This window comes from Pseudorasbora parva, chromosome 22 (genome assembly GCF_024679245.1).
Source record: "Pseudorasbora parva isolate DD20220531a chromosome 22, ASM2467924v1, whole genome shotgun sequence".
Classification (NCBI taxonomy): Eukaryota; Metazoa; Chordata; class Actinopteri; order Cypriniformes; family Gobionidae; genus Pseudorasbora; species Pseudorasbora parva.
In genome coordinates, this window is record NC_090193.1 from 5,242,613 (window position 1) to 5,703,091 (window position 460,479).

General features: G+C 40.1%; 3 protein-coding genes across 8 annotated transcripts; all 3 read right to left on the minus strand.

Annotated features, from left to right (window-relative positions):
- Window positions 1-844: 844 nt before the first annotated feature.
- timeless (timeless circadian clock) lies at window positions 845-40,703 on the minus strand. The gene is made up of 31 exons (XM_067431497.1): window positions 40,506-40,703; window positions 39,771-39,827; window positions 38,667-38,800; window positions 38,413-38,566; window positions 38,214-38,328; window positions 35,753-35,815; window positions 35,548-35,649; window positions 34,922-35,077; window positions 33,550-33,683; window positions 33,289-33,376; window positions 33,020-33,196; window positions 32,716-32,933; window positions 26,576-26,679; window positions 26,278-26,447; window positions 23,093-23,212; window positions 20,555-20,706; window positions 18,363-18,460; window positions 17,591-17,717; window positions 15,950-16,151; window positions 13,133-13,272; window positions 12,936-13,021; window positions 12,730-12,850; window positions 12,484-12,566; window positions 9,037-9,185; window positions 7,768-7,978; window positions 7,608-7,676; window positions 6,543-6,661; window positions 6,172-6,409; window positions 3,573-3,615; window positions 3,395-3,471; window positions 845-1,354 (listed from the first exon to the last, which is right to left on the minus strand). The coding sequence occupies exons 3-31, from the start codon at window positions 38,761-38,763 to the stop codon at window positions 1,233-1,235; spliced, it is 3,735 nt and encodes a 1,244-aa protein (XP_067287598.1). The 5' UTR covers window positions 38,764-38,800; window positions 39,771-39,827; window positions 40,506-40,703; the 3' UTR covers window positions 845-1,232.
- A 7,944-nt stretch (window positions 40,704-48,647) lies between these two features.
- On the minus strand, window positions 48,648-293,452 carry cpne5b (copine Vb). 2 transcript variants are annotated; one of them, XM_067432337.1, is made up of 21 exons: window positions 292,759-293,452; window positions 243,094-243,134; window positions 241,568-241,614; window positions 224,838-224,941; window positions 221,145-221,184; window positions 218,948-218,965; window positions 218,758-218,834; window positions 168,252-168,315; window positions 133,782-133,885; window positions 132,964-133,068; window positions 116,653-116,694; window positions 116,472-116,547; window positions 110,316-110,369; window positions 101,457-101,518; window positions 81,196-81,242; window positions 77,796-77,977; window positions 77,339-77,466; window positions 75,727-75,829; window positions 61,616-61,673; window positions 60,078-60,151; window positions 48,648-57,985 (listed from the first exon to the last, which is right to left on the minus strand). In XM_067432337.1, the coding sequence occupies exons 1-21, from the start codon at window positions 292,866-292,868 to the stop codon at window positions 57,797-57,799; spliced, it is 1,725 nt and encodes a 574-aa protein (XP_067288438.1). In that variant the 5' UTR covers window positions 292,869-293,452; the 3' UTR covers window positions 48,648-57,796. The 2 variants fall into 2 exon arrangements, with proteins under 2 accessions (XP_067288438.1, XP_067288439.1); XM_067432338.1 differs by lacking the exon at window positions 218,948-218,965.
- Window positions 293,453-308,641: 15,189 nt separating this feature from the next.
- On the minus strand, window positions 308,642-441,461 carry kif21b (kinesin family member 21B). Of its 5 annotated transcripts, none has more exons than XM_067432078.1 (35): window positions 441,085-441,461; window positions 390,921-391,143; window positions 389,419-389,601; window positions 385,397-385,546; window positions 383,734-383,868; window positions 383,251-383,418; window positions 382,242-382,357; window positions 379,889-380,084; window positions 376,797-376,986; window positions 375,176-375,239; window positions 374,866-375,090; window positions 370,281-370,422; window positions 369,124-369,265; window positions 368,838-369,026; window positions 367,784-367,983; window positions 366,641-366,748; window positions 366,251-366,552; window positions 364,369-364,519; window positions 364,021-364,224; window positions 363,807-363,908; window positions 362,862-363,027; window positions 362,620-362,680; window positions 362,487-362,535; window positions 362,128-362,327; window positions 361,941-362,015; window positions 359,437-359,550; window positions 350,307-350,345; window positions 342,797-342,933; window positions 340,794-340,974; window positions 340,524-340,688; window positions 340,208-340,325; window positions 338,269-338,433; window positions 331,712-331,911; window positions 327,143-327,277; window positions 308,642-313,737 (listed from the first exon to the last, which is right to left on the minus strand). In XM_067432078.1, the coding sequence occupies exons 1-34, from the start codon at window positions 441,123-441,125 to the stop codon at window positions 327,178-327,180; spliced, it is 5,001 nt and encodes a 1,666-aa protein (XP_067288179.1). In that variant the 5' UTR covers window positions 441,126-441,461; the 3' UTR covers window positions 308,642-313,737; window positions 327,143-327,177. The 5 variants fall into 5 exon arrangements, with proteins under 5 accessions (XP_067288179.1, XP_067288178.1, XP_067288181.1 ...); XM_067432077.1 differs by having other exon boundaries at window positions 364,369-364,522; XM_067432080.1 differs by lacking the exon at window positions 350,307-350,345.
- Between the last annotated feature and the right edge of the window lie 19,018 nt (window positions 441,462-460,479).

Below are 460,479 nucleotides of genomic sequence, written 5' to 3' on the forward strand. Positions count from 1 at the left end.
TATTAGATCAAAAATGTGCTTCTACTAAATACTGAGCAAAGGGTCTGAATACTTAGGACCATGTGATATTTCAGTTTTTCTTTTTTAATAAATCTGCAAAAAAAAATCGTTTTTCTGTAAATATGGGGTGCTGTGTGTACATTAATGGGGGAAAAAAATGAACTTAAATGATTTTAGCAAATGGCTGCAATATAACAAGAGTGAAACATTTAAGGGGGTCTGAATACTTTCCTTACCCACTGTAGCTCCGAGAGAAACACTGCTATAAAATTACTGACATTGGTGCCATTTTGCTGACGATTACAACCTAATTTGAGCTCCTTACGGCAAAGTGCCAACTTAATGGCACTTAATAGCAACTCAATTCGTGCTGAGTCTGTAGCCATTTTTAAAATAACATCATAAGACACATCTTTTCCAATTGCACCTGACCAATAAAGACTAGCAATTAACTATCGAATTAAATTTTCTGTTTGTTTGTCAAAAAAAAGCTTGTGTGCTGTGCTCGATTAACTGAGACTTCTTCCAGCTCTTGCAGGTTGTTGGCCTTGTTGGTTTCGTTGCTTCTATTGCTCTCCCTTTTGCATAAAGCAAAACGTTTGCAGCAATTAAGTCGCTTGAAAAGTGAGCAAATGCCAAGCTCACTGAAAAAGACGAGTTGAAATGAAATGACCGTATTTCTTTAATGTGGAGTGTTTGTCAAATCTATTTATAGACAACATATCTAAGGTGTCATTTAACTGTCCAAACAAACAGATATACACAGTCTTAAATATAACAAAGCTAATATAGCACATTTTATTAACACACAAAGAGTTACCTTATAATAGCAAAATTTTATTTGTATAAGGATGTCATGTGACAATTATGAACACTGTGCCAAAGCATGTGATGCTGCATTTAATGGTGTTACATTTTCAATAACATCAATAACAAGTGACAATGAAATGACAAAAAATATTTTTGCTGACAAATTCAAAATGGAGGAAATATTAGAAATTAAACCAAAAAGTGAAAAATGCTGGTCTATCAAATTCCTAAACCAAAAAATACACAAAACATGTCTCTGGAAAAGATTTCTCAAAATGGTAAAACTTTTTTTTTTTTCTAGATAGCTACACAAGTTCAGAAAAAACGAGGGTAGACAGAGGACTCGGTAATTTACATTTAAAATGAGAGACAGAGAGAGAGGAAAAAGCCATTTAAGATCGTATTGAGCAGTAATAATATGTCTAGCTATCTTCGTCCTCTTCATCACTTAACACTCTCTTATATCTGCGCTTAGCCGGGGCAGCAGGACTCTCACGGTCTGAATCCATGTTACTCCTGGATGACGGTTCCACATCTGAAATATCTGTGGGAGAGACAAAAGAAAGTGCCATGCATGGGAGGAATTGACTGCGTTTCATCGATTGATTCTGCTCAAATTCAATACAAATTCTTATTGCATTTGTAAAAAGTATTTGTCTTTTAGACAGGCGTAGGTGTTCATTAATAATTTATTTTCTAAGATGATTTATGTGCTTGTTCAGGATTGTATGGATAAATCAGAATTTGTGAGTAGCAGCATTTTGTTCATTTATATTCTCTGCAAACAACATGGATGACGTTTGATCACTGCGTGCATTTATATTCATGTTCTTAACCCGATTATGCTCAACTCCTTCCCTTTTTTCGTTAAGTTGCCAGCTAGTGCCAAGTGTAGGTATCTGCAGGTCGGAGGGCGTGCTGAAAGATCTTTACAACTGCTTGTGAAAGCTGCCTGTTAGGATGTGGGGTAGGTAGTGCTGTAGTCAAGAACAAGACCAGCACTCCTTAAATTCATACAGATCCATATCACCGCCGGAGAAATATAATTAGAAAATAATGACTTATAATTTGAATAAGACACTATATAGAGCTGATAGGTTTTATAAACTACGTTTGAGGAGCATGTTCAATCTAATCAGCACGAGAGGAGGTATATTGTATATACACAGCCAGGAGCTGACTAACGTTAGTCTCCTCCACAGTTTTCTGCATCCCTCCGCCGCCCCGTTCCTCTCTCTCGGTCTGCGATTCGGGGCAGAACTCTGGGTTTGGGCTAAATACTGAGCTCTGAGGGCTTGGTCGCTTCGGACAGCACGTCAAACACGCTTATAATGTTTTACTTTATTCAATCTTTTGTAAGTGTGAACTCAAAGACAATTACCACAGTTTTTTTTTTAAATTGAAGATACATTATCACTATTGCTCAGTGCTGTATAGTGACTTTAAGCGGATTGCTGCAACAGTCATTAGGATTGTTTGTGATTTGGTCTTAGTGACTCAGGACTCCTCTTGACTACTCCTATAATGCTTCATGGATTTAGAAGCTAGTTTTAGTGCTAAAATGCTTTGTGAAATACTCAAGAGCAAAAATGTAGGAGTCCTAAAATCAGGACTGACACGGCCATTATTTTTAAGAGTTTCCCCTGAATCAGCAAGTTAGGAGCTACTTTTAGCCTTAAGATGTTTTGTGAATACGGCCCTGGTAAAAGCACTTTTTTGTAACAATATTTTGAATTTTGTGGGCATTCATTTTGGTGACATTTTTGACACAATCGCTCAATTTCTGAACCAGCACAAATAAATCAAATCAGAAATAAGTTATTGATTGCAGTAAGCTTTTCATTTAATCATGTTAATGATGTTAATTAATAAATCAGACTGCACCGTAGGGTTGGGCGATGTGCCCTAAATTGGCAGCTGATGATATTTACAGTAAAACATCACAATGGACGATGATATTGTCGGTGGGGGTGGGGTGTTTTACTTTATCTCTTTACATAAAATGATAGTTTTTAAGTAGAAAATAATACTTGTTATTTTACTAACCAAACTAATGACTACGCTTAGTTTCTATATTGGTTGCACGTGAGGGGAAAAAGTAGCTTCCTTCCACTTAAGAAGAGTTTTCCACTTTTAAGCACTTTTTATTTTACTATATCTCTTTACATAAATATGATTTTCTAGTTCTACTTAAAAAAACAAAAACTATAATTTCGTTATTTAACTAACCTAACTAAATACTCCTCTGCACTTTCCAATAGGTTGCGCGGTCATTTGGCAATCCATCACGGAGCTATTCAATTTTGATTTTGCATATTGTTTATTAAACATTCCTTTGTGTAGTTCACATTACCACTTACAATATTTCAATAACAATTTATTTTGTAGCATATGCTGTTTTCTTGTACAATATTAAATATTTTAAAGTTCAATGTACAATGTAAGACATGTAAAAAAGACAAGAGGCTAACAATGTCAAGATCAATATTTGTGCAGCCTGCCTGACACGCTATTTCACAGACTAACACGTCACGTCTTTGTTTGATAGAAATTATAGATAAGCTTTTGAAATGCTGTTCATTACCTCTCTGATCATCTTCATCATCATCATCATCCAACACTCTGCTTCTCTTCTTTGAGATTCTCTTCTCTGAACGATCACTGGAAGAAAAATCAACAAAATCACACCTAGCTTAAGAAACTTATGTTTGGTGTAAACCTTCACAAACTTAAGTCACTAAAGAGTTACTATCAATACTAACCTTGGTTCCACAGTATCAGAACTGCCCTCACGTGATGGAGAGTCTTATAAAAGACAGAGGTTTAAATTAATTAATTGACATGGTCAATACATTACATTTATGCATTTAGCAGACGCTTTTATTCAAAGCTATCAATACATTTTCAACAATATAGTTGCAAGCACCAATTATGAGGCCAAGAACACCGGTGGCATAACAGTTAAAGGTCAAACACAGAATTAGAAAGGACTACAAGATAATACAATTTATTTTAATGTTTTGACCAATAGGCAACACTGTGACTAGGGACGGGTATTGTTTGAATTTTAGCAATTTCGATTCCATTTCTTAAACCGTGTCTACACCGGCAACCATTGCCGTTTTAAGACCATGGAATCCATTCTAATATGATTAGGAAGACTGTTCCAAAGAGTGGAGCAAGCCACTTCAAAGGCTTCAAACACATGTATGGTCAAAAAAGAGAGAGGTAATCCAAGCCCCACAGCAAATATCCAGAAACGTACAGTACCGCCAACCCCTGCCCTCCCCTATAGTCACAGAGTAAAATGAAATTCTGGAAATGTGTTGCAGTGGCAGATACCATAGACCAGTGGTCTTCGCTATTTTTTTCAGGAGAGCCACACTGGTAGGACAAAATCAACAGGAGAACCACTTTTAGCAAAGTGTAAAAAGTTACATCCATTGGCATATCTGCTTATCAATCTGTCATCCCTGAACATACCATATGCAATGCAATAAATACAAAAAGGCAGATATATAGTGGGCATACATGCTTAATATATTTTTAATGAAAACTTTCTTTTAGTGCTGTCAATCGATAAAAAAAAGAAAAAAAAAGATTACACATTTTTCTGAAAACAGATTTTTTTTGTTTTGCTCTCAAAGTTGTTACCCATTCACACCATTATATGACTTCTTCATCTAATCATCTAATTCTTCATCATTCTTCATCTTAAAAATCTTCATTTGTGTTCTACTGAAGAAACAAACACACCTACATGTTGGATGCCCTGGGGGTAAGCAAAAAAACATCTAATGTTCATTTTTGGGTGAACTAACCCTTTAAATCTATATGGGAATAATTTACGATCTGAGTTATGGATTATGGTGTCCTTGGTCTCTTTTTATTTGTGAGAGTCTGCTGAAAAGAAGGATTTGCCCTTTTAACAATCACAACATGTTTCATGGAGCTACAAGCCTAAACGGCAAGTGTATGCAACTGTTTTTTTTTGTTCTCCGCTCGTGTGCGTCTGGACTGTTTTCTGTTCACAATTCAATTCAACGAGGAATATCATTAGATCTAAAAGACGGATTATGGTGACTTTGGGCTCTTTGTAATCCTGAGAACCTGCTCTGCTGTAAATAATGATGTGATTTTTCACACGTTTCATGAAGAAAATAATTGAAAAATGCCACGTGAATGCCGCACATATGGGTCTTGCAGGACTTAACTTTTAAAAAACTTGCTCAGGTTTAGTCAATGATGCTTGTTGTGTTCTACTCCGCGAGACCTTTCAAATGACAGATGACAATCTGAGCTGTATGATGTGATTGACACATTGTAGTGTGGAAAAATCTAAAGTAGTACTTTAAAATCTAGGATCAATTTGAAAGTACTGCTACTTGTTTATAAATCTCTCAATGAGCGAGGACCTCAACACACTGCAGATATGCTGATTAAATACAAACCCAACAGATCACTCAGATCAGCAGGATCAAGTCAGTTAGAAATACCAAGAGTTCACTCAAAGCAAGGAGAGTCTGCCTTTAGCTATTATGCCAGCCGCAGTTGGAACCAGCTTCCTGAACAGATCAGATGTGCTCCAACAGTAGCCACATTCAAATCCAGACTCAAAACACATCTGTTCAGCTGTGCGTTTACTGAATGAGCCCTGAGCACTGTATGTCCGACTGATTGCACCCTATCTTATCTGTATATTATTTTTATAATTGTTTGTTAACCTTTGTTCTTATGTTTGGTTATTATTTTAAATGTTTATTTGAGTTAAATATGATGAGTGAAAACTGGGTTGGATGGAAAGTTTGACAATAAGGTTAGAGTATGTGGAAATCTGTGGAAAGGTATGATGAGTGAAAATGGGTTTAACAAGAAGTTCCTGAGTAAAAATCAGAGAATAGTGATTGAAATGGATGTTATGAACGTGTTTGAGAAAGAAATGAAGGAGAGGTGTTCTAATAAAGATGGCACATGTATGTACGCTGTAAACTGAAGGATGTTTTATTTTTATTTCAGACCACTATTGTGGATCTGACCATTTTATTTTATTTTATTTTATTATTATTATTAATTATCTTTACAGCCGTTTTAACTATGCTTGTTTTAAATGTTGTATTCGTACACATGGTATTCTTAATTCTAATGCATATGTTACTACTATTTTAATTCATTTCTATGTAAAGCACTTTGAATTGCCATTGGGTATGAAATGTGCTATACAAATATACTTGCCTTGCCTTGCCTAGTACATAATAATCCTTGAAAGAAGACAAACTTACAGGTAACTGCAGTCACAACTTCAGTGCTTGGCCACTAAGAAAATGATCAAAATTGGCATCACTGAAAATGTGACATGCTCACCTTTTGCTTTAGCAGAGGAGCGTTTCCTCTGGCGAGACAATAGCAAAGCTCTCAGTGCTTGAGATCTCTGCTCTTGGTTATCATCATCGTCGTCTTCCTCCATCTCAACACCAGGACTGTTGTCCTTGTTTCCTTCAGAATCCCCTTCAGCTGCTGTCTCATCAACCGGGTCAAGAGACGCTGCTAATTTCCTCAGCTGATCCACGCTCAGACTGGGAGAAATCCTCCAGAAAGACTCCTGATGAATGCAGAACGGATGAGATGAAAGCAGCTTTACAGCACTACAGATACAGGCTTTTCAGATAATCACTATTATACCAATACAGAAGCACAGAAGTCAGAGGATGAGAGACAAATAAACCCAAACCAACCTGTCCGTCTGAGGGTGCACGGATGCCAACTGAGCGTAGAAGTTTTTGGAAAGCCCTGTTTTCCATGGCATCCTCGTTCTCCTCTGTCAGAGGAACCAGTGGCACAGGATGAGAAACACCTGGAGAAAGAAATGCCATATTTCTTACACAATTGCATCGCTTGGCTCAGAAGGCCTTTTTTTAACCCCCTTTAAAATTAAAGCACTTTTATGATGGATGGATGCACTTTTGTAGACTTCAAAACAGAAATAGACTGTCATTAGAAGAGCCGTTTGAAAGAAGAATGTCATTTACACCTAGGATGACTTGAGGGCAAGTAAATCATGGGTTAATTTTAATTTTTGGGTGAACTAACCCTTTAAGTATTAAAATAATATAAATGTGCAATTAGTTGACCAATGGCTTCAATGAGTGACTACTTGTCGACTAGAGAAATCTTTAGTCGGGGGCAACCCTAGCATTTGCCAAATCTGTTTTGTCAATCCGACATTATTATTACAGTATTAACGGAGAATGCTCTTGCTCTGTTTATTTACTACTATTAGTATGCCATTGATGGTTTATCTCCCTCAAGAGTGTGACCACTGAGCCTCCCAGGCACCATCTTAACATCGAGAGCAGTCCACTCAGATCCGTCTCTTTCCAGCTCAACCAATAGCGAGAGCTTGGAGTGTGGCTACTGTACCAGACGGAGCCAGAGGGCGTTTAGTCGGTGTGAGGCCATGACTGATATGATAGATAGGAAATGAAAATCAGCTTCTGTTACAGAAGTGCAAGAATTGTTTTTGATTTAACGGGTCACAAACAGGTCAAAGTGAACAGGGCATTGCGATGTAATGTGCTACAATGGACAATGCTTGTGGCATAGGCAAGATATACGGTTGCCCAGGGCACAAAATGATAGGAGGCACCACATGAGAGGCATGCCCGGGTCTGCGGTAGTGCTAGAGGGTGCTAAGCAGGCATGTGATTGGCTAATAACAAAAAAGGAAAACCTTTTACAATCTCTAGCGCTTATTATAAGCAGGAGTAACAGAGGATTCAATCAATGTTTTATGTTCTCACCATCCTCCTCACGGTCATCAGCTGTTCTGTTCAGGCAATTCTGTAGCCACAGGACAGGCCCTGACAGACCTGTTACCACAAACACACGTCAGTAACAATCTCAGCCTTCGTTCAGAAAGACCCTCATAATAAAGCATTATTATTACTTAAGTTTAAGTACCTTGCTGCTGTAAGGTCTGGACCATGTTTTTCAGACTGTGAATTTTCTCTGAAGCAATGTTTCTACTCATGCTCTTTTGCTTTCTTTTGGCTGAGCTGTCAGTTTGATCCTCATAGTTTTGTTCATCTTCATCTTGCTCAGATGTATCCTCTTCTACATCCATGTCCTTCTCCTGGGACTCCCCAGTCATATCAAAGAACTCTTCCTCTGTCTGATACACACACACACACACACACACACACACACACACACACACACACACACACACACACACACACACACACACACACACACACACACACACACACACACACACACACACGATCTAATGAGGAGCCTGCATGCTTGAAACGTCACCTATTATTAGATTCTTATATATTTGGAGTGTTGGTGTGCCAACTCTATACATATATCTATTTCAACGGACTAACTAGAGCATAAGTACTATTAATCTTACTTTGTGTCTCTGGAAAACAGTGATCTATATTGCATTGTTTTAGTGTCTATTTGATGAAGAATTTGTGGACACATTCATGTTTTTAAATTAGTATTATTTTGTGTTTTACTTTTTATTTTGAAATGAAAAAATAAAATTAGGGCTTTAGGGTAAGAATACTTTTTAAATAGAATAGTTGATTAAGTATTTTACATTAGCTGCAAAAGTTCAGGTAGTGGAGTAAAATGGCCCATTTTATACTATCACATGTCAGCAAATGTTTCTAATAATTACCCTTCATAACACATTGGTTAATGATGCACAATCATTCTGCACATGCTAAGCTTTTATCTGAATGTTACAATAAAAAAAAGAGAAGACGTTAAAGCAAAAAGCTACGTCATATTTCTAGAGATTATTACTTGTGGCATTAGAACAAAACATATGAATATGAGAACATGCGTATGAAACTACATTTAAAAAATCTCTTAAAATGTTCTCGTTTTATTAAATATTTTCCATTTATTTCATAAAAAAATGTACCTTTATTTTCATTCAAAAGGCTTCTATTCTCTTTTTGTAGGCTCATTTGTAAATGTAAGGCATTAACTTAGACGAGCAGTAACTGGATGCTGGCACAGACGGACCTGCTCACTCAGAATCGCCTCAAAGTTGAGCATCTTGGGAAGCGGAGCCACACGCAAAGTAAAAAAACAACAACAACTAAAAAATGTGAAATAGGGTCAACACGCATGATGTAATTTTTGCCACGCAAACCTTCACACACGTGGGGACACGGTGAGTATAATAAACTAGGCTTTACGCTGACGCACCATTCCAGTACTCTTGCCAGCAGCGCTGCGTTGTCTCTTCTTGTACAGGTCTCTGCGGTCGGACGCTAGACCCATGCTGAGGATCTTGTCAACGATTCGGGCCCTTGAGCGCTTGGCTGTGATCTGCTTCAGAATATTTCCAAGCACATCTATGAACACAGCAGAGAAAGCATAAGTAGAGGAATTTTGCAGGCATTACATTCAAGAGACAGATATATGCAGATGTGAGGATTAGTAGTTTTACACAACCATAAAGCAATTACACTGATTTCAGGAATTACATTCCGAAGGTTTCATGAACCTTAAGAGCACAGAACATTCTTGCTTTCAAAATGGACATCACTGAAAGTAATGATAACTTCAGATGATTCAGTAATAAATCAGATGTTAATTCATAAACACCTGAGGCTGTGTTCACACTCGTCATGTTTGGTTGAATTAAACCAGTCGATTGAACCACGTCTCCTCACAGCAGATCTTTGTGTGTGTGATGATGGAGGGATCCCTGCCGCTGTTTGGACTTTATGAGCTCTTCACGATTTCTGAGCTGGTCAAAACACCATCATATACAGGCCATGCACATGAGCGCATTTTTCCCACATCACAATATTGTTTTGGATGCTTGGTACATTCCGTTGCAAAATATGCTTAATTAAAGCCGACCAATCAAGTTGTGAAGCCCTGTGCCTTCAGCTTGGTTATCTTCAGGTTTGATGTAAAAATGCCAAGGTGAATGCCAAGTAGACCAAGACAAAATGTTTTTTTGTTTCTGGCCCAGACCAAACTGCAAGTGTAGACCTGGGGCCAATACTAAGCCGCCGGATTAGCTGGCTAGCCAGATATGTTTAAGCTTATCCTGGGTTTTAGGTACCATTAAAGTGGTTTGGCTTTTAGCTGTGTTCATCTCCATAGTAACTTACACTCCACGGCAGGTTATGTTCAGGAAGAGATATCAAACTTAATTTGAACCAATCAGCTGTGAGCAAAGTGACATCTCTGATGCAATCAAGTTACTCCCCCTGTTTCTCTTGCTCCAAATTAAAGGTCACTACATGATACAAAATATAAATTGTCTAATGATGATTACTTAAATATATAGTGATAAATTACATTTAAAAATATGTTCAAATAGAAACCACAATATTACCATTTTTTTGTTGTTGTCTTTTTTTTAAACAAATGAAGTCTTGGTGAACAGAAGAGACTTCTTTAAAAACATTTAAAAAACGTACTCTTCTAAAACTTTTGACCGGTCAATATATATATATAATTTAATATATAGTATGTATAATATAATAAAAAAATAAAAAAATAACAACTTTCACTTGCACTAGTAGCAAGATATTTTCTTTATTTATCCTCTATCATGGAAAAGCTTTTTCTTCTTTGTGAATGCATTTAAATTCGATATATATTCAATCTTTTAATATTCAGCAAAAGAGTTTTGAATCACGTTGGCTCTCTCATGAGAAATGAGTCACACTTTCTGTGCTAAAAGGCATGTGATTGGCTGCTCACTGCTGATGTCACACTTTCACGTGCACACACTGATGATCAGCATCATGGGACCAACAAAGCCTGAATTGATTGGTTTGGTTTTGTCAGCTCGAAACTAATCCTGTAACCCTTAACTTGTTAAACTACCATCATGGTACAGGCCCCTTACTCCTGGTTCATTAAGCATTCACACTGTGATTTTTAACACCGAACCTAAAGACACAAAACTAAAAAAAAAATGTTGTGACGTACATTTTGCGACAGAACTTGTTTAAAGGAACTGTATGTAAGAAATGTATTTCAATGAATCATAAAATGGCTTTGATATGTCACTATAGACATTATGAAATGTTAATTTCAGATACTTATATCACTGACAACAGTAGTCCGGCCAGGATATTGTCATTTAAAAGTTGTTGTTGCAGCCCTCAACTGATGTTGATGTTGACATGTTGTGTTTTGGCCTGAAGCTCCGCCCTCCACCTATCGACCAATCATGAAGTCAGTAGTGTTTCGGTATCCGGGTTGCCAGATCTGCTCTAGTTACCACAGCTGCAGATCTACAAACGTTCCTGCAGATCCTGCAGCCAATCTGGAAACCTCGAGTCAAGGGGAGGGGGATAAACCGCTCTACAGTCGTTTGAAAGTGATAGCCGTACTAATTTTGGCCATAGTCTTCCATACACTTCCTTTAACATTTGAAAACAATGTTGTGTGCTGAGATAAATGCGCTCGTTGTACGTGACTGCATATGATGCCTACATATGATGGTATTTTGACCAACTCGTGAAGAGCTTATAAAATGTGTAAAGGAGTCAAAACAGCGACAGGAATCAGCACAAACAATCTAAGATCTGTTGCATTTGAAGCAAAGTTTTGACAACTGTAAACTGTAAAGGGCAACATTGCGGCTATGGCAAATAAAATCAGGTATTCTTGAGGGTTGGATCTCGTAACATCCTGTCCTGTTTTTTTTTAGTTTAGATGTCTTTGGTTTGTTTTGCATTCATATTTCAGGAAAATTGCAACAGAGTTCGGGTTTTGGTTTAGTGCGGACCAGGAATTGGTCGGCAGCGCTCACTTTGATTTATCTGACCTGCACTAACATTCCAGTTCATTTGAAGAGAACCAAACCTGCCAAGTGTAAAAACTTTGAGTGATCCAGGCAGTTCAGCTGATTCAAATTTAAGATTTATTTTAAACAACTCATTAAAAAGAAGTGACTCTTCACAGTTATTTCTATTTTTATTAATTTATTTTAGTGTGAATGATGTCCTGGACTAGCCTGATGTGGTCATACTCAATTCTAGTCAGAATATGAGTCTGAAACTGCTCCATTGGGCTGTGATTATGAGGCGTGTTCCAACCGAACCAGGAAAGACCTCAATTGGACAGACCTACAACCAATCAGAGCAACGAAACGACTTCAACAGAGCTCAACTGCACTGTGTTGCCAAGTCCGCGGTTTTTTCCCGCCGATTGTTTTGTATGTCCGCGGGTTGAAGCGACTATTATGTAATATATAGACCCATGTAATATATATATATATAATGCATATACAAACAAGCTCTCCGTTTAGGATTTGAACGAATATAATCCAAGCCCCTTTGATGACGTGATGATTACGTTACTGTTGATCATCTGTCCGTCATCGTCTAAAGCCCGCCCTGATGATTTCATTGGTCAGAACAGTTTCTGTTCGGGGATAATTACTCCTCTATGGAGCGAGCCCAGACCGAACTGCCCAACCTAAAAATGTTGTGGGCGAGGCTAAGTTCGGCTGGCATCCATGTCTTCTTGAGATTCACCTTATTTCAGTTTTGTTATTAATAATAAAAACTCTTAATAGCGTTTTTACTTGATTATAAAATCATTATATATATATATATATATATATATATATATATATATATATATACACTTAATAACAAATACTTAATTTGCACTAACCATCAGAGTCTCTAAACTCCTCAAAGAGCACCTGGAGCTCCTGTTCCTGTTCTTCAGTCCAGAGCACGATGCGAGTACCTTTCCTGATCAAATTAGAGAAAATATATATATTTTTAGAAAGGTTTTAAACCTAGTAAGGTACAGGTTTTAAAGATGGCAAGTGCCTTAGTAGGACTGAAAATGGAGCAAAATGTCTCTACTACGAGTCATTATTTTCAAATTACAGATATTAAAATACAACTGTACTTCTCTTTCTTCAAATCCTTCACACTGTCCACCAAACCCATGGATACCATGTGGGACACCACCTCCCGTCTGGTGCGGCTGCTGCTCAGCAACGGTAGCAGCGTCTCAACAACATCAGGCACTGAAGAACAAAAAACAACAAAAATGATTTAGAAAAATTACCAATGTACTTAAAATCAAGAGACTGTGAACAAGTGCATGTCCACCTCCAGAGTCCTTGTATTCTTCATACAATCGCTGAAGCTGTTCCTCTTCTTCAGGAGTCCAATTGGCTTTCTTCTTTACGCCTTCCCTAATATATATGGACATGTGAATAAAACACATCACAAACTGTAAAGCAGCTCTAAGTTTTGAGCTTTAATCCACTTTAGTATCAATAAAGTCTAAAGACATGCGCAATTACCCCACTTTATTGTATCCCTCTGTCATTTCTCTTATGGCCCCCACATTCTTCCAGAACAGCAGCTCCACAAAAGCTTTGTCGTTTGTAGCAGCAAATACAAAGAACCGGTTCAGAACATATTTTCCAAATTTAACAAGCTCCTGTAAGGATAAAAAAGGAATTAATAAATTTCATGTACATTAAAAACTGAATTCAATGACATTAATATATATATATTTTTTTATTTTACAGATTTTAAAGGGATTATGCACTTTTTCTAAATCTTGATGTTGTCTGTGGGCTCTGCTAGAACAGGTTTTCCTGCTTGAATGTTAGATATTTTCCCCATATTCTCCATTGTTGCAGCTCCTCTCTCTCTTTACCAGTCTGTCAGTAACGCTCTGTTTAGTTCCTGTCTCTATGAAGCTCTGCCTTTGGAAAAGCTTAATGTGCTCTGATTGGCTGGTTGGATCAGTGTGCTGTGATTGGTCAACCACTTTGAGTGAGTTTGGGGTTAATGTCATGCCAATTACCATAACCGCTAGCTTCAACCAAGCGGCAACCTCCCGCAATCTCTCTTGAGGCCAATACGGAGGTAATGTAAACTGCAATTCCTCAACTGGCCACTAGGGACAGGCTCCTGAAGGAGCAGAATCTCATTGAGCCCCATGTTAAAATTCCTCACCTTACAGCAGAAAAAAACATGTTTACAGTCTGGTACAAACTGTGGTTTTGGTCTATATGGCTCATTTCGACCTTCATGACAACTGTGAGGGGGTGAATTTTTTTATAACTCATTCATTAAACATTATATAAAGCCTTAAAGGGTTAGTTCACCAAAAAATGAAATTGATGTCATTAATGACTCACCCTAATGTCGTTCCACACCCGTAAGACCTGAGGATTTGCAGTCTATGCACACTTTACTGTCCATGTCCAAAAAAGTAATAAAAAAATCATCAAAGTATTCCATGGGCCCTATCTTGCACCCAGCGCAATTGATTTTGTACACCGACGCATGTGTCATTCCTATTTTGCACCCGCGCAAAGCGCGCTTTTCCCTCCACAGAAGCACGTCGCTAAACTAGTGAATGAACTTGCGCTCCCTGGGCAGTTCAGCGCAAAAAAGGAGGCGTGTTCCGGCGCAAACAATCCCTGGTGCTATTTTGCTGTTCCATTAAACAATTGCGCCTCTGACCAGAAAAAACCTAGTCTAAAGTCAGTGGCGCGTTGTTCATTATGCTATTTTAAGGGCGCATGCTTGACCATAATGTATAGCGTGCACAACGCGCATACACTTCGCTCATGTAATCTACACAGATGCAACAGTTATTTTTGCAAATCATAAATTGTTACACTAAAAAAAATATTAACACATGAGATGACGGAAATCATTGTGGTGTGCCATGCCCAAAAAATAGGCATAAATCTAGCTTACAAATTATTCAGGCTAATTGTAGTAATTAAGGATCAGACCTGTTTGCCCAATAGTGGCAAGACATATATGTATATAAGGACATCTGACAAATTGGTTTGTCCGTCAAGAACCAGGAAAAAAATAAAATAAAAAAATAATAATAATAATTCGACTGAAAAACTGTATAACCGACGCTATTTTGGGTGGGTTTCTCCCATCCCCATACAACACAACTTCTCTGTCTTTCAATGCTCTTACAAGAACATCAGTTTCCTCGGCTGTGAACCGCTCCTGGCGTGCGCCTGGTAAATACGCCATAATAATAGCGATCCATAATAGAACTTGCGCACCTGCTTTTAAAGGGAATGTTGGATGACGCTCTGATTGGTTTATTCACGTTACGCCCAAACCACACCTATGAATAATGAAGCTACTTCAGACCAACCCATTTTAGATTTGCGCCGGGCACAAGAGCCATTTATCCCGCCGGGAAAATAACAACAGCGCCGAGACCCGCCCACAAAGTTACTTGCGCTTCGGGCTTTGACACTTGCGTTTCAGATCGATAAAATAGAGCCCCATATGTGACATCAGTTAGTTAATTAGAATCTCTTGAAGGATCGAAAAAAACTACAACTTTATTCAGCATTGTCTTCTCTTCCATGTTCCTCAAATAAAGATCCAAACGGCCATGAATCAGTGAATCGGTCAATGATTCGGATCGCCAATGTCACGTGATTTCAGCAGTTTGACACAGGATCCAACATTTTCAAAATGTTGATCCAAAATTGGACCAAAATGTATTTTCGATGCTTCAAGAGATTCTAATCAACCAACTGATGTCTCATATGGACTACTTTGATGATGTTTTTATTCTCTTTCTGGACATGGACAGTAAAGTGTGCATAGACTGCATATCCTCTGGGACTAAAATATAAAATATCTTAAACAGTGTCTGAAGATGAACTTCTTTTTTAATAGGTCTTACGGGTGTGGAACGACATTAGGGTGAGTCATTAATGACATCAATTTCATTTTTGGGTGAACTAACCCTTTAAAGTTCTGCATAACTAAGGGCGTGGTTACTTTGAGCGACAGATGGATAGCCATTTACCCGCCATCTATAGTCATTGCGTCACCTAAGCTCCGCACACGTCCCTCCTTTTTGCCCATTTTCTGTTATCCGGGAGTGACACGCGAAGAGGTGCTCGCAAGATGGTGACGCCCAACTCGTCTCTACTTTACACTTCAGAACGGCTTATCGGAATCCATACATATTTTTGTACAGTCTATGGTTTTAACACACTACTAACTAACTCACTTTGACATTTTGCCCTACCAGTTGAGCTACAGAAACCTCAGGTTACAAAAGATACAGAAAGAACTATAGTGTATTAATGGAGAGCATTGATGTGCGTTACCTGATAGGTGGACGCTGCTGGGTCTCCCAGGATCTTATTGAACAGGGAAAAGACGGACAGCTGATATAGTAACGCCTCCATCTTCAGATCCACAGCCAGTCTGTGCAGCATGCGTGCGATACAGTGGTTGGTGTGAGAAGAGTTCTGGGAGTATGAGCGCAGGAGGATTATATATGGACGCACAACAGCTGGATTGGCAAACCTGTCAATCAAAAAATTGTAATTATAGAATATATTTAGAGTTATAACTTTATATCCAGGATACTATATAGTATATGACACTATATATTCAGAGTTTTTACTACACATATTAAGATTTACATTGAATTATTTCCTGCTTGGCCCCCCATTATATTATATAGGACACTCATCGGCGTATTTTGAAATTTGGGGGTATATAACTAGATACATCACGCAGTGAAAGCATGAGCGACAAACTCTGTCAGCTGTCAACAATTACAATACCATCATAGATGACCATTTTCGTCTATCTTCCTTTTGTGTGCATGAGACAGTAGGCTATGTAAAACTGTTGTAAATGCCACAAATTTTCACATGAACAAGCACATCCCCAATGATAGAATAAAAATCATATAAAGGGAATTAGATCATTTTAATCTGGTTAAGTATTTAGCTACATCTAAGTCAAAGTGTCATAAAAGCGGGCACCACGGGTTGGAAAAAAAGCCGACCGGCGCACCGCTAAAAGTTCCCCTGAACACTGCAGGAGTCCGCATGCGGGTGTTCTGCTGGCGGCGCGTATGAAATGTTCATCCAGGTACAGTGGCATATGCTTCAGCATGTCAGATGAATATAATTTCATGGGTTTTATTTTTTTCAAAAGGCAAATGATCACAATGCACACGTTTAAAAGCCAGCGTCATTATAGTAGCCTGTAGTCTATTGGCTACCGTTTGACAGAATCTATGATACTTCAATTCAACGTTTGAGTGGTAGGTTATAACTATAGCAAGCATGAGAGCCGAGTCAGCATCGGTCGGGCAATCCTTCAGCTCACGCCAAAGAGCAAAAGCTGGCCCAATGTTGATCCTCGTCCTGCCTCCGATCACTTTTTCGTTTCCTCTTATTGCTTTCCTCCAACAAAACCTTAGCTTTCTTATTTTTCTGTGCTGCTTCGGACATGATTATAACATCCAACAAACAAACGATAGTTGGGCTCCACGTCTGAATGTAAGGAAGTGTTGGTGGAAGTGACGTATATGCCGTAAAGCAGTGAATTTTGTAGTTCTTTTTGTTCTCGGGTTACTACCCGAAACCCGAAGTTTAAAAGTACGATTAAAAATGATACAGACCCCGTCAAGCTATGGCAGACGTGTCATTCAACCTATTGTAAATCGATGTATCATCACAAGAGTCTTGAAAATATATTTTGAAGGTTGAAAAGTTGCCTAGTGCTGCTTTAAAACAGTTTTTATCAATGTTATGAAGCGACGAGAATACAAAAAAACTAAAAACAGAGGGTGAGTAATTAATGAGGTTTATTTTTTGGGTGAACTAACCCTTTTAAGAATCCATATTGGTATACTGGTATTATCAACACAGAAAAAAAACAAGACTGGAAGTTCAGTCTTTAGCTGGGGAAATGAACTCTGCTCTCAGTGTAAATAACTCTCTACACACCTCTTGATGAAATCTAAGAAGTTGAACTCTGTCTCAGACACGGCAACAGACTCCAGCTCTTCCTCTTCCTCCAACTCAACTCCATCCTCTTCCTCCAGAGCAGAATCTAAAGGAACAGGAACTGACCCTACACAACACAAAGACCATCTTTCATTATGCTTGAGCATTGTTTGTAATGGTATCAGATTGAAAAACAGAAAACCAATATTTTAGGAGTATGTCCAAAAAACAATAAAATTGATTGATTATATAGATATATGTATTGATTATTGGTTATTAAAACAAATTTGTATTAAAACAAAACAAAAAGATACTGGAAAACACTTCATTTGATAATAAAAAGATGAGATAGTTAAAGAAAAATGAAAACAAATGAGTGCAAGAGAGAAACATTTACTACTAACATGATTGCAGGTAGTTCTTGATATAAAAAGTCTAAAAAAAAAATTGTTACCATTGACGTAAAATTACAGAGCAGAATGATGGTCAATCAAAATGCTCAGGGGAAGAAAAGGTGAAGAGAATGTAGCCTTGAACAGAATCATAAATTATATTTGATCAGTTTACTTATTCCCTGGGAATCCCTGCTAGGTCCACGCTCTACATGTAGAGCTAAAACAATACTATCAGGTTTAGTAGGACAGTATAGTCTTGTTTATGACGGCAGTAAACTGTAGTCCTGTGAGTAAAGGTACTGGAGGTAAGTTGTATAATGTAATGTTGTTGGCTATGTTCTCAGGTAGAGTAATTTAGTGTAGTATTGTGATCTTACTAGGGAGCTTGGTGAAAAGTATCTGCTTCAGAAGTTCTAGTTCCTCCTCAGGCTCCACCTCAACAGATCCAAACGTGTCTCCTTCAGGCCACACTGCCCTAATTCAACACACACATCTGAGGGAATGAGTACATTCTTTCTTTCTACAATTCAGAAGAAGTCATATGTCATTAAAACTTTTCCTAAGAATCTCCCTCTTTCACAAAAAAAGGAGTAGGTTATATACCGCTGGGATGATAAACTGGAAGAATTGTAACATTTACTGGTATTCTGGTAATATTGGATTATTGGCTGCATCCAAAAATCACATACTTTTCTACTATATAGTAGTTGACAAACAGTGTGAAATTGTAATGTGTTCTGAAGATAAATGAAGATCTTACGGGTTTCGAATGACATGAGGGTGAGGAAGTAATTATTAGGGCTGGAAATTGACACAAATTTCACAATTCGATTTGAATTCGATTCGATATTGAATTTTCTCAGGAAAACAAATCTCTTAACTTATGCTATAAACTATGGGAGTCAGTTGTAGCCTACTTTAATATTGAAGATAAAAAGTAACTGATTTGTATACAAACACTTAAATTACACTCAAATAAAGTTATATGATATATATATATATATATATATATATATATATATATATATATATATATATATAAACATTGAAATTAAAATTAAATGATATCTGTCATAAAAACTTGCCAGATTTATTCATACTAGGGGTGTAACGGTACACGTTCGGTACAGGGCTTTCGGTTTGGTGCACGTGTGTGTACCAAACGGTTCCGAATGCGATCTTTAACAGTTAACAGGTGGCTTGTTTTAAGCGTGGAACACACCTCAATCCGAGTTCCCACGCGAACATATTAAGTATTCAGTCCATGATACATTACTGAGACGTATTATATGTTTTGTAATCGCTCAGTGTTTCAACTGAGGAAAGACAATAAAACAGCTTGTAAACATTTACCTCAGTAGTCATTCAGTGTCCACAGCTGTTACTTCACTAGAGAAACAAACTCTTTGACTAAATATATGCACTATATTAGCCTATATTCATTATATTCTACTGAACCTGTTAGTGATGTCTACATGATTATTTAATGTATGTTTAAATAAATGTCACGAAAATGACAGCCACTGTGTATAAATGATTATAATATATATATATGAAATAAAAAATATCAATTAGATTTAGAAGTTAATGCAAAAACTGCCTTATGTGAAGCTTTAGTTTTTAGCTAAAAATAAATAGCAACTGAATTTAGGCTAATAGTTAGGGCTGTTGTTAACCTTTTAATATTATAGTAATGTGCAAGTAAGGGCTCCCTATGTAGTTTAATGTGACGGTCCAGATTTCGGTAAGTTGTACTCTATCTTGTTTTAACACACTTTCAGATGCTTATTCGTGTTTATTTTGTGCTGTAACTGGTATTTAGGCAAAATAAAAAATCTGTTCAAGGGGGGCTTTTCTTGAGTGATCTCAGAGCTGTTCATAAAAATGAGAATCAATTTGTTTTTTTTAAATTAAATGATAGAATTTTCTGTGTGATCAAAATTATGAGATTACTCATTATTACATTTCACGAGTTTGTGTGCCCATATAATCTTAGTGAAAGTGGTGAACAGATTTGACTTGCTGTCTGCTATAGAGGGGCTCGGAGAGGATATTCTACCCGAGCTCCGATCGCCCCCCTATAACAGGCAAAATTGAATGAATAAAAGAATGAATGAATGAGTCATTTATATAGCGCTTTCATATGTACTACTGTACACCCAAAGCGCTTTACACTCGTGTCAGGGATCTCTCCTCAACCACCAGCAGTGTGGTGTACAACATTGTACAAAAGGAGGAGCAGAGGAGGAGGAGGGATGCTGCAGGAACTAAAAAGGGGGAAGAGGTTAGCTGCTGGTTTTATACCTTGGTATTAATTGAAAGATTAGATGAGCGTACTCCTCCCGAAATTACGTTTATTAACTTCACTAAATTGACAGATTTTCTACAAACCATTTAATGCATCAGAAACAAATTACATCCTTTAAAGATCAAGTAAATCAATCAGTGTCTCACATTTTTTCTTGCGTGGAGAAATGGCAAGCTGTGATGAAGCTCAGACAAAGTTACGCAGAAATGGCGAGAACCATCTTCTTACTCTATAGGTGTTTTAGTGTGGTTGAGGTCTTACCGTGCAGCACGGAGTAAACTCAAGGCTTCAGGTCCTGAGCGAGACATAATGCAGTCTTGAATCTTGACCAACGTTTCAGTCCTCTGCTCATTCACTGGAGTCTCAGATGCGGCATCGAAGGGCACAGCACCCTCTATCAGACTCTCCGACAGCTGCAAGCCAACACGACAAACATCACACTTTCAGTGTTCATATGCACAACATGTTGAGAATATTTAAAAAAAAATCAGACCATTGCCCATCACTTGCAGTGGAGGCTGACTAACAGCAGATGGAGACAATGTAGTGGTAGTGTACCGCAGATCCCAGATATGCAATATTGAATATTATACTTCATTTTAATCATTGTGCAAGCTAATTTCAAAAGCAAAATAAAGTGGACCACAGCTGTTGAATAGGTGGTATTTTTTTAAATGGATTGAATATTTTGGAAATCCACTTTTACAGTTCACAGTTGAATATGGATGATTTTTTTACACGCAAAAAAAAAGGAAATTGGGTAAAATGTTTCCAATTAAAATATATTCACAGCTTAAATATACAACCATCTTGAATTTCATCTCTCATAAATGCAAGCCCTGAAAACACAATGCATTAAAGGGGTCATGACAGGGATTTATTCATTATTTTAATATGATCCTTGAGGTTGACATTATTTTTTTTTGTGTAGGTGCAAAAATGTTATAAGCACTATGTGCTAAAGACGTCGTTAAAAGTCCATCTCACTACAGTGGTTCTACAATAATTTTAGCAAGCAGCGAGAACAGATTGTGCGCAAAAAACAAACAAAAAACAACTAAATAACGACTTCTATAGTGATGGGCCGATTTCTTTCTGAAGCCTCTGATGAATCAGCTTAATGAATCAGTGTATCCATTCAGGATTTGGATCGCCAAAGTCACGTGACTTTAGCAGTTTCAGACGGTTTGACACGCGATACAAAGCATGAATCAATACGCTGATTCATTAAGCTCAGAGGCTTCAGGAAGCAGTGTTTTGAAATCGGCCATCACTATAGAAGTCGTTATTTATTTACTTTTTGCGCACAAAAACTATTCTTGTCTCTTCAAAAAATGATTGTAGAACCGCTGTAGTGAGATGGGCTTTGTAACGACGTCTTTAGTGCCTTTATGGGTCTTGAGAGAGGAAATGACATTGGTGTCAATGAAGGCCTTTCTGAGCCATCGGATTTCAACACTAATATCTTCATCTGTGTTCTGAAGATGAACGGAGGTCTTATGGGTGTCGAACGACATGAGGGTGAGGAAATAATGACACAATTTTCTTTTTATGTTGAACTAACCCTTGAAGGCATGTCAGTAAATGGCCACTGTTATCATTGGCTACCGTTTATCCAATTATAAGTTGCATAAAATGTTCTTTATGGTGCTGGGCTGCTGGCCTATATTTTTAAGTGCATTTTTAATAAAGTATAATATGCATGTACTCTTGATTAGTTGGCCCTGACATTGTATAGGACCCTATGATTTCCGTGGATGGCATCGCCGAATCCAGTCAGAAATGTTTTACTGTATAACACAGAATTTCACGGAAGTTTTGATAAATAAATAAGAATTAGGTCAGTGCACTAATCAAATCGCGATATATACTAGTGTCTGTGAATATTAAACTGTAAAAAAACTATTTAAATACAAATCCTGCTAACTCTACGTCACACACACACACACTTAAGCATGCATGATGCTTGCTCACTGTAGATTTACTATATAATGACATGAATGAACAAACACACAAAAAAATGGTCATATCAATCAGACTCAAAGAGACTCAAAGGTGATGGTCTTCACGGCAACCCATCAAAATATTTTTTTTTAAACTTGTGACAGAAATATACTAGGCTACTGTTGTACAATACAATTTAAAAACATCTTAATATAGCAAATCAATTATCAAAACTTTACTTTTTAAGCAATAAATCAACATTTTTCCTCCATGTCTTAATTTTAACAGTAAAGCTTATAGTACAGCAAGTTTGTTAAGGCTCAAAAGTTTGTTTAATTTCATTTAAATTTAATTTATTAAAAAAGATTTTTATATGTATATAGAAATTATAGTTTTTAGGAGTATTATTAATTAGACATGATTTGATTATTAAAATTGTATTAAACATTAAAATCGAAACTTAAAACAGAAAATAATTCATAGGGCCCTAAATATGTTATTTTTGCTAAATATTTCATAAATTGATGGTAAATTGTGCAAGTTTTATTATTTCAATTAATTAGACATGTTTTTTTGATTACTTAAAATTGAATTGGGAAAAAATGAAAAGGATTTCATAGGGCCCTGATTGTATCTCTGCATTGTTAACTTTTTGAACATATTCTTTTCATGTTTATCATTTTATAGGATGTTTTAGAATAACTGTTGGTTGTACTGGAAAGGCAAATCTGCTGTTCACATCCACTGACGGGTGTCACTTTAAAGGCGCTCTTCTACTGCCTGACGAAGATCAAAATGGTCTAAACATTGTTCCATTTGTTAGTAAAAATGCTCTGTGTTGTCCATTTTTCTCACCTGAAAGCCAGACGACCTGAGCTCTTCAGACACTATCTGCCATGTCTGTTCCAGTTCCTCAGCCGTGGTCTCCGTCTGAAGGCTCTTCTTGCTACGTTTCCTTCGTTTCACTCTTTTTTTCTAAAAGTCAAAAAAGAGTATTGTCAAAACCTTGCGAGTAAAACTCTCTCAAGTCTCATCACCACACAGGTTTTGTTTTCCTGCACTGAAAAATGTTTTTCCCTCCAAAGCCTTGTTTTATCAGTTGTTGTGTTGTCTGCTGAGCTTGTGAAAGGGCACATGTTAACACCGAGAGAACCCAGCGCACCCTCTCTGTCTTTAAACTAAGCACTGTCTAGCTCTTTCTCTCTCACTCACACGATTCAAAATCATCTGAAGTGACACAAAGGTCGGAAAACCGAATCCATGTTCAACATGGCGCATTTGGAGCATTTTTTTGAGTGAATTGTGCTCAGCGTTTCCTCTTCTCTTACAAGCCTTCCGCACATGCAGCTGACAAAAGCCACACTTTCAAGAATGAAAAAAACATTTTCGCAAATGTTCAGTGTTCACACAAATCCTTCATAATGTCCTAACAGCCGTTGATTGATGGCCTAATGACTCATTTGAACGGATTCATTTTAATAACTGTTTAAGACAACTGATTTGTCTAACGCCGGTTTCACACTGAAAGCTCAAGCAGTGCGGAGGCAGCCCAGAACCTGTGTGTATGGAGAGCAGGAGCGGCATAAGCCTGAGCTGCAGTTTATTTAGTGCAAATACAGACAAATATCATCCATTCTGTCACCTTTTTGGGTGTTCTCCTCCGACCCCTATCTGCCATCCTTTTTGCTTTAAAGGAACACGCCAACTTTTTGGGACTTTGGCTTATTAAGTGTATCCCCCAGAGTTAGATAAGTCCATATATATCACTCAGTCTGACACGCACTCCCGCTAGCCTAGCTTAGCACAAAGACTGGAGGTATATGGCTTCAGCTAGCCTATACTGCTCAAAAAGTGACAAAATAACGCCAACATTTTCCTATTTACATGTTGCAATGTGTATAGTCACAGCGCGTACAAATAACAAGGTTACATGAGACACAGCTATCTTATAAACATATACACACTGTGGACTATATTCTCAGAAGGCACAGCACTGCTCCACTTCTGCGGAGTGCGGAGTGATTTGCTCGCAGCACATGAGAAGCCCCGCGGTGTTCCTTCCGTAAACAAAAGCGTGACTGTAGCTGGTGACGAACGTGACTGTTGATCATGGCTGATTTTGAGGAATTGTCAGAGGATTTTTACTTGGCATTAAACCAAAACCTGGAACCATATCTTTTTTGAGCCAGAATACACAGACGAGGAGTTACAAACTTTGGAAGCAAATAGACAGAGCGCCGATCAGACTGAGGTTGAGGGGAGAATCAGAACGAACACAATTAGGGAAATTTCCCTAATACACCCGGCAGTTGTTGATTTCTTTTCTCCCGTTGTGACAAAATCAACTGGAAGAAACGCCCCATACCAAGTGAACCTAATGGACAGCTGTCCACCAAGTAAGTGATTTTTATATATATATATATATATATATATATATATATATATATATATATATATATATATATATATAAATGTAAAAAAAATTTTTTGTTTTTTTTGGACAATGAACCCAGACAAAAATTGAACTGACTTAATTAAAACTGCAAATCCCCCCTCCAATTCATTGGCAAGGTAAATGCTACAGTCCAGAGAAATACCTCTAGCACCGCTCATTTGTTACTGTGACAGAGCGCGTTCATGACAACACAATACTAACATTACAGAGGATACATGGAGCACAGGAAAAAGTCCAATACAGTAGTGACCACCCTTTTCATGTAACAGTGTCATAAACGTTATTAGATCTAGCTAACGACTCTGTTACAGTAGGCTAACTTACGCATCTAAAAAACATAACGGAACACTTACCGCAGCCGCGGGTGATCTGCTTTGTCCTGTCTATATTATCCATGGGATGGCCGTATCCTTCAGCACACGTTTCATGTTTTTTTTCTTCGAAATAGTCATCCTCTGTGAAATGTTCAGAGCAAACCCGATAGCACTTGATGATGGCTACAGGTGTGTTTGGGTCTATATCCAGAGCAAGTAGCCATCGATTCATCAGGTCAGCGTTTTGGGTTGGAATTCTATGGAATATTGTATTACCTAGTCTCCCCTGTTTATTGTCGCGGGCCTTCACAATACAGCGAACACCCATGATTGTAAACTATCTAGCAATTATTCCAACTCTGAGCGAACTCTCGCGAAAAAATCACTCCCCGCAGAAGTGGAGCAGTGCTGTGCCTTCTGAGAATATAGTCCACAGTGTGTATATGTTTATAAGATAGCTGTGTCTCATGTAACCTTGTTATTTGTACACGCTGCGACTATACACATTGCAACATGTAAATTGGAAAATGTTGGCGTTATTTTGTCACTTTTTGAGCAGTATAGGCTAGCTGAAGCCATATCCAGTCTTTGTGCTAAGCTAGGCTAGCGGGAGTGCGTGTCAGACTGAGTTATGGGATGCACGGAGATGAGAATGATATATATGGACTTATCTAACTCTGGGGGATACACTTAAGCCAAAGTCCCAAAAAGTTGGCGTGTTCCTTTAAGATGGGCAGCATATATCCGCTGCAAACGCGACTGTGTTCCCCTCTGTCCCAAACACAAATGCATGAGTGAGACACGTGGGAGGAGCGAGTCCTCTCATGAGGGAGCTTGGAGGCATGGAGGATGAGCGACACCAGTGAAGGATGAGAGAGGACCAGGCCTGGAGTTTATGTTGTGTTTTCTTTATGTTTTATTAAGTGTGTGCGTGACAGTTGTCCGTGAGGGGCTGCTCGTGTTCCTTACGTTTTATTTGTTATTGTTCACCGGTTCCCGCCTCCTTCCTTATTCTGCGAACTACCTTACAGTAGTTTACATGACAAAAGTAAACTTAAAGTTAAGATATGCCTATATGTTTAATTATTTAAATGGGCCTTTAAAGTTGGGGCAAAAACTTCTGGCAGTGATGTGTTTTTGTGTATTTTATTATTTTTTTGTGAATAAAAGCATATCCCAAATGCATACATGTAAATGGAAGCGACACACCACATGTAATTTTAACTTAAAATGGTTCAGCTTATCCAGTTATCTTAATTAATCAATCTCACCTGCACTACCAGACTGTTTCGACCCTTGCAGAATCTCTCCAGCATCCTCAGAAACAGATGTGTGGACTCCACCAGATCTCTGAGAAATGAGCGTGGCTGCATTCGCTCATCAAATTTGCGCAAGAGAGTCAGAAAAATCTCCCTGAACTCCATCAGATAAAATATATTACCTGCAAACACACCCGAAGAAAGTGAAAAATGGGTGTCACAGAGGAAAAAAAAACATTTAAAACCATGGTAATTATCTAATGTTCTTTTTAAATATATATATTTAAAAAGGAAGAGAAAAAAAACCTACTCTTGATAACGTTGGAACTGTGTCGGATGTTTTCATCTTTTGAGCGATCCATTTCATTTACTGTCAGCAGCAGTTCTTGATATGCCTTCAGAGCCAAGTGCATCCTGGTTAAAAGAGAAAATAACCGATTCATATTGAGAGGACTTCACTTGATTAAGTAATATTAACTTTTTTTTGTTCAAATATGCCGATGTTAGTTCTTAAGGTTCAACACAAGCTTGGTTTGCTTTCACAAAGCAACATTTTAAACATTAATACAAGTCACATACGATAAACTGTTTATGTTCCGGGATTCTGTCAGGATTAAAGCCCATCTCTCTTTGAGATGCTCACTAAACACCTTGTAAAAACTAAGTTTTTTGTGTGTTTTGGACAGCTGACTGACCAAATTTCAGCATTTCATTTCACCTTTGCTCTGGGTTAACCCACGATCTGCTTTTGACCCATTGTAATACAACCCGGTTCGTTGGTCCATTGGGTCGGATTGCTTTCTCACCACGAGCGAACTGCTCTAGAGTTTGTTTTCAAGCGAGCCATGGCCACCTCGTTCAGGCGATCTCAGACTGAATTTTTTGGTGCTGGTGCGAGCGGGATTATTGTGTTCATTAATAATAGATTGCTTTTCACTTAGCTAGAAAATCGATAGTTTCTGAAACACATGCTCCAAACGAGACAGGTATAAAAACAGCCTTCATTTCTTTGTGGAAGTTATAGTATATCAACAAAAAAAGGAAAAACAAAATCAAAAGGAGACAATTTATAACAACAACAATAACAGTAATTATAATAATGCTATATTAGCTAGTGGCATCATGAGAGTGTTTAAGAGGGAAGGTGTGTCCCATCTCGGTGGTTGCAGCATGGGACTACAAACCAAGATGGCCACCCGGTCGTGGACTACAGTTACCAGGTTACTCAGCGGTGGAAGCACAGCTGTTGCGTGAAGGAGAAAAACTGTTAATGAGCTGAGAACAGAGAGAAGAGAAAAGCTGCAAGAGTGTTTTTTCTGTTGTAAAGTTTAAGTTGATTTAATTTGTGAAGCAATCCACACTTTGGTGATATACTACCTCTCATGATGCCACACTATAATAATGCTCTTTAATAAAAAAATAGCAGTTTCCCATTATTCAGTTCACTACAGCCCTCATTTTTAAGTCGCTTTGGATAAAGCATCAGCTAAATGAGGAAATGTAAATTTAAATGGTACATTTATCAGACAAAAGCTTTACCAAGAACGATTAAAATGTCACATTCATCAGTTGCCGTTCAATGGCTGTTTTTGCTTATTCTGCACTTACACTCGCAGCATGAGTTTATTATTTGCATGCTTTTAAAAACAGCTGTTTATTTTTTTCAAAGCCTTGTCAGCATTTATCAATTTTCACACTTGACAAATAGACCTACTGTACCTGAAAAAATAAAGCTGTTTATTTCCTTTGTATCTTTCTTATATTGTATATTTCCTATTGTTTGTAATTTGCGTATTTGTTCTTATTTCATTAACAAAGATGAAATAATGAAATGGAAAAAATAAAGTGAAATAAGAAATATGCTTTCGCCACCCTTCTTTGTCCAGTCATTCTTTTTCTCTTTTACAGTATGATTTCAGGGCTATTTAAAGGACACTGAATAGCTTGCTTGAGGTAAATGTAAGGTTAAGTGACACTGTATAGCCTACAAGCTGTTTCACTGACGTCTTTCACCGGTTCAAACACTGATCGACCGATTACATGACAGGGTATCTGCAGGTTTTACCAAGTCAAATTTAAGACTTTTTAAGACCTTTTTAAGACCATTATGAATAAAATTTAAGACCTATATTGCGCAATAAAAAAACATGCATAAGAATCACTCAATCACTTAAACTTATATTATTTAATTTATTTTAAATTGAACAAAGTATTAGTGAACTTATTATTCATAGCTCAATCCCACCAGGATTAGCATATATATATATATATTAGGGCTGGGCAAAAAAAAAAAATCGATTTTTCGATTAATCGGTTTTTAAAATCTGGTCGATTCAGAATCAATTCTCAAATGCCATGAATCGATTTTTTAAAATATTTATTTCCGCTAACATTGAAATCTAATTACTAGTCTTCTCCACTAGATGTCACCCATTTGCCTTGTGTGATCTTACAAAGGAGCAACAGGCGCACATCATTTATCCATTCAGTGTTTAAATGGCAGCTTCCGGTGCGTTGTCGACTTTTATAAAGCTGAGGTAAAATGCTGTAGTAATACTAAAAATCTGCGGAACCATTTTATGTGACAACACTCACACAGCCGAGCACACACACACACACACACACACACACAGCCAATCACACAACTGCTAAAAATAATTACATACACGCGAATGCTTGCCTTGCATTAGGATCAAACTTGAGCAGTCACTTAAGCACGTACCTTAGCCATTATAGACATATTCAAATTATAGTCCATATACAGCGCAGGATCAATAATTCAAACCCTATTAGCTTATATTATAAACAGATTTCCTCTAATAATAGTTAGTCCACAGGTATTGTTGTCCGTTACCACGACAACTACTCACCCATAGACTAAAAAAATAATGAACGCATTTCTCATGTATGAAAAGTAAATTTGCACACATGAGCAGCAAAATTGCAAGAAAAGCTTGTCGTGTACTGAAAATTTCTATAAAAAAAAACATCCAATATCCTAGCTTTTTATGTTTTAGAATAAATATATCAAAACATCCATAAAATACTTCTCAGATAAATTTTTTAAATAAAGTTGCATCAAAATTGTATTTAACAATTGTATGGATTTTAAATATAGAGTTGCGTTCTGTTTTAATGTACTCAGGTGTACCTAAAATAAAAAGTTTAACATACATGATTGTGGCTCTTCATTTCTTTTTAATTACACATTTATGTTCACTGTTCTTTTTTATAAATACCTATAGTATTTATTAAATCTATATTCGAGTTGAATCGAAAATCGAATTGAGAATCGAAATTGAATCGATTTGAGGACTTGTGAATCAAAATCGAATCGAATCTGAACATCTGAATCGATACCCAGCCCTAATATATATATATATATATATATATATATATATATATATATATATATATATATATATATATATATATATATATATATATATATATATATAATTTTTTTGTGGTGGTCACTTTCATACATTTTTATTTTTTCATAATTAGGATGCAACATTAACCATATTATTATGTTAGATGCACAATGATCACACATGGCAATAAAACTAACAAAATGCATGAATCTTGTTTGGTAGGCATATTACAAAAACAAAAAAGGCTGTTCCAGTAGTGCACTATCTATCTTTAATAACACGATCGCTTGGGGTGGGAAATATGACCAACATCTTAAAAGTAAACCAGAGCAATAAGCAATTGCTTAATATAAGTAAAACGTTGTAATTACGTAATCAAGTAATCGGTCAGTAATAAAATATATACTTATAAACAAATGACAATAGGACAAATAAATACAACATAAAGATGCATACAAAGAGGAACACTCCACTGTTTTTAGAAATAGGGCTTATTCAACTTCTTTTGGATAAACCCCATTTAGATATTTTGGCAAATGCATTTGTCTCAGCGCATGCATTGTTTTAGTTTGGCAGGGTCACCGCTAGCTTAGCTTAAAATGCATTTCCCCACATATCTAAATGTAGCAAAGTAGAATAAGCCCGATTTCTAAAAAAGTTTGAGTGTTCCTTTAAGTGTAAGTGCTGTTTCCCCGTTTGTGTTGTTGTTAAGGTATATTAGTTTGCTTTCACTTTGTGAGCTTAATGCCCAGATCCAGTACTTACTGGCAGTTCCCAAACGTTTTAACTCAAATCAGGATATAGACATATGCATAATGTGTATATTTGATCGTTCAAGAGTAACGTTAGGCTAATGAGCCTAAAAATAACACATTCAATACACTCGCGCGAGCGCTGACAGGCAGCAAACACACACAGCCTGACATCGGAGTTCGGCGTTTACATCACTGTTATTAACTCTATTTAGTGCAATCGAGTATATTATACTTTTATGTTGTAATTATGCAAAATGGTGAGAAAGATTCGCCTTCGCGTTCACGATCGCGGAAGTGCAAGAACCGTCAGATTCAGCTGAAGAATAAAATCTGTTTTATGCGTCTGTGGGGTACGATCAGAAAGAGGCTCGTGCCAATAACACGAAAGCTGATTGGCTGCAATACACGTGGCATGCTTGCCTAATTTGTAGTTGTATAGAGCGAACAATAGTTGGTCTAGCGAAAGAAAGAACTACAAACACCACGGAACACACACACACACACACACGTGCGCGCGAGCTGCGGGAGGTGAGAGCGTTTCAATGAGGTTGCGTTACATGGACGTAGGAAAATTAAGACTATTTAAGACCTAGAACGCAATGCTTCCGCGAATTTAAGACTTTTTAAGGCCTTATATTTTGATTCTGAAATTTAATACTTTTTAAGACTTTTTAAGACTCCGCGGGGACCCTGCATGAGATGGGATTCATTTCATAAGTTGTAATGCAACTGTGCTCTTCTTATTTAGTATTTTTTTCTTGTTTTCAGTCCAAATATCTAAATATTTTTTAAACAAGATGCATTTACTAGATAAACAAAATGACTTAAGATATTTTTTCTTGTTTATAGAAAATGATTATATTGTCTGGGACGGAAATGAGAAAGATTATTTTTCTCACCCCATTGGCAGATAATTTTGCCTGTTTTAAAGGTGGGGTAAGTGTTATTTGAAAACCGTTTTAGAAAAAGGGCACGGGCCGAGTGGAATAACAAACTTGTAGCCAATCAGCAGGTAAGGGGCGTGTCTACTAATGATGGTGAGAAGAGCGCTCGCTCTCGCTCGGTGCACGTCATTATTCAAAACACACGAGTCACACATGACAGACATTAGCTGAGAACTAGCCTAATATATGCTGCTTTTGCTTGACTATGCTCGTGTGTCATGTTCACTTGTTAGTCCTTTTGCGATCGTATTGTGTCTCACTTCAGCGATGATAAAGACCCGTTCATTTCCACACCGTATGGAGCATCTAAATCTCCTCCCTGTGTGCTTCAAGCATCAGCTCACACAATGTGTCCAACAAGTAGAATACTTTACTCTATATGTTTGTTTCCTCTTTTCATGATCTATATAACCCTTATCCGGTCATAATTGTAATATGTCGTTAGCTGGACTGTCGGCTCGTGTTCTAGCGAGTTGTTCATGAGAACGGTTTGATCGCTATCTTTAATCCTGTCATAATTGTAATATGTCGTTAGCTGGACTGTCGGCTCGTGCTATAGAGTTGTTCATGAGAACAGTTTGTGATTTTGTGATCGCTATGACTCTAATCTTGTCATAATTGTAATATGTCGTTAGCTGGACTGTGTGCTTGTGTACTATCGAGTTGTTCATGAGAACGGTTTGTGTGCGTTTTTGTGATTGCTGTAACTCTAATCATGTCATAATTGTAATTTGTTCGTTAGTTGGACTGTGTGCTCGTGTACTATAGAGTTGTTCACAAAAACGGTTTGTGTTTTTGTGATAGAAGGGATGACTTGTTCATTGAATATTCGACCTGGATTAGATACACAGAGATTCTGCCATAGCCGTTGATGCCTCTGGGTTTACGTATGTGTGGGGCGGCGCTATCAAAATAGGGGCGAGACCCTTTTGGGGGTAGGGGCGTGTTTGTTTGGTGATTTGAAATACCAACAACGGTTACCAGATAGCACTTACCCCACCTTTAAGCAAAAACTCACTTCATTTTGATTTTATTTTCAACAAAATATCTTAGTTCGCTTAACTTATAGACTAAATGCATCTTGATTTAAGAATAGTTAGATATTTAGACAAACAAGACAAAATTACAAGACAAAATTACTAAGTAAGAAGAGCATTTTTTGCAGTGTATTTACAGACTTCATAATATTTCCACACAAATTGCATTTTGGGAAATTAGTGGTAATGCAGTTAGTGCACAAGTCTGGAAGAGAAATCGGCCAAAATTAAACTAAAAAGTCAAAATACGATCGTGCGTTTGGAGCCAACCGGTTCCAATTTATGGCCAGTCGACCTGTGCATCTCTACCCCTAACCAAGAGTACAATTACAAGACCAACCTGCGCGACCAGGATGTGGCATCACTCTTGTCAGTGAGTATCATCTCATAGTAGTTGGTGATGTTCTTCTCAATGAAATGAAAGGTGCGGATGGACATGGTCTCAGACACCACATCCGGTCTAAAGTTCTGACCACGGTTAAAGGCCATGAAGAAGGTAAGAGCCCACAGATAGTACGTCTCATCGTGCTGCTGGGCCCGTTCCCGGATCAACCCCTCCTGCTCAAAAAAACAAGACGCATGATAGGGAAAACTCATACAGAAAGAGAGCTTGAGTTTCAGTGACGTGGACGTTGTCTTCTTACCTTCACAAGATACATAAGCCGATTATAGCAGTTCTCCAAGAAGTCGATGCAGAACTCGCGTAGGAAGAGACGTACATTTAATGCAGAGCGTCTTTGGCTCTCTGAGTCTTGAGCCATCTGTTTGCGTTTGGGTACACGTCTCACAGGCTTACCCGCGTCATGAGAATAGTTCTTGTACTTAAGATTTAAGACATAAAAACACCATACATGTTAATAAAACAGAGGCTTTTTAAAAAAAATGAATGTAACTGTTTTAAAGTGACATTTACATTGTGAATTCCTTGGTGAAAAATCACATCATTCTCTCCAACAGACTTCAGTCCTTGAATGACATACGAGCCACGGAAACGAGAGTGTCTTAATAAGAGAAGAAATGATTATTATATTTGCTCAGTAGGTTTATGTGAATGATCTAGTGCAAAGACTAGCTGGTTAATGACACGGGGGTAAACTATTCATTTAATATAGCTTAAAACAATACCATCAAATAATAGTCTTGACCCACACGTAATATGATTGCATTCTCTCACCTGGTGCCTCTCATTAGCGTGCGGCTGCGTTTTTCAGCTAGTTCTTTCTGTCTCAATAACTCCAGCTCCTGCATGTCTTTTTGTTTCTCCTGGGCTGAACGCATCTGTCCTGCATTCACCAAAAGCTCAGGAGTCTGCAGGAGTCATGTCAAAAACAACATACAGGCCATTATCAAATACGTGAGATGAAAAGATCCGTGTTCCCTGTGCATTTTCTTCTGATACTCCAAACTGTTCTATTCAACCTGCGATCACAAAGGTATAGTTCATCAAAAATGTAAGTTCTCTCATGGCAACACATTTGGCTAACTGACTTCCACAAGCAAAATATTTCATCTCTGTATGTACAATAAATGCAAGTGAATGGTTACCAAACCTTTATTAAAATAAATATAAAACTGGGTTTCTGTAGGTTATGAATTAAATCTTTTAAAGACCAATTAAAGAAATGTAAGTCTAAGCACACAATGAATTATATCAGATACTTCAAAGCTAAAAATTTTTTAAAAGATCTCCATACTTTTTAAAAAATATTAGTATCTCAACAGGTATGACAGTAACTATTTGTTCTTGTTTTAAGCAAAAACTCAATTTTGTTTAATGTTTTATAAAACAAGGATTAATTTCTTAATTTTAAGGATGATTTGAATTTGTACTAGAAAACAAAAACTGAGCACATGCCTAAATTTAGGGCCCTATGAAATTTTTTGTTTGTCTTGTTTTATAGTTTAACCTGTTTACATTTTTCTGGACTCTGCTTTAATGGTTGGATTAAATTTTACTGCCTTTCATTCATCTTCAGAAAACAAACTACTTTTGATTTATTCATCCAAAACTTGACAACTTCGGTGACATTCGGTGCATTATACAGTAAATTCCATTTTTATGAATGGATTTTGCAACTCCGTCCACTTTTTCATAGAGCCATAATTGAATTCCACAATATTGAATTTAAGACTTTGTTATCCAACTTAAGACATTAAGACCTGTTGAAACCCTGTAAAAGCAATCTAATTTGGTTTTGAGTGATAAGAGACAATCTATTAATCTCCTTAGCGATCATGATTTCAAGCTCTTGCAGTTTTAAACCATTGTGCCTAGAGACTGAAATGGAGCTACGATCAGATCTCGTCATTAATCACTAAAGCCATATGGATTACTTCTCCCTTTTTGTGCTTTTTAGAGCTTCAAAGATTAGATAACCATTCTCTTAAATTGCATGGACCAACAAGTACCGAGATTGTGTTCTGCAAAGTGCATTAGCACAATCAGTAGCATGAGTGCTGATGATAGAATTTTAATTGTTGAGTGAACCATTCCTTTAAAGATCCTTTATTGGCAGAATAATCACCCTGTTGTGTCATTACATCACCTGATCTCTGAACATGAGGGAGATGATTTCCAGGATGTGGAAACTCCATTGCTGTTCACTCTGAGCACACGCCAGAAACTTCAGCAGATCATCTAGTCCACTCATGTGAACCGCCCAGAGCAGTTTATCGTGAATACTGGCATCATCATCCACATTCTGCACATAAACGCACGCAAATCACCCAACACAGACACAAAAAACATTCGCAAAGGCAAACTGTCTGAAGGATCTAAGTTATTCATAACTGAATGCGGTTTTAATAGCATCTCTGAGTTTTAGTAGCGAAAATGGGGTTAGCACACCTGCCAAACTTGTGAAAAGGTTGAGAAAGATGGGGGATTAGGGGCATGGCCAATGACAAGAGTCACAGTGTGCTTGGCCCCTAATAATACTAATACTAACACTAATAATAATATATAAAGAATAATTAATACTTTAAACCAAGTGGTTAGTTATCTTGAGTTTTGAAACTTGCATTATGTTTGTATTGTAGAGTAACCTCTTATACTTGTTAAATCTATATACATATAAATTAAGTTTGGATTTTTATTTGGACTACAAGTTTAATGAACATCAAGGATATAGTGTTTATTTCTGTGAGCATATTTAAGTCGACAAACTCTCACCTTTTCCTCGTATGGGTCTGCAGGGACGTGCAACACATTTCTGACCAGCAGCAAAATTCTCTCAATCAGTAAATTATCTTCTTCAGCTCTTTGCTCCCAGTCCTCAAAGAAAAATATGAGGAATTATAAATAATATAAAATGTATATATATATATATATATATATTTTTTTTTTTTTCTCACAAATGACCAGACTTGAACCTCACCAGTTGCAGAAGGTTGTAGAGCGTTTCACTCAGCACAGTAAAGATCTTCTCATCTGCAAATGCCTTTAAACAGAGAAGATTATTTTAATAATGTTTATCAATATTCAGGGTTCACCCGTGGACAAGGTGAACGATGTTTGAGACCACTTCTTGAAATGCCACAGTGCTGCTTTGTCATGTGAGTTTGTCAATGATCTTGCAACTTCAAATGTTTAATTGCGATAAGGAGCGAAAGACAAGCTGTAACTAGAGTGTGCACAGATCTGCACTTCTAATTCCCACAGGAAATAGTGAATTATCCGGGTATCTTTAGGATAGGGCTGAAATTCTGCAAACTCAACTTCTCTGGGATAGGCTTCTAAAGCATTTGTAAACACACAGTTAATAATGATGTTGGTGATTTTACCGCATCAGTTCAAGCCCGATTTGGGTTCTGAAAACGTGGATGATCGAACAGATCAACAAGAACCAATTTTGCACGCAAGCAGCGGTTTGCTATCGCATCCAAACACACAGCATCTCTGTGATGCGATGACAACACTTCAACAAAAGGTGTTGCCATTAAAAGGCATTAAATAAACAACAAAAAAGGCCTACGGGAAAAGCCTCCTGATTTCTAAGTGGGTTTTCTGAACTTTTTCCTTAGGCTGGAACTTCATTTTCAATATAATACTGCATTGTTATTGAAAATTGAGATGGTTACATGCTTTTAGGTTTCTCTTATCTTACTGCACGTAGTGATTACTGCAGCTTTAATTAAATAAACTGGTAACGAGTACAGCAATAAAACCGTAATGAGGCAGCTTCTAATTACAGCCGTGTTTCCATCGCAGGACCTTTCTCCAGAAACTAGGGGCTTTGGAGTGGTACTCGTTGTGTTTCAACCGCACGGACCAGGGTCTAAATGAATATCGGGTAAAAATGTCCCTTTTCAGAAATCCCTGCTTGCAATGTAGTACTTTTTCAAAGTTCGGGAACTTTTGTTGGTGGGACTTAGGCACTGAACATGCTGATTGGTTGAGTTCTCACAGCATTTTATTTTACCCACCAAGTCTATTGTGGTGTGTGCTGTAAAAGTTGTTTGCTATCCGAATCAACAACAGTTTAAAAAACACGACTGATGCACCAGGGACGAGGTTCAGGCTTCATTAAGCTTATATACAGAGACGGAACTGGAAAGTCGTTTGAAGTCCTACGTCACTTTCCTATCTTCACGGTACATCAGACAGCGATGGAAATGCAGACAGCAACAGGTCTGGAGCAAAAAAGTTCCGGGGGCAAATTGTTCAAGGTCATTTTGATGGAAACGCAGCTTATGTTTCAACCGTATAGAAAGCAGAAGTTTACATATGGCAAAAATTAAGAAAACAATCTAATTTCCTCTTATGTGGCGGGGAAAATGATGGTCAATGCTGATATTGTGATGGGCCACCACAAATAAACCAATGGGCCTCATTCATGAAACTTTCGTAAATATATGAGCAAATTCGGAGTAATTTGTGTGTAAAATGGATCTTTACGAAAACTCTTCTCCAGATTCACAAACGCTTCGTATATCACGAATTCGTTAGTTAAACGTGTGTATATTAATGAATTCCAAACATGCGTAAATAAGAAGCGCATGCACACTCATTCTTAATTACCATAAAACCCGCCCATGAGTTACAACGGCAAATGACATGGCCAGGAACGCTGTGGACTCTTCTGGACTTCTTTCTCAGGTTTGGATCCAGTATTTTGCATACACGCTAAAGAGAGTAATTGGCCATATGACTAGCAATAAATATTAAATGATCATGTGTCCACCAAAGCATGTTTTAGCCAGCTAAACACAAGGTGCTCTTCTGAAAACGGCCAGCTGGTGGTGTTTGAAAGCGCTTTGCAAGGGCAGCATTTTTCCAGCTGAGATAGTTTGGTAGCAATGATACAGAATATCCATGGCAGTAAAGTGTTACTGCTAGTATCTCATTTTGAAGAATATTATTGAATTTAGAAATGCAGTAAAAAGCAGTATTAACTTGTCTATTATTGTCGTTCGGTTGTTGTACAAGTGGGATGATTGGTCGGTGTAGTTTTTGCCCCACCCCTCCTCTATTGTGATTGGATTGCCTGGTAAAAAGATGACAGTGACAAGCGCTGCCTATTATCCAATGTTAAACAGTACAAACAAAACAAAACAAAAAAAGACGAGGCAAATCAATTCTTAAAATATAATTATGGTAGGCCTGGCAGAACGTTCAAATGTTTTACGCACCATTTACTCGTGGTAGGGAGCAGGTGTACATTTCTTTTGTACCAACTAACATTTTCAAAATACAAACATTTTTGTGAATCCGAAAATTTATGTCAGAGTGGCTTTACGAACAATTTAGACACAAATTCGTTCTGCTCGTGTTTCATTAATGAGGCCCAATATGTGGGGAACACTGGTCAAGCCTTCAGGCTTTGTTGTGCGTTATACCTCTTTATAGGCCTGAAGGTATGACGTCACTTGCAGGAAGTGATGTCGGAAGGCCGGATCATCAGGAACTTTTCCAAAGCAGAGCAGCGCTGGCTGGGTCAGGTTCACCATTAGCCTGAGAATGATATGAATCAGTCAGGGCTCTCATTTTTTGCCATTCAAGCAATTTTATCGATTTCATCAAAATGAGCTCAATCACCTAATACAGGCATCAAAGAGTGGTTTGTCCTGCGTGTGCTGGGTGATGATGGGTAAGAGGTCATTCTGAAGGATCTGTCCCGCACCCAGCTGCTGTCTGATGTCCCTCGTGTCATCCTCATGTCTCAGGTACCGAATCAGATCCTTCACGCTCTCTATAATAAACAAATAAAAACACAATCATGAGTGTCACAAGATTAGTTTTAATTATCACACTGAAAATGCATGCAATGGAGCTAAAGGTCTGAGCTTTACCAAGGCAGTCTGGTTCTTTGTGATAAACGTCTCCTTCCAGAAAACCCAGAGCACTGCACGTGGCCAATAACTCACAGTTCATCATGAACAAGTCCATACAGCAGTACAATCGGAGAAAACAACTGGGTCCAAATCTGCAGAGAAGAGAATATATATATACACACATCTTATTCAAATAAATCTATTGTAGTTTGTTTACCTATGTGCTTTCCTATGTTCCCAACTAGAATTAGACCTAGAATTTCTGTTCACTGTTCTGTTTGACCTGGTTATGGCCTTGCTTTGAATTAGTCTATTATTTTAAATAAAAATAAAAACATTTATTATTTCAATATTACATAATGATTTAATTTCTATTGGCCATAGTACACAATTACCATCACACACCTGTTGGTGATAGAAAGGTGCGAAGGACGAAGGATAACCAGATTCAAAGATCTCAAAATATATTGGCAATATAAAAAAAATTAATTTAAAAAAAACAAGTAGGCAAGAGAAGCCTATATGAACCATTCATGTTCAGAAAAAACATTGATGTTGAAGAACTGTTAATAATAAAGATTGAGGATATTGGATCAGTTGTGCTGTTTTTGTTTTTGTAAAACAATGCGGCCGAGCCTGACCCAGAGTCTACCTCCAGCGGCCCCCAGGTAATTTGAGTGTGAGACCCCTGGTATACAGTGTCTGAAGATGAGGCGCAGTCCTGCAGTGTAACCACCATTTCCATCCCGCATGTAATGCTGTTCATCGTCACCAAACGGGTCAAGGCTTGACAAAAAAATCTGGACGAGTCTTCTTGCGTGCGTCCATTTTTTGTCGAACAGTCAGACATTTAAAACAACTACGATCCCCAGTGTGACATTTCTTACAGCTGGGATCATATTTGTACAGTCTGACAAGCAATCATAAATCATACAGTTGGTAGTACAGTAGTATTTATACGTGGAGGTAAAGTCAAATGTGAACATGTTCTCTACGCCTGACCGTAGTAGTGTCTGCACATGCATAACATATCTGCCAAATACTAAGCTCAAGAAACAAAATTAACATTTTGCATGATTTTTGAATGTGATTTGCATTTTTGACCTTTTGAATGACTCTCACCTGATTTTCAACAGCAGAGCTGGGTCTACTGACACCAGTTCATCAGCTGCTTAAAACCTGCAAAATACAAGTCAATATCAAATTAAAGATTGCAGACAACGGTCAATCACTTGAACATATGCTGATTATTATATCATGGGGGCTGCTGAATGCCTCTTTCTGATTGGTTGACGAACATTCTAAGGTGTGCATTTATTTACTATAAATCATAAAGCTTGCGTTAGCCAGGACTTTTTTAATATCTCCAATTGTGTTCGTCTGAATTAATAATGTCATATACACCTAGGATGGCTTGAGGCTGAATAAATCATGAGGTCATTTTCATTTTTGGGTGAACTATCCCTTTAAGCCAGGTCTGTAAACCTGGGGGTGTTTAGCATGTTTGTTAGGTCGACTGTTGGTGACATCTGAAATAACGTTACACTCATAAAACATGTTTACACTGTAATGCCATGTGTACAAATAGAGTGCGCAAACACTGTAAACACATACAGTAAGTTAAGTTACAGTAAAGTTAAAGAGTTACCTGGCAGATCATCTCGTATCAACCTTGGGCAAAAAAACTTGTTACATTTGTATACGTGTCTGTATGTGTGCAATATATGCACAATACGCAGTCGTTAACTATATATAAAAGTACGCTATAACATATCATATTACTGTATTGTGTTAATATTATAATATTTTTAAGGTCTATGATTATAACGATTAACGTTTCAAGACAATAATACTTACCAGACCATGTCAGACATCTCTGCGATCGCTAATGTATAAATCTCTCACATTAAAGATCTATCCGCTCGCAGAAAATCATTTAATGATAGTCATAATTAATCAGAAATCAAATCTGAATTCACTCAAACTTCCTTTTGATTCAAAGCAACAAAACAGCTAGCTCGCGCGCATAGTCCAAGGCGCGCTCAACAGAAGGGAAGTGACGTCAGACCTGCGTACTTAAAGGAGCCACGGCTAATATAACCGTCCATCAAGGATAGAAAAGCTCGGTGTCACTTTTAAAATTAAATAATACGAATGCGATAATGCTAGTTTGGAGCTATCCAGCTCAAGATAGTGCTCACATTTCTCTTCAAGCTGCATTTTTCTTCACTCTATGCCCCAAAAGTAAGATAGAAACAGGTAAGTTAGTCTTAAACAGAGTTCTCTGTCTTTTGTTACAGATCATGAAACAATCAATCAACTCATTATTATATGTGTGTATGATCCTAATATTGTGTTGGTCCCCCTTTTGCTGCCCAAAAGGACAGGCTTCCACTAGACCCATGTGTGCTGTGGTATGATGGCTCCAAGCAGCAGATCCTTCAAAGGATTAGTTCACTTTAAAATGAACATTTCCTGATATTTTACCCACCCCCATCTTGTCCAGGATGTTCATGTCTTTCTTTCTTCAGTTGAAAAGAAATATAAAAAAAATTAGGAAAAACATTCCAGGAACTTTCTCCATATAATGGACTTCAATGGCAACCATAATGTTGAATGTCCAAATCAATGCAGTTTCAGAGAAAGGCCATCAGTCATAAAATAAATAAATGTATATATGTATAGCTTTCCAACATGATTACGTCATCCATGGCACATCACAGAGCAGTGCAAGATGAGACATGTAGGTTAAAAGTGTATACATGTTTTTGTTTTTTCTTGAAAATGACAGATGGTTTGTCTAGATAAGACCCTATTCCTCATCTGGGATCGTGCAGAGCCTCTGAAGCGCTTCCTCTGAAACTGCATTGATTTGGACCTTCAACATTTTGGATGCCATTGAAGTTCATTATGTGGAGAAAAATCCTGGAATGTTTTCCTCAAAAAATGTAATTTATTTTCCACTGAGGAAAAAAAAACATCTTGGATGAGATGGGGGTGAGTAAATTATCAAGAAACTTTCATTTTGAAGTGAATTAATCCGTTAAGTCCTGTAAGTTGCGAGGTAGGGCCTCCATGGATCGTTTGTTGCACTTGTCTTGTTTGGTACGTGTTAAACACAGATGGCAGGACCCCAGGTTTCCCAGCAGAACATTGCCCAAAGCATCACACTGCCTCACCAGCTTGCCTTCTTCCCATAGTGCATCCTGATGCCATGTGTTCCCCAGGTAAGAGACACACACACACCTGGCCATCCACGTGATGTAAAAGAAAACGTGATTCATCAGACCAGGCCATCTTCTTCCATTGCTCTGTGTGTCCAGTTCTGACGTGCCCACTGTTGGCGCTTTCGGCAGTGTACAGGAGTCCGCATGGGCACCCTGACTGGTCTGCGTCTGCAGCCCCATATGTTACAAACTGAGATGCACTGTGTATTCTGACACCTTTCTCAGCATTAACTTCTTGAGCAATCTGAGCTACAGTATCTCGTCTGTTTGATCACACCACACGGGCCAGCCTTCGCTCCCCACGTGCATCAATGAGCCTCGGCCGCCCATGACCCTGTGGCCGGTTCTCCACTGTTCCTTCCTTGGAGCACTTTTGATAGAGACTGACCACTGCAGACCGGGAACAGCCCACAAGAGCTGCAGTTTTGGAGATGCTCTGAGCAAGTCATCTAGCCATCATAATTTAGCCCTTGTCAAACTCGCTCAAATCCTTCCGCTTGCCCATTTTTCCTGCTTCTAACATCAACTTTGAGAACAAAATGTTCACTTGCTGCCTAATATACCCCACTCACTAACCGGTGCCGAGATGATAATCAGTGTCAATCACTGCATCCTGTCATAATGTTATGCCTGATTGGCGTATTATTACAGTTTTTCTCAATCTTTTACGATGTGGCAGTATAAATCGATGTAGAAATCGATGTGGCAGTAGAAATCGAGCTCACGATGAAGGAGTTCTGGAATGTCCATTCATGATACTTGTTGTTTTTATCCTGAGGATAAAATGAGCAATTATAGCTAGTCAAATTATAATTGAAAGCCATCATACAAACTGCAAATTATTAGATTTTTGTATTTGTCCATCATGTACAGGTTACCAACATTAACAGAACATGACCAACAACCTTTAAATACACGCGTAGCAATTTATTAAACAAACATTTTATCATAAATGTCACATTTAACTCTTTATCTGCACTAAATGAAGAGAGGAAACATTTTCTTTGTTTTGAATAAACTAATAGTTCTTTAGAGAACATATAGATTTTTTATATATATTATTTACAGGTAATATTCTTCAGGTCTTGATAAAAATAGGCAAGGCAAGGCAAGGCAAGTTTATTTATATAGCACATTTCATACACAATGGCAATTCAAAGTGCTTTACATAATAAATAATAAAAAATAATAATTTGGATAGATTTTCTAATTGAAACAACACACTGGTACTTCTTCCTCCAAACACCACAGTGTGTTAACATCAAGTGTCCACCAAGGGGCGCTGCTCATCTCCAAACCGATGTGCATCAGTGTGATGCCGTTTCTCCATGTTATTTGTTGCTTGCTTCTTGTATTTATGCAAATCTATGAAGTTAGGAAAATATTGTCGTGGCACACTTTGCGTCTCTTAGGACCAATTGAGCATCATTTAAACACCACAGTCTACCTGAGAATTGTTTCTGACCATCTCCATCATTTTATGACCACCGTGTATCATCTTCTGAGGTTTTTATTATGGTTTTCAGGATAACATGCCATCACAAAGCACACATCATCTGAAATCATGATTCAACACAGAACCTGTAATTTTTCCATATCAAACGATTGTATAAAACAAAATTCAGAGTCAAAGTGCCGTATAGAGCAGCATTTAAACGTAACGTTACGTTCGTCAGCGGCTGCGTTGTGTGGATATTCACCTTTGCAGTTCCATGCGCTCAAATACTAATAAATAAATAAAATAAAATAAAAAAGGGCCTAATATGGAGGGGAGGTCTCTCTCGCTTCGGCTTGTCAATTCAGAAGACAAACCAAGGGACTGCTATCGCTGCATGTTGTCAGTGGTAGGCTACAAAAAAAAAAAAAAAGGCACTACCACCGGCCCCAAAGTGTGTCGGCCCACTGGGCAAATGCCCGGAATGCCAGATTACCAGTCCAGCCCTGGTCGGATCCAATATAGAAGCACAACATTGTGTCTGCAAATCCAGCACTGGAGACTTGTTTACAAACTATTCCGCAGTGAAATGAAGCGAACACACAAACGTGTACACATTCACATTCCTAATATTAGGATCCCAAGGAAGCTTATTCAGCGACTGTGTTCTTCCACAATATCTTGCTATCTTCTTCGACGTGTTTATTGCTTAGTTTATGAACTAAGAATAAATCTCACGATCATTTTCTGGGCCTGGTGTCTATAAAAGCTTTTCTTTGACTAACAGGGAAGTTTTCAGCTCTGAATCTTATATTACCATGACCTTTTATATATCAAAATCTCAAGGGAAAGTTGATTTCTCAATTCATCACCCCTTTAAATTATAAACTCACCATCATGTCATATTTTCATTATTGTAATAGCTTTTAAATAATAATAAAAATGTATTCCCTTACAGTAAATGTTTAAAAACATAAAAGTAAGTCTTAAACTACCCGTGAAATGCAACAGATTTATTATTAAAAATGATTCCTTTATAGTACATTTAAAAATCTAAATTAAAAAGTCTTAACTTGCCTACAAAATCCACCAGATTCCTGATACTGCTACAACTACTACTAGTAGTAGCAGGAGTAATAATAGTAGCAGTATCAATAATCTAGTGGATTTTATAAGTTCTGACAGGACAATTCGTCATTCAAATCAAGACGTAATGAAAAGTTACAAAGGTTCAAAGACAATGCCTTTCAAACTTCCAACAGCCGGACACACCAGAGTGTGAGTTTTTATGTATGTATAAATAATTATAATAATAAATAATAAGCAGTAAACTAACAAACTTATAGGAATAAAGTAAAACAAAATTAAAATGGCCGCCATCAGATATTGAGTCTAATGAGAGCACACTGGCCTGGAGTCAACTGTCAGCCACGGCACAGTTCACTCAGAGTCCTCATGAGAACGTGTTGGTAATTGTGTGGGTGCAGGTGCCTGGTCTCAGATCAGATCTGAGGCTCTGACAGCTGCTCGAGTCCCCCAGATGGCACGGAGGCCAAGGCTCTCATTAAGGAAAGGGACTGCAGTGCCTGTGCATAAGAGAGACAGAAAGACGTGACAAAGACGTCTCATTGATTCAGGTGTCAATTCATCCGTATATGCATGCAGAACTGACCTTTAACTTTCATCACTGTCAGTTACGGCGAAGGCGTGGATCCTCACACAGCTTTTAATCTAAGTTCTGACAGGACAATTCCTCATTCAAATCAAGATGTAATGAAAAGTTACACGAGATTCAAAGGCAATGCCTTTCAAACTTCAACAGCCGGACACACCAGCGTGTGACTTTCAAATCGGATCATCAGGCTTTTGAGGAAGGTTTATTTGTTCATCTCTCAATCATCATTGTATTTCATTGCGTGTATTAAAACATCTACAGAGCCTTGAACATCAAAGTAAGCATTTAAAGATCATCTTACTAGGCAGATATGAGCTGCGATTGATATTTATATGCATTAAAGTAGTCTGCTGTACTGTTAGAAAGATCTCATTGATTTTTATTACAAGCATCAGATTTTGGATAACATACTTTTGGAAATACTGCACCAAATTACATATTTTTGCTTAGTTTTGGACTTGAGGTGTTTTTCCTCTTTGGAGTAGACTGATGTAAAAAGTGATCAGTTGACTATAAAAAAAAAAGTGAGGAAACCCTTTGCCTTAAATTTTAATTTTGCCATAAGTAAATACAAAGTTATGTGAACTGAAAGAATGTTGGGATCGCTTTTTATTTTAAGTCAGACTAAATTAATCTTAATAAATTGCAATTAATTAAAAATGTAAATCTACTTAACTTAAAACTAACAAGTTTTTCGGAGTTGCATATGTGTATACTAATAATCCACTTTTGACTGATTTGATGTAATCTGGTGGTTGATTCATTTCTTTAAAAGTCTTCACAAAATGTAGGCTACTAATACAAGTCTTAAAATATACAAAGAAATGAGCAAAAAATGCCTGATGTGTTGATATGATAGGCCTACTCATTAAAAATCTCTAAAGATTCGATAAACTGTTCTATGATTATAATTTCAGGCTTTGCAGGGCTATAGATGTTAATGTTTAAGATGTAATATAAATCTCAGTTGTCCCCAGAATGTGTCTGTGAAGTGTCAGCATAATTCATTTATTATAGCTTGTCAAATTTTCCCCTATTTGGGTGTAAGCAAAAACGCAGTTTATATTATGTGTGTCCCTTTAAATGCAAATGAGCTGTTGCTCCCCGCCCCCTTCCAGGCTGCTTTCCATGAGCTTCTGATACAACTTCAAAAACAACAAGAATCTCACTCAGCCAAAATGTCAGAAATAACCAGTTGTGAAATGCAGCCTTACATGTTTGAACCAAAGTCAGACACAGATGGAGAGACTCGAGCAGAGGTTGACACTTTTAGAAGGACCTGGATGTTTCTGAGTGGTTAGTGGATACATTTATGTAATGTTAGTTGTTGTGGATTTACGTTGATTCAACTCATCGACTAGCATGTACCGTCATGTTAATCTATAAATTGTTGTATAAATAGGTGCTCATGTGGGAGCGTAAAAAAGTATACAATGCATAATAAATGTGCATTTATGAATTACACAGGCAGTGAGCATTTTCAGGGATAAAACTAATGACGACACAGCTCTAGTCTCTGTGAATACAGTCAGATATGGTAACCATATTAGCCATACAGCATTCAAGAAAACCTCATTCAGAAAGGAAATTTGCAAACATTAACAAGATATGAAGTAGGCTACCTATACTTACTTGATCTGGATATCATGAAGTAAGAACACAGAGTGTTGGTATTGATCCTTTTCCCAAATCCAGCTAACCCTCGTAGGTGAAGCAGTCATGCGTAAAATGATTTGTGCAAATTTACCGACATTCTTCAGCACATTTTCTTAAACAATTAAAAATGAAACCACAGTATCCTCAGTGGCTCTGATGCCGGGAGTCTATGGAGACGTGTATGTTTGTTGGTACATCAAACTACAGAACATTTGTAATGTTTTTGGTGCAGACATTGTAATACTCTAGCGCTGATACAGCCAATCAACAGAAATGGCGTCTCTGTGCTTCTCATTAAAACATTATCAACAGTCATGGGCAGGTTTCTCTACTCTTATGCAGGAGTAGGGGGAAATATGAAACAGCTTGTTATGAGAGATTGATAACGATTGTTGAGGATTATTAAAAAAAGAACTGGGTTGAACCCAATTACCAATTATAGGCTGGTTGTTTACACACACTGGACACACATCTGTGTTAAAACACCTTATAAGTGACTTTTGCAGCTCCCATTTTATGCACTTGCAAAATGAGGGACCTGAAACGAAACCAGTTGAAATCACTCGAGGAACACAGCATGCTTTTGTTGATTATTTCAGTAATGATCTATTTCATCATTCCCTCCATATTTTCTCTCTTTTACCCTCCCCATTTTCTGTTTAGTTGATAACATTCTTTAATGAAACTCACCAAACTGAAAGTGCCTTGAAAATGTTACTCACTCTCATTGGCCCTAAATAGTCTGATCCTTAGCAGCCTTCCTGAATGCGACTCTTGTGGTCTCCTGAAGCTCTAATTGATCTGGTATATCTGCTGTACATTACCTGTGAAGAGCTGCTGGACGCGGCGTCACAGCTTTCCTATACAGGGCACCACAGTCTCCAGTCAAACCTTTCCACTTATGGTTCACCAGCAGCCATATGCATTCTCCAGAGAACAAGAGTTTGGAAAAAACTTCATTTTTATTAATATTTAGTTAAGGCATTTCAATACAAAGCATTTCACAACCCACCGTATGACAAAGATCATGTACAATAGAATTTGTTGGGAGCAAACATGCAAAAGAAATGACAACAATAAAATGGCCTATTGTGTGTTGCATTAATAAAAAGAAAGATTTTTTGTGTGTAATTTATATGTATATTACAAGTCCTATTTTTAATTAATAAATAATAATAACAATGGTCATGATATGCTGGTTGGCTGCCAATGCCTCAGATGAAAATAACGATTATTAAAATATATTATATATATATATATATATATGTATATAAAACATCCCAACGTAACTACAAATAGCAAGAGAAAAACAATCCCAATCAGTCACTAAACTTCAGGCCATACATGCACAAGTATTCCAATGAAACAGTCTCTACAGTATTTTACATGTGGACAGCGTTCTGTGTATGTGTTACAGGTCGTGCGTCACCAGAGGCCGCGTTAACACAATATTTTCAGATGGATTTTGTTGTTGCTGTTGTTGACAGATTACACTGAGGGTGATCTACTGTAACTTGTAACTGTAATTCCTGTCCAGTTGGTGGCGAGAGCGCTCCAGTGTGGCAGTGAAGCCTCCAGAACAAAAAGACATGAGAAGTCATCTGTCTGAGGCAAATTTGAATGACAATTGCCTCTGCATCCGTCTCCCTTGATGCGTTTGATTACGCAGAGGCGATCACCCATAAAGGGACTCATCCAAAAATGAAAATGTTTCTGTCATTTACTCACCCTCAAGTAGTTCCAAACCTACAGTGTTGGAGAAAGTTATTTTGAAAAGCAATGCATTACAATATTGTATTGCTATCTTAAAAAGTACTAATTGTGTTACTTAGTTACTTATTAAGAGTTACTTATTATTTTTTTGGGCAAATGTAAAGGAAGGAAATTCTGTCATTAATTCCTCACCCTCATGTCGTTCCAAACCCGTAAGACCTTCGTTCATCTTCAGAACACAGATGAAGATATTTTTGATGAAATCCGAGAGCTTTCTGACCCCATAGAAAGCAATTTAATGAACACTTTTGCTCATGGTTTAACTGAATCAGCGACGGTCAGCACAAAAACGTTAGTCAATAAAGTGAGATTAAATACAAGTATTTGTTATATTTAAAGGCCCACTGAAGTGCCTTGAAATGCTCCGCAATATTCAACGTGATTTCCCCTGAAACGGCTCCAGCTGTTAGCAGCTCCTCCCCTTTTTTGAAACAGCCAATAGCGTTTCTTTAATATACAGTTGACTAGAGTGCAAGAGCGGACCTTTCTCTGTTTGGTAAAGCCAGTTTCCTTTAACACTGTTTACCATCAAAATCTCCTCCATACCGCTTTGAAATGCAGCATTCTGTGCAGAATTCAAATGCGTCGATATGTTTGTTGTCTGCGGCGACTCGCGCATATGATCCGCGCTCCGCTCTCGTGTCTGTAGTCTAAATTTAGACCATTTAAACCATATTTACACTGAATCGTTTCCTATCACATATAAAGTGTGCTATTTGCCTTTCACCATGTAGAAATTAGTAAATGTGTGTTAACAACTGACCGATTTCAGCTTCGGCAGTGTAGGGGGCGGGCTTTAGATTCAAGAGCACATTCTGATTAGACAGAAAATTTGACGAGAAAGTGAAGTCTGATCATCGCTGATGTCACCAAAAGTTTTAGTGGAAGGGAGAGACTGTAAATTTTGAATGCTTATATCTCCTAAATGCAAATTTTGTCATAGATTTGGAACATACCAGCTTATTCATAACTTTAAGGCTAACACAGTCATACTAAAAGCTAAAAAACTTAAATTTTGATTTCAGTGGAGCTTTAACATTTAAAGGTTTGCATTATCTGATTTTGCATTTCACTGATGTTATTTATTTTGAGAAATAATGAATCTTTTTTCAATGCAAGTGAGATAACTGAATGCATTTAGAACTGTTTACTCGTGTTCACACACGCAGCACAAACAACGCCTCGGCACTTACTCCTGATTTCTCTCCACATGGGGACAGGAGAACAGTCAGGCAATAAATGGGATTTACAAAGTTACTTATTTGAAAAAGTAATTTAAAAGTTACTTTACTAGTGGCTGGAAAAAAGTAATCTGATTACGTAAATCGAGTTACTTGTAATGTGTTACCCCCATAGGCTGTAATAAAAGATGGACAACACACCTTAACTCTCTTCCATTGAAAGTGAAGCTGCCAGTGTCCAAATATAGCGTGGACATCTTGGGTCTCGAGTCTGCGCAGTAATGAGCGCAAAGTGGAGCCGCGATATCAAGGTCCCGCCTAATCGATCACATGCCCCTGAACTTTTTGTGGAAAAAAATTGTTCTAAAAACGTAGAAGTTAAAGTTAAAGCTCCAATCTCCTCCCGAAGTTCTCGAAAATGTCTGTTGGTGCCTCAGTGACTACTAAGCTGTCAATCATAGTCACACCTCAGTTTGAATAGCATCAAATCACTAACTAAAACCAAACTTATTTAATGAAAAAACACTTGAACTTACATCAGCCTGATCAAAACTACATAAAATGACAGAAATCTGCCAAACCAAGTGTAATATGATTGTTTAGTTTGTCCCTTTACATTTCATGAAGAGGGCAGGGTTAATGAGCCATACTGCATCCAGACACTTGAGGGCGATCGAAACTTCACTTTCACGACTCGCTTGGTGACCCTCAACACTGCAAACCTGTTTGAGATTCTTCTGTTGACCTACATAGTATTTTTTTACTATTATTGATGTAAGTCATTGACTACTGTCAACTGTTTGGTTACCAACATTCCTTAAAATACCGTCTTTTGTGAGAAAGAAACTCATACTGGTTTGGAACAACTTGAGGCTGATAATATGATGACAGAATTTTCATTTTTGGGTGAACTTTCCCTATAAGTTGATGTGTACCAGGAGATTGGGCATTGAGTTTAGTTCACTTGATTTTTGTTTTGTTCATATTTTAATCAGATCCCCCCCCCCCCCGCAATTTATTCTGTTGTTCATATTTGCATGTTCAAACACAAAAGGTTGTGTTTAAGTGGCCAACGCTGTCACTGCACAGTAAAAACGCTCGTCCTGTAAGTTCATGATTAAAAATGAAAATGTGAATGAAAACAAAAGTACTGAAAATTAAAATGATGCGTAATAATAGATCATGGCAGAATTTTTATGACCCTGTCCAAGTGATGGACAATGAGCAAGTATAACGCAGCCTCTGTCCGTCACACACCTCCTGTAATACATTCTCTGCGCCGTCTTATGAAGTGATTCAGTCCTCATGCACGCTGGTCATTTTATTTGTGGAGGACTGTATTAAATGGCTTATCGTACATTCCAGGCATGAACACAAATAAATTGATTTCCTTATATCACCACTTGAGGAAAGGGAAACAAACAGATGCTTATAATCTAAAGCAGGCCTATGACTTGCAGTGAAGTGCTCCCTTGATGTTTCAGAGAAATGACCATGAAAACTAGTACACTTTTGAAGGTCCATGCAGAAAAACAAAACATCATACCAATATATTTTCAATTCCCAATTCACTCATTCCCATTCACCACCGCAGTGTTGAGTGAATTCTTGCATTGAAAATGGTTTAAAAAACGCTGCTTTGTAATTATTAATTGTTTTTATCAATGTAAACATGCGCTGGATAGACGGATATATTTGTATCTACCTTTTCAAAATGGCTTCATGCCTCAAGACCTTGTGTCATTTAGCATTTTAGTGCAAACAGTCAACACTTAAATCAATATCCAGAAGTTTGGGAGCTTTGCAGATTTAATGATGATACAAGCTGTGTGTTTTTGCCCCACCTGTTTTCGAGTTCTTTTGAGCCACATTAAGTGCAGTGAAAATTTAGTTATCTTGCGTAAAGCGAATTAATAATATATTGGATTTATATGTGTTTTGTGGATGAACATTTATGTGGCCAAGTTGAAATGAAATCTGAAATATCCAACCGAATGCTATCATCAAAATACATCAATCGTTTCATGCATTTGGACAGCAGTGATGATGCTCACGTCGCTGTCAGACCTCTGACTGTGGAATATGCAAAAAGATTGAACCTCTTTTGTGTGCTTTTCTAGATGAACACACAGGGCAAATCTCCTCTGTGCTAATTCAGTAGATCCAAGCCTTTTATCAGATATTACAAGCACAATGGCGTCCCTGCCAGTAAAAAGGAATTGATGTCACTGACATTAATGACAAAGAACTGATGAACAGTTTGAATAGTGTGGGGTTGCTACCGAAAAAGGTTATTAATTTGAAGGCATTGAAATGGACGAAGACAATTACTGTCGCACCCGGTGCTTGGCTTAGAGAAACATCAATGGGTCCCAAGATGATCTATGAACCCGCTTTGGAGAAACAGCAGCAGTGTAAACATTGACGCTTTTTACTTATTCTGGTTGTAGTGTTTTGCCATTTTCCAAACCAAAATGAGGCAGTTAGACTCTATGTTAAGTGTGAAAGTTTTTGTAATTACAAAGTGTGAGTGTTGTATTGAAATATGCTAAAACGCTAGATTTAGAAAATGTTCCTCATATTGTATTGATTTCTGTGTAATGAAGGTTTATCATTAAAAGATGTGCATAGTTAAACTGGTTTCAATGATCTTACTGGCATTTACATGGAATCCTTTGGGATACAGGTTTAGCAGCTTTCTGTAAAAGTAATATTTCCAATGATTATCTTGAGAGCAGGATACTTATTCATGTGGTATATGGTATTTAAAAGTCTCAATTTATTTAAACTGAAAAAAGTAATAATTTACTCAAACAGTGAAAATGAAGAGTTAAACAATGCAATAATATGATGTGCAATAATAAAGACAAATCGATTAAGCTAAAGAAAATCAAGTGATGAAGGTGGATGAACGCACAAATAGACAGAATAAAATGCATTAATGACATCTTGGGGATGAAAAAGGACTGTAATATTTATTAACAGGGCTTGACTTTAACTTGTTAACACTGTGGCTAGTGGTTTTTACAAATGTAGACATTTATACCATAGGGAAAAAATGCCATATATATATTTTTTTAATGTTATCTCTAATATTATCAAATTATATAATATTATATAATTTGGCAGCAGGTATATAAGGCTGTGGAGGTATAATTTTGTTCCTTGGGGAACAAAACTTAAAACTCAACCTTTAAAGGTACACAACTGGTCCTTAGTGTACAATTATACCATTGTTTTCCTCTACAGGGGTAGGCAAGTTCGGTCCTAGAGAGCCACTGTCCTGCAGAATTTGGCTCCAAGAATTAACAGAGGTTTAGACTGTTTTAAAACCTTTGGTCACCATTATGGTGATCAGTGTTTCCCTTAGTTGGGTAGTTTGATTCTTGGCTTTTTATATGCGTTTGTGGTTTTTGTAACAGTTTTTAACAATGCACATAATTTGTTGCAAAGGAAGTCACAGTTTCATTGTCATAAAGATAAATTTTTGACTAAACTCATGACTGACTAACTGGTTATTTGTTGTTATTAGATGTGGCTTTCCTGTAGCTCAACCAGTAGAGCGTGGCGCTAGTAATGCCAATGTCATGGGTTCGATTCCCAGGTAAAGCAAGAACGTACAAACATGTAAAAATGTGTACCTTGAATGCAACGTAAGTCGCTTTGGATAAAAGCGTCTGCCAAATGTGTAAATGTAGATAATATTCACCAACAATACTTTCTTGCCACAGATCAGACATTCTCAATTTTGATTTTTAAATGCATTTTGGGTTAAAAAAAATTTAACACACACAGACATCAAGAATCGGCAAATTAATCTTAACAATGGTGACATACGGGAGTCATGAGTTTTATGGTGGCTTACCGAACTTGCTTTCCCCTGACTTAGGGGTACAAAAATGTACCCTTAAAGTCTACCACTCCAGTGACAGCCACTTTACCTTAAAAGGTAGTTTTGTACTCGTTTGAGACTGTGACACACAAATCCATTATACTGTTGCACATGTTTTCTTTCTCAACTGTTTAAGTTAATTTAAAGGTTCAGTGTGTAAATTTTAGCGACATCTTGCTGTGAGGTTTTGAATTGCAACCGCTCACCCCTCCGTTTCGAAGCACATAGAGAAGCTACGGTGGCCGACACAGGACAAAGATGCCATTGCCTGAGACAGCAGAGAGCTCATTCTAAGGTAATAAAAACATAACGGTTCATTATGTAAGGTCTTTATACACCACTGAAAACATAGTTATGTATATTATATTGCATTAATGTTAACAGTTTCTCTTAAATATTACACAGTACATTGTTTATTTAAAACATTACTGACTATGTTTGCGTGAATGCTTACCAAGACCGGTATTTTGAAATCATTTTGTGTGTATTTTGTATTTGTATGTATTGGACCCTTCATTTAGTTCTGAGAGGTGACTTTATGTGCGCGTTCTTTGGGTGTGTGCAAAAAAATCTGTGGAAATGAGTGAAATCATGCACAATACATCGAAAGTCAAGCCATATTACAGCAACAAATATTCATCAGGAGCTAATGAAAGGAGTGTGTGGAGGCGGGTTTGTGTGTCACTCGCTGTCAGAGAGATGAGAGAACCAGCAGCTTGTATCATGGCTCTATTCTGCAGGAAATTAGAAGAATTTCAGATATATCAGTATGTATCTGAAAATCTATATTTTTGACTACACTACATTGCACTTAGTTTATTATTTCAGTAGGAGTGACTGTGTTACACGCCACTGCTCAAATACACCCGCATTTGGCGTGTTGGGGGTGTTAATGTCAAGCCCTGTTTATTAATGGGGTATATAGTGTGTAAAAATCTGATAATTAAAACTTAAAAATGTACAATAAAAAAAGCAATAATATAGTGTGCAAAAAACACAAACCAATTCAAATGACAACTAAAACAACTAAAAAAAGAACACTATTTTGAATTATAAAACGAGGTGGATAAACAAACACAAATAGACAGAATAAATCGCATTAATGCCATCTGGGGGATGGAACAGGGCCGTGGTGTTTTGATGCTCTATGGGTTGGCAGAAAGACATCTGGAGATGATGAACGACCCCTGCACAGTCACTGGCTAAATGCTCATGGTTATTATACCCAGACAGGTCTGTAATGTGCTCCATTACATGAGCTCCTCATTTCAGCCCTGTACTGGCTGAGTACAGATATATCAGGCACTCTTATTTGATTAAAAGCCTCTTGACAAAATTGAGTTGGTGAATGAACTCCGGTTGAGTGGGTGACACCATTCTGAGCGCACTCCAGGCCTCATTTCTGCCCGAGAGGGAGAGAGGACACATATCGGCACTAATAGGGTCGACCACAATGCCATTCCTACAAAAGCATGTGAGTGAGAGCAGTGCTGAATATTGATGCAAGTTATGCTTCTACGGGCAGGTGATCTGTGAGGAATTGTGGGAAAAGAGCCGAGGCTTATTGGAAAAAGGTGCCAGTGGTGACATTTCTAAAAAATTATATTACGTTGTGTCTTGCATGTTTTTAAGCTGAAATTAACGGGGAGTGACACTAAAAGTTTGTTCAGTTTTATCCGAAAGATGATGAACACGAATCTGGCAATGATTTATTACATTGGTTGTTGTGATGACCGGTGTGTGGCGATAAAAGGTTAATGCTCTCGTCTTTGCAAAAAACATATCACTTCCACTAGTGTTTGCCAACCGCTGTGGCACTGTGGAAAATAATCTAATTCAAAATATAAGTACAAATAAATGCCCCCCCCCACGCTCTTTTGTTGTGACTCGTGTTTCACAGAGCGCTCCGCATCACAAGTGCAACACTGTCCCAGGTGAGAAAAGCCACACATATGGAGCTGGTTATGTGCTGCAAAAGTTCAAATGTATTAGTTCACAAATCATGTGCAATGGTAAAAGTGCTTTTAGGTCATAACCAGTGTTGGGGAAAGTTACTTTGAAAAGTAATGCATTACAATACTGCGCTACTCCCTTAAAAAGTAACTAATTGAGTTACTTTTTAAGAAAAGTAATATGTTACAGTACGTTTGCGTTACTTATTCTCACCTTTGTTTTTTATAACAAAAAAGTTATATTTTTGTGCAAATGTAAAGACCTCTTCACACCAAAATGTAAATAATAAGCCTCAGGCCGAGGTAAACATGCAAAATCACGCATGTACTGTAGAGGGCGCAGCTCAAAAAAACCTTTCAGCTTCTGCCGTTCTGGATAACTGAAGAATAGAGGACGCAGGAGAAAAAAGTTTTACACTCTTAAAAACCACAAAAAAACTAAATCTAAAGTCATTTTTGCTTTTGGTTTAACTGAATCATCAAAAGTTAGCAGCAAAACATTGGTCAATAAAGTGGGATTAAATGCATAAAAATATATGTTTTATTTAAAGGTGCACTATGTAGTATTTTTGCAGTAAAATATCCAAAAATTACTAGGCCAGTGTTATATATTTTGTTCAGTTGAGTACCTACAATATCCCAAATGTTTCCAACTATTTGTAAATTGCGAGAAAATTGCTATTTTAACTAAGGACCGGGACGTGTCAGCATAGCGTTTGAGGGAGTCGCCTGTCAATCGCGTCATATCTGCGTTACCCTCGGTTTTATTCTGCAGAATCGCTTTACTCTTAGCAGTGTGAACATGTCACAGCAGCGCCGAGCGAACGCACAGAATAACGTCATAACATCATTTTAAACACACTTAAATGTATCTAATATGATAAACAGAGCTGCTTTACCTGACCGGAAAAAGCAGAAGTGCAGGCGCCCGGCGACTGTGTCCTATCCCGTCATAATAAAAGCCCCGCTGCTCGCGAGCTGTGTGTTTGTGTAACAATCGCTCCAGTGGCCGTGCTCAGCTCCACAACACTCGGTCCTGCTCTACTTCACACTACAGTAACGTTAATAACTGCATCCATGAACGTGATTTCTGCCCGAGTCCGATTTCCCACCGGCCGTGAGGTGAAGACCACATGTCCCAAGATACTGCGCTCACACTTGGCGTCATCAAACTACGCCTTTGTTTAGAATAGGCGCCCTCCAGTGGACAAAAGTTGCATAGTGCACCTCTAATATTAATTCATTGGAGGTTTGCAGAGTATTCTGATTTTGCATTTGACTGATTTTATTCATTTGGAGGAGTACTGAATGTTTATTGTGCAAGTGAGATAAATAAATGCTCACAATTAGTCTAGAACTACAATAACCTGTTCACAAACAACACGGGGAGAAGAGAGCTGTCAGTGAAATGTGAAAAAGTAACTTGCGTTACATTTTTTAATCAGTAACTCAGATATTTTGTTGTAAATTTTAAAAGTAATGCATTACTTTACTAGTTACTTGGAAAAGTAATCTGATTACGTAACTTAAGTTACTTGTAATGCGTTACCCCCAACACTGGCCGTAGTATTGTGGGAGGATCTGCACAAAAAGAAGTCTTTAATAATTGACAATCTGCCTATGTAATCATCATTTTTTTATGTGAGAAGGAATAAAAGTTGAACATCCTCTGATCATTTCAGCTGGAAACCGCAGTGATTTGTATGTTTTGGTCCGTTTTGTTTTGTTGAGTTTTGCTAAAATGTAGGCAAAGGACTCTTTTCCCAAAGAGCCCGTGTTGCAACTTGTGTGCTTTTCCTCACACATGAATGCTTTCCCAAACCATAATGGATCCTGACAAAGAATCAAATAACATTTTTACACGAGGGATGCTTAACATAATAAACCCGAACCGACACAGGCCTGACCGGATACGAAATGAAAGCGATACAAATCTAGAAACGTCACCGTAACGTGCACACTCTAGTATACCGACGTGGAGTAAGGTCCAGTGTCAGATTAGGGCACACTTGTCCTGGTACACTGAGACAGTTACAGACAGGCACAAGTTGAAACCACAAACATCACCCTCCTCCTCCTCTTCCAGCTCTTCATCCTCTTATCAACTGATCCACAAAATAAGAAACAGTCACAGGCCAAGATATAGATATTTTTAAACAAAACAAACAAAAAAGGTGCCCTTGGGTCACACTGTCCTTCCCAGAAAAAAAACGGGCAGAAAATATAAATGGCACAAACAGAAACGCCACTGTACCTCGGAGTGTCTCGGAGAGTTCAAACACATGGTGACACTGGGAGCTAAACCTAAAGCTCCGGTCCGGCTGCCCCATGATTCCAGGGAGAGCAGGCTCAGGAGCTCAGATCTGTGTGTGGTGTGTGTGTCCCGGCGGCGTGTACGGAGGCGGCGCTGGATTGGGTTTGATTCCCCGGCTCTTCATGTAAGAAATGAACTGGTCAGGAATCTCAGCCAGAACGTCTTTGGCCAGTCGTGCCATACTCAACACGTGGTTTCCCGTCCGGTCCATGTAATCCCGGAACGGCACAAACTGAGGGGCAGGAAGAAACGTGCACATTAACTCATCCAGACACTAACACTGAGCCTCTTAACCTTTTTGACTCCGAGGCTCCACATGCATTTTACATAGTAGAAATATTTCAAAATATTACTGTTTTTACTGTATTTTTTATTTTATTATTCCAACTGTTTCAATTTACATCTTAATTATACGTTTAGCTACACTTTATTTTAATGTGACATGGTTACATTATACTTACTCAAATAAGTACTGAATAATATTAATGAACTACATGTACTTACAATAGAGTTATGGTTATCCATCCATCCAATCCAATCCATCCATCCATCCATCCATCCAATCCAATCCATCCATCCATCCATCCATCCATCCATCCATCCATCCATCCATCCATCCATCCATCCATCCATCCATCCAATCCATCCATCCATCCATCCATCCATCCATCCAATCCAATCCATCCATCCATCCATCCAATCCAATCCATCCATCCATCCATCCAATCCATCCATCCATCCATCCATCCGATCCAATCCAATCCAATCCAATCCAATCCAATCCATCCATTCAATCCAATCCATCCATCCATCCATCCATCCATCCATCCATCCATTCAATCAGTCCAATCCATCCATTCAATCCAATCCAATCCATCCATCCATCCATTCATCCATCCATCCATCCATCCATCCATCCATCCATCCATCCTTCCATCCAATCAATCCAATCCAATCCAATCCATCCATTCAATCCAATCCAATCCAATCCATCCATCCATCCATCCATCCATCCATCCATCCATCCATCCATCCATCCATTCAATCCAATCCATCCATCCATCCATCCATCCATCCATCCATCCATCCATCCATTCAATCCAATCCAATCCATCCATCCATCCATCCATACATCCATCCATTCAATCCAATCCAATCCATCCATCCATCCATCCATCCATCCATCCATCCATCCATCCATCCATCCAATCCGATCCAATCCAATCCATCCATTCAATCCGATCCATCCATCTATCCATCCATTCAATCCAATCCATCCATCCATCCATCCATCCATACATCCATCCATTCAATCCATCCATCCATCCATCCATCCAATCCGATCCAATCCACCCATTCAATCCATTCAATCCAATCCATCCATCCATTCAATCCAATCCATCCATCCATCCATTTAATCCGATCCAATCCCATCCAATCCATCTATCCATCCATCCATCAATCCATCCATGCAATCCAATCCAATTCAATCATCCATCCATCCATCCATTCAATCCAATCCATCTATCATTCATTCAATCAATCCCATTCAATCCATCCATCCATCCATCCATCCATTCAATCCAATCCATCCATCCATTTAATCCAATCTATCCATCCATCCATTCAATCCAATCCAATCCCATCCATCCATCCATTCATGCAATCCAATCCAATCCATCCATTTAATCCAATCCATCCATCCATTCAATCCAATCCAATCCATTCATCCATCCATTTAATCCAATCCATCCATCCATTCAATCCAATCCCATCCATCCATCCATCCATCCATGCAATCCAATCCAATCCATCTATCATCCATTCAATCCAATCCATCTATCATCCATTCAATCCAATCCATCTATCCATCCATCCATCCATGCAATCCAATCCATCTATCATCCATTCAATCAATCCGATTCAATTCATCCATCCATCCATCCATCCATCCATCCATCCATCCATCCTTCCTGCATAAAACAAATTAAAGAGTCCCTCGAGAGTGAATTCTTTTCACTTTTCTAGCTGTCAGTGTCTCAGTAGCCTGAGATATTCGTATTACTTCTAATGACAGGTTGCACTCACAGGGGACCTGCATAATGATCTGCTTTATAATAATCTGGGTTATGGTGTGGAGCTGTTACACGAGGGCTCGATTCCACAGTGACTGAATTAGTAATTCAAATTCTCATGCTTAATGGATTTGATTTCTGAAAGAAACTGACATGGGGTGACAAGTCACAGCTAGTTAAAACCCCAAAGTTAACATAACGTGCTTGCAGTCCAAACACGCTTTAAAAGTAGACTGCAAGTGCTGTCACCTGGACAATATCTCGCTCTGCTAATTTTCCTCTTGAGGAGATCCTGATGTCATCACCATCCAACTCAACCATAGCTGTGGGAAAAGACAGGAAGTTAAATCAATCACTGGACTTGTGGTTGTGTGTTTCATTTATTTGAATAATTCAATGTTACACTTTATTTTCATGAGGATAAAAGGTCATGGTTTCGGAATGAAATAAAGGTGTGTAAATACATAATGACAAAATCCTCAGTAATAGTTTTGGGTGAACTATTCCTGTTCTTGTGTGCATAGTGATGAATTCAGTTGTAAAAGTCATTTCAGGTGTCTCAAAACTACTAGGGCCATCATTTCCTTCATCACCTCGCACTCCTTTGACACCAGCTGAACATAATTGGTCTGTGTAACTAGAATGCACCGAGAGATTTCCATTACGCACTCCTCAAACAACAGGCCGTCTCCACATGACCTGCTCACCTCATCTGATCGGAGCTCATCTTCCACCTCTGAGAGCCTGAGCTACAGGATGCTGTTATTCCTGGAGGTTCAATATTGATCAAAGTCTCTCTCGACCTCTCTCGGCTTCCCAAGTGGTCCAACGGATCATTACATGCCCTGACATGATGGTATGTACTTATTTCCCATGCAATATAGCAGATAATTACTCTGTGATTAGCCCAAACCAGGCCTCTTTAAATTATATATTACATATACTGCGCACACAGCTCTGAACGACAAAAACAACCGTGTTATTGCTATTAGAGCTTTTGTTAATAATAAATGTATTCATAAATTAAAAGAAACTAGAGCTGTCTAATGATTGAAAAATAATTAAAGAATTACATGATAAAGAGATAAATTATTCAGATGAATTAAAATACAAAGAATTTAAAGACATCGTATTATTAGTGTATCCCTGCATAAAAAGCTTTTTCTTACTTAGTCTTGTTTCTAGTCCAAACATCTCAAAGTTCTTAAAACAAGAAGTGTTTACTACACTCTAAAAAATGCTTGGGTTGTTTTAACCCAATGTTGGGTCAAATATGGACTAACCCAGCAATTGAGTTGTTTTAACCAGCGATTGGGTAGTTTTAATCCTGCGGTTGGGTTAAATATTTGCTTAAAACAACCCAGTTGCTGGGTTAGTCCATATTTGACCCAACATTGGGTAGTTTTTTTACCCAGAATATTTTAGAGTGTAGACAAGCAAAAGTAATTGTCTTGTTTTGGGAAAAAATAACTCAAATAAAATAAGAAAAAATAATCTGCCAATGGGATAAAAAATAATCTTAATTCAAACAAAAAACAAGATTATTTTACTCGCCCCATTGGCAGATTATTTATCTTATTTTAAGCAAAATTTCTCTTAATTTTGAGTTATTTTGTAAATGTTTCTTAATGTAAGAATTTTTAGATCTTTTGACTAGAAACAAGACACAAAACTACTAAGTAAGAAAAGCAGTGTATTTTGCAGTGTAGGAGACCAGTTTATAGCTACAATAATTTTTTAATAATGAATTGTAGTTAACTAATACAACTACTTGAAGAAACACTTACCATCAAATTCAGCCTGTCCAACTCCAACAATAATGATGGACATGGGAAGCTTGGCAGCCTGATGGCAAAACAACACACATTCACATGCTTTTAAAATATATATACAACAGGCCTTGCTTATGAAACAAGATCAATTAATAAATGTTCAAAAGGAAGGATAGATAGATAGATAGATAGATAGATAGATAGATAGATAGATAGATAGATAGATAGATAGATAGATAGATAGATAGATAGATGATTTAAATCAAACAAGCATAACAGCTGCTGCAATACAATTTATATACATTTTACATAATTTGTTAATTACAAATAAATTATTCGAAAATCTATCAAAACGATATTTATCAAATGAAATGATTTGAATTTAGTTTTAAATCATTTGAAATATCGTCGCTGTCGGCAGAAACCTTGTCATACACCTGGTGCACGCCAGGCGCTACGTATGTTTTTTTGCTAGTTTCAGCCTGACGCAGTTATCATTTTCACGTCCAGCTCCACATTATTTAAATAGCAAACGCACCCGCGCCATCGGTTCACACATGGGCGTGGTGGTCTGAAAACCAGGTGTGTTCAGGCGCATTGTTGGCGTTGGTATTTTGAGGACCTGAAGAGAACTGGGCCATTACAGTGGTAGAACAGAATGCTGTAGAAAGATCTAGAGGGTGAGCAGAGGGAGAGGGAGGCGGGGCCAGTACGATCCCCATATCACCCGCTTCTCTAGCAGCCCTCCCGCCGACTCCCACTCCAGACACTTCACTATGGATATTTGAGAATATTACAGGCAAACATTCATCATTTCATACACAGCACACTCATCGACGTTTTGCATCATTTATGTGCCCTATTTGATTATGGGGTAGTATTTCACGGTGACTATTTGCACAGAGGTCTAAATATCACAGGCCAAACATTGCAGTTATTGACACTACAACAGCCAGACAAAATGACACAATCACTTCTGAGCCCACTTCAACCTTCAGTGCAGATGAAAATAAACCACTACCAATGGCTGCCGGAAAACTGGCAATAAAACAAAAAACATGAGATTTGAGTACTCTTCTCCTTTAAGAGATGTTCATTAGAGTATTAAAAGTAAGTTTGCTAACATGACCAAACATATTTATTAGCTTGTTAGGATACCTTGGCCAGAATGAAGGTGCATCTCAATTAGCGTACTTATGGTGAGGCAAGGTAAAAACATCAATGAAAAGCGTTGTGTTATATAATATTAGCATGGATGAAAGCATCAGTTTGCTATGGTTTCATTTCACTATGTATTCCGTTTAATTGAACTTGTTGTAGAAAAAGCATTCATTCTTTAACAGGCATAACATTTCAAACGAAAGGAGACAAAATGCCCGTGTGAGACAAGTTAAGCTTTTGCTGACGAAAAACATCAGAAAATGGACCAATGCATGATTAAATGCTGCATTTCCTATTTTCACCAGTTCAACTTTCTTATTGAGAGTATTTAAAGTAACCTTAACAAAATTGTAAAGTAAAGCCCAATGTGAACGATTGTAATTGTATCTTTTTAAATAACTGATGAACAGCAAAATATGTAAAATTTCTAGTTTACTTAGTTTTTTGTTTACTTGTGTTCTATAATCTACATGTGAATGAGAACTTGTACGAGAGCAATTACATTTTAGGCTGTGATATGAATCACAGTAGTGTAGGCTATAGCTAAGAATGCATGTTTTTTGTTATATATTTTTATAAATAAGTTCTTTTTGCTGATGTGGAGAAAAGTTGGAAACTAGAAGACTCTGAAACTGATTGTTTTAGGTAGTATATAATGTTATTAAATCTATTTTAAATCATTTAATAAGCTGTTGTATTTTACAATTACATTTTATATTGAAATACTGTTGTATAGTAAGTTACATTTTTGCATATCTTTATTCATTTCAGGTGAACCAAGCAGATATTCGAGGGTCAGGTGGTTGTGACTTCATACTTTGTGGCTTGATTTCAACTCTGGTTTTCAGTCTGGTGTCCCGGGAGCAGGCATCTTTTGCACACTTGAATATTTTTCAAAGGTAACATGCTTTACTTGACTAAATTCATTTCTGAAAAGGTTACTTGGTTTAATTAGGCTACTGGTACATTTAAATTTATGGACGGAGTTCACCCAGAACTTTAAATTCTGGCATTAATTGTTCACTTTCATGTCGTTCCAACCCCAAAAGACTTTTGTTCATCTTCAGAACGCAAATTAAGATAGTTTTGACAAAATCTGAGAGCTTTCTGTGAAATCAGAGTGCTTTCTGAGTAGCACTTGCAGTGTTCGGCTCTTGTGTAAGAATAAACAAACGAAAACCCAGCAAAAGCTGCACTTCCTGTGATGGCAGCACAAAATAATAACACCCTTTCCCATTGAGATGTTCTCTAATAAAATCTTTCCTGTTGCTCTTCTAATGGGTTCAGAGACCAAACCTTCATTTTTCAGTCCAAGACCATAACAACAAATGGATGTTTCTAACAGGGAGAGCAAAGCATTTCCATCTTCTGCAATTTTAAATGATCAGTGCTGAGCTTATGACAGTCCTGCCTTGCCTACATGTCATAAAAGACAGGCAGGGCACCATGAATAATTGAAGTTGGTTGCTCCGTTTGTGTCATCGGCTTCTGTCATGATTGACAGGACAGATTTGAAGTAATGAGAAAACAAAACAGTCAGTTAGTTTCCTTGACAACAGCTCTTCGACGTCACACGCAGCCCAAACTCCCACGCCGACATATATGAACACAGAAGCTCGATTCAGAGAACACACAAATCACCTGCTCCGTGTTTCGTTACAACAAAAGCCGCGCGCTCACATGCTGACAGCATTATTATTTGGTCTGGTGAGAACACTAATGTAATGTCATCAGTGCCCAGCTGCTGTAGGAAATTATCGTTGTGCTGGTAAAGGAAAGACAGGGTTTGGAGAATTAAATTGGCTTTTGGACATTAAAGGAACAGTTTGCCTAAAAACGACAATTCTGTCATTATATACACTCACCCTCGCGTCGTTCCAAAACCATATGCTGTTCTTTTGTTTCTCTGGGACACAAAAGGAGAATTTTTGAAGAATCTTCTGAAGATTTCGGATGAACATGGCCTCAGTTTGGCAGACACAGCAGCCAAAATAAAAGGGCTTGTTGAGGAGGAACGCAACTGAAAATCGATTGCCCACAATGCTAGTTTATGTTAAACGAGTGGATACAGTCCACAAAACTGCCATCTCTTTCGACAATTTGTTCATAATTTGATCAATCTCATTAACAATTTGTTCAAAGTAGGTCATTAGGAGCACTTACAGTGTTTTTTTTTACATGTTTGAATAATTTGACTGGATGAATAATGACAGAATTTTAAATTCTGGCCAAACTATTCTGCTAAACCAAGCATTCAGGTCTTCTTTACTGTAAGCGAGCACCGTATGACAGACAGTTTGAGGCTAAACTAATGATGCCCATGCTGTAACGAACGGTAGAAATAGCAGGATGGAGTCAGAAACGGCGTGAAATATTGTCAGGGTGTGACTGAGGACAGGAACTTCTATTAAGACTATCATCAGTCACACAGCGAGCGGGCGGTTCAATCTGACAAAGAGCTGTCTAATTGATTAATCCCGCCGCCCTTCATGTTGCCCATCATATCTGATTGGCGGATGATGGACCTCTGCTAGCAATCGAGCATCCTGACTGGCTTATTGTTCCAGGCCTGCCCACGTCCAACATGACAAATGAATTCGCTTCTAATGTTGTTGTTTCTCATTATCATCCTCCGATTAGCCCTTACCCGTGCATATTGTTGTTTGTAATTACCATGTCCAATAAAAAAGGCTGCATGTCTTCCGCTGACGGATGGGAGGATTCCAGCTTTCAATGCTAATTACCTAAGACAGAAAATGAATATGCGCAGCTCATTAGGGTCTGCCAGAGCCCAACACTGAACCTCAGTATTTTAACAGACTTAAAGTAATCGCTCACTCAAAATGAACCCACTTTCTTATCATATGACTATAAAAGACTTGAAATATAGCAAACAAGTCAAATGGACTACTTTAAAGGGTTTTGTTTTCGGGATTCGGGTCATTTTTGCCACCAGTTTTGAAAGGATGTTAACACTCTTTCAGTCAATGACACTTGAAATGAATGCTTATACAATGTTCAGGATCATTAATTATGTGCTGTAATGTTTCATGCAAAGAAGGGGGATTCATTCAAACTATAGTCAGATACAGTCTCAGATACTTTGACTAATTTAACTATAAAACTATAATAACAGTAATAACGGCGCTGACGCCTCAAAAAGATCATAAGAGATCGTAAAATTAATCTATACGAATTGAGCGTATTAGATCATATTTTCTGAAGAGACTCTTTATAATGATGAACAGACTTAATTTAGGCTTTTATTCACATACAGGCTAACAATTCAGTTTAACTCTTCCTTTGAAGAGACTTCCTGTGGCAGATCACCGCGCTGCTACATTTCTCTCAGATACGGTAAAACCCAATCAATGGGCGCACACTTTGTTAAACCTTTAGTTTTAAAATAGTAAAGTTCAAAGCATTATTTCACAAGATTTTAAATTCTGTGCAAATGCATTTATGCCAGTCAAGAGAAGCATTAACAGTCTGTGTGAATGCACATTTTTGTGATATTATGCTGCTTCAGATTTGGTTTCTGTGACTCTTTTTGTTTGCGCCCTTTATTGACGCTCTGACTCTGTCTAAGTAATATGTAGAGTCAACTAATGTCCATTATGTTTTTGGTGTGTTACCTACAAATTTGGAATAAACTGCATGAATGTTTTTTTTTATTCTCCTTTTCTGTAATATGGAAAATATACCAGCAAATAAATAGAGTAAATAATGTAGTAATTGGTTTGCACATTTTTGGTGAACTATTCCCTTAAAAGCCTGCATATTTTAATGTTCTGAGCACATGGTCTGAAGCTCATGGCGCAGGTGCCATTAGGGCGTGTTCGAATCCACTTTTGCTAGTTTAACGACTAAAAAAAAGGTTGGCGTGCCAGGCTCATGGTCCAAAAGGGTTGTAGGCCACCCATTCTCAAAGTCATGGTCATGGGTGTGTTTTGTGCGTAATGGGAAATAAACCAATCAGTGTCTCATCTTCCATTCCCTTTAGGATAGGATAGAAAAACAGAAGTTTATTACAAATGTACAAGTACACTGCAACGAAATGTTGTTTGTGTGCTCCTGCGTTTCGTTGCAGTGTGTGCAATAAGCAGTGAGTGAGTGTACGCGCGTCGTGTACCCGCCTATAGGCACATATTACTAACGCGTTCTTTAAAGAACACAAAAAATACAGCGCTATTTAGAGCAGGTTTTTATTGTTCAATGGTATAGTCATTTTCAGTTCCTGAAAATAGCAACACATCAACAATGCGCCTGACACTGCTAGTTTTCAGACCAGCACAGATGGGCACGAGTACATTTGCTATTTAATCATCGTGAAAATAAATGTAGCTAGTTTCAGGCCAAAGCAGTTATCATTTTCATGTCCAGTGCTGGGTGTATGATCGGAAGGATGAAGGAAAAATGAAGGATTTTTGCCATCCATAAGAACCTTTAACATCCATGGAAACTTTCCATTCCACAAAAGGTTCTTTAGATTTTTAAAATGCTCTGGAGATTATCACGAGAAGTGAAAAAAACGCCCAATCAGAAAGCAAGCTGATGGAAGTCTCACCTCCAGCTCGTGCTGTAAAGCTGGGGCCACACTAATGGCACTTATAATGTATGGACTGCTTTTAAAAAGCAACATAAAAAGTAGCCTATTTACGATTCACTAAACGCCATTTCTTCATTCCGGTTGTCCACCGTTTTGGTTCCTTTAAAGTCATGTTTTATTCGAGAGAATTCGCAAATTTTCCTGTGCTCACAGACAGGACTGTTGTTTGTGAATGAAATCTGCTATTGCGTGCTGTGCTTTCCTCGTCACATCGCAGCACTCCACACACTAGAGGAACAAAATGGTTAAATCTATGCTTTCTTATCATCATGTTTGTTGTCTCACATTTTGAAAATCTTATAAGATGTTTAAAATGTTTTAGTTTGACCCCATCCCAATAATCGTTATTGTTCACTTAAAATGGTTCTTCTATGGCATCACTGCAAACAACCCCCCCCCCCTTATTTTTAAAATTGTATGGTAAATTGTATAAGCTCCACACTGCCACATGCATTTTTAGGAAGCTTATAGACATCTGCAGAGGAAGCCATATCGCAAAACCCTAAATATAGTTGACATGTGACATGTAACTGGCAAATAAAAACTGAAAACAATGTACTTTTTGCCCCAAACCCTTCTTTGTTAATATATTGCTTTATACGCGTATGCCACACCACATGTCTACATTCGCATTTCTGCTGAAACTGTAACGAGACAGCTAAGCGGCAGGAAGCTGTCAGCTGTTGTGGGAAGCAAAGGGATGTTGTCGAAACACCCTTAGATCAAAAAGGCCTTCCGTGGGCGAATGTCCATTCCTCTACGACCTGTTTTTAAATGAACGAGGAGGTTGAGATGCAAACAGCTGCTTAGAGTAACAGCTTTTCTCATGAATGATACATGCGCCTGTCCCAGTGAATCAGAGTAGATGAGAAAAGTAGGTCAGTGTTCCTCTGTGTTTTCTGTGAACATTTCACACGCCGTTACGCAACTCTGAACATAACGCATGCCACTCAGGAGGACCACCCAAAATGGGGGATCTATAAAAATGTGTAGGACACTGGTCCACCTGGACGCGTTAGCAGACCTCCTACACTGGATTAACAAGCAATATTACAAAGAGTTTTAGAGTTGATTTAGCACTTATGAACATTGTTCACCATCATAGATAAGAGGAAAGCTCAGATGGTGTGAGGAATTTATATACAGCCTTCATATTAGAAATGAATAAAGTGCTACCACAATCTGAGCTTTCCTCTTATTTATTTTTTTACAGTGCCATTTCCCCTAACATGCTGCTGGAAAAGAGATTGCTTCAATACATCCCATTAGACATGTGAATAACAATTTCTTTCAAATTCTGCTTAAACGGATTGTTCACCCAAAAATGTCACCATTTACACATTCGCACCGTGTTCCAAATGTGTATTGTCTTTCTTTTGTGGAAGACTAGGTAGAATGTCCATGGTCGCTCTTTTTTATAAGGGGGCTCTAAAAAAATGACAAAAAATATCCTAAATATACTACATACCCCAGTGGGCTGAAAGTACAAGACAACACTGGGTAAAAAAGAAGCAATATTCATTTGTTATTCTCATTTGCTGTCCAGACCAAAATTGTAATTATTGGCAAGGCTACACACATTGAATGTTTTAATGTGAAGTGCAGCGCTGTATTTTTTATATAATAATAATAAATAATAATATGTTTATTTTTTATAGCGCCTTTCAGGAACCCATGGTCGCTTTACAATGTAGTACAAAAACAATTGGCCTGTTCATGATAACACATAAACAAGCAGGTGTACAACAATCAACTTCAGATAGACAACAACAACAAAAAAGTTGCACAATCAAAGTGAACAATTAACAGCAACTAGTCATGTAACATGAAAAGGTGTAAGATCACTTTAAAGGCCGAGGCGGTGCGAGAGATAATTATTTACTGCCCAGAGAAAAAAGGTGAGTTTTAAGTTGGGATTTACACAACTGTAGAGTCGGTGCGTTACGGATAGTTGAGGGCAGCTTGTTCCATAATGTAGGGCCAGGATCTGAGGGTCTGGGCAGGAACATATTTGTGAATTAACTCAGCAAGGTATAGAGGTGCAGGGCCATGAATGGCTTTGTAGACTAAAACTAACAGTTTAAATGTATATGTAAGAAGCTTCAGTTTTTTCAGTGTCTCAGGGCAGGTCTCACTTATAATGTGGGTTTATGAATGCAACATGCACAGATAGGGTTGCCACCTGTCTCTGACAAAAAACCTGGACATATGGAATGACCTGACCGACCGCTTTGGTCACAAGTGAAAATGTCCATTAGACATTAGACCCATAAGACAAAATTGGTCTTTGTGCAGTTAGATAGAGCATAGTCATGAATATTTTAAACATCTCAAGTATTCTCACTTATCTTACTTAACTTATAGCTTACCTGATTGCTAGATACTGGTGCTTGTGCTTGCTTTTGCTTCTTCTTTGCTAAAGAAATAAGTAGAGGGATGACACTAACAAAACGATGTTCACGACGTACAATCTTCTTCACTGCTTCAATTTGCCGCCTGTAGTAACTGGCTAGCTGCCAAGACAGATGCGCTAGATGACGTAGCCTACGTCACGTCATACGACACACTCGACCCGTTCCCGAGCCAATTATAGCCCATTCTACACACAAGAGACACCCTATGAGAGACACCGATTACTCTTACTTAGGCTATTTCAAGTGAGAAAATAGTAAATTGAACATACATAATCACGTAGCCTTTTGAAAACCGGGACATTCAGTGTCCCGGGAGAGTGGATCATTTTCCCGGGACAGGTTATTAAATAGAAGGACAATCCCGGTAAAACCGGGACAGGTGGCAACCCTATGCACAGACCATCTTCTCAAACATATAAACCGGCTGCTGTTAGCAAAAGTTAACCTTTAAGTGTTCCTACTGGTGCTTGACCAAATAAACGCTTGATGGTTTAAATTAAGACAGCCATGCATGTTAATTATGGAATTTTTAAGTTGTATTATAATAGTAATATTTCTCTTCTTCTTCTTTACACGTTAAACCATTTTCCGTAACTGGTTTATTTATTTTCTGCCCTCATATGTGAAAATGGTATGAAAATTAGTTTTTGTTTGTTTGAAAATTTGGATGACAACTTCGGATGAAAATTTGGGTTGCATTCCCCCCTAGATGTAGTAATATCCAATAACAGCTGAAAGCGCTGTGTCAAGGCAAAAGAAGCTGACTTACAATTGAGCCATTTATTCCCCAGAGCTCTGGTCTTAGAGCCTCATAAAGCCTTGTCTATACTTTCTCCTGGCTCCGCAGCACGAGCCTCCGCTGAGTGCACACCTCTCAAAAACGGACAAGGCATCTATACTTGATGTGCTAGGCATTGTACTATTCTTTGAAACGACAGAGAGCGCCTCAAAGTAATTGTTTTCAAAAAACACCAGGAAACAGTGGTGAGAAGTAAGGTAGCCTACACACGTGACAATGTTTACTATAGTAAACTTGACTAAAACTTGTCTAGCTATCACCAGGCCAAGCTCAATTTAAAATTGAACATTGATCTTGATCTGAGTCTGCTCTGTGTTTTCCTCTGCACAAGAGGCCTGATCAATGGGCATTAGTTGAATGACTCTGTACGCAATTGGACCAATTCTTCAACCAATCAGACCACATGAGGCATGATCAACGGGCAACGACCCATCCGTCACCGTGTTAAACCCGCCAATAGCTTGCCAGGTGGATAAGCCAGTCTGTGATTGGATCCCGCAAAAGTGTAACAGAAGCAGAATACATTAAAATTTTAAATTTACATTTTTTCATTTAGCATATGCTATTTTCCAAAGCAACTTACAACTCAGGAGTACAGGAAGCGATCCGTCAAGAAGAGGCAAAGAAACGCAAAAAGTGCCCTAAATACCAAGATTTGTATACTACTCAGAGTAGCAAAAAACTGAAAAAGGGAAGAAGAAAAGAGAAATAGAGGAGGAAGAGGTTTATTTATTTATTTTATTTTTTTTGTTGATAAGAATAAGTGCTTATTGAAGAGATGAGTTTTTTGAATGAAGCGAGTGATTCTGTCGTGTGTATGGAGGACGGAAGATCGTTCCACCAACCGGGAACAATGAAAGAAAAAGTTCTGGAGAGGGATTTCATGCCTCTCTCTGATGGTACCACAAGCCTTCGCTCATTAGCTGAGCGAAGGCTTCTGGTGGGGGTGTAGACTCGTAGGAATGAGTCGAAATATGCAGGTGCTGAGCTTGTGGAAGATCCATAAGCAAGAGTCAGAGCGTCAGAGAGTCACAAGACGTGCCGCAGCGTTCTGGATCATTTGCAGCGGTTTGATTGCACAAGATGGAAGTCCAGCCCGAAGCACATTGCTATAGTCAAGTCTAGAAATTACCAGGACTTGGACAAGAAGGTCATTATACATTAATGTACAGGTTTCCAGAATGAGTTGCCGGGCGAAATCAAATCGCCTGCAGATCAGGCTGGGTTTACCCAGTCTAGACCAAAACCACACTACAACAGAATAGTGTAAAACCCTGAGATTAATAAGGGGAGTTTGTCTTTGTTTTGTTTTTTTTGTTTTGTTTTTTTATTACGTTGGTATCCCCAATCCTGTACACCTGATTGCCTCATTGGATTAATTGATTGTATTAGTCCTTGTTAGGCTTATTGGATGTTTGTTAGGTTATGGGTGGGGTGTAACATATAAATTGTTTACATTCTCATTCATTGTGTTGCTCTGCCCTGATGAAGACCAATTTGGGTCGAAACATGTTGGCTCTTGTATTTTAAAATGATTTAAGCCATACCAAATAAAGGCTTTTTAATTATTTCCTCATCCTTCACTTAACTGAGTGCCTTGGACCTGCCTTTTTTGCCCTGAGATTAATACTTGTGACATTAGAACATGTATACAACTAAATTAACTTTTTCATTAAACATTTTATTTTAGTTTCATGAATTTTTATTTTATTTAAAATGGATCTTCATTTTCATTAAAAGTGATTATCTCTGCTTTTGTAGGCTCATTTAGTAAATATAAGTAACTAATTTAGACACGCAAACTGGGTGCCAGTGTGACATCACACTGTAAAAAATTATTTAGAAAAAAAGTTACCTGGTTGCCTTAAAATTTTGAGTCCATTGAAATTAAAATTGAGTTAATACAATGAACATTTTTTGAGATTCGACAACCTTATTAAAATATTATTAGAAAGATTTTGTAAGCACATTGGGTAATTGTGTGTGTTTTATTTCTGATGATGCAGTGAAACATGCCAAATAGTGCTATTTTCATGATTTATCATTTTTTTAATGTGGTTCAGATACAATAATATTTTGAGTTTCTATTTATTAAACAAATTTCCTTCATTGTATCAACTCAAAATTTTAATTTCAATAAACTCAAAATTTTAAGGCAACCAGGTTGCTTACTTTTTTAAGTTAAACCAACAAAAAAAAAAAAATATTTTTTTACAGTGCATGCTCGGCTAGATTCGGCTCAAACATCATTTTTGCGCAACCTTACGCTCGTACGGACAGGTCGGGTATAAACCAAGCATAAGGCTGATACCTGCACGCAAGGGAGGGAGGAAGGTTGTAAAGGCTGGGCTCCTCGTAATAAGAGCACAGAAGCTTGAGTATCTTCCATTATTGAAAGAAAGTGACTTAAATGATTAGTTCACTTTAAAATAAAAATGATTCCATGTTTTACTCACTCACCCTCAAGCCATCCTACATGTAGGATTCAACTAACGAAAAAAAAGCATAACTGACGCGACGTCAGACATCTGTACATTAACATTATTTCAGTAAACTGATTGTCCGTGTATAAGTGTGTATTAGTGTGTATGTAAACAAGCTCACTGATGTCAAACCATGTGCAATGTGTCTTCATGCTCCATATTTTAATTGAATAAGAATTGAGAGCTACGGCAGAGGTGTCTCACACAAATTTATCATACGGTGTGGAACTACTTTTTTGATGTTTTGGATAAAATATGTTTTTGAGTTACTATGAATAATAATCTCTCTTTTTGGTTCCCAGTTATAGAGGTTTAAATGTTGCAATATAGGATGACATTTTTTCTATTTGGGTGAACTTTCCCTGTAAAGATTAAAATAGATAAATAGTTAACAATTTTCAAATTTCAATGTAATTATTGGATTGATGCACACATGGATAATCACATATCAAGACCACATGACCTTTTCATTTGATTAAGAGATGCAGCCTCCTTCTTGATTAGATTAGTCTATTTCTACGCTGATACCTCCTGTTTCTGATTCACCACCTCCTGAAATCATTAATCAGATCCGCTCTGCAACATTTGTCATATTTCATTATTTCATTATGTTTCAATTAAAATGTCTTGTTTCAAATTAGAATACAAAAATTTTGATTAAAAAATTAAAAACTAAAACATACAAAAACAGCTTCACTATAGGCCTCCATGTTTACCTTGCGTTCAGTTCTTAAATGTCACACCCGGGCAGAATCGTGAGTCTTCTTGGCAGATGCAGGCCGTTGGGGAAAGAGCAGCAGGCAAGATCTTAAAAGGAAGGTGTGGCTGTTCTACAAATCTGACTAACAGTCGCAAATTCCCTTTAAATCCAGTCTGCTGGGAAATCGGGCCCGTTCATTGGCTAGATAAACAACATGACATGCACCACTGGAGACGAGATTGACCTTTTAAGCGTAAATGATGACCTCAATAATACATGAGTCACCCATTTTGCATGTGACACATGCAGCCCAAATAGATTATAAAAATATATCATCCGTAATAAGATCATAAAAACCCATATCAACCACAGCAGATGCTTTATCACAGCACGCTGGAGAAGAAGACCAGGATGTTCATACAAAACATGCTCTGTCGAGAAACCTAACAAGGTGCCTTTGCAGACACATAATAGGTGTGCTACCTCCCAAGATACCTCCCAAGAGACTGTACTTTGTTTAGGCCAAATTTTAAGGAAATATTGCCTGTCTAAATCCCAGAATGCATTGCAACAAGTTTGAGTAAAACACTCAGGTTTCCGGAAATTAAAACTCCAACTCCATTTATTTTCTCCATAGGGAAATTACTTTTTAATGATACATTATAACCAATAAACCCAGACCTATTGTGAACTCAGAGGTTGATAATTGCTTCTGTTAAAGCTGCCAGCTGGCATTATTTCAATGTAATCATTTTAGGGATGTAAATATGATCGATCGTCGTTTAAATGAACAATCAATTAATTGATTAATGCATGAGCATGACAAAAATTCCATGTTCCTCACCAAATTAATGAGAAGGATATATATATAATTTATATAGGATATATATATAACTTGAATTAAGTTGCGTGATGTTCATATTCAGAATGGGTGGCTCATGTTGTGCACGCGCTCTTCCTGGAGTAATGCGATGAAGCACAACTAAGCCCAAATAATTTAAGTTATTACAAATTACAATAGTGTTCTCATTATAATGTTATTTAATATGACAGTCCCAATCGTAGTTATAATTAGTTGTGCATAGCTGAAAATGATCACCTGCACGCTTTGCTACCGCGTTAATTCTTAACCAAAACTTCAATATCTGAGAGAAATCAGATATAGATTGGCCCCCACAAAATAAACACAACATTACAACATACATTTGCACAAAACAAAAGGCTGCGAATGAACACGCACACTTCACACGTCATAATGAAGGTGTAACCCCAGCTGTAGAATGATCCCACACAGAACGCTTCATTTTTCCTCGTGTCTGCTTTACGTGTTTGGCGGTTGAGCGGTTCCGCACGCATGTGCATGACCTTGCTTAGTCGATGATCGATACGTTTTGTTGATTAAAATTAAATGTATTATCGACAATTAACCGATCATCGATTAATCGTCTACATCCCTGGTAATCAACTAAATGCATGGTGATAGACTACATTACCCATGATGCTGTACAGAAAGTTCCACCAATCAGAGAGTCATGACAAGCAAATTACACCAAGTCTTTGTGTTACCAAAATAAGTTTGGTTTTAGTTAGTTATCTGATGCGGGGGTATAACTCATGATTGACAGCTATGCTTGGGTGTGCAGACACTGCGCAGACTTTCTCTAGGATATTGGCTTTTACAGTGGAAGGAAGTGAGTCATGTTGTTCATTTTTACAGTCTATGGTGGGCACTAATGGCCTCTGTTAATGCGGGACAAAATACATTTTGAAATATCTAATTGAATATTTTCCTCTGCTCGTGTTTATTATGCTTTATGAAGCACTGTGCTTAGCAACAAGCTAATGCAAAACTCCACGGGAACCAATTGTTGCAGTCACTTCACTTTCATTTCAGTTAGGATGCAGCCTAAAAAGGAAGGTCCTGTTGGGACACTTGTCCTCTTTTAGTGGTCATACTCACATTCACGATGGCCTCTTTGGTCTGTGACATATCTGATATGACCCCATCCGTGATTATGAGGAGCACGAAATATTGCGAGCCGTCCTGGACAGCAGCCGCGTAGCTTCAGAGACAAGAAAAGACAACAATACATATTTCAAGACTGCTCGGTTTTCTTTAAATGACACATTTTGCCCTTTTGTTCTCCTTTTCCTGGATTTCAAATGTGTTAAAGTCATTTCACCATGTGAACACAAGCCATGTTCTGCTATGTTTGTTGAAATAAATCTTTGCCTCTGCCAGTTCTGAGCTAGAGCCTGAGGAGGTGTATCATGCTTCAATTTAGAAAGTCTAATTCAAATCTGCGGAAGATGGCATTTTTAATTACCACAGTGGATGCAGTGTAATCAGATGGAAAATGATTTGGTTGTGTGATGCTGTGACATGAGGGAGGGGGTGGAGATCTCTTCAGACAATTACTTTGTTTCCTTTTCTGGAAACACACCCTATCCTTTCAAAGGACGATTAAAAAATAGCTGCAGTCAGTACTGAGTCATTCTGTTATGACACCTATGCTGTGAGCTTTACAATGGGATAACAAGCTTGCTCCATGTCAGCGACTTTCTTTAGTCAGTTTTTGGGCTAACACAAGCAGGGTTCAAACACAAACGTTTGGCTTTCGTAGGCAGACAACTATCTTTGATGGAACATCAGAGAGTCGTACAAGCTGAAGCCAAGTGAAATCATCTCAAGTTTCTTCAAGGATTTGGGTTTTGTGGTGGTCCGTGGAGAAAGTGCACAGCCTTATTCTCATTCATGATGTGTCTGTTGTTCATATACTGTATGCTATGCTCGAAAAACCTAAACAAAGATCAATTTCGCTATTCAGGCAGAAAATAACATTTGCATTGCATTCCGCTAAATCTGGCAATCTATCATTTATATGCAAAGTGCAAACAGGCTGACATTTTACATGGCAACAAAAACAACCAGAATCGCTTTTGAATGTTTAAATGATGGTCAAAGCCAGGGTTAGAGAAGTGGTGCTAAATAAATATCAATTTATGCCGTGTTTAGATGCTTTTACTCAAGACTGTAACCATATATTCAGACTGGCAGGTGCAAAATGATATAGTTTATCAATCTGTCATTAAAAACACCATACTCTCAGATATTGCACAGCTGAAGTTGTCCAATATTTCCTCTCCAATTACTCCTTGTCTAAACTTCAGTGTTGCTATTGTTAACTAAAACTAATTGAAAAAAAAAAATATATATATATATATATATATATATATATATATTAGATTAAAAAAAAAGATACGAAAAGTAGAAATGTTGCCCTGGAAATAGGCGAGGTAAATAAGTTGAAATATTAAAATGACAAACTAAAACAAAAACAAATACTGTAAGCTATATAGAAATATTTAAAAGGGTATTTATTTAGATTTTAAAAATTATAAAGCACATTACAAAATTACAAAAATGTATGCTAAACTGAAAAACACGAAGATAAAAGCTAATAATAATTAAACACTTCTGGTGTTTCGAACATGGCGTGAGCACACTGACAATTTAAGTTGATTTTAAAACTGATTGCGTATTTTCAAGGATTTTTTTGGGATAAACTTACCTGGCCACGTGATTTACAACAGGGGCAAAATTAGTAGGCCCGTACAGCTGGACGGTCTTTAGACTCTGATGGTACGCCTCTAATATCCCCTCGATACCATTACAGTAGGGATTTTCGATATTTCCATTCTGAAAGACAGAAATCGATGGTTCACATGTGTGCCTTCATTTAAGCCAACAGCAGTTGAACAGAAAACAATGCTGAGGAGAGAAAACATGGATTGTGTCAATCAATATGACAGCAGACGATGCCAATTATAGACATTTCCCATACAGTCTTGTCTCAGCATGATTGAACCGCTTTCACAGCACCAATGACTAGCACACCAGCATCTCACGCTCTCAAGTTTACAAACGAGAAAGTGAGAAAAACAGAAAGACATTGAGAGTCTTGCATCATTTTGGAATAATCACAGGCCGTTTCAGGACAGCAGGAAGTTGAACATCAGTTCACTCACTAGGGGGAACTCATGAGACACCCGTCCATCGGGGGGCAGTTTGGCTCCAAATCCCAGCGCAGGAAACATCTTGTCACTGTCATAGTCCTGGATGATTTCCCCCACTGCCTTCAGTGCCAGGGCGTAGGCGTTCATCTGGTAGGGGTTCATGTAATGGAGAGACGTGGACTGGGATGGGTTACCTGGAAATTAAACAGCAAACAAAAAGTTTAGTTACAAACATATTAGGGGGGAAAAAATGAGAGCAGTGTGTGAAAATATTCTTCAAATACTATTCACATTGCCAACACATTTGTTACAAAATTTGGATAGCTCGTTTTCCGGGGACAGTCCCGGTTATTGGTTTTCCTGTTCCTGACTGGAGCTGTCCCTGTTTTTCAGCTTGTTTAAAACAGCCCGCAAAAACATTGCAAAAAAGCTCAAGCAACACACAGCAGCTGGCTAGTTATATAGGAGGGATCGTGTAGTGATTATTTTCACCAACAGATGACGCCGCGCGCTACACTGACTTCACTTGATCGCGTGCCGCTACTTCATGAAGAACATAACCTGGGCGAAATCAGAGCGCCATTATCGTCAATTATTACACGGCTCTGTGAAATACTTGATTCTGATTGGTTAATCGCGCATTCCAGCGGTACGTTATTTCCAGATAACACCCGCTCATACGGGTAATACGAGTTATCTTGACCGGTACTACTTCTATGCTTAACGCTGGCGCCATCTTGTGGCTTAAAGAGCCGTGGGTTACAATGGAAGACTTCAAGGCAGGTTTCCTTTATAACGTTTTTAATATAGACATTTTTCTTACACAAACGCATCGATTCGAATCAGAAGGCTCTATTAACCCATTAGAGCCGTGTGGAGCACGTTATTTGATGGACAGCTGCATTTTTTATGGACTTCAAACACAACTACAACTACTGCTGGGATTAATGTTAGCCTGGACTTTTTAAATATAACTCCGATTGTATTTGTCTGAAAGAAGAATGTCATATACACCTATGATAACTTGAGGGTGAGTAAATCATAGGCTTGGTTACATTTTTGGGTGAACTAACCCTTTCAGCATTCATTTTTAACATTTAGCATATGGCAAATCTTCAGCAATAGATAAAGGTTTAAAGCAGGTTGGAACAGTTTTTCTTCGCAGAAGCTTTGCATAAGAGCTAATAAAATATTTAATCTCAAGACAATATTTTGTGTCTAATAGTTATTTATTTGAGACTAGTAGCCGTGTAATAAGCGGGATAATGTCCACCCAGCCGGTCGGGTGTACAAACCCCTTCAGAGTGATGCTCCGCTTCGCGTCGGGGTCCTGAACACTCTGTCGGGGTTTATTCTGCGATAACAACCGGCTGGGTGTACATTATCCCTTACATTTCACACATAGTTATCGCTTTCAAGGTAGTAATACTATCTATTCGTGTTCAATAAAAGCAATACTGTTTGTATGTGCTGTATAATTGGGCCTCAACATTGTGCGGGATTGTTTTGTACAATTTTAAATGTCTCCAAAAGTTCTGCAGTCAAAACACAGTAATTTCCACACAAAAACAATTATACTAGCAACAAATACATTTGCAGAATACTTTTGACTTAAAAAATACGCTTAAAATGCAAAATAACAAGCCCAATTAAATATAGTAAGTCATTTAAGCACAATAAAACATTTGAAGTGAAAAAAGTTGTATACAGTATAAACAGCTTGTGACAATGTAAATATTATATACAACTATAAATTGTTATTTGTTAAATAGTTTTATTTATCATATCACTCTTATATCGTTCCAAACCCATAAGACCGTAAGTCTGTTCATCTTCAGAACACAAATGAAGTTATTTTTGATGAAATCTAAGAGCTTTCCGACCCCTCCATAGACAGCGATTTAATGAACACTTTCAAGGTCCAGAAAGGTAGTAAAGACATCATTAAATCAGTCCATGTGACTCCGGCGGCTCAACCTTAAAGGTGCACTATGTAGTATTTTTGCAGTAAAATATCCAAAAACCACTAGGCCGGTGTTATATATTTTGTTCAGTAGAGTACCTACAATATCCCAAATGTTTCCAACTATTTGTAAATTGTGAGAAAAATGCTATTTTAACCAAGGACCCGAGACGTTTCAGCATAGGGTTTGAGGAAGTCGCCTGTCAATGGTGTCATATCTGCGCTAGCCTCGGTTTCGGGTTTTATTTGGCAGGAGCGCTTTACTCTTAGCAGTGTGAACAAGTGAACGCACAGAGTAACGTCATTTAAATGTATCTAATATGATAAACAGAGCTGCATTACCTCATAATCATAACCGGAAGAGCGGATCAGTGCAGGCGCCCGGCGACCCCTCCCGTCATAATAAAAGTCCCGGTGTTCGATAAGAATACTTTTTGTGCACAAACAAAACAAAAAAACACTTCAACAATTCAATTTAACAATTTCTTCTAGCCTTTGTCAAACTCTTACACTGTTGATGCAGTGCAAACAGTACATCGCTTCCAGAACACCGGCTTCCCCTTGGCCGATGCTGTTCACGTGAGCAACACAAAGTATACGCACGAGTCCTTCTGCCGTAGAACTAGGAAACACTGTGCTGTTTAAACTGCATCAACCGCATAAGAGTCAGGCACAGACTAGAAGAAAATGTCGAATAAAGTCGTTATTTTGTTTGTTTTTTGCGCACAAAGTATTCTCGAGGCTTCATAGCTTTGAGGTTGAAACACTGGAGTCAAATGGACTATTTTAATCTATGTTTTTACTACCTTTCTGGACCTTTAAATTGTTAATTAAATTGTGTTTTGAAGAAGAACGATGTTCTTATGGGTTTGGCACGACATGAAGGTGAGGAATTAATGACAGAAATTGTACTTTTGGGTGAACTAACCCTTTAAAGCATGTTAACATATTCTATTACACCCAATACACAAAATAATAATCTTTAAAAATAGCATCATATAAGCCCTTTAAAACTAATACAAAGACGAGTCCTCCAATTCTGTTGTCAAGCTAGTTCAGGGCTTGGAACAGTTGGGATCCAAACAGTTGTTGAGCGATGGCCGCTCGCTACACTGTTCTGAACAAATCTTTTTAATTTGCGGAATAATTCAAAGATGTTTGGAATCAGGTACTTGTGAAAGAACAGTAATTATTTGAACAAGTGCATTCTTGAAAACACATTCACTACTGGCTGTTGTAGCTGGGCCATTTTAGACTGTTTTATCCAACCGTTCACCTCTCAGCGTGACTTGAACCCTTAGATGGCTCTCCGCTCAGCCTCGCAGCACAGGGGCCGACCACTGACGACTAATATGAGCGTATTGAGCGACACAAGCAGGCCAACAATTGAGTTTGGATCGCTCAACCTTTTAAGAGGTCACATACCGTTCTCTCCACTTAATTGCTTACCGTTAGAGGCGGTGAAATCAATGGCCACAGTGAAATTGATCTGGGTCCTGGGAAAAGAGGCAGAAATGAGAAAACAAGAGTAAGCAAAAATGCTCTCTGCAGTAATTTAGTAGCTTCTGTAGGGACAGATACATTTGTCTGTGTGTGGGTATGTGTTAACACACGCAGGCACGAGTGCGGCTAAATGATGGCTGATGTGTGCAGTCAACCCCAGCTGCACGGTCTAATTGGGATAAACAGGAAGAGCCATTACTTTGAGCCCAAATTACAAGTTTTACTGTGCTCAACAGCAGGGTAATGCAGTTTCCACAGATCCATCTGCATCCCTGCCTATAGTGCATCTCTCCTTCACACAGTGATTCCTTCTGCCCTGACTTCCACCGGCCACAAAAGCACCATGTGTGCCATGTTAGCCATGCCTGCTAAATGAGTCCCACAGGCACCTTGAAGGAGGACATGACATCATATTATTTATATGAATTAATATGAATTGAGCAGTTTAGTCTACATTTAAGATACACGATCGCTTTATATGATAAACAGATTGAATGTAGGCTTTTATTCACATACAGTATGAATATTGATCTCAAATGTGCCACAGATGTGTCACTTGTAACTCAAGAATGAACCTCATTGGTTCTTGCTGAAGCTCAAACGTGCTGTGTAACTCAAGAATGAACCTCATTGGTTCTTGAAGAAACTATACAGTATATATATCCTCAAGAACCAATGAGGTTCATTCGATTTATTTCACTTATTCCAAAAAGTGGAACTTGTATATTATATTCATTCATTACACACAGACTGATATACTTCAAATGTTTATTTCTTTTAATTTTGATGATTATGAAAATCCCAAATTCAGTATCTCAGAAAATTTGAAAATTTCTTCAGCTCTTCTGCATTGTTGGGTCTGGCATATCACATCTTCCTCTTCACAATACTCCATAGATTTTCTATGGGGTTACGTTCAGGCGAGTTTGCCAGTTATGAACAGGGCTACCATGGTCCTTAAACCAGGTACTGGTTGCTTTGGCACTGGGTGCAGGTGCCAAGTCCTGTTGGAAAATGAAATCTAAATCTCCATAAAGTTGGTCAGCAGCAGGAAGCATGAAGTGCTCTAAAACTGCCTGGTATACGGCTGTGTTAACCTTGGACCTCAGAAAACACAGTGGACCAACGCCAGCAGATGACATGACACCCCAAACTATCACTGACTGTGGAAACATTACACTGGACCTCAAGCAACGTGGATTGTGTGCCTCTCCTCTCTTCCTCCAGACTCTGGGACCCTGATTTCCAAAGGAAATGCAACATTTACTTTCATTAGAGAACATAACTTCGGAGCACTCAGCAGTCCTTTTTGTCTTTAGACCAGGAGAGACGCTTCTGATGCTGTCTGTTGCTCAAGATTGGTTTGAACCATGTCATGGATACGCCTGTGTGTAGTGGTTCTTGAAGCACTGACTCCAGCTGCAGTCCACTCTTTGTGAATCTCCCCCACATTTTTGAATGGGTTTTGTTTCATAATCCTCTCCAAGGTGCGGTTATCCCTATTGCTTGTACACTTTTTTTCTACCAAATCTTTTTTTCTTCCCGTCGCCTCTCTATTAATGTGGTTGGACACAGAGCTCTGTGAACAGCCAGCCTCTTTTGCAATGCCCTTTTGTGTCTTGTCCTCCTTCTGCAAGGTGTCAATAGTCGTCTTTTAGACAACTGTAAAGTCATCAGTGTTCCCCGTGATTGTGTTGCCTACAGAACTAGACAGAGACCATTTAAAGGCCTTTGCAGGCGTTTTGAGTTCATTAGCTGATTAGAGTGTGGCACCAGGTGTCTTCAATATTGAACCTTTTCACAATATTCTAATTTTCTGAGCTACTAAATTTGGGATTTTCATTAGTTGTCAGTTATAATCATCAACATTAATGAGAAAAAAACGTTTGAAGTATATCAGTCCGTGTGTTATATAATATACAAGTTTCACTTTTTGAATGGAATTAGTGAAATAAATACACCTTTTGATGAAATTATAATTATATGACCAGCACCTGTATATTATTATTATTATGATTATGATTATGATTATGATTATTATTATTATTAAATATTATTATTCGATCAAAATGACTGATTTTGTGGTGGTAAATTTTCCCGCTTAGATGGGGGGACCAAAGTCTTACATGTAAACCACAACAATAAGCAATTGGTTAATATAAGTTCACAAGTAATTAATTAATAAAGTAAACAGTCAGTAATAAAATAAGAACTTATAAACAAATGACAATACTGCCCTACAAAGCCAAAAGGCCTGGAGTTACAGTATTCTGCCTTTGTTTTGCTCTATTAAAGTTTGCTGTTTGTAGCTTGTCATCTGCCATTGAAGCACTTCTGACACACACAATACCTGAATAAAAGTCTAGGTAAAACAAATAGCTGAGTGGTTGTTTTTATTAATAAGGATAGTTGAGGTGGCTTTGAAATGCAGACATCAAGTTCAAGGTAAAAAATTGTGTAACACAAAATATGCATTTTAGACTAACAAATTAGATAGATCACAATCTACTTCGGTTAGCTAGCTACTAGCCAGGATAATTAGTCTAGTCAGCCATCCAATGAATAGGCTACCAAACTGCTCCATATAAAAAAGCAATTGTAAATAATCCAAAATAAATGCCATGGTCACTAGATTTTATACAGGTGTTACTATAATGATTTTACAAACGGTGATCAGCAACCAGATATTGATAATGTCGACATTACTGCCATTTGCCTTGGTGTGACATTTTGCCAGACAATACAAAGGCAGAGTACAGTCACCAGACGGCAGGTGAAAGATGTTATGATTCGCCTTCGCTCCCACAATCACGGAACTGGAGAACTGTTAGTTAAAGAATGAGATCAGTTTTATGTGTCTGCGCTAGGCTACAATCAGAAAGTGATTGGCTGTGATATACGATGCATGTTGGTCTCATTTGTTGTTGTAATACAGTAAATTATATTTGGACTTGCAAAAGAAAGAACTACAACACCACGGAATAAAAAAGAAACGTGCACACACACATTGTAAAGCACTGTGGGAGCATTTCAATGAGCATTTGAGGTAGCATTACATGGACATAGGAAAATAGGGATGGGCATTTTTCAAAAATGTTGTATTCGAATATTTGGGCTAATAAGAATAAAATAAAATAAAATAAAAATTCAAATATTTGTTTATTTAAATTGTTATTTTACGAAAATGACGTTTTTTCATCACAATTTCTGAACAAGCTTATGTTAGGCTATATCTTAAGGTTTTCTTTCAGTTAAAAACATTAAACAATATGTATAAATAAAAGAATATATCCCTAAAGAACAAAAACATAAACTCAAGCAGTGCCAGTAGAACAAACGCTAATAAAGCAGAATGCGCAAGTTATCGTGCTGAACGTACATACACTCGAGTCGGTATGGTATCGTGTTTATATAATTCCAAACATCACGAGGCAGGTTACAACTTTATGTGCTCAAATACAATCAACTTAACACGCTCCACAGTAAAAATTGCTGCATTTAGTTTTAACTGCAATTTTTAGTGGGATTTACCATGGATCTAACATTAATCTAACAATCAATTTTTCAAGATTACAAACACGTGCCACCAACAGCATAATATCAGACAGCATTCAATTCCCTATGCCCATTAGAGATTAAGTGGGTGATAAAAAAATGATACAATATAATGAAAAGCAGAAAAAATTACATTAACCTTCGGAATCCCCGACTAATACATGACTAATGCCCGTGTGTAGCCTGGAGAGTAATTATCCTCTTTATCAATTCATTAAAAGACGTTTACTCTTGGGTGCCAGTGTATGCATCAAAAAACTGTTTGGGAATCTAGGTGACTGAAGCAATGATTAAAAAATAAGATCTTATAAACTAAAGCAATCCCTGAGGATCACGTTATCACATTTATCTTTGATTAAGACTGCCTAATTATACATTTATGAGGAGGAGAATGAAACCGAGGAATGTTCATTTAGATTGTCTCTTGTCCTTTTTTGAATGTGCCATTACAAATTAGGAGCAAATCCTGAACTACATTCAGCAGTGCTGTTGTTCTGCCAGCCGTTTCAGCCCGTGGCACTGGGGCATTTCCACAGCCTAGAAACTTAATACACTGTAAACCCTAATAAGTTGAGAATACTCAAATGATTTGAGGAAAGTGATTCCCTCAATTCAATTGAGTAATGGAGTCTCCTAAAACTTGTATATTTAAGTTCACTTAACTTGGTGCTCACATTCACTGTACTTAAATTGTTAAGTTCACCAAACTGGCTACACCAGTTCAGTACAGCATGCTGGGTACAACCAATCAAAACTCCCCTATTGGTCCCAACATGCATTGCGGCATGAATAAATTATGCGTCTGAATTGTGACACATTTTCTTTGAATTCTTACTATTTGCTGTTACTTTTGCTGTTTTGTTCTGATGTTTTTTTTAGCTTGTTTTATGTTCAGAGTTGATCTGTTTATCAGATTTTTTTCACCATTTTAAAAAGTTTTTTGTCACCATTGTAGAGATTCATACGCAGATTAGTGATGTGTGTGTATGTCTAATTAATGCCATAGATTTAAACATTTTGTGCACATAAAAAAAAAATTATATTAGCACAATAGTGAAGATTCTAGTATTATTAATATTTCAAAACTATTAATAACTGCTTTGACATCCAAAGCATTGGACTCTGCACAAGATCAGGGATTCTGCCTATATATGATGATGTTATTATCATCATCAATGAATAAACAACACCACTTGATGATATTTCTCTTGGCTTTTTGTTGCTTAACATAGGTGTCTCACAAACACAAAGCAGCCAGAGAAACACTAATATTACATTATCATTTGTCAAGAGCCCAACTAAAGCAAACACTTATCTCCATCATGGTGACTTCCAACAAAACTATTATTTTCATTAAAACAGAAATAAAGTCAATTTGATTATAAGTTAGTTCACGTATTATTGTTATGTTTAGTAACTTACAAATTTTTACTTACCGAATTTAAGATTACACACAATGAAAAAGTCTCCATCTTAATTTGAATCAGCAACAAGCAACAGATGAGGCGAAAAGGACCGCCTTTTGGAAATGTCCTCCAATCAGTGAATTAATTCTCTTGTTGCTAGACAGAACTCCTGGCATGGCCAATCACATCAAAGCAAGACCAGAGTGAGCTATTTTAATTACTTATGATTTTGAGTTCATACAACTTGAAATCTTAAGTTTATGTATTTTGTTGGTTAATAAGTTATACTAACTTATATGTCTGAGTTTTTAGACTAAACTTGTATAATTTAGTCAAGTTTACTTGATTTGTTTAAGTAAAGACAACATTAGGGTTTACAGTGTAGGCTGTGAAGAAAAAGAAAAAGAAAAAGGATTCCCTGCATTAGGGGTTAGTGTAATGCAGTACACCAGAGGTCTCTTGGGATGGGGTAAACAGAAGGACAAGAAGAATCGATCTTCTGAGATGCGTATGTCTCCCTCTCATTTGTCAGGTGCAGTGCTCTCTGCAGTGCTGTGGGAGGCTGGGAAGACCTGCATATAGTAATGGAAATCCCACCCGCATCTAATGGAATAGGCTGGACAGCACATCACAGATAATGTAGACCTCTAATAGATCTCTATGTAGTATTATGCATTAACACCCCGATATGCATCAAGCTAAATCAAAAAACAAACTAGTGTGGTGTTATTTTGAACAAAATCAGGCAAATACAAAGTTTGTTGGGTGTCTGTTTCGGAAGTTCAAAACAACTTGCCAAATGAACTTTCTGGAAAAGTTCCGGATGATGGCGATAACCAGGGCTTGACTTTTTTGCTCACCGGTCACTGTGGCTAGTGGTCTGCTATAGTTACTAGCCACTCAGTATTTTCACTGGCCACAATTTTGACATCCATATCATGGGGAAAAAATATAGATATTTTTAATATTATCTCATAATTATGCTGTCAATTTAAGATCTGATGCACTGATCCATTATACTTTAAAGGTGCCATGTGTAAAAATTGAGGTAAAAATATCCCAAAAATGACCTACACGCATCAAAAGAATGAGAAGAAATAAGGGCGATGATGTCATTAAAAAAATGTCAAGTTATAGTGCTGCAGAGATATCAACCTTAATTAGCAGTAGCATTACTAGCCCCAGCCCGACAGGTGTCGTAATACCAGTCTCGGCCATGGGAGGCGGTATGCGGGCAACATAACCACCAGCCAACCTGCCGTACTTGAACCAGATGTCAATCGTGTGGAAAGTACAGCCCACTACTTCATTTCAGTTCAGGGAAGAGAGCAGACGGATGGCCGAAGCCCTTGTCCCCTTGAATGTATCTGATATGATAAAAATAGCTGTTTTTACCTGACCGGAAAAAGCGGAAGTGCGCGCGCCCGGCGACTGTGTCCCGTCCCGTCATAATAAAAGTCCCGGTACTCGCGAGCTGTTTAGAATAGGAGCCCTCCAGTGGACGAAAAGTTGCATAGTGCACCTTTAACACATGCAATTTCTTTCTCAAATGTTTACATTCACTTAAAACATACAGAACTTACTGTTTACGTCAATACTGACGTTACGGCATTTTGACATTACTTTGAGTGGTTGGTGTTGTGAAGCCCTGGCGATAACATACAACGTAGGTGTTGCTCTAGGGCCTTCTTTGACATTAAAATCTTCTCCGGTTCATTACTTACGCATAGTCCCTGAAAGTCGGACGTCCGCAAGTAAAATTAAAACTTTAAATACACCGGAGAAGCACTTTTTAGTTGCAATTCTAATTGAAAGAGACACAGAGACTATTTCTTCATGTTAAATACTGTAAAGATGCTTGCTTTTAAACAATCTTTTAAATATAATGATCGTGACATGACTTGAATGGTGTGCTAAATTGCAAAGCTTGTGCAAATGTATCTACATTGCTATGATCAGATGCTTTCTTAACCACTGTTTTCTCACCGCCAAATTGGCAAGCCAATTTTGTAAAAGGAGACTGAGGTAAGTAGTTTTAAAGTTCCCCTGTGGTGAAAATCAAGTTTTAAATGTTGTTTATGTGGTGTTTTTTATATGCTTCAAGATAAACCATGTGCAAATTCATGTCAACACCATTGCAGTATTTTCTCCTTAAAAGTCCAGTGAACCAAAAAAAAAGTCTCAAAAACGCAGTTTGAAATAGCTGTTGTTTCTGACGTCACAAACTACCTTGTAACCAATCACTTCAATGTGTGATCATCAATGAGTTGATCTCTGAGCTGGTGCGAGTGAGTGGATGTGGGGATAATTTGCATATTTATAGGACAGCGTAAACTGAATGAGGCACGGGTGTAGAGTTACATTCAAGTTATTTTAAGGCATAAACCAATTTTTTGATGATCAAAGATGATTTTAAAGGGATAAAATGATTGACTACATGGGGACTTTAAGTTTTAATGCTATGTTGCTTTGACAAATACGCCATTTCATATCAAATTTTTATCGGCGAGTCAGTAGAGGTTGGTCATAGCAGCAAACACCCTGTGAGATCATCATGCTAAATTTCTGTCAGAAAATGATTGTAGGCTATCTTTGGTTGCAAGACCGTGATGATGCCGGCTTGAACCTCTCTCACTGTATGACGTAGGGACCACCATTTAGGAGCCACTACCACAGAAATCGACAAGATTGGTAATCTTGGGAGAGCCTAAAATTATTTGTATGGGCATAACTTTTAGACATACACTCACAAACTTCCCTAAGCACTCCCCCTTGGGGGAATCCCCTATCGTCATTTTGAAGTGTGGTCAAGTGGATGAGGGAAGTTTATTTGGCCGGACCCTCAACCTTGTTTTTGGACCAATAGAGCGGGTCTACTTATATGTACACTTCAGACAGATCCATAGACCACAATGCAACAAGATTGTGGCGTTACTCGCACTCGTGTAATTAATACAAGAGGAAAAATACAAGACGTTTTGGGAAGTGAGCAAGGGAAGGGTTTAAAAAAATAGACGTAAACGCAGCCACTGTTTATGTTTAGAGATAACATCACTGCCATCTAGAGGTCTCGGTTTAAACCCAACAAGTCACTTCCACATATTTTGGTTGTAAAAAAAAATTAAAGATCGATTTATCGATCCCTCCTCCCCCTTTTTTTTTTATCCGAAAAATAATCCGATCCGTGACTCATGATCCGTGATGTGATCCGAACCGTGAGTTTTGTGATCCGTTACACCACTAATCGATAGCATCGCCAAACATTACTCACACAATATTTTCTTACACCCCTGTAAGGACAACTGTACCTGTATGATCTGTTATATATTTAAATCATTAAAATGGTTCCACATAGAGTCACATATGTGCAACAATGGCAATCACACTTTCAATAAATTCACCTCTTTCCTGCACAGATAGAATAGACTTTCACCCTGGGCAGCACAATCTCATACGCCTTAATAGAAATGTCAAAGCTGGCCCTGCGTGGGATGCGCAGGCCGGCTGGAGACTCAGAACACATTATAACAGGTTATCTGCCACTCAGCCATACAGTAAGTACTTCCATGCAGGTAAAGGTCAGCGCTTAATCAGTACACACACTCACGGCAATGAAGGCGGGGCTCAGCATAGCGCATACGTTCTTCATTAGCAAGGGCCAAAAGATCACCAACTGTCGCATTATTAATAGGTTACTGGGTTTTTAAAATATATTTGTATCTTTTTATACTTGGCTGCACACAAAGGGCATTTTTGAATCAGTATATACCCTCAAAAATGTCATCGTAAATAAAAATATCATGACATTTTAAACAAATGCTAGTTTATCAAAATCTTGTTGTAATCTTTAATTTGACTAAATTATGGTTTTTGGAAAGGAAAAAACTCTTTTACTCAGTACTGTACTGACTTAAATTGATAGAAAATGACAGTACAGATGTTCATAGCGGTAAAAAAGTTTTCTACTTCAAATAAATGTGATCAAAGAATCACGAAAAAGAAAATCTCATCAGGGTTTCCACAAAAAATATGAAGCAGCACAACTGTTTTCAACATTAATAATAAAAGTGTTTCTTGAGCAGCAGATCATCATGAGAATGATTTCTGAAGGATCATGTGAGACTGAAGACTGGAGTAATGATGCTGAAAATTCAGCTTTGATCACAGGAATAAATTATAAAGTTTAAATATAATGCAATATTTCACAATGCTTTTTCTGCTTCACAATGCTGCTTGGACTTCTTTAAAAAAAAAAAAAAAACTTTGAATGGTAACATGTGTGTACATAATTTTACTTTATTAGACTTTTATTTTAAGATTATTTCAATGTATTCCAGTTAAAAAAAAAAAAAAAAAAAAAAAAAAAAAAAAAATATATATATATATATATATATATATATATATATATATATATATATATATATATTATTATTATTTTTTTTTGTTGTTGCAATGTCCACAACATTTTCTGGGCTATAATTGATTTTTCTCAGTAGACAGAGTGCTGTCTGGTCATTTCATCAAGCTTTAGCGAGGTCTTAGATTTGATTGGCTCTCTTCATGCCTTATACCAAACCGCAGCAGCTCGGGTCTGATGTGCTCCAATTCTCTCCGTCTTCCACCCATCGTCTCTATTGCTGTTCTCGACTCAGTCACTTAGGGAGTAATATTAGTCAATAATGCAGAGGGCTCTTCTTCTAAGTGGCAATTTCCTGTTTTCATTTAGGTGAGGGCTTAATCAATTTATAGTCTGTCAGACCACTAAACAATCCCACATGCTGTGTGCACTCTGAAACACAATGTTGCAGCTCCATGAATACACATGCGCACACCAATGCGCCCACGCACGCTGTTGTTTTCTCCAGATTTCATTGTATTGTCTCCATGTGAGCATGAACCTGCGGGCGGTCTCCCGATGTTTACATAACCCAGCGGCAGTAAACCCTCTCACCCGATCAGTGCTGCCCGTGTTGGGGCAGTCAGTCGAAACTGACAAGGATTCACCTAAATGTCACTTTGCATTAGGCTCAAAACTTCCACCCCACTCTCTTCCTCAGCTCACGGTCATATTTCATTATTTGTCTTTGACCGCAGTGGCTTGTATTAAACCCCAGTATAGATCTATTGCTCCCTTAATTCAATCAACATGAAACAAAACATTTCTTGACCATCAGCTCTGAATGTCATGCCACACCACATTTCTGCACACTTTTAAAAGCCGGATACTATCTTTATGTATGTACTTCCAACTAGAAATGTCAATTTCCACTGTTCTCTGGGGTGAATAAATGGAAAATCAATGCATAGACCGTTTTGGCAAATGCACAGAGGTGTGAAATGAGAACATTATCAAGTACAATGTGCACTAGTGTCAGTCAAAATTGCAGCTGAAATGAACACAAGTAAAACTTTCATTCCTTTTCAAACGAATTATGATTACACTGGAAGATCTATGAATAAAGACTAATTTTTGCACATTTACTTCCACATTTAGTCCCACTTTATAATAGGTATCTTTAACTACTGTGCAAAAATGTTTCTGATGTAGAAAGTTTGATGTAGAAAGATGCAAAAGTTTTGTTGATGTAGTATTACAAAACAATAGTCCTGCTATTGAGTTTGGATATGGGCAAGGTTAGGACAGGTTTGGTGGTATGAGTAGTAGGGGTGGGTATCAATTTCGATACTTTTTAGGTGCCAACTGAATTGCCTCGATACTATCGAGTACTGAAACATTGCTTGTCATTCGCTACCAAATGTTGATTCCATATGGGGTTAACCTTGTCAACATCAGTAAGCAAATAAGCATTCAGCACAATTGGCAGTGGCATCAAGGAAAAACACTACACTGTCAGAAAAAAAAAGGTACATTTCTGTCACTGGGGCAGTACCCTAAGGTACAAAACCAAAAAGTACTAATATGTACGTTTAAGGTTCTACTATGTACCTTTAAGGTACTAATTTGCACTCTTAAAGTACTGATATGTACCTTTTAAGGTACTAACAGATCAGATGTGCTCCAACAGTCGCCACATTCAAATCCAGACTGAAAACACATCTGTTTAGCTGAGCATTTACTGAATGAGCTCTGAGCCACTGTACGTCCGACTGATTGCACCTTATCTATGCATCATTTTTTAAATTCGTTTTATAACTGTTTTAGTTTACCTGTTCTTTTCTTTGGTTATCATCATTTTATTATTTTTAATTCTCTTTACATTGTATTCTTTTTCTTATGCATTTTTTTTATCCCTATTTTAATTCCTTTCTATGTAAAGCACTTTGAATTGCCATTGTGTATGAAATGTGCTATATAAATAAACTTACCTTGCCTTGCCTTGCCTAATATGTACCATTTAGGGTACATATGCATCATTCACTTTTGTACCTTAGGGACCGCCCCAGTGCCAGCACTGTACCTTTTTTTTCTGAGAGTGTAGTTTATGCGGTTGCCCACAGAGACTTGGCTCACATTCAAGGCTGTAATGTATAAGTGCCCGAACCCTCATAGATGTAAAAGATATGGAAAAGATCAAAAGTGTGCTTACATTTCACCAGGCTCAATGCCAACAGCCAGTGATGCAATATTTGCAACAAGATAATAATTTGTTACATTTATATAGTGCTTTTCTAGGTGCTCAAAGTGCTTTACATGGAAGGGGGAATCTCCTCAACCATTACCAATGTGCAGCATCCACTCCTGCGACGGCAGCCATTTTGTGCCAGAACGCCCACCACACACCAGCTGATTGGTGGAGAGGAGACGGAGTGATGAAGCCAATCAGTTTATGAGGATAATTAGGAGGCCATGATGGACAGGGGCCAGTGGGCAAGTTTGGCCAGGATGCCTGAGTTACACCCCTACTCTTTATCGAAGGACATTTTTAAACTGAGAGTCAGGAACTTGGTTTAACGTCCCATCCGAAGGACGGTGCTCTCTGACAGTATTGTAACAGTGTCATTAACTGTACAAGGTTCTAGTGGTTTTAGTTAAAAGTTTTCGTCCTCACCACCAGGGGATCCTAGAGTGCTCCCTTGGTGTGGTTAAAAGATGAGGAAGTAGTAGAGTAAGATAGAGGGCAGCGTTGTCTGTTTGGAGAACCATACAAGAAGAAACACCAGCTGAAGGCGGTTGTTTTGGCGAGGCTTGCGTGGATTTGGCACAGCTGTACTGTGACTGGACCGGAGATGGAGGAAGGAGATGGAAGAGAAAGAGATAAGGGGAAAGGTGGAAAGGAATAGCAGGTAGGAAGTAAAAATTATAATCTGAAGAAAAAAAGGAAGGCTAGTACTCTAGGGACAAGTAGTAACTCGGATGTGAGTGATGACGAGAGTGATATGAGTACATTAGATGAACGAAATGAAGAACATAAAGTAGTTATCATGTTTCGGGAGGAAGGTGGAGTGGAAGGTGTGAATCCAGTTAGACTGACATTAGCAATAAAAAAGGCGATTGGTGATATAGTTGCAGCAAGGGTACTAAGAAATGGAAGTTTACTGATTACATGTAAAGACGTGGGTCAGAAGGATCGGGCACTCTGACTGGAAAGACTGGGGCAATTTCAGGTGGAGAGTGTTGTAAATGAGCAGGGAAGAAGAAAATGGAGTAAAGGGGTGATTACAGGCATTCCAGTATGTGTAGGAATGGAAGAGGTGAGGACTAATTTAAGAGGAGGGAATATGATGAGTGCATTCAGCATTTAGACTTCAAACAACAAGAGAGGGAGTTAAGGAGGATAGTCAGTCAGTTTTGTTACAGTTTGAGGGAGATGTTTGAGGGAGAAAAAAGTAACAATTGGATATATGAGTTACTTTGTTAACCTTATGTGCCAAAACCACTTAGATGCTATAACGGTTTGGACATGTAGCAGTGATGTGCAAGGAGGAAAGAAGATGTGCCAGATGTGGAGGGAATCATAGTTATGGTCAGTGCGGGGAAGATGTACTACCTAAATGTTTTAATTGTGGAGGTGCTCATAATGTGGCTTATGGAGGATGTGCAGTGATGAAGAAGGAAGCAGTACAAGTACAGCATGTAAGAGTGGGACAGAAGGTATCATATGCAGAAGCAGTTAAAAAAGTCAGAAATCAGACAACAGAAAGTCAAAGGGGTGGTAGTGTGGACAATGAAGCAAGACAAATAAAGCAGAGTGAGGGAAATAAGATGCAAGTGAATGTAAGGAAGCTAGCGACATTTATTGCGGGTGTGATTAATTGCACAACAGATGTTAAATCAAAGATAGAAAGAATACAGTTGATTGTCATGGCTGCAGTACGACATTTGGATATAGTGGGACTGACATGGGAAACAGTGAGAGATGATCTCAATCATCAGTCTAGTCAGGAAACATGGGTTGGTTAATATTAATTATGGTATTATTAATACAGTTGGAATGCCCGAAGCTTGGTAGCAAATGGGCAAGAGTTTAAACATTGTATTGATGAAATGGTGGAAAAGCCATATGTTATGTGTATTCAGCAGACCTGGCTAAGACCAAATCTGGATTTTGTGATACAGGGGTATGTGGTTGTTCGTCGAGATAGAAATTAAGGGAATGGGGGAGGATGTGCTACATTTATTAAAAAGGGGATTCCATATAGGATCCTGGGATTGGGAAAGGAGTTGGAATATGTAGTGGTTGAGGTATCGGTAGGATAGGATAGTGTATCTATAATTAACTTTTATAATCCATGTAGGAGATTGGAGTTAGATAAAATGGAAGAGATCGAGGGACAGGACAGAAGAAAGGTTGTGTGGTGTGGGGATTTTAACGCTCATAGTTCTCTTTGGGGTGGAAAGAAGATGGATGAAAATGGTCGGATAATAGAGGCGTTGTTGGATTTGAAAGGGCTGGTGTGTATTAATGATGGTAGAGGTACAAGGATTGATATGGCTTCAGGAAATGAGTCAGCAATAGACCTTATCTTTACATCTAATGATATTGTAAGAATATGTGAATGGAAGGTATGGGATGAGTCAACAATGGTAGTGATCCTTTTCCTGTATTATGCTCAATTAGAAGGAAGGTGAAAGAACAGGCTGAAGAGGGATGTGGGAAATGGATGTTTGGAAAGGCTAATTGGACAAAATTCAAGGAGTTATATGAGGAAAGGTTGGGTGGAGAGGTTAGAGATATTGATATTGAAAAAGATTATGGTAATTTCCAGGAAATCATTAAAGGGATGGTAGATGAAACTATTCCTAAGAGTTCTGGGAAAATGAGAAGGAAAGCAGTTCCATGGTGGACAGAGGAATGCAGAGAAGTAGTACGAGGTAGGAATAGGGCTTTCAGGCAATTAAGACGGACTCATAATTATGAGCATTTTGTACAATATAAAAAGACGCAAGCATTAGTAAGAAAGACCATACGGCAGTATAAGATAAATTATTGGTGTCAGTTCTGCAGCTCAATAGGACGAATGACACCTGTGGGAGAAGTATGGGGAATGATAAGGAAGATGGGTGGAGTAAGGAGGGAATGGGGCTTTCCTGTAATGGTTAGTGGGGAGAAGGCAGTGACTGATAAGGAAAAGGCAGAAATGATGGCAAATGCTTTTGTAGCTATACATAGTTCTGATAATCTAGAAGAGGATTGGAAGAAAGGAAGAGAAAAGACATTGAAGGTATATCCGGGAGTCTTGGGAAAAAGAGAGGAAGTGGATGATGCATTGAGTGCACGATTTTCTAGGGAAGAGATGGAGAGGGCAATTGCTAGAGCAGGGATGACCTCACCAGGAGGAGATGAGAAAGATGGAAAGAAGCATTTGTAGTCCCAATTAAGAAACCAGGAAAGGATCCTACTAAACCTACTAGTTATAGACCAATTGCTTTAACATCTCATGTGGGTAAAGTTATGGAACGTATGATAACAGACAGATTGGTCTATTTTTTTGGAGAAGAGGGGATTAATTACGTCATTTCAAAGTGGATTCAGGAAGGGCAGAGGTACAATGGATCCAGTGCTATGTCTAGAAGATGAAATAAGGAAATCCCAGGTTAACAGGGAAACAGGGGTCACAGTCTTCCTAGATGTTGAAAAAGCGTGATATGATGTGGAAAGAGGGATTGTTGATTCAATTAGATATTTTGGGAATAGGAGGTAGGGCCTTTAACTGGGTGTAGGATTTTTTTGTATGGACGTTCTATTCGGGTGAAAATTGGAAAAGAAATATCAGGTAGATATATTGTAGAAAATGGGACCCCTCAGAGCAGTGTTATTATTCCTTTGCTTTTCACCATCATGATAAATTATGTATTTTCTGCGGTAGGGCCTGGGATAGGAAGATCGTTGTTTGCAGATGATGGGGCTTTGTGGAAAAGAGGAGAGAATATTAAGTATACAGTAAGTAAGGTCCAGGAAGCAAAAGGATTGGTAGAACGTTGGTCGATGAGATGGGGTTTTAGATTTTCAAAAGAAAAAACTCAAGTGGTTTTCTTTTCAAGGAAAAATTAGGCAGAAAAGGTTAATCTTAAATTATATGGGCATGTACTGGAGTCATTTAAGTTTTTGGGAATGGTTTTTGATGCTAGGTTAACATGGGCAGGTAGCATAGAGAAAATTATAGTAAAGTGTAAAAAAGGCATTAGATGTAATGAGATGACTGACAGGTGAGGATTGGGGGGGCAGCAGGCAATCACTGAAGGAGATATATGTTGCACTGATTAAATCTGTTATTGATTATGGGTGTATAGCATATAGAGATGCAGCAAGAACTACACTGGCCAAGTTAGACGTTTTACAAACACAAGCACTTAGAGTATGTAGTGGGGCTTTTCGGACGACATCTGTAGTAGCGTTACAGGTAGAGATGGGGGAGATGCCTCTACAATTAAGGAGGGAACAGCTGGCAGCTAACTATTGGGCAAACTTACAAGGCCATGGTAGGTCTCACCCCTCAAGTAGATCTCATTCCTTCAAAATTTGTGTAGCTGTTTTCTTTGTTAGAGAGACAGAGGATCAGTTATAGTATAGTGTCCACTATTCTAGGGTGTTAGGACCCACACAGACCACAGGGTGAGCGCCCCCCTGCTGGCCTCACTAACACCTCTACCAGCAGAAACCTAGTTTTCTCAGGAGGTCTTCCATCCAGGTACTGATCAGGCTCAACCCTGCTTAGCTTCAGTGGGAAACCAGTCTTAGGCTACAGGGTGATATGGCGGCTGGACAAGATGATTGCTGCCAAGACCGGCAACATGACAAATCTGACAAAGCACTTGACAGTGCACAGAATAAACTTGAGAGCATAAAGTTGATCCGTCCGCCATGGACTCCTGAGGCTCCTGATCCGCCATGGATTTCTGAGGCTCCTGATCCGCCATGGACTCCTGAGGCTCCTGATCCGCCATGGATTCCTGAGGCTCCTGATCCGCCATGGACTCCTGAGGCTCCTGATCCACCATGTACTCCCGAGGCTCCTGATCCGCCATGGATTCCCGAGGCTCCTGATCCGCCATGGACTTCCACGGCTCCTGATCCGCAATGGATTCCTGAGGCTCCTGATCCGCCATGGATTCCTGAGGCTCCTGATCTGCCATGGATTCCTGAGGCGCCTGATCCGCCATGGATTCCTGAGGCGCCTGATCCGCCATGGATTCCTGAAGCGCCTCATCCGCCATGGACTCCTGAGGCTCCTGATCCGCCATGGACTCCCACGGCTCCTGATCTGCCATGGATTCCTGAAGCGCCTGATCCGCCATGGATTCCTGAGGCTCCTGATCCGCCATGGACTCCCACGGCTCCTGATCCACCATGGACTCCCACGGCTCCTGATCCACCATGGATTCCTGAGGCTCCTGATCCGCCATGGACTCTTGAGGCTCCTGATCCGCCATGGACTCCTGAGGCTCCTGATCCGCCATGGACTCCTGAGGCTCCTGATCCGCCATTGACTCTCACGACTCCTGATCGGCAATGGACTCCCACGGCTCCTGATCCGCCATGGACTCCCATGGCTCCTGATCCGCCATGGACTCCCGTAACATCAGCATTGTCAGCATAATCTTTGCAGCAAAAACCAACTCAGAAAACACTAGTTTATTGATAAACAATTACATTCATAATCATTCAGGAACCGGTATCAAAGTCAAGGTATTGGTATCGATATCTCAAAAATGTTAACGATACCCAGCCCTTATTGGTGGTAAACACGATACATACAGTACAACAAACACTAAAAATAAAACATTGTCAGACCCATGTCAATTGTTTTGAATAAAACTGAACACACTTTTAGTGCCCCTCACTGGTAGCCTAGAAATCTAGACGCACCCTAGCGGCAGCAAATTTAATCTGTGTGGTCTAGGAACTCTCAATACCCTTCTGAGCTGCATTCCTCTCAATCTGGACGGGCCAATCACGTCGTGTATAGAGTCGGCGGGTGGGGCCATCATGACGACGGCCAAGTTGCGTTTGCGTGCTTCTAGTAAACACAGAAACTGGCGAACGGCGGCGGTCTTTCGAATCAGCTTTGACTGCGATTCTGGAAGACTTGGAGTTAAGCTTTTCTCTGAGAAAAGAACGAAGAATGACACTGAAGTCATTCTTAAAAAGGGAAGATGTGTTTAGCCGACCGGATACGGTGAATGTTTAATCTATCAACAAGCACTGTTTCACCTTCGTTGCTCTGATTGGTGTAGAGCTATCCAATCGCGTGCAGAGGGAGTTTGAAAGACAACCGTTTATCCCGCCCCTCAGATTGAGCTGTCAATGGTGAGTTTCCAGACCAAACATCTTGATGTGGGTCTGGCTTGTCAGGCTACCTCACTGGACATTTCAATTTGAAAGTGTCATGCAGAAATTATGCCACAGACACATGCGGTTGAAATTATCACAAAAAAATACAGGAGTAGTTAATAGGTACATTTATAAACAATGTGAGGACTAAGTTTGTTCTAATAACAACAAAATATTGATATAGGAACACATGCCTGCACAAAACAGCACAAAACCATGGTTAATGTGTATATTAGCCGTTACACATTTGCTGTATGTAACAAGCAGCAGTAATGCTAACACTGGTCTTTTGCTAAAACACTTTGCTCAAGGTTGAGAAAGTGTAAGTTTTCGGGTGTAAACATAAGCTAGTGCTTAGAATAACCCATCACAATTTCAAATATATTTACCACACAATCTCCAAGGTCGAGAGGCATATCTCAGATATAAATCTGATTTTGATGGAATGTGTGGCGTTCAGGCAAACGGCCTTGAAGGGCTTCAAGCAGATTGATGCAAAGAGATGACCCTGTCCTTTTTGTAAAACACAAGATAGTTGAAGAGAACAGCCAATCACTAGCTACTCCAGTGTAGTGATCACTGCCGTGCCCAGATCAAGCTCTTACATTCAAACGAACCTTAAGATGCACAGCAAAAACACTTTAACCTTGTTTAAGAGGGTCCTGTTAAGCCCCTGTGATCTTTGGATCTTGATAAATTTTCATGCTGAATTTAAAGCATTAAATTATCATGAATGTAAATTGGTGGTTGACACATATGATCCTAGAATTTTTTTTGTTTTTTTTTGTTGTTTTTTTTTAAACATCAAAAACTTACACAGCATGAATGTAGGGTTTATTTTATTTTTAAATTGTGTGTATAATTAAAAATAATCAAATAATATAAAAATATTTATATAATAGGTCGACTCAAATTGTGTATTTATTGTGGTCATCAAATATATATTTTTAAAATAATGATTGTGGCTTAATTGTGTGTGTGTGTGTGTGTGTGTGTGTGTGTGTGTGTGTCTGTGTGTTGTCAATCGATTAAAAAAAACAAATTACATTTCTTCTGTAATTAATTGTGATTATTCGCAATTAAAAACATCTAAGTTTTTAATATTTTTATATTGTAATATCGCAGTTACTCTCCAAATTAATGTAGAAACAACTTAAAAACAATATTTTTTAATATTTTAACTTTTTATGAATGAAGGCCAGTATCACTTATACTAATGCTACAACTGATGTCTCTGACATAGATTTTTTTTTTACATTAATGATAGATATTAAACATTGCAGTATAATTGAAATTTATATGAATTTTAACATTTATTAGGTGTGAAATAAAAATCAACTTTTAATTTAAGTTAACTCACATAAACCTATTATAATAAATGTCATAACAGGTAGGAAATATACAGAAATTGGATTAAGTCTGCACTCTATAAATAAATCCGTATTAAAGCTATAATTTTCTTTGTTACATCTGATTATCATGACAGACAACATTAGTGGCTGGTATGACAGCCGAACGTGACGCAGATCTGACGCTTTGTCATGCGCATTTCATTTCCCCACAGCTCCTTAAGTTAATTTTAGACATTATTTAACTCATTTAAGACTGCTTTTATGAGAATACTCGACAAAATGGGCATTTTGACATAATTCTCTGTATTTTTGTTTGCTCAAATGCAAAAGAAAACTTTTCGCGCTTGAATAGTTTAAAAGCATTTGCATGAATGAGAGTGTAATAATGTAATGCTAGCCCAAGGATGACAGAAAAAAATGAATGCTGTGTTTAATTAATTAAATTAAAATATTTGTATCGCGTTAAACAAAAAAAAAGTATAGTAGCTCGTCTGTTTGATCGGACCACACGGGCCAGCCTTCGCTCTCCTCGTGCATCAATGAGCCTCGGCCGCCCATGACCCTGTGGCCGGTTCTCCACTGTTCCTTCCTTGGAGCACTTTTGATAGATCCTGACCACTGCAGACCGGGAACAGCCCACAAGAGCTGCAGTTTTGGAGATGCTCTGACCCAGTCGTCTAGCCATCACAATTTGACCCATGTCAAACTCGCTCAAATCACTACGCTTGCCCTTATTACCTGGTTCTAGCATCAACTTTGAGGACAAAATGTTCACAAACGCTGCCTAATATATCCCACTCACTAACAGGTGCTGTGATGAAAAGATAATCAGTGTTATTCACTTCACCAGTCAGTGGTCATAATGTTATGCCTGATTTGTATCTAGATACACAAATGAATACATGTTGTTAATTAAAACCATTTAATTAGTTTTTGGTTATTTAAAATTCAATATAATTTTTTTATAAAATCCTCAAAATATTAATAAACACTATAATGGAATATAAATAATACTAAAATAAAAGGTCATTGTAACTGCAAGAAATCTATTAATGTGTGATTGGAAATACAGAAGTCATGTGACCCACCCTGTGATTGTCAGAACATCATATTCAGTAATACGTGTGATTCACAGCAAGAACGCTCGTCTCTCTACTCACCCTCCTTTGATGTAATCAAGGAAAGTCGACTCTGACTCCACGGAGAACGACAGCAGTGTCACCTGCATCAAAAACAGATCAAAACAGACAAATGAATCTACAACAAAACACAAACATGCAGATGCCACATCAAGACATTCTGTCATGTCAGAAGAAACTGTCCTAATACACCATGTTTCCGATGGTGTGAACGAGGCATTGAATGAATCCGGGCGAAGTGTCTGACCCTCGGGGAGACGCCGTTCTCAGGCTGATCTCATAATATAGAGCAATAAGGCGGCTCTGCCACAGCCATCAATCAAAGCATGATGCTCATATCATATTATCTCTGCTGTGCTACAAATTCCTGCTTTCATATTCACTTCCATTATCTCTATCCACCCACACTTCCTCTCTCTTACACACACACACACACACACACACACACACACACACACACACACACACACACACACACACACACACACACATGTCACCTAGTGACCAACGTTAAATAAAATAAATCAGGTCCCAGCCAGAGAAACAAAACAGACAGTCAATGTGTGGGTACAACAAATAGTCTTTATTGGGACAGCAAGCACTACTAGAAACCGTGTTACTTAAAGGAAAAAAAGTCAACTACAATGATGTCTCTGAAGCTGTTTGGGAAGAGGTTAAAGTTCGGTGACTTTGCAGCAGGTCGCTCCAACGATCCTCCCTCCAACAGAAGTCAAGCAGACACGTCCAGAAGATCACGGCAGTCGTCCGACCCACAGGAGAAAGTTATGGCACTCAGCAACAAACCGCAAATGCTGTGGGAGATCCCGGTGTCACCGAGACAGTCTTCACAGCAACACTGGGCCCAGGAGCCCAAGATGGATAATCCAGAGGCTAGAAGAGAGCACCAAGAATGACCACTAACGTCACAGATAGCAGGTCACACTTACACTGTAGTACGATAAAATATAATTACGGCCCTTCAGGCAGCATTAGAGAGCGTTGAGGAAGGTTCGAGGGTTAGAGAGCGTTGAGGGAGGATCGAGGATAGCCACAGTCTTCGGGACAATGCCAGCCACTGGAACCATCAGATAGGTATTGCTGAGGCTAAAAACAAGTGATCATCATGAACACCAACACCACAGAAAATGGACCCCCATTCACAATATGTGGTAATAAAATATAATTACGGCCCTTTAGGCAACATTAGAGAGCGTTGAGAAAGGTTTGAGGCTTTAGAGAGCGTTGTGGGAATCCAGCTGCAGTATACCGGTGGTCAACCAAAGATGCCTGGGAACTTGGGCTTCATGTGCAGAGCAAGAAAGTGCACTCAACACAAAATGGCAGCAGATCAGCAGTCACCAGTCCCCCTCTGTTCTAGAGAACCAGTTTTTATCTCGTTCAAACTAAGCATGGCCGGCTGTTAGACAATTAGTCGCTAATTGCAATTATCAGCAGCCAATGCGGATGCAACAATAAAGTTACTCAGTCACAGGAAGTGTCATCCAAATATGGGCAGGAAGGTGGAGCATGGTGGCAAGTACTTATGAATTAATTACGTTGCATTAGCAGGGGAGGAAGCACAGTCCAAATATGGGCATAGTAATAAAACAGGAAATAGGTTGCCAGGTTTGTCCATGAATAAATGTCTAAAAAGGGCCAAGCAGGGCAAATTAAGACATAAAACCCACTACAAATTTGATGCACAGTACATAACCACTACAATTCAGAGTGCCAATATATTAATGCACACAGTAAACACCATCACACAACACTGCACACAATAAGGCCCAAATGTCTCTGATTAAAAACAAACAAAAATACTGAGTCAACCTATGACATTTCCCCCCCACTTTTCTAATGGTCGTCCCGACATTATCTATATGTGCCCATACCTGGTTGGGGGCTGCCCCCTGGTGGATCTTTGTGACCGCCTTACTGCCCCACTTGTTGGACTCACAGGGAGGCTTGGCAGACAGGGCACGGTTTCAGGTGATATTATTCGCTCCGATTCACCCATCAGTTCTTCGTTCAGCAGGCTTGGGTTCTGTCGTGTTGGGTCTACTCCACTAGCTGCAGTCAGCAGATCTCTCTCTGTATTTGGTATAACTGAAGTGGTGGTGGTGGGCATACGGCCAGTAAGCTGTTGCTGATGGATGAGTGGAGTGACCATGATCGGATACCAGGACATGCCCTGTGGTCGGCTTGTAGATGGTTCCTCTTCTGAGGGCTCCTCTCTTGGCATGTTAACGGGGCAACAGCGCAGGTTATTGCGGTGAATGGTCTTAGGGGGGCCTTCATGACCTTCTGGGTGAATTACATAGACCGGTCGATCGGCTCGAGGTCGGGCTACCACCACCCAAACATCCGGACCCCAACGCGGTGCCAGCTTGCCCTTTGCACGCCTGCGGAAATTCCTTAGGAGGACTCGTTCCCCTGGCAGAAGTGTATCCACTTTAGCCCGGCGGTTATACCTTTGCTGGTCCTTTTGTTGCTGCCTCTCGGCATTTGCCTTCACCACGTTGTAGGCTTGTGTCAGAGTTCTGTAGTGGTGCTTCACCCAATCCGACAAAGAATATCTTGGTATGGCAGGGGATGAGGATACGACCCAGTCTACTGGGAGGCGTGCATGTCGACCGAAAACAACAAAATGAGGGGTCATACCAGTGGAGCCATGGGTGGAATTATTATAAGCCTGCAGTAATGCAGGGAGACTCTGTGGCCAGTGGTTCTGATCGGCTTCCGAAAGAGAACTAAGGAGAGACAGCAAAGTTTGATTAAATCTCTCGCATGCACCATTACCTTGAGGATGGTAAGGGGTGGTTCGGGACTGTTTACATCCATACAACTGGCACAATTGTTCCATTACAGCTGACTGAAAGGCCCCCCCACGGTCAGAGAGGATCCTTTCTGGGCACCCCACCACCTGGATCACGGCACTGTACAGGGCTTTGGCAGTAGTGGTTGCAGACTGGTCCTTGGTGGGTACTGCGAAGGCATACTTAGAGAAGAGGTCAGTCATGACTAAGATATACGGGAAAGGGTCCCCGGGTCTTCCCAGAGACAGATAGTCTATTCCCAATACCTCAAAGGGGTAGGATGTAGAAATAGGCGCCAGGGGAGCTCTTACCTCAGGTCCAGGCTTCTGCCGGAGACAACGAGGACAGGCCGCCGTCCAAGTCTCCACGCTCTTCAGCATGCTGGGCCAATAGAACCGTCTCCTCAGAACTGACCAGACCTTCTCTGCTCCCTGATGGCCCAAGTTCTCATGATATTGTTGCCATAGCCCTCGTGCTTCCTGCTCCGGGATCAACACTTGCCAGTATACCTCACCAGTCCTTGGGTCTGTGCATCGGCGTTGCATTTGATTGCCACGGATTACAATACGTTCCCACTCACGCAGGAGTCGCCTTACATATTGGGGAGCCCCTCTTTGTTCATGAGGTGGTGGAAGTTTGTTTACAGATTTCCAGGTCCAGAGGAGCTGTAGCCCTGGGTCCTGAAATTGGCAATTATACCACCGGTCCAGAGTCTGGTGAATGTCCTCCACAGGATGGACCACATCAGCTGGTTCAGTCACCACCCTTACCGCAGCTTCGACGCACTCGCCTGGCAACCTGGAGAGGGCATCAGCATTTTTATTAGTACTACCAGGGCGAAACTTGATGGTATACTGATAGTTGGCCAGCTGGTTCACCCAACGTTGTTCCACGGCTCCCAGGTTGGCAGTGGCTAAGTTTACCAGTGGACTATTGTCTGTAAAAACATCAATGGTGGCCCCCCACAGATAATCCTTAAATTTCTCGGTAATGGCCCATTTCAGAGCCAAAAGTTCAAGTTTAAATGAGCTGTAATTTTGGTCATTTCTTTCTGAGAGGTGCAGACTCCGACTGGCAAAAGCTATGACTCTTTCTTGTCCATCCTGCTCTTGGGCAAGTACTGCTCCCAAGCCCTCCAGGCTGGCATCAGTAAACAGTCTAAAAGGCAGAGAGAAGTCAGCGTATGCAAGGACTGGGGCACATACCAAGGCTTTTTTGAGTCTGTCAAATGAATCCTGGCAAGTTTCGGTCCAATTCACCTGAATTTTTCCTTGTTGAGCAGTGGCCGTTCCCTTCAGCAAGGCATGAAGAGGGGCAGCAAGTCGGGAAAAGCCATGAATAAATCTTCTATAATATCCTGCAAAGCCCAGAAAGGAACGCACCTGTTTGATAGTTTGTGGGACAGGCCATTTCTCCACCACAACGGTCTTCTGAGGATCAGTCGACACTCCTTGGTTACTGATGACGTGGCCCAGGTAGGTTACCTGTTGCTGAAACAACTTGCACTTCTTTGGTTGTAACTTCAGACCATGATCATACAGCTTCTGAAACACCTGTTCCAAATGGTGAAGGTGGCTGTCAAAATCAGGGGAAAACACGACCACATCATCCAAATAAATTAACAAAAAGTCATGCACCATGGACCCCAAGCACCGCTGCATGAGCCTCTGGAAGGTTGCTGGTGCGTTGCACAAGCCAAAAGGCATACGGTCAAACTCATAGAGACCCGTTGGAGTAGTGAATGCGGTCTTCTGGCGGTCTCGGGGGTCTATTTCAACTTGCCAGTATCCACTAGCAAGGTCAAGTGTGGAATACCATTGGGCCCTCTTCAGTCCTGTAAGGGACTCTTCGATGCGAGGTAGTGGATATGCATCCTTGTGAGTAACTGCATTAAGCTTACGATAGTCCACACAGAACCTCCAACTGCCGTCTTTCTTTTTAACCAGGACTACCGGTGCTGCCCATGGACTGGAGCTTTCACGAACCACCCCACTATCTAGCATGCCTTGTAGAAGGGTCCTAAGTTCTGGATAAAGGGTCGGGGGGACAGGACGGTATCGCTCTCGACAAGGCGGAGCAGCACCCGTGGGTATCTGATGCTGTACTGCACTGGTTCTGCCAAAATCATCATCATGCAAGGCGAACACGCTGTTCCACTTCTTTAAGAGCTGCAGAATGCGTTGGTGTTGATCTGGGTTCAGGCCATCTCCCTCAATAGCAAAGATAGGGTCTGTAAGAGTAGAGAGTTCAGAAATGTTAGTCACAGCTCGAATTGCCACTTCCACAACTCCAGAGGAGTCGGGCTGGACCACTAACTCCCGTCCCATTTGGACATCACACTCGTCCGTCTGCGTCACCTTAGCCAATGGTCGGCGCAGTGGGACCTCGACTGGATAAGGATTTGGGTTACACATCCTCATTGGCAGCTTACCTCCGCTTACCACCACTAACGACCGTGCTACATACCACTCCCCATCTTGGTCCTCTAGGGGTTCTATTAATGCATTGTGAACTGCCTTGGGGGCTCCATCCTGAAGTTGAGCCCATACCACCATCTCAGACTCAGGGGGGATAACCACTGGTGGCTGCCGAGGCAGTAGAGCAACCCCGTGAAAGGGAATGGCGTGCCCTTCAGCCGTCACCCTCTGGCAGACAGAGAAAGCTTGTTCCCAAACTTGACCTGCTACAGGTGACACAAGAGACTTGAAAGCTGACAACCCAGGGTGTTTACCCTTGGCCAATTCATCCCAACAGTGTGCAATTACATTCATTCCCAGAATGGCATGGTCTGCTCCCATGCACCCATCTTCAACCACCACCATTCCCTTCTGTGGAACCTGGACACCCCCGACAGCAAAATCAACAACTGCATAGCCAACATACGGAATCTGTAATCCATTAACTGCTCGTAAGGTTAACCAGGGAGAGTCGTGGGCACAATTCATGTCAATATCTCCAAAATGTCTTGCAAAAAAGGCTTTACTCACCAGAGTGACTTGGGAGCCGGTATCAAGGACACAAGGAATAATTTTTCCATTAGCCTCCACCTCAACACGTGGACATTCTCCAACAAGCTGGGACTTGGTGGTCACTCCAGCAGAATGAGCGACTGTCCCTGCCACACGCCCCTTGGTGGCAGGGGGCGCTAAAAACCCGAAGTTGACCTGCGACGAGCTGGACAATACCTCTGGATGTGCCCCACTCCTCCACAGTCCCTGCATATAGGCCTCCCCTCAGCATCCCATTGGAAGGACCCCCTGCCTGGTGGTGTCTGTTGAGGTCTTGGTCGTAACGTTGTACCACTATACAATCGGGGGGTGACGGCAGGCAAAGGTGGGACAGTGGACTGACCGGCCATTAGGGGGGTAGGTGATATCTGTTTGCGAAGTTCCTCAACAATGGAGGCACTCAAACCCTTTAATTGCTCTGCCACTTCTTTGCGAAATTCTGCCTGGAGTTCGCTTTTCAGTTGACTCAGGTCAGGTGTATCGCATTTTGGGGTGTTGACTGGTGAAGCCACTGCTGTAGGTGTTGCGGCCCATCTGACCCAGGCATGGTCTTCTCCATGTTGCTGCTCATGCTGGAGAGCCACAGCCTCAGTGCAGACGGCAGCAAATGTCAACTGGGGATTGCGGCGCACTTGTCGATGAATCTCTTGCTGGATTGGGCCTGGTCTTAAATTCAAGGTGAACTGATCTAACAGGTACTCACCCTCTTCTTCTTGGGTTGGCCCACGTCCCTGCCAGTCGAAGTAGAGTTCCCGTAATTTCAATATAAAGGATTCTACTCCCTCATCCTGACCTTGCCGGCAGCTGAAGAACCTGGACCGTCGCTGGGCTCGACTTCCTCCATCACCATACTTCTTCTGTAGGGTGTCCAGTAGTGCTTTAGTGTCGGCCGTCTCCTCTGCCTTAAATAACCGTGCCTGGCGCCTTGCCTCCCCATCTAGTGCTGCCAATAGAAAATCCACCCCTTGTTGTGTTGTTAACCCCTGGGCCCTCAGCATAGCTTCTACCTGAGATCTCCATGAGTTAAATGTTCCCCTCTCCCCACTAAAACGGGGTATCCATGGCCCCCCCATAAACCATGGTACCAATAAATGGGCTGTTCCCTGACTACTTCCACTAGCCACATTCTCTTCTGCCTCTCGGTTAGCTACGCTACCAGGAGGGTCAGACATGGCTGTTGTGTTTCGCTGCTGGGACCCTGCCGAACTACGCCAGAATAAGACTGTCACCTAGTGACCAACGTTAAATAAAATAAATCAGGTCCCAGCCAGAGAAACAAAACAGACAGTCAATGTGTGGGTACAACAAATAGTCTTTATTGGGACAGCAAGCACTACTAGAAACCGTGTTACTTAAAGGAAAAAAAGTCAACTACAATGATGTCTCTGAAGCTGTTTGGGAAGAGGTTAAAGTTCGGTGACTTTGCAGCAGGTCGCTCCAACGATCCTCCCTCCAACAGAAGTCAAGCAGACACGTCCAGAAGATCACGGCAGTCGTCCGACCCACAGGAGAAAGTTATGGCACTCAGCAACAAACCGCAAATGCTGTGGGAGATCCCGGTGTCACCGAGACAGTCTTCACAGCAACACTGGGCCCAGGAGCCCAAGATGGATAATCCAGAGGCTAGAAGAGAGCACCAAGAATGACCACTAACGTCACAGATAGCAGGTCACACTTACACTGTAGTACGATAAAATATAATTACGGCCCTTCAGGCAGCATTAGAGAGCGTTGAGGAAGGTTCGAGGGTTAGAGAGCGTTGAGGGAGGATCGAGGATAGCCACAGTCTTCGGGACAATGCCAGCCACTGGAACCATCAGATAGGTATTGCTGAGGCTAAAAACAAGTGATCATCATGAACACCAACACCACAGAAAATGGACCCCCATTCACAATATGTGGTAATAAAATATAATTACGGCCCTTTAGGCAACATTAGAGAGCGTTGAGAAAGGTTTGAGGCTTTAGAGAGCGTTGTGGGAATCCAGCTGCAGTATACCGGTGGTCAACCAAAGATGCCTGGGAACTTGGGCTTCATGTGCAGAGCAAGAAAGTGCACTCAACACAAAATGGCAGCAGATCAGCAGTCACCAGTCCCCCTCTGTTCTAGAGAACCAGTTTTTATCTCGTTCAAACTAAGCATGGCCGGCTGTTAGACAATTAGTCGCTAATTGCAATTATCAGCAGCCAATGCGGATGCAACAATAAAGTTACTCAGTCACAGGAAGTGTCATCCAAATATGGGCAGGAAGGTGGAGCATGGTGGCAAGTACTTATGAATTAATTACGTTGCATTAGCAGGGGAGGAAGCACAGTCCAAATATGGGCATAGTAATAAAACAGGAAATAGGTTGCCAGGTTTGTCCATGAATAAATGTCTAAAAAGGGCCAAGCAGGGCAAATTAAGACATAAAACCCACTACAAATTTGATGCACAGTACATAACCACTACAATTCAGAGTGCCAATATATTAATGCACACAGTAAACACCATCACACAACACTGCACACAATAAGGCCCAAATGTCTCTGATTAAAAACAAACAAAAATACTGAGTCAACCTATGACACACACACACACACACACACACACACACACACACACACACACACACACACACACACACACACACACACACACACACACACACACACACACACACACACACACACACACACACACACACACACACACACATATTTACAGTGGCATGACATTTGGTTTAATGCGTACGTCTTGGCTGGGCTATTTTCCCCATTTAAACATCAACCTCCACTATATGTTGATGACAATGAGCCACACGCACAAGAGCTTAAACACCAAAGACCCGTCAAAAGGAAAACAAAGCAAAGCTCTCTCGTTTTTTGCTCGTCTTAATTAGCACGGGTTTAAAAAGGGAAGACATTTGAAAGCTACTGTGCATGTCTTAGCTTTCCCCATCACACAACCGTTGTAATTAAAGGCTCTTTATTTACGTGCATACATGCATGTGCAAGGACACGCTCACATTGGAGAAACTTGTTTAGAAAGCTAATCTCTGAAAGCCACCACTCACCGTGCCCGAATTGACATATTTCTTCTTCTTCATCTTCTTCTTTGGATTCACCACCTAAGAGCCATTAGAAAAGAAATCAGAAATCAAAATAGGCTCATACAGATGAGATTCAGAAGATGTGGAAAACACAGTTAAACTACAATAAATTGACAAAAATGTGTGGAATCTTACGTAACTTTTAAAAAAAAGTTGAAAATGGCTTATTTTGATAAGTTAAAGCTTATGTTTTCATAACTAATTGATCTTATATATATATATATATATATATATATATATATATATATATATATATTTTTTTTACAGTTGTTTTGGATTCCACTGACAAAAATAAAGATTTAAGAAGATTTTTTTTTTTTTCACAGACTAAAGAACGTCATACAGGTTTGGAATTACATGAGGGTGAATAAATGACAGAATTTTTTTTTTTGGGTGAGCTACTGTAACTTTTTAAGAAGAAATGGAGCAATCAAAGTAAAAACATTCAAGGGTTAGTTCACCACAAAAATGTAAATTCTGTCATTAATTCCTCACCCTCACGACGTCTCAACCTTTAAGACCTTCATTCATTTTCAGAACACAGATGAAGATATTTTTGAAATCTGAGAGTTTTCTGAACCATCATCATCTGACAGCAACGTCATTGCAACTTGTTAAAATAGTCCATGTGACTCCAGTGGCTCGACCTTAATGTTATGACACAACGAGAACGAGAAACCCCCCCCAGAACACTGACTTTAAAAAAGAAAAAAAACTTCTGTGTCAGGCTCTTACGCTATTCACGTAGTAAACACACTGCAGTGCTTCTGGTTTCTACGTCAGAACGGCGGCTCATTCTTGGCCGATGCTGTTCATGTGAGCACCATGACGCATGTGTGTGATGTTGAGCCGGCCAATAATGAGCCGCCAGAGTTTTGAAAAATGCTATAAAAGTGGGCACAGTGGCGCCGTGGAGGGGGCGAGGGCAGACTGACAGCACATCAACGGCTTCTGATTCAGATTATTTTATTTTGCTTATTAAAAGCATCAAAGCTTCCCACAAATACATGCTGCAATTTACCATGAATTTACACACAACACGATATACACATGGATTTATGTTACACAAATACATATATCCAGGGTTCTACATTAACACTTAATTTTGGCGGGTGTTAATAAAAACTTAATAGCCAGTTTGGCCGGTGATGCATGAAGCATTACATGCGTGATACATAAAGGCTCTTATCGCGGTCATTTATCCCCCTGGCAGCACTTTCTACGTTTCCCATGAACACGGTGCCGTCATGCTACGCGATGGCGTTTCATACGCCCATTGGCTGCGGGCAGTTTGCAGTGAAACCAGCGTGAGAACGAATGCTCCCTCCACCATAAAACACAAGGAAAAGAAGAACGAACGGAGCCAGACCAGGGAGCATAGACTGAAAGAGGAGGGAGTTAGCTAGTAAAGTAAAAAGTTAAGATTAAACTAAAGGTGGCTGGTTTTCTACTGAAAACCAGTAAAAAAGTATATACTTTTTTTTAATCAATTTATTACCTACTGTCAGCCTCTGTGGGCTTTGTGTTTTTCATGCCAGAAATATTAATAAAATGATCAAATGCATTCACTGACACTCGTAATTTCTCTCATTTTCACCGGAAAAAATTTGTCTAGTGGAAATTCGGATTGCCACATTGGCTGGTGGTCAAGAAAGTGAATTTAGACCCTGTTTATATCCTGGACAGCTTTAATTCATTGCACAATTAAATGCACAGCATTTGCAATTTGTTCTCTGCATCTAAAATATAAACACACTGTTGCATAACTTTGATAACTTTTGAGGCTTATTTATATGCTGTCAGTTAAATGGCCGTAAAGAGCGGTTACACTAACAGTGTGGATGAATCGCATTTGTGTGAAGAGAACGTAGGCAACACAGAAACTCATACAAAGTGGAAAAAAACACTTGTTTTTGATCCATTAATGTGTCTCTCACTTACTGTATGCAATCTCACTGTTTGAAGCGCCAGTCAGAGGAAAATGCTAATCAACGTGTGCTGTCATGAATTAAGTAACGCATCTTCTCATTGGATAAAGACATGCAGTCTCATGAATAATTATGAGACACCGATGAGTCATTGCCGTACTAGTACAAGAAAACGTCACAACTAGGGATGCACCGAAATAACAATTCTTGGCAGAAACCGATAATCGAAAAAGAGGAAACCAAGGCCGATGCCAATTTTTAATACCATTGCATTTATGGCTATGACTGTAAACTAAAAATCAAGGCATTGCAATTGCATAAATTAATATTAAAGTTTCAAATAATACATCAATTACAAATTTTGGAACAATGCACAGTATAAAATAAAATTCAAACTTAAATGTTTAACTTGACCTCACTCATGTGTACATTAAATAATAATGTACAGGACTAGCCTGAAGAAAGGTACAGAAACTGAATAAAGTAATCAAATGTAAAATAACTGCATATTTAACTGTTTAAATGAAAGATTAATGCTTATTAAACTTACAAAAGCTTTTCAATCAAGAGCAGTGGGGATATGTCCTATCTTTTGTTTGACATTAAACAGACAGCAGTAAAGGCTACTGCCCCTTTAAGAGCTAATGCAGGGATATGCGTCGTCTTTCTCGACTGTATAAAGTTCACTTATGGCATATACAGACTATATGTCTGCTTTGTCCATATAAGCGCAAGACTTGAAAGAGAACTCAATATTTGCGTGCGCTTTGGGACGAGACAAATTTTCTCACAGCACGCGCAAGTTCTCATTTGCGTCTCTTGGCTCTACACGCGGGTGCTGATGGAGAAAACGACTGGTCATATTCGGACATACGGCAGCACTCGCATGCACTGAACAGTTTAAAAAGAGAGATCGTTTTGCCCGTTTGTCTTTTATTATCACTGTTGTTGTAGTGTATCACCGAGGAGCCAGCACGTGTATCCATCGACAGAAACATACATAAAGCATTATTTTCAAGTTACAACCCATATTATAGATCGCGTCATCAGATGTGAGATGAACCGCATACGTTCACACCGCAGACATGTTGCTTTAGACAATTTAATCCAGGAAGTCGAAAATAGAGCAAAAAGTTAAATTAACTTGTTTTCTCTCACATTCAAACTGAACAGATGGTAACATTATCTTCCATGATGTGCAAAAATATCAAAACACAAAACTCTTAGAGTTTCATGACCCTTTAAGGTTGACCCACTGGAGTCACATGGACTATTTTAACGATGTCTTTACTACCTTTCTGGGCCTTGAAAGTTGTAATGACGTTCTTGCCTATGGAGGGGTCAGAAAGCTCTTGGATTCCATCAAAAATATCTTCATTGTTCTTCTAAGATGAACAAAGGTCTTCTGGGTTTGGAACTACATGAGGGTGAGGAATTAATGACAGATTTTTTCATTTTTAGGTGAACTATCCCTTTCAGGGTAATATATAATACAGATTGAGAGTTATAACTTACTGTATGTCCATAGCACAAACGGTTCAAGAAAAGTTTTGCAGTGAAGTGTATAATAAAGTGTTGCCCTAACTTTCAGAAAAGTGTTGAAGTGTTACTTAACTTCTTAACTTTATTTGATACTATCATTTAATCACAATGATTCTGTCCTGTATATTCCATCCCATATATATTCGGATTGTTAGGAATGCTTGAAAGGCTACCCATTTTATTGACAAAAAGAAGCTGGGAAGATATATTTGGCCAAGATTATTGTCTCTAGAAGAGAAAACGAAAGAGGCAGAGCGAGGAAGAATAAGACAGATAATGATGCTGGAAGGCACACAAATGAAAGTGGAACCATCCAGGCGACCTCTTAGTCGTAAGGGGTGAAATACTGAAGAAAGGACCAGCAACCCCTGGTCGTCCCCCATTCATGTCACAACACAAAGTAATCAATAGCTCAAATAGACTCTTTGTGTTGAGATGAATGCAGGCATCTGAAGATGAAAAGAGTTTTGAACATGTTCGCTGTAGACGCATGACTGATCACCCCTTCAGCTTCACAAAAGGTGAGATTATGGAGTAGAAATGTGTAAGATGTAAATCTAAAGACTCCAGTGTATAAAAAGGTCATGTACTGTAATAAATGCTTTATTGCACTGTAATTACACTGTTTTTCTACAAAACAACCTCTTGAGGAACCTCTTCTTACCCTATATAATACACCAGAACTCATTCCAAAGTCAATAAACAGACGATGCGTTTGGTTAAGCCTCAACCATACACCGCTTTCTCTCTAAAGCCCCTTTCACACTGCGATTCCGGCAAATAAACGGATAATGCGACCCGGCATTTGTTCCCGGGACGCTAGATTTGGTCCATTCTCACTGCCAGTGAAATACCGTAATATGTGCGCTTTCACACACAACGCTTAACGGTCCCGGGTTGAGTTGACACGTGACATCCGGATGTGGCGTATAACGGTGAGCGATCTCAGCTTCAGCGCGGATAGTAAGGAGCTCCGTGGTCTCGACTTGTGTCCAGTTTGCACACATTTCTGCTTGTTTAATTTTAGTTTCTTTTGTATACGAACACTCTCTGCGTTTAAAACACCGACGAGCTCTTCTAGCACTGCAGGGTTGTATTATTGAAAAAACAAGCTCTAGGAGTCGCAAGATAACTACGTACACGTTGCGGCATTAGTTTCGGCTTTTGTTCACACAGCGCTCGTCCCGGGTCGAATACCGCAATATTACTAGGTCCCCGACCCGGGTCGAATTCGGTAATCAATCCCAGGACGTGGTTGCTTTCACACAGAAGGCGACCCGGCAATGTTCCGGGAATATTGCGGGTCCGACGTGCAGTGTGAAAGGGGCTTAAGAGACACTATGAATGATCAAACCTGATTGCAGAGTTCCCAACATTTTCACAGGCCACCTGATTCACTGCTTCATCTGCCATGAGATATTTTATAATGTGTTGATGATGTGTTGGCATCAGCGCATTGGAAGGTAGGAGTACTGGGAATGCTCGCAATATCAGAACCCGTTGGGGAGGGGGTGGTAAATCACTGTAATAATTCATAATCTCGGGAACACTGTCATAGTAATTCCCATTTGCATGCTCACCAAGGGCTTTAAAAACAAAAAAGAGACTTTTAGATCCCTGCAACATTTCATGAGAATGAGGGTGGTTTTTCATGAGAAACACGGGACTCTTGCATTGAACATTTGTACCGTCTTTCAGATTGAGGAATCGATTTTAAACTAAGAATGAAAATATTTGAGGGGATTTAGAGGGAGATTTATGTTTTAGCTGAAAAATGAATGGTTTAGTTCACCCCAAAAGGAAAATTCTGTCATTATTTCCTCACCCTCATGTTGTCCAAACCTGTAGGACCACTGTTCATCTTCAGAACACAAATGAAGATATTTCTGATGAAACCCAAGAGCTTTCTGAACCATCCATTGACAGTAATGAACACTTTCAAGGCCCAGAAAGGCATATCATTAAAATAGTCCATGTGACTCCAGCGGTTCAACCTTTATTTTACGAAGCGGCGAGAATACTTTTTGTGCGCAAACACAAACAAAAATAACGACTTTATTCAACAATTTCTTCTAGCTTGTGCCAGTCTCCTACACAAGAGTGAATGAAATCATGAGCAGTTGTGTTGTCAGTTAGCTATGATATAACCAAGAGTACTAATAAACAATAACCAATGTGTTAGCTGGGAAAGATTTGCATGCATTCTATTCATCAGGACCAGTTTCCATGTTTCATTAATAGTTAATGTTAGTATTGTGTATTTACCATAGTGATGGTAGTTTCCAAAATGCCACTTTATTTTCACATTTTTTCTATATTTTTAAATGACTGTGGTGGCTCATACAACCACTCTAACTTTATTGTATTAACAAAAAATAGGTTGGGACTGCTATATAAGGGCCTTATCTTATCCTGTTTATTCCATTTATGTGTATGTTAAGTACTTGTGTGTGTCAGCCTTTTTTTTTTTTTTTTTTGCTTGTTTTTTTGCCAAAACCATTTGAAAACCACTTGTTTAGAGAAACCAAATCCTTTATCTAACCATTTCTGACACTGTGAGAAAAGAGCTGATGCTGTAGCGTATATTATGAGGGGAAACAAAACATTCAACAAAAAATTATTGAACAGAATTACGAGATCAACATCTCACCTCATATATATTGAACTGGCTCTGACCTCGGGCTAACTCTCTGTAGCTGGTGGTGAATTCACCAATGAAATCATGGCTAAAAAGATGAGAAGATTCACACATTCACTAAAGTGAAATATCACTGCACACTCTTTCTTTACTATTCACAATAAAAACCAGTCATCAAAAGTCATCAGCTTACCTGCCATCACGATCCCAGTCATACACTTCCACTTTGATTGTTCTGGAAAACAGAAAAAAGCCCAGGTGTGTATGACAAATCAAAACATTAGGATTGTGCATCCACTGTCTGTGTTCTTTTACTTCCTGGTTTACTAAAGGAATTATGCACATCAAGTAATGCTGCTAACAGCCAAACACTTAAGGCTGAATGCCATTTAAACAGCATAATTCCTGTACACTATCTCTGTGATGTTCAGCATCAGCAGACACTTAAATTGACTCTTTAAAGTGCCATAAACTTCACGGTGTGCCTGGAGATCTGCCCAGTTATAATGCTATTCTCCCACTTTTTTTAAACTTTCTTTTCTTTTTATGATCAATAGAAAATGTAAGAACATACGCAAGAACATGTATTTTTATAAATTCAGTTTACCACCCGCTTTCCACAAGCAAGAATAACGCATCATTAATTGCATGAGGAAAACAGTGGTGGGCTTCGTATCTACTGTATAATGAGCTTCATTTGCATACAATTAGCATATTTACAGATGAGTTTGGCATGGATGATGCATCATCCAATACACTATTTCAGGGGAATAAATGGATGCACCTTTGCTAAATTTGCCCAAATTGCTGTTGTTGGTGTTGGTTTTTATGTGTTTTATTTTAGCCAGAATTAATCAAATGTATTAATGTACATTTTGGAAAGCCGCCAGGGTACACATTTCCCTATGAGGTGTTTTTTTGTTTTGTTTTTTGCAGAACAACTAACATAGTATATCTGACAGATTTTGCTATTTTGATTTAGTTGTCAGAATCATATGACACAAATTTTATTAATTTAATTAAAACAAAATTCTACTATCCAGCATAAAATTAATTCATCAATCAAAATTATCTAATTAATTTAAACTCAAAGTGGAATAAATCTCACAATTGTTGATCTAACTAAATGCCATCTGAACATATTAATTGAATGTCCATCAAAAGAAATTAGCAAGCGATTAATTTAGAGAGAGTCCATCTCTCCCCTTTAACACCTTTAAGTGCAATAGTGAGAAAATCAGCCTTTTCCAGGAAAATAATGAACATTATGTTGTGTTAATTCAGTGGGATTTCATGGCTTAATAATTCAGAAACTTGTACAAGAGTTGCCTCTTGATGCTAAGTCTTAAATTGAGTCATCAGTCACAATTAAACAAAAGCAGCACAGGTCGGCGAATGCATCCTGTGGCAGGTGTTCGCTCAGCGGCTTACATCGACACGATTTTCTGAAGAAATTAAGCTAGCTACTGCCCATATTAATGAGGATGAAACACAGTCTCCTAAAGCTTGCTCATTAGTACGACTGAGAGGCATTTCAGAAAACTCTATAGACCGGCAAAAAAAATCTGTTCCTGTTTACTTCCTATCTGCAAACAGTCCAGAACTCCCACGCAAGTCATTACAGCCATTTATGGAGAACGTAAATTATTCTTATGATTACATTGACAAAGTCAATGCCCAGAGGGCACAGAGTTTCTGGAATAAAAGCACAAATGAATGTCCTGGGGTGGCTGGCTCAGTTCTGCTGAGCTGTCTTGATGTTTTTTTGGGGGAGGTAAGCAAATGAGTGGGCTAATATATGTCCCTCGATATCCATAATTCCCTGAGCAGTTTATGTCATTCTAAACCTGAAGTCTTTTGTTCCTTCTGGGGAACACAAGAGGAGATATTTTGGGTTTGTTTTGCGAAACATTTAGGGCCCTATCATTCATCCGGCGCAATGAGGCTTGACACAAGTGTTTTTTGCTAGTTTCAGCCCGCTGCAGTTATCATTTTCACGTCCTGCAGAACTATTAAATAGGAAATGCACTTGCGCCCATCTGTTCATCCATGGGCGTCTGGTCTGTAAACCAGATGTGTTCAGGAGCATTGTTGGTGTGTTGCTATTTTGAGGAACTGAAAACGACTGTGCCATTGACCAACACACACCTGCTCTAAAGTCAATAGCACAGTATTTTTTGTGTTATTTAAAGGGTGTGTTAGTAATATGTGCCTATAGGCGGGTGCATAACGCATAACGCACACCCATGACTCATTAACCCCTTGCCTGTCATCCCCGATTTGGCAAATGGAGCCTTTAGACATGCTCATAGTAAAAAGACAGCTGCTCATAAGTTATTCTGAATATACACATAACCAATATATATTTAGAAAGCCAACACTTGAGAGTTTACAGCTGAATACTCAGAATTACTCAGACAGTTATTAATATAGAGATATATAGGCTAAAACATAAAAATTTTAATATTTTAAATATTTTTCTTCATTCATAAAAATATTATATGAATGTAGTATAACGACTTATAACGACAACTAAATTGAAGGTACAAGTGTGGTCATGCTTTATTTAAAATCTGAGGCTGTTATGTCCAAAACTGAATTTCATGAAACATTTTCTAAGACCATGTCTGGATTTTTTTTAGATGCTTTTATCAAATACATTTGTTGGCCTGAAGACACGTTTGCAGTCTTTTGTCTAATGTCTGGCGGGGAGAACAGCTCAATTAATGCTACATTATGCTCACTAAGCGATCGTTTCACACTTTTGAATGTCTGAGACGTAATCCTCATTATTCTTTTGTTATGAATCTTTTGTTTTTTTAACAGCCATTATTCAAAACCATTATAACATGTATGCCTGCCTAAATGACAGTGCAGTATTTTATTTAGTAGTCCACATTATCTAGTCTTTCTAAAAAAAGAAAAGAAAACGAAACTAAAAGCACATGTGAATTATTGTAACATAAACTGACAAAGCTCTTGGTCCAACAGGTGTATCAAAGCTTCAGTTAGCATCAAGCTACACAACACAATTTAAAACATTAAAATTACACCTTCATTCTTTGTCACTTTAGACCACTATCGAGTGTTTTTATTAGTTTCCTGTCGCGATTTCATTCATATCAAAACATGTTATATTTATCATTTTATATGGAGCTAATCGCTACACCTGTTAGCAGTCGTAATGTAAACATCCATTATTGAAATAAAATAGCCGAAATCACATGAAAAATGACACAAAAACCTTATTCCATAGTTATCGTGTGTTTATTAGCTTCTTAGTTCACACATAGAAATATAGAATAGGTTCGTTCTTCACAGAGTCATTCAGAGGGCGGTGTTGAGCACGTCATATTATTGGCAGCTCAGTGAGCAAATGAACGCCAATCAATCAGCTCCCTAGTTCAGGGCACTGATCAGGGAGTCAGCCCATTGACTTATGTCCTGATCAGTGCCCTGACTACTGAACTAGGGAGCTGATTGAGACGCAGGCCCAGAGAGAGATAAGTGCATGTTTTAACTCTTTTAGATCATATAATTCTGTGAGAAATGAATAGAAATGAAACTTTTGAACTAAGAGCTAAACTGAAAGCTGTTCTTTGCGATCTGTGTGAACACAGCTGAGCTGCTGCAAACGAGAGAGAAGTGTGATATTCCATTCAAAATATCGTTCATAACGGATCGATAATAATGCACTCCTGACATAAATTAAGAAATGAATGTCATAAACAGTGTTCAAATATCGAGGCTGGAGTCTTTAATCTGTCTGATGATACTGAGTTTGACCAGATGAAGTAAGAGTGTGATGTTTCAACGAGCAGTGAATGTTGAACAATAGTAATCTGAGGCCGTCTGCGATCTTCGGAAGGCATTGGGTTTAGAGTAAAACCGTTTAAGACCATGCGCCTGGCGTGCCGACTGTTTTTCCATTGTTAAACTAGCAAAAGTGGATTGGGACACGCCCTGAGTGCACCTGCGCTGTGTGCTTAGATCGGTAAAATATAGGGCCCTTAAAGTCAACAAGGTCTAATGTTGTTTTAGACCCTACTGACTTTCCTTGTATATACGAAAACATTAGCTATGTTTCCATCCACTGCTTTTTGGGATATTGCATTAAGCACTGAATGAAAATGCCAAAACGAGCATAAATTCTAAAAATAAGTCAGATAAATTTTTATCTGGGAAAAAAAAACATAACGATGCACATAAACTATGTAGACACTTTTGCCAAATAAATTCCTCGACGCATCAAAAAAGTCAGACGACTTTGCGATGGGACGTCATACCTGGACCAACCAGTAGACCAATCTCGTTACACAAAACACTTTGGTCATTCTGAAAGGCCTGTCGTCAAAGTTTTCAGTTTAAAATTACATTCGCAACTTTGGATGGAAACATCGCTATTGTTTCCCAGAAAAAGACAAATCGTTTTGGAATGACATGAGGGGGGACATTCTAAAACGCTTAACGTGAAAAACGCTTAACGTGGCTTAATGCACTAAGACAGTGTTAAAAACACACCAAACTCAGGAAATATCATATTAATGAAGTATTTCCTGAGTTTGGTGTGTTTTTAACACTGTCTTAGTGCATTAAGCCTAAGCGTTTTCTTATAATGGTTTTCTATGGGAGAAAAACGCTTAACGTGTAACAAACCGTGTTGCATTCATATTCTGGGCTCATCTGATTTTTTGTGCATAGTATACTTCATTAATGATATTTCCTGAGTTTGGTGTGTTTTTAACACTGTCTTAGTGCTGAAGGGGGGGATTCTGAAATCCACTGCCGCTTCAATATACCTGTATATATTCATATCCTAATTAACTTCATAATCAAAACCTTAATTAATATTTATCTTCCTATATTACCTATATTATTATAATGATTCTTTCCAGTTATGATTTTGCTTTGTTTCTTGTTTTCTAAAGTGTGCATTTGGTCTCTGAGGAGTGACTGAGGGTCTGGCCTAGAGATGTGTGATATGTCACTAAACACTGGCAACAAGGTCATGTGTTTGGATTTTGGAGGTATCACACACCCCTAACATGTCAGGAGTGCAGTAACAGGGTTTGCTCACTTAGCCCGGCTTCCAGATATGAAATATGGATTTGTCTTTCATTTAATTATGTTTTATTTCTTTTATATTTCCTTTTACTGAAACACTAAAGACTCAAGATGAATATTGCCTGTACTATTGTGTGTCCCTCTCACTAAATGAAAGCACATGTTATCAGTATGTTTTGGTAAGAACTAGTTAGAACAGCAGCTTAATCAGCTCCAACCTTGGAGAGACTGTGTATCTGTGTATGTGCGCAATATTCTGTGTTACAGATCAGAATGGTGTCAATGGGCACCCTAAGAGATGGGTGGACTTGTTGTTCTGGGCAAGCTGGCGCCTGCTCCAGATCTGGAAGGTCACTACGGGCCTGATTCTGGGGTGAAAGCATCAACAAGTGACACGTCAGTGGAAACGTGCATCAGATTAACTGACTCGAGTGGAAATTTACCATGACTGTGCATTGTCTCTGAGCCAATCAGAACCATCCACATCGCAGTAATGACGTGGATAAGACCTTGAAAACGGTATAACTGTTGGGACAATTGTATGTACGATAGGGCGAGGCAACGAGACGGTGAGAGAGGGAGCGCGGCCTACGAACTCCTTGTGAGACTTGAAGCTGGCTTCTGCTTTTGAAACTGCAAACTATTCTTAAGTAAATTTTTCTTTTATTTAATTGCAATCCTGACTCTGTCTTCATTTCTTCACTACTGGTCCTGGGTCATAAGCTGTTAACCCCTAACAGTTTTGGTGGAGGATGCACGGGCAATCATTCCTTGGTGACACCCCTGGCAAAACAACAAATAAGGTAGTAGAAAGCTTTAATTACTTGGATAGGGTTATCTGATTGGAAGAGATGGTAAAGGGGAACGAGAGAGCTTCACTTCGATAGGAGTGAGGAGTTGATTATACTTGTGTGATAGTATAAAGTAAAGTCGCTGATGGCATCGTTACGGTTAACGGTAGAAGGCAGCGCATTGAAGCGTACTCAAGAAAGGGGGCCCCGGTGGGCATTTAGTGCGGTCACTACCCCTACAGGAGTACGTCCCTGGAACGGTGTGTGAGTCCAGTAGGCATCGCAAACCTGCGCTATTTCTTCCATCTCAGATAAGGGGATCCCCGAACTTAGAGTTTAGAAATTAGTGAATCGGGCAGTCAGGGAATAAAATATTAGTTATTAGTTAAACAAAATAAAAATAGATTCAGGAGTTGTTTGCCAGGGATGCATCTGGAACGATCCCGAGTAAAATATAAATTGTGACCAAGTGTTCTTTGCAGTTTCATCACGCAGAAGCCACAGCTGTGTTGGGTAAAGATCGCCGCCTCCATCTCTTGCTGTTTCGGTGAGTATGAACTTTGACTAACATATGGCTGATAATTGTGAGATGATCAGTAACTTGATCAGTCTTGATAATATGTTGAAATGAAAGAGAGCAGATGCTGTAACTAGCGTTGCTCTGAAGCCCTCACTTAAAAGAAATTTGCAGAACATTTTAATAAAAAATTTTTTTTTTTTAAACATGGCAGCAAGGTTTTAATTCTGATTGAAAAGTTAAATAGCAACCTGACTTGCTACAAACAAAGAGTGCTTATTAATGAATTTGTAAAATGAGTGGGGTTTAACCCCTGTAAGAAAAATCCCAGAAGATTACTGAGGGATGGTATAGTCTAACTGCCAAACGTAATAACGTCTGAAATTACTGGAATTGAGGTGTAGTCTGAAAAAAAGGGCTTGAGATTGTTTTTGAAAAAGCGAAAACGCCAAGATGTGTGAGCAGCCAGTCTTATCTGCCCCCTCCCTTCTCGCGCGCTCTTCTCTTCTCTGACTGTCCGAGCGAGTGCCGCTTTAGGCACCGCCTTACAGACTGGGAACTAGACTGAAACATGCCAGTTGCTAAATGACAGAGAGTTTTAATTGTGGTCAGCAGGGCCATTTTGTATGTAACTGTAACTTCCCACCCATAAGGTGTAGAAATGGTGGCAAATCAGCCCATCAGATTCAATTTTGTAGATGAAACAAAGTAAGAAAGTAACAAAGTGAAATATGAATATAAGGTCTTAAGTAATTATTTTTGAAGGAAAGATCTATGAAAATTAATTACAATTTTGAGGTAAAATTAAAGACATTGACTGAAAAACGTGAGGCAAGAAAATTTATAAATAGTAACAGAAGTTTAAAAGACAAATTTATGAAAAAGGTGGTTCCTGTTACTCTAACTCTTGAAAAATTCTGATAATGTTAATTTGCCTCAATGTTGGTAAAAACAGTTTTTATAAGATAAATTGGTGTTAATATGTTAAAAACCCTAGATGCTGAGGTTTTGGTTTCAAAAGATAAGCTGGTGCAGAGCTGTAATAAAACAATTCGCTTATCTGAATCTGGCCCCCACCATTTCTGGTGCTATGGCCAAACTTGAAAGAGTAACAGAGACTTAATCTGAGAAACGTAAAGTTTCTAAATTAATTGTATGGGAAAAAGACAAATATAAAATTAATTAATTGAAAATGTGATCTCTGTCTAAGGATAGAGTTTTAAAAGGAAATGTTTGATGTCTTATTTGAAAACAATTTTAATTTCTAGCCAGATCTTATGCTGAGCTAGTGTGAGTAGTATAAAGTTTATGAAAACACAGTGAACCATCCTGAATAACTCAGAGTCTCTCTCTCATTCAAAACCAGCTCAATGCTGTTATCTGAGCCTGTGTCATAGGTGATAAGAGATTTATAGTAAAAGCACAGTGCACCAGTTGAAAATCATAGAGACAGTGATTTGTTAAAAAGAGTGAAAGAGTGCCATTAGGAGGGCAATAATAAAGGTATAAGATGTTTTCAAATACAGAATTTTAATGAACTGAAATGTTTAAATAAATTATTCCATGACCAGTGACATCTTTGTCTAATCTTAGCCGCCACCATGCACAGGACCAATGGATCAGGTCAAAGTCAACATGCAGGACATTAAATTGAATGGACAGTTGTTATGGCTAAATTCACTGAGTATAATCTACGCACTAATATGTTGCGGTTTGAAGGATGTAAAATGGTATCAGTGATTAAATAGTGTTATGATTAACCTGTCTCCATGTTTTACCTATAGTAAGCAGACTAAATGGCTCTGGTGACTCTTGAATGCACTTTCCCCAAGGCTCCAGAAAAACATTTGATCCATTTTAAGGATCAAAGATCTCAAGCGATGACCAATGTGAATGAGGGTGATTCGCCGAAGACGGGTAAGATCCTCTTTTGGTCAGCGGGGGACGACCTAAGACATGGGGGTCACCGCCATTGGGCACTTCCAAGAAGGGAGGTGTTTTATGTGAGGTGTGTATGAGAGTTGAACCGATGTCTGTGAGGCCAGCAGCATCAGTAAGGGGGGACGCTGTGGTTGTAGGGGCCGAGAGTCCAGACAAGACACAGCATGGCCTGCCCTAATAATGGCTCCTCCATACCGCTCACTCAAATACCGCATTGTTTGTGAATGCCAGGGAAGACCCTGAGTGAAAGTTATGATGGTAAAGGTCATTCAAGAGCCAGCTGAGACCATGAGGTGATTGTCAATAACTTTTGTGGAGACCAGAAAAAAAAAGAAAAGAAAAAAAAAGTATTAATTGAATCATTAAAACTGTGATATTGAACTAATATTTCCATATCATGAGTTTAATCCTGCAGGTCATTAGATATGGCAGAGGAGAATTTGAAGGCATGGTGGTGTCTAAAAATAAGGACAGCTGTTGAAGTTTAAACAGGAGGTCTGGATAACAAAAGGTATTTAACTAAAGTAACTTGAAGAAAAAAAAATTCATAGCATAACTTATTTTGAGATGATTTTATAGCTCTAATTTGAAAGTTAAACATTTACATTTCTAAACTTTGTAAAGGTTAAAGGTTAATGAATTTAATATAAGAGACTATCCGTGTAAGAGAGAAAGAGAGACTGCTTGAGAAGGAGGAATGGTGCTCTGTCTGTTATCGTCGTGCTAAAGCTGAAACAAAACAAAAGCAATGATATCAGAGCCAAAACAACCCAGCTGACTTCTCTAAAAATGAAGGAATAATGAACAGACATGATTTGAAATTGGTTAAGAAACCACGTAAGAACTGAGTTTAAATATTTTTTAGTTAAACACTAAAAGCAAATTTTGAGAATGAGCAATTCAAAATTAAATGTTTAATGTTTGTGTTTGTTGATGACTGCACTTTATGTTTTGTATGTGTTGGTTTGTGAAACTGTTCTGTCCTGATAGTGTGTGTGAGGTCATTAACCTCTGGAATGAGTGTTTATCATTACAGAAGGGTTAAGGCAAACGACAACCTTTAAAGGAACTGCTAATTCTGAAGGAATCTGGAAAAGTTGATCCAGAACATGGGACGAGCTTTAAGTGGACTGGTATCCAGCTCTGTCCGTTACTGGTAATTATGACTAATTTTGTCATTTATGATGCTGATTTGAATTAATCTCTGGATTAGTTGAAGTGGAATTATAAAGTTAAAGATTGCCGTTTCTTAATGGGTTAAACACCCATCTCTAAATTTATCTGAGGGTTTAAATTGAAATAATGTCAATTGATTAGAAATGGTAAACATAAATGTTAGAAACTTGACGGCAGAGACAAAGTGACAAATTGGCTGAAGTCACTATATAAATCATCCAGAGAATCCCTCATATTTCTGAAGGCAGAAGGGCGACCAAAAAGATCACTTCTAAAAGAAAAAAAAGTTTGATTTTTATTTTTCATCCCTTAAATGGATGCAGGACATTATATGTCTAGTAATAATGTTAAAGGAGCATGTGACTAAGTTTTTCTGTGTGACTGGGATTGAGAGATAATGTAAAATTATATTTTGGTTTCTGTAGAGCAGTAGAGATAAGACTGAAACAATAATGATCACATGGTGCATCAGCAGACTGACTATTTTTGATAAAGAATAATGTGACAAGTTAAATCAAGAGAGAAATAGCCCTAAAAATTAATGTTGTGAAAATAAAACTTCTGACAGAATTTATTTTACCTGAAGTCAAATTAAATACATTGAATGATTTTCAAAATACAGATTGTTTTAGAACAGTTTTAAATAAATTGATGATGACAGTACAAATTTGAATACTTTATAAAGTAATATGGGAGATTATGAAAATTTGTAAGTTCTTGGTAAAATTATAACAATTTTGGTGTAAGTGGCAAAGGAAGGCTAGTGAGGATTTGATGAGAAGTATCACTGCCAGATGACATAAATCAACAGGGTTAAGATTTTGGTCATTTGGAGCTTACGCCTAAAGAGTTTTAATGGACAAGACATTGAAAGAAAAATGTTACTTTAAAGGAAACCCTAATGAATGGATTTTGAATGGTTTACTAAATAACATGGGTTTAAAAAGTTATTTTGAAAAATAATTGGTATTGAGGACAATGTCACAAGATAAAGATGTGAACAAGCTGGTTGAATGTAATACAAATGGATAATTACGTCATTTTGATGAAGTTTTCAACATTAACAATTTTATGGTTATGTTCATTTAAGTTAAAAATGATGTGGGCTATCATGAGTGAAAACTGGATTTGATGGAAAAAGCAAGTGTAACAAAAAGATTTGAGTATGTGGAAATCTATGTGGAAAAGAAAATGGAGTTATGAAAATAACAAGAAAATAATTGATAACAAGAAAATAATTGATAACAAGAAGGTTCTTGAGTAAAATCAGCGAAAAGCGAATGAAATGGATGTTATGAACATGTTTGAGAAAGAAATGAATAGGATGTGTAATTAAGATGGTACATGTATGTAGACTGTAAACTGAAGGATGTTTTATGCAGAGACTGAATGTAATTGGATGGATTATTATGCCTATTTATTTTGTTTATTTTTATTTCAGACCACTATTGTTTTGAAGATGAAGAAGGTCTGTGTTTAAAAGAAGTGTATTTAAAATCCCTCTTTTTAGATAAGATATCTTGGTATTTATAATGGGGTGGTATTTAACATGGGGTGCTAATGTAGTATGTCCTCTTGAGGATGAATATGTGCTTATTGTAATCAATCAAGCCAATGATAAAACCAAATTAGATGAGATTAATATTGGTTGAAGTTAAATCCCTGAGGGGAAAAGAGATTTTCTTTTTTTCAAAGATTATAAACTAAAAAGGGGAGGGCATGGAACATTATGAAGCGGTCTAAATTGGTAGACCAACTTTAGGGGGTCATTGGGACCCCAAAATTGGCCTTTAGGAGGGAGTGAAGGGGGGGATTCTGAAATCCACTGCCGCTTCAATATACCTGTATATATTCATATCCTAATTAACTTCATAATCAAAACCTTAATTAATATTTATCTTCCTATATTACCTATATTATTATAATGATTCTTTCCAGTTATGATTTTGCTTTGTTTCTTGTTTTCTAAAGTGTGCATTTGGTCTCTGAGGAGTGACTGAGGGTCTGGCCTAGAGATGTGTGATATGTCACTAAACACTGGCAACAAGGTCATGTGTTTGGATTTTGGAGGTATCATACACCCCTAACATGTCAGGAGTGCAGTAACAGGGTTTGCTCACTTAGCCCGGCTTCCAGATATGAAATGTGGATTTGTCTTTCATTTAATTATGTTTTATTTCTTTTATATTTCCTTTTACTGAAACACTAAAGACTCAAGATGAATATTGCCTGTACTATTGTGTGTCCCTCTCACTAAATGAAAGCACATGTTATCAGTATGTTTTGGTAAGAACTAGTTAGAACAGCAGCTTAATCAGCTCCAACCTTGGAGAGACTGTGTATCTGTGTATGTGCGCAATATTCTGTGTTACAGATCAGAATGGTGTCAATGGGCACCCTAAGAGATGGGTGGACTTGTTGTTCTGGGCAAGCTGGCGCCTGCTCCAGATCTGGAAGGTCACTACGGGCCTGATTCTGGGTGAAAGCATCAACAAGTGACACGTCAGTGGAAACGTGCATCAGATTAACTGACTCGAGTGGAAATTTACCATGACTGTGCATTGTCTCTGAGCCAATCAGAACCATCCACATCGCAGTAATGACGTGGATAAGACCTTGAAAACGGTATAACTGTTGGGACAATTGTATGTACGATAGGGCGAGGCAACGAGGCGGTGAGAGAGGGAGCGCGGCCTACGAACTCCTTGTGAGACTTGAAGCTGGCTTCTGCTTTTGAAACTGCAAACTATTCTTAAGTAAATTTTTCTTTTATTTAATTGCAATCCTGACTCTGTCTTCATTTCTTCACTACTGGTCCTGGGTCATAAGCTGTTAACCCCTAACAGTGCATTAAGCCACGTTAAGCGTTTTTCACGTTAAGCGTTTTAGAATGTCCCCATGAGGGGGATTAAATGAGCTGATTTAAGTGGGTAACTGAAGTTAACAAAGTAAAACTCTATATAAAAAACTTTTTGCACCTCAACACTGTCGTTTGACTTGTAGGCAAAAGTTTTGCACACCTTACCAGCAAGGCAAAGCTAACGCAAAATATCAGAAATATCTGCTGTAGTCGAAGAAGTAAAGCATAAAAAGCGCTCCCTCCACGGAATTGTGGGCGGTAGCATCTTTTGACTTTCGTTATCTTCAAAGTAGTGAGTCAGCACCTCTCTGAGCATCTGTCACCTGGGCGTCATGTTCCCTGACAGTAAGAGAGTGCAGCCGCCAAGACGGCTCCCTCGGCTGCTGTCTATCAAACCTCACAACACAGGAGAAGAAAATAGATTGCGCTCTGAGCCCAAACAGCAAGGACGGGAGGCGGGGAAGGAGCGGTGCAGAAGATATTTAAGGCTGAAGGTACAATCCAGAGCTGTTTTTAATTCCCATACACTGACCTCAAACCAAACCGTTGATCTGAGCTTCTCTACGCTTCAGGCGCTGCATGAAAAACGTGCTGTGTGGGACTGGGAAGCCACAACGAATGTCAACACCCACGTTTATTGCAAAACTGTGGCAGTCTCTTGGTAAATCATTCATATATTTCGGGTTGCATTTTCAAACTCAGTTTGACAGTCGTCGTTTGAAAGAGGAACATCAGTGAAATGTTATTCCAGAAAAACTTTAGCCTAAGGTTTTCATAGATAAAACGAGGCATATATCCTTTCCGAGGTTTATTCTTAGTCTGAAGTAGAACATCTGTGATTCATTTAATTACCGTCTCAAATTAATTGAGATCAGAATAAAACCATGGAGACGTGTGGGGGATGTTTCATATCTACTTTCTTCTGAAGCTATTTTAATGGGCTCTGGAAGTAAAAATGCATGGGTGATATATTGACACTGCCCTCTTTGGGAACTTCATTCACACAGATCAGCACAGTCTCTCAGGCCAAAAGAGACAACCGCCTGTGGTGGCATTGCAACATCATGTAATTTATGTTCCATATATATTCACTGTCCTGGTTTATTTCCCTTCTGTTAGCGCTCTTTCATGATGTGTATGGCCTGTCAAAGATATGGCCATGCCTGATGGGTGGAGTGCCAGGGCTCTGCAGTATGATGAGCCAGGGCAAACAGCGGGATACAGAAAGAGATGCGCTGAAAGCATTTTTATAGTTCAAATGAAACAGGATTTGCAGGATCTGCATCACATAGGGAAAGGGTTAGTTCACCCCAAAAAATTCAAATTCTGTTGCATTTACTTACTCTCAGTGACAGTGGTACAACACTGGACCCCATTGACTTTCATTGTATGGACAAAAAAACAGTTGAAATATTTTTCAAAATGTCTTCTTTTGTGAGTAAATAGAGCGCTGCAGTGATAATGTATTGCCCTGACTTTCTTGACAAATTTTCTTTGGATTATTTGTGAAAATAAGCAAAATTTTATGATTCTTACAAAACTGTTATGAAATTTGAAGCCTAAATGCATTCGGCAGAAGTAAAAAGCCAAACGTAGATTATAAGCGAACTACACCACAGTCACATGACTTCAACGTCACCATCACTAAACTTCTGACAACTCTCAGTCTTTATTTTAAAACCATTTTCCCTGAACGTTTGAGTTATTATAGTTTGCGAGAGGGCCATTAAACACAAGGCTGTGGAAGTTAAGACAACAGCGTTTTTACATTGCTTTAACTAATCAAAATAAGCTAAACAATGTGCTACTTTTTTAAGTTTGTTACACAAGATTCAACTAAACTCAAAATCAGTTTAATGTAATTTAAGTTGTTAATGACTTAAACATCCAAGGTGATTGTACAGCAATTTTTAATTTTTTTTATGTATTTTTTCCAGTGAATAGATGAGTTGCTCTGCTGATGATGTGTATTGTCCCAGACAACCTCTGTAGTCACATTTAGACTGTTAGCAATTGCATTTTACAAGACAAGAAAAGCTTTAAAAAAATCACAAGCGGGTATTACTGATGTCCTTTATGTCGTGGAATAAAACGTGAAAATATCTTGTTCACCACAGACCTTGTTTTAGGCATTTAACCAAAAACCTATCGACTTTGGGAACATTTAACTGGAACCACTAAAATGTAATGCGTTTGCTGGTTTTGGCCATCAAAAATATGCCATCCCAGCAGTGCTCTATAATGATCATTTTTATTTTGGAGTGAACAATAAGTCACAGCTCATAATTTCTTCGCATTCATAGCTGAAGTGTTTTTGCACCCCTAGTGGTGGAAAAGGGAGGACCAACTTTATATTAGATGGCCTTAACTACTATGTACTCACATAAAAAAATAAGTACAATGTACTTAGTGTGTTTAAATTGTATTGCAAAGCACTTTAGCTGATATTGAGGGGGGATATGGGTAGAGTTAGGGACAGGTGTTAAGTTTAAGGGTAGGGTTAAGTGTAAGGGAAGTGCCAACTGTGTAATTACAAATATAAATACAGAAATTAATTACAGACTTAATTACATTCAGGTAAAATGTTTTAAAATGTAAGTACAATGTAAAACATGTATGTACACAATAAATGCATTGTATGAAAATATTAATTAAAATGTTAGTACATAGTAGTTAAGGCCACCTAATATACAGTGGGTCCAAAATGGAAATGGGGAAATATTGACTGTAACAAGTACGTTTCTATTACTATTGGTTGAACAAACATTTATAAACCTGCCGTAAACTCCTGCCACTGGCCTTCTTTTTTGAATGCGGGCACTATGAAATGCATCACTTCCTGATTTGGCGTGGCATGCGGCACATCTCAGCGCTGTATTGCAGCGTGGTGCCTGTCATGAACGATTAACCCTAGAAAGCAGCTAGAGCACACACAGCCAAGAACGTAATTTTGTGACATGCGGTTTTGGTTCCCCAAGCTGATTGGTCGTGACAGGGTGGTGACCCTCGCTTAGGGTTGCCAAACGTTCCATATAATATGGAATCGTCCCATATTTAAAGCATAATTAAGTAGCGTTCTGTATTAAACCCATATGAAAATGACGTTTTTCCTGAATTTTATGTAAGCCTAAGCCTACCTGAATATGAGAGACCATGGTATATTAATGGTATACCATGTATATTTTGGGGAGGCGTATCCACGGCCAAGACCAAGTCGAATCCCCAGCTGGTCGTTCAAGCTTATAGTGAGCAGGATGTGTGCTAGCGGCAATTCCCTTTCACCGTCCGCATTATGATTTCAGCAAATCAGTTTGGGCAAATGCAGACAACTTGATTATTATTAATGTGTACTAACATCTACCCGAGGGAAGACGTGATCAGTCATCTATTACTGGTGTAAATTAGGCTAAACAGAAAAAAACATTATACATTTTACTTTTAGAGTAGTGTACATGTAGTAGTGTCTACGTCACCTTAAAATATAGTGTTACTACATGTACCCATCACTGCCTTTAGTATCCCACAATCCTGTGCTTTTCTACTCCTGTGCTTTTTTTTATTTTTTTGTCATTTGAGCTAAAAAAATAAATATGGCGTCTGAAAGTTGCGGTCAGTGGTCAGTTTGTGTGTGAATGTATGCTTTTGACACACGTTTGACACACAATGTAATTTCTAGTGATATGACTATGGTAGTCATTAAATAAGTGCAACACTTTGCCAGGTGAGCTAAAGAGCAAGTTTACTACCTCAGAAAAGCCACACATATGGATCTGGTTATGTGATGCAAATATTAAAATGTATTATTTTACAAATCATGCATTGTGGTAAAAGTGTTTGGTGATCATAGCATAGTATTGTACAAAGTACCACACAAAAATAAGTGTTTATTATCGATAATCTACTCTAGTAATAATCATTTGTGTGAACAGAAAAGTTACTGTGTGTTAATTTACAGCTGGAAACTTGAATTGTACAGTAAACTGTAGGTTTTGCACTAATGCAGGTAGAGGCACGTTTTCACACACATCTCAAGCTCTTCACTAACCGTTGTCACCTTGGTAACTCACTATGCTTACCTTTAAAAAACTTTATAGTTTTTTAAAGTGTGCATTCATATTATTTTCATTCAATAAAGACATAAAAATAACTACTTACCGGTCAAAGTCGCCATTGCAGAGAGCTCTGACCGGAATGGTGAAGGGCTGCCACACAGGGTTGAGGGTGTTCTTCACCACTTCTGTCTTATGGCAGATCGTAAACCTTCATGTTGAGAGAACGAACAAAAACACAAAGACATAGAGGCACTGCAAAACTCCTGAGGAAACTCGAACATGACTGACATCCGCCACCTGCTCCGCTTATCTCAAAGCTGATGAACCATACTGTTAAAGTCTTAGCAAGTCAACAGACATTCACATTGGGTTAACTTTGCAAATCACAGATTTTCTTTATGTTTCATGTATTTAAATAATAACAATGCTCCCCAATGATCTTTGTAAACTTAAATTGCACTTTAGCATAATTATCAAGCTGCAAAAAGAAAATCCTTCCGTTTTATAAACAGACATTACTTAACATTTGATAATTAGCCCCTTCATCAGCGCCCAAGAGCATCATTAAAACACCCTAAACCTTCTGACTCATCCGAGCCTCTGCAGAGCTTTTTAGTTGCTCCGTTGAGTATTTTTGATCTCATAGACAAAACGGCAAACTACACGATCACGGCTCTTGAAAACACGTTGGTCACTTAAGTAAAGAGGCTTTGATGGGAACTCTGGGTAACACCAGGATAGAAAGGCCTGTTCCTGTTCCTGTGCGCACACAGAGAGTCATTTCTAGCCCACAAATGTCCCACAGAGCAGCAAAATGTTTCGTCAGTCTCACAGTATGGGATGAGTTTGAGTGCTGAGAATCATGGGAAATATTCCTTTCACAGTGCGTATGGCAATTATAAATCGATGTAGGACACTTACGTGCCATCTTCGTTGCTTCTGTAGAACACCATGAAGGGATCGGATTTCCCGAAGAAGTCCTTCTTGTCCAATTTGTTGGCACAAAACTGCATGGTTGCACTGTCCTATAAAGAAAAAAAATATTTCTGTCATATGACATAGCCTATTTCAAAATGGCCTAAAAACACTATATATATATATATATATATATATATATATATATATATATATATATATATATATATATATATATATATCTAGTGACCCAAATGCTCCAAATAGCAATTAAACATCTAAAAGTATCTTTATTTGTACGTTTTCTGTACTCCTATACTTTGTCCATGAAAACGTACTCGGTTACTTTCGTAACCTCGGTTCCCTGAGAGAGAGGAACGAGTATTACGTATGGGAAAAACTCCTTTTCTCGAGAATGTGAAGCAAAACTTTTAATAAAGGTATCTATGTAAAGCGCAGTGAGCTGCACGGCCATAGCCCAGCGCGAGGAGCGCTCTGATTGGCCGGGCTGCGGCAACTGCAGGAACCTATGGTGAGGCGGCTGAGAGGAACGAACCAATGGGGGGCGTTCCAGAAGCCCGCCGAAAAAGGTGCTTATATTTGCATACAGGAGGCTATATAAGACCCTAATTCGCCATAGGTGTCAGGTTTTAAGATCGACTGAAGCGATACCTGAGAAGCATAAACACGGCACGGAACGTAATACTCGTTCCTCTCTCTCAGGGAACCGAGGTTACGAAAGTAACCGAGTACGTTCCCTTTCGAGAGAGGTTCCTCGTATTACGTATGGGAACACAATGTAAAGCGCCGTGTGTGCTGACTGACCCAGTATACCCAAAGCACATGTTATAAACCCCCGAGACACCGACAGAGGCGGCTTATAAGGGGAATGAAGAACCGGAAGAGTCGGTTCGTTTGAACAGCTGATCGGACATAGTCGGATCTTATGATGAATGAATAGTGCTTAAGGACTAATGTGTACAGGCCAAAATGTAAGGCAATCTGTTTGCCAGGGTCAAGATAGAGCCTAGATGGAGAGAAGCCCTGCTTGTAGAGCTGGAACCTCCAACTTGTAGAATCTGATAAAAGTGGACGGAGAGGCCCAGCCTGCCGCCGCACAGATATCTTCCAAAGAAATGTCACACGACCAAGCCCAAGATGAGGCCATGCCTCTAGAGGAGTGGGCTTAAATGCCTGTAGGACAGGTTAGGTCCTGGACCTATATGCTAGTGGGACTGCATCCACTATCCAGTGTGAGAGACTGTTTCATGACAGCACAAACTTTAGTGCGGCCACCGAAGCAATGAAGAGCTGATCCGACTGCCTGAAGGGGGCGGAGCGCTCTAGATACAATCTCAATGCTCTGACTGGGCAGAATATGTTTGCGTCTTATTCTCTCTGAGACGCGGGTTAAGCAGTGCAAAGAGCTGCATACTGAAGGGGTTGATAGCACTTTCAGCATAAAACCATGCCTCGGTTTGAGCACAACCTTGAAGTTGCTGGACCCAAACTCAAGACAGGAAGGGCTCACGGAGAGTGCAGGTAAGCCACCCACTCGGTTAACCGAGGCCACAGCCAGCAGAAAAACGGTTTTGAGTGATATGTGCTTCAAGCTCGTGTTCTGAAGTGGTTAGGAGGGGGAACCCTTCACGGCCTCCAGAACCATGGCGAGGTTCCAAATAGGGACCGAGGTAGGGGCAAGGCGGGCTGAATCTCCTGGCCCCTTTAAGAAAACACACAATAAGATCACTTTTCCCTAGTGAATGTGCCGCGATAGGAGCGTGGCTAGCTGCTATGGCGGAGACACACACCCCGAGTATGGAGGGGGGACGACCCGCATCCATTAGCTCTTGGAGAAAGCGAGCGGTTCCGCCAGTTCGCATGAGTGTGCGTCGATGTTTCGCGTAGCACATTGGTTAGAAAACCACTGACCACTTCAAGCAGAGCTGCCAGATAGCAGGGGCTCTAGCTTCCGAAATAGTGTTCATAACTTGTCAGAGAGGTTCCCGGATACCGTTGATGGGCCATACGTGGAGGGCCCACAGCTCGGGATGCCAGACCTTCCCTTTCATTGGCAGAATAGGCATGGGGCTGTGTCTGACAGCTGAAACAGTATGGAGAACCATGTGCGGTTCTTCTAAAGTGGGGCTATTAAAAAGCACAGGCTGCAGCTGGATCGCGATCGGAGGGAACATATAGAGGGAGTCTGGGCCAACATGGGCCAGGGCATCCCTGCGTTTGCAGAAAAAATATTGGGCAGCGTGTGCTGTGCAAGCTGAATTGTTTGCGGGTAAAGGGACCATCCCCCTGGGGACATGGGTCCTCTGGATAACATGTCCGGACCCTGATTCAGAATACCTGGCACGTAAGCCGCCCTTAGGGAGCTCAGATTGTGCTCTGCCCATAAAAGGAGATGCTTAGCCATGCAGTGAACGGAGTCTGATCTCGGCTGCCCTAGCGATTTTATGTACATTATCAAGACGTGGTGGTTCTTATGCCGTAAGTCTTGAGTCTATGACAATGACTGTACTGATAAGCCTGCCCCTCGAAGGCGAATCTCAAGAATGGCCTGTAGTGGGGGTGGGGGGTTATCGTAACGTGAAGTATGCGTTTTTCAGATCTATTGAGAAAACCCAATCCCCGGGGCGAATGTGCGCGAGGATTTGTTTCACCGTCAGCACCTTGAAACGAGCGTGTCATAAGTGCTTTGTTCAGATGCCTGGAAAATGGGCCTGAGACCGCCACCCATTTTCGGCATGAGGAATTAGCGACAGTAAAAACCTGACTCGCTAGCGTCGGGTGTACTGTTTTCGCCGCTCTCTCCTTTAACAGTCTCAATGCCTCAGCGAGAAGCACGTGACTGACACTGCTTCTTACAGAGGGCTCGACCACGGCTTGAATCGCGGGGTCTGCGAGCAAAACTGTAGCGAGAACCTCGTTTTATATGTTCAACACCCAATATTATATACCAGGAATGGCCTGCCAGGCCTGGGCTCGTAAAGCCAGGGGTTGAATTAGATTCGGGGGCTGGCCGCTTAGTAATAGGGGCCTGTTAGCCGGGTTGCTTGTGCTGTAACACTGCTTTTAACACTGTGGGGATAGTGTTAGTTTTGGCGGTGCAGGCTTTGCAGTGGGCGCACGCCTCACATTTATATTGTGTGTGCGAGAGTGAACTTTGTGAAAAGTGCTTGGGTGCAGGAGTGCAGACTGTAAAGTGGGCACATTTCCTACATAGAAAGCTCTTTTGTGTGTAGTGTAAACAATGTGCAGTGGCGCACAACCTACGTAGAATACCCACGGTGCAAACCAGTGAGCAAATCCACAGGGGTAAACGCACACAGCATTAGTGTGCAGACGAGCGTGTTTAACACAGGCTAGTTGACTGCAATATTTCATCTCCAGTCACTTAACTTAAGGGAACTGGGAGAATGTAAGGAAGTGCGGGTGGTATGTGAGCCATTCCACAATGCCGTTATGCTCTAGTCTAGACTGAAAGCGCGCATGCAGACAAGCGTGTTTGACCACAGGCTAGTTGACTGCAATAAGGCTAGTTGACTTTATATGGTGTAATCCGGCCGCGGCGGGATTTATTTGTGATTTTGTGAGACTGAATTAACAGTGCTTATGTAGGGGTGCACACTGTGTAGTGGACACTTTGTCTACAGTGTAAAAACCTTTCCAGCCGCCTGAATAAAGGGGACTGGAAGTGATAGAGTGAAAAAAGGGCTTAGCTTGGCAGCCATTTTCCGACGCCCTTATGCTCTGACAGTGAGCGCGTGCTATGAAGTAAGCCGCGCTCTAGTCAGCAACGCGCTGTGGAAGGGGCGCGCGCTATCATGACAAGGCAGCCATTACAACTTCCTTGGCAGTAAGCGCGCGCTGCAGCGACATTGTTCTTGACATACCCAACAGCCCGAGCTCGCTCGTCTAACTTACTCTAGTATTCTCTGTCCGCAGCGCTTCAGCACGGCGGCGGTAGAATGAGCACGGCGAGAGCTTCGGCTCGAGTTAGTTTATTCACTCTAGTATTCTCTGTCCGCGGCGATAGAGCGACAGGACGAGAGAATTGGAAGCGTGAGGTAAAACTCTGTCCGCGGCGCTTCTAGCACGGCGAGAGCTTCGGCTCGAGTTTGTTTATTCACTCTAGTATTCTCTGTCCGCGGCGATAGAGCGACAGGACGAGAGAATTGGAAGCGTGAGGTAAAACTCTGTCCGCGGCGCTTCTAGCACGGCGAGAGCTTCGGCTCGAGTTTGTTTATTCACTCTAGTATTCTCTGTCCGCGGCGATAGAGCGACAGGACGAGAGAATTGGAAGCGTGAGGTAAAACTCTGTCCGCGGCGCTTCTAGCACGGCGAGAGCTTCGGCTCGAGTTTGTTTATTCACTCTATTATTCTCTGTCCGCGGCGATAGAGCGACAGGACGAGAGAATTGGAAGCGTGAGGTAAAACTCTGTCCGCGGCGCTTCTAGCACGGCGAGAGCTTCGGCTCGAGTTTGTTTATTCACTCTAGTATTCTCTGTCCGCGGCGATAGAGCGACAGGACGAGAGAATTGGAAGCGTGAGGTAAAACTCTGTCCGCGGCGCTTCTAGCACGGCGAGAGCTTCGGCTCGAGTTTGTTTATTCACTGTAGTATTCTCTGTCCGCGGCGATAGAGCGACAGGACGAGAGAATTGGAAGCGTGAGGTAAAACTCTGTCCGCGGCGCTTCTAGCACGGCGAGAGCTTCGGCTCGAGTTTGTTTATTCACTCTATTATTCTCTGTCCGCGGCGATAGAGCGACAGGACGAGAGAATTGGAAGCGTGAGGTAAAACTCTGTCCGCGGCGCTTCTAGCACGGCGAGAGCTTCGGCTCGAGTTTGTTTATTCACTCTATTATTCTCTGTCCGCGGCGATAGAGCGACAGGACGAGAGAATTGGAAGCGTGAGGTAAAACTCTGTCCGCGGCGCTTCTAGCACGGCGAGAGCTTCGGCTCGAGTTTGTTTATTCACTCTAGTAACTTATTCTCTGTCCGCGGCGATAGAGCGACAGGACGAGAGAATTGGAAGCGTGAGGTAAAACTCTGTCCGCGGCGCTTCTAGCACGGCGAGAGCTTCGGCTCGAGTTTGTTTATTCACTCTAGTATTCTCTGTCCGCGGCGATAGAGCGACAGGACGAGAGAATTGGAAGCGTGAGGTAAAACTCTGTCCGAGGAAAAACTCCGTCTGTCCGCGGCGCCTCCTCAGCGCGACGGTATAGTGACGAGAGCTTCGGCTCGAGTTCGCCTATTCACTCTAGTATTCTCTGTCCGCGGCTGTAGCGCGACGGAATGAGAGAAGAGTGGGAACAACTCTGTGGCAGCGGCGGAAGAAGAGCCGCGGCGGCGGCAGAGTGAAGAGAGCTTCGGCTTGAGTGTGCTCATGTCCTCTAACATTCTCTCTTTCCGCGGCGCTATTCAGCGCGACGGGACGAGAGCAGAGGGAGAGTGAGAAGAGCTCCGTCTTTCCGCGGCGCTTAACGACGCGGCGGAACGAGAGAGTCCTCGAGTAGAACAAGCCTGTAAGCTCTAGAAGTGGCGTTGCAGCGGCAACACACACACAAACACATATAACACTCAACATAGACACAGTTTAAAGGATATATAACGCCGGATGGCGTAGCTGGAACGGCAGAGAAGGCGGAGAGGGAGTCCGTCGTCCTCAGCTGCAGGTTCCGCTGGTGCCTTTTCAACGGCGGTGCTTCTTCCGGAGACCAGCGAAGGTATCGCTGAAGGAGATAAAATCTGACACCTATGGCGAATTAGGGTCTTATATAGCCTCCTGTATGCAAATATAAGCACCTTTTTCGGCGGGCTTCTGGAACGCCCCCCATTGGTTCGTTCCTCTCAGCCGCCTCACCATAGGTTCCTGCAGTTGCCGCAGCCCGGCCAATCAGAGCGCTCCTCGCGCTGGGCTATGGCCGTGCAGCTCACTGCGCTTTACATAGATACCTTTATTAAAAGTTTTGCTTCACATTCTCGAGAAAAGGAGTTTTTCCCATACGTAATACGAGGAACCTCTCTCGAAAGGGAACTCAGTTTTTCTCTGTTCTCTTCTCAACAACAGGCGCGTCCTTTCACCAGCTTGGTCTCGTTTTAAAACGCAGCATTCCAGCTTGGTGAATATTTATAGCGGTGATATGGTGATATGTCTGAGACGTCTTTGTGCTCACTATTTGGATCTGTCAGTCAGTGCGAGTGAGATTGTTTTGTTTACATCAGCATGAGTTTGAAAATCACCTTTCATTGGTTCAGACTCATGCCATCGCTATAAATATTCACCAAGTTAAAATGCTGCGTTTTAAAACGAAACCAGGCTGGTGAAAGGACGTGCCTTTGGTGAACTCTTGGGGGAAAATATCTGATATGTAACATTATATTAGACCCATGCGGTAAAGTAGGTCTTAATATAGGCTGTCTGTTTCTCATTAAAGGGTTACTGCAGCGATTAGCATATGGCTTTGTATCGGTAGAAACCCTGGAGTATATTCAAATGATTGTGCTTTCCCCCCTCATATCCCCTTGAGACAAGAGATTTATGCATTTTATTTCTGGAAAAATTCCTCCTATGATGCAAATTGACGATATTTGCATCATAGGAGGAATGTTTGCTCAAAGGCTAAAGCCAGCAGAGGGAGCCATTTCCGCATGTTTTGAACCCGCACATGAGGGATGGAGATCACGCTCATAGCTCAGCTCGCAGCTGCAGGCACTCATTTAAACGGAGCTATGGTGAGCAATGTAAGTCTTTTAACTTCTCAAATTAATTTCTATGAAAGTTAAGCTTGCAAAGTCATGAACTGAAACGCGCCAAACTGAACTCGCGTTGTGAATGTATTCCGCGAGTGTAGTCGCGATTACCTCAGCTCTCATCACGAGAGCTCATCAGCTCATTTATCTGACTCCTGCAGTCAGTGCTCAGTGCTGTGATACTCGCGCGGTGACTCACTCATTACATTGAACAGACATGGTCAGTTTTTATTTGTAGTGTCTTCTCCAACTCAGTCACAGTAATCCAGTAGCGGTGGCTTTGGGAATGGCCTCACAGGGCAGCAAAGCATTCTGGGAATTGTAGTCTTTCATCCCCATGGGACAAAAACACATTTTCTGTCTTTTCTCAGTCTAGAAGGCACCAAATTCAAAAATAATTTCACATTTCTACTGCATTGATGACCCAGTTTAAATAAAGATTCATCTTCCCAGCGCTGAAGTACCCCTTTAATGTTAATGAAACAATTGTGGGGAAAAAGTTTAATATATATTTTTCCTATAGATATTTGGTTTTGACTTTTTTTTAGTGATTTTGCTGGGTGATTATGTTTTGGAGCCTTCAGAAAATGTTCTCAAAATTGACTTTGGCTCTATCGACTTAAACAGGTGCAGCTCACTCATCTTTTGCCCGATTTCAACAAATCATACATCATTAAATTGAATATAACAATACATTTTTGGAAATGTGCTCATTGTGACTCATTTTGCCAGCATGGGATACAAAAATCCTGTATGAGCTGTGCTGACATGACAGCAACAACACAAAATCCGCACTGAATCGTGCATTCTAATGATTACAATGCAGAGAGAATAGAACCAAAGCGCTTTCATCTAATTCGTCTGGGAGAAAGGGAGGCTCATTACAGCAGGATCAGTGATCATATAGACGCGAACACACAGAAATGGATGAAGCTTTGGGATTTGAGCTTTATTCAGAGACGAAGCGTGCTGGTCTGTGATCAGCTTCTGCTTCACTTCTCATTATGAATATGGCCATGCCTGCCATGTAGAAACAACTCTGGATCAGCAGTTTCATGCTGCAATACATTTGGATGAGCATCAACTCATGCTTGTAATTTTTGGATTGGACCTTGAGTTCAACGGTATAGCACATTCAGTTTGGAAGATGTGTCTATGTCAACTAATGAGGCAGTTTGAAATATAGTTTATCATGTTATTAAATTAAACCACAAGTTCTAAAGGTTTTTAAGTTTTGTACGGACATTACATAATGACAATTAGTTGTACAAACACTGACTGAATTTCTAACGGATGTTGTTTGCACTTTGCAAGAGTGTTTTACCTGAGGAGGATAAAGAGGCAATGCTTCCTTTGGATGGAAAAATAATCAGCTCAAAACATAAGAAAATTACATAATTTGTGGCGGTGTCTTTTTTAATAATGCTTGCTTGTAATCTTTGCAAAATGTCCACAAATCGTCCTGAATGGGTACAAAGGCTGCATGTATTTAATCAAAAAAACAGTAAAACAGTAATATTACTAAATATGATGAGTTTAAAATAGCTTTTGTTTTCTATTTGAATATATTTTCAAATGTAATTTATTCCTGTAATCAAAGCTGAATTTTCAGCATCATTACTCCAGTCTTCAGGGTCACATGATCCTTCAGAAATCATTCTGATATAATGATCTGCTGCTCAAGAAACAGTCATTATTATTATTATTAATATTATTATTATTATTATTATTATTATTATTATTATCAATGTTGAAAGTGTTGTGCTGCTAAGTATTTTTGTAGAAACTGCTTTTTTTTAGGATTCTTTTACAAATAAGTTCAAAGAAATATTTATTTAAATTACAAACCCCATTCCAAAAAAAGTTGGGACACAAATTGCGAATAAAAACAGAATGCAATGATGTGGAAGTTTCAAATTTCAATATTTTATTCAGAATACAACATAGATGACATTTCAAATGTTTAAACTGAGAAAATGTATAATTTTAATGGAAAATAAGTTTTAATTTTAAATTTGATGGCATCAACACCTCTATAAAGTTGGGACAAGGCCATGTTTACCCCTGTCTGTGTGCAAACGTCTGGGGACTGAAGAGACGAGCTGCTCAAGTTTAGGAATAGGAATGATGTCCCATTCTTGTCTAATACAGGCTTCTAGTTGCTCGACTGTCTTCGGTCTTCATCTTTATGATGCGCCAAATGTTTTCTATGGGTGAAAGATCTGCAACCCCACACCATCAGAGATCCAGGCTTCTGAACTGAGTGCTGATAACAACTTGGGTTGTCCTTGTCCTCTTTAGTCTGGATGACATTGCGTCCCAGTTTTCCAAAAAGAACTTCAAATTTTGATTCGTCTGACCACAGAACAGTTTTCCACTTTGCCACAGTCTATTTTAAATGAGCCTTGGCCCAGAGAAAACGCCTGCGCTTCTGGATCATGTTTAGATATGGCTTCTTTTTTGACCTTGTACAAACACTGACTGAATTTCTAACGGCTGTTGTTTGCACTTTGCAAGAGTGTTTTACCTGAGGAGGATAAAGAGGCAATGCTTCCTTTGGATGGAAAAATAATCAGCTCAAAACATAAGAAAATTACATAATTTGTAATTTTATAATTTTAATTTAATAACAGTTCACATTAAATTAAAGGGGTGATGAATTGAGGAATCAACTTTCCCTTGAGCTTTTGATATATAAAACGTCATGGTATTATAAGAATATCCTGTAAGTTTCAGAGCTGAAAACTTCCTTGTTAGTCAAAGAAAAGCTTTTATAGACACCAGGCTCAGCAAACGGTCCTGTGCTTTATACTGACGTCACTGCGTGGCGAAACACCGCCTCTACAGAATAATGAGCACATGTAGTTCAGTAGCCCCGCCCACAGACTCATGGAGGGCTTGTGCTAGCATCTGGTCAACAGCAATACATCGAGGAAGATTAAGATATTGCGCTATTCCTGGTTGTGAACAGGAACATAGTCGCTACATAAGCTTCCGTCTGATCCTTATATTAGGAATGTGTGGTTGAACTTTATTTTTAATGGGCAATTTGGCTATTTTTAACTATTGGAGGGGACTTGTCCCCCTTAGTGTCTGTGGTGGTTACAGCCCTGTATGATACATCTATGAATACACACACACACACACGTCTGGTTCACTATCTTTGTGGGGACTCTCCATAGACGTAATGGTTTTTATACCGTACAAACCGTATTTTCTATCCCCCTACACTGGCCCTTTCCCTAAACCTACACACACACACACACACACACACACACACACACACACACACACACACACACACACACACACACACACACACACACACACACACACACACACACACACACACACACACACACACACACACACACACACACACACACACACACACACACACACACACACACACACACACACACTGCCCCTACAGCTAACCATCACAGGAAACATTCTGCATTTTTACTTTCTCAAAAAAAAAAAACTCATCCTGTATGATTTATAAGCCTTTTGAAAAGTGGGGACCGCTGGCTGATCACAGGTTTTACTTTCCTTATGGGGACATTTGGTCCCCACAACTTAATACAAACAATGACACTCACTCACACACACACAAAACCAGAGAGAGGAAATTGCCTTTGAAAAGCCCAAAGCATGCCACTGGTTGTTTGTCTCGGCAGTAAGGCGCTTGCAAAACATTTTAGTTTAAACGCCCCGCTTTGTATAACACCTTTCCAATATAATTGCAGCCCCTTCTCAACACAACACTACTGCTTACTTTGACCTAGAGGTGCAGCACTGCTGTTAGACACACTACTGCGTGCCATGTGACTTTGTGCACAAAGTCAAACCAATATACAATATCTCCAAGAGAGCTTTTGAAAGTGATGACCACTATAAAACACATGACAGTAAACAAATACAGCAAAAAAAAAAAATTATTCTGAAAACTGTTCTGTTTCACACCTAGATTTCTGCTTTGTTCTGAAATGTGCATCAAAGTTGTTACAATGTTAACAACGGACCATTATAGAATTTGTTGATATAAGTTATGTCATCTTCATGTTCATGTCATTTAAGCGGTCATCCGTCAGGTTGGTCAGACAACAGATCCGTTGGCTTATTGTGGCTTTCTCTGCAGCTGTCATTATATATCTTTATCATTTTTGAGCACGAATCAAGGCTTTGTCTGTATTTGATGTGTTTGTCCAACCAAATTTCAATTAGGCTTTTCACTTCGTCTTTGATCCATGTAACCCCATGATTCATTTTGGGAGGCGTTAGCAACGTACGTAATGACCCATCATACACTGATATAGCCTGCTCTGTTGGGTCGAATTGCTTTTTCACCACATGTGAAAGGCACCAACGGACATTTTTCGGGAACTTCCGGAGGAGATTGGAGCTTTAACTTCAATTTCTACATTTTCTTCTTCTTCTTTTTTTTTTTTTTAATTTCTACATTTTCATAACTGTTTATTTCACAAAAAGTTCTGGGGCATGTGATTGATTAGGCAGGAGTGGGGGCAGGACCAGACTCGTGACCTTAGATGTCCGAGCTACATTTGGACACTGGTGGCTTCACTTTCAATGGAAGAGAGTGAAGGTATCGTCCATCTTTTTTTTACAGTTTGAGGTCAGATGTGAAAACGACCTCAGAGTAGATCCCAGCTCCTGTAGGCACACCAGTATACACCATTATGCATTTTGGACGTCTCCCTTATCGGACTCAGGTCTAGACTCTTGTCTAACAAGCTGATAAGTTGAATCTGGTGTGCTTGATTAGGAGATTAGGAAAATGTGAAGTGTTGGTGTTCCTCCAGGATCAGGGTTGGGAAACACTGGTTTGGGTGCTGTAATGTATTCATTTTCATCATTCATGAACTCATCAGACAAAAGACTCAACACATCTGAAAACTCACAATAGCTTCTCTTCTACCTCACAATAGCTTCTCTTATTTTTTTCCTTTTGTTACAGAAAAAAATGGCTTGTTGGCAAACAAATTGTGTTCATTTGAATACTTTAGTTTTAAAAGGGTTAAGTTCAGTTCTGTTCTCTTCATGCGAAAAACGCAACGGTACAACTCATATGCTTGGCTTGGTTTTGTTCTGTTCCTGTCTGGCTGTGTTCTCAGTGATTGTTTGTTTCTATGGTCACCAATGAGTTTATTGATTAGTCCCACCTGTCTCTTGTTCCTGGTTATTCAGTTCTTTGTCTTGCATTGTACCTCTGTTACGTGTTCTCCAGAGTGTGTGGATGATCTTCATTCTTTAGTGGTTATTAGAAGTACTGCAATAGTTCTCTCTCCTCTTCATTTGTTTACCCAACCGTGACAAGTTTCCCCTCCATTTAAAATAACTCGCTAAAGCCCTCAGTTTGACAGCAGCGGTCAGAGTGCTGTTTTAATGATTGACACTGTTCAGATGAAAATGTCTGAATTCTCTCATTCTCAGCTTTTGCACTCATAGAGCTCCCTGAAAATCAATGTTCACTTCCCCTGCTAGTCTCCCTTTGTGAATTTTTTTGTATTTTCCCTGAGTTTTAAGAAAACGTCATAATATTGATTTAAAATGATATTGTCATCGTTCCTTGCATATGAACACTGCTCCAGGCGCTTCCAGAACTGAGCAAAAGATTTAGACCATATTATCTTTTTTTTTTCACCCCTTCAGGGGCCTTCGGGACAAATGTGGGCATTTTTCAGGAATACAAGACTTAGCCATGTTATGTTTCCTTATAAGTTTGATGTTTTTTTTTAAATAAAAGAAAGGTTAAATATAACATTAAAAAAGCATATTTGACATAAAAATATGGTATTTTTAGAGGTAAATAGATTTAACCCCGTTAAAAAAATAATAAAAATAAAATGAATACATAAATTGATAGTTCTTATTTTATCGTAGATAGTGATAAATATTTTTTGGATCACACTGAAACCTTTGTGCCCATACTTGTCCCGAAGGACCAGAGAGCTGCTATACGAACACCGCTTGCATAACATAGCTTTGAGAACCCCTTTAACTTTCATAACATGAAATAATTGAATCAGAATATGCAGCAGGAAATGTAGGGCAGGATATTAAAGTAGTTTAAAACCAGGTCCTATACTCATTTTCTATGGCCTTTGGAAGTGTGGAGAACTTTGTCTTCAGTAAACTCTGTCAACTATTTAAACTTCAACTTTGACTCCAGCCCTTCATTGAGGGTATTGGCCTCTTTATGGGTTTTAATTCCCTTACAATAATTATGTGTATACCGTATACGCATTAAAGTGCCCTAATTATGCTATTTTAAAGGTTGCTAATTTTGTTTTGGAGTCTCTTACAACATGTTTACATGCACACAAGAAAAAATGTCTAAAAACTTTTCATTGCACTTCACCACATTTTTTAATGATTCTCAAGCTTGGGACATACTCTGCAAGAACAAAGACATTTGTTTGTTTTCTCAAGGTGGCAAGAACAAGAACAAAGTTCGTTCTGGCCAGTACATTCATACTTCCCAAGAAAAGCAGGACCCAAATATCTGCATTTCTCCACATTAACCACGCCCACTTTAAATGTCTGACCAATCACACAATAGTTCTCGGACACCCGCAAGAAAAAAGTTCTGCTCAGATGATGTGTCGAGAACAAGCTGCGAGAACTCCCAAACCAGGGCTGCGGGAACAAACTGACGTCATTTTATTCTCGCAGCCCTGGGAGCGAGAACTTTTTTCGCTGTTCTTGCAGAGTATGTCGTAGTCTTCAATCGAAACCTCCAATGCAGAGGTCTTCAACCCTGCTCCTGGGGACCCACTGTCCTGCAAAAGTTTGCTTCAGCACACCTGCCTGTGTATTTTCATCAGGTGACCCTAAAGAGCTTGACTAGCTTCAGCTGTCTTTGATTGGGGTTGTAGCTAAACTCGGCAGGACACTGGGTCTCCAGGAGCAGGGTTGAAGACATCTTGAAGACATGAAGACATTTTTAGAGTGTAAGATGAGTGTTAGCAAGATGAAATAAGTATCTTCTGATCACCAAGGCTGCATTTATTTAATCAAATCTGCACATATGTTTCTCATTTATTGCCATGCACATGCAGTAACTGTACCAATAACAGCACATACATTAGCCAAGAAAAGTTATACTGTGTGGCGAGGTGAACGAGCGAGGGACATGGCAGGAGCGAGTGACACCGGGGACGTGATTGCGAAGGAGCATCACGTGCGAGCCAAACCGGTCTCGAGTCCTCTCATGAGGGAGCTCGGAGGCATTTAAGGACGAGCGACACCAGTCAAGAACGAGAGAGGACAAGGCCTGGACTTTATGTTGAGGTTTGTTTATGGTTTGTTATGTGTGTGGGCAGTCGTCCGTGAGGGGCTGCCAGCGGTTTACTTTCATTTTGTTTATTTAATAAAAGTTGTTGAATGTTCGCCGGTTCCCGCCTTCCTTCCCATCTAAGAGTCGTATATTACATACTGCTATACTATACATTTTAACCAGTGACTCTTCACATCCCCATCCTTTGAAAGGGTTTACAGCGTTTTCTCAATTGCAAAAAAGGTAATATTTGAAAAGGCATAAGTGGGGCACTTTAAATTTAATTATTATTAATTTCTCACAGTCTATAATTTGGTCTAAGTTTGAGGTCAGCATGAATAACAACTTTATTCAACACAGATTTACTGATATCTCAACTGTCACTTTTGATCAAGTTAAGATTTATTATTATTTTGAATAAATGCTTTTATTTTGAACTTTTAGTTGATTCAGAGTCCTGAATAAAATATTTCCACAAAAATATAAAGCGATATGAACTCTTTTCAACATTTATATCAATGAGAAATGTTTCTTGAGCAGAAAATCATCGTATTAGAATGATTTCTGAAGGATCATGTGACACTGAAGACTGGAGTAATGATTTTTTGTTCATTCTACTTTCATATTTGAAAAAAACAATTATAGCCTGACGTGGTCATACTCAATTCTAGTCAGAATATGAGTCTGATGCTCCACTGGGCTGTGATTATGAGGCGTGTTTCAACCGAACCAGGAAATTAGATAGACCTCAATTAGATAGACCTACAACCAATCAGAGCAACGAAGCGACGCATTGTCAAAAGTCAACATAGTTCAACTGTACTGTGTTGCCAAGTCCACGTTTTTTCCCCCACGGATTGTTTTCTATGTCCGCGGGTTGAATCGACTATTATGTGATATACAGACCCATGAGTGTGAATTTTAGCAGGCAACCTTGCCAAAATAACACACATTTTACCCCCCAAACGCCATTTTTCCCCCAGAGAACCCCCCGAGAAGCTATTGTTTAGGGCTAGTAGTTGGCGGGTTTTGTTGTAAAAACTTGGCAACCCTGTCTGCACGCACGCTGAAATCAGGCTGGAATACACGATCTTTGCCGGTGTTGTAAAAAAAAAAAAAATTTAATGATACACAGAGTACTTACCCAACATGATCATCATCTTTTAGAGAAATTGTGAAGGTGAATGCATATACAAACAAGCTCTCCGTTTAGGATTCGAAATAATATAATCCAAGCCCCTTTGGTGACGTGATGATTACGTTACTGTTGATCATCTGTCCGTCACCGTCTAAAGCCCGCCCCGATGATTTCATTGGTCCGAACAGTTTCTGTTCGGGGATAATTACTCCTCTATGGAGCAAGGCCAGACCGAGCTGCCCGACTTAAAAATGTTGTGGGCGAGGCTAAGTTCGGCTGGCATCCAGGCTAAAACAATTACACAGCACAGGTCTGATTCAGACCATCTTAGGCAACATGTTTTACAAGTGGATTACAAAAAACGAGTTCTCAAGAGTACAGTGTGTTTTGCAGATTACACGAGTGAGCGATTGCAGGGCCGGACTCGTGGCTCATCTAGAAACGGCCCTGTTATCTGCACAGCTCTTGTGTCAGAGCTCCAGATCGCTCTTAGGAAACAAACTTTGTTGTTGCAAGCTCTGCGACCTGCAGAATACTGATGACATGCTAATAGACGTTTACTGCTGATGAGTGCAGATTCACATGTATCGCACACGAAGACGCTCTGCTTGGAGAGCAATTAAACATGCGCTTGCTCTACAGGAGAATTCCTGGACTGCTATATCAACATATTCTGAAAGCCTCTCTGAGCGCTCGTTGTTGTCCTCCAAAGTCACTTGCCCTTGTTCCAACAGCCCAACCCTCGTGCTTCCATCTGTCCAGATAGCGTGGCATTACAGATGAGAGCCATCACGTCCCCTCTATCACCCTCCCATTAAAAGCCCAGTGGCAAATGATGCCTTGGTGCCTTTTCACATGATAACCATCAGGAATCTGCCAGCTGTAGAGCGACATAACACTTTAAGAGCAGCTTTAGGGTTCTCACTAGAAATCATCAGTGACGCCCGCTGAAATGAGGCGGTTTGAATATCTGCCTGGAGCGCAGACACCCTAAATAGGGCACTTTATGAGAGGGAGGTAAGAGTGGAAAGTTCAGAATGCACATGAATTGACATGCAATCTCCACCCACACACCCCTTCGCAGCTAAAAATAATGCCACTAGATGCCCTAAAGCCTCATAAATACATTCTGCGTTCCTGGATATGAGGGCTATAAAGGGGAAAGAAGCCTGTCATTCTCCCTCTGCCACAACATTATTATTATTTTTTTGGTTTTGTCTATCGCTGGCATGCTTAGGTTTGTTCTCTGAGTTTCGAGTGTTTGTATTATGTTCTTAATTTTCTGAGTTTTTTTGGTTTTGTTTGTATTATATTTTGTTTTCCAATAAATCATCATCTGTCCTCGGAATCAGCTCACTCTCGTCACAGTTATTTAGCCACTGTTAGCTCATTTCAATTTTTACATTTAGTAATGTTGCAAATTAGTTTCAACAATTGAATCATGTCAGGTGCAAATAAACATGATTAACTGCAATTTATCGTGTGTGTGTGTGTGTGTGTGTGTGTGAGCCTGTTTATGTGGTTTATGAGGACACACATTTGTATAACTACATGGGTATTACACTGGCCATAAATGTGGTTTAAGAGGACATATAAAATGTCCTCATAATTCAAATAGCCTTAAAAACATACTAAATTATGTTTTTTTGAGAAAGTAAAAATGCAGAATGTTTCCTGTGATGGGTAGGTTTAGGGGCAGGAGTGTAAGGGTAAACCACATAGACCAACGTGTGTGTGTGTGTGTGTGTGTGTGTGTGTGTGTGTGTGTGTGTGTGTGTGTGTGTGTGTGTGTGTGTGTGTGCGTGCGTCAGGGATGGAAATTAGCACCCGCCACCAGCCAAATGCGGGTGATTTTGAGTTGTGGCGGGTAAACTCGCTTTACCTACCAGCCACCGTGGCGGGTAAATAAAAATAACATACTGTTTCACCCCTTTGTAAACGTCCCCGGTTACGTATGTAACCTTAGTTCCCTGAGAACAGGGAACGAGACGCTGCGTCAGCTGACGCTACGGGGAACGCCTTCAGCGTGACAGGTGTCTGAAATCGCTATCAAATCACAATCCTACTGACCGTCGGCAGCTGGTGATGTCATCACCGTGCGACCAGGAAGTATAAAAAGGCACCGTGCCAACATGACAACATCCGCTTCGTCTGAAGGGACTGTGGGCAGGCACACCTTGAAGCATGGCCATGTGACGCAGCGTCTCGTTCCCTGTTCTCAGGGAACTAAGGTTACATACGTAACCGGGGACGTTCCCTTTCGAAAGGGAACTCGCGCTGCGTCAGCTGACGCTACGGGGAACGATATACCCACGCCGCCATGCTGAGGGGAGTGCACGCCCCTTACTGGCAGTGAGAACTGCCTGGACGAGTGTTCGCGGAAAGTCTGAACCACTCCCCCTCTAGCCACACAGGCTGCCAGTGACATCATTCCCTACGGTCATAGCCCAAGCTATATGCCTAAGAGAGAACCTAAACAAGTTTTAACTGAGGTTTCCTACTCTCGGCTTGCTCGAGGGCCTGGGACCTACTACTTTCGAAGGAAGGAGTCCCTTAAGGGAATGTGGCTAGGGGACCCGAGGGCGCCGCCAGCCGTCACTAATTCGGGAAAGCCCTTCACCGAATGCCACCAGGGAGGCCTCACCTGGCATCACTTCTGTGGGACACCCCAGCTTGGCCAATCCTGTCTGTCAAAACAGAGCCTCCGGACATCGCTCTACTTATGAGCATCCAGACTGAGGGACTGCAAAGTGGCAGTGTCCTCCTCAGACCGGAACTCGGAGACGGGAATCCTGGAGAGCAGTACTCAGCTTAGTGCTTCTTACCCTTGCCATCGAGGGGAGTCTCTTCTGCTCGATCCTAGGATCTACTGAGCACATTTATTACAGGGGTGCTCAGGAGGCCTAAAAAAGGCCTATGGACTGATCTACCCGGGAGGCCCCGAGGGGGGCCTGCCCGTCTGATCAGACTCAAGCGGCCGTAAGCTCGCAGACGACCCTCAATGAGGGGAGCTCTTAAGCCAGCTTGGTAGGTAACCCATGCTGTAGGCTAGCCAGTCCCTGTCCTGAAGGGACTGCGCAGCAGAAACGGAGTCTCGTTGTGCTAGGGCATAAGCCCGCCCTTGAGTTCTACCGGCGCAGGCCGGGACCCACCGGCGGGCAGCCGCTAGCTGTCAGCCCAAAGCCAGTTATACGTTCCTGTCCCAAGGAACCGTTTCCCCTCCAGGGAGGCCATGAGGCGCCTCCACCCAGCACCGTTAGTGTTAGCTGTTTGCTGTCAAAAGCCGCAGGAAGGTGGCTTTACTGGTTCCTCAGGGGGCTCATGAGGCTATAACGCCAGAAGCCACCCACGCTAATGGCTAGCGTGTCACCGAGACCTTGGTCCGGGAATCCTCTCCCAAAAAGGCCCAAAGAGGCCTGACAGCATTATACACTGGCCTAACGAGCGTCCCAGCTCGGGGCTCACCCTCAGGCGGCCTGCAGGCAGGTGGCTTTACTGGTTCCTCACTGGCTCATGAGGCTATAGCGCCAGAAGCCACCCATGCTAATAGCTAGCTTGTCACCGAGACCTGGTCCGGGAATCCCTCCCAAAAAGGCCAAAAGAGGCCTGACAGCATAATACACTGGCCTACCGAGCGTCCCAGCTCGGGGGCTCACCCTCAGGCGGCCTAGAGCGGCCTACTTCCTGTCAGCCAACGTGCAAACTGTTGGGAGCTGTTGTGTTCCCGGGGCTCGCCTCCAGGGAGGCCTGTTTGATGCCTACGTACAGTCCGGTCTTTTAGGGCGGCCCGGAGAGGCCTATTGCCGAATGGCAGTTCCCTATTAGATTGGTGACATATGGTGCTTATCCGATGGCAAATCCCACCGGAAACCCCGCAGGGCCGGGAAACGATCATAGGACGGCCTGAAGCGGCCCGTCCCTGATAGCAGACTATGCTAGCCGCCTGGCTAGCACCCGCGCACACTGTTGCAAGACCTGGGAACCGGGGCTCACCCTACAGGCGGCCTCAAGCGGCCTAGATCCTGTCAACCAATGGTCGGAACCCTAGGTCACCCCCTCAGGGGACGCCATGTGAGGCGTGCTGAAACTCAGCGAGCCCTTAAAGTCGGGCTGACAGTGGCTGTCTGCTGGCTGATGAGGACTGGGTATCCAGTCACTACCTGGGGACTCATCCCCAGGGAGGCCGTTAGGGGCCTACTTATGACGAGGTTTCTACTGCAACCGACATCGTTGGGGAGAACCCTCCCCGCTCACATGGGCCACGACGTCGGAACTCACCCGCAGGGAGGCCTACTGAGGCCTACCACCTGACCCAGAGTTAACTGCCCGGACTGCCTCGGCTGGCGTCTCCCGCCAGCCAGCCTTCTATAGTCGGTCCGCCCCAGCGGCCCATAGCAGCCTTCTGCGACGGCACAGTCTCTCAGGCAGCGCCTACCAGCGTGGACCTAAAACACAATGCCCACAGCAGTGCACTCAGCATAAAGCGCCTTGAACCCTCTAAAGCGAGGGGAGTACAACTTACGCCACCTGCCTCCAGGGCGGCCGTCTGGTCGTCCAGCGGTCCGCCGTCCGCGCAAGGGCATCAGCCGTGACAGTGTTTCGACTCCAGGGGAGCATCCTACCAACCGATGCTTTCAGATGGTTGCGAAGTACAGCTCGACCCGAGCCTAAAAGGTGAAGCAGAAGACACAGAGCAAAAAGTGAAAGATATTGAACACACACACATAACCGGCCATTCCTGAACCAAGCCGGGGGGCCGCCCAGAAGTGGCGGCCGCACTAGCTCTGGGGGGCGGGGCTAGCAAAACCAGTCTAACTGCGCACCGCGAAGAGACGCCTACCCCGTCCCCACGACCACTGGCTGAGTCGCGATTCATTCTGCTACACACCTTTATGCACTAATAATAACCCCCAAATGCAGAAGGGGGGTGGGCATTGGCCGGACGACCCTACTGCGGGGAGGCCGGGTAGGGATATAAAGCTCCTGCGGGACTACCGACAGGAGCCCGGGGCAACTGCCAGGGCGATATGCCACCGCGAGACGCCACCGTCATCCCATTAACAGCCTAGGCCAACTTGATGCACTAGCATCGGTCTGATAATCCCACACACAACGGCCCTAAACAGGGCTGGGACAGACCTTACTGTAGTTCATGCGCTAGCCTAACCTCACAAATTCATCTAGATATTTCACTAGCAGAGGTGCCAACGCTACCCAGAGGTGGCTACAGCTAAAAACGTTCGCCAGGAGAACATACGTCAGTTTATATCGCCGCTACATGCCCGCGGCATGTGCGGTGGCCTCAACTGCTCATATTACACATATCCAGAAGAGAAACAGCCTTATAAACTACTGTTGCTACACTAGCAAACATACAGCCTACATAAACACACTGTGTTTATACAAAACATCGTTCTAGCCACCTTTACCGGGGAACTACAGGCCCACTGTTACACTTTTCTTCATCTTTTGTAGACAAAATATCCCTCAGGGAAGCATAGAGTCCAAACATACGGCATTAAAAAGAAGAATGTTTGCCCTAAAAGGGGACTCACCCGCTGTCTTCAGTGCCTCATCGCTTCATGTAACATGCATGCTTCGGCGCACTAACCTGAGGGTGGGGCGCTTCATTCTCAAACAAGGCCGCTTTTGGAGGCGGCCGCGAAATCCCGCTATTCCCAGAGACGATGCACTGTGTGCGGGCAGAGCACACACCGGCCTGGCAGGCCGTCAGAGTCTCACATCCGCTCATCATCGGCCCGCGCGGCCTGGTGTGAAGCGCGCCCGGGGAGAGAAAAGAACATAACAGAAAAACAAAGGAGGGGACACATTTACATCACTTCCGCGCCCTCGGGGGCGGAGACTCACCACCCCGCTTCCGGCGCTGGAAGCGGCTCTTCTCCCCGATGTCCCTCCTCCTGTTGCGGGTGTCCCGCCTCTTCTGCGTCCTACTCCTCCACGGAGGGGGCGCCCGAGAGGCTACGCTGCTGCGTTGGCCCAATCGATGATCCTCGGACCTCGAAGGGCCAGGGACACCCTCCTGCCTGGGCGCCGCCCCGGACCTCAGCGGAATACACGTTCTATATGCCGCTGAGCGCGCCCTCGCCTCTCTGAACTTTCCCACCACCGCCTCGACGGAGGTGCCGAAAAGCTCAGAGGGCGAGACCGGGGCATCAAGGAGAAAAGCCTTTTCTTTCCCCCCGATGTCCGCCAGGTTCAGCCACAGATGCCTCTCCGTGGCGACCATAGCCGCCATCGACCGTCCGATGGCGACTGCTGTGTGTTTGGCCGCCCGGAGAGAGAGATCCGTGGTGCGGCGCAACTCAGCCATCGCATCAGGGGGTAGGCCCTCCCCCTGATCGAGGTCCCTCAGCAGATCGGCCTGATAGGCCTGCAACACTGCCATTGTGTGCAAGGCCGCCGCCGCCTGACCCGCCGACGTGTATGCCCTGCCGTTAAGACGCGAGGTCGTCTTTAATGGTTTAGACGGCAGGGCTGGAGCTCTTAGTGTCGATGGCCGCCCGGACGCGAGATAGTTCGCGAACGTCTCATCGATGGGCGGCATCGACACATACCCTGCCTCGGCCAATCCCTCGACATCAGCGAAGTTAAACCGCTGATGCCGATGGATTCGCGCCGAGTAGGGTTTCTTCCATGCCCCCACGACCTGCTCGTGAAGGTCGGGGAGGAATGGAAGGCTCCCGGGAGCTGGGCGGCTATGGTCGGGGAGAAACCGATCGCCCAATCTGTCAGGGCGGGCGGCCTCTCCCCTGGCTCTCTGCCACGGCAGCTGAAGTCTCAGCGCCGCGCGCCCCATCACATCGTACAGCTCCCCATACACGGGGCAGGATGGCTGGGAGGATTCAGCCTCAGCTTCATTTTCCCCCTCATCCACAGCCATCCTCTGATCGACCGGAAGAGCATGGGCTGACGACGAGGAGGAGTCTCCATCCGACTCCTCCTCCGTCAGCCTGCTCTCGCGACCTGGCTGATCATCCGCGAGAACTGTACTCTCCAGACGATGAGCCAGGTCCATCTGGGAGCCCCAGGACAGACGGTGCCGCTCAGCCTCAGCTTGAGCGGGACCTCTCCCAGATGCTGGCTCTTCTTCCCTCGAGAAGAAGGCCAGGCGAGAGCGGAGCGTCCTCAACGGAAAACGCTCGCAGTTCGCGCAGGAGGCCCCCTCGAGAACCTCCCGCGCGTGCTCTTCCCCCAGGCAGAGCACACAAAGGGTGTGTGTGTCCTCAGGCGTAAGAAACCTGGGACACGGATCAGCGCACTTCCTGTACGCTCCCTTCACTTTGCGTGTGCACTTCATTCTGACTTTCCAGCGAACCAGACAAAACAGTCCCTGAAGACGAAAGGATGTTGTCATGTTGGCACGGTGCCTTTTTATACTTCCTGGTCGCACGGTGATGACATCACCAGCTGCCGACGGTCAGTAGGATTGTGATTTGATAGCGATTTCAGACACCTGTCACGCTGAAGGCGTTCCCCGTAGCGTCAGCTGACGCAGCGCGAGTTCCCTTTCGAAAGGGAACTTTGTTTAATGCATGCGAGTGTGACCGTATGTCCGAATATGACCAGTCGTTTTCGCCGTCATTACCCGGATGTAGTGCCAGAAGACGCGAATAAGAACTTGCACGCGCTGAGAGAAGATCCGTCACTGTGCATCATCCGAAAGCGCGCACACATCTCACAGCACGCAAATATTGAGTTCTCTTTCAAGTCTTGCGCTTAAACGGACAAACTCACACAAGAAGTAAGCCAACATGTCCATCTTGATGAGTATCCTAGCAGACAGTCTGAATATGCCTCAAGTGAACTGTATACAGTCGAGAAAGACGAGCATATCCCTGCACTAGCTTTTAAAGGGGCAGTAGCCTTTACTGCTGTCTGTTTAATGTCAAACTAAATTACATCACTCACTGCTCTTGATTGAATATCTTTTGTAAGTTTAATAAGGATTAATCTTTAATTTAAACAGTTAAATATGCAGTTATTTTACATTTGATTACTTTATTCAATTTCTGTACCTTTCTGCAGGCCCTGTACATTATTATTTAATGTACACATGAGTGAGGTCAAGTTAAACATTTTAGTTTGAATTTTATTTTATACTGTGGATTTTTGCCATGTGCTAAATAAATATTTGCATAATTTGTAATTGACTTATTATTTGAAACTTTAATATGAATTAATGCAATTCCAATGCCTTAATTTTTAGTAAAGTTACACAGTCACAGCATTAGCCATAAATGCAATGGTACTAATAATTGGCATCATTTCTTTTTAGTGTTTTGGTTTCGGCCAAGAATTTTTATTTCGGTGCATCCCTACTGACAATGTTCTGCTCGGTATGTCGTCAACACGCTTCAGAAGATGCCAAAACGAATAGTTTCATTGTTGGGACTAAAAACCTAAAACTGGAAGCCATAAAAGACCACAAATCATCCAAATGCCACATCCAGGTAAAAAAAAAAAAGAGAGAGAGCACAGAGCACAGAGCCCTACTCATTTAATGAAATGTATATCAGTTCATGGTTTGTGTGTGTATAAGAAAGAATAAGAGAAAATGTCAGTATTTCATTGAGACTTGAGATTAAATAAAGTGCTTAAGTATTGTAGAGCTTGTAGTATTAATTTTTCACATGCAGTTACACATTGTCGGTTAAAAACAAGAAAGTGGCTGGTAAAAACATTGAGTGGCTGGTAGATTTTGAAATCCACCAGCCACAGTGGCCGGTGGACAAAAAAGTTAATTTCCATCCCTGTCGTGCGTGCGTGCGTGTGTGTGTTTGTATACAAATGTTACAATGTTAGGTGTGATTTGATCTGACAGCATTTATTTAAAGTAGAACATTTAAATACCCAAGGTACAGTAACATAATATTAATTTAATGCCATCCTTTTTTGGATTAATAAATAATAAAATCAATAGTTAAAAACACTAGGACAAAAAACACTAAGTCTGATTTAGTGTGGGGCAGATGTCCTCGTGTTTGTAGATGAGCTTTCACTGTACAAACCAAGTGTCTACTTTTTTGATGACCAGATAAAAGAACTGGGAAGTGTGCCTGAAGGAGAATTTTTTCTGGCTCAAAAAGACTCTGAGGTACATTCTTGTCACATGCCTGTCCTGTCTTGTGTGCACATGTGGGTTTGTCATGTCTACTGTCAACCCCGCCCTTCTTGTTATCTGATTATTGGTTCATTTGCCCCACCTGTTCTCCCTCATTATCTGCCTTGTTTGTTCCCTTTATAATCTCCTTGTGTTTGTCAGTCTGTGTTGGATCCTTGTGTAATGTCTGCGTCTTCCGTCCTCCCCGTGATTCTGTTGGTTTGTTTAAGTTTGTATTTATATTATTCTATTATGTGTTTTTCCCCTCGTGGGTTTTGTTTTGAGTTTATGTTTTATTTTATAATAAATTATCATTTTCTGCACTTGAGTCCTCGCACCCTTTTCCCTTGTCTGTGACGTGACAGAAGGATCCAACCTCTTGAGGACTCAGCAGGACTTGTATTTTTTTTGTTGTTTTCATTTTTGTTTTTCTCCCTGTATCCTCCTATGGAGTGGGAGAAGAACCTGCGGGTGATGCGTTACCTGAACTCCCGGTACATCCGTCAACAGGGGACGGATGTACAAGAGTTTGCAGGACTGTTCCTCAAGGAGGTCGAACATTTTGGGCTCAACGAGGCAGAGTGGAAGGAGACTTTTAACCTCTGCCTCGACATGCCCCTCTCTCCAGGGGTGATGGACAGGATGGGGAGTCTGGGGTTCTGGGAATTTGTCTACTGCCTGGGCCCCAGTCCTTCCATGGTGCGTGTTCCGGCGGATCGTGCTCCGGTGGTCCCTGTGCTGGTGGATCGTGTTCCGGTGGTCCCTGCTCCGGTGGTCCCGAAACGGAGGAGGAGGAGAAAGGCTCCCTCCGTACCTGCTCCGGTGGTCCCGATTCCAGGGGTCCCAGTACCGGTGGATCGGATTCCGGTGGTCTCTTTGCCGGCGGATCGTATTCCGGTGGTCCCTATGCTGGCGGATCGTATTCCGGTGGTCCCAGTACCGGCGGATCGTGCGCCGGTGGTCCCTGTGCCGGTGGATCATGTTCCGGTGGTCCCTGTGCCGGTGGATCGTGCTCCGGTGGTCCCTGTGCCGGTGGATCGTGTTCCGGTGGTCCCTGTGCCGGTGGATCGTGTTCCGGTGGTCCCTGTGCCGGTGGATCGTGTTCCGGTGGTCCCGAGTCCGGAAACGGCCTGGAGGGCTGTGATGGGATGCTTTGTGGTGGCAGTCCTGCATGCGTGGAAGGAGCACAGGGCTTTATCCGAAGCCCCGGAGGCAGTTCCGGTGGTCCCAGTTCCGGTGGATCGTGTGCCGGTGGTCTCAGTTCCGGTGGATCGTGTTCCGGTGGTCCCTGTGCCGGTGGATCGTGTTCCGGTGGTCCCAGTTCCGGCAGATCATGTTCCGGTGGTCCCAATGCCAGCAGATTGTATTCCGGTGGTCCCAGTGCCGGTGGATACTGCTGGACTGGAGAAGTTTCCCCAACGCCCTGCCTGCGCCGCTGAGGCGCCCTGCTCTCCCTGCGCCGCTGAGGCGCCCTGCTCTCCCTGCGCCGCTGAGGCGCCCTGCTCTCCCTGCGCCGCTGAGGCGCCCTGCTCTCCCTGCGCCGCTGAGGCGCCCTGCTCTCCCTGCGCCGCTGAGGCGCCCTGCTCTCCCTGCGCCGCTGAGGCGCCCTGCTCTCCCTGCGCCGCTGAGGCGCCCTGCTCTCCCTGCGCCGCTGAGGCGCCCTGCTCTCCCTGCGCCGCTGAGGCGCCCTGCTCTCCCTGCGCCGCTGAGGCGCCCTGCTCTCCGTGCGCCGCTGAGGCGCCCTGCTCTCCGTGCGCCGCTGAGGCGCCCTGCTCTCCGTGCGCCGCTGAGGCGTCCTGCTCTCCGTGCGCCGCTGAGGCGTCCTGCTCTCCGTGCGCCGCTGAGGCGTCCTGCTCTCCGTGCGCCGCTGAGGCGTCCTGCTCTCCGTGCGCCGCTGAGGCGTCCTGCTCTCCGTGCGCCGCTGAGGCGTCCTGCTCTCCGTGCGCCGCTGAGGCGTCCTGCTCTCCGTGCGCCGCTGAGGCGTCCTGCTCTCCGTGCGCCGCTGAGACGTCCTGCTCTCCGTGCGCCGCTGAGACGTCCTGCTCTCCGTGCGCCGCTGAGGCGTCCTGCTCTCCGTGCGCCGCTGAGGCGTCCTGCTCTCCGTGCGCCGCTGAGGCGTCCTGCTCTCCGTGCGCCGCTGAGGCGTCCTGCTCTCCGTGCGCCGCTGAGGCGTCCTGCTCTCACCGCTCCTCCCTGGCACCCCCTGCACTCACCGCGCCACCCAGGAGTCCTGCTCTCACCGCGCCGCCCTGGCCGCCTGAACTCTGCGGGCCGCCTGAACTCGGCGGGCCGTCCTGGCCATTCGAACTTTGTGTGCCACCGTGGCCTCTTGAACTTTTTGTTTTCCTTGTCCCTCCCTTGTTTACCCCTCCCTTGTCTGTTTCTTCCTGGTCTGTCCCTCCCATGCCCCCCTGGTCAGTCCCTCCCGTGCCCCCCTGGTCAGTCCCTCCCGTGCCCCCCTGGTCAGTCCCTCCCGTGCCCCCCTGGTCTGTCCCTCCCGTGCCCCCCTGGTCTGTCCCTCCCGTGCCCCCCTGGTCTGTCCCTCCCGTGCCCCCCTGGTCTGTCCCTCCCGTGCCCCCCTGGTCTGTCCCTCCCGTCCCGCCCTGGTCTGTCCCTCCCGTCCCGCCCTGGTCTGTCCCTCCCGTCCCGCCCTGGTCTATCCCTCCCGTCCCGCCCTGGTCTGTCCCGCCCGTCCCTAGTGGAGCGTCTGGTAGCCGCTCCTTAAGGAGGGGGTAATGTCACATGCCTGTCCTGTCTTGTGTGCACATGTGGGTTTGTCATGTCTACTGTCAACCCCGCCCTTCTTGTTATCTGATTATTGGTTCATTTGCCCCACCTGTTCTCCCTCATTATCTGCCTTGTTTGTTCCCTTTATAATCTCCTTGTGTTTGTCAGTCTGTGTTGGATCCTTGTGTAATGTCTGCGTCTTCCGTCCTCCCCGTGATTCTGTTGGTTTGTTTAAGTTTGTATTTATATTATTCTATTATGTGTTTTTCCCCTCGTGGGTTTTGTTTTGAGTTTATGTTTTATTTTATAATAAATTATCATTTTCTGCACTTGAGTCCTCGCACCCTTTTCCCTTGTCTGTGACGTGACAATTCTCCTCTTGAGAATAAGCAAAATTTAGAGCTGAAACAAGGAGTCAAGTTGGCGTGTAAGTGAGAATACTTCATAAGCAAATGATGTTATTGTGAAGTCAGCTATCCACTCTCAGCAGACGTCTTTCAGGATCAGTATGAAAGAGAGGTTATCTGCTAATATAGTCAATCATCTTTGGGCTTTGGTGCTTTTATATGCTGAATTCTAGAGACAGACTAAGACAATAGAAATATGCCTAAGGGTGTTGAAATAAGATCAATATTATCAATATTACCTGTGTCCAATTTCTTTTCTTTGAAAGCCAAGATGATGTTCAGCCTGGTATCCTGGTGCATTGTTAAATCTAAAGGACGTGATGCTACTTACTTAAAGGAACACATTTTTCCCTAGAGTTAAACAGCTGAGTTTTACAGTTTTCGAATCCATTCAGCCGGTCTCCTGGTCTGGCGGTAGCAATTTTAGCATAGCTTAGCATAATTCAATGTATCTGATTAGACCGTTAGCATCTCGCTCAAACATGACCAAAGAGTCTCTATATTTTTCCTATTTAAAACTTGACTCTTCTGTAGAACATTGTGTACGGCCAATGGGCCACGAGTTTGAGGCCCATGGCTAAAAAGGATAATTCACCTAAAAATGATATTTCGTTTATCATTTACTCACCATCATGCTTTCGCAAACCTATATGACTTTTAGTTCGTCTGTGGAACAAAAAATAAGATGAAAATAAGACGTTTTGAGAAATGTCTCAGAATATTTTTTGTCCATATAATGGAAGTCAATGGGCTCCAATGTCGCTTGGTCCCCAACATTCAAACATTCAAAATAGCTTCTTCTGTGTTCTGCAGAAGAGAGTCCTACAGGTTGGGAACGACATGAGAGTGAGTTTTCATTTGTGTGTATCCATTCACAGTAAAACCCAATGAGTTAAAAAAACGTTTGATGAAACCCACTGCCTTAAACCATTTAAGTTTAAAAACCTGAGGACTTTGACATTCACTCAAGAGAATATTGCTTAATTTGTGTCGCTGAAACAACTGAATTGCATGATAAAATCAGAATCTGTAAATTATGGTAAGCTAGCAATAGCACAAGCACACCTGCATGTACTAAAGCAATTAGCGAAGGGACTCACCGTGTCTCATTTTATAAAATTATTCCTTATGAGGCGTAAATTACTGTTATTTCTTTCTTTGCAATATAATGGGTACTTTCCTGAAATGAGGCAGTCTAAGTTTATTTAAAATAATTACCTCCCTAATTAGCTTCATGTGTGGCGTAGTTACAGTAACTACACTATAAAGCAACCTGACAGTATTTGAAGTCCTTTATATTGATTGTATCTTGGCCAGCTACAGTTTCAAAGTAGCTTCCCAGCACAGTTAAACTCATGGCGCTGGACCGAATTCAAGTTTTTGTGGGTTTGCTCTGTTTAATGATTCTTGTCAGCCTACAGCAGGAATTCATTAGTAAATAATTCAGGATTGATTTTCCTATACGCTGATGCTCATTGCAAAAAAAACAACAACAAGGTTTTCCCACTTCTCATGCTCGGTACATTATGCAAACACAGGCCTGAGTGTGTCGTTAGATGTTTAGAGAGCAAGGGCTCAAGGACATGAAGGATACAGTATATATGTGTATATAATTGTAGGGCTGCCCCCTAACAGTCGACTAAACGTAAATCGATGAGAAGAGAATTGGTTGGATACATTTTAATCAGTCTGTTAGTCGCACAAAAAAACTTGGCTGGTCCATGCGGTAAGTCTCTGTCAAGTCTGGGAACATTTTGAGAAGATTTGCAAACTATTATGTTCCAATTATGCCCTTTTGCAAAGTCTTGATTTTGTTTTGGAGGTGTACTAGAATATGCTTTCATGCTCGGTTGTTTTTATATTTTATATTATTACAGCACCTCTCTCCACAGTCTGGATTTCCTGTTTCGATAAAGCCCCTTCTTCAAAAGACGAAATGTGCTGTGATTGGTTAGCTGGCCCAGTGTGTTGTGATTGGTACCGTGTGTTTGGGAAATGTCCCACCATATATTAAGGATGGTATCAATTTCAAACCAATTCAAGCCTGATTCAGACTTAAATGTTAACAAGCGAGAGGATCGTCCGGGACGGATTTCATGCACACACTTGCCATGCAAGCACGGATTTCACAGGACGTTTCAGAGTGGTTTGTTTTTTGTACTTTTCTTATACATTTTGGATACGAAGTTATACACCATTTAACCATGATATTGTACACTATGGTAATGCAAACAATTATCGATCACAAATCCATAGTTAATTTTTCTAAGGGGTAGTGAAACGTCTTACAAAAGCGTGAGCTTACAGAAGCTTCAGTAAACACAATATCAACACTAATGTTAGCTAGCAGACGAGCAGAGGCAAAGCTTTGCCCTTTGTTTACATCATAGCAACAACACTTATAACTGGAACTGGTAACAGAAAATGCAACTAGAAATAAAAAGACATATTTACAAGTTTTAATCCACAAGCAGGAAAACAGTATGTGCTTGCTGGAGTGCATATTTTACCTTTTAAATACTCATTATTATGGTTTAGTATTTTGACTAATACAAATAAACTAATCGACTAATGGCTTAAATGAACAGCCGAATGGGAAAATCCTAGTAGAATATTGATTAAAAAATAACTTATTAATCATGTTAGGTGCAATTGAGAGAGCATTTTTTGCATTTTTACATAACTTTCCTGGCCCCCAAAATTATGTTGTATGAATATCTAAACATACAATAGATCACAAAATAGTTTTTTGTTTAAATCTTGAATGTGGGTAAGTTTCATAAAAAAAATCAACATTGTGAAAAAAAGAAAGAAGAGAAAATCTTATTTTTGCCAAAGACAATGTCTGACCAGATTCAGAACATTGATCAGAACATAGATGGAATATACTGAATCCATCAACAAGCTTCACAGTCGTTCCCTCTGCATGGGTTCAACATTTCATTAGGTAACATTTGGCAGTTTTGATTTATATGACGTTTAATGTTTGAGGATCACATTATTGACATGTGTGTCAGCAATGCTTCTATCACTAATTTCTGCTTCTTCTTCGACTGTGTTTTTGATCCAGAGTTTCTGTCCTCTTTCAGAAGATGTGTAAACAGTATCCCTATGATATAATAGTGAAAGCATGGACTGCCAACATTTTTTGTCAATGGCTGGGAAAGAGTTCATCGTTATTAATCATATTTGCACATGAAGGGCCCTATCATACACTCGGTGCAATGCAACAGCAGGCACGACAAGTGTTTTTTTTTGCTAGTTTCAGCCTGACGCAGTTATCATTTTCATGTCCAGCTTTCCAGTGTATTGTTTAAACAGCTAATGCACTTGCGCCCATCCGTTCACACATGGGTGTGCTGGTCTGAAAACCAGGTGTGTTCAGGCGCATTGTTGGCGTGTTACTATTTTTACTACAAATGCGCCATTGGAAAAAACCTGCAACAAAAACCTGCTCTAAAGTCAATAGCGTTAATATGCGTTAAGGGTATAGGGTGCGATAGTAATATCAATCAACTTTATTTATATAGCGCTTTTACAATGATGATTGTTTCAAAGCAGCTTCACAGTGTTAAACAAGACAATATTGCAACAAAATTTGATTGATTTATTTTAAAAAAATAATTATTTGGATTTAAAATATGCGCCTATAAGAGGTGCACAACACGCGTACACTCTGCTTATTACACGCGCAGCAGCACACAAACATACCAAAAAAAAACAAGTATTCAGTCTTTCCACTCGCAAATTCTGCCAGGTAAATAGCGAATCCACTAGCCTAGAAATCTAGACGCATCCTAGCAAATTTAATCTGCCGCGAGTGGCAACTCTCAATACACATCTGAGCTGTAAAAACCAAACTCTGGTTGGGCCAATCACATCGTGTATAGAGTCAGTAGGCGGGGCTTAACATAATGATGGCAGAGTTGCGCTTGCGTGCTTATAGTAAACACAGAAACTGGCGAACTCTTTCAAATCAGCTCTGATCGCGACTCTGGAAGACTTGGAGTTAAGCTTTTCTCTGAGAAAAGAACAAAAACGGCACTGAAGTCCTTCTTAAAAAGGGAAGATGTGTTCGGGGTTTTGCTGACCGGATACGGCGAATGTTTAATCTGTCAACAAGCTCTGCTTCACCTTCGTTGCTCTGGTTGGTGTAGCGCTATCCTATCGCGTGCAGAGGGAGTTTGAAAGACAAACGTTTATCCGCCCCTCAGATTGAGCTGACAATGGAGAGTTTCCAGACCAAACATCTTGATGTGGGTCTGGCTTGTCAGGCTACAAATCCACCATGGTGCGAGTGCAACTGGCTTTTAAAGGGAATGGGAGATCAGACTCTGATTGGGTGTAACGCCCAAAATACACCCATGACTCATTAAGAGAACAGGTACAACCCTTTTAGACCAAGTGCCTGGTGCACTGACCATTTTTCCCATAGTTAAACTAGCAAAAGTAGATTCAGACACGCCGTGCGTGCACCTGCGCCATGCGCTTCAGACCGTGTGCTCAGATTGTTAAAATAGGGCCCGGAATCTTCTAATTAATGTGTAATATTTACAAAATATTTCCACTTTTTTCTTTTTAAATCAACCAATGAATAGCTTACTTAGAGATGCTTCTGCAGATTAAATTAGGACTGAAAAAATGTTTTAACATTGAATCAAGACACAGAAATCTAAATCGATGGGGCAAAGATGAGTTTTTATGAGCCGTTTTGTTTGGTTTTTCCTCTAATCAATGTTTATGTTCTCAGATGGATTGTACAAATTAAAAGCTCCATTATTATACTTCTTCACACCGTAATGAGGATGGGAAAAGCATTTATTGAGCTGGATACTGAAAGCAGGCATGTGACTTAAAGCCCAGAGGAGGGATCTGGGACGGGTGCATAACAACAAGTCCATCCCATCGCATTTACGATACCTTGAGCTCAAATTAAAGCTTTTGGTGTGTAAAATATGGGCGGCTGAGCAAAAAGAACTACAAATGAACTCTGCCATTGATCCAAAGAGCAGGGAAAGAGTAGAAAATCCTTTTGAAATTGTAATGAAGGCGCTTCACAGGAGCATTGTCCAGTCCCAGTCCTAACAAGAGCGCATGATGCAGAACACTGGAGAATCACAGACGCTTCACAATGAACCCGCAACCGTACCGCCAGACACTTCAGCCTCAAATGCTTCTGTTAATGGAGGTGAAATACACTCTCTGTTATTGACACTATGCCTTGGTAAATCACAAGATATGGTGAATTTATTGCTGTAAAACAGAGTCACAAACTTTGAAGATTTCAGTTACATTTGCATGTTCATCAGTTAAGGGGTTAGTTCACCCAAAAATGACTACCCACTGTCAATTCATTCCAAACCCGTAAGACCTTCGTTCATCTTCGGAACACAAATTAAGATTAAGCTCTTGTCATTGCTTTCAACTTTCAAGGAAGGAAGTTAAAGACATTGTTAAAATAGTCAATGTGACTCCAGTGGTTCAACCTTAATGTTGTGAAGCGATGAGAATAATTTTTATGCAGAAAAATAAATTAATAAATAACACAGTGCAGCGCTTCCGGATTCTACGTCAGAACGGCGGCTCATTATTGGCGACACATGCGTCGTGGTGCTCACATGAACAGCATCGGCCAATGGTAAGCCAGCATTCTGATGTAGAACCTGGACGCACTGCTGTGTGTTTACTACATGAATAGAGTAAGAGTCTGACACAGAAGAGAAGAAATTGTTGAATAAAGTTGTTATTTTTGTCTGTTTTTTTGTTCATAAAAAGCATTCTCGTCGCTTTATAACATTAAGGATGGTTCAGAAAGCTCTCGGATTTCATCAAAATTATCTTTATTTGTTTGAAGATGAACGATGGTCTTATGGGTTTTGAACGACATGAGGAATTAACGACAGAAATTTCATTTTTGGGTGAACTTACCCTTTAATAGTCACATAACATTCAGTTACAAATAAACAAATTAAATATATGATCTTTATCTGTAAGCATTTGATTTTGATTGTTTTTATTTTCAAGTTAGGGCTGCATGATTTACTTAAATTATATTGGGATTATTTTGAAATATACAGAAGCATCTAGGCAAAGAACAAAGAGACCACATGCAAGAATGAATAGATTTTATTAATTATATTGTACATAGCATTTATTTTAAATAAAAATGACGAAAAGTGGAAATGTGCCTAATGGCTATTTAATAGTGGGAAAATAGTGTTTAACAGGAATGTTACGAGTAATGTCCCAATAACGTATCATCAATTTATGATTTTAATGAATATAATCATGGAATATGTTGTTATTATTGCATACTGTTTTATGTCAGGTCTCGTTGGTGCGTTCAAGTCTATTTCCCTGGTTTAATGGTTCTCGTGTTTTATTTGTTTTGTTATTATATGAATGAATTATTTGCATTCGGATGCTGCTCTCCCCTGTCTCTCACCCAGCATTACGCTTCCATGAGGTTCACTCTGCTTTTAATTGTGTAAGAATGATTAACAACTTAATGTACACTGTAATGCCACTGAGAATGTAGTCTTGTACGGCATTCTTGCTGACAAAATGCTCTTATAACTATGACTGAATTGACCTTTTCAAATGATGTTGTAAATTGGCAGCCTCTGCCTTAAAAAGGTTTCTTCAGGTTTATTAAATGTTGGGAAATGATGATGTGAACTTCAATTGACACAACCGTTCCCCCTCTCTGACCAGATGCAAAAAGACATCAATTGGTTTCAATCCTTGACTGTTTCAATAAAATCGTATTTTCCTATTTTAAAGACTCTTACAGTCAAAACAAGATCCGCTGTGTTTTTGTCTCGCATGGATGAATTAATAAACTAGGAACTAACTTTCTATCTGCACCGCAGCACTTTGAGCTGTAATGAGACCAAGTGCTTTTAATTGAAGGTCAGAGTAAATTGCAGGCATCTGCTTAAAAGGCATTTCTGCCTCTCCTTGAAGAGAGGAGAGAGAAAACAATGAATGCAACACTGCACGCAGGTCTTAAGACTCACCCTGCAGTTCCCCAGTTCTTCAGCAGATAAGATGATAATACCGCAGTTCTTTCCCGGTATGCCCCTGAAATAGACAAAAGCGATGACATCAAACCATTAGATGTTGAACCCAAAGTGATTACACAACAGCAGTAATAAAATAAAATCCAAGTACAAACACAATAAGGAAGTCAAGGTCAATGGGTTCTATTAGACAGGAGTCGTTTTCTATGCTAGTTTCAGGCGTAGGAACTCCAAGAGTAAGTCAATGAACTTTAAGATGGTTTTATGCTACACTCTAAAAAATGCTGGGTTAAAAACAACCCAAGTTGGGTTGAAAATGCACCAACCCAACAATTGAGTTGTTTTAACCCAATGGTTGAGTTGTTTTAACCCAGTGGTTGAGTTGTTTTAACCCAGTGGTTGAGTTGTTTTAACCCAGTGGTTGAGTTGTTTTAACCCAATGGTTGAGTTGTTTTAACCCAGTGGTTGAGTTGTTTTAACCCAATGGTTGAGTTGTTTTAACCCAGTGGTTGAGTTGTTTTAACCCAGTGGTTGAGTTGTTTTAACCCAGTGGTTGAGTTGTTTTTACCCAGTGGTTGGGTTAAATATTGCTTAAGACAACCCAATTGCTGGGTAAGAAAAACTCAACCATTGGGTAAAAACAACCCAATTGTTTGGTTGGTGCATTTTCAACCCAACTTGGGTTGTTTTTAACCCAGCATTTTTTAGAGTGTATTAAACTTGATCCTCAATTCAAAAATGTTCACCATGAGCAACAAATATTTTATCTCTAGATCACATGCCGTAAAAATACCAAATCTGAAATACATTTATTTTATGCTAAGTATATTAAATACATTAACATATGTAATATATTAATACCCTGCAATTGTGCTGTTGGTATACTAAATGTTCTGACAAAAGTCACAATTGAAAACTAAGGCTGTCAATCGATTAAAATATTTAATCGTGATTAATCACATAATTGTCATGAGTTAACTCGCGATTAATCGCAACTTAATTACACATTTTTAGCAATTTTAAATGTATCTTAAATTACGTTTTTTATACTCTAATCAACATGGTATGGACAAATATGCATGCTTCATGCAAATGTACCTTTATTATTAGTTAAACCATACTTACTTATTCAATAATAATCAAGAATACAGCATTAAGACTAGATCTATCAAAGGTCATAGATGTTTATCAAAGAAATGTTTCATGTCTCTTAAGCTTAAACCTAAAAATTAAGAATAAGCAGTGATTTCTCTCATTTTAAGAATAGGCCTATAAATGGAGTTTTTACACTGGCAGTTTAATTCAGAGCAGGGCACAGTTCGTATTAAAAATGGGTGATGTGAAAGCTGTCATGCGGACCTGAGCCACCAGTACCACACCATACCCGAGAGGTCCATATTCCACGAGTAGGAATATAGTGCGGCCCCTTTAAGAGCTGCGTGTTTCCCTTTAGAACTGCCAGTATCTTGTGTGTGTGACTCGGGGAGCGCTCTTGGTCAGAAAAGTAACCTGTGCATTCGTTTTAGCTGATTGTAACGTATTTAGTTCAATAAAACTGAACTGAACCTACTGTAAGCGGTGATGGTGTTAATGATTTACCTCAGATATGAGTGTGAGTGAGCTTCAGTGCATCGCGCTCGGACGGCAGGGAATGTGCTCAGTGAAAAAACACACTTTTCTTTCTTATAGACCTGGAGTCTAATAAAAGTTCAACAGAAAATATGGTAGCTTATGTAGGCAATAACTGCACTTTTGGTTTAGAATATTAATGTTAATGTCAACCCTTTTCGCGCTAAGGAGCGAGGAAGGGAAGCTAGGAAAGGAAACGAGGATGCACAAATAAGAATAGGGAAGCACCCAATGATACGACCCAAGCTGATCTCACAGAATTCCGTGAAATGAACACGGACCCTTAACTCAAAAATCCGTGGTAGTTTCACAGAATTGCCGAAAACTCCGTGATGGGTTTACGGAAGTGATTCCTATGTAAGTCAATGACAGGCAGCATCCGTGGTCCACACACGGATTCCCTGTTCTAACACCTTATATTCGTCAGTTTGATTCAGTCAGCATAATTTATTTACATTTATTTTCTTTTTATTCAGACACGTTTTGAACAAGTAACTCAATACCTTCCCTAAACCTACCCATTTGTGTATTATTAAAAAAACAGGATATAACAGGCAGATACACAGATACGACAGGCATAATTTATTCAGAAACTACAAATATTCCAAGGCCAAACGATTGATTTCTGTAAAGAAAATCCCCAAAAGCGTTCAGTAACAATGAGTCTATCCGCCAAATATTAATACATTTAAAATATTGCCGCCTGAAGAAACCTCACGTCAGCTTTGACAGCAATGGCTGTCGTGTGTCGCGTGACCAATTGCGTCATTACGTCAGCTTTGATTGTAAAATGCCATTGGCTCTCGTGTGTCTCCTGACCGATCGCGTCATCATGCTGTCGTCTGTATCATTTGAATCAGAAATATGAACGAGTGCGTGTGTGGAGCGCGATCATCATTTCAACGATTAATACATTAAGATCAACTACATGAAGATATCGTATGACTTCAGAAGACCTGGAATACAACATGAGTTAATACTTCTATACTGTTTCTGGTCAGTTTTTGCAATAAATAACTGTGACTGTACATTTATTTGCCTGTTATGTGTTTTATATCATTGAGTAGGTAGGTTTAAGGTAGGAGTGGAGTTAGTTGCTCCGAAAAATAAAAGTAGGCTATAAATATTCATAAAATCATGTCTACTTTTACAAATGCAAATAATTTAATGTGTGTTGGGAATCCGTGTGGACCACGGATGCTGCCTGTCATTGACTTACATAGGCATCACTTCCGTAAACCCATCACGGAATTTTCGGCGATTCCGTGAAACTACCACGGATTTTTGAGTTAAGGGTCCGTGTTCATTTCACGGAATTCTGTGAGATCAGGTTGTACGACCAATCTCAGCAAATAAACAACAAATACATTTGCATAAGCAAAAGTGGGGGGAAATCGGCAACCAGTCTCAAATTGGTCAATTGCTCAATTTGCTTCAGGAATTGGACTATTTGATGGGAATCGCCCATTGAATTTTTCTTTATCACTGCTTTGACCTTTAACGCCTGGATTGCCCTTAAGAGCATTTTTGCTACCATTTTGTATGGGCAGATCTGAGATCATTTCTAGTCATGTAATATTTATAGGCACACATGTAAAATGTATAGCCTGTCAATAAATCTCACTCCAAGCAGCTGATCGCAGTTGGCATGCAGGATTCGAGAGGGGCTTTAAGAGATCCATCATTTTCACATCCCTACATTTAGATTCTGGACACATTTCCCAGACTCTCATTAATACAGAAATCACAAACACAGTCCCTGAAATACATAACAGCTTCATTAGCACTGATGTTGTCCATATGGCTAAGTTCTCCTTCAGGATTCTTCATTTGCAATAGAGACAGATGCAGGCATTCTGTGTTAGTGCTTTAGCCATGTGTTCACAACTGAAAACCATTTTGCTAGACATGTTTTTCTATAGCTGAAAACCATAATGGCTCCACATGACTGCTGTCAGCAAACATCCTGCTCTCTAGGATAACATCGCCATAAACCAAAGTTACATTGTCACCAGATGGACAGCCTGCGTTTTGTCTCGAAGCCTGTGGCTTGTGCCAGAGAAAGACAACAACAAAAATTCACCAAACCAATGGATTATTCGATACATATTTGACCAATTTCTTCTACAACAACATCACACCTAAATGAGGTTGGGCCAGTCTAATGTATTTCTACTTTTACACATCGTCACCATAGAAAGGTAGTAAGTGAAATTTCCCTGAAAGAACCCGCCCAAAATCTTAACTACTGACTAAACCATTTTACCAAAACAATTTCTTAAAGCTACGCCTTCAACTTCAATGTCTCGGAAACAACAAAGATATCAGTTAATATGGCAGCATCGAACTTGGTATAATTCACAAAAGATATGCTAAACAGGATTCCAGATTTTAAAAATGGCAAGGAGCAATGGCTCCTAAAAATTAAGCATTTAGGAACTACTTATTTAATTAATTACTAATTTAATTGCGAAGTGTGCATTTACACGACAACGTCCTAAAAAGAGTTTTTTTTTCAGACAACATTATCAAAATCAGTGTGTTTACATGCACCCTCATAATGCATAATTTGATCAAACTAATGCGATTAAGCTCATAATCACAGTAACCATATTTGCATTAAACTATGTGACATACAGCGATTTTAATCAGGCATGCACACATCTTAATTGCATTATTACCGGTCTGAGAAAAGTGCTCGTGCTCGGACATACACGGGTGTATCTTCATGAACCTACACCTTCCCTCACCCGAATTCTGAAGTTTTCTCTTCTTCAAAACGCCAAACTCTGACAAAACACAGCTCGCTGCGGAGTCTCTGCTCCTTATCTTCATCCAGACGGCGTGAGAAACACAACAAGAGGAAAACCCGGCAGTGCGATGTTCATCACAGCCCCAAATAATATCCAGTACGTCCATAAAAATTTATTTTAAATTTGAGTATTTAAACAATAGCCAGTAACATGCATACTGTATGCCTTTCTGAGTGTAGTATAACCATGCTTATTAGAGAATAATCAGAATTGAATGTAAAGAAAAATGTAAACTGGAGTGAAGAGTTCTGCTCATGTCATGTAAACATCTTACTGCGATTAAGATCTTACTCTGAATATTAGAAATAAAAAGTAAATGTTCCTTGTTCACACAGATTTGCAAAAAATATTAAAGGTGCCCTAAAATAAAAAATAAAAAATTAACCTTGCCATAGCAAAATTAGTTCAGTACATGAACATCACATACTGTGAGTCTCAAACACCATTGCCTCCTCCTTCATATGCAAATCTTGTGCATCAAAAACACCACAGAAAAATAGGCAAATCTCAACATGACACCAACTGTGACGCCATCGCTGGGATCATTAATATGTACGCCTCCATCATTTGCATATGTCAGCACATGTTTAATGTCAGGCGGACTGACGGAGCTAAATCATCAGGTAAACAAGCGTCATAAGAGGATAGCAAACGGCAGATCATGGACACAAAGGTCATGTTTAGGCTGTGCAGGGGACGTGAGGACTTTTCATACCCTTCCCACTGATACAAAATGTCAACAGTCATGGTTGATGTTTATTATAATCGGACACCACAAAAATGTATTTCCAAATCGTTAATTTGCTTGGCCCATTTCACCATGGACAGTTTTTCTAACTTGGGACCATATCAAGCAAGTTTCGCTCAGTGTCTAATACTAAAGAAAGGGGCAATTCCAACTATATTCCTGCAAGCAGTAAGTAGTGATTTATCCACTTATTGACTGTCTAAACAATTTCTGATTAAATTGAAAGAGAAAGCATTAACTGTCTAGATAACACAAGATGTTAGTACAGTAACAATAGGAAACTCCAAGTACCATACAAAACTATAGTGTGTCTAATGACAAAGGGTAATATTATTTTGTATTACAAAATACAACCGTAGATACTTTGCTTAACGTACAGATTGTTCACTCGATCCTTCTAGCAAACGTCACCTTCTCTACCATATAAGTTAAAATGATAGTCATTTGACAAGGCTATTCATTTTGTAAAAATATAAGATTTATATATATATTTTTGAGAGCTGAAGTAGGCTTATGATGTTTTCTCATGCTTGTATTAAGAGTACATCACAGTCACTGCGTAGCCAACCTTACATTGTGACTAAGGTTATATCAACATGCTATATTGTTGACGAAAAAAGACAAGTCTAAAATGTAGTTTAAAAAAATAAAAACTTAAACAAAAAGCACTGGTTTTGGTTTTGTCGGGGGGAAAAGAAGAGCATTCAAGTGTTCATACTTGCAGGTGCCAGATTTTCAGTTAAAATCTCCCTAACAGAGCTTTTCTGTGAAAAGAACACGTTTACTATCCAGTGTTTTACCTAAACACGTCCAATCTGGCAACCATATGCACGCTCTCTCTCTCTCTCTCTCGCACGCGAATGATCTGAAAACACCAATAAACAAGTAAGCTGCATTTTATCAATCTCCATTTGAGATGTTCTGCTTAAAGTGTCATTCAGTCGGTCTGTGTTCTGTCAGTACTCACGAGCCACTTCGCTGAAAAACTGAACAACTGCATTTGTTCAACTTCTGTGAGCTGCTGAAATAAGCCAATCAGAGCAGAGCTCAACATTAATATTCATGACCCTTCCAAATAAGGCAAAAACAGAGCATTACATCCGTGGGACAATTTCTAGGGTTGTAAATGGACCTGTAAAACTGGATCTGAACAATTTTTGCCCTTAAATAAGCGGTAACACTTTATAATAATGGTCCGTTATTAATAGATAACTATGCAGGATTCTTTACTCATATTCTTTACTCTGAATAAAGTCATAAAATGCATCACTAATTACTTAAGTGTTACCTAGTCATTATGCAGGAGCTACTAGTGATCTGGACCATTATTTTTAAGTAAAAAAAATGTATTTTCACTTTAAAATAATGGTCCAAACCACGAGTAGTCCTTGAAGAGTGATTGGGTACTTGGGTAATTAGTGAAGCATTTTATTACTTTATTCAGAGTAACAAAGGACAATTTTTAAGAACTGCTAGTAATCTAACAATGTTTTCCACTTTAAAATAATGGTCCAGATCTAGAAGTTCCTGCATAATGACTAGGTAACACTTGAGTAAGTGATGCATTTTATGACCACATTGAGAGTAAAGAAAGACACTTTCTCACATCTCAGACATGTTAATGTTGTGATTAGTAATTAATTAGTAATTCTTTATAATATTTCTCATTTGTCTCATTCAGTAACTATTAATTACCTAATAAGGAACTATCTTAGTCTCTAATTCAATATTACTTACTGATTAGTTCAGCTTGTTCCTATATTAGTTAATAGTAGTAGCTGAAGTGTTAATGTAGTGTTACTCATTAGTCCTGCATTACTTCCTGCATAGTTATCTATTAATAACGGACCATTATTCTAAAATATTACCAAATAAGCCACATACCCTCTATGTAGATATCAGAGAACAATCTAGCATATTGTTTCAACTCATTCTAGGGCACCTTGAAAAACTGATTCTGCTGCCAGGCCAGTAGTTGGCGATGTCACTTAGAAAAAGAAACACTACTCATCTATAGACTGAACACTAATATGCATGCACATTTTCATTTTCACAAATTCACATTTTTGTAATTTACACGATGATAACAGTACCATTTTCAAAAACATCCACTTTGAAACACGTTTTCAAAAGTTTGCGTTTTCAGGCTCTCAAAACATTGTTGCCATGTAAATGGCCCCTCAGAATTGTTTTTTCCAGTTGATTAAGGATGCAAAGATCGACAGTCAAAATTCACCTTACGAAAAAAAAATCCCTGAAATTATATATATATATATATATATATATATATATATATATATATATATATATATATATGTGCACATATACCTTTACATGCACATGAACATGACATCCCATTCTTAATCCGTAGGGTTTAATATGGAGATGGCCCACACTTTGCAGCTCCAACAGCTCTTCTGGGAAGGCTTTCCACAAGGTTTAGGAGTGTGTTTGTGAAGTCAGGCACTTATGTTAGAGAGAAGACCTGGCTCTCAGTCTCCACTCTAATTCATCCCACAGGTGTTCTATCGGGTTGAGGTCAGGAACCCAGGAACCTGAGGTCAGGAACCTGGGGCCAGTCAAGTTCCTCCACACTAAACTCTCTCATCCATGTCATTAAATTGTCCAAAATGTCTTGGTATGCTGAAGCATTAAGAGTTCCTTTTACTGGAACTAAGGAACCAAACCCAACCCCTGAAAAACAACCCTACACCATAATCCCCCACTAACAAACTTTACACGTGGCACAATACAGTCAATCAGTTACCGTTCTCCTGGCAACAGCCAAACCCAGACTCATTCATCAGATTGCTAGAGACAGAAGTGTGATTGGTCACTCCAGAGAACACGTCTCCTCTGCTCTAGAGTCCAGTGGCGGCTGCTTTACTCCACTGCATCCCACGCTTTGCTTTGCACTTGGTGATTTAAGACTTGGATGCAGCTTCTCGCCCATGGAAACTCTTTCCATGAAGCTCTCTACACTGTTCTTAAGCTATTCTGAAGGCCACACCAAATTTGGAGGACTTGTTGACTCAGAAGTTAGCATGCACTGATCCAATTTTGTTTGTAAAAGTGTCTGCATGCCTAGTGCTTGATTTATACACCTGTGGCCATGGAAGTGATTGGAACACTGGAATTCAATGATTTAGAGGGCTGTCCTAGTACTTTTGTTTATATATATATATATATATATATATATATATATATATATATATATATACGGTATATATATGTACAGTATTATATATATATATATATATATATATATATATATATATATATATATATATATATATATATATATTAGAGGTGGGCATAGATAAAAAAAATAATCTAGATTAATTTGAAAATGAATCTAGATTAAAATGGCTCATCTGAATTCTGCTGAAGGCTTTTAGAATGTGTGTGCTACCCTCTCACATACGTTACACAAGTGGTGTAACGATACAGATTGATCACGGTTCGGTTTGCATCACTGTTTTTGGTTCACGGTTTCGGTACGGTTCTGTATTTACTATGTTCAGGGAAAAAAGGACTACTGTCAAATAAAAATAAAGCAAATATGAACAAATAACTTAAATACAAGCAGCACACAAATAAATACTACTGAGCAAAGATACTGATAAAATAAACAATGCTTTTCAGCTTTTTCATGTGGGTCTAACATTAGTTTTTAGGTAGAGAAATTGAATAAAGAAAATAAATGTAAAATAATTGCATATTGCACTGTTTAATTTAAAGATTAATCCTTATTAAACTTACACAAGCTGTTCAATCAAGAGCAGTGGGGATATGTCCTATCTTTTGTTTGACATTAAACAGACAGCAGTAAAGGCTACTGCCCCTTTAAGACCTAATAGAAGGATATGCGTCGTCTTTCTCGACTGTATAAAGTTCACTTATGGCATATACAGACTATATGTCTGCTTGGATACTTATCAAGATGGACATGTTGACATACTTCTTGTGTGAGTTTGTCCATTCAAGCGCAAGACTTGAAACTCAATGAAGATAACTGAAGATCACTCAATATTTGCACGCTGTGAGACGGGTGCAAGTTCTCATTCGCGTCTTCTGGCTCTACACGTGGCTGATGACGGTGAAACGACTGGTCATATTCGGACATACGGCAGCACTCGCATGCACTGAACAGTTTACAAAGAGAGATCGTTTTGCCTGTTTGTCTTTTATTATCACTGTTGTTGTAGTGTATCACTGAGAAGCCAGCACGTGTATCCATCGACAGAAACATGCATAAAGCATTATTTTCAAGTTATAACCCATTTTAAAGATGTCATCTTTTTTTTCATCGCCCGATAAGTGTCTCACAGGCAAAGCATCACACTGCCTCCACCCGCTTGCCTTCTTCCCATAGTGCATCCTGGTGCCATGTGTTCTACAGGTAAGTGACGCACACACACACCGGCCATTCACGTGATGTAAAAGACAACGTGATTCTTCAGACCAGGCCAAGGGGGTAATCTCGCACTCGGAAAGCGTACCACCCATAGGGGCGGCCGTTGCTAACCAAGCCATCACCTGCTGTTAGCATCCCATTGACTCCCATTCATTTTTGAGTCACTTTGACAGTGAATAACTTCACATCTGAGGCGTTTAAAGACTCCATTTGTCCATTGTTTATTTATAAAGAAACACGACAATGCATAAAAGGCTCCGTTACCTTGTATCTTACACTATCGCCCCATAGAAGCTGTTTTTGTAAAAATAGGCTAACGATTGAGTCATAACCAACGTGACTCTTTCGCACAGTTGAGAAATTACCGTATATACATGAGGAGATGCTCAGAAGCAATCTTTAGATTAACAATAATAAACGTTTCAAAAAATCTGAAGAATACCCCACGCAGTCTCCAACGCCTCTGTGACTAAATGTGAATTTTTGAGATACTAAGACTTTTCATTACTATTTCAATATCCTGCGATCAAGACGTGTTGTGCCTAGTGTGCAAACCTTATTGTATTTTATTATCCTTTTAAACTCTAGGCTGTGTGAGTAAAAGAATGTCATTTCATCTTGTCTGTTTGGACTGTGGTCCCACAGGTTTTTGCTCACACTCCAGTGTTTGCTAATTGGTTCATTACTCAGTCTTTACGTCCCCCTGGAACAACGGGAGTCCTGGTTTATGTTGTTGTATCATTACAAAAGGGCCTTGTACAAAACAGCTACAGAGGCTTGTCTGGAGAAAGAAACAGGGCAGTATTTCTTGCTGACACCCTCCAGCGAGCTAAAGGTTGTATTTTTAATTTGAAAATGTTTCTGCTGCTGCAAACGGAGCACTCAAAGTCATAAACAGCTGAAAGTGTCATGATGGCTACTTAACTGCACTAACCATATGACTGAGACAGTATTAATGACAACATATCCCTCAAGTGTCAATGTAGTCTCATAGAGGGCTATTGACAACAAATTATATATAAAATATAGGTAAAAAGTATATAATTGCATTTAACTACATTTATTGAATGTATTGTTTTTAAAAAATATTTTACATTTAAAATAAATTATTTTTTATATTAAAATAAAATATACACTATTTTGCCAAAAGTATTATTTTAATTGAATCCATATTAAACCTTACGGATTAACAATGGGATGGCATTAAAGCTCATGTGCATGTAAAGGCAGGCGTCCCAAAACTTTTGGCAATAGTGTGTATGCAAATGATTATGCAAATTGTATAAAGTTATAATTATAAATTATAAGCAAATTAAATAAAAAATGAGTTATTTATTAATATGTTCTATTGCTTATTACACACACACACACACACACACACACACACACACACACACACACACACACACACACGTCTGGTTCACTATCTTTGTGGGCACTCGATAGGCGTAATGGATTTCATACTGTAAAAAACGTATTTTCTATCCCCCTACACTGCCCCTAAACCTGCCCATCACAGGAAACATTCTGCATTTTTACTTTCTCAAAAAAACTCCTTCTGTGTGATTTATAAGATCTTTTCCTCATGGGGACCAAAAAATGTCCCCACACGGACAAGGATTTCGGATATTGCCATCTTTGTGGGAACATTTTTCCCCCATAACGTAGTGATTACCAGCCCCCCCCCCCCCCCCCCACACACACACACACACACACACACACAGAGAGAGAGAGACACGCATACACACACATACACTTTATGTTTGATGTGCATGCTTGTTTCAAAATGCTTGTTATTATTAAGGAATTGAAATGATCCAGGTGGAAATAATTTGGGTTCCAGATCTGGACCATGATCCATTATTTGTGACATTTTAAATAGGCCGGTGTTTACTGAAAACAATAAATTAATAAATGAAACTTAAAAACACCTTATCAGAGGTAAAGTGGTTAAATTAACATCTATTTGAAATGCTGAAAACACCTTTCAACAAGACAAATGTATGAGCAGAGAAGTCAATGTGTGCAGCAGTGAGGTTCTGCACTTCATTATTATGCTATATATATATATATATATATATATATATATATATATATATATATATATATATATATATATATATATAGCACTTTATTTATCTGTGGTGTTTAATTCGGATGACTGATACAGTTTACAAAAAATGTAGAAAAATTCATGATTCATGGCAAGAACCTGTGAGCCCCCCTTCATGTCAACAAGTCATGCTGTAAAATGCCAGGAGTGTCTACAATCGCGTCGGTTAACCCAAAGGGCATTACTCATTTGCTTTGTCTTTAGTTCTCCAGTGTCTTTGTGCATTTACACCTACACCCTGATCATCTCCACTAGCTCTTGGATTTTTTTGAGAGCTTCTGGTGTATTTCTGCTCAAGAGTTCAAATCTACCATTGCTTCAGGGTGCATTACCATTAGTAACCTGCCAGTTATTGCATTAATAAGATATATCATTACCTGCAAAGTCACCATGCGGCTTAAGCTTCGCACATAAAGCGCCCGGGTCCCAGAAAGGCTCAGATGCTTTGTGTGCCCTATCCATATTAAAATCTGAGCTTGACTTATATATTCACTAAGCTCCACTGTGGGACTTGGACTGAGTTCTAATCAAATGGATGTGGACTTCTGTACTTCCTTGAAAACCCCAGAGCGTTCACTCACTGACTGGATCATGACTCCCTGCTTTACTGCTTTTGTTCTCTGTAGCAACTTGAGCTCGTAATTACAAACCCAACAGAGAGAAAACTAACAAAAGGAGAAATGTAATAATGGAGGCGGCACTTTACATATTCATCTCATATCTGCTTTGGGAGCTGGAGAGATTTGTGCGGGGGGTGCAAGCATTGTGGAGAAACTTTCTTCAGGCAGTGCACAAAGAGATCATTTGAGATTCCCATTGTTATCTTGAGCTTTTCATCAGCTTTTTACTGGATATACATATGGCGTAATGTGGAATATTGCAGTCGACGGTGTCGTGAAGACGGTTCGCTGGGTTGTCTCGACTCATAATAATTACCAGCAGGCAAACGTACGGAAGCGGCAGTGCTATACTGCATGAAATACCGAAAAAGAACTGGGTCAATGATAAATAAAAGTACCCAAAAAGGAAGAAATGGGAAAATCTAATTTTAAAAAAGCATGAGCCAAGCTATTAGAAATGTAATCACTATATTCACGTTGGTTTGGGAAAATTTTCATACAATTTTCAACAAAAGTTAATTTTACTGATTTTAAAAACTGTAATGTGGTACACTCTTCAAATAAAAAATGTTTCCTCAAACCTTGCAATAATATGTATATTTATTTATTTATTTTACACGACTCCCCGAATGGTCCCTGTTTACAACTGGTATTCAGATGCATTTTGGTCGATGAGAGCACAACTGTACAACACTAAATACAGATGTAAACAGGGTCTAAAACGCTTTGAGCTTGTACACTTTCGACCACTTCCAGGGGTAGTCGAAAACACATTTGACTGGATTGCTTTCTAAAGCCCTATTAGCACAGGATTAGTATTACCTGGTGAGCAGTAATCATTTGTAATGTTTGCGGAGGTTGTCTGTGATCTTAATCCTGTGCGAATTGGCCATGTCTGTAAAATGACCAGCCATATTTTACCGAACTCTGAGGTCCTGTGATATTAGTCACATGCGAATTGGCATCTTTGTGTTTTGGTCGTATATCATTTTTTTCAAGGTTTTTGTTTCCTGTGCACCTTTTTATCCATCTTTCGGGAAGGATGGAGGCTGCGTTGGAGTGTTTTAAGGCGCTGGGTCATATTGCTATACATCATACATCTGTACAATTTGCAGAAAGAGAAAGCTGAAAACCATTAGAAGCAAAAAGAACAATTAGATGGAGACGGGTGACATGTATAGCAGCATGTGGTAAGGAACATTCTTCGGTTTTATGATATATCAAACAGCTAGACCTACAAAGACAAGACATTTCCAAGCAATAGCCTTTCCAAAATAGTGCACAATGAAGTGAGGGGGTTCACATCATTTGTCACATCACATTATTTGAGGTTAATGTGTGGCAATATCCAACAATAATGGGTCAAAATTATCAATTTTTCTTTTATGCCAAAATTCATTAGTATGATCATGTTCCATGAAGATATGTTGTACATTTCCTACAGTAAATATATAAAAATGCATTATTAGTTGTAATTTGTGTTTCTAAGAATTTTCTAAGGACAACTTTTAAAGGCTTACTTCTCTTTTTTTTTGCACCCTCAGATTCCAGATTTTCAAATAGTTGTATCTCAGCCAAATATTGTCCTATCCTAACAAAAGAACACTTTCTCTCCGCCTATATCTAACTCAAAAAAAAAAAATTATGGGAAGTGCTCTAGCCAGATTTGTTTTGAGACCCAAGTTTGGAAAAACGTACCAAGCACACGTTCTCTCACTACTCCTGATTTCTAACACACACTCACAGCGTTCGGCTGTTCTTGTGGCTGTCAGAGCAGAAACTAAAGCTGCTGATCTCCGTATACTCTCCAGGCACGTTCATATGTAAATCGCGCGAGCTTATTTTGTCCATTAGATCGAAAGATCTGAAAAAAACATACATTTACCCGCTTAAAGAAATCAAGACAGAAGTGGATAAAACTGGACAAAAGAGACAGATTTAAAGACCAGCAGCCAGATTTACTAACAGCTCTCTTTTGGTGTTTGGATTTACCAAAGACGCACAGTGATAAATTAGCATTAAAAAGGTGTAGACGGTTATTTTTGTGGCTGACCTTATCGCATATGCATTTATAGGAGTTTCCCTTTCAGGTGCAAAATGTAAGGGAGAAGAGTGTTTAAATGAATCATGTAAGGTGATTTACTAAAGGCGGGCGTACACTGTGCGAATTCGGACACTCGGCAGGTCGTGAGATATTACAGACGCTACGAGCCATTTAATTTGATCATCGCATCAAATCAGCTGGTACACGGCACGACTGTTTGCACCGCTAGCCGGCCGTGATCACACGAGCTTTCTCGTTAAACACAGAGACCGGAGCTTTCAATGTTTGCTGATAGCTTCAGATACCAAAAATAAAGAAAAAAAGTGTGCGCAAATGATTTGTTGAAAAGCTGAAAAGATCCTTTCAACCGAAACAACCAGAGGGAGAGAGACGGTGCTTGAGAGAGAAAGAGAGAGAGAGAGAGAGAGTGTGTGTGTGTGTGTGTGTGTGTGTGTGTGTGTGTGTGTGTGTGTGTGTGTGTGTGTGTGTGTGTGTGTGTGTGTGTGTGTGTGTGTGTGTGTGTGTGTGTGTGTGTGTGTCAAAACTGCAGTTTCCCTCTCATTTACTGAAGCTTTCGCGCCTCGATCGCCCCCCGGTGACCGGTCCCAGTATAGCCGCCCCTCTGTGTTTTTTTCTAATGGACGCGAGGCAAACTAAACAATAAAATTACACTTCAAATATTTTTCCCCAAAGTTAGTTTATGTCATTGAAGGCAGTTATCATCACGATGATTTCATTTCAAGTGTTCGTTTTTAAAATAAGTTTAGTTTTAGTTAGTTATCTGACGCTTTAAAAACGGGGGGGTGTGACGTCATGATTGACAGCTGAGACTGACGGCTTCTCTGAGTGAAGTTGTCACTGAGGCACTAACTGACTTTTTTCGGAATTTTTGGGAGCAGATTGGTGCTTTAGCTTTAATTTCTACATTTCCATAACTGTTTATTTCACACCAACATAATTAATTGTTCTGCATCTGCGAGAGTGTGGGCGGGCTTTTGATATCGCAGCTGTCCTTCCTGCGCTCTACTGCGCAACTCTGGTCCCAAAATCGCTACTGCGCAGACTCGGTCCCAAGATGTCAGCGCCGTGCACCCCCGCCTGAAAGCTTCAAATATGGCAAACGGAAACGGATGATGTCGAGTCGTCCATATTTTTTTACGGTCTATGGTGTGTGTGTGTGTGTACCATAGACCGTAAATGGTGTATTGGTTGCAGCCATTGAGCTATATAGCCTAATAATACTCATAGATCAAGCCTATGTGACGTGCTTGTGCATGATTTGGCAATAGGGGATAGCCACACGCTGGTGAAAATCGGGCCAACTCCCCGAATTTTTTGAACGTGCTTAACGTGCTCGGCTCGTCTCGTAATTCCTCTCACACGCTGTGAGTCACGACCATATGAGCATCCACGATGTCCACGCGATTTCACCTGAGAGAAAAAAATCGTCTGCAAGTTCGTACGGCAGCAAAAATCGCACCGTGTACGCCCGCCTTAAGGTTTGTGCTCGTAAATTTGCTGGTGCTTGCGCCATTATTTACAGGCCCCTTATACCAGACACTAATGGGTAGATTGTGGATCATTATGGGTCTGTTTTCTTTTTGTGCATCGTCGGTAGATCACATGCAGAACTTTTCATGGAATTGCACTCTCACACTAAATTACGTTTTTATTAACAAGGTTCGGGAGGAGCATAATTGTTCAGATAATTGACACAGGTGGAGAGGACTCCGCTAATCAACAATAAGAGGTGTGTATATACACAGCAGCAGTCTTATCTGCGTTCACTTTTTTTGACAGTTTATCAGCATCCCTCCACCACCCCTTCTCCACTTCTCTTTTAGTTCTTACACATTACATACACAGGAGGGAATTTTGAGCCTGAAACCCTTCCCTCCGGACAGCACGCCAAATATGCATTTAAATTTACTCTCCATATGTAAGTGTGAACTTGTGAATTTACCCTATTTAGTAAATCAAAGTTTTCCTCTTCTACATATGATCTGATTGTGTAAGCAGGGTTATGTTTTTGGGGAGTCATGCCACATGAAATTTTGTAAGCTGAACTAACCTGCCTTGTCATAAAAAGGTCAAATTATCTGCTATTTTAAGATACATAGACACGTACTCATGAGCATCTGCAGGAAAAAATTAAATATTACACTAAACTACTTACTTCTCAATTTCATTCTTTTTTTTCATAGTTTTTTCACCCGTTGTTATAATATCAAGACAGCTGTACCACCTTGACATTTTTGACTTTATGCCTGAAAAATATTAAAGTTTCCAAGCATGTTCATCCCAGAACAGGTGTCTTCCAGTCATTTGAATTGCATTTCTAATACATCCAGACAAAAGAACAAAACAGGCATGTTTGTCAACGACCCAACTGGCTGTTGTATAAAAGCTCTTCAGGCATTGTATCTTCACTTTCTCACTGGAGAAAGTGTTGTACGAGCAGCTGTCTTCTGTTTTCCGGTTAGTACTTCACAGCAGCGACTACAGCCTCTCAAGGCATTAAAACGTACAATAAGTCACAGTAATGGCTTTCTAATGTTGTGCCGCGCCTGCTCTGTTGTCTAGCTTGCCATAATGCCGAAGGCTACTTCTGTTGGCAGTTACGCAGTGAAGTTATCAGCTGTAATCTGAGCTTTAAGGAAGGTTTCTGCAGACTTCAAGCTTGACATCTTACAAGTCGGCACCCTGGTGGTTGTACATCTACACAGCAGGCCTGCATCCATCTCGAGAGCAGCTTTTTTAAACTCGGTGATGCATCATTCGTAGAAACGGCAAAAAGAAACAGCAGAGGTCTGGAAATGGCGGTTATAAATGTATGGATTTAAAGATGGATGGATCCCTGAACAGCAGGTACTTCAGCCCCTTTGAGTTCTGAAAAATGATAAAAGAGAGAGCTGGAACATTTACCCGCAGCGATATCCGAAAAGGATTCGATGATGCGTTTTGGGAATGTCGCTTTTGCGCACCTGTGCAAAACAAACACCTCAGTGTGTGTACCATCCCAATGGACAACAGCAAAGTGGTTCGCTGAGTGGTCCTTCCCACACAAATAGTGCCATGCAGATTATCGACCCATGATTCCAACTACAAATGCAGCCCCGAAGCAATTAAGCCAGCATGACTTGTTGCCGCCACACAGAGAGTGTGACCTTTGCATTATTCTGAATACAATAGTCGCATGAAAAGGGGCGTGAAAAAAGGAGTGAGACGTCCAATCAGGAGGGCAATTGGGAAAGGTGATTATTATTATACAATGAGGCCCAAGAGGAAACCTGTTTGTGAGCACCTAATTTCACGGGCATCTGCGGAATAATTTGCATCGATGCGTTGACATGATTGGATTAGCCAGTGCATTTAATGAGATGTCCTGGCAGTGGTCGGAGAGTCACCAGTCATTTCTAGTGACGGCCGATGAATAGTGAATAACGGTCTCTCTTTTCAGAACACATTAATACGATAACCCACAGTATTCACAGCAGATTGTGAGGTTAAAGACATTGTTTTTACACCTATTGAGTGAATTTATGTACTGACAGAGGTCCTGTCCACACGGGTATTTTCAAATCCGCAGCTTTTTCTACGGGGTTCGCCGTTCGTCCACGCGCAAGTCTCATACGTCAATAGACTCATTAGCCCAGAGGTCTTCAACCCTGCTCCTGGAGACCCATGCTGCGTCCCAATTCGCCTACTTATACTACGTCCTAAAAGTATGTACTCTTTTTGTGTAGACAAAGTATATACTTTTGAGTGTGTAGCAGAAAAGTATGCAAGCTTCGGGACATACTACTTCGCCATCTTTAACGGACTCTGTCGCTTAGTTACGTGCACCCCGTCACCGTTTATCTGCCCTGTCAATCATCGTCAGATCCGTCACTGTTCAAATCCTCCACATTCAGATTAATCTCTACCGTATCGGAGAGAAATGTAGCCGCTCGTTGATCTGCCATGTGTGTGTCTTTAATGCAGAGACTCTCCTCATGTGTTTGCAGTTTAAATATAATGATGCATTTAAAAGTTAATGGCCAAACGTGTCATTCAAAAAGGTCACAATGCTGCTGCAGGTGAAATATAATATGGACAACACTGAATAAATATATTTTTATCAGGTAAAATATTGATAATTGGCCACTCAAACCCCTTTATCTAAACTTCTCTACTTAACCGTCGGACTCGCACATCTTTCATGTTTGTAGTTTTTTAACGCTTTTTATCCGCGTTTGTAGTTCTAATCGAATCCTCGTCCAACTCGCAATGGGTTGTGGTGGGCAATATCAGCCGTTAGAGTGCCCATCGATCCATACTTTGAATTCGGACCGGAAATAGTAAACCATCTGGGAATCTTTGGAATACTCTTTTCATACTACGATTTGGGACATACTAATTCCATTTTCGAATACTATTTAGGATGGATAGTATGTGAATTGGGACGCAGGGCCAGTGTCCTGCTGAGTTTAGCTCCAACCCTAATCAAAGACAGCTGAAGCTAGTCAAGCTCTTCAGGGTCACCTGATGAAAATACACAGGCAGGTGTGCTGAAGCAAACTTTTGCAGGACAGTGGGTCCCCAGGAGCAGGGTTGAAGACCTCTGCATTAGTCTATAAAGTTTTAAATATGGATATTTTCAAAACTTCTCTTCAGAAGGTCTTTATTAACCCCCCGGAGCCGTGAGAAGCAGTTCTATGATGGATAGATGCACTTTTATGGACTTCACACATGACCCAAAAAGTCACTGTCATTATAAAGCTTGGAAGAGCTAGGACATTTTTTAATATAACTCTGATTGTGTTCGTCTGAAAGAAGAATGTCATATACACCTAAGATGGCTTGAGGGCGAGTAAATCATGGGCTCATTTTCGTTTTCGGGTGAATATCACTTTAAGCTATGAAACTTGCAGGATGTTTTAATAATATAAAAACCTCTTATGCCGAGTTCACACTCCCCGATTTTAGCCCTGATTTTGACTCGCCGACAGGTTTGCGAAATCGCAGAAAAATGCACGAAATCAGATAAATCGGTGCTTGTAAATATATAATGTCTCCACCTCAGTAAAAAATTAAAAATTAATTTCAGAACAGATCTCAGGCAGATTTTTGTGTTCACACAACAAATACCGATCTGTGTAAGATGACTGAAAATCTGTGTAAAAATTTGGATTGTTTTCGTGCCTTTTTAACATGTTTTGTGCCCTTGTAACATATTCTTACATATCAAAAGATCACAGCAAAAAGGATTTCTCATGTCATGACAACTTTAAAGCTACTGTGCTTCAAAACTTAACAAGCTATACAAGAAACACAACAACATTTATTGTTGCTATACAAGAAATACAAAGCAAAAAATCTAAATCCCACTGGAAGCTATTCAAGTACCATCACTTGAGAATCACTGGTATCACTTATTTGATTAATCTCCTAATGAAGCTAAAAGAAAAAAGTGAACTTTTCCAATTAGCAGGGTGTGAGTGAGGAGCAGGTTTTGTGAAGTCATCTATAATGGAGACAGCAGGTCTCAGAGATGCAGTGGCATCGTTCAGACACTGGGATTAATGAGTTGCTGCTGAATTAGGCTGCCGAGAAAGAAAAACTCTAAAAACCTGCTCTCAGAAGAGCAAAGTGGCAAAGAAATGCCTTTACAACTCACCAGGACATCCAACACCCACACTCTATTTACACACACATACACACACACAAGGGCACAACTGCTCAGTCATTATGGGCAATGTATCACCATTGCTGGCACCCACCAACAAGTTACTCGTATATAGTAAATCTGTCAATGTTACTGGGACAAAAAGCTGGAGCCGTGACAAAAAGTTAATGATATCTAAATAAGGGTCAGAAATTGAGAAAAACAACTTTTGAAATCATTTTTGGGCTTTCTGTATTCAAATGTACACAGACGACTAATGCTGTCTTCACATACTATCGGAAATGTCGTACTTCCCACTACTAAAGCTTTTTTTGCCAGAAAGAACAGAACTCATGGACAACTTGCAAATTAGCGTAGGGTCGCAAACAAGGAGAACTGATGACAATCAGGTGTGGCTAATCTACTAACAACACAAGCACAAAGTGGCTTAAAGCCCTATTCGGACTGGATTAGATTAACATGGGGACGTGGGGGTAAAGTAATTATTACCAGAGGTTCTCTGTGATTTTAGTCCCGTCCGAATGTGCCATCTCGGTAGTCATTACGGACAATGTCAGTAAAGATTACCAAGACTTTTACCTTCTGTAAAAAGGTCCGGAAAAATTACCTGGGGTAATACTAATCCCGTTCGAATAGACCCGCTGTAAAAATGTGAGGTAAAATTCCATCATTTCCTTTTTAAACGTTTTTTAAAAAAATGCATTTTGCAAGCTTTGAGGCGCTTGAAGCATTCGGTTGCGTTGTAAGTGGAGGGACAACTCTGTGGCAAACCTCCAGTATTTTCCGCATATCATTTAAAACAAAAAGAAGATCAAAAGCACTTATTAGAGGCACAACACTTTTTATAGCTCTAGGAAAGTGTGTATTACCAACACAATCCAATCAGAATCGTTAGACTGGACCTAACTGTTTATTAAAACACACATTATATTGTAGACAGAGTTCAGACTGGCGCTCATGTGTGTTTGCTCACGTGATAACGGTAACGTCATACGCACATGACGACACGGAGGTTACCGTGGTGTGTAAAGCGAGTTACTCCTCCCACTTCTGCTAGTTTTACTGAGATGTCTTATCCCGTGTGAATTGACCATTAATATTACAGACTGCCTGAGGTCAAATGACTTTACCCCGACGTCCCCATGTTAATCTAATCCTGTCCGAATAGGGCTTTTGACGTGCTTTCATGTGACGTGCTTTCATGTTTAATGCATTTGTGCATTAAATACTGTATATACCCGAATATAAGACAACCCCCCATTACATAAACTGCACATGGGTTCACTTTAACTCTTCTCCAGTGGACTTGTTACAGAAAGTTAGACCAAAGACAATGGTAACATGATGGTAACATAATCTGCATGGCACTATTTGTGTGGGAAGGACCACTCAGCGAACCACTTTGCTGTTGTCCATTGGGATGGTACACACACTGAGGTGTTTGTTATTTACACACAAGAAAAAACACCTGGGAGAAATTAAACAATCAACCAATGACAAACAGAGCAAGAGTGTCACATGACTTAATCAACCAATGACAAACAGAGCAAGAGTATCACATGACTTAATCAACCAATGAAAACATATCACATGAGACTAGGGAAGCACAAGACAAACAGGAAGATATAAAACATGAACATTACGCAAACCGCAAGACACCATCTATCGTTGTTTTCCATGGTTGTAGAGTTAGTTTGTGAAGTTAATAGGCTATAAACTATGTGTTTACACAGCTTTTTAAAAATGGCGGGTGTTGGTGTTTCGCGTGCGTTCAGCCAATCAGCATACACTTGTACTCCCTGTTGTGCTTGATGCTACTCTGAAGTAAAGGGGCTAATTAAGTTCAGCAAAAAAGGCGTCCCTATTAATAAAATTGTTTCCACACCAAAAAGCGAGTACTTCCGCCAATAGGAGCTATGAAAATGTTCCTCCAGAGTGAAAGTCCCTGTTAAAGTTATGTTCATTTTTGCCGATTCCCACAACCTTTTTGAACTACGAAAGGTTTACAGAGGGTTTGTGCTGATGCAAGCTGTCCCTAAGACTTGACTGTTTCCTCTAACTGGAGGAACAGTGAGTTCTAGAAGCTTTACTGAACATAAATGAATTCTCCCGCAAGTTCGGCTGAATGTAATGTGCACGAGTGACGTTTGGAGTGATTGGTTGACTTGCTTTAAGTTCTTAAATATATGACAGTTTAAAAAAAAAATGTGTATTACACACTTGGCTACGTTCCAATGAGTGTGTGATTGAAATAGATAAAGTGGCTTCGGTGCACAATATAAATGTTTTGATGAATCTATTCTTGCAGCAACACTCCTGCGGCAGCTGACTCATTGGCACAGCTGTGGGAAAAACTCTTTCATCTTCATGTTTCATCTTCTTTGATTATCCTTTCCCTCTTTTCCCGAAAAAAAAAGAAGCCTGGTGAATACTTACCGCCAAAGGTTTAAATATTTATTCGCACAATGTACAATAACATTAAGATATTATTAGTGGAAGATTTGTTTAGTTTTTTGCAGCCCTCTAAGCTCTTTGTTGGAGTTTACGATGGAAGATGAATGTGATGTGATGAAGCACACCAGCATGTTATACATCTAAAATTAGCAGCAGGTATTTACAGTTCTTAAGATTTAATCACTTCGTATCTGTATATTAGGAAGATGACTGCCATATGGGAAGAAAGAAAATAATCAAATAACAGTCTTCCTGCATGCCTTCTGTTGTGAGATTTAGCTGACAAACAATTAGATCTGTGTTTCAGGAGAAAGCATTCAAATTTACATCAAACTGTTACTACTCCATGCAAAGTTGTGACTGTACGGGGGTGCTTTAACTAGAAAAACTCAGAATGTCACATTTTAGAGGGAAAAAAAGAAAAGAAAGTGTTTATCTTCAGAAAATGTAACAATCTGGGGGGGGGAAAATCAACAAAACAATATGCTTTAGACTGACATACAAAGAGCTGCAATGATATAGAAAACGAAAAATATCCTGTGTGTGTGTGTGTGTGTGTGTGTGTGTGTGTGTGTGTGTGTGTGTGTGTGTGTGTGTGTGTGTGTGTGTGTTTGTGTGTGTGAATACACATTGTAATCATTCTTTTTGATTTTGATGACTTTGATCTGCCGAATAAACTTAATATGAATATGCAGTGAAGTATTATTTATATTTATGCACCGATCAGGCATAACATTATGACCTAATATTGTGCTGGTCACCCTTTTGCAATGCCGTTTCCATGAAAAGGTGTACGTGGTCTTCAGCAATGCTTCGGTAGGTGGAGTGTGTCAAAGTAACACCCACATGGAAGGCAGGAACCGAGGTTTCCCAGCAGAACATTGCCCAAAGCATCACACTGCCTCTGCCGGCTCGCCTTCTTCCCATAGTGCATCCTGGTGCCATGTGTTCCCCAGGTAAGTGACGCACACACACACGGCCATCCACGTGATGTAAAAGTAAACGTAATTCATCAGACCAGGCCACCTCCCTCCATTAATCCGTGGTCCAGTTCTGATGCTCACGTGCCACTGTTGGCACTTTCAGCGGGGTCAGGGGTCAGCATGGGCACCCCGATTGGTCTACGGCAATGCAGCCCCATACGCAACAAACTGCGATGCACTGTGTAAGCATTCTGTATGCATGTATGGACGCATATACGCATGTTAACTGCTGCAGGTTTCATGACAGCGTTGTTGACCACCGTTTTAACACCGCAGGCCTTTATGGCATCATCAGAAAATCACGTTCACTGCCTTCATTCCTCAGCACTGTAATTTAAGAGGTAATTTTACAGCAGCTGCATCAATCAATCAGCAGAAAGAAACACCAACAACAACATCCAGCACCTCACAGGCAGATAAAACCTCCGAGCTTAGCTTCTCAACAGACAACATCTGCTTCACAGTACAAACAAACCCACTGGCCCTCCTTACCACGCTCATGAACGGGACAGCAAGCAGCCATTCATCACACAGGTACTTAGAGGAGGAGAAGAGAGTACGAAAAAAAAAGAGATGTGTTAAAGGAAGAAAAAGAGACCCCAAAGAACTAATTACAGTACATAGATGGTCATTATTCTTCGGCTGCTCTCTGCAGCATGTTACACTTCAGTCTCTGACACACCGAACCTGTCATCATAATCTTACAGCAGGACAACCACAAAGACATGAGTGATGGAAATCATATCTTTCATCACACTACAGAGAACAGCTCGGCACTCGCTCCCTGAGCGGGAAGACCGGGGAGCGAAAGAGTAAAGCATGAGGAGGAGTGTGTGATGTGTTAATCAAGACACGCTCGAGCAGGTCACATGACCTCTGTCTCAGCTGTTTCCAGCCAAAGGCCAGCGGGAGGGACGTCCACTATCTATAGGGGGCAGCATGACTTCCGCAGGTGTGCAGGAACACCCGTCACTCCTGCTGTTGTTTCTGTTCGGAGGGTTTATATAGGAAAATAGCTGTCACATTAAACAACGGATGAAAGCACTGAGAGAAATCATTTTTTGTAGCTGTTTCCAGCAGAGGAAAAAATTATCTCTCAGATATGTCTCTTTCATAGATAAAGAGATTTTGTTAAAGCTACACTGTGTGATATTTTCCCCCATCTAGCAGTGAAAAGGTATATGACCATCCAGTTTCTGTTCCTCTCAATTACAATTTCGTTTTAACTCCTACGGTGGCCGATTTAGTCCAAGATTAACATGGCAATCCCCCTCTTCACATTCGACACGGTGCCATCGAGTGTTAAAACATGAAAGGCGAAGCTTGAATTTACGGGTATGTCCCTCTTTGGCTACTGTACTTTCAAGATGGAGGGGCAACATGGCGACCGGCATTCGAACCCCTCACCCATATGTATTTTCAATGGCATATTATAAACTTATGAGAATACTTTATTACTTGAAAGAAGTAAATATACATTAATGAGCACATATATTTTTGAAAGAACTAAGTGTTTTTAGCTAAGAATAAATTAAAAAAGTTACACAGTAACACACAGCTTTAATTGTGTTACATTTAAAGGGACAGTTCGCCCAAAAATGAATATTATGTCAGCGTTTACACACCCTCATTTTGTTCATATTTGTATGTATTTTAATTTTCTTTGTAACACAAAAGGAGAATATTCAAGCTGCTCTTTTTCCATACAATTCCATATTCCATACAAGAAATGTTAATTTATCAGAAAATCCTCATATCAGAATGATTTCTGAAGACTCATGTGACAATTAAGGCTGGAGTAATGATGCTGAAAATTCAGCTTTGATCACAGGCATAAGTTACATTTTAAAGTATTTTCACATAGAACATTTATAAATTGTAATAATATTTCACAATATTACTATTTTTGATGTATTTTGATCAAATAAATGCAAAAGAGAAAAACAAATCTTAGCTTATAAAATATAAATGGCAATAAATAAATTGTAGTGTATTATTTAACATTTTTAAATGATACCAGTTTGTGCATTAACTTTGGTGATCTAAAAAATACTAATGCTAAAATAAAATAATATAAATACATTGGAAATTGAAAACTCTAAAAGACTAAAAAACTAAATATCAATGAAAGAGTGAATAAAACAAATCAAAGCATAAAGAAACAGTAAGCAAATATACTGTACATAAATACAGTTTTGGATAAAGGTACTTTTAAAAGTAATGTATTAACAATAATGCGTTACTTTCAATGGAAAGTAATTACTTCTTCACACCTGGAATGAGCTTGATTTTAAAAAAAATCTATTTTATTCTATGTAAAGCCCTTTCTCACCAAAAATGCAATGATTAAGGGCCCAATCACGCGCCGGCACAATGCGGTGCCTGGTGCGATGCAAGTGTTTTTTGCTAGTCTCAGCCTGACGCAGTTATCATTTCACATCCAGCGCCTCATTGACTATGTTTATATGGACAGCAGTAATTATTGAGCTTAATCTGAATAACACTATATTCTGATTAAGGTGTTTATATGAGTTGCTTTTAAAATATTTCATATTCAGTTGTCAGACTCGACTGGGGCTTCAGACAAGACCTGGATCTGTGGTCAGATGAAATTATAAAAAGAGCTTTTTTGCAGCAAACCCATCAGATGTGTTTATTGCAAACGGATAAAAAGTTCCCAATGCCCACGGTTAAATATACTGCTGGATATTTAATGATGTGGGCCTATTTTTTACCTTGAGGTCCTGGACATCTTGTTCAGACACATAGCATCATGGATTCTAGCAAATAGCAACAGATAAAAAAATCTAAACCTGACAGAGCCGTGGTTGGGTTTTCATCAGGACGATGATCCAAAATAAACCCAAAAATGTGTCACGTTTTCTGCCATGGCCATCCCAGTCCCCTGACCTGAACCCTATAGAACAGGGCTCGGCAAGTATATTTGGCCACAGGCCCTAAAAAGAATCACTAGATGGAGGGCCAGAATATAGTTCAGGGGGAATTTAAGAAATAATTTGATGAAAAATACAACTAGAATTGCCTGACATACTGTTACGGTGTCTTTTGTAACTGGTAGTGAGCTGTTACTCTGTTAAAAAAAATTGATAAATTAAAGCAGTAGTGACATGTAACCTGTCAAGTATCTTCGTTCACCAACTTGCAATGCAGGAGGTGCTTTACTCTTGCTAAAACACAGATATGTGGGAGACACGGAATGGATAAAAATAACTAAAAAAGAGGACTTGAATTAGCCCATTGATGCAGTGTTTGAGTCAAGCTCTTAACAAACTATATTTTATTTCCTCTTTCCATATTGTGAATAATAAATATGTATTTTATGTATTTTAATTTGATTGTTACACAATCGAGCCTAACTTATTGTAATAATTATTTGATGCCCTCTTTTACTCTCAAAATTATTTCTTGGCATCCTCACGTTCAAAACTGCATTTTGTTTTATTTGCGAGCTGGAGGTACGCGATGATTACATCGAGTGCAGAGTGATGTTAACATTTAAGATAGCACTATCAAAGAGTCTAAAGAGGAAAGTCGACAGCGAAAATAGGGCATTCAAAGAAGTAAAGAAAGACAACTATGCGTTCATCTTTCCTGGTTTTGTGAATGCAAAGCCTGTCTCATCTGCAAAAAAGTTGTCGCTGTTTGTAAAGAATTTAATATTAGACGGCACCACGAGGTGAAGCATGGCACCTTTTTTGCTGGTTGTCTTGTCAACATTATGTTTTTATAAAAAGTAAGCTGAATATGAGTTGTTATAGTTCACGTGTTAGTGCTGAGTTCCTGCGTTACAAGCAAACGTTTGAATGGTTCACTGTTAGTTTTATCGTACCACACATTTCATGAAAGCTATTTTAGAGGCGTGTCTAGCGATCCATTCCGCAGAATCTTTTGAATGTCTTTCAGAACTTTTCAAATGAAAAGCTCTCAATTCATCCCAAAATAAAACACTGCTGCAAAAATGTTCTCATACCTTTTTTGAAGGCAAAATCACTAAAGACAAATTGATTGTGAGTAACTCTTGGTGTTGTAATCTCTCTGGTTCGCACCGGCCGCTCCAAGCTGTCCTCGAACTCTGGTCTTTCCTCATTCGAGTCTACAATGAGGCTAAAGGCTGCATCCTCCAGCTCAAGCCACTAGAGCGTCTCTTGACATCAGGGGAGTTTACCTGCACAGCTCTCACTAGCTGGCCTCCGTTACACCATCATGACAGATATATTTCAGAAGCACAATAAGCTGGCTGCGTTCACGGGCCAGTTATTATTGCTGGCAGGCCCATTTGGGCCCGTGGGCCACAGGTTGCTGACCACTGCTATAGAAAATGAGTGGCTGAACTCAAGAGAAGAGCTGGGAATCTGACGGATCTGGAAAAATGGTCTCTGATCTCTGGTCAGGTGTTCTCCAAACTCATCAGATATTATAGGAGAAGACTTAGAGCTGATATCTTGGCAAAGGAGGTTGCGATAATAAGGAAGGTGCCAACGTGAACTAGAGAAAAACATTTCTTACATAATGAGACCCCCCCCCATGCACTTTCAATTGTTTTACTTCAATGAAAGGTTTTGTGAACTGTTTGAATGAAAGATCAAAAGGATTAACAATGCAGATTCATTTTCACAGCTGCCTTTGGTCAGATTTACCAAGGGTGCCATGTATATTTCTTTCCACATTTAAACAGCTGAATTAAGAGTGTGTGATTACACATCCTGCATGGATCTCCCAGTGTAGAAAGAGAAATGTGCTGCAAACAAAATGTCATCTCTTTCCAGGAGCTAAAAATACTCTCCTTATCAAACCCAAACGGCAGGCTGTAAAGGGTTTGGAAAGACAGCGAGGGTAACTTATTATGCAGTTGCTTTTATGCACATCTGCATATCGGATACACACAATAACAAACCTCAAAGGACCCGACAATATTTAGGTGAGGATCTAAAATAGCTGGTTGCCATACCAACGACAAGGTGTAGTGTTTGTGACAGCGACATGAGGTGTGTGATGTCTCCTGTGATCCACCGAGGAAGTCTCAAACTTGGAGAGATTCTGGGAGACATGACAACTCAAACTCTCACCTATCGCACACGCAGAATTCATCATCTATCGTGATTCAGAGTAAATAAAAAGCTTGTTTGACGGCGCATGCTTCTGAAAGACAATCAATAGAAGTGAAGGTTTTGCATTCGGATCAAAGGAGGAAGCTTTGGGCTTGATGTTGACACATGAACCAGAGAAAAGATCCTTCAAAGTCTTTGAATCAATCTTCCAATGCAGCGCAGGAATGAAGGAGGCTCATACGGATATTAACACGGCCTCATGAAACCCAAATCAGACGGCTAATTTCAGATAAAGGTCTTTGGTTATTTCCGTCTCGCTGAATTCTCACACAGCATGCCTGGACTGTTGTGGTTCAGTTCGTTATTGAGAAATTTGTTTTAGAAATGGCTGGTAAAACTTTGGTAGAACTTTATGATGGGCTGGGAATTTACAGGAACAAGACATTAATGTCTGATATTGTAAGAAAGCATGGTCATAAACTGTTCGGTATAGAAATTTTGCATATGGCACAGTAAAAACAAATATATCGTACATAATGGTCCCTATAAAGAAGCAAACAATCCCTGTTAACTCTTTCCACAATCCACACACACACACACACACACACACACACACACACACACACACACACACACACACACACACACACACACAAGCGAGCAGAAAATACATTTACTTTAATGCACTTACAATGGAAGTCTACCAGCCAGACATACTAGGGTTTAAATGTTTTTTTTTTGTTTGTTTGTTTTTTGAAGAAATCTCTGTTTCTTCAATTTAGTGCTTTAGTGCTAAAAAAAAATAAAGAAATGTTTTAGGGTATACATTTATAAGTCATATTTTCGAAAAGAATGCAATATATTGAAATAAACACATGATATGGCTTAGTGCTACTATAAAATCACAAAAGCTGCAAAAAGGTTTTCTACAGTTAACGGCAACCCATTAAAATAAAACCTTTATGGTTTAAAATTAAGAAATTAAGACATGGCTGTTACCGATAATAATGTCATTTTACAGATGTAAAATAAAAATGTATAATAATATAATAATATATTTCCTATTTTGTTTAAAGGGGTGATGAATTGAGAAATCAACTTTCCCTTGAGCTTTAGTTCATCTTAATATTAGAATGTCCAGTAAGTTTCAGAGCTGAAAACTTCCTTGTTAGTCAAAGAAAATATTTCATTGACATCTGCCTCATTAAATGAGAGATCTGCGAATTTTCTTCCCTGTGGTTAAACGCGCCTCAACCAAAGAAGAACGTCTGATTCTGTAGCCACGCCCACCGACTCGTGCCTGACATGTAATAGAGAAACAACATAGGCTTATGTGGAGCTAAACCGGAAAAACTTCCTAGCAATAATGCCATAAGCTTAATTTGGATTTCAATATTAGTAATGCATGGTTAAACTTTTTTTTTTTTTAAATGAAGATCCAGCTCACGTGGGGAAGACATTGCGCATTTGTTCACTTCATTTCAGCGTGGATTCGTTGGGCTGAATTTGAAGACAGGATGAGATTAAAAAACGATCCTGTGCCTTTTTTTGGATCTGACAAGAATGGTTATGTACACTTATGTAAGCAATTTTTAAAAATGTTATAAGTGTTAGTATTGCATTGTTGCGTTTAACTACCACACTGTCACAGGCTGGAGTCTCCTTTATATTTGAGCTGTTGGTTCATTGTCCTGCTATTTTGGGATCAGACTGGAACATATATAGGCCAGGGCTTGCAAAACCCGCCGTTCCGGGGCTAATGACGGGCTATCTTAAATAGTGAAATAACATTCCATTCTTGATGTGTTTGTTCATTCTCTTGACTGGTAATTTAAAGGAAAAATGCAATCGCGTGCAAATCAACGTTTTGAACGTGTTGATTTGTCTGAGGTGAAGTTTTGCTGGTGCATGTACTTAGTCATGCATGGTTCGTGGATATATCCACCGATAGGGCAGACCAAGTAATAAAAAATATCATTCCAATTAATCGCGGATGGACTAGAGCTAAATCATTGTGTTTATTTGATAAAGGCGCTTTGTGAGCCTTGTGGGATGAATAATTCTGGTTGCCACTTCCACATTGGAAGTTTTAAAAACAATTCCTTACGTGAACGGAGTGACGGGGGAGTTGAAGCTCATTATAATATGCACAAATTTTATCCAATCATAGCAGTGGACATTTACTCCAAAGTCTTCAGTGCGACACGCCTATAAAAACCAAATGTTTCAAGTGCTAGGCTAAAAACCAGAGTAGAAAATAGCCTATTACTTATTCATTATGATGTTTTTGATTAAAAACCATGCGAATGTCATAAGTTGAAACAATTAAAGCCAGTTCATGACCCCTTTAATATTTTTTATTGAATAATAATCACAATAACATCATATTATTTTGTCATATTGAATGGGTCAAAAACTTTACAGTAAATTATTTTTATTTATTTATTAAATACTAGTTGGCTACCTTTCAAAATAATACCAAAGTTAACCAAAGTAGACATATTTATTCCATCACCATGTGCCTTTAGGGTCTTTTGCGAGATTTAACTCTACAATATGAAATAAGAAATTTGGGTGTTTTTTATACAGCACTGTTCTTCTAATTTGATATTCCAGAGAGAAACAAAAAGCCAAAACTCTCATCCCATCACACTACACTAATTTGAACTATGTGTGTGTAACAGGTTTGAGCTTGAACTAAGAAAACTTTAGGTCAAGAGATGCTAATTGCTTTTAATTAGCAGCATTTTATTAGTCTGCAGAACTGTCTTTGCATTTCAATTAATGTGTTTGTATTCATGCCTAATTACAGGTCATCATTAGCCACATACAGGCTAAATCCATGCTGATTAAATTAGACAACATCTGGGTCATAAATAAAGTTGTGGTTATGATGAAAAATGGAATTCCTCTGGGGTTTTTTAGCAAATAGCAGTAAATTTCCCATAACTGATCTATTTCATAAGCTGCCTCTGGCCAGTTGCATAAACATAGCCACTAACTGTTTTTTTCTGGGTCAAAAATGGTCTTTGTTGGTGGCGGATGAACCCTTTAATCCACACACACACAGTACAAAGTACCCGTCCCTAACCCTGTGAACTGCAAGCCCAGGACTCACAATAAATACAAAATAAATGTAAATAAACCATTTGTAATATTAACTTATCCTATTTATTTGTGAAATAAAAGATCATAAAACAATCTTAAGTCAGTTGGAGGCTAGACTAATGTAGTCAGACCTTGACTGACGGCAGATGGACTCTATCGCAGCTTTCATTGGTCAAGGACCGCCCAAGAGGACATTTGACTGACATGTAATGCAACCAATCGCAGTTCGCTTTGTTCCGCATTATGTTTAGGGCGTGAAAATGTAAACCGCGGAGCCTCTATACGTTACTCATTCAAGAACATGTGCAAGTTTACTGCAACAATGGAGCCACAAACTTAACTTCAGCGTTTAGTTGATCCTGATAAGCGCTCGTTGTCACAGAGTGTTCTTTACATTTTCATCCCCTTTAAATACATTATGTTCACTTGTTTTTGTTTCCCCTATCTGTTCTTATGCTTGTTTATAATGCTCTTGGGAATGTTTCATATACCTTAATAAATATTACAGATTTTCCTAAATTGTTCTTTGTGTGTATTTTTCCTTTGGGGGGAGAGGGGGGTGGGGTTTATGGTGTGTATATTTGAGCAATATCTGCATAGCTGACCTATAACCAATCAAATCACTATGCTATAAGGCCTAGGGTGGGTTATGTTTTAAAAGTAACCAATAAAATCACTTTACTGAGTTTTCAGTGTGTCCTGTCCTCCAATAGCAGTTTGGGTTTTGGGAGTGGTTTTAAAAGAACAACCAATCCAGTTTGAGTTGAAAGACCAATAGGGGATGGAAAGCAAAGCTGCTCAGAGGCGTGAAAATGTCTTCTGAAAAAACCTGATGGGATTTCTTGCCATGGCAACAAATGGCTGTAGCATGGAAGTATGCATCCAACATACATCCGATTTGGTATCATTTTGGATTTATATGGATATTTACCAATCCATGGAATTTGACCTATCCAGCCAGTATACTCCTGGATTCTTCCGAATTTCAGCAGTGTATACAGGAGTATACTGGTTCGGATACATCTTTTTTCATGCAGTGTTTAAACATAACAGCGCTCTTCCTTCACGAGGGAGTACGGAGTCACAACATTTGTTTCCAGGCGGACCGTTAAAGAAACGCAACACACATTCAAGTCTCATTCTAATATGATAATCTGCTGCTCAAGTAACATTTATTATTGTTATCAATTTTAAAAACAGTTTTTGCTGCCTATTATTTTGAAGGAAAGTATAATAAAAAAAATCAGGTTTTTTGATGAATAGAAAGTTCAAAAGGACATCAACATTGTCTTTACAGTCACTTTTGATCAATTTAATGTGTCCTTAAAATTCTTACTGACCCCCAAACTTTTGAACGATCGTGTACATCTCTGTCAGATTCTCCTGACTCCTAAACAATCTCTCAATCTGATGAACAGCAAAGAAATCATTTAATTTTGACACTGGATTCTTAACAAAGCCTTTCAAGAATAGAGGGGGAGATGAACGTCTGGGGTTTGGCTCTCAGATATGATTCTCAGAAATAATAGCATTTCATGTAAAGATGAGAGAAAGCACTTTAGTTCTTAATCTGACTGTCTACATCAATCTCATCTCAAGAGGCTTTGATCTTTCTTACATTAGAATGCATCAAGTGCATCAATACTTTTTGGCTTCTCTATAGTGGAGAAACTTTGCACACTACTTACTGTAAGTGTTGGGTACTTTCTAAGAAGGTCAGTTCACATACATTTTAGTTTTAACAGTCAATATATTTCAATTAAATTAACTAAAATAGAAAACCAATCTCTGATTTTGAATAGATAGATAATAGATAAATTAGTCTAGTGACTATATATACACTCACCTAAAGGATTATTAGAAACACCTGTTCGATTTCTCATTAATGCAATTATCTAATCAACCAATCCCATGGCAGTTGCTTCAATGCATTTTGGGGTGTGGTCCTGGTCAAGACAATCTCCTGAACTCCGAACTGAATGTCAGAATGGGAAAGATTTTTTTTTAGATTTAAGTAATTTTGAGCGTGACATGGTTGTTGGTGCCAGACGGGCCAGTCTGAGTATTTCACAATCTGCTCAGTTACTGGGATTTTCATGCACAACCATTTCTAGGCTTTACAAAGAATGGTGTGAAAAGGGAAAAACATCCAGTATGCGGCAGTCCTGTGGGCGAAAATGCAGGATAATGCACCATGTCACAAAGCTCGAATCATTTCAAATTGGTTTCTTGAACATGACAAAGAGTTCACTGAACTAAAATGGCCCCCACAGTCACCAGATCTCAACCCAATAGAGCATCTTTGGGATGTGGTGGAACGGGAGCTTCGTGCCCTGGATGTGCATCCCACAAATCTCCATCAACTGCAAGATGCTATCCTATCAATATGGGCCAACATTTCTAAAGAAAGCTTTCAGCACCTTGTTGAATCAATGCCACGTAGAATTAAGGTAGTTCTGAAGGCGAAAGGGGGTCAAACACAGTATTAGTATGGTGCTCCTAATAATCCTTTAAGTGCGTGTAATACATATATTATACAGAATCTTGGAAATGCTTGTTATTTTCCATTACATTAATTCATTTTTGGCTGACCAAACACAAGGGCACAAAGTTAGCATGTGCCCGTTAACCCCTCCTCGTCGATGTTTACTCTGAAAAAATAAAACTTTCCTCAACAACACAATTCCATGAGTGATAAATTAGCCACACGGCTACCATTAAGAGGAATGGGAATGCTAACAGAGAGCTCCCGTTTATTTTTATCTTCAAATATTATCTAGTCTCCTGAGGTGTTTTCCTCTTTGTCTCTTTACTTGCTCAGAAATGGCCCTTTCTTATTGCTTGTTACCTTCTAGCCTGTTATTCATCTGCCATTCAAGCACACACACTTGATCTATAGAGCTTTTTGCACTGAATATGCTCAATGTTTTTCTCTCTCACATCCCTCTTTCATCATCAAAACCCAACCTGCGCCTCATAATTAATGTGAGGTCCAATTTCCTGAAGATTAAAGGCAAAACAATTAAACGCAGCACAGAAAGGAAGTGGAAATGGAGGAAGAAATGCAGATAAGAAGCTTTTGTTTGCTTGTTTGGAGAACAGCACTGAGGTGGTTTTGAAACGTATTATGTTGCTCAAAGAGCCCCTGCCCACAAGAAATTAGAACAAATCCAAGGCCAGGAGAGGGTTTCAGGTTTTCGGTTGGAAAGATGTCAGTTTTTTACTTCTTACTTTCCAACAAAATGTGCTACTACTTGATCTGGGCCCTTATTACACATTTTAGGTAAACTGTAGTCTTCACAACTCCTCTGTCAATCTGCTCAGTTCGCTTTACAGGGGTCTGGGTTTATCTGGAATGCTAAAACCAGCCAAATGAGAAACCCAAACGACCTTTTGTCCAAGAGATACAGCCCATTAACACGATTTGTTATTGAAAACATATTTGATTGAAGCAATGGAGGATGAAGACTTAAAGGGATAGTTCACCCAAAAATAAAATTTGATGTTTATCTGCTTACCCCCAGAGCATCCAAGATGGAGGTGTGTTTGTTTCTTCAGTACACTGTAAAAGCCAATAGTTGTATTTTTAATTAACTCTACTTAATGTCCAATCATTTGTTGAACTTACTTTAAAAAAAAAATTGTAATCTGAACTATTTGCAATATAATGCATTTGTTACTCAGACAAAAGTGCTTTTTAAGTGCTTTTTGCTGCTCAATCGGGCTTGAGTGGTTAAATACACTTACATATGTGTCAAAGTGACAATGTATTTGCAAGTAAACATTCATGTCATTTATGTCTTAAGTCCACATAAACAGGTGAGAGAAAAAACGCACAAGTATATTGGAATTATGTATTCGGTCTTAAAGTGACAGCATCCAAATTGACTTGCTGTCATTATTAATGCTAATCAAACAAACAAAACAAAAAAAGAAAAGCTCTCACTGCTCTCGACTGAATCCCTTTGGTAACTTTAATACAAATAAATGTCCATTGCACATCATGCCATTATTACTTCCTTTTCAGCCTGAGATTTTTACAACATCTATACCCTGGGTTGTTTCGCCAAGTGTACTGTATAAATGCGGATATCGAATATGGGTCACTTTTAAAAGAAGGTGTTAGCTGGTTGTCAATAAAATCATATAAAGTCAACGAACTGGAATTTGGCATCAAGACCTGCAGTGTAAATGCAGCCACATAAGTGCTGTAGGAGAGCTTATTAAAGCATTGAAAACAGATTGGCGTGCTGGCTTGAGCTCTCCCCTCCCGAGACTCAGACATATGTGTGCTGAGAGCGCTGGGATTGTCTGGGTCCGGAAATGAACACGAAATCCTCACATACCTTCACTTTAGCTATCTCTCCATTTAATTATACACTGACATTTACATCTACTGCAACATGTAATAGAGCTCATTATGGCAGGGGGTCGTCCAATACTTAAAGTTAGCTCCCTGCCATCTGCAGATGCTGCTCATGCAAGGAGAGTTCAAGTACACTAATTGCAATACTTGCAGGATGCGCAGCAGCTCACTGCAGGACACAACATACATAACATCTTTCAAGGAAATATTGTAGAACATGTTGCCACTTTCAATGACTATGGTATCAAATAGAGCAAGAAAACATTTGAAAAAGAGGTTTGTTTTTAACTAAAGATTCAGGGAGTGAAAGTGCTTAGCTTAAAAAGTTATTTCTCACCTCAGACTCAAACTAAACATTATTACTTATCATATAAAATAATTACAAAATAATAAATATATTTTACATTTTCTACCATGTACCAAAATATGAGACCATGTCTGATTAGAAAACAAACTAAGAAAGAGTTATTGCAAAGAAAATACATCAAACATGAAGTGTCTCGCAGGCTACCCAGCATTTTGGACCAGTTAAGGGTTAGCAATCTGAGACTTGAAAAGACCGCAATCTTGTCTGGCTATCACCAGACCCAGCTCAATTTAAGATTGAACATTGGTCTGGGGAGTCTGCTCTGTATTTTCTACTGCACAAGGGGTGTAATCAACTGGCATTATTAAAAATAACTCTGTACGCAATTGGATAGTCCTTCAACCAATCAGACCACAAGAGCCATGATCAACAGGCAACGGCACATCATTTCTCTATCTGTCATCATGTTAAACCCACCAATAGTGCGCCAGGTGGATAAGCTAGTCTGTGATTGGTTCCCGCAAAAGTGTGACAGAAGCAGCAGAAATTACCGTACGGGTTTCCAGACATCAAATCGCCTGCAGATCAGGCTGGGTTTACCCAAGCTAACCGCAATCTAAAGAGTTGTAACTTAACGAGATGTAATAAAAGCTTGAACAGAGTTGATACAAACGATATGATATTTGTTTGTCAAGTTTTAAAGGCTCTTCAAAAGGACACCCAAATTGCGTACATGATCTCAAGGCAGATAAGCTCCTCAAGTTGATGCTGGTGGTCTTAAATTATCAGTGGGGCTGAAAACTATCAGGTCAGTTTTATCTTCATTTACAGATAAAAAATTGAGCAAGCCAGGATTTAACCTCGTCTAAGCACAATAAAGGAGATGTTAATGCAGATGGATCATTTCACTTGATAGGTAAATATATTTGGGTGTCATCAGCATAACAATGGAAGGATACACCATGTCTTCTTAAAATAGATCCCAAAGGTAGCTTGAGAACAACGAGAAAAGGGAGGGCAAGATTGAGCCTTGTGGACCCCAGAGTCACCGGTGTCAGTAAAATAAATGTCATTTAGCACTCTCAAGAGGGCAAATTCTGTGCTATGAGCAGATTTAAATCCAGACAGGAAAACGTCTCGGTTACGTATGTAACCCTCGTTCCCTGAAGGAGGGAACGGAGACGTACGTCAGAACTGAACCGACGAATTGGGATCTGCCCTCAGAGACCTATCCACTTCGAGTGTAAAAAACGAGCCAATCGGAGATTGGCATGTGATCCACACATTCCACGCTCCGCCCCGCAGCGCGGGTATAAATAGGAAGTGGAATGGTAGATCAAATGCTTTTTTCAACTGAGGAGCCGAATACGTGACTGGGCTCCTAGCTGAAGCACAGCTCCTGGCGACGGGACGTACGTCTCCGTTCCCTCCTTCAGGGAACGAGGGTTACATACGTAACCGAGACGTTCCCTTTCAGTCGGTCACGTTCGACGTACGTCAGAACTGAACCGACGAATTGGGATCCCTTTGGAAAACGCCAGGATGCTGGCCCTTCCAGCGTCCTGCTTGAGCGCACTGGACCGTCTAGTATGGTACGGAAGTCAGGGCTCCAAGCAGGGAGGTCAGTCACTGCTGTTTCTGCAAGACCCACTTAGAGTGACCATAGACCGCTGGGAAGCGTGCCCTCTCGGAAGAGGTACGCTGCGGGGCCACGTCCTTCAGGGAAGGAGAGGTGGCAGAATACACATAAGGACTAACCTGGCAGGGTAGTGCAACATATGGCAGTCTCTGGGGTGGTTCCAACCTAATTGTAGGGGGGAAAGAACACGCCCAGAGACGACTGAGCGGGCTCTGTCAAGGGAAAGACACGGGGCTAGCCCGAAGGGTAGCTGATACCGTGGTGGACGAATACACATATGGGGTTGCCGTGAGGGAACCGCTACATATGGAACCCAGCCTACAACCACGTTCCACAAGCATACGGGTGCAGGCCTAGCGTCAGACGGTCCGCAACGTCTGACACCGCATGGGGTGACGGAGGAGCTCGACAGGGTTAGCCGGTTTCCCGGGGAACACAACTGGAGACAATAAACGCACGTATCCGGCCCAGAGGGCGGGAGTGGCGTTGCAAGCCGACACTTAGAACGGGCACTTAGCGCTCCTGGCCACCAGGGGCGAGGATGCGGGAAGATACCGGCTCTACACGTAAGCTATAAAACCTAGCAAACGTGTTAGGTGTCGCCCAGCCCGCAGCTCTACAAATATCTGTCAGCGAGGCGCCTTGAGCCAGCGCCCAGGAAGAAGCAACACTCCGAGTGGAGTGTGCTCTTACACTGAACGGGCAAGGCACGTCTTGGGACTGGTAAGCCAAGACTATAGCATCCACTATCCAGTGGGCTAACCTCTGCTTGGAGACAGCCTTTCCCTTCTGCTGGCCTCCGTAACAGACGAAGAGTTGCTCTGAGGTCCGAAAGCTTTGGGTCCGGTCAATGTAGGCGCGAAGAGCGCGGACCGGACACAACAAAGCCAGGGCTGGGTCTGCCTCCTCCGAAGGCAGCGCTTGCAGGTTCACCACCTGGTCCCGGAAGGGAGTGGTAGGAACCTTGGGCACGTATCCGGGCCTGGGTCTCAGGACAACGTGAGAGTTACCAGGCCCGAACTCTAGGCACGATTCGCTGACCGAAAGTGCGTGCAGGTCCCCTACCCTCTTGATCGAGGCCAAAGCAGTCAAGAGCACTGTCTTCATTGACAGGATTTTAATCTCAATGGACTCCAACGGCTCGAAGGGAGGGCTCTGAAGTGCTCTGAGCACTAGAGCCAAGTCCCAAGAGGGTATCGAGGATGGACGAGGAGGATTTAGTCTCCTCGCACCTCTGAGGAACCTGACGATTAGGTCGTGCCTTCCGACGGACTTACCTTCGACTGCGTCGTGATACGCCGCTATTGCGGCGACGTACACTTTGAGGGTGGAGGGAGACAGCCTTCGCTCCAACCCGTCTTGCAGGAAGGAAAGCACAACACCAATCGAACACCTTCGGGGGTCTTCCCGGCGGGAAGAACACCACTCAACGAACAGGTTCCACTTCAGTACATAGAGGCGCCTCGTATAGGGGGCTCTAGCTGAAGAGATGGTATCTACGACTGCTTGTGGTAGTCCATCTAGAACCTCCGCGTCCCGTCCAGGGACCAGACATGAAGATTCCAGAGGTCTGGACGCGGGTGCCATAGAGTGCCCCGTCCCTGAGAAAGAAGGTCCTTCCTCAGGGGAATGGGCCAAGGAGGGGCTGTCGCGAGGAGAGTTAGTTCTGGGAACCAGGTCCGGTTGGGCCAATACGGCGCAACTAACAAGACCTGCTCCTCGTCCTCCCTGACTTTGCACAGGGTCTGTGCAAGAAGGCTCACTGGGGGGAACGCATACTTGCGTAGGTCCCGGGGCCAGCTGTGCGCCAGTGCATCTGTGCCGAGGGTACCCCCGGTCAGGGAATAGTACCACTGGCAATGGGTCGAGTCCGGAGAGGCAAACAGGTCTACCTGTGCGGCTCCGAACTGGTCCCATATCAGCTGGACCGCCTGGGGGTGGAGTTGCCATTCTCCCGGAGGTGCTGGCTGCCGAGAGAGCTCGTCGGCTGTCTGGTTCAGCGCACCAGGGACATGCATGGCCCGAAGCGACCTCAGATGCTTCTGACTCCACAGGAGCAGGTGGCGGGCGAGTTGGAACAGGCGACGGGAGCGTAGACCACCCTGACGGTTGATGTACGCAACGGCCACCGTGCTGTCCGTACGGACCAGTACATGCTTGCCACGTAGCGGCCCCTTGAGGCGGCGCAGTGCCAAGTGTACTGCTAGCAACTCGAGGCAATTGATATGCCAATGCAATTGCGGTTCCGTCCACAGACCCGCAACTGCATGCCCGTTGTACGTGGCCCCCCAACCCGTGGATGAGGCATCCGTGAATAGCACAGCATGCCTGCACACTTGTTCTAGGGGCACCCCGGCCCGGAGAAACGAAGCGTTGGACCACGGGCTGAAGGTTTGGCGGCAGTAAGGAGTCACTGGGACCCGGTACTGGCCGCTCTGCCACGCCCACCTCGGGACTCGGCCATGAAGCCAGTGTTGGAGCGGTCTCATATGAAGCAATCCGAGCGGCGTGACCGCGGCTACAGATGCCATATGCCGCAGGAGCCTCTGAAAAAGTTTCAGTGGGACCGCTGTTCTGCCTTTGAACATATTCAAGCAGTTCAACACCGACCTGACTCGCTCCTCCGTGAGGCGCGCAGTCTGGCTGACCGAATCCAGCTCCATACCGAGGTAAGAGATTCTCTGCGTAGGACAGAGCTTGCTCTTCTCTCGGTTGACCCGAAGGCCCAACTGGCTGAGGTGACTGAGCACCATGTCCCTGTGTTCGCACAACTGCTCCCGAGACTGGGCGAGAATGAGCCAGTCGTCGAGATAGTTGAGGATGCGAACGCCGCGTTCTCGGAGTGGAACAATGGCTGCCTCCGCGACCTTCGTGAAGACGCGAGGCGACAGGGACAGCCCGAAGGGCAGGACTTTGTACTGGTATGCCTTCCCCTCGAACGCAAAGCGTAGGAACGGTCTGTGTCGGGGGAGTATAGAGACATGAAAGTACGCGTCCTTCAGGTCGATCGCTGCAAACCAATCCTGGGGACGGATGCATTGAAAAATGCGTTTCTGCGTTAACATCCGGAACGGGAGCTTGTGCAGGGCCCGATTCAGGACGCGCAGGTCCAGGATTGGCCGGAGCCCACCCCCTTTCTTGGGCACGATGAAGTAAGGGCTGTAGAACCCTGTCTTCATCTCGGCTGGAGGAACCGGCTCGATCGCGTCCTTCGCCAGTAGGACCTCGATCTCTGACCGCAAGACTTGAGCATCGCTGCTTCGCACTGAGGTGAAGAGGATGCCCTTGTACTTGGGTGGCCGGCGCGCGAACTGAATCGCGTAGCCGAGTCTGATGGTACGGATGAGCCAACGGGACGGTCGAGGGAGCTGTAGCCACGCTCCCAGGGACCGTACCAGCGGGACCAACGGCACCACAGACATGCCCGGGGTGGGGCAGCGCATCGGAGAGCTCTGGCTCGACTCGGGAGGCCCGGAGGCGGCCCGGAGTGTCGCGCGAGCTCTCCTGGTGCGGGCAGGGAGCGGGTGAGAAGGCCCGGAGGCGTCCTCGGAGCCCGCTCGACTGATCGCTGCCCGGAGGCAGAGAGGTGGGATGCTCAGACCCGACTCGGGAGGCCCGTGGGCGGCCCGGAGTGTTGTCTGAGCTTTCCCGGGAGAGGCAGAGAGTGGGTGAGAAGGCCCGGAGGTGTCCTCGGAGCCCACTCTGCTGCCCCCTGGCGAGGGGAGGGGAGGGAGGGAGAGACAAAGCCCGGAGGCGTCGTGAACTGCCACCCTGACCCTCTTGGGGCCCAGGGGGATAGGAGTTTTTGTGAGTATGTGGGTACCGCCGAGCTCCGGAGAGCTGGCGGCAGATGTTTCGGACCAGTCGGGACCCCCCGGTCCTCCTCCGGGGGGTGTGGGAGGGATGCGGACATCATCTCCCGAAGAGCAGCTCCTGTCCTCCCTGGGCTGCCTGTCTCAGGGCCGCTTCCCCTTGCGCTTGCCGGCAGGCTTAGCGGTCTGGACAGGTTGGGCGCCACCCTTGCGCCCGGCACCCTGCTTGGCCTGTGGAGGCTGCTGCTTTGGCTTGGCAGGGGCGGAGGCGGACGCTGGGGGACGCCCTCGGCGACGAGCAGGCGGGGGAGCTGCGGCCGGTGACTGGGTGGAGGCAGCAGCAGGTCGCCGGGGCAGGATGTTCCTGATAGCCTCCGTCTGCTTCTGGGCCACCGAGAACTGCTGGGCAAAGTCCTCGATGGCGTCGCCGAAGAGGCCGGCCTGACAGATAGGGGCGTTCAGGAAGCGGACCTTGTCCGCTTCACGCATATCTGCCAGGTTCAGCCACAGGTGGCGTTCCTGGACCACCAGAGTGGACATCGCCCGACCCAGGGAGCGTGCAGTGACTTTCGTCGCTCGTAGAGCGAGGTCCGTCGCCGCACGCAGTTCCTGCATAACGCCCTGGTCGGAACTTCCCTCGTGCAGTTCCATGAGCGCTTTGGCCTGGTAGACCTGCAGGAGCGCCATGGCATGCAAAGCCGATGCGGCTTCTCCACAGGCTGTGTAAGCCTTGCCGGTCAGCCCGGACGAGAACTTACACGCCCGGGAGGGGAGACGCGGGGCACCACGCCAGTCCGCAGCGGTCTTGGGACACAGGTGCATCGCCACTGACCGCTCGACCGGGGGGATTCCCACGTAACCCTTCACCGCACCGCCATCGAGGGAGGTGAGGACGGAGGAGTCCGTCGATCGCGAGCGAGCGCTATACGGCGCTGCCCACGACTTCGAGATCTCCTGATGCACTTCCGGGAAGAAAGGCACCGGGGCGGGGCGCTGAGAACCAGCACGGGCCGTCCTGAGAAACCAATCGTCCAGCCGCGAAGGTTCGGGGCACGGTGGAGGGTTCCACTCGAGCCCTACGCTTGCGGCGGCCCGGGAAAGCATAGCCGTAAGCTCTGGGTCAGACTCGGGCAACACTGTCACACCCGAAGGGGGCAGCGCAGCCGAATCCTCATCCTCAGAGCCCATTAGCTCGTCCCCCGATGCAGCGACCGACATCCTGTCTTCCGCCGGAGCCCCAAAGGAAACGGCTGGCACTCCACGTGAGAGGTCAGCACGCTCCTCCGGAAACTCCACCGGCGCAGCGGAGGGGGAAGGGGCCCGAGGAGCCATATGACCCGGCGGGTTTGCCCTGACCGTCACCCTCAGGTCCCCACCCAAGTCATCAGCCAGAGTAGCAGCCCTCTGCTTAGGCGCAGAAGGACCGCTAGACCGGGGGATGCGCGAGGGTGCTCCACCTGCCTTGAGGTATTGGAGTCTGGACCGTAACACTGCGATGGTCATGTTCCCGCAATGGGAACATGAGTCATTCACGAACGCAGCCTCTGCGTGCTGAGTGCCCAGACACGAGAGACAACGAACATGACCGTCAAGCGGGGACAGAAAGCGACCGCACCCAGAAACACACGGTTTGAATGACATCTTGAAAAAGACGCAGGGTCAAACCGTGTTGCTCTTTTAGGATGGAAAACTGCTCTTTTAGTTGTGCTGAAGCACTCAGGGAGATGACCGCGGTCAGCACGCAGTCCGAATGCAAGCCTGCGTGTGACACTCAAAACAGGGGAAAACGCCCAGCGAACCAACAATGGAAGCTCTTTTAAATGAATGCAAACAATTGCAACTGGTCGGTCTCTCGCTGAGAAGCGCTGTAACACCCGCACTGGCAGTTCTCCTTCCTCTCTCTCCAAGACTCAGTCTTTTAAACACTCTTCGTGGAAACAGAATGAACTGTTCGGCTCCGAAGTTGAAAGCATTTGATCTACCATTCCACTTCCTATTTATACCCGCGCTGCGGGGCGGAGCGTGGAATGTGTGGATCACATGCCAATCTCCGATTGGCTCGTTTTTTACACTCGAAGTGGATAGGTCTCTGAGGGCAGATCCCAATTCGTCGGTTCAGTTCTGACGTACGTCGAACGTGACCGACTGAAAGGGAACATCAGAGATACGATTACGATTTAGAAAATGCTGAAGTTGATCAGACACAGGTTTTTTCCAAAAACCTTTTAAATGCTTAAACAGAGATTGGGCAAAAATTGTTCATCACAGAAGGATCCAGTGAAGGCTTCTTCAGTAGGGTAGTGGCCACTTTGAGATAATCAGGAACAGAGACCGTAGAAAGACACTTATTAAGAAAAGACACCAACTCCGGCCCAATAGAGTCAACAATTAATACTAAAAATCTAGCGTGAATGATGACATAAGAACTAAAGGTGGGTTTAAGAATAGCGATGGTGTCTTTAAGTACCTGTTGTGAGATCCCAGGAGGCAGGAGGCAGCAACGGGAGGGGAGGTTCAACATGAGAAGAGCTTCCATTGGATCTTGAATGAGAGATTTTGTCATAAAAAAATAGTGCTGGGTGGTATATCTCAATACCGGTGTTTGTCGCTTAAAACACGCTCGGAATGCAGCTCAGTGCGACACTGTTTGAGAGGGGTCCTGTTTCACTGTTGCACCGTAATAATAATAATAATAATAATAATAATAATAATAATAATAATAATAATAATAATAATAGATAGGACACAACAACTGAGATCGCATCACAGCGGAGAATTCAAACAATACACAAGAGACCGGTTTCTGTGCGGAGTGCTGCGATGAGATTAATGCTGCATTCCAGGCAGATTTTTGAGCCCGTAGGCTAAGTTACGACTTCAAACCAGAACTGGGTGTTTCCAGGCAAAGACACGCCAAACCGCCTGAGGGCCAGGAATTGCGTTAGCTAGATGTAAACAAATGGCAGACCGCACGGGGTTTATGCTCATTTACAATTAGTATGTCGCCAAAGGCGTTTACTCCTTGCTTATTTGAGGAAAACGGAGGAGAAAGCAGCAGATAAGGCAAAAGAAGCTGTTATAACGTTTATTTTACGTTATTTGTATACTTGGTAATGTATTTGAAAACTACGGCTAATACTAGAAAAGCTGCTGATAATGCATAGCATTTGCGGATAGTAATTGCGGATTAGACAAATGTACGATTTTCATAAACACCCCATCCGTAGGGGCTCGTAACTGGGAGCACATCGATCTAGTACGAGTTTGACGGCCGTTCCAGTGCACTTTCACGGGTGGAAGGTTAGAAAAACACGGGTTACGGGTTGCCTGGAAAGCGGCATAACAATGCTCACCACGTGGATCAAAGATCAGATACAGACCGGAGTGTGTTTTTTATGGACATATTTCATATACTCTAGTGCTCTAGTGTGTATGTGCACATATTTAATTATGTCTTCTTCAAATGAAATATATGTGCAAATAAGGACAGTGATACAGCTGTACGACTGATCACGGCCGCGATGATACAATGGTTTATTCTGATACTCCAAAACATTGATGTATGTTAATAAATAGACTGCAGGTCTGTGTTTGATTGGTTTTTGTCTCCCCACAGAATCATTTTGTGGAGCTTTGCAAACCTGTATTTACTCTAATGTGGAATTTTTCTTCAATATTCATTGGTCATGAGAGTAAAATAGGGCATTCTAGTCAATCTACTGCAGTATTTCCTCTCTCAATCAGTAGAAAATGTGGTTAACACCCTGTCATGCATAGGGGAAAAAAAAGTAATATACTGCAAAACCAGTATAATTTTGAAACATACTGTGATATAAATTTGTGGTTATAGTGCCCAGTACTATATTTAAAAATCTCAAGAAGCTTTTACATAGAACATTAGAAGCAACAGTACATTATATTGACTGGAGGATTTACAACAGAATCAATAATTGAAAATAAAACCTTAGGTCTGGAATGATAAAAAAACAAGAAAACATTGCTTTTGCAGACTTAGCAGCACTCTGATGGGTCTTTCAACAGTTGAGACGATATCTGTAGTTTGCCGTGTGGATGAGTGAACAGAATGCATTGAGAGTTTTCTATTTTAGTTAAAAATGGGGTTGTGTAAGTGGCCCCAAAGTAAATAACTAATGATTATTTACAACAGAAATTAATCTTTACTTTAGCTGGACAAACTTTTTTTCTAGAGCTGATGTACAGCGAAAATCTTCCATTCCTTTCCTATTATCACTGTAAATCTCCTTTGAAACAATCTATACTGTGAAGAGCGCTGTATAAATGAAGGTGACTGGACTGAATTTGTCTTTTTTTCCATTTACGCTCAGCCTCGCTCATGTATTTGGGGCTAAATGATGGCTGTCAATACATAATTATTATTTAACAGAGTCTCACATTTTAAATTCAAGCCTGTTACTACATAATGTAACATTTCACTCGCAAAATAAAAATCACTTGGAGCATTTATAAAACACGATGGGACAAGTAAATAATAATCTTATTCCATTATTTTTAAAATTGTTTTACACAAACTGCATTGTAAAAGATATTGCAAGAGTAATAAATTATTTTCTCCAGTGTGTAAGTTTGTCAATAACTTTTCAAGCTGAGTTCATTATCTAACATATCATTATCCCTCCACTGAAAAGAGATTGTTAATTTAACAAAACTACCGGGACACCAAATTATGCCCTAGTGGAAAGGTGCATGTAAGATCTCAGAAATGGGTGTCTGAATGAGCATCTGCAGGGTGTTTAAACCCTCGACACGTCCGGAGCAGGCAAGGCACACATTAAACTTTCAGGTTTACCGAGTTTAGATCTTTTTCATCAGTCTCCTGTGGTCAGCATCTCTTTCTACGCCTGCAGGAGGATTCAGGCTTAACTCAGCTTGAGCCCGACTACAGCGGCAGAGCAAAACTGAATTCTCCTGGGCGTGATAGAAACACACATGCTGACAGTGAATATCCCCGGACCTGCTCACATAGCCTCAAAAGTGTACTGCGTTATCCCTTTCAGTTTATTAGATGGTCTACAAGCCTGAAGGAGGCAATTTAGCACATGTTTGAGTCCAGGTATTCCCAAAAGAACGGTTTATCAAAAGAAAACATGTCTCCACAAACACACACACATGCTTTGAGAAAAACATGCATCGCGTGCTTCATGTACGAAGACATTGCGTCCTTTTCCAAACAATATTCTCATTTGCATCAATGTAGATTTCGTGTAAATGCCTTTCCCGACTCGCAAATGTTTTGATATTTTATCCAGCTAATTCCAGCTCTCATTAAAAGTTGTGCCTGCCTCGGGACTTTCTGAATAGCCTGTGATTCTGCTTTTGTAAGACATAACACATAGCATAATCTTATGGAGAACAGCACAAAATGCATGTCTCAACATTTTTACATGAAGGAAAATATCTCACAATGTTTAGCAACAATGCACAGTTATAGCTAATGAGGATCCGCCTTGAAATCTGTTGATCTCACACATCAGGGTGCCTCTCTAATTAAAGAGTTCCTCAGCCAGAAATATTGCTCTCCACCATCAGACTCCATCTGGATGGACCTGCTCTTCCAGGACCAATGATGGGGAAACAAAAAGACTAACAATACCCGTGAAAAAATGGGCCACAGATGAGTGTGTTTGCTAATGTGTCCTCTGCCAACACTGAAACAGCCAACAGAAACAAGCAGGGTGTAAATAAAAAAGTGACTTGCCAGAAACCGTATGAAGAACATTTACATACATGTTTTAAACTAAATTTTTAAGAATGAATAAAATAAAATTCACTCATCTTCACTGATGTAAGTTAAAATAATGTAATAATGACATGTGCTATATATATATATATACTTTTTATAAATATTATTAGAACGAATATGTATATAAATATTATTATTATTATTATTATTATTATTATTATTATTATTATTATTATTATTATACAAATTACTATACAAACTTCATATCTATCAAACAAAAGTGTGGGGTCTGTTTTTTTTTATTCTTTTGAAAAAAAAAAAAAGTATCTTAAAGGTGCACTATGTAGTATTTTTGCTGTAAAATATCCAAAAACCACTAGGCCAGTGTTATATATTTTGTTCAGTTGAGTACCTACAATATCCCAAATGTTTCCAACTATTTGTAAATTGTGATAAAATTGCTATTTTAACCAAGGAGCTGGACATCTGAGGGAGTCGCCTGTCGATTGCGTCATATCTGCGTTACCCTCGGTTTATGGTTTTATTCTGCAGAAACGCTTTACTCTTAGCAGTGTGAACAAGTGTCACAGCAGCCGCTGAGCGAACCATAGACAGTAAAAGAAATGGACAGAGCGATCCCATTGACTTCAACGGTGGAAAAATGAGGCCAATCAGAGGCACTCACTTCCTGATGGCTGAGTGAACTGCGCAGGCTCAGACTGAGCTTGACGACGTAGATGTGACGTGAGCCTCCTGTCTGACAGCTGTAGGTCTTCTAGTAGTTGTGGAAAGTGAAATCTGAATCACGTTGTTTAAATGTTTTGTCCCGTTGCTTTTGGCTCACTATGGGCTTCTCCCCATTCTTCTCCCTTGACTTTATTGGACTTTATGTCTCCACGTCCCCCTGACTGCCTCATAGACAGTAAAAGATTGCCTGCGAGTGTGTCCTCCTGTCTATACGGTAATATCTCTACTGTGCGACAGAGTCGCGTTGGTTATGACGCAACCGTTAGCCTATTTTTACAAAAACAGCTTCTACGGGGTGATAGTGTAAGATACAAGGTAACGGAGCCTTTTATGCATTGTCGTGTTTCTTTATAAATAAACAATGGACCAATGGAGTCTTTAAACACCTCAGATGTAAAGTTATTCACTGTCAAAGTGACTCAAAAATGAATGGGAGTCAATGGGATGCTAACAGCAGGTGATGGCTTGGTTAGCAACGGCCGCCCCTAGGGGTGGAACGCTTTTCGAGTGCTAGATTACCCCCTTGGAGCGAACGCACAGAGTAACGTCATAACTTCATTTCAAATCCAATCAAATGTATCTGATATGATAAACAGAGCTGTGTTACCTCATAATCATGAGCGGAAAAGCGGATATGCCACCGGGGACTTTGTCCCGTCATAATAAAAGTCCGCCTGTTTCTCTGCATCCTCGCTTGGTTATTGTGGTTCTGAAATCTGTGACTGATGTAAGTTTTCTCTTGTTCCAAGAAGTCCTCTGTGGTGTTTTTTGATTGTTTCCTCAGTTACTTTTTGCTGATATTGGAACCTTTTTCCTGAGTTACTGTTATTGAGATTCTTGATTTTTTTTTTTTTTTGATCTCTCTTTTTTGATTTTTGTCAAACTATGCCTTTGTTTTGGATAGGCGCCCTCTAGTGGACAGAAAACTTACATAGTGCAGCTTTAAGTTCAACACAGTTGCATTTAGTTGATCAAAATAAAAAAATATATAATATTCTGAAATATTAAAGGAACTGTATGTAAGAAATGTATTTCAATTAATCATAAAATGGCCCTGATATGTCACTAGACATTACAGTTTTTGCCCATTGCTTAAACACATTTGGCAAAACTTCGCTTATTGTGCCAAAACTCTACACACAAGTAAACATGACACAACACTGGGAAATATACCATTCACATCTGTGTCAAACTGAAAGTCTGCTATCAAAACCTAACATTCCTTTGTCAAAATGTAACTCTGATGGCAAAATGATACACACTTGCATCAATTAAATACACTTTCAGATCAGGGGGAACACACTAGTCTACTTTATATAAAACACAATAGTCTTTATTTTTCACTGTTTTTATATTCAGTTCATCAGTTAGCATTCTGTGAAGAAATGCAACAATTAGCCTACAGTTTCTGTTCTTTTTTTCCAACATAGGTTTTCACAACAACCAAAAAACTGAAATGTTACAAATGACATAATACTGTACATCACAGTACTATACTTCACTATACAGTACAATCTCAATGGTGCACTGCTATGTACTGTACTGTATGTTACACAAAACTACAGTCGATGGAGATTTGTGGGATTTACATTCAGGACACGAAGCTCCCGTTCCACCACATCCCAAAGATGCTCTATTGGGTTGAGATCTGGTGACTGTGGGGGCCATTTTATTTCAGTGAACTCATTGTCATGTTCAAGAAACCCATTTGAAATTATTCGAGCTTTGTGACATGGTGCATTATCCTGCTGGAAGAAGCTATCAGAGGATGGGTACATGGTGGTCATAAAGGAATGGACATGGTCAGAAACAATGCTCAGGTAGGCCGTGGCCTTTAAACAATGCCCAATTGGCAATAAGGGGCCTAAAGTGTGCCAAGAAAACCCCCACACCATTACACCACCACCACCAGTCTGCAAGGCATGATGGATCCATGTTCTCATTCGGTTTACACCACGCTCAAAATTGCTTAAATCACCTTTCTTTCCAATTCTGACATTCAGTTTGGAGTTCAGGAGATTGTCTTGACCAGGAGTGTGTGTGTGTGTGTGTGTGTGTGTGTGTGTGTGTGTGTGTGTGTGTGTGTGTGTGTTCTCTCATTGTTCTCATTTTCAAAAGCTCTAAAAAACATGTCCGCTAAATGCACCTGGCACTGGCAGGTGTGTCCTAATTTTGGACCCTGGAAACAAGCCAGCACAGTTGTATGAAACACAGCAGAGGCCACCTGCGATGAATTCTACTCACCCAAGAGGTTTCTCTAGTCGGCTGGCCGGTGACCCCACAATTTCACCCAGTGTGCAGAACATCTGGCCAAGAAAGTCCTAGATGGAGCGGGTAGGATCAAGTAGAAGAGGAGGTAAGAGTTTATCAAATTCAACAAATCACAACGTTCTGCCCTCTTGTTATAGTTGTGAATTGAAAGGCAAAGACGTACGTATAGTTCAAGGGGCTTCTGGGAAGGAGCAGGGCCATGTTTACAACAGAGCACAGCATGTAACAGAAAGCACAAGACACAAATACAATACCAGACACACAAACAACATCACACACACTTTCGGGGGTGATCAAACCAGGGTAGAGAGAGAGATAGTGATGATTAGTTGCATCTACATGATCAGTCTGCATGCATTAAATGAGGTGTGAGGAAAATACCAGGAACGGGGTGAATGCAAATAAAAAATATACAAATATATGATATATATGTGGAAATCCTTTTCACTTCTTGCTTCTGTGTATAAACATGCAAATGATGTCAAACACTGCATTTCTTAATTGTCTTTCTATGCAAATGCACACCAAATGATCATATTTGACCGTTGCGCCACTTCTCGCAGCTTTTTCAACATGTTGCTCTCGAGACCCTTCCTTCTTTTCCATTCATCAGCTCTGCAGTTTGATACCATTTTGTGTGTCTCAAATTTTTAAGAGCAAAAAGGCTTCCTGTTTTATCATCCCTTATGCCTTTCACTCAGATGTAAAAATATGTTGTCAAATTGAACAGATAGAGAAACTAAAGCGCTTCTCATGCGGGTGAATGAAGACAACAGTGCAACGATTAAAGATCATTTCCGGTATTTTACCGGTATTTTGGTGCTGATGTGCGAATGGTCTCTTACCGGTAAAACGCCAGAGCACCGTCGCTTGTGTGCACAGCATCTTTGCGTATTTACCGGTAAAGTCATTCTGGCAATTTTATGGTAATTTACCAGGATTGCTGTGTGAAAAGGACTATTTTTGACTTTTCCATTCAAAAAGATGAGTATTGCTAGATATATTCGTTTTTGTTTTTTTTTAATTAATGTTGTTTAAACATTACAATACAGGTGCATGACTCATGAAGAAATAGCCCATTTATTAATAATTGCTGCATCAGCAACTAATGAACAGTCTATATGATTAATAGATTTAGTAATCATTAAATTGTTACCAGTTAAAGGTGCCCTAAACTTAAAAATTGAATTAACCAAGTTCAGTACATGGACATCACATGCTGTGAGTCTCAAACACCATTGCCTCCTCCTTCATATGCAAATCTCGTGCATGAAAAACACCACAGAAAAATAAGTGCTTCTCAATATGACACCACCAGTGACGCAATCGCTGGGGATCATTTATATGCACGCCCCCAACATTTGCATCTGTCCAAACATGTTCATTGTCAGGAGGAACTGACGTAGCGAATCATCGGGACTGCAGCATCACTCGAGAATAGCAAAAACGGCTCTCATGACACATATGTCATGTTTAGGCTGTGCAGGGGACGTGAGGACTTTTCATACCCTTCCCACAGATAAAACATTTCAACAGTCATGGTTGATGTTTATTATAACCGGATACCGCAACAATTGAATTCAAAATTTCAAGCAAAAATTTGCTTGAAACCATTTCAAGCAAGCTTCGCTCAGGTCTTAAACTGAAAAAAGTTGCAATTTCAACTGATTTAGCCACTTGACTAGCTGTTTAAACAATTTTTGATTAAATTGAAAGTTTCTTAGAGAGACCACATTGTCTAGATAACGCAAGATGCTAGTACACTAACAATAGGAAACTTCAAGTACCATACAAAACTAAATAGTGTGTCTAATGACAAAGGGTAATATTATTTTGTATCACAAAATACAACCGTAGACATGTTGCTTACAGATCGTTCACTCGATCCTTCTAGCAAACATCACCTTTTCCACCATATAAGTTAAAACAATAGACATTTGACAAGGCTATTCATTTGGTAAAAATATATATATATATATATTTTGGAGAACTGAAGTAGGCTTATAATGTTTTTGCATGCTTTCAGAGTTCATCACAGTCACTGCATAGCCTACGTTGTTGTTATATAAACATGCAATATCGTTGACGAAAAAAGAAGAGTCTAAAATGTAGTTTAAAATTTTTTTGGTTTTGTCGGAGGGAAAGAAGAGCGTTTGAGTGTTCGTGCTTGCGATTAGTTACGGATGCAGTAATCATTAATAAATGGTTTAGTTCTTCATGAGTCATACATTAACTCATGATTATCTGTGCATTAGTTTAGCATGAATTAATGCATATTAGTGCACCCATATTGTAAAGTGTTACCGAAATGTTATATTAAATGTTTTAATTCATGTCGGTCACATTACAGCAATACTTACGTGTTTAGAAAGATCAGGACTTTTAGAGTCGACATCATATCTGAATTAAGTAGGAAATAACACACACAAAAAAAGAAGAAAAAAAAAACATTGTTAACAAAGACTTCAAACACATTGAGTAGCTAATTAAAAGATATGACATAAAAGACTGACTTTAAAAGGAAACAACTACTTTAATGCTAAGTGAAATGCTCAAATACACACACACACAAATGTCTTTCAACTACTATAAGCATGCAAAACAATGGTCAAACATGACTGTTCACAGACAATTAATTAATGCATGTCAAGTTTCATAAACTGCATAAAGTAAAAAGTAGCACTTTAATTTTTAGAATTAAAAGCAACGCTGTTGATCAATGTTTATGTGTGATTTAAATCTGTTTATCATATAAAGTGACTAATGTGGGTTCATTCGTGTTCCAAAGATTTTGGGGTTTGGAATGAGGGGGAGGAGGGGTGAGGTGGGGGGGGGGTCTTAATTTTTGGGTGAACTAACCATTTAAGATGTTGAAATCCTTAGAATCCAAAATAATTTTCTTAAAAAATATTTTCTTAAAGTTAGCATAACCTCCAACTTGCATAGTGCATTAAAAACACTACATTAAATGCTAAACTCCTTCAAGCCCTCATTATGATTATGATGGTAATCTGCCGGCACTGCAAAAAGATGAACATTCTTCCAAGTTTCTTCTAATTTATGTTAAGAATTTTTTTTTTTACTTCTTTCTTTAAAAGATTACTTTGTGAATCTGGGAATTACACTTAAGATTAAAAAAGTCTTTAGAGGAATTTATTTCAAAGTTTCTTCTTTTGAATGCACTACAAATACACTGCTCAAAAAATATAGGGAACACTTAAATCACACATTGGATCTGAATAATTAAATATTCCATTTGAAAATCTGTATTTATGCTGGAAATGCTGGACTCTTTCACTTCTGTCACATGTGCTCAGTGTGAACCTGCTCTCATCCATGAAGAGAACGGGGTGCCAATGGAAGACTTGCCAATTCTGGCAAATTTTCTCTGGCAAATGCTAATCGAGCTGCACGGTGCTGAGCTGTGAGCACAGGTCACACTAGAGGACGTCAGGCCCTCATACCACCCTAATGAAGTCTGTTTCTGACCGTTTGGTCAGAAACATACATACCAGTGACCTGTTGGACGCTCTGGAAGTGTTCCTCCTGTATCTCCTTGCACAAAGGAGCAGATACCAGACCTGCAGCTGGGTTGTTGCCCTTCTACATCCCTGTCCAGCTCTCCTCTTGAAACGTCCTGTCTCACACTATCTCCTCCATGCTCTTGAAACTGTGCTGGGAGATGAACCAAACCATCTTGCGATGACACGTATGGATGTGCCATCCTGGAGGAGCTGGACTGCTTGTGCAACTTGATTAAGTTTCAGATACTGCCTCATACTACAGACAGTGACAAGGACCCTAACAACACACAAAACTAAAGACAAATCAGTCAGAAAGAATAAGGAGAGAACATTTTCTATGTCCACCATCTGCTAAATCTTTCCTTTTTGGGGGGTTGTCTTGCTTTTGCCTCTTCAGTGCACATGTTGTCACTTTCATTTGCACCAATGCAAGCAAAACTGATTTACAATCACTTATGCTTCCTGATTGGACAGATTGATATCCCTGAAGTTTAATTGACATGGTGTTATACTCTGATGATTAAGTGTTCCCTTAATTTTTTTGAGCAGTGTACATAGCATGTCTTTCTACACTGTATTTTTTTTAAAAGGTTATCATTTAAACAGGGATTAGTAGGTTTTACACACAAAAAAAAAATGCAGAAAGGGTAATTCTGAAATCCACTGCTGCTTCAATACACCTGTAACTATCATAATTAAATATATACCTGTAAATATCCTATTTAAATAAATACCTGTAAATATCCTCATTAAATTCATAATCAAAGCCTTAATTAATATTTATCGTTGTATATTTTTATAATGATTCTTTCCAGTTACGATTTTGCGTAAGAGAACCACTGATTGTTTCTTGTTTTCTAAAGTGTGTATTTGGTCTCTGAGGAGTGACTGAGGGTCTGGCCTAGAGATGTGTGATGTGTCACTAAAAACTTGATATCAACAAGGTGTCGTGTGTTTGGATTTTGGAGGTATCCCTCACCTCTAACATGCCGGGAGTGCAGTAACAGTGTTTGCTCACTTAGCCCGACTTCCAGGTGGAAAAAAATCCAAAAATTTGTCTTTCATTTAATTTATTATATTTTATATTTCTTTTTACTGAAACACTAAGAAGTCAAGATAAATATTGCCTGTACTATTGTCTGCACTGAGAGAAAGCAAATTTCATCAGTATGTTTTAGGGAACCTTCTAGTTAGACCTGGAGCTTAATCAGCTCCAACGTTGGAGAGACTGTGTATCTGTGTATGTGTGCAATATTCTGTTACAGATCAATGTTTTGAGAATGGTGTACAATGGGCACGCTAAGAGATGGGTGGGCTTGTTGTTCTGGGCAAGCTGGCGCCTGCTCCAGATCTGGAAAGTCACTACGGGCCTAACTCCAGGGTGAAAGCATCAACAAGTGACACATCTATGGAGACGTGCATAAGATTAACTGACATGTGTGGAAATTTACCATGACTGTTCATTTTCTCTGAGCCAATCAGAATCATCCACCTTGCAGTAATGACGTGGATAGACCTTGAAAACAGTATAACTGTTGGGACAATTGTATGTACGATAGGGCGAGGCGACGAGATGGTTAGAGAGGGAGCGCGGCCTACAAACTCCTTGTGAGACTTGAAGCTGGCTTCTGCTGATGAAACCGCAAACTATTCTTCAGTATATTTTTCTTTTAATTAAATACACTCCTGACACTTGGTCTTCATGTTTTACACTACTGGTCTTTGGTCATAAACTGTTAACCCCTAACAATACAATTTCAGTCTTTCTATGTCAAAAACTGAACATTTAATAAAAAATGTTTTGCCATTTCTCTGTAATTATTTATGACATTCAAAATAATTGAAAGTTTCAGGGAATATGAATATTAAAACTTAATAAATTAAAATATCTAGCTTCTGCCAGACCGTCTTTTGTATTCAACTTCTGCAGAAAGTGCAAATCCTCTCGCTGTGCTTACGTCAACGTCATTCCAGTTTTGCTTTTTCCCCCAAGTTGAATATGGAAGCCGGGCCACTGGAAGCTTTTTTTAACCCCCCAGAGCTGCGTGGAATATGTTTATAATGGATGGATGCACTTTTTTGGGCTTCAAATTTTGGGTTCTCATTGACTGCCATTATAAAGCTTGCATTAGCCAGAACATTTTTTAATACAACTGTAAGAAGAATGTCATATACACTTAGGATGGCTTGAGTAAATCATGGGTAATTTTCATTTCTGGGTGAACTAACCCTTTAAGAGACTATTCAATTCAAGTGAGTAACAAATGAACTGCTACCAAAACATTTGCAAACCACAAAACAATCATGCATGCATGCTTATTTACTAACATGGTTAAGATTAAATTAGTAAGAATGGATGGTAGTCAGATGGTTAGATTGATTTTGGGATCTGACACACTGCATTGGGACATTCCTGTTGGTTAAATCGATGATCAGTGACAGAAGAAGGAAGATGGAGGAGGCTTTTCTGAGGGAACACTGGTGTGGATGTGAGATTCCTCAGGAGAGGGGTCTAAAGAAATAACTCACAAATCAAAGCGCAGACTCTGCTTCTCCTCAAAGAAGTAGTCCAGGATGTACTTCCTGACAAAGTCCGGATTTAGCGTGTTGTCAATCACCTCCGTTCTTCCAAACTAGAAAGTGGATTAAGGACAGCGAAGAAAGAGATAAGGTCAGAGAGAGAAGAAAGAGAATGAGAAAATGAAATTGGATGACCAAAAAATTGAGAATTGGAAAAGTTTGGTACAAAACACTGCAGATATGAGATTTAAGCTGAAACGGCAACTCCTCTCTAATGAAATTGGTGTAATACCCCTGATTTTGTTCTCTTTCTCCCTTGTTACTGTCTTTTTCCTTTTCTCTCCTACTATCCTCCAGAGACTCGTCTAAAGCCGGAGGGTTGGTTTGCTGAGGTGTGCGATCTTGTGTGAGAACTGGAAAGGTTTAGTGAAACTTTAAGTCCTCAGTGGCAGCACTAATTATAGTGGTGTGGCTATTCAACAACTCTGAAGATCGTTGACAATTATATCTGCATAATTAGAGGAGGGTTCAGCCAAACAGCGAGCTATATCCTCCTGAAACCCAGCCTAGGGCACCTCACTCAGTCATTAACCCCTTTTCCCTTTAAAAAAAAGACTAAATAATTGGACAGGTTCCCATCCTCTTTCAAAGGCTAAATGTGCTACATGGAATGGAGTCCACCTTTTGACACCGAACTGAACAAAGCGAATGTGTGTTTAGTGGCCTGCATTTCACCTAGAGGCTTAGTGACTTTTTATGCAATGTATGTCGGCCATAAATTATTCAGTGTCTGGAAAGGTTTGCATAAATTAATGAATAGTCTGTTTCCATGAGCTGATAAAAACAGTTTTGTTGCGTTGTGTTTGCATTACTCTGTGGATCATAAAGTGTTTTTCACAGTGAAAAACTTAAAGCAGCTTCACAGAATATTGAATCTTATAGAATTACAAAAGTAATCGCCTCAAATTAAGTTAACAATGCAACAGTCCTTGTTAATTCAAAGTTTATTGAGCCAAAATTCTCCTTCTGCCTTCGAATATTGTATTTGACACTGAGAGGCCTTTGAGTCAAAAAGATGAAGACATTATCATTCTTAAGTTAAAGTGATATTAGAGCAAATATAAATAGTCATGCAACTCTTTGGGTCCTATCATACACCCAGCGCAATCCGACGCAATATGACACTGGGCATTACACAAGTGTTTTTTGCTAGTTTCACCCCGACGCAGCTATCATTTTCACGTCCAGTTTCACGTTGTTTAAATAGCAAATATACTCACGACCATTTGTGTGTGTGTTGCTATTTTGAGAAACTGAAAACGACTGTGCTATTGACCAACAAAAACCTGCTCTAAAGTCAATAGTGCGGTATATTTTGGGTTATTTAAAGGGTGTGTTAGTATTATACGCCTATAGGAGGTGCACAATACGCATACACTCTGCTTATTACACACACAGAGACACACAGCAGCTCACAAACATTTTTTAATATTACAAATAAAAGAATTCCTCTCTGGAGAAGCATTCATTCTTTCCGCTTGCAGATTCTGCCTAGTGAATCCACCATGGCGCGAGCACAACTGGCTTTTAAAAGGAATGGGAGATGAGACTCTGATTGGCTTATTGCATGTTACGCCCAAAACACACCCATGACTTATTAAGAGAATATAACACTCATTAAGAGAACAACCTTTTTGGACCATGCATCTGGTGTTCGACCATTTTTTTCAGTTGTTAAACTAGCAAAAGTGAATTCGGACACGCCGTAAGTGCATCTGTGTCATGAGCTTCAGGCCATGTGCTCAGATCATTAATATAGGGCCCTTTGAGTCTGTTAAAGGGTCAATAAAAATAAAATAAATTATGTTAATGGTAGACTTTTTTTAATCTAGTTTAAAACAACATACATTTATAGTCATTTTTTCATAATTTTTTTAATCTAGCCTCATTGCTTATTTTAAGTAATACAAGATTATGCCAAAATAGGTACACTAATTACATTTACATTTAATCATTTAGTAGACGCTTTTATCCAAAGCGACTTACAAAAAAGGGGAGAGCAATAGAAGCAATGAAACAAACAAGGCCAACAACCTGTAAGAGCTGTAAGAAGTCTCAATCGAGCACAGCTTAATTAAGTGCTATTCTTTATTGGTCAGGTGCAATTGGAAAAGATGTGTCTTAAGATGTTTTTTTAAAAATGGCTACAGACTCGGCAGCACGAATTGAGATCGGCAGGTCATTCCACCAGGTGGGAACGGTCCAGGAAAATGTCTGTGAGAGCGATTTCATGCCTCTTTGGGATGGAACCACGAGGCGTCGCTCACTCGCAGAACACAAGCTTCTGGAGGGTGTGTAAGTCTGAACAAGTGAGTTTAGGTATATTGGTGCAGAGCCAGTGGTTGCTTTGTAGGCGAGAGCCAGTGCCTTGAATTTGACTGAAGACAGATATGCGCTCTCTTCGGCTCGTTAAAGACCACTCTCGCCATAACTGTTTTTTAAAAACACATTTTAGCAATTCTAGGACAGTTACACAATTACATTTATTCATATATATATATATGAATATATATATTCATATATATATATATGAATAAATGTAATGCCATGGGCATGCGAGATTTGCATGCGTAACTCTGCCTACCCACGTGGGTATATAAGGAAGTAGCTGGCATGATCGCATTATGTTTTACCTGCTGAGAAGCCAAGTTGAACTCCGTTCCAGCGGTACAGCGGATGTGGCAACGGGACGTTACGTCTCCGTTCCCTCCTCAGGGAACGAGGGTTACATACGTAACCGAGACGTTCCCTTTCGTTCAGTCACTCCGACGTAACGTCAGTGACTGACGAATGGGGGTCCCAATGAAATAACGCCACTCGGCTGTCTTCCAGTGCCCTGCGCAAGCGTGAGAGCCCTGATGCAAGTTAGGACAGTCAAAGGCCTCTACTTAACGCAGGAATAGCAAGGTACACTGGGAAGCATTATCCAGGAGGAGATATGCGCCAAGACGCCTACCCGTAGGGAGGACTTAAGAATACAGTACATAGTCGGATACAGGCTCCACTCGGAGGTTATAAAACCTGGCGAATGTGTTTGGTGTCGCCCAGCCTGCAGCTCTGCAGATATCTGTCAGCGGAGCGCCATGTGCTAAAGCCCAAGAGGAGGCCACACTCCAAGTGGAATGGGCCCTGACCCCATGGGGACATGGACGTCCCTGCTGCTGGTAAGCCAAAACAATGGTGTCCACTATCCAGTGAGACAGCCTTTGCTTTGAGAGAGCCTTCCCTTTCAGCTTCCCACCATAACAGACAAAGAGCTGGTCTGAGGTCCTGAAACACTGCGTCCTGTCTACGTAAGCGCGAAGGGCGCGTACTGGACAGAGCAATGCCAAGGCTGGGTCTGCCTCCTCCAAAGACAGCGCTTGCAGGTTCACCACCTGGTCTCTGAAGGGAGTGGTGGGAACCTTGGGCACATATCCAGGGCGGGGTCTCAGGATCACGTGAGATTCAGCCGGCCCGAATTCCAGGCACGCTTCGTCAACCCAAAATGCCTGCAGGTCCCCTACCCTCTTGATGGAGGCCAATGCGGTCAGGAGCGCTGTCTTCATAGACAAGAATTTAAAATCTGCTGACCGCAATGGCTCAAATGGGGCCCTCTGCAGAGCACTTAGAACTACTGAGAGGTCCCAAGAGGGTACGAGAGGAGCACGAGGAGGATGTAGTCTCCTCGCACCCCTCAGGAACCTGATGACCAGGTTGTGCTTACTTACCGTTTTACCGTCCATGAGGTCATGATAGGCGGCGATAGCGGCCACATAAACCTTCAGGGTGGATGGAGACAGCCTTCTATCCAACCCTTCCTGGAGGAAAGAGAGCACAGACCCGATCAGGCATTTCCAGGGGTCTTCTTGGCGAGAAGAGCACCAATTGACGAAGAGGTTCCACTTCAACGCATAGGCCTGTCTTGTGGACTCGGCCCGAGCGGAAGTGATGGTAGCCACCACCGTAGGTGGTAGGGTACTCAAACCTGCCGCGTCCTGTCCAGGAGCCACACGTGGAGGTTCCAAAGATCGGGACGCGGGTGCCACAGGGTGCCCCGTCTCTGAGAGAGTAGATCCTGTCTCAGAGGAATCGGCCAGGGAGGGGCTGTCGCAAGGAGAACTAGTTCTAGGAACCAGGTCCGGCCGTGCCAGTGCGGGGCGACCAAGATGACCTGCTCCTTGTCCTCCCTGACCTTGCACAGAACACGTGCAAGAAGGCTCACTGGGGGAAACGCATACTTGCGTAGGCCCTGCGGCCAGCTGTGCGCCAGTGCATCCGTGCCGAGCGTGCCCTCGGTCAGGGAATAGTACAGGCTGCAATGGGACGAGTCGTGGGAGGCAAACAGATCTACCTGTGCGTCCCCGAACTGATCCCAGATCAGCTGGACTGACTGGGGATGGAGACTCCACTCCCCAGGGATTGGCTGAACCCGTGAGAGCTCGTCGGCTGCACGGTTCAGGATCCCCGGGATATGGACAGCACGAAGGGACCTCAGGCGCTTCTGACTCCATATAACGAGATGGCGGGCGAGTTGAGACATGCGGCGGGAGCGTAGACCGCCCTGGTGGTTGATGTACGCTACTGCGGCCGTGTTGTCCGATCTGACTAGTACGTGTTGACCCTTCAGCAACGCTAGGAAGCGGTGCAGGGCGAACCGTACTGCCAGTAACTCGAGGCAATTGATATGCAGGCGGCTCTGGCTCTCTGACCAAGAGCCGGCGGCTGCATGACCATTGCACATGGCACCCCAGCCCGTGATGGACGCATCTGTTGACACAACAACATGCAGGGAAACTCGTTCTAAGGGCACACCTGCCCGTAGAAAGCTGAGGTTCGACCACTGGGTGAGTGTCTGTCTGCAGGCCCGAGTCACTGGGACCCAGAGCGTGCCAGACTGCCATGCCCATCTCGGGACTCGATCGCGAAGCCAGTGCTGAAGCGGTCTCATATAAAGCAATCCGAGCGGCGTCACCGCGGCTGCAGATGCCATATGCCCCAGGAGCCTCTGAAACAGTTTCAGTGGAACCGCACTCTTGCTCTCTATCTGACAGAGGCAAGTCAGCAGTGACTGCGCGCGCACGCCGGTAAGCTGCGCACACATGGCGACCGAGTCGATCTCCATACCGAGAAAAGAGATCCTCTGCACTGGGCAGAGTTTGCTCTTCTCCCAGTTGACCCGAAGGCCCAGACGAGCTAAGTGGTGGAGAACCAGATCTCTGTGTTCGCACTACCGGTCCCGAGAGTGGCCCAGTATGAGCCAGTCGTCGAGATAGTTCAGGATCCAAACCCCTTGTTGCCTGAGTGGGGCAAGGGCTGCCTCGACAATCTTCGTGAAGACGCGAGGGGACAGAGCTAGCCCAAATGGTAGTACGGCATACTGATATGCCCGCCCTTCGAACACAAACCGTAGGTCTGTGTCGCGGAAGGATAGACACATGGAAGTACGCGTCCTTCAGGTCGATCGCTGCAAACCAATCGCATTCGAAAAGGCGTTTCGCAGTCAACATCCTGAACGGAAGCCTGTACAGGGATCGGTTCAGGACGCGAAGGTCCAGGATCGGTCGTAACCCACCGGATTTCTTCGGTACAATGAAGTAAGGGCTGTAAAAGCCGGACTTCATCTCGGCTGGAGGGACGAGCTCGACCGCGCCCTTCGCCAGTAGGGTCGCGATCTCCGCACGCATGACAGGGGCATTGGACCCCACCATGGTGTACCGGACACCCCGGAAGCGGGGAGGAGCTCGCGCGAACTGAATCGCATAGCCAAGCCGGATGGTCCGTGCGACCCAGCGGGACAGTCCCGGCAGCTGTAGCCACGCTCCCAGGGAGTGTACCAACGGGGTCATGCGGAGCACCGGCGTACCCTCGGTGGGGCAGCGAGGCAGCGTTACCGGCCCGGACTCGGGTGGCGTAGCGGCCCGGTGTCGGGGCGGCGGTAACAGCTGCGCCCTGACAGAGGAGACCAGGGAAGGACTCGCGTTCCACTGGGGTCTGCTCTGAGAGGGGGCTGGCGACAGAGAGGGACGAGAGCGGCGTGGCCCGGGGGCGGCGCACACTGCCGTCACCGGTCTCTGGGTGCTCAGAGATGGGTATGTCAGTTCTTTCTTTAACCATAATAGGGTGCTGCCACCACGGGGGGCGTCAGCGAAACGAATGATTCTCCCCCGGCCCTCCACCGGGGGAAGGAGCGGCCCTGCTGCCGTCTCCTGGAAAGAACTGCCCATCTCTGAGCTGTCCGCGTCAGGAGCGCGGGCTGCGGGGCTGGCGCGGACTGGGGCGGCTTCTTGCGGCGCGCTCCACGGCGCGGCCCGGGTGAAGGCTGCTGCTGTGGCCGCGCGGGAGCGGGGGGGACCGCAGGAGGCCGCCCTCGGCGGCGAGGCAGCTGAGGCGACTGTGCAGGCGGCGCTTTGGGTGCAGCAGCGGGCCGCCGGGGCAGTATATGCTTTATAGCCTCATTCTGCTTCTGGGCGGCCGAGAACTGTTGGGCGAAGCTCTCGACCGCACCGCCTAATAGCCCAGCCTGGGATATGGGGGCGTCGAGGAAACGAGTCCGCTCGGCGTCCCGCATATCGGCCAGGTTGAGCCATAGGTGTCTCTCCTGGACCACACATGTGGACATCACCCGGCCCAGGGAGCGTGCAGTAACCTTCGTCGCCCGGAGGGCGAGGTCGGTCGCGGCACGCAGCTCATCTCTGAGCCCTGGGTCGGCCCCACCCTCGTGCATGTCACACAGCAACTTGGCCTGGTAGGCCTGAAGAGTTGCCATGGCATGCAAAGAAGCGGCGGCCTGCCCCGCAGCTCTGTAGGTCTTCGACTTAACTGCAGCTTTCGATACAGTTGATCATAACATCCTCCTTCACCATTTACATTCCACCATCGGTCTCTCTGACTCGGTCCACAACTGGTTTTCTTCTAATCTCTCTGGGAGAACTGAATATGTTGCATTTAGATAAGCTGCATCCCTGTCACACAACGTCACCTCCGGTGTCCCTCAATGCTCAGTGCTCGACCCCACCCTGTTCATCCTCTACATGCTCCTCCTTGGCCGTCTCATCAGCCGATTTTTTTTCACTGCTTTGCTGATGACACTCAACTTTACTTTAGAACAAGTTCATCTCCCTCTGCTGACCTCACACCATCCACTTTGATCACTTGCCTGGATTAGATAGGCGTAGATGAAGCAAAACTTTCTGCAGCTAAACAGCTCTAAGACTGAAGCTATCCTAGTTGGCACTCCACTTCAGGTCTGGAAATCCTTTATCACCAGCATTGCTTTCTCTGATCAGGTCATTTCACTCTTCACTTCAGTCACCAACCTGGGGGTCAGAATGGAATCGCAGCTTACTTTTGAAGCTTACATCAAACATCTGTGTAAGACCTCCTTCTTCCACCTCAGAAACATTGCCAAACTTTATCCCATACTAACACTGGCAGATGCGGAGAAGCTTGTCCACACCTTTATCTCCTCCAGGATGGACTACTGTAATGCACTCCTTATCGGCATCCCTAGCAAAAATCTCCTGAGGCTGCAGTATATTCAGAACAGCGGTGTTAGGGTCCTCATGAGGGTGCGCAAATACGACCACATCACCCGCATTCTCAAATCACTCCACTGGCTTCCTGTGTCGTTCAGGATCGAGTACAAGATCTCTCTCCTTACCCAGCAGTGCATCCATGGTGACGCTCCCTCCTATCTCAAGGAATTCCTCACCACATAAACTTCCACACGTAACCTCCACTCGGTTTCATCATATCTTCTTAAAACTCCCTCAACCAATCTCCGTACTATGGGAGATCGGGCCTTCTGCTCTGCAGCCCCCAGTCTATGGACTGCCCTCCCTGAACACCTGCGGACCCCACAGACTGTAGATGCTTTTAAACATGGTCTTAAAACCCACCTTTTTAGCAGAGCTTTTGATTGATTTGTTACTTCTTAATTTTTCAGTTTGATTTATTTTATTTTTATTTACTTATTTATTGTTGTTGATTGTTTTAATTCTGTTGCACTTTGAGATTTTGTTTAATATAAAGTGCATTACAAAAAATGTATGTATATATATATATAATATTCAGAAATTGAAATCATGATTATTATATAGAGGTTTAGTCTGTATGAATCACATATATTTAAAAATATATATATATTTGGACATAAAATATAATTCAAATAATATGTTTTGTACAGATTTTTTTTTCTCTTGCAAGACCATGTAAAAGTTATGAGTTCAAATTACTTATGCAACAATTAAGTAACAACTTTAATTGCAGTATCCACAAAGGGCTTTCAACCATCTAATGAATAAAATCTAATTAGAAAACAAGTAGTGCGCTGTTGTGCTGGCAGAAATGAACCCTTCAGATTGCTCTGCTCATTTCAAATCAGCAGGCTTAAAGCTATATAAAGAGAGCCTTAATTATAAGTAATTATTGACAAATGTGTACAATTGGTATAATCACTCCTTGGCTAAAACAGATAGATGGCAGTTCTCTCTGTAGACTGGATATGAATGTTCTACTGTATGTTTTATTTTACATTCATTATGCACAAAAATAACTAAAAGGTCTATAGCTTTGCAATTACTTTGTCAGGAATGACAGCAACGAAGTCTTGTAATTAAAATATTTGGTAATAGAATGAACTAGACTGTTTCTGCCTTAACTGTGCGCATGATTTTTAAAGATTGTGAACTTTATTTCAGCTCGTTAAAACCGAAACAAAGCGATTTCAAACTTGATGAAAACTCTACATTGTGCCCCTTTGGTTACTGTAACTAGCTCGGATAAGCTTTACAGAACGTCCCATTGGAATAAGTTTAGTTATTAGCGCTCAAGTCCTCCTCGTGTCACTATTGGCCCGGCAAACATCATTCCATATTTTTAGATAAATAAATAAAAGTAAATGATTTATGGTCAAAGTAACACTTTATAATAAGTGTCTTTAACAACTGTTTTTACATAGTACAAAAAAAATTGTTAGGAACAGTGTACTTTATTTATGGTTAGGGCAGGTTTAGTGGTATGGGTAGGTTTTAGGGTGGGTTAAGGTGTAATTAAAGGGTTAAACGTGTAATTATAGATATAATATTTTATATATGTACAATGTAAAAACATTTATGTGGGCACAATTACGAAATAGACAAAGCATATCTGATAAAACTGGAACTTCATTTAGCATACAGTATAAACATTTAGTATAAACACAAGAATGCACCATGTTGTTCTGCAATATTTCTGGTGCAAATGAAGCACTTCAATAATCAAACAAACCTCAAAATCTTAGAAATATTTAGGTTCATACTTCCATCACTACAGAAAGGTTATGTGAGTCCCCTGGCCCGCGGCTTTATCAGATAAACAACACAGGCCGAGACTCTCCCATGTGACATGCCAGTGACAATACACACACACACACACACACACACACACACACACACACACACACACACACACACACACACACACACACACACACACACACACACACCACTACCTGCCAATGAAAGGTAGTGACCCGCATTGGTCACTGCTGTCATTTCTACAGACTGCACACATAAGCCAGAGTGAGCTTTAGACAGTGTGTCAGCACCGAGGGCTCTTTTGGTGGTCACAGTGATCACATTATAATAATAAGAAATGTATAGTAGGCTGGTAAATTACACTTGTGCTGTGGTTAATAAAATGCTCAGTTTTCTTATTTAATGCGCACTATAGGGGCTTTCACACTGGAGGAACATTTTCATAGTTCCTAGAAGTATTGGTGAAAGTACACGCAGTGTGTTCGCACCGCAGGAACTAGGAATGATTTTAGTTACATTGACCCCTTTTGGAGGAATTTAATGTTCTCCTACTTCAGCACAGGGTCTATCCCAGCACAATAGGAACTACCTGTGACGTTCATCGATGTAACATCAGAATTACGTCAGGAAACTCTGGCATTTAAAGGGGGGGGTGAAATGCTGTTTCATGCATACTGAGCTTTTTACACTGTTAAAGACTTGGATTCCCATCCTAAACATGGACAAAGTTTCAAACACTAATGTTGGACGTTTGATGGAGTATTTCTGTGTCAAAAATACTCCTTCCGGTTTCTCACAAGTTTCAGAGAGTTTTTTCGAGTATGGGTCGGCTTGACGTCGACAGAGCGGCCTTATGGGCCGTACGGGCTCTTCTCCGGGAAGGGTGCGCGCGCGTGTGACCAGAGGCTAGAGAGGAAATGCACGCCCATAAACACTGCTCTAAGGTGCAGATCCACTTGTCCGTGAACACTTCTGTCACGCCACGCTCAAATGTATTCCTATGGGTGACGTCAAACGACTCTAATGCGCCCGCACAGCATTCCGGGAAGGCAGCGCTGCATTTGAACCGATTTGAACGCAGAAATGACGGGAAGCTTCACAACATCGCTTCAGTCGCGTCGCAAAAGTAGATCTCCACGGTCACTGCTGTCAGGACTTCACCAAATCAACAAGAAGTGTGTTTTTGACGGAGCTGTCCCAGCGATAAAGGTTCGGTCCTGCTTTGGAAGCAGCCGGTGAGTAAAACTGCTTCAAATGTCTAGCTTATGTTGTTGGCTATCGTCGCGTAAGTAAACATCAGTAAACAACACGATCGTGTATAGTTCATTTATCAATAGAGCATGCGATGTATGGTGTGTGTTTAAATACATTTGTTTAGTTTGTTTATTGTAAAACCACCCAAACATAAACCTAGCGTTCTCACAAAGCGTGCTTCGTCATTCAAATGCGCTAACGGTTACTCCATTGTTTTTTTAAACGCTATCTGACGTGCAAAACCGTTTTGCTTGCTACTGCTAATGTTTAGTCGCATACAATAGTCCATAAACCGAATCATGTCCTCATAAACTGCGAGTAAACACACACAAATGTTGACAGGCCACAAAATACAGTCCATACCACAGAGACGGACGTCCTGATGTTGCTGTTTCTCCTGTTCAATTTATTTCAGCCTCCGGATCTGATTCTGGATCATATCTGTATTAGTTGAATCTTCTGATTGATAGCCATGGTTTATTAGAGTAACGTTTTCTTTTCCACGCATGACGATGTCAGCTTTCAGAAGCTCTCGTGCTGTAGCTGCGCGTGCTCGTCATTCTTTAGCTCCGCCCACACGATACGCCTCCAGCTGCTCGTTTTTTTCCGGAAAGACTCGGTACAGTATTTATGTTAGTGATCGGTTCGTGTCTTAAGACATCAATGTGTCGTCAGGAGCAGCAGAGTTTTTGTGCACATTGTCTGAGCATGTTTTTTTTGTTTGTTTGTTTTGCTCTAATAGATTTGTTCCCCATTCACCCCATTATATGAGTGGCACACAGCAACGGTTGGAGTTAAAAATCTTCATTTGTGTTCTACTGAAGAAACAAACACACCTACATGTTGGATGCACTGGGGGTAAGCAGATAAACATCAAAATTTCATTTTGGGGTGAACTAACCCTTTAAGAGCACTCCAATCAGGATTTTTTGGGCCAAACACAGATCACCGATCACAAGAAGCAGAGATTATGGGTTTATTTGAAAACTTCTTGTTATCATGTACCATTATTCATTTGGATGATCTGATCAGGATCGTATAGCGCTTTTCCATTGTCGTGCAGAGACCTTTTGAGGGGCATTTACTGAAACTGAAAAGGGCACCCCGAGGGCAACTGTCTTTTCACCTACCCCTAACACTATTTTGACACTTTTTATTTCCACTTTTTTAAAATTTTCTTCATTTTTATAGAATATAATTGCCTTTCCAATCTTCTACACTTCCAAGGGAAGTAGAGCGAGTTCAGCAAAAGCGGATTTGAACCTTGGGTTGATTTGCATCAAACCTTCAAACCATGTACTTTACCCCTACGCTATTATCACTGCAAATAACATTTTGTCTTTCGTAAATTTGGCTGGCCCAACCACACCTTTAGTAAAAAAGGCAGCCCATTTGCACTTAATGTAAACGACAACATTACTATGTGAAGACGAGCCGAGAGTATAAAATACAAGATTTAAAAAATAGCTAGCTAGTGAATATGTGCATATTAACGGCATAAACATTAATTAAACATGTGATCATAATATCATTAAATGTTAATACATTAAATCTATCAGCAATTGTAAATCAAAGAACTAATTTCTTGCATTTATTAAAAAGTCTGAATAAAATAAAGGGTTATTATTTATATTAAATGATCACAAAGAGCTATCAAATGTTGTTTTACACTGATTTTACACTGGAAAAACCCTACAATATCTAGCATAGCTATTATCATTGACACTCACACTACTGTCCTCACAGAACAGTAAATTCTCCTCCAGAACTTGACATCCCGAGGTGACGGTTCTGTCAGAAAGCGAGCTCTTGCGCAGGGATTGCACGGACACTGGGCAGGATGTCATGAAAGCGCTGAAGCCTATATAATAAAAAGGCCCCAATGCCTCTTCTCAGTACAGGAAACCAGTCAAGATCCTCACAGAAATGAGCCGAGGAGACCATGCCTGTCAGTTCTGTATAGTGTATCAGTGTAATATAGTGTGAGATACAGTGACAGTGAACCGAAGCCGCACTAATCATCTCCGGTTGTTCAAATGTTTGTATTATTCAAAAGTACTAGGGCTTAGGAATTGACAAAATTTCACGATTCCATTCCATTTCATTATTTTGGATATATATCGGTATAGTGAATGGCAAATTTTCTCAAGAAAAAACCCCTCAACTAATGCTGTAAACTATACATGGGAGTCAGATGGTATTACTATAATATTTAAGGTTAAAACGAACTCATTTGTATATAAACACTTAAATGACACTCAAGGACGTTATAACACTAACTTTACAATTACATATTTATATTTATATTCCAAATTGTTTTTTTTAAATATAAACATTTAAATAGTGGCTGTCAACTTTATTCAAACATATATTATATATTGATTAACATTAAAAATTATATTGAATAGCCTATGTAATATGGTGCATATATTAGCAAAACGCTCCTCTCTAGATTTCACATTTCTAGCTATTACTAATGAGTATATTGTCACTGAATATACTCTTTTCCTGAGGTAAATGTGACGTTACGTGATATTGTTTTATTGACGTCTTTCCGCGGTTGTGTAACTTTTAACATACCTTCAGATGTTCATTAACGTTGTAACTGGTATTAAAGAGAAGATGCTCAGATCCCGTGCACTTCTACTTCTCTTCAACTGAGGCGCTATCGCCACAATAAACAGCGCCAAAACGGTATTTATTGTTTGACTTTCGTAGTAAAATGGAAATATTTTTAAATCTTTGGGCCCTATCATACACCCAGAGCAATGACGCCAGGTGCGACGCAAGTGTTTTTTCCTAGATTTAGCCTGACACAGTCATTTTCATGTTTTCATGTCCAGTGCCATATTATTTAAATACATAAGCAAGAAATTAAAGCATCTAAGCAAAGACCAAAAAACACAAATTCATTCAGATCACCTGACTTCGTTAATGACAGTCTCCCCTGTTCTTCACACTGAATATGAACAGACTGCTTATAAAAATAGGCAGCTGAGAAATGAAGCGTGCCAGGATTTATTGCTGTGGTGAGCTGTCATCGCCTACATGAACCTCTACAAATATTCTGCAGGAGTATGTGGCTGCCCCAGCTCTCAGCTTTATATGTAACATCAGGGGACAAGGCAAAATCACCTGCCACTAGATGAGAAATTTCTTTTTTTTTAATACAAAGACCTCTGTGTTGTATTTAACATTTTGAGAAGTGAGCTTGTTTTTTCATGTCAGATATGATATTCAGAAAGTTTTTGCAGTTACATTGAGGTTCTGGTTACAGTACTGAAGAAACAAACACACCTACATGTTGGATGCACTGGGGGTCAGCAGATAAACATCTGATTTTCATTTTCAATAATGTAACGTCATGCAGAATTATTAATTCCAGTGTCCATATGATACACGAGTCACGACATGGACTATGTTCCTCGGCTGGATAAAGCAAACCTGCGTCTGGCCAGTAATGTTTTGTTGGATGCGGACTGTAATCAAGGTAAAGACGATTGCAGTGACGTACATTAGTCGTACAGTAAGCACGCGTGAGTCTATTATTGATGCGCAAACAAGCCATGTATTAGGGCTGCTGAATTATGGCAAAATGGCAAATGGTCAATACTGTATTAAAATTATGATTATTTAACATGATTATTGGTGGATGATATAATCAAAGTCTTAATTCATGATACAAGTACTTTAAAATGGCATTGAAATTTCACATTTATAGTAAAAATGAATTCTAGGTTAATTATTGTAAGTAAAAAGTCCTCAACAGTTTAACAAGTAAACATAAAATACAAACAAAGAAACGAATTAGGCTATTTAACAGTTTAGGCATGTAAGTATAGTAAGTCCATAGTATACTTCGATACTGTGCGTTTCACTCCATCTTGGAGCGTGCACATAGACGGCCTCTTTTGCAGCTAAATGCGCTTTTTATAACACTGTTTAATATCAATCACGTCCCGCAGTTTAGCAACAGTAGACTTCATTTTACATCACTCTCTTTTTCGGCTGACTTGGATGTTAGGTTTTGCTTAGGGAGGAACGAAAGCACACCGCTGTGAAGTAAATTAAAGAGCGCTGGATGGAATGCGCCAGCGGCAAAATAATCGTTGTACCTCGTTTTCATAATCATTGGAAGACAAAATTGAAAGCAAACTACGATTAATTGCACAGCCCTAGCGTGTAAGTGCACTCTCGATATAATGATCGCACATTGCATTTATGCACAGATGCTGAAAAAAAAACTGTTTTGTGAGAATCACCCTTCAATCTCATGGTTTACTTTGCTGGATATTGCAAATGATGACAAAATGAACATATTAAACAAGATAAATTGTGTATGCGCGATTATATTTGGTGGCGTTAACTACTATGTATTAGCATTTTAATTAATGTCCCTAACTTTAATCTTAAACTTACCCCACCTCAATATCAGCAAAAGTGTTTCACAATACAATATGAACACACTAAGCACACTGTTCTTTTTTGTTTTACGCAAGTACATAGTAGTTAAGGCCACCTAATATAAAGTGCAGTTTGTGATTTAAAAAAAACTCTTTAGTTAGTAATTAGCTCACTTTGTTAAGAGCTTTTTATAAGGCAATCTTACATGGGACGATAGCCGACCCTTTGAAGGTTACTGACAACATTTCCTTCAGTTGACCCACCTAAAGGTCCTTGAATTATTCCAACCCATGCAGGTTCGCTTGAAATTCGTGCCCGTTTGTGAAACTTTCAAAGTGTATTGTACAGTGAGTGAGGTAAAAGTGTGTTTAGTTTTATCCTACACAGATGAATATTAATGTGGCAAGGTTTTACTACGTTGGTAGATGTACATTTTATGTCAGTTGGAAATTAAATATCTGGTGTGTGTTGATGAAAGTTTGAAAATAATGCACTACTTACACTAAAACCTAAACATACCACTAGTTAACAAAAGCAAGCATGAGATAAAAACACATTTGCTGGAGCTACCATGACATTTTATCTGCTTTTACAAGTATTGAGCTTTCGTGAGTCATTTTTAAAGAGACTCATACCCAAGCGCTGTACCAGGTGAACTATTGAGCCAGTTTGCTACATCAGAAAAGTCTTATACTGTTCATATAGAGTTGGCTATCTAATGTGAATTACTATTTAGCTAATCTGGGGTAAGATAACAGTGGCAGCACTTAATTATTTCAATCTTTTATCATACCTGTATAACCAAATAAGCCTGACCAGCTCTACCACTAGCCTAGTGAGATAGACCAAAGCTTAATCAGCACCCCAACAGGATAGTCTTCTTCTGATTCATTACCTCAAATTGGGAAGTACGGAAACTGACTCATCGTTATAACAACACTGTTGGAGAAACAACGCTTGCACTGTCCAGGTCGAGACAGAACAGAGAGCTGGAGTACAGGCGCTGAACTGGGTGTTGCTTGTTATTGATAAGACACTGGAGGTGTTTTGATGGTGTACAAAAGAGGAAGAATAGACACACGCTTGACCGCATGCTGCTGCAGGGAGAACCGACACGCCTGATTGGACAACAACACCAGAGATGAAACCATACCAATGCAAGCAGGAAACAGTCAAGGTGTGTGTGTGTCTTGGTAAACCCTATGTTATGAGCCAGGAGAAGATGTCCCCAACAAAGATGGCAATAACTAAAATCCTTGTCCTTATGGGGAATTTTTTTTGGTCCCCATGAGGAAAACAGCTTAGAAACAATACCAAGCAATGTTTTTTTGAAAATGTAAAAATGCAGAAAGATTGGTAGATGTTTTTTTTTTTTTGTGATGGGTAGGTTAAGAGTTACGGGATACAGTTTGTACAGCATAAAAATGTGGTGTATGTGTGTGTGGGCATGTGGTGTATGTGTGTGTGTTTTACAAGGAGAGGGTGAAATATGAGGACCTTGGCCATGTCCCCACTTTTAAAAATGCTTATAAATCATACAGGAACAGGGTTTTTTTGGTTGGTTTTTTTTTGAGAAAGTAAAAATGCAGTAAAAATGTTTCCTGTGATGGGCTGTGTGTCTCTCTCTCTCTGTGTGTGTGTGTGTGTGTGTGTGTATGTGTGTGTGTGTGTGTGTGTGTGTGTGTGTGTGTGTGTGTGTGTGTGTGTGTGTGTGTGTGTGTGTGTGTGTGTGTGTGTGTTCACCTCTCTCCACTGCTTGGTCTCCACCCCCTGGGTGTACAACACGCACACTGAAAAAGGGATACAAATATAAAAAATGAGTGCCAATTTTTGTTTTCATTCAAAGATTACAGAAATTAAACAATAATATTATGAACTTCTCATTTGGACATTCCAGGGGCCTATTTCACAAAACTAGGATAAGGAATTAAGCTGTGATATCTTGGTGATCCTGGCTCAATTTATCCACTAATATACAGTAATCTTTGGTTATCGTTATCGTTCTTGGTGTGAGTGTGCCTTCAGGGTACATTTACATGACAGCGGTGTACTAAATTTTGCAAACAGATGACAAGTTCACCAAGATATCCCAGCTTAATTCCTTATCCTAGTTTTGTGCAATAGGCCCCAGATATGAACATATATGATCATTTTGTGAGACGAACAGATTAAAAATTGTCATTATTTACTTAATCTTGTCAATCTAGAAATGCACCCATTCAAATATGATGCCTTCAAATGCAGCACATCAGGGCTGACATCAGAGACATTATTAACAGAAAACAGGGAAGGAACTTGACGATTACACTTCGGTAATGGTATTAGGAAAACAGAAATTCAATTCTGTTGCCTGAATGTGGAAACATATTTAATTCATTACAGTCTGGTCAGATGGTTATGATTGTTGTGATTGGCCTACTCTGCTTTGATTGGTCAGATGGGTCAGTCTGTTGTGATTGGTCTACTCTGCTCTGATTGGTCAGACGGCCCAGTCGGTTGTGATTGGTCGACCTCTTACAGTGCGTATCGGAAACCAAATGTCCATTACCATATCTGAATTTCAGCTCCACATCTTCCTCAGCACTTGATACACAGTGATACGAATAGCAATGAGGCCTTGTTTTTTCCCCTATCAATTCCCGCGTGAGTCTCATCCTTTGGAAGTCCAGCAAAGTGGATTTGCAGCACAGAAACAGCATCTTCTCGACATGAACAACATGAACCAGACTCTTCCAGTCTCAGCTACATCTACAGTGTTTGTCAGGGCAGACGTCTGGGCAGACAGTGAAGGCCACAGGCTGCCATTATGCAAATTTGTTCAGCAGGAAGTGTTTCGGCAGTTCAGAATCGATTCTATAAGGAGATGATGACTTTTTGTCATTTACTTACATTTTGAGTGAAGGACCTTTTACATTCCCAAACATATATATTACGCACTGCATGAAAGGTAATATTCGAAAAAGTATAATAGGACACTTTAAAATGTTGTGAAGGTGAGCTGAATTTTAATTTTTGGATGAACTATTCCTTTATCATCACACCCTGTCTACCACTCCAGCAGAAGAGAACTTGCTGCCATTGTACATTTGAGATCATGTTTCATTCTGGTTTGTCAAAGACACGCAGAGCTTTGCGGATGAGAAGAACTCATCAGAATCACGCTGACGTTTGATGAGAGGCGAAAGACAGGAGATCACGGAGAAAACGAGTCGGGGTCCATAATTAATGCAGAAAGAGTATAAAATGAAAAGAATGTTGGATGTACTCACGTGGATCAGATTTGGAGAACGTGTCTCTGTCTAAAAGATTCCTGCAGAGAAAGAAAAAAACAAGATCAGTATAATTCTGACAGCTTGATTAAACACTATCAGTGAGACACTGACATCTGAAGTTTACTGAAGAGGCTTTTTGACAATTTGATTAAATTGTATTATTAGAATTCCTCAAAAGCAGATATCAGGATAAAGATGACATGCAAAGTCTGGACTGTAGGCTCCCTCGAAGATACTAATGGCATTTTCACATTTAAACCTCAGTATAACATTACACTTGTTATTTTAAATACTGAAGCAGGGTTTAACTTTTAACATGTGAGGGAAACAGTTAAAAATGTTACAATGTAATGGCAAATGCTTCACTATACTCACCTAAAGGATTATTAGGAACACCTGTTTAATTTCTCATTAATGCAATTATCTAATCAACCAATCACATGGCAGTTGCTTCAATGCATTTATGGGTGTCTTCCTCAATTACTGGGATTTTCACGTACAACCATTTCCAGGGTTTACAAAGAATGGTGTAAAAAAAGGGAAAAACATCCAGTATGCGGCTGTCCTGTGGGCGAGAACGCCTTGTTGATGCCAGAAGTCAGAGGAGAATGGGCCGACTGATTCAAGCTGATAGAAGAGCAACTTTGACTGAAATAACCACTCGATACAACCGAGGTATGCAGCAAAGCATTTGTGAAGCCACAACACGCACAACCTTGAGGCGGATGGGCAACAACAGCAGAAGACCCCGCCGGGTACCACTCATCTCCACTACAAATAGGAAAAAGAGGCTACAATTTGCACAAGCTCACCAAAACTGGACAGTTGAAGACTGGAAAAATGTTGCCTGGTCTGATGAGTCTCGATTTCTGTTGAGACATTCAGATGGTAGAGTCAGAATTTGGCGCAAAAAGAATTTGAACATGGAGCCATCATGCCTTGTTACCACTGTGCAGGCTGGTGGTGGTGTAATGGTGTGGGGGATGTTTTCTTGGCACACTTTAGGCCCCTTTAGAGCTAATTGGGCATTGTTTAAACGCCACAGCCTACCTGAGCGTTGTTTCTGACCATGTCCATCCCTTTATGACCACCATGTACCCATCCTCTGATGGCTACTTCCAGCAGGATAATGCACCATATCACAAAGCTCGAATCATTTCAAATTGGTTTCTTGAACATGACAATGAGTTCACTGAACTAAAATGGCCCCCACAGTCACCAGATCTCAACCCAATAGAGCATCTTTGGGATGTGGTGGAACGGAAGCTTCGTGTCCTGGATGTCCATCCCACAAATCTCCATCAACTACAAGATGCTCTCCTATCAATATGGGCCAACATTTCTAAAGAATGCTTTCAGCACCTCTTGTTGAATCAATGCCACGTAGAATTAAGGCAGTTCTGAAGGCGAAAGGGGGTCAAACACAGTATGGTGTTCCTAATAATCCTTAAGGTGAGTGTATTTTCCTTTTTTGTTTTTAAAAGATGTTTAAACTATTATTAAAACAATTTTTTTAACAATTTCCAATGAAAACTAAAAATATAAAAAAGAATCCAAAACTGGTATCCAATTAGTCTAATAGCCAAGTTTACCCAGTTTAATACATAAGAAAAGGCTTGTGAATGTAGTTTAAAATCTTAAAACCTCATTACTGATGTTCAGTGTCACATAAAAAATACTAAACTTTTGTTATACTTTTTTCATAAAATAAAAAAGTACTAATTTTTTTTAATGCTTTTTATACTTTTATATGTTAAAAACATAAATAAATCACATTCAATGACAAACCATCATATGCACATTAGGCTTACAGCGAGTAAACCCAGGGGCGTGGGACTGGGGGGATAAAGGGTACTGAGTAACCAGGGCCCGAGGCAGGGGGGGGGCCTTAGAAGTCAGTTTTCTATACATACACATACATGGTACGGGGGCCCAGCAAGATGGTTTGTACCCAGGGCCCAAAATTTGGTGCTACGCCCCTGAGTAAACCAGCATCTACTTTAACGTGGATCTACCATAGCAATATAAAGTTTGTTTTAGATATATACCATGATATTACCATGGTATACTTTTGATGACTTTAGAGTACCCTGTGAAAACCATCATATGATAATCATCAAATATCAAGGTATACAGTATATCACAGTACCATGTACACTAAAGTACTTTTTGTGCAAGTATAGAGATTTTTCACATAAGTTTCTCTTATTCCATGTAACCATTATTTCATCCAGACATTGGAAACTGTCACATATTCCGAACACCAGAGACTGGACTACACTTTAGTGACCAGACAAGAGTTTTGCAGCAAATGTGTACAATATTATGTGGATTTTTAGTAGATATTTAGAACTGTGGTATCTCTGTTTCTAAATGGAGCAGATCTCCGTGCACATCCTACCTAGACTATTTTTAACCAACAATAATGATCAGACATGCTCTTTTGTTGCTAAGGTTTTTGCTCTGTGTCAGGGCAGGTTATTTATTTTTTCAGCAGGAAGTGTTTTTCTGTTTTTCTCTTGTTATTTCATTCTTATTAACACAAGGCTCTACAGTGCAACAATTTCAGTTGGGAGCACTACCTTCTTCTTGGAGGATAAACCTCCTGGCGCCTCTTAAAGAACCTGATAATCAGGTCGTGACTTTCATAAGGACTTACCATCCACTGCAATGTGATGGGTCACTATAGCAGCCACATACACTTTTAAGTTGGAGGGGACAGCCACTTCTCCAACCTGTTCTGAAAGAAGTAAGCACTGATCCGACTGTGCATCTCTGTGGTTCTTTCTATACTAATACTCACCATAGGAGATAGTCCACATCTTCTGTGTCCCATCCAAGGGCCATGCATGAAGGTTCCAGATAGTCCACATCTTCCGTGTCCCATCCAAGGGCCATGCATGAAGGTTCCAGAGGTCTGGGCGTGGGTGCCAAATTGTGCCCTGCCCCTGAAAGAAGGTTCTCCCTGGAATTTGCCAGCAAGGGGCTGTTGCAAGGAGCAAGAGCTCTGAGAACCAAGTCCAAGTGGACCAGTATGGTGCAATCATCAAGACCCAATTCTAAGCCCTCTCTGAATGTGCACAACATCTGTGCATTCAGGCTCACTGTGGGAAAGGCATATTTTCGAGGGCCTTAGGACCAGCTGTGTGCCAGCGTGTCCATGCCGAGTGGAGCTTCAGACACTGAATACCAGTCAGTGAAATGGGAGGATTCCTGGGAAGCCTACAGTACCATCTGTGCTTTGCCAAATTGAGGGATGGAATATTCCCTCTACTTGAAGCATCACCCATCGTGAGACCACCTCGGCTGAGGGATTGAGTTTGCCTGGCATGAGTGTCAGTGACCAAAGGAGGAGATGGTGGGCAAGTGGCGAGTTACGACGTGCGACATGTGAGCGTAAACCGTGTAAACCACCATGGCCATTTATAAGCCATCACTGCTGTGTGGTCCATCCGGACTGACACATGCTTGCCCTGGATCAATGGCTAAAACTTACACAGGGCCAGCAATACAGCCAGCAGCCCGAGGCAGTTGATGTGCCAACACGGTCAATGTCCTATCCAGGACCCTGATGCTGTGTGCCCATTGCATATAGCGCCCAAGGCAGTTCCACACTGAATGGGCACATTCTGCCAGGAGACACACCATCATAGTGACTGAGACCGAATCCACACAGAGAAAAAGAGAGTTCTGTACCAGGGAGCACTTGCTTTTTCTCAATTGACCCAAAGCCCCAACCAGCTGAGGTGTCTAAGCACCAGCTCCCTGAGTACACGCAATAAATCCTGAGTGTGTGCTAAAACTAGCTAGTCATCAAGACAATTGAGACTGCAAATGGCCACTTCCCTTCGTGGGGCAAGGACAGCCCCGCGCCTTTCTTGAAGACACAAGGTAACAGGCACAGCCCGTAGGCGAGGACCTTGTGCTGATATGCTCGTCCCCTGAGGGCATCCCGAGGGAGAAATGAGATATGAGAGTATGTTTTTCAGGTTAGAAAGTCTTGTTTTTCAGTCTTGATGGTGGACACACGTAAAAATGTGATTTAGCATTAATCCTTTGGAACAAGTGCTTACTTAGGACCTGATTTAATACAGGCCTAAGATTGGCCACAAGCCCGCAACCCACCACCTATCTCTGGTAAGATAGAATGAGGACTGTAAAACCCTCTCTTCAACTTGGTTCGGAGAGTTCTTCAAATAGGCGGCTTTATCACGGCCTTCGCAGAAGGACCACAACCATCACAAATCAGACAGAGCATTCTGCCCATTCTCTCTCCCATGTGCCCATTCTGCATCTTTGCCTCTTCGCCACTGTTAGGCAAAAGTGCTCCACAGTGTTGCCAAATAGGCCCCCTTGGAAGATGGGGCGTTGAGAAAGCGTCCTTCAGTAACATAGGTAGCCCTTCTGGATCATAAATTTGGACATTGCCAAAATCCAAAATAAAGAATTTTAAAAAGGGGACATCACCTGATCAAACGCCTGCACTGTGATCTTCGACACCCTAGGACAAAATGGGTCAGCAAGCGTAGCTTCTGCATGAGTGCTGGGTCGCATTCAAGGCGAAGGCGGACCGTAGTGAGGGTGGACGAACCTGTGAAGCGGGTTCTGGAAATAAAAAGATAATTACCACGACTTTGTGAGCTCCTTGTGCACCTCTGTGGTAAAAAGGAACTTGGGCAGAGAGCGGCTGTGTGCGGTGCTCCCAGACCAGAAACAAATCATCTAAATGCGGATGCTAGGGGCAGGAGGAATCCACTCAACAATCCTGATGTTTGCATCAGTAGCCTGGGCAAGCACAGCAGCCATCTCAGTGTCAGACTCAGTGTGCACAGCCACCTGATGCTCAGGTGAGTCTTCCACGTCAGAATGCCTCCGATGCTGCATCTTGAAGAGAGAACCGCTGAAAAGAGCCACAGGAAACCAACTAAGCTTCTAGGCAGAAGTGAATGGAATTCCACTTGCCAATTCTCATTTGCCTTTTCTGAAGCATCACGGGTGTTTGGGGCTCCCTTACTGTCACCACATCGACACAACATGCTGGGAACAGTTTTTGCTTCCACTCAGCATATGGTATAGGCCTAATTAATGAAATTTCACATAAATAAACTTCACAGACACATTCTGGGGATGCCCTAGACTTTTTTATTATTATTATTATATTAGGATACATCTTACAGGGATGTAATAGGTCCCCTTTAATAATGGTTCTTATTATTGTCAAATGCAAAAACTGTATAAAGTATTGATAGACTTACTTTATAAAAATTTTCATCTAACTTTTGAGTTGTAGTGTATCACGGTTTCCACAGAAATATTAAGCCACACACCAGTTTCAACATTGATAATAATAATAATAAATATTTCTTGCGCCGCAAGAACGATTTCTGAAGGATCATGTGACACTAAAGACAGGAGTAATGGATGCTAAAAATTCAGCTTTGCATCACAGCAATAAATCAAATTTTCAATATAATAAAATAGAAAACAGTTATTTTGAAATGTAATAATATTTCACCATATTACTGTATTTTTTGATTAAATAAATTCACACCTCAGTGAGCATAAGATACTTCTTTTTACCATTTAAAACATCTTTTCTCTGAACACAGATATTAATTCCATAGCTATAGTTTCACTTCTGTCGATATGCGCTATGAGGACGATGGCCCTGCCTCATTCCCAGAGGCTCAACTGTCATCACAGCTCAACGTCTAAATCAGAGGTGGCATTTCTATTATGAGGATTACACACACATACCCCCACACACACTCAGAATGGATTCAGGCAGAATAGATGATCAGAGGGAAATGTGTGGTTTTGGTATCACTAACAAAGCAGCTGTGATTATAGGTTCTCTCTGCATCTGTCTGGAAAGGCCCTCACCCTACATGTTTTTGCTCTGCTCATAAATAATTTCATCTACCTAAAATCATCCATGAACATCAACCATGTTTACACTGCAGATGATAATTAGCATGTTGGCCGGAGTCATCAGGAATACAGGAACTGACAGAAGATAAAATGTGGCCTCTGACTGCTTGTGCTCTCTGTAATTTAGTATGTTTAATTTATGTTTTTGCAATTTATCTTTTCACAGTACACACTGAATGGTCTTGCGCATATTTACCCATTTATAGTTGCTTTTATACCACACTACTGTATATTTCAACTTGCCATTGGTAAAGAAAAAATAAAAAATAAAATAAAATGTCTCAATTTAGGTCACTGTAAAAGTATAAGTAATTGAACATTAATTTATTTATTTTATAATTATAATTTTATAATTCATTTTTTATTACAAAGAAATTGACATTTGTACAGTATCTACTAGAATTTTGTTAAAAGCGGGTTTCACCATTAAAAATGTCCAATGCCCAAAAAAATACACAATGTATGGTAAAATATTAGGACGAAGCAACCATACATTAAATACATTTGCAATTGCAACTAAAGAGAGTCTCTGGTTGTGCAAATATATATTATCACGTCTCCTGTAATGTGTGTTTGGACTGGTTCGCTATAACATCCTTGATACTTACATACATTGTAAAAATAATCTGTTGTTGGAGATGTGAATTTATTAATCCGATGTGTATTCATTAATCCGTTGTGACAAAATTCACAAAACAATACAAAATGGAGTCTTCAAGTAGTGAGGATGATTTTGTTGTCCTCTCTCTTCTTAAAAATAGAAAAAGAAAGAGGAACTAATGGGTCCATCCATTCCTGAGAGAGGAAGGAGAGCTCCACCTCATCAAGGAGCTAGTCAAAGTTTACCTCAGGATGTCAGTGGCTCAGTTTTATGCTTTGCTAGCGATACTGAAGCCGCATATTAAAAAGAAGCTCAGCGATTTGTTTGTCATACAGTGCTTTGGAGCACCGGAAGTGGAGCAACTTGTCAGTCGCCATTCTAGATTTTGGCATTCGCTTTTGTTAACGTGTGAAAATTTTCACTCATTGTGCTTGGACCTTTATACTATACTGTGTGTGTGTGTGTGTGGTGCTTGTTTTCGTGAAATATCAGGACACAAATGTGTATAATGACAGGTATTACAAGGAGAGGGTGAAATATGAGGACATTCGCCATGTCCCCACTTTTCAAAATGCTTATAAATCATACAGGATGAGTTTTTTTTGATAAAGTAAAAATGCAGAATGTTTCCTGTGATGGGCTGTGTGTGTGTGTGTGTGTGTGTGTGTGTGTGTGTGTGTGTGTGTGTGTGTGTGTGTGTGTGTGTGTGTGTGTGTGTGTGTGTGTGATGGGTAGGTTTAGGAGCAGGGGCAGTGTAGGGGGATAGAAAATACGGTTGTGTGTGCGTGCGTCCGTGTGTGTGTGTACATGTTTTTCTAGCCTGGTGGGGACTTCAACCTGAATGCACACAGACTCATGGGGACTCGTGTCACTGTGGGGACCTAAATTGAGGTCCCCATGGGTACAAAAGCTTATAAATTATACATGATGAGTTATTTTGAAAATGTGAAAATGCAGAAAGTGTCCTGTGATGGGTAGGTTTAGGGGCAGGGGCAGTGTAGGGATTATAGAATATATATCGTTTATACAGTATAAAAACCATTACGTCTATGGTGAGTCCCCAGAAAGATAGCGCACCAGACTCTGTGTGTGTGTGTGTGTGTGTGTGTGTGTGTGTGTGTGTGTGTGTGTGTGTGTGTGTGTGTGTGTGTGTGTGTGTGTGTGTGTGTGTGTGTGTGTGTGTGTGTGTGTGTGTGTGTGTGTGTGTGTGTGTGTAAAAATGCCATTTGGTCCAGTATTCATCCATGTGTATTCTCATGCACAACCTGAAAACAATAAGCAGCTCTGATGCAGCATTTAATTTACACAGAACCAAACCTAATCTTACCTTAAAACTTTAACATGATTCTTTAGTAATATCCTTCAGGAAATGCCAAACCATTTTTCTTCTTTTCTTTCACTCTGGATTTCTAATATTGAAATGAATCTGCCCTGCTCTTTCATTAAAGGTTGCTCAGAGGCCAAATGTCAGCAGCGTTATTACTTTCCTGGCATGCAGAATAAACACAGATGACAGATAAGGTTTTGCAAAACATTTAGAGATCCGCATTACTACATTTATTCTGAACTCATGATCATCCATAACACTGATCCATTTATGCTCAGAATATTTAACATGAAAATATGAAATGCTCATGGCATTCCCATTAACACTGTATACAGTGACGAATTTGCTGTGACAAAGCTACCAGAAGACTTTCATTTTCAACTAGAGTTGATGATTTGAGGCAAGATGAGCGACCGTTGGCAATGTAACAAAGTTGAGTAGAGCATAAAATGTATGCAAATGAAAACTAGCAACTCGAATGCAGACGCTAATGCTTGTGATCCGCTGCTCGATACTGTTAGACACAAAACCTGGCTCATTGATAAATCAGTGCCCACAATAACAATAATCAATTATCTTTTTTTCATAATTTTGCCTATATATGAACTGTTACATGAGTCATATTGAGAAGTGTCCCTGTAGTTATCCAATTTGACTCTCCTGTTGATGTTTTGTTACATTATAGTGGGTTTGCTCTTCCGCAATTGACACTCGCTGTGAGAAATGTAGGACCATCATCAAGACTTTGGGGAGTCCCACCACATGACATTTTACAATTTACTGAGGCATGTCATACAACAGTCCAGTTATCTGATAGTAAAGCTATACAAGCACAACTTTAATCAGGTGTTTACATGAACACCTCTCACCAACTCCAATTTCAACACATTTGCAAGAGATATGAAGAGATTTCAAAGAAGAATTTGAAGCGTTCTGATAACAATGTGTGAAACGTTTGGCCAGTTTCCAAAGAGCCCATGAAAAAAGCACAAAGCAGGTGTGGATGATTATGTTCGTAAATTGCACTCTTTGCTTGGTGAGTTTAATTTCAATTACTCATCCACTTTTCAACGGCCCAAAATGTAATTAACTTTAAGTATTGTCCTCTGCATATCAAAGAGCAAATAATCAGCCCGATCTTCCCCGTCACGCTTGTTGAAAGACACTGCGAGCGCTCGCACAAAAGAGCAGGAGCTGTTTAGAAAATAACCACACAAAACCTTCACCCTGCTTTGATGAAATTACAAACCTCTCACTAATAATATCTAGCATTCAAGACCATATCCGATAGTATAGATTCTATATCATAGTGATGATGGCTCAGCATGAGTACCTGTCCTTCTTCATTAATTACTCAATGGCAGCGAGTGCCATCATTAAACGCCATTCATGTCCTTCGCAAGGCACCTATTGAAAATCAGAATATCTTGTCCAAAGCTCAGCAAAGGTTCCTTTCTCTGTCTCCAGGAATCCTACTGGAGGTTTAATTATAGCCCTTTAAGAGCTGCGAGATGAAGCTGAATGCGTTATGAGTGCAGCTCCCAACCCCTGTGTCTCGGGAGCAGGGTACAAGTCCAGCTTGTTCCCTCTTTCCCACATATCCGTGTCTATCCGTCTTTCTCCTGTGAAATGTATATATCCCAGTTCAATACTCGTGACCCTGAGAAATGTGCTACTGAGGTCAGCAAAGAATTCATTAAAGATTAATCAAAAAGGTTGCTTCATTTTGGAAAGGTTATGTGGGAGCTGTGTGGATGGGCACGGGCTACTTGGACACGACTGGAGTACCAGGATTATGAGTTCCTGCCGCAGTGGAAAAGATTGTATTGTTGAGTGTGACACGGAGGGATCATATCACAGGTGAATAAAGGTTAAGCAGTTTTTTGTGACTTTAAAGACCAATTAACAGTTTTCTTTCTGTAGTAATGTGAAGGAAAGCCTGTGCTAAAAGTGAAATTAAACGTAATACATTTCCAGTGTATATGCTTGTGATGATACGATCCATATTAGATGCCTGTATTGCACTGACACACTGTGTTTTCATCGCATGCACTTTTAGGTTCACAATGATACACTTACGGTCTTGGACACAGACAGTGGCTGGGTTAAAAATAACTCAGCTCCACACTGAGAAAAACACATTTAAACTGAGCATGTCAGGTGACTCATTTGAACCCAGCCGGCTGGGTGGCTCATTTATTAAAATAACTTTTATTCAGGAAGCACGCATTCAATAGATCACAAGTGAAGATTGGGGGGGATCTTCAAATGTTCTGTCCATCAAACAATACTGAAAAAAACAACAATTTCCACACTTCATTACACAGCACAACAAATTTCAATGGATAATAATCAGAAATGTTTCTTGAGCAGCAAATCATCATATCAGAATGATTACTGAAGGATCATGTGACACTGAAGACTGGAAATTCAGCTTTACTATTAGGTGAAAAAATGAAATATATTCAAATATAAAAGTTATTTCAAATTGTATTAATATTTCACAGTATCACTTTATTGACTGTATTTTAGATATGTGATTTTAGATTTTTTTTCAAAAACAAAAATCTTAATGGGTTTAGAGTTGTCATGATACCTTGAAAAATAGCGATATTCAATACCATTTCTGATACCACGTAGAAAATATACATATGCTATACAGATAATTTTACAGATAAATATGACATAATTATTCATTGTTGTAATAGCTTACACGCATTTAGATTTCATGAGAGCTACACATTCCCAAAAAGTTGGGACGGGTAGTAAAAAGAGGCCGGAAAAGTTAAATGAACATATAAGGAACAAGTGGAGGACCAATTTGCAACGTATTAGGTCAATTGTCAACATGATTGGGTATAAAAAGAGCCTCTCAGAGTGGCAGTGTCTCTCAGAAGTCAAGATGGGCAGAGGATCACCAATTCCCCCAATGCTGCGGCGAAAAATAGTGGAGCAATATCAGAAAGGAGTTTCTCAGAGAAAAATTGCAATGAGTTAACATCATCTACAGTGCATAATATCATCCAAAGATTCAGAGAATCTGGAACAATCTCTGTGTGTAAGGGTCAAGGCCAGAAAACCATACTGGATGTCAGTGATCTTCAGCCCTTAGACGCCACTGCATCACATACAGGAATGATACTGGGATGGAAATCACAACATGGGCTCAGGAATACTTCCAGACAACATTGTCATGAATCCACCGTGCCATTCGCCGAGCAACTAGAAGCCTGTGTTAGACAAGAATGGGACATCATTCCTATTCCTAAACTTGAGCAACTCGTCTCTTAAGTCCCCAGATGTTTGCAGACTGTTATAAAAAGAAGATGGGATGACACAGTGGTTAACCCTGCTTAATCAACGATCAATACGTTTTATTGATTAGATTATTATCGCCAGTTCATCATTAACATCCCTAGTTTCAGGTTCTGTTGCAAGTGTGAAATATGAATCAATGAAGTATCCATCTTTATCATGGGAAAAGGGTGTTTTGGGAAAAAATAAAATGGATTGCATAGGTCCATAAAAATGAATACATTTTAATAGATTACTGTTAAACTGTATACGTGTTATGATTTTGAAAAATTAGACTGCTTTTGGATTACTAACCAATGAAATGGAATTTAGAACAATTTTAATGAAGAAAAAAAAGGAATCCAAAATTGTTTTGGACGGAATCAGATATCATAGGGTATTATTTTGGGGTATTATCCTGTTCGTTTTTTCAACTTGAGGGATCAGTGTAAAATACTGTCCTCTGTGCAACATGGAGCAGCTGCGGTCCGCTGACAGGTTGAAAATAACTGATGAGTTCCTTTAACACAAAATCAAACTGTTATCTTTACTCCAGCAGGACAGTGGTTCCATCTGGAACCATTGAAGAGATTCCTGACTCGAGCGAGGGAATGACGAAGTGACCTGTGAGTTGGCATTTGAAACGAACGGCTGGCTGTTATCAAATCCCGAGAGGGCTGGTACATGAGAGTCATGGAGTGTTGTGAGGTGGCAGTTTTGCTTTGCCACCAGAACCGCCAGGCACAGCAGAAAGACTATAAAGGAAGCGTCTACAGGCTTCTTCCCTCAAGAGAGAACATACTGACGGCTCTGGAGAAGATGCCAGCTCTATTTTCTGCAACCTTCTGCTTGATTTCACATATTTTATCTCATCAGTTCTCTCCTTGCGTCTCTCTCTCTCTTTCTCGCTGTCTCTCTCTATGTCACTTTCCCTCTCTCCCTCTCTGGCCTCAAACTCCCATTACTATGAGCTCCAAGGCTTTGATCACTAAAACACAGCACTCGCCCCTCAGTAAGTCAATGCCCTTGAGTCACAATCCTCTTTGTGTGTGTGTGTGTGTGTGTGTGTGTGTGTGTGTGAGTGTGTGTGTGTGTGTGTGTGTGTGTGTGTGTGTGTGTGTGTGTGTGTGTGTGTGTGTGTGTGTGTGTGTGTGTGTGTGTGTGTGTGTGTGTGTGTGTGTGTGTGTGTGTGTGTGTGTGTGTGTGTGGTTCAGATATACCCTACATTATGGGGACAAATTGTGAACACAGAGATAGCAATAGTGAATAACCTCATGATTTAAATAAATAAATAAATGTAAAAAAACATTCACTTAATTTTTCTCAGGAATGAAACCGAAAAACGATTTGTAGGCTTTGTCTGTTTGTTTGGACGAGTCGTGTGATCTGTGTACTGTGATATTTCATACTAGTTGAGCTTCAAAGATAATTCAATTTTGGTGTCAATAAACAAAAGGCTTATAATGAAGAAGTCCCAAAAATAAGACAGCACTTGCTGTCACCATTCCAAATCGATCCTCTACGTCTCAAAGCAACAGAGCTTTGATGTCCTCTAGAAAGAGCTGCAGGCAAGCCCATTTTCTCAAGCTGGATCAGAGGAGATGATGTAATACCTTTCACAATATCATGAAGGATGTATCAGTTTGACAGCAGGATCCCTGAATAAAGGAAGTCTTCAGGGGGAGCTGACACATGATGTGTTTGAGGGGTGTGAACTGCCAACAAGAGACCACCTAAAACCATCTTCATGGCAATGAAGATGCAGACTTGGCTTCTAGTATCACTGGATGATAGATTCATTCAAATTAAACACGGCAAGCAACCCCTCAGCATCAAACCTATATAGAGGATTTGCAATTCACAATTAGCAAGCTAATAGCTTAGCCCCCTAGTTAATATGGTGGTAGCTAGGGCTGAGTAGCATTCATAATCTGATACTGATACGTTGACTTCGATGCCAGTTTATTTTTCTCTTTTAACAATATTACATTACCTCATTACATTACACTGTACAGAGTACTGGGCAGAATATATGCGTCGCGCTCAAGCACACATAAAGCGCCGCAAAGCACTGGCAAAAGTAGCCTAAAGTTTATAAATGTAGAAATAGCAGGGAAACATTAATTTTAATTTATTTTTTTTTTTTTATTAAATTTTTTTTTTTTAACAATTAATTTTAATTGTTTATTAATAAACTAGTATAGTCCGTGTTGGGCTGCAGAGATTAAGATGCTGAAGATGCGGACTGGTCATCTCCGCAGGAGGGAACGTGCGCACGCCTATAGAGGGAAATGCACCTTCATTTGGATTACATAATCAAAGTATTCGATTCAAATTGGTTTGTTTAAACAGAGATATTTCAAGCTTTCTATAGGCCTATTTCTCATGTCTGTGAGGCAAGTGAGTTTCGGTATCACTTATGTGACGCGCTGCAGTTCTTCTTGCAGTCGAATACGGAGAAACTATCTGTCCTTAAGTTTATTCCATATACTGTCAAGTGCTTCAGGTTTGTTGTGTTGTTGGTCCTAGTAGCAATTATCTTGTCAAAAGTCAGCATTGCGTGCTGTTGGCACCAAGCCCGGTGAAATTTAGCCACAGTTTTGATCTTTTCCACATCTTTGGCTCACTGACAATGACAAAATTAACCCTTTAGGTATCAAAATGTGGCATTGAACAAGATTTTACAATGTGGCTTTTACAATACTTGATAGTATCAAAGCATTTTGGTCGATACCTAAAAACTGGAACTCAACTAGTGGTAACTGGTTAAGACAAACTTAATTATTAAAACATTTTTTATCAAGCATAAAGCGGGAAGGATCAGCATGATATGGTATGATAAACTAGTGATGGGCGCTTTCAAAACATATTTTGTAAAGCTTTGAAACCTTTGCAAATCATTTGTTTCGAACTAGTTATTCAGAGCACATATCAAACTGCCAAAGTCACATGATTTCAGTAAACAAGGCTTTGTTGATCATAACCATTTCAAAATTTCAATGGTTTGTCGCTAGGGGTGATCTGAGAACCCATGAACCTGTGTCTATGATATTTACCTGCTCTTGGTTCAGTTTTATAAATCTGTGGACATGTAATGACACATTTGTATGATACAAAGAGTTGTAGTTAAAGTCTCTAATTCATAGTTTTCAGTCGTGTGACTGTTGAGGAGGCCTGGAGGGCAAAACAGCCATAGAACTGCAGCTAAAGCCTGTCAATTTTCCATCTTAAGTTTTCAAATACAAGTTTTGATCCATATACAGCACCTGCAGCAGTAGGTGCTCCATAAAACGCTTAGGGTAGGTGACACCAATAAGGATTTAATTGAGCAAAGTTTAACGCTAATCATGGATTTGGTAATATGGGTTTATTTTAAATCGAGTTGTTGCACCACTTCATTTTAAGCACAGATTAAATATGTAGAAAGAAAAGGCTGATCATGCAGCATATGCGGAAGGTGAATTGACAATAGGCTAAAGATGCTTAATCCATATTCGTTCAACACACCCTTAAAGTACCTTAAAGGGGTACTTCAGCGCTGGGAAGATGAATCTGTATTTAAACTGGGTCATCAATGTAGTAGAAATATGAAATTATTTTTGAATTCGGTGCCTTCTAGACTGAGAAAAGACAGAACATGTATGTTTGTCTCATGTGGACGAAAGAAACAATTCCCAGAATGCTTTCCCATCGTTTTCATTTTCATAAAATCAGTTCAGTCAGAGAACAGACACTACAATTAAAAACTGAACGTGTCTGTTCAATATAATGAGTGAGTCTCCGAGCGAGTGTCACAGCACTGACGCTGCAGGGGTCAGATTACACTCATCGTGATGAATGAGCTGAATGAGCTGAATGACCACTTTAAAATTCGAACACATTCAATGAGTGTACACACACCGGCGGCAGCATTCAGCACCTGTCCGCGGCCACTCAGGAAGTTGTTTAAAATCCTGCTGCACCACAGAGCGCTTTTTCAAGGTTTTATATTAAATTTATATTATATTTCCCTCAAATCGTCAATGTACATACTGATTTAACCCTGTGCTACAAGATACACTCATCGTGCAGCTCTTCTATCAGTCAATTCAAATTTGAGCTTGCGTGTATTTAATGTGCGCGTCAGGTGGCGGTGTGAGATCCTGAGGCGCGGGGCTGAGCTTCGCGTACGTCCTCACCCGCTTTACGGCTTCAGAGCATGCATGTAAACGCACTCAAAGTGTTCTTTTCCTCTTTAGGCAGGTATTTTTTTAGGTTTATTTATCAAAATGTTCTTTTATATATCTGTGTGATGTTCTGTATTTCGATCGCGGCTTTAACATGTTATGAGAAAACGGTTTATGAATGTTTATCCACCACATTACCTTTTAGGCTATTTAAACCTAAATAAGAAAGCCATTGTCAGTTCATCTGTCAGTCGGCAGGCAGTTTTGGTCGTTTTATTAAAAGTTGTTGATGTGTGCAGTGTGTAAAGGAAAATAAAAATAGTTTTACCCTTCTGCTGACAGTGTCGTGCCCCTCCCAACCCATTCACACACACATATGATTCGACTATCGGTCGACCATAGAGAGATTCGACAATTCTGATTCGATTGTCTAAATCCTTAGTCGAGGACAGCCCAAATAAGAATTAATTTGAAAAGTTGAAACACTTACTTTGCACCGCTCCGTTTACATGAATCCGAGCTGTGCTGTGAGTGCGATCTCCTTCCCCCATGTGCGGGTTGAAAACATGTGGAAATGTGGAACATGTAACTTGCACAAAGAGTCATAGAAAATAGCCCTAATATACAGGCCGCCAGTCTCTCTGGAACGCACGACTGGTACAATTCAGCAATGAAAGTAATGAGACGGTAATCAAACAAATAACATATTGGAAATATATTTTATATTTAATAATATAATATAAATATATAATTTAACATTTTAATTATTTCTACACTTTTGTGCTTGACTGCAAAAATGTGGCATCCCCCGAGAAACCGTTCAATCGTAAAAGTAAAAAAAAAGTCCGATCATCTCATTACTGCCATAGCCAGCTTCATGAGTTTTGGAAGCGAATGCAGAAAGCATTGAAATAAATGTTTCCCTCCCATCACCATGTCCCTGTAGAAGATCTGTAGTACAATATCCAAAGATAATATATATATAGTTTCAGAAAAAAATATCGATAGAGAGAGTTTTTTGAAGGAAACGTGTTATTAAAATGGAAGAAGGACGTTTTGTCCATGCTGACCTAAACGATTATCTTCAGAATATACAGTGTACTTATAACTGACAGAAAACACACCCACAGTCTCTGGACATCATGTCCTTCATTCGTTTTTTGTGGAGTTCTGTATATATAAGTGTGAATGTGGGGGCTAGGTGTGATAATATTTGTGATACGATCTGTAGGAGGCCATGTTTTGTTCCCTCTGTTTACTTCCTCTTTAAAATGGCATTCTTCTGCTGCTTTTAGTCTCAGTAAAGTTCCCTTCAGGGAGCGAGTCATATAATTAGCCATGATTAACTAATGTCTAATGTGCATGTAATGACACGAAATAACCCCAAAAGGAAAAAGTATGCGCTTAAAGGACTCATGAAGATTGTTAAACAGCACAAAGAATGTGCATTCATAAATGTTATATTGCAAACTCTTGGGTTTGCTTTCTAGGTTTCACTCACATTATAAACTCAATTAAAAATCACCCATGACAATAATTCTGCCTTGAGGTCAATTTTTGGGCCTGTTTTTCTCTGATCAGGTAGACATCCGATCATGAATAGATCATGTGTAAATGCCCTACAAAACGCGTTCAAGACGGATTTAAATCTGATCACTCAAACAGTGTTGGGGAGTAACTGGATGGATGGATGGATGGATGGATGGATGGATGGATGGATGGATGGATGGATGGATGGATGGATGGATGGATGGATGGATGGATGGATGGATGGATGGATGGATGGATGGATGGATGGATGGATGGAAAACATTAACAGCGGCAGGATATTGAGGAAACATATAGGTATTCAGCATCAAATCCGATGTACGACCGAGCATCACGTCCAATTTATTTGTATACCTCTTCACAATGCACTTTGTTCAAATCAGCATTACAGAAAGTCAAGTTTTGTTTTGGCTAAGTTGTAACTGGACTGTTGATATCTGTTTGTTTTACATGTGTTTTTGCAGTTTCCCCAACTAAAGGCAGCCATGTTACAGAATGTTTTGCCAATCATTCCGACTGAAGGGGTAAAAGAACGTCAGTGCATACCCTCTACTGAAAAATAAGGCTTTCATTAACGTGATTCATGTAACGTAACTGAATGTGATAAGACAAGAATCATTACCAGAGCCATCTATATCTATATCTATATCTATATTTACATTTACATTTATGCATTTGGCAGACGCTTTTATCCAAAGCGACTTACATTGCATTCAAGTTACACATTTTACATTTTTTGTCAATTCTTGCTTTCCCTGGGAATCGAACCCATGACCTTGGCGTTGCTAGCACCATGCTATACATATATATATATATATATATATATATATATATATATATATATATATATATATATATATATATATATATATATATATATATATAAATTCAAGTTCTTTAAATCCCCACTCACCCATTACGACCTTGGTCAGCACGCATGATGGATTCTCTTGAGAATTTCCAGCGCTAGGCTAACAGCATGTGTCATGTGCACTCAGGGGGCGATATGCAACATAAAACAGGTCTTTTTCCTTTTTCTCTCCAACCGAGCCCCCTGTAGTTTTAACACACACCCCACAGAGAGCACACTGGAGATACTGCGTCTAGGAGTGCCCATTCCTGCCCTTAAAGTGCCTCCAATCACCACTGCCTGCCTCCCGCTCAACACCACCTGAGCAGTGAAGTCAGAGAGGCCAGAGAAGGCTGAGCTCCATTTGCTCCATTAGAGGACTATTTTAGTCTCCGGGCTGGAGATAATGTCCGCTGTTCGGGCCAGAAAGAGAGGCCGTTGAGGGAAAGACCCGTGATATCTCGGAGATGGAGCTCTATAAGCCAGGGGTGGGAGCAGTGAATTGACCCTAAGTGGGGCAGAGGGAGGTTGTAATATAGAGCTGATTATAATGCCTTCTGAATAGCAGTCACCGTCGGCCCCGTCTTTCTCTGCATCTACCACTGTGTTTCCTTCTATTCAGGTATTTTATTTTCATGCACATGTGAGCATACTACACATATGCCTTGCATGCAATATATATGATCCGCTCCAGTGCACTTTGGCTTTGTTTAAACATTTATGGACACTTGAAGATTACCAATACACTGCATATTCCAATACCGGTTGCAGACGTCCCGAGGATGTTGGAGAAATGTCAGATAGGAGAAAATAAAGTGCTCTAAAAGTGTTCTGAGCTTGTTACGGCCCAAACCGGGAACATGTTGTTCCAGCGCTCTCTAGAAACACATGGGATAATTTGACACGCATTACGAGAGAGCGCCGCAGCAGCTGAAATCAGTTGTCAGAACAAACAGAATTGTTCAGCGGCATGAGACCGGAAGACAGAGACTGTGAACTGAAATTTAAACATTGACAACCATATGTTGCAGCTACAAACACCAGAAAAAGGCCTGTTCACACCAAGGACAATAACTATAAAAATAAAGATAAAGATGTAAAAAAGATGGTAACACTTTAGAATAATGGTCGTTATTAATAGATAACTATGATATCTATTTAGATTTAGATTTGGATTTAACATTTAGATTTTACATTTACATTTAGATTTTACATTTAGATTTTACATTTAGATTTAGATATTACATTTAGATTTAGATTTAACATTTAGATTTAGATTTTACATTTAGATTTTACATTTAGATTTAGATTTAACATTTAGATTTAGATTTAACATTTAGATTTAACATTTAGATTTAGATTTAACATTTAGATTTAGATTTTACATTTAGATTTAGATTTTACATTTAGATTTTACATTTAGATTTAGATTTAGATTTAGATTTTACATTTAGATTTTACATTTAGATTTAGATTTTACATTTAGATTTAACATTTAGATTTAGATTTTACATTTAGATTTAGATTTTACATTTAGATTTAGATTTTACATTTAGATTTAGATTTAACATTTAGATTTAGATTTTACATTTAGATTTAACATTTAGATTTAGATTTTACATTTAGATTTAACATTTAGATTTAGATTTTACATTTAGATTTAGATTTTACATTTAGATTTTGCATTTAGATTTAGATTTAACATTTAGATTTAGATTTTAGATTTAACATTTAGATTTAACATTTAGATTTAGATTTTACATTTAGATTTAGATTTTACATTTAGATTTAGATTTAACATTTAGATTTAGATTTTAGATTTAACATTTAGATTTTGCATTTAGATTTAGATTTTGCATTTAGATTTAACATTTAGATTTAGATTTTACATTTAGATTTAACATTTAGATTTAGATTTTACATTTAGATTTAGATTTTACATTTAGATTTTGCATTTAGATTTAGATTTAACATTTAGATTTAGATTTTAGATTTAACATTTAGATTTTACATTTAGATTTAGATTTAACATTTAGATTTAGATTTTACATTTAGATTTAGATTTTAGATTTAACATTTACATTTAGATTTTACATTTAGATTTTGCATTTAGATTTAGATTTAACATTTAGATTTAGATTTTAGATTTAACATTTAGATTTAACATTTAGATTTAGATTTAGATTTAGATTTAACATTTAGATTTAGATTTTAGATTTAACATTTAGATTTAACATTTAGATTTAGATTTAACATTTAGATTTAGATTTTAGATTTAACATTTAGATTTAGATTTTAGATTTAACATTTAGATTTAGATTTAGATTTTACATTTAGATTTAGATTTTACATTTAGATTTAGATTTAACATTTAGATTTAGATTTTACATTTAGATTTAACATTTAGATTTAGATTTTACATTTAGATTTTACATTTAGATTTAGATTTTACATTTAGATTTAACATTTAGATTTAGATTTTACATTTAGATTTAGATTTAACATTTAGATTTAGATTTAACATTTAGATTTAGATTTTACATTTAGATTTTACATTTAGATTTAGATTTTACATTTAGATTTAACATTTAGATTTAGATTTTACATTTAGATTTAGATTTTACATTTAGATTTAGATTTTACATTTAGATTTAGATTTTACATTTAGATTTTACATTTAGATTTAGATTTTACATTTAGATTTAGATTTAACATTTAGATTTAGATTTTACATTTAGATTTAGATTTTACATTTAGACTTTACATTTAGATTTAGATTTTACATTTAGATTTAGATTTAGATTTTACATTTAGATTTAGATTTTACATTTAGATTTAACATTTAGATTTAGATTTTACATTTAGATTTTACATTTAGATTTAGATTTTACATTTAGATTTAGATTTTACATTTAGATTTAGATTTTACATTTAGATTTTACATTTAGATTTAGATTTTACATTTAGATTTAGATTTAACATTTAGATTTAGATTTTACATTTAGATTTAGATTTTACATTTAGATTTTACATTTAGATTTAGATTTTACATTTAGATTTAGATTTTACATTTAGATTTTACATTTAGATTTAGATTTTACATTTAGATTTTACATTTAGATTTAGATTTTACATTTAGATTTAGATTTTACATTTAGATTTAGATTTTACATTTAGATTTAACTTTTTTTAATCTCTCTAAGTTGACAAATATTGTTTTTAAACATTGTTTGAAGCTAAATGTGACAAAATGTTGCTGTTATTTTCAGCGTGAGCTGGTTTACATACGGCGGCCTATAAAATGCATGCTAATAAGCAGCTAGTTAATAGGGATTTTCCATGGTGGCTTTAAAAAAAAAACTGCAAAACTCCCATGCGCTCCAGCCAAATGACCTGTTCCCTCAGACGAAACATCTCTCTGAGTGGTTCAACAGGAAGCCAAACTGATGTAACTGATGCAATCACAGGGCTGTTGCATCGGTCAGAACGGCGTCAGAGCTTAAATTGAGAGGTAGAGTATGAAATTGAGCTAGGAGAAGAAGATTCAACAGCAGAACACAGCAAGCGAGTCACTCGCTTCTGAAATAAAGGGAGTGATTGAGTCTTTTCCTAATCAGACAAAAGAAACATCAAAGGCGTGACAGCAATAAAAGTGAGCGGCACAGAGGAGCGCTGCAAACCGCCTGTCCGGAGAGACGCCATCAGTGCAATTAATGCTGTCAACACACAGATCGAAGGCGAATGGAAATAACGCCTGACTGCATCATAACACAATGCATTTTCATCACAACACTTTCAGATGAACTCACTGAGCCGGTACACCCACACAAACTGAAGTTCTCGAGTTTCATCTTGGATGGAAACCACAGAAGACAGACAGTCTCCTTATAGCAGCCTTTGAGATTTAAAATGCAAATGATATGCATATGTTATATCCTGACAAGAAACGCAGCAGCATATGGCCATGTTTGCTTAGTGCTCGAATGATCTCTTTATTAGCATATATTAGAATTGATATCCGAGGCCATAGTGCATGACTGATTACGTGTCCCAAGAACAGCAGTTTTGTCGGGGCTGCCTCTTATAATGGATATTGGACAGATACAATTTACTAGTCCAAACAACAACAAAACCCCTTTAATCCCAGAAGCAATTAAGTCCCGGATCTCAAGAGAGACCAGCTCAGTTAAATGCCGCAGTTTGCCATATTTCAGTTGAAATGATTTTTCTTGAAGTGACCCAACTGCTTGTGAGCGTAGACAATCTTCCAGTCCCGTCATGTCACCGGCGTTCTGGAAAACCTCTAGAGTCTGCAAGCTTTCGCTCGTGGTGGCGTTTGGGAATTCTAGCCTTCTTTTCTGCATGCTAATGCTGAGTTTTGCCTCTCTTCACAACCCAGATCAGAATGAATCAATCCCACCGTGCAATCTGTGGTGGATAGGGCCAGGTTGCCGTGAGGCCTAATTGGCTTTCATCCCTTTAATAAAAACCTCAATGTGTGCCCGGCAATGGGAGCCCGAGCAATGCAAACCGAGCCTGGACTCTTCGGATCGATCTGGATGCCCACGCAGCACGCTTTTCCCACTATCTATTTAATTATTCACTGCGGCCAGCGGCTTTCTGTGCAGTGTGTGTAATGTCAGAGGTACAGATGCAGAGGCAGGGTGTATCACTGCAGCGCTGAGCGTCCCACTCTCTGGAGGAAGAATGTGACACCACACACACAGCTCACAGGGAACCACATTAATCAGATAATTCACTCAACAGCACAAAAATCTGTCATTATTCCCTCACCCTCGTGTCCTCTACATTTTTGAGGAAACACTTTTACAGTGAATTACCATTCAGTGCCAGTCCTATACTTCTGAGAGCTCCGGTCAGTGCGTTCATAAAAAACTAAATGAGGGAGTAGAAACATTCAGTAATACAATAAAAAAGTAAATTTCACTACAAATATCATTTAGCCTAATACTAATGATAGCCTACTATACAGGATAAATAACTAAAACATTGCATCGTTTTCACTAGTTCTTATTCAATTTACTAATGTTATTCAGTGAATGATTCTCTTGTTTGCTTTTGTTTGATTAACATTATACAGTGGGGCTGTTGAATACTTGAATCTGATTGGTTGACAAACTTTCCAATGTGTTTACAATTATTTTCAGGGAAACACACGGTTAAAGGTGCCCTAGAATGAAAAATTGAATTAACCTTGCCATAGTGAAGTAATAAGAGTTCAGTACATGGACATCACATGCTGTGAGTTTCAAACACCATTGCCTCCTCCTTCATATGTAAATCTCGTGAATGAAAAGTACCACGGAAAAATAAGTGATTCTCAACATAAACCCAACCGTGACGCAAGCGTTGGGGATCATTTATATGCACGCCCCCAACATTTGCATCTGTCCAAACGTGTGCATTGTCAGCCGGAACTGACGGAGACTGCAGATAAACATAATAAACACAATAATACATAATAAACTGCAGATAAACACAACATTTCTGATTAAATTGAAAGTTTCTTAGAGAGACCACATTGTCTAGATAACACAAGATGCTAGTACAGTAACAATAGGAAACTCCAAGTACCATACAAAACTAAATAGTGTGTCTAATGACAAAGGTTAATATTATTTTGTATCACAAAATACAACCGTAGATACTTTGCTTAGATCCTTTCACTCGATCCTTATAGCAAACGTCACCTTCTCTACCATATAAGTTAAAACGATAGTCATTTGACAAGACTATTCATTTCGTTAAAAATATATATATATTTATATTTTTGAGAACTGAAGTAGGCCTATGATGTTTTCTCATGCTTGTATTAAGAGTACATCACAGTCACTGCGTAGCCTACATTGTGACTAACGTTATATAAACATGCAATATTGTTGACGAAAAAAGAAAAGTCTAAAATCCCCCCCCCCCCCCCCCCTAACAGAGCTTTTCTGTGAAAAAAGAAAGTATACTATCCGGTGTTTTACCTAAACATGTACAATCTGGCAACTACTGTATATTTGGATCCAAGTTGAGATTGTTTGATCTGGTTCACACAAAACTATTGTTTGGAATAAAAGAAAAATCACTTGAACTTAGCTAGGGGTGGGACAAAATATCGATAAGATAATATATCTGTAACGGGGTTCGTTGATGGAAGGAAAGAGGTGGGAACCGGCCAACGTTTAACAACTTTTATTGAATAAACAAAATGAAAGTAAACCCCTCACGGACGACTGCCCGCACACACATAACAACACATAAACAAAACTCAACGTAAAGTCCAGGCCTGGTAATAAATAAAAAAGGCGCTGAAAATGGATTTCTCTGCTCCTCGTGGTGGCGCTTACACATGAATGAGGGAAACGTGAACAGAAGTGAACTAGCCTAAGAAAAGTTGTTTTTTAACAGGATGGTGGACAGCAGTGTGAGTGTAATAACAGATCCCCCAGCCAAGTTTAAATCTGAAAAGCCTGCACTTAACCTTTTCATTGGCATTTTGTTTCCATAGTTAGACAGATATTGTGATGTATCATTATAGGATTGTCAAGCAATATATTGATCTTGCTTCTCTGCCCTATCAAGCCACTCCCAAAGCCACCGCTACTGAATAACTGGATCACTTTCTTAGCGCGTTCATGTTCATAAAATCAGTTCAGATAGAGAACAGACACTCAATATAATGTGATTTAGCCTCTGAGGGAGTGTCACGGCACAAACGCTGCAGGAGTCAGATTACATGAATGAGCTCTCGTGAGAGCTGAGATAAACGCGTCCACCCTCGCCGCATACATTCAAGCGTGCGTTGGGAAAACATAGCTCCCTCTGCTGGCTGTAGTCTTTAGCCTCAGGCCAAAAAATCCTCAGATGATGGGGATATTTGTGTAATCGGAGAATTTTTTCCAGAAATAAACTGCATAAATCTCTTGTCTCAGTGAGATATGAGGGGGGAAAGCACGATCATTCGAATATACCCCAGGGTTTCTACTGATACAAAGCCATATGCTAATCGCTAAAGTAACCCTTTAAAAAAACTGTACCTTTAGGGGTACAACAGCTTGCCACTGAATGACATCTTTAGTACTTTATTCACACTTAAAAGGTGCAGTACTTTAGAGTAGCAATATGTACCTAGCCTTCTACTATCAAACTTGTATATGTGTCCTTTTAAGGTGGTACCCCTAAAGTTAAAATTTTTGTAAATTGTTTCTGAGAGTGTATTTTCGGTATCGTGAGCCATGTATCGTGTATCGTATTATATTGTGTCTATTGTATAATAAAGTGATATACAGCGAGCGCCCCAACATTTGTGCGTGCAATTGAATAGCACAGTAATGTCTGTTACAAAATACACAAAATTAGAGTTCGAATAATGACATTGACATATAGCCTGACACAGGTCCCAAATTTGAGGTAGTCAAGGGCCTTTGGGGACGTGTTCCTGCGAAAATGTTTTTGATTTATCTGATCTACATACATTTCAAGACATGCTGAAGGCCAAAAAATGGATAAGAACTAGCTTTAAAATATGAGTGGGCAGCAGATTATTTGTCATTACCTGCTCTCTCCATCACTCTTTATTTCTCTCTCAGTCTCCTTATCTCACTCTGTCTTCCCTCGCTCCTAAAGCTGAGCTCTGACTAATAGTTTTGTTCTTTTTCATCTGTGTCAGTGAAGAAAGTAAACAAAGGGTCAAATGATATTTAGCCTATATGGTTTATTAATCATTTCCTTAATTTAATTTACTGAAGGTTACAAACGCTAGGCAAATACGTTTATTAAATTCAAATCACAATATGTAGGGATGCACCGAAATGAAATTCTTGGCCGAAGCCGAAACCGAATAATAATGAAATGCTTGGCCGAAGACCGAAGGCCGAATACCGAACGCGGTGTTTGGCCTTTTTTCCATTTATTTGGCAATTTTTTTTACCATTACAATTATTAAATAGTAAAAATTTGCTTTTTACTATTTTGTGTTGCTTTTCTGAGAAATAAATCAAATAACAAAAATACAATTTCAAAATATTTATTTAACACTGAATTTTTTTTAACATTCCAGCAGATATTATACAAACTAAGCACAACATAACTTAAAATAAATAATTAGTATGTAGAATGTAACTCTGTATGTCTACAACAACAAATGTGCATTGAATAGTGCAAAAAATGTGGATGAACCCACAACAAATAAATAACTGTCCTAGACATAAGCCTACTTAGCCTACTTCTTCAGGAAAAGTGGCAGGTTCTTCTTTATGAAAAGTAGCTTCTCTGCTTTCTCACATGAAAGTCAGTTCCTCTTCTCATCGATGACATGAGATGCAGCACTAAACAGTGCTTCCATACTGCTGACATGCTTGCTGCATAAAGCACGCGGCTCTCACTCTACGTGGGTTACTTTTTGATCGCTTCATTAAAAACGTCATTGTTCGGCAAAAATTATTCGGCCTTTTTACTTATTCGGCCGAATGCCGAAAGTGCTTTTTTGGCTATTTTCGGCCGAATAATTTCGGTTGCCGAACATTCGGTGCATCCCTAACAATATGTACACATTCAGTATTAATCATATGCCTAATATGATGAAGAGATGAAGTGGACAAGAAACATTAAAGGATAGTTCACCCAAAAATGTAAGTTGTCATTACAAAACCGTAAGACCTTCGTTCATCTTCAGAACACAAATGAAGATATTTTTGATGAAATCTGAGAGCTTTCCGACCCCTCCATAGACAGCGATTTAATGAACACTTTCAAGGTCCAGAAAGGTAGTAAAGACATCATTAAATCAGTCCATGTGACTCCAGCGGCTCAACCTTAATGTGCGCAAGTCTTACGGATTTGGAACGACATGAAGGTGAGGAATTAATGACAGACTTTTCATTTTTTGGGTGAATTATCCTTTAATGTTTCTTGTCCACTACACATTGACAGTTACTAATTATTACAGTATGAGTCACATAAATTAGGCATTTATCAATTCAAAATGGTAAAATTAGACAAAACGTTTATTAAGGCACGTCTCAATCATCTCACTATTTCACTAGACAGGGCACTCATCAGGACATAAGTCAATGGGCTGACTCCCTGATCAGTGCCCTGACTACTGAACTAGTGAGATGATTGAGACGCGCCCTTAGTTTGCCTGATTAGCATTTCTATTCAAAATCAGCTGTCAAATATGAAACATTTAGTTTAGCTACTTCCATCTTATCTCACACTTTATGACTAAAGTGTAGAGTTGGGCTGACATTCACGCTCAGCAGCTCCTGTGAACATAAAGCTCGCCTACTTTGATTTGATTGGTCATCTTGAATATTTTGACATTGATGAGTGTTGACAGACCTCTAAGGCTCAGATGAGATGAGAGATGTTGGTGCTGTGCAATATCCTTGCAGCACTAGAGTAGAGTTAACACTATATCACAATATTTAATGTGTACACCTTGGAAACATTTCTTTGACTACCCACCAGACTGAAACGGTTCTGCGATCTACCAGTAGAGAAACACTGCTTTAAAATATCCCCTTTTGTGGTCTACTGAAAAAAGTCAGATGTTTCTTGAGTTTGATGGTTCTTGTCAACAAACCCACTGATGCAGAGCTAGTCGTACCTCATGGGTCGCCTCAGCCCTGCTGCTTTCTATGCTTAAAGAATGAGGCATGGGTCACAGAACAGGAGAAGTGCACCATAGCATGTGGCGGAAACATCTCTGCAACACCTGCCAAGTGCTTTCCTGCATAGTGCCATCAAAGTGAGCTCCAGCTCTCTGTAGAACGCTTGTCTTGTCTTTTTTCTCCAAGCTTTTCTTTCCATGAATCTGTTTTAATGGTCTGGTTCTGGCTCTCCGAGGCTTCCCAGCTACTCTACAACCCCCTATTTCCCTATTTTCCTTTCTGCCTCCCTCTTTCTCACTTACACACTCACTCTATGTCACATATCTTCAGCCCACGAGTCTCATTTATGACACATTCTTGTGAATTGAATTTATTTTCTTATATAAATGAAAAACTGAAAAAAGTGCTCTACACAATTAATTTTATCTGAACAATCTTTTCAGTGTGTGAAGTACTCGGTTGCAGGACTGTTGGAGGCTTTTTGTCCTGACCATGACACTGCTGAATCACATTCAATGGAAGCGACTGCCAGTGTAATCCTGAGCAAAAAGCAGATCTGATCTATCCTCGATTTTAAAGCCAAAGCCACACACCAAGCCCACACAGCTGTTCTCTGAAGCCAAATGTGACATTTGGTGTTGATGATCATTTTTTCCGCACCAGCTTTAACCTACTTAAAGAAAATTGCACTTGAGGCACATGCACTTGAGAGCAGTCCTGCTTACATGTACTCATTAATGCAATGTTCTGGGCTTAATATGCTCAAGCATCTGTGTAATGCCATCAGTTACAACACACGACAATGCTTTGTAAAATAAATCATGTTTTTCAGTAATGCACTGTATATGGAAGTCTAAAGGCAACATTTAAAAAAAATATGGCCACATATATTGGACATTATTTGTCATAATATTTCAATTTATTTCACACTAATTGAAATAAATAACTGAATAAACAGTTAGCTTGTCCATGAGATTTTTCAACTCATGTCATGACCAAGTGAAGCTGGTAACCACGGTAACCTTTGCACGATACCTGCAAGCATTATGCGGGTAACACATAATCAGAAGTTCAGGGATAAATGCATGATGTAATGCAAAACACTCATTTATTTAAAAAAACGAATTTCAAACAAATATGCAATTTATACGTACTGTGCAATGGCATGAATAAATACATTTTTCCCCCTGAAAATGAAATTCATTCATAATGAAACATGCCCGAAATTAAATAGTACATACGACAAAATCAAGTTTAGTTCAGGTTGTTAAAAGTCATAGTCTGATGTACTTTTAATAAAATTATTAAGATGTGTAAATGAACATGCATGCAAGGTTTAAGGAAAATGTTTTACAATGTTATAGTACATTATATTTTTACAATCATTACATTTTAAAGCTTGAAAATGAAAAAGTTCCAAAAGCATATAACTATTTGAATACAAATAGTAAAGATGCATTAGAAATTTATGATTTTATGTATCATAACAAAATAAAAATCCTCTGGTCCTTGGCAGGTCTTAAAATTAAAGGTCCCGTTCTTCGCGTGTATTCGAAGCTTTGATTATGTTTACAGTGTGCAATATAACATGAGTTCATGTTTCGTGTGTAACGAAAAAAACAGTATTTTTCACACAATTGACTTATCTGTACAGCGCTGTTTCCTCTGTCCTAAAAACGGCCTGATGATTTCCTTGTTCTATGAAGTCCCTCCTTCAGAAAACGTAACGAGTTCTGATTGGGCCAGCGCTTCCCGTGTTGTGATTGGACAGCAGCTTAACGCACTTTGCCCGGAAAGGTTCCGCCTCTGACCATAACGGGGAGATGCAAGCGCTGAATGCGTGCTCTTCTCCACGTGGGAGAGCAATGAGACCACGGCCCCTATTTTGCGTGTTCTTGTGGGCGGAGGGTTAGTCAACAAACGGTTCTAGTGACGTCATTACAGCAGGAAGTGCAGCGGTGTAGTCCAAACCGGCCGCTCGCTGTAGGCTTTGAAAGGGAACTTCTGTTAAATAAAAGATCTCGCTTGGCATTGAACTTTGAGCTTTATAATTTTACAGGTATTATTTATGCCCTAACAGCAACATTTCACACTAACTAAAGTTTGAAAGATGGAATCGCGAAGAACAGGACCTTTAAGTAAATACATCCTCAGATGGACAACACGACATATCACACTGTATCATCGTTATTTAATTAACAAAAATAAAGCCAAAATGGTGACTAAGTACACACTATGATTCATTCGCTTGTAGAGACACTTTAAGCACAGGGTTCCTACAGATTTCTTCAAGTTAAATTCAAGTCTTTTTAAGATCTTTTTAAGAACATTTATATAAAAAATGAATACCCATTTCACGTCTCTACCAGCAAAGAAAAACAAAAATGTTTGCGCCTCTCCTTTGCTTGTTGCTTTAGGTCTGTGTTGTGTTGCAGTTTATGGTTGTGCTGCTGTAGCGTGATCTTCATTTACTGAAGGCATCACGTGTTCGAGGGCTGCGTTGCGTTCCCAATTATTGGTTCCGCCACTCTTTATTTATAAAACGTTATTCAAGACGTTTTCAAGTCTTTTTAAGGTATTATTTCCAAAATAATAAATTCAATGCTTTTAAGGCTTTTTAAGACCCAGTGGGAATCCTAGCAGCAATAAGTTGAAGGAATCATTTTCTGTACGAGTTTATCCTTCTCTCACATCGTCCTGGAGGAATTTTTCTTTATAACGTTGCTCCAGTTCATTGCGGTTTCATCTGTTTATGGACAGTTCTCTTGACGTCCCGCCACAGTATTTCAGTCTGGACGAGGTCTGGACTTCCGCTGGGCCAGTGAACACCTTGACTCTTTCTTTTCCGCCGTTCTGTTGTAGATTTGCTGGTGTTCTTGCGATCATTGACCGGTTGCATGACCCAATCGACGGATGGCTTCACATTTGACTCTAGAATACTTTAGTATACAGAAGAGCTCATGGTTGACTCAATGCCTGTGAGGAGCCCATGTCCTGTGGCTGTAAAACAAGCCAAGCATCAAGCATTATGGACAGCTGCTATGAGGTGTTTGTGCTGATACGCTGTTTAATTTTCACCTTGACGCTGTGCATTATGGCCAAACATCTCCACTTTGGTCTCATCTGTCCAAAGGACATTGTAATGTACTGTTGTTCATCTAAAGTTTTTACTAACATAATTTTAAGACCTGCCAAGGATTTTACATAAAACCATAGAATTCAATACGGTTTCCTGGTTTTTCACAATACAATATGAACTATATATTGCACATTCATACCGTATTATAAGTGGAGCTGGTGTTAATCAAGTTTACCCAAACGCACCATTCATTTATGTGTCTCTAGACTCCCACATCTCTAAATGAGGTGTTTTTTTTCTATTGAGAAGCACAAGAGTTACTCCTACATACAATATTTCTTTAGTTTTGGTAAGAAAGTGACAAATAAATTTTGTAAGTACTTTAAACCTCAGAATAAAGCAGCAGCACTTGAGGCTTCAGAGCTCCAGCAGCGCAGTTCAAGCCTTATTTGAAATCTTTCACCCAAGAAGCCAAGACTTCAGGCCGCCCGCACTTTAAAAAGAATGTTTTCTGTTGGAAACTATAGTTTCATAAAGCACATTTAACATCCATTGAATCTTTCCATTGCACAAAAGCTTCTTTAGAATAGTTCTTCATACTAAGAAAAAACTGTTATTCAATGGCATTGCTTTGAACTCTGCTGTATTTTTTAAGAACGGTGGACTAACTAAGAGAAAACTTTATTATCTGGATAATGTAGCGTCACAAATCTAATCTTGAACTCAAATGCAATGGACCGAAAAGAAACTCTGAGGTACAAAAATGCTAAATGCAATTAATATTAATACCATTCATATTCAAAATGGCCACCATACATATTCGAGCAATGGACTTGAATCAATCCAGAAATAAAAGAACAGCTTCTACCAGCACTGGTGTTTAACAGCTGTACCCAGCATGCTCTGCCTCGGCATGTGCATTCGTTCTAATAAAGCAAAACCTAATGGTGCTAATTCATCATCAAGCTAGGGAAAACACAGCGACGGCTCACGTGATGAGCCCCGTCAGGGAACATATGTTGCCCAAAATGAAAACTAAAACTGGTGAATGTAGATCTGCCAGCCGGAATGACACGTTTCAACAAGCAGATTGGTTGAGACACAACCAGAGCCGGCATTTCCAGCCTCAGCCACACAAAAAATCAATCATTCGAACACTCTCAATGCTAATGAGGCATTCCATGTGTGCTTCGAAATCACCTCAGACCTTATTTGAATTAGAATGCAACATCTGGATTAGTCTCTGTCATTTTAATTGGATTAATATAAATGGCACTAAATGAGCAACAATGACATTGTGTGGCATTTAGAGCCTCTTTTCTCATTATAGGTTAAAAGAGACATTAAATCACGCTTCAAATATTCAGATATTTTTGAACGTACTATTGAATTATTTAGATGAGTAAAATAGTTAGGTTAAAATATAAGTATATACACGTGGCTTTAGAAGTCTTTTGTTTTATTTCCATACATTTTAAGAGCTTTGATAGTGTAGAAACATTAGTTTTATGTCAAGGACATGTCTATTTTTTGTCATACATATTTTATAATTAATCGAATATAATGTATTGATATAATTAATATTTGTATTAAATAATGTAATAATTAATGCATTACTATTGTTAATTAATTAATATTAAATATTAACAAATCGACAACCTTCTTTTAACAGAATCTGTAATTTATTAATATAATGTATAAATGTTTTTAAATTAATTATATAGTTAAGTAATTAAATGAACATTACATTTACAGCCCTATTAAAGCAACAAATATGTATGTATTGCCGTTTATATAGCCGTTTTTATATATATATACATATACAGTACATATATATATATATATACACATACATCCATACATATATATGATAATGATATACTAATATAATGAATTAAATTAATTAAATACTAATATAACATAAAATAAATATATATAAACAGCTATATATACATATAAATACATATTTATTTCTTTAATAGTTTTATAATATAATATATAAAATAATATATATATTATTTTACTCAAACGCATGATTATGAAGACTTCATGGTCTTTTGCATTGTGGATGACTGTGTTTTCAATTAACACAATCTGAAACATTAAATCTTTCCTTAAACGGATAGTTCACATAGAAATGAACAATCTTTCATTGTTTACACTCTTTCATGTCTTTTCAAAACTGCATTTCTTTCTTCCGTGGAAGAAAAAAGAAGATAAACATAAATGACAACAAAATGTTTGTGTTCAATGGTCAAAAAAACTGAAAGAAAGAAAGAAAGAAAAAAAGAACGAAAGAAAGAAAGAAAGGAAAGAAAGAAAGAAAGAAAGAAAGAAAGAAAGAAAGAAAGAAAGAAAGAAAGAAAGAAAGAAAGAAAGAAAGAAAGAAAGAAAGAAAGAAAGAAAGAAAGAAAGAAAGAAAGAAAGAAAGAATTTCTGGGTGAACTATCCTTTAATTAGCAAGATTTCTTTTCAGCCGAAATACTTTCACTAAGTTTAAATGAGCTGAACCTCATCACCGGTTTCAGACCCAATGGTGTCAAACTCCTTTCATCCACCAGTAATTTAATTATAACTTCAGAGACTCATTATGAGACTTTCTTTCTTGTATTCCAGACTGGACCTGTCTCTTTGGTAGTTTTGAGGCGGTCTGCATATAAACGCAGGTCCCTCTATGCTCCACTAGCTCTCAGCCAGGTGTGTGTGTGTGTGTGTGTGTGTGTGTGTGTGTGTGACTGTGACGAGACAGACAGAAGCACAGGGGTGTCCCACTGTCCCACACACATCCAATTCTGCCACAGCAATCGGCATTCCTTTCAGTTTCACGGCCTTCATGCTCGGCCTGGAGCATTTATCAGCTCAAGAAAGGGTTCGCACTGCCAGTCGCGTCTGGTCAATTTAGCCACAAAGAACAGGCGGCAGATCCCTTTTTTCTTTTTTGATAGAGAAAGGAAGATATTCTGCACATGAGTCAAAGGCAGATGGAACGGAGGAAGCCAATTGGATAGCAGAGAACTAGAAAGATGTGTGAAGGAGGACCTCGTGTTCGCCACAAATTAAGGACGCACATCAAAGAGCCATTGGTGATTAAGAACGATTAGCACAGATGCTGGGAAGTTCACAAGTCATTAAAACTATAAAGTCTGGTCCGCAGAGCAGTTTAATCTGGCCAAGAACCACCTACAGTACTTACACAAGAAGCCGTGCAGCAGACACACAAGAAAAATGAAACCAGCGTTCTGTAGTTACATATTCGAAATATTCAAGAGACGCAATGGATTAGGGAGGCTAGCCTTTATTTTGAAACATTATAAACCGAACAACCCTCCAAACACGTGATTTTACTGAACCATACACACTGCTTACTTGTGTAAACATCACAATAAAAGTACACTGAATAATCAAGTTATAAGATCCTGGTTGATGAGTGATGATGTCCAGCACTGTTTCAGCTGTGGCTCCGTTTCTATGGTTCATGGTAAATCAAGATCTGCCAATCTGAACGATCAAACCAATCCACACGCTCTAGCTGTAAAACATTGTCCGATTGTTTTCTACACTTTGTCCCTACCAATTTTACCCACCCACCACACCTGAGATCCAGTTTCCATTGGTTGAACATTCAAAGACACTGGAAAACACTGCATCCTGGTCTGCATCCTGAAAGTCCAATAGCTTTAGCCAAGCAGTATGTCATTGTCACGCTGTGATCTACATAATGTCTTATGCTGTGTTTGGGCTCATTCAAGACCACCTGCTCGATATAAAGCTATGCAATCTATAGCCGCGTTCCCACCGCAAGAACCAGGGTCTAAATTAAGTTCTGGGTAAAAATTTCCCCCTCAGAAAGTCCCTGCTCACGAGGTAGTGCTTTTTCAAAGTTCAGGAACTCTCGGGTGGTGGTATTTTGGCGCTGAACAAGCTGATTGGTTGGTTTCTGAAAAAAGTCTGTCGTGCGTGCAGTAGGGGTTGAGTGACTTTCATTTTTTTTAAGTCGACATTTATGTGATGAAAGTCGAGTCGGCGTCGACTAGTCGCTGAGGACGTCATTAATTAAAAAGAAAATAAACCTGAACCTTGAGCTGAGACTCGAACTCGGGTCTTCTTGTGCTCAGCCAGTCCCGCCGCTGGCCGTCTTGATGCCCAACGCATCATTTTTAATGGTGCCCGCGGGTGGCGCGTTCACGTTGCGCTGACAGAAATTTATCGTGGTGCCCCTCTCAGCACTTGGTGCCCTACGCGCCGGCGGCACTGTGCACAGCTGATATGGCATATGACACAGCGCTGCCCATAAGGTTATTGATCCTACATGAGAGCTTTTGAATCAGTTCTTTTGTCTTATGGTCGTTATATTTCTCACAGATTTCTGTTCGTTCTGAATAAGACACAGATAAAGTCGCACAATAAAGATTACATGTATATGCATTAGTAAGTGATTGTGTGTGAATTAATTCTACCTGGCAGCGTCTCTCTACTATACTAAAAGTGAAGCTGTGAGTTTTAGTTATCAAGAAATATATGCTAGAACGTTTCAGTTTCAAAGCAATTTTTTTGATAAATCACAGAACAGTGTTGACAATACATTTCTGCGCTACTGAATGGTTTTGTGAGGCACGCGTGATCTCCACGTGATGTGCGATCGGCTATGTGTGTGTGTGTGTGTGTTGCAATATGCAGCACGCAGTTAAGCGCGATGAATAACTTACATATACAATAAGCGTGCATTCTCCCGATCAGTTTTGAGCATCCAGATGGTATAATCAAACATGTCTTGCGGAGAGCTCTTGGAGTAGGGCTGGGCGATATGGCCAAAATTTCATATCCCGATATAGCTCATTTGATATCCCGATAACGATATACATAACGATATAGCAATTTTTCTGTTAATTCAGTTTATGAATAGTACAAAATTGCAATGTGGAAATGCAGTTTGAAATGATATAAAAAAACAAATAAAGGTAGTATGGACTACATTTTTATTTTATTTAGAACCTTTTATTCAAGCAAGACAGTTGGTAAAGTTAAACCTGCCTAGGGATGTTAACCGATGACCGTTTGACCGATGGTTGACCGTATCAACGTTAACCGATCAAAGTTGTCAGTAAAAAAAAAAAGTGATCTCTAAATTAGGCTATTATACAGTGGACTAAACGCTACTACAATTAGCCATCTCATTCCAAAATATTTTTGTGTGAAGTGAACATATCCCTCTCACTCATTTTTTCATAACTCGCCTGTTTGTAGGCTACTTAATAAACCAATAAAAACATTTGGCACGCGCTCACAAGGTTTGCAAAAAGTAAACCGGCTAAAACACTCGAGGTTAGAGCCAGGGCAGACGACAGTATGAAGCGTGCATTTCGCTTAAGATGGGCTTACATTTGGAAATATATTACATCTTCATTTCAGTGGTAACACATGATCGTTGATGTTGATCGTCTTTCTTTATTATTGTTAGCACTACCTCGAACTAAAGCGGTGTCTCTTCGGAGCTGTCATTTTCTTAAATGAGCCGCGGCAATGTTTCAAATGAGCTCATAACGCTAGACAAATGCCTTTATTTTCAACGCGATCACCTTGTACCCAAACCATTTCGAAACTAAGGAGCCATTGTCCTCCGATTACAAACAAGGTCCTCGGCGGCGCGTTTGCGGGACTCGTGTTTCGCGCTGTGGGGGATTTAAAAAAGTGACGTGAGTGGAAGGGAGGCGAGTGAGTGTATGTGAGTGTTTGTGTGTGAGAGAGAGACAGAGAGACACAGAGAGAGAGGGAGCGCGGCTCGCGGCTGTTATTTCAAATAGCACAGCATATTTTAAACTAATCGGTTAACCGGTTTTAAACGGCTAATGGCTCGGCGGTCGGTCAAGAAAATGTTTAGTTTTCGCCATCCCTACACCTGCCATTAAAATATTTCAATATATGGCTATATGGTGTGTCACGCGTAAAAGCCCGCTGCAGCGTCTGTGTCTGAAGTTTGTTTTGCGCGCTTATGCACCACTCTGGCATAATTATTACCCTGGTCTGAACCGCGTCTACTACCGTCTTCCTCCATGTTTGTTTATGTATTGCAGCGTGCATGGGCATGCCGTGGCGTGAGGTGCATCTTGACGTAAAATTCTGCTGTAAACGCCTTATCGTGGCGTAAGCGATAGAGCCTAAAATAAAACGATAGACATTTTCTATCGTCCAGACGCTATATTTAGTCATATCGCCCAGCCCTATCTTGGAGTATGCATTAATTTGTCATTTTTAACTGTTCAAAGCAGAGCCTGCGTGTCAGGAATTGCTTATCCTGTTGCGCCCTCTATAGGCCAGCGACTAGTCGACGTCAAGCTTAAAGCGTCATGGCAAAGTATTAAGGTCGACTAGTCGATTAGTCGACTAGTCGGTGCAACCCCTAGCGTGCAGTAAGATTTTCTATTCAAATTCACAATGGAGTTTAAAAAATCTGACCAAAACCCAGGTTCAGGCTTTATTATGTTTATTTGCAGAGGACGGTCCAGTGGGTTCTGAAAAGTTGCGAGCAGTCCTACGTCACCAGACTAATCTTTGATGTCTTCGATCTACGATGGAAATGCAGACAGAAACATGTTCCTGGGACAAATTGTTCCGGGTAATTTTGGTGGAAACTAGGCATATGGTTAGGGTTACCAGACAACCCAATTTCTCCAGGAAAGTCTCGTATTTCCTATTTTTATTGTCCCGACTTATTATGAAAAAAAATGTTTTTTTTCCCCCCGTATTTCTTCTTTTCTAAATTGTCTTTGCTAAGTGATCATATAAAAGCGAGTAGTAGTCTTCTGTCACGCGAGAATAGCCTAATCAAAGATAGCCAATCTTGTCATAGTATTTTATTCAGAGAACAAAATTACCATCCAATCACAATTTAACTTAAAACATGGGGCGGCAGTGGCTCAGTGGTTCATGTAGGTTGTCTACAAACTGAAAGGTTGGTGGTTCGATCCCCGGTTCCACTTGACCAAGTGTCGAAGTGTCCTTGAGCAAGACACCTAACCCCAGCTGCTCCCGACGAGCTGGATGGCGCCTTACATGGCTGACATCGCCGTCGGTGTATGAATGGGTGAATGTGAGGCAAAATGTAAAGCGCTTTGGATGGTCTGTTAAAAGCGCTATATAAATGCAGTCCATTTACCATTTAAAATAACTGGACCCACTTTATATTAGGTGGCCTTAACTACTATGTACTAACATTGCAACTAATGATTTGCTACAATGCACTTATTGTGTACATACATGTTTTATATTGTACTTACTTTTTCAAAATTACCTGAATATAACTACATGTGTAATTAATTATTGTAGTTACATTTGTAATTACACTGTTGACACTTCCCTTACACCTAACTCTACCTTTAACAAACTTACCCACACCACCACATCTGACCCTAACTCTACCCTTAAACTGACCCACACCACCACATCTGACCCTAAGGTTAGAGTTAGATACAGGTGTGGTGGTGTGGGTCAGTTTAAGGGTAAAGTTAAGGACAGGTGTGGTGGTGTGGGTCAGTTTAAGGGTAGAGTTAGAAACAGGTGTGGTGGTGTGGGTCAGTTTAAGGGTAAAGTTAGGTACAGGTGTGGTGGTGTGGGTCAGTTTAAGGGTAAAGTTAGGTACAGGTGTGGTGGTGTGGGTCAGTTTAAGGGTAAAGTTAGGGACAGGTGTGGTGGTGTGGGTCAGTTTAAGGGTAGAGTTAGGTACAGGTGTGGTGGTGTGGGTCAGTTTAAGGGTAGAGTTAGGTACAGGTGTGGTGGTGTGGGTCAGTTTAAGGGTAGAGTTAGAAACAGGTGTGGTGGTGTAGGTCAGTTTAAGGGTAGAGTTAGGTACAGGTGTGGTGGTGTAGGTCAGTTTAAGGGTAGAGTTAGGTACAGGTGTGGTGGTGTGGGTCAGTTTAAGGGTAGAGTTAGGTACAGGTGTGGTGGTGTGGGTCAGTTTAAGGGTAGAGTTAGATACAGGTGTGGTGGTGTAGGTCAGTTTAAGGGTAGAGTTAGGTACAGGTGTGGTGGTGTGGGTCAGTTTAAGGGTAGAGTTAGATACAGGTGTGGTGGTGTGGGTCAGTTTAAGGGTAGAGTTAGGTACAGGTGTGGTGGTGTGGGTCAGTTTAAGGGTAGAGTTAGATACAGGTGTGGTGGTGTGGGTCAGTTTAAGGGTAGAGTTAGATACAGGTGTGGTGGTGTGGGTCAGTTTAAGGGTAGAGTTAGGTACAGGTGTGGTGGTGTGGGTCAGTTTAAGGGTAGAGTTAGATACAGGTGTGGTGGTGTGGGTCAGTTTAAGGTTAGAGTTAGATACAGGTGTGGTGGTGTGGGTCAGTTTAAGGGTAGAGTTAGGTACAGGTGTGGTGGTGTGGGTCAGTTTAAGGGTAGAGTTAGGTACAGGTGTGGTGGTGTGGGTCAGTTTAAGGGTAGAGTTAGATACAGGTGTGGTGGTGTGGGTCAGTTTAAGGGTAGAGTTAGATACAGGTGTGGTGGTGTGGGTCAGTTTAAGGGTAGAGTTAGGCACAGGTGTGGTGGTGTGGGTCAGTTTAAGGGTAGAGTTAGAAACAGGTGTGGTGGTGTGGGTCAGTTAAAGGGTAGAGTTAGGGTCAGGTGTGGTGGTGTGGGTCAGTTTAAGGGTAGAGTTAGAAACAGGTGTGGTGGTGTAGGTCAGTTTAAGGGTAGAGTTAGATACAGGTGTGGTGGTGTGGGTCAGTTTAAGGGTAGAGTTAGATACAGGTGTGGTGGTGTGGGTCAGTTTAAGGGTAGAGTTAGATACAGGTGTGGTGGTGTGGGTCAGTTTAAGGGTAGAGTTAGATACAGGTGTGGTGGTGTGGGTCAGTTTAAGGGTAGAGTTAGAAACAGGTGTGGTGGTGTAGGTCAGTTTAAGGGTAGAGTTAGGTACAGGTGTGGTGGTGTGGGTCAGTTTAAGGGTAGAGTTAGATACAGGTGTGGTGGTGTGGGTCAGTTTAAGGGTAGAGTTAGGTACAGGTGTGGTGGTGTGGGTCAGTTTAAGGGTAGAGTTAGGTACAGGTGTGGTGGTGTGGGTCAGTTTAAGGGTAGAGTTAGATACAGGTGTGGTGGTGTAGGTCAGTTTAAGGGTAGAGTTAGGTACAGGTGTGGTGGTGTGGGTCAGTTTAAGGGTAGAGTTAGATACAGGTGTGGTGGTGTGGGTCAGTTTAAGGGTAGAGTTAGGTACAGGTGTGGTGGTGTGGGTCAGTTTAAGGGTAGAGTTAGATACAGGTGTGGTGGTGTGGGTCAGTTTAAGGGTAGAGTTAGATACAGGTGTGGTGGTGTGGGTCAGTTTAAGGGTAGAGTTAGGTACAGGTGTGGTGGTGTGGGTCAGTTTAAGGGTAGAGTTAGATACAGGTGTGGTGGTGTGGGTCAGTTTAAGGTTAGAGTTAGATACAGGTGTGGTGGTGTGGGTCAGTTTAAGGGTAGAGTTAGGTACAGGTGTGGTGGTGTGGGTCAGTTTAAGGGTAGAGTTAGGTACAGGTGTGGTGGTGTGGGTCAGTTTAAGGGTAGAGTTAGATACAGGTGTGGTGGTGTGGGTCAGTTTAAGGGTAGAGTTAGATACAGGTGTGGTGGTGTGGGTCAGTTTAAGGGTAGAGTTAGGCACAGGTGTGGTGGTGTGGGTCAGTTTAAGGGTAGAGTTAGAAACAGGTGTGGTGGTGTGGGTCAGTTAAAGGGTAGAGTTAGGGTCAGGTGTGGTGGTGTGGGTCAGTTTAAGGGTAGAGTTAGAAACAGGTGTGGTGGTGTAGGTCAGTTTAAGGGTAGAGTTAGATACAGGTGTGGTGGTGTGGGTCAGTTTAAGGGTAGAGTTAGATACAGGTGTGGTGGTGTGGGTCAGTTTAAGGGTAGAGTTAGATACAGGTGTGGTGGTGTGGGTCAGTTTAAGGGTAGAGTTAGATACAGGTGTGGTGGTGTGGGTCAGTTTAAGGGTAGAGTTAGAAACAGGTGTGGTGGTGTAGGTCAGTTTAAGGGTAGAGTTAGGTACAGGTGTGGTGGTGTGGGTCAGTTTAAGGGTAGAGTTAGATACAGGTGTGGTGGTGTGGGTCAGTTTAAGGGTAGAGTTAGGTACAGGTGTGGTGGTGTGGGTCAGTTTAAGGGTAGAGTTAGATACAGGTGTGGTGGTGTGGGTCAGTTTAAGGGTAGAGTTAGGTACAGGTGTGGTGGTGTGGGTCAGTTTAAGGGTAGAGTTAGATACAGGTGTGGTGGTGTGGGTCAGTTTAAGGGTAGAGTTAGATACAGGTGTGGTGGTGTGGGTCAGTTTAAGGGTTAGGGTTAGGGTTATATTTAACAAGGATCTTCAAAAAGAGTTTATCAAGTTATTATATGCAGTAAGTTGTGAAAAAAACAGTATCGCACTCTATCTGAGACAGCTTGCAGCCCCAAATGTAGTTCTCTTTGCGCCTGAATGGTCAAATGCAGTGGGTTGTGCCTTAAGTGAATGTAAACAGCTTTGTGAAAACCGGATGTGTGTCAGTATATATTAGATCCAAGCATTCGGTGTGACGACAGCCTAAGGGCCGGATTAACGCAAACCCTCTTTTAGTGTTAAAAAACTACTGTCAGGATTTACTAAAGACACACAGTGATAAATCTAGAGCTGAAGACATGGACAGAGATATGAGAGGTTTCAGGTGCAACATTTATGGGAGGAGAGAACTTAAATGAATCATGCGAGGTGATTTACTAAGGTTTGTACTCGTCAGTTTACTGGTGTTTGAACCATTTTTTACCACCCAAAAAGCATGTCTTAAACCAGAAATAGGCTGTTTTATGCATGCCAGGCCAGTAGCTGGAGATGTCACTTTGTCAAGAAATGGTGATAATTTCACCGTTTTCACAGATTCTGCTTTTTGGGAATGTTTTTGAGTAAGCACCTGCTTCGTATTTAAGAGGTTAAGGTTAAAGATTAATAGATTAATTGATCTTTAATTTTAACAACGATGGATTATTGGAATTTATGTATTATTATGTATTATTAGTATTATTATGAATTTGTAAATTGACATCCTCAATTCTGAAGAATGTTGGTAGACAAACAGTTCTTGTGATTTCTTTTGTATGTTCTCAAAATACATTGTCTTACTGGTCAAATTCTGATTCACTGAAAAGAATTGGTCAAGAATCGCAATGTACTTTTCTGAGGAAACATAGACTACTTTTGCTACAATACACTAAAGAAAACTTAGAATACATATATTAATAAGGTCCAGTTTTATCTGTATGAAGACACTCAGAATATAGAAAGCCATTTCAAGGTCTAGAGTACACCTAGAGTACAGCATGAATCTTTTAGCAAAAAATTAATTTAGCACCTGACTTGACATGGAGTTGTAGAAAATGCTTTCTAAAAATCACCTATATGAGAAAATCAGTAGAGTAGAGTGGTTCATGAACACACTCACTAAAAATAATTCACAACACAGAGGCTCTTCTGCTTCAAATCAAACTGAAGAAAACTCAGGCTCTCTGCCGGCATGGCAACCATGACCGGGAAAATGAACAATTGGATGAAGTTATTTACGGCATCTCTCCCACGTCCATCAGAAAAACCAATAAAAAGCACCAGTCAGCCATACTGAACAGCTATTTGTGTCGAGATCCACAATTGCCATGTGTGTGCACATGTTAGAATACAGGGAACAAGGGTCAGACCACGGAGGATCCGAAAAATCAATGTTGCTTGTGATCATTCCAGCTCAGAGCTTGTTCTCCGCTGGGGTTTCCAGGGTTGTCACCGCCTCCGCCTCCAGCACCAATCACTCTGTGATCCTTATCGCAACGATGACCAAAATTCTGCTTCACAAAATTTATTTTACTCTGTTGGCTTGAGTTTGTTCTGGTTTACTTCCTCAGTGCTTCGGTGGACTGCATCTTCATGGCAGACTGTCTGTTGAATATGTTTTTGTCATTGGAGTGACTGCAGAATGTGGGCAGGCTTTCAACACTGCTCACCTCAAAGACATCCAACTCTCTCTCCAGTCCTCTTTTTTTAAATAAAGAAAGTCTTTTTTTCCCTAACAGCCCCTCGCAGACTCTGCAGAGAGACTTAAAAGTTTGAAAGCCGCCCACTCAGTTCAGTATTTAGGGCAGAGCAAATCGAAGGAGATATTAAGAGCTACAAATGGGAGCGGTGGAGTGCGAGCGATGCCACCTGCCCGTGGAGCGCCATTGTCCGCTGCCCAGCGGAGCAACCTGGATAGACACTGTTTGATAAGGGAGGAAATAAAGCCAGAGTTCAGGAAACTCTTAGGGGACCTTGAACCAAATGGCAGAAGCTTTCAGAAACTATAACACAATATGAGGTCCTGTGAGATGTAAGGATGAAGCATCAGTGCTCAACGGACCACTTGCGAATCACTTGGGCTGGTGTAGTGGTTACAACCTCTGGATTATAATCGAAAGGTTTTTGGTTCAAACTCCACAAGGGCCGATCCATAAATCATTACCACTGGCACAATGGGCCTGACCCCGTGTTTCTCTGGGGGGAATAGGTGTGCTATAAATATTTAGCATGAAGCGAAATCACCTCATTTGCAATGCTGGGCAAGCTGATAAAAAACAAATCTAGCTAGTTTAGCTAAAACATACTCTCTAGAAATAGTTCAGCTAATTAAAAACTACTATTTAGAGAGAGAGAAAAAAACATACACTACCAACTATATGGCAGCTTGCTACATTAAATTTACAAAAAAATAAAAAAAATAGCACAGTGATTTATTCACATCCATGTTTGCTAAAAATGCCCAAAATAGATATAAAACACATATTAGGCACGCACAGCATAGCAAATGTTTTTAATTTTTATATATACTGTATATAGAATTATATTGATATATACGGAGCCCCTAAGTATGTGGTAGTGTAAAAAAATATGAGATGGGACGGAAAATAATAAGCCAATGCTTTTGCATTGTCTCGCATATGTTTTCCGCTCCCCAAGAAACTTTGCAGTGACTCACAAAACCATTAAGTGCTTTGCGCTACAAATATAATATATTTATAACACTTGAATTATACCCAAAACAAAAGTAAAACATTTTATTATATTATTTGATGAAAACATTTATTAACATTATTGTACTATAACAGAACAGAACAGAACATCAAAATAATATAATATAATATAATCAGTGTTGGTGTAACTAGTTACTACATTGAATTATTAATTTTAATTAAAGTAAGGGATTACTCTTATACTCTTTTATTTTGTCTGTAATTGAATTACGTTAATTAAGTTACTTTTGATGTAATTGAACTAAATACTGTGTATAGAACAATTATATATAATACAATAGTAGAATTAAGATTTTAAAAAATCATTCTAACTTTAAAATGCATGTTTTTATCTTTCTTTTCACATTTTTAATATTTTGGTCAGCTTAGTAAGAATAACTGATTTAGTTTTATATTATGTATTTGAATGAATTAAAAGAGCTGTTTCATATCTATCCTTGAAACACTTAACTAGTCAGGGTTGATGTAGGATTTAGAAAGCAATTAGTAATAGTAAATAAATACTTTTTGGAGAGAGTCATTTGTACAGTAATCTAATTACACTATTGAAGATGTAACTAGTAACTAGTAACAAATTACTTTTTTAGAGTAACTTACCCAACACTGGATGTAATGTAATGTGATATTCTACTGGACCATCTGGACAGTCTCAGTATAAGTCTGATTTAGTTCAGTGAGTAAGTCATTTATGCTGGAACCACTCCAACTGATCCAAGCCCAAACTAATGACTAGTGACTTCAATGATTTAGATTGGTTTGCCTGATCCTCTGAAAAGAACTGATTCGAAAGAGTCATTCAATCTCTAATTGCACATTGCTTGCTCTGTTTCTAAATAGCCAATAGAGAATACTGAACACATACTTAAGCAAGGTTTTGCAATATTACCTCACTACTTAATCAATAAAATTGCTTTGCTACTGGAAAAATACATGGCCATTACTTTAGTAATTTAATTTGCATCTCACTGGTCTCACTCACTCACAGTACCAAATGACATTCTCAGCCACATTTACAGCATTATGGTGACAACTCATATGGACCTTTAGGTAGTAGACACTGTGAAGGGTGAGATGGGGCAGTAAAGGGCTTTTTGGGGATCGTTTTCGACCCTAAATGGCTCATCCGATTGTCTTAAGGTTCAGGTATACTTCATTTTCCATGTTCATCTCACATTCAGTCTAGATGACTGTTCTATTCAAGTGCTCAAATCTTATTTGGGCAGAACACAGACGAGGGAAGAATATGTTCGGTGAAGGCCAATGAAGCAGTTATGTGTTGATTTAGATGACAGCATATCTCTGTAATCAGACAGCATTCCTCCTGATAAATAAAACAGGTGTTTGCATTGTCGATAGCACTTGAAAAGTCTTGAACTGCGTGTGGTGTAATCTGCCTTCCGCCTTATCCGGCTACAGTAATCCCAGCCTTATCTCGCCCGCCCCGAGCAAAAGAAAAATGCGTCACAAGGGTTTTTCTCTGACAGGTTTCTGATGCCTTACCATTGTGACAGCGATTTTAATGAGGGAATAACCGGTAATTGCTCTAAAATCACAGTAATTACATGAAAAAGACTTATTTTTATTCGTAATTTTTATTTCCCCAGAATCCAGAGAAGAACAGTGAATCACCGGTTTGAAGAGCCGACGGGAGGGGGGGATGTTTCTGAGAGATCTGTCCCCAAGTACACGCTGACATTTCACACCGAAGCTTATCTGTATTATGATTGGCTGCTGGAAGCGATCAATCAACAAACATCACGCCTCCCACACTGCTCAGAGAATCTGAAAGCAGAAGGTATTCTTGGCATACGGAACCGTATTGCAAATACACTACAGTGCCAAAAGTACTGGGACATCCCTCCAAATGATTTAATTCACATGTTCCAATCACTTCCATGACCACAGGTGTATAAATCAAGCACCTAGGCATGCAGACGCTTCTACAAACATTTGTGAAAGAATGGGTCGCTCTCAGGAACGCATTGAATACACGAGTTTGTGTGCCCATATAATCTTACTAAAAGTGGTGAACAGATTTGGGTTGCTGTCTGCTATAGAGGGGCTCGGAGAGGATATTCTACCCGAGCTCCGATCGCCCCCCTATAACAGGCAAAATTGAATGAATAAAAGAATGAATGAATGAGTCATTTATATAGCGCTTTCATATGTACTACTGTACACCCAAAGCGCTTTACACTCGTGTCAGGGATCTCTCCTCAACCACCAGCAGTGTGGTGTACAACATTGTACAAAAGGAGGAGCAGAGGAGGAGGAGGGATGCTGCAGGAACTAAAAAGGGGGAAGAGGTTAGCTGCTGTTTTTTTACCTTGGTATTAATTGAAAGATTAGATGGGTGTACTCCTCCTGAAATTACGTTTATTAACTTCACTTCAAGCGTGGTACCGTGATAGGTTGCCACCAGTGCAATAAGTCACTGTTTGTAGTATTATAACAAAGTGGAAGCAACTGGGAACAACAGCAACTCAGCCGTGAAGTGCTAGGCCACGTAAAATCACAGAGCGGGGTCAGCATATGCTGAGGCACACAGAGCGCAGAAGTCACAACTTTCTGCAGAGTCAACAGCTACAGACCCCCAAACTTCGCGTGGTCTTCAGATTAGCTCAAGAACAGTGTGTAGAGAGCTTCATGAAATGAGTTTCCATGGCCGAGCAGCTCATCCAAGCCTTACATCACCAAGTGCAATGCAAAGTGTGGGATGCAGTGGAGTAAAGCAGCTGCCACTGGACTCTAGAGCAGTGAGACGTGTTCTCTGGAGTGACCAATCACGCTTCTCTGTCTGGCTATCCGATGGATGAGTCTGAGTTAGCCGGTTGCCAGAAGAACGGTACTTGCCTGACTGCATTATGCCAAGTGTAAAGTTTGGTAGAGGGGGATTATGGTGTGGGGTTGTTTTTCAGGGTTGGGCTTGTCCCGTTAGTTCCAGTGAAAGAAACTCTTGTTGCTTCAGCATACCAAGACATTTTGGACAATTTTATGCTCCCAACATTGTGGGTCCTGACCTCAACCCGATAGATCACCTTTGGGATGAATTAGAGCAGACTGAGAGCCAGGCCTTCTCGTCCAACATCAGTGCCTGACCTCACAAATGCACTTCTAGAGGAATGGTCAAAAATCCCATAAACACACTCCTAAACCTTCTGGAAAGCCTTCCCAGAAGAGTTGAAGCTGTTATAGCTGCGGGTGGGACGACTCCATATTAAACCCTACTGATTAAGAATGGGATGTCTTTAAAGTTCATGTGCATGTAAAGGCAGACGTCCCAAAATTTTTGGCAATATAGTGTATGTTGCTGTTTAACGGCACAGGTAATAAACCTGGTACAATCTCTGGTAGCAAATATTGACAGTGAGCCTCATATGCTAGAGAATCTTACACTTTACAGATAAAGTATTTACAAATTCATAAAGGAACAATCTAAGGGAGCTATACCAGAGTGCACCTGAAAAACATCACAGCATCTCCAACACCTCTCAAAAGTCTCAAATAAAAATCAACACACGTTTGTGCCACATCCCTTTCAAGCTTTTGAATAATTTAATGCTTGAGATTAAAATCAGGACATGTTTAGTTACAGTAGGTGAAAAAAAACAGTCTTCACAAGCAAGCAACACTGATCGCACAACTTTATGGAGTGCATAATGAGCTCAAAGTGTTTCTTGGTGCTAAACAAGCACCAATTAGAGATTTGGATGTGTTATATAAACAGGAAGAGGAGCAACCAAATTAGTTCTTGAATTTTGCATGAGCTAACATGGTTGGAATTCTGATAGCAGGAGCTCCTGAAAAGGAAGCCACTGCCATAGCATGTCCAAAGTCATCATGATGTGACATCCGCGCTGAAAGAACACATCTCATTGATAATAAAAGAGCTTAAGTTGAAAGACCACCATGTGATCCAAACTCCCACACAGAGTTTCCATTTAGCTTCCAAATCGCATAACCGTCACACGGTCAGTCAAATGTAATGGAGTCTATTGGACGGACCTTTGAATGCAAACGTGTTGAAATCCATTATAGATTTCATCTGCTGATCCTTCTGTTTGTCACTCTATGACAACAGCTCGGTCAGGCTCTATAAATGTGACTGGAATGCCAATTGAGGTCTCTAGGCTAAACGAAGCCCCCGTTTCATGGAACCAATGAAATCACGTTTATGCCTGTTCAGGCTGATGGACGTCAATCCTGCTCTAGTGCCTGAGGTCATGTGCACCCCATTACCATATTTTACGATCCAGATCAGTAATTAACTATTACTTTTTAAATAACGAATTATGTGCAGTCAGCTGGTCATTAGTGCAAATATATGTATTATATTACATTATACTACAGTATATCTATATTAAGCATGTTGGCATGTGTGGCATTGATCAACTATATAAATGCCGCTTTTGTATGATATATATAATAGAAGAGCATTGGAAATTAGCCAGTGGATTTCACACTTATTATTCATTGTTATTTTCACTCGTAGTAATCCTCAAAGGGTCTTAAAAATCAATATCCCCAACTATTTATCAACGACATGTTAGCAATAAATGCAGGAAAAGGATAAATGGTCCACAGGTACAGGTAGCCATAAATCACCATGCAAATCACTTCTTTCTCTTTCTTTATCGGCAAGTAACTTCAAATCAAGACAAATCATCCTGGCACGAAATAATCACACTTATCCATTCCACAGGGATTCATCTCCATTGATATGCAATTAATCACCTCTTAGCAATCCGCCTCATTTGTACAATACAATTCAGATTTCATTTTTAAACGAGAGACTTCCACTTCCAGCGATGTGAATATTCATACGAGTGACTCGATAACTGGAAAACTCCTGATGTTTGAGGTGGTCACTCTTACACAGCTGATCGGTTTTCTATTAAAGTGCATGTTGAGCTGATATAATCGGCAACATCTGTATATGAGACTAACAAATAAGTAGATTGGGAGGACATTTTACAGTTAAATAAGATGTTAGTCAGTGTTGACTTTACACAGCTAAAACTGTAAAAGATAATCGTTTTTATATGGAGTCACGTGTGGATGACGTTAACTAATATAATTTTGTGTTTGCCATGTGCAAAATAGCAGAAAGCTATTTCTGTATGTGGTCAACGAGAGATTACGTCTGCTCCTTTTTCAAAATCTCATTAAGGTCCACCAAACTAATTTGAACCTATGGCTTTAGGGACAAGCAGTGTGTGAAATACAAACCCATATATCTGTAGCAAATACTACCTTAAAAATTCATGTTGCATGGAAGACAGGTGAAGCAGAATACAGATGCAACCCAGAGCTTCTATCTGCATTCATGAGAGAGTGTTTACACGGGCGATCAATCAATGAGTGCTGCTACAGCTGTTCAACATAGAGTCCTGTTTAGCCTGTGACAATATCTAGCGGAGAATATATAATGAACATGAGAGCCGAGCAAACAGAGCACACTGCATTCATCACAGATGTTACATCTCAACACCTATTCTGACCAAATTAACTTTTGCAGAATACATCCATATAATAGTCATGTGTTTGTGAGAGTAAGAAAAAACAATGAGAATGTATAATGCAACATCCTCTGCATAATTATTCAACAGTTGTAACACTTTAAACAAGAAGTATCATGTACTATTAATAGCCTATATGGTTGCATTTATGGTAAATGTCCCCACCCCTCCCATAAACGTCCTAATTCACAAAAATCGTAAACTACAAATATATAGGCCTATAGAATGTATAAAATAAAATAAAAATCCCTAGTTTCTATTAGTGTTATAAAAACATGCGTCTTGTTTCATGCTCTATTAACGCGCAACATCTATTAATTATAGTGCCATTCCCAACAGAATAAGGGGACACTTTATTTTAGTGTCCTTGTTACATGTACTTACCGTAGTAATAACAGTTAAGTATGCATAATTACATCCAACTAAATCAAACCCTAACCCTATAGTAAGTACACGTAGTTACTAAATATTACTCAGTAATTAAATCCTACAATAACACAAAAATTACAATTAACTAACGATTAAATGTTAAAATAAAGTGTAACCCGGAATGGTAGGCTAGTTTTGGATAACTTCTCTCACTATAAACGTCGTTGATATATTCTGAGAGAGGTTTGAATCCAGCAGAGGCGTGCGTAGTGATGCACGCGCATTTTTTTTCTCCCTCCAGCTGCGCGTGCTGTCACACCGGTCGCCGGTTTTCTTACCTGCACGAGACTGTGATCTCCACTTTGGTCGCGGGAATGTTCCCCGTTAACGGGTCGAACTCGTAGACCGAAGCCATGTCCTCCAGCTTGTCCATGATGTCTCCCTCCATGGGTGCGCGCGGCTCGGGGCAGTTCCACGGTTCGCGCAGCCTGGCCCCGCGGAGGCTATCACGGTCCCTCTCGGACCAACCCGGAGTTAACAAGGCCAGGGTATTAATGAAGAGCTCCCCTACAACTCAAGAAACTTGACCGGGGTTAAAGTTGGGGGGGAAGTCACACTTAAAACTGTGCTGGAGAATCTCGGGGTGAGAAAAAGCATCAGTCATCAGCAGAGAGAAAAAGATCTCCTCTGCACATCAAGTGCTCTACATGTGCGCTCGAGATGAGCATCCAGCGCGCGCTCCAGCCCTACCCTACTATCTCTTCAACACGCCCATGCGTACTGCTGCTCTCTCCGGTAGGCTACACCGAGCAGAGGCGGTCTGCTTATAGCGCGGCAAAAGGCTTGAGTTACACGTCAATAAAAGGGCGATCAGAATGTAGTCTATAGGTTATATTAAAGCAATAAGACACGGTAGTTTGTGCTATTACTGATTTTACCATGTGTAAGGATAGTTTTTGGTCACTGTAGCGTTTATAAATACTTGTTGATTTAATATATTAGTAGTCTAATATTTTATACAACAGAAGCAACAGCAAAAAATAAATAAAAAGACAGTTGAGTTCAATAAATTATCACATCTGTCATCTTAAATAAATTAGATGAATAAAGTAATTATTCTGCCGAGTGGTAGTTTATATATGGTTGCTATAGCAACTTGACACCTTATCACAAAATTCAACTGTGTTTGTGTAAATCGTGTTCAACAACAGAACTATACTATCTCTGTGTTTCGAGTTTGTATATCATTTTTCCATATCTATATATACCAGTAAATTTTACCTTGTGGGGACATTTTTGCTCCCCATGAGAAAAAAACAGCTTATCAATCATACTAAATTTTCTTTTCTTTTTTATGTAAAAATGCAAGCTTTCTGTGATGGAGTTAGGGTAGTCTCATCCACAGACGTCACACCCCGGACCGTTGGCTCAGCGTCTGATGCGTAATATGGCACTTTTCTGGAAACACTTCAGGAGTTTTGAAGTCGCCATCTGATTGGTTGAATTCTTCAGGATGTACGCGAGACGTGTGTGTCGCATTCTTTACCAGTCCGCCTGGAAACAAGTGCTGCCTCCATACTCCCTCATTGAAGAAGAACACCATCGTGTTTACATCTGTGACAATGAACGCTTACCAGGATCAACTAAACCCTGGATTTCCAAAAGTATGTGAAGTTCGTGGCTCCATTATTGCAGTAAACTTGCACAACGTTCTTGAATGAGTACTGTATAGATGCACAGCGGTCTGTTAAGACTTCGACTACATGTCAGTCAAACGCGTTCTTGGGCAATCCCAGACTTGAAACTGAGTTTGAACAATCCAAGATTTGTTTTTGTTTTTGTTTGTTTATTTCTCTCTGTCTCAAACTTGAATATAATATTCCAATATCTGTCTGCTATGAAGTAAATGGTAAAGTAACTATAAAGCTATGAAGTAAAGAAGTACAGCTAATCCCTGAACTGTGAATTAAAGATGAGAACCTGTTGATGCAGATGAAACCAGTTTTGTCATTTAACAACTATTAATCAAAACAAAATTAAAATATATACAAAAATGACATTTTACTTTAATACCTCCAAACTGGTGTTTGTAATGTAAATCCTTTATACAAAAGATAATACTTTATATACAATAAACTGCTTTCCCTCAGGAGGGTTATGGTCATATGTGATTGTGATTTCATCCCTGTAGCTAATTTCTAATTGGTTAAACCGACTGCAATTGTGTTAAACCTCGCCTCGCCTCAGCCCACCCTACTCTATTATTCATTACTGATTAACAATCTGATGCAAGGCCTCCACTTATGATTCTGTGCTAACGCGGATTAGTACCTCTGTAAGATTTACAACTATCTTCTATTGCAGGGGACAGATGTGTAATTCTCAAAAAAATGCATCAATTGTTTAAAAAAATCCATAATAATAAATAAAATGAGAGAGAGAGAGAGAGAGAGAGAGAGAGAGAGAGAGAGAGAGAGAGAGAGAGAGAGAGAGAGAGAGAGAGAGAGAGAGAGACTGGGAAGGATTGTATGATTTCAGTACCAGCACATGTGGACAGCTCCCAGGAGCTAAAATCAACAATTTCAGCATGTTCCCCAAATGGCAGACTTCTTGAATAGCAGCTCAACGACAGAAAACCTGCCATTATTTGCAAACACTTTCCCTGTGGCCTAAAAGCTAAGTGTTCAGTGTTTGTGTGCAAAAATGAATGATGATAAAATGGGGACTGTAAAAAAACAACAACATGCAATTAACATGCCTTTTCGTTTATATTGGTATCTGGAATCTGGAAGCTCGACTGAAGCAGACCTTTTCAGAACCAAATAACCATTTCCAAAAAACCGCCAGCACACAGAACGAAAGTACTAACACGGTAAACTCACACAAAGTCCTCACAGCTGCCTTTTTTTTCTCCTTCAGGATGTGAGTCTATTAAAAGCGAACGTGATTGTTTTCCTCCCTTTTCCTTAGATGGCTTAAGTAGAATGGTCTAAGCTCCGGGTGAGGGGCAGGAGCCACTTTGGAAATCACTGGGCACGGAAGGAGCCTCACGCTGGCACCGAGACCACCCTCGCCTCCCCTTACCCTCCGCAGTGAGTCATGATGTAAAGGCGATGTTAAAGCGAGTGGGCATTCGGATGGGCGTGTGGGTGGACATGAGGACGTGCAGATGTGCTCCTACTTCTAATTGAGCCCCGTGTGGTGCCTTCAACACCACACCAATGAGAAGAAACGTTGCCCATATTCAACTTTGACCCTGTGACAAATACTAATTAACACCCAGTGCCAAAAAAGCCTTTGTAGGTGTTCTGATGGCGATGCCAGGGTGAGGACGGGATGCAAAACTGGATCTGTGCACTGGAAAACCGGGAGCAGATGGGAAGGCAAAGCTGCCACATAGAACAAAGAGAGGAAAGACGAATGTTTTCCATAATGTCAGCCAAACTGCACCATTCACTGTGATTTGGGGCTTTAATTACTGTGTTTCTCCCACATTGCGTCAACGGGGCCAGAAATAGGCTCGTTTAAGTGCAATTAAACGGAGGGAATTGAAGGGGTAAGGTCCAAATGAAGACCCTCGCGAGGTCTTGAGAAGATGATTAATACGGGTGCGAAAAGGTCCGGGGGGTCGGATACAGACAGGCTTATACTTCCTATCCTGCTCGGCATCTAAGCCAGAATTTGGGCACCATCGCATCTATTGTGGTGCCGTCTTTTAAATAAGAGTCTAAGAAGACAATCTAACAGCTCACAGGTGCTCGAAAGATCATCAGCTGCTGGCAAACGCTCATGAATAAATCACATCTCCACCACCAACAGCCATTTTTGCATCCCACCAGTGTTTTTTTCCCCCCGGTCCCTGGAAAAGAACAGAGGTGGCTGAGGACTTGTTCAAAGCGGGCCGTTCCTACGGCCTAATCTCTGCCAAGCACAGTGCACTAGACTAATCCAAGCATGTGTTGGAAGCTGGGGACTCTCGCTGTCTCCTTTCATGTATTTGATGCTAATACTAGCAGCCCTGCAGGCGGCTGTTGGCTCCTTCTCAAACTCCATTAGGGAGTAAAGGTCACTCTCTGGAGGCTTCCTGATGTTGGGAGAGGAACTTGCACTTCGCTCTTTGATAACATGCCTGCGCACGTTATCTCGGCAAGAAGGTAATGTTTTACCTCAGTTACCGGATGAAAGGTCGAAAGGAAGTGCAGTCGTTATTCCCTGTCCCCCACTAGCTCTTCATACACACTCACGGCTCTTGAGAGTTGACCATGGTGGACCTAGCGTTTTACCCAGCCGTGGCGCTCATCTATTTCTTCGGAGTGTTACAGGCAAACAAGGACGGCCGTGTGGATCTGCCCGACAGCGCTTCAGTCAACGTCTTCTGTCTGTTCATTCTCATTCAGCCGCTGTGTTTGATTATAGGCGGATACACAGGGATGGCCACGTACCTGATTTCCGCATATGTTTCCTACAACGCCCTGCCCTGGAAACAGCCATCAGCTGCTCAGCAGGAAGATGTGGAGAAAAAGAAGAAAAAGAAGACAAAGACTAATTAAGACGCTCTTAATTAAGACTTCAAACAACAGCTTTGCGTAGGAAGGAACAAAGTGCAAATGCGAAGCCATGTGCTAGACTCATGCGGTTTATTTGCTATAAAGAAAAGGCTTTTCATTTCTTGCATGTGTACCTGGATGTTCGATTTTTCTTTCCTCTCTGCTGTGAATTTTAACCTTTGGTCTAAAAACATTTGAAAAGCAGAATGTCTCCTTTACTTTAGGAGAAACAGGAAGAAGACATAGAGAGTGGCGGTGTGTGTCTGTGTCTTGTTGATCGACAGCAGTGGATCGATGGACTGGCTGTCTCTTTAAATGCCACTTTCACAATGTAGTTAGCTCCACGCCTGCCTGTGAGGACTCTCTCCCAACACAGCTTAAAGAGGTTGTAATTTACAACGCGCTGATGACCTCGATTTATGGTCAAACTGCAAATATTTGTTCTATAGCTGTCCTTATTTGTATCGCTCTTCTATAATACATATTCAGTTATGATTATTTTGCTGCCTGTATCATTTATGCATATCAGTGTTTGTTGATGTTGTCGATGAATCTGAATCTATGAATGTGCCAGAAAATTATCTGACTGGGAATGTACAATGAATTCACAAAATTAATTTACAAAGGTTATAAAAACTTACATAGTATAATCTTTTACTAAATTAAAGTTTAACTTTCAAGCTTCAACTGTATATTGTTTGTATTATGCTCAAACTAAGAAAAGTGCTTTTGTTAACACTAGTATGGGAAACTAATGCACTATTAAAGGTGCACTATGTAGTATTTTTGCAGTAAAATATCCCAAAACCACTAGGCCAGTGTTATACATTTTGTTAAGTTGAGTTCTTACAATATCCCAAATGTTTCCAACTATTTGTAAATTGTGAGAAAATTGCTATTTTAACCGAGGAGCCGGACGTCTGAGGGAGTCGCCTGTCGATTGCGTCATATCTACGCAGATATCTACGCATATCTACCCTCGGTTACGACTGTGTCCCGTCATAATAAAAGTCCCGCTGCTCGCGAGCGAGCGGTGTGTTTCGCTCCAGTGGCCGTGCTCAGCTCCTCAACACTCGCCCCTGCTCTGCTTCACTACAGTAACGTTAATAATCACATCCATGAACATGATTTCTGCCCGAGTCCTATCCTGATTCTTTTCCATCGGCTGTGAGGTGAAGAACACGTGTCCCAAGATTCAGAGCTCAAACTTGGCCTCATCAAACTACGACTTTGTTTTGAACAGGCGCCCTCTAGTGGACGGAAAAGTTACATAGTGCAGCTTTAACACAAACTCCTAATTTACTGCTTATTAATAGTTACTAAAGTAGTTTTTGTAGTGTTTAAGGTTAGGTATGGGATAGGATTTAAAATTGGTGTCTATCGGTGAATTTAAAGACATCATAAAGAAAGTGGTAATGAAGGCATGTGATTGTTTTTATGTTAAGAGGATCCTATGTATTATTATTTCTTTTTACTTTGTATTTGTTGTATTTTAATATGTTGTCAAACTGTATGGCTGCTACCTTGGCCAGGTCTTGTAAAAGAGATTTTAATCTCAATGAGTCTTCCTGGTAAAATAAAAAGGTAAAAAATTAAGGGACGTAGAATAAGGTTATGCAGAATAACACATTAATATGTGCTTTATAAGTAATAAACAGCCAATATCCTAGTAACTTGCATGCTAATAAGCAACTAGTTAATAGCAAGAGTTGGACCCTAAATTAAAGTGTTACCTTGGCTTTTTGTTTTACAATGAACAATGAAACACCTTAGACCAAACTCCTTTATTAGTATGCTGTAGGGCATGTTTTTGCAGCCAGTACATCATCCGTTAGTCTTGAGAATGACAGATAAATGTCCTTCACAGTGGCCTGAGGGATTTTGAGCCATTCCTCTTCCAGAACAGTGTCCAGGTCACTCTGTAATGCTGGTGGAGGGAAACTATTTCTGACTCCAAAACACCCTTCAAGTGGCTCAATAATATTCATCAGGTGACTGTGCAGGCCATGGGAGATGTTCAACTTCACTTTCATGTTCATCAAACCATTCTGTCACAGTCTTGCTGTGTGTATTGGTGCATTATCATGCTGATACACGGCCCCACCTTCAGGTTACAGTGTTTGAAGCGTTAGGTGCACATGGTCCTCCAGAATGATTCGGCAGTCCCCGGCAGTGACGGTAGGGAATGCCATGATATTGCTCCACACCACCGGGCTTCTCCACATCAAAATTCCCACAGATTTGGGAAAGACAGATGGACTCATTACAGAACAATACATGTTTCACATTGTCCACAGGCCAAAATTTGCACTGTTGGCACCAATGAAACATTTGGCATTGGCATGAGCGACAACAGATTTGGCTATAGCAGAACGACCGTCAATATCGACTCCGTGGAGCTCCAGATGAATCGTTTTGGTGGAAACAGGAGAGTTGAGATGCTTATGTAACCCTGCAGCTGTGGTTTTATGTGTTTTTTTGGGGGGGATACAGTCTGGACATCCCTTTCAGACAGCTTCCTCTTGCGTCGACAGTTACTCCTGTTGGATGTGGTTTGTTCGTTGTGGTAGTTTGCCGACATTACACTGGACACTATAGCTGTGCACCCTCTTTAACTCTGATATGTCTCCCATTATGTTGTTTGGGTTTTACTCTTTGATAACACTGTAGTGTAGGGTCCAATTGTCACTATTAACATGCATATTACTAGGATGTGTTTATTAGTACTTACAAAACACACATTCATGCCTTTAAAGGGAATAAAAACATCATCAGAGTAGTCCATATGTGACATCAGTTGGCTAGTTAGAATCTCTTGAAGCATCGAAAATAAATTTTGGTCTAAAAATAACAAAAATTATTCAGAATTGTCTTCTCTTCCAAGTTTGTTTTCAATACTCAAATAAAGATTCAACCGTTATGAATCAGCATATTGATTCATGATTCGGATCACGTGTCCTGCTGAAATCACGTGACATTGGTGATCCAAATCATGAATCAATACGCTGGTTCATAACCGTTTGAATCTTTATTTGAGGTTTGAAAACTAACGCGGAAGAGAAGACAATGCTGAATAAAGTCGTAGTTTTTGTGATTTTTGGACCCAAATGTATTTTCGATGCTCCAGGAGATTCTAACTAACCCACTGATGTCTCATATGGACTACTCTGATGATGTTTTTATTGCCTTTCTGGACATGGACAGTATAGTGTGCATACACTTGCATATGTTCTCTGACTAAATATCTTAAACTGTGTTTTCCAAAGATGGAGTGACATTAGGGTAAGTAATTATTGACAGAATATTCATTTTTGGGTGAACGAACCCTTTAAGCTTGTCCCAGACTAAACTGCATGTTTGAGCCATTTTAACAGAAAGCATCTCGCACTGACATAACTTAAATCTTGTCAGTGCCTCAAGATGTATACCAGTAGGCCTAATGTTTTTTTTTTTTTCTTAATCTAAACCCTGTCTGTGAAACCGGGTCTAAGAGCTTTGTGACTGCACAATCAGATGCATTACTCTCAGGGAAAAGGAAAGCATTAAAAAGAATAACTTTATTTAAATATTTTTGATTTAAAATGTATGTAAAACTGCTTTTTTAAAGCAGTGTATCAGATCTTTAAAAGACATCTTGGAGATGTACGTGTGGTAGACAGGCCACTGTGGTCTATCATCGTAGATGTTTTCATCCAAATCTCTCCTCTTTCTCCGTTCGTCTCACTCAGACACTCCGCCACACTTTTTTTACGCTTGAGATTTTTTACCCGCAGCCTCCAGCTTTGTTTTCAGTAGAGAAGTCTCTTACAAACTGTGTAAAAGCAGGTCATCAGCGCGCACACACACAGCCTAGCGCGGAGCCGAGACAACGGTCCCCCCGCGGTGAGCTCAATGAGCCCCGGCCTCTCCGCACTCCGCGATCACAGAGCAGCCGCGGCCCCATCCTCCATCTCTCCCGCCGCCTCCGACACAATCTCTCATTATCACCCCTCCGCAGACTCCGCAGGGCGCAGCGGTGCCCCGAGGAGCGCGGGGAGCGAAGACCGCCTCAGCACCGCGGCTCGAGGGGTTCAGAACCGCAGCCAAGAGGTGGGACCGCCAAAAAATGGCAGATGTGCCTCAGCAAGATATACAGAGATGAATGAAAGGCTTGTGCTAGCGCCTGCCTGCATGTGTAATGTCTCCTCCGGAGCATATTAAGCATTTCCTGGCAAGTCTAATAGTCGTATAATATAGTCGTGTCATTTAAGCATATTAAAGGCTTAATTAAATAGTTTTCAGTATTTAGTTACCCATATGTCATCCATACTTTCATTCATAGAGCACAAAATAAGAAGGAGTGACAGAGGGTCCGTGAAAAATTTAAGAGAAAAGCCATGAAAAATATAAATTAATTAATTAAAATATTAAATTATGATATGATAAAACATGTAAAAAAATAATAAAAGTAAATACATTTTCTTTATTAAATATCTAATTAAATTTCTCATTTATACATTTAAAACAAATTAAGTAAACAAACAAAATAGATTAAATAAAAAAATAATTACAATGATACAAATGTAAAAAAGATGATAAAATTTAAATAAATGAGATTAAAATAAGAAAATAAATTAGCTCTAATAAATATGCAAATATCTGAGAATTTTATATATATATATATGTATGTATGTATGTATGTATGTATGTATGTATGTATGTATGTATGTATGTATGTATGTATGTATGTATGTATATATATATGTATGTGTATATGTATATATATATATATATATATATATATATATATATATATATATATATATATATATATATATATATATATATATATATTTATATATATATATATATATATATATATATATATATATATATATATTCGGCCGATAGTAGAACCTCGGATCTAGGAGGTGCAGTGTGGTTTTCGTCCTGGTCGTGGAACGCTGGACCAGTTCCTTCACAGGGTGCTGGAGGGTTCATGGGAGTTTGCCCAACCAGTCCACGTGCTTTGTGGATTTGGAGAAGGCATTCGACTGTGTTCCCCGTGGCACCCTGTGGGGGGTGCTCTGGGAGTATGAGGTCCGGGGCCCCTTGCTTAGGGCAGTACGGTCCCTTTACAACCAGAGCAGGAGCTTGGTTCGCATTGCCGGCAGTAGGTCAAATTTGTTCCCGGTGCATGTTGGTCTCCGGCAGGGCTGCCCTTTGTCACCGGTTCTGTTCATAATTTTTATGGACAGAATTTCTAGACGCAGCCAAGGGCCGGAGAGTGTCCGGTTTGGGGACCACGCGATTTCATCACTGCTCTTTGCAGATGATATTTTCGTGTTGGCAACCTCAGACCGGGACCTTCAACATGCACTGGGACGGTTTGCAGCCGAGTGTGAAGCGGCTGGGATGAGAATCAGCACCTCCAAGTCCAAGGCCATGGTTCTCGGTCGGAAAAGGGTAGCTTGCTCACTTCAGGTTGGTGGAGAGTTCTTGCCTCAAGTGGAGGAGTTTAAGTATCTTGGGGTCTTGTTCACGAGTGAGGGAAGGATGGAACGGGAGATTGACAGGCGGATCGGCGCATCATCTGCAGTAATGTGGGCGATGTACCGGTCTGTCGTGGTGAAGAAGGAGCTGAGCCGTAAGGCAAAGCTCTCGATTTACCGGTCAATCTACGTTCCTACTCTCACCTATGGTCATGAGCTGTGGGTCATGACCGAAAGGACAAGATCCCGGACACAGGCGGCTGAATGTGACTAACCGGACACAGGCGGCTATTTCGGATGCCTCCTGGACGCCTTCCCAGGGAGGTGTTCCGGGCACGTCCCACCGGGAGAAGGCCCCGGGGAAGACCCAGGACACGCTGGAGGGATTATGTCTCCAGGCTGGCCTGGGAATGCCTCGGGGTACAACCGGAGGAGCTGGAGGAAGTGGCCAGAGAGAAGGAAGTCTGGGCGTCTCTGCTTAGACTGTTGCCCCCGCGACCCGGCCCCGGATAAGCGGAAGATGATGGATGGATGGATGGATGGATGGATGGATGGATGGATAATGGATATAGATATATATATATTATATATATATATATATATATTAATTATATATATATATATATATATATATATATATATATATATATATATATATATATATATATAATATATATATATATATATAATATATATATATATATATATATATATATATATATATATATATATATATATATATACAGATAGATAGATAGATAGATAGATAGATAGATAGATAGATAGATAGATAGATAGATAGATAGATAGATAGATAGATAGATAGATAGATAGACTTCAACAATGATCTTAGAGAAGCAAATGTTGCTGCCATCAATCTGAGAAGAGTTATACGGCCATTTCCAAACAATTTGAACAGTGAGGAAGATTATTCTCAATCGGAAAACATTCAAGACAGCCGCCCAATATTCCCAGGAGTGGACGTCCCAGCAAATCCACACATCACAAAACACCCAAGAGCTACACCGCAGACTCTACAGGCCTCAGTTAACATGCTAAACGTTAAAGTTCATGACACCATTAGAAAAAGACGGGATGAGTATGGCATGTTGAATGGATAGTCAGGAGAAAGCTTCTTCTCTTTAAAAAGAACATGGCAGCCCGGCTTAGTTTTGTTTGTTAAAGTTGCATCTGAACAAACTTCTGGAACAATGTCCTTTGGACAGATGGAACCAAAGTGGAGATGTTTGGCCATAATGCACAAAACACCCAAGAGCAAGTGGATGCTTCGTTTTCATGTCAAGGTGAAAACGAAGCAGCATATCAGCACAAACACCTCATACCAAAGGTCAAGCATGCTGGTGGAGGGTTGATGATTTTGGCTTGTTTTAGAGCCACAGGACATGTGCTCCTCACAGGCATTGAGTAGGCCTGAACTCTTCTGTATACCAAAATATTCTAGAGTCAAATGTGAGGCCATCCGTCGATTGGGTCATGCAACCGGTCAATGATCGCAAGAACACCAGCAAATCTACAACAGAACGGCGGAAAAGAAAGAGCCAATGTGTTCACTGGCCCGGCGGAAGTCCAGACCTCGTCCAGACTGAAATACTGTGGCAAGAGCTGTGCATCAACAAATGCCCACACACCTCAATAAACTGAAGCAATGTTGTAAAGAAAAGCGGGACAAAATTCCTCCAGAATGATGTGAGAGTGATAAATCATGCAGAAAATGATTCCTTGAAGTGGCTCTCCAAACAATTGAATCCTTACTTTGTCAACCATGGATTTTAAATCTTGACTTTATTTTTGATAAATAATAATTGTCATATGTCATGTGTTGTTGTTCATCTGAGGTTTTATTTTACAAATTTTAAGACCTGCCAAGGACAAGATCATTTTCTTATTACATTCTGATACATAAAACCATGGAATTCAATAGGGTGTCCTAACATTTTCACATGACTAATGTGTAATAAAACTAATGTTAGATAATATATTTTGTTTGTGTGTGTGTATTAATTGGGTGTTTATAATAGACATGTCTTTTACCTTTCAGGATGGAGGTCCTTTACATGAGGATGTTCATATTTGGGTGTTTGTGACATCTTAAAGTTTGAAAAGCCTATGGCGTAGGCTATGAGCTCTCCAATATGACAAAACCTGTGCATGGCAAATAGACAAACTTAAGGTGTTATTGTTGAGTTGTTAACTATAATTCACAATAATTCAGTATTTATGAATCTCAAAATAGGCAAAATAACTTCCCCTCCTACTTTCAGCTCTTCTTTGATGACTGGGCGGGGCCACCTGTCACTCACATGAGATCCACCAATAGCAAACCACAACCATCCAACATCCAATCAATTCACGATGGATAAAATCAAGTCATGCCCTGCATTTGTTTTTCCAGAAACAGTTTCACTTAATATATAGGCCTAAACTATTATAATTAATTTAATTAGATGCCATTTTAGTCAAAGTAAAACTAACCAAATATGGTAATGAAATACTAACAGTATAGCAAGCCGCACGGGTTTGGAATGACACCGAGGGTGGGAGGGTGTGATGGAGGATGTTTGTGAACGGTCTGAAAGAGCGCCTAGCCTTCTAGGGCCGTATCGTCTCAATCACATGTTGATGCCACTCGTCCATCATCATCCCTTAGTCCTCCCGAGGATAGAGAGACAAGCACAGCCTCGCCAGTTAATGATGATGATTTACACGTGAAATGAAGATGTATGACTGGCGTTTAAATTGCTTCGGTTTTCCGGAAAGCTTCATCTCCCTATGCGCTCTGGAACAACATCAGGGGCCGACGCAGTTCGGCTGAGTCAGTGTTCAAACAACAGTCAATATAAAGTTGTTACAAATACGTTTGTCACCACAAAATGATTTTGCAAGTTTAAACTTCGACATTTTCAGAGACATCCGCTGGGAAACAGAAACCTCGATCAATCCTTACTAGAAATGTCACATCCGAGTCCTTTGTCACCATTAGCCAGGAAAATATCAGTTTCTGTGATGAATAAGGACGGTTTTCCCCTCAAATATTGGCCATGATATGAACAACAGACATTATTTGTATCATCTGTGACACGAACATCATGAAAACATTATATTGTTATTTTATTCATTAAATTAACAAAAAATATACACTACCATTCAAAATTTTAATGTAATTAAGAAATGGATACTTTTATTCTGCAAGGAAGACTCAAAATATAGTATATATCATCAAAGATCAAAGGTGGCAGTAAAGACATTCAGGCCTGGTTTCACAGATTCACAGGGTTTAGATTAAGACACGATTAGGCCTTAGTTTAATTAAGTAGCTTTTATAAACGTGCCTTGGAAAAAACATTACAGACATTGCAAACAATACAATGACACTGACATATTTTAAGATAAAAAAAGTGTAACCAACGTTGAAATGCAATACACTGTATTTCAGACCCCTTGTCACATCTGAAATTGGTTGTTTGTCATGTGTTTTAATTTTTAATGCATTACACTTTCTAAAGTTTGTTTGTGTGAATATGTTTATATATATATATGTTTACACACACACACACACACACACACACACACACACACACACACACACACACACACACACACACACACACGTGTGAGTAAAGAGAATAAGTATTTGAACACCCTGCTATTTTGCAAGTTCTCCCACTTAGAAATCATGGAGGGGTCTGAAATTGTCATCGTAGGTGCATGTCCACTGTGAGAGACATAATCTAAAAAAAAAAAAAAATTCCAGAAATAACAATATATGCTTTTTTGACTATTTAGTTATTTATTTATATGATATAGATGAAAATAAGTATTTGAACACCTGTCTATCCTCTAGAATTCTGACCCTCAAAGACCTGTGAGTCTGCCTTTAAAATGTCCACCTCCACTCCATTTATCCTAAATTAGACGCACCTGTTTGAGGTCGTTAGCTGCATTAAGACTCCTGTCCACCCCATACAATCAGTAAGAATCCAACTACTAACATGGCCAGGACCAAAGAGCTATCCAATGACACTAGAGACAAAATTGTACACCTCCACAAGGCTGGAAAGGGCTACGGGGAAATTGCCAAGCAGCTTGGTGAAAAAAGGTCCACTGTTGGAGCAATCTTTAGAAAATGGAAGAAGCTAAACATGACTGTCAATCTCCCTCGGACTGGGGCTCCATGCAAGATCTCACCTCGTGGGGTCTCAATGATCATAAGAAAGGTGAGAAATCAGCCCAGAACTACACGGGGGGAGCTGGTCAATGACCTGAAAAGAGCTTGGACCACCGTTTCCAAGGTTACTTTTGGTAATACACTAAGAGGTCATGTTTTGAAATCATGCATGGCACGGAAGTTTCCCCTGCTTAAACCAGCACATGTCCAGGCCCGTCTTAAGTTTGCCAATGACCATTTGGATGATCCAGAGGAGTCATGGGAGAAAGTCATGTGGTCAGATGAGACCAAAATATAACTTTTTGGTCATAATTCCACTAAACGTGTCTGGAGGAAGAAGAATGATGAGTACCCCAAGAACACCATCCCTTCTGTGAAACCTTGTATTGAGAGATTTTGGGGAACAACCTCCTTCCCTCAGTTAGAGCATTGAAGATAGGTAGAGGCTGGGTCTTCCAACATGACAATGACCCAAAGCACAGCCAGGATAACCCAGGAGTGGCTCTGTAAGAAGCACATCAAGGTTCTGGTCTCCAGACCTAAACCCAAAAGAGAATCTTTGGAGGGAGCTCAAACTCTGTGTTCCTCAGCGATAGGCCAGAAACCTGACTGATCTAGAGAAGATCTGTGTGGAGGAGTGGGCCAAAATCCCTCCTGCAGTGTGTGCAAACCTGGTGAAAAACTACAGGAAACGTTTGACTTCTGTAATTGCAAACAAAGGCTACTGTACCAAATATTATCATTGATTTTCTCAGGTGTTCAAATACTTATTTGCAGTTGTATCATACAAATAAATAGTTTAAAAAAATCATACATTGTGATTTCTAGATTTGTTTTTTAAATTATGTCTCTCACAGTGGACATGGACCTGCGATGACAATTTCAGACCCCACCATGATTTCTAAGTGGGAGAACTTAGCAGGGTGTTCAAATACTTATTTTCTTCACTATATATATATATATATATATATATATATATATATATATATATATATATATATATATATATACACATACATATACACACACACACACATATATTCACATTTTTATACCTAAAGCGCCAACAGTGGCACGTGAGCATCAGAACTGGACGACGGAGAAATGGAAGGTGGCCTGGTCTGATGAATCACGTTTTCTTTTACATCACATGGATGGCCGGTGTGTGTACTTCGCTTACCTGGGGAACACATGGCACCAGGATGCACTATGGGAAGAAGGCGAGCCGGCGGAGGCAGTGTGATGCTTTGGGCAACGTTCTGCTGGGAAACCTCGGGTCCTCCATCCATGTGGGTGTTACTTTGACACTCTCCACCTACCTAAGCATTGTTGAAGACCATGTACACCTTTTCATGAAAACGAAATTCTCTGTTGACTGTGGCTCTTTCAGCAGGATAATGCTCCTGCCACAAAGCACAAATGGTTTAGAAACTAATTTGAGGTGTTGACTTGCCCTCCAAATTCCCCAGATCTCAATCCAATCGAGCATCTGTGGGATGTGCTGAACAAACAAGTGCCATCCATGGCGGCCCCACCTCGCAACTTACAGAACTTAAAGGATCTGCTTCTAACCTCTTGGTGCCAGATACCACAGCACACCTTCAGGGGTCTAGTGGAGTCAATGCCTTGATGAGTCAGGGCTGTTTTGGCAGGAAATAAAATCAAGCCAGGGACCAACACAATATTAGGAAGGTGGTCATAATCTTATGCTTGATCAGTGTACATAGACACACTTGCATATATTTTTAAGCAATCAAAATTTCTTTAAACCATTTTTTACTCTTGATTTTAGTGCGAATGTGACCTGATGTTTTCATGAGATTCAGCCTGTGGTCCGATGTGTGTGTGATGACAGCCAGTGATTCTATATGGACAGATCATATCAGCCGGCTCAGGAAACAGGAAGGAACTCGACTGTAATTCTATCTGAGAGATAAACAGCAAGAAAACAGCATAAGAACACTCAGAACAAACTCTTGCCACAAGTAAAAAGAAAAGAAAATACAAAACACAAAAATGCGATTTTTTTTTCAATGTTTATTCATTTCTCTGGAGGAATGCTTCATTAAACCGTCATTAAATAAACCTGTACAGTATTTACAGTCAGATATTTTACACCCAGTTTGGTTGCATGCACGCGTAACAAACAGAAAGAAGGTCTGTACAAACATTTACATTCCTTGGGAGGAGTCGATGCGATAAAAGGCACCTGTGAGCGTGGTTGGTATACGCCCCCGCCTTCACCCGCTCTGGAGATCTCAACTCCAGCTGAACGCCTCCAAAACGACTGATTGTTCTGTACAGCCTTTAATTTCAGCCTCTTTTTCTCCATTACTTTAATGTCTTTTCTAATCTGCATATTAACTGCATACCTGGGTTGCCAGGTAACTAGCAAGCACCCATTCAAACAGATTCCCCCCCAAATAACCCCCCAAAAAAACGCATAAGGCATTTAAAAGCAGCGTTTCGCGATGGCATGATGTTCCACACGCTGAAAGTGAGGTAAGGCGTCAGGCGTATTGCAGTGTGGCCGGGAGAGACAGAGGGCGTAAGGCAGAGGGCGACACCTTTGGCATTACAGGTGATCGATAGACAGGTGTCGACAGTCTCCCCTGTACAGGAAAGCTTTCCTTTCAGACGCTATACAGAAGCTTATACAGCACGTCCATGCCATGCACTGGCCTAGAATTTAAAACGTAAGCAACCGTAAAGCTACATCACTAAACGTACCCTCGATAGATAAACTACAGCTGTGAAGCTGAACGTGTACGAAAGATAAACCCCAAAAGCTTCAGATACATGGAAAGTTAAGACCCTCTTTAAGCTGAGCACCAGGAATTTGCAGGCCACTGACTGGCATGACTATAAAAAGCGGAGTATTTAAGGATGTACCTGTCAATCTCAGCTGCAGCCTTGTAAACCAATGAGCTCCCAGACACAATGGAGAGCGAGAGCTGAGAGGCTGAAACCATCCGTGTGGACGACGTGTCGTTATGGAACTACTCGCAAACCAATTTCACAGTCTTTGAGTCCTAGCAATACCGAGCACATCTTGACAAGCTCCTTTGCCAAGAATATTACAATTGTACCAAAAATGCTTCGAAATGGTATTCAACACGATGCTTTTTCATTTCTAAAATGAAATGAGTTAAAGACGCACGGTCTTTTGTAATCTCACTATTATGAGGGGCACTTATTACAAAAGGGTTGACCCTGTCATAGGACGCATTATTACAATGGTACACACACATTTTCTGAATCTCAATCGTTGAAACGCACAGAATGAACTGTGGAAATGTAGCCTACGTAAAATGATTCGTGTAAATTGTTGCACTGAATTAAAACGCACAGCTGCATTTGACATAAACACGTTATTGCGAACGACAGATACTCTAACGACAGATACTCTACTCGCCATTTTTCTAGAATGAGGCCTGTTTGTTTCCATAACCATAAAGGGAACCATAACCAGTATAAACGTACAATTTTGCAAAGTGATTACTTAAGGGGGAGGGGGGATGTGCAAGTGATTATTTAAACCAAACTTTGGCAACACGTTTGACGCCCGTTTTGATCTCACTTTAAGAACAAAACGCAGACGCGTTTATTAAAAAGATGCAAGATGGTATAAAGCAGCATTTTTCACAGTTTTGAAAACAAAAGTTCTTTGAAGTAGATTCTCTGATCATTATTTAATAAATTTGGCCTTGTTATGAAAGACTTCACAGAAAACAGTTCTTTTTATGAGCGCATCTCTCGGTTTCAAAGGACAAAAATGATTCATTTGGTCAAAAACAGCTTATATTGTTAATAGATCCTCAAACTCCTATATAATCTTAACGAGGATGACATACTGGCTTAATGACGGTGTAGTACACGCTACTGTCAAATTTAAAACCACTGGCAGAAATCTTTTAACCTAAAGGGTAAAGAAGTCCCTACTGCGTACTTCCTCATGAATATGTATGTATGAATATAAGCTTTACATTATGTAAATGACTCCAGTGTAAAGATTCGTCCTTAGGAACACATTGTAGTTGCTGACTGGCAGCAGCTATGCCACATCACGTTGCATTTGAAAATACAGATTAAAAAGGGTAACTTGCAAATGTGATCAAATCTCTTGTCGTAGCTTAGGAATCCCGCAGCACTTCTGCAGCGCTTGATGTGTGATTATCCATGCTGTGGGTCGTTGATCAGATAAAGCACATCCCAGTCGACTGGAAATAAGAGCTTCCTCCTTACAGCTGCGTTCAGGTGCTGAATTGCCAAGGGCTGCCTAAAAACCTTTGTGATAGATGTGTTTCATTAAAAAACACTGTAAATCTGGGAAAGCCAGAGAAGGGAGTGGCATGTGGCACAGTAAGATTGATGGCGTACAAATAAACAAAGTTGCATGTGTTCTACCAAGACAAGCTCGCAGACGCCCACACACCCCCATCAGGCACGCCATATCCTCAGATGCAGAGGAGGCTGCTTCCCATTTCATTTAAAGGGTGTGAAACTCGAAGAGGACGACTGGAAAACACACTGCCTGAATTGACCTACTTTAACACGGCTGGTTTTATCATGGATGCTAGGACGGGAGTGAAGAAACATCAATGGCGGATGTTCTTCTTAGCATGATTTTACATCTTATCAGGGTGATTAAAGGGAAAGATCAGATAACATGTTTTAATCTGTAATAATCTACTAAACTTTATGTCGGTCCAAACCTGTATGACTCTCTTTCTTCAATGGAACACAAAAAGAGAAGTTTAGCAGATTGTTCCAGCTGTTCTTTTCCAATGACAACGAACGGGTTAATGGGTTAGTTCACCTGAAAATGAAAATTCTTTCATTAAATACTCACCCTCATGTCGTGCCAAACCTGTAAGACTTTTGTTCAGACTTTCATTCATTTTTGGAATACAAAACTTTTTGATGAAATATGAGATTTCTGTCCCTCCATTGACAGCTAAACAACTACCACTTCAATAAGTTCATAAAGAGATCATAAAACTAATTCATATGAAGTGAGCGGTTTAGTCAAAATGTAGATTTTTATTCTACATATAAACATTCAAAGCACACATCAGTTATGGTAAATGCTCGCTTGAAAATGCTCAAGCATGCTCGCTTGACGTGCAAGAACCAATGAGGTTCATTCTCGTGTCACACATCACGTTTGAGGTTCCTCAAGACCCAATGAGAATCTTCTCTATTTATGTTCACTGATCAATGTTTATAGAAGAATAAATGCCTAATTTAAATCATCAAATTAAGCTTTTACAAACCACTAAATTCATATGGATTAGTTTTCTGATATCTTTATGAACTTTTTGAAGCGTAGCTGTCAATGTAGGGACAGAAAGCTGTCAGATTTTATCAAAAAGATTTGTGTTCTGAAGATGAATAAAGGTCTTACGGATTTGAAATGACATGAGGGGGAGTAATCAATGACAGGATTTTCATTTTTGTGTGAACTAACCCTTTAAGTCAAGCTCCAAAACGTACCAAAGAAATTCTGAAAAGTAGCCTAACTTATGCATATGACAGCATATGACACACAGATTTGCATGGAAAAAGTCATTACAGACGTGACATGTCTTTAAATAGCATGCTTATATATATACATGGACAAGAATCAGAGGTGAAACAGAGTACCTAATTGAATTACAAACCAAAAATGGATTTACAGATTTTGTGGCTTCAAAAGACACCAATTTTATATATTACTGTTTTTTTCAAAGCTTAAATGCTGTACTCTTATCGTATGGAAAAGAGCCGTTAGAACGATCTGTTATGTTTCTCATTCAATGTTCCAGTGAAGAAAGAAAGTCATAAGGATTAGGAGTAAATCACAGTTTTCGTTTTTGGGTGAACTATCCCTTAAAAAAACATAACATGGACCAGGCATGCTGAGCGCCTGAAAGAAAATATCAAAAGGCATGCAAATTCTCGTAACACTTTCATTTTAGTGTTAAGAGGGTAGCCATAATATAGAAAAAATATAGGGCTGACAAAATGACCATATTTATATCCAACAATCCAGTGTTAGATGTGTCCAGCAACTTGAAACGAAGCCTGCTGAATCCTCTCCTACTGTCCTCAGGGGACCGTTGCCTTCGATCAGAGGCTTGAGCCTGAGGAAGCATCTAATTCTGCCTAGAACTGTCTGCTAAACTCTACAGTTCCCCGATGAGATGGGCTTATTACACGGGCAGACCCTCAAAATGCCCACTCAGCACACTCTGAATCCTGCTCTACACTTCTGAGACCTCCATTTACACATCTAGGAGAAAATAAAGCTGCAAACCAGAATCGGTGAAGGTTTCACACACAAAATATAACTTTAAACCTGAGGTAGAAAACATAAAATTCACAGCAGGATGGAGCGAACGGGTTTAAAAGCAAAGGAAGCCTATTGGAAGAGGGCTGTACAAGGTCTATGGAAGTTTAAGGAAGCTATTAGTTATTTGAAATGTTCAGAGAAACCCCCTGAAGAGGAAGGCATCGGAAATGTGGTAGTCTAAACTATTGCACAATGGGACTGACGACGACTCTGCATCTGCTCATCCGAAGTAAACACAAAAGATCTTCTGGATATTGAGAAGTGATTCAGTTTCTGGCTAAAGTCATATGGCTCTCTAAGAATAAGAAAAGTGACCCAGCTTGGATTATTCTGTTTTCTCGACATGATAAATATTCAGAAGCAGCTACAGATGAAGTCATCTCAAGGACTTGTTTCATGTAGACAGGAAGTGCAGAAGGACACTTCATTGTACAATAATACAGTTTCGGCGTCACCAAAATGGCACCTTAAAACATCCAGAAGAAAGCAACAGACAGTTCCTCAGGTGATTAATGGATCATATTCCTCGGCTGTGTGTTGAAAAGGTTGCGTCTTCTAAAACAGACGGCTGTGTCTCATCTCCTTCAGGCAGGTCCTTGAAACTGGCCTTCTGGATTGAGACGGCTGACCCCGGACTTCTTGCCAAGGTCGGTTTCGGACACCTAAAGTCGTGGCGGCCAATTATCCCAAAAAGGCACCATCGATAACAAGCCTTCCAAATGGAGGATCTTCACCTTTTCTTCCCTATCTTCGGATTCCAGATCTTCACTCTCATGTCACTGTGGGATAGAAGAAACAAAAAACAGACATAAAATGAGAGGTGGAGGAGATGCACAAGGCCAATAATCAGAAAGACAGAGACACTTGGTTGTCTGAATCTTCAGACACCGTCACCGTGGCTCCTCGCACTGAAGAGATGGCACAGACATCAAAACCAAGAGTTCACAAAGGGAACTGCCACACGAGTCCCCGCTCCTCTCACCAATTAGGAGAATGCACTGCTCTATCCCAATAAAAATCAGAACCCCGCTGTGTGAAGCAGCCCACAGAACCACACGCACGCATCTTAACTAACACACTGCACCTCTGAAGAGAAAGATGAGTTCTGAATCACAGCGTGATGCAAATGAATGAGTCATTGGGATAGGTCGGGATAAAGTTCAATTATTATTACTAGGATATTTGCTTTTTATTAGTATGCATAAAGCACATGCTAATGGCTTATTCTGCATGACCATATTCTACATCCTTAAATGTACCCAATACCTAAACTTAAACGCTGCATAAACAGCAGTTATTAGGGGAGGCAGAAGTCGTAGTTAATAGATGCGTTTCCATTAATCTTCAAATTGTGCAAATTGAAAATGCACCCAATGGAAACACGTATGTTTGGACAGAAAACGAGAGTTTGAGAATCCAGAATTATAGGAAACCTGTAAATGTAAATGTAAAAAAAGTAATGCCACTTGATTAATACCTGAAGCAGATATGAGGGAGAAACACCTCGTACTCCCAAGATAAATGGGCTTTTCCTGCCATTAATGCTTGGATAACACGCCTTCGTCTACTTCCATTAAAAATAATGGCTAGTGTGGTGGCTGCGATTTACGTAAACCTACCAACATCCGTCGGCATGATTTTTGGGACTAACGCGAGAGAAATTTTGTTTGTTACACAACATCAGTTAACGGAAACGCCGTCCTTACAATCGTTTTTAACGATATTTAGAAAATATCACAAAAGATTTGTGCAAATCTGTAATGAAAACCAGAATAATAGTGAGAATTGTACTCCACTCTAAAGTGTGATTCATTAAATAAATGTAGATTCACTTTTATGTAATTAATCACAAATTTATCACAAATGATGTAACATATTACGACTGAGTTTTCAGTTGAGATGAAAATTAAAGTTCAAAAAGAAGTTCAAATAAATGTATAGTATTTTTTTAATCATTATTCCCCTTTCTGAATTCGGAAAAGTTTTGTTTTTTATTTTTTTTCCCATGTGTGCTTTGGTTTACATAAATGTATGAGTCTTTTTTTTAGAAGACACCTAAATGTACCTAACATTTTAGTTTTGTGAGAATCATCCTTCAAACTGATAGTTTACTTTGCTAGATATAGCAAATGATGACAAAATGCACTTTAAAAAAAAATCTGGCCCCAAATGAAAAATTTCTAGTGAATGATCACATCTAAAAATTTTAGTTGCCCAAATTAAATTTCTATTAATAAAATTGCATCAAAATGTTATTTGGGGCCTGAATTTTGTTTTTGCAGTGTGGACGTGTGAAACAAGATAAAAGGTGTATGTTTAACAACAAAAGGGTGTGATTAATCCTAATAAAAAATAAAAATAAAACATCTATTGAATGCGTTAATATACATACATGCATACAAAGGCTGGTCCGAATATCATTTTTTGAGCTTCAAAGCTTTAGTAGTAATTAACACTGAATATTCAAAGCTTCGGAGTGAGGGGCTGAACATATTCTTCTCTCTAATAAAGGCAGGATTCTGGAGAAGCGGCGCGCCTCACGCGAGCAGGGCTTATATATGCTCCGAGAACAGACACTGCTCTAATGATACATATAAAACACACAGGTCTGTTACATCCCAGTAACAAGCTCCTATATTTCACAGTAGATTCCTTTATATTAATAATAATAACAGGTAATAGGCTTATTGCGACAAGCATAACACCGGTTACATCACTTGCCAACTGCGGCACATCCCTCCCATCTCCCCACCATCCTTTCGATTTTTTAACAGAGATACAATAATTTTGTTCAGTTAGAGAACTGACAGTACAAATAAAACCTGAACGTGTCTGCCAAAGTCGCAGCAGGAGTCAGATTTCATTCATCTTGAGAGCTGAATGACAGCGGAAGATTTGGTCTCAAAGCAAAATGTAAAAGGGTCTATTTAAAGGGATCCCCTGGGGTTAAGACTTGTACGGCTTAATATAACAAACATAATGTCTCTTACTGAAATGTGTACTAGAAAACCCATGAAAGATCTACGTCATTTAAAAAAAAAAAATCAATCTCATATTTGGATAATGGGCGGCGCCATTTTGTTTGCGTTCTATGTAAATGACGTAGAATGGTTCCACTCGGCAACCAACTGCCGCTACCCGTAGCTATTTACAACTCGAAAAATGTTTCAGAGTTAAACAAAACCAATTCACTGCTTTGTAATTGCATTCAAAACACTCAAACACAAATAATGAGAGGAACATTTTCGCATATGCCTAATGGGTAAAAAGGCAAAAAAAAAAAAATTATATTTTGCTATTTTCCACAATGTCAAATGAACGCAGCTTAATGCGTTCTTAATGCGAACGTTATTTTTGGACCAAAATGTATTTCCGATGCTTCAAGAGATTCTAACTAACCCAATGATGTCTCATATGGACTACTCTGATGATGTTTTTATTCCCTTTCTGGACATGGACAGTATAGTGTGCATACACTTGGATACACTCTCGAACTAAATCTAAAATATCTTAAACTGTGTGTGAAGATGAACGGAGGTCTTACGGGTGTGAAACGACATTAGGGGGAGAAGTTAATGACATCAATTTCATTTTTTGGTGAACTAACCCTTTAACCCAAAATGCAAGCTCAGGTGATTCTTTCATATAAGCTCATTTAGTTCTGCGCTCTAGACAGAGAATACTCAGTTGCAGGGAAGCAAATATGTTTATTAAATATAACAAGGTTGGGCTTTTATTCAACTGCCCATCCTTTTAATAATTGATAATAAAAAAAAAAGTATTGTGTTTCGCCAGTTTTTATAGTGTAAACATATTCAAACATGAATATGAACAGTTTTGCGACAAAAAAGAAAAGGAAAAAAAAAAGAACGTTCGAATCCCACAATTGAAAATTGAATATCAACCTATCGAACAAATATTCAAATATTCTGGTCCAGCCCTACACACAGAAAAAAAATATTTTTCCAGGAATGGAAAATTCCCCAGTCAAAGACAAAGCTGATTCCAAAGACCGCCGTTCGCCAGTTTCTGTGTTTACTAGTAGAACGCAGGCAACTCGGCCGTCATTATGTTAAGCTCCGCCCACCGACTATATACACGATGTGATTGGTCCGGCAAGAGTTAGGGGAATACAGCCTAAGAATATACCTAAGGTGCGTCTAGATTTCTAGGCTAGCAACCTTATGCACTTACGCAACGATACAGAATTTTGAGGGAAAACTATAGCTTAAAATGATAAAATAATTACTTGACCAAGTAGAAAATAGTTTTTCCCATTTAAGGCTAGTCTGACAAGCCAGAGCCACATCAAGATGTTTGGTCTGGAAACTCTCCATTGACAGCTCAATCTGAGGGGCGGATAAACGTTTGTCTTTCAAACTCCCTCTGCACGCGATAGGATAGCGCTACACCAACCAGAGCAACAAAGCAGGTAAACCGGAACTAGTTGATAGATCAAACTTTTCCCGTATCCACTTTTTGAAGAATTATTTCAGTCAGAGTCCTGCACGGGTCCATTTATGGAGACCCGCCCCCTCCCGTACCCGCAAGGTTCAGCACCAGATCTGACCCGTGACCTCTGTGTAAAATCCGCACCCATCCAGACCCGTTAATATTTGGACCATTACCTGATCTGTGCCCGAGATAAATCACACACGCTAAAATCATTCCAATTAAAATGCTTTATTTTTTATCTTGCACCTCTCTCAACATCACAACAGCGTCATGAATGGGCTAATGAAACGGGCTCGTTGTCAACAACGTTATATACTCCACTCACCATCTTTACTTTTACTTCATCCATCTACTCTTGCAACGCTCGCTCCAACTGGGCTACGAGAGGCATCAACAAATGTGTAATTGTAATTTAGACATAGAAATATTGCACATATTTTTCATCCGCACTACCCACCCGCAAGGAGTTCATTATCCGCCTGCATCCCAGCTTGTGAATTTTAGGAATGTCCCAATCCACCCGTTTTAGCCACTTTTATGCAGGTATCCGCGGTGGGTGACCCTTTGCAGGACTCTAATTTCAGTGGCGTTCTTTGATCTTTTCTCTAAGAAAAGCTCAACTCCAAGTCATCCAGTCGCGACTAAAGCTGATTCGAAAGACCGCTGTTCACCAGCTTCTTTGCTTTAAAGCAGCACGCTGAACCTCCAACTCAGCCGTCATAATGTTAAGCCCGCCCACCGACTCTATACATGATGTGATTGGCCTGACTAGAGTTTAGTTTTTCAAGCTCGTAAGCCAACAGAGAGTTGCTAGATGACACTGGCTGCAAATTATATTTGCTGCTGCTAGGGTGCGTCTAGATTTGTTGGCTAATTTAAGGCATAAATCATAAAGTAATCTATGTGGTTTAAACAAGCACTTCGGCTTTGTGGTAACATATGACCAGCTAAAACAAACAATACTGCAGTGGATCCTGACAAAACGGCACCAAGTCTCGCAGAGCGGTGAGGTAAGATGAATCTTGTGGTACCTAGACCTTAACTAGAACCAATTAAAAGGATTTACGCCACTGGTGTTGAACACAATTACAAGTGCAATAAGTTTTTATTGCTTTCTAAAAGATGAGCACACTTGAGTACATTGAAATGGGGGGAAGAAACCACATACAGAGTCTAATTACTGCAATTCTTCTTTACTGGCCCAAAGTAAAAGAGCCGAGGGAAAGTTCTGTGGGATCAAACATCTGAGAGGTTGGCCTATGAAACAAAACTGATGCAAAGTATGAGAGAGCTGGAAACAGACAGAAGATGCACACAGAGATGGATGATCTGCAACTGACAGAGTGAGAAATAATTGAACACAACAAAATGATGCAGCCGAGTCGTGCAGTTCGGTTTGTTCTCAGACATTGTGCAGCTCACGTCCCCTCGAGCGCATTCGCAACGCTGCCGCTCAACTTCTCTTTAACCTTCAGGAACTGTCGCGCCTTCACTCAAGTATCTGCCAGAATCAAATACTGTTTGACCAGCAATGTCAAAGATGGCCCCGTTCACCCATTTAACCTGCAGAAAACTGCCTAGATCTCCCTTTTTCACACCAATATAGCAAAGCTCTGAAAAATCTGATTTATATTAAAGAATCAGTCTATTCAATGAATCTTATTATTCTTATTATGAAAATTATTTAATGATTTTCATAAAGATGCTTGCACAAAAGTGTGTCTTTTGTGCTAAAATCTATATCCATAATATTAGCTTAGATTTAATTAAAATATTTACATTTTTGAATCCATAATATTTAGCCAATTACAATGACTTAATATTTGCTAACACTTTACAGTAAGGTTTCATAACTTAACCTTTAGTTAACATGAACTCAGAATGAAAAATACTGCAAAAAAAGCATTTATTAAAGCCACAATATGTATTTTTTCACAGCTAGACGTCTCATATTCATAACAAACGCGTAGTGTATAGTGCCAGAGACGAGCGCTTCTGCTACTTGTGTTACTCTGTTTCTGCTACTTGTGCGTTCGCTCAGCGGTTACTTTGAGACACTTATGAGTGATATTAGGCACGGTAGAACATGGTACTCAAGGTAAATCAAGAAAACCTGATTTAAACAATAAGACTAGCTGTGCTGAGCTGGAGAACAACGAGTCGTTTTCTGACGATGACAGGTGAGTATTAAACAGTGTCTCACCTGTATAATAAAGCACATCGTATATTAAAGTGTCTTTGTAGGGGTGTGACGAGACACTTATCTCAAGACCAGAGGTGTAGTGGTAAAAAAAGAGGTGGGAAAACTATAAATTCTATGGGTGACTGCATCGTGGTCACGGTAAGGTGGGCCACTGCCTACTGTGTATGCAGCCCGATCTCACGGCAATTCGTACTAATACGAGGTGGCTAATATGAGCACATATGAGAGAACACACTAGAACATATTCACATTAAACAAGCTGGAATCAAAGAATTTGACTTTTGTCTTAAAAAATTACTTAAGCCGACTAATTGATTATCAAAATAGTTGTCGATTTCAGTTTTTGCCAATTGCTAACGAGGCAGGTGCAGATTAACGAACGAAAGATGAATTTGGTGCCACATATTTTAATTTAAAGAAAACTCAGTTTCTGTAATCAACAGAAGAAAGACAATATAAGTTGGACTTTAGTTTCCACAAGTGTAGCCTAATGGCTGCCGACATTAACATTAGTTTTTGCTAAACTATAAAAACAATAAAACCAAAAATGTTCTATTTGAACACAAAATACCCTGCATCATTACAGCTTTTTCTACAGGGTTTCGACATGCTCTCTACATTAAACCAGCTGCCTGTGATTAATTAATATCACAACAATGTCCAGAGTGCCTCTTTGTCCACTTGATAAGTGATTGAAAAGTGTCACAAGCTGATTAAATGTACTACAAATGGATAATTGTCATTTTGAAAATTTCTGGATATCCATTTCTGAATCTTGGTTGTGTGTCGTTCATGAATGATTCGTTCATTTTGAACTAATCTTTAATATGACTCGGGACTACCAAGTTGTCTCAGAGAGTGATTCGTTCATTTTGAACGAATCTTAATTATGACTCAGGACTACCGAGTTGTCTCAGAGAGTGATTCGTTCATTTTGAACGAATCTTTAATATGACTCGGGACTACAGAGTTGTCTCAGAGAGTAATTCGTTCATTTTGTGTTGACTGCGCGTGCGCATTACGCAACATATGGGTTCTGATCGTTCTGATTCTGAATCGACAGGTGAGATCCGAGTCTTTTGTTCTTCCTGTCAGTCCCATAGAGACGGGAAGAGAAAAGATTGGTTCATTTTGCTGAACGAGACTCAAAGAGCCGAGTCAGTAAAATGATCCGAACTTCCCACTACTCTCATTGACAGTTGTAGCGCAATATGAAAGAGTTTGTCTAACTGTACAACAAACAACCAATGAAAATGAACAATATGAAACTAAAACGACATAAGCTTAATTTACAATGTCTTAGGAACTGTAGGCTATTTAGAAGTGGATAAACTCTATTTAGAGGTGAATAAACGCTATTTCTGAATTTTGGGAGGTGCGTAAACGGCGTTTATGTCCGTTTAGCCTCCACTACATCCCTGCTCAAGACGAGACATGAGATTGGGTTCACGAGAAGGAGACAAGATTTTTACACAGAATTATTAGAAATCCTCAACAGGACAGTAAAAATTGCTTACAGGTGCATTTGAAATGTTTTAACTCATCATCTTGTCATGAGTGTCAGTTTAGTTCAACTTTCTGAGTATGAATTATGCAATGAAAGACAACAAGCGCTATAAAGGTTTTGCCAAAAACTCAACTGACTGGCTTCTTTCCTGTATGATTGCCTCTTTAGACCTTAGAACTGAACATGAGCTTTTGACCTCCTAACTGAACTCTTTCCCACAAATTGATCATAGATATTAACGGATTAGTTCACCCAAAAATGAAAATGATTCGGATGGCGTGTCAAACTGTCAAACTGCTGAAATCACATGACATTGGCGATCTGAATAATGAATCGTTACGCTGATTCATAACCGTTCGAAACATTGTTTTAAATTCGGCCCATCACTATACAAGTCGTTATTTCGGGGGGTTTTGCGCACAAAAACTATTCTCGGGGCTTCATAAAATGTTATGGGTCTTGAAAGAGGAAGTGACATTGGTGTCAGTGAAGGCCTTTCTGAGCTATTTGGATTTCAACACTAATATCTTCATCTGTGTCTGAAGATGAACGGAGGTCTGACGGGTGTCAAACGACATTAGGGTAAGGAATTAATGATGGAATCTTTATTTTTTGGTGAACTAACCCTTTAAGTACAAACAATAACCATAATCAAAGTTCTCAATATTCAAAGTGCAAATAGAGACCAAATATTTCTTCAAGCATGATACAGAGCTAAGAGATGGTTACAATTAGATAGTTTTCATATTGGGAGATATTCTCATGCCTCAGGGTGTCTCAAACAATGTCAACATATTAAAACGCGTTTACGTTCACTTGCAATTTAGCAATCGTGTGTATCTGTGAATAGGGAGCGGTGGGGCTGAAAGCGCATTTTAAAATATAAGTCAACTGTCTGACGCTCCTGTTGCGCCACGACTCCTCCGCCACGGTACAGTCGTTCTTCTCGTGACGTGCTCAGCGCTGCACACTATGTACGGTATTGGATGAGCTGAGGGAATTGAAGCGACTACTATCCACTTGAATCAAATTGTTTTTATTTCTATAAAAAGTAAAACTACGTAATGTAAACATAATGTTGGCATATGAAGTTGGCATATTCTAGCCTAACTTTACCCTCACACTCCGTCATGAATATGACGCGAGGCAGCTTTTCACCTGGGACGAGATCTCGTCACACTCCTAGTCTTTGGCGTTTCCATGAGATCTACTAAATAAAACACGGGTCACGTGGGTATGATGTCACTGATAGGCGACCCGTGTCCTGGTTAAAATCACTTATTTCTCAGGATTTAAACATTCTTGGAAACATTTGGGATAATGTAACTACACAAGTCAACAAAATATATAGCAATGTTCTAGTGGTTTCTGGATATTTTAATCCAAAAATTTTACATATTGTGCCTTTAATCTCATCATTTTCTAATCCATCAATGAAATAAGATGAATTTGTTAACATTAGTTCATGCATTCCTAATCAATGAACAGCTGGATTTTTATTAACAAACATTAACAAAGATTATTAAATACTGCGACTAATTTATTGCTCTATTTAGTTCATGTTAGTTAATACTAATGTTGAAACTTTATTGCAAAGTGTTGAAATCATGAATTCACTAATAGGTGAGTGCTCTGGCTTACAGCATTGCACATTTTTTAAATCATTTTGTTACCGAAAGAACATTTGCATGGAAGATCACTTTAAATGACAGGGTTAAAATGTCCCGTTATCTATTATAGAGTTATAACAGATATTTTTCAGATTTTATATTTTTCTGTCAGTAATATATTGTAAAGCGCAGTATTTCAATGTGATATTTATACCACAGGAACTTCTGTAGAAACAGCTCCTTCAGTTTTACACGCACTGTTTAGTAGGTTCTCTTTTTGTTCCGCTCTAGCAATGTGAAGATGACAACCGATACTGCACAATCTGCTCACCTTGACTTAATGAACAACATCTCATGAATTATTCCAGTGGAATACACTTAGAAATTCTCGTTCTCTCCCTCACTCATGTATCTCTCCTGGCCTATTTTTAATTTTCTGGACAAAAAAATGGACAAATGTTTAATGGACAATATTGCAGTTTTTATTATAAATGATTTATCCGTGCGCATCATTATTATTTTTAATTCATGTGGCCTCGTAATCTTTTATTAAAATAACTTCCCCTCGAGGGCGGGGTAACCTGTCACTCACATGAGATCCACCAAAAGCAAACCTCAACCTGCAAGTCAATCCCACATGGGCCAATATTTTTGTCCCAGTCGCCAGTTCACTTGGATATATACACCACAAGAAGAAAGACTAGCGCAACTTCCGTTTCATGCCAACTTTCACGTCATATTTATAACATTTACTTTTTACATTCTCAGTTGAAATGCACACTTTCTGAATATAATATACAATGGCTGAAAACAAAGTTCTTTGAAAGATTTAAATGTCATCTTTGAAAGTTTGTTAAATCTGCCAGCTAGTTCTCCCTCAGAAACAGTTATCATAGCTAACCATTTTGTTTCTAAGTAGACTCAGAAAACCTGTGGAAACTGTATAAAAATAAATAAATAAATAAATAAAAAAGTTCCCATACTATATACAGGGAATAACTGTAAAAGATCAAACATTTAATGTAATTTTTACAGTAAAATACAGTTTAATGTACCGTTTTTATAAGTAAAAAAATGCTAATCAAATTATAATTTAAATTTACAGTGAAAAACTGTAAACCGATATTCTAGAATTCACATTTGAAAGCATTTCATTTTAATAACTATGTTTCCTTCCATTGTCCAACATTTTCATTTGATATGAACATTATGCAGACTATTTTTTTCTAACTTTTATTTCATTATTTTTTATTTATTTATTTTTTACCATATATCTACCAATGATCATATGTATAGTAAAAAATTCTGTACCATCTTCCAAATGTATATGTGGACTGCAGAGATGAGGATTTTTCCCCTCACAGGTTCCTTGTTGCGATGAAAGATATCCATGGACTTTTTGTAGACTTGCCCATGACACTTTACTGCACTATAAATACTACCATCAAAATGTTAATCTGTGACATACTGTTTGACAGCACCTGACAATACGAAATAAAATAAAAGTTAAAAAAAAAAAAAAAAAAAATTACTATGTTTCTTAATAGCTTTTATTATCAGTCTTGCACATCTGGGTTTTGTGTCACATCATCTGTTGTTTAATGAATGTTTATTGCATTATTTCAGTGTCGTGTGTTATTATGATGGTGTTTCGTGTTTGTGTGAATGACGTGTGCATTGTTTGATTTACCAGTTTAAACAGCAAATTCCCTGTTTATAAATTATAGTTTTATACTAGTGTTGTCAATCGATAAATAAATAAAAACTAAATCTAAAAATATTTTTTCTATAATTAAATGTGATTATTCACGATTAAAAATATCTGAGTTTAAAAAAATATAAATATTGTAATTTCATAGTTACTCTCCAAATGAATGTAGAAACAACTTAAAGACAGTATATTTTAAATATCTGCTGTAATGGCATCTTTTTATGAATGAAGGCTATTCATATTCTCTATGACATTGATTTTGTTTTTAACTTTAATTATATACAGCATTATTTGTTTTTAACTTTAATAAAGTCATTTAATATAAACATTACAGAATAATTGAACGCAATATCAATTTCAACATTAGACTTTAAAAAATAACTTTTAATTTAAGTGAACTTAAAACTATTCCCATTATTAAAACATAAACCCATTATAATAAATGTCATATTTACCTGTGGCCTTCATATATAATCAATATACAGAAATTAATAAAGTAATCAAACACTTTAGTCTTAACTGCATAAATAATAAATGAAATATAGTTTAATCGTTATTAAAGCTGTTACCTTTTCTGGTTTATTGGTTTATTAGGCTGCTGTCACTTTAACCCTCTGGTGTCTGAGCTGTTTTGGGACCCTTTGGAAGTTTTGACATTTGTGACTATCTGATATTTGTGATTTTTTCAGTAGCTGCCGAACATGACAACTTTTTAAGTTAATTTAAGACTTTATTTAACTCATTTAATAGTGCTTTAATGAGGATACTCAACAAATTGGAAATTTGGTCATAATTCTGGGTGTTATTTTTGGTTCAAGTGCTAAAGAGTACTGCGTTGTGTGTGTGTCTGGACATTCATAGGCAGTGCGTTCTCTTTAAAGGGTCATGAAACCCTTTTTTTGAGATGTAAACAGATATGTATAGGCTGCACATCATTGAAAACACTAAGGGTACTCATTAATGGTATTCATATGTGAAAATAGTTATTTTTGCATTTTTCAGAGCGATTTCTGTCTTCCGGTTTGAAAAGCTTAGTCGGAGCAACGTCACAAATGCTGACGTCGGCACGGCCTTTTCGGCCCAAGTATGGGCTGCTGGGCACATGCTGACGTCAACCGCTCCGAGCGATTCTCGATATATATTCATGACATAAAGCTCATTCAGTCCAATCCCTGCGCTGTAGTATGCATACAAGATAATTTAGTTAATATGCATGAGACAGTCACTTCTGTCAGGCTCGTCTCCCATCATTATTGTAGAGATATGGTGGGGAAGTTTTGGAAGCAGCGTGCGGAAAAGTCACGGAGGAAAGCTTGGCGTTGTGCTGATACGAAGTAAGGGCGCCGAGCGAGCTGTAACCGGCGCCGTCTGTGGAAGCCTTTGCTACAAAGGCTCGGTAAAGTAAAATTAACTTGAGGAATCGCATGCCGAACCTGCAAGCGTTGACTATCTATGTCAGGAGTGCAAAATAACCAATCTGTAATCTGTAGGCTAATGAACAAAAGCCACGTCCTCTCCGTTTTATTTGTCGTCACAGCCATGCACTAAACCGCATGTGTTCGGGCTCTTAGTGAAACAGTGTGATGCATATTTGGACAAATATAGATTTAGCTGCCGAGTGATAGACAGTGCGGATCGTCACGGCAACCCAGCGCGCGTCGCTCTGCTTCAGATGCGCGGTCGAGACTATGAAGCCTCAAACCCCTTCGCTTTTACCCCGATCTAGAATTACACATCTCTATCACATCGCATGTTGGGTGGTTCACGTTCTCTTATCACGTCGGCGCGTTGTTCATCTTGCCAAACAGCGTGCATATTTGGACAAATATAGTTTTATCACGTTTGCAAAACATTTCGTCATGCAGAATAACATTTATTTTCATTTCTCACTGAATTATGCTGATTTGAAGAGCTGAATGATTTGCGATCTCTGCTGCACGCCACTCATAGCTCTCTCATTCGCTGTACTCATCCCTCATTTAATCTCACTGTGGTAAACTATGCCATCGTGAACCAAGAACATGTCTCAGAACCGCTGTAACTGCTGCTGTTGGTATCGCTAATCTTAATGCACCTACTGACACTCCCATATTTATGCAAACATTCCCTCTTTCCACACAATACCATCCCACCTTTTCACAGTCGACCACTCCCCTTTTAACAAGCTTTTTCAAATCGAAGGTGTGAAAAAACACCGCTGCAGCAGGGGGGTTTCATGACCCTTTAAATTTTCGTGCTTGAATGGTTTAAAAGCATTTGCATGAATGAGAGTGTGATCATATAATGTAACGTTAGCCCAAAGATGACACACAAACGGATGCTGCTTTAATTGCTTTGAAATATTTTTGACAGTACTATTTTTTACTGTAAATGTACTGGTTGAAAAAAAAATTGTACTTTATTTTTGTACAGAATTATTCTGGCAGTCACATCTACAGTGTACGGTCTCCCAGAAGCTGCGAAGAAGCCAGCCAATTAAATCACAGCTTGAAGTTTTGGAAATGTATGGCCACTTTTATCTGCAATACACATCTGATAATCAGCAGTACACCGTCTGAGGCTGAAGCAAACACTTTTATGTGACAAGAATGCTTTGTAAGAGTTTCAGCTAAGGACTTGTCAGAGGGAAAAAGGGAAAAGGGGAGGAAAGTACTCAAACAGAGAGACATAAGAAGATTAGATAGAGAAAGGACAGTACCAGAGGGAAGCAGGCAGGAGGTGGTTAGTGGAGGCTCAGGGGAGGCTGGTGGCCCGGCCCTTGATGGCCAGGACCCGACGGGGCAGACAGGGCGTGAGCCCGGGGACATAACTCCACAACTTCACCCGACAGTCACTGCAGTTACGAAGCCCCACAGCGCAAAGCGAAGGCATGAGAGAGAGAGAGAGAGAGTTGAAGGAACAGGAGAGCTTTGTTAGAGACGCATTAATGAAGAACAGTCAAACAATCCCACAATCCCCTGCCCGCACCATCTGTTCTACAAACAAGCACCCCTGAAATGCACAAAAGTAGGTCTTAAAAACATATTAGTCTGCCTGAATATTTCTAAGTAGTCTACTGTCTGGAAAAAAGATGTCACAAGAGAGTAAGAGACTGAACAGAGTCACAGAAACAGACGAGCAAGACATAACAGACTCGTTGAGCTGATGACCCATTTACAACCATTACAGCGCCGTTATTTTCTTTCATTTCAAAATCACCATATTTAAAACCTGTTCTCTTTAACCTGTTTACCCAAGGCACCTGAGACGTTTCCTCTTCTCCTAATTTATAGCATTGGGAAGTTCAACCTACAAACAGGTTTTTTCAAACAAACAGTTCATTTTTTCTTTTATGCCAATGTATTTCCACACATTACTTGACATTTCAATGCGATGGTACCATGTTGACTCCAGACAACCGTCTATTTTAGTTTATTTGTAATAAAACGAGACACCCATTTATTGGTCAAACCTATCTCAGGGGAGAAAAACTAAAATACTAATCAATAAAAGTGCAGAAAAATGTGCACATGGTTCCATATTTTCTCCAATGAAAAGTGCATTTTTAACTAATTTGTGTCCAAAAAATATGAATCACATTTACTGGTAAATAAAGAAGTATTTTCAAGAACTTTACATTAAATACCATAAATAGGTTTTGAGAACATAATGAAAAACTGTGCTGCCTCAAGGCAACATTGTGCCATAATGGAATCGCATAAGGCCATACTTGGGTTGGAACTAAAAATATATTATATTTGTAAGGAAAGGTGTTTTTATATTAGCATTTTTGCATGATTTTGGAATGCACTTATAAGAATAGTAATTCACGTACTATATGCACATATGATCTGCACATTTTCTATCACACTTCAAAGAGGGCATAAAACCCAACTGCCAGTTGATGAGGGTGAGGACTGGGTGTCGGACTGGGATGAGGAAGACGAGGTCATAGCGGACGGAGAGAGTGAAGGTGACAGTGAAGATGGAGATGAGGATGAAGATGGATATGATAGCTTCATATGATGGTTTGGTAATACTTCCACGAAGGTATAACGATGGTACAATGTTGCCTAAGAGCAACAGCTGGATATAAAATGTTACTTTTCATGTGAATATGAAATTTCTAATGCATTAAAAACTGAATAAATGCGTTTGTTCAAGTGTCTGGGTAAATAAATGATTAATTAATATATACAATTTTCTACATGAAAATGTCAAATGTTTTAGGGATGTGACAGTGGACAGTCATACATTTGTCAGTTGTAGTACAATGTATTATAACAAACTTATAATAAATGAATTAAAAAAAAGACTGAAAACTTTTATTGATTTTTTTTTATAGTGCCCAATTTTAAGAATTTTTTGTGATGATCAGTGACGTGATATATTGAGTACTATTGAGGGTTAAACAAAGGGTGTAAGATATGTATCGTCTAAAGCCGAGTTCAGACTGCACGTTTTTTATTAACTCGTCGGGTCACTGCTCTTTTCACACTGCATGACTATCTGGGGTATCATTCAGTCACTGCTGTGTTCACACTGACCGATGGATCGGCGACAGGAGGTTTCACACTGCATGACTGTACAAGAGGAAGAATCGCCGACAACTTCCACAGGCCTTAAAAAATAATTTACACTACGTGATTGTCACTAGCGTGAATGAGCACCGATTTGCCTATGATTTCAGGCATTCGTATGCGATTTCATAAAACCTGCCGGAGAGTCAAAATCGGGCCTAAAATCAGGCAGCGTAAACTCGGCATAAGATAATGTTGTAATTGTTAATTTAATGATATGAAAGCAGTTCTTTTGTCACTCAAGTATGTTCTCGTTTCATCTTGAGAGACATGCTTTCATTGCATGATGTAAAATAGTAAAATGCAGTAACAATGACCCCACTTCAATATATGGAGGCACAAACCGCAAAACCAGTCATAAGAACACTTTTTTTTTTTTATTGAGAAAAGCTGAATAAATAAGCTTTACATTGATGTATGGTTTGTTAGGAGAGGACAATATTGGGTCGAGATGCAACTATTTGAAAATCTGAAGATGCAAAAAAAATTATTTAATATTGAGAAAAGTGCCTTTAAAGTTGTTCAAATTAAGTCCTTAGCAACACATATTACTACTACTTTTAATAATAACACATTGTTTATATATTTATGGTAGGGAATTTACAAAGTATCTTCATGGAACATCATCTTTACTTAATAATCCTAATAATTTTTGGCATGAAAGAGAAATCGATAATTTTGACCCATACAATGTATTGTTGGCTATTGCCACAAATATACCCGTGCGACTCACTAGTTTTGTGGTCCGGGTTCACATATAGTAAGTATGTGAGCCGAGTAGTATATCTGAAATGAAAGCATTCGTAAAACAGTAGGTGAAAAGTACCTGGGTGACCTACTACTTCTCATGAGAACGTTGTACCAACTATACAGCATACGCGGTTTCAGACGCAGCATGAGTTCCTGCTGTTCCTAAACGCTTCCACTTTCCAATAATACCACTTACAGCTGACTGTGGAATATCTAGCAGGGATGAAATTTCATAAACTGACTTATTGCAAAGGTGCATCCAACCACAGTACCATAATTCACTGAATTCACAAATCCCACTCGGCACGGGTGTGAAAAGGACCAGTTATACATACAAAAAAAGCCCTTATAAAGGTAAATGCCCCGGGAAATCTGTTTAAGGAGGCAAATATCACAAAAACAAAACAAAAAACTGTTAATTTAACACATAAAAAAAGTGTCATGTTCACAACAAGTTTCAGTCCTTTCAATATAAAAGTCTTTGTTACTGAGTAACACACTCATAAAGACTTTGCCACCATCTAATGGCGTAATAATGTCACTTCTGTTTCTATTCACAGTCAGAGACTATTTTTTTCCCAACAGAAGGGCGGCTTTTAGTGATTTTACTTCACGAAAATTGCATTGATACATATTTTTTAGCTAATATTTGCTTTGCGTCTAATAGCGCCCATCAGACATGATTTGTTCCCGATACAGCAAAGCCTCTTGTACTTTATTGCTTACTTGAAAATATTAAATTTCATGACAAAAAAAGGTAATGTGGTGTAAATAGCTTGTAGTGTAAGTAAAAAAAAATCCCCCCTTTTTTATTTATTATGAATCCTAAATATCAATGTTTTTGAAGAGTTCCAGCACATGACATTTTACAGCTGAACACATCATTGTCTAGTCAAAAAGTCAATCAAAATAATTGTACAGCCTTTTTCCTGAGTGAGAGCATTTTGCTTTAGTTCAGCAGTGAATACATCTGGCACTTTATTTTCTAAATGCATGTTAATGATTGGATTGCTTCTTTTCCATAATAATTAATTGAAATGTCATAACTGGACCTTCCTCCAACATTTCTCCGGTCATGTACAGTCAAACCAAAAATTATTCAGACACCAGATATAATTAAAAAAAAAAAAAAAAATTTACTAATGATTGCAGGACACTATAGTACATTAATGTAAGTGATGATAGCAAAATAAAGTGAACTGTGAAATATTATACCCAACAATTCTTACCACAGTGACTACAAGTAAAATGGATAAAAAATGTGGGTTAAAAATGATTCAGACACTTTGACCCGAGCATGTTTTGCTGAAGTGTTTTTTCTTTAATTGTTAATGTGACCTTTGACTCCACAGACTGAACACAATGAAGCATTGATTGGTCATTGGTTGACCTGAATTGGTATCATCTAGTTGTGTACTTCAATTTAACAGCTGATTGGTTGATTTTAATCACTTACATCCCTTTCGATCAAAGTGATCTGACATAATCAATATGAATTTGTTCTAATGCAGTTTAACTCTGAGCACTTTTCATATTTTATTACCATTTTCTAAAGTATAGCGAATAAACTGATAATGTGAGAAATGTTGAAGGTGTCTGAAAACATTTTAGTTTGACTGTATGCAGGACTTCATCAATCATTTAGTGATGGAAGAACCAAGACAAGTAAAACATTTTCTTGAAATTTTGTTACACTCCTATATACGTGAACATAGGGATGAACTGGGCTGGCATTACTAGAGTTTCATTGAGTTTCACATGAAATGTTTTTTTTTATATATATATATATATACTGGAAATTACCACTCCAATCAGATGGATCTTATTCAAGAACAAACTGTTCAGCCTATTTTGCAGACTAGATCATTAAAAGACAGAAAGAAAGAACCAAACATAAAACATTGTTCATGGGTTGTGTACCAGTAGTAATTTAGCTTCTTCCTGCATGACATGCGTACCTGGAGGCAGTAAAGATCTGTTTGGAATTGGTGCAGATGGCATTGATGGGGCTGTCGTGGCCCTTAATCTCTCCGATGGGCGTGAAGTTGTCTACGTTCCACACCTTGAGCATGCCCGCCCTGCAGGCGCTGAGAAGCATGGGCCGTCCGGGAACAAACGCCAGAGCACACACCCAATCCTTGTGCGCATTTGGGATTTGCTGTGGAGAAATAAGAAACGTTTGATTTTTAAATCACCTCTCTGCTATAAACACACACAGTTATTCTCTATCAGTGTCACTGTTTCTGAACTCCCTGAAACACCTTCATTGTAGTCTTGAGTTTTCTTCCGGGAGCCAACACGTCACAATATTCTTCATTTAAATGATACAGAAGCAGAGTAAAGGGGCGGAGCCTGGTTGAGTTCGTTAGTAGTGTTGAAACTGCCGGTTATAATAAAGGGGCACGACATTTTCCCAAACACACACAGAACGGCTGACCAATCACAGCACACTGATCCAACCGAGCACATTGAGCTTTTCAGAAGCCGGAGAAAGGAACTAAACAGAGCGTAACTGACGGACTGGGAAGAAAGGAGCTGCAACGTTAAAAATCCAGACCTGCAAACTAAGAAGAGGTGAAAAGGGTGACATGTTTATGAACTATATAGTTTTTGGGGGGTCATCCTCCCCCAGGAAAAAATTATTTTAACATGCAAACGAAGCATTCTGGTGCACTCGGACAGTAACAATAAAGGGAAAAGAACAATAAAGGGAAAAGAAACATCTGTTTCAAGTAAAAGAAACATTTATAGATACTAGGACTAGGCATTGGCACAAATTTCACAGTTTGATTAAATTTCGATTACCTTCAATTCAATATTAATTCATTCAGGGCCTATCAGGTACAGCACATGGCTAATTTTCTCAAAGAAATAATCTCTCTCAACTAATGCTGGAAACGATACAGGGAACCCCAGTTTATACATCGTTATACACTTTAAAGGGGTCATATAATGCCAAGTTAATATGATTCTTTAGTGTCTGAATGAAAACTTTGTAATATACTTTAATTAAAAATTCTCATTAGTATTGTTAGAAAACACTCATTTTACCTGGTCAAAAACAGCTCTGTTTTCACCAAGCCATTCTAGTGCATACAGCTTTAAATGACAAATGACCCCCGAGGCGAAAGAACTGCTACACGAGTCTGAGAGGACAGATCATAGACCGTAAAAAAGATCAACTCAATTTGAACTGGAGTCGGACCGGGACAAGATGACAGCTGCAACGAAATTCGACATTTAAGGCTAAACAGGACGTTTCTGAATGGTTGGTTAATGTAATATCACTTTGATCCGTCTTTATGTAATGGCAGGGTAATGTTAGCAATGAATGCTATGTGTTTACTGATGTATACGGTAGTTCATTGACAGATTGATGTTACACCTAATGCCAATAAAAACTTTTTTTCTGTTAATGTTGGTTTGTCAATGATGCGTAACGTTATCTATGCATTGTAATAACTGCTACAACACGATTTATTTCTAGACAGTATAAGACACCGTTATAAACCATCTACATAATTAAGCTTAGTGTTAACTTACCCCATTCACGTTAACTTTAAAACCAGCGTACACCGTTTGTAATAACACAATAACCATAACATGTTGTTCATTATAAACGTGGGATTATGAATTATATTGAGAACATCTTACATAGAAAGCATGCCGTAATTTAACGTTACCCTGTAAACTTTAGCTGCAGTTCATCGTGAAGCGTTTCAGCATAAACACGAAGAGCTGGTACAGATCTTTATTCAGGAGCAGCTGGATTAAATGTTCAGATTTAGGAACATCAGGACTGCTGTGTTCATTATTACACACAAGAACAGAACACCGCAATCACCCAGCGTCTCTACTTATACAATGGCGGACTGTAACGACCATAGACATAGATTTGAAACCTATATGATGTCTATGTAACGATGACAGCTTGCGCTCGCTCAGGGCGGGTCTGAGATGAAACGCTGCTGTCATTCAACAGTGGGAGGGGTGTCCGATCGTGAGCGTCACACATTGAACGGCTTGATTTGAGACAGGGGAAAACATATAAGGAGATTTTTTTTTTAAATACACTTGATGGATTTTTTTTATCATTATAGGATGGTTGTGTACAGCACTGGCAAAAAACATTTCCATACAATCAGCTTGTAAAAGTGCATGTACCATTATATGACCCCTTTAAGGTTAACATGAATTCATTTTTATGCTACTTACATTTAAATTACATACACTCCTGAACGTTGTGGATCATTACCGGGTTGTAAGTGCTGCTTCAAAATGCCAAAAGAAGAAACAGGAGCAAGAGACAAAAAATAGAGTAGGCAATTTATTGAAAACTGCATTTAAACTGAAACAGGCCGTTCATCAGCTGATCAAAAGTTTAAGACCATAGCCATTAAATGTCAAATTTGCACAAATATATGGCTTTCATGGCATTGTCCTTCAAGCAGTCATATTGTCAAGATGTCCTGATGGCAAAGGCAAAGAAGGCTTTCTCTCTTTGAACGTGGTAGGATTGTTGAGCTGCACAGGCAAGGCCTTTCGCAACGCGCCATCGCTGCTGAGGTTGGACGCAGTAAGACACATATTACATTTCTTAAAAAATCCTGGGACAAAAAAGTCAAGTGGTAGACCCAAAAAGATTTAACCTGCACTGAGCCGCAGGATCCGACGGGTTGTCCGTGAAGACCCAGGTCGATCCTCAACCCAAATTAAGGCCCTTACTGATGCTGACTGCACCCCAATAACCATAAGACGTCATCTGCTAGAGAAGGGCTTCAAGAACAAAAAACGTCTTCAAAGGCCACGTCTCCTCCCACAAACTTGCACGTTTAGAACTTGCAAGGGAGCACCAAACATGGGACATTGAAAAGTGGAAGAAAGTTATATTCTCTGACGAGAAAAAATTTAACCTGGACGGTCCTGATGGCTTCCAACGTTACTGGCATGACAAGGAGATCCCACCTGAGATGTTTTCTACGCGGCACAGTGGAGGAGGCTCCATCATGACCTGGGGTGCTTTTTCCTTCAATGGGAAAATGGAGCTTCAGGTTGTGCAGGGGTGTCAAACGGCGACTGGCTATGTGGATCTGTTGCAGCGGGCATCCCTCTTGACCGAGGGCCCCGTCTGTGCGGTAATGACTGGGTCTTTCAACAGGACAACGCTGCAATTCACAAAGCCTGCCTGACGAAGGACTTCTTCCAGGAGAATAACGTTGCTCTTTTGGACCATCCTACGTGTTCCCCTGATCTAAATCCCATTGAGAACATTTGGGGATGGGTGGCAAGGGAAGTTTACAAAAATAGACGTCAGTTCCAGACCGTAGATGCCCTTCGTAAAGTCATCTTCACCACCAGCCTCCTGGAAACAGTCGCATCAAGCATGCCGAAACGAGTGTTTGAAGTGATCAACAAGAACGGTGGAGCTACTCACAACTGAGTTCTTTTTTGACACGTTTAGTACTGTTGTGCATTTTCAGTTTAAATGCTGTTTTCAATAAATTGCCTACTCTCTATTTTTTGTCTCTTACTCCTGTTTCTTCTTTTGGCATTTTGAATCAGCACTTATAACCCGATTATGATCCACTAGTGCGAAATGTGTAAAACTTGCAATGCATCCCCTAGTCTAAAGATTTTGTTCAGGAGTGTAATACATTTTATAGTGTTTTATTGCTTTCCACTATTTTTTTATTTATTTAACATTTAAATGGTGGCTGTCATAAAATTGATTGATTCATTCATGCAGGTGTGGATTTGACGTAAATATAAAATATATTCTAGAACAGACCAAACATCAAGACTAGGGCTTAAAATGGCCTCTTTTAATTCTTCAGTTTAGGGGTAAGCTCATGGACTGTAAAAAAAAAATATGGACGTAGTGTCCGTGACGTCACCCATAGGATTCTGAAGAGCCGTTTTGAAAAGTAAAGTAGAGATGAGCTGGCTGTTTCCATCTTGGCAGCGTCACTCCTGGATAGCAGAAAATGGGCAAAGAGGCGGGACGTGGGCGGAGCTAAGGTGACGCGATGACTAACAGACAGCAGACAAACGGCTATCCACCTGTCACTCAAAGTGGCCCCGCCCTTAATTATGCAGAACTTTAAGGCTTTATTTAATGTAAACGAATGAGTTATAAAAAAAACATTGAAAAATACCCCCCTCACAGAGATTATATCATATATATTTAATATATAGAACAAAATCAGAATTTGTACCAGGCTGTAAAAAAAAAATTCTGCTGTAAAGTTGGGCATTTTAACATGGGCTCAATGAGATTCTTCTCCTTCTGGAGCCTGTCTCGAGTGGCCAGAAGACGAACTGCAGTTTATGACATTTCTGTATTGGCTTCAACAAAAACTGGGGGAGGTTGCCGCTTGGGTAGACCTCAGCAAAAGTAAAAGGGATAGAAAGCACCATTAATAATAAGCCTACAAATGAGCTCAACAAACTAGCCAAATTAAAATTTAAACAAGTCTCACAGTAATAAAAACTGATTTTGAAACAAAAAAGGAGACACTAAAGGAGGATAATACAATGCTATTTAAGAGTTAAGAGAATCATGAAGCTGTTTTCATTGGTATGATAAATTTTGCTTTTTTAACCAGCAAGCTCCAGTTGATTCCACCAAAAGGCCTGTGGGGAAACGGACGGAAATTCTCATAAAAGAGAGCAACCAAAGCACTTTATCTTGGCAAATTTACCTAGTTGTTCAATCAGAGAGGACGGGCGAGCCAGTAATGTGTGTGTTCAGATAAACTCATTGCTTACACACTGTTAACTGCACTGGGATTTAAGAGTCTTCCTACTGAGGGGGAATTCTGTCAGTCACAAAAAAAAAAGACCTAAAATATATATATGGATGTGCTATACCAGCTGTGGGCTGAATGATGGAGCACTGCATACATTTGCATAATGAAAAGAAAGATTGACGTGACGATATTGCTTAATAAAAAGAAGTCCATCATCTACATGCCTAAAAACTGACATAAATCTGGAAATGATTAAAGGTAAAAACCATTTAAAGAGTTTCAGTCATCATGGCACGTTGTTTCTCTTGGTGATATTCTGTATTTCTGATTTCAGCATCTAAATGCGATAATTATCAACATGACAATGAAATTTACCTGTGAAATACATAATTCAAAGGTCTTTGACAGGTAGGAGACTCATTTTGTCGAACCCATTTTCATGTCGTCTTTTAATAATCTTCCATTATTTTTGCCCTTTTAGTTCTGGATGATGGGAAACGCTGGAATGTGTTCTTGTCTAATATAATCAGCTGGAGAAACCATTCAAATCAAACTTATTACTAAGAGCTTCCTGAGCTGTCAGAGCGCCATGTCGTCATCCTCCAGTGATAAATGAAGCTACGTCTATTGACACAGGAACAATAGGTAAACGCTGGATTATTAGCTTCTGAAAGCTCATTTGTCTGTATATATTATTTTTCGGTTTTGGATATTGTAATTTTCTCGCTGTCAGTCATGTCTTAATTCAAAGCACTTACCACTTAATAGTCACACAGTTCTTTGCCATTTTTTCCTTAAATGAATAGTTATCTTAAAAAAAAATCTTACTGAAATTTCTTGAGAGACTAAATCCTCATTTCATCTTCGTTTCTTTTTGTAATTACAGAAAAAGAAGGAAAAACATTCTCCACACACGGCTCTTTTCTTTGACTTTGAGCTACAATATGATAGTACAAAGCACAGGAATTAAGATATTAAACCATAAATAGTTAATACATCATAAACAAGCTGTATATTAATGGCTGGGTTCATGTGATATGATATCACGCGTTAATACAAGACCAAAATGTCCATACATATACAATGTGTCCCAATTCACATTCTATCCATCTTATTCAAAAATAGAATTAGTACGTCCCAAATCAACTATTTCCAGTTAGAAATCGAAGAGCGGATCTATACACACTCTGACAGCTAATACTGCCCACAACCCATTGCGAGTTGGAAAAGGATTCGACCTAAACAAAAAAAAAAACAAGTGTTAAAAAAAACTACAAACCTGGTGGATTTGCGAGTCCGTTGGTTAAGCAGAGCGGTTTAGATAAAGGGGATTGAGTGAATAATTATCCGTATATAAACTGATGAAAAAATGTTTATTCAGTGTTATCCACATTATATTTCACCTGTATAGCAGCTTTGTGAACTTCTGTAATGACACGTTTGGCAATGACCTTTTAAACACATCATCATATTCAAATTGCAAACACACGAGGAGTGTCTCCGCATGAAAGACCCCCGACTGGCCGATCACTACAATTCTCTCTGGTACAGTAGGAAATGAAATTAAACTGAATTTGCAGGGTTTTAATTGTGACAAGATGATTAACAGGGCAGTTTAAACAGTGACATGATGCCCATAACTAAGCGACAGAGTCCGTTAAAGATGATGAAGTAGTATGTCCCAAAGCTTGCATATTTTTCTGCTAAACACTCAAAAGTATGTAAATACTTTTAGGACGCAGCAATAGTAATCAATTATTTTTTACCTGAATCAGTTCCTGCTGTCCCCATTTCTTAATGCCGTTGTCACGGGAACCACTGAACAATATGTCACCGTGCACAGCGAGACACTCTATCCCATCATAATGAGGGGGCTCGAAGTTATGGGCCGGTCCAATGTTGCCCTGGGCTCCCTCCGCAATGTCGAATATCTGCATTAAAGGGGTCATGACTTGAGAAACTCAAATATCCTTAATCTTTTTGACATTATGTAAAATATTTATAAAACAATAAATGAATAAAAACATACTGAAAGTTCCAGAAAATAATTGTAAAATAAATATATATATATTAGTGTCCACACCAACGAATGATATTGTTATTTATTATAAGTGAGAGCTGCAGTTTTGTAGTCTGCTGCTTTAAATGCTCAAGCTCTTTAAAAGCAGGACAGATTCAATGTTTGTATCAGTTATCAGCTGGGATTCGAACAATATTGTTCCTCTGCATAGTCTCTGCATACATTTAAAGGGCGTACAAGTATATTAAAGGGTTAGTTCAGCCGAAAATGAATATTCTGTCATTTATTCCTCACCCTCATGTCGGTCGACACCCGTAAGACTTTCCTTCATCTTTGGAACACAAATGAAGATCTTTTTGAGGAAATATGAGAGATTTCCATCCCTCCATTAACAGATACACAACTACCAATTTGATGCTTCAAAAAAATTCATAAAGAGATCATAAAACTAATCCATATGGAGTGAGCGGTCTAGTCCAAATTTTCTGAAGAGACTCGATCGCTTTATATGATGAACAGACTGAATGAAGGCTTTTATTCACATATAGGCTAACCATTCATCAACACACACATCATTGGCTCTTACAGTCGCTCAAACGTGCTGTGTAACAAGACTGAACCTCATTGGTTCTTTCTGAAGCTCAAATGTGATGTGTAACAAGAATGAACCTCATTGGTTCTTTCTGAAGCTTAAATGTGATGTGTAACAAGAATGAACCTTATTGGCTCTTAAAGTAGCTCAAACGTGATGCGTAACAAGAATGAACCTCATTGGCTCTTAAAGTAGCTCAAACGTGATGCGTAACAAGAATGAACCTCATTGGCTCTTAAAGTAGCTCAAACGTGATGCGTAACACAAGACTGAACCTCATTGGTTCTTGCTGAAGCTCAAATGTGATGCGTAACAAGAATGAACCTCATTGGCTCTTACAGTAGCTCAAATGTTATGCGTAACACAAGAATGAACCTCATTGGTTCTTGCTAAAGCTTAAACGTGCTGCGTAACACAAGAATGAACCTCATTGGTTCTTACAGTAGCTCAAATGTTATGCGTAACAAGAATGAACCTCATTGGTTCTTGCTAAAGCTTAAACGTGCTGCGTAACACGAGAATTAACTCTTTATGAACTTTCTGAAGCGGAGCTGTCAATGGAGGGACTGAAATCTTTAACGAAATTGATCTAATAAAAAAAGTCTTAATTTGTGTTCCGAAGATAACGAAATTGTCATGACATGAGGATGAGTAATTAATGACAGATATCTATGTTTTGGGTGAACTAGCCATTTAATATTTGGGAAGTGACTGTTTACTTTCAATGACGATTAAGTAAAAGTTATTCAATCACATTTGGGCACAAGCCTAACAAAGAGAGTTTTAGTGAAAGATCACCATGATACCGCAGCATGCGAGTAATGGTTACTTTAGTAACGGCATCATGGTCTCATCCATCTTTCAATGAAAAGATGAAAGATTCAATAAAAACATGAAAAACTTATGAAATGCTTATCGTTTTCCAGTATAGCATAGAAACTGGAAAAAAATATTTACAAATACTGAAGCAGCAAACTCAGCGAAACACAAACTTGATGTCACTGCCAATACTTTTGGTCACGGCTGTAGAAGAATATTATATGAAGTACATAAGACAAAAAAAAGGGAATTAAACTAAAATGGTCAAACGGACCTTCACGTAATGGTCTTTGGATCCAGTGATCACCTGATCCTTGCCTCCTCCAGAATAACCCACTGTAAGACACATGACTGACCCAATGTGTCCTGTCAGCTTCCCAGTGGCCTGCATTCTGCACACAAAATCTTAAAATCAGCCTACTGTACCACAGAATAAAAGAAGTTTATAAATCTGGATATATATCACAATATCAATATCCACATGTGACAGCCCACTTGCCTGGTGGGTTTTTTGAATTCATCAATAAATGGACTTCAATAAATTATAGTACTAATTCTGCCTGTACTTGGCTAAGGAATGAACTATGCACCTGTTAAGGTCCCATGTGCGGACAGTGTTGCCTGCAGCGGCATAGAGCACCGATCCGGAGGGATTGAGGGCAATCTGGTTGATCTGATACTCGCCCTGGGCTGTAGTGATGGTGCGCGTTGTTGTACCAGCGCAGGCATCACCTGAGACCACCTGACCAGATGACCTGACGATGGACGGACAAAGTTTACATTTTCGTACTAAACTTAAAACTAGGTGCATTCAGATGCTAGAGCTAATTGCCAATTTCAGACGGTAAAAAAATACTCACGTGAATGTTCGGACACACTTGGCAGAATCGCGAATGTCCCATACTTTGATATATGAGGTAGAAACGGTGAACACCAGGCTTGAGTTGCTGCAGTATTTGACAGACACTACATTGTTAGGATGTCCTCTCAGAGTCACGATTTCCTGTCCGGTCACCAGGTTCCACATTTTGCAGGTTCGATCTGAAAACCAGGTAAAAATTAAGAAAACAAAAAGTTAACTTTCTATAGGGCCCTATTTTAACAATTTAAGCACATGGTGAACAAATGTCCAAATCCACATTTACTAGTTTAATGACAGAAAAAACAGTCGACATGCAAGGCGCATGATCCAAAAAGGTTGTCCCTCGTCTCTTAATGAGTCATGGGTGTGTTTTGGGCATAACGTGCAATAATCAGTCTCATCTCCATTTCCCTTTAAAAGCCAGTTGAGCTTCTCCACAAAGGAATCTTTTTATTTGTAATATTTAAATGTGTTTATTATACTATTATATTGTATTTATTATATTTAATTTTTATATGTGCTGCTGCACACCCTTGTGTGTGTAATAAGCAAACCACACCTGTTGTGCACCTGCATAAAACACACATATTATTAACACCCTTTAAATAAGCAGTCGTTTTCAGTTCCTCAAAATAGCAACACACCAACAATGCGCCTGAACACAGCTGGTTTACAGACCAGACGCCCACGAGTGAACAGATGGGTGTGAGTGCATTTGATATTTAAACATGGCACTGGACATGAAAATGATAATTGCGTCAGGCTAAAACTAGCAAAAAACACTTGGCATCGCATTGCATCGGGTATATGATAGGGCCCAATGCACTATGACAGGTGTCTGCAAGCTTAAGTCCAAAGTATACTTACATTTTGATGTGAACACTTAAACACATTAGGTTCTGTATAATATATTTAATATCAAGCACAAAGCCAGATTACACATGCACACTAGAAAATTTCATCTTTGTCCAGCACTATTTGAGAAGTTACTGTGTAAGTGATAAAATGTCTTTGTACTCGTTTAAAAGAGAGTTGTGGGTGTCCCTTAACCCCCTCATGCAAGCACTGGGAGTCTATTGTTGCGGCATGAGTAGTTTGTTGTTGTGCCAACTATTGTTATTTTTTGACTGTGAAACAATGGCCCGGGCCAGTTTTGCATGTGGACCAATTACTTGTGCAATCTAGCAATCAAGCCACATAAGGTGAGCAAACAGAACATGTGAGGTTAGTGTAGCGCACGCTTCCTTTGCCAATGATGACAGAAATGTCTAGCATTAGCATAAAAACTGAAGTATATTTTGGGCTTTAGGCACCCATTAGCAGAAGGTTAAACATAGGCTTTAGTTCAGGTACTCTGAACCTACCTCTAAACCTAACCTTAGCCCAGTACTTCATAAGGCAAGTACACTGTAAGTACATGAAAGTAAAATAAAATGCATCCCAAAATGTTCAGATATCAACCTGCATTTGAAATGGACATCGATTATGTTCATCTCTGTTAACTCCAGGCTCTATATTTAATGAAGCACATACAAGACATGAACCAGAAGCGATGCGACCTGTTTTACAGAAAACTATTTATTGTGCATATCCCCCATTAGAGGAAGAGTACATGCTTTAAATTGTAAATAAATTATATTTATTTAGTACTCAGTGTCCAAAAATGTTGCCAACCCTGCCAAAATAAATATAATTTGGTGTGCAGAACATTGCAATTATGATTACAGTTTCAAACTGTAACACTGGCAGCTTATAAATTAATAATTGCAGCATTGTGAGTAATATCTATAGATTCACAAGATCAAGCTACCCACGGTTAGCCTTTACAGTAATAGGATGCTGAACAGCTCGATAAAGCATGCTGAAACTTTGACCTCGAAGCACAGGGAAAATGTATTTCGAATTGACTCGAGTGTTTATGCTTAAGGGTGTTTATGTTTTCCTGTCACAGGTTCAGAGTGAAATAACGGTGAGAAAGGACTTTAATGGTGCACACTGTACCTTTGGACCCGGTGAAAAGCAGCTCGTCTGTGGCATCCAGGCAGAGCACAGGTTTGGTGTGTCCCTCGGCCATCGCCACACACTGTAAAGGGGCCGTCCTGCCCCCCTTCAGGCCACCTGTGGGAGTGATCACACCCCTGCACAAAGACACGCAGCATTTCACTGTATGAAGCGAGGAAGTCTGTGAGGTTAGTCTCAAAGCGAGTGGGTGGAAGGGAGGATGCAACAAAGCTTGTTTGTGTTCAAATACAACGTGTGCCATCTGTTCCACACGGATGAACAAAATACTTTTTGTGTGTGGATGTGAGAAAGAATGAAAATATTGAGTGAGATAGGGAGGACAGAAAGAGAAAGAAAAGATAGACACAGGAAGAAGATCGCCCTATATGATAGATCCAAATCCATTAACCTAGTTACTGTGTGTTTTGTGGAGCCACTAAAGAATTTTGGCCAGAGTCCGCCTAGGACCCCACAGGGTAGCCGTTGGTAATGCCTGATATAAAGCTGTAAAGATTGCTGTATTTATATCTCAGTGTATGCTGTATGTAGGGTAAAAACTTGAAAAAACACAAAGAATGATATACAGATTAGGACATTTACCACTACATATAACAATCTTAAAAGCATTAAACAACATGCACTATAAAGCGACTTTGTAGTATTTCTTATCAGGCACTGAGAAGAGCATTCATTAGCCGCGTTTCCACAGTCGGGTCAAAAGCGGGCGTGCTGGTGCGTGCCAGGGCCAGTCGCGTTTCCACGGTCACTTCCGGGCTGTATCGGGCCTCGTCGGGGCTTCCTCTGGGCCAACAGCCAGGGTTTTTGGCCCGCTGAATACCTTGGTCCAAACCTGGGACTTGCTTGAGGAGTGGTTACGAACAAAGGCAGAGGTTACCCGAGTCAGGAGATGCCAGCACCAGCGCCACGGATGATTTCATATACCAGCAAACATCAGCATTGAAGACTTTTACAATAATTTTAGCTAGTGTTTGAAATCACATCTATTTGTGATCCGATGTGGATTCTGATCACTGTATAAGGCAGAAATATTTATATGCGATGCACGCTATACCATTACTATAGTATACATGGTAAATAAACAAATCATAAAGGCTATCACAATTGTGTATTTATTTTATCTGTCAGTACATCTTATCTCATTATACCGGACTATCTGATATCCATATTTAGCTCCGAATGTGTCAAAATAAAGCGACACTGTTTTTTCAGGAGCTTCCTCTGTTTCTCTGACTGAAAATAGAACTGTATTAGGACTGTATGTAGGACTGTGTATCACTTATTATTGTAAAACTGTGGCAAAACTTTGAAGCTTGGGTTATAATCTTTAACTCAATGACCAAAATGCAAATAAACGGATGCTTTTATCATGTTTGTTCTTGAATCTCGCTAGTTTCCAGTCTGATTTCTGATTAGTTTTTTAATAAAACTTCCATTTGTTGGGGAAATGATGGGTTTGTGTGACGTTGTTTCAGAGGTGTGTTATGGGTGTGTTTTAGTGAAGCGCTGCAGAGCTTCTAGCCCGACGGTGGAAACAAAGCATGAGCTTAGTGCTACAGGTCCAATGCTATTGGCCCAGCCCAGCCCGGCCCGGCCCTTAGGAAGCCCTGGCCCACACTGACCAGACAGTGGAAAAGCAGCTATTAAACGTTCTTTCAGCCTGCTTTGGGGTCCTAGGCTGACTTGATTGTTTTGTGAGATCCGGTGGATGAACCCTGCACTACCTCCGGTTGCTCTCCGTGGAGTTGATTGTCAACATGCTGATATTTCATTTCATTTATCAGACTCCAGCTGTGCTTTACAGCACCCTCGTGCAGTCCACCACTCAGTCTTACTATTCAGGCTCCACGGGTCACTCAGGATATGGCCATCAGCCAGGCAGACGGACATCAGTGAAAACAATAGAGCAGACTCCATATATCGAGCAGGTGTTAATTATGTCCTACTATAGCGTACCACTGCTGAGCAGCAGGGAGCCGATACATGTGGCGTCGATGTCACAGCAACTGCCAAGCCGAATGCACACTTGAAAGTGAAGCCTGCTTGACTGATGCAAACTGCATCCAAGTCCTCTGCGAGTTATGGACTTTGATTCAGAAGCTTAAATCCGCATTTCAAAGCCGCTCGGTTGGTCACTGCTGACTTTGCAGGGTGGCACAGAAAGTGGATCTATTTTAAGACATCTTCAGTGTCCATATGTTTCACAGAAGCATGATCGGCTTTGTTGTGTTGAAAGTGAAGGTAGACTGTTTATCTCTAGACCCCAAAGGCTGTGACTGACACCAATGTTAAGCAGCTAGGCGCCGTTTTCCATTTCTCCGTAGCAAAAGTAGCATATGTCAGGGTCCCAAAAGGCTCCTGGGCACATGTCATTGGAGCCCCTTGTCCCCACCATTGCAAATCTGCAAATCAGTTTTCTTCATTTGGGGGGCCCTCAGTTTTCCACTGGCCAAGGGGTCATACGCAAAAAAGGGCCCTGGTGTTTATTTCTTTTATTGCATGTCCTGAGGCTTTTGATGCCCCTTCCCCTATTGGCCTAGTCCATTATCCAATCTGCACAAATCGATATGCACAAGAAGAGGAAGATGATATTACTTATGCATGGTGCTTATACATGTGTGCTGATGCAGCAGAGAATTTGCGAATGATCTACTGAAATTCTCGCACTCAGGGATCAAAAGGGACCCACCACGTCTGAGGATGCAGACACACGGGCCTTTTTAAACTTATTTATATCCACATAAATTGTTTAAAAGACTCTTTGCTGGAGACAGGCAGCACTTCTTCCTCTTGACAAGCCTGTATGTGAATGAGATTGTCCCAATTAGGAACCACAGAGTTTCCCAGCATCTCCCAAAAGACACTTCAGATCTCTTCCTCACCAGTACGAACACCGTCCATCAGTTCTCACAAGCTGTCAATCACTGAGACCGCAGTCAGACAAAGGCAAAGCAGGAACGGTTGCTCTCAGCCTGGTTGGGACTCGTGTTATGATGTCAACATTTTGTGGTCTAATTGCTGATGGACTTGGCAGAACCATCACACGACGCCTGTCATGGTCGCTCATCGAGGAGCGGACAATGTTTCGTCTTGGACAGCATCCACTAGCGTTTTCTGTTTTCCCCCAACAATAGCGCAGACAAGCTGGTGTGCAATTGAAAACCGAAATCTCCACATCTATCGTAACAGCACCACAGAGCCAACTGCAAATGGATGTAACGTTTACTGACAGCTGGCAAGATGAATTTCTGGTTGGATTTATGATGGACCACTGCCACGGGCTAAATCAAGATTTCTATCGCAAGAGATATGTGCTAAACACACATGTTGTTTTGATGGAGTAGAGGATTTGTCTATAAACTGCTCCAGAACTTCAGGAAACAAAAATAAAACTTAAAATCTCAAGGACTTGTACTTGAGGGACCAAGACAAGTAAAATGACTTGGGGGTTGATCTCTCATCTCTTGTCTTATTTCGGTCTTATTTTCCCATGCTCCCCCTTGGGCAGAGCGGAGGATGCAATATGTCAGTCAGAACAGTGGGGACGTTTTCAGCTCAGTACTGACCCCTCCTGGAAAGTGGAGGTCATGTCTCAGTAAACAGGTGGGAGTAATCTGTCAGAAGAAAAACAAAATCAAAAGTAGGAATTACTTTTCAAAAATCACCTTTGTTTTTGGTGTCCGTTTTTGCAGCAGAGAAAATATCGCAACTCCAGTTGTGGCTGCCAATTAGCCCACATACAACCTGGCAGGGCTAAACAAGCCTTCCCTCCCCTAAAAAAATAATGAGGCTCTTCCCCTTCAGGCTGACAGCTTTCCCAACCAGCCCAGTCTCGGAACGCTCTTTCCTGCCGGCCGAGCGAGACGGAAATGAAGCTGGAGTTTGGGATGAAGGGAAATTGGTCTCATGTGGGCTGAGATCAGCCTCTGTCCGGCTCAGCGCCTGTGAAGTCCTAATGATGGTGGAGCCGTCAAAGCCTCTGTGCAGGCGCAGTCGCACAGAGGTGACAAGAGGATGGCTGATTAAAGAGGAAACTGGGACATCCCGGCTCTCTGAGGACAGATGAAACGCGAGAGGCTGCTGTTGGCACATTTGTGCTCTCTAAAGTGGGAAAAACTCCAGGGAGGTCCGGCCAACAGGAACTGCTGGTGATTGGGTTACAGACTAACATTGTGTGAGGGCTTTAAAACATTAGTAGCTTATGTCAATGTGTTAAAGCATTTAACTGAAACGCTGTTTACATATCATTAAAGTGCCCCTATTGCCGTTTTTCGAATATTCCCTTTGATGCAGTGTGTAATAGAGACGTAAACGTTCAGTTGTAAAGTTGTAAAGTCGAAAGTGCACGATAAATTAAGTTATTGTAAGAAAAGCCTTAACAAGTCGTTTGTATTTCGAATCCCACTGCGTGACGATTTTACGTCACTAGAAAATACATTTGCGCAATGCCCGCCTATGTTGTACGTTGCCTGCGAACAACTTGTCCCGCCTTGAAACACGTCATTTTACTGACGACAGCTTCTCAAATCTCAGAGTTCAATGCAGGATTCACAAAATGCTTGCTCTTGAAAGATTGGTCATGGGAAAGATGGGTAATTATTCATTCATATACTTTCTACTGGGTTTTCAAAATACATAGTTGTGTGTTTTATATTGAGTAAGTTTCCAGCTAACCCACATTATTACTGTGTTACTGAAATACTTCTGCTCATCAGCTGTGGGCCACTATTAACCTAAAGCTGTGAAACATTCTTACTACTTTAGGTAAAGAAAAATCAGTCATACATCAGTCATTCATGTTAGTGCTGGGCTAACTGTTATTGATACAGTGCCCACATGTGCATCGGATTAAATTAGAAACACACACATGGGTTTGTTGATGGACCTACTCTTGTTAATGCTGATGGTGAGGATTTACAGCTGCAACATCTCATGATGTGCTCAAAATGAGAAGTGTATCACTGAGAAAAGTCCTGATCAAGTCGTCCTTGCGTTGGCAGTTCGAGTTGAATAACTAGTTCTTCCAATGTTTCATCATCTGACTCGCTCTCGGATTGATATGGTGAAATCGACACCATTGTTACCGTCTTTACTGTGTGTACATCACTGAGCTTTAGAAAGCCTCCGGAGCTGAAGTACAGTTGTGTTTTGCTTCTGACGTGTGCTATACAGAGTAGACCAATCACAGCAGACTGGGCCATCTGACCAATCAGAGCAGACCAGGCTCGTAGAAAGGAGGAATTCATAGAGACCGATTCATCCAACAAGTCGTTTGGCAATCACTGAAAAAAGTGGTGATGTGCAATGTATATTATTGGAAAATTAAAGTGTTTTTTGACATTTGATGCATGTTGTAGGAGAACTCCAAAACAAAATTAGGAGCCTAATAGGGGCACTTTAACATTTTTCAACTGTATATTCAACTAGATTTTTTCCATCTAAAGAAAATATAAGTGGAATAAATTTGCCCATGCAAAACTCATCGCCATGATGTTAGGGTGTTCTAGGTGGTTTCCAGGGCATTGCTATGTGGTTGCTAAGGTGTACTATGTGTTTGCTAACCAGGTCAAATTAAGACACCTCAAAGTCTTTAGATAAGGCTCAGGCTCCTTCCTTCAAAGATTTTCCGCCTTCTTTTATTGCCCACCAGGCAATACACAGTTGGGAGTTGGTAATGGTGCAGTTAGGCTTAGCTCCAATAATGAGCACCAAACAATTTCTCCACACCATGCAGCTTGTTTTTGTTTTTGTTTTTGTGCATTTCATAAATAGAGTGAATAAGGACATAGATTAAAAAAAATAATGTTCAAACAAACTCAATACAGGTGTAGTGCGCCATGCTGTGCTTTAAACATTACTGCCATAAACCAAAAATCAGTCTATGCACAGAGACACAGCCAGAAACTCATGCAAGCCCTGCAATACTAAAAAACGCATGAAAAAGGAAACACTCCATTTCACATGAGTGCAAAAACCAAAACATTACAACAAATGACCACAGCAAATTTGAAACATTCTAATGAATGATGATCTAAAAACTAAACCTTCATGCAGCACATAACCAATGAGAAGTGAGCTCACAGTTTAGGACCCTTCCGCCGGGTAAAACGCAAAAAGAAAATCAGATGCTCTGAGAAAAACATGGAGTGTGAAGGGGGAGAGGGGAGGGGCATCCCGTTGCCTCTTCTCCGAGTCTCCTCAGTAGAGAAGACAAGCATGAGGAGGTCAGGATATGGAGGTTCTGTGCATTTCATGGAGAAGTGAAGAGGGGAGTTGTTATGAATGAACCTTATCTGAACATTCACATTTAGAGCAGACTGCTGCAGTTCAGAGAATAAAAGCCTTCCCTACTGACTCATTCAGCTTCACGCCGATCTTAAGAAAAAAAGAAAAACACTAAAAACGCTAATCCAAACTGCCCTAGATAAGACAATTTAGCTGAAATACTAAGACATCATAGCATGTTTATCATCATCATGCTGTTTTGTTTCATTCTGGAATAGTTTATCACCACTGACTCACTAGTCGGCTGTCTGCGATTTTTCTTAAACAGATTTATCTCTCAAAGGAAATTTGGGGCGAGTTGTTCCAAGCACTCCATGTTCCATCATAGAGCCATTAACTTCTAATGGGATAACGAGAAAAATGCAATTGTGCTGTCAGGATAACGGGGTGCAGAGAAATCACAGTGTCACTATATTGGATAAGAAAGGAATATTGAGTAACATACGGAATTTAACCTGTGGGGTTTGTCTGAACCGATTTTTTTGCAGCCTTTACAACAGAAACCAGAAGAAACAAAAGATGTTGACAAAAAAATGGATCAGTGGTGGTTCAAAGGACCAAAAGATCTAAAACTTGCTGTACATGTTAACAAGTTCGGCTGGCATCGCTCTAGCCAATTTTCCAGACTATTTTTTTATTTGTAAGCTTCATTTACATAGTTGCTGAAGAATCACGAGACAGGGCATCTCTCAGCCAGTGGGTGTTAACCCTGAATTAATAGCCCCGCTGACTCAAACTACTTCTGGACTGCTTGAAACTATTGATCGGTTGGTAAGGCAGGCTCTCATGGTGGTGACCAGTGAGCTTCTACTTTGTCAGATCTGGCTATTTCGACAATTTTTGAGAGAAAGGCAGTTGAGTCGGCTAGTGGGATGCCACCTTTTGATCCCACTCCAGAGCTGTAGCAAGATTCAAATAGAGTTTGCAATAGGGCCTTCCCAACAGATCGGCAGGAAACAATCAATCCAATGATTTTGTGTCATAAGCTGACATTTAAGCAAGTTTTTACTTCCTTTGAACCTTCAAGATCGGTAAAGCTATTCAAACTAGTCCATCCATAAGGTTCATTCAATTCTTACAGAGTTCACAGCACAGGACGCAAATGGAAAGGGTGCATGCATGCTCGCGCCGTGACCACACCTGGTGGGGTGTGGCCGGGCGGGGCAATCAGGCAACAGGAAACAGAATGACAGACAGAGATCTCTACCTGAACACCTCCGAGAGAGAGGAGTCGCTGTCATCCGACCTATAGGGCAGAACAGCAGTTGGGTTAGGGGAAGGTGGGAAGAGTCAGTAGAAGACAGAGAGGGAGGGGAAGGGGGAGGAGCCTTCCGGGGAGCAGGCGGGAACAGGGGTGGGGCTGGAGCAAACGGGGAGGAGTTAGCAGGAGGGTTATGCAGAGTTCATTGGGCGGGGTTACTGTAATAAGACTCCACTTCAAACCTTAGCTCTGATCCACCTTTACAAGCCTCACAGTGATGTATTCCCACAGCTCGTGTTTTAGTAATGGATACTTCATGTCTCAGTTCACTCGGCTGTTTGATCTGAACTGTTTTTATTGTGACTATCAAAGAAATAAAACACGACTCTAATAAAAAAGGCCAGCGTTTTAGTGAGACGTATTATCAATACATGTTCCATTCATGCAGCATCTCCTATTGAAATTGCAACAACACTATAGTGCTCTAGGCTAAATGGCTCCCACTCTTCACTCAGACGATATACAAGTACGTTCAAAGCTGCATGCTGCAGTCATCATTCACACATTATTCTAAGTGCTACGGATGTGAAGATTATAAAATATGAATGATATATAAACAAATCGCTTTCTTTCAACAATAGAAAGTGTTATGAAAATGTTTAGTAATTATAATGGATATAATCAGGGGTAAAATTGTATATTGGAAGTAGTGAAGCTCTAAAACAGTCGTTGAGAAACAATCAACAGTATCTGTGAGCAGTCAGTTACTACAGACATATGTTTGTCAGCTTTTACAGCAATGCATTTATAATGGAAGCCTATGGGGAAGGACACTGCACTGGGGTAACTGTTAATAAACGACAGTATGGGCATAAGACTATTATATGCTTTATCATGAAATGTGAATAACTCACTAACAATGTCTGTGCAGATTTGCATTAAATGTTTTACGTCCTGTCACGACCATGTAAAAGCCCATTAAGAGTATGATCCATGTAAAGATACTAGGGGTGGGCGATATGACAAAAATCATACATCACAATATAAGAAATTTTATTTAATGATACCAATATATATCACAATACAGTTATTTTTGTTTTAAATAAGGTTATGATATCAACATTTTATCAACAATCCTTATGACCATTTTCAAAAATCTATTTTTAAATTTAAAAAAAACTAATAGTAGCCTAAAAAAGCTCACTGAAGACAATTAAAAGTGATAAAGAAAGAGCAGAGAAAACAAAGTACAATAGAACAGAGACAAATGAAATAGACCTCCCTGAAAAAGCACTAAAAATACTACATAAAATATATTATAATATAATCAAACATAAAAAAAACAATGCAAAGTCTTACTGTGTAAATTAAATATACATTTATTCTTAAAGTTACAAAAAGTGATTCAGTCAAGAGCAGTGAGAGATTTTCACTCTTTTTTGTTGTTTGATTAGCATTAATAATGACCGCAGGTAAATTTTAATGTATACCGCAATGTACTTGTGCGTTTTTTTTCTCTCACATTACCTCTTTATGTTAACTTAAGACAAAAAAATGTTTCCTTGCAAAGACATGGTCACTTTGACACATATGGAAGTGTATTTAACCGCTCAAGCCCAATTGGGTTTAGCCAAAAGCGCTCAGTTCAGTTCTCACAAGCTCTATGAGAAGCGGCTTCATGTCGCGCGTCTCAGACAGTTCACGCATATACTGAAATGAGTTGTGTTTCGCTGCTAATTTACCCTTCGCTAAGCCACGCCCGAAAACCGCCACAGGCTAATCGTGGCTTAGCAACCGTAACTAGGCGCGGAAAGTCTGTCAAGCTTTTGAGCGAGGGAAACATGCCGAAGCGTTGAGATATTTGTGCAAATCTGATATCCTAAAAGTTTGGATGGCGGGTGGAATTTTTTTCCTTCCCAAAACCTAAAACCCAAGGTGAGAAATGTCAGCCGTGAATCAAGGAGTGTGTGAGGTCCCATTCATAACTAAATGTTGACAGGATTAACAAAAAAACCCAACGTAACGTTGTTTCGTTTGCTCCAACGAACTGAAAAAAAACAAAAAAAACATGAGGCTTTTGATTTATGGAAATTATGACATATGATGCACTATATAGACTATAAAAAGGACTGTCTTGTAGCTTTATTTATTAGTTTTGTATTGTAGTTTGTTTAGACAAATTGTTTGCAAATTAAGAGGATTGTTGCGGTGGCTTAATAAAACCCATCATGTTTGAGAGAGTGACTTTGTTATAAGGCTGTATTTCAGTAACTGTGGGGTTTATGATGTAACGTTATGGCTCAGGTCAGTACCTCTGGCTATTGTCAGGCCCAAGGCGTAGATTAGACCCCTGACGCGTGAGCAGTAGCTCGAAGCTCTAAATATAGGCGGGAGAATCGATGATTGCAAATTGGTCAGGCTAATGTCTTGTGTTTATTCCACAAGATTTATAGATAAGATATTTGATTTATAATTATTTTCTAAATTTCACTTACCCTGCTGTGCATGAACATACGTATGAGGCGGCTACTGATTGTGCTGGGAACTATAGTCTTTAGCTTTAATTTTAATGAAATTATTCTCTAATCGGTTGCATAGTATGTCGTGGATATATCCCGCGTAAGCATACTGCAGTCCCTTTTGTCTTGCTCTCCCAGATATTTCACCTGTTGGCCAAACATGACTAATTATCTCCTTGGAAATGCCTGACATCGGCGCATACATATTGTAATAGACGTGCCAGACACGAAAGCTTGACAGGAGTAGCAACAGTAACTAAGGAGGGCGGGGCTTAGCGAAGGGTCAATTGTGCTTCAATGGTTTAAAATCACCTGTTTTTAAACTGCACTGCGCAAAGCGCATGCAAACATTAAAGCTTTTGTGACTGTGCAGCACAGCAACGGTTTCCGTTGTATCTTGTCTGCCAGTATATCGCCCACCCCTTTTATTACTTGTACAAATTGTTATATGTTGATGTCATATGTTATATGTTTTTATCTCTGAAACCTTGTTAAATGTGCTGCTGCCTCTCTTGGCCAGGACACTCTAGGAAAAGAGATTTTTAATCTCAATGAGTCTTTTCTGGTTAAATAAAGATATAATAATAAATAAAAAATACTAGAATGAAAGAACACTAATGTTAAAAAGAGAGGGTCGAATTTTGTTTTAATTAATTGTATTCAGCAAGGATGCATTAAACTGATCAAAAGTGACAGAACATTAATTTATAATGTTACAAAATATTTAGATTTCTTTTCTATTGATCAAAAGAATCCTACAATTAAGTTGTCTCACAGTTTCCACAAAATTATTATAAAATTTCTGAAGGATCACGTGACACTGAAGACTGGAGTAATGATGTTCAATATTCAGCTTTGCATCTAAGAAATAAATTACATAAAATATTTTAAATTGTAATAATATTTTACTATATTACTATTTTTACTGTATTTTTAATCAAATGCAAAAAATGCAGCCTTGGTGAACATAAGTGACTTTTTTTCAAAAACATAAAAAAAAAAAAAATTAACCTATACTTTTGAATGATATCCTCAATGTACAGTTAATATGAAGCAAAAAGGATGTTGTATTGCTTATATATTGCATTCTCGATGTTGCTTGACAGAATACCTCAGATTATGTCCACAGAGATTAACCTGAATTGAAGTAGGAGCATTTGATTAATTCTATATCACACTTTATATTACCAAATCGTTGTGGTTTTCTTGACTCTATCAGAGCAAGAAAAAAAATGTATAGCCAGTGCTGATTTAATGATCTGAGCACATGGCCTGAAGCTCATGGTGCAGGTGCCCCCTAGGGTGTGTCCAAATCCACTTTTGCTAGTTTTAAAGCAGCACTCTGTAATTTTTGCTCTCGGGGTCCCCCTACAGTTGGGAAAAAATATTGTCCTCTACTACTATCGTAAACTCTGTCATCCTACATTAGGGGATGCGCGCGTGCAATGTTGATCCTTGTCCTGCCTTTAATCCCATCACTTTTTCGTTTCCTCTTTTTTCTTTCCTTCAACAAAACCTTTGCTTTCATATTTTTCTGTGCTGCTTCGGACATGACTATAACATCCGACAAACAAACGATAGTTGGGCTCCATGTCTGAAGTAAGGAATGTAAGGAAGTGTGGGTGTTGGTGGAAGTGACGTATATGCCGTAAAGCAGTCGAATTTTGTAGTTCTTTTTGTTCTTGGGTTACTACCCGAAACCCGAAGTTTAAAAGTACGATTAAAAACGATACAGACCCCGTCACGCTATGGCAGACGTGTCATTCAACCTATTGTAAGTCGATGTATCATAAGAGTCTTGAAAATATATTATGAAGGTTGAGAAGTTACCTAGTGCTGCTTTAACGGTAGAAAAATGGCCCAAAAGGGTTGTCCCTAGTCTCTTAATGAGTCATGGGTGTATTTTGGGTGTAACATGCAATAAACCAATCAGAGTCTCATCTCCCATTCCCTTTAAAAAGACATTTGGGCTCACGCCATGGTGGATTTACTATTTACATGGCGAAATTTTTGAATGGAAAGACTGAACGCTTCTCCTATTATTTGTAATATTTAAAAATGTTTGCTGCTGTGTCTGTGTGTGTAATAAGCAGAATGTACGCGCATTGTCGTTTTCAGTTCCTCAAAATAGAAACACACCAACAATGCACCTGAAAAGAGCTGGTTTACAGACCAGACGCCCATGGGTGAACAGATGGGTGTGAGTGCATTTGATATTTAAAAAACATGATGCTGGACATGAAAAGGATCAATTAAAACGAACAAAAAACACTTGGGTCGCCTAGCATCGCATTGCGCTGGGTGTATGATAGAGCCCAAAGAGTCAAAAGGAAAAATAATATGAACCACCGCCAGTCCCTCGGATAAGCATCTGATTGGCTGAAATGTTAATAAAGAGTCAAGCATTAATCACTACTTTCAAATACAGATTCAGTCAAACTCGAAGTCCAGAAACTTACAACAACATGCACACACACTTTTAATGAGTAACATATTAATGAGTGTGCGACCAAATGACAGGACGCTTTGATTCGCTGACACCAACACTGATTTGAATGTTGATGAAGGTTGTTATTAATATTGGCCTGCATGAATGTCTTGCGTCTGCTGTCCGGGTTTGTTATTCTGTGCTAACCCAAGCAAAGACTGAAAGGCTGTCAGGACTCCAACCTAATCAAGTCAGACCCGCCCACTGGGGACCAATCAGTAATCAAGTGGAGAAGAGTCTTCCCGGACGAAAATAATTAAGATCACACTAGCTTATATACTGAGACTGACATGCACATTAACAGGTGAGATTATGAAAGTACAGGCGCATCGGCAGACATGAGTATAGGATCTAATTAAGTTTTAAACAAAAACAAGTGGCATTGAAAAAGTTGATTAGCACCACATGAACAGTGAAGTATGTTGCTATGCAGTTATGGGCAGTTACTAGGAGTGTAACGGTACATAGAAGTTATGGTTCAGTACGTACCTCGGTTTTGGTGTCACGGTTCAAAATGAGTTTGGTACAATGGGACAAATGGTCACACTTTAGTTTTTCTATTAACTAAGTAACTATTAACTGTGACTTTTGCCTTAATAAACCCTTAATTACTGCTTATTAGTTAGTAAGGTAGTTAAGGTTAAAGTATGGGGTAGGTTTCAGGATGTAGAATATGGCCATGGAGAATAACATATTAATATGTGCTTTAGAAGTACTAATAAACAGTCAATAACCTAGTAATATGCATGCTAAAAAGCAACTATTTAATAGTAGGTGAATAATTGGACCCTAAAATCTCCAATGCTAGGTTTCTTTTTGCTTATTTTGAACAGACAGTATTGAAAATTACAGCCTCCTTTAGTGTATTAGGCACTAAAGGTATTTGGTCACAATAGGGTGACCAGATGAGCCTGGCTGAAATTGGGGACGGGGGGTCTGGGATGATGGGATGGGGGGCTTCTATGACATTAGACTGCGTAGAAAAAAGATGCTACAGCCAATAAGCAGCCGGCGGGGGGTGGTTGCAGGAACGATTCAACCTCAAGACAGTTTTTAATGTTTATCAGACAATAACTACTCAAGATTTTGCTTTAGTATAATTTTCAGGACAATTAGGGCCAGATTCGGGATTCGGTACAACAATTTAGATTTCAAGATTTTTGACTTCTGGTCACCCAAGGTCACAATCAGCTCCAAATCTGAAAAGTATCTTATAAGCAAGTTATAAAAATACAAAAGTAGAATAATGAAAAATAAAACTTCTGCATTAGCAGTTACAATTGGCACCAGTTAAACTATATTTAATCATTCAAAGCTTAAGCTCAACCCTACTATACTTCATTTTCCGCATTTGCTCTGTTTCACACACAGTTGAGTTCATGGGCCTTTCGAAGTATACTCCTTTGTCTGTGAACGCAGAAAGCCACATTTGACCTGTGCACTCTACCTGGAGGACTTGTTTTCAAGAGCCAAAGTCATTCGCACACAAGCGTGTCACACGAGTCCTGAAAAGTGAAGCCAAAGCTCGATCGCCCTCCGGTGGCTGGTCCCAGTAAAGCTCCTAAACCCCGTCCACGCCATGTATTCTAATGGGACGTGAGACAAACTAAACAATCAAATTACACTTAAATATTTTTTTCCAAAGATGGTTTTTTGTCATTTTAGTTCATATTTATCACACTGATATAAGACCATGTTTTCGTTTTTTAAAATAAGTTTAGATTTAGTTTGTTTTTTGATGCTATAAAACAGGAGTGTGACATCATGATTGACAGCTTCTCTAAGTTGAGATTGGAGCTTTAGCTTTCATTTCTACTTTCCATGACGGTTTATTTCACACAGACATAATGAGTTGTTCTGCAGCTAACAGATACTGTGTGAGTGTGGGCGGGGTTTAGATATCACGGGTCTACTTCCTGCTCTCTACTGCGCAGACGCAGGTCCCAAATCAGCTCAAGATGTCAGCGCCATATTCAGACATTGGCGGCTTCACTTTTCTACAATTGATGATAGTGAAGGGGGATAGCCCATCTTTTTTCCAGTCTATGTTCGCACTTGCTTTGTTCTTTTTCTCCTCTTTTTACTCTTGTGGTGATTAGAAAACAGCGTTGCATTACAGTGCTCGCCCCCTTCTGGATTGGAGTGTGGATCACCTGTGACTGTGTACTGAACCGTGACCGTTCAGGACGAATACATATACCACTACACTCCTAGCCTGGATGCCAGCCGAACTTAGCCCCGCCCACAAAAACTTTAGGTCGGGCGGTTCGGTCTGGCCTCGATCCATAGAGGAGTAATTATCCCCGAACAGAAACTGTTCGGACCAATGAAATCATCAGGGCGGGCTTTAGACAATGACGGACAGATGATCAACAGTAACGTAATCATCACGTCATCAAAGGGACTTGGATTATATCAATTGAATATATTGAATATATATTAATTAAAAAAATTTACAACACCGGCAAAGATCGTTTATTCCAGCCTGATTTCAGCGCATGTGCAGACAGGGTTGCCAAGTTTTTACAACAAAACCTACTAGTCCTAAACAATAGCTTCTCGGGGGTTCTCCGGAAAAAATGGCGTTTGGGGGGTAAAATGTGTGTTATTTTGGCAAGGTTGCCTGCTAAAATTTGCACTCATGGGTCTATATATCACATAATAGTCGCTTCAACCCGCGGACATGGAAAACAACCTGAACGCTGAAAAAACGCGGACTTGGCAACACTGTGCGGTTGAGCTCAGATGACATTTGACAACTAACGTAATGCATCACTTCGTTGCTCTGATTGGTTGTATGTCTGTCCAATTGATGTCTTCCCTGGTTCGGTTGAAACACGCCCCATAATCACAGCCCAATGGACTTATTCTGACTAGAATTGAGTATGACCACGTCAGGCTACTACACTCCTATTATGTATGTACTTTGTGTGTGTGTGTGTGTGTGTGTGTGTCAGTCCAGGGCTTTTTAGTCAAAAAGGACAATTGACTAATAGTTCACATTACTGAAACATTAAAACATTTCTGCATATAAAAAAACAAAATAAAAAAAACACAAATAAAAAATACAGTTAAATACCAGGGTAAATTTTTCTTCTGAATATTTTGGTCATGCATTCTAGGATTTTTTGCCCATTTCAAGCCTAAACGCTTATATTGTGCTTCTCCTCAGTAATCCAGCATGATCTGAGTTATCGCAACGAAAGGTTGAACCTAAGTTTAATACCGTCAGGGGTTTGCTCAAATCCCTAATTCTAAGTATGAGCTACAGTAATAGCGATGCTTGCCTTAGCATTCGGCACTAATTATGGGGATTTCACACGGAACACAAAATTACTGTGCTAAAGGTGGTTGAATAACTACGAACAGGATGGCAACCCAAGCGTTGTAAACAAACTGCGGAATGATACAGCCTAGTAGAAATTACATTAGGAGAAATCTACAGTCTGTGTCCTAACCCACACACACTAGGAGAGCGCAATATTCAAGGGGTTGGAAAAATAATGAGATAAATCCCTGACAGGCGCATCAAATGACCAATTTAGATCTCAATGGCAATATCAGACACTGCTGATTCAATTATGGAAGGAAAGTGCAAACAAAACCTATCTTCAGAGGGTGGAATAATTGGTTATCCTTCCCTAATGTGCCCACTTGTGGTGTTATAATGAGAATTCACAGGAGCCGAAGAACTGACTGTAGCTTCTGCTGTCAGCTTTGAGTTATACTAACCATTCGACTGCAATTAGAGATCAATACTGCCGGCGGCACGTGTAGGGTTAACACTGAGCTGCCAAACTAGTGGATTAAAATACTATAATACAATTAGAGATCAATACTGCCGGCGGCACACACAGGGTTAATGCTGAGCTGCCAAACTAGTGGATTAAATCCCTTAATAAAGCACTCGAAGTAACCTGACAGAAAGCAAAGTCATTTACATGGAGCTAAAGGAGAAGAAACTAGTTAGGTGGAAAAGAGAAGCGGGTAAATAAAACTAGAGAACATGTGGGCGGTTGCAAAATCCCATGCTCAGGTAATTGGGTCCTATAAAGGGAAATCCTCCTCTGGTGAATTTTCCTATGTACCAAGATAGTTCATGCCGTCTGTGTGTTTGTGTGCAACTCACTTGTCGAGCGCCGAGCCCTGACTCTGGTTGCTCGTCAGGCGGGAAAAGACATTACGGTCGTTACGTGTTCGGAGCGGAGGGGAAGGAGGAGGGGTGTAGCCAACGTCTGGACTTCTGGCAGAAAACAAACACAAGTTTAAGTATGTTCATTTTCTTGGTCTTCAGGTTATGTAGAGAATAGCATTTTACCAAAACATATTATTTCTGCAGTATATGTCAATGTCACATTTATGTGTATAGTACAATTAAAAACAACATGTTGACCAAAAGACTTTACAAAAGTAAATGAAGAGCCATAATACATGCAACAAAAAATAAAATGTTTAAATAAAATGAAAGTAATAATAAAAGAAAGAGTAAACACTAAAAACATACATTTTAAAACATTCTATCTATCTATCTATCTATCTATCTATCTATCTATCTATCTATCTATCTACCCATCTACCCATCTTGAGGTGAAAAGCTGTCTTGCTATATCAGCATGATAGAGTTGAGTTTGTGGCAAACCCTTTAACAGTGCTTGCATTATATTGTTCTGTCTTTTACTACATACAGTTGGTAGTCCACCAAATTATTAGCCTATTCTTGGTGCAGGGAGACCGTGGGGTTAAATACAGCCCAGGCACATGTGACACTTGTTCGCAAAATTACCACCAGGTGGCGCAAAGGGACGGTATGCAACATTGCTCAGTAAGGCTGTAATTGTGACATTACTTGTTGTAACCAATTATTACACGAGGTGTGCATTGTGCCATTAAATAAACCTAATGGCAAAAAAGGTGGATCTTTAGGTGGAACAGTAATGTGGCCTAGATCCCTTTGGAATGGTAACTTGTACTGCCTCGTCTAGAGCAGTGCTTCTCAAACCCATCCACTCACCACTGCACATTTTGCATGGCCGTTGTTCAATACCAAGTACGTGAACTTCTGACTTGCGTCCTTGGTAGTTCAGACTTTCTAAATTCGATTAGGGAGGACACAAGTTCGGTAATCTGATAATGGAACAGCAGCGTTCTTGATAGCGTGCCTCAGCTCGCTCTCACTTCTGTATGTATATTTTAGGCTACAATAAAACTAAATATGTCATATAACATCACTATGCCTCTTTTCATTAAAAAATAATTGTGGTTCAGGCAATGCATATCCTTAATTATCTTCACCGCCCACTGATCACCTGGATCTAACAACTCCAGAATCGCCAGACAAAAATGTTAAATATGCTTGCTGGACTTTTAACTATACTTGGCTAGATGTGAACTTTGAATTGGAACAGTACTTGAGCAGCGACTGATGATGTTTCACAAGTCCACAAGAGCACGAGTACAGACAAAAACACATATTGAGTGTGTTTACATACACAAATATCTCAAATAAATATAATAACTCACAAATAAATAACTCACAAATATCAGCTTATTGAAATAAACAGTTTTCCCCGTTTACATGCAAACCAGTAAACTGACAACGCAAGTAAACCGCGTTTACAGGACTTTATTAATAAACCAGGTTATTTCCTTGGCGTTTTCCAAACGTTAAATCAGTTGTGATGTTAAATAAAGCGTGCACCATGTCAGCGGGAGATTTGCGGCTCATATTCTCTCATGCAGTTACAGATGCAGCGTTTTGACTGAACCTCTTCTACTTCTGCTGCATGAGAAGAGAACACATCTTTACCATTTCACACGGGTCTTAAGAGTCTGTGTGTGTGATATATGTCCTTTTTTCATGCGAAACGCTAGCTCGCTGGATGTGTCAGTATGCGTTTACATCTTGCTGTAAGTTTGTGTTTTTGTCACCTTGCAGACTTCAATAAGCCGACAGAAAGCAGGTTCATGCGTTTACATACTGTGCAAAATTGGGGTAAGAAGCAAAAAACTACCTGTCACGACCTGTTTATGTCGTTTATGACCATACTCTGATAAAAGAAATGGGTTACCGCATTTACATGACCATGTTCATTGTCGGCTTATTAGGCATAATCGGCTTAAGAACGTGCATGTAAACGCACACAATGAGAAACGGCTCATGTCTCCCTCACCTAACAGACCTGATTCAACTTATCAGCTCATTAGTACAGACTGCAGGACCTACATTGGGTGTGTCTGATGAGGGACACATGAAAAGGTGAAGCAGTGGGGAGTCCCCAGGACAGGTTTGAGAACCACTGCTCTACAGGACACTTTGAGACCTCATCCCCCTTCTCAGGGAACCATGGTTACATACGTAACCGGAGATGTTTTTCCTGCCATATTTTTCCGTGAACCCAATATCGTGTATCGTCTTATCTCATGAGCTAAGTGTATTGTGGAAGTTGTGGCTTTTTTAACAGCAATAACTCTGATGGCTATCTATAGAATCAATTATGTATTCATTTTGTGATTTCTGTCCAGTCTTTAGAAAGCAAAATCTTAATGGTTGTTCTGAAACTTTCCCAGGCTCTAAATTTAAAACCCCAGCACATTCTGAAAAATTGTTTAGCAGATTCCCGCTGATGAACTTACCTATATGGCTGGCCTCTGTCATATGACTGCCTCCTTGTTAAGGGAGACGTGTCGGACCCTCTGGACTGCCTGGGGCTGGAACATAAACATATAAACTGTGTTATGTTTTAAAAAACGTAATTGCGAGAGGAACGATTACAAAAGGCAAATAATTACACCTCATAACTTATAAATGAGTTCCACTCACAAAGTGTGTCCTCTGATAGGCAGGCTGATGGTTCGAGTCACCAGCTCTCTGGAGTACGGCTCTTTGAGGAGCAGGCCGTTCTCATGGATCTCTGATAGTGAGGCCAGGGACTTAGTGATGCTCTTGGAGCTGAGGTCCAGAATAGGGCCCAAATACTCGGCTGACACCGCCTTCATTTGCACAGATAGCCGAGGCTCAACCTGTGAGAGGATATGCAGTGAATATTTCAACAAAAGACCACACTGCCACCTGCTGGTTATACCACACAGAACAGAAACGAAGCGCTGCTGAGCCATTTATTTTAGCAATGTCTTAAAACACTATCCGATCAATGCCAAGACATCAATTTTGAGTTGTACCTTCATCTTAAAGTCATCTTGACTCGCAGACAACTTCATTTGAGAGAAACTGTGGCAGAAAGATGAACAGTGATGTTCAGAATAAAACCCTGAGATTATTTCATGATAATGTTGATGTGGAAAGTGGTCATACCCGCCCTCTGACGCCTGGCTGAACTCAGACACCTCCTCATCTGTGCTTGCATAGCCATTCTCTGAGGAATATGGGAAACCAAAATGACTAATTAAAACCATAATTCCACAACAAAATGGGGAACTACATTACCACAGTATGTCAGTTTTTCAGCTGCACATTCAAAAAGGAATAGGGAGGAAAATTTGTTATTTCATGGTAAACGCATTAAATGAAAAAAGAAATACAAATGAATTATTCACCTTGCTGGACATTGTGGATTAGTGCATGTAGCTCAGGGATACACTCGGCCTTTTCTCTTAGAGCATCCAGGATCATGTGATTTTGGGAAGAGCCAATCACATCCGTCTGCCGCAGCTGACCCTCCAGCAGGCGAATCTGAGCCTCTTTCTGAGCAACTTGCAAGCCCTATATACACAAACACACCATCATACACTACAGCTCAAAAGTCTGTAAGATTTTTTATTGTTTTTGAATGAAGTCTCACCAATGCTGCATTTATTTGATTAAAAATACAGGGGAAAAAGCAGTAATATTATGAAATATCATTAAAAAAATTAAAAATCTATCACAATATATTATTAAATGTGATTTATTCTTGTGATCAAAGATTAATTTTCAGTATCATAACTCCACTCTTCAGTGTCACATGATCCTTCAGAAATCATCTTAATATGCTGGTTTTAGCAGCATTGTTGAAAACAATTGTGCTGCTTAGTATTTTATGGAAATCATGATACATTTTTTTCAGGATTCTTTAATGAATAGAAAAGTTAAAAAGTAAAAGAGATTATCGACCCCAGACTTTTAAGCAATAGTGAATGTATTCGCTTTCTCTTTTGCTCAAATGTGATGTTTCACACGAGAATGAACCTCATTGGTTCTTGCTGAAGCTCAAACATGCCTCGTAACACGAGAATGAACCTCATTAAGTCTTGCTTAAGCTCAAACATGCCTCGTAGCACGAGAATGAACCTCATTGGTTCTCGCACATCAGAAAGCAGAAAACAGGAACAGAAAGCTCTTATATTTCATCAAAAAGATCTTCATTTGTATTCCGAAGATGAGTAATTAATGATAGAATTTTCCTTTTTTTGGGTGAACTATCCGTTTAATACTGTATTACTCTAGATGACCCTTAATTATAACAACAAACCGTTTTGTTGGATTTGTCTGCCTGGATTTACCTTGTCAATAGAGGCTTTGAGGAAGTAGTCCAGGAGAGAACGAGCTTCAGCCAGCGAGCAGGAACTAATGACCACCGAGGTGTCCACTGAGTCCAGCTCATCCTAAACCAATTACAAAACAACCTTGTGTAAATATAAGCGGGTTTAATTACATACATGCAACCATTTTGACGTTAAGACAATAAGCAAGCAGTCACATGTGAGATGACGTTACCTTGGTCTCCTCGATCTGTACGATGGTGGCCTGGCAGTCTGACAGACTGTCGCTGATGTAGTCAATGTTGGCATTGAGAACCTCGATCTCCTCGTTCATCTCCTGAAGCAATCTCTCCTCCTCATCCTCTCTGAAGCCCTCGTTCAGTAACTTTTCTCTCTTGCGCAACAGCGCCTCCTGCTGCATGGACAGCTCCTCACGTTTCTGAAGACACATTACAAAAGTTTGATCAATTAAACATCCGTAATACGCACAGTTGTTTACTTACATCTATACAAAAAAGGCATGGGGTTTCAGGAAGATCACTAATACACGCTGTATAAAAGAAGAAATAAATGCAACAATCACCTTAATGAGGCGATCCATATCAGCTTCCACATTAGTGATGGTCATTCTCTGCATCACAATATCCATGATCCTCCTCTCCAGAGACTGCCACTTCTGACGGGCTGTCTTTGAGAAACTTGCGCTCGTACCCTTTCGCTGGAACTTTTTTCTGCTACTAAAAACAAATAGAGTACAGTTTTAATCAAAATGATCTTTTAAACAGTTTTATTCCATGGCAGAAACAAGCTACTATATCTAATAGATCTATGATTAAGCATTAAATAAATGATTTTTTACATTATCCTTTTAATTAAAAGAAATTAAACTAATTTTAAAATGCTCTTAACTTTCAAAATGTGAGGCATTTCTGACTGAAAAATATTGGAAATATTGAAATAAATATTTTAACAAATGTAAAAAAGGATTGTATCCATTGTGATTTGTTTGGATTGGCATGCCTGGTTGATATTATTATTATATATGATATGATATATTATTATTATAAACGGTTGTGGAGCAGTCGTGGCCTAATGGTTAGACTCAGACTTGTACCCTTCGAGTCTCAGGTCCAGCAGGAACTGTCGGTGGGGGGAGTGAATAACCAGCACTCTCCTCCACCCTCAATACCACGACTGAGGTAAGGCACAACAATTCGCAGCAATATGACTGCCCACTACTCTGGGTGTGGGTGTGTGTGTGTGTGTGTGTGTGTGTGTGTGTGTGTGTGTGTGTGTGTGTGTGTGTGTGTGTGTGTGTGTGTGTGTGTGTGTGTGTGTGTGTGTGTGTGTGTGTGTGTGTGTGTGTGTGTGTGTGTACTTGGATGGGTTAAATGCAGAGCACAAATTCCAAGTATGGGTCAGCATACTTGGCCACACTTTACTTTCACTTTCAATTAAAAAGTATTATTATGTAATTATTTACAAATAAATATTTTAAGTTCAACAGTATCAAATGTGACAGGAAAGACATTATAATGTTACACAAAATGTCTACTTCAAATAAATGTGACCTGTGATGGCAAAATGAGTCGCAATGAGCAAATTTTCCAAAAAAAAAAAAATTTATTTTCACATTCTCTATTAAAAATAGTGTTCACTTGTTTTGCCTTTAGCTTGAAATGTTCCCATGCGCATTCCGACTCCTTTTGCCAGCACGGGTCACAAATGTTGTCTATTTGAATCAGCACGACTGTTTTCAACAGATCAGAAGATCATTATTAGAATGATTTCTGAAGGATCATGTGACCCTGAAGACTGGAGTAATGATGCAGAAAATTCAGCTTTGATCACAGGAATAAATTACATTTTAAAATAGAACTCAAACAGAACAGCTATTTTGAATTGTAGGAACATTTTACAATATTACTGTTTTTATTGTATTTTTAAAGGGTTAGCTCACCCAAAAATAAACTTTAGCGCTAATTGCTGAATCAATCAATGATTTGGATCGCGTGCCAAACTGCTGAAATCACGTGACATTGGCGATCCGAATCATTGATCGATTCGCTGATTCACAAACGATTGAATCTTTATTTGAGGTTTGAAAACAAACGCGGAAGAGAAGACAATGCTGAATAAAGTCGTAGTTTTTGTTATTTTTGTTATTAAAATGTATTTCCGATGCTTCAAGAGATTCTGACTAACCCACTGATGTCTCATATGGACTACTCTGATGATGTTTTTATTCCCTTTCTGGACATGGACAGAATACACTTGCATACGTCTTCGGACTAAATATAAAATATCTTAAACTGATGAACGGAGGTCTTACGGGTGTGGAACGACATTAGGGTGAGTCATTAATTATATCAATTTCATTTTTGGGTGAACTAACCCTTTAATCAAATAAATACGGTGAGCAGAAGAGATTTTATTGAAAGCATTTATATGTGCGACTCCCTGACCTGGCCAGGTTTCCTCTGGTCCCATGGCTCTCGTTCTCTCCCAGGTATCCGTTCATTTTGGTATTCCACTGGCGTATGATGCTGGAGACGGAGCGTGTGGATTCCGGTTCGGAGGAGGTTGTTGTGGTGCTGGTGGTCAGCTCCGCTCCGGAGTCCACGCTGGTGAGTCTGCGGGCCACTCGTCCGGCCACGCGCTCCGACATGGGCTTGGCCATCCGTCTCAGAGCCGTCACTTCCTGCGTCTTCCTCCGCAACACGATCTCCTGCTGCCGCTTCTGGGACTCCAAAGCACGGATCTGATACTGATGGAGCAGCAGAGCGAGAGCAAATACTTTATACACCATGATAAACAACTGGAAGAACTCATCTTCAATTGTTAATCCCACAAACCTCTTGTCGTCGCTGCTCTTTCTTCAGTTGTGCGATCTCTCTGTTCCTCTTCGCATCCACCACCCTCCTCTTTTGCTGCTCCTCCTTCATCTGCTTCATGAGCGCTACCTTTAGATGGAACGACAAACGGCATTGTCTAATGGTTAAAAAAATGTCTGTTTTTCCAAATCATAGCACATTTTCATTATACAATAATGTTGCTTATGAATAATATTAAGTTGTTTTGGATTTTTTTTATCAGTTGTGTGTACAAATGTCTAAACTTTTGATTGGACTGTCAAATATATGAAAATAGAGATGTTTGTTTTTATTTTGACTGCACTTTTTCTGGATTTCTGGTTCATACGGTTTTCTTTTTTTCTGTATAATGCACAATTTACAGTAAAGTAAAGAAAATGTAAAGCCTTCTAAAATTTGGGTTAGTAAGATATTTTGTGTGTTTTTTTTTTGTTTTTTTTTACAAATTTCTTCTGCACACAGAGGCTTATTTGATTAAAAACACAGTAAAATAATATAATGAAATATTACAATTAAATAGCGTTTTTCTATTATAATATATTTTAAAATGTAACTTATCCCTATGTATTTTCAGTCTTCAGTTTCACATGATTTGTACTGTTTAATATTTTTGTGCAAACCATGAACATTTTTTTTCAGGTTTCTTTGATAAACAGAAAGTTCAAAAGAACAGCATTTATTTTAAATAAAAATCTTCTGTAACATTAGAAACGTCTTTACTGTCACTTTTGATGAATTTAATCCATCTATGATAAATAAATGTCACAGTGACCCCAAACTTTTGAACAATAGTGTATCTAGGTGTAGCCACTTTTCCAACAATGTTAAATCTCACAACACCCTCAAAAGTAAGCCCTTTCCCCATTACCAGTATGCTTACTTTTAGAATGCAAACTAGGACACATTCTATGCTTAAGGGATCATTTACTTCCATCAAAAAATCCTACAGTCATGGGAAAAGTGGTGCTTTTTTAATTACAGTCTTAAAATAAAAAGCTAGCACTGTCTTTAATTACAGTCAGTTATCTATAACAGTTGATGAAACCATTGAAACGTTGTGTTGTTTTTCTCCTGATGGCCTCTAGGGGGCGGTGTGTTCCTAAAAATAAAGCTCCCAGCGCTCACCTTTGCTTTCTTCATCTCGGCCACTTCAGACTGCAGTTTCCTGAGCTCTCTCTCGTAGCGGCTCTGGTTCTTCAGCAGGCGAGCGTGCTCCTTCTGAGCCGCCTGCAGCTTCAGCAGATCTCTGTTCATCTCCTTCAGACGCTTCTCATAGTCCGATTTGATCTTACTGGCTTTCTCTTCGGTGTAGTTCTCCATGGACACTGGACAAGAAAATGGTGGAAGAATTGTTTACTGGGATTATTAAAGTGCCTTAAAACACCAATTTACTGTATATAAGTTAACACAAATATTACTCATATAACAACTTGCATTTGTCGGATGTCTTTTTTCAGAAAAGTATCCATTATAAAAATGTTACTCTTATTCCTTGTGAAGCGTTACTTCTAATTTCCTTATGACTTTGTAAATGTAGTTTTACTGAAATGAAGCACACAGTCTCACTTCCTGCTTGAAGCTACGTAGGTTTTTAACAAATTTGCGTAATGGCAGCCTGTGGTCTTCACTGTCCCTATGGTTTTACCCTGACGTCTACTTTGACCCTCAAACACTGTAGTTGGGTTTTTCCCAGAATTCGGGCCTATTTCTGTCCACAGGGTGTAATTCTATTAAAAACGAAATAAATCTAATATATTTTGGCACCACTAATTAATATAAATAAAAACAAGCCTGGACTTTTTATGGCTGCTCTTACTAATGATTTTAACACATTTTATTGGTGTTTTGAGGTACATTATCTGTGATTTGGAGTTGTAGTGTGTGTTCGGTCAGTCCAAAGACGTGGTGCTGCGTTTCCCTCAGTTTTACTCTTTGTTTTGCTAATGTTTGAGGCTTCTTTTAGAGGAAGTGCTCTGACAGCGATGCCATGCAAAGTGATTAAACATAATGTATTAGTCATAATCCGCCAAATTGGCTAGTGTGTTGATATGCGCTACCAACCACAGTGGATTATCACCCGCATCTGGTGTGTTGGCGGGTGTTCATTTCAAACCCTGATTATAAATAAATGACACAAATGATGCCTCCACAAATAGATGTGACTGTGGCAGATGCTCACTGAGGTTGTGCAGCACGCGGTCTCTCTCCAGCTGCGTGTCTCTGATCTTGTTCTGAAGCAGGATCAGTTTCTCCTCATACTGGCTCTTCAGCGTGAGGAGCCGCCGCTGGCTGTTCTCCAGCTCATCGATGAGCCTCTGCTTGATCTCGATCTCGCACGTCAAGTCTGCAAGATCGGCCTGTAAGTTCACTGAGAGAGGAGGAGCCACAGAGCCACAGGTTAAAAGGTTAGTGTTTAATGAAAGGGACTGACTGGACATTTTTAACGAATGCATCCGAGAATGCACCTTTCTCATCCGAGTCCGAGTCTGAATCCACCAGGCTTTCGTCGCTGTCGAACTCTTCCTCCTCCCTGGTCTCCTCTTCCTCCTCATCCTCATCACAGCCGCTCTCCTCGTGATCATCCTCCAGAAGAGTATACATGCCATCCTGCACAGGGTGAAAATAAAACAGAGCGTTGCGTGTAAACACACTTCTTTTAAAGTTTAAAAAGAGTTTAAAAGGTTATTACAAGATTTTTTATTTATTTATATATATATATATATATATATATATATATATATATATATATATATATATATATATATATATAATATGTTAATTATTTTACAATATAAAACTCCTGTTTTGTTATATTATGACTGTATTTAAAGATTTTATTCTTATAAAAAACTGGTGTATAACCTTTATTTTTTTTATATTAAGACTTAATGTTATAACTTTATTATTGCGATATTATGACTGTTCAAACACTGCTGTATCACTTTATTCTTATAATATTATGACTTTATTCTCAAAAAAGTACTGATATAGGCATTTTCCCACTCACAATATTATGGCCTTTTTTCCAGTAATTCATTTTTCTCAAAAACTTTTTTTTCTTTAATTAATTCAACTTTATATTATTCAAAAATATTACAAATTTATTTTCATAACATACTGGTGTATGACATTTTCCAGCAATAAGATTATATTTTTTTATTTAATTTTAAAAAATTCATAAAACAATATTTACTGTAATAATTTTCATGTATTACAACTTTATTCCAAAACCAAGAATAAATAATGTTTCTTTAAAAATTAGAATATGTGAAAAATATTTTATTTTGCCTTACCTTACCTTATTGTATAAGGTTTTATTTTGCAATATTACAGCGTTATTCTTATTAAATACCGGTACTGCTGCATTATTTTTTTCCTCTGAAATATCAATTTCATTCTTGAAATTTTACTACTGTACCCATTTTTTCTTAAACCATTTTGTCTTTATTCTCATAAAACACTGCTGTCAATGATTATTCTGGCATTATTACCACTTTTTTCTAGCAAAGCTATGACTCTCTCATAACATTACATATTCATTCTCATAAAATATTGCCATGCAACTTTATCCTCACAATTAGTTTTTTTCTTTAACACGATGAATAAATCTCCTTTCTCTCACCTCTTCAGGTTCATTATCAGAGTCTCCATCTCCATTTTCTCGTCTCTCTTCGTTTTCTCTGCTCAGCCCATTCTCGCTCTTTTCTCCATTTTCCTGAGGATGAAGTTTGGCTCTCTTCTTCAAACCCTTTTCTTTGTCAGGACTAAAAAAGAAAGAACAATCATTAATGTTCCAATGGACAATTGACAGACTGACATGTCATCACTACAGCGTTCATCACAATCTCACACAAAAAATAAGGCATCAGGCCATAATTCTGACAATCTGATGCTAACGTCATTTGATAGTCATGTAATCGCACCATAGGGACTCATGCAGAGGAGAGATTTATCCTGGTGCTTCTGCTTTTTACTCTTAGCAGGTCAGCTGAGACATCTAGTAGTAATTCTGTAATGCTGGGTTCAAAAATTACCCATGGCCTTTCTCCCATAACGGCCACATTAGAGCCGATCTGAAGAGTGTTCCTGCAGTCATATTCATTATAACGGACAACTTACTGAGAGATACTTGTATCTATGCCAGCTCGCCGTCCTTAGATTGAGCCGGTCAGGACACACTGGCACACACACAAACAGAGATAAATCTAATTCTGACACATTTTACAGCCTCTTATTGGCTTAGTAACATAAAACAGAAGAGAGCAAGCATATTAAAGTCTTCCAAATGCACAATCAATGTAATAAGCCCTCAGCTAATCCCAATGCTAAGAAGAAAAAACTGAATAAGAAAATAATAAGTATTTATAAAGAATAAATAAGTATTTATTTAAGAATGACTTCAGTGCTGTTCTTTGTTCTTTTCTCAGAGAAAAGCTTAACTCCAAGTCTTCCAGAGTCGCAGTCAAAGATGATTCGAAAGACTGCCGCCGTTCGCCAGTTTCTGTGTTTACTAGAAGCACGCAAACGCAACTCTGCCGTTGTCATTATGGCCCCGCCCACCGACTCTATACACGATGTGATTGGCCCGTCAAGAGTTTGGCGTTTACAGCTCAGAAGGGTACTGATAGTTGCTAGACGACACTCACGGGCAGATTAGATTTGCTGCCGCTAGGGTGCGTCTAGATTTCTAGGCTAGCGCTCTGCAATACAATACTAACATGAATGATCAAGTTATAAATAATATATTCATTTTTTTAAATATTTAAACAGCACAGTACATTTTCATTGTTCAGTACTAGTATAGTTGAGTTTTTCTATTTTTGTAATAAAGTTCAGCACTTGTTTTCATTCAGTATCCAGGCAACTATCGGTTGATTGAAAGGAAAGTTCACCGAAAAATGAAAATTGGTGTATGCAACATTCTTCTTTCAGACGTAGGACGCTCCGGAGATAATTGGCTATTTCTCATGAGAACCAAGTTTTGTGTCGCTCTATCCTCTGCACTTCCTCGTTCACCCGTAAGTATGCTACGCCTGCTTTCTATATCCTACGCTGGAACACCAGTCTTGTGAAAGCGCGTACAACAGTTAGCGGAAGTTTAAAATATGGATATTTTTCTTACACAGACGCATGCCTTTGCATCAGAAGGAGGCGTGTGGAGCAGTTATATGATGGATAGATGCACTTTTATGGACTTCCAAACAGAAACATCCATTCACTGTCATTATAAAGCTTGGGAGAGCCAGGACATTGTTTAATATAACTCTGATTGTGTTTGTCTGAAAGAAGAATGTCATATACACCTAGGATGACATGAGGGTGAGTAAATCATGGGCTCATTTTCGTCACAGGAAAATTCGCAGTTCGCAGTGCGCATGTCGGGGTCAGAAAGTTCATTCCATCCCATTGAATTGTATGTTAACCAGAGAATTTCTTGTCAAGAAAAAAAATGCCTACTTGCATCGTGAACTGTGAAAATCGCACCAGTTGTGGAGTCATGTTTTTCAGGATTTCCACAGGATCTCATCCGAAATATGTGGAACATCGACGAAATATGTGGCTGAAAGCTGAAACGGGCTGGGGTGTGTTAATGATGTCACGCAGGTGGTGAAGTAATAACTGCTTTTAATGAATTAGCTTGAGATCGAATTCATGCTACATTTTTTTGCTATAAATTATAGACATGGCATCTGAGGACTAATACTCTTTTTTTCTCCGTTATTTTGCTTCATTTCCAGATTCGTTCATAAGCTCGTAATTCTTAATGTGCTCTTAAAAAAAGGTGCATTGACAAACTAAAAGACATAAATGACATTTGTATGTATTCAAAATAAAATATATGATCGTACTGAATGTCAGCTTGCTTTATTTTGCTCAACATAAGGATTTATAAAGACCACGTCATGCAAACAAGACAATGCTGCACAGGTCGAGAGCTATCGTTGCAACCACACAAGTTTGCGATGATGTTTATGGATGTTCGTTCAAACGATGATTTTGGGAAACAGAATCGAACTACGTTGATAACAATGTAACTAATAATGCTTTTGGCTAACGATGCTTTTGTATATTCTTTTAATCTAGCACAAACAATATAAATTGGTACGTTTATAGTCATTGTCTGTGTTTTATATGTGCCTTATAAATAATTGCCCTTTGTAGTGAAGCTATAAGCTGGTCCATTACCTGACTTAAGCAGAGGTAAAAAAAATAAAAAAGTGGTAATTTAGTTAGCCGCAGGCTAGCGCCAACATTGTGACAACGACGGTATAGTTAAGCCATAAGTAAACAAAATGTTTTCTGTAAACTGTAGACTGATTCAATAGTTAGGTGAAGTTTGATATCTGGCAATTTGACCTGTGGCATGCTGCAGACTGTCTTTACATTAGCACTTTCACTATGACTACGGTAGATTGCGTTGCTTTTCTGACCCCATGCTGCGCGCGCACCTGCGATGTTTACAAACATTGAAGGGGTCTATACCATGGGCGAGGCTAGCCCCATTTTAGGGGTGCTTCAGCACCCCTAAAAAGGAGCTCAGCACCCCTAAAACTTGGAGTAAGAAATCGGGTTATTTAAAAAATGGTTTATTCTTTTACACGGTTAAATAATGTCCAAAACATTCTCCGTAGTTTGTGGTTTAAAATATATGTGTTAAGGAGGAAAATGAAAACATCCCCGCATAGCAAATGGTGTCATCCTCTTCTCTTCTTCTACTTCTCTTCTGTACCTGCATCGCAAAGCACGACCATCATCCAGCGCGAAACACACGCAGAGTGAGAACCCGTGATGTAACGTTAGTGTTGTGATCGGTTGAAAGCTGTGTCTGACACTTCTTTCCTTTTACCTTGAGTTGTTCCGATTTCGAAACCGTGAAAAGCGTGAAAAAAAAAACAGAAGTGCGACAAATAAACTGCGTACCTGTGTAGTGCGTACGTGTGTCTCTATTAAAGTTTATCGTTAATTTGATACTCATTTTAACAATCGAGTCATGTAAACATGACGTCACGTGCGTCGTTTCTGGTCAGTCGTCATGGAAGCCCTGGCGTTTGGAGTGAAAAAACTTATCTTGTCTTGTGAAATGAATTTGTCATTTAAAAAGTTTCTAAGCCCATAATAATAATAATAATAATAATAAAGACATTTAAAATGACACGCCTCTATGTGCCTTTTGATCATATCCTTAGCATCTGTAAATGGTCTCATGGTCTCATTTTTGTGACATGACAGACTGACCTCAACTCTCCAGCCTACAATATATTTGTGTATGATTGTCAGTTCAAAGGGAAAGAGAGGGAGATGGCAAAGGAGAAAGGGAAAGGAAGAGCATGCAGGAAGAATCAGGCGAGGAAACAACAACAATAAATTGACATATAGTGAATAGTGGCAAGCAAAACAGTATTCCTGTTTGTGTGTGTACTCCTATACAAACTTATTGGCATTAAGTAGCCTATATTACAAATTTTTTTTGTAACATTATTTTACACCACATTTTTTCATAATAAAGGAGGAGGAAAACAACAGGGAGAGTCCATAAGGGATGAGAGGGAATTGACTAGTGAAAGAAATGAGAGAGCACCAAGCCAAAGCAGCAGAGACAGAAGAGAGCTGTTCAGACTTAGGGGATAAGGACACTGGTCCTAAACAGTTAAAGCTGTCTCAATACCCTCATACTCAGTTTGGCACACAAAAAAAGAGTCTTTCAAGAACAGTGGTTCAAAAGTTTCAGATGGCTGGAATACTCAGCTAGACAAAATGCAGCTTTCTGCTTTCCTTGTAGGCATGGGCGAGGCTAGCCCCTTTTTTAGGGGTGCTTCAGTAAAAACTTGGAGTAAGAAATTGTGTTATATACAATGTAAAATTTTAGTCTTTTACACGGTTAAATAATGTCCAAAACATACTCCGTAGTTTGTGGTTTAAAATGTATGTGTTAAGGAGGAAATTGAAAACATCCCCGCATAGCAAATGGTGTCATCCTCTTCTCTTCTCTACGGGTGTCTTTAGGTTGGTGGCAGTGGGGCTCATTGGGTGCTCAGCACCCCTAAAGCTCTGACCCTAGAATCGCCCCTGGTCTATACTATTGGTTATAGTGATTTATATTAGACAGCTAATACTGTATAAATAATTAAACAAATAATAAAATAAATCATACCTACATAACACACATATACACATGTACAGACACTCAGCTGCTCCTCGGACCTCACCTCTTCCTCCTCTGATTTCTCTCTTTCTTCTTTAGCCTCTCCACATCTAATTTGGCTTGACGAATCACATCTGTCATCTCTGCATCCATGGAAACAGAGGGGGAGGAGCCTAGAGCGTGTACTGGAGTAGACGGGTGGGAGGCGGGGTATGAGGAGCGCGCGGAGAGGCGAGACAAACTGCGCCTCAGAGACTCGTTCATGGCCTCACTCTCCAGCAGCTTAGACCTGACAGAGACAGAGAGTTGAGTCATTGCTTTTTTTATTGCTGAGACACGGCACCCAAATACAAAAGTGTCACTTCTATTCTTACCTCAGCTCTTCAATTTCTCGAATGTAGTTCTGGATTAGATTGCCAATCTCCTCATTCGTTTCACCTGCACAAAAAGCGATGTATTTAGTTACATCGAAGGAAGGACAAATAATAATGCAGTGTGTTTGTTTGTTTTATAACACCACGCCAGCTTCTGTTTTCATAGCAAAAACTACAGCCGCTTTTCCACCGTCAGCCCAAACGGTTCTCATTGCGTAAGTGTAATAGGTTACACTTTATTTAGAGTTGACGTAATTGCACTTCTCTTACTCAACTAAGTACTGATTAATATTAATGAACTACATGTACTTACTATAGAATTACTGTTAAGGTTTGGGTTTGGTTTCGGGTTAGGTACTTGTGATTATGCATAATTTACTGTAGGGCTGGAACAATTACACCTAAAATCAAAATCTCGGTTGATTGAACATTTTACTCGATTACGATTATGTTCAATATTAAAGGTGGGATATTTTTTTCTAAAGAAAAAGTGCATTTCTTTGTGATTGTAAAATACTTGAAGGAATCAGCTCACTTTCAGCAGTTATGGTCTGTGGGTCGTAACACTTCTTACATATTTCTGTTTGTTATAAATCAACTACAGATTAATTAGCATAGTAGGCCTACATTACATTTATTTGAATGCATTAATGAGAGTGAGTGAGTGAGTGTGAGTGTGAGTGTGAGTGTGAGTGTGAGTGTGTGAGTGTGTGTGTGTGTGTGTGTGTGTGTGTGTGTGTGTGTGTGTGTGTGTGTGTGTGTGTGTGTGTGTGTGTGTGTGAGTGTGAGTGTGTGTGTGTGTGTGTCTTTCTTTAGATTACATTGTGGGGACCAAATGTCCCCATAAGGATAGTAAAACCTGAGATCACCAATATCACTTTTCAAAAGGCTTATAAATCATACAGGATGAAGGTTTTTTTTTTGAGAAAGTAAAAATGCAGAATGTTTCCTGTGATGGGTAGGTTTAGGGGCAGGGGGATAGAAAATACGCTTTTTACAGTTAAAAAACATTACGTCTATGAAGAGTTCCCACAAAGATAGTGAACCAGACGAGCGTGCGTGCGTGCGTGTGTGCGTGTGTGCGTGCGTGTGTGCGTGTGTGTGTGTGTCAGTCATACCGTCTCTATTAATTATGAAGCTGTGGTTTGTAGTTACTTCAAAAGTTATACAAATCTATGCTATAACAGCTATTTATAAGCTAAATTAGAGAATAGATTCAAATAGATTTTTTTACTCAGCCCTACTAAGTACATGTATTATGTGTCACTATGTCACATAAAATAAAGTGTTACAAAAGATGCATTTTCTAAAACTAAACTAAATTAGTATTAACTTGGTTACAAACCTTTTCAAGGGTATTAACAAAATACATATTTTCTCAGAGTACAAACAATACAATTCCAAGAAATAATGAAATATTCAGCGGCCAACTAAACTAGCTAAATACAGAGTAATAATACATTGCTGTTCCTAAATACTTGATCTGTTTACATTTCACTGCCGGTTGTATTCTGTATAGCTGTGTATGTGACAAATAAAACTCTTGAACTTGAACTTGATCTGAGTCTTGAAAACAATGATTCAATGGTAATGCCCTCTCCAACCACTAGGGGTCTCTCACCAGTCTTGGTGAGCAGCAGGTTGACTCCGTTGGTGAGCAGCTGGGTGACTCGAGTGTTGAGGTGGTCGATGGTTTCCTGCATGGCTTTGACCCGCATACGTAGAGTATCGTTCTCTTTCAGGAGCATCGAGTTCTCCTGAAACAGATCGCTAAAGCCCTCGGACCCATCGTCACAGGCCACTCGCTTTCCCTGAAAGAAACCCAAAGAGCAAAAGACTGAGCAACAGAAACCTAGGCATTGACTTCATCCTACCCTAGCAACAGCCCCCAATTCTTTCCTACTCCGTCTCTCTGTCAGGACGGCTCAACTCTCTCAACGCCATCACAGCTAATCGCTAACTTCTTCCAGTGGCCGTTTATCATCCAGGTCAGGCTGAGGCGCTAAGCTACTGCTACGCTCCATTAACTCCAGCGAGATCCAATGAGCTGGACCGTGCTATCCGGCTCGGCCATCCTAATCTCCTGGACTTGTTACATAAACTTCTAGAGCTCCAACTGGGTGGCAGTGAAGGAAAGAGAAGAAATAACAAGTGTATGCATGAAAGAGTATCACCAGAATCACTACTGTAACATCTCTTTTTGATTTAGTAACAGAGGAAGTTATTCTTTAGCTGCTTGATGAGACATTAATGTCAGCTCGAATTGTTTCCTCTCTAGTAAAATAAACGAGTAATAAGATATTTTGACATTTAAAGTAAACTGTCACTCTAACTTGTTCCTGCTGCCAACAACATCCTGGCATGTGTCATACGTCTGCTATTCTAACAACTCAACTGAGTCTTTCAACTGATGCCCGAAAATGAAAAATATCATTGTAAGCCCATAGGATATCCTCTCGGAAGCAAGATGGAGAGTTGTGCAATTTAGTATGAATTTGTAAGATCTTGCTCAAAAATCGTATGTTTTGTTGGTAAACCGTCATCATGAAGGTCACCCCTACACCTGACCTTCAAAAGGTATTCATACAAAAAGTTATGAAAGAGATCATTCGAATTCATGCAAATTTGCAACCAATTGACCACAAGCACGTAACCTTCTTACAAACTTACGCAATAATTTTAAGCCAGCTGGAAAACTTCCGGTAAATGCCACTTGTTGGTGTGGCTGTCTCTTTAATTTCCTGAGGTAGCTTTGGATAGCACAATTATCCAAAGACTCCTCAATATTATTATATTTTCAAAATATTGCAAATCGCGTTCTAATCGCAATACAAATGCCTTAAAACGGGGTCAAATGCGATCAGAGCTTGATATTTTTATGTCCGACCGTCAGTCCGAGATGTTTCAGTCGGTCTGAGATGCTGTTAGGGTTTCCAAATTTTGCTAAAATGTTGTTATCATATTTCTTTTACAACAACAGCAAAAGTGGCCAGAAGCCATTGCAACATCTTCCTCCAAATCACAAAGAATTGCTGTCAGAGTCTCAGATGTTTCCCCGCTCTGCAATCGTCATGTCCTTCATCGCTCTGATTGGTTCTAGGTCTATCCAATTGCGCCCCAAGGCATTTGAGTAACGTCCGTTGGTGACCACCCCTTTGGAAATGATTTGTCTATGAAGCTTTGCCAGACCATAACTCAGTTACTATAGAGAAAGGTCTGGTTTTAACCAGGCTAGGATTTCTTAAAACATCGTTTTTAAAAACAAAACAAAAAATTGTGGCAGTCAAAGAAGGGTGACCAAATACTGTTTTTGGTCATCACATTAAAAATAACATTTGAAGTGCTGGAAAAATGTGTGCGTGTCCAAGACACCGAGTTTCTTATTCCAACGTTCCTATTAGCTTCAAATCTTTATTGCAAACAGTGAAACTGGTTTATTGGCAAATTATACAAGTGTGATAACTGCATTCAAGAATAAATACAACGTTAAAAAGTCGATGTGTGTCGATGTACAGCGAGTACAGAATGATAGCTAACAGTTCACCGGAAATGCCCAGGCTGGCTTATCAAAAACCAAGAAGTAAACGTGCATATGGTCCATTCATGATGACATGTTACCTACAAATTCATAGACATACTATTTGTAGGTAAAACTCCACCACGAAGGTCCCAAAACCTAACCCTCAAGAGGTGTGCAAGTATATTGTAAATTGTCACAAGACTCTGCTGGATGAGAAATCATCAGCTAATGATGATTTAAAAAGAATTGTGGCTGTTCCTCATTCATATGGCTTTAGCAAATTTTAAATATAGTGTACAAGTATTATGGACTAATTTTATGTACTTTATTTTGTAATTTTAGACCCTTAAAAACCCCAGTGCAATAACTCTGTTTTGGAATGAACAGCAAAGACATTCTACAAAACATCTTTTTTTCCACAGTTTTTTTCATGTTATGGGGGCGAGTAAACGATGACAGAATTTTCATTGTGGGTTGCATTATGCATTTGAGGGTTTTATATGTGTATTTGTGTGTGTGTGTGTGTGGGGGGGGGGGGGGGGGGGGCATGTTTTTATGAAATATAAGGACACTATGTGTATAATGCGGTGGCGGCACCGAGGCTCTGGAATGGACTCCCGGTTTACATCAGGTCCTGTGACTCCATCGCTGGTTTTAAGTCTATGTTAAAGACATTTTTATTTTCCGTTGCCTTTAGTTGTCCTTAGTTATATGTGGTTTGAATGCTTTGTCCCTATGGATGTCTGTTAAACGCTACTTAACTGTGGAGCCTGTAAAGCACTTTGGTCAACTTGTGTTGTTTTTAAATGTGCTATATAAATAAATTTTGATTTGATTTGATTATAATGGGTAGGTCATGACATGGGTATGGCACAGGTATTACAAGGAGAGGGTGAAATATGAGGACATTGGCCATGTCCCCACTTTTCAAAATGCTTATAAATCATACAGGATGAGTTTTTTTTTTTTGAGAAAGTAAAAATGCAGAATGTTTCCTGTGATGGGCTGTGTGTGTGTGTTTGTGTGTGTGTGTGTGTGTGTGTTGGGTAGGTTTAGGGGCAGGGGCAGTGTAAGGGGATAGAAAATATGGTTTGTATGGTATAAAAACCATTACGTCTATGTAATGTCACCACATTTCGCAAAAACAAACGTGTGTGTGTGTGTCCCAGAACCATCTAGGCCCTCCTCCTCACCGCTTTGTACTCCACTAGCTCCATCTGAAGGCGTGCGATCTCTGCTCGTAAGGCGCTGATCTGCTGACTGGTTTTATCCTGGTTCACGATCACTTTGTTCTTGATGTTGCGAGCGCGGTTGGCGTACTTCAGTGTGTTCAGCGTCTCCATGAAGTCACGGTCAGAGGGGCTCACGCAGGCAATCATCACAGTCCGACTACGCAGATAAATACACAGCAGAAGAGAAAGCAAGAAGACAGGACTTCAGAAGGGTCTATGAGATCTTTCACAAACAAACAGACAAGACAGAAAGATAAAACCCACACACAGATGACGGATAAACTCAAACGCTCTCATGGACTGCACACACGCTGCCCGCATATTTTCGTGGATGCGGCTGGGACTGAGTACCACTGTCTGTCTGCAGTCCCTCATGTTTAATTCAATCAACTCCCCCTCTGAACCCACATCATAAGAATATATGGGCAGTCTGTGCCGTCCACTGTGGGCTGAGTGACCCGACACGGCGCGTCCACACTGACTGATGCAGTGCACTGAGAGCATGCATTAACCTTCAACACAATGACTGCACTGTGCACAGCAATGTTTACAAGGGCATGAACCATCCCAAGCTGGCAAACAAAGAGTGCAAGACCGACTGTTTCTACAACAAGATAAAGTTTCATATAGTGAATAAATCATGGAAATAATGGGCTGATATTTTAATGTTAATTTAACTAATCATTTAAAAATAAATATTAAAATACTTTAATTATAAAATAAATTTACAAATGATCTCAGTCATGCCACAACACATGTAAATTCTGGAGTAATTACGGCTGTCAATTTAATGTTAATTTACTGAGATTAATTATTTCAAAAGGCTTTTTTTGTTATTTAAAAAATAGATTGTGTATATATAAATAGAATAAAATAAATATAATTAACTAATAAATATAATTAAATAATACAAATTATAAAATAATAAAATGTAATAAATAAATAATAAATTACATGTATACAAAAAAATATTTATAAAATAATCCTATGAATGACATTAATCACACACCCTGACTATAAACTCTATAGTAAGTTATTTTCCAAGTAAAAGTAATAATCAATTGTTTCACGCAAATAAAAGGGATAAACTTAACATAATAAAACAGTCTGTAATGGGTTGGGTTAGAAGCAGGGATGGTCTATAGTATATTATTATTATCCTAATTTAACAAAATTAAAAATATTTAAAAATATGACATAGGTTTGCTATAGCCTGGATGCCGGCCGAACTTAGCCCCGCCCACAACATTTTTAGGTCGGGCAGTTCGGTCTGGCATCGCTCCATAGAGGAGTAATTATCTCCGAACAGAAACTGTTCTGACCAATAAAATCATCAGGGCGGGCTTTAGACGATGACGGACAGATGATCAACAGTTCAACAGATCAACAGCCCTAAACAATAGCTGGGGGAAAAATGGTGTTCGGGGAGGAAATGTGTGTTACTTTGGCAAGGTTGCCAGCTAAAATTCGCACTCATGGGTCTATATATAACATAATAGTCGCTTCAACCCACGAACATAGAAAACAACCGCTGAAAAAAACGCGGACTTGGCAACACAGTGCAGTTGAGCTCTGTTGACATGACAAATGCGTCACTTTGTTGCTCTGATTGGTTGTAAGTCTATCCAATTGATGTCCTTCCTGGTTTGGTTGAAACACGCCTCAAAATCACAGCCCAATGGAGCATCAGACTCATATTCTGACTAGAATTGAGTATGACCACGTCAGGCTAGGTTTGCTATGTTTTTGGGGAACTAAAAGCTACATAAGAGACTGAACAATGTCTTATTTCACATACAAAAGGTATAATAATAGTGTGAGGAGGTGTGGTATAATAATAATAATAATCGTATTCTAAAAACAATTGAAGTCTACAGGAGGTCCCCGTGAATAAAAAACTATCAAAGCTGTCTTCAGTACTACTTGAATAACTTTATAACTTAAAAGACTAAATTATGGGGTAGGGTTAATCTACAGTAATTATAATTATCTTAATTTAAGAACAGTAGTCACCTAGTATGATACGAAAACGCACACGTGTCTCCACACAGCAGCTCTGTTCTAGAGCCCAGTGAGCTTACCGCAACATTCTGATATTCAAAAACAAAAACTCGCTTTTCAAAGTTCAACTGAGGCTTAACGATAATAAAGATATGTCTATGGGTTCTAGCTTGTGGTGAGAGATTGTCCAGGGACTGAAGCTACTGTAATGCGCATGCGTTGACTGCCTGCATAAGCTATATGTGCAACTGTGCATGGAAAACCAAGTATAATTTGAGCTTTATGATGTTTAAGTGTGTATACAAGATGTTACCTGTTTCCTCCCAGTGAGTCCTGCAGCAGGCGTGTGAGTTTGGAGTCTCTGTACGGCACATGACCCGCCTTCTTACTCTGATCTCCCAATGCACTGATCACATTACCCAGGGCCAGCTGCCAAACACACACACACACACACACACAGAGAGAGAGAGACCTGGTCACGCTCCATCGCATGCTGCTATCTAAGATTAAAAGCTCTTAAATGGGCTCCCTTACAAATGAGTAAGTAGGCTCTAAAAACAATAGAGCTCTATTCGGCTCAGAACAATGGCACTTCTTGGCTTTCCTCCAGGCTTTAGCTCTTCTTCACAACTCTCCCACAATGAAATTACCTTTACTTCCCTTCATCTACTCCGACAACTACTCTAACCCAGCAGTGATGAATGTATGAGGAGGCACAACTAATGCGATGCGAATATCCCACCATAGTTAACTTGGAAAGACACGACTCAGCTAAAAGGACCTTCACAATTATGATAATGAAGTCCTGGTATTTTGAAAATCCCTGACGAAGCCAGTTTTATGGTGCTGAGGTGTTGGCTTAGTTCTCATCTGAGAACTTTCTTGAGCATTTATCTAGTCATGGTTGAAAAAAATGATTCAGTCTACTCACTCTCACGAAGCTAGGGAAAGCTGTGGACACATCTACTTGCTTAAGTAAGCATGGTATACACCATAAAGGTGTGTGTGTGAATTATAAGTGTTGTGACCTTAATCAGACATAGGTGATCATTAATATTGGCAGGTTCCCTATTATCATTGGGTTTATATCTAAAATATTGCCCAATAGGAGCTTTTACATTTGGCTTTGAAACCAAATCTCCCGCCATCTTGTCAGTCAGCTCGTCTCGCTCTCGTCATGTGACATCTGCTGCTGATCTGTGCTGTGACTCTCGTTCAGCTCAGTTTTTAATTGTAGTGTCTGTTCCCTATCTGAACTATAAAAGAACATCAAAACAATGGTCCTCTCTCTATTATAGTTGGGATTGGAAGTGTCTGCGTACCAGGCCACAGTTGATAGAGATGCCCTCTCTCGCTCGCTCTCCCGTGGCTCCTGTGCGTTTGAGACGCTCTGATCCCGCCAGGTCCACAAAGTGAAACTTAGCAGTGAGCGTCTCGTACTCGGGCTGAGAGATGGAGCTATCAGACACACCGTTCATCTCTCCGTTCACCTGGAGCGAGAGAGGAGAGAGGGAAGAAACAATGATCTTAAATCACATATGCAGAATCACGTCTGCAATCTTCAACATTTCTGCATTTTCACTCTGCACGGACATGTTCAGTGTTGACGTTTCTAATGCCAGTGGTTTTATATAATTACTTTGCTTCGTACCGCAGCAGTCTGATTGTAAGACTTTAAAACTTGCGACCTGCTTGTACTTGTTAACGGCTTTGTAATCCAGTATATATGATGTATGCAGCTTTAATTCATATTCACATGCATTATCAGCTCTTGTTTTCTAAAGCAGCTGATGAAGGTGCCGTACCAGCTGTGGCTGCGGACACACTCTCATCTGGCAGAGGTGGATGGTGAAGATGGCATGAGATCGGGAGCTCTGGGCGTTCATCTGCGTGCTGGCGGTGGTGCGGGACAGAGCGCCCAGCTTCAGACACTGCAGGAGCTGAGGAGAAGTTCAGCAGGAGTGAGGGTGACACAAATAACTACACTGGACCGCTTATTCTAGTCACCAAAGCTTTCTATTGTCTAGCTCAAGTCATCTCAATAAAAGCCATTTAAAACACATACACATGAAGAATACAATGAAACTACATCTGCAGAGCATTAAACCTCTGTGGTGTGTCATTTTTCTGAGTGAAAACAAATATTCAGTGGCAAATATTGAAGAGTGAAGCAGTCACAGAAGTTATCAAAAACTACTACTTCCTATGTGTTTTAACAGTAAAACAAACATTAATGTTTAAATAATATAATATTATAACATTATATTACTATTCGTTTTAGTATTAGTATTATATTGTGTGTGTGTGTGTGTGTGTGTGTGTGTATATATATATATATTTTTTTTAATAATGATAATAATACTTAGAATTATATAATTTGCTATATTACTATTACTATGATTATCATAGTAGTAGTACTTGTCTTTTATATTAAATAATTGTTGTTAATATTTAATAGACACTACAAAACAACAACAACTACTACTATTACAAATAATAATTAAAAAAATTATCAATAAAAATCTATTAAAAATCATTACTATTAGTATAATTTTTAATATTTTGTTGTTTATTATATATATAAAATATATATTATATATATATATATATATATATATATATATATATATATTGAATATATACAACTAATACTACTAATAATACTAATAATAATTATTAATATTATATTGTTTGTTGTATAACTATTAAACATTGTTATTAAATAATTATATTAATAATAGTCTTGCTATTGCTTCTTGCAGTGATATACAAAATAAAATTATAATATTAATAACAATAATACACTTTTACAATACATATTAATTACAAAATTATAATACTGATTAAATGCTTCAGTTCGTCACTGTGTTTTAAACCTAATTATATTAAAACGATGGTGCGTTCTACTTTATTATTGGTTTAAATCGTGGACACTAAATTTATGATCTAAGTTATTCAACTAAATATACAAATAATATTAATTTATTAGGTCTTATTTAATTCTATAAACTATAATATTGATCTGCCAACATTTTCGCTATATGATAAATTAAAATAAGCTGATAACATCACTGTTTTCTTTAGAGCGACTGTACAGATAAAACAAATTTTGTTGCAATATTGTCCAGTTTAACACTGTGAAGCTGCTTTAAAACAATCGGCATTGTAAAAGCGCTATATAAATAAAGTTGATTGATTGAAATGTAGTTTTTAACTACTAGCTTGTTGCAAGTCTAGCTGCAATATATTTAATATAATATATTATTAAATAAATGTTCTCTGTTTACACAATGGCAAAATTCTAATTATTATCTAATACACAGCTTTATATTTTTTATAAAGGTGTGCACTGATGAACCGAGTACAAAAATACAATATTTTTTTAAAGAAACAAAATGCTGTCAATTTTATTTTCATGTAGAGAAATGATTCCTGGTTGGACGAGGCCGCAGCGGACCGATGTCTGACCTCCTCCTCTGAGCTGACCAGCCGTGAGGTCACTCCTGTGGTGTAGATCCCTCCGCTCCCATCCTCGTGGATCTTAATGTTGGACTTCCTGCTTCGGGCCTCGGGATCGCGCGCGCTATCAAACAGGTCCAGGATCTCCTCGTTATAGAGCTGCAAGATAAACACACACACTCTGTGACCTTCAGAGGGCAAAGGTCCAAAGGCCAGAGCCCTGCATCTTTAACCCCGGGAAGCTCTGAGACCACACAAGCGGATGGACAAGGAAATGATGAATAATGATAACGTAATTCACGACATAACAGCAAGACTGCAACTGGAGACAGAATGAAAAAAGACAGAAGCGTACTGGGCTTTTTCTAGCGTCCCTTACTTGGAGAAGTGACACAGAGGGACTTGATAAAATCAATTTAGGGTTCAAAGCAATAAATCAAACTGCTAACATAGAACAACAATGTACAAAGTGCAAAAAGGACTTCTGGAAAGGACGAGACTAATGAAATAAGGGCATCTTAATGCCTTATTAAAGCCGCCCCGAGGGACGCCGTCCGTTCACAGCCGAGGACGCGAGACAAATCTGACGAGTTCTTCCACCGCGGCGCGCCGCCTTTCTGCTGAACAAACAGCAGCCTTTGCCAGACAGCAAGCGGCACGGATCGTTAAAAAGCCCTGTTACAGGTTTAAACTCATTACCGAAGCCAGGACTTTACACGAGGAAGGGGGTAATCGGTTTACAGCAACACTGCTGTCTGTACACCCTGGCAGCTGAGCGCCTCCTCCTCGCCTGATGTCGGCGCTAATGACTGATAGTGAATAAATATGGACTTGAGAGGGGGTTTTCTCCATGTCCCTCTCAATCACATTCATTACGAGACGATGAGGCCCAGATAAATGGAGTCAAGAAGACACTGGGACTCCAGTCATCTCCCAACATACTGTAAAAAAGGATTATAGTAGACAGATAAAAGATTAAATGTACTACGTTTTAGAAGAAAATACTATTTCAGTCATTCTACTTAAAGCTAAAGTATGTATTTTTTTATTATTCAATGACTGCTATATGCCATTGATGGGTTTAAACATCAAAACATCGAGAGCAGTACGCTCAGATCTGGCAGTCTCTTTCCAGCTCAACCAATGGCGAGAGTTTGGGGCGTGGCTACTGTACAGCTTTGGGTTTACTGAAGTGCAAGTCTAAATTTACTGCATTTGGACCAAAGAATAAACAGAGCATGAACACGTCAAACAGAACAGGGCACTGTGATGCAAAGCTTCACTGCCATCATCATCATCATGCACCCGTTCAGAAAGACAAGTATATCAGTTTATAATGTTTACTTTGAGTCCAGTTTAGACGGACACACACAGTGGTGCATCATGTCAAAAAAAGCAGATGCGTTGGATAGATTTATCATAAGCGAGACACTTCTTTAGCGTTCACTCTAGACAGAGTGCTATTAGTCTACTCAACTGCTTAATCATGACACATAGCAACACAGCTAAGGCCGGGGACACACTGTGAGCGTCTCGGCTGCGTGGTGTGTCTGTTTCTATTTCGGCTCCCATGTTAACCTAGCCTAGAAATCTAGACGCACTCTAGCGGAAGCAAATTTAATCTGCCCGCAAGTGTCGTCTAGGAACTCTCAATACCCTTCTGAGCTGTATTCCCCTCACTCTGGACGGGCCAATCACATCATGTATAGAGTCGGTGGGCGGGGCCATAATGATGACGGCCGAGTTGCGTTTGCGTGCTTCTAGTAAACACAGAAACTGGCGAACGGCGGCGGTCTTTCGAATCAGCTTTGACCGTGACTCTGGAAGACTTGGAGTTGAGCTTTTCTCTGAGAAAAGAACAAAGAACGGCACTGAAGTCATTCTTAAAAAGGGAAGATATGTTCGGAGTTTAGCCGACCGGATACGGTGAATGTTTAATCTATCAACGAGCTCTGCTTCACCTTCGTTGCTCTGGTTGGTGTAGCGCTATCCTATCGCGTGCAGAGGGAGTTTGAAAGACAACCGTTTATCCGCCCCTCAGATTGAGCTGACAATGGTGAGTTTCCAGACCAAACATCTTGATGTGGGTCAGGCTTGTCAGGCTAATGTTAACCGGTTAGAGCTTGCACACTGCCTGCGTCACACGCGTGTCGGGGTGTGCATGCTTCAAATAGAAGAGACGCTTATTTTTCACGCGAGCGTGTTGGAAGCGTTTCCAGACAAAATAGAATAGGAAAAGATGTTTATATGCCCTTTTGACACAAATACATATTAATAAATTACATTTTCATGTTTGAAAGTCTGTAGGTTAACATAAATGCAGATAAAGGCCTAATTGTAATAATAAAAAACAACATAATTATAGATTTGGAAATATTAAACCTGTCAATACAGAACTAAATATTCTGTAGCCTATTTTTCCGTCATTACCATAGATACGTTTGGTCAATAGGCTACTGCCGAGTGCCGACGTTGTCTTTGTTTTTCAATAGGCAATATTATATTTAACGTGAAGTATAGGGCTTCCCTGTACATTAATAGCAGCAGCAGTGCCGCGCCAGACAAGCTTCTGGTGTGCAAAGACAGAGAAAACGCCAGTCAGCCGCCCCGCGGATGACACGCAACAAAAACGCCACGCTCACACCCCACTTGCAGTGTCTCCGGCCGTATTGCTAATATGTAGGACCTTAAAAGTAGCCTATGTTCAGGGGTGCACATAACTGTTGCGCAGATGCCCATGCATGGTAAAATTACATGATGCGGAGCAGAAAACGTGGAGGGAAGTGCTTTGAGTATCAACATTTTTGGGGACAGGGACACATTCACTTTATGGAGTAGGATTTTTCTCCATCTCTGGTAGAATGGGAATCATGATAAGCGTGTTCATTAATTATCAGTGATGCAAAGGATCGCAGTTGATCCATGATATGTAAAGCCCAGGCCCTCATGGTTCAGCACGCATGATTATAATTTGGATGGGTTTTGTCTTGTCAATTTACACATTCAAACACTTTTAAATACAGAAGAAGCAGCGAAACCCCTTTTATCTGTTTGAACAGCCACACACACCCGACTTGAACGGACACATACACACAAAATTCAGTCTCTGAAACCAGATGCAGGTCAGTATATTCGGTCCGTGCATTTGGTCCTAAAGTGACAACAGTCTTATATTCCTGCTGTTGTCTGTCATTAATGGTTATAAAATACTACCTTACTAACCTATATGCTGAATGCGAGAGGGGATTTTCATGTCATCTTTGATGCACATTCACTTATTTAATGACAACAGAGACTTTTGAAACAAAGCCAGATGTTGACTTGTGGATGCAAACAGCAAACCACAGGCTTAACCAGGGAGAAAGAAGCAGGCCTGCATCATCATCTACCATGTTCGAGAGAAATGAAAAAAGTGAGGAGAGCAGTCACAAGGAAGGGGATGACAATAACTTGCAGGACAAGTGTGCCACGTAAAGTGTGAGCACCAAGCTGCATCTCCAGGCACTCCTTTGAGAACCAGACCAAAAAATGCTTTCCTGTACCTCAACCAGTAGAGCATGGCGCTAGCAACGCCAAGGTCATGGGTTCGATTCCCAGGGAAAGCAAGAATTGACAAAAATGTAAAATGTGTACCTTGAATGCAATGTAAGTCGCTTTGGATAAAAGCGTCTGCCAAATGCAGAAATGTAAATGTAAAAAATGATGTGCACCCCTGCATATATTATCCTGTTGAGACATGCCTTCACAAGCACCCGTAAGAGATGTGTTTGTGCGCTTTGAGTTGAGGGAAGGTGTGTGTGCAAGGTTGTTTGAAAACATGCTATTGTTGTAATTTCTCTAGGTGCCACTAGTCTCACAGAATCATGTACTTCCCATTTAAACAAGTAACACTTTGAATTAAACATGAAATTGTTTTTGACTGAAAATTGCAAAAATTCCTCCACAATCATAAAAGTGAACATCACATGGAGACCTAAATGGCAGCAAACCTTTAGTATTAGAAACAGTTCTATTAATTTGGCCAGTCTCACCTCCAGGAACTGGGCGCTGACTTTGAAGTCTGGCGGGGGAACGTCGGCGCTCTGTGCTTCTAGTCTGCGCTTTTGGATGCCCTGGAAGAGCTGCTGCACTGCCCGAGGGATGATGCCCCTCTCCTCCTCTGACACGTTCACGTCAAATCCAGTGCCCATGGTGTAGGTCTTTCCTGAACCAGTCTGCAAGACAGAACAAGACATTCACAAAACACACATTTACCACTGGACACAAGTCATTTTAAGATTCTCAGAATCTGAGCTTTGTCAATGGTTAATTTTTAGTTTGAAAAGATTTCTTGGTGATTTTTGGGCCACAGTGCTGAAAGCGGCAAACAAAAATACTTCATTATATTAAATGTTTTAATATGTACCATTTATAAAAGTGAAGAGATTACACTAAATTCCTTTGATTGGCATAACTTTACAATGCTTCGACAATTTTATAAAATAAATAAACTGACAAAACTGTGGTTTTATTATGATGTACATACATAACTATTTAAATGAATCATATTTAAACCAAATTAAATGATAATTCTGATAAAATGTAATTTAATAATACAAAAATTATTGAATAAATCATTTTATTTTAAAAAAATTCATTTCATATGCACACTGCTTTTTCTCCAAGTAAAAGTTTTTGATATACAATCCATTAATGAATCCAGGATTTTCAGCCAGGATTTTCAGCCTAATGTCTATTTTAGCCGGGAACCTAAAAAAATGTACCATACAGGGAGTGCAGAATTATTAGGCAAATGAGTATTTTGACAACATCATCCTCGTTATGCATGTTGTCTTACTCCAAGCTGTATAGGCTGGAAAGCCTACTACCAATTAAGCATATTAGGTGATGTGCATCTCTGTAATGAGAAGGGGTGTGGTCTAATGACACCAAGCAGCAACTTCAATGTTTAATGTTCATGACATTTTAATGTTCAAGAAATAATATTAAATATACTATTTTTAATATCAGATAAATGGAATAACAAACAGGGCATTCCCACTATAGTATTCCGTAAATAAAGCTACTGTGTCCTTTTTAAAAAGCGCTTATGTCTTCGTCTGCAGGGTTGCCCATTAGCAGAACTATTCCTATCAGGTGTTCAAGTGCATTTACTATCATACATCATGTAACACACACAGTTACAGTTTGAGCGATTAACCCGGAGCGGCGCACAATAGGTGCTCGAAACGTGCTCACAAACTCACAAAGACGAACGGCACAGCTGGCGCATCACCAGAGCGCTGAGGGAAAGGTCACGGGGTCACGGCGGACTGATAGTGGTGTGTTCATACTTGGTATTCAGAGAAATTAATTAGCTGACGATATTAACAAAACTAAATAAAGTAATTCAAAAAGCACACAAAATGGTGTAATATGATTCAGATAGTGTGTGAGCGTGTGTGGCAAAAAACCCATCTGCCATTTCTAGATCACAATCTCTGTGTAAGCGTGCTGGTATACGCATCGTTTTATCAAGTGTGGTAGAGCTTACTTGTCCATAAGCGAAGACAGTTGCGTTGTATCCCTCGAAGCAGCCTTCAATGAGTTTGTGAACGCAGGCGCTGTAGATCTGGTGCTGCTGAGCGTCCAAATCAAACACAAAGTCATACGTAAAGGCTTTGTCTTTACCCAAGAGCACCTGGGGCTCCCCGGGAGTAACCAAGGTGCAGATGTGACATCCCTCGATCTTTTCCTTTGCCATCTGCGGCCGGATCCTGATGAAAAGAACAAAAAAATATTCTGAGTTAAAAAAAGGCAAAGACAACAAAAGGCAAAATATCAAGTACATATGCTGCGTCCATGTCATGTGAGAACTGCTGTATTTGATGAATCTAATAATCTACGGAGACAAAGCGATTAAAAAAAAAAGGAAATGGTTCAATGTTTATAAAGCTAAAAAACTGACTGGATGACTAGACAACTCTATCTTTATCTCTTAGGTTAATAATACAGCATTATAAATAGAAAATCAAATATCAATATTAAAAATATAAGAAATAGAGGTAGATACCAAATTATCTATATTGGCTGTTTCACACCAAAGCGTGAGTGTATGTACAACATCCGCATGTAAATGGTCAACAACACAACCAACCAAGAGAAGGGCTCTGATCATGTTGCTTCAGTTATGCTTGATTTGTTTAAAAAGTAAAAAAATAAAAAACACACTCGGGTTTGATTTGGCTAGTGCTATAACAAATAAAGGCCTACCTGTCTGTGTAAGCCTATAACATAATAAACTAAAAGAATGTTTATTTATCATATTTGACAGACTTTCTGACTGTTTACATTAGTTTTTTTATAATAAACTATACTTTCACCCAAATTGAATAACTCACTTTTCTAACTTTAGCTAGTGTGTAATGTTGCTGTTTGATCATAAACAACATCTGCAAAGTTACAACACTCAAAGTTTAAAGCAAAGAGACTACAGCAAACGGCTGTATTCGTTTGAGTGATTAAGGGTGCTTTCACATCTCTAGTTCGGTTCATTTGGTCCGAACCAAGGGCAAACAATTATACATTGTTGCATTTTTCAGATTTTTTGGTTCCTTTTCACACCACACTGATTGCTTTGGTCCGAACCAGTTGAAACGAACCAAAACGCAGGCACGTGACAACATCCACATCACTCATTGGCCATGGCGTATTTCCTAAACTGCTTTTCGATTGGTCAGAATTTACGTATGGAAAAATGCCAACAGAAGAGGCAAAGCCAGCAAACTATAATAACACTATGGAGAGACGACTGCGCGGGCTAGTTTTGTCCCTGGCCATAATCTACTACACTGTGTGTATTTACCACAGTATGCAAACAAAACATTTCTATAATGAAGCGCGGATGCGACATGAAAACAACGTTCTAATGCACTGCAGACGGCGAGCGCGCATCACTCGTCACTTCAAGCGGAGGCGTGCATTAATTATTAACTCGACATGCTCATCTTCCGAAAATATTGCCAACGATCTATCAGGTAATAATATCATGCACACAATGTCAGCGCAGCTAACTACGGCAGCTGGTTCAGTCCAAAAATGATCAGTACTTTTGCAGTTGGTTCTGTTCGAGGTCGGATCACGTTCTCACCACAAAAAAACTGCTCCAGAGTTCGTTTGAAATCGTACCGAGACCACCTCTTCAAGGAGGTCTTGGTACGCTTGTTTGGTCCGCTTTTGGTGCGCACCCGAGTGCGATTGCTGCTTTCAGACCTGACCAAACGAACCGCACCAAAGAGGGAAACGAACTCTAGTACGATTCAACCGAACTAAATGAGGCAGGTGTGAAAGCACCCTAACCGCGAGAGCGGGCCGGTGATTAATGTTGACGAGTGCCAGCTGCGTGGCACACCGGTCTCGTCTCGCGGCCATGTGACGGGAGCATAAAAGAAGAGGCAAGGGCTGCCGAAGACGAGAGAGGACCAGGCCTGGAGTTTATGTTTAGTTTTGTTTTACGTGTGTTTGTGTTAGTGGGCAGTCGTCCGTGAGGGGCTGCCCACAATTTATTTTGTGTGTTTGCGGGCAGTCGTCCGTGAGGGGCTGCCCGCGGTTTTACTTTCGCTTTGATTATTTATTTTGAAATTATATATTTCAAAATATATAATTTCAACCGTTCGCCGTTCGGGAACCGTTCGCCGGTTCCCGCCTCCTTCCTCCCCATCTACGAACCGTATTACACCCCTCCTCTGAGAATATTAAATAAGCGGGGTGAGGCCATTTTGCAATGCCGATGAAACGCTGTTATTTTCATCCGGATTGTAGGTCCACTTTGTAAAGCCTTCCTAGGGATGGAGGAGTTAGGAATCAATGGTTAAAATTTAAATCTTGCTCTGTGTGCTGCACATTTTCACCGATTAAAGCTCACAATCGTCACGAGTTCAATGCAGGATTTGCACAACGGCTTGTCCTAAAGATGGAGCAGTTCCAACTTTAGAAACAGAAGCTGTTTACGGGCCATAACCTGTAAGTATGATTTATTTTTGTCTGTGTTTTTTTTAATAGTTTGTATTGTTAATTGTACGTTGTAGCAAGGAAGTAAACAAATGACAATGCTGTTGGCTCTGCAAACCAGTTTGTTAACCCTTTGACACCTACGATCACCTTCTAGGCTGGTCCCTGAAGCGTACGATCACATATACAGTCTTGTTCAAAATAATAGCAGTACAATGTGTTTAACCAGAATAATCAAGGTTTTTAGTATATTTTTTATTGCTACGTGGCAAACAAGTTACCAGTAGGTTCAGTAGATTCTCAGAAAACAAACAAGACCCAGCATTCATGATATGCACGCTCTTAAGGCTGTGCAATTGGGCAATTAGTTGAATTAGTTGAAAGGGGTGTGTTCAAAAAAATAGCAGTGTGGCATTCAATCACTGAGGTCATCAATTTTGTGAAGAAACAGGTGTGAATCAGGTGGCCCCTATTTAAGGATGAAGCCAACACTTGTTGAACATGCATTTGAAAGCTGAGGAAAATGGGTCGTTCAAGACATTGTTCAGAAGAACAGCGTACTTTGATTAAAAAGTTGATTAGAGAGGGGAAAACCTATAAAGAGGTGCAAAAAATGATAGGCTGTTCAGCTAAAATGATCGCCAATGCCTTAAAATGGAGAGCAAAACCAGAGAGACGTGGAAGAAAACAGAAGACAACCATCAAAATGGATAGAAGAATAACCAGAATGGCAAAGGCTCAGCCAATGATCACCTCCAGGATGATCAAAGACAGTCTGGAGTTACCTGTAAGTACTGTGACAGTTAGAAGACGTCTGTGTGAAGCTAATCTATTTTCAAGAATCCCCCGCAAAGTCCCTCTGTTAAAAAAAAGGCATGTGCAGAAGAGCTTACAATTTGCCAAAGAACACATCAACTGGCCTAAAGAGAAATGGAGGAACATTTTGTGAACTGATGAGAGTAAAATTGTTCTTTTTGGGTCCAAGGGCCACAGGCAGTTTGTGAGACGACCCCCAAACTCTGAATTCAAGCCACAGTACACAGTGAAGACAGTGAAGCATGGAGGTGCAAGCATCATGATATGGGCATGTTTCTCCTACTATGGTGTTGGGCCTATTTATCGCATACCAGGGATCATGGATCAGTTTGCATATATTAAAATACTTGAAGAGGTCATGTTGCCCTATGATGAAAAGGACATGCCCTTGAAACGGTTGTTTCAACAAGACAATGACCCAAAACACACTAGTAAACGGGCAAAGTCTTGGTTCCAAACCAACAAAATTAATGTTATGGAGTGGCCAGCCCAATCTCCAGACCTTAATCCAATTGAGAACTTGTGGGGTGATATCAAAAATGCTGTTTCTGAAGCAAAACCAAGAAATGTGAATGAATTGTGGAATGTTGTTAAAGAATCATGGAGTGGAATAACAGCTGAGAGGTGCCACAAGTTGGTTGACTCCATGCCACACAGATGTCAAGCAGTTTTAAAAAACTGTGGTCATACAACTAAATATTAGTTTAGTGATTCACAGGATTGCTAAATCCCAGAAAAAAAAATGTTTGTACAAAATAGTTTTGAGTTTGTACAGTCAAAGGTAGACACTGCTATTTTTTTGAACACACCCCTTTCAACTAATTGCCCAATTGCACAGCCTTAAGAGCGTGCATATCATTAATGCTGGGTCTTGTTTGTTTTCTGAGAATCTACTGAACCTACTGGTAACTTGTTTGCCACGTAGCAATAAAAAATATACTAAAAACCTTGATTATTCTGGTTAGTCACATTGTACTGCTATTATTTTGAACAAGACTGTATGATTCGAACGTTCAGCGATCAACTGCCAAACTCAAAAACGTAAATCTACTTTAGCGCGTTGAGCTCAGTGTCTTTAATGTTTATTTTAGGTTTTATGCACTTCAAATTACATTACACAATCAGAAAAATCTCACATATATCAGGTTGTAAATCCAGCAGGCCCCATCTCCGTCAGTGTTAAACATATAACGGCAGCCGGACGCCCACAGCCCGTGATAACTTTACCGATCAACTAACACAATCATTTTCGGCCCTGTTTCCTCACGTAATGTCACATTACATATATCAGGTAAAGTGGATGATCTTGTGTGGTAAATTCAGCAGGCTCCGACTCCCTGTCAGGGTTGAAAACATGTAAAGCGGCACCCCGTCCCACCCAGAGCCCACCAAGCAGATAGAGCAACCATTGATTACCCTAGTATTTTTTTCCCCTACTATGGTAGTGAATTGTGGTTCTATCTGCTTGGTTAAAAACCTTCTTCAAAATATCTTCTTTTGTGTTCAGCAAAACAAAGAAACTCGTACAGATTTGTAACATCATGAGGGTGAGTAAATGATTGGGTGAACCGTCCCTTTAAAGCCCTTGTTTCCATAAACAACCAGCACAGGGAGCTTCACATATGTAACAACCATGAAAGAGCTGCATTTCGAATGCGCGTAAGATAGTATCGTGATCATAAAACCTGGTCAGTGTGAGCACCAAGATGAACTTCAATATTCAAATTGAATCTCACTGAACTGAGAAAGAGAGAGAAGCCGATTGGCTCCTCCAACATCTCTAAGGTAATTAGCAGATTTTCTGATAGACAATGTTCCACTGGAGGCTATTCAAAAGCAATGAATGAATAAACTGTAAGAAGGCTGGAAGCTGTATTAAATATTACCATTTTTCAAGGTGTTCGCGTCTTCAATTTTGTCCAACACTAAGATACACTTTTGGACAATGTAAGAGGACAAGTAAAATATCTAGTGAGGCCTTATTATTATCAAGACAGACCAACAATTTTCTACCTGGTTGAAAGAACAGGTTAAAGCACGTTCATTAACGGAAAAGAAGCACACACTTCTCGCATTAATGTCAAGGTTAATTGAGTCTCCAGGCTAACACATATTCTTACTATTTCATTAAAGGGATCCCCTGGTGTTGAGACTTGTATGGCTTAATATAACATAAATGATGTCTCTTACTGAATTATGTAGTAGACAACCCATGAAAGATCTACGTTATTTTAAAAATCGATTTTATATTTGGACCATGGGCGGCGCCATTTTGTTTGCGTTCTAGGTTGATGACGTAGAGTGGTTGAACTCCTCAATCAGCTGGCGTTACCCGTAGCTATTTTTACCACAACGCAACTCGAAAATTGTTTCAGAGTTAAACAAAACCAATGAATTCCTTTGTAATTATACTTAAAACACACTCAAACATACATGTGCACACAAACTCACCTACACAAGTCACAAACAGATCGGCGGGCGCGCACACGACAGGCTGCTCTGTCTCAATCGAGATGTTGGGTTGCTCAGTCTCCACGACAGGGGCTGAATCCGAAATCGACCCTATACCCTTAAATAGGGCATTATTTGAAGGGACGGACATTTGTAGTGTTGTCCGACACCATAGTGGACATGTTCGAGTGCAGTCATTCAGTCTCACGTTCACCGCAATAATGAGTGTACAGCCGATTTACAAACAGCTGTCCGACTTCACGCACTCAAACATACATGTGCACACAAACTCTCTCTCTCACACAGACTCACACACACCCCAACAGATCGGCGCGAACACACACACACACACACACACACACACACACACCCCAACAGATCGGCGCGAACACACACACACCCCAACAGATCGGCGCGAACACACACACACACGCACGCACTGCGCGCGCATACATAACCCTCAATCTATTCCCTGTTGATATCCTGTTCAACACATCCTGTTCCCTAGATAGACTGTTGATAGTAGATTAACTATAATGCCTAATGTGACCAGCAGAGGGAAATATCTAGGTAGGACGATGGGATAAAGTAACGTGAGGAAGAGAGGCAGGATGTTTTGGTGATGATGCATGCGATTGAGACAGAGCAGTGTGTGTGTGCGCGCCCGCCGATCTGTTTGTGACTTGTGTAGGTGAGTTTGTGTGCACATGTATGTTTGAGTGTGTTTTAAGTACAATTACAAAGCAATTCATTGGTTTTGTTTAACTCTGAAACAATTTTCGAGTTGCGTTGTGGTAAAAATAGCAACGGGTAACGCCAGCTGATTGAGGAGTTCAACCACTCTACGTCATCAACCTAGAACGCAAACAAAATGGCGCCGCCCATGGTCCAAATATAAAATCGATTTTTTAAATAACGTAGATCTTTCATGGGTTTTCTATCACATAATTCAGTAAGAGACATCATTTATGTTATATTAAGCCATACAAGTCTCAACACCATGGGATCCCTTTAAACAATTAATTGAATCAAGTCAATTAGCTTTGGCTTGGAGCATTTCTGGTAAGCGGATGCACATTCACCTCTACTATGAACAGCTCTTTCTTGTATCAACTGACATAAAGTGAACTGTTCAACTGACAAATGAACAAGACTGAATTCAAAGAGATCACGAGGAACCTGCCCTTTTGATTACAATCAACTTGCCTTTAGCTTGTATCTCTTTTTATCATTCAGAACATTATGGCCAACTTGTTTAAACTTTCATTAAAAGGTCAAACTGAAAAACCAACCAGAAAGCCTTGCAACCACATGGCAACATGCAATTTTTAACAATTCACAACCACAGGTGAGAGATGATGCGCAGCAATTTGTTTGGATAATGTAGAGCTCTAATTTTAAGCTGCATTTTAATGACCACCAAGTTAGACCCCATCGCTCCTGGATGATAACAGTCCTATTGTCCTCCATTTCTGATACACACTGACTAAGGGTGCGTTCACACTTGTAGTTCGGTTAGTTCGGTTTGTTTGGTCCGGAACAAAAAACAAAAACAAAACATATAGTCCTGGTCCGCTTTGCGTTCACACTGGCATTTTTAACAGCGAACCTAAAGTTACCAAACCAAAGGCATAGGGAGAGGGTCACAACCTGATTGGTCTGCTTATATGATGTAGGAGCTTGCTTACTGAACATTCAAAACAATGCCGTGTGCTGGATTAAACACAATCATTTTATGCGTGTACATGTGGCATTATTTTTACCAGCTGAGAACTCTTGAAGAGCTCATAAAATGTTCAAAACAGCAGCAGGATCTCCTCCGTTGTATGCAGAAAAGAGACGGGCATCTCTTATTGAAAAGAGACGGTAGTTCTGTCGTCTGTACCGTCAAATGGGCAACACTGCAGGTCCTTTGATGAGAAGAACCAGGTATGCTTTTTGTGCATTTTTTCTAGCAATCGCACCAGGGTTTGTTTTAATCGAACCAAACATGACAAATGTGAACGCACCCTAACAGACTGTTTAGCTCAGTTCCATAAAAGAGGCACAGAGAGGCACAGCAAAACTGAGAACATGTTTCATACAGACTGACCACTTGCTCTTTCTGACATACACACGTTTATATATGAGGACATACTACAGACTTAGACTATTGTTTTTCAATTCTTAGTCAATTCTTCTGACTACAGACCAACCCTAACCCCACCCATAAAAGAAAACCTTCAGCATTTTTAGAATTAAACGGTATATGCACTGATTTTTCTCTTTAAAATGTTTCACACATTTAAAAAGTACTATTATTTCTTTTTTTTTTATTATTTATTTTCTTAATTTGAGAAGCGTTTTAGCAAGAAAAGTTCATGAGTGCAACTTGAAAGGTTTAAAGGGTTTATTTGTGTGTGTGTGTGTGTGTGTGTGTGTGTGTGTGTGTGTGTGTGTGTGTGTGTGTGTGTGTGTGTGTGTGTGTGTGTGTGTGTGTGTGTGTGTGTGTGTGTGTGTGTGTGTGTGTGTGTGTGTGTGTGTGTGTGTGTATAAAAGCCTACATTTAATCTGTTCATTCATATAAAGCGATCACATGTCTCCAGAGAATTTGGACAAAACCGCCTACTGCATATGGATTAGTTTTATAAACTCTTTATGAACTTTTTGAAGCATCACAGTGGTAGTTGTGTAGCTGTCAATGGAGGGACAGAAATCTCTCAGATTCTTCATTTGTGTTCCAAAGATGAACAACAGTATTGCGGGTTTGGAACGACATAGGGGGTGAGGAATTAAAGACAGCATTTTCATTTTCGGGTGAACTACCTCTTTAAGAGTCTATGATTGGATCATTATTGCAGTGATTATTATGTTTCTAGCATGTTATATGTTTGCAACAGTTCTTCTAACCTTCATTGATGGAGTGTGTAGCTTTTCATTTCTTAAACAACCCTGTAGGAAGGACACATCATGGCCATATTCCAGGAGGACAATGTCAAGATTCATCAGCTCAAACTGTGAAAGAACGGTTGGGAATCATGAAGAATTAAATTAGATGTGCTGGAGGAGACTTGCATTGACAATACAAGATCTGGACTAAATATTGATCCACCTCTTTGCTAATAAAACAAAGTGATATAAACGGTGAAACCAGTGCTGGGGAATATAACATGGCTGAAAAAGGCTCTCAGCCAATCAGATTTGAGAAATAGAATTCAACTATACACATACACATAATTATATTGATATAAATTAATAAATGTTTTTATTTTACATGATTTGTTGACATTTTATAACTAAGTACAAACGCACCATAATCTGCAAAGAAGTCCTTTGTGTTACGGAGATCAGCAAAACATAAAATAGACCACAAACACGCCGTCAGTAGCAGTTCAGACACGGGCAGTGTATGTTAGTCACATTTAAAGCCTAATTCTGTGTGTGGCATTGACATTAGTGTGACATTAGTACTACAGCTATGAGGGATGCACAAACTGGCCGAATGCGGCAGGAAATGAGAGAGAACCATGAATAATCAATTAACAACAGCACACATGCACAGTCACACACACACCACAACATGCACACTCAATCCTTTCGGCTTCACACACAGCACACACATCTCTCCAAATCTCCCCATCCTCCTCTCTCTGGCCTCAGCTGGGCCTCAGCCTCTCCTTTATCCCGGTCCATAGTCAGAAGAGAAGCATAATCTATAGAGCATTGATCAGGAGGACAAACACAACACATGAGGCGCTCCCCTGAGAGGATCACACACTAAAAATAACCCCCACGCTGGAGGATTACACATCCACTTTAAAGCTGTGAACGGACGCACCGCATATTTACCTGACCATCAAACACTGATCCTAGACCAGCTGAAGCCACAGAAATACTCTAAAACAGTCCTTCAAATGTTTTCAGATCAGTGCGTGTCGAAGGCACATCCTTATTGACTTGATTTGTTTATCTTAAACAGCCATGCGATTTATAATTTCCTGTGAGATAAAATAATGAACGTCTCGGGAGATTACTAACACTTTGCTAAATAATTATGTTGATATTCCACATGAAGTCATTTAATTCCCACAGGGCTATAATTTAAATAGGTTTGGGACTTAGCTAGTGCTACTGGTGTCATTATCAATTTTTAATTATGCAAAAGGATTAATCCAAAACATAAACAGCATTTTTAGTTGAGTCAAAGATGAAAATCACAAAAAATACTCTACTTAAATACTTAAAGGTGTAGTGTGTAATATGTATGAGGATCTATTAACAGAAATTCAACATAATATACATAACGGTTCATTGTGTAAGGTCTTTATACGGCACTGGGAACTTAGTTATGTTTTTATTACCTTAGAATGAGCCGTTTCTATCTACACACACCGCGGGTCCCTGTCATGTTTCTACAGTAGTCATAAACGGACAAACTTCTTTAAGAGCTCTAGTCACTCTTGCGATGACAACATTTTTGTCCTGTGTCGACCACCGTAGCTTTTCTATGTGCTTTGAAAGGGAGGGGTGAGTGTTGGCCCCCCGGTTGCAAATCACAACCTCATCGCTAGATGCCGCTAAAATTTACATGCACTTTTAAAGGGATAGTTCACCCAATAATCTGTCGTCATTTACTCACCCTCATGCTGTTCCAAACCTGAATGAATTTACTTCTTCTGTTGAACACAAAGAGAGATATTTTGAAGAATGTTTGTAAAGATTTTTTATTTTTAGGTGTACTTTCCCTTTAAGCAAGCTCTATATCATACAGCGTTGTGTTTCCCAATGTGTCAAGGCGCAATTCAGAATATGGTTTAAGTATCTCAGTGGCTCTAAATTAGATTCAGAAACAAGTAATCATATGTTGGGCCTCCCATTTTAATATCTGCAGTGATCCATCATTTCTGTCCGACAGTCACGTCACCCACGCATGCTCCTCACACATGACAGCGGGAGACATCTGTCCGCCTGCTGCCTCGGTGTGTGTTTGTTTGTGTATGTGTACAAAACAAAAGGAAGTGTGTCATCAGTCTCCTCCGACTGCACTTCCTGGCCTGAAGAGGGAAGTTTTTGCCACATCCTTCAGTTAGTGCAGTCTAAGACCATGGTGAGACCACTGTAACCGCAGAGACTAATTTTCACGCTTAAACACATTTAAAATAAAATAAAAACTTTATTATGTCAGAAGTAGCTCTCTCACAAAATGTGACATCCTAAACTAATGTTGTGAGCTAATATACTAAACTTTGGCTACTATGCACAGTAACTCAGATTATGGCAGCACCAGTCACATGCTGTCCATCAACAGTAATGGATTTACAAAGGAAGCTGATGTGGCAAGACAGCAACCAGAATAAATATTAAAAGAAAACACCATTTCTAAAGTACTGCCACAAGACTTAAAACTGTATATGTCTAGTGCAATAAAACTGCCTACCAGCCTTGTCTATGCAAAGTTCAACTCCTGTCACAAGTATGCAAAGCCAGAAAACCCTGAAATAACATAAGGGACGCAAATGGACCAAAGTTAGTCTGAAAGAAGCCTCTTACACTTCTTTGATCCATAATACACTAATAAAAACAATAACATCATTAAATATTATTTAAATCTATTTTAAAATGTAATTTATTCCTGTGAATTTTCAGCATCATTACTCATGTTGATTCAGTAGGGCTGCACAATATTGAGAGAAACTGACTTGTGATAATTTGTTATTGCGATATGAAAACTAATTTTACCAGTATTCAGGTATAGAATACACAATACTACAATAGCCCTACTCTTCAGTGTCACATGATCTTTCAGAAATCATTCTGATTTGCTTATCAAGAAACATTTTTGGTAACACTTAATTTTAGGGTCAAAATCTCACTATTAACTAGTTGCTTATTAGCATGCATATTATATAAAGCACATATTAATGCACAACCATATTCTACACCCTTAAAAGCGTAGTTTCCCAAAAGTGAAAATTTAGTAGTTCTTACAATCATTTTATGAAGCGATGAGAATAGTTTTTGTTTGAAAAAAAAATCTTTGTCGTCTTCCGTGTGGGCTTTGACGTGAACTCACGAAGCATCACAACGCATGCGCGAGATTATGACGTAGAGCCGGTGGAAGCGAGGAACTAAACTGTTGAATTGTACATTGATTGAGCTTTAGGTCTTAGTGTGATGCTCAAAATAGTGCTAAAGTGTGCATTCCCTGGATGCCCGAAACCATGAGAAACGAGTAAGTGCACTTATCAAAGCTGCAAAATGAAGGGCTCTACGTCATATCCTCGCGCATGCGTTGTGATGCTTCGTGAGTTCACGTCAAAGCCCACAAGAACTTGTTGAATTAAAGTCGTTATTTAAATTTTTTTTTCAAACAAAAACTATTCTCGTCGCATAGGTTGTGGTGCTTCATGAGTTGGCGTCTGAGACCCACAAGGTTGGTGGAATTTGACTACTGTTGTCAGTGATAGAAGTAATAATATTTGAAATTAGCATAATTTCTTAAAGGCCATCTTTCAATTTAATTTTATAACTAATTTTATACAGAATATTGTATGAAAATGTCAATTTAAAAAGACATACATAAGAATACATATGTTTTACAACACCCACGCGCAGAAATTAAGAAAAAAAAGTGCCTGTTCTAAGCTACGCTCCAAAAACCCGCCTTTTCCCAGAGAACGCGTCATATGACGCAACGACAGGCAAACATAGGCGCTGCAGCCCTGGCTCTCATTGTGGGTTTACGTAGTCTGAGAGGTGGAAACAGAAAATAGAGATTTTCGTTATCGTAATTATAGTTATAGTAGGTTTGAGTCGTCACAGTGGTAAATTCTGTTATCACAATGGTGAATCAATAAAAGATCCTTTTTACAATGACTGTATTTACATGAACAGCATATTCCCTTCCTAGCCGAAAGACTAACTGCTTTCATACACGTACTCCACAGTACATGTGAGCTCATTTACATTATGTCCGTCGGAAATACTAAGAGGTGTAGTAGTATAACAGCCGACTAAGGTCGGAATTCCAGCTGTCCGGTTATGTTGTTCAGATATACGGCCTAAACGCTTGACATCTGCAGAAGCAGAACATGCGGAGCGGACACCTAACGTTAGGTCTGAAAGCAGTTAATGATTAAACATCAGCTAGCAATTTCTACAAAATTTCACGATAAACTATGTTGTGTAGAAATGCACAGAATGTCTATCCCTATCTGACCGTCACAGATGTAAGCTATAGCCTACATCCTACAACATTCATTTAAAATCTGGGATCTAAATTAATTATTTTAAGACACATATTGCTGGCATAGATGGTGACAATCTACATGGATGCTTGAAAAACAACAAAGTCGACAACAATATTGCTAAATATGATTTATTAAAGATACTGCAATGTGATAAACATGGAGACAACGTTAGCCACAATTAGCTATACCCTGTGGTCACTCACCAAAGCCCCTTTCACACTGCACGTCGGACCCGCAATATTCCCGGAACATTGCCGGGTCGCCTTCTGTGTGAAAGCAACCACGTCGCGGAATTAATTACCGAATTAAACCCGGGTCGGAGACCTAGTAACATTGCGGGGTTCGACCCGGGACGAGCGCTGTGTGAACAAAAGCCAAAACTAATGCCGCAACGTGTACGTAGTTATCCCACAACTCTATCTCTCTCCTCTGTCCATTTACCCTTCCCCTTAACTCTCCCTGACCCCCCTCTCGCCTAGGCAGCTCGTAATTATACGGCAATAGCCCATCGTAAGAGTTGACATTTATCCCAACTGCAACCTCTTCGCTGTCTGATTCCATTACAAAGAGACGATGTTTACCGGCCGTTGCGTCACTTCCGATCAGAGCGTTTTTCACAACGGAAGTAATTTTACTCACAATTTCTTTTAAAAAACTGTTTTAATGCACATTTATGATTAATTTCTTCACGCAAGTCGAGTTCCTATACTATTTATCTACACGTTCATTCACAGTGATCTTCAACTTGAAAGATGGGCTTTAAAGGTCCTGTTCTTCGCAATTCCATCTTTCAAACTTTAGTTAGTGTGAAATGTTGCTGTTAGAGCATAAATAATACCTGTAAAATTATAAAGCTCAAAGTTCAATGCCAAGCGAGATATTTTATTTAACAGAAGTTCCCTTTCAAAGCCTACAGCGAGCGGCCGGTTTGGACTACACCGCTGCACTTCCTGCTGTGATGACGTCACTAGAACCGTTTGTTGACTAACCCTCCGCCATCAAGAACTCGCAAAATAGGGGGCGTGGTCTCATTGCTCTCCCACGTGGAGAAGAGCGCGCATTCAGCGCTTGCATCTCCCCGTTATGGTAAGAGGCGGGACCTTTCCGGGCAAAGTGCGCTAAGCTGCTGTCCAATCACAACACGGGAAGCGCTGGCCCAATCAGAACTCGTTAAGTTTTCTGAAGGAGGGACTTCATAGAACAAGGAAATCATCAGGCCGTTTTTAGGACAGAGGAAACAGCGCTGTACAGATAAGTCAATTGTGTGAAAAATACTGTGTTTTTTGACACGCGAAACATGAACTCATGTTATATTGCACACTGTAAACATAATCAAAGCTTCGAAAACACGCGAACAATGGGACCTTTAATGTCTAGTGACATATCAGGGCCATTTTATGATTAATTGAAATACATTTCTTACATACAGTTCCTTTAAGCATAACACAAACAAAGATATTTGAAGAAAACAACAGTTTTGGTGACCATTGACTTTAAATGAATAGAAATAGATAGAGAAAACAGTTGAAACATTTCACAAAATATATTCTTTTGTCTTCAGACTAAACAAAGTCATTCAGGTTTGGTCATCAGAGTATATGATGAGAATTTTTCACAAAAAGTGAAGCTTCCATATCACTTTATGGTAGATACATTCCATCGCAAAGCCAAAAGCATTTATTTGTGTGCATATTTGGATGCCCACCAACATTCCTAGGCTTTGTTTTCAGGAAATTGAAGTGGGCAAGGGTACAATCAAACAGCCACATGCATGATAAAAACAGGATCTGAAAGACAGAAAAATGCAAGGTTGGTCGTCCAATCACATGACGATTCATAGCAAGGACAAAGGGTGCCACGCGAGCTTCCCTCTTCTTCTGTCAGCACTGTATCAACCCATTCAAAGATCATTCGGGTGACATACAGCGTTTAATCATGACCTGACTACAGTCAACTTTATGTAAATATTCTGTCCGATATCTCCTACTGTAACTCAAAGACACTCACACAAATGACCAGTTGAGTATTGCCAATTAGAGCCGGCATTTATGGATGGAGAATCTGATCTGGGCCTCTGTCCAAAGGGCCCGCGCTACTCCGAGCCAGGAGCCATTCTACTGGCAATAAACTCTTTGTTACAACCAAGTCTTTCAAGTTTATGCGGCAATAAAAGGCCTTATGTTCAAAAGAGCTATGTATATAGTAAAGCACAAGGAGCTGCGATTGTTTTGACATCATCACCTCCCCCTCCAAATCCAAAGTCAACTCTTCCTCCCTTCCCTCACTCTCTCCATCCAGCGCCTGGAAAAATAGATCAGTGGGTCAAAAGGGAGGGGTGGCCGTGCAGGAAACGGACCTCCATTTCCTCTCATCATGACAGACCCTTTAACAGCCAGATCACAGACAGGATTGCCTGAACCCGTTCACACGAGCTGATGCAAGGTTATCCCCCATACAAACCATAATGTAAGATTTAAAGGGTTACTTCCGCGATTAGCATATGGCTTTGTACCAGTAGAAACCCTGGAGTATATTCAAATGATTGTGCTTCCCCCTCCTCTTATCTCACTGAGACAAGAGATTTATGCAGTTTATTTCTGGAAAAATTCCTCCGATAACGAAAATATCGCAAATATTTGCGTCATCTGAGGAATTTTGGCCAGAGACTAAAGACTACAGCCAGCAGAGGGAGCCATTTCCGCATGAGCGGTGTGAGATCGCACTCACAGCTCAGCTCGCAGCTGCAGGCATTCATGTAAACAGAGCGGTGCTGAGCAAAGTGATTGTTTTAACTTCTCAAATTAATTTCTATTAAAGTTAAGCTTCCAAAGGCATGAACTGAAAATGAGACTGAACACGCGCTGTGAATGTATGTCACGAGTGTGGTCGCGATTACCTCAACTCTCATCACGAGAGCTCATTCATGACGGTGAATATAATCTGACTCCTGCTGCGTTTGTGCCGTGACACTCGCTCAGCGGCTAAATCACATTATATTGAACAGACACATTCAGTATTTAATTGTAGTGTCTGTTGCTCTGTTCTCTAACTGAACTGATTTTATGAAAATGAACGCGATGAGAAAGTGATCCAGTAATCCAGTAGCGGTGGTTTTGGGAATGGCCTCACAGGGCAGCGAAGCATTCTGGGAATTGTTGTCTTTCATCCGCATGAGATAAAAATACATTTTCTGTCTTTTCTCAGTCTAGAAAGCACCAAATTAAAAAATAATTTCACATTTTTACTACATTAATGACCCAGTTTAAATACAGATTCACCTTCCCAGCGCTGAAGTACCCCTTTAAATGCCCGCTCATTTACTACATCGCTTTGTGTCTCTCTCGAACAGAGACATTTTGTATTCGTCTCACTCACCGGTTGGATACACACAGGAGCACTTCTTTAAAAGCAGTCTCTCAAGACGACAAAAGGCATGTGTGTGTGTGTGTGTGTGTGTGTGTGTGTGTGTGTGTGTGTGTGTGTGTGTGTGTGTGTGTGTGTGTGTGTGTGTGTGTGTGTGTGTGTGTGTGTGTGTGTGTGTGTGTGTGTGTGTGTGTGTGTGTGTGTGTGTGTGTGTGTGCCAAAGCTAGCACTCTGGACACTTGTATTGTGCTGACAAAGCATTCAGCATTTACTTATTGCAAAGGCCATGACAACACATGAAAAGATTTTAAACATTCATACAATACTTTGTTTTTAAGTAAAGTGCCCCCCTATTATTCTTTATCGAATATTACCTTTCATGCAGTATGTAGCTGTTTGTGAAAGTAAATTGTCTGCAAATTTTACATTGATTTTAAAGTGAACAACAAATAAAGTTATTGTTTCCTAAAAGAAAGAACTGATCCTGAACTGCCAAAACGAGTCATCAGCAAACATTTACTTTGCCCTTAAACACTGTAGTTGTTGCTGAGACTAAAAAAGCTTGTTTCGTGATATTCATTTCGTGAAATTCAGATACACTAATGGACATTTAGTTTCCAACACGTTCTGTAAGCGGTTGACCAATCACAACAGACTGGCCCATCTGACCAATCAGAGCAGAGTAGACTCTTAAGGAGCGGTTTAGAGAGACTGAATCCTTCATTGATCCGTTTCAGATACTATGAAAAAAAAGAGTTGATGCTGCAGTGGATATTATGAGAAAATTAAATGAGTGTTGTTTTTTTTATGAACTCCAAAACAAAATTATGGACCTTTAAAATAGCATATATGGGGCACTTTAGTTAAATTTTCATTTTATATAAATAAAAAGCAACATACATGCACTCTAAAAAATGTTGGGTTGGTTTAACCCAATGTTGGGTCAAATATGGATTAACCCAGCAATTGGGTTGTTTTAATCCTGCGGTTGGTTTAAATATTTGCTTAAGATAACCCAATTTTTTACCCAGAATTTTTTGTATTTTTTAATTTTTAGTGTGCATAGATACATAATTTTAAGATACATACAAACAAACAAGAATATATAGTATATATCTCCGCTTTAGGAGATATTTACCTTGTAACCTCACCCCGATACCATCTGCAGAAGTGTATCTCACACACACTAAACACACGGTAACCAAAGCATGACACAAAGGGTGATGACACCAGTACAAACCCTGCAGCGTGGCACCTTTACACAGTCCAATTCATCATTCAGCAGCTCCAAGTTTCCTAAAAACAAGCGCTTTAGTCTGAGTGTGGCGCTGACTGAACTCCAGTTGTGTCCAGAAGCCGTCTGGCTGATAAGATTAACTGCATTGAGTCTAGTGAAGAAAAAAACACTAGTGGACCAATCAAACCAATAACAGGCTTTAAGGTTTTATCTACTTTTCAGCACCTGTGTGAGGGGAATAGGATATGAGAACACTGCACACAATCTTCAACATAAAGGTGTGAAAAGCCTGAGCGACATATATCCAGGATTTCCCTCAGCTGCCGCCAGGGCAGACAGATCTGATTGCCGCCCAAACATTTCTGAATAAACAAGTATTCATATCAAAAACACCCCAGATCAGGATCATATATGCTCCAGGTTACCCGTTTTCCCCCATTCTGAATGCGTCTGTGTTATGATTACAGCAAGAACAGGAAAAGATCTACTCAGGAAAGGCTTTCGCCGAACTCCCATCCGGGACAGAACTGTCTCTCCTCACTCAGAGAGTAGCTCTCGAAACCATCAGTCCATTTGCCTGAGGACTGGAACAGTCTGCACACAACCCTCAGAAGCACAGACATATATAGAAAGCTCATTCCCCATGCAGTTTTCTTTCAAATTGCTCATTTAAATAAAACCCATTGAGGATTTATGAAGACCCATTCAGAATAAACCACCAAAAAATATTAATTTAATGATAAGTATATTAGCGTCCACACCAATGCATGCCATCGTTCTGTTTGTACCATCCATACAAAGTTATGTGCAAAATTGGATTGATATAAATAGTCACTCCCTGGGAAATTGGTGGAGAATATCTGTAATGAAAATTGGAAGTTGCTGCAATCGGAGAAGAGCTGTGGCTTTTTTCCCCTCTGTCAGAAAAGACAGCCAAGATTTTTATGCACATTGATGCACATCTTGGTGTTTCCATCCAATGTGTTTTGCATGCAGTATCCCCAAATGCACATATAAATAATAGGTGGATGGAAACATTGTGACAGGTTCACAAAAACATCTGCACTAAAATGCTATGGCCAATAACGGGTAAAAATGTCTGATATTAAAATTATATACTAATTTGATTAAATTAAGTAAAATAAAACATCAAAAACTAAAGATTAAATGTTTTATACGCTAACTGAAGCATCACGTCACACTATAGGGTATAGTCACACTACTGGCTAAAAATTACATTTTACAGCATTATTCAATTATTAGTATTTTTTAATTAACTTTGAGCGTAAAGGGACTTAGAAATGTTTGCCACATTTTATTCTTATCATTAGTTCTTTAGGAATAATAGTATCTATAATAATTCATAATTCACCTAGTAACTGTTATTTCAGTACAATTTATATACTATTATAGTGTTTATTATTATTTGTTTTGGCTTTCATAATGTTAAGTTTACTTAGAAATACTTAGAAATCATTAACTATGTTTTTTTAAGATTTGATTTTTTATTTACATTTGATTTAATTTCAGCTTGATTTCAATGCCAATGTTTTAAAATAGTTTTAGCTAGTAAACAATGTGATGTGTAATTGTGGATGGGGATGTGTTTATCTGCTGCAGGCCATTTCTCACAGCTTTTTAGACTGAGGAGGAAGTTTTGATTGCTGAAAGCTCTTTTCAGGCAAAATTAGATTAAGGAAAATTAGATTTCTTATAACATGCCCCTTTAAGCATATTAACAGATGAATACAAGCTGTAGTACAACTTCACACACACACACACACACAGCTGTGTGAGGTTTAATGTACTGGTACTGACCACAGCATAATAAAAACACTCACACATACACACAAACTTGGCTGCCAAGCCAAGGACAACAATCAGAATCTGCTAACTGTGTGTGTGTGTGTGTGTGTGTGTGTGTGTGTGTGTGTGTGTGTGTGTGTGTGTGTGTGTGTGTGTGTGTGTGTGTGTGTGTGTGTGTGTGTGTGTGTGTGTGTGTGTGTGTGTGTGTGTAAGAGAGAGACATACAGGTTCAGGCAGATAAGAACACACACACACACACACACACACACACACACACACTTGTGAGACATCATAACCATGTCGAACATACATGGGCACCATAATCCCACATGTTTTTGAGGCATGTGAGCTAACCACTAAGGTTGTATGATTATTAATCATATTTTAGTCGTGACCATGATTAATGTTTTTCTCAATGAATCAATCATCTGCGATACTGGCCCGCTGGTTATTTATTCTGAAAAATTCAAGCTTAAATGTCAAGAGTTTAATCCATTTGAACTTTTCTCTTGAAGTTTTCCTTCCACATACCTGGTAACTGGTCGACCATTATATCGCCAAGGCCATGATATCAGCCGATATTTGGAATTTTATTTATTTTTGACCCGATGTCAAAATCTTTGAATATCTTCCAAACAGTCTTTTTTGATCTTTTTAATAGAAAACACATATAATTTGAAATCTTTGGAATTAATATTAGGAATTTTAGCTTTTAAGAAAAGCTTCCTAAGAATTTCATAATGAAGAGTCGGTGCTTTAATCTATATGATAAATATAGATCATAATTATAATCAAAATCAAAATCCAGTCATAAATGGAATTTCACCATTTAATTTGATAAAACTATCGTCAGATACACACAGTCAGAAAGTCAAAAGGGCTGCATTATAACCTGCCAAAATAAAAAGTTTGGTTGAAGAAATTATGACCGAAAAATAAGAGAGATAAATAATACAAATTTAATATTAACACAGTTTATTAAAACATTATTAAAGGAATATCACACAATGTCATGATTTTGTTTTTGTTAACCTCTTTTGTGCTGCACTGTTTACAAAAAATAAACTGTTTACATTTTATTTGCATATATTTTAAAAGATTAGTCAAATTGTTAAATAATAAAATGTTATGTATTCATTTGATTCCCACTGTTTTGACAATTGTATTAAACCATAAAAACACAGAATCTAGAAAAAATGTCAACAGACAACACACAATTTATATTCTATTCTATCATTCACCCCATTAAGGTTAAAATCCATGTTAAAAAAATTTAATTCCATTTTGATTAATACAATTTAAATGAAACCATTAAAACAGAATGCAGAAAAAATTAAAGAACAAAGTTTTTTTTTTTTTTTGGGGGGGGGGGGGGGTTAAAAGGAGTTAAACAGATTGCATAGAGCCCTGAAAATATATTAAATCAGTAAACTCTGTGAGGTAAAATAAACCCTGCATGTGAGTTGACGCTCACATGATTTGTGCATACATCAAAGTGCAATAAGGCTGATGAAATGTAAAGTAAACATTTCACAAATCAAAACAATCATGATTATTATTAGAGCAAAAAAAAAAAAAAAAAAACATGATTATCATCTTGAGCATTATTGTGCAGCCCTATGTTATCCCACAGCCCTGCCGTTTCGGTCTCATCTGGAGACCATCAGATTAGTATGACCCCTGTTGACCCCCAGGACCTGAAAGAGACAGGGTTTTGTGCATCCTCAACCACAAATAACCTCAGCTAGTTACAAGCCCTAGTGTTACAGGAAGCACATTTCATATGTGTGTTTAGGGGTATGAGTGTGTGTGACCTCTGGTCGCCCTGTGGGCCCCTTTTTGAAGGTAGAGTCTCTCCAGATGTCTGATCGCCTTCCCACGGTCCGCTTTTTCCCACCTCCACCCACACCAAAATGCTTCCACCTACCTTCTCCTCTCTTTTTAAACATATCTGTCCCTCCTTCTCCTGATTTCTTCAGCTCCTCAACCTCTAATGTCCTCTAAGCTACGTCACTGCCCTCTGCTCCATCTCTGCCTCTTTCCTAAACTCAATCCTCCAAAATGAGTTCCTTCATCTCTCATATCCTCTCTGCCGAGTCTCCAGATACAGCCGGATGACGCAAATGTGTTCTAGAGATTAGGATTAGCTTGGCCTGTAATGCACATGCGCATAAACACACACAGACACACACCTGGCAAAGAGTGCAAACAGCTGCTGCCAAAAGCCCATGTGCCTTGATTCTATCTGCACAAAACACACACACACACACATATATCTACATGGTTTCATCTAACTTGAAGTGAAATGCAGTAGTTCTTGGCATTGAAGAGGAATTCATGAAAATGTAAACAGTAAAACACGCCAGCTTGTGTGTGTGTGTGTGTGAGAAAGAGATAAAAAGAATGACTAAGTGTGTTTGTGGTTTTCTTGGACCTCTCAAGGAAGAGGAGGATGTCTGGAGCTTCACCTCAAACACACACCAGTGCCTCCTTCGTGCCCTTTAGAAAAGAGGTTATCAAACTGCTGGATTTAACCGAACGGAAACTCGCCCCCAGCTCCCGTACACGTTAGAGACTCTGATCTGATACCTCAGGGAACAGTTCATGCGTTATATAATCACGCCACGGTCATATTCCAGTGTTTTTCACTCATGAATGCGACAAAAAGGAGTCAACAAAAAAAAAACCTAAAAGAGGGTTTGAAATGATATGACATGACTGGTTTCTGTTGTGTGTTCCCTCTTTACTTGGTCACTTGTTTGCTTTCATCAGTTCAAAGTTTTCTGGTTTCACACGTTCACACTTACATAGAATATATGGAGAGAACATTTTTTTTTGTATTTGGTGTGCTGTCCGGGAGGAAGGGTTTGGAGCTCGAAGCCTAGCCCAAACACAGAACACCTCCCGTTTATGAAAGTGGTTAGAACTAAAAGAGAAGTGGAGAAGGGGTGGTGGAGGGATGCTGATAAACTGTCAATGAACGGAGGTAAGACTGCTGTGTAGTATATTAGGGGTGTAACGGTGCACAAATCTGACGGTTCGCTACGTACCTCGGTTTTAAAGTCACGGTTCGGTATGATATCAGTACAGCAGTTTTACAAAATTGCTTTTTATTTATTATTATTTCAATTTTCTGAAAAAAATATGTCTAAATTAATTCAATTATAACTAAACATTTCTTAAAGATAATGCTGTAAATATAGGGAGTCCTTACTTAGGCTACACATTGTAATATTAAAGTTTAACAACTGAGCCCAACTATTAGCCTCAATTCAGTTATTTTTAGATATAATAATCTACACTCATAAGCTTCACATAAGGCAGTTTTTGCATTAACTTCTAAATCTAATTAAATATTTTTTCTTCTCCAATTTGTCGCTGAAATATAATAATTTATACATAGCTGTCAAACCATGACAGATTTATTTAAACATCCATTAAATAATCCAGACATCAATAACAGGTGAAGAAGAAAATAATGAATATAGGCTAATATATAGTGCACATATTTAGCGAAAGCGTTTGTTTCTCTAGTGAACTAACACAGATGTGCACACTAAATGTCTTGCCTGAGGTAAATGTGATGCTACGGGACACTGCAAGCTGTTTTGTCTTTCCGCGGTTGAAACACAGATTGAGCGATTACACAACATATAATACATTTCAGTAAGTTGTAATGTATCCTCAACATGGCCTACCTTAAGAGATATTAATTCATGTTTATTCTTTAGGAAGAGACGAGCGCGTTTACTCGTGCACCGCGCTGCCGTTTAAACTGACGCGCCTATACTGATCAGTTGTCACATTAAAGCTACACTGTGTAACTTTTTTAATTTATTCTAAGCTAAAAACACTTAGTTCTTTCAAAAGTATATGTGCTCATTAATGTATATTTACTTCTTTCAAGTAATAAAGTATTCTCGTAAGTTTATAATATGCCATTGAAAATACATACGGGTGAGGGGTTCGAATGCCGGTCGCCATGTAGCCCCTCCATCTTGAAAGTACATTAGCCAAAGAGGGACATACCCGTAAATTCAAGCTTCGCCTTTCGCGTTTTAACACTCGTTGGCACCGTGTCGAATGTGAAGAGGGGGATTGCCATGTTAATCTTGGACTAAATCAGCCACCGTAGGAGTTAAAACGAAATCAAAATTGAGAGGAATAGAAACTAATATTCACTGGATGGTTATATACCTTTACACCGCTAGATGGGGGAAAATATAACACAGTGTAGCTTTAAAGAGCGTCAAAACGGCATTTATCGTTTGAATTTCATGATAACATGGACTGAATACTTAATATGTTCGTGAGGGATCTCTGATTGAAGTCTTTCCGCAGTTGAAACACTGATTGAGCGATTACACGACATATAATACATTTCAGTAAGTTGTAATGTATCCTCAACATGGCCTACCTTAAGAGATATTAATTCATGTTTATTCTTTAGGAAGAGATGAGCGCGTTTACTCGTGCACCGCGCTGCCGTTTAAGCTGACGCGCCTATACTGATCAGTCATGTCACATTAAAGAGCAACAAAATGGCATTTATCGTTTGAATTTCATGATAACATGGACTGAATACTTAATATGTTCGTGAGGGATCTCTGATTGAAGTGTGTTCCGAGCTTAAAACAAGCCGACTGTTAACTGTTAAAGATTGCATTATGGTGTTCGGTACACATGTGCACCGAACTGAAAGCCCTGTAACCGAAACGGTTCGGTACGAATACGTGTACCGTTACACCCCTAGTATACACACCTCTTATTGTTGATTAGCTGAGTCCTCTCCACCTGTGTCAATTATCTGAACGAGCTCCTCCCGAACCTTGTTAATAAAAACATAATTTGTTAAGCTAACAGTAATAAACAGATCTCTCTCACCGGCGAGCTCACCAGCAGAGTTTTTAGAACAAACAGCGTCCGACGAAAGCCAACGGTAATATCAAAACGAGCCGTTTTTGGAGCTTAAATACTTGTTTTGTTTATAAAGAGGAGGACGTTTTAAGCTATGACATTTGCAGGACGTTTTAAATGGTACAAAGACCTCTAATATGTCTAAAGATTGTAATGCCCTGGCAACCAGCCTTAACACCCTTACATTGGGGCTGCTTATGCAAGGGTACTGCTGTGTTATGGTTATACTTCCAAAACGGTGTAATATATGCATATTTTAAAGGTTTATTCGCAGTGCTGTCCCTTTCACAGCCAAGTTTCCCTTATAAGCAAACTTAATGCATCCCCATTCACATAAACGCATTACGAAATGAAATGAGTTTTTGTGGTAAATAAAAACAAACACAGTTTATAGATGTAAAGCTGAACGAGATAATTAAGCTAAATAAACTGTATTTATACCATCTAAAGAGGTTCTGTTTTGCTAACGTTTGTATATTTAGAAGCTTTTCAAAATCAAAGAGTGAACTGTGGCAAGGCTCTATTGTTTCGCTGACATATAATGATGTATCTCTGAGCAACGGCTTGTAAACGCTGTTCTAATTTTTCTCCTAGTGGGCCATAAAAAGCTCTTGTTTATCTCAGACAGGTAATGAATAGAAAGCGGACGGCTATTCCGTCACCACACTTCCTGTCTTCTGTGTTTAGAGTCACCAAGGTGGCTCTGTTTTGACTGCCACTCTGGTGCCTGCTCAGAGAACAATACAAGCATGTAATTGTAAAATATGTGGCCTCAGAAAGCCGAGGGTCATGTGTGAAGCTGATACAGCAGCACTGAAGTGACACTGCATTCATAATAGTCTTTGAAGCCAGAGAGTGAGGGAAACTGTTGTTCAGTTCATTAAGGGTGGCTGTGTGGGAGACTGAAAATGATACTGTCCTGATGGGAATAAGTCCATTCAGTGTTTGAGTAACCAGATATTCAGAGCTTTGAATCCTAAAAAATAAAGTACTGAAAAAGGCAACAATAATGACTTAGAAAGGTTTCACTGTGAGAGTCTGTGAGAGCTAGAGGACAGAAGGGCTGATACTGGTGTACTAGTCTTAACTTTTGGCAGTTGAAACAGAAAAAGATTATTAAAGCAGCACTGGGTAACTTTTGCTCTCGGGGTCCCCCTCAGTTGGGAAAAAATAATGTCCTCAACTACTGTTGTAAGATCTGTCATCCTACAACAGGGGATGCCATCGCGCGTGCATTTGTTGACATGACAACCCCGATAGCCCTGAACTAGTAATGCGCGGGTCGTCTCATAACCCGCGGACCCCGTATGTCTATTTAATGGTCGCGGGTGCGGGGCGGGTTGTAAAAATATATACGGGCCAAATAATTTCATAAAAGCGGGTTGGTGCAGCACTAACCCTTTACACTGAACACGTGTGCGGCACATTACAGCTGCGACAAGGTTTTATTCCGTCCGCCACGCGGTGCTAACTCACACCGGGAGCATATCAGAAGCGGAGCGACTGGATGCGTGAGACCACGTGATTCGCCTGTCCGACGTCCATTTCTCATCTCCTACCAAGGATATATTGCCAATATACATGCAATACGTTTGAGAGTCTGCACAGGGTGTTTATTTTGAAATTGACAGGGATTTTTGACTTTTTTTTGTATTTCCGGTGCGACTTAGACGCGCGTCCGTAAAAAATGGACTAGGCACCTATATTTAGCGAAGCGGCGTGGAGAGCCGCTTCTGGGAAGCTTCTGAAACGCGCCGCGTTGCGGCCCGTGTAAACACAAGCATTGACTAGAATGGGCGCGATCAGCTCCAGTAGCCGTGTCGCAGCCGTAATGCGCCGCACGCGTGTTGAATGTAAATGAGGGGTAACAGGTACCCTGAACACTGCAGGAGAAGTTCACATGCAGGTGTTCTTCTGGCGGCGCGCGTCTTCATCCCAGGTACAGTCAGTGGCATATGTTTCAGCATGTCATATGAATATAATTTCATGGGTTTTATTTTTTTCAAACGCCAAATAATCACGATGCTCACGTTTACAAGCCAGCGTCATTATAGTAGTCTATTGGTTACCGTTTTACAGAATCTATATGATACTTCAGTTCAATGTTTGAGTGGTAGGTAATCACCGTAACAAGCAGGACGGCACCGGTCGGGCACGCCTCCTTCAGCTCACGCCAACGAGCAAACGCTGGTCCAATGTTGATCCTCGTCCTGCCTTTAATCACATCACTTTTTCATTTCCTCTTATTGCTTTTCTCCAACAAAACCTTTTTTTTCTTATTTGTCTGTGCCGCTTCGGACATGACTATATTATCCAACGAACAAAGTTAGGCTTGCACGTCCGAATTTAAGGAAGTGTGGGTGTTGGTGGAAGTGACGTATATGCCGTAAAGCAGTCGAATTTTTAGTTCTTTGAGTTCTCGGGTTAGTACCCGAAACCCGAAGCTTAAAAGTACGATTAAAAACGATACAGACCCCGTCAGGCTATGGCAGACGCGTCATTCAACCTATTATAAGTCGATGTATCATCACAAGAGTCTTGAAAATATATTATGAAGGTTGAAAAGTTACCTAGTGCTGCTTTGTTTGATGTTTGATATCGCTTTGACAAATAAGGCCCTGTTTACACCTAGTATTAAAGGGTTAGTTCACCCAAAATTGAAAATGTGATGTTTATCTGCTTACCCCCAACATGTAGATGTCTTTAGTAGAGCACAAATGAAGATTTTTAACTCCAACTGTTGCTGTGTGTAGGTCAAAATCCACGCTCTGGCTCATATATCCCATGTCCAGAGCGTGGATATTGACCTTACCGGAAGTGACGTGCGTCTATCCAGCGATATCCATTTACCTTCTTTACCAAAAATGAAGCGCGTTCCAGGTTGTTGGATATAGCGTTGTATTTGAGGTTAAAAAATGATATAAACACAGCTCCATTTCTCAAAAAAAAATTATTGTTTTGTGTCTTAAGACGTCATTGTGTCGTCAGGAGCAGCAGGGTTTTTGTGCACGTTGTCTAAGCATGTTTTGTTTTTGTTTTTTTCCTCATAGAATTGTTACCCATTCACACCATTATATGACTGGCACACAGCAACGGTTGGAGTTAAAAATCTTCATTTGTGTTCTACTGAAGAAACAAACACACCTACATCTTGGATGTACTGGGGGTAAGCAGATAAACATCAAATTGTCATTTTTGGGGGAACTGTCTCTTAAAGATGTGTTTTGTTTGATCGGATCACAGGTGGATGACGCTAAATACATGTGTAAACGGGGTCTAAAACGTTTTGAGTCCACTTTCGACCACTTCCAGAGATAGTCGGAAAACACATTCAACCAGATTGCTTTCGTAGTGTAGAGGCTCATGTGGCCAAATGTGTTTAAACAGCCACTAAAAGAGCGCCTCCTCTCCACCTACTGACCTAATGCGTGAACATTATGGGATTACGCACTAGTCAGACGGGATTTAAACTTTGTTGGTTGGAGACCCAAGTTTGGTTTGAAAATGAAAAACACAAACACAATGATCTCTTGCCAGTCGTGATTTCTAACACACATTCAGTGTTGGGCTGGTCTTGTCCGAGCAGAAACTAAAGCCGCGGCTCTCTGTATGTTTTTTCCTCCGAGCGAGTTCATATGTAAATTGCGCAAGCTTATATTGTCCATTAGATAGAAAGATCAGAAAAAAACAAAGATTTATCCACCCATAGACCCTCCCCTTGGAGAAATCAGGAGAGAAGCGGCTGAAAGTGGACCGAAGAGACTGATTAAAACACCAGGTATAAACAGGAATGTCTTTCCTTCGTCTAGAAGGTGTGACAAGTCCACCAGACATCCCACCTCTCCTGGAAGTTCCTGGAGTCTCCCGCATATTAATAACGACCACAAATGACATACAATATCCTGGAAAAATCGAGCATGTACGAGAGAAACACTGTTTCCACCTGGTATTAAAATGCGTTTTCAGTGATCCCATCACAAATGGTCAGACATTGCTGTTTTCACCTCGTATAATCACGCGTTTCAAATGAGTCTCCAAATGTTACCACTTGCATTTGGATTGCCTATTTTGTCACACTCTACATCACTTTCAGCCCACTGATACAACTGAATGAACAAACTTGTGTTGTTACGCAGTATTTGCGAATTTTGTCGGTTAATCCGGAGGTTTCTAAACCTGTGCTGGAGGACCGCTAGCCCTGCACATTTTGTATGCCTCCCTCATCTAACACACCTGATTCAGCTCATGAGCTCATTATTAGAGACTCCAAGACCTGAAGTGGGTGTCTGATGAGGGAAACGTACAAAATGTGCAGGGCTGGGGGTCCTCCAGGACAGGGTTGAAAACCTCCGGATTAACCGACATTGGTGAGGATTTTTTTTAATTGAGCATTTGAATTTAAGGAATCGTGTGACTTCAGTTCCACGTTTGGAGTATGAATTATCATATGCAGTAAGAAGATAATGAATACAAAGTAATGGATTTGTAATGAATACAAAGAGTACAGTATAATTAATGGTATGAATCGGTTTTTAAATCTTAATGGGGCTTAATCTTTCTCTGTGAATTCAGAAAACTAAAAGATTATGGTCATTTGAGTCCAAATAGCCATGTATTGTTTTAAAAATGATTCACTAAATGGTCATTGAGTCCTTTGAGCATCAGTGTTTCCCTTTGTGAGCTGGTCATTTCCCCATGTGTGCATCCCATTATAGATTACATTGATTTTTACAGAATAATACATTACTCTCTACATCCTTTTTTAAAACGCAGAAACAAAGCGCGTGGAGTTTCAGGTCATGGACAAATGTACAAAACTAGCCTTTATTCGCAGGACTAAACCACAAGGACTATAAAAACCAAAGCTTATAGGCCCAGATGGACGTTTTCTATCCCATGTGGCTAACCTGAACTTGAACATTTCCACACAATCCAAAGCAAATATTTTCCGCTGTGTCTTTCTACTTCGTAATCATAGCTTCCATTTTTGAATGAAGACTCCACAGCTCGGCAGGTGAATAATAGCCTAGCGTGCTAACATCTGCTACCACAGACGCCATATGAAGCTCCTGAGGACCAGAAGAACGGATGCTAGCAGACCATCATATAGTGAATCGGGAGTTTCTGGCTTGGGTTTCAATCCCCTTTGCGATTTTGGCAGACTCTGGGATTTTCGACTGTGTTAAATTTTAACTGAAGATGCGCTGAGAGAAAGGGAAAGGACAGGTTGCAGCAGGTATATTGGCCCGCCTCATGTATTAAACGAGGGGCAGCTGGGAAAAGCAGGTGAGGAAAAGCAAGTGAGGATTGCTAAAGTTCATTTCTTCCAAGACTTGCCAGGATATTCCAAGCCCAGAACCAAACAACAGCAGCAAACAATCTTATCTACTTGGCTTTATTGTGCCGCAACACATTCTAGCTCCTCAGCATATTAACATGGCCTGAGCCAGCCTGAGATTGTAATTGAAAAGCTTGAATATAGTACCTGCATGCTCTCTCTCTATCTCTCTCTCTCTCCATTTCTCAAGTCACTTTGTTAGATTGCATTGCTTAATCTCCATAACTCAACAAATGAGTCGAGCCTGTGGACGCCTGCCACTCCCCTGCGCTCGCAAAACCAACTGCATACGCATGCAAATCTACGTTTAAAAATACACTCATGCAAACGCACACAAAATGACTAAACCACAATTTGGACTTTTTTATAATCTATAATATTCCATATAAAGTTATATACACAGAACACACAAAAACCGCTCCAAAACATAATGCCATCCAGGAAAGTCTTCTAAGGAATCATAAAATGAACAGGATTTGAGACATGGTTCACTGGCAACAACTTCACATGCCACACAAATATTGCAATTCAAGTCAAATGCAACTTAAATTATTTAGCAACCCATGAGCAACATCAGAGATTTGTGTCACCCAATTTCAGCCAGTGGCGACTCCAGACAATTTTGATTGGGGGAGCAATGGGGGGTCCTGGTCATTTCAATGGGGGGGTCTCATGAAAACCAACAAAAAATACAGTGGACACAGCTAATAACTGCATATTACTGCTACTAAACAACAAAAACAACACAACATATCAACTACTTTGTTTTAAATTTGCAGTTTGCAAACAATATGCTCAAACTTGAATTGCCATGCGGGTTCGTTGCAGCGCCTTGAACGTCAGGAAGAGGTCCATATTCCACGAGTAGGAATATAGTGTGGCCCCTTTAAGAGATGCGCGTTCCTGCCGGTATTTTGTGTGTGCGCCGAGCTTTGGCGCAGTGAGAAAAACATGGACTCGGGACCGCTCTTGTCCAGAAAAGTAACCTGCTGCGTATTCGTTTTAGCCGATTGTAATGTATTTAGTTCAATAAAACACATGTACTGTAAGTAGTGGTGATGGTGTTAATGATTTACCTCAAATGAGCGAGAGTGAGCTTCAGTGCATCGCGCTCGGACTGCAGAGAATGTGCTCTGTGAAAAACACACTGTTCTTTCGACCGGCGGAGTCTAATAAAAGTTAAGCAGAAAATATGGTAGCTTATGAAGGCAATAACTGCACCTGTTTCAGAGTAATGTTAATGTTAACCCTTTTCTTTCCCTATTAATGTTTGCTGCAGCATCCTTTGCGTCTATGGCTGATCTAAATTTCTCTAATACGGGCCACGGATCAAAAAGAAAATGCACACCACGTTAATATGTTGAATAAATATTTAAATATTATTGTTCTGCGTAGTTTGAAGAGAAACATTTTTTTTTATCAGGAAGGGGGTGGGTGGGGGGTCAAATGGGGGGTCAAGGCGTTTTTTAGGAAATCCTCCTGGCGCCGCCGCTGATTTCAACTATAGTCTTCGTATGTGTACATTGATTAATGGTTTGTCAAGTAACAAGTTATTATCATTACTTAAATTATACTACTCTAAAGTGAACAGAGACTTAAGCATAGATGTTTTTTTCTTTAATCAAAGTGATCGTGACACTTCAGAAAACATACAATCGAGCCGTTTGGAATATTTAATGTCCTTTTTGGAGCTTAAAAGAAATGGGACGCACTGATATTTGTTGTATGGAAACTTTTTTCTTTTTTTTTGACCGAAGCAAGCAAGCAATTTTTGGAATGACAGAGGTGGGTACATGACAATTTTCATTTTTTGGATCAACAACCCCTTTTAAAATGTAATCTAGGCAGGTGGCTCGCTAGGTTATTTAACAAAGAGGATTAAATTAGCACAGACCCATTTCGACCCACAGATTAATAGTCTGATGAGTGAAGCAGTCTTTCTAAACCGGCCCAATTAACGGTTCGCACAGACCTTGATCTCTGATTCCAAAACTCCCATTCTCATCTGGCCTACAACTCCCAGAGGGCCGCTCAGAGATCTGTGAGATCTGCAGGACGGGATTACCATTACAGAGATCATGGAGAGATTTGTGCACAAAATAGTCATGCGCCGGCCAGTCCGGGACCAACAAAAAGAGGAATAATGCTTTGGTAAATAAACAAAAGAAAGCACAGACATTAGGGAAAAAATGAAAACTGTGCGTATATCAAAGCTGCTGAAGTGAGATGAACAGGCGAACAACTACTCAGCGTCTGTATCCGGACAGCCGTCCGATTAAGGAGATGAGCATTTGTGATACAGTAATGACACACTGTTCCACCGCTAAAGAGATTCTGGGTCAATCCTCACCTCCTCATCAAAACCATCACGCATTCACTTTCTCTCAGAAGGAGGGTAAAAAATAAAACAAAACCAAATGGAAACATTAACACAAAAACACATCTGCATCAAATAAAAAATAAAACTGAAAAATCCCAAATCAGTTTTAAACAGCATACTACTCTTATTTTTCTGCAGTATGCGAGTTGTCTTTATAGGGATGCACGATATATCAACCCTCATATCAGTATATCGGCTGATTTATGATCAGTTTTAATATAATCGTTCCAAAAAGAAAATTTGTCCAATATCTTAAAGACAATACATAATGCATTATTCCCTTGCTGAGACACTTCAGATGCGTACTGTTCAAAATGATGGGTTTAATTGCTTTAAATAGGATTGGAATCACTTTTTGTAATCAGGCTCTCAAAAAGTATATATACTTGATATATATTATTATATATTATTATATATTATTATATATTTGAAAGCCTTCAAATATAAAGGATTATCAGTATTGGCCAAAGTTTTCATATAAGTGCATCCATACTTATAATACTGCATCCCACAATGCATTGGGCTAAACTTTACCTTCCATTTCCAATGTGAGGAATGAACCAGAAGTAAAACCATAGACTAAAAAAATATGGATGTATAGTGTCCGTGACGTCACCCATAGGATGACGGCCATCCGATAAGCCGTTCTGAAGCTTAAAGTAGGGGCGAGCTGGGCGTCGCCATTTTGCAAGCGAGTCATCGCGTGTCACTCCCGGATAACAGAAAATGGGCAAAAAGGTGGGATGTGGGCGGAGCTTAGGTGACGCAATGACAATAGATTGCGGAGAAATGGCTATCCACCTGTCACTCAAAGTAACCACGCCCAATTATACATAACTTTAAGTCTTCATATAATGTAAACGAATGAGTTTATGAAAAAATTCACCCCCTCACTTCAAGAGAGATCGCGGGAACTTTGCCGCTTAAATAAAACCAATTCTGTTCTTTCGTGACATATTTGCTGCCAAAAAATTTATGATGAATTTTTGACGAATAACTTTATTGAAATACATGTCTCAGATTGTGTCTAGACATCATTTGCTGGATTAAACACGCAATATATTGATGCCGTGGAGTAACAAGTTTCCATTCCATACTCAGACACTTTCACGTTACGGTTTTAAAGGAGCGATTCTGGAACATTGGTGGATTTCCAGACTAGATTCAGTCTCTCCTCGCTCAACACCCATTTCAACGTCAGATGGCAGACTGATCGAAGCTGGGAGCGACATTGAGTGAATGAGAGCTTATTGAATGATAAAAATAAGTCTATTTGGTGAAGCAGCAGACAGATTCTATTCATATGAAAATGCTCTATATAAAAGGTCACTTCTAAATAATTGTATTTGTCAGTTTATTACCTTTAAACAAAATAACGACCGAATCTTCGGCCTTAACCACAGAGATGGTAATCAATCTCTGAATAGGTGTCACATTCATCTGCTCCTCTTGGCACCAAGCAGCGGCCCTCAGGAACCTCAGAGCCCGGCTGTATTTGAGGGCCAGACAGCAGTCCCAGGATCCAGCCAGAGTGGGAGAGGAGGAGTCAGACTACACAAGCTGATCCCTGGGGTTACCAAGCTATATGCCATCTAATGCCTTTCAGACGTGTGTGTGTGTGTGTGTGTGTGTGTGTGTGTGTGTGTGTGTGTGTGTGTGTGTGTGTGTGTGTGTGTGTGTGTGTGTGTGTGTGTGTGTGTGTGTGTGTGTGTGTGTGTGTGTGTGTGTGTGTGTGTGTGTGTGTCCTTGTTTAGATTACATTGTGGGGACCAAATGTCCCCATAAGGATAGGAAAACCTGAGATCACCAATATTGTGGGGACCAGCCAGCAGTCCCCACTTTTCAAAAGGCTTATAAATCATACAGGATGATTTTTTTTCGGAGAAAGTAAAAATGAATGATGGGTAGGTTTAGGGGCAGGGTGTGTGTGTGTGTGTGTGTGTGTGTGTGTGTGTGTGTGTGTGTGTGTGTGTGTGTGTGTGTGGGTTTAGGGGCAGGGGCAGGGGCAGTGTAGGGGGATACAATGTACAGTTTTTAGTTTGTACCGTATAAAAACTGTGTATGGAGAGTCCCCACAAAGATAGTGAACCAGACGTGTGTGTGTGTGTGTGTGTGTTCCTTGTTTGGCAATACTTGTGAGGGCACAAATGTCCTCACTTATATAGTAAAATATGAAAACGACTCACTAGTGAGGACATTTGACTGGTCCTCACAGTTATAATAATGTTTCTGGGATGGGTAGGTTTAGGGATAGGGGTTGGGTTAGGGGACAGAAAGTATCATTAACCTGATATAAAATCAATGGAAGTCTATGTAATGTCATCACTAATATAGTGAAACAAACGTGTGTGCATGTGTGCATGTGTGCGCGTGTGCGCGTGTGCGCGTGTGCGCGTGTGCGCGTGTGTGCGTGTGTGTGTGTGTGTGTGTGTCTTATAGGGGTAATACACCTCAAAAACAAACATAGGCGCATGCCGTTTTCAAATGGCTCAAGAGAGAAACGTGATACAATTTGTGTACAAAAGAAAGGACAACACAGCCCCAAATGACAGCTAAATCAATCTAGGAAACATACAGATCTCAGCCAGGGTCATCCAGTCTATTGGTGCCAATTTCATTTACATTTTTACCGGCAAAAAAGGTTCATTGTCCACAAATGTCCAGTGTCAATAGTGTAGTGGTGTTTCAAAAATCTCAACTCACACAAAAAAAACTTTCAAATCAGTAGGGTTGGGCATCGTTTTGATTTGAACGATTCTGATTCCGATTCCGATTCTTACTTTCGATTCCGGTTCTTTTCGATTCTCGATTCCGATTCTTTGAGGGGTGGAGTCAAAACATGTCACATCGATATTCAATGCTATTTTCAATACAACGGGGGAAAAACGCTGCATATACTGTCAATTAGATATTTTTTATATAATTTTTTTTTTGTCTGTCTTTTGAAAGTCTAGGCAATCAAACATTTCTTCTGAAGAGATCACTTTATATGATAAAGCTTTTAAGCTTTTTCTCATATATAAACATTGATCAATTACTATTAAAATTATCTCACAAATATTTGTTAACTCAATGTATTTTTTACAACGGGGTAATTGTGTTGCAATAGTTTACACACAGCACAAGTAAGCTTGATTTTGAATGGTAAATTGAATAAACAAAGATACATATTACAAAAAATAGCACAAAAATACAATAGAATAAAAGATATAAATGAAATAGACTGCTTTATTTTTTCAGGTAGTTCTAACATTCAGGTAAGAAACTGAATAAAAAAACGCAAAGTGGCTAAATAAATTTAAAATAACATTGGATAATGTTTTTGCAATAAATTAAATAGTTTCATATAAAACCATTAAAGTTACACGCGTTGATCAGTCAAGAGCAGTGTGATCGTTTGTCTTTTTGTAGTTTGACTTTGAATAACAAATGACTGCTGTCCCTTTAAGAACTGCCTCACTCATTGATCCTGAACACTGTTCTTGTTACTCATTCTTCATTTCTTCCTGAATTGTTTAAGACTATGTTTACATACTGTTCAAAATGTGCACTGAGAATTTGTTTGAGTGTATTTGACCAATAATAAGCTGTAAAAAGAAGCGAATATTTGCACTTGTATGTCAGGGGCGGCTTTATTACGGTAGGCTATGTGTGTGTGTGCGCTTCAGATGTGAGCTTGAAATCTGCGGGGATTCGTAGAATTATGTGCAATCCCGCGCGAACTTCAGACCGATCACACACACTAACACTAACACGCTGTCGTAAGGAAAAGTCCAGCAGAACGCGCGTCCGTCGTGTTCAGAGGTTAACCGGCTGAATGAGAATATGCGGCTGCGTGTCAACTCGCTGTCGGTCAGAGAGGAGAGGACAGCAGCTGGGATCGATTGTGTAGGCTGAGCAGGCTTATCGTATCTTTTCAGATATTTCAGTAACGATATTTTTGACAACACTAGTTGCACTGTGCCGACCCAGGCTTTTAAAAGTAAAATAAATCCACACTTCAGAGCAGCTTACCGGGCTTCCATGACTATAAGAACAAGCGGGCGCGCAAGCACCGGAAATCAGGTGGCCATGGAAACCAAAACTTGGGCGCTTGGAACCGAAGATCGGAACCGAAAATAAATTTTCTAAACGATTCCAATGGAATCGTTATTTTTTAAACGGTTCCAAGTTAGAACCGGTTCTCGATGCCCAACCCTACAAATCAGGCACCTAAAAAAAAAAAAAAGTACTACACTTTTACATTTTCTGCGCTCATTTCAAAACTCAGTAGTTTGTGGATGGTTGCTAGGATATTTTGAATGTTTTTAGCATGTTGCAATGTGGTTGCTAAGGTTTTTTAGGTGGTTGCATAATCATTCAGTGCCAATTTTGCATTATATTTTTGGTTCCAGATATGGGTCCCTTCTTCAATGTACACTAAACTATTCAAAGGTTTGGAGTGACTGAGAATGAAATTAATACTTTTAATAAACAAGGGTGCAAGGATTACTGGAGTAATGATGCTTAAAAAAATTAAAAATATATCACATAGAAAATTGTAATAGTTCAAAATATTACTGTTTTACTGTATTTTTCATCAAAGCTTAGTGAGCTTAAGTGACTTTTGGAAAAAAAAACTCAAACTTTTTAACTGTAATGTAAACTCTATGGGATTTTATGTCAGCTTTACTCAAAATCGGATTGCTTAGAAACAGCACATCTCTCATTCAAACCGCACAAATGTATCACATATAGCACAAACACTGCAGGACTTACATTTAATGAGCAATAATAAGTGAAGCCTGCTTTAGAAGCTGCCCTATTTGCTGCCATTAATAAGGGAGCAAAACATTTCATCAGAGACCCCCGGCCCTGTTTAAGCTCCTTACTGCTTAAGATACCTAATCACCAGCTGGCCCCTTAGATCCGTTAAACAACTTCTTTATTATCGTTTACAAGCTGTGCAATGTCCAGAAGGTCCCTGTGAACAAAGCAGACGAGCCCTGGCTGAGCGCTCCAAAACCTGGGTGGACTGTCCCGGCCCTGGTTCTGTTAATGCGGTGTGAAAAGAGCTTTGCAGGGACCAGCGCAAAGGGTCCAAAAGCAGAAATCTATTCACTTCATTGTCCCACATCCCCCCGTCCTCAATTCGCAGGACATAGAAGGACTATGGGCGGGGGCTGGTGGCTGTAGAGGGCAGCAGGGGGTCAGGGTACGAGCTCGTCCTGAACGCGCTCCAGCTTTTGAAGGAGGGGTGCACTCGGAGGGCTCTCGGACAGTCCGGCAGGGAGCCAAGAGAGTCAAGCGGAGCGTGAAGGAGGAAAATAACCCAATGTATGTGTACTTAAAATTCACAAAAGAAAAGGCCTATTGAAGTTTCCTCAACCTTTGCGGCAATTTGAATAAGAGCAAAAAAAGGGCTTCTGTTAGCAAAAGGTCCAGAAACAAAAAATGCAAAAACCATGAAGTCCTTCAGGTTAATTATTTTACAACTATGATGAGATTAAACACGACCAAAGAGGATATGCTGGTAATTACTTATGCTGTGCTCCCTTGATCCTAATTAAACTTTTGTAACAAAGTAAAAGTACATTACAAGTACACACAAAACTCTCAGCTTTGCATTAACACATTTTAAAACAATGAATCGCTCTTAAAGGGACAGTTCACCAAAATGAAAATAGATGTTATGTACTGAGGTAATTCCAAACTTTCTATAAAAGAAGAATGTTTGCAGAATGTAAATGGCTCTTTTCCATAAAAACGAAATAAAAAATTCCTTTAAAAAAACTATCTCTTCAATGGTTCCAAAAAAACAAACATAAAAAGCATTAGTCCATAATTGTCCAAGTCTACCAATGCAGTATGATTATACTTTGTAGGAAACAGACATGGAAAAGTTACAAGCTATAATTTATCAGTGCATCCAAATACTTTGCTACTATATAGCCAGAGAAAAACAATATGTGAATTCATAATTTTCACAATAAAACAATAGACGAAGAGTAGGGCTGTGCAATATATCGAAATTATCGAAATATCGCAAATGTACATATGGCAATATGCATATCGCAACGTCACGCTATATCTGAATGATTTTAATAGGCTACTTCAACATTGTGAAGTGTACGTTTGGGTCGATGCATAGAGCTGAAAATAGACTGGGCACACGACTGTTACTTATAGGACTTGTTTGACATTAAAAATAGTTATTAAATGCAATAATTTGCGCAAAACAATTACTTGCAGTCTCGCGCTTTGTGACACATGCACCAAAACGTGAACGATTTGTGACATAAATGTTTGCTAAAACACTGCTGGTCACTTTTAGAAGTTGTAGCGATGCTTTCTTTTCCCAGGAAGAACGTGAAACATTAATGGTTTCATTCTCCGTTTTTAAATAATTGTTTTAATATAATTTTACAAACTAATTGCAATATCATATCGCATATCGAATATCGCATTATTTAACAAGATATTGCATTTCTCATCTTTCTTCAATATCGCACAGCCCTAACGAAGAGTATGCGGAAGACTTGCTATAAACACCCTGTCCGAAATGACACACTTCATTAATTTACATATACACTTACAGTCTTTTATCATCATGATACAGACTATCAATGGTCACCAAATGCACGTGATGGTGAAGTCTACAAGACCGTTGTGTGTCCTAATAGACATTTTAGGTTCCAGAAGGGTCTCCGTGAGGCTCCCTTTAAGGTTGAGATGCGCTCTCGATGGGCACTTTTGAGTTTAAAGAGAGCTCTGCAGCAGACTTCTACCTTTAGTCTCAGCTACAGACGTCACGCCCCGGACCGTTGGCTGAACGTCTAAGGCATAATATATGGCACTTTTCTGGAAACACTTCAGGAGTTTTCGAGCCGCCATCTGATTGGTTGAATTTCCAAAATTATGTGAAGTTTGCAGCTCCATTGTTGCAGTAAACTTGCACAACATTCTTGAATTAATAATTTATAAATGCACAACAGTCTGTTATTGGAACGACATCGACATCGAATTTCACACCCCTGAACATGACGCGTAACAAAAAAAACTGTGATTGGTTGCATTACATGTAAGTTAAATGCATTCTTGGGCAGTTCTTGACCAATGAAAGCCGCGAAAGAGTCCAGGCCTTCTGCTGTCAGTCTGAAGGTCTGACTACACAAAACTAACCTCTACCCAACAGTCAAAGCGGCGCTATGTCATGAAAGCGTGGACTGGGAGAAAGACCAAAAGGGCTTGCGGTACCATTTGGGACAGAGCCCACTTCTGCCAAGATTTTGAAGTGCAGGTCCAATGGACACTTATATTTCATGAGGCCACAAGAAAAGATTTGTGAATGGCATGGAAGTTTAGAAACTGACACGGAACTATTAAAAAACTATTAACAGTTCTTATCAAACATGAAATCTGTGTACAAACAAATCATGCTTCATTTATAACTTCTCCATTAAATTGTATTCTGAATTTATGTAAAAATGTAGGAACAATTGAAACCACACACATATATGGAAAAAAAATAAAAAATTCACATCAGTGAGTTTTTGAAAAAAAAAACAGTGAAAAATTCACATCAGCCCCGTCTTAAGATTACATTTTATACATAAATAATTCATCTTTATACTATACATTTCACCATATATATTAGAGTAAGCAAAAGTACACTACAGCTCAAACCCCGAGATTCCTCTGCATAAAAATACAAATTACATGCATGCAGCTACATTTGGCTGACGTTGCTATAGGTCTGTAACTTTGCATAGACACCTCAAATTCATGTGTGCATGTGTCAGGCAGAATAGGTTATCCTGTGCATTTAAACACGAACAGAAAAGAACAGCATCAACACGCACCCTAGTGGCAGCAAATCGAATCTGCCGCGAGTGTCGTCTAGCAACTCTCAATACACGTCTGAGCTGTAAAAACTAAACTCTGGTCAGGCCAATCACATCGTGTATAGAGTCGGTGGGCGGGGCTTAACATAATGACGGCCGAGTTGCGTTTGCGTGCTTTTAGTAAACACAGAAGCTGGCGAACGGCGGTCTTTCGATTCAGCTTTGACAGCGACTCTGGAAGACTTGGAGTTAAGCTTTTCTCTGAGAAAAGAACGGCACTGAAGTCATTCTTAAGAAGGGAAGATGTGTTCGGAGTTTAGCCGGCCGGATACGGTGAATGTTTAATCTGTCAACAAGCTCTGCTTCACCTTCGTTGCTCTGGTTGGTTGTAGCTCTATCCTATCGCGTGCAGAGGGAGTTTGAAAGACAACCGTTTATCCCGCCCCTCGGATTGAGCTGACAATGGAGAGTTTCCAGACCAAACATCTTGATGTGGGTCTGGCTTGTCAGGCTCTCTCTTTTGCATTCCACAGAAAAACTGAATTTTCATTTTATGGTGAACTATCCTTTTAATAACATCCCGTGAATGCTCTGTCAAGAACATCTGGCGCCCTGAAGTCACACTGTAGTGGCTTTACTCTATGGACCAATTGTGAGAGAGTGTGACATATAGCTGTTTCTTAGAGCCTTCGAGACACACACACACACAGAGAGAACAGTAATCTATCACATTCACACACAAATAAATTAATAAATGCCTCTCTTTGTATGCTTCCACTGAGAGCTAATGTTGATTTTCCTATGCAGTCCTTTGACACTGAAAGAGAAAAAGACACTTCCTGTTTTCTCTTGCCCTCTCTGTTAGTCTCTGACTCTCTCTTTCTCTCGCCACCTCCCTTTCAAGCCTCTTCCCCTTTTCATTTGAAACACAACCAGCCTTTTCTTCCAAGCAGAGGACTATGTCTAAAAGAACAGCATCTAATTGACTCGGAGAGACATCATCAATTGAGTCTCTCATGTCAGTGAACCACGGTCAGTGGGTCTGGAAGGGGTTTTAAAGGGGAAGCCCTGAGGCAAACTGACTACTGGGTGCATTTAATCGCACGTCTTCCTGCCTGCAAGAAACTGAGGCTAATGTCACAGAAACATACCTCTGATCCCTCGACTATCACTTCCTGTGTGGTGCACTGAACTTAAGCTACACATAATCTACTGCCTAACATAGCAAACGATTTCCGGTGGAAACAGCAGGAAGGACAGTCATAGTGAGATTTTCACAACACTGCATGCAATCAGTCTTTAAAGGGTTAGCTCACCCAAAAAGGATAATTCTGTCATTAATCCCTCACCCTCATGTCGTTCCAAAACCGTAAGACCTTCGTTCATCTTCCAAAAACGAATGAAAAGTGATTTGACAGTGGTAGGCTAATTAAACTGCAGTCTATGGAGACAAATACGGAGACCATTTGTCACACACGAAGCTCTCAAATTTCATCAAAAATATTTTTATGAAAATGTTATCTAGCACATATACTAGAGGTTGGGTTGGGAGCAAACAACTGCTACATCCAAATTTAAATACTTCTACTATACCCTAAAAGTATGTACCTTTTTGTGAAGAAAAGGATATCGTTTTGAACAGGGGTTCACATTTTGTATGTCTCTCTTTTCTAACGCTCAGAGATGTGTTCCATTCGCCCATACATGTGCTACAAAGTGGACTTAAAGGGTATTATTATCTATGGGGAGTTTGCATGCGGCTGGATGTGGGTGTAAAGTGCAGTTACAAGTCAGCTATTCTTTAAATAAGATAAAAAGGCATATTACTAAATTTTCATATTTTCATATTAAACATCGTAAAAATCCTACAGTTTAAGGCTTTTGAATTGGACTGATTAGATTAAGTGAAATTTGTAATTCATATTTATACAGGTGTATTATACACATGTATATTAAATGAAAGTATGTTAATTTAAATTATACTTATGTACAGTAGGCTTGCTGCGATAGTCGGTGTTGCCGGTGAAACACCGGTTACATAACTTGAACACCGCGCACCAGCCCCATAGTCGTTTAGATTTTTATAGTAATAAAATAATTTAGTTCAGTTAGAGAACAGACACTACAATTAAAAACTGAACATGTCAGTGTGAGTTGAACGAGTCGCAGCACAAACGCAGCAGGAGTCAGATTTCATCACGAAAGTGAACAGCCGACAGACAAGATGATCGCAATGGTTTCAAAGCGAAATGTATTTAGGAGCCTATTTAAGAATTTAAGCCTAGTTTGTCATTGTACTCTTCTGTTGTTGTGTTTTCATTAAGAATAAAAGGCTAATGAACCCACAATTCAAGCAACCCGCCCCCGAATTGGTGCTAAACCGAAAGTAAAATGTGCACGGCCATTGCATGTCTGCATGTCCAGTCTGGCGCATTTTTAGTTCATGCCTATGGAAGCTTAACTTTCATAGCAATTCATTGAAAACATTCGCTTTGCTCCGCACCGCTCCGTTATGAATCCCTGAGCAGTCAAGCGCATTTTACTTTCTGTTTAAAATGAGAGATTTGAAAAAGCCCTAGTCAGTGATATAGGTTTTATCGGTGCTGCCACACGTCGATTAACCGGTGGGAAAATGTCCTCAAGGTCACATCCTTAATATACACAGAAGTATGTTATTTCTCTCTCCTCTAATATGCGTGACTCGAGTTTCGTCTCGGACACTGCAGGAAGTTGCAAATAAACACATTTTGACAAAGAAGTGAACACTTCGTAGGGACCCTGTCAGCTTCCAGTAGCTTCATGTGCATCCAACAGATTTGCAGTTTTTGTTATTTTTGTTGATAGCTCTGAACTGAATCCTCCTCTAAAGTGTAATGAGTTGTGGGTAATGTCCATTTCAACATACTATGCTTTGGGACACATTCTAATCACACACACACACACACACACACACACACACACACACACACACACACACACACACACACTATTAGGATGAATAGTATTCACATGGGCTTGAGTTTTAAACTCACAGCACCCCACCCTTCCTGCCCCCCAGGCCGTACAAATATTTCATCAACAGGCAGTAGAGAAACAGAGACGAATAAAGGTCCAGCCGTGCATGTGGCTGTTGAGAAAGTCATTGTATTAAGAACTAAAGAGGCTACTACTACATCACATTTTATGCAGCAAAAATAGTTTAGACGACTTCTGTGCCTGTAAATTAATACTTACCTTATTTAATCATCTGATCGGCTTCAACGGTTATTACTGCAAGTGCAGCTTAATGAAATGTTCAACTAAATCTGGCCCATGCACACTAAACTCTTCTTTATGTTCCCACTGAACCCAGAGAAAAGACCCATACACACATACACATAAAGCATAAGGGTTACCAAACAGGCAGTAAGCAGGTCACCTTTACAAGACACAGCGATGTGGGATATATTTCAAATTGAGCTGCATTGTCCAGGTTCTTTAATCGAGCTTAAAGGACAACTCCGGTGAGAAATGAACCTAGGGGTAATTAACAGATGGTTACAGAGTAGATCGTTCTCTGGGATGCGTTTTCTTGAAAATCGAATGTAAACAGTTTTATCTCTAAAAACAGATTAGCTTATAATGCTTGTCTATGGGGCACAGGGTAGACACAGGGTGGTAAAATTAAATGGCGCCTGTCCGTGAACGCGTAATGCACTATGTCTATAAACTGTCTTCTTATTAAACTGTTTGTACTCTTACAAAGTTCTCAATGCTTCGGTTTGCATGTAGGGACCCTCATTATGCTACCGTGTTAGTGTGAGGCTATTTTTAGCCTTGTTAGTGGTATTAACTAGCGATTTAATTTCACTACTCTGTGCCCCATAGACTAGTGTTATAAGCTAATCTGTTTTTAGAGATAAAACTCTTTACATTCGAGTTCCATGAAAACGCATCCCAGAGAACGATCTACTCGATAACCATCTGTTAACTACCCCTAGGTTCATTTCTCACCGGAGTTGTCCTTTAATGGATGGCCAAATGGACATAGTCTCTATTAGGGGAAAAGCAACTGCTAAGATCAGAACACTTTTAATAAACTCTACTGACAATCACACAATGATCAAAAGTCAAAGACACAATGCTCATTTTTTGCTTAGAACTACTACTAAAAAAAGATATACTAAAATAACATTTTTGAGATTTGGGGGTTCAACTTGCAAGAATGTCAGGGGGATAAAACTGATATTATAATTAAGAATAATTATATTGAAGAAAAAAGTAGTCTGGCATGCTTTTTTATAATTCAGGGCTTGACACAACACCCGCTAAGCGCTAACACACCAAACGCGTATATTTATTTATATAGGTGTATTTCAGCAGTTTCCTCTCTTACTAGCCACTTTTTCCCCCCACTTTTTCACATGTAGTCTTTTAAAAAGCATCTAAAACAATAAACGCAATGTAATAATGTCAAAAATATAGATTTTTTAATATATATACATATAGATACTGAAATATCTGAAACAATTCCAATACTAATTTTCTGCAGAATAGATCCACAATACCAGCTGCTTTCGCTCTCTCTCTCTCTCTCTCTCTCTCTCCCTCTCTTCCTCTCTCCCTCTCTCCCTCTCTCCCTCTCTCCCTCTCTCCCTCTCTCCCTCTCTCGCTCTCTCGCTCTCTCTCTCTCTGAGAGTGACACAAACCCACCTCCCCTTACTCACTCTTTTCCTTCACTTCGGATGAATATTATTGCTGTTATAGGGCTTGAATTTTGCCATGGGATTGCATGTATTGCACATAATTGTACTTACTCCTGCGTGCACATAAAGCCGCCTCTCAGAACTAAAGTTATTTTTTTGCTGCTTATTGTGCTTAAACACCAAAATAATGCCAAAATGCCTGTCCTGGCAAGTATTGATATAAACACAGTCCGTTCTGTTTTAAGTTAATCTACAGATGAGAAAGAAAATGCATGTGTAACAGTATAATGGATCCAGGATTAAGTCCTTACACTTTAGCTTTTCACATGAAAAAAGGGTTGTGTTTTAGACTAGACTTAACATATTTTCTTTTATTTCTCTGTATCATGCACACACTTCACTCTGATCACTGCCATCATGTGTCTCCTGAGGATGCCAAGGACCCCAAAAGGCACAAAACATTTTACCCTGAAGTCTTGGGGGAAGCTATTCCCATAAACGAGGCAATTACGAGTCTGGTTCCCAGGAGCCTCGACTATTAACATGACCCCCTACAAACTCCGGCATTCTCAACCCTTGAGAAAAGATCAAGCCGTGTGAGTAGGAAGCAGACTGGACACTTAAACAGGTCAGGCGTTTCTCAAACTGTCAGACGCAGGCCCTTATCTGGCAGCCATCATGTTTGAGTTCAGTTCAAAGTAAAAGGGAAATATTTCCAAAAACAGTTAGTGATGTTAGACGATTCCCAATGAAATCATCAGACGCGTTATCTCAAGACCCTCAAGGAATTCCTACGAGACCCTCCAACTACAGACAGTCTGCCGCCACAGTATGGATAACCTTCTTTATCAGGAAAGAAAATCATCAGCGAAACAAATTTTCACTTTGTGTCTAATTATAACAGCGCTGTTGAGTCAACACTCCTGGAGAACATCTCACTTGTCTATACCAGGAGGGTGGAGAGAGAGGAAAGATGGCCTGCAGATGACATACACACATGAGGAGATGACAGACACACACACACACAATACAGATGCAAACTCCCACCCACAGAGACACAAACACAATCAATCTCTCAACCACAGGCTTTGATAGTGATTAAGAGGAAATGAGGTAGAAAAAGGGTCAACTCATGAACAGTAAAGCTGAGCTTGCTACTTAGAAGTTGAGGTCATATATTCTCACTGTGGCAAGGACATTCAGTCTCTCGGTAATAATGGGGAAGCAGTTTATTTCACAAAGGATAGCAATGACGTGACATACTGTAAATGCAGAAGCATTTATTAAATCCCTCGCAATACTGTATATTATTCCACTGGTAGGAATTTCCTGAAGAAAGAGCTTCTAAACTGTTAAGATCCGTCATTGTTAGGGTGGGCATCAGAAATAAAGACATTTCTCAATGTCCTCACCCGATCATATCTTTCCCATCCTTATCCAATGTATCTGCTGGGAAATTCCAGAAAAAGAACTGCCAATGATGAAATAAATGCCATTTTTGAGGATTTCACAGTCACTGCTTCCTAGTTTTGATTTAAACTTTTCTTCAAAGTTAATATGACAATTCACTGCTCCCCAAAAAGTTTGCATATGATTTCCATTGCGAAATAAACCATTTGTCAATACTTTTGTACACCTCCTCAAACACTTACAATAAAACTAATATAAAAGCTACAGTACTTCCACTTAATCTGCACATTTGATATTTTGAGTTGACCTTGACTTCAGAGGAAAAAACTCAGTTCATACAATAGTAGCAACAACTACAGCAGCCAACTCTAATCACAATATAATGGAAGTTCGTATTTCAATGAACAATTAACCTCTCAACACTGGGGGTAATAGATAGATGTGTATAGGACAAAGAATTAAAAATGTCCATTTAAAATGAATTTAAAAATCCTGCACACTATCTGTAATTGCAAAAATCAAAAAAGAAAAAAATTAAGCGCAGCATTTCGGTCCCATGACCTTCATCAGGCATGCACGTTGTACATTGTATTGAAACCGATTATTTGAAAGAGAAAAAGAACCCAGCAGGGCTGGTACTTGGTTCAGTTAATTGGTTGTTGGTTGAATAAAGGCAGATCTTTGGTGCTCTTCAAGTCGACTCAGGACGTGTTCACACTTGAGCTGCGTTTCGACTGCAGGGACCGGGGTCTAAATGAAGTTCTGGGTAAATATTTCCCCTATAAACGGCCCTGGTCGAGAGGTAGTCCTTTTTCAAAGTTCAGGAACTTTTGGGGGTGGGACTTGGGGGCTGAACATGCTGATTGGTAGCCTGGATGCCAGCCGAATTGAGCCCCGAACTCAGCCCACAAAAATTTTAGGTCGGGCAGCTCGGTCTGGCCTTGCTCCATAGAGGAGTAATTATCCCCAAACAGAAACTGTTCGGACCAATGAAATCATCAGGACGGGCTTTAGACGATGACGGACAGATGATCAACAGTAACGTAATCATGCACGTCATCAAAGGGGCTTGGATTATATTTGTTCAAATCCTAAACGGAGAGCTTGTTTGTATATACATTCACCTTCACTATTTCTCTCAGAAATGATGATCATGTTGGGTAAGTACTCTGTGTATCATTAAATGATGTTATTTTTTTACAACACCGGCAAAAATCGTGTATTCCAGCCTGATTTCAGTGTGCATGCAGACAGGGTTGCCAAGTTTTTACAACAAAATCTGCCAACTACTAGCCCTAAACAATAGCTTCTCGGGGGGTTCTCCGGGGGAAAAATGGTGTTTGGGGGGTAAAATGTGTGTTATTTTGGCAAGGTTGCCTGCTAAAATTCGCACTCATGGGTCTATATATCACATAATAGTCGCTTGCAACCCGGGGAAAAAATGCGGACTTGGCAACACAGTGCAGTTGACATTTGACAATGCGTCGCTTCGTTGCTCTGATTGGTTGTAGGTCTATCCAATTGATGTCTTTCCTGGTTCGGTTAAAACGAACCTCATAAATTACAGCCCAATGGAGCAGTATCAGACTCATATTCTGACTAGAATTGAATATGACCACGTCAGGCTAGCTGATTGGTTGAGTTCTCACAGCATTTTGATTTGCCGACTCAACGCAGCATTTTATTTAACTTTTTTTACAAGTCTGTTGCGGTGTGTGCAGTAAGAGTTGATTACTATTCAAATCAACAACAGAGCTTAAAAAATATGACAGATGGGCCGACGATGAGGGTCAGGCTTTATTCAGTTTATTGCAAAGGAAGAAATCCTGTAAAGTCAACACGTGCAGTCCTACATCACCCGACTTATCTTCGGTACTTTAGACCGCGATGGAAAGCAGACAGCAGCAGGTCTGAGGAAAACCGAGTTCCTGGGAAAAAAGTTCCTGGGACAAATTGTTCTGGGTAATTTAGGTGGAAACAGGGCTTAAGTTTGCTCTGTTTGTTTGGTCCGGATCAAAAACGAAACAATTTAGTCCTGGTCCACTAGCATTCACATTGGCATTTAACACCAAACCTAAAGATACCGAATCAAAAGGCATAGGGATACGCTCACAACCTGATTGGACGGCTTTTATTTTATACATTTCATGACCGAACATTCAAAACAATGCTGTGTGTTAGTCTAAATGCGCTCGCTGTTTGAGTAGCCTACATATGATGGCATTTTGACCAGCTGAGAACTCTTGAAGAGCTTAAAGAATAGGCCTGTAACAGGAGTTTAAACTGCTGCGAGGAGACGCGGTCCTGATGCCTGTACCGAACTGTGATGGGCAACATCACGACTAACGCGGAAAAAAAACAAGTATGCTTAACTGTCCTTTTTAGGGTCGCATCTCGTCACATCATGTCCCGTTTTTGTTTGTTTACATGTCTTCAGTCCGTGCGTTCACATTTCATTCGAACCGCACCAGTTCATTTGGAAGCGGAGCAAGATCCATCTTTTTTTAGAGGTCTTGTGCACTTGTTTGGTGCGATGGATCAGATGGCAGCGTTCACACACTGTACAATCGCACCGGAGTTCGTTTTAATCAAACCTAACATCCAAAGTGTGAACACACCCTCAGAAATATCATAATTCCAAACATCAATTTTACCCTGAGAGTATTCCATGTATTCAATGGTTAGGATATCAAACATGTTTGATATTTTGAGCCTACTTTAAATGAAAGACTGCATCCAAATAAGCTGGGTTCGTTTTTTTGAACAACAGCAGCCAAATGCAAAGTTAACCAGAATTGATTTTCTAGAAGTAGTGTTATGATTATCATTCATTAATGTAAGAGTAGACCGCATATCCCATAACATCTCTGGCAATGGATCAATCATTTTGTCTAATCACTTTGTTGCTAATTACCAATCACTTACCACTGAAAATAAATGACTTTCAGGTCACTTTGTCGAACACCCCACCCCAATATGTTAAGCATGAGCAATAACTGTGATGCTTGACTTACCAAGCACTTAAAATATAATGTATGAGGAATATCAATCCAGTCCTGCGAGCGCTGGAACTAGATCTCCACAACAGTCTGGATGTCTAGATGAAGTATAGCTTTAAATAACAGTCTGCCTTCATGATGCTGAGCAGAACACGTGGGTCCACTTCATTCATTGCTGTAATGCTCCAGTCGCCCTCCCATCTGCAGGTGTGACCCAGAGTGAGCAGCAGCCACAGTAAAGCACGCTTACTATACAAACCGTGCATCAAAAATCAACCGTGCACCTGCAGCCACACTCCCTAACACTGGGCAACACAAAAGATCCACTTGAGTCTTGCATTACTGCAACAGCAGGTCCATTTGGCCCTTTAAAACAACACAATGCATGCACGCAAGCTCACAGGAGGGGCTTACAGAAATGGAAATGAGGACATAACACACCCAGACACTGGATTTGATCTCCAAACTGCTCTGTGTTCTCGCATCAGACTGATCTGAGGGGGCTCCAGACAGCTCTCAGACCACCGCCTCGAGTCATGCTGCAGCCCGATGCGCTCACCGCTCCTGACTGCTGACACGCGCTTCAGTTTTACGAGCTCGCCGCTAGTGAATAAAGACATTAATGTGATTGGCAATTCTGATGATCATTGCAGACGAAGGCAAATCGATTCGAAATTGATCTATAGCGATATTACTCACTGATGTGCGGCTTTAACAAAGGAAAAAAGGACATTGAGAAGAAGCGGGCGCGCGCGCGCGTCTTTGTCATTATCACCTTGCAGACGTTCCTGCATCATCCGATGTCCTTCAGCAGTTCGCGAAACTCATACAGCAATTAAATGCACCTTACTGCTCACTTTGTATACAGTGCACGAGACAAGCCAAACCTAAATGTAACTTCTGTCTGTCTCTATGCATTATGCATGTAATTATGCATGCATGTAACATGCATGTGGCGACATATAGTTCTCGTACATCTATCTTTAACAATTTTACACTCAACGGGTTGCAATAGTACATCTGTGTGTGTGCATGTGTCCACACTGTCTATCAGCCGGGTCTCACCTTGTGCAGCACACACCCAGAGAATTGCAACACCCTGTTTGCCCTACAAACTCTTTACTGAGAACGTAAATAAGCAGTGCATGATAAGTAAAGCATATATAACACCACAAACAGTGTATTAGACTACAAACAATCGGAAATGATGGTTGCATATGGGCACAGTAGGCAGATTCTGACAGCCGGGCTTACCTTAAAGAGACCTTGACAGAGCAGTCGTTTTGTGTCGCCATGCTTTGTGCTGCCGTTTCACCTCGCCCGTCAAAATGAGAAGTGATGCCGCGAAGTTCTCGCAAAGTTTGCGGACGAGCTGAAAACACTGTTGTGCGTTAACAAGCGCGCGACCGCTCCGGTCCGTCAATCAGCGTTACGCAGCCAAGCATCGCCGTTCACCTCTGTAATACTGATGAAATCAGCACAGCGATGTATAAATCGCACGAAACATGAGGGGTATTGGCATATTTTCTGCTTTCGAGCTTGTATCCTGTCATATGTGCGAGTGGCGCTCGAGCTTACATCCGAAACCACACACAGCGTCTGTGCCCTCGCGCGTTCAATGTGCAGCGCTTACTGAGCGAGGTGTGGGCGTGTCCACACGGTGATGATTGACATTCCGTCCGACCACACAGAGCTGCTGTTCCCGCCTACACGTGGATGTAATCGACCAATTAGAGCTCGGCGGTGGATTAGCCTTTAAAAGCAGACTCAGCGGTCATAGATTAAACGCAACTTTAGTGGACACGTCTGAATGCCGCGTTGGGAAATCCGATTCAAACAATGAGTCGGTTCGTTCGAACACTTCACTGCAAAACAAACCCCGTAAAAAACGATTCAGAGAAATTATTTAAAGTCTTGTTTTGGCTAATTAAAATGGGGTTCTCTTAACTACATGTTTATAACTATGTTGATTTGAACAAAATGTGAAATTAACGTAAACCACGTAAACACTTATTGTGTGAAAATTATTTTGTTCAATTTTCCTAAAATTATGACAAACTATGAAGTTGATGTACATGATAAACGTGAAGAGGTGAAATAAGAGACGTGTGCTGTGTAAGAGAGCTATATTACTGAACAGAATATGTTTTATTGTGTATCATTCATCACAGTTATTGTGTGGGCTATCAATTGGTCATATTAAGCAAAAACAAATATTTGTCTGTATTTAGAGACTTAATAAAAGAGAAAGGACAAAAAAATGTCTCTTGGTTTAATAATTTTGCTTAGTGATTTTTTTGTTGTTGTTGTTTGTTTGTTTTTGTTTTTTGACAAATTGCGAATCGGTTCGGCGGAGTCATTCAAAAGAATCTGTTCAAACGAACGATTCATTCGCGAAACGAAAGTCACATCTGAAACGCATAAGGGCCTGAAACGGAGAATTGCTCTGAGTTCAAGGCTTGTGTTTTACAACAGCCCATTAGTCACAGACCATGCGAAACAAAATACAGAAATGTATTTAATAAACATTACCATAATGACAAGCTGGTCCTCTGTAAAAGATTGGGAAACAGAGATAGGCTACTTTCACAACTTCACTTCTGCATTAAAAGTGGAACATGCACGTAATAAGATAACAGCCACAGACAACAGTGTGAGGAACAAAACCATGGTTTATATTCTTTAATTTTTGAAAAGACATAAAAAGCATTTGTCCTCAAATGGAAAACAATCTATACTATAAGACCTCAGCTGTCATGAGAGCACATTTAGCAGTTGCTCTGAGATGGGGAACTGCACTTTGTCCAAATCACCAATAAATAATTTCACAAGAACACCAGATTCCAATGAGGATTATATTTATCCTGTGGACAGATCTTGTAGTACTGTACAAATAGTTAGGCTAATAAAGATACTGTTTCATACAAATCAAACGCATGTTGTATAATGCAGGGCTGCCCACAATCCAAAGTAGCCTAAGAACTTCTGAACCCTATTTAAACAGATGTCAAAGCATTCAAATCATGCACATTACGTCCCTTCAAAAATAACATAGCAAAGGAGGCGAATGTATAGGGACTGTAAAGATCCAATTCTAGGCTGCTGTTCCACTCCTAGCCTGCAGGGGGCGCCCTCCTTAAGCTTCCCTGTCATGCTCCCTCCAGGTCTCCAGATGGCACTTTAACTACAGGCTCAGTGCTCTCCACTCCTGCAGATGGCGCTAGTGTATTTAATTATACTCGGAACACTCCTTGTTAGCCCTGATTCCCTTCACCTGTGTCTTGCCCTTTATAAGTGTGCTTGTACCCTGCCATAGTGTTCAGTCTTGAGCCTATGTTCCCCAGCCTACAGTCTCCAGATCTCAAGATAAGTTTTTGAGCCTTATTGTAACCTTTTTTGACCCTTGTGTCTATTTTTGTTTCTCTGTTTTTGGAAGCTCTGCTTTCCTTGTTACTTTGTACTTTGTGCTTTGGTTTCTCAAGTAAAGACTATTTTTATTTTTTGGAAGACTCAAGTCTCTTGACTCTTTACTCTTCTGCTCTTGGGTTCCATTATCTGAGAGATAGCTCAGTGGAGAACACGCCACACTTAGAACACCAGAGACCCGGGTTCAAGTCCAGCCAAGGACGACATCATTACAGCAAGACTGAACCATGGAAGCGAGCCCAGCAGAAGGACCTTCACCACCCTCTAATGTGGATCGTATTTTGGCAGCCCTCTCAGATCAAGCAGCAACCATACAGGGGCATGACCAGGCGCTGTCAGAGATTCTCCATATTTTGAGTCTCCAGTCTCAAGCCTCTTCACCTCAAGAACCGCAATCATCCCCTGATCCTCCAGAGATGTCCATGTTTCCATTCCCATCAGAGCCCAAGTTACCAGCACCAGAGAGGTTTGATGGCAGTCCAGAGAGATGCAGAGGGTTTATTACCCAGTGTACCCTGGCCTTCCAGCTTCAACCCAGCAGCTTTCCTACTGAGAATAGTAAGGTAGCCTATATGATTACACTCCTAACCGGCAAGGCTTTGGACTGGGCCTCTGCTTTGTGGGACCAGAAGTCTCCAGTAACAACTAACTGCCAGGATTTCATTTCTGAGATGAAAAGAGTTTTTCACCACTCAGCCAGCAGAGGGGATGTGGACCACCGCCTGCTCAACCTCTCTCAAGGTACTCGAAGTGCAGCAGAGTTCGCTATAGAGTTTCGCACTCTTGCTTCAGAGAGTGGGTGGGATCAACGTGCTTTGAAGGCTACTTTTCACCATGCTTTGTCTCCCGATATCAAGGATGAGCTAGCCTTCCGAGACCCTGCGCCTGACCTCGAGTCCCTTATTGATGTGGCTATCCGGGTAGATCTTCGGCTCAGGGAACGCCAACAGGAGCGACAACAGGAGACTAGATTTTTCGAGTCAGCCAGCGCTGTTAAGCTGTCGTTATCTCCTAGTGCCCCAGAGGAGCCCATGCAGCTGGGCGGAACCAGAATTTCCCAAGCCGAGCGAAATCGACGAATAAGGGAGAAATGTTGTCTCTACTGTGGTAAGCCTGGTCACTTTCGATTTGCCTGTCCTGAGTTGTCGGGAAAAGCCAACTCTCGCCCAGGAGGAGGGGTGCCAGGACGAGAATAGGAACGATCCCCTGCTCGGCAGCCTCAGGTCTGACAATCCAAGCTACTGTCACTCAGGGTAACCATCATCACCAAGTATGTGCTTTTGTTGACTCTGGAGCTGCTGGGAGTTTTATGGACTATGAGATGGCCAAGAGACTCGCTATCCAGCCAGCAATTCTCCAGAAACCCCTTAACATCACAGCAGTTGATGGCAGTCCTCTGGGTTCAGGAGAAGTCAGTCAATGTACTCCACCTCTCCAGCTACGAGTGGGGCAACATCAGGAATGGATACAGTTCTTCCTGATTCATTCTCCTAAACTTCCTCTAATTCTCGGCTTCCCTTGGCTGACGTTACACAACCCACACATTGACTGGTCCAAAGGAGTCGTTAGAACCTGGGGAACTGACTGCCAAGTTTTAGGTAATGCCTTCTGCCATTCTTCCAAGCTCTTAGAGACATTATCAGAACCCTCACTAGACCTCTCCAGGGGGAGATCTGCATTTATTTCTGAGACCCATTCCACAGAAGTCATGGCCGTTCCTGAAATGGAGCCAACTGCTACCAAGTCTCTTGCTCATTGTCCCGAGTTATCCCGAGTCCCCCAGGAGTATGCGGACCTCAAGGAAGTCTTCAGTAAGACCCAAGCTGCCACACTACCACCTCATAGAGCTTATGACTGTACCATTGAATTAGTTCCTGGTACTTGCCCACCACGTGGAAGGCTCTATTCCCTCTCTGGCCCTGAGAGATTAGCCATGGACAAATATCTCAAAGAAGCCTTGGACAGTGGATTCATCCGTCCATCCACCTCACCTGCAGGGGCCGGCTTTTTCTTTGTTGAAAAGAAGGACGGGGGTCTCCGACCTTGCATAGACTATCGGGGTTTAAACCGTATAACCATCAAGAACCGGTACCCTCTCCCTCTTATGTCCACAGCTTTTGAAATCCTGCAAGGGGCTACTATCTTTACCAAACTTGACCTTCGTAATGCGTACCATCTAGTTAGAATCCATGAGGGGGATGAGTGGAAGACGGCGTTCAACACCCCGACAGGCCACTACGAATACCAGGTAATGCCGTTTGGCCTTGTCAATGCACCAGCTGTCTTCCAAGCCTTTATTAACGATGTTCTCCGAGAAATGCTGAATATATTTGTGTTTGTCTATCTGGATGATATTTTAATTTTCTCCCGGAACTACGAAGAGCATGTTCAGCAGGTCAAACAGGTCCTGGCCCAGCTACTGAAACATAAGCTTTATGTAAAGTTGGAGAAGAGTGAATTTCATGTTCCAGAAGTGTCCTTCCTTGGCTTCACCGTATCAAAGGGCAGCCTTCAAATGGATCCAGGCAAGATAGAAGCAGTTTTGGATTGGCCTCGACCAACTTCAGTGAAGCAGGTACAGCGCTTTTTGGGCTTTTCCAATTTTTATAGAAGATTCATTAGAAACTTCAGTTCTGTTGCCGAGCCTCTTTCTGCATTGACCAGGAGTTCAATTAGGCCATTTGTGTGGACCAGCAGAGCAGATCACGCCTTCAACAAACTAAAACAGCTCTTTACATCTTCCCCAATCTTAACCCTCCCTGATCCAGAACTCCCTTTTGTGTTAGAGGTGGATGCCTCTGATGTGGGAGTAGGCGCTGTCTTATCACAGAGAAGTAAGTGCGACAACAAGCTTCACCCATGTGCCTTCTTCTCTCGTCAGCTTACCTCAACACAGAGAAATTATGACATTGGGAACCGGGAGCTGCTGGCTGTTAAGATGGCTTTAGAGGAGTGGAGGCACTGGCTGGAGGGGGCCAAACAGCCATTTCTCATCTGGACGGACCACAAAAATCTCACTTACATCCAGCAGGCAAAGAGATTGAATGCCCGACAAGCCCGATGGTCCCTTTTTTTTAATCGGTTTAATTTTACTCTCTCCTATCGTCCAGGTTCTAAGAATCTCAAGCCAGACGCACTCTCAAGGCAGTTTGAACCACCAGAGGTGGAGTGTTGTCCAGAACCCATTCTCCCCACTTCCAGAGTGGTAGCTCCCATTCAATGGGATATTGAAACAGCAATTAAGAGGGCCCAACGGCAGCAGCCAGGTCCAGGTAATGGCCCTCCAGGGTGTCTCTTTGTTCCTAACCTTCTTCGTTCTAAGGTTCTACAGTGGGCTCACTCTTCTCTCCCTTCTGGACACCCTGGGATCACTAAGACATGCAAGCACATTCAGAGAAGATTCTGGTGGCCTAGATTGCAGAGAGACGTCCGGGCTTTTGTTGCCAATTGTGCTGTCTGTGCTCAGAACAAGGAGCCTAGGACCCACCCTCATGGCCTGCTGCACCCGCTGCCCATACCAAGACGCCCTTGGTCCCACATTTCCTTGGACTTCATTACAGGCTTACCACAGTCTCAAGGAAACACGGTAATCCTTGTAGTGGTAGACAGATTCTCTAAGACTTGTCACCTCCTACCTTTGTCCAAGCTTCCCACAGCTAGCCAAACGGCAGAACTATTGATGAAGCATGTGTTCAGGATTCACGGTTTCCCCCAGGATATGGTTTCTGATCGGGGCCCGCAGTTTACTTCCCGGTTCTGGAAGGCGTTTGGCCGACTCATCGGATCTTCCATCAGCCTGTCCTCCGGCTTCCACCCCCAGTCAAATGGCCAAACTGAGAGGGTAAATCAAGAAATTGAAAAGACTCTGAGGTGCCTGGTTGCAGACAACCAATCCACATGGAGCTCTCATTTAATGTGGGCTGAATTTGCACATAATACCCTTTACCATTCATCACTAGGTATGTCCCCTTTTGAGTGTCAGTATGGTTTCCCTCCCCCTCTATTTCCTGGACAGGAGCCAGAGGATGATGTTCCAGCAGCCACACAGCTGTTCCGTCGGTGCCGGCGTTCCTGGCAAAGAGCACGTATTGCCTTATTGAGGGCTGCCCAACAACAACGGAGGCAGGCAAACCGACACAGAAGGGTAGGACCCACACTTCGAGCGGGACAAAGGGTTTGGCTCTCAACCAGAGACCTTCCATTGCGGGTGGAGTCCCGCAAGCTAGCCCCACGATACATTGGCCCTTTCAAGATCCTAAAGAAGATTAACCCAGTTTCCTATCGACTCCTTCTTCCCAGGTCCATGAAGATCCATCCCACTTTTCATGTTTCCCGTTTAAAACCTGTTGTTTGTTCTACTATGTCTCCAGCTAGGAAACCCGCCCAAGCACCTCGCATCATTGATGGCCAGCCAGCTTACACGGTCCGCAGGCTGATGGATTCTCGAATGGTTCGGGGGAAGGTTCAATACCTTGTGGACTGGGAGGGCTTTGGCCCAGAGGAGCGGTCCTGGATTCCTGCTCGAGATATTTTGGACCCGACTCTCATCTCAGAGTTTCGACAAGCCAAAGGGAACCGTTAGAAGAACGTCAGGTGCCGTTCCTAGGGAAGGGGCTCCTGTAAAGATCCAATTCTAGGCTGCTGTTCCACTCCTAGCCTGCAGGGGGCGCCCTCCTTAAGCTTCCCTGTCATGCTCCCTCCAGGTCTCCAGATGGCACTTTAACTACAGGCTCAGTGCTCTCCACTCCTGCAGATGGCGCTAGTGTATTTAATTATACTCGGAACACTCCTTGTTAGCCCTGATTCCCTTCACCTGTGTCTTGCCCTTTATAAGTGTGCTTGTACCCTGCCATAGTGTTCAGTCTTGAGCCTATGTTCCCCAGCCTACAGTCTCCAGATCTCAAGATAAGTTTTTGAGCCTTATTGTAACCTTTTTTGACCCTTGTGTCTATTTTTGTTTCTCTGTTTTTGGAAGCTCTGCTTTCCTTGTTACTTTGTACTTTGTGCTTTGGTTTCTCAAGTAAAGACTATTTTTATTTTTTGGAAGACTCAAGTCTCTTGACTCTTTACTCTTCTGCTCTTGGGTTCCATTATCTGAGAGATAGCTCAGTGGAGAACACGCCACACTTAGAACACCAGAGACCCGGGTTCAAGTCCAGCCAAGGACGACATCATTACAGGGACAGCCCCATTCTTGTTCTGTCCCTGACTGGAGCTGTCACTGGAACTGTCCCAGTTTTACAGCTCGTTCACTACTAGGAAAATGTTGGTGTTATTTTGTCACTTATTGAGCAGTATAGGCTAGATGGAGCCGTTTACCTCCAGTCTTAGAGCTAGGCTAGCAAAAAAAAACTAGGCTAGTGAAAAAAAAAAACTATTAAAAAAAACCTTGAAAGCGGTAACGATGTTTGATATTTGACAATAATGGTGCTCTGCTATCGTCCAGGTTATGTTCTTAAAGGAACACGCTGACTTTTGGGTCTTTAGCTTATTCACCTAATCCCCTAGCCTGATGTGGTCATACTCAATTCTAGTCAGAATATGAGTCTGATGCTCCATTGGGCTGTGATTATGGGGCGTGTTTTAACCGAACCAGGAAAGACATCAATTCGACAGACCTACAACCAATCAGAGCAACGAAGTGACGCATTACGTTAGTTGTCAAATGTCAACAGAGCTCAACTGCACTGTGTTGCCAAATCTGTGTTTTTTTTCTGCGGATTGTTTTCCATGTCCGCTTGTTGAAGTGACTATTATGTGATATATAGACCCATAAATGCCAATTTTAGCAGGCAACCTTGCCAAAATAACACACATTTTACCCCCAAACGGCATTTTTTCCCTGGAGAACCTCCCAAACGACAAGCTATTGTTTAGGGATAGTAGTTGCCGCATTTTGTTGTAAAAACTTAGCAACCCTGTCTGCACGCATGCTGTTCGGTGTTTTAAAAAAAAAGTACTTACCCAACATGATCATTTCAGAGAGAAATTGTAAAGGTGAATGCATATACAAACAAGCTCTCCGTTTAGGACTCAGACAAATATAATCCAAGCCCCTTTGATGACGTGATGATTACATTACTGTTGATCATCTGCCGTCATCGTCTAAAGTCCGCCCTGATGATTTTATTGGTCAGAACAGTTTCTGCTCAGGCACTCCTGGATCAAGCCCGGACCGAACCGCCCGAGCTCAAATGTTGTGGGCGGGGCTGAGTTCGGCTGGCATCCAGGCTATATGTATCCCCCAGAGTTAGATAAGTCCTACACACCATTCTCATCTCAGTACGTGCCATAACCATAGACTGTAAAAAAAAAACAAGTAGTTTTTTTAGGCACTCACCGCTAGCCTAGAACAAAGACTGGAGATAAACGACTTTGAACATATTTGAACATAAAACTAAAAGGCTGTCCAGTTTGGGACATTTTCAGTGAGTGTTTGCATGAGGTAATCTGAGCTGCTAAACTCCGCCCTCTGTGCCAGGAGCAGCAGCTCATTTGCATTTAAAGGGACACTGAAAAAAAAGGTTAAACTGGGTCATTAATGTAGTATAAAATGACGATATTTGCGTCATCTGAGGATTTTTTCCAGAAATAAAGTGCATAAATCTCTCGTCTCAGAGAGATATGAAGAGGGGGAGCACGATCATTTGAATATACTCCAAGGTTTCTACTGATACAAAGCCATATGCTAATCGCTGAAGTAACCCTTTAAAGAACCCCTTTAAGGATATTAAGAGTCCTTTTACAAACACAATAAACATATGAAGGTTAAAAAAATTGTCATTTCTATAAGCTGTACAATAAACAGTTTGTTAGAAATATTAAATACAACTATAAAATGTTAAATTGTTTTATTTATCATATCATATTCACATTGTTTTTTTGTAATGTATTTTTGTAAAGTCATAATTTTGTTATAATATTGTTTTGAATTGCTTGCTATTTACAATATTTACTGTTTTTTACAATAATTACTAACTGTTTTCATTGTTTGAATTATTTTTGTAAGTTTGTTTCTTTCCAGTGATATTTTGACCACACAAATAGGAAATGTTCCCTTTTTCCATTTCAGAAATCTGGTCACCTTAATGTTTGATATCCTTGAAATCCCCTTTTCCGGATTATTCACTTATGTAAGTGTTATTCAGGGCATGCATATGAGCCTTCCACGCTTGGAGGTTTAAAACATCACATGATGCTTGTTTAGAGACCTACGAGAGGATCGTTTTTGTGGTAATTTGGGTAAGCCGGTGCTTTTGAAAATTATTCAAAAGCCTCCTTAGTCTTTCACCTTTCACCTTATTTTTTTGTTGCAATTAATACAATTTTAAGACAAATCTACATATAAGCAAAAGCACTAGAATGTAAGAAATTCTCTAAAACACACAGCAGAATGAGGGCAAAAAGAAAACAAACATATCACACACACACACACACACAGAATATTTCTGACAAGCGAAAATTATAAATTGATAGACCTACAGCAGAATGACAGATTGTGTGACTTGCATTTCATTTTTCTTTGATGTTTCCATAATCCCGTTTGCACAGTTTGCTATATTTAGCTTTGAGGTCATAAGCTGATTCAATTTCACATTCTTTATTTTTTTCCTGCTATATGTAAATGAATATTATTATGTAGCCAGTTTTTGCTAACTCATATGTGCCCACGGGTTAACAAAAGACTAAACATGATTCATTAATCTCTGCACTGTGCAGACAGATTTTAAGGAATTAAAGTTGCAGTCGAGTTTTTGAGGATGACATTCACTGCAGTGTGTATTTATACGTCCCAGCACACATCACTCTATAGTCGCCCCACACCAGACAAAAGCTTCATACAATAGCCAGGAGTGGAGCGGTGCGGCTGACTCGTTCGGCGCATGTCTGTGTGTGTAAGGGAGTGTGTGTGGGGGGCAGATTAGCCAGTCCATGTCTGTTTCTAGCTGTGAATACAGTAGCCACACATTTGGGTAGCGAGAGAGGGAACGGTCAGGCACAGAGTCTGCTGACGGCTCTGACTTCATCTAGGTCAGTCTGCTGCATGTGTATGTCTGTGCCCCTGGGCTACACACACAAAACACACACATCCACACACGCGTTCACATACAGACTCCCTCATCCGTCCCCAAATTACATCCATCCTCCCCCCAGCAACCAATCACCATCTGTGTGAGAAGAGGCTTGCCAAAGCACGCAGGTTAGAGCCCAGTGTTCACTTGATCGGGTCTAATGAGAAAAGTCAACTTGCAATATGCTGACTGTGTGTGTTTCTACAGTAAATAGAGCATTAAAGTGCAGGTTCACTCAAAAAATGGGAATTTTGTCATTGTTTACTCACCCTCATGTCCTTCCAAACATTTATGACTTTATTTCTTCTACACAACACAAAAGAAGATAGTTTGAAATAAATTGGAAACCACACCATTTTAGTGACTTCCATTTCTCAATCGTTTATGTTCCACAGAAGAACAAACACAGGTTTAAGACGACATGAGTTCATTTTTTGGTGATCCATACCTTGTGAATAAGATGTTTGTTTAAGAATATTGAATTTGCACTTATGCTGTCAAATCTTAAAAGTATTTTTTGTTTGTCAAAAGTATACTTACCAGTTATATCATAATAATTAAATAAAAGGGAGAGTACCTCAAGAGAGTGCACTTTCCTGTTTCTTCACAAACTTAAAAAGAGCACTTCGTAATAATGTTGAACTTAAAGCTGCACTATGTATTTTTTACGTCCACTAGAGGGCGCCTATTTTAAACAAAGGTGTAGTTTGAGCTCAGAATCTCGGGACATGTGTTCTTCTCCTCACAGCCGGTGGAAAAGAATCGTGATAGGACTCGGGCAGAAATCACGTTCATGGATGCGGTTATTAACGTTACTGTAGTGTGAAGCAGAGCAGGAGCGAGTGTTGAGGAGCTGAGCACGGCCGCTGGAGCGATTATTACGCAAACACACGGCTCGCGAGCAGCGGGACTTTTATTATGACAGGGCACAGTCGCCGGCGCTATTTCCGCTTTTCCGGTCATTAGTGAGGAAACCGTAAACCGAGGGTAACACAGATATGACTCAATCGACAGGCGACTCCCTCAGACGTCCGGCTCCTCGGTTAAAATAGCAATTTTCTCACAATTTACAAATAGTTGGAAACATTTGGGATATTGTAGGAACTCAACTGAACAAAATATATAACAGTGGCCTAGTGGCTTTGGGATATTTTACTGCAAAAATACTACATAGTGCACCTTTAATCTTTGGCCATGCTTTAAAGTTGCAGTGTGCAAATTTTAGCAGCATCTAGTGATGAGGTTGTGAATTGCGTTCCCCAACACTCACCGCTCTCTTTTAAAGCACACAGCTACGGTGGCTGACACAGGACAGGTCGTCAGACAGCAGAGAGTAGCTAGCGCTCTGTAGAGAAGTTTGTCCGTTTAGGGCTAGTGTAGAAACATGATTTCACTGTAAGGGGACTTGTGGTGTGTGTAGATAGAAATGGCTCAGTCTAATGTAATAAAAACATAACGGTTCATTAAGGTCTTTATACACCATTGAAAACAAAGTTATGTATATTATAGTGCATTTCTGTCAATAGATCCTCATAAATACAACACACTGCACCTTTAAAGAAGTACACTTATTTTGACATACTAAAGCAAGTACTTCATTATAATTGTATCTGTTGTGTTTTAAATTAAGTGTAATAAATGTAATAAACTTCATCACTATACATTTCAATAGAAAGTAATTACATTTAAGTATATTTTAATTATGCATATCAGTGTGGTATTAGCTACTACAGACAATAGGGATTTTGGCAAAACTTTACAATAAAGTTCTGTTTGATAACATTAGTTATCAGTTAACATGAGCTAAGAATGAACAATACTTGCAGTTATCATTAATTTAAGCATTAACTGATTGGAAGTTAACATTATTTAATGCACTGTGAGCTAACATGAACAAACAATGAACAGTTGTATTTTTCAAGAAAGGTCAGCTGATTGTATTTAATATACATTTAAGCTATTCAAATTTAATTTAATTAATTTTTACCCTTATGAAAGGAAAATATATTTACCAATATATTACTTCAAAATATATTATAATATATTGTAAATACATGGAATAATATATTGATGGTATTATACAATATATTATATATTCCTGTAATATACTGCAAAATATACAAATGATTGCCGCTTTCATATATTGCAATATATTGGTGAATATAAATATTAAATCCCATATATGTGAATATATTGCCTAATATATTACATGATATTTTCCGATATACTGCAATATATTTTTGTTTCGTTAGGGTATTGAAGTGCATTTAACGTATTAAATGTCTAAAACCTTCAGTTTACACTTGATTTTGAATTTACATAATAGTTACAATAGTTTTAAAGTATATACTAAAGTGTACTTCTTTTTTTTATTTTTACAAAGGCTCACTTTGTGAAATATATTTTTTGTTTGTGCTGTTGAGTGAGGGAAATAATACCTCATTTATGCACCAATGCTTTGGTAGTGGACTAATAAAGTGCTAATCTATCTAACTATTGGACAAATGTTATGGCACCTAATTAATATTCATGTGGTAAGCTGATATGGTTTATAATGGCTCCCAATTCGTTACAGAATCGATTTTAAAGTTTCGTTGCTTGTTTGTTAAACCCTTGAATGGATTAGCTCCGGTATAGTTTTCAGATTTATTGTCCATTTATAATCATGAAAAGGTCATATAACCAGAGACTGTTAAATGTTCCTCGCACGTTTGCCACTGCTGCATTGAAACTTTGGAACAGCGTATAGTTTTTATTTATTACAACTGCATGAGTTTAAAGCAGAACTCTAGTCTTTTTTCTGTGGCTTTTAAATGAAGTTGTTTTGTGCTGTGTCTGGTCTGTGTTTTGTAAATTATGCTGTACACGGTGTTAAATGTTGGTGATGTTTGATTTAGTACAGCATCTTGGTCAAAGATTGTTGTTTTTTGTGACGCTATATAAACTCACATAATAAGTGGAGTTGAGGCGAATGTGTCCCCAACACTTTTTAGATTTTTTGTTTCCATGGCCTGATGTGCCAAGAAGCATTGTAACGTTTATGATTTATGTGTTTGGGTGAATGTTTTAAATTAGCTGTGTTTTTATTAGCTTGCCCTGCTAATCAGTTGCTTGTTCTGTGCAACAAATGGCGTCTGGTTTTCATAAAAGAGGGGAACGGTTACCCCATCGAATGCTGACAAAGGCAAAGATGGTGTGATGAACGCACAGTTGGCTGAGGAGGAAGTCAATGGTCGGGGCGGTCTGGTGGTCAAAAGAGTGTCTCTTCGGGGGGCCTCCTTTCTGTGTCGCGTGCTGTTTCAACCCACCATATATCCTCCCCCCCCCACCCCCCCAGGCTTCTGAATTTCACGCTGGGCCTGGTTTGGGTTCGGGGCGGTGGGTTGAGCATAGCCTGTGGGACTTGCCCCACTGACACGGTTATTGATAGTGTTAGTGCCACATGACGGACAGAGAGGCAGGGTGTGTGGAAGGGATGACAGCGAGGTCACGGCGGAGCAGAAAGGGAGGGATTTCTTTTGTCTGGATGGGTAAAAAGAACAGACTAGCCGAAACTAGACCACTTGGAACCACATGAGTGCACATGACAGGAGAGACCGTTCACGTTTGGGATGAGTGATAGAAACGTTTGTATTAAGTGTACAGTCCACTGGTCATTACTAAAAAATAAACCCTTGCCTTTTTGAGCATAGGCCTATTGAGCTTCCACCAGTTTTGCAACAGTTTATTTTTAAGTGCATCTTGTGCCTTGTTTCCATGGGAACGGTTTTGGAAAAGTAGAGCCTGTGTCTGACAGTAAAAAGGCTTTTGTATAGTCTATCGTTTAAGATGTCCACAAAGTGGTGTAGTGTGAATAGACAAACCTCACTTCCACCTGAGGGCGAAACACATGATGAGGATGAGCATCTGCCTTTAGCCACGGGGAACAAAGCTCTTCTTATGATCTCTGCTCATATACCTGACTGTTCAAAAATAAAGATCTGATAAAAAGCATCAGCAGTCTGGGGATCTCAGTAAATGAAAAAGGTTTTAGGGGCCCTGAAACAAGTGGGGTCAAATCATTAGAGAATACGGCTGGTGAAGTGCAGCTTATTACTGTAAGTACATCTCACTTCTGGACGCCAGCTGTCTGGACACACACACACACACACACACAGTGAATGAGCAGAGGATGGCATGACATCTGGATGGACTGTTGGCCTCTGGGGTTTCAGTGCAAATGTGCGATGATCAAGTTTGTACGAATATGGCCACATTTACACAGCAAAAATGCGAGACACTATGGCAAGCTGTTTTGAATTGTTGTTCATTTTATTTACATGAAATCTTGATCTTAACAATTCCATTTTCTCTAGTTAAAATACTAATTCTTGATATCAGGGGTATCTAAAGTTAGGGTCTGCAATTGAAAATCTCTCCACATCCTGATGGCAATTAAAGGTGCACTATGTAGTATTTTTGCAGTAAAATATCCAAAAGCCACTAGGCCGGTGTTATATATTTTGTTCAGTTGAGTTCTTACACTATCCCAAATGTTTCCAAATATTTGTAAATTGTGAGAAAATTGCTATTTTAACCGAGGAGCCGGACGTCTGAGGGAGTCGCCTGTCGATTGAGTCATATCTGTGTTACCCTCGGTTTTATTCTGAAGAAACGCTTTACTCTTAGCATTGTGAATAAGTGTCACAGCAGCCTCTGAGTGAACGCACAGAGTAACGTCATAACATCATTTTAAACACACTTAAATGTGTCTTTCATGATAAAGAGAGCTTCCGGAAAAGTGGAAATAGCGCCAGCGACTGTGTCCCGTCATAATAAAAGTCCCGCTGCTCGCGAGCCGTGTGTTTGCGTAACAATCGCTCCAGCGGCCGTGCTCAGCTCCACAACACTCGCTCCTGCTCTGCTTCACTACAGTAACGTTAATAATCACATCAATGAACATGATTTCTGCCCGAGACCTATCACGATTCTTTTCCACCGGCTGTGAGGAGAAGAACACGTGTCCAGAGATTCAGAGCTCAAACTACGCCTTTGTTTTGAACAGGCGCCCTCTAGTGGACGTAAAAATTACATAGTGCAGGTTTAATTATAAAAGTGGTCGATATTAAAAAATAACATGGGGAAGTCTCAGAGCTAAACAATGTTCGTCCAATCATTGCATTCGGTCCGGATGCAGTGATAGGCTGTCCTACCTGCCGGTCAGCATGCATAACCATCATCAGACATCAGTTCTGAAAGCTATGACAGTCCCTCGAAATCGGGTCTCTATCAATCAATCAATCAATCAATCAATCAATCAATCAACTTTATTTATATAGCACGTTTACAATGACGATTGATTCAAAGCAGCTTCACAGTGTCAAACAGGACAATATTGCAACATAATTAGATTTGGCTGTGCAGTCGTTCTGGAGAAAACAGTGATGTTATCAGCTCATTTTAATTTATCATATAGCAACAATGTTGGCAGATCGGTATTATAGTTTATAGAATTAAGTAAGACCTAATTCATTAATTTTATTTGTATATTTAGTTTAATAATTTGGATCATCAATCAATCAATCAATCAATCAATCAATCAATCAATCAATCAATCAATCAATCAATCAATCAAACTTTATTTGTATAGCACATTCCAACAATCAAAAGGAGGACCAAGGTGCTTTACATTTAAAACAGAAGAACATCTACAATATATAATATATTAATACATTAAGCAATAACCAAAGGAACAGTTACACAAAATACAAAAAAATTCAAAGTGCCACAGTGCTGCAGTGTGTTAAAGGCCAGTCTAAATAAATGCGTTTTCAACCTAGACTTGAACAGGGCCAGGTCTGTAAGAACACGCAGGTCTACTGGAGCAGCAAAAGCAAATGAGCGATCGCCCCACTGCTTGCACCGGGACCTCGGAACAACTAGCCTCATCTGATCAGCCGACCGGAGGGCTCTGTTTGGACGGTGGACACTTCAAATCTCTGATAAATAAGGTGGCGCAAGGCCATTAAGAGCTTTAAAGTCAAACATTAAATTTTTTAAATCAACATGGTAACGAACCGGGAGCCAGTGGAGGGAACAGAGAACTGGGCTAATGTGGCTGTGTCTAGATGTACTGGTTAGCAGGCGAGCAGCTGTACCAGTTGGAGACGATGGAGTGAAGACTGTGTGATGCCAATGTAGAGTGTGTTACAATAATCAATGCGTGAGCTGATAAAAGCATGAATTGCCTTTTCCAGATCACTGCGACACAGAAATGGCTTTACTTTGCCTAAAAGTCACAGCTGGAAAAAGCTTGCTTTTACTACAGGGTTAATTTGTTTGTTAAAATTCAGATCTCTGTCAAAAATCACTCCCAGATTCTTTGGATCATAATTTTAGTGTCCCCAACTGAGCAAGCCAAGCCAAAGGCGACAGAGGCAATGAACTAAAACTCCATCAGGGCATGATGGAGAAAAATAAACCTTGGGAGAAACCAGACTCAGTCGGGGTGCCAGTTCTCCTCTGGCCTATTAACACACAGTGTATGATTATTATTCTGGCAACCTTACAGGTCAGAAATCACATTAGATCAGAATATTCTAAATTTCTGGGTATCACGCAAGAGACGGGTTTATTCAGGATGGCGCGACGATTACACAAGAGTATGAATACATGAAAGATCGGAGTCGTCGCGCCAGAGACGGGCTTATCTGGGATGGCGTGTCGATTAACTATCAGTTAACGATTATAAGTACAAATTACATTAATTTAAAATATGTATACTAGTGCATAATACATTTTTTAAATTATTATTTCATTCGATACTATTTAATCAGTCTATCAAAATGTTCTTTATCAAAGCAGGTCAGTGCAGTCAGTGTAGTGATGTCAGTTTTCAATGGTTTAGTATTCCTCTTTTCCTAAATATGTGCTTGCTTAAAATCCTGCCATCATTTACTCATCCTCAAGTTGTTCCAAAGATTGACTTCCATAGTATTTGTTCCAGGAAGTCAAAGGGGCCTATAGACTGTTTGGTTAACCATATTGTTAAAAATATCTTCTTTTGTGATGAGCATGTCAAGTTTAAAACAACTTGAGGGTGAGTAAATGATGGCAGAACTATCCCTTTAAGCAAGCACATGCCTAGGAAAACAGGAATATTAAAGGATGGCAAACAGGCCAAACAATCTATGATTGAGCTATCTGTTTTAGATATAGTGAGAAACATGACAAAAATGAGGATCATGGGCCTGACAGATGAATCTACCCCAAAACATTATTAAGGAAATCTTTGTTGAATAGCAGGGGGGCTGTGTGGTTCCAAAATGTCCCAGAGGAAAATCACATTACCATCAAGGCTGCAAAGCATTGTTAATATATCAGTCAGTTCACATTAGGAAGCTTTCGGTACTAATGGTGTTGTGTTATTCTCTGTAATTCATCAATGCTTTCTCTGGTGTGACACTCAGCAGCAAAATAAATAAAATAAGCAATGTTTCTCTGGTGTACAAAACGTTATCGAGGGCAGCAGATGGCACGCTCCGTCCGTCACTTGACATGCGTCTGCCGGCTATTCATGACAAAGCCAGTGGGACGGCTGAATTGGGCAGATGAGCACTTCATTGATTTCCTCATTCAACCCCAAGGGACCACTGTATTGTGCTTTTGTCCCAGCACCTTTGATTCATATATTTTAATCATGAATTATTGTGCAATTATGCACCACAGGGACAGGTGATGTGGATGGTGACATTATTCCCTCTTAAATGTCACTGCTATTTGTCCCTTTCTGTCACTTCTTAAAAAATGGTACCAGGCCAATTGTTAAACTGACAGGGTGATTATATAGTTTGCACATGTAATTTCACTGACAGCAGGGCTAACCTGATTTTGCCCCACAATATCTATATATGTTAATCTGGAACATTCTTTATAAAATGATGTCTGAACTGCGAACACAGGTCTTGACTGTAATAGACTAATTGGCCCAGAATAATTGATTAAATCAGTGATTAAACTGAATATGAGATGCCCACTCTAGCTAAAAGCCCTGTTGGTCCTCAGAGTGTCTCGCAGGGTTTGTGTTTTCATAAAGTCACAGCGCCTCCTGCTGGGGAAAGCCTGATATCACTGACTGCCATAGCTCCAGTAGTTATAGACTATAAAAAACAGGTAGAGTCTGACTATGTTGTGATTAAAAACAGGTTGTGGTTGAGCCGCATTCTTTCAGTTTTCTATCTCTCTCTCTGTCTGTCTCTTTGTCTGTCTATGTCGTTAATATGTCTGTCTGTCTATTGTCTGCCTGTTGTTTGTCTCTTTGTCTGTCTGTCTACTGTTCCTCTGTCTATCTATCTGTCTGTCTGTCTATCTATGTATCTGTTTGTCTGTCTGTCTGTCTATCTATCTATCTATCTATCGTCTGTCTGTCTGTCTGTCTGTCTGTCTGTCTGTCTGTCTGTCTATCCTCTGTCTGTCTGTCTATCTGTCTGTCTGTCTATCCTCTGTCTGTCTGTCTATCTACCGTCTGCCTATTGTCTGTCTGTCTGTCTGTCTGTCTGTCTGTCTGTCTGTCTGTCTGTCTGTCTGTCTGTCTGTCTATCCTCTGTCTGTCTGTCTATCTATCGTCTGTCTATTGTCTGTCTGTCTGTCTGTCTGTCTATTGTCTGTCTGTCTGTCTGTCTATCTACCGTCTGCCTATTGTCTGTCTGTCTGTCTATCTATCGTCTGTCTATTGTCTGTCTGTCTGTCTGTCTATCTACCGTCTGCCTATTGTCTGTCTGTCTGTCTGTCTATCCTCTGTCTGTCTGTCTGTCTATCCTCTGTCTGTCTGTCTATCTACCGTCTGCCTATTGTCTGTCTGTCTGTCTGTCTATCTATCCTCTGTCTGTCTGTCTATCTATCCTCTGTCTGTCTGTCTATCTACCGTCTGTCTATTGTCTGTCTGTCTGTCTATCCTCTGTCTGTCTGTCTATCTACCGTCTGTCTATTGTCTGTCTGTCTATCTATCCTCTGTCTGTCAGTCTATCTACCGTCTGTCTATTGTCTATCTGTCTGTCTATCCTCTGTCTGTCTGTCTATCTATCTATCGTCTGTCTGTCTGTCTGTCTATCTAACGTCTGTCTGTCTATCTGTCTGTCTGTCTGTCTATCTATCTATCGTTTGTCTGTCTGTC

Bases quoted from the DNA above. Each gene is read 5' to 3' on its own strand.
- timeless (XM_067431497.1), bottom strand. From the start codon at position 38,763: ATGGACTTGTTCATGATGAACTGTGAGTTATTGGCCACGTGCAGTGCT. The intron at 13,273-15,949 runs GTAACGCACATC...TTATCCTTACAG, and splicing joins CAGCAGCGTCCACCTATCAG to GAGCTTGTTAAATTTGGAAA. The intron at 1,355-3,394 runs GTAATGAACAGC...TCTCTCCCACAG, and splicing joins TGATGAAGATGATCAGAGAG to ATATTTCAGATGTGGAACCG.
- cpne5b (XM_067432337.1), bottom strand. From the start codon at position 292,868: ATGGAGGGAGACATCATGGACAAGCTGGAGGACATGGCTTCGGTCTAC. The intron at 133,069-133,781 runs GTAAGTGTCCTA...CTCAACATGAAG, and splicing joins AGAAGCAACGAAGATGGCAC to GTTTACGATCTGCCATAAGA. The intron at 57,986-60,077 runs GTGACAGCACTT...CCTGCCCCTCAG, and splicing joins CAGAGCGAGATATTGTCCAG to TTTGTGCCGTTCCGGGATTA.
- kif21b (XM_067432077.1), bottom strand. From the start codon at position 441,125: ATGGCGACACAAAACGACTGCTCTGTCAAGGTCTCTTTAAG. The intron at 385,547-389,418 runs GTGAGACTGGCC...TTTATCTTGCAG, and splicing joins TCAGCGCCCAGTTCCTGGAG to CTCTATAACGAGGAGATCCT. The intron at 363,028-363,806 runs GTAAATCCAGGC...TTGTGTATATAG, and splicing joins TCAAAGCCTCTATTGACAAG to GGCTTGCAAGTTGCTCAGAA.